The 568,736-nt window shown below is 43.9% G+C and overlaps 14 protein-coding genes across 53 annotated transcripts; 8 read left to right on the top strand and 6 right to left on the bottom strand.

Annotated features, from left to right (window-relative positions):
- Positions 1-33,766: 33,766 nt before the first annotated feature.
- ETV5 (ETS variant transcription factor 5) lies at positions 33,767-75,129 on the bottom strand. Of its 2 annotated transcripts, none has more exons than XM_028730838.2 (13): positions 75,031-75,129; positions 72,884-73,027; positions 72,652-72,739; positions 72,465-72,512; positions 72,162-72,212; positions 58,525-58,654; positions 57,142-57,432; positions 52,458-52,714; positions 49,683-49,751; positions 45,966-46,034; positions 44,991-45,160; positions 37,976-38,077; positions 33,767-35,953 (listed from the first exon to the last, which is right to left on the bottom strand). In XM_028730838.2, exons 2-13 carry the CDS (start codon positions 72,926-72,928, stop codon positions 35,732-35,734), a joined length of 1,542 nt encoding a protein of 513 aa, XP_028586671.2. In that variant the 5' UTR covers positions 72,929-73,027; positions 75,031-75,129; the 3' UTR covers positions 33,767-35,731. The 2 variants fall into 2 exon arrangements, with proteins under 2 accessions (XP_028586671.2, XP_028586672.2); XM_028730839.2 differs by lacking the exon at positions 75,031-75,129 and adding an exon at positions 74,805-74,893.
- A 6,686-nt stretch (positions 75,130-81,815) lies between these two features.
- On the bottom strand, positions 81,816-266,672 carry DGKG (diacylglycerol kinase gamma). 8 transcript variants are annotated; one of them, XM_077930029.1, is made up of 29 exons: positions 266,453-266,672; positions 189,717-189,786; positions 170,238-170,578; positions 165,743-165,819; positions 161,664-161,684; positions 157,779-157,944; positions 156,469-156,531; positions 153,874-154,131; positions 150,967-151,137; positions 146,925-146,974; positions 145,881-145,955; positions 145,588-145,707; positions 140,004-140,121; positions 139,403-139,491; positions 138,344-138,460; positions 137,250-137,348; positions 136,066-136,212; positions 133,616-133,732; positions 132,378-132,451; positions 131,246-131,320; positions 130,407-130,492; positions 127,679-127,768; positions 127,022-127,182; positions 122,607-122,671; positions 110,898-110,988; positions 102,112-102,313; positions 95,158-95,278; positions 93,888-93,948; positions 81,816-91,593 (listed from the first exon to the last, which is right to left on the bottom strand). In XM_077930029.1, exons 3-29 carry the CDS (start codon positions 170,302-170,304, stop codon positions 91,495-91,497), a joined length of 2,880 nt encoding a protein of 959 aa, XP_077786155.1. In that variant the 5' UTR covers positions 170,305-170,578; positions 189,717-189,786; positions 266,453-266,672; the 3' UTR covers positions 81,816-91,494. The 8 variants fall into 8 exon arrangements, with proteins under 8 accessions (XP_077786155.1, XP_077786154.1, XP_077786157.1 ...); XM_077930028.1 differs by lacking the exon at positions 266,453-266,672 and adding an exon at positions 204,904-205,876; XM_077930031.1 differs by lacking the exon at positions 266,453-266,672 and adding an exon at positions 205,345-205,876.
- Positions 266,673-277,390: 10,718 nt separating this feature from the next.
- On the top strand, positions 277,391-289,235 carry PTTG1IP (PTTG1 interacting protein). Its single transcript, XM_028731841.2, has 7 exons — positions 277,391-277,789; positions 281,231-281,283; positions 284,164-284,272; positions 285,458-285,563; positions 285,690-285,755; positions 286,152-286,198; positions 287,586-289,235. Exons 1-7 carry the CDS (start codon positions 277,678-277,680, stop codon positions 287,630-287,632), a joined length of 540 nt encoding a protein of 179 aa, XP_028587674.2. The 5' UTR covers positions 277,391-277,677; the 3' UTR covers positions 287,633-289,235.
- A 6,477-nt stretch (positions 289,236-295,712) lies between these two features.
- On the top strand, positions 295,713-306,025 carry SUMO3 (small ubiquitin like modifier 3). Of its 2 annotated transcripts, XM_028730848.2 has the most exons (4): positions 295,742-295,918; positions 299,923-300,051; positions 301,162-301,233; positions 304,203-306,025. In XM_028730848.2, the coding sequence occupies exons 1-4, from the start codon at positions 295,898-295,900 to the stop codon at positions 304,263-304,265; spliced, it is 285 nt and encodes a 94-aa protein (XP_028586681.1). In that variant the 5' UTR covers positions 295,742-295,897; the 3' UTR covers positions 304,266-306,025. The 2 variants fall into 2 exon arrangements, with proteins under 2 accessions (XP_028586682.1, XP_028586681.1); XM_028730849.2 differs by lacking the exon at positions 301,162-301,233 and having other exon boundaries at positions 295,713-295,918.
- On the top strand, positions 295,984-518,777 carry LOC114597707 (endothelial protein C receptor-like). 7 transcript variants are annotated; one of them, XM_077930026.1, is made up of 7 exons: positions 508,417-509,082; positions 509,611-509,766; positions 512,520-512,642; positions 514,098-514,133; positions 515,058-515,119; positions 516,730-517,002; positions 517,842-518,777. In XM_077930026.1, the coding sequence occupies exons 2-7, from the start codon at positions 509,696-509,698 to the stop codon at positions 517,952-517,954; spliced, it is 678 nt and encodes a 225-aa protein (XP_077786152.1). In that variant the 5' UTR covers positions 508,417-509,082; positions 509,611-509,695; the 3' UTR covers positions 517,955-518,777. The 7 variants fall into 7 exon arrangements, with proteins under 7 accessions (XP_077786148.1, XP_077786152.1, XP_077786150.1 ...); XM_077930022.1 differs by lacking the exons at positions 508,417-509,082; positions 509,611-509,766 and adding an exon at positions 295,984-298,663 and having other exon boundaries at positions 515,058-515,309; XM_077930024.1 differs by lacking the exon at positions 509,611-509,766 and having other exon boundaries at positions 508,421-509,082; positions 515,058-515,309.
- On the top strand, positions 309,144-328,643 carry UBE2G2 (ubiquitin conjugating enzyme E2 G2). Of its 3 annotated transcripts, XM_028730850.2 has the most exons (6): positions 309,144-309,290; positions 313,069-313,104; positions 313,188-313,233; positions 322,247-322,365; positions 325,202-325,342; positions 326,593-328,643. In XM_028730850.2, exons 1-6 carry the CDS (start codon positions 309,248-309,250, stop codon positions 326,703-326,705), a joined length of 498 nt encoding a protein of 165 aa, XP_028586683.1. In that variant the 5' UTR covers positions 309,144-309,247; the 3' UTR covers positions 326,706-328,643. The 3 variants fall into 3 exon arrangements, with proteins under 3 accessions (XP_028586683.1, XP_077786153.1, XP_028586684.1); XM_077930027.1 differs by lacking the exon at positions 313,069-313,104 and having other exon boundaries at positions 309,175-309,290; XM_028730851.2 differs by lacking the exons at positions 313,069-313,104; positions 313,188-313,233 and having other exon boundaries at positions 309,199-309,290.
- Positions 356,427-392,605, top strand: TSPEAR (thrombospondin type laminin G domain and EAR repeats). Its single transcript, XM_028730853.2, has 12 exons — positions 356,427-357,020; positions 367,460-367,680; positions 368,952-369,190; positions 371,103-371,193; positions 377,129-377,285; positions 378,714-378,845; positions 379,812-380,044; positions 381,531-381,717; positions 384,110-384,339; positions 388,299-388,480; positions 388,794-388,895; positions 391,092-392,605. Exons 1-12 carry the CDS (start codon positions 356,927-356,929, stop codon positions 391,243-391,245), a joined length of 2,022 nt encoding a protein of 673 aa, XP_028586686.2. The 5' UTR covers positions 356,427-356,926; the 3' UTR covers positions 391,246-392,605.
- On the bottom strand, positions 396,310-401,893 carry LRRC3 (leucine rich repeat containing 3). Of its 2 annotated transcripts, none has more exons than XM_028730854.2 (2): positions 401,680-401,893; positions 396,310-398,171 (listed from the first exon to the last, which is right to left on the bottom strand). In XM_028730854.2, the coding sequence occupies exon 2, from the start codon at positions 398,141-398,143 to the stop codon at positions 397,358-397,360; it is 786 nt and encodes a 261-aa protein (XP_028586687.2). In that variant the 5' UTR covers positions 398,144-398,171; positions 401,680-401,893; the 3' UTR covers positions 396,310-397,357. The 2 variants fall into 2 exon arrangements, with proteins under 2 accessions (XP_028586687.2, XP_028586688.2); XM_028730855.2 differs by lacking the exon at positions 401,680-401,893 and adding an exon at positions 401,178-401,591.
- On the bottom strand, positions 404,045-452,427 carry TRPM2 (transient receptor potential cation channel subfamily M member 2). 17 transcript variants are annotated; one of them, XM_028730856.2, is made up of 34 exons: positions 452,173-452,414; positions 446,920-446,983; positions 444,482-444,789; positions 444,133-444,218; positions 442,407-442,575; positions 440,739-440,919; positions 439,446-439,609; positions 438,521-438,701; positions 436,357-436,418; positions 435,473-435,673; positions 435,269-435,371; positions 433,792-433,913; positions 431,139-431,489; positions 423,706-423,843; positions 422,984-423,113; positions 421,907-422,052; positions 420,652-420,764; positions 420,279-420,492; positions 419,416-419,534; positions 417,767-417,899; positions 417,435-417,606; positions 415,791-415,974; positions 415,191-415,372; positions 414,570-414,702; positions 414,097-414,184; positions 413,515-413,602; positions 412,116-412,267; positions 411,163-411,239; positions 410,874-410,975; positions 410,698-410,784; positions 409,755-409,860; positions 409,190-409,291; positions 408,369-408,485; positions 404,045-407,727 (listed from the first exon to the last, which is right to left on the bottom strand). In XM_028730856.2, the coding sequence occupies exons 3-34, from the start codon at positions 444,674-444,676 to the stop codon at positions 407,602-407,604; spliced, it is 4,524 nt and encodes a 1,507-aa protein (XP_028586689.2). In that variant the 5' UTR covers positions 444,677-444,789; positions 446,920-446,983; positions 452,173-452,414; the 3' UTR covers positions 404,045-407,601. The 17 variants fall into 17 exon arrangements, with proteins under 17 accessions (XP_028586689.2, XP_028586691.2, XP_077786132.1 ...); XM_028730858.2 differs by lacking the exon at positions 446,920-446,983; XM_077930006.1 differs by lacking the exon at positions 452,173-452,414 and having other exon boundaries at positions 446,920-447,124.
- CFAP410 (cilia and flagella associated protein 410) lies at positions 452,557-460,884 on the top strand. 2 transcript variants are annotated; one of them, XM_077930019.1, is made up of 7 exons: positions 452,557-452,775; positions 453,618-453,636; positions 454,769-454,815; positions 457,142-457,401; positions 457,628-457,802; positions 458,681-458,777; positions 459,902-460,884. In XM_077930019.1, exons 1-7 carry the CDS (start codon positions 452,585-452,587, stop codon positions 460,028-460,030), a joined length of 918 nt encoding a protein of 305 aa, XP_077786145.1. In that variant the 5' UTR covers positions 452,557-452,584; the 3' UTR covers positions 460,031-460,884. The 2 variants fall into 2 exon arrangements, with proteins under 2 accessions (XP_077786145.1, XP_028586709.2); XM_028730876.2 differs by having other exon boundaries at positions 452,563-452,775; positions 457,142-457,371.
- PFKL (phosphofructokinase, liver type) lies at positions 465,394-506,138 on the bottom strand. Of its 3 annotated transcripts, none has more exons than XM_077930016.1 (22): positions 505,920-506,138; positions 498,650-498,723; positions 496,029-496,106; positions 491,378-491,567; positions 489,525-489,690; positions 488,309-488,353; positions 488,025-488,133; positions 486,812-486,907; positions 485,765-485,857; positions 483,540-483,665; positions 480,990-481,054; positions 479,150-479,213; positions 477,220-477,366; positions 476,808-476,878; positions 473,503-473,590; positions 472,482-472,634; positions 472,060-472,224; positions 470,419-470,480; positions 468,649-468,764; positions 468,135-468,230; positions 467,370-467,475; positions 465,394-466,480 (listed from the first exon to the last, which is right to left on the bottom strand). In XM_077930016.1, the coding sequence occupies exons 1-22, from the start codon at positions 506,023-506,025 to the stop codon at positions 466,333-466,335; spliced, it is 2,364 nt and encodes a 787-aa protein (XP_077786142.1). In that variant the 5' UTR covers positions 506,026-506,138; the 3' UTR covers positions 465,394-466,332. The 3 variants fall into 3 exon arrangements, with proteins under 3 accessions (XP_077786142.1, XP_077786144.1, XP_077786143.1); XM_077930018.1 differs by lacking the exon at positions 505,920-506,138 and adding an exon at positions 505,140-505,176; XM_077930017.1 differs by lacking the exon at positions 505,920-506,138 and adding an exon at positions 499,162-499,240.
- Positions 518,778-521,429: 2,652 nt separating the features above from the next.
- Positions 521,430-534,399, bottom strand: DNAJB11 (DnaJ heat shock protein family (Hsp40) member B11). The gene is made up of 10 exons (XM_028730880.2): positions 534,214-534,399; positions 530,632-530,788; positions 528,415-528,512; positions 526,752-526,884; positions 525,211-525,353; positions 524,605-524,687; positions 523,745-523,802; positions 522,846-522,957; positions 522,508-522,667; positions 521,430-521,794 (listed from the first exon to the last, which is right to left on the bottom strand). Exons 1-10 carry the CDS (start codon positions 534,279-534,281, stop codon positions 521,730-521,732), a joined length of 1,077 nt encoding a protein of 358 aa, XP_028586713.1. The 5' UTR covers positions 534,282-534,399; the 3' UTR covers positions 521,430-521,729.
- Positions 534,400-535,104: 705 nt separating this feature from the next.
- On the top strand, positions 535,105-546,356 carry TBCCD1 (TBCC domain containing 1). 3 transcript variants are annotated; one of them, XR_003706876.2, is made up of 9 exons: positions 535,255-535,372; positions 537,701-538,060; positions 538,380-538,529; positions 539,511-539,877; positions 539,999-540,185; positions 540,302-540,799; positions 542,610-542,767; positions 543,064-543,176; positions 545,902-546,356. XR_003706876.2 is itself a non-coding variant. In XM_028730878.2 (8 exons), the coding sequence occupies exons 2-7, from the start codon at positions 537,716-537,718 to the stop codon at positions 542,737-542,739; spliced, it is 1,677 nt and encodes a 558-aa protein (XP_028586711.2). In that variant the 5' UTR covers positions 535,105-535,239; positions 537,701-537,715; the 3' UTR covers positions 542,740-542,767; positions 545,902-546,356. The 3 variants fall into 3 exon arrangements, 2 of the variants coding, with proteins under 2 accessions (XP_028586711.2, XP_028586710.2); XM_028730878.2 differs by lacking the exons at positions 535,255-535,372; positions 543,064-543,176 and adding an exon at positions 535,105-535,239; XM_028730877.2 differs by lacking the exon at positions 543,064-543,176.
- A 6,698-nt stretch (positions 546,357-553,054) lies between these two features.
- On the top strand, positions 553,055-558,570 carry CRYGS (crystallin gamma S). Its single transcript, XM_028730884.2, has 3 exons — positions 553,055-553,386; positions 556,634-556,876; positions 558,228-558,570. The coding sequence occupies exons 1-3, from the start codon at positions 553,366-553,368 to the stop codon at positions 558,498-558,500; spliced, it is 537 nt and encodes a 178-aa protein (XP_028586717.1). The 5' UTR covers positions 553,055-553,365; the 3' UTR covers positions 558,501-558,570.
- The last annotated feature ends 10,166 nt before the right edge of the window (positions 558,571-568,736 follow it).

The following is a 568,736-nucleotide window of genomic DNA, read 5'->3' as shown; positions in this document are numbered from 1 at the left end:
ATTTCTAAATAAATGTCTTTCTAAATACATTTAAGTAAGTAGTGTTCATCTCCAATATGGATAATGGGAGGCTGTGCAGATGCTTCCATAGCTGCTGCTGTTGGCTACCAACTCCTGGTGATATCACAGGTTAAGTATACCAGTAATTGTTCATACTGAAATGGAGAATGCTTATGTGTATTACTGAAGGCTTTAACATGGGGTTTTTCCATGGGGCTATATTGAAGTAAGGGACGCGGGTGGCGCTGTGGGTAAAACCTCAGCGCCTAGGACTTGCCGATCGTCAGGTCGGCGGTTCGAATCCCCGCGGCGGGGTGCGCTCCCGTCGTTCGGTCCCAGCGCCTGCCAACCTAGCAGTTTGAAAGCACCTCCGGGTGCAAGTAGATAAATAGGGACTGCTTACCAGCGGGAAGGTAAACGGCGTTCCGTGTGCTGCGCTGGCTCACCAGATGCAGCTTGTCACGCTGGCCACGTGACTCGGAAGTGTCTGCGGACAGCGCTGGCTCCCGGCCTATAGAGTGAGATGAACGCACAACCCTAGAGTCTGGCAAGACTGGCCCGTAAGGGCAGGGGTACCTTTACCTTTACCTTTATATTGAAGTAAAAGAATAGGACTCCAAGTTCCTAAGTGTTGTTTTCTAGTAGCTAACACCTGGGGAATTTGCAATTCAATAGCCTTCCATCTTGGAAGGGTGGTGGCTGAGTCTTTTTTTCTCAGGCTCTGTGGGAGTAAGGATGTAAATGAAGCTCTCCAGCAGCACACAGCCTCAGGCTAATGGAGGCTGTAAGGAGACACACACCCTTGTTTCCACATCTGTTTGGAAATGCAGTATCTTTTACAGTCGTACCTTGGTTTTCAAACAGAATGTGTTCCAGAAGTCCATTTGACTTCCGAAATGTTCAGAAACCAAGGCGCAGCTTCTGATTGGCTGCAGGAGCGTCCTGCAGCCAATCGGAAGCCGCAGAAGCCGCGCTGGATGTTCAGCTTCTGAGGCAAAGTTTGCAAATTGACATACCTACTTCCGGGTTTGCGATGCTTGAGTTCCAATTTGTTCGTGAACTAAGCTGTTAAAAAACCAAGGTACAACTGTATTTCTAAGAAGATGAACTTGTGCTGGACTTGCACAAGACAGTGTGTGCAATTATTTGGATGCATCTGATGTTTTTGTTCTGTTTTGAATAAAGTTCTGCAAGTATAGTTTTGAATTGAACAAATGGGTCAGACAAATTTTATTCCAAAAGGAGTCAGTTTTTATGCTTCCAGCTGCTTCAAGCTATGCAATATTAATATCGGCAATAGTCACAAATGGACATAGTGGCTGAGGAGAAAGAGGCAGTTACTAGTGGAAGGAGGGGGAGGGTGCAGCCTTGGTTTTCAAATGCCTTGGTTCCTAAACACCTAAAAACCAGAAATAAGTCCTGGGTCTTTCCATGTCATGTCAATGCGGTCATGTCACCCACCGTCTCAGATTTTGATGAAACTTGGTGTACACCCTTCCCTTATGGTTGAAAGAAACCCGCTTAAAATTTTTCCCTCCATCTCAAACGGTTTGGCTATCGGGAAGTGACTCCATTGAATTTTCACAATGGATTTCCACAGATCGAACACACTTGATCAAAACCACTTCAACACTAGATGAGTTCATTGATAACCTAATAGACAAAATAGAACATTTGATTCCTCAAATGATTCTTGTACTTTGCATCCTGTGGTAGTGCATTATAAAAGTCCTGACGGAGAGAATATGATCTCGTCCCATTGCATTGTTTCTGATGATTTAAAGCATGATGTGAATATGGTATACAAAACTCAAGAAATAGTTTTGAAATATATAAAAGATAAATTTCCTCACATCAAACAGATACACTACTTTAGTGACGGCTGTGCAGCATGGTACAAAAATAAGTTCAACTTCCTAAATCTCTGTCACCATCGGGAAGATTTCCAAATAAATGCATAGTGGTCGTGGCAAGTCAGAATGTGACGGTATTAGTGGAACTACAAAACATCTAGCTAGAAAAGAGAGTCCTCAGAGACCCCTTGACAAGCAGAGTACTACTCCAAAAACATTTTTTTTTTATTTCTGTGACAAAAAAATTGTAAAGGTCAAATTCCATTATACTGCAAGGGAAGACATAGACATAATCTGCTTTTCCCTCGAAACCTGTTTCAGAGACATGCAGACACTCCCTGGAACTTGCAGTTTCCACAGCTTTAAACCACTCAATTCTACAGGCACAAATGAAGCAAGAAGCATGAGCATTGATAAAGAACCCTCCCTCATTTTAAACCTGAGGAGCCTCCCCAAACTTCCCATGAATGCTGATGATCTGTATCCTGCATGTTCTGTCGCTTGCAAGTATGATCATTTGTGGTACTTTGGAATGATATCGGAGATTAATCAAGATGAGGGAGATGCTTTTGTAAAATTTCTTCACCCAAAGGGACCTTCACCTTCATTCTGCTGGCCTAGCTGTGACGATTCTTGCGCATTACCATTTCCTCATATGCTTGGTATTGTACAACCCCCACTGGCAGAAAATACTTCTTTCCTGACAAGTGTATGGCGTTGATGGAAGAAAAAATGGAATGGTGATACTGAGGCTACAGCAAAGAAACTGAGGAGCACTGAACTTGTAAGGTAATCAACTGTGATAATAGCACAATCTGTTATGGTAATTTTTTACTTTAATTTTTTACTTTAGTTTAATTGTTGTCCTTATTGTTATTAATGTATCTGCTGTCATAAAACTGCCACATTGTGAATTATGCCTCAATATATTTAACATAAATGTTAAAAAGTCTTCATGCATCCATTATTTCAAGATGGCACGCAAAAATCATTCTTTTTCCTTTCTTTGGTATGCAATAATATCCTGAAAAACAAATTGGGGATCATTTAATGTTGCATAATGGAATATAATGCATAATTTTAAATTCTTTTAATCTTTTTCTTGCTAGGTCTTATTACCTTATTTGCCAGCATTTAAAGTTTCTGACCGTTTTTTTTTAATTGATTTCCCGATTGCCAATTTTCATAACTTCAAATTCAAATATTCTCAAATTAAAACAAGTGTGCACTTTCATGGAAAAAACTTATAATAACTAATATTATGTTAATTTTTATGATGAACAAATTTGTTTCATTAATTTTTTCTATTACAGCTATGGATTGTAGGAAAGTTATACCCAGTAGCCATTTTTCCCCCACGATGCCCAAAAAACGTAAACTTTTCATTAGAAGGAATAAAAAAAACCATAAATTTTATTCTTTGTCGGGAAAGAGCATTTCTTTGCAATAATTTTCAACATCAAAACTTTGGGTTCCATCATACTCATATGCTGAAAATTGAGGTTTTCCACCAAAAAAAGTACATTTATATATATTTTAAAGGCATTTATAAAATCTTTTGAGTGCTGGTGTATTTTTTCCTAAAATCCTCATCTTCTTATTGAGCTCTGTGTAAAATTTCAAAGAGAATCAATGGTTATGGTGAAGCCTTATTTACCTAGGGATCCATCAGCCACGCCATCCCCGGACCTTGGAGGGAACAAAAGTACCAGGAAAGCAAAATCTTCTTTGGAGAAAAAGTTTATTGAAATCTGTGTAGAGACAATCTGTACACAGAGACAGCCAGCTGGATAGCTCCTGAAAATACACTGGCTGCAAAGAAATACGCATCTACAGACTTTTTTATACTTTCTGAGCACTCTTCCCCCTCCCATACCTTCTCAAATTATTCCCTTACATGGCACATCTATATTGCTTGCTAAACACATTTTATTGCTTGCTAAACATTCCTGTCTTTCTGCCAGCTAAGCATTCCCTCCCCTTTCCTTCGTACACGTGTCTTCATCTTTGCATTAGTAAGCATAAGACAGGAAAAGGGACCTCTTTAGCAGGCCTGGTTAAATTTGCAGACAACAGCTATAATGTCCTTGCAAGCTAACAGGGTAGGAAATGGACTTTTGACCTGCCAGCCAAATTTAGTAGGTCTGGTTAGTTACTGCTAACAGTAGCGGTTTCTTGCTAGCTGACTAGGCAGGAAACGACCTCCTGACCTGTCTGATTAGATATAGCAAGCAACTGCTGTCTTTGCTAACTGTTTAACCACAATTGCAGAAGTAGGATTAACTCAGAGACTTAGGAATATGGTGAACAACTCTTCTTAGGTACAAAGTACAAGGCACAGAAAATATTGAGAGAAACCTTTCCCATCTCCCTTTACTCCCTCCTCTTCTTTTGAACAATCTATTACTTAGATTCGTTCTGGGGTAGGGGTCTATATTCTCTCATTACAGCAATCACGCGAGGTCCCATCATGCGGGACATCATCTTCTCCATCATATTTTGCATACATTGCATCAAGCAGGGCATACAGAAGCAGAAAAGCAATAGAAGCATTATTGGGCCTATCACCATAGTAAATATCCTCCCCATCCATCCACCTGGGAAGATGCCGTCCAACCAAGACATATCCCAGCCCTCCCAGGTTTGTACAGGGACATGTGCTACCTTTTCAATGCTTGCTGCCAGATCACGGATAGCCTCGCCATGGTCTGAAATGTTGAAGCAACATGCTCCATTTCAGCCATTTGTAACCACCTATTGTAGGGGTTATGGGCACCCCACTCAGTCATCAAATGGGAAATGTCGGCAAGGGAAGTCGGGGGACTTTTTCCTGCCTGTGCCAATACACATGTGGGCTCTCCAACTAAAAAGAAAAGGAGAATCATCAAAGGTATAGATGGATTACGTTTCCTCCCACAAATACGGTACCGTTCATGCCAACAAAAATACAGGAGCATCCAAACAAGCAGGCCGGTACATATCACTCCTACCCACCATCCCCAATATCTCCATGGTTCCTCCCACCAATATTCAGTCATGGTGGGTATCGTGTCAGTCACTCAAGGGTATGTGTGTAACTACCTCTAAGGCCCACTGGGTGTATGGTACTTCGATGAGTGGGAGAAAGAGAAGCACCTCCTGGAGGGGGGTTTGGTGAGAAATAAAAAGCAACACACCCACAAGAATAGACTGCTGCTAAAACTCTAGCCTGGTGAGGAGTCAAATGCCCAATGGGGTGGTCCCCTTCCCAAATTATTGTAAGTCTCGCTCTGTCCCTATATTGTGGTAGGATATTCTCAGGTGGGTGAGTTCGTAGAACAGGTACGTTGGGAGCGCTGCCCGCGGGCGCCCCTCCCATCCAATTCTCCAGCTGTGCGTAGAGATATCAGCTTCCGGTGTGATATCAGCAGAGCGGTCGTCAGCGGAGGGTCTGGAGATGGTCAGCCGAAGGGGTTAATCAGGATTTAACTGCACAGTCCAATCTGTAGTGGTCACTCTGGTGTGGTGGACCCAAGGGGTGATGCCGGTGAATTTCACGGCGGTGGGTGTGGAGAGCAGGACGATATAAGGTTCCAGCACGGTTGTAGCTGCGTCCGTGCCTAATCGTTTACCCACACTTCATCACCTGGCTCGAACTGATGCAGCCAACACACAGGGGTTGCGAGCCTGGGTCCACCTGTCGAGACAAAAGAAAACTCGGAAGAATATCTGGACTTAATTATTCAATTGCATATCCTGGCTAGCATATGGAGCTAACATTCTAACATATGGGACCGGTCTCCCAAACATAACTTCAAAGGGTGACAAATGGGTCCGTTTTGACGGAAGGCTGCGGACCCTGAGTAATGCCAAGGGCAACATGGTCACCCAATTAGACCTGGTCTCCTGTGTCAGCTTGGACAGCTGATTCTTTAGAGTCCTGTTCATTCTCTCTACTTTTCCAGAACTCTGGGGTCTATAAGCAGTATGCAGCTTCCAGTTGATCTGGAGCGCTTTTGCCAGTCCCTGTAGGACGGCACGAACAAATGCTGGTCCATTGTCAGATCCTATGGACCTTGGCAATCCATAACGAGGGATGATTTCCCCAAGCAGACACCTGGTTACTTCAAATGCCTTTTCAGTCTTTGTTGGCCATGCTTCGGCCCATCCGGTGTAGGTGCACACTGCCACCAGCAGGTTGCGGTGTAGTCCACAATGGGGTAATTCAGAAAAGTCCACGACAAGATCTTCCATAGGTGCAGTTCCACTATGCTGAATCCCTGGGGGAGCCAGTGGTCCGGCTCTGGGATTATTCTTTTGACACAGCAGGCATTTCCTGGAAATCTGGGCTGCCAGTTGGTAGAGGTGGGCTATATAGAAGCACTTCTCCAGCTGCTTGGTTGTAGCATCTGGTCCTATGTGGGTTCTGGGACCAGTGCTCCAATAACCAAGGCGGGGGCCAGTTCCCGGGCTGCTTCTTTGGCCACTTTGTCTGCCAATCGATTTCCTCTGGCCACTTCCCATGGTCCAGTCTTGTGTCCATAACAATGGATAACTGCCACTGCCTCGGGCTCCCATACAGCATCCAGAAGGTTCAATAAGGCTTGTGGGTGGGCCACCTGGCTTCCTCTGGAGGTAAGCAAACCTCTTTCTTTCCATAAGGCTCCATGGGCATGTAAAGTCAGGAATGCATACTTAGAATCTGTATAAATGTTTATCTTCTGTCCCTTTGCCAGGTTCAGGGCTCTGGTAAGCACAGTTAGTTCTGCCAGCTGGGCCGATGTTCCAGGCGGGAGTGACTTTGCTTCGATCACCTGGTCTTCCAGGGCTACCACTGCATAGCCTGCCTTCCGCTGCCCAGCCTCAACAAAGCTGCTTCCATTCACAAACCATGAAGGCCAGTGGGGGTTTGCTTCGTCTTTAAGATCAGGTCTGCTGGAATATACTTCATCCATCACTTCAATGCAATCGTGCGTCTGCTCCTCACCTTCTCCTACTGGCAACAGGGTAGCTGGGTTGAGGGCGGTGGTAACCTGGAACTTCAAACGCGGGTGCAACAATAGCATCTGGCACTTTCTCATCGTTGCTTGGGAGAGGAAATAGGTACCCTTCATGTCAAGCAGAGCTGGGACTGCATGCGGGGTCACACAAACAGTGTCTTGGCCAAAGGTAAATTTGTCTGCTTTGTTCAGCAGGGTAGCTACTGCCACAACTGCTCTCATGCATGGCGGTAAACCTTGTTCTGTAGGCGTCAGGCGCTCAGATAGGTATGCCACGGGCTGCTGCCAGCTTCCCAATTTTTTTTGGCATAGCACTCCCTTTGCTGTTCCCTGGTCTTCATCCACAAACAGGGAGAAAGGCTTCTCAGGATTTGGGATGCCCAGCGCTGGTGCTTGCTGCAATGCCTTTTTCAAATCCTTGAAGGCATGCTGTTGCTCTTTCCTAAGCGGCCTCGCCCTCCTCTTCTTCTCCTAACGGTGGACTTCCCGTCTTCAGGGCCATCAACTTCTCTGCCTGGTACTTCTCCTTTTTTCTTCTGGGTCTCTTTTTCCCTCTGATTATAAATGGTCTGGGCTAATTCCAACATCCATTCAAGGGTGTGGCCCATAAAAACCTTCATTTTTATTGGTGGATATCGGGCGCCGCTTGGGCTACAAAGGCAGTTTTTATGATAGGGGCATTGGCAGCCTCATCTGGGTCCACAGGGATATACTGGCGGTAGGCTTCCTTCAGCCTCTTTAAGTAGGCTCCAGGGGCCTCCTCTGTCCCTTGTACTATTTCTCTGGCCTCCACGAAGTTGGTGAGTTTTCTGGCTGCCCTCTTCATGCCATTTAAGACATTCTGGCGATAAGTGGTGAGGGTATTTTGCCCTTCAATGATCTGATAATCCCAATTCGGTGTAGTTTCAGGATATCCTGTTGCAACAGCTTGATCTCCTGCCCCCTGCGCTCTCATGTGTGCTCGGGCTTCAGCATGAATTCGCCTATCCTCCTCTGTAGCTAGCAGGGCATCCATCAAATATTGCACATCATAAAAAGTGGGGTTGTATGTTTTAAAAAAAATTCCCTCAAACAGCTTAATGATTTTGGCAGGGTTTTCTTCAAATGAAGGGTTTTGGTTCTTCCAATTACAAACATCTGCACTAAAGAAGGGGACATGTTGAACTGTATGAGTTCTATTGGGCACCACCCCATTAGGTCCCGCGGGGGTCGGAGGGTCATACACTCTATGGAGAGGCATCACTCTGGCCGCGCCCTTCTCCTGTGCTTTATGTGCCCTATGGAGGGTCACTCTTTTCACTGCCTTCCCCACTCCTTCTGCCACTTTCTTCTCTGTTCCCCTATACATCCCGCTGTTTTTAACATATGGGGACTGACGTCCACTTCTCATAAAGTTCCACATACTTTTTCAAACGTTTTGCCTGTTCCTCTGTTCATATCTTTCCATCACTTGTCAACTTAATCAATCTTCCTACAAATGCCTCATCCTCATCATCCTCTTCTCGTTCCTCCCTTTCTCCATCTTCGCCCAGGTCTTAACAATGCATTGTCCACGGGATTGGGGCTGGGCCATCTGCTCCCTGTGGCGGGGGTGGTGCCAGGGCTGTTGCCGGGGCATAAGGCGGTGGGGCATCAAAACTTTATCTTCTTCCATCTCTGAATCCTGGAGGACTGGGGGGTTGTCCTCCTGTCTTCCTGACTGAGCAGATACGGCTGCCTGAGACTTTTTGGCAGCATGATTTCAGCCGGGGGGGGGGGTTCTTTTCCACATTGGCCTTCCATGTGGAAATGTAGGGGATTTGATCAGGGTGGACATTCAAAATGTTCTGATATAATGGATTAATGAGTTACAAATCAAGGGTCCCGGTGGACGGCCAATTTGTTATTTTGGGATGGGCCAATCTAATTTACACAATGTCCTCATCCTCCCCTCTCATCAGCTTGAATCTCCAAAAGCATTTCAAAGGGGTACTTTTACTTTGGCCAGAACCCATTTCTTCCAGATCCTTCGCTACTATTCACAGTAAAAATTCTCTCACACTACAGCCCTACAATCGCTCGGCCAAGGGGACACTAAGCCCTGGCCCACACTTGACAACAATTCAGTCACTGGAGTATCTGACATGCAACATAGCAACATACAACATACAAATCACATCAATATAATTTCAACATGTAACACACTAAACACACCAAAATAACTTCAGCATGCAATACACAAAACACACCAAAATAATTTTCCCCTCTGTTCCCCTTTTACCCAACCTTACTGGCGGCACACTACTGCAATCGGCCAGTTCCCTTTCTGGCGGCCCTCTGCACAACCAGGTGAGGCTTGATCAGACCTCGCCCCCCTTTTCCTTGGGGGCCCACGCCCTTTCCCTTGGGCTTACCGTTTTCCGCTGCGGACCTGTCCCCTTGGCGCCGTCCTCTTTGTTTTTCTCCCTCAACAAGATGTCTCCACTGCAGGACAGTGTGGCCGGCTTCCCCCACGAAACAGGCGGGGTGCGCGCTGAAGCCTGCAAACGCTGCTGAGCTGTTCACCTTGGTTGAGCCTGGCCCTCTGGTCCGTATTGGGGAGAGGGCTTATCCCGGACGAGCCCCCAAAGAAATGAAGCCTTATTTACCTAGGGATCCATCAGCCACGCCATCCCCGGACCTTGGAGGGAACAAAAGTACCAGGAAAGCAAAATCTTCTTTGGAGAAAAAGTTTATTGAAATCTGTGTAGAGACAATCTGTACACAGAGACAGCCAGCTGGATAGCTCCTGAAAATACACTGGCTGCAAAGAAATACGCATCTACAGACTTTTTTATACTTTCTGAGCACTCTTCCCCCTCCCATACCTTCTCAAATTATTCCCTTACATGGCACATCTATATTGCTTGCTAAACACATTTTATTGCTTGCTAAACATTCCTGTCTTTCTGCCAGCTAAGCATTCCCTCCCCTTTCCTTCGTACACGTGTCTTCATCTTTGCATTAGTAAGCATAAGACAGGAAAAGGGACCTCTTTAGCAGGCCTGGTTAAATTTGCAGACAACAGCTATAATGTCCTTGCAAGCTAACAGGGTAGGAAATGGACTTTTGACCTGCCAGCCAAATTTAGTAGGTCTGGTTAGTTACTGCTAACAGTAGCGGTTTCTTGCTAGCTGACTAGGCAGGAAACGACCTCCTGACCTGTCTGATTAGATATAGCAAGCAACTGCTGTCTTTGCTAACTGTTTAACCACAATTGCAGAAGTAGGATTAACTAAGAGACTTAGGAATTTACTTAGGTGCAGATAATATGGTGAACAACTCTTCTTAGGTACAAAGTACAAGGCACAGAAAATATTGAGAGAAACCTTTCCCATCTCCCTTTACTCCCTCCTCTTCTTTTGAACAATCTATTACTTAGATTCGTTCTGGGGTAGGGGTCTATATTCTCTCATTACAGCAATCACGCGAGGTCCCATCATGCGGGACATCATCTTCTCCATCATATTTTGCATACATTGCATCAAGCAGGGCATACAGAAGCAGAAAAGCAATAGAAGCATTATTGGGCCTATCACCATAGTAAATATCCTCCCCATCCATCCACCTGGGAAGATGCCGTCCAACCAAGACATATCCCAGCCCTCCCAGGTTTGTACAGGGACATGTGCTACCTTTTCAATGCTTGCTGCCAGATCACGGATAGCCTCGCCATGGTCTGAAATGTTGAAGCAACATGCTCCATTTCAGCCATTTGTAACCACCTATTGTAGGGGTTATGGGCACCCCACTCAGTCATCAAATGGGAAATGTCGGCAAGGGAAGTCGGGGGACTTTTTCCTGCCTGTGCCAATACACATGTGGGCTCTCCAACTAAAAAGAAAAGGAGAATCATCAAAGGTATAGATGGATTACGTTTCCTCCCACAAATACGGTACCGTTCATGCCAACAAAAATACAGGAGCATCCAAACAAGCAGGCCGGTACATATCACTCCTACCCACCATCCCCAATATCTCCATGGTTCCTCCCACCAATATTCAGTCATGGTGGGTATCGTGTCAGTCACTCAAGGGTATGTGTGTAACTACCTCTAAGGCCCACTGGGTGTATGGTACTTCGATGAGTGGGAGAAAGAGAAGCACCTCCTGGAGGGGGGTTTGGTGAGAAATAAAAAGCAACACACCCACAAGAATAGACTGCTGCTAAAACTCTAGCCTGGTGAGGAGTCAAATGCCCAATGGGGTGGTCCCCTTCCCAAATTATTGTAAGTCTCGCTCTGTCCCTATATTGTGGTAGGATATTCTCAGGTGGGTGAGTTCGTAGAACAGGTACGTTGGGAGCGCTGCCCGCGGGCGCCCCTCCCATCCAATTCTCCAGCTGTGCGTAGAGATATCAGCTTCCGGTGTGATATCAGCAGAGCGGTCGTCAGCGGAGGGTCTGGAGATGGTCAGCCGAAGGGGTTAATCAGGATTTAACTGCACAGTCCAATCTGTAGTGGTCACTCTGGTGTGGTGGACCCAAGGGGTGATGCCGGTGAATTTCACGGCGGTGGGTGTGGAGAGCAGGACGATATAAGGTTCCAGCACGGTTGTAGCTGCGTCCGTGCCTAATCGTTTACCCACACTTCATCACCTGGCTCGAACTGATGCAGCCAACACACAGGGGTTGCGAGCCTGGGTCCACCTGTCGAGACAAAAGAAAACTCGGAAGAATATCTGGACTTAATTATTCAATTGCATATCCTGGCTAGCATATGGAGCTAACATTCTAACATATGGGACCGGTCTCCCAAACATAACTTCAAAGGGTGACAAATGGGTCCGTTTTGACGGAAGGCTGCGGACCCTGAGTAATGCCAAGGGCAACATGGTCACCCAATTAGACCTGGTCTCCTGTGTCAGCTTGGACAGCTGATTCTTTAGAGTCCTGTTCATTCTCTCTACTTTTCCAGAACTCTGGGGTCTATAAGCAGTATGCAGCTTCCAGTTGATCTGGAGCGCTTTTGCCAGTCCCTGTAGGACGGCACGAACAAATGCTGGTCCATTGTCAGATCCTATGGACCTTGGCAATCCATAACGAGGGATGATTTCCCCAAGCAGACACCTGGTTACTTCAAATGCCTTTTCAGTCTTTGTTGGCCATGCTTCGGCCCATCCGGTGTAGGTGCACACTGCCACCAGCAGGTTGCGGTGTAGTCCACAATGGGGTAATTCAGAAAAGTCCACGACAAGATCTTCCATAGGTGCAGTTCCACTATGCTGAATCCCTGGGGGAGCCAGTGGTCCGGCTCTGGGATTATTCTTTTGACACAGCAGGCATTTCCTGGAAATCTGGGCTGCCAGTTGGTAGAGGTGGGCTATATAGAAGCACTTCTCCAGCTGCTTGGTTGTAGCATCTGGTCCTATGTGGGTTCTGGGACCAGTGCTCCAATAACCAAGGCGGGGGCCAGTTCCCGGGCTGCTTCTTTGGCCACTTTGTCTGCCAATCGATTTCCTCTGGCCACTTCCCATGGTCCAGTCTTGTGTCCATAACAATGGATAACTGCCACTGCCTCGGGCTCCCATACAGCATCCAGAAGGTTCAATAAGGCTTGTGGGTGGGCCACCTGGCTTCCTCTGGAGGTAAGCAAACCTCTTTCTTTCCATAAGGCTCCATGGGCATGTAAAGTCAGGAATGCATACTTAGAATCTGTATAAATGTTTATCTTCTGTCCCTTTGCCAGGTTCAGGGCTCTGGTAAGCACAGTTAGTTCTGCCAGCTGGGCCGATGTTCCAGGCGGGAGTGACTTTGCTTCGATCACCTGGTCTTCCAGGGCTACCACTGCATAGCCTGCCTTCCGCTGCCCAGCCTCAACAAAGCTGCTTCCATTCACAAACCATGAAGGCCAGTGGGGGTTTGCTTCGTCTTTAAGATCAGGTCTGCTGGAATATACTTCATCCATCACTTCAATGCAATCGTGCGTCTGCTCCTCACCTTCTCCTACTGGCAACAGGGTAGCTGGGTTGAGGGCGGTGGTAACCTGGAACTTCAAACGCGGGTGCAACAATAGCATCTGGCACTTTCTCATCGTTGCTTGGGAGAGGAAATAGGTACCCTTCATGTCAAGCAGAGCTGGGACTGCATGCGGGGTCACACAAACAGTGTCTTGGCCAAAGGTAAATTTGTCTGCTTTGTTCAGCAGGGTAGCTACTGCCACAACTGCTCTCATGCATGGCGGTAAACCTTGTTCTGTAGGCGTCAGGCGCTCAGATAGGTATGCCACGGGCTGCTGCCAGCTTCCCAATTTTTTTTGGCATAGCACTCCCTTTGCTGTTCCCTGGTCTTCATCCACAAACAGGGAGAAAGGCTTCTCAGGATTTGGGATGCCCAGCGCTGGTGCTTGCTGCAATGCCTTTTTCAAATCCTTGAAGGCATGCTGTTGCTCTTTCCTAAGCGGCCTCGCCCTCCTCTTCTTCTCCTAACGGTGGACTTCCCGTCTTCAGGGCCATCAACTTCTCTGCCTGGTACTTCTCCTTTTTTCTTCTGGGTCTCTTTTTCCCTCTGATTATAAATGGTCTGGGCTAATTCCAACATCCATTCAAGGGTGTGGCCCATAAAAACCTTCATTTTTCTTGGTGGATATCGGGCGCCGCTTGGGCTACAAAGGCAGTTTTTATGATAGGGGCATTGGCAGCCTCATCTGGGTCCACAGGGATATACTGGCGGTAGGCTTCCTTCAGCCTCTTTAAGTAGGCTCCAGGGGCCTCCTCTGTCCCTTGTACTATTTCTCTGGCCTCCACGAAGTTGGTGAGTTTTCTGGCTGCCCTCTTCATGCCATTTAAGACATTCTGGCGATAAGTGGTGAGGGTATTTTGCCCTTCAATGATCTGATAATCCCAATTCGGTGTAGTTTCAGGATATCCTGTTGCAACAGCTTGATCTCCTGCCCCCTGCGCTCTCATGTGTGCTCGGGCTTCAGCATGAATTCGCCTATCCTCCTCTGTAGCTAGCAGGGCATCCATCAAATATTGCACATCATAAAAAGTGGGGTTGTATGTTTTAAAAAAAATTCCCTCAAACAGCTTAATGATTTTGGCAGGGTTTTCTTCAAATGAAGGGTTTTGGTTCTTCCAATTACAAACATCTGCACTAAAGAAGGGGACATGTTGAACTGTATGAGTTCTATTGGGCACCACCCCATTAGGTCCCGCGGGGGTCGGAGGGTCATACACTCTATGGAGAGGCATCACTCTGGCCGCGCCCTTCTCCTGTGCTTTATGTGCCCTATGGAGGGTCACTCTTTTCACTGCCTTCCCCACTCCTTCTGCCACTTTCTTCTCTGTTCCCCTATACATCCCGCTGTTTTTAACATATGGGGACTGACGTCCACTTCTCATAAAGTTCCACATACTTTTTCAAACGTTTTGCCTGTTCCTCTGTTCATATCTTTCCATCACTTGTCAACTTAATCAATCTTCCTACAAATGCCTCATCCTCATCATCCTCTTCTCGTTCCTCCCTTTCTCCATCTTCGCCCAGGTCTTAACAATGCATTGTCCACGGGATTGGGGCTGGGCCATCTGCTCCCTGTGGCGGGGGTGGTGCCAGGGCTGTTGCCGGGGCATAAGGCGGTGGGGCATCAAAACTTTATCTTCTTCCATCTCTGAATCCTGGAGGACTGGGGGGTTGTCCTCCTGTCTTCCTGACTGAGCAGATACGGCTGCCTGAGACTTTTTGGCAGCATGATTTCAGCCGGGGGGGGGGGGTTCTTTTCCACATTGGCCTTCCATGTGGAAATGTAGGGGATTTGATCAGGGTGGACATTCAAAATGTTCTGATATAATGGATTAATGAGTTACAAATCAAGGGTCCCGGTGGACGGCCAATTTGTTATTTTGGGATGGGCCAATCTAATTTACACAATGTCCTCATCCTCCCCTCTCATCAGCTTGAATCTCCAAAAGCATTTCAAAGGGGTACTTTTACTTTGGCCAGAACCCATTTCTTCCAGATCCTTCGCTACTATTCACAGTAAAAATTCTCTCACACTACAGCCCTACAATCGCTCGGCCAAGGGGACACTAAGCCCTGGCCCACACTTGACAACAATTCAGTCACTGGAGTATCTGACATGCAACATAGCAACATACAACATACAAATCACATCAATATAATTTCAACATGTAACACACTAAACACACCAAAATAACTTCAGCATGCAATACACAAAACACACCAAAATAATTTTCCCCTCTGTTCCCCTTTTACCCAACCTTACTGGCGGCACACTACTGCAATCGGCCAGTTCCCTTTCTGGCGGCCCTCTGCACAACCAGGTGAGGCTTGATCAGACCTCGCCCCCCTTTTCCTTGGGGGCCCACGCCCTTTCCCTTGGGCTTACCGTTTTCCGCTGCGGACCTGTCCCCTTGGCGCCGTCCTCTTTGTTTTTCTCCCTCAACAAGATGTCTCCACTGCAGGACAGTGTGGCCGGCTTCCCCCACGAAACAGGCGGGGTGCGCGCTGAAGCCTGCAAACGCTGCTGAGCTGTTCACCTTGGTTGAGCCTGGCCCTCTGGTCCGTATTGGGGAGAGGGCTTATCCCGGACGAGCCCCCAAAGAAATGAAGCCTTATTTACCTAGGGATCCATCAGCCACGCCATCCCCGGACCTTGGAGGGAACAAAAGTACCAGGAAAGCAAAATCTTCTTTGGAGAAAAAGTTTATTGAAATCTGTGTAGAGACAATCTGTACACAGAGACAGCCAGCTGGATAGCTCCTGAAAATACACTGGCTGCAAAGAAATACGCATCTACAGACTTTTTTATACTTTCTGAGCACTCTTCCCCCTCCCATACCTTCTCAAATTATTCCCTTACATGGCACATCTATATTGCTTGCTAAACACATTTTATTGCTTGCTAAACATTCCTGTCTTTCTGCCAGCTAAGCATTCCCTCCCCTTTCCTTCGTACACGTGTCTTCATCTTTGCATTAGTAAGCATAAGACAGGAAAAGGGACCTCTTTAGCAGGCCTGGTTAAATTTGCAGACAACAGCTATAATGTCCTTGCAAGCTAACAGGGTAGGAAATGGACTTTTGACCTGCCAGCCAAATTTAGTAGGTCTGGTTAGTTACTGCTAACAGTAGCGGTTTCTTGCTAGCTGACTAGGCAGGAAACGACCTCCTGACCTGTCTGATTAGATATAGCAAGCAACTGCTGTCTTTGCTAACTGTTTAACCACAATTGCAGAAGTAGGATTAACTAAGAGACTTAGGAATTTACTTAGGTGCAGATAATATGGTGAACAACTCTTCTTAGGTACAAAGTACAAGGCACAGAAAATATTGAGAGAAACCTTTCCCATCTCCCTTTAATGGAGAAAAAAATAAAATGTACATGTGCCGAGGGTCTCAAGAAGGACAGGTAAGAAAAAATAATTATTTTAATTTTCATCATCTACAATACTGTCTTATTTATATTATAGTACAGGTACATTGATTATTGCTTTCATTTTATGGATCAGTGGTCTTGTTAGATAGTTAAATTCATGTTAAACCGCTGTTTTAGGGGTTGTTTTTAAAAGTCTGGAACGGATTAATCCATTTTGCATTACTTTCTATGGGAAAGTGTGCCTTGGTTTTGGAACGCTTTGGTTTTGGAACGGACTTCTGGAATGGATTAAGTTTGAGAACCAAGGTGCCACTGTAGAAGGAGGAGGCAATTCAGGGGAATCTGGGGAAGGGCAGGCCAGTGGGAAACACAGAAGGGAAATCTGACCTAGCTCCCTTCTTTCTACTTGAGTCACCAACATTCTGTTCTCTCAGGGCTCCTGTACCAGTCTCAGCTACATAGAGCTAACAAAAGCAAGAGATCCTGCCTCCAGTGAGCATCACTGTTCTAACAAGCAAGAACTTCCAGAGAAGCACTCCAGTCCTTGGTTTGGCATCCTTTGGATGCTTATTGTAATTTCCTAATAATTGTGCTTCTTTAAAAAGATACACATTGAGTGCACACTGCAGTTCTGCGCCTTGTTTCTTTTCAGAGACCTAGCTTGTCCTCCCTTCTGAGGAGGGATAATAATAATAATAATAATAATATTAATAATAATAATAATAATCCACAGTGTGGTAACAAAATCTAAAAAACCACAACATTAAAACCAAAATCTGAAATGCTCAATACTTAAAACAATCAGAAATATAGCTATGTCAATACAGGGAAATGTCCTCTGACCATCACCTGGCCTCCTTGGGCCATCTTAGTTCCCAAGGAGGCAATCACTTGAATGTTATGGGTTATTAAAGGTATTTGGTCAAGGCTCAGCTGCTGGCTAGGTCTTACTTCAGAGCAACCCCTATCAAAAACCTGTAAAAGATGGAAGCTGGCCCATTATGATTATATATTTTAGTCATCACACAGCCTGGTGGGGCTTGCTGTTTTACTGGTTGTTGATGTTGTAAATAATATATTTTGGTGTTTTATTTTAGGTGTTGCATACCCTGCTTTGAGATTGTTCATAAAATATTTGTTGGAAAACCGTTAAAATGATATACACTGAAATTCAACCAGGGGGATACGAGGAAGTCACTTAACAATGTCAATAAGATTGGTTTAAATAAGGTTATGATTTATGTCTGTTTGTTTATTTGTTTAATTTTTTTTTGGAAACCCAATAAAAAAAATTTGGGGAAAAAAAGAGAGATTGTTCATAAAATATTTGTTATCACTCTTCATTGTTAAGTACTGTACTGTAAATTTTTTTTTTAATTGCCTTAAGGGAAAGTAACTAATTCACTTGGACACCAGAGGGCAATATTTGCCAATATTTCTCTCTGCCCCAGAAGCGAACTTTTAGTTGTTCCCTTGAGGATTCTTCAGATATGCGTATCATGAGGGGCATATTTCTAAAGATTTCTGGTATTGTTCACGAAGTCTTCTTCTTCTTCTTCTTCTTTTGGTTATGTTTAAGTAAGTCACTGAAAATGACTAAACACATTCTTTGGATCAAATGTAAAGCTCCATGTCTGTTCACAAGCTTCACATGCACACACAGTTGGCAAAGAAGTAAGGCTGTCAACTGATTAAATAATTTTAGTTCGCTTGGAGGGCTGCATTTGGCTCCTGAGCTTGAGGTTGCCCCCACCCCCCACATCCCCTGTGAGGCAGCAATCTGTGCTATGTGGCCAGCAATGTGAATTCCGTAGCGCTCTTGAGATCATTTCAGTATGAAAACTGTGCCTCATCACATCCTTAAGACTTTTGCAAGGTCCAATCCTGTGCAAACACCACAGTATCTCATTACCATGTAATGTAGTAAGGGGGAACCGGGCTGAATGCAACCCTCGAAGCCCCTTGGCCTGACCCTTGGACCTCTCCCAGCGTATAGTGCAACACCTCTCCCAAGGCCACACACCTGCTGGTGCTGCTTGCCTGGAATGTGTCCTTGAAACTCTTCAGTTTTTATGCCAAACTTGGGTCTCCAGCCGTTTTTGGACTGCAGTTTCCATGATCCCTGATCACTCATCCTGCTGTCTAGAGATGATGGGAGTTGTAGTCCAAAAACAGCTGGAGACCCAAGTTTGGGAAACACTGGTCTAGATGGGATGTGGGAATATCTGGAGAAACTACCCTACTGCAGAAAGGTATAATTTACACTTACCGGTACTTTTGCCTCTGACTGTCAGTTTGCATTTCTTAGTGCAGAAAGTATTGATCTGATGTGTGATCTGATTAATTCTAGAGGGTTCTGGAAGCTTCTCTGTGTGAAAGAAACAAGCAGAAGGTTCATGATGTTTGGGTTATTCCTTCAGAGAAGCTGAGTACAGCTGGCTTAAACTGGTTCTCTCATCTCTTCTGTCAAGGTCATGCTGACCATAAAAATAAGGCCAGGCGGACCCTGGGTTTCATTTTCTTTTTCTATCTCTCTTCCTTCTAGTTTGGTGTTCTGTATATAGTATTAAGGTTTTGTTGTTGTTTAGTAGTGTCCGACTCTTCGTGACCCCATGGACCAGAGCACGCCAGGCACTCCTGTCTTCAGGAGTATTAAGGTTTAGACTTAATTATAAGTTATTGTAAGCTTAAGTTAAGTCTGCTGCAACTGGATTTCTTATGGACAGTGTCAATCCTGAATGTACTGTATTGGATTTGTGACCATGATGCTCATTTGCCTTCAGTAGCAGTAAAGCTCTGCTGGATGAAATATTAATTGCCTCTGCTCTACTTTTTTGGGAATCCTGCAACATGTTTAAGTTTTTACTCTGCTCACTATATGCTGGAATAATAATAATAATAATAATAATAATAATAATAAAAATAAAAAAAAAATTTATTTATATTCCGCCCTCCCCAGCCGAAGCCGGGCTCAGGGCGGCTAACAACAATAAAACAGTACAAAAGTACAACATAAACAACATTCTAAAATCATTCATTATAAAAATTAATTAATTCAAGCCACTAGCAACCATTGGGCCAGAGCTCTGCGAAGATTGCCGAGGGAGGGAGTCAGGCTGTGCCCTGGCCAAAGGCCTGGTGGAACAGCTCTGTCTTGCAGGCCCTGCGGAAGGATGTCAAGTCCTAATATGGATCAATATTGAGTAGAATTTCAATGATACTGGCTCCACTCATCTCACTATATATGGTCCTTCAAAGGTTGCCCAGGCAGGAATGTGGCCCTCAGGCTGAAAATCCCAACCTTGATACATTGGCTAGGAAGATAGCTGCAGCACAGAGAATAGTCAGTGCTTGGTCCACCCCTCATTTAAAAACAGAGTTAGGACTCAATTATACAGCTGCAAATATAACATTTTGAATGTGTTGTAAAGTGCAACATACAATTGTGACGCTAGATGGTGACTGTGAGCTATAGCAAATTCAATGCATTTTTCAAAACTATTTTTAAAAAAGCAATTTCACAATGTTTTTAACGTGTGTAGATTCCACCTTGGATGAATATTCCCGAAAGCACAAAAGTAATGAGTTTAAAAAAAATTAAAATATTGCAACATTCGATAGGAAGTATAGCCAGATGTTTGTCACCTTTTCTTTTTCTCACATAGACATGAATGAGCGCCTCAGAATACGGGTTATGTTATTCAGAATAGCAACAGACGTGCACAGCTACAAAATAATAATGTGCAAATAAATTTCAAAGAAGACTTTACAGAATGGCATGGGCATTTGTTGTTTAGTCGTTTAGTCGTGTCTGACTCTACGTGACACCATGGACCAGAGGACGCCAGGCACTGGCATAGGAATAATTATATTGTTCATCAGTAATAAAACTCACACAACTACATTCCACATTGTCTGCCCCACCCCATGGATGCCAAATCTGGGAGAGGGCAGAATTGTATTTTCCCAAGTAACCTCTCCCCCAATACACCGTGCAGTCAATGCTCAGGCAGTGCATCCTTAAGGAGACAGACATGAATGATGTCCAATAAAAATGCATGTGTTGTGCTAAAAGTACATTGCCTTCGGTCTAATAGGAGAGCAAAACATGCACACAATCCCTCCTATGCACTTTTCATGCACAGTTCCCCCTATTGCATCAGGTAGCTGTGTGGAAAGGCAGTTCTAAACCTTTCACAGGCAAAAATTGTACTTCCTGCAACCATGAGGGAAAAATTATAAAGAACTGCTGTCTTGATGGGCTTGTTATGGGATTAGCCGTACAAAAATTGCTGTCATCTCTGCTTGAGTGATATATTTCCTCATGCTAAAGAATTGCTCATGAACTGTTACTAGAATTTGTGAATATCAAACCAAGTATCATTAGAAATAAAATTAATGAGCACGCCAGAGAAAGGTTTAACAACACAGGATATAATTACTCATGAGACCAGAAGAAAATTAGCCTTGAAAGGAACATTGTGTTTCCAGTTATTCCAGTAGATTAAGTAACCAAGACTGTTTCACACTCGTGAGACAGCCCCATCAAGGTGCTTGCTGGCATGTCAAAAAATTGTAAGCAGCTATGCAATTACATGCTCTGAACTTTGACTTTTTGGACTCATGGACGCTTTCCACAGCACTGCTTTGACTTTACCCCCACTTTAGTTTAGACTTATTGTAAGTTATTGTATGCTCATTTGTCTTCAGTAGCAGTAAAGCTCTGCTGGATAAACTATTAATTGCCTCTGGTCAACATTTTTTGGGAATCCTGCAACGTGTTTAAGTTTTTACTCTGCTAATTATATGCTGGAATCTGCTCTGGATCAATATCGTGTAGAACTTCAATGACAACTTCATCAAAGAAAAGGAAAGAAGTATTCAGCCTATTATCATTCTCTAACTTTCTCTATGCTAGTCAATCATAAATGAACTTGAAAGTCTCATTATCCTCTCATTTACATACCAGAGCAAAGAGGGTTTGTTGTTTGGCAGATGATGTAATCACTTCTGCTCTGAAAAAATCCTACATTTCCCTTCCACAACTGCCTATCTCCATCTCTCAAAAATGTGAATAGGAACATGGGCCTACTTCAGAATCTTTGAATCTTAGCTTCTAGTTGTACTTAAACCAGTCCGAAGTAAAGACGCAGTTCTGCCAGTGATGAACAAACGTAGTGCAGACCTGAGGCAAACGTATAATGCATCAAGATGTCTAGGACATGCAGTGCTCTGTCATGAGAGCTACTTAGCTAGCAATTTATTAGTTTGTTAGTTTGTACTTTGCACTTTTGTGCTTCGGTATATCATAATTTCTGGATTCGGGCTTCCTAAATTAACCACTCCAGCAGAGCAGAATACAATTAGTATTCTATGATGTACACCACAAATTCACTCAGCAGATGAGAATATTTAATTGAATTTACTGGTGGGAGTTCATCAGCTCCAGAGTAGACACTAGGAAATCTCCCCAGGGGACAAACCAGAATATCGTAAACATTTTAGGCAAATAATGTTTATTATCTAAACAATTCAGGATAATGGGATATTTTTTGCACTAGGTAAATAGATTCTGTAGGTTGGTTCTCTAAGTTGAAATGCTACATTCTTGCAAGTCAACAGTGTTTTTAACAAATACTATTTATTTCATAATTGATATAACAGATGTATAAGGCTACTAAAGGATTTCTTTCATCAACTCTATGCAGGTACAAACCTGTCTGACAGATGACAAACGCCTTCTAAAATTGTAAAACAAGGCAGCCAGGAACCTTCCCCCCATTTGATAATCAAATATAAGAGGCACTTAGTTGCTTGGTATCTATAAATCTACCTCTTAATTTTGAAATGTGTACTACAGTCATACCTTGGTTTTCAAACAGAATGTGTTCCGGAAGTCTGTTCTACTTCCAAAACGTTTGGAAACCAAAGGGCAGCTTCCGATTGGCTGCAGGAGCGTCCTGCAGCCAATTGGAAGCTGCGCGGGATGTTTAGCTTCTGAGGTAAAGTTTGGAAACCAGAACACCTACTTCCGGGTTTGCGACATTTGAGTTCTGAGTTGTTTGTGAACTAAGCTGTTTGAAAACCAAGGTACGACTTTATAGCTCATTTACACTTTAAGCTTTAGGACAGGACTATTCTTCATCTTCTCTTCATTGCTACTCCCTGTATCTTGGCTGGGAAGACAGCTTAGTTTAACCTAAAAGCTACTTTTAATTCAGAATAAAAGTCCAGCCAAGCATGATATGGGTTAAGTGACCCATATTAACCCAAACATACTGATTAACTCAGACAAGCCTCTTTACATTTGGAAGATTTTCTTTTGCTTCTGAAAAGGCTAGGAACAAGCCTTCAAAATGAAAGCTCTCGATCCGGAAAGTCCAGTGTAGAGGCCAGCTAGCGTTGTCTTTTTAGAACTTTGAACAGCAAAGTCATTTGGAATTAGAATCTTCTCTGTCTCTTGCAACTTCTTAAACAATATTCTTGACAAAACTGATTTATTTACTTAATTATATGTGCGTGAAGTTTGAATCTAGGCCTTCGTCGCTCCATGATTCCAGAAAAAGGAAAAAAACTTAAATAAAACCAGTAGGCATTAAAACAGTTTAAAATGGAACAGTAAAATAATACAGCAAACTGACAGCAACTAAAGTGCCACTCGTGCCTCAGAGCAGTGCACAACAAAAGCCTGGAGAAACAGGTATGTTTTTAATTGACACCAGAAGTAAACAGTAACAGCACCAAACATACATCGGGGGGGGGGGGGGGCACAGTAGAGGAAATTCCATGTGTCAGGCAGCACTACAGAGAAGGCCCTATTTCAAATTACTATACATAAAGTTTGTGCAAAGAGTCCTTGGTCCACAGTACCCATCTCCAAAGCTCCCCTTCATGTGCTCTAAGTGTGTACATGAGGCCAGATAGCCCCACGCCATATGCCTTACCAACTGAATTATGTTCTCTCTGCCCCTGGTTTATATACTGCTGGTGGTGTGCTGTGACTTAGCACATTGTTAATGCTTTGCTGTGGGGGAGTGGAAGGGCAGGAATTTCTACTCCCCACAATGGGAGAGGTTTAGTTGGTGTAGGGACCAGGAGAAGAGTTTAAGGAAGGGCCGGCTATAGCTGTGGGAGGTCAAGGATAGTTGAGGTTTGTATCTATTCCATGCCATGGCTGCCCTGCTTAGATGTAAACATGGTTTGGCTGCAATTGGCTTAAGTTAAAACTTTATTCACATTAGCCAATGGCCATAGCAAGAGTAAAACATTACAGTATACGCAGAAAAGGAAATTTGATATAAGAGCACAATTTAAAGTACTGAATCAGCCATCAATTAGTGGCCCTTAGCTGCAATTGGCTTGGTATGGCAGCAACCAGTTGTCAATTGTCCCCACCAGCCTCTGTCACTGTACAAAAAGAGCACATGCAGCCAAGGAAAAGTTAGAAACTACAGGAAGGAGATCAGTCCCCCAACAGTAGGATGTGAATAGTCTGGCCATTGTCTGAAGTTGGAGCCATGACCACCTCTCATATTGAGACTGAAATTAGCAAAAACAGCTAGAGGCAACATCTTCTGATTCCAGGCAACGGATACCTGGTGCTGAGACAGAAGCTGACAAAGGACCAAGTTGTATTGCTTTATGTAATTAAGTTGATGCTGTTAGGTAATTAAAGGAAAGGGGCAGGTGTCTGCGATGGGCTGGGCTTCATGACACTGTATAAAGAGGAGAAGGGGAGGAGGTCAGATCCTTCAGAATATATATGGGGGAGAGGACTGGATGCTGAAGACTCGCCTCACAAGGATAGGCAGTGTTTTACAATGGTATAAGTCTTACATTGCAATCCCATCCCTCCTGTCATGCCACTGTCATTACCCTCTCTTGGACTAATGGCTGGCAGAGTTGTACCAGTGGAAGGTGTATGCTAGCCTAGTGTTCCAGTGTGTAGCCCTAACATTCTGCTGGTATATTTTCATTGGCAGAGAGACTCTGGAGTATGGGGCTTCAGCTAAACCCAAAAGTTCCCTAGCTGGTCTATCCAAAGCATATACTTTCACCATTAATGATATTTCTTCTCTACAAGAGCCTTCTTCTCTGGGTAGATAACTATGTTGGGAAATGGATCAGTCCATGAAAAACTTGATCACTGTACAGTTAGGAGATTTATATCATTGATACTATAAATTTATAGAAGTTGCCTCCTGGGTGTCTCAGGAATATAATAATTTCCAGTGACTCATTCAGTCTGGAACATTCACAGTAGATATGTTTTGTAATGTAGGCAAAAAGTCTTTAAGTAGAACAAGGTTGCTTTACGAAAAAAGAAAAATCCAAGCGTTTCCATGGCAATGATGAGTCTACCTCTTTTGTCAGTGGCTTGCTTTTACAAAATTCGCATCCCTAGCATATAATTCAGTTTTCACTTGCTGAGCTCCTCAAGCCATACTTGTGGTGATGATGACAATCTACAGGGCTCTCAAACAATGGAGATTTTAGTTCTAGGAAGAATAAAAGCCAGTGGCTTTGTTACTGGATGTGGCAAGAGACCAGCTGGTGGAGAGGCATTGCTAACATACCAAGTTTTGATACAGCAAAAAAGTGTTATCTTCATCTATAGCATGAGCATCCTTTGCATAACCTTGGCCACAAAGTTTTTCCTGTACTTTTTCACACTTCCCTCTTCAGTATATTGAAATAAATACCGTTATTTTGATTATTATTTTTAAATGATGAATAGATCTCATTACTATTAGCACCTGCATCTGCTTTTTGGGGATGGGCCAGAGCTCAGTGGTAGAGCATTGGCCTCGCATGCAGAAAGTTCCTGGTACAATCATTGGTATCCAGAAAAGAATGAGAAATCAGTGGAGATGTTCTTTTACAATAACCTTTGCTAAAGTGGTGCCCTCCAATGTTTCTGCACTGCAGCTTTCATAGTCTCTACCATTGCCCATGCTGGTCAGGGCTGATGGGAGATAAAAGACCTGCATGTTACTAGATTGGCGAAGGCTGCTTTTCATTAAAGTTTAGCTAGGAATTATTTATATGACTCATTAGATCAGTGTGTACAATATACACATCACACTGGGCTTAGCAGTAGAAAAGCCAGGTTCAAATTGCATGAAGTTTGCCAGATGACCAAGAGAACCATAAATTTCAGCCAACCTCCGTCATTTGGTTGTTGATGAATTGTAAAACATTTTGCATGCTGGAAGGGCTGTTTGATGATGAGCAATATGTCTATACTGAAACATTTTACACAGCAATAGCAAGAGAGCAATTCCCTTGGTGCCTTAGATCTTCAGTAGTGCTGATTACAGCAACCAAAGCCTTCAAAAAAAATTATGCTTCTAATTAGTCTCATCCTGTGAACTACTGAGGTCAGGAGGCAGAATGGAGGCTGCATTAATCACTGAGCATGGTCTGCCAGTGTGATATCAACACTGTAGTCCCATGCGTGCTCAGATGGGTGCTTGCTTCTTATGTTGGCCAAATCAGGATGCAAGTGCAGTCATGATATGCTGTCCTGCCTTTTGGCAGAGCCTACATTAGCTTCATATTTTAGGCTTCAAATGGCCTTTGAAGTTACAGTGTGTACAGAGCTTGAGCTGCTCAACTTTATGGTTTCCTGGGTGGTGGGCAGAAATCTCAGTGACTGAACTAGAAATTATCTTGGAAAACATGTGCTCCCAAATCTGCACTTGCTGGGAACGCAACTAATGCTTCAGATAGGGCAAATCATTTTAGAGTTCATAGCAGCCATGAGATGTCTTTGTGGATCAGAACAGGAGAATGGTGCTTGGGGCTTTAATTTTAAATAAATTAAAATTGCATTCCCAATGTTGCTGTTTGACACAGGTGGAGCACAGATATTTGTACTGTGCCACTAGGTCTTATCCTATATGGAAGCAGGAGTTTCAGGGTGGATTTTAGTTCAGGGAAGCAATTCAGGGGGGAAAGGTTAAAAATCTCCCTCCCTTGGTGCTGTGATCCCAGCCTGATTTCTGCCTTCTCCCTGCTGCCCACAATTACCAATTAATGAAAACCCATGTGAGATCTTACGATGGATCTCATGTGTGTCACACTTCTAGTTTGGTCCTAAGGTAAGAGGAATGTGATCAATCACAGGTGGGGCTGGTGGGTAGGAGGGAGGTGTGTTTTATCCTTCTCATGCCCTCATATTCTCCTCTTTAAATGGTTCCCTAGGCAGTTTGTGCCTTAGCTAGACAACTTACAACTTCTGATCTATGAGTCCATCTTGGGGAAATTAGTTCAAAACTGGCAGGGAGCACGTTTGCAATGGAGCATCAATTGGTGGGTGAAGGGTTAAGCCACTCTGTCTTGCAGATCAGTTATTCAGCTGCATTCATGCCACTGATAAATTAGGGAAAGCCTGTGCTTTCATTATAATGTTAATTTCTACTCATAGAGGCGCCTTCTAGGAAATAAGGCTTCCTGGAAGTGCATCTCATCCTTTCAAGAGCAAAAGCCCACATTAAAGTATATTAATCACTATGGAAACCAAACCTGATAACGCACACACAGATACACACATGTACTTACACATCTCAGATCAGCATGTTGCACTTTGTTTTGGAAGCAGGAAGATAGAAATGGACAAAGCAAGAGATATGACGGTCTACCATATAGGCTCTCAGTTTCCAAAGGCACCAGTAATTCTTAGGTACAGGAAGTGCTGGAATGACCACATTTGTTTTTATACCATTCCTGAAACGCTTGGGTTAAAATAGATTCTCAGCGCAAAGAAGCTTTATGTTATTGGCTGACAAATTCTAGTAATTGCTGGCCCCTGCTGACTTCCTGGAATCCTTCGGCTGTGCTTTATTGCAGAGCCCCCCCCCCCAGCCCCAATAAACATGTCAGATTAGCATCAAGAAATCACAAGTAAATGAGGCTTGACTCATTCCAAAGCTGCCACTTGAATATAGTGCAATATATTTATAGATGCCTGGTCCATATTTGGACTTCAACAACAGATAAATTGCATTCCTGGATGGTTTTTTTTTTTTAGCCCAAAGGCACAGGTAGTTTTGCAAGTGTAATGGCAGATTCACACGACCATTCTCTCTCCTCCCTGCCCCCTCATGCTTTGTTTTGATTCTTCATACCCGGGGGGGGGGGGGGGGAGGGGAACTTTCAGAATGGGGTTAATTATTACAATATTGTAAGTTGCAATTTGAACATGTGCTGAAATAGCCATCAAACTGGCTAAGCTTATCAAAATCCACTGAAAGTGTGCTAATTTGAGTTGTGCTGATATCTAAAAAAAATTGTCCAGTGTGAATTGGGAAGAAAGTGCATTAGAATAACCCTTTTACACAGCTTACAATGAAATTCAGCATAGCGGGGAAGCAACAGACTTTAGAGTGCTATTTGAACTTCTGGATAATTTCTATCTAGTTTGGAGAGCCAATCCCATTACGAGAACCTTCACTAGATAGGCCAGATTCCCCAATTAGCGAAGCTCTCCAGTGTCCGTCATTATTAGCCAAAGTCATACTTTCACTTAATTTGCATGCTCATTTTAACTGGGCTCCCCTTCTCCCTCTCTTGGCATTGCCGTGCAAGAAGGATTCCAAAAACAGGCAAACATTCTGAGGAAAACTAGGATATAAAAGGTCTAGACTTGTAGACTTGTTTGGAAAGACAAGGAAAGGCAAAGGAACTGGGTGTGCTGCACTTAGGTTTAGATGTTGAGCTGTTCAGCAATGGAACTAAACTGCCTAAGGAGGTTGCAGATTTTCTTTCCTGAGAGACAGAAAGAAGGAACTTTCAAGGCTACTTAACATAAAAATGTCCAACCCCTAAGAGAAGTTAAAATGATCTGTTCTGTTGGAACCCTTCCAATGCTGTGATTTGATAGTACAATACATTCATGACTGGCACTGTCCATAAGAAATCCAGTTGCAGCAGCTTAATTTAAGCTTACAATAACTTATAATAAGACTAAACCTTAACACTATATACAGAACACCACACTAGAAGGAAGAGAGATAGAAAGAGAAAGTGAGACCCAGGCTTGCTTCTGGTCTTACTTTTATAGTCAGCATGACTTTGACTGAAAGACATAAGAGAGCCAGTTCAAGTCAGCTGTACACAGCTTCACTGAAGGAATAACCCAAACATCACCTTCTGCTTGTTTTTTTTCCACACAGAGGAACTTCCAGGACACTCTTGAATTAAGTAGAATAAGAAAGAGCTCTACACATCAGATGAATACTTTCTGCACTAAGAAATGCAAACTGACACTATCTAGCTCAGTATTGCCTACACAAGGCTTCCTCAACCTCAGCCCGCCAGATGTTTTTTGGCCTACAACTCCCATGATCCCAAGCTAGCAGGACCAGTGGTCAGGGATGATGGGAATTGTAGTCTCAAAACATTTGGTGGGCTGAGGTTGAGGAAGCCTGGCCTACATTGATCAGCAGCAGCTTTCTAGGATTTCACACAGAATATTCTCATAGCTACCCAATGTTGAAGAGAAAGATTTGGAAGACAGATTCTTATGTTCTCATAACAGAGTTAGCACAATGGCGACTGCTCCAAGCACATTAAAACTTGGTTAGATTTTCATTTGTCCTTATCCACCTTTAAACAAATGACCCCCATGAAAATAATTAGGTGAGAATAAATCACGGACACTTAGCTTTTGTAAATAAGTGAAGATTTTTACTTACAAAGTTTCAGAAGTTACAGCAAACAAGTCTCCGTCCATTGGCAGTAAAACGAAGAAGAAAAATGTTCCAAACTTGAAAAGAACTTGGTTTCATTGCAAAAATGGTAATGCAATCTTTGACTTAGCAAAGTTGCAGGCTGTCAAAATCTCTTTTGGAGAGATTCAGTTCACCTGGTGTTTCATGTAGCTCGGAGCCATGCTGCAGCTCCAGCTTGTTCCGGGAAGTAGGAGAAGAGAGAGCCTGCGAGAGCAGGGAAGGAAAGGCTGTTTGCTAAACTCTACACACTGGCAGCTTGAGCTCAGATTAACATATTCTTGAACGCAAATGTGAGTCGGCAGCTGTATAGCACAACACCAGGACCTTCCACATGCCACGCAGGTGCTTTACATGGCTTTTTATTAAATGTTTACTCAAATGTAAGCCCAACTACATTCTATAGATATTACTCTTAGGTAGGTGTGGATAGAATTGCAGCCTTCTTTAGTTTCATTTTCTCTTTGGCTTGTTAGCTGCTGTTAGCTAATTATGTTCAAGTAGGAACCTTGCTTTGTCTCTAAAGAAACTTATTAGCTCCAGGTCTATTGGGGTTTTGTGGAATTATTATGTCAGCGAGCTAGAAAAGGTGGAGAAAAGGAAAAATTAAAGGGAGAGGGCATTATTAGCTTTCCACGTATAGCAATAGGATGATCTAGGAGGTACGGGAAGACTTTAGTAGCTGAAAGACCTTTCTGGTCAAGTTCCTACCTGGTTTCTAAACTTTTCCTAAAAGAATTGAGCAAGTGCTGAGCTCCACCCCCCCAAAAAACCATCCAAAGTTAAAAATGTTAGTCATCCACTGTTTCCCATATTAAAACATTTTTAAATGGTTCTTTGATTTTGTGCATGGCAGTAGGAAACTGGGATTGCATTTTGGGTCTATTTCCAGGACTGCAATGAATTGTTTTGCAGAATATACAGTAGGTGGAGTTTAGTAGACTCACCTTATGATTTTTGTGTTCAGATTTCTTTATTCAAACCTGACAGGATTAAAGTGAATTTCTCCATTCACTTATCAATCTACCGGTATATTGCAATATGCAGCACCGGAAACAGTAAATTTAGCTTGGTCAAGATTTTAATATTTATTATGCCTAATAAGCTCAGCCAGGATAAGTTTTAAGTCATTCCAAATATATAAGTTAGTTTCTTTGGATAGAGTCCCATAATTAACATTATTTTGTTGAGCATGTTGATTTGGTTTCTTGACTTTCGGGTATTGAAAACTGCATGGAACTATTGAGAAATCACAGGCTTCCCAAACACCACCCTGTCTCTCTTGGGAGGGTATTTAAATTAAACTCAGGTTTTCTCTGTTTATGCCAAGGGTTGTCAACCCAGTACCTACTGGCACCAAGTTGCCTATGATGGCTTCCCCTGGGCAAGTCTCTAGTCCTAGAAAGTTATGGGGCACAATGTGCAGATAACATCTAAGTGTTTTCTGTTAAATGAGAGAGGTGTGGCTACCATGTGTATTTTTCCTGCTGCTAAGAAACGCTCCCTCTTGCTATTAAAGAGCAATGGCATCAGAATGTGTTGCGTGTATGATCCCCATAATCAGGACCAGCAAGACATAGCTTGCAAACTATGTTCCTAGTTCGAATCCTGTTTTTTTCTGTCTTAATGTAGTTGTGCACAATGGTCCCAACCCTTACAAACAGCTTGCAGTCTTGGTTCAAAAGTGCAATTGGCCTGTATAATTCAAAAGACATGAAATCCGGTTTTGGAATGACCATCATCCTGGACCGCTTCCATCACTCTGGAATCCCTCCCCGCCCCCCCTATCCAGGATGCTACTGGCCAACATCAGCCGGGATGGGAAACCCCAACAAAATGAAATCCCTGCTCTTTGTAATTTATTCATAGAGGGATGGAAGTTTCTTCTGCTTCTGCAATAGATTTTGCAAATGCGGATTTTGGGCTCTCTGAGAGTAAGGTAAAGGTAAAGGGACCCTTGACCATTAGGTCCAGTCATGGCTGATTCTGGGGTCGCGGCGCTCATCTTGCTTTACTGGCCGAGGGAGCTGGTGTACAGCTTCCGGGTCATGTGGCCAGCATGACTAAGCCGCTTCTGGCAAACCAGAGCAGCGCATGGAAACGCTGTTTTCTTCCCGCCAGAGTGGTACCTATTTATCTACTTGCACTTTGACGTGCTTTCGAACTGCTAGGTTGGCAGGAGCAGGGACCAAGCAACACGGGTTCTCACCCTTTTGCGGGGAATCGAACCGCCGACCTTCTGATCGGCAAGCCCCAGGCTCTGTGGTTTAACCCACAGCGCCACCCGCACCCCAGTGTCTCTGAGAGTACACTGCAGTAATTGTGAGGTCTGGTAAAAGCTCAGAAAATGACCAGGTCAGAAATTCTTTTACATCCCTTCCCCTTCAGTTTCTGTTGGCAATTTTGTTTTCTCAAGATCCTCCATTGCGATCTGCAGGGCCTTTGCTGCCATTTGAAATTTTCTGTTGCTGCTTGAGGCTTATTTCAAAGGCTTCATTAGCAGCCTTCAATATGTGTTATTCCCTCCCCCCTCCTGACAACTCAGTTATTTTAGTCTCAAGGGGCTTTATAAAGCTAATCCATTGTGCTGTTAAATCCTGTTTCAATTGTCTTATGCACCATTAGGAGAAGCTGCATTCTCTGTCATCTTTCCCTAACTGGCAGCTATGGTGGGCTCTACTCTTTAACTGTGTGACTCAACTGCTGATGAAAAGGATGTCCACATGTCCTGTTTAACCCTGGACAGTCCCTCCAAGGTGCATGGGCACTTCTCCACAATCCAACAGTAGTTTGCAGGGATAGGAGACGACATCTCTGCTCCTTGTGGTTGGAGCTGAATGAATGATGGCTGTGGGGGAAGCATTGCTGGGAGCTGCAGGGTTTAAGCTTTCTTTTTAGAAAGTTATTTTATGTGTCCTGGAAGCTTCTTTCTTTTACGGCACTCAGGGTAAGGCTTTGGGGCTTTTTACCGCTGGAGGGTTTTGGTCTACCTCAATCCTTAATAATTGGAAATTGCAATTTCATTAAAAAAAAAAAAATTAAAAGGACAATAAGGAAAGGGGAAAGCAGGAGGGGACGAGTAGCACACAGGTCACCTAATCACATTCTACCTTGCCATAGGTATTATATTTCAATTTAATTATTTCTGCATATACTGTATATAGGCATGAGCACATTTTATGCAAAATTGTCTTTTGGTGATTTTCTTTCTTTTGTAAGCAATGAGAAAGTGGTCACTATACACAGAAGATTTAAAAAAGATATTCAGGCTTCTTTCTGCATCTATTCTCTGGTTAATCGGAATGTGCTTTCATTGGCAATGCTTAGGTAAAGTAGATTTTATCTCCTAGTTCAAGACAGAGCACTTTGCTCTAGCTGCTATCAGGCTGCTCACACACCATGTCTGTAATCAGCTGATGCCATTCAAAAGGATTTAGCTGTGATTTCTTTTACCTTCCAGGGGCTGGGAAATGGAATTTCTCCAAAGGCTGGAGAAAGCCCCATTCCAAGGGGCAAGGGAACAGGAGAGGGAGGGGGCACCATATAGGAAAGTGACCTGCTGCTAAATCCAGGTCATTGGTAAATGGTGCTCATCCAATGAACAAGTTGGAATTATATTCTCCTCCCGATTGCAAGGTAATGAAAGCTGATACTGAAAGACTGTGCATCCAAAAGCTCTGCAAAGTCCATATTGGAAGCAGCATCTGCAGGGAAAGCATGTGTCCTTTAGGCTAGTAGTGATTAACTGTTCATAGTTTATCAATTAATTGCAAGCACAGAAGTTGGACAGCATGTTATTGACAGGGGGCAGATGTAGAGTAACAGAAGCAAAAATTATAGGAAACGAGGCTTACTGAACCCTTTCCCCATTTTTAAGTGTCCATTTTGGGATCTGATCTCACTGCATCTCTCTGTTTTACCCAGTTGCAAAAGAGACATCAATGTACATAGCAGCCTGCCCTTCTAAATAATATTTTGACTGAAGAGCATCCCAAGTGAGGGCCACCACTATAGTGCAGTGGGCAGTGTGTTGTTTTGTCAGATTCAAAATGCTGCTCAGCTACAAAGCCTCTTGACTAGTCACAGTCTCCAAGCCTAACCTATCACAGAGCTGATGTGAGGATCAAGGGGCTAAGGAGAACACAGCCATATATACTAGTCCTGAGCTCCTTCTAGGAAGGTTAGAATTAAACAATGCAGCCTCTTTATTCCTGGGATTGAGGTGAGGTGGGTGTGACTGTGGCCCTCCAGATAGTGTTGGATTCCCAGTTCCTATCAGCCCCAGCCAGTGAGGAATTATAGAATAACATTTTGGAGGACAGGTATTGTAGGGGAAGCTGTAGAAGTGCTAGCAAGGTGAGAAGAAGAAGAAATGGAGGGCAAGAGATGTTGATTTTTAGAGGAAAACAAACTTTTGGGTCAAAACACCTTATGATAAGACATTGTGCGAAAACCGCTCACTTCCATGTCCGTTGAATATAGAGGTCTTTGAAATAGTGCTAATTTTGAGGAAACAATATTGCTTTCTTGAGGGACTGCAGCCCAGTGTGGGCAAAATTGAGGTGCAGGCAGAACTGAGACAGAACAAGCCCCCTCCCTCAGTGTGCTGTTCTGGGTTTTATTCCTGAGTTTCCCCCTGAGCCACTTTCAGGGTGTGTGAGGGGAACAAGAAGGGAGGAGGAAAGCCCCATTTGGAAGCCCTTGCATAGGGGCTCTGTTGTTGGGGTTTGTTAGGTGAATCCTGCCCAGGGATAGAGCTCTCCAGAACTCCAGGAGCAGACAGGGCAGTGTCAATCCAATTCTGCGTGGCAGTGCTGGTAACACAACTGAATGAGAGGGAGCACACCAGCAGTGCCTGAACAGAAAGCAAAAATCCTTTATTGTACACAGTACAGAATGTAATGCAGCTTTGCAGGAGATATATTATATAGCCCTGCTCAGGCAACAGTCATTTCACATCAATCCTCAGATTAACCCTTTCTGCACTATAGACTTCCCATAACCAATTAAACAAAAACGAAACCCACTGTTTTGGTTAAGCCCTGGGGCATAATTTGGGGGTGGGGGGGCGCTGCAGCTGACTTTGCTGCTGCCCTGTGCTTTTTTTGACAGGCCACATGATACTTTCTGAGGAGAGTTGCTGAGTCGTCTACAAAGAGTTAATCTTCATTCTTTAAAAAAGAAGAAGTGAAGTTAGTCAAAAACCCAAACAAAGTTATCAAAGCAGAAAGAGAAATCCTATACAGCATTTACAACAAAAAATTGGAGTCCGCAGGGAAAGATATGCATATTCGGGTCAAGCACGGTACAGGTGCATGCTGAACGCAGCAAGAAGAGGGGGAATTTCTGAAGGATCCAGAGATGTTTTACATAGAACGATCAACTCTGACCAATTCCCCTTCCTCTCTGATTTTTCTTTCTTTCTTTTTTTACAAACCCAAGTTATATATATATATATATATATATTCCTTTTTAAAAAATCCTCTTAAAATATGCAACTTGCATGAACAGAAGGAGGGTAATGCAACTTACAGATGAAGCTAAAAAATATGTCTGTATACACATCTTGCACCTCTCTTGCTCGCAAGCCTAGGGAGAACTGGAAAAGGTAGTTCGGCTGTTACAAGACAATGCCGCCACACGGTCAGGACTGCCCTGCCTGGGAGAAGTTCAATGGCTGGAGCTGCCTTGTATTATATACATACAGTCCCCAGTTGCAGGGAAAGCCAAGCAGCCTGCAATTGCTGCTGCTGCTGCTGCTGCTGCTGCGCGGGAGCATACTCTGAATGCAGAGCACACTGTACAAACTGTCCTGGACAGCATCCACTGCAGAACAGCACAAAGCAGATATGCACATGGAAGGGCAAGGGACTCCACCTCCCCCCCCCCCCGCCGCCGCCAAGCTGCAGCAACCTTCGTGTTGGCGCTGCTGGAAGCAAAAAAGGAGCAGCTCAGCTTTGCCAAAAGCTGGTTTTGCCTTAAGATACAAAAACCTACAAAAAACCTGGTTACAAATGTTGCCCCACAACATAAAAAGAGTTTTGGCCGAGCCCCCGACTTCCCCTAAAAGCAAGCCATCCATGCGCAGCCTTGCAACAGAGGGGGTGGCCAAGTGCCTGTGTGGCTCACAGGGATCTGGTAGGTTAAGTGCTGTCCTTTATGTTGGGTTTGCTTATTATGGACCAAAATTATTATTATCATTATCATTATCATTATTATTATTATTATAACACAAAACAAATAAAAATAATCAGAAGGAAAGGCTTCCTCAGGTTGAAGAGCTGTCGACTGAGAACCCAGAGGGGCTGAGCTAATTCAGCCATGCCCGGAGAAGCACCACACTAAGCCGTGACCCATCCGAAAAGGGCTTACGCTGCACTGGCTCCTTAGCATCCGGGAGCCCTTTCCATTATACAAGGTAGATACAAGGATTGGTGATTGTTACATAGCGTATTTTCTTGACATTTGCTAATCACACACTGTCTATTCAAGTCCTGTGAACATCTTTTTGTCACACACGACCCTAAGCAACCGGGCCCAGAAGACACCCCCTGTTGCAAGTCCCTCCCCAGCTGTTCTTCACGGTGGCAGCCGAAGCGATCCGCAACAGGAGGCCCTACTCACTAGCCATGCTACTGTCTGTCTTCAAGGTGGAGGGCCGTTAAAAGTATTTTAGGCTCTTCCGATAATATTTGCAAAGAGCAGTTTTATGAACAGCAGAAATTCTTTACAAAAACAACAACAAAAACAAAACATTTTTGCCCTTATGTGTTGGAACCGGAGTCTCTTAAGGTCAGCATTCGAGCTGCCCGGTGAGTCAGTAAGCAAAGCCCTCGGCGTAGGGGAGGTTACTGCAGTGATCCAGGTCCAGGAGGTATGCGGAGTTGTCTTCAAAGTGTGTCAGAGGTAAGGTGTCATCTTCATTCACATGGCAGTCTGGTTCAGCTTTTAAGAAGGGGCGCTGATTGTCAGGGAAGGCCATGGAGAAGAGGGCATCGGGGTCACAAACAAACTTGTAGACATACCGCTCTCCAGCCACCTTAAAAAAAGAAGAAGGGCAATACAGGTAAGGAAGGGGCAGGTATGTATGACTGCATATATGGATGGATGGTTCAATTGCCATGTGAAGATGGATTAACAGGCAGGAAGTTATGCAGGAGAGACAGGAAGTGAAGAGTCATTGTTATAGCAGTTGTAACATGTTCTTCAGGGGTTTCTTTCTAATTGTTACTGCCCTTTATTACTTTTCAGTAGCAACATAACTTCTCAAAATCTTTTGTGAAGAAAGAGTGCAGAGCATGTGCAAGCAAGCGCCTTTCAAAAACCCGGCTTTTTATTTTATCCTTTCTAGGATATTCATACAGGTCTGTAAAGCATTATAGCTAGGCTGTGTGAGAGCTGAGATTCTACAAGAACATTGCAGAAGTGTAGGCTGCAGTATATTAGTCATCATGAGAAAATCATTCTTTTAATTAATTTATTTATTTGAAGGATATTTCTAGCTCTTAAGCTGGCAAAAATAGACTCAAAAGTATGCCTGGTGAAATCTCAGAACCTGAGAGTGGGATGGGCAGGATATATACTGAATGAGGGCAAGGCTAAGTGTGGTCTGCCGTTGTGCAGGAAGATTTTTGCACAGAGTACACAAAGGCCTTGCAATATACATCTTTCAAAAGGAATAAACTGGAGGAGGTGACATAATGTAAGGAAACAGGTTTGCTGTGGGGTTGGGGCACAGTTACTTATGTCATAATATATTTCTTAGTGTTTAAGGTGCCACAGACTCTTTGAAAAGCTTTGCTAAGGTGACAATGCAGAATTGGAATGGCAATCTCATAGACTGCATTCTTTGAACAATAGTGCCTGCTGGGGTTCAGCCCATGTCACACAACCTTCAGAGAAGCAAAGAAAACAAAAGTAAGCCTTGACAAGCTACTTGGGAACTTCCAAGTCAGGTTTAGATGTGGTGGAGTTTGTCAGTTTGCATTTCTTAGTGCAGAAAGTATTGATCTGATGCGTAGCGATCTTTCATATTCTAATTAATTCTAGAGGGTTCTGGAAGCTTCTCTGTGTGAAAGAAACAAGCAGAAGGTTCATGATGTTTGGGTTATTCCTTCAGAGAAGCTGAGTACAGCTGGCTTAAACTGGCTCTCTCATCTCTTCTGTCAAGGTCATGCTGACTATTAAAAATAGACAAGAAGGAGCCTGGGTTTCACTTTGTCTTTCATCCTCCTGAGGTGGTGTTCTGTACATAGTATGTTTAATGTTAAAATAACTTCTAGTAAGTCTAAACCTTAAGTTTGAGTTAAGTCTGCTGCAACTGGATTTCTTATGGACAGTGTCAATCCTCAATGCATTGGATTTGTGACCATTATGCTCATTTGCGTTTAGTAGCAGTAAAACTCTGCTGGATGAACTATTAATTGCCTCTGGTCTATTTTTTGGGAATCCTGCAATGTGTTTTTACTCTGCTAACTATACACTGGAATCTGCCCTAGATCAATAGTGAGTAGAATGTCAATGACAGACTTCCTGCAGAACTGTAACTGATAAAGTGTTACAGACTTTGCTTTTAGACAATGCAGTATATACCTAACCAAGCGACTTCAAACATCAAAAGAAATACTACGGAAAAGGTCCCAGGGAGGGTACTGAGAAATCTCAGGTGCATCAAGGTGCAGCAGGGAGTGGCTCGCAACACTCATGAAACCACGTTCCATGCAACAAATGCAATAGATATTAGTGTGCTATTGGATGGAGGAAGAGAAGAATCTCCTCCTCCTCTCACACAACATAGTATTGCAGCTTTAGGACTGGGGAAATTAAATGTAGACGGTGCAAAGAAATGAAAAATCAATTTGCTTTTTTGCATGCTGTAAACTGATTGTCTGGAAATGCCCCAAGAAATGGTGTGTTGGCTGTCTTCCCTCCAATTAGGCAGATGGAACAGGAGGAAGAGTGGTCCTGAAAAGTAAGCCATAACTGTGCCAAAGACTGTTCCTTTACAACCACACAGCTCTCACGTACCAAGGATGTTCAGAGGAAGGAGTGGGCTGCTCACCTTTTGCATTATGCCTTTTTCATAGTAGTAGCGAAGAGAACGGCTAAGCTTGTCGTAGTTCATTGCCGGACGATTCTTCTGGATCCCCCACCGACGAGCTACCTAAGAAGGTGAAGAATACAGCCATGAAGCTCTGCAGTGCTTGTCAAGTGTTTTGGCATATTGGTTGGAAAGTCTTTGTGATCAAGCCTCTCCCTCTAGAGGAGACAGAAATACCACCAGTTAAGGCCACAGGTTCTGAAATACTTGTATGCAGGCCTAGGTTGGGGGACTCAAATGGGGCACTGGGATCTTCCAGGGGGTCTTACCATGACACCTATGAAGCCACTGAGCCTCCTTGGCCCCCTTGGTCATGAGGAGGTGAGGGGCATTGCCCTTTTCTCTCTTGAAAAGCACAGAATTGAAGAAGGATGTTGGAAGAGTGATACTTCCCCCCACTGCCCCCTTCAGATCTATGTACTTTTCAAAGGCTCAGAAAAATTCTTCTGGATTCACATTTTACCCAGATCCCTTGGGAAAGCAAAATTTGTGCATGCATGCTTTCTTTCTGTTTGTAAAGAGGGAGGGGGAAGAAGTGGTGGTACCCATGGCAAATCGTTCAAAAATCCACATGTGTCCATAGGCCTAAAAGACTGGAGGACCCCCCCCCCCCACTTAGTTAACGATTGCTTCTTGGTGCTTCACAAAGTCACAGACAACCAGCCAAACTTTGCTGGCCAGGGCACAGAGTATCGACCAACAGACCATTAGCATATCACACTTTTTGACTTCAATGGAAATCATAGCCAGCAAGGCATGACCAGGAAACCCAACAACGTTGCAGTGAGTGTGTTCCTAATGGGTTGCAACTCAATTCTAATATGATTCTGGAGCAGTCGTGTGGAGGGGATTACTCATTTTAGCTCTCTTTGGGAGCAGGTTCTGATGACATAAGCCTGCTGCCAACCAACCCACTGTTTCCCAGTGGATTTCTGGAATGGACAATCTGCAAGGCACTCAGAGAAGATTAATGGGATTTCCTTGCACTAAGTGCACCGAGGCAGCTTGCATCCACCTGAGGCATCGCAAAGGCCCAGAACAGCAGTCCGAGCCAATACACAGGGTGTTTCCAGTGGCCTCAGCAGCTAAGCAGATAGCTACATTCGTATGGTGCACCCGGTCAGTTTGGTTTTTCATCAGAGCAAAGAAAGAGGAATGGAGATGCAAGGATCAATTAAATAGGTTCACCATCCTCAGAGAAAGCAGCACCCTGCCTCACTGCAGCTCCAACACAGAGAGAAGCATCTACTTCCCACTACCTGCCTCTCTGCCCCTTCTCCATCTATTATGGGATTTCAATTAAAGCTCCAGGAAAACCTCCAACATAAGTGACATCTTTCTCCCCTTTGCACTCAGCCTTTTCTGCCCTGCCACCCTGAGCACAGCTCATCTCTTGTACCCTGAGGAGGAACATGTCTGGAGCAAAGCACAGCAGCAAGCATACAGCAGCGCTTAGCAAGTTGTCGCAGTGTCAAAAGGAAGAAAAAGCACAAGAAGCTCTGCTGTGTTGTTTTAAGGCAACAGAGAGCAATAGGCTTCTCAGTATCGCGGGGGACTGAGCCTCTCTTAACAGGCTCCAGGATGGAAGCATGTTCGGTTACATTTTGCATGTTCAGACACAAGTTCTTTGCATATGGATGTAACAACAGGAAGAGAGCGGAGAGTGCTTTGCCAATGCACAGATTCCAAGCAGCCCTGGTGCTGCTGTTACATAATCATCTCTCAGCACACGGGCTTTGATTACGCGGTAAGAGCTTCCTCTTGCTGCTGCACAGCAGGGCACAGAAAGCCACAAACTCCTCCAAAGCCCCTCATCCTCTCGCTGGACCATAGGGTCAGAAAGCAAGGTCTCTTAACAGCCTTTTGATCATATAAGAGAGCCCACTTCCATTTACTTGGGGCAGACTTCATTGAGAGGCTTCAAATGTATAAAGCTTTTCACCTTGTGTGCGTGGGGAGCAAGGCCCTGCGATGTGGCTGTGCATCTCCCACTTGCGCTCCTCTGGCGTACTCACCAAAGGAAAACTGCCAGACAGCGCAAGATTCATGGCTCAAGCATTTCCAGATCAAAGCCATGCCTTTTCCTAATGGAGAGGGAGTGAAACGGCCGACTCTCACAGACCTCTGACTAGAGGGGGGCTGCCAAATTGTTGTTTGAAAAACCACAATTTCCATGCCGAGTGTACTGTATATTATGGATAATTACCCACCATGCACTGCCTGGCTGAGCTGTGCAGCTGGTTTCAATTATTAGTCAAACAGCTTCCTTCTCTGTATCATTCAGCACAACCCAGCACACCACAAGATTCCTCTCAGTAATTTCAAGGGTTTATTTACAAAAACCAGTGTCTCCACAGGGCGACGACAGAGCAAAGCCTACTCAGCAACAGAGGGGAATTAGCAGAAAGCCTTTCTGCAAGGCACAACCAAGTGTCTGAAGCTTAATGAGAAAAGTGGGGCGTGGGGGGGGGGGAAGAGGGGGATGCGGTAGAGGGGAAGTAGGGGGAGAGAGAGGGATGAGCCAATACGAATAAAATTGGAAGCATAAGAAATCCATCGCTAAAAATATATGTGCTAGGAAGCTCATATGTGTAATGGCAAAAAATAAGATGTGTTATGTTGTCACAAAGTAATTTAATACCTGCAGTGATAATGCATAATGAACAATATGAAAGACAAAACGCTGAAAATACAAACAGACAAAACTACAGCAGGATCGCCGAAGAATTGATGCTTTTGAATTATGGTGCTGGAGGAGATTCTTGAGAGTCCCATGGACTGCGGGAAGATCAAACCTATCCATTCTTAAGGAAATCAGCCCTGAGTGCTCACTGGAAGGACAGATCCTGAAGCTGAGGCTCCAATACTTTGGCTACCTCATGAGAAGAGAAGACTCCCTGGAAAAGACCCTGATGTTGGGAAAGATTGAGGGCACAAGGAGAAGGGGACGACAGAGGACGAAATGGTTGGACAGTGTTCTCGAAGCTACTAACATGAGTTTGACCAAACTGCGGGAGGCAGTGAAAGACAGGAGTGCCTGGCGTGCTCTGGTCCACGGGGTCACAAAGAGTCAGACACAACTAAATAACTAAACAACAACACAGCAGGATCATGTAGAAATCAAGATCAAGGTTTTACTATCCAATGTGAGTCTCTGTTTCCTGATTTCATCGCTATGCAATGTTTTCTTTGTGTTTTGTATCAATCTCAGTCTACTTAACCAATTTAGCTTATCTTTATTAATGAAGAAGCACATCAGCAAGAAAAATAAACACACCAAACTGTTAATCAGTGATGGTGCTTCAGGTATTTTACCTTTTAAAAAGGAAGTGCATATTCCCAGTCATTGAATATGACCTGCAAAAACAAACTACTCTTTCAAACTATAATGGAAAATATTGTTATAGTTTATGATTGCTGCAGAGCTGCAAAATTTGACATGCAGCAAACACACATTGCAGCCTCTCTAAGAATGCTGAGAGCAATACTTTTCAACCATAACTGATTAACAAATGGGTAGCTTTTTTTTGGCCTTCCCACTGATATGTTCCCCATGAATAAGAATTGTCCGAAATGGGTGAATGAACTAGCCTCACATCAGCATTTTTTCAGAACATTGAGAAAATAGCTCAACTGCATTGATGGACTTCTGAACAATTCTATCCCTATGAGGTCGCTGTATATCTTGGTCTTCCATTTATTTTATATATCCAGTGTCTTTATATTTTGTTCTGCTCACTGCATATTATTGCTGCAGTTTACCAATCACGTGGTGGACCAAGAAGCAGAATTGTTTTTGACATTACAGTGTTTAGCTTTATATTTATTTGTTTAAAAGGGGGTAGACTTCTTGTGCCTCTAGTTATGAGAAAAGAGGCACATTCTCTGTACCTGCTATCTGGGGAGCTGTTATGGAAAGCCAAGTAAACTGTGCCAAAGGACCAGGAAGAAAACAACATGCAAGAAATGGATCCTGGCTAGACTCTGCGTTATGTGCTGTCTATTTTTTACATTTGCAAATTCTGATTGCTTTTTATACCGTGTACATTTGTAAAACTAAAAACAACTCACCCACAACTTTCCCTAAAAGCTGATGAGAAGCAAACAGCAAAACAAAAGAACAGAAAAAATAAACAAAGCAGAAATCGGTATGGAAAGAAAAGAAAAGGGTAATGGATAGCTCAGCGTTAGCACTCAGCACCTGCAGGTAGATGGTGGGACCTACATATCCCCAGTGAGTCCCATACCCAGACCCTTTATCATCCAAAGATCAGAATCCAGTCCCTGACTATGTGCTATATTTCAGAGAAGTTTCATGAAATCGGGGAAATTTTCCTGCTCTAAGCTTAGAGCTGGTGGTTGCAGGGGCAGAAGATAAACCCTGACTCCCCAACAGCTCAGAGCTTTGGGGTGTGTGGAGGTTGGCTCTGCCAATGGATTATATGCCACTTGGTTCTACTCAAAAGAGACCCACTGACATTCACAAACATGACTTAGATCCATTAATTTAAACAGATCTACTCTGGATAGCAAGGGACACGGGTGGCGCTGTGGGTTAAACCACAGAGCCTAGGACTTGCCGATCAGAAGGTCGGCGGTTCGAATCCCCGCGACAGGGTGCGCTCCCATTGCTTGGTCCCTGCTCCTGCCAACCTAGCAGTTCAAAAGCATGTCAAAGTAGATAAATAGGAACCGCTCCGGCAGGAAGTAAATGGCGTTTCTGTGCACTGCTCTGGTTCACCAGAAGCAGCTTAGAAGCTGAAGCTGTACGCCGGCTCCCTTGGCCAGTAAAGCGAGATGAGCGCCGCAACCCCAGAGTCGGCCACGACTGGACCTAATGGTCAGGGGTCCCTTTACCTTTACTCTGGATAGCATTTAGTTAGGTACAACCCTCTGTGCCTTGTGTTCCGAAACTGAACACCCAACAGGTATAGGAGCAATTCCCCACATTGCTGACTCCCCAATGGTTCTGAGCTACAGGAGGGAAGGGTCCCTGCTTGCTCTGCCTCTGCGCCCAATGGGTGCTCCAATCTCAGGGCACCCATCAGGTGCAGATACAGGCCCCCCACCTCCCCTTTCCACCTTGGAGATGGGAGACAAAGGCTTGCTATAGTTCTGCGCTTGCACCTACCAAGAGTAGAATCCAAACAAATTTCAGGTTGGGGCTGGGGAAAGTGCAGGGTTCATCCCTTCTCCTCTGTAGCTCCAGGATCTGAAGGAAGCCTCAGGCTCATCTTGCACATCAGAGCCTGCCTCACATTTTGCACTCGGGCCTCCCTCGCCATGAGATTATCAGACCCTGCCAATGCTCTTCTTGCACACCAAGACTGCAAGTGGAGTCCCACAACTTCCTCACCCCACCTGGTTCAGAGTCAAAGCCACTTTTGAGAAAGTGTGCAGGGGCCCCAGTGTGAACTGAACAGAACGTTCTGTTGAGTCAGGCAGTGTCTAATAGGTTGCAGTCGCGCTCCAGAATCAGAGCCTCATACAAGGTGCATTGTGTTTGGTCTAATCCAATTGCATTTTATCTCTAATAAGGTTATAAAACCACACTAGCTGGACAAGATCTTCTGAAGACTGAAAGACAACCCAAGCAGTTAAGACAGGGAGCCATTGCTGGCAAATAATCAGGCCCGGGAACAGCCAAACTAAGCAATTTTGTGCTCAACAGGTTCAGCAAGAAATGTGGAAGCAGAGCCTTGTGCCATCTGCTGCTCTGCAGTTTCCCCATCTGACCTTAATGTGGACCGGGAAAGAACGAACAAGCAAATAAATAAATAACAAGGCCAGAAATGGCTTCATTTACAGCAGGCATAGGCAACCTTTGGCCCTCCAGATGTTTCGGACTACGATTCCCATCATCCCTGACCACTGGTCCTGTTAGCTAGGGATCATGGGAGTTGTAGGCCAAAACATATGGAGGGCCAAAGGTTGCCTATGCCTGATTTACAGCATCTCTGCCCACTGTTGCAGCCCTGGACATTGAGCCCTGCCATCGGCAACTTGGAGCAAGTTAATAATGAGGACTCAGAGAGGAGATGGATATACTTGTGCCCTTGCCAAGTTGCCACATGAAATGCCTGCCTAGTGCACCACTGCTCAGCAGTGAATGAGGCAGATTTGGAAGTTTCACTGGAAGCACCAACAAGAGGTACCCTGTTTATGCATAGTGGGCAAAAGGTGACATTGCACACTTCTACCATGGGTAGATATAGGAACTGTCACCACATTGGGTGCTGATGCATCTCTGCAAGAGGGCAATGCTCAGTCAGCATGGCACACATCATTGGTATTTTCTCTCGGGAGCACTTGTCATGCCATGTCCCTGCCTCAACAGGCATCATTCCAGGTTGGGTGCGCCAGTATCAGTGAACTGCAGCCATTATGTCCCACCAGGCTGACTTACAGAAGCTCCTGAACAAGCATCTGGGTTGCTGGCTACCCTGCAACTGGTCCTGAACCACTGCTATTTGATTCTCAACGTCAGTCATTTTAGACAGAAAAGGGTAGTTGGGAAGGAATTAGGACAAAACCACCCACTTTTTTCAATCTTTCTGGTACATGTCCAATTTTAGCACCAAGCAAAAACACACACACCAGTTTCCACCATAAGGCTGAAGTCATCACCAGCCCTACTCCACAACCTCTGTGCCCCCTTCAGTAAGCCAGACCCCAAACCTTCCCACTCTGGCAGGTCTCTCCTAGTGCTACTGGGCCCTCGGGTTAAGTGGCTTGGTTCAGAGATCAACAGAAGCTATGCAGCAGTATTTCACATCATCCAGCCTAAGGTCTCATCCAGCTCCCTTCTCCCAGTGACACTTTCATTCGAACTTCAAGCATTTCATCCTCTGTTACATTCCAGTAGGCTTCCAGCCATTCTGTCAGCTGAAATTCAAACCTTTTGTTTTGACAGTCAGTAAATTAAAAGTGCAACCGTCACAGCCATTTTGGAGGCTCACTCTCAGATTTATTTTACCTCTTCTGGCTCAATCAGCTTGAACTCCATGCCCCTGCCAGTCCAGGCGATGAAGTGAGCATTGGCTGGGTCGTCGAGGAGTGTGACGAGGAACTGCCACAGCTGGAGCGACCCTCGCCTCTGGTATGGAGGTCCTTCACGATATACTGTGGGTTCTTGCTTCACTTTACCTGTTCCCAACAAGGGAAACACACACCAGTTAGAACTGACATCCCAAGTGCTCAACCTATCCCCTGCTGCAGTTTCCATTAACTTCTGAAGGTCTGAAAGAAGCCAGGTGAGCGAGGAAGTGGCTACACATCTGGCTGCAGATGCTTCTTTTTTTTACTCCTCTCCCCATTAAGCAATATGCTATATAGGCAGCTGAATGTGAAAGCAACTCTGCACCTGGCTGGCAGCACTTCCTTCATAGGCTTTAGCATCCAATTGATTGGCACTTAGCTCCACTCCTGGAGCCCTATGTCTTGCAGCAAATTTCCCCATAATGTTCAGCACAAATGAGGTAGATCTTATTGAAGCCCATGGGCGAATTGGCTAATTAGTGGCCAATTCTAACCTCTCTAAAAGGTAAAGGTAAAGGTACCCCTGCCCGTACGGGCCAGTCTTGACAGACTCTAGGGTTGTGCGCCCATCTCACTCTAGAGGCCGGGAGCCAGCGCTGTCCGGAGACACGTGGCCAGCGTGACATCACTGCTCTGGCGAGCCAGCGCAGCACACAGAAACGCTGTTTACCTTCCCGCTAGTAAGCGGTCCCTATTTATCTACTTGCACCCGGGGGTGCTTTCGAACTGCTAGGTTGGCAGGCGCTGGGACCGAGCAGCGGGAGCGCACCCCGCCGCGGGGATTCAAACCGCCGACCTTTCGATCGGCAAGCCCTAGGCACTGAGGCTTTTACCCACAGCGCCACCCGCGTCCCTCTCTAGAGTTCTGCAAAAGCTCTTCACCCCAGACAAGCCTAAGTGGACAGTCCCTTACCTTCCATCCTCTCTGGTACAACGCAGGTGTCATCAAAGTAGAGCCGGGCATCTTTCTCATAGGGGAATCCTAGGAAGATCAAATACACATCTCTTAGCTCACCACAAATTCTCTGCAATGTATTGCACTTGCGCATGCACGCACGCACACACACACTATTAAGCTGTTCCTTCCTGGACGGTTTGATTCGCTTCATTGCATTGCTTGTTGGCAGCAATGGCAGCTACTCAGCCATTCATTCAAAGCAACAGGTAAGGCCTTGAAATGCTTATTTGCAGATGTGCCAGCTGCTGCTTCTGCCAACTCCATGGGCTTGTCCAGACAGAAAGTTCCCACATAGTTGGTTTCACACAGAAGTGCTAAACCGCAAGTGGAGCAAAGAGTACTGCAAACAAAGTACTGAGAAGCTGGTTTTCTTGCACTGCAGTCCTTCACTTGAACTCTGTCACCTCCATTGCCCCATCCCCAGGCTGGCATTTAGACTGGCTGGGACAAGCATGGGGGTCTGCGCAGAAGCACCCCAATGTTGCTTGCAAGAGTATCAGCATGTGTGGCACTCAAGAATACCCTAAAAAACCAAAAATCCAAGAACATCCTAGGGTTGCTTTTTATCGTTATTGATTGGATCTGACCAACCTCTAAGGATCTGACCAAACTCTTAAGCAGTTTAAACTGCTTTTAAAAAAGAAAGAACCTTCCCATGTGCTCCAACTGCATTGGTTAAGTCTCACCAAATGTCTACACTGCATTTCATCATATCACTTTAAAGCTGTCAACAGATTTCTGTGTCCATGGATCAGCTTCCCTGTTACGACTCTTGTGGGTCTAGTTCCAGTTCAGCACAGACTGCAGGATAGCTGTGCATTTGCAACAGAGGGAGGGATACGCAGCAGCAGCAAAACACTTTCACTTTATTTTCCTACTTATAGCCATTTCCACTAGTCAACAATTTTAACAAACAAACAAACACCAGTGGCTGTATTTTTATTTATTTACTTAACTACATTTATATCCCACTTTTTCTCCAAGGAGCTGAAAGATGGGTAACTGGCTTTATGGCTGAGTGGGGATTTGAACCCCAGTCTCCCAGGTCTTAGTCCAACACTCTTACCACTACACCAGCCATGCTGGGTAAGGCTTGGAGGACAAGCCAGGCTTTGCCCATTTTGCTCACTGATGATACTGGACTCTCCATCCACCCACCCACCCACTTTGATCAACTTGCAAGTGCTTTGCCAGTTCAAGTGAGGCTATGTGTAACCGGATCCACCACCTGCCTTGCCAGAACACTTGCAAACTGACTAGAAGAGGGATGGGAAAGCTGTTGGACCTCCAGCTCCCCATTGGTCCTATCCAGCATGGCCAACCGTCAGGGTGATGGGAGTTGTAGTCCAACATCTGAGAGGTCTCCATGTTTCCTATCCCTGGACTAGAGAGGGAGGGAGGGATCCTGGTGTAGGTTGCTTCCTCCAAACAGATCCAAGAAGCAGTTTGAAGGATCCGATCCTGGAGACTACAAAAATGTTACATGCCTTATTTGGAAACTGGTTTGAAAGCAAAATCTTTCATTGACATGTAACCTCTAGTTCTGTACTATGAAAATCATAACCAACAACTTGCTATGAAATCCCTCTTTTGGCTAAAGCATGGCCAATAGATCCACTATCCTTCCAGCTATGGTCATTATCACAGTTAATGTGACATGAAGGAACGCTTCACACAAATATGATTTGTGTATATGTGCAAACCACTTTAAAAATGTGACAAATACACCTGGATCTGTTTTGCCACATTTATCAGCTAGGCCAGTGTGCTGGGACTTGATTTTGTTTATTACAATTATTTCCTATGTCGCGTCAATCACTCCCCTATCCAGGCACTGAGTAGATCCAAACCTTCTTCGTACTTTATCAGTAAGATCGCCATTTTCAGTACACAGCATGGAATACATGCCAGTGTAGGAAATTTGCCACATGTGGAAGAGCCCTTGGCTATCATTGTAAGGGCAATGATTAGATGGACCCACTCCATTCAAACCATGCCAAAAAGGGCTTGCTGCTTCAGGGTGTAGCTACTGAGTTTAAAGATAGTTCTCTCCTGTGTATCTGTATACGTGTGAGAGAGACCCTTCTTGCTCAGATAAAGTTCCACTGAAGTCAGGTGTTTAGAGCCACGGTTGCAGCTGGCATTGCCACCTAAGGTGCCAAAGGAGAAGGCAGGAAGGAAGAAACCACTTTGTGGGTAAAATGGAACGAGCCATATCTGTGTCCAAGGAAGGAAATGGGTGAAAGAGATATTGAATTTCTGACAGGCCCGAAAACAGCTCTGTCAATCTTCTTGCCATGCTGTGAAGCTCCCATCAGGCCCAACAAGTATGGCCAATGGCCAGAGAAGATGGGAGCTGCAGTTCAGCACCATCTGAAAGGCTACAGGCTCTTCACTCCTGCAGTAACTCAACCTTCTCCAACCTGGTGCCCACCAGATGTTCTAGACTACAACTCCCATCAAACTCAGCATTTATTCCAAAACATCTGGAGGGCATCAGGCTGGGGGAAGCGGAGTTACAGCAAGGCAACGAGGACTTAGCAGGAGGCAGATAACATCACAATCTGAATAAAACTGGCTTCCCCAGTCCATTTAAAGTTATGGCATAAATACATAATTAACAGCTGCAAGATGACATACGTACTCTTTGCAACTGCCAATTTTCTGCTAGGGATGGGTAGGAGCACTTACTATCTGTGAAGATCTAACACAGAACTCAGCGGATTGAAGAAAGCTCAGCGTGGCTGAATTTTGTTGCTGAGACAATCAGTCTTTTCGATCAGTGCTCAATGTGGGTTGATCTTCCCCAGAGTTTGCTGAGCAATCAGTACACCTCAATTAGGGCAGTGAGTTTCACAGCACCAGAAGAGTCAGGAAAGAGCCATAAAAACAGGCTCAGAGATAGTAAGAGGAAGACGGGAAATGCCTAGAGCACAAAGGAAGTCCCTGGTTCAAACCTAACCACTGAATTCACTAGGTGAGCACCAGTGTGGTGCAGTGGTTAGAGCACTGGGGAGACCTTGGTTCAGATGCTCATTTGGACCAGTCGCCAACTCTTAGCCTAACCTACCTCATAGGGTTGTTGTGAAGCTAAAAGGGAGAGGGGATCCTGTAGACACCACCTTGAGCTCCTTTGAGGACAGCAAGATGGAAACATGATAAACAAAAATGAACAAGTGGTCTTAGGCAAGCCATTCTCTTGCAGCCTTGCCTCCCCCATCATATAGCCCTAGGCTGCTGTAAGGATCACAAAAATAAAGACCTCTCAACACCCTTAAGCTCTGTAAAAATGCTTGAAGTGTCTTGCTATTATTAAATTTCCTGGCACCAATTCCTTTAACATCGTCTCTTATGTTACAGCGAAAGGGCCTCTAAGCAGAGGCATGTAAGCCAGCACTTCTGGTTTCATGGGAGAAGGTGTTTCCCTTTCACTTCCTGCTGGGATAATCACATCTACATTCCTTTCCATTTTACCTCATATGTGCATAGACATACACAAGCATATACATGTAACTCAGCCTTGGTCAACCTGGTGCTGTCCAGATGTTTTGGACTACAACTCCCATCAGACCCAGCCAGCATGCTGGCTGCACCTGATGGGACTTGTAGTCCAAAATTTATGCACAACACAAAGTTTGTGAAGGTTGTTGTACATCCTGACTCCCCACTTACCATCATGGCTGTTGGGGAAGTAGCCTCCTCCTCCTCCTCTTACATATGCTGATTGACAGTTAGGCACTTCTGAAATAAAGATGGAATTGGGGTTAACACCACCCTGAACCGAACACACTTCACTTCTTCTCCAGGTTAAACAGTGGACAGACCAATGAAGAAAATCCCCAGTGCACCAATGTCTAGGTTTGCAAGATTCCACTTGACAGTTTCTCGGAAATCCAGCATTTATTTTTACGATTCTCCAGTAATGCTTCTCTGAATGTTTCGCAGGGTGCATCCTCCATCCAGATTGGAAAGAAATGTATTTCTGCACCATTACTTTTGAAGGCTGCAATCCCAAGCTGGGAGCAAGCCCTACGGACAACCATGAGACTTGTTTCCAAGTAAAAATATATAGCGTTGCACTGCAAGGCTTTCCAAGGGCTTTCTAAATGTACCTTGGAGTGGGCCCAGGTGGGATTTAAAATCAGACGGAAACCATGCACAAATTATTATGCGTCCAATTTCTACACATCTGCAAACCCCACAAACAGAAGGAGGTTCTGTGAAAATTCTCCACGGCTGGATTCTGATAACAGTCTGTGCCACAGAGGCTGCTGCAAAACTCACCAAGTGGAGACCCTGGTTATCTGTAGAATCCAGCCATGTGGCGAAGCACGTTTTGCCTGGCCCCAACAACCAACTGTAGATGCATAGCAAGATCCGCATTTCTGTGTGCCAAGATCCTATAGGCTAAAGTGATTCATGGATGGGAAACCTGGAGCCCTCCAGACATTGCTGGTGTGCAAATCCCATAATCCCTGATGGTTGGGACATGCTGGCTGGGGCCGATGGAAGTTGGGAGTCCAATGACATCTGGAGAGCAACAGGTTCCCCAACACTGTTCTACATGGTTTTAAGGTTGGCACACAGACTACATAGGTAAAACCCATTGTGCCACAAATGGTAGTCCGGAAGCAATCTCTGAAGTGGAAGACTGGGCAATGTGGTTATCCAAAAACAAATATATAATTTTTGAAGATCTGATGCTTCAACTTAACTCACATTGGCAAGTCAAAGTAGTGATGGAAGAGAAACCTGAGCATATGGTCCAGTCCCGTCTACACTCCCTGCTAGTGGCTCTCCAGAATCTGAGGTAGAGGCCATTTCCCATCACTTCCAACTGACTCTTTTAACTGAAGATGGCAGGGATCGAACCCATGACCTTTGCACACACAGCAGGTGCTTTGCCACTCAGCTACAGCCCCTTCCATGAATTTCCCCTCATCTGAGAAGCCAGACTTCAGATGCAAACTATTTCTACTCTTCTGCCATCTACCTTTTTTTTTTCACCTACTGGGATTTGGCATCAAGAGACAAGATGAATCAACAGCTAAATAGGAGATGACCTGAATTTGTGGGCAATAACACGATCCCTTGAAAAATCAGGTACATCATATTGTTCCTGGAAGCTGTAATACAATCCCTTTTGCTGCTGCAGCTGTCTCTCCCGAGAAGGCAAAGCCTTTCCAAGAGCATGTGAGAAAATAACTTAATGAACCTGCAGGAGAGGTTGGACACATTGAAAAAGTCAAGCTTAATATTTTGCATTCCCTCCGATAGCACGTGAGAAGCAGGGAAAGAGGGGGGGGGGAGAAAGCCTTTAACTTTAGATCTTTCCCCATCTGTTCCACGCAGCCTCCAAGAGGTCACAGTATTTTTAGGCCTAAGGCGATTTGCAGATATGTAGTGGGCCCTGCACCAACAGCAGCTGCACAATCTAAAGTGATCAGGCACCCCCTCCTCCTTTCCCCCTGCATGTCCCAAGGTGAGTGCTCAGCTGCAGGTTCATAGCTGCTCCATGGAGCCGGTCGCTTAACACTAGAGCTGCCAGAGAGAAGATGGGAAGACAAAGAGCTGCTGCAGAGAAAGGTGAAAAGCTGCATTCCCTTCCCTGCTCCACTTCCCACACCAGTAATGCCTTTCAGATTATGGAAGCTTAGTTTCTCTGCTACATCTGTTGAATGCCTGATTTTAACATTTGTTCCCCCCCCCCCAAAGCCAGAAAGAAATAATCTAACATTCTAAGTAGGTTAAACGCTGCCACAATAGACAGCTGCTCCACCCTCTCCCTTTGCTAGAATGTGAAGAAAACAGCGGAGCTTTAAAGGAACAGGGAAAAGGGGTGGGGTTTTAGAAAACTAACATGGGAGGAGCCTGGTGGAATGTCTAGAGAACAGCCTTTCTCAACCTGTGGGTCCCCAGAGGTTGTTGAACTACAACTCCCATCACCCCTAGCTAGCAAGGCCAGAGCTCAGGGATGATGGGAGTTGTAGTCCAACAACATCTGGGGACCCACAAGTTGAGAACCACTGGTCTAGAACAAATGCATACTGTAGGTGAGACATCTCTCATAACCACGCAACGGCTCACCGGTGCCCGCATTGTTGCAAAGGAAGGATGTATTCTCCAAACTGTTGGGTGATCCAACAAGCACAACAGGATTTATTCCATACTCCAAGGACTGCCTGAAGATTGGACCACTGGCTGCACCAGGATAAGGAACCAGGTGTTGTGGAATTCCAGCTCCCATCAGCCCCAGCTAGCAAGGCCAATGGTCAGGGATGGTGGAAGACGGAAGTCCAACAACATCTGGAAAGCCACAGCGCCCCCCATTCCTGGGCTACAGAGCGACTACTGTTCACTAAAGCTGCTTTATGCTCTTGATGAGATGTAGTGGGAACAAGCCAGCCTTTGCATGTGGCTAAGAGGGATTCAAGTGAGTTGACTCACCTGAATCAATGCAGTAGTCCCGGGGCTCTTGTTTGATTCCCATTGGAGACTGGAACCCATGCCTTGGGGGCCCTGGAATGCCTGGGACCCCGTGATCATAGAGCGGGTCGTGGTATTCCTGCTTGAATCCCTGAGGAGGATGGGCAGCTGCTGGAACAATAGGCTCCGACATCTGCCTGTGGTAGACAGGGCGATTGTCCCCAGAAAGTCCTGGCTGAGGATATGGGTGGCAAGGTTCAGACATCTGTCTCTGAAACCTTGGTGGAAATATGAGGGAGAGAAAGAGGGAGAGAGTTATAATCACAGTTAACACACTCCAGACCCACTACAGCCAATGTGGTACCTCCAGATGCTGTAGACCATAACTCCCATCAGCCCCGGCCAATATGGCCAATGGTGTTGGGAGCTATAACATCTAGAGAGCAGTGCCTTGGCTACCCCTATTCTACAACCTTCCCCCAGGCTGCACCCCCCTGAAAATGGAGCAGTTCTGATGCTGAACTTTCATTTCAGATGCAGAATCATTTCTTCAACAGCCCACCATATGTAGCTTACAGAAATCCATATTTAACACCAAGAGTCCTGTGCAATATAGCAACAACCATCTGTTATGAAGGGGTGAAACCCCAGTTGGGGTGTCTGTGATAGCATGACCAAACTGGAGGCATACAGCCCTGTCCGCATGCAAGGAGCCAACATCTGGATCATTTTGTGGGATAACAAGTGCTCTGAAAAGGAATTCTGCAGCAAACAGAGCTGCAGGCTGCTAGAGAATAGCTGTTATGGCACTTGAGGATGTGCCCACAGAGGAAGTGCTAGAAGGAGCTGGAATGAGACTAGAGGTATCTGCTCAGCTTTGCATGCAGATTGGCAGCACTTGCAAAACACTGCACCGTGGGCTTTGTAGCTGCTACCAATCAGCAGCACCTGCAAACTCCCTTTGGCCAGTCATTTTACTTGCTCCACACCTGACTTAATATATGACAGCCCTGGGGGACAACATCACGATGGAGCAGCCTTAGAACTGATCAAGCTAGACCATCAACTGGGCAAGACTATCTCCAGTGAGAGGAAGAAGCAGCTTGCCCTTTGCCAAAGAACAGGAACAGGACTATTTCACTATGGCTACGTTTTAGTAAAGCAAACAAGTGGTTATGTAATTTTGAATCCACTCAGCAATCTATGAATGCAAAGTGGCTGCTAATCTGTCTATAAGGCGAGGGATTAAAGCCTTTAACTCTCCATGCAGGAGAAAATGTGTGTGCTTTCTGAAATGCTTTGAGGCTATATGGAACACACAGAGGCTCAACAAAGCGGAGCCCTGGCAGGAGAGCAGCAACACTCATCCTCAGATCTAAGATCTAAACAGAACACCTATTGACAGAATGCCACTCTGGCCTGGGGGCTTTTCAGTGTCTTGAAAAGGGTTTGGAGATAAAAGGAAAAGAGTCATTTAGGAAGAAATTACTCTTAAGTGCATGTCCAGATGTTAGCTTAGCTTCCTGGAGTGGACCAGATTCTTGGTTGGATTCTTAAAAGGATGGGAAATGACTTGAAATAGGCAGGACCATTTTCCATGGATGCCTCCATTATTCACAGGAACCAGCTGTGGGGACTGTATACTCCAGGGTTTCCCAAACTTGGATCTCCAGCTGTTTTTGGACTACAGTTCCCATCATCCCTAGTTATCAGGACCAGTGGTCAGGGATGATGGGAACTGGAGTCTAAAAACAGCTGGAGATGTTAAATACGCATTCTGTAGTTGACCTCCTTTGTAATGTTTTATTTTGAAATCTTTAAGATAATATTTTAGTTTTCTGTTGTGTTGCTTTGACTATATATTCTAGATTTGACTTTCTTCAGATTGTTTTATTGATTTAATATGCTGTAAACCACTTTGTGATTTTTCTTAAAAATATAAAGCGGTATAGAAATTTTAAAAATAAATAAATAAAAATAGACACATCTCCCTATCAGTTATTTATGCTTGCGGGGGAAGGGGGGCAGAACCTGGATGATGGGCACCTGAAATAGCTCTATATCTCCCAAATTAGATGTGTCTGGGTGAGCCCCTAAAAGGATTAAGCAAGCTGCAGAAGGGGAGAAGCCCCTTGAGTCCTCCTTCTGAAGTCTGAGAGGCTGGCAAGCAAGGCACACCCTCTCCCTTCCCTCCGCTCTGCTGAGGCATCTTCACACTTTGAAAGGCGATTGCTATCAATCAATTCCTTTCCCAAGCACCCAGAGGCGCACAGGCTCCATTTGGCTTTGTAACATGATCCTCTGCAGCTGACAGGCCCAGATTACTCAACTTCCGATCCACCTCCTTCTAACCTTCCAGAATGTAACTCTAGAGCTGTGCTGGTATGGCCTCTGCAGGAAGAGGGACTTCCAGATGGGACTGTGCAGAGTGTCCCTAGCATAGCTTTAAGGTCATTGGGAGCTCAGGGCCTGGGGGTCTAAAAAGCAATTTTAGATGCTGGTGATAGAGAGAAGCTGCTTTTTAAAAGAGAAAGAAAAAGAAAGAAATGAGGTGGAGATAGGGTCACAGAGACAGATGAGCACAGATCTCTCTCTGGAGGTAAGCTCATCTTTTGAAGCTTTAATGTTGATTTATGTTCCTATGGTTTCATCTCTTGTGTAGATTAGCAGAGCATTTCTCACGGCATTCTGCACAAAACAGATTTGAGTAGCTTTGCATACCGACCTTCAAGTCCTCCCCACCCCCACCTGCTCCAGCTTTAAGAACTCATTTCACATTGGTCCCCTACTCAATATTTTCTATCTTTTTTTATGGGGAAGACGTGCACAGATGGAGCTACATACACATGGGCTGATTGCATTTCTAAGAATTGCCTCCTTGCCAAATGCTGGTTGTTTCATGGCCCATTTGCAAGGGTTTGCATCCATGCAAATAATTCAGGGCACTTTTAAAAGCTCGCCCTGTGCAAATCTGGAACATCTACAGTGGCCAAAAAGGCAGAGTAGTTTCCTGAACAGCAAAACAAAGAACCCAAACAGAAGCTATCCTCAGCTCTAGTTGTGAAATCCCATTACTTGGGGTGCCTGTGGTCTTAGGATCCTAGCCTTCTGCTCAACACTTGGGGAACTGGGATGTGTCTCAAGAAGCACCGAGATGTAAGCAGTTGGAATAAAATTTGGGAAAGGGTCAAAGGAGTGTGCAGTAATTACACAAGGTCACCAATCCCAATTGTGAGAGAAAAAGGATTCTAGTAAAGATGGGAAGGCTGGAGTATCAGGCAAGACACAGAATGAAAGCAGGAGACATAGACTGCACAATATCAAGTGCACAAATTTCTGTTAAATCTAATGGGAGTCATTCACCACAGGGAGCTGGCAATTGGAAAACAGTGATAGCTCTGAAGATCAATGGCAATGCAAATATCAGTGCAGGCTCAGAATGGGAGAGATTTATAACCATCTTTTTGGCAGATATACTAAATCAGTTAAACCACATCACAGAGAGCAATCGTAAAATACAGGACAGGGAAGCACCTTTTGTGTTTAGTGAAGAAAGGGCTCAACCAAAAGTCCTAGTTCAGATGACATGCTAAGCCAAACTTTGGCTTCGTGCAGTATGGCAGAGCAGCAAAACGGCCTCTCCCGGAGCCCACACAGTCTTGCTAAACCAAGGTTTGGCTTAGCGTGTTGTGTGAACCAGGGCACTGTTTTGTCTTGGGGATCAACGAATCACCAGGAAAGGAAAAGGAGATTAGAGAACTTTTTTGGAAAAACAAAACCAACCAAGCACATGAGGGTTTCATTGATGGCAAATGCCACTGTGAATACAAGCAGGATAAATAAGCCCCTGAGAAACTATTAAAAGATAAGAATTGAATCTATTTCAGATTTATCTATTTATCTATTTAAATTTTATTTCTATTTCCATTTTATCAGAGCGCAGGACATAAATCTTTAATAATAAATGAAATGGTGTGTTCCAGTTTGAAAGACAGGCCTGACTGTTGATGAATTCATATTCTGTAAAGCTGAAACAATGGTCTCTTGTAGGAGTAGGTTACTCCTGAAAGGGAAGAAGCCAAGCCATTTTCTCCCAAGGCAAATGAGAAGAAGAGTGGAAAAGGCTGGCCTCTTACATCAGAAGAGGAGGAAGGCAACTGAAAGGGTCCTAAGTACCCAATATTAAAATGGTAAGATTCAAAGTGCCAGCAGTTATTAAATTTAGCATAGGACAACTTTCGGAGTGTCCTGGTTTTTACTTTTTGAAATATGGCAACCCTAATTTAGCATCCATCCAGCATACAATGTGCCTGGGATGGCAGGACCAGAAAGTGGGATGCTGCCTGCCAGAAAGCCACATTCCTTAGATACCAGGGAAGTAAATTCAGCTATGAGTCATAGCTCTGAAGTCATGAACTTTTGCCTCAATTCCAAACTGAACATCTTCCCGACTCCAAATAATCAAACAAGGCATTCCTCAATGACTTCAGGATATAGCCGCATGCCTTTTTGCAATAACAACAAGATTTTGTCCCTCAGAATCACCTGACAGCACTCAAGAATGACACGCAGCACCTCAGTGTGCCAATCTGTGTGCACCAGCAATGCTGCCAAGTTTATATTTTAGCTCCATTTAAAAAATGCCCTTGAATGCAGATTTTTAAAAAAGAAAACAGAAAGAACCAATGTACTTTTCTCTCTTTACCTGTGTTCTGTTGGATACTGGTTTTCAGGCATCATCTTTGGCATCTGAATAGGTTGATGAGGCGGCCGGGGAACAGCGAAGGTTTGCTGCCTTGGTTCCTGAAGGGCATGAGGGACAGGTGGAGGGGGCGCTCCCTGCAGAGGGCCTGTGCTGGGGGCATGGGCAGGGGTTTGGGCAGGTGCTGCTGGCAGAGGCGGGGGTGGAAGGGGGGTGCTCTGGAGCGCAGGTGAGGCTGGGGTGGCAGGCGGAGTTAATGGCTTGAACGCAGCAGGGGGCTTCCTGTCGTAGGCACTGTGTGAACAGAAGACAGAGAGGGCCATAATAAATATGGGCAGCAGCCATTTCCACAGCTTCTGCTAGCTGCTCCTGACAGCTCTGGCTTGTTCGCATTTCATGGTTGTCAGGAAGTAACAGTTGAGGTTGTTCACAGCCTCAAGGGAATCTTTGTACTTCAGGCAAGCGACAAAACAGGCTGAGTCATAGGGCTCATTTTGAAAACACTTCGCTCACAATTTTCTCGGAGATAACTGTAGCTTCCAATTGTTGTTGCTTTTTCTTATAAAAAAAAATCGCCATTATTTCAGGAACAAACTCACTGCATTGAAAAACATGGGGGGGGGGGAGAGCTTTCTCTTCCCCCATTTGTGATAACCAACAAGAATTCTGTGCGATCTGAATGGCACATAAGCCTGCCACTCATCAACACACAATCATGCCTGCAGGCTGCTTCAAATGTGGCTTTCCCACCTACATGAGTGTAAGATGGAGTATATACCTATTGTACACTTGTGTGCAAAAGCCACGCATGTCTGCTTCAGAGAGATTGCATGTACAGATAAGACACAAGCAATCTACTATGTGTCCCTCCCCACTGCTATTTGAAGATTTTTTGATACACGAGAAAGGGCCTGGTGTAACTCAGCCCTGATAGCAGTAAATGTTAAGACTGTCATTTGCTTTAGAGTTGAAGAAGCTTCCTGAATATCTTAAGTTTAAAAGATCACAGGTACCATGCACACCAGCACATATGATGCTCTTTGGATGTGTGACCTACTGCCAAGGGATGTGGTTCACCACAAGAAGGATTTGGAGAGTGGAGTCTAAACTTTCTGCCCATTAGTCAAATCATCTGAATACTGAGTAATAACTAGCACTACAACATGGGCATGTATTTGGTTTCCTAGAAATGGAATGCAAATCTAAGTTGGTTTCTGCTTCCCTGATGGTCCCAACTTTGCCTACCAAGCTCAGCTCCCAACTAAGTGGTTCTTAATGTTTTTATCAGCATAACTGAGGCAAATTGTAACTAAACCCAGTTCAGGTTCCATGCTTCCCCAAGCCATCCAAAGGCATCTTAAGCTGTGCACCATTCATCCAACCTACCAATAGTTGTAGAGGCACTTTTCTCCATAATTAGCACAGAGCACCTGTTCGTGGCTACAGGTAGACAGCTCAGAAGAAGGGCTGTGGAGTTCCCTCTTGATCTTAGCTGGGGGCGGTCCATGAAGTACCACTGAATAAAAATTAAAAGTGGAAGAAAAACAAACAAACAAACCAATCAATCAATCAATCAATCATGTAATTTAGCACTTAACCGTATTCCCATGGATTTGAATAACCAAAAACATGCAACCAGACATTGCTCACTGCCCCAGAGCTAAAGTTGTGCGTACTAGTGCCACAGCACTACACAGTGATGAGCATGCATGCACAGCTCTCTCCTTGCCTTAAGGAGAGTTACTTGTCCTTGGAGAGGTGCGCATTTAGACTTCCACAGCAACGTGTCAGAACTATGGAGGCTGTGCGAATGGTAGAAACCCCCATTGCTAGACTTGGATACAGCAGGCATTGCATCACAACAGCAAAAGATTAACTGCTGGCAGCAGCAAGAGCATTTTAGGGTGGGGAAAAGGAGGGTATGAATGAGAACGTGGGGGTGGTAATTGTCACAGAACACTTGTTTCTGCATGGCTTTTACAACTTCTCATTCTCAAGAACCAAACCTCCACTTTCTGGCATATTCCAAGATAGCATGAACAGAACATGAAGAGAACTCAGGACACCAGATTGTATACACAGAGGAACTGAGAATATGGTGGTACATGTTTGGTACCATAAACATGGGCAGATTACTACATCTTGAATAGGATTCTGTTAGAACCATGGAGTTTAACCACCCTTCCTTTCCAGCAGTAATCATGCATGTTGCAGGGAATTCTGGGGCATATTCTAGGCCTAGGGCATGTCCTCAGGTGCCTCTGAAACAAACTCAGCCCTTGGCTGCAAGCTGCGTATTGCAGGGAAATATGGTTAATGGTACACAAGCTGCATTTTATGGAACTCCACTAAACCTCCATGGAATACAGCTTGAGAAAAACATTGTGCTTGAAATACAGAGCTGTAAGGCAAAAATGATTCCACACCAATGAGTTCCAGTACTTGCATATCACACCAACTGTTCTTGTCTCACACAGAAGGATTTCTAGGATCACTCTGAGTGCAACACAACTCCTCCGTGTCTTCCACCTCATTTTATGCCAACACAACAAAAATAAATGCTATCGAAAAATGTCAAGGGATGTGGCTAATTTGGGCAAGTACCTGTCCTGAGCTTCCATGGAGAGAAATAAGGGAACTAGGCTTGTAATTGGATCATTCAATCTTGCTCTCCTAGCATTCCAATGTCCCTTTGAGAGGGATGCATCCTTCACATCGCTATACTGCCTAAACAAGACTTGGCAACAGAAGTCCACTTCCGAGGATGCAAGGGCTGCAGCTATGCCAATGCCGGGTGATAAATTACAAAGCAGGGAACGACCTTGTTAGAAAAAACACCTCGCCTCAACAAGGGTCACAGCAACTCTCAGCTTAACTGGTTCTAAAAATACACAGTGCTGAATCCAACAAATGTCTGCATTTGGTCATTGGCTAAGTTGGTCTTTTCATCAGATCCCTCATTTTAAGAGGTACATTCTCATCTCTGAAGCACGCAGAACATCATGTTGACAGCATTATTTGCATTCCATGTTGCTACACAAGGCAGTACCAAACTTGTGCAAAAGCTGCATGAATGTAGTTTCTCCACAGGAAGCTTTTAACCAACAGGCACAAAGCACACACCCTAATCTCAGCTAGAATGGGTCTTTCCGAGGTTTAAAACAGAATTGTGTAGAATGTCCCAGATTCCTGTTTCAGCAAGATTATGTGCCATCAGAATCACTTCTGTCATCATCTGTTCATCTGGGCAACTGCGGCAGCACGCTCCTCCCCATATAGGAATGTACTGCCAAACTGGCAAGATCTTTAAAGCTTGCAGCAAAACGTATCTCAACAGCAGGGGGGGGGGAGCCCTTGAAGCTTTTGGCTTGACTGCCTGAGCCCCAAATAACAGAAGAAAGTGTTATATCCTAGAGTTCTAAGATTTGGTCATTGCCTCTAATATTGTTGCAAAAGGTGGCATGATATTTAGGGATGGGGCAGGGGAAGGAACCACACCACCCCTCATCATCTATTCTATATAGAAATACCAAAATTACCCCAGTGGACCAGCTACCATTCTACTCCTGTTAACGTAAGAAGTGTCATTAGTTGCCAGTAGTGTCTGTTTAAGAGCTTCTATTATAATATCCATTATTCCATCTAGTTTCCCAGGTGCCTTTCAATCACTATGCTACACTTGAGACCTGCAGGTTAGAGCCTCATTCCTTAACGTCACCCAATACACTTCTCCTGTTACACCATATTGCACCACCACGTTTTCCAGGCACTGGTTTCCCTAGCATTAGTTTTGGTGGAAGCTGTCAGTCTAATTGGCTCCCATCCTTTTACTCCACAGATAATTGTCCTGCTAGAGGAACTTGCCTTTTACAGCATACTCCTCCCCACCCCTGCAGAGGGATAACAGCAGGGGCTTACTCACTGCAATGCTGCAGAGAACACAAAGCCCAGAATGGCAGGTTATTTGTTCCAGCATCTGGATGAATGTATTCTGAAGGAGACCAAACCTGGTTTTCCTTCACAAGAAAATATCTCGCTCCAGATGAAGCATAGGGACATTGGAAGCTGCCTTATATGGAATCAGGCCATTTGTCCATCTAGCAGACTGGTCGTGGCACTGCAGGGTTTCAGGCCAGGGTTTTGTCCCAGCTCTACCTGAAGATGCTAGGTACTGGAAGCTTGGGCTCTTCCACTGATCTGTGGCCCTTCTCTCATGCTTTGTGGGGGCATCAAGAAAAAGACAGACCAGTTTGGAGCACACTGGATAGTTGCTGGGAGATTGCAGGTTGCCCTGGCTAGACCAGTCAAATAATCCTCCAAAGGGAAATGGAAGTTATACCCTATTCTCCTTCTGCAATCGCCAAAGAGGATGCATTCCAACTTGCACGCATTCTGCCACTTTGCAATTTGGAAGCAGATTTCAGATTAGAGTTAGAAAGAGCAAGTGGTCTCCAGAAGGTATATAAACTGGGGAGGGAGGGGAACGGTTCAGAGGACCCAGGCCCGCTAAAATGCTGAACTCAAAATGAAGGGAAGGCTGGCGATGGCCCTCATGCCACAGCAGAGAGTTCTTCTACTATATATAATTTTTAAACCAACTAATATATGCTTAGCCTAATTAATTTCTAAAAGAAGACGTTCTAGGAGAAGGCAAGTGCGTCAGAGTTCTGTACCTAAATAGTGACAGAACAGCTTGGCTTAGTCGGAAGTGGAGTATTATCTCCACAAAGGCTAAGCGCACAGCCATTGCCGGTGAGAGAGGATAGCCTGGGTCTGACAGCTTCCAGCCATCACCGCCAATTAGCAGCTCCCTGCATTCTATGTGCTGTCAAAGCCTCCCAGAGATGGGCAGAGACATCCACTCCTTTGGGGCAGTTGGGACACATCTGGGAGGGAACATTTAGTGCTGAGCCCTGGACCTGTTCAAATCCTTCTTTCTACGGGAGGGCAAAAGAGAAGAGCCAAGAGTGCCTTGGATTGAGCTGCCTTTTTTTTTTGTTTTTAGGGATAAGGTTTTGCTTGTTTGAAAAGGCTACAGCAAAAAGGCTACACAAAAAAGTCAAGAGTACAACTCATTTCATTAAACTCTGGTGTTTTTGTTTTAAAAAAACCACCAGCAGCTGCATTTCTGATACATTTCCATTCTGGCAGAATGTTGGCATTTCAAGTGTTAATGTGTCCCCGTCCCCCCACTCCCTATAATTTGCTCTCTGTCCTCTCCCACCCCCACTTCCTAATAGGCATGGCCTTGCTGAGCAGCAAACAGCAGGAAACTCACTTTGGAGGTGTTCCAGCTGTCAGTCACAAGCATGTTTCTTTCCAACAGTCTCTGTGTTGTTTGAGCGGTTGTTTTTCTGCCAGCAGCACAATGGGGCTTAGTTATTCATTGAAGAAGAAGGTTGAGGGAGGGGGAGAGAATCTGCAAGCAGGCACCACCCTCCATTCACAACCAATTTGGAATACTCCATCCATTCACAAAAAAAACACCCCTCTCTCTCCCCACAGCTGAGCGCTACCAATCAGGGGAAGGGAAATGACACTTAAGATCATAACAGAGACCAGCTGTCCTGCACAGAGAAGCTTGTGCTGCGGGCAACGTTTATGTAAGGAATTCAAACACTGCAGAAACAGCCTTGCATAGCTAGGAGGGAGTCAGCCTCTCCAAAGAGTTCATTGCAAATGATTGTGCAACCCCACTTGTGGTGAGGTCCGGAAATGCCCTTTGGCCGGGGTGGGGGTGGGGAGTAAAAATAATTTGTAAAATCAACTTTTCCCCTTCAAAACAATGGCTGCCTGCCAGTGGACAGAATATTTCCTCTTAATGCTAACAGTGCCCTCACTCTCAGCTCCATCTATTAGCAGCTACTGTAGCCCCTGCATTTATGGGAAGGATTAAGAGAGGGGCTAATTATCCCCAGTGTAGGAAAAATGGCATTTCTTGAGGACTATAGTGTTGTGAAAATGGTGCAAATTGCTCAAAAACTGCTCACAAAAGGAAAAAAAAAGCAGTAAATAGGGGTCCCAGAGGAGGAAAGACAAAAGATGTTGCTAGTATAATGCCAAATAAAAAGAAACACATACAATTTAGGAAAAAAAGCACTTTCATACTGAGTTCAAGAAGGGGCAGCTCTTGAAGGATATTTGGAAGCTGTAACATGTTGCTTAAGTCATGTAACATCCTACGCAAGTTACATGGGCTCTCAGTTAGCTTCTGCAGACAGCCCCAGTTTTTGGTTTCAACCTACAGAACTCTTATTGGCCTCTCTCTCTCTCTCTCTCTCTCTCTCTCTCTCTCTCTCTCTCTCTCTCTCTCCAGGAGTCCTCCCACCCTTTATGACAGAGGTGGGGAACCTATGGCCCTCCAGATGTCATTGGACTCCAACTCCCATCATTCCCAGCCACTGACCATGCTGTCTGGAGCTGATGGAAGATGGAGTCCATCATTCATGTTTCCTGCTTGGCAGGGGGTTGGACTTGATGGCCCTTGTGGTCTATTCCAACTCTATGATTCTATGATTCAGCTGGACAGCCAGATGATACTACACCAAACGCCCTGCTCCTAGGAAGGTGGGCAGTGCAGAACCTCAAAACATGGCTTGGTTTCTTTAAGTCTGATACCACCTTTCCCAGGACAGAGGATAACAAAGTACAATAGCACATCCCTCTGCCAACTCCCTCACTGCACAGGCTCACAGATATTTGCCCATATGAACTCTTTTAGGAGCCCAGCCAAGACTTGCCTGTACAGGCTGGCTTTTGATGTCCCACCCACACAATATTTCAGCTTGAAAAATCACTCTCATCCCACCCCATTGGATGTCTCCTGCATGGAAACTCTGGATGCAAACAAGGGAGATGGGGGTAGGGTTGGAAGGAGTCCTCACAAACTGAAGAGGCCTCTGTAGTATGCAGGGAAATCCTGCTTATCTAAAAGAAGTCCCTCCTCACAACATCTGGATGACCACAAGCTCCCTTTCCCCGCTTCCATCCATGAAAGCAAAAGCACTGTTGCAGTTTAAAAGGGCTGCTGCATAAAATCAGACACAGGTTCAAGGGCAGACATTGCCTACTGGAATTGCCAAGTTTTCAATGGGATGCTGCCCCCCCCTCAATCCACAGCAAGGTGCCCACTGGGTCACTTATCCAAGTGTGCATTCCATCAAAGTAAGGCAGGCAGCGTCCGCACTGAAGATGCACATTTGAGACAGGTCTGGAAATCCTGATCAAGCAAGTGACAGACACGCATTCTGCTGCTTCTGAGCAGCCAAAGGGGAAAAGGAACAAAACACCACCTCCACGTAAAAACATCCTAAGCGAATGAAACTTTTAATACAGTCGTACCTTGGATTTCGAACGGAATGCGTCCATTCGACTTCTGAAACGTTCGGAAACCAAGGCGTGGCTTCCGAGGCAAAGTTCGCAAACCGGAACACCTACTTCTGGGTTTGCGGCTTTGGAGTTCCAAGTTGCTCATGAACTAAGCTGTTTGAAAACCAAGGTACTCTCTCCCCCCCCTCCTTGCACACCCCTCCTAACCACTAAATATTAATCCATTACTGTACAGTGGTACCTCGGGTTAAGAACCTAATTCATTCTGGAGGTCCGTTCTTAACCTGAAACTGTTCTTAACCTGAGGTACCACTTTAGATAATGGGGCCTCCCGCCGCCGCCCGATTTCTGTTCTCATCCTGAAGCAAAGTTCTTAACCCGAGGTACTATTTCTGGGTTAGCGGAGTCTGTCACCTGAAGCATCTGTAACCTGAGGTACCACTGTACTAGCAACGGCAGCCTCTGAAGCCTTACCAGGCAACAAGAGAAGCAGCCCATCCCTAAAGTGCCTTCCTTGGGTGCTGACTTGAGGGATACACACCTATGCCAACACTCAGAGGAAGAGCTCAGTGCCTCAAAGGCAGATATTTATGTGTGTGTGTGTGTGTTGTGTGTCTGCCTCAGAGAAAGTACACATTCTCATTTCCCTGTTCTAATACATTAACTATAATTAGAACCTAGAAAGAAAGAAGCAAGCAGCACAACTACAGGTTATGTCTCAACACGCCAAGGTAGAGAGGAAGTCAGGAATGCAGCGCGGCTTGGGGTGGGAGGCGCCAAGGGCTTTTGCCTTGTTTATCTGTGCACTGGCAGTGAAGCAGAACAATAGATGCTGAACCAGCACCAAGAAATCAGCCAGGAGCTTGCATGCAAAGAGCTTTGTGCCAGCGGAGCTCTCTACCCCATTCACAGATGCCATAGCAGAGACACCACAATACCGCTTTCACCAGAAGTTATCATGGTACAGTTTGCCAGTTCAGAGAGCTAAGCTTTCAGAGGGTGAAAGATGTTTAGAAGACAGGTGTCCCATTTGATCCTGAATGTCCAGATTTCAAAATTAGTCTCTCTCTCTCCTATTGCCTTAGCTCTAACTTTGCAAATAGAATGACCTGGAATACACCATCAGCAGAGTCACATGGTGCTGCTAGACTGCACCACTTTAGATTCTTTGCGGGATCACGTGTTGGAATGCATGTCTCCCCCTGACATCTCCCTGCATATAGAAACCTAGCGCATCAAGGAGAATGTTTGGCCTGATACTCCTTTCCTTGGATTTGCTTTCTTTCTAGTTGCTAGGAATCCTTTTGAGGGGCGGGTGATGGGAATGAAAGTCCCCATCCACACTCTCAAGCAAAACAGTGCAGCAAAAGCTGCACCATGTGATTTTCCTGATGGAGGCCTGTGCTGAAATATGCATTTTCACCATGAGTCTGATGACTCGCACACTTTTCAGAAGAGGAAACACACATCCATTAGCTGGAAAAACAGAACTAGAGTCAAAATATGAGCCTGTGGCCCAAAGGAGGCAAATTATCTAATCTGTTTGGGCAGTAGCCAACTAACGTGTCCCGTCAGCGCATAGGATTTCCGCTTGTGCAATGGAACTTCCCCCCTCCTCCCCCTGCGCATACCCTGCGCCATTCCCAAATCTGTTCTGGAGGGCTTGGGAAACCTCTAGAACAGATTTTGGGGGTGTACGGGGGGGGTAAGCTATGTTGCACAAGTGGAAACCCTTGCGCTGACAGGATGTGTTCGTTGGATACTTCCCTATGGAAAGCGACTTCTCAGAAGTCACAGTGTTGTTTGTAGCGCCTGCATGGGTTATATCAAAGTATGCGGCCGCAAACTCTTTGCCAATGCTGCATTGTGCTCAAATCCTCACACTGCAGTTAGAAAGCTGGTGATATCTATTTAAGACTCTATGCAGGGACGTATCTTTGCTTGCGTGATCCCCACCACCTGCCCATGACCTTGTGTGCAGCCATCATTACCTGGTTTCCACACTGAAGCGGCTTGCTCCCAACTCCTAAGCGACTTGTACACACAAACTGGTTGCTTGGTAACAGTGTGGCTTTGTGGGTATGGAAAGCCAATTGATCTGGATCAGTGTACACCTGCTCAAGGAATGACGTACACTCAGGTCAACACCAGCCTGGCTTTTAAGCCTTAATCTCCTTGCCTCTTGTCTTTGCACAACTGACGAGGTCAGAGATCAAGGGGCAAGGGGCAAAGTCTCTATGCTTCAAGGCTTTTCATGCAATTTTGAACCTATCTCTGAACTCTGCTCTTCTTTCCCCTTTTTCTGACCCATAAAGAGTGTCTACAAATAGATGTGATGCAAACCAGAAAACAATTGCCCAATTTCTTCAAATTCTCTCTCTCTCTCTCTCTCTCTCTCTCTCTCTCTCTCTCTCTCTCACACACACACACACACACACACACACACACACAGAGTAATGTACCTATATGCTTTCACCAAGGAAAAAGTGAAGTGCAGGAAGCATAATTCTGAGTTTTCAACATTCTCTACCCATTCTTGGCACTAGTGTATTATCAAAATAGTCTTTCATGTGAATTGACCCCAACTGAAGTGGTTAAAAATACTTCATGATGAAAGAGATAGGAGTTGATCAGCAGAAATCTAAGCACTTTCTTTAGCTATGTTGTCACAACACAGAGATCATTGTTGAGAGACCAACAATATTTTCAAGAGAACTGAAAGTTGTTTAAGAAGGGAACTGCTTCCTATGATGTATGAATAGCATTATACAGATTTTTACTCAGAGTAGCCCCATTAAAATTAATGGCCATGGCAAACATACATTCAGTAATTTCAATGAGCCGACTCTGAACGAAAGTTAAATGTTATTCCCCATACAAAAGGATACAAAAACTTGCCCCTTGATCTCTGACCTCATCCATTCTGCAAAGACAAGAGGCAATGAGATTAAGGCTCAAATGCCAAGCTGGTGTTGCCCTAAGTGTATGTCATTCCTTAAGCAGGTGTACACTGATCCAGATCAGTTTACCAAAAGTAAGCTGTATTTGTTTTTTGTTGCATCTCACTCTCGTCTTAGGTTTCGCTGTGTTGATTTTGTGTAAGCCACCTTGTAAATAAAGTCATTAACTGGATGAACAGCTTGAATTCTGATTTAAGAGTAGAACCATTGAAAACAATGGGAGTTAAGAAGATGCAAAGAGCACCATTGGATCAGGCCAAAGCCCCATCTAGTCCAGTATCCTGTTCTCAGAGTGGCTAACCAGAAGACACCTATGGGAAGCCTGCAAGCAGGACACAGGACAGCCAGTGTTAGAAACTGAGATATGAAAGCCAGGAGCTAAATGGCACCTTAAACCTAGGTTAAGGGCACAACAACGGAATGCCTAGGCATGCTTTTTTATAACAAGAATACAAAGCTGAAAATGAATGAATTGCAGCTAAAACATTATGTTCATTCTTCACATGGTCTAGTCCTTCCCCTGCCCACCCCCCTCATATTCTTAAGAGGATCTCTTCTCCAGTCTTCAGAGAGTAGTTAGAAGTAGGGAGGCAGAAAAAGGTCCTCCTTTCCTTCCACTCTGCAGTTTTAACCTGAAATCTTCGGTGCAGTACTGCACCCAGAGCTCAGAAACTGCTTGGGCTAATGAAATTCCCTGTCGCAAAATGCCCAGAAAACAATGGGAGCTTTGAGCACAGCAGCCCTCTCTGCCACTTGTGATTCCCAGCAACTGGTATTCAGAGACATATTGCCTCTTTGACACTGGAGGTAGTACAAAGTCATCATGGCCAGTACCCATTCATAGAAGATAGGGTTAAGTTATTATGGTGCTGGAGGAGACTCTTGAGAGTCCCATGGACTGCAATAAGATCAAACCTATCCATTCTGAAGGAAATCAGCCCTGAGTGCTCAGTGGAGGGACAGATCCTGAAGCTGAGGCTCCAATACTTTGGCCACCTCATGAGAAGAGAAGACTCACTGAAAAAGAACCTGGTGTTGGGAAAGATGGAGGGCACAAGGAGAAGGGGACGACAGAGGACGAGACGGTTGGACAGTCTTCTTGAAGCTCCTAACATGAGTTTGACCAAACTGCGGGAGGCAGTGGAAGACAGGAGTGCCTGGCGTGCCCTGGTCCATGGGGTCACAAAGAGTCGGACATGACTAAACAACATCAAAGGGCTAAGTTAGTGATGGCTAACTTAAGACCCGCAATGGAGCTTAAATATAGTAGGCAAGTCCAGATGCAGCACAATAAATCATAAAGTAAAACAAGTTCGAGTGTATACATTAGGAACCGCAATCCCTCTTCAAGACTGTTATCAGCTCTCTGAAATACCATTGTCTCCCTTGGCCCCTTTATCTTTATCCACTAACCCATCCTTAGCCACAGGAAGTAGTTGCCTGTTTAATAATTCAAGTCATTATCAGGAACGTACAGGAAGAAGGTTGTAACTGTTCACCCTTTTAACCTTCACAGGGTTATCAAAGGCTACTTCAAGAGAAAATACACCCTTACTGCTCCACAGGAAGAAAAAGAAAGTTGACAAAATGGCAGGCTATAGCTGGGGTGGGGAAGAGTTGCAGCTTGGCTGGGTTCCCACGTTGAGGCTACCCAAGTGTTCCTGCACCTTTTTTTGGTTGAGGATCATTTATTCTAATCGATATTTTATGTATTAACTCTACGTTTAACCTCACCTCCATCATATTATCCCTGGGCAAGTTACAATTCATGTATATATCTCACTTTTCCTTTCAAAAAACATTGAAGTTTTCTTCATTTCTTTGTTCTTTTCATTGTACATTTCACTTTTTCAATCAGTTGTCCAAAGTGGTCCACATTTTAAAATGTAAAAAATATGAGCAATAAGAAACCCCTGAAATAGCAAATGGCAATAAGATGCCTGTTGGGCACAGAAAGGGAGAGATCAGCCTCCCAAGCATTTTTAAATTGTCACAGGATAGGATGTGTGGATAAGGGAAGAGAGTTGTCCACTGGCGATGTCAGAGGTGACACACACAAACACAGAGAGAGCTAACCATTATGTCATTTGCTAGCCAAGGGAATTAGTCTCTCTCACCAAAACAGAACCGTTACCATAGAGGAAAGCCTTCTGGAGCCTGCTCAACAAACGCTAACAATTGTCTGGAAAACACAGTGGGCGAGATCCAAGGTAGTGTGAGCAGACATCCTCTTGTGCTGTGGGGCTTCTCCTTACTCTCCTCCCCCTAGCAACCCCCAACCCTTCAGAGTAGGGGGCCAAAAGTCTCATTACTCAAGTGTGCAGACAGCACTGGATGTCACCCAACATCTGGAAGAGACCCTCATTAAAGCGGAAGAAATAGTAGAAAAATAAAAATAGGACAGTAAGACCCACAAATAATAGGAAACAGGCCCCTTAACCTAAAGCTTGTCACAGTGCCATTCTTAGAGAACTAGAGTCAGAACAGAGGCAGAGATGTGTGCAGACATATTGTGCTTTTTATAGACCTTGCAAAAGAATTAGCTTTTCTAAGTGCCACCTACAAGGGTACTCAAGTAAAGGCATTCATGTAATTACATAATAGGAAGCAGAAGAAGAAATGAAAACCCACCACCATCATCCAAATTAAAATACATAGGACTGGTCCTAATTCTAAGACCACACATTCCAAGCAAACGTTTTGAGGCAAAACAGCACCAACTGTCTCCTGACCAGCCCCAATTCTAAACTCATTTACTTGGCACCAAGTCGCACCAATTTTAAACGGAACTCAAGTTAAGGGTGTTTAGGATTAGCATGTTACTCATGCAGCAGTTGATTTCTGTGCCAGAAACCACAGTAATAATGCAAACCATGAATCATCATACATCCATCTATGACATATTAAGCAAGAGCTCCAGAAACCCTTTTAAGTGCAAAAGATGCCCTGTTCATTTCTCTTTATTCATCTATTCAATCAGCTATTCTGGTGCTATACAGCAAACTCCATTACTGAGCCTCTCAAAGGCCACAGAGTTTCACTTTGCAGATTCTGGGCCCCATATTATCTTTCCACCTTTAAAAAAAGTAAATATTGGAGATCCCCTCGCTCTTTGGGAACTTTAGCAGGTTTTAGTGATATGTCTTCTCACCTTTGCTCAGAATTTAGCCCTTTTGCTATATACAGGGAACAATCCTCTCTCCAACCCCTGGCAATCGGTTTCACTAGCCTGAGTGGCTTGAAAGACTTCTACAGGTCAGAAGGGAAGCCTGTCTCCCCTGCAGACACATGGTTCCAGTAAGATTTAAATTTGGCATTACTAGATCCATTCCAGGCAGGAAGCTACTCATTGATATATAAACAGCTTCCATTGAGAATCCCCTCCTGCCATCGACCTGCTCGCCACAAACACAGAATACATAGAGGATGCTCAGGCCAGAAGGAAAAGTCTTTTTAACCCAAACAGAACTCCTCTCACAAAAGGTTTGCTGCGGAGGCCCAGAACTCTGGAGAAGACATTTTGTTTTCCCCACAATCCTTCAGGCTCCTGAACCGTAAAAGCTTGCTGAGAGAGAGAGCGCGCCTCTGCCAACAACATCTCCTCCCACACAGCCCGGCTGCAGTTTATACTGCTCCGAGCAGGAGAACTGGAAGGGTTGGGTTAGAATGTCAACACAGAGAGAAAATTTCTTACTCCAGGCTGCCTTTCATCTCAGGGAGGAGGAAAGAAAACACACACACACACACACACACACACACACACACACACACACGTCTGAGGAAGCTTTCATGGCAAGCTTCCCACTTACTTCAAAGTAATCAAAGGGCAATAATTAACATGCATTTACTGTAGCACAAGATACACCACTGCATGCTGTGACAGAGTTTGAATCAAGAATCCGTTCCACTGCAGGCTATGTTTTCTTCCCTTCAAATTCTGTGGCAATTGGAACAGCTACACACACACACACACACACACACACACACACACACCCTGAGTGGATGCGGAGTGACATTTCCACTTTCCAGAACATCATCTTGCTTTTATTTAACCTCTAACGCCCCCAAATCACAGTCAAAAAATATGCAGAAAGCATGCATGCCTAAATAGCTTGCTGCCTGCAGAGGCCCAGGTGCTGAGCTCTCCGATGCTGCAGGTAAGGGAACATTTTGGGGGTGGTGCTGTGCGAGAGGGACGGCTTCTCTAGCCGCCTTCTCAGAGCTGCTGGCTTGCCAATGACGAACGCTCCCTAAAGCTGCTCAAGTTTCACCAGCAAAGCTTTGTCCTTCACAGCTTCGCTATAGCTGCGGCTATAATAGCCAGAAAAGTCATTGAGGGAATTGGAAGGCACAGGGCTGGTGAGAGACAGAGTGCTCTTGTGCTTGCTGTCAAATGGATTTTAATATCTCTTACATTATGAAGTATTCATGGGGGCTTGAAAGGGTTCTGCAGAGATCAAGGTTAATAGGCAGCCCCAGAGATGCTCAAATAAATATCCTAAGTCTGCCAATTAAAGCAGTGCCGTTAACAGAACAGTCAGTGTCCACACCTCCTGTCTGCTCCCTTCTCGTCAAGATCCACAGATTCGACAAAAAACGTGCAAAAATACATTTTGGAGCTACATTTAATTAACAGAAGCAAAAACCAAGGGAGCAACTAAAACCTGTCACACATTTTGCAATGACACTACAGATTTCACAGCAGGCAGACAAATGAACAAGAGAATGACTTACAGTTATCGGACTGGAAATCTGGGACAAACTGTTCATCATCAGGAACTTGAGCTAAAAGAAAGGGGAAAAAACAAGGTTTTTTCACCAATTAATTAATAAATTAAACCCTACATTTCCTTATCTAAAGACAAAGGAGCTCACAAGCCAAAATAAATATGAATGTCATACATTGCAAAATAGCAAAAAAAGAAAAAAAGAAAAGAAAAAAGATTCCATAGAAATGACAAGCATGACCAATTATCATAGCCAATAGGTTATCAAAGCGCAATGGGACACAGAATTGTGATATCAACAAGGATTTACCTTCAGCTAACCAAGCCTCCTGCAACTGGCTGAGATCCTGAAACAATTCTGAAAGAAAATAAGAACAAAAAATGGAGTATTTTTTTTCTGCTTACATGCTTTTTACACATGCTGCTTAAAATGGTGATGCTTCAAAGATGCTTTTTTCAAACATCAACAACAACAAAAGGAGGCAATTCTTCGCTACCTTCAGAATCATGAGCCAAGTCAGTGTCCTGAAACTTCCTTTTTCTGTCATTTACTGGCCTGCCTCGACATTCATCTGTGCAAGGTTTCTGGTAGAAGCAAAGAAATGTAACTATGAAAGGCAATCGTTCAGAAACACAAAAGAGCAGAAGCAACATGAACTTTGTAAAAAGGAGCAGGGGGCATCCACATGATAAGAAAACAAAACCACATTAAAATAAACGAAGTCCTACCCCAGGGACCATGAAAGGGACCTGCTGATCATAAAAACCATCCATTGTGCTTGCAAATTCTTTAATATTCCCTCGAACGTTTTTAGCATTGAGTAATTCCAGGATGAGAAGAGTTTTCAGAATCTAGTTCTGGCAGATTTCAGGCTGGAAGGGAGAAGAGAAAGACAGAGGAATCAGACAATGTTCTGCCTTTAAGGCACCTGAAGAGACCATCTCTAACAGCACAAGAGCATGTTCTGCAAGCTTTGAGGATTATCATTTGTGCTTAGTTAACACACATTAAACACGGGGGAGGGAGGAAGACAAATTATAGTATTACCCCCCCTAGCTAGTTGCTATGATATCCATTCATTAAGTTGCTGCTCTTTTTAAATCAACACACCAAAGCCCCAACCTTTAATCCATGATGTCACAGAGTTACTATGGGAACAGTCGTGACATCACTAAATGCGAATTACAACCGCTTAAGAACAAACATAGGGAACGGCATGGATTATAAGGCAGAGATCACATGGCTTGGAGTACATTTTCTCCCTACATGGTCGAAAGATAAAATATAAATAGCAACAAGTGCACAGGAAAGTCGACTGGAGTTAGTGAAACAGCTTGGCTTTCTGGAGATGATAATTATCTGCATGCAACTCCTCTAGGTTACAAAGAGAGCCAATGCTCTTTTAACTTACGCCTAACCAATGCAAACCGAAAAGATCCCTTGATTTCAATGCCACCAGAAACTGTGCTTAGTACTGTAGCCATTCAAGCATTGTTTGAAGTAGCTTTTTTTTTTTTTTTTTTTGCTGATCTAAACCTTTGATTGCCAAGGAAATCTCGGATCATTTACTCGAAAGCTTAAAAACACACTGCAAGAAATATCCATGTTAGGTTGGCATAAGACCCAGCGCGAAATGGAAAACTGCTCGGTCCCTTGTTCTGCTGATGCAACTTTTGCTGCTATCTTCAAGAAATCTGCTAAGCAAAGGGCAGTTTTCAGTCATCCCTTAAGTAAATTCACCGTGAAGTTTAAACACGAGAGATTTATGGCCTGTTTAAAAGAAGCAATATTTTCTACGAACTCCTCTCAAAAATACAGAATCTGTGGTCTTAAAAAAAAAAAAAACTTGAGTAAGTGCGTTTCATAACATGGGGTTGGCGGCGGGGGGAGAGAGAGACGAGAGAAAGGTGGTGGTAGCGAGATCGGTTATGAACTTCTTTATCTAGCCTAGCTGGCCAACTGTTGCAAACTGCTCCTAAATATCACCGCGGACACAAATATTTTCCATTCCGAACTTGCCCCGTCGATTCAGAGCAAAAAAATGGCAAAAACGGCGATTTGAAGCAACATCTTTAAAAACATTATGTCGCGCGTACTAAATCCGCTTTTCTATCTGGCCGCTGCGATTCGCCTCCCCCCCCCCCGTACCCCTAGGAAAAGCCTTTAACGCAGCCAAACAATACAATTAGCATCCCCTCCCCCGTGTGCAAATCTGGCTTAAGTTTTATGAATGGCAGAGCAAGCAACAAGAGCAGGTAGAGTGTAACGAGATACCCGGCGTAGGGCCCCATTCACAAAAACAAGGCACGCACTTCCCAGCTCGCTCCATTCACGAAACGCCTTCAGAGGCGCCCCCACCCCTACAGCCCTGTGCAGAACGCCGCGAGGAGACGCAGCCCCCGCCCCCGCACTCAAGGCTTCATTCACAGAAAACCAGCTCCATTCATAAAATCGCCCACATTCACAAAAAAACACATCACCACCACCAGCAACCACCTCCCGACACAGCCAGTGCCTGCTGCAGCCTGTGGCGGCGCGGCTGTGCAGCCTTCCTTTGGAAAGGCTACGCCGTAGCTTCTCCTCCCGGCACTCTGTTGCAGCCCCCAGAGCTGCCCCCTCCCGCACCTGAGTTCAAGCCCCACTGCTTACTCCAGGCTCCAGCAGACCGAATCACTGCCTCCATCTCAGCCACGGCACCCCAAGCTTATCCAAACACAACCCCCCCGCATTACTTTGCACCCCCGAACACCTGCGCCCCCGCCAGCCTCAGGCCGCCCAGCCGATCCCACAACTCCCAGCACCCCACCGCTCAGGACCCCCGGCCCCGATCCCGACCCCAGTCCCCGGAGGCTGCGTCGCCTTCGCCCCTCCTCACCTGGCCATAGAACTAGCGCGCTGCCGCTGTGCAGTCGCTAGAAGCCCTGGTTCTTCCTCGGGCTGCTGCCGGAGCCCCCGAGCGGCCTCCAGAGCCCGCCCCGCCCCGTCCCCATTGGCCCACGGCCCCGCCAGAGGTTGTCAGTCTCAGCTTGTTTACCCTACCACGCACCCAATGGCGCTCGGATGTTGCAACGCCTCCCGGTCCTGAATGGCTGCGGCGGCCCAGCCAGTGCGTTCTAAGCCCGCCTCCTCGCAACGATGAACTGCCTAATGTTTTTTTCCTCCAGGGAAATATAGCCAATCAAGGCGGCCTTGATTTACATACTTTTTTCGAGGAGCGTTTTCATTCATAAAAAAAGGAAAAGAAAGAATGGTCGCGTTCCGAGGGCGAGGCAGAGGCGCAGGGAGGGATTTAAAGGGAACGCGCAGCTCGGCGGCAGAGAGTCTGTTTTTGCCAGCTCCGTTACGAAGTGAACGCTCCTTGGCTGCCCACAGTCCCATGCCGCCGCCGCCTTCTTTTTCGCCTCGTGGCCGCACGCAGGACCATCTCACGACAACCGGCCAGGTCGGCGGCGGCCGGAGTAAGAAATAATCGCCATAGCAGGTCACCCTCGATCTTGGCACCTGAACTTCATTCTTATTACCACCCCCACCAGAAATCAGGGCCATCGTGAGGAAAACACCGTGCCCCCAGCACTGCCCTGCTCATTCAGCTGCAAGGGGGAAATGTCAGGAACAAAATCTTCTGGCCTGTCGTCTGGGGCATTAATCCAACGACGGCATTTTTCGTTACAAACAGTGCAAAGCCTGTTAACCAGGGGACAGCGAACTTTTTCAGCAGGGGGCCGGTCCACTGTCCCTTGTGAGGGGCCAGATAATATTTTGGAAAAAAAATAACGAACGAATTCCTATGCCCCACAAATAACCCAGAGATGCGTTTTAAATAAAAGCACACATTCTACTCATGGAAAAACACCAGGCAGGCCCCACAAAAAACCCAGAGATGCATTTTAAATTAAAGGACACATTCTACTCATGTAAAAACATGCTGATTCCCACACCGTCCGTGGGCCAGATTTAGAAGGCGATTGGGCTGGATCTGGCCCCTGGGCCTTAGTTTGCCTCCCCATGCTGTTAACATTTCAGCCCATGCACGCATAGGCTTAGACTGTTTGGTCGCTGGATAGATCCACACTCCGGTTGCGCCAGTAATGCTTAACTCAAAAGAGAAGTGCGGGCTGCAGAAACTGCTGCGAGTCTTTCCTGGGACGTCTGGAATAGCCTCAAGGCTGCAATCCAGTGTGTACACACTTAACCTGGCATGAAGTGGGGTCTTCGCTATGAGCAAAGAAGCATAGAGTTGCATTGTAACTACAGTGCCCTGTGCCTCTTTACTTGCTTGAAAGCTGCCTTAACCAAGTCAGACCACTGGCCCTCCTACACTGACTGGCATTTTGGGACTCCTTTGGGACTTGGGAGACATGGGCGTAGCCATGATTTTTGTTGGGGGGGGGGGGAAGAACCTCAGATTTTTATTGATTTTGATGGATTTAGGGAGGGACAGCTGCCTGCCTCCTTGGCTATGCCCATGCTTGGAGATGCCAGGGATTAAACTAGACCCCCATACGCAAAGCAGCTTCTCTTTCTGCTCTAAGTGTGCTTTTGGGCTGCACCCACTCGGAGACCCTATTCTTACTTACAGGTCGAGAAAAAAAGAAGCACCCTGCAGGATCCGATGAAGGACTCGTCTAGTCCAGCATCCTGTTCCCCACAATAGCCAAACAGATGGCTAAAGGTTGCCCATGAAGGCAGCGCCTCTATTACTGGAGGTAGCATATATATCTAGCACAACTAGTCCGCAAGTCAATGGGTCCCCCAGACTGCCTGAATTTCAGTTTGCTCATGTGAGATCTTCTAGGGCCCTAAACTCAGTTCTGAAGTGGGGAGGGAGCCACTGGTGGAGGAAGAGGGTAGCTGGGGAAGCGCCCCGCCCCTGGCAGCACAATCTTGGTGGGGTGCCATCATGGCTGCCCCCCTGCCCGTGCTGGTCGCCACGCCCCTGCGGGTGGTGCACCACACCCCCAGGCATGCCAGCCACGCCCCTGCCTGCTCTCTGCCACTGGAGAGAGCCACTTTTCCCAGTAACACTGGGAGGGTGGTTCTAAGGCATTGGCACAGAACATCTCAGAATGGACGCCCATTATGCCTGGCAAGTGAACAGGTGGTTTGTTGGGCAATGTAGGTAGCCTTAAAAGGGAGATACAGGATAGGGTGCACATGGCGGCAGCAGGCAAGTAAGCAAAGAAACAGTGTGAGGGAAAAGGGAAGTCGAGGTGGCATGGGCCTGAAGTTCATACAGAAGTAGAGGCAGTGGCAGTAGATGCAGACTGTGGCATGGGAAAGAGGAAAGAGGGCTTGCATGAGTAGCTCTGAGTAAGAAGAGGACAGAAAAGTGGGACAAAGCCAGTAGGAAAAAGGGAAGTCAAACTTGGTCTGAGCCTCACCGGCTGACCCATGCCATTTCACTTCCACACATTTCCCCACTATCTCACTGATTCAGCCTTTGCCATCGTGGTGCCCTGCAGATGGGCAAGGGCTGATGGGAGTTGTAGTCCAAAACATCTGCAGGGCACTGCATTGGCAAAGGCTGCTCTAGTGGCTTATAAAAACACTTCCGATTCACAACCCGTTGAGTTGTTCTGATCTTAACATGCTCCTATGAATTGTTCAACTGATAGCAATGTAATTAAACTTGTGGGAACACTTGGGTCTGGGCCAGTGAGTGCTTCCAAGTCATGCTTTGGCGTCAGTTGCTGTTTCAGACAGACAGGCGTGTTGCACGAGGAAGCAGAGCAGCTTGTTGCGAGGTTTCATCTTCTCCTTGCTGAGAGAGTTCCTTTATCTTTTTCCTAGCGAGGATTATCTTTAATTCACGTCTTTCCACGTCTTTCTCTAAGAGCACGCACGCACGCACGCGCGCACACACACACACACACACACACACACCTATTATATATGGTCAGGAAGGGGCATGATGGTCACTTAGGGTTCAAGAGGTCCTGGGTTCAGTTTGTAGGCAAGCTCTACTGTAATTGCTGGGCTATTTAGAGGCTTTGTGTAGGAATAGGTATAGATGCCAGGAGAGGATATATTCATTAGATATTATCATTCTTTCCTCACATTTGTGAATTCAGCAGAGTGTATCACTTAAAAGAAAGTTTAGATAGGCTAGTTTTAGCTTTTTAATTTAAGTAATACAGGATGCTTTAAGGCAGACTGGATTCTCCTGGTATTTTCTCCCTTTTTAAATCCCACAAACAATCTTGTAAAAGGTAAAAAGGTAAAAATAACATTTACTCACTCAGAATACTGGTGTATATATATCCACTGGAAGAGGAAGAGGGGGGCGGGGCAGCGCACTGCCCCCGGCACCATGACCCCGGTGGGGTGCCATCACAGCTGCCTGCCCCTCCCCCCGTGCTGGGTGCCACGCCCCCAGGATGTGTGCCAGCCACGCCCCCGCCTGCTCTCCGCCCCCAGTACCGGAGCATGAAGCTCCACCACTGTATATATCTGCTATGCCCTTCCCGGGTCAGGGCACAGTGGGAGCATCTCTCAGCATTCTCTCTAGCAAACTTACAGGAAAACTCTGTGAGCTTCAGCCTATCTAGCAAACATGCATTGTTGGTTTGACTGCATTGTAAATATCCCACATTTTGGTGGGGTAACAGGGGAGTTTTGTATGCTGATAGCAACAGAGCCCTGGCATCTTTGGGGAGGAACCATGGAAAGCCAGATGTCATTGGACTCCAGTTCTCATTCCCCCTGACCATTGGCCATGCTGATGGGAGTTGGGGTCCCTCAACGTATTTAGGGCATTGCATTGGCTACTTGTGCTTTATGCTGTCTGTAGGCACCATGGCAAAATTGGAGAACTAACATAGAATCACATGAGATATATTCATTCATTCATTCATTCATTCATTGTACTTATATACCGCTTGTTTGCCAAGGCGGTTTGCAGTTTAAAAATATAAAAACAAACAAATGGCTCAACATACAGGACTGTGTGATCTCACACTGATTTCAGAAGCCAATGACAAACTCCCTGGCCCATACTTCTTCTTGTTGGCCTTCTCTCAAGGCACACAAGTCTTTCTTAAGTAGCCCTAGGATATAATTGAAGAAAAAAATAATTTGGTCTGTGTTGTAAGTGAACCAACCTAATTCATATCTCTGGGATTAACACAGAGATCAGAATGTGATTATCTTTCTGATTTTGCACTTCTCCAAATTTTGTGATATGTTCAGGAGACGTGCCAAAAATGCATGTCACAGCATATGCTTTCCGTAAACAAATGTACAGGAATGGAACAGAACAAATTTATGAATAATCAAATGCAAAAATGACACAGATCAAACAGAGATGGATTTGTCCATCCCTGTGTCAGGAAGGTGGCAGGGAGCCCCAACCTTTCTCTGAGGCCACCTTCAGGAAGTGATGGTTATGAACTCCCTGGCCTGGGCTTCTTTTCTGCCTTCCTTTCAGGACTTTCTTAAGTAACTCTGGGGAAGATTTATTATGGTTTAAATGGGCAGTGTTCTTTGCAAGGTCTTGTTATGGGTGTGTGAATATGTAGGAACAATCTCCACCTCCATAATTCCAGATCCACATTATAGGTTCATTTGAAACATATACAATGCACATTTAAAGCATATGCCTCCCCCCAAAGAATCCTGGGAACTATAGTCTCCCCCTCACAAAGCTACTATTTCCAGCACCGTTAACAAACTACAGTCCCCAGAATTTGGGGGGGGGGGGGGGAGAGTCATGTGTATTGAACACATGTGGGTCTGTTAATACATTCATGGGCCATGCATGCAACTGACCTCTGGGCCTCCTTAGCACATGTGCATATGCTATGGCACCTCACACTGACAGCTTGAACAGTTCCAATGGGTTTGGGGTTTTTTTTGTGTGTGGGGGAAAGCTTTGGACCCATCTGTTCTGGCAAGTGGCCAGGAGGATATAATTCAGGCTGGTCCTCTAAAATTATGTCCAGTCTGTGCAATTTTTAGGGTATAAAATTATTTCTAAGGCTAAGTGGCGGACCCATGGAATGATGGTTCTGCAGCCTCGACAAAGCCTGTTTTATTAGCTGGTTTGATGGAAGAAACTGTTTGAAGTCATCCTTTGCCTTCTACATTATACGTTTCCACTGAAGCTCTGCTGGAGAGAGGGTAGAATAAATTTGACTAAATATAACCCATTCTAAAAAAAAACAACCCCAACAACCATAGGCTCTAAATTTAACACAATACCTTTCACATGGAGTTTTTTCTTTGGTTTTGGAGACACGTGAGCTTGCCTGCTGCTGCCTTTTATTTTTGTTCTCCTGGGGTGGAGGGTGACGGGGAGGGGAAAGAAACTGATTATTTTTAAACCAGGAGCTTTGATTTATACCGGCTACAATGACATAAATCAGTCTTTTTATTTTAAAATTAAATGTTCCTTAAAAAAAAATGAATGGAAATGTTCTGTCACTGCTACAACTGGGCTTGCTTTTTTGTTGGACTTCCAAAACACGAAGAGGATGAAATGATTGGAAGTCCCCTGCTTCCCCCAACAATTGTTTCATGACTTTGTCATAGCTGGAGATGGGCCAAGTACGTGTAGAAGACATGGGAGCTGAAGGGCAAAATGCTTCCTATCCAGAATTTGTTATTTACGGGACAAATGACAGTCCAATGCCCTTCACCCAGTTTCAAGGAAGGCAGGTGATCTAAAGTCTCCCTTAGCTGTCAGGGCTAGAAGCAAGAGCTCATAGCTCTGTTCAGGTTGGCATATCCAGGGGAAGCAATGCAGTACCCTCCAGATGTTATTGGATTCCCCATCAGCCACCATGGCCAATGGTCATGACTGATAAGTGGGCAATACATAGTTAGATAGACAGACCAGTGGTCTGACTATGTCCCAATAAACTGTGAATGAATGACCTGGTAGATCCAACATGTGGTCTTCAAGAACATACCAGCTAAAAGTGAAGGAACTCCCAGAACCTTGGTTAGAGTGTATTTTGCCAATTGCATGCGAGAGGAGCGTCAGATTTCATTTTGGTTTGGACTGACGTTGCTGTTGACTGCAGCTGGTATTACGGGCTTGATTGTGGCAATGGGTTGTTATGATGAGCGCTTTCCCAAGACAGACAATGTAATGATAGCCTGGAGCCAAGGACTCTGCTGTGGCTGGGTTGTATTACAATTACGCCAATAAAGTGGCGCATGTGTGCAACACCAACACCAGAAGACAGAGAGACTGAGGTTGCCATTGGTCCCCTAATGACTTGTAACCAATGGCTACTTGAATGATGGGCAACTGTAAATGTGGTTGAGCAGGTCAGGTGTCATTTTTATTCTTTCTCTTGCATAGAGAAGAATGGGATCACCACCATCCTACTCTGTGCTTATGACTAGGGTTCTCCTCTGTTTTGTCATCACCGTTTCTTTTGATGCTGTTGTTTTCCGGCACCTGGGCTAGCTATGGCCTGTTTTGCAGAAGGTGCCCTTGCTTTTTTAGGTCCTCCTTTCTACTCATTGCAATTGTGTTGCCCTTGAACACTGAACAATCAGAAAGTTTCTTGGAGAACTACTGCAATCTGGACACAGGTTGCTTATTTTCAGGCACACAAGACAGCAGCACTGTCACGCTATTGTGCCTGGAAAAGTGCAGTTGGTGATACTCCGGCTGGTGCTCTCAATCAAAAGTCGCCCCAGAACTAGCCATTACTTCATTGTCATTTTATTTGATGTAAAACCACATCAGTTAGGATTTACATATAAACATGAGCTACATTACGAATTCACACAATTCCATGCAGGGAACTACATCGAGATCCATGGGAAAGGAGGAAGAGCAGTCCATGCTCAGGAGGATATACAGTACATTTCATGGTGAGGAACAGGATTAACTCTAGCTGCCTGTATTCACACAATACACTAGGCGGGAGGTGTGCATTGATTACAGCCTAAATGGAGAGATGCCCATTTTGCCCCATTACGTACCTGGTCCTCTCTCTGGCTGCACTGAGAGTCCCCGAAGATTGGTTAGTGAGATGCTAGTGAAGTGCAGTTTAGTCTGGTAGCTTCTGCAACAGAGGCAAACGTTGTGCATACCAAGTTTTCAATCGGGAGTTTTGCTTGTGGTTTGGTGTCGTCATACGCTGAATTTATATCATCATACCGTGGGACTGCTGTGTTGTTTCCTCAGAAGGTTTATGAGCATGAACCGAACTGGGACAGAGCAACTTCATCCACCAGATAGCGAGAGTGACGGGAGCAAGGATGGTCGTGTCATTGAGGGATGGGCTGTAGCTCAATGGTAGAGCCCATGCTTTGCATGCAGAATGTCCCAGGTTCAATCCCCAGCGTCTCCAGGCAGGGTTGGGAAACCCTGGAGGGCTGCTGCCTGCCAGTGCAGGCATTACTCTGGTGGATGAACCAATGGTCTGACTTGATAAAAGCAGTTTCCTACATTCCCCGTCAGCATGGATTTCAACAGTAAGGCCATGATTCCCGAATAAAAGCATTGTAGGTGGCGGGTGCTTAGCAGTGGTGGGATGGACCCCTAGGAATTAAGCAATCCCATGAATGACACTAACAGCACTCCACCAAAAAGAAAACCCCACCAAAAACCAGAGGAACTGCTTCCGTACTTTATATATGTTGGATTGTTTCAGGCATGCACACATATAATTCAGTTTCTCAGAACTGGATTACCCAACACCTGGTGACTCAGCTGAACGTGTGAAATGTCTCCACCTGGAAATGTTGCATTTGAGGTGGAACTGGATGGTGCAAATGTTCTCGCTGAAGGGATTAATTGGTAAAGGCTCATGTTTCATTCATATATGCAAATATTGGTTTCATCAACGGTCATTATGTGATGAATGTGGATTGTGAGCCGGCTTCTAGCACCACCATATGAATGGACTGCATTTCTTTGGAGTGGAATTGTTTTAACTGGGCAGCGATTCCTTAGGCGCCAAAGTGGTGCATTGAGCCATTTCGTGCAGTGGTGGAGGTGGCACTGTTTAGCATTCTTGCCCAGCTGTTCTAAGGGGCACATAGCTGGTATTTTGCAAGATGGTGACCAGGCCTAAGGAAGCAGCCCACTAAACTGACAAGAGATCGGAAGCTCTGGCACAGTCCTTCACGACATGGAGAAGCAGAGCACAGCAAATAATTTGACTCAACGTTTCATCCTGGATGGCTGTTCAGCAAGCTACATTCCCCCAGAATCTATCTTCTAGGCAATATTCCAAAATACACTTCAGAGCACTGAGGGGCAGAGAGATAAGGGATGGGAGAGGGAACTATGGTAGATGTGCAGACTGAGAATGGGAGGAGAAAAAAAGTTGAATGTGCGGAGTGACAGAAAGAGAAATAAGCAAGGAACAAACATGGTGCAAATACTGGAGTATCACAAGGTTGCTTACTTAAACTGCCTTTACTTTATGCAAAAGGTTCCAGGTGCAGACCCCCAGATTCCTTGGCCAAAGTTCTACACTGATGTAAATGCAGGAGAGTAAACAGCACCTTACCCCAGTGAGCAGAGAGTTTGGCCTGCTTTTCTGCAAAGCGCCCAGTCCACAAATTGCCTGCCACACAAAATAAAGCAAGATGCCTAATGTCACTGGAGAAGCCAGCACAGCACCCCCCCCAATGGCCCTAGAGGAGCTCTCTGTGAATTGGGCACTGGCTGTATGCAGAAGGCATTTGCGACATTCACAAATAAACGCTGCTTTGTCTGGCTGTCAGCCTGTATACTCTGCCTGGGCTGGAGATCAAGCTGGGCTAATGAGTCATCACCTGGAATAAAAACCCCACAGCTGGAATTCACATCTGTTGCTCTCTTGACAATGCAAAAGCCAAACTGGGCTCCTGCTGCTTCTGCCTCGGCTCCCTCAGGCCTGCAGAGTGAACAGGACAGGTTGTTGCCTCCTGCGGGAGAGAGGCAGAAGTCTAATGGGCTGCAGAGAGATGCAGTGATGGAAACCACTTGACCAGACCCATTTCTGCCTAAAAGGCATACCCTCGCCCTGAAAAAGGGATTGCAGTTCAGGAACAAACCACAGTAAGCTTACAGCCACACAAGGAGCAGGGCTGTTGTACAAAGAGTTGGCATTCTGATACGAGCCAGAATTTCCAATGGTTAACAGTTCTAGTAAACGGAGAAAGAATGACATGGAAAAAGAAGAAAAAACCCTGTCCCAAGCTCTCTCACGCTAATGAGCTCATGAATGATGATTCCATATACTAAATTTGCCTTTGTGGGGCATAAAATAAGTGAAAGACCAGCTTATGAACGTGGCACGTGCCTGCTTAGGGATCTTGCTGAACGGCAATCCCCTTCACCCATAGCCATGGCCATGCTGGCTGGAGCTGACAGCAACTGGACTCCAAGGGCCAGTGGGTCACACGTTCCCCATATCTGACTTAGATCTAAGCACAGGAAAAAGAAAATCAAATGGTTCTATATGAGACAGGTGGAGCTGCCAAATTGGGAGTGTGGTGTATTCAACCCCCTTTCAACTTCCAAGTGCTGCAGGAGGAGGTAAGCCAGCTATGGCTCCTCCTGCCTGTTCCCTCCTAGCTCTTTCATCCACCCTCTCCCCTGCTTCCTGTAATTGATCAGAGCGCCAGGTATGCCTCACAGAAAGAAGGGGAGGAGCAGATGAGAGAGTTGGCAAGAGAACAGGCAGGATGTCTCTTGCCACGCTGGGAGATTTAAAGGCCTATTTCATTTATTTCAAAGCATTTCTATATAACCCTTCTTCAAAACGGAGTCCACAGTGGTATACAACAGATAACGAATTAATTAATACCTAATGCGATACAATAAATCACCAACGATAGCAGCCATAGAAAATGGCAGCAGCTAAATAATGCAAAACACATTACATGCCTGGGTAAATAAAAACTGTAGAATCGTAGAATTCAAAGGGCCCTCGAGGGTCATCTAGTCCAGTGTTTCCCAACCTTGGGCCTCCAGCTGTTTTTGAACTACAATTCCCATCATCCCTGACCACTGGTCTTGCTAGCTAGGGATGATGGGAGTTGTAGTCCAAAAACAGCTGGAGACCCAAGGTTGGGAAATAATGTTCTAGTCCAACCCCCTGCAATGCGGGAATCTCAACTAAAGCATCAGTGACAGATGACAATCCAACCTCTGCTTAAATACCTCCAATGAAGGAAACCTTCCAAGGGATTATATTAGGCTGCAATCCTCACCAAGTTTACTCAGAACAGAAATAAGTCCCTCATTGGATTCAGTGAGACTTACTACCATGTAAGTGGGGTTAGGGCTGTAGCTTTAATCTAGTACCAGAAGGATTGTAAAGTAGGCGCCAGGTATACCTCTTTAGGGAAGGCATTCAAAAACTGGGGTGCCACCACGGAGCAAGTCCTCTGAGGTTTGCAAGGTGCACACCGGAAGCTGTGGGTTCCCAGGCTTGTCTTATCTTTCATCTTCAGGTTCCTTTCTATAAAAAAGATGAGCAGCAACCTGTTTCTTGGAGCTGCAGAGGGGATGAGTGGACACTGCAGAATGTTTTGCTCACCAACATTGCTCTATCCCAGGGGTAGGCAACCTAAGGCCCATGGGCCGGATGTGGCCCAATCGCCTTCTCAATCCGGCCCACGGACGGTCCGGGAATCAGCGTGTTTTTACATGAGTGGAATGTGTGCTTTTATTTAAAATGCATCTCTGGGTTATTTGTGGGGCATAGGAATTTGTTCATATTTTTTTTCAAAATATAGTCCAGCCCACCACATGGTCTGAGGGACGGTGGACCAGACCATGGCTGAAAAAGGTTGCTGACCCATGCTCTATCCACTAATACGCTTTTTTTTTGGGGGGGGGGGGGATGACAGAAAATGACACTATCCCAGATTGTTCTGATTACCAAAGCCTAGCTGCTACCCTACTTAAACATACTGCTGCAAGGTTTTGCTAGTTCATGTTTTGTTCATTTGTGCAAATGTCTGTAGCTTACTGCTTACTATTGAGATGCCTCTAGAGCTGTGTACTAATAAAAGAGCATGTTAAAGCCTTCAATTTGCCAAGTTATACTTGGCACTGGGTGGAAGGCAAGGATTATTTTAAATTATGGGAATCTTGAGTGTGGCCAGATCATTTGGGTTTTAAAGCTGCTCTGATGCTCTGCAACCACTTCTGCTGTTTAAGTATCTCTCCTTCATTCAATGTCTGCCCTCCGGCTATTTTTCTCTCCCTGTACGGGAGGGTGGATTTTTGGAGGGCAAACAATGCATTGTTTCTTAACCCTTTTTTATAAGCCATCTCAGCAACCTTTCTCTAACCCTATAGGAATTGGACAATATTATTATTTTTCAGCCATCTAAATCTTTTTCTTGGCTTGCCTACTGTCCCAGAGCAGCCTGATCATAAATATTCATTTTCACATTAAGTGCACCAGATTTAGGATTGGGCTGTCATCTGCATCCTGTGTATGTTTAGGAGGGAGTAAGTCTCATTGATTCCAGTAGGACTTACTTCCAAGTAAACATCAGGCAGCGTGTCATTTCATGCCTCTTGTTGGCTGTTCTCCAGAATGTTTCCTGTGATATCCAGGATATCCTTTTTAAATTTATTTGTATTAGGGTATCAAATAAGAGGTGATGTCTAGCCTGGCTGGTATACTGTGGTTTTTAGATTATGCTATTATTATTTTTGTTACTGAATGGGAATAACTAAAAATGCTACTTTGTTTTTGGCTGCCTTGATTAATATTAAGTGAACTGTCAACAGTGGCTTAGTGTGAATGTGCAAGTTCCCAGAGAGGAGACGGTGGCACCTTTGTAACTCCTCCTCCTGTACTGCCATGAGCTTAGCTATGGTTTGGCTTAGTTTCATCCAATCCCAGGTTTGTGGTTGGTGTCACTCCAGACTAAACATGAGGGGCAACTGAATGTTGTTCTTGTGTTTACAGTTTGTGGTTTGTCTGGAGGAGACAAGCCATGAGCCTGGGGTTCAAAGGACAGTCTCAGCCAAACTATGGCTTAGCTCAGCAGCAGGAGGATCATGAGTGGAGCTGCTGTGATCTCCTCACCAGGAGCCCTCATGCTTCTGTGTTCAAGCTAAGCCATGGTTTGACTTAGGGTTACATTACATGAAACCCAGCTCATTGTTATATTTTCTAAAGGCATCTAAAATTAGATGTATTAGCTTCAGCAAGGTTGCTGTCTTCCCATGCCATTGGAGCTAATGTTGCTATTTCCCCACTGAAAGTACAGCACCTTCCTACTTCCTTCTTAATCACCAAGCATCTCTGTGATGCTTTGACATTTCAGAAATGTAGCAAAGCCTCAGTCACACCTGACAGCAAAGCACTATTTGGCCCATAATACTTGTGGCAATCAGTCAGTTGTTTAAAGCTGAACAACTGATAAGTGTTAGTGAGTACTTAGGCATGGGATCTGGCAAATACAATTAGGTATTCTTGTCCCCTGAACCATTCAATTGTCATTTTCTCCAGGACCCTCAGAATCTCATTTTGCTAGTCTGGAAGAGAATCTATTTCCTATTCTTACCTAATTTCCACCAACCTTTGTTAATATCTGATTTTAAGATATGAATTTAGCCCAGCTGCTTTCCTTATGAGAATTTGTTCATTTTTAATATGCCTTTGGTTGCCCATAACTCATTCTGAGCTCTTGATTTCTTTTCTGTGCAAATCTCAGCTACTTCTACACTGCATGTCTGGTTAAAGATTTTTTTAAAAAAACATTTATTTACTGTTTATATAGACTCCTTCCTTCTGTGATTGTTTTCCTGCTCCATTTTAACAATTGAGCCACTGATGGTTTTCCAGAATTATTTCAAATCCAGATACCAGTAATCCTTGTCAGAAGGTGGATTTAGTTATAATTAAACCAGTGCAATTTTATCAGTTGAAGAGTCCTATAAGAAACAAGATATTGAATTCCTCAGTAAGCCAGCTTGCTGGTCCTGAATCAAATCACCCACAGCATGTCTACAAACATAGTTGTGCTTTATGCCAGTTTAATTGTTATGACTTCCCCCAACAAATGATAAGAATTATAGTTTTTGTTAGGGGCCTGAGAATTCTGCTACTGTTCCTCTTCATAGAATAATAGTTCCCCAAGGAAGGGACTCATCAGCAACCCAGCTTAAATTTGTGGCATAGGCATGTCCTCATATTTCAGAGAGGGAGAAACTAATATTTTCAATGTACTGAATCCTGGCCCATTGCCTTTAGTTTTCTCGGTTAGCATCTTACTACCTTTATTGTTAAGAATCTACTTCAGTCTTTCCCAAGTTGGTGCTCTCCATGTATTTTGGACTATAGCTTAGCATGGACAATGGTCAGGGATGATGGTCAGGACAATGGCCAGTTACAGTCCAGAGTATCTGGAGGGTACCAGATTGGGGGAGACAGAAATGCCTAGTGCTTAACACTTGCCTCTCCTTTACTTTTGCACCAGATTGATAAAGTGGGCTAAGATCTAGTTGCAACTGCATGGAAATCCCCAAGGGGGACAGAATTTGTGCTATGTTGTTTTTCTCCTTGGCAACTCAAGAATCCTGAGCTTCTAGCTGCTGGCTTCTGGATAAATTATTTTCCTTTGTTCTTTGCTGTACAGTCAATTAAACCCAAACCAAACCAAGCCAAATCTTCTGCCATTGAATTGATTTTTGAGAAAAGAGAGAACAAGCTATATTTGCAGCATTGAACCAAAACCGCCCGAAAAGAAGCAGAATACAGAAAAGAAAAGAGACAAAGATATTGTGAGCAAAAACGTTCAGAGACAGGTGAGTTGAGCAGGAAGGAAATGGAGCTTTGGGAAGGGAGAAAGGGAAGCAGGTAGGATAACGTAGCTGGCAGCCAATGGGGTATCGTCTGCCCCACAAAAATAAGCAGCACATGAAGACTTCGGTTGTTGAGTGTAAATGGTCCCTCTGTGGAAGCAGCTGTCATGCAGCCCTAAAGAGGTAACACAGTAAATAGGGTTTAATCATTCCTGAGACCACAAAGCCAAAATATCCCTCTTTGGGGAGATTCCTCAATTTCCAGCTGTAAGAACAAATCTGCACAGTCACCACAGTTTGTTCTGCCTTTTGCTTCTTGCTCAGATAAATGCTATCATCTGAATGGGTCCCAAATGTAACACTGTGGGGTTCGTGACGGCAACACAGTTATCTATGAAAATACAGTCATGTTGTCATGGATGTCAAGGTCTCCACCGGATTTCCTAGCTTATTGAGAGAGTTAGGCAGGGTTTGTTCTAGGTGAAGCCAAGTGACTTCATCTAGAAAGAATTACATTAGCTGAGAACACCCTTCCTCATTATTTAAGCAGTAAAATAAATAGGCATAATAGTTGGAATTGTGCCACCAGCTTTTTCCACTTTCAAAGAATAAATCAAAGATTGCATTCCTTTCTTTCAGATATGCAGAGGCGAGCCTTCCACGTGGTCCTGTCAGCCAACAAGGAGAGTCAGTTAACACTTCCTTATTCTTCTGCGGTTAAATGTGAATGAGGCATGCTTGCTGACCCTGAGCGGCTTCAAACCAGGGCAAAGAGCCACCCAAACAAAATCCTGCAAGGCTATCTCACACAGAAGAAGGTTACATTAAGAACATAGTCTGGCTCAGACTCTTTTCCTTTGATGATGTAATAAAAACAATCTTTCATAGGCCCATTCGCCAATGACTGGTCTGCTTTGAAGAGGAGTTATGTTACAGGCTATTCAAGCTGTTCATGGATTCCTCTCTTGAAGAAAAAATAGGAATTGCACCAAGCTGGCATGTGGGCTACTGGTGGATCCAAACCCAACGTGGCTTGACTGCCAAGTTTTGCTTTTGGACAACTCAAAATTTGACTCACAGTCTATGCAGTTAAAAGAGTTAGAGCATGGAAGAATAGCAGCTAACCTGGATATTCAATTCATATTGAAACACAGAGCCATTTTAATCTCTCCTCTTTGGGAGTTTTTCAGAGTTCTCTTCTGTGCTGCTCTGTTACAGGAACAAATACATGGTGGTGGTGGGGGGAATATTAGCTCTTTAGGATGACCTCTGTGTATGCTTACATTTCATCATGGGACCAAGCTGGCCTTTAATGACATTCAAATGCCAGCCATGGAACTGGCTCTTGGTTTTGGGGTTCAATCCTTGCCGCATGTTTAGGCTGTTGTAACACATCCAGCACTTGATTTTGAGTTTTTGCCACTGGACTAAAGTCAGTCCCATGACGAGAGTGTGTTCTGGCAGAGCTCTCAATCAGTGCTGCCAGAGAAAACTTAAAAACATGTTCACATGTGTCAGATGCGGTCAGACTGAAGAAAAGAAAAGCGTCCAGAACTGAAAGGAGAACGCAAAAATATTAACAGAGAGAAGCGTGGCCTACATCTAAGCTGAAAGGATCCCCAAGTTGGTGAGGTTGTCATCGTCATCATAGACCAAACTGACTTGTTATTCATACATTTAAAGTACCCTGAGTTTGCTTTCTACTGCCAAAAAAGGCTCCTGCCTTTTTTATTGTCAACTTCACTCTTTCTGGTTTCCTCACTTGGCAATCTCTGCTTTCTGCATTCATAAGCCTCTGAAACGGAACGCCTAACCAGCTTCTGCTTAAAAAAATAAAATAAAATTAGAACCAAGCTAGCAAAAGACACTGCTGTTGTAAGAGTTTGGGGGTGGTAGATAATAATGTGCCCTCCTCCTTTCCCTTCTTACCTCCCCAAGCTAAGGAAAAAATAAATAAGAACATTTCTTATCATGTGTAGGATTTGGTGACCCAAGAGGGCAGCACAGCGAGATGCCAAAAGTCTTCTGACATACTTTAAAATAAATAAATAAGTGAAGCTCAGTTTCTTTGCCAAGTTTGGTGTTTTAACAGCAGCTTCTGGGGTTCTAAAGAGTCCGAATAAATGGAAAAGATCCCACACCCCATCTGCAGGGCTACGTCAGACATGCCGTTTTCCATGTCTGTTTGTTTGCTTTCAGACAGGGCTGTGCAATTCATGGCCGCCTAGAACAGCTCTCCTCAGAACAGTCCCAACCAGAGCAGTTTTGAGAGTTTCTCCTCCTTAGACTGTGGCGCTGCGGAGGAGAAAAATCCCCCTGAACCATCAATGTTAGTGTTATCCCTGCCAGTGATATTTAGAGAATGTGGCTATGTGTGCATGTATATACAAACCCACACCGCTATTTCAGTTCGGCTGCCGAATGCCAACCCTGTTATTTTCCACTAAGAGTTCATAATGCTGCCTCCAGACTGATGTTTCCGAAGCAGATTCAGAAGCCAGGAGATCTGAAGAGATGAAGGTTTCTTTCCATAGGCTTTCCCCCTGTGCGGTCGGCTGCCACTGGAATGGAGAACTGCTGCTTCGGAAGATTGTTCTTTTGCTTGGTTGCAGATTAGTCTCGAGTTCGGTTCCTCCTCCTCAGGAAGAAGAAGCTGCTCTTTTGGGGAGGTCCCAGTAACATCGGCACTTGGCTTTTGTGGGTGATTTTAATCTGAACGGAAAGAAATAGCATCGGGATTAGAGCATTGATGTTTCTGCACAGCCATTATGCCAAGAGCTCAAGGAACCTAGGAAGCTGTCTTATGCCAAATCTGACCCACTGGTCATAGAATCATCGAATTGTAGAGCTGGAAGGGACCCCAAGGGTCTTGTAGTCCAACTCCAGCAATGCAGGTCCACCTGGCTTAGTACTGTTCACACTTGACTGGCAGAACCTCCCTGGAATTTCAGGCAGCGGCCTTTCCTAGTTCTGGCTGAAGATGCCAGGGGTTGACCCTAAGACCTTCTGCCCTATACCTATATCACCTTAAGGGTCATGGTTCCCCCACCCCAAGAATCCTGGCAGCTGTAGTTTGTTAAGGGCACTGTGAGTTGTTATTCCCATCAGAGACCCATAATTCTCAGAGTGGTTTATCAATCAATCCCTCATCCCAAGGAACTTTTGGACTTGTAGCTCTGCGAGTGGAATAGGGGTCTCTGAAGCATCCTTAATGAATTTCAGTTCCCAGGATTCTTTGAGGGGAAGCCAGGACTTTTAAAGTGGTATAAGCAGTGTTCGAAATTAGCCAGGCGTATTTTGTACCTGGCTTTTGACCACTTGCAACCAAGTGAAGATGCCTTGGATAAGTGGGCACCTTGCTGTGGATTGTATGTGGGTTTGTGGGGAGCAGGGACAGTATCCCATTAAAAACGGGGCAGTTCCAGTAGGCCACATTTGCACTTGAACATGTGTCTGATTTTATCCAGCAGCCCTTTTAAACTGCAACAGTGCTTTTGCTTTCACGGATGGAAGCAGGGATGAGGAGCCTGTGTCCACCCAGATGTTGTTGTATAAGACTGCTTTAAATGTATGGGGTGCCGGAATGCCCTCCTGTGACCCGATCAAGCCACCGCCAAGAGAAGTGCTGCTCACAAGTTCCACCCCCACACCTGTTGCATCAGGAAGCAGGGAAAGGAAGGACAAGTCTGCCCAGTTCCTTATGCAACATGAGCAAGGCTGCTTATCGGAATACCAATCAAACTGGAGGCAGCACTGTGATACGACCTTAAGACCTCTGGGTGGGTGTGGAGGCAGCAGAGGATCAGGACAACCCCCTGAGATGGTTCAGGGGTGGCAGGCAGGCTCCCAGGAAGCCACATAAAGCACTTCCTGTCTGACAAGTCATCTGCCACAAGGATAAGGCCTCAATGCAATATGAAGGATGGGGGCTGGTATCCAGAATCACACAGAAAAAGGAACTGGATCCCTAGATGCCTCCAGGTGCTTAGCACAATTGCTTTTGGGAAGATTTTTATACCACCAACAGTATACAGTTACAACCAATGCTTCTCTGTCAAAGGGTTTCAACTCCCTTAGGGGAACCTAGGAAACAGAAAAAGCACTATACAAAGTTTTCAATGACCAATGAAAAAAATGTTCCTAATGTTATTTCCTGACCACTGGTGACATTTGTATGTACACATGAATCTTAAGATCCTTTATTTTCAGCTGAAATTGTTCATTGCAACATTCTGTTCCACTCATTCGCAAATAACAGAGGACCATCTGTCTTTTTTACATGTCTAACCCATCCTCCTTTGATCTTCAGATGATGTACAATGGTGTGGAGACACAGAAGGTACAGCAATGTCCATAATGTTGTAGCAGTGTACAAACACCATAGGTCTCTCCCTCTTTCCCCTTTGATTTTCCATTAGGAATACAAATGTGACTGTCATTGCTGAGAAAGGGTTTGAGAATATAACATCAAAGGAGACAGGAAAATCATGCCTCCTCCTTCTAAAATTGTAGAGGGCTATTTGCTAGGATATTATAGTTATTTTGCTTCATTGTTTCCATGTGAAATAAAAGTTTATTTTGAAACGTAGTCCCTTCCCAGGATCCACAACTGAGATCTGGGTCTTACCTGCAGTTCATTCTCCAGAAAAGGGACAGCCAACATGGTATTCTCAGGATGTTCTCATCAACCCCAGCCAGCATGACCAATGGCCAGGGATGATGGAAGCTGTAATCCAACAACATCTGCAGGACACCACATCGGTCACTCCTGCTCTAGAGCAGTGTTTCCCAACCTTGTGCCTCCAGCTGTTTTTAGACTACAATTCCCATCATCCCTTGCCACTGGTCTTGTTAGTCAGGGATGATGGGAGTTGTAGTTCAAAAACAGCTGGAGGCACAAGGTTGGGAAACACTGCTCTAGAGATCAATCTTCCATAGCTTCTAGCCCTGACAGATGAGCTACACTTGCATATCCCAGATCCCTTTCATGACATGCAACTACTCACTGTGCAAGGTGGCTGCATCCAGGGCTCTCCATCCACTTGCATGGGCAAAAGCTTGGTTGTCCTGGAACCCACAAGCAAGGCATAGTGAAAAAGTTAACAAGACTGAAGTGGATAAGCCAGGGCAGAAACTGTATCTTGTTGCAAGCTGATAATAACAAACATTTTTGGCAAAGAGGGAGAAAAACAAGGTGGTCTAGCCCTACATTCTATTACTCACAATGGAGATGGCTCAGCAATCTGTTGAGTGCAAGGAAGACCACAGTCAATTTCTGTGTTTCAGATCCACCTCTTAAATTTCATTCACCTTATATGTGAACCTGCTACCTGTTTTCCCAGAACACTCCTTGTGTGCAATGGACTTTTGTTCTAATCTCAAATACACCTCTATATTTCTGCCCATTTAGGACATTTTGCCATCTCGTTTTCAAATGCACCACTAGAAGGCTAGAAAATTGGAGCTTAGTATTAAAAATAACAGAGAGGATTGCAACAAGGACCTGCAACAGAGGTCAAGGGAGAGGAGTGCAAGGTACCTTCTTCTTTGCTTAAGCCTCTCACAGACCAGCTTGAAGCCTCTTACAACCTGCCCAAAGGAACCCTTAACATTCTCCTTCCTGCTTCTTCAACCAGTTGTCAAAGGTCCTGGAAGGAGATTGTCACTCAACCCAACTATGTTCCCCTGGGCCTGGAGGTCCTCTCAGCTTCCCTACCTCTTAGACTATCTATTCCACACGTCTTTCCTGTTTCCCATATGTACGAATAGGCACTCAGTCAGTAGCCCTTACTCACAAGCAGGATATAGTCCCAGTTGCTGTCAGGAGGAGCATTTGGCGCTGCAGTGACCAGTAGTGTGTTGATTGCCTTGGACTGTCCAGTAGGCATGGCTGCCTACCACCTCTACAGCCATTCTGCTGCTTCCCTTGCCTAGCAATCTTGCCTAGCAATCTCCTTACCCAGGACTAATTAGAAGGTGGAAATACTTCTTGGCCCTTCCAACACAACTTGAATCCATCCTTCTATAGTACAGAGTGCTGCATTTTATGGGTGCCATAGCTGCCTCAGCTCTACAATGTTATGTGTGGCATAGGCCCAACAAGACATCAATTTGAGTCAACAACAAAAAACAGATGTCAGTCTCTGCTCTCCCCCACTCCCCACGTGATGCTTTCCTGCCTGTACTGTGATTTCATGCTTTGAATACCATCCGGAGCTCTCAGCAGACTTGAGCAAAAGCAAGATGCGGGGACCAAGAGCCTGGGTTGATTGGTACCTGATGGTAACGGAGGAACACTGAGCTAGCCTCTTGCCAGCACTTTTCAGTCCAGTATAGATCTGCCCCATCTCCATCGCCCCTTCAAGGCCCACAACTTCCAGGAGTTGGTCGCTGAGATCTAATGAAAGAAAGGGTAATGTGTGAATAAAACAGATACAAGTACAGTATGGGCTTTGCCTTCCATGAGCATAACGCATAGGGTGGGAGGAGTGAGCAAGAGAAGATGCACTTAGGAGCAGAAAATGTGGTCTGAAGGCAATGTCTAGAACATCAACTTCAAGCTTATTGCAGCAGATACACTACCATACACCAAAATGCTCAAGAAGATGAGCTTAGTCACATACAAAAAGTCTCCTCAAATCTTCTCCTTTGTGGTGTTGTGTGTGTGTTTTACTCTGTGCTGTATGTAGCTCAATATTTCTTGAAGTAGCTAAGATGGAAAAAACTGAGCCCAGTGCCATCTGAAAGAGCACCTCTCAAGCTTCAGATGGATATATACATGCAACGTATGTGCAATACCTTTAAAAAGTATTTAACATGGGCACAACCCAGCCAAATTTAGCAGAAATTTCCATGGAAAAGTTTAAGAGCATACAGAAAAGAGTGAAAAATAATAATAAAAGGGGGTGTGAGGAATTTACTTGGGTGTTTTGTAATTCTGGGAGACTTTCTGTGTGTCATAGAATTCATCCTCTTGAGAATTTTGGTGTATGATATACTTTTGTTTCAATAAGTTTCAGGTCAAACCATAGAATACATAGTCCAGTCAAATAGCACCTTCCTATGCTCACCTTGCAATTGAATTCTCAGGTAAAGCAGGGATATTAATTCAGAGCTGGAAAAGAGCACTAAACTGTCAAGGAGTTTCTCTGCATTCTGCTTTGCCTTGAGATGAGTTAGTTTCTGCTCTTATGTGGGTCCTCACCTGGAAGACCTCACCAGTGTTAAGGTCACAATATGGGACAGGTGTGGTGGCGCAAGCCATACCTCTCACCATTAATGATATTACAGGCACCATCTATTGGTGCATGCAACTCTCATGCCACCACATTACTAATACCACTCCAGATCACAATGATCTAGCTAGGAAAAGAATCACATTTTCTGGTTAAATGTTTCAAGGGCTTGAGAAACATGATATCCCTGGAACAGAAGCCCTTCTTGGAGGAAGATGTCTTGATCCAATACAAACTAAAAGGAATCATAGAATTGGAAGGATCCCAGAGGGCTTCATGGCCAACCCCCTGCAATGCAGAAATCTTAATTAAAGCATCCATGGCAAACGGCCACCCAACCTCTCCTTAAAAAGTTCCAATGAAGTTCCACCGCCTCTCATGGGAGTTTGTTCCACTGTTGAACAGTTCTTACTGTCAGAAAGCTCTTCCTGATGTTGAGTCGGAATCTCCTTTCTTGTAACTTGAATCCATTGGTTCGAGTCCTACCCTCCAGAGCAGGACAAAACAACCTTGCACCATCCTCCCTGTGACAGCTCTTTAGATATTTGAAGATGGCTATCATACCCAACTCCTTCAACTGTTGCTCATAAGGCTTGGTTTCCAGACAGACCCTTTACCATCTTGGCAGGAGCATCAACTGTACATGGGGTAGCACACTCTTGAGCAGCACCCACTCATTTTCAGAGGGGCGTGTGCAGGGTGACACACTGGTAGAATGTGCTGCCCAAAAGCGCTACCAATGGTTGCTCATTTGTTGCACATCACACAAATATCTTAAGAAGAAGCCTTTTGGCTCAAGGGTATAACATTTCTTCCAGGCACTGAAAATGAGGCAGCAGCTAATGATAAATAGCTGGGCCTTGCCCTGTCCTGTTTTGGTGTTTGTTTGGCAAATCCTGTTGCCTAAGCTCAGCTGCGCGCGTGTGTGGTCTATTTTTTTGTTTCCTTTTCTGCGCAGGGAAAAAAGCATGTCCTAGATGAACAATGAATAGCAAACAAGGAGAAACAAATGTGAAAGCGGAGCAAACTGGAGGCTTTTGCCTACTTCACACCCAACCATTTGTCCATGCCAAGGATGCACCTGCAGTCCTAATAGTAAGAGTCATTTCCTTCTGCATTGCCGCGAACCAGCATTTTTAATTCTCTAAAGCTAGGGCTGGCTTGAAAGGCCTCAAGAAATTGGCGTTGGTGGCCTCAGACTATCCCACAGCCTTAATTTCCTTCCTTTGCTCAGTGGAGCCCATTGGACTAATATGTTCCATCTCTGAAATATGGCACAGTCTACACAGTCAAGAGTTTTTTTCTCTTGTTTTTCTCTGGTGTGGTTCTTTCTTCTTCTTCTTCCAGGACGCAAGAAACGTAATTAAGCTGTGGATCGGAGCTACTTGCAGCTCAAACCTCAAAGGGCTGTGCTGTAACATGCTAACCTGGGCAAGAAGGAGGTGTTTGCTGACAAAGTCTGAAGATCAGACTGATAGCAGATCATGCAAAGCTGCATTGTTAAACCAATTCCTTTGTGTGACTCAAGCCTAGTTTATAAATAATCTGTGTTTTTGTGTACTGCAGAAGTAGCTGCTCCAAAAAGCAATAATTGACATTCCTCAGAATCAACCCTGCAAACCTTATCCTGATATGCTGGGTGGTGCTTGTTTTTAGGTTAGTTATCCATTATTACCTGTGCATGCTTTGTAAAGGCAGCATGGAAGCTCACAAGGCTGCTGTGTGCCAACTCACTTGTGAACCAATCATCCCAGGAGGTGAAGAAGTGGAAAAACTTGCGTAGGAGGGAAAGCCAGGTGGGCTGAATATGGCCTGCAGGCCTTCAGTTGCCAGCTTCTGCTTTAGTGCTCTTAAAGTTGCAGTCTTCAAACAATTACCTCCAGTTTGAAAAAGTAATTTGAAAAGGTGCCATCCACTCTTCCAAATGAGGGAGATGCCCAAAGGCTTGCTTTGAGGGTTGTGCAGCAACCGTCTGCAGACCTTGCTGCCTCTGATTCTGCTTCAGTCCTCTCCGCTCAGAAAATGCATTAGTCACCATGGAATATTCTGGAGAGAGCGTTGTTTCCCCACCTCTGTAACTTCCTTTCCTTTGCTTGTATTGTAGCTGTATTAAAGCATCCTCTTAGTCATTCTGCCATGCCTAAATAACACCTGCTATGCCAGGCTCCTTCCCAATGCTTTCCGCTTTCTCCCACGTGTACATAGATAGGTCTTTTTTCTTATTTTCAGCCAGGCACTCTCACCAAAAGAGCGTTTCAGGGAAACGGGTGGTTGTGGGTCCATGAATCCGAGCCTCCTTTTCATTTCCAGCAGCTCAGCCCTGCCCTGCTGCGCCAGCGTCGTTATTAGCTGAAGCCCTTTAATATTTAATTAACCTACAAGATCCATTTTCTGTAAAGACTCAGACTCAGAGGAGACCAGCTTGGGTAGAAGGAAATTAAATATGCAACCTCTAATGAAATTCAGGTTAAAGACAAACATAAAAATAACTGCCCCGTGGAAAATGCTGATTTTAAAAGTGTGGCGTGAGTAACTAACTCCCTCATCCTGAAATCCATGCATTTATGTTGATGATAGGGAGGAATGACTAAAAACATGGGGGGGGGGGATGGGGGGAATCTTGTTGGACTCCACTTCCCATCAGGCCCCAGCCAGTATGGCTAATGGTCCAGAGAGATGGGAGCTGTAGTTCAGCAGTATCCGGAAGACACCACATTGGCTACTCCTGATTTAGCTCAATCTTAGTCCAGGAGCAAGATCCACTCATCCACCCACAGATTAAGTGGGGCAATCTGGAGCACTGTGTACTGGCAGCAGAGACGAAGCAAGTTGCTTATAAGACTAGCAGATTGAAATGATTCATCCAAACAAGTCAAGCTGCACCTGGCTGTTTCTTTAGCAGAAACGGTGATTGTGTTTTTGGAACAGGTAACATAGTGGAGGGTGGGGTGGGGGGTGGAAGGACTAGACCAGGGGTCAGCAACCTTTTTCAGCCGTGGGCCAGTCCACCATCCCTCAGACCATGTGGTGGGCCGGACTATATTTTGAAAAAAAATAATGAACGAATTCCTGTGCCCCACAAATAACCCAGAGATGCATTTTAAATAAAAGCACACCTTCTACTCATGTAAAAACACACTGATTCCCGGACCGTCCGTGGGCCAGATTGAGAAGGCGATTGGGCCGCATCCGGCCCCCGGGCCTTAGCTTGCCTACCCCTGGACTAGACAGTCAATGTACTTTATCCTTATTCTTATTGCATCTTTCCCTCTTTGTCCATGCCCTGTTGTGCCCTTTCTCAAGAGACATCCTCGCACTCACAGCTGGAAGCCAGCCGTGTTGCTTACATTAAAAGATTATTTAGATCTGTTAATTACGGCTCTTTGAATGCTGCATGGTAGACTGTCACTAGGAGGGCTGGCTAATTATCAGGTGTGCCCTGCCACGTCCACAAGCTCTAGCTGGCCTCACGCCACCCTTTTCAGCCTCTGCCTTGCTGAGCAATCTTGGAAGGCAATCGGGACCTGAGGAGGAGTGCCAGGCTGGCTCTCAACATGAGAGCAAAAAATAAGTAACTATGGCCGCAGTCCTATACGACGACACGGACCTGGAAGTTAAGTCCTATCGAACTCTATGGGGAATACTTCTGAGGAGACATGCTTAAGATTGCACTGCCCACTTCCCTTCTATTTTTGTACCTATAGTTGCTGCTGAGCTTGGTTGATGTGAAGTTGTAGCTGTACACTCCCACTTGCTACTCAGTTTTGAAAACTGATCCTCAATGCTTGATCTTGACTGGATTCCAATAAACTCCACCTCCTGTTAGGACTGGAAAAGTCTCTGGTCTTGGGTTGGATTTCAGACAGGACACCTTTTTTCATGTATTCAAGCTCCTCCTCCTCCAAACTTCGTGGGCAAAGGGTGTGTCCAGTGGGAGGAGGAGAGCCAAGAACAAGAATTATCATGGGATGCGAGCAGAGGACTGGGGTGGTGCCAGGAGGAAGAGTTTGAGAGAGAGAGTTTTTGTGTGGGCAAATGATGGGTTGGGGAGAACGAGAGAGAGGGTTTTGCAGGGGCCTGGTCCAGTGTGGGAGAGAGAGTTTTTGTGTGGCTATACACGTAAAGCCCAGCTACATATGTAATATGCAATACTTTTCTTATAGTTGTAAATCATAGTGCTTTTGCTGTTTTTTTCATTGAACTGTAAACACTGTTGATCTTGCCACTAACCCCAAATGTCAGCTGCAGCCACTTGAACCCAGCTCTCTTCTCAGTTCCTTTTGGGAACTTTAAATCCCACCTCCCACTTTAGACTTGATCCGTTCAGACCTGGTTTTTGGCTTGCCACTGTCACGTGTGGTTTGGGCCTAGCAAATCTAGTGAACAGTGACACAATGCGCCTGTCTTGATGACCTATAAGGCGTCTGCTCTGGGAGCTCCTGTGGTGACAGCTACCATCCTGCATGCAGCAACTTCTACTGAGCCATGAGAGGCAAAACAAAACCTCCTTCCTTATCGTTCTGGGATCTTACCTACCCGTCTTGTAACCTGCTTTTGCTCTAATTTCATAGGAAGCGTTACGTAAATTTCATGAAGGTTTTCTAAACAAAGCAAGTGGTAATTAGCATAAGTGAGCCAGGTTTTGCAAGAGAGGAACTACCAGGCTAGAAAGAGGAAAAAAACGACAGAAACCAGATCAGTTATCTTTATCTGTATCAGCTGAAGTCCCTGAGGGAAGAGAAGCCCTATCCTTGCCCACTAAACTGGAAAAGCAGCTCCTGCAGCGCTAGAATTGCCAGCTTATTCTGGGTGTGCCAGGTCTCCCTTGTGGCAGGTAAATATCTTCTCCACATGGCATCATAGCAATAAAAAGAATAAAGCTTCATGTCAATCAACTATTGGAGGCACGAGAGCTCTGCCAGAAGAGTTGCCAGCTCCAAGCAGCAGACTGGGCATCTCAGCAGAGTTATATAGACCAGGGATCCCAGCACTGCAACAAACTTGGATGCTTCTTCTGTTTCTTCACCTGCTTCAGTAATATCATCACCAACTTTAATGACATCAAGTCAAAGCATCAAGGACTCATTCATCCAACATACCCTAATGTTATGCATGCCACCATGTGCCAGAAATGCCCCTTTGCTAGTTTAGAGTGCTGACAGGTTAAATGGGGTGCTGTGATATAAGTGAACAACACAAAATGAACACAAATCAATTCTACCCCTGCCTTTATTTCTCCCCCCCCTTCCTTTGTGGTCTACCTGGTGTCAGTTTCAATATTGTAAGCCCCTAGGGAGCAGGGACCTGACCTTTCCTAATTTGAAAATGTTATATAGTTGGATGGTAGTATGGAAATATGCAAATTACACAAACTACATGCAAAAAGTGCATACATTCACTTTTACAGGTTGGTTGTTATACTCTAGTTCAAAGGACAAAGAAGAGCCAGAGGCAGCAGAACTGGAGTTTGTAAACACACTTGATAAGGGCATAACTAAAGTTTAGTAGGGCAATCCTCCATCAAATTCTACATTGGCAGGGATTACAGCACAGCTCCCATTTATTCCAATGGAGAGGGATTGTGCCTTTTTGTATCGGCTTTGCATTACAGAGGTGATGTGTTCTGGTAATTTCTGTTATTGCTAGTTCTCAACCCATTACTGTTGCTTGCAAATATCTCAGCGCATATGCATAATTGCCCACAGTACTTTTTTCAGGGGGGAACCTTAAGTTTGGCCTCATTGAGGGGCAGTATTTCAATGTGAGTAGGAAAATGAGAGTACCCCTAAACATTTTTAAAGAAAAAAGCACTGCGTGCCCATCACTTTCACTGAGCTGAGAGCCACAACACCTCTTTTTGGCCCTTCAAAACTGGCAAGTTTTTTGAGTATGGATTACACATGGGGCAGCAGCAGTTGCAGAAGGCCAGCTCTTAAAATGTCTGTAGCTACCCATCCACTCATCCTATTGCAATCATAGCAATAAATGCCCTTACCTTGAACACAGAACTTGAGCTCCTTGGCATCAGTAACCACTGAAGATTGTAACTTTTCAGGTACCTTCTTGCTCATCCGGTTATAGCTGCGTTGTTTCTTGGTCTCCCCCCACAGATTGGAGCCGCCATACATGCTGGGAATGTTGAGGACTGCGATACCTTCCAGTGAAGTGGTACTCAGATCCAGAACTGTTCCATCACACTGGCAGGTAATGGTGGGAGACAAAGATAAAGGAAGCTATTGTGAGGCATAAAATACCCTGCATCAATGCACTGCATTGTTATGTATTTATTTAAACACTTCTATCCCACTTTGCTAATAATCCAAGGTGACTTCGAACTGCCAAGGAGCCAATAAAACACCACCTTTATCAAAACACATCACAGCATTAATGTACAATCAAGAGTATCATTCTAAGACTGTGGAAAGCTTTCTGAAACAGAAAGGCATTGAATTCCCCCTCCTGCCGAAAGCTGAGCGATGACTTAGAAGTGCACTCCAAAATCTCAAGGGCGTTAGGAAAACGACTCGGCACACTTTTTTTTACAGCCGTTTTTGTGCATTTTTCCTGCATGGGGCCTTGCTGAAAGATTAGAACAAGTGGAGAGGTGTATGTGTGCATATGTAGAGAGAGGCATTCTCTGAAGATAAAGGCCATGCGGGATTTCAAGGGAGAGAACCAGTAGCTTCAATTGGGCCCAGAAACAAACATGAACCAAGTACAGTTGACATAAAACAGGCTGAATATGTTCTCACTTCCCCTTTCCTACATGGGAGGCAAGGCCCAGCATTCTGAACCTGCAAAAACCTTATGGGCAACATTACAAGGCCGGCCCATGTAAGATATCTACAGAAATTAATTTGGAAGATTATGCAAAGATAACGGCAGCAAGAGCCTGGGTGTGCAGCTGGTGCATCTGATGCAAAATGCATGAAAGATACTCCTTGGTGTGACTTCTGCTAGTGAAGTGGCAAAGCCTGATGGCAAAATTATTCTGATAAGGTAACTAAAACGCTTTCAACAACAGATAAACTCACCTCACTTAAAGTTGTGACAGTTAAAGTGGCAAATCACCAACACATTTGCTTCCAGATACCCTCTCTCAACATAGCCTTAAAGGATACTTCCAGGGACGAATGACCCTACAATACCCTCAAAAACTGAGCAAAATATACTTGCATCACCTTTTATAAAAGGGGAGGGAGGTTTGAACAGTTTTTTTTAATTGATTCAAGAAGCTTGCTAGAAATGCTAGTCATCACAGGAGCAACAGACCCAGACATCAACAGAAAGCTATGTTTAAAAAAGCAGGTCTAAATACAAGGTAGATAAACAGCAGTAGGGTCGCTGCTTCAATTCAGAAGGAACAATGATTGCCAACAGTTAAACTTGGTTCTGTTGTTTTTCACGGGAAGATTATGATTGAACCTTCTCTGTGCTGCTGGGTAAGCAAAGGTCTGGCAGGCCACAGAACGTGATACAGATGCCATATATTCACACAGCAGAGGAACGAGCATCCAATGGGCAGAGAGAATGTTTCCCTCTTTAACCGTGCTCTGTCTCTGTGCCAGTGTGGTACAATGGCCTCTTTGAGAAGGGGCAGCTGACAGGCTGTTGGCAGGGAGACTGGAAGTAGACATTTGCAGCTGGGGAAAAAACCAACTTTATTTCCAGGAGTCTATACCGTAACTGATGCCAATTTCCAAAACAAAACTGTCATTTCACTGTGCTCATGACAGATGCCTGGAGCCAGAGGGAGGGCAAACTGTTGCTTTCATGCCACCGGATTAACACTTTGCAGCCCTGAGAGTGGGAAACGAGGGCTATCTATTTCCACGAGCAATACATCTAGGTGCCTTTCCCATTTCACTGATGTACATCAGTGCAGAACCTGAAAAAGGCTCAAATAATTTGGCTGGGTAAGTAGAATCCCTGTATGTAATCAATAAGTCTTTTTCTGTCTCAGAACATATATCACACTGTGACAAGTGTTAGCACCCAAGCCTGTGTGGAGGTTATAACAACAGGCCTGGAAACTTTTCTTGCAGATCCTATTGTGATGGTTTGGGTGAGTGATGGTTACTTTGCACATCATCAAAAGTGTTATTGTCTTTATTACTTCCCATGTCCCATGACTCAGCCATGGGACGGAAAACAGGTTCTGGGGCTAAGGCCAAGCACCAGCTGGGCACTGCTCACTGCATATTGCCCCAAAAGCTTCTGGCAAGATTTGCTGTTTGTATATTCCACATCTGACTTCAATTCTCAGCCATGAATCCCTTTTTGCATTGTGTTAAACAAAATAGTCAAAGACAACCATTCAATTGAAAGACAGCTTTGTATTTTCCCCCCTAGGCCAGCTGGCTCACAGAGAAGCAACCCCAAAGAAGAATCAAAGGTACCAATTCTAAGGATGGGATGGAGCTGCAGAGTAGGGCATCTTCCATACCTCACTGCAGCTGGAAAGGGCAACTTCTAAGGCTTCCTATATACTATTCCTCAATATCTGCCCTTCTTGTGTCTGGAATGCCTCTTTATGAAGTATTTCATTGCCTCCTTGTTCTGAAAGTTAATTTCCCCCTAAATGCTTAGCTTAAAGTCTCCCCACTTACTAACATGGTTTCTAAAGAACTGGAACTCCTGCTTTCCTTAAGCATGATTTTGCAAGTTTAAGCAAATATCAGAATTTAGGAAATTTTGAAACTGTCTGATAATTTTTTTTAGCATTTTAGGAGGATGAACTTTGAAACAAAAGGTATCCACGTCTGCCCAGGTGTAAGCACTAAGTCTGCTATTTTAAGCAGTAACATGTGTTCTTGATTAAATTCAGAAGTCTGGTGATGGGCAATATTGTTTGGCAATTCTTAAAACTGTTAGGAGGCCACTGGAATATGTCAGAAAATTTTGACAACTGGGTACTGATGTAATGGGCCCACAGCCAGCAAGGTCCCCAGATTCTGAGCTTTCATTTGAAAATTATCACACCATCCCAAAAGAAAGCTAGGAAGTAAATGTGCAGATACCCTTCTAACATATTTCTGTGAGATAAGCTTGCCTGGCTGCTTCTACCCTTCGCTGCTTTTACCCAAAGAGTCAGTGCTGTGATTGAAGAGTGAGTTGCTTTGATACTAGGTGATAGGAATCCCTGGTTCCTAAAGAGCTGCTGGTCTTTTGAATCAGTACAACTTCTGACCTGGGTTGCTGTCTCACTAGTTTTAGGGCTCAGATGAGGTCATTAAATGTGCTTATCTTCCTTATAATGATTCAAAATGATCGTTAAGCTGAATAAAACAGCATGAAAGTAAATGGCAATGTGCATAGCATACATATCCCAGTAAGTTACCAAGGGTAACAGTATTAGGGCAAGGGGGTTTCTGCCCCACCAACCTCAGCCTGCCCTTAGCCAGCCCCCAACTCCTGTCCTTCTTACTTACAACCAATCCAGAGAGTGGCATGACCTGCCTGCTTCCTCCCCTTAGCTTTCCTTGCCACTTTCCCCCTGGGAAAACCTGCTGTTTACCGCTGAATCAGAGCAAACGTCAACTGGGTTTTCTCTGAATTGATACTGGCTTCAATTTAGTGCTAAAAAGTGGGTTTGCTGGGTGAAAGTGGAAGGGCAAAGGCAAAACCTCTCAGTGTGGATGAGCCTTAAGTCTCAGTGTTGCCCTTTTTTAGAACTCAGAAAGGAGAAGGATGGCGACAAAACTAGAATTAGTTGGCTCAGCCTTGCGATTGGCTCTGACTCTGCCTAATGTTGGGCTCCCTGCCTTCCACCCTACCCATCCCAATGGTCCCCAGCCACCACTGGAGGATAAACCTGCTAGGATCCAGCACAGACAAGAAGGACCTAGGAGTTGTAGTGATTCACAAACGGAATACAATCTCAGCAGTCAATGCCTGGAAAAGAAAGGCAAATGCTATTTTCAGCTGCACTTATTTTATAGATGTACTGGGTGTGCAGGACGTAGGAGGTAATAGTAGCGTTCACTTACAAACCAAAGCAGTAAAGCACCCCTCCCTAAATTTTAAGTAATGTTGGACAATGGGGGAAAAGTTCCCTAGGGAAGCTGTGGAATCCTGCAGGGTTTTTGTTTTTTGTTTTTTTTGCACCCTGTTACTAAACGAATCAGAGATACAATTACTAGAAGGTCAGGTCAGGAGAAGTGTCCAAATGAGTGGGACTCAGAAACTTGATGTGTTGGGGATGGCTCAGGTCCAACTGCGCATAAGTTTTGTGCTTTATAAAAAGCAGGCTTATTAAGCCCCTACCAAGGCTGAAAGCAAAAAAGGGAGCTGTAGAGTGAAGGAGAGGGAGAAGGAAAAGGAAAAGGGTAACAACAACCTAGCAATCAGCAGTATGGCATGTCCACATGGGGCTTTTGAGATGAGCTGGATATGCTCACCCAGTGCAGTAAAGTAAAAGAGAAAGGACCCCTGGACTGTTAAGTCCAGTCAAATTCGACTATGGGGTGTGGTGCTCATCTTTGCTTTTAGGTCGAGGGAGCCAGCTTTTGTCCACAGACAGCTTTCTGGGTCATGTGGCCAGCATGACTAAACTGCTTCTGGCGCAATGGAACACTGTGACGAGTGCCAGAGCGCACAGAAATGCCATTCACCTTCCTGCCACAGTGAAACTCCAGACACAAAAATGGTTGAGCTTTTTTTTGAGGGGGGGGGGGGAACTGATGAGCTACTTTTTTTAGTTTTGCCCAAAGTTGCCATATGTCCATATTTTCCCAGACCTTTTACCGATTTCTGCCCAGACACAGCTTCCGACAACAGTACAGTACCGACTACAGCCAATGTGGTGTAGTGGTTAAGAGCGGTAGTCTCGTAATCTGGTGAACCGGGTTCGCTTCCCCGCTCCTCCACATGTAGCTAGTCCTTGGGCTAGTCACACTTCTTTGAAGTCTCTCAGCCTCACTCGCCTCACAGTGTTTGTTGTGGGGGAGGAAGGGAAAGAAGAATGTTAGTTGCTTTGAGACTCCTTCGGGTAGTGATAAAGCGGGATATCATATCCAAACTCCTCTTCTTCTTCTATTCCGTATATGTCTGGGAAATTCCAAATGTATGGCAATCCTAGCCACAGCGGTACCTATTTTTCTACTTGCGCTGGCATGCTTTCAAAGTGGTAGGTTGGCAGGAGCTGGGACATAGCAACAGGAACTCACCCCGTCGCGAGGATTCAAACCACCGACCTTCTGATCGGCAAGCCCAAGAGGCTCAGTGGTTTAGACCACAGGGCCACCCACGTCCTCACCTTTACCTCACCCAGTGCACTGCATCCCCAAAAGCTGCACATATACACGGAGTTAATCTAGGCTGGCACCTCCCCACTCTGCAAACAAAACTAGAATATTAGCAAGGCTAGAACAGACAGGGCTATGTACACAACGGTGGAGGGAAGGATGCAAAAAGAACCCTAGTGGGTTATCTAGTCGGCATCCTTCTTCCTTCACTGGTGAACAAGGTGCCTCTGGGAAGCCCAGAGGCAGGACATGAGTGCAGCTGTGCTCTCCTGCTACTGTTTCCCAGCGCTGTCTCTGATCATTATGACTAGCAGCCATGGATAGCCTTTTCCTCCATGAATTTGTCTACACCTGGGACCTTCAGCATGTACTCCAGCAGCTGCTCCACCAGTGATCTACAGCCCTTCCTCTGAGGATCATGGGGCAAGCCTTCAAAACAGGTGGCGCTCCCCTGTTGCCTTTAAAAGCACTGCCATTGCTTTTGACAGGAGGCCATCTTCTGCTGTGTTGGACAGGGGGAGTCATTTGCAAAACACTCCATCGCCAGGGCAAGGTTTTTGTGCCAGCTGACGTTTCTGCATTCTAGCTTTAATGAATAACTAATGAAAGGTTCATTTATCCACCGATGGGGAAAGGAGGAAGTTTACAGAAAACACACACCTCCCCAAAGCCCCAATACAAACTGTGTAAAAAAGAAAAGAAGAGAAAAAGAGAGAGTAAAATGACAGGGCTCTTAGCAACCCCTGGCAAGCTGTTCACACTCCTGTCTAATTAAAGGCTGTTTCCATCTAGCCCAAAGATCGCTGTATGCAAACATGGGGTGTACACACACACACACACACACACACACACACACACTCTTCCAGCCAAGCTCTGAAGTACAGCTGTAAGGAGGAGGGGAAGAGGCTAAATTCTGCTCTCCTCCAACTGACTTGAGAGATGGCAAGAGCCCAGATGCTGGGACCAACAAGTACACTTGAAGGAGGATCCCTCAGTGATGTGTCTGCACTTTTAAAATGCTGCTTAGTGTCTATGGCTGTTTTTCTTTTCACAGAACTGCTGCCTTGGGTATCTGAGGAGCTTCCTCCACGGCAAAGAAACTGCCCCCGTGCACCCAAATTAGCAGTGGATGGCAATGTCACTAAAGGATAGGCTGGACTGAACTTCTGGCTGTTTGCAGAAAAAGAAAGCTTCTGTTTACACATTGAACAATGAAGGGCAACAGGATATTTATTGTTAGCTGGATCTGAATGTGTTTTAATCCAAAGTCTTGCTCATATCTGTAACTGTGAGCCCGAAGCAGGATTCAAGCTCCAATTAGCAATAAGATGGGGATTGTTTTCAGGAAGGCTGTGGAAGTCATAAACCCGGGGGGGGGGGGGAGGAAGTGGCCCTCCAGTAATGGCCCTTAGGCAAAGCTTTCCTGGGAACTTTTCTCTCGACTCCTTCCTGGGCTGTGGATCCATGTTTGGAAGAAAGAGGCAAAATGTACCTGCTTCTTAGCCTCCCCTCTTCATTGCATTCGGAAGCACAGTGGAGACTAAAAGAATGCACCAGACTTTCTTTTAATTTGGTCATTTCCTGACAACCTATTTATCTGAGCATTCATCCTGATTTGCTCGCACAAAGTGTGCAGGGAGGTTAGACACCATCAGCTTCTGACTGGACATTTATTCTGATTTGCTTGTCGAGAGGTTCTACGGCGCTGAGTCAAGCAAGTGTTGTTCCACTCTTTCCAGTGCATTTTCCCGTCATAAATGGCCAAGCCTTTAAGGTGCTACAAGATGGTTTGAAACTTCTGCCATAATATTTAGAAAAAATGCGTACAACAAACCTGTTCTTCAATTATTAGTATGGCTGGTTAAATAAAATATATAAGATCAAAGTTTTAGCTGATTAACATATTTGTTTTGTGTTTGGGCCAAACACTTTCTGAATGCAGCAACATGCTTTCCTTGTTTTTAGATGATGAACTTACACATCATACTAGACATTACAATAGAAGAGGCATTCCTTTGTGTATGGGAGAATGCCTCTTTTAAAATGGGACGACACCTACAGTTTTTATATGCATCTGACTATATATTCATAGTATGTTGGGAACGCCCCCCCCCAACTCTGCTACCCAGTTAAACCGTGGCACCATTTTAGCCAATTAACATTTTAATCTATTGATCTAACCAGCCAGTTGATTAAATTGATTAAACATTGCAGTCTTTGTTATTTCTTATAATCTGGGGGTGGAAAGTTCAAGCAAGTTTCGAGCTCCGTTGCTGATGTTATTTGCCTATCAAAAATACTCTCAGCGTTGACTAATAGTACAAGGGCTTGTTTGGAAATACAGGAACCAGATCCCTTTGTAGTTTGGATTTAGCCACTTGTATAAATCCCCCCCCCCATGTCTATTACACAGATTATCAGGAAACCAGCATGGGAGCAGAACAGGTGCTAAATAATAGGTACCTTGACTCAGCATCTCAAGTCTTGGAAGATCTCCACTGTGGGCAAGTCTTAATTGCCTGCAAAGCTTATGGTTGCCTAATGGATTTGATCCATACCTGCTTTGGGTATGAAAGGACAGTGGGTTTCTTTCCTGCTATTAGTGTTAATTAGCTGAGAAATGCTACAGTGGAAGTGTTATCACAAAATACTGGTGTTGTGAATGGCCACTTAGGATATACCCACACTTAACGTTTCTCTTTTCTCTGTTTTTTTCCAGGCACAGTGCACGCTTTAAAACTGCATGTCCAATCAACCTTTCCCCACAAAAATCTGCTCTTTAAAGCTCAATTGGAACAGACATCAATCTGTGGAAACCCCAAATTGGCGTTTGCACCTATTAAGCACTAAAGAGTGGCTCTTTGCAGGGAAAGCTCCAGGGCAAAAGAAACCCCTTCAAAATGCCCCGACACAGAGCTTTTAAGTGTGGACTTGTGCCTGGAAAGTGTGGGGCAAAAGCTAAGTATGGATAACCCTTAATTTGGAGTGTCACAGACTCTACCTTTTACAGTTCATTGACACTTGACCTGACTTTTTACATTTCCCCCCTTTCCTCTGAATTCATAGCTATAACACTCATGGCATCTGATGAACTGCAGTCTAGTCCGTGAATGGTGAAGCCATAATACAGTATTACCCATCAGTTTTTAGGGTCCTTCATCGCTTTTGTTGCAACCAACTAACACGCTTACTCCTCCGGAAGCAATGAATTTATAGCGACTCTGAAAGCTGATCCCTACATCATTCCTGCCATGTCAAAACTCCTGGAAACTGTTCAAGGTAGTGGCAGCAGGAGCTCCATGGTACTCTTCAATGTTACAGCGGCTACATAGAGTAAACCCCATTAAGGAGTATTCCTAGCAGCTTGTGTGTGACAGGTGTAAGATCAGCTTAATGGAAACGGGGGGCCGGAAGGGAAGCTTGTATCAGCACTACGAATTACCCACATAGTCTCCTGGGCAACAAAGAGGCACTGCAATCACCTGGACAACAGTCTCCAGTAGAAGCGGCAATTTGAGGATCCCTGGAAACTCACCTCAATCTCTACATAGTCGTGGAGCTTCTTGCAGGTGGCGGCAAAGGTTTCCGTTGTGCCAAATTCAAAATACCAAAGTTTATTCTTCATTCTGACAGAGAGAACAAAGAGAGGGGGGCATTACAGAAGGAGAAATCCCCTCTATCTTCTCCTTTTCCGAACATACTGTCCTCTCCAGCAGTCACTGAGCACCATATCTACTGCAAATATTTGCATGCAGAGAACTACCACACTGCCACTGGAAACAGTTAGAAAAGAACATCTTTTGCCTCCTAGAAAATTAGGGCCATTGTGCGATTGAATTCTCAGCTGGCACCATAATCTTTTGCGCAGGGTGGTCTGGTGAAATGCAGGAGACGGGAAGAGATTCAAATTCACAGGGGCATTTTTAAACCATTACACAGAGGGAGTACCAAGTCTCCGCAGAAATAAAAACTTGGAGTGCTTATCCAGGCTTACTCCAAAATATCTGTGTTTGGACAATAAATTTGCAAATCCTAGTTGAAAGACTGGGACCAGTGAGATCTCTCTGTACTGTAATCCACCCAGAATAGGTGGCAGGGGGGATCACCTTGCTGTAGAGGGACAGCCACACTGCTGTTGGGCTCCTGTAAGCATAGAGGAGGTGATGAGGTGTCCATAATCCTCAAAGAATAAAACAAAATAAATGCAAACAATGCATTTCTCTGTTTTTCATGAAGGGTGGTGGTGGGGAATTTCGAGAGGAGAGTAAGATTGGTGATGTGATAATTGCCACTTAAAAAGTGGGGGAGGTAGATGACCATATGTGAACTGGACTGGTGTAGTGGGAAGAAGAATGTCAGCCTCCAAAGTATTTTGTGTTTGTGTGTGCAAAATGGCCTTGGTGAAAGGGAAGGTATTGCTTATCATCCTCCACAGGCATTCTCTGACTGCCTTCTCCAGAGCAACCGCAACAGGAGTGCTACCAGAAAGAAGAGTCAGATTTTCCCAGATTATACAAATGTAGCACATCTCATGTTGGGGGAAAAAAGGCATTATTCCTGAAACAGAAGCATCATGAAACATCAAGGGATGCCATCCAGACTGCATGCAATAAAATGGCAAAAACTGCATGATTATCACGCTAAACACTGATCATCCCAAGGAAGTTGGCAACTCTCTGGGAAACTACCAAGAGTCACCCACTCAAAGCTGGTTGGAGCTGAGTGCCAGGCTGGAAACATGAGAAATACCACAAAGATAGTTTTCCATGTGGCACCTTGCTATGTTTGAGAAAAACTTGCACTTTCATGCATATGACTTAAAACACTGCAAATGTATCAGGAGCAACAATGATGGGTCAGTATCAGCGGCTTCCTTTCATTGTGTGCATGTGCAAGAGACTCAGGGAAAACAGCTCCTTAGTTCCTTGGCTGTTGTCTATGATGGTGGAATACAGCAATTTGAGGTTCCTGTGAGGGTCATGCAAAGCTTTGTCCTGGAACCCAATGCGAGTCTTGCACCACAACCATGGAATGGTGGCATATTCCATCTCCTTTGTGGGGTAATTAAGACAGCAGGTGCAATAACAGCAGGCAGTACATACCTTCTTAAGAGCTCAAGGTTAAGCTGATACTTAACATTATTACTTTTATGGGTTCATACACACTTAACTTTGCTCTGCGTCTCTAGGCAAAGATCTGGGCTCTCCAGGTCCGTGTCCAAGCATGGTGTGTGTGTGTGTGTGTGTGTGTGTGTGTGTGTGTGTGAGAGAGAGAGAGAGAGAGAGAGAGAGAGAGAGAGAGCTTGCCCCACATGCCATTTGCTCTGATTTAGCAGTAATACACAAATTTCTCCTGGAAAAGCTTTGGGACACACACACAAAACCATGCTCAGACATAGACCTAGAAACCACAGACCTTTGCTTAGAAGCGAGGAGCAAAGATAAGTGTGGATGAACCCAAAAGTCATCAACAAGGCTTCATGTTGATATTTTATTTTGTTTTAAGAAGTATAAGCAAAAAAGGGAAATTTTCAAAGGAGAATCTCAATTGTTTGAAACTCAAAAGGCCAATTAAAATTCTGAAAATTTTGCCTAATTTCAGATTTGTGCAAAATGTTTGCAAGGAGGTCCCGGCAAGAGGGCTAAAGCCTTGGGACAAATGTGTACTTTTGTACTCTCTACCATTCACTTCTTCATAATAAGACTTAGCCCAGTTAGCTTGAGGATCGCTGCGGCTCTCCACTGCGAGAGATCCAAAATTTCCACTCAAACTGGAAAAAGAAAATTGTCCTGCACTAGCCTTTTGATTGAGCTAAGAGCCTTTGGGGACAGAGATCAGGCTTACCTGATTTCTTGTGCTAATAAAACTGCGTGGGAACCTTGCTGAACCTTGCAGGGACAATTTGGTCCTGGAGAAAGGGACTGAAATCACGAACGCTAAATGCAATAACAACCAGAAGCACAGTGCCTCTGTGTCCTTGCTGGATAATCATGGTTCTCATGCACAGAATGTGAGAACAATCAATGCTGCCATGTTTAGAACAGCTAGCTGATTAAACAGGAGTCAGCAGAACAAAGCGAATGCGAGAGAAGAGAAGAGAAGAGAAGAGAAGAGAAGAGAAGTGTCTTTGAGGAAGAGATAGGGGAGTGACTACATTTTTTTGTTTTTATAACAACACCTGGCTACAGAACTGAGCAGGACTCCAAATCCTTGCTTCAGCAGCACCAGGTCTTTGGCAACAGGGAAAGCAATGGAATCTTCTTGGAAGTTTCTAAGAGTTGCCTCAGCACTGCAAAATAAGGCACCTGCTCAAGGATAGTGTCAGGGAACTGCCATCGGAGCCAGATGGAGAGGGAGGGCTCCAGAGGGATTCCGGAGAGCGTCCCGGGAGGGAGAGAAGCAGCACATCTTCTGGGGAAGGAAATCAGCGTAATACCAGTGGAGAAGGGGGGCAGATGGGGGAATCGGTGAGGTGGCTCCAAGACTCCTCGCCGGGAACCAGCGGGGAGAGCACGGGTCCTCCGATGCTCACACCCTCCCTGCGCAGAAGGCTTCCGCGCAGGGAAAGTAGGTGGAGACTAGGCGTCAAAGAGCTTCTTTGCTGGAAGAAGTTCAAGAAATGCCCACTAACGGATTCTGCCAGCGAATGAGACAGCTACGGGTGCGTGGCTGTCCAGACAGAAAGGGTTCATTCAGGCAACCAGCCAAGGGTGGCGTTGATTTACACACAAGCAATCCCTAGAACCATTACAGATAGGGAACTTGCTGCCCTTCAGATGTCGCTGAATCACAACTCCCATCATCCCTCATCATTGGCTACGCTGGCTAGGATTGGTGGGCACTGCAGTCCAACAACATTGCAGGGTGGGCAGAAGTTCCCTGCCGCTACTTTAAGTGTAAAGTATCCTTAGATAACTCAATGAATACACTCAGACTCAACCTGAAACAGCTGTAATTTTGTGTACACTTTACGTGTTTAGCTGAAATTAGTTCCTGCCCCAATAATAGGGACAATGCATTGGGAATGGGCCCAGCCAACTGAATGGGATGTGTACAGTGTCCTTTGTATTTGTTGCTTTGTTACTGCTTTTATTTGATATATGTTCCCTTGAGCATTTTAAAACAAAAAGCAATCTTTTTTTAAAAAAACAACAACACCAAACTCCAAATCAACCAAATAAAATAATTATGTGAAAAGAAATTGGGATATTACATTCTTTCCAGTCACTTTTCAGTGGTATTTGCTTAAGAGGAATTTCTGAAAGATTGTGCCAGTTTCCTCACAAATAGGCCTGAGAGGTTCAGGGGCTCTGAGTTGAACAACCAACCTAGGACCCACCCTCCCCCTAGATTCTCCCAAATGAGGACTACAGTGAAGCCACAGTCTCACTGGCGAATAAGAGCAGAACAGCAAAATGTAAGGAGGTGTGCGGTGGATGAGAAACCCGCCCACGTTCAGTCGAGAAAGAAAAGGCAGAGAAGACAGGTTGATTTACTAAATGCAAACACACATGTCAGGCAGTATTTATTTTCACCCTGCTACGCACCTCATCCTGACATTGTTAGAGTTGTCGTCAGAGGTTCAAAAATTGCACGGTTAATTTTTTGAAGAGGCAATTATGCATGTCTGAATAAAGTTTGCATAATTTTGAACTGCGTCTTGTTAAAAACAACTTTGCAGATTTTATACTTTTTCATCCCCATTTTTTAAAAATTTTTTTGCAGGGGAGGAAGTGCTCAGGAGAGACTAGGGGAAAAAGCCTAAAAGCAGTAAGTGGAAGGAGGGTGTGGCCTGATGAAGCACTCACTAAGAGCTGTGCTGAGTGATGGCTTCCTAGTCCCCCATTCCTGGGAGCTGTGCCCAGTCTCAGAGGAACCAACCAAAACGTTTTCAGGTATTTCTCCACAATCATGCGACATGTCTCAGAAATGTGCTCTGTTCACAGAACAGCTGACATTTTCAGGATCGAGTTTCAGACATTCAGTGCTTGAGACTATATCCTGCATCTTGCAAGGCAGACAACCTTGCAGATTCTTAGAACCAGAGGCTTTAGTTTATGAGAGGCTTTAGTTTATCAACCGCTACATGCAGGGGGGTTGCTAAGTACAGACCTATGACACAGATTTCCATTAAGTTTGCATATGCTAATGCCTATATGACTCTGGGCAGTTAAGATGCTGTGTGTCTGCACCAGCACTGCATTTTGCAGGGTTCTCAGCCACCTTTAAGTCAATTTAGGGGGAGGTTTTTTAAAAAGTGGAGGGGAAGTAGCAGACGATCTGGGCTTCACTGCAAAATGCCCATGGCTTGAGCCCTTAACAATGCCCTTGGCTACATATGGAAAGGGCTATTATAAAAAAAGAAAAGTGTGTCAGTATAAGAGTGTGTGATCAGCTTGGTACAAGTTGCCACTGACCCTTGACCACTGCTCTTCAGCTTATCAGCAAGATGTGGAGCAGGACAATGAATGTTATTTCCTGCTTACACTCCCGATAGCCCTTATCGCCGGCTGTCTTCACCCAAAGACAACAGACTTCAGCTGCAAGCCGGTCTCTTGGGAACCCAGGGGTTTAACCGTTGTCAAAGCTAAGGTGGACGTGGAGTAATCATACAGTTCTGGTCCTTTGCTATTCCTAGACTGAAGCAGGGAGATCCTAATGTAAAGGAGGGACTTTCAGATCTGAGATTAGAGTTGAAGAACCTGTGGCCCTCCAGATGTTGAGTCCACAAGGTCCTCTCTCTAATTCTGTGAAGGGCAACCCATAAGCACATCCACTCCCTCGCCCCCACTCCAGATTAGGTTTGAAAGCAATCACGCTTTCAAAGCTGTTTACATCTGCAAAAGTATTGGGGTGGTCGCACGGCTTCAGTTTGCATCAGTGCATATCCCATAATTTCCCACTGAAATCCCATAACTTTTTTTTTTTTACTGCAAATGTTCTGGTTTGTTGTTTCATTTCTGCTAAACTCTGAACAACTATGTGGTAATATTTGGGAAGCATCGCACAACAAACTAAAGTAGAACATTGCACTATAAAGACAGGGGTTGCCATATGTCCGGACCTGGCTGGTATTCAGCCCTCCTTGCTTAAAAACGCATGGGGTTTTCTTTTAGATTTTGCAAAAAAAGCTAAACAACTTTTGTGTCCAGATTTACTTTTTGAAATAAAGTAATATGGCATTTGAAATATGGCAACCCTATAAAGAACATGTTGCAAAATACATACAGTACAGAATAAAACTCTAGTCTGGAGGGGCCCCCAAGGAATATTGAGGAAGCTTATTTCCACACAGGAGGGGGCTTAATGTTGCAAATGAGCCATTCAGATATTCAGGTCATTTATAACTACTACTACTACTACTACTACTACTACTAGTAGTAGTAGTAGTAGTTTTTAAACAGATTGGATTTCCACTCCAGATTAAATCACTGGGTTGGAGGGTACTGGCTGGCATTTTTATGCCAATGACATTATGAGGACTTGGTCAAAACACTGGCTGCATGAACAGCATCCCTCCTACAATTAAACATATTGTGTTATAATCAGTAGTGACCATGCTGTTTAAGACTGGGCTGTGGAGCTGGGTTCCATCTACATCCAGTGCTTGGGACTGAAGGATTTAAAAAAACAACAACAACAGGAGGGGGAAGAGAATCAGAAGTTAGGGGTTAGCAGCAGACAATCTAGAGAATGAGTTTGTTATTATTTTTTTACTGCTGGGGTACCTGTATGTGTTAGGGTTCTCAGGCAACTTTTTGCCTCACATTGCAGAATACCTTAAAGGGCCCTGGGTTTTATGCAGCTTGACTTTGGAGGAGAGGGATTTGCTGCTCTGCCTTAGGCAGCAAAATGGTGTGGGCTAAAAGGAGAGTCCCCTTCATCCCAATATGCTTTGCATTGTCACTCTCACCCCAGCGCCTGAGGACTTCCTCTCTCTCTTTTTAATTGCATGTCTGATGGCACCTCTCTAGCCTAAGATGACTCCAGTGCAGTCCTAAGACCATGGTAACCTAATAGAGATTGTTTACAGGAAGTGTGTTCATGTCCGAGCTTCATCCCCTGTACCAAAATTCTCACTCAGTCCCCAGAAATCTTTCAAAGGTTTAAGGACTGCTGTAATGCTGTAAAGACAGAAACAGCAGCTGTTCCACTCCCGGCCACCTGTAGGTGTAAAAACATCTCCAGAACTAAATAAGGCAGCTCAGAGGTATGGTGCATCTCACTAGGTTCCTTGCTAAATACTCCTCTTCGCATTGTGTGGTGCCCTGCTCCTTCCTAAAAAACAAAACAAACGCACGTTCTTGCCTTTCGGATTTTTTATTTAATTTAACCAAATTTATATACCGTTGGATTGTAGTAAAACCTCTAAGCAGTTTAGAAAAGAGTTGTCTACTTGGAGCTTTCTTGAAGAGAGAAGGCTTGGGTTTGAATTCATGTGAGAAAGTAAATGGAACAATTGTCAGAATGTGTTTGCGTAGCACAAACAGGCGTTTTGTGCTATTTTAGGCTGGAGAAAACATCCAGAAAACTATTGTCTGACTTGAAAGGGGTTTATAAAGGCTTCTGTACATTACCAGCCTGCCCTAACCTGGCATCCTCCATACGGCTTGGACTACAACTCCCATTAACCTTAGCCATGTACACAGCCATTTCTATTCTTCCACTGCCAGGTCTGGTGAGGATTTGTAGGTTTTGTTTTTTTAAAAAAATAAATACAAAAATGTCAAAACCTGTTAACCAGAGGCAAAAATGGACGAGTCAACAAAACGTGCAGCAATTCCTCTTTCAAACTGTGTTGGCTCTGGAGGAACCACCCTCTCCCATTGTCTGCTTTCAAACTTAAAGAAGCCATTTAAGGCTTAGCCTAAATATTTTCTCAAGATTGGAGTAACTACTAGGTCTGCTGACAATTTCATTTGGAAGCGGTGCACAAGATGGGTTCGGCAAGTGTCAGGGTATTCACACACATCTCGCCACAAGCGTTTGAAAGTCAAGCAGACCTTCCTTTATGCATTTTCTCTTCAATGTCCAAAGCTTGCTTCTGTCAGACGCAGGACTCTGGATGAAGTAGACTACTAGTGAAACTTTCCACATGCATTACAGAAGGTTCTGGGGCATGGCCTAGGGCAGGGGTGAAAAATCTTTTTTGGCCTGGTGGCTGTATTCCCTCTGTGGATAGCTGTGGGGAGTTGCATTCTAGGCAGTGGATGGGGTCCCCAAACCAGTCAGGGCCAGATGTGCGCACAATCACACACCCTTAACACACAAACACTGAGACTCTTAAAACGCTCTAGAATATTGAGTCAGAACATGATGGAGAGCATTGACTGGGACTCTTGAGCCTCCTGTTTTCTCTCATGAACTGAGAATGCACCCATACACACTTAGCTGAAGATTGCAGGAACAGATTAGTTGCAGTGGACAAGCAAACTTTTAAGGAAGTCTATCCACACATGGAGGATAGATAAAGCTGTGGTCTACTGAGCCAGATCATCCCCCAAGTGGTTTTCCTTACTCCAATTGGGCAGGGGGTCCCACTGTCAAAGCTATTACCTGGGACCTTCTGCAAGCAAAGTATATGTTCAACAGTTGAGCTATGTTTCCCCTGTGAGGAATTCTTGAAAAACCTGCAAAGAACCCCAGGATTTCCAGGAACACTGTTTGAAAACTATGATTCCAGTTATAGATAGGTAGCCGTGTTGGTCTGCCATAGTCAAAACAAAAAAAAATCCTTCCAGTAGCACCTTAAAGACCAACTAAGTTAGTTCTTGGTATGAGCTTTCGTGTGCATGCACACTTCTTCAGATACCCTCAGTCTATTTTTATACCTAATGCCCCATCCTTCCTCAGAGCTGCTCTGTAAATTCCCAGATCGCTGCTAGGCCAAAGCTGTGTAGACAGTTGGTTAGAAATGCATGTCCACAGGTCCTGGAGAGGAAATCCATGGTTAACCAAAATAAACCACTAATAAGAGGTGGGAAGGCATAGCAAACTAAATGGCAAGTAGAGATGTTGATTGGGTTGCTCTCCATGGAGGATGGCTTCACAAGAGGATCAGGAAACTGGATGAAGACCAAGTATTTTTGGATGGGAGGGAAGAAAGAAAGAAAGAAAGAGAAGTAACAGCATGGGCCAAGAAACACTCAGGTGCATAAGCACTTAGCTGGCATTTCAGGCTATGATTCTGGTACCTGTTCTTAAGTTTCCTAGAAGCAGTGTGCATTTGCCAAACATGCCAAAGCAAAAATGTAACATTTTGCCATTAGTATTAATGGGAAATGAACCCATCTGCAAGGAGTCTAATGACACAGCCATGCTATTGGCAGGGATGTGTGCAGTAATGGAAAAAAAAACCATCTTAAAGGAAAACTAACACTCAGAAGAAATAATGTTGTCTATATTAAATCATTTTTAAAAGGTTGTTGAATATGGATTTCTGCAGAAAGCAGAACTTCCAGTTATAGACTGCAGTGGAGGGAAAGGAGGAGAGTTGAAAGCAGTGCTTTTTTCCAGCCAGAGTTCAGCTCCAGCACCTTTCAGGTGGGCACCATTGCCATTCTAAGAGAACAAGGGGAAAGTTCATGGTGAGCTTTGGCACCTCTTTTTCTAGAAAAATAGCAGTGGCTGAAAGGTAAGTATTCTGTGAAGGAGGTCTGATTGTTAAACCACTCTGGGAACTGTAGTTCTGTGAGGTCTTCTAACAACTCTCAGCACCCTTAACAAACTACAGCTCCTAGCATTTTGGGGGGCAAGCCATGGTTGTTTAAAGTAGTATCACAGTGCTTTAAATGTATGGTGTAAATGTGGCCCAAGTCCTTGACTATGTGATGGCCTGTCTGATAGCACCTGAAGCCCAGATCCTTCAACTGTTTCTCATATCCATCAACTTTCCCCATATTACTTTGTTCATAGATTCACTTGGAAGACCCTGTGACTGATTTAATTAAGGTTTCAACCTTACCCCACAAGGAACTATATGAGATGTACACAGACCAGAAATGTAACGGACTTGACATTATTTATGTTATTATGCGTGAGATAGCTTTACAATTTCCCTATTTATTCTTCATCATCTAAGTGTGCGTTCATGCAGTCACTCCACATATAGGCAGCTGCTTCTTTCTCTAGTTTGGACAGCACCGCGTGAGTTGTGGCAAGCACATCATGGCATTGCTCAGCTTATCAGGAAGGTTTCTGAGCACATGCACCAACCTGATGTTTGTGCAGGTACCAAATGATTCAACCTGGCTACCATCTGAACATATACAGTTGAGCTAAACATCAGTGAAGGGGGGCAGAGCAGTTGTGTGAACTGTTAGAAGAAAAGGGGATACATTAAAGCATTACATCATTCTTAGGTTTCTCATTCCATATTAGCGATTTTATCCCTGGGGTACATTTTAGAGGATAAGAGAGATTTTCACTTTAGAAGAAAGCTTGGAGTGTGGTTGGAGGAGTGTTAAAGTTCTAAGGAATTTATGAACACAAGAATGCTAGGAGTAATTCTCTGAATGTCTCCTGCACAGGCCATTAGTGACAAGTCTCCCGTTTTTGTGAACTGCAAGCCAGGACCATTTTTTTATGAACTGCAAGAGAAATGTGAGCTAGTTCTAACCTGATGTTGTGCCTTGCCTTGATAGCCTGTTCCTGCTGGCCCTGGAATTTCTATGTAATTATGAAGTGTGAATGAATAGCACTGGGTTTACAGCCAAGCTCTAGCAGCTTTCTATGCCGAAATTAAAGCATAAAGACCTGCAAATAGTAATAGTTGCAAATCCTACAATGGTATAGGCCACATTGCCTCAGGACTGCATGCCACGAGGCTGACGTAATTAACTGCTGTACAGAGGGAAATGAGTTTCTTCAGTTACAGTTTCAGGTAAAAAACAAAACAAAAAGCAAACCACCAAGTTACAGTTGAGTTAAAGATAAAGAGAAGGGCTCAAACAGAGATGGCCAGGTAATACAGATTTATATATGAATCCTCAAATAATATTTGCATTGTCCTAGATGGCCATTATTTGGACATTCCTTCGCAGTGAGTGGCTCTGTTCCTGAGGGAGTGGAGAGACAGAAATGCTAATACATGTTTCTTTTACAGAGATGAGTGAAGTAGATTATTTACCTTTGCCTTGCTAAAATACCTTTTGACTGATATCTGGCTTACTTATGGGCTGATACGAACAAAAAAAGAGGAAAGATTTATCTGCTGCAGGGGTTGGACTGGATGCGCCTCAGGATCCCTTCCAACTCTGCTTCTATGAGGACCATCCCTTAGCCAACATACTCGACACCAGTGAAGGCCAACTGGTGGCTCATGGGCTGGATCCCACCTCAGGAACATATTACTAGACACCCAGTTACCCTACCAAATACTAATCAATATGTGGTTTTGCACTGGTAAAAGGTTTGCTCATGGTTTCATTGTACTGTGACATGCATGTATATGTATATATATATTTAAAAACAAATATATATAATGAATACATGTTGGCCTCCCATATTTAAGTACCAAATGAGAAGCATAGGAAAAGCCATGCCTCCTACAAGATGTGAAGCAGCATAAAGGAACCATCAGTATCCCTTGCTTTATGCATACGTGGAAGCCTTTACTGGCTGCACTTCATCCTTGCCTGTTGCAGAAATTCGTGAGAGAACAATGTGGGCAAACTTCAGCTTATGTGTGGGTTGCCTTTAACAGCTGCACCCCACAGAAATTGCTATTTCCATGCTGGGCAAAGCATCACCTGCTGATTCCTTCCTCCCATTCAGCTGTTAAAATCATGGAGGTGTCCCTAAGTAGGATGGCTACCCTAGGCTTACAGGGGTCAGATACTGTCATACAGATATTCCTGGGGAAATGTTTGGCCGGTGTGCCAGGTTCTTTAGCCACCCAGCAGGTGAACAGAACCCAGAGCCAGGTGCTGGCTTCCTACCAAGATGTGTTGCATCCCATTACACCATAACACCAACTCAGACAAACACAGAGCAGAAGTACTACCCATCCTCTCCCCAGCTCAGGAAAATTCCAAGCAATACACAATAGCTGAATACCACCTTAGGCTTACTCAGAATAGACCCACTAAGTTAGATCCATTAATTTCAGAGGGCCTACTCCTAAGTAAACCATAGTTGAAGTTCATCCAATGTAAACAAATGGCATTATTCCATCATAAAGTTACTGAACACCGCCTTCTTCAGCACTACAATGACAGTGGAGAAGGGGAAAGAAGATATTTACCTGCTATTAAACTTTTCCGGATGTTTTTCCCTCATCATGTGGAATCTGTGTGCAATGGATGCATCCTATAAAGAGAGATTGGGGGAGGGGGCAATTAGTCAATGAGGCCTTCTAGATACTGAAGACAGTCTCATCAGAGTTCTGATTGAGGCGTCCCACGAAACTGCGCAATGAGCACTTTTCACCCATAAATTGTGCTTTCAGTTTTTGTGGCCAACAGACCTTATACAGTTACGAACTTAATTTGTTCCGGAGGTCCGTTCTTAACCTGAAACTGTTCTTAACTAGAGGCATGCTTTCCTAATGGGGCCCTCTTGCTGCCGCTGCGCAGCCGGCATACAATTTCCATTCTCATCCTGGGGCAAAGTTCTCAACTCGAGGTAACTCTTCCAGGTTAGCAGTGTTTGTAACCTGAAGCGTATGTAACCTGAGGCGTTTGTAACTCAAGGTACCACGGTAACTGATTGTAAAGTTAATTTTCTCTGTGTGTATTTTAAAGTTATAAAACAGGAACACTATGGGAAATACAACATTTCTCTATTTCAGAGCACTCAGAGGTCATGCTGAGCTTCCAGGGCTTCCCAAAGCACCTCCTAAAGTTAATTGTGACAGAGTTAAAAAGTAAAGGTAAAGGGACATCTGGTTAATTCAACCTTATGAATCCTTGTGTACTCTTGCCACTTTTCCCATGCTTCGGAGAGCTGCTTCAGAGGACCTGTTTATTGGACATACATTCTGATTTGCTTGCACAAGACTTGTGACTAGTCTTTATTGAGAATTTCTTCTGAATTGTTTGCTTGGAGCTTATGTGACAATGAGCAATCATTCTACTTTGTGTGGTGTTTATGCATCATTCATTCATTCATCCCACACTTTTTAGTGTATTTTCCCTGTCACTTTCCTAACTGCCAAAATTAATAGAATCATATAAAGGTAGAGGTAAAGGTACCCCTGCCCATACGGGCCAGTCGTGTCCGACTCTAGGGTTGTGCGCCCATCTCACTTAAGAGGCCAGGGGCCAGCGCTGTCCGGAGACACTTCCGGGTCACGTGGCCAGCGTGACGAAGCTGCTCTGGCGAGCCAGCACCAGCGCAGCACATGGAAACGCCGTTTACCTTCCCGCTATAAAGCGGTACCTATTTATCTACTTGCACTTAGGAGTGCTTTCGAACTGCTAGGTTGGTAGGAGCTGGGACCGAAAGATGGGAGCTCACCCCGCCGTGGGGATTCGAACCGCCGACCATACGATCGGCAAGTCCTAGGCACTGAGGTTTTACCCACAGCGCCACCCGCGTCCTTGTAATAGAATCATAGAATCCCTTAAAAAAAGAAAAATAGTGGATTTGTTGCATCAGGGTCACAGAGTGCTTTGATACACTTTAATTGCACAAAAGTAAATTTCCAGTATGTACTTGAATCTTCCCTGCAAAATATTGACTGTATGGAGGCAACCCCAGCTTGAGTTTTTAAGATGCAGGCAAAGAATTGTAGCAGACCCTTAGAACGACAGCTTTTGAAAGGACAAGAATCCATTTTGTCTAGGCATATTATTCACTGTAATCTCCTTTGTACCCTTAGAATATTAACATAATCATTTTTAAAAGATCATCAGAAGCCCTGATCAGCATAATAAATCAACAGAGAATGCATCAAAACAGGCCTCTATGGAATGACCTGGCTTAAGCCTTCTTTAGTTAGCGGAAAACTTGTTATCCCACTTATCTATCACGGTTGTCCGCTGTATTTGAGCAGACATGAACCTCAAGTAGTTTTTGAATGGCCACATAATGCACACATACATAAACAGAGGTCACAAATAGTAACACAAGGGCCCCTCTTGCAGTCTCTCTGGGTTCAGATAGCCCAAGGAATGTGCTTTACTCCATCCAGGGATTAGCAGGCTGTTCATCATCCACATCTCAGTGATGGGGTGCAGAGGTGTCACTAGTCTCAGGGACTTTGCAAGCCCATGGCCTGATCTATTTGTAATCCAAAACTTCCTGTTAGTGATATAGCTGCTGGCCCACATTTCTCACAGCCCAAAAATAAAGGGGGCAAAGATGGGAAGCAGCATGTGGCAGCTTGGACTCAGAGGTGAAATGGCTTATCATCGTCAGTGGTAGTATTTAAAGGCACCTTGTCAGCAATGAGGTTTCATAGCACCAAAGCCCTCCAATTTACTTTCATTGACCTGCTAGCACCCTGCAGTTGATTATAATGCACAATGGATCTATGGAAATCATGCCACAAGTTACACAAAAGTAACTTTCCTTAAAGATCTGCAAAGTGTTAAGAAAATTTAAAATTATTTAATGCAATATTAAGTATGGGCTATGGAATCTAAAAGGTCAGCACTTCAGTTATAGTCATTTTTAAGACATACTGGCCATGTCTGTAACACATTTATGACAATCAATCAATCACTTATAAATGGAACCTCAATATAACATGAGACTGTTTTTAAACAAATGCTTCAGTGCTTTTTTTTTTAATCAGCTGTTTCTCCCACCATGTCAGAACTCTAAAACGAGTCAGCTGTTGTGGGGAGCTTCTTAGCAACCCTACAACACAGGTAAAGTGATATCTTTTATTGGATCAACTTCAATCAGGGAAGGAGCATGCAATCCATTATGTTATACAGAATTCTTAACTGGGCAGAATAGAAATTTAGGTAGTTAAATATCAGGTACAGAAAGGAAAAGGCTGCTAATGTTATAGCAAGAAATCAGATTCAATAGTGCAGATATGCTCATGCTAATGCAATTAGTGAGGAACAACTTATAAAGGAAGCAATGGTTAAGTGGGCCATTGATATCAGGCATAATATTGAAATTGATGAGTGGGAAAAATTATGGAACCAAACAATGAACTTCTCGGCATGTTACCAAGTAAGAGAAAATGTGCAAATACTGCAACACAGATGGTATTTGACAACGGTCAAACTGGCCAAAATGTACGAAAAAGATTCAAAACTCTGTTGGGAATGTCTAGAGGCTGAGGGTACTTTTATTCACCTTTGATGGAAATGCAACAGGGCAAAGGAATTTGGGGGAATGGTGTATAACAAGCTATTTTATTTTATTTTATTTTTAATTCACATTTCTCAAGAAACCGGAAGCATTCCTTCTTGGCATAATTGGGAATGAGTTACCAAAAAAAGCCAATAACTTATTCCTATATGCGACAACAGCTGCAAGGATAGTGTACACAAGATACAAGAAACAAAGAGAGATCCCAGGGAAAGAACAGTGGTTAAATAAGCTAGTCAGGCTCACAGACCAATCTTGGCCCACCAAGGAGTCCAATTTTGACCACGGTGCCATTTTCTCAAAATCCCACCCAACTGTCAATCATCTGATGTTACTTGTGACATCAACTGATGGGTGAGGTTCAAGGGACATCTGCTGTGCAGGTGATCCTTCCACAAGGAACCCTTTTCTCTCCCCATCATGTGATCAGGAGGGGAGAAAAAGCCGCCGTTTGAAAACATCACCTGCAAACAGGACTCCCTTTGCAAATAGCTGATGCTTCCAAAAGGCAAATTTTTTGCTTCCCATTCCATCAAGTAAGTGATGGGAAAGGGAGGATCAGCATAGGACAAAGAGCCATTGTTTTGCACAAGCTGATCTTCCTAGGCAGCTCTGAAGTCAAGAGCCTCAGAATGGGAGCCCAATTACATTTCAGGATTCACAGTTCCTTGTAGTGGAATCCTATTTTCACACAGGAATTCAGCCTTCCTGTATCCAGCTCTGTTTCTGACCACACTACCCACAAGATTGGGTCATGTGAGCCTTTGAAAGATCAGCTGACCAAACTGGCTAAGTCCCATGACACTCCTGTAGGTCAACTACCCATATTCTTGCATCACAGACTTCAGGATAAAGACTAACTGCTTTTTCTCTTCTCATAAAGAAGACTGTCTTAACTAATAATAATTATTATTGATGCAGAAGTGAGTCTTCTTAGATCACAAGTTTGCAATAAATTCTTATTGAGATTTACGAGTCATCACAGTCCCCACAATCTCCATTCTCAAGTACAAAACATAATTTTCAGTCTCAAATATGAGCTTTTTACAGCATGCCCATAAGACAAGAAAACTGCACTCCAACTTATAGCTGTGAGTTGGCTGAAGGTGTTGCTTGTGGTATGCATATATCTCACTGCTGTTGCTTTAGTTAGCAGGTTTTTTGGGGGATGTGGGGGACTTCTAAAACATGTGGAAGCCATTTGTCCCTAGGTGACAATGGGACAGAATAGTATGTACACCATGGACAACGATGCTGCCATTGTATCACCTCCAAAGCCTATTGTCCATCTCCAGTCTGACACACAAAGATATCTAGGGCTTCTGATACTACAGGGGAAATAGGGAGGGAGATCATGGGAACAAGAGCTGTATAGACAGTGCTTACCACTCCTATGGAGAAGTAGTTGTTGATGATACTGTAAGGGACAGGGTCCCCATTCTCCTCTTTGTCAATAGGGATGACATCAATTTGCCATCGGTCCAGCATTACCTCTGAACTGTGTTCAATGTCCTTCAGGACCTTCATTAAGTTGCCACCTTCATAACCTTGAGAGTGGAAAAAGGGATGGCATATGGTAAGGAACAGAATGTCAGCGGTGGAATAGGCCAAGCATTAATGGGGCAAACAGTTGTGTTACAGAGAGTCTGGTAATGGATGCCTTGTTGTGATGCAAAGCCATAAAAGAAGGCCAAGTGATCAGAAGCAGAGAAGGAGAAACAATCCTGGCAATGATTTGGGCCCAGCAACATCAATGGTGAATGGGGAACCATGCTCTGTCTAGTAGATAAGGCCGTGGGTTGGGTAAGATTGCAAGTTGCATGGTGGGTGTGGTAAGGTTTCTTTTTTAATGTATACTTTGAAGAGCTGTCAGTGATGGACAGTCTCCAGTGGTGCAAAGCCTGGACAATGACAAGTGGGATTAGAAGCAGCTGACAGGTTTCAACAGCACATGGGACTGCTGTCAGGAGGGATCAGTGGCAAGTCATGGTGTGAGGTCGTGATGAATGACCCTACAGTGTTAGGCTGACTCAAAATACTTACCTCCGCCCCATCGTAGGCAGCGGGCAAGGTCATTGCCTGTTCCCAGGGGCAGGATAGCCACAGGAGGGTGTTTTGCTATGTTTATCTTATCTGCAAAAAGAAAAACAGACATTAGAAGCCAACAGATCGCTGGAGTCAACTTTCCTTTTTCTACATCACCTGCCATAGCAGAGCTAATGAGGACAGGATTTCCCAAGGGCAGAATGAACCACAGCTGTATCCCCTGGCTATACATGGTGTATTGGTGTTTGAAAGCAATTTGACCTAATATATTGTAGTTTTATATGTTGCTTTCTCAAGTATGCACCTTTCTGAGCCCACGTCTGGCTGGGGAACTGCATCACAAAATTCGGAGAAGTGCGAATTTCAAAGGATAACCTCATTTCAGTTAGCTTATTGGTGCAGCAAGTGTGAATAAAGTCGGTTTGCCTAAAAAGGCAAACCAATCTAATTTCCCACCCACCCCCATCCATAGTTCCTTGAGCTCCTGGACCTCAGTTCAGAATTTCTTGAGACCAAGCCTGCAACCCTATCTATGTGTGCAACTTTCAGAAAAGGGAGGCAGGAAAGCTTCTTTATAATGCAGCCTGCAGTCAAAGATGTGGCTGGTTAATACCAATCAATATATGGTCCTGAGAGATCTGCATTGGCTCCCAGTATGTTTCCAAGCACAATTCAAAGTGTTGGTGCTGACCTTTAGAGCCCTAAATGGCCTCGGTCCTGAAGGAGTGTCTCCACCCCCATCGTTCAGCCCAGACACTGAGATCCAGCACTGAAGGCCTTCTGCTGGTTCCCTCATTGCGAGAAGTGAGGTTACAGGGAACCAGACAGAGGGTGTTCTCGGTAGTGGCGCCCGTCCTGTAGAATGCCCTCCTATCAGATATCAAGGAAATAAGCAGCTATCCTATTTTTAAAAGACATCTGAAGGCAGCCCTGTTTAGGGAAGTTTTTAATATTTAATGCTGTATTGTTTTTAACACTCGATTGGGAGCCACCCAGAGTGGCTGGAGAAACTCAGCCAGATGGGTGGGGTATAAATAATAAACTCTTATTATTATTATTAATATGAAATTCAGCCCTCTCCTGCTGCAGGTCCACCTCCTTGGGCTCCTTGCCACAGAGTCTTCCCTGCTACAAACTTTTCCTTGTGCACACTTCAACAGTACAGAACTCTCCCTGTCTCCAGGCTGCATGAGAGGCATGCTTTCAGCTGCCCCCGCTTTCTCATTCGTTGCCAACATCCATCTTTCTTTCAAGGGAGGGAAATCCTTGGCATGATGCTGCCAAAAGAAGGGAACTCCACTGAAGGAGCGAAAGGGCGCTCTGTTGTGGGGACGACAGAAATGATATGTCTGCAAACTTATGCATACTTTGGAGTAAGGCCCATTGTTATCAGTGGATACCAAGGGCATTTCTCCTCTCAGTTCTTATCACCTGTGTATATTGCTTTGTCAGGTTGTAAGCCATTTGCAGAGGCTTGATCTTTTGTTCCAATTTGCACAACACTTCATTCAATATTAGATGCGGAATAATAATGACAATATTAACGGAGATGCAAATTGGGGAGGCGGTAGCGGGGGAGAGAGTAGCTGGCTACTCTTTCTGGCAGAGGAAGGAGGAGAAGATCATTGTGGCCAGGCTGTCAATCTGGAATCTTCAGCGCTACAGACTGCTCCATTTCTGTTCATAAACATTATATGGGGCAGAGGTTCGTGTGGACATACAGTTCTAAACACAATGAGGATTGACGTAAGACAAATTAACCACCAAGGTCACTCAAATACTTGTGTGTTTTTTTAAAAAAAGTTTTAAAAGTCCATTTTACATGCATTTGAGTCTTCTTGGTGGATGAAGTGTGTGCATGGAGACAGGACTGGTCCAAGATATTTTGTAGTCGGAAATATGGGGCAATCTGGAATCCTCATCAGAACTCCAAAACCTTCATAATCCTTGTATGGGAACAGAGGCAAGCATGTTTGAGTCTGTGTATGTAGATGGGGCCAGCCCAATACATTTTGCTGCCTGAGGCCAAGATGTTCTCCTGCTCCAGCTGACAGGACTGGAACTTGACTCTTGCACCAATCCTAGCAATGGGACGCTGTCCTCTAGCAGCAGGCTAGGTTAGAGGGCAGCGGAGTAGGCTGTGTGCAACAAAGCTCTGTCCCTCACTGCCACCCAGCATCTGCTAGCTGAGGTGGTTGCCTCACTCTGGCTAGTGGATGAACTCTAATTTCAGCCCCTCAAAGGAACACGGGAAGCTGTCTTATATTGGAGTCAGAGTTGGACTATTGGTACATCTGGCTCAGCACAGTTCACACCTGGCAGAAGTCCAGGGTTTCAGGCAAATAGCCTTTCCCTTCCAGCAGATGTCAAAGCGATAAACAACTACCTGATATTCAGAAGACATCTTAAGGCAGCCCTGTTCAGGGAAGTTTTTAACGTGTGATATTTTACTGTATTTTTGGTTTGTATGGAAGCCACCCAGAGTGGCTGGGGAGGACCAGCCAGATGGGCGGGGTATAAATAATAAATTATTATTATTATTATTATTCCCAGCCCTACGTGCAGATGCCAGGGGCTGAGCCTGGGGAAGCAAGTGCTCTGCTACTGACCTACTACAGGACCCCCCCCCCCACTCTCTCTTACACAGTAGTGACCTCAGGCGTATCAGCTATCCAACGAATCTAATGTACTTTGATCCATGCAGCATCCCTGGATCCCAATTTACCTATGCAGTCCAGGATCCATCCAACGGTCCCATCTCCTCCGCAAGCCAGAATACGGAAGTCTGGAGCATCACGGAAAAAGTTTAAACTAAGAGAAAGCAGAAGGAAAAGGTAGGAAAGCTCTTTAGAATAGCTTGCTTGCCATATATGGGAAAGAACACCACATCTAAACTGCTTTTTAAATTCACACAAAAACAAATGTGAAAAAAGGCACAGCAGCCCTGCTGCTCTCCAAAGTCTTAAATCATGCAATTCTTGCTCATTCTCAAGTTTGCAACAGAACAAAACAAGGAAAACCAGTGAAGAGTCAACCTGCACAGCAGACATTCAAGAAGAACACCCATAAAGGAATACATGACATTTGTAAGAAAGATCTGCATGAAGGGGAATTGTTGTTGTTGTTTTATAAAATCCATGCAAACTTTGGACAAGATCTAGCAGCTGGTTGCTGCAACAACATCCAATTGACAGCAGTGCGATGGGCCTTAGCCACAAATAACTTTTGCAGGATTGTATAATTTGTATTCAGGTGTAATATCCACAGGTATTCCATCAGGAGTATGTAGAGTCCCAGAGCCCAAAGGTTTATTGCCTTAAGACAGACATGGCAAATATCATAAACTCCAGCACGGGCTCCATGCATAATTCTAAAGAATTGGCAGCAGGCTGAGTTCCTCAAGCTAAGGTATGTTAAGAAGCTTCAGCGAGAAGGGAGGTGGAAAGGGAAACTGGAGAGGGAAGGTGAGAAAAAAGCAAATGGGGAGTGAGAATGGGCAGCACAACTAAGAGGGAATAGTAAGGATAGCAAAATGGATGCAGGTTGATCAATGGATTTCAATACCCAGGAGTGGGTCCTCCTCGATCCAGGTTGTAAACTTGTCTGGGGTTGAGTAGATAATGGAATTTCCGATGAACCCTGAAAGTAAGTAAGAAAAACAAGAAGTGATGGCCCCTAAAAAGGAGAGTAAAGGCTAGGAGGAGGGAAATCTGTCAGTTTCACTGTGTCTCAATTTCTCATTTTTCCAGTCTTAAGTTCTCCACATTTCCACACTAGTTTTCATTTTTCTGTTTAAAAAAAGTCCTCATGAAAATTCATCAGAATTTTAGTGCAAATTTCTCCTAATATTACATGTTTACAAGCGATTTTGCCCCCAGACACACATTTTTGCAAATCCATTTCCCCCTATTATAATGCACACTTTACTGCAATACATTCATTTTTGTACTCATTACTTGGGCAGAGAATTGCACTACAAGATTTGAAGAAGTGCACATTTTTTGAGGATGTTTGTGCATCAGTTTGTGCATTGTTTTGGAAAGTGAGAATTACAGAAGTTTGCCTTTAAATGTGAACGGATTCCAATTTCTCCCCTATCCCTAGCCAAAGCAGATGATTACACTTTCTTAGCATCAGCTACTCTCTACCCACACCACATCCTGCTCAGGGCAGCTCCATAAGTGTAGCAAAAGTTGCCACCTTCATATTCAGAAAATGGAGGATGCTTTTGGATTGATGTTTACTGCACTGTGGACCCATCTTTTCTCCTTTTTCTTTATTATAAATTTATTTAAATTTTCAGATTTACAAACAATCATCAAGCAGACAAATAAAACCATTTCCATATGGAAATCTTTTCTCCTATTTCTAAGCCCCCTCTCTGAAATGTTTGCTTCATAAATACTTTTGAATTACAGCTGTCCTTACCAAGCCAAAGAGTTGGTGATGTCCCAGGCACCAGATAACAGGTATCAGTGACAGCCTTGCAACCACATTGAGCAGTGCTATCTGGGGTATTTCCCAAGCAGCACAATATTGCCGTCTGATTCCAGGGAAAATGCAATCTCTCTGCTATTACTTCCTTAAGGGAAGGTGTTTGCATTACTTACAATAATTACCAAATGTGTATTTACTGTGCCAAAAACCTCTATGCTGCAGAGGCTACAATTTTCCAATAGGAGGAAGGGAAACATACCTTTCTCCTTGTCTCCCTCCACTCTTGGGGTTCACAAACACCAACAGTGGATGCGTTCCAGGCTTAGGGGTGATCTAGAAAGCAAATTACAAAGCAAACAAAGAGCCTCCTTATACAGCATACAAAACATCATTCATGCAAAATGGGGGGGAATGAGTCATACGGCACTGCCACAGAGGAAGTAAGGCATGCAACTGGCAACATGTTGGATCAGCAGAATCTGGAGAAAGCTGGGAACCACCAATCTGTGCACTTATTCTTATCCGCACCTATTCTGTCTATGGCCTTCTAAGCACACGAGCCACAGTCTCAGGAGCTCGGCTCTGTTTAATATATACATCCTTTGACTCAATAATGTTTGCCTTATGCTCCGCAAATATCCTCTTGTGCGCTTCCTGATATACACCTAGAGACTGAACTCTTTAAAGGACAAGGCAGGCATTGCTATTGAGACAATATTAGGTTAGCAGAGCTTCAGCAAGCTTGGGTTCTGTAGGGAGAGCTGCAGAAGGATGGATCCAAGGGTTAATCTATTAACCATGCAAAATTCAACAGGGCGACTATCAAAGGATATTCCAGAACTAGCTTCATGGGGAGACTAGGACAGGGGTCAGCAAACTTTTTCAGCAGGGGGCTGGTCAATTGTCCCTCACACCTTGTGGAGGGCCGGACTATATTTTTTTGGAGGGAAATGAATGAATTCCTGTGCCCCACAAAGAACCCAGAGATGCATTTTAAATAAAAGCACACATTCTACTCATGTAAAAACATGCTGATTCCCGGATTGTCTGCAGGCCAGATTTAGAAGGCGATTGGGCCAGATCCGGCCCCCAGGCCTTAGTTTTCCTACTCATGGACTAGGAGATCAGTGCAGAATGACATCTTCTCCCTGGTATGCCTTCCTCCACAACTAGCCTGCAATTTAGGCATGGTGCACAAAATATAATTTTGCAGGTACACACACACTCATTCACAAGTGTAAGAGAAAAGTGAGAGAGCAAGTGTGATGTACTGGTGAGAGTGCTGGACAAGGGCAGGTTCAAATCTCCACTCAGTCATGAAGCTCTTTGGGCATGACCTTAGGGCAGTCACCACTTTCCAGTCTAAACTATCTCACCAGGCTGGTGCTGAGATACAGCAGGGATGGGAAGAACCATACATGTTGAGCAGGATAGAAGTCAAATAAATAGATACGATAGCAGCAGCAGCAGCAGCAGCAGCAGCTGTGAACTGTCTACCTGTAGTCCATGCCCATCCACTGTGGTGGTGTTGTATCTGAAGGCCAGGGTTGTATCATCTGGGTATGTGCTGGATGGCGATTCACTGTCTGATCTTCTTGGGTGGGATTGCCTATCCTTTGGAATGGGGAAAATGCATAAAGGACTTTGAAGCATGGATGAAGGCCAGCAAATAACAAGGAAGCACTGACAACATAAACAAAGTGGGAAGGATGACTTCCTCCTGACTGGACTGAAATACAACAGAAAGACCACAAAAGCTCCAAGAGTTAAGTTAATAACGTATTAAACTTTAGTATTAAAATACTGTCTGTCAAGCAACACAGAATACAAACACGCAGATAAACCATCAATAATACATTGTATGAAGTGCAAACCGTATCTGAATATAGTGAGCACACAGTGAATGGCACTGAAGGCCTGAATCAGTCATTCCAAAAGTAGTTTAGAAAGTTGTGTACACAACGATGGCTCCAAAGTTCAATACTTGACTTGCTTCCCAGGCTGACGTTGTTCCAAGATTTATATTAACTTCAAAATTCCACAATCTGCACAGCTGAAAAGCTTTCTGAGAGGCCCATACACATATTAAGAAAAGCTTTTTATATACATATTAAGCTTTTTCACGTGGATTTTTAAACACTGATGCAGCTTTCATGATGCTTAGATACCTGAAAAGTGAATGAATCCAAAATATTTATACTATTCTATGTTTAATCATATTTATACTGCAGTTTTCAGCCAAAATTGGATCTCAAAGCAGCCTTACAACACTAAAGGCATCACAAAACCTCATAGATTATTCTGAATAGCAATAGTAACAGAGGAATAAGTAAATATGAGAAAAATCCAGAAAAGAGCACCACATAATAAAATTGCCAAAATTTTCTTCTTTAGTAAGTATCTCCAAGGGCTTCCTTCACTAGGATCTAATTCCCAGCTCTGTTTTTCCTTAGCAGTAGCAAAAGGGAAACCCTGGGCCATGATGGGGTTCCAAATTATTACAGCCATATGCCAGCTCAGCCAGCTCAGTGAATTCCACATCGGGTTAAAAAACAAAAACTGAGCTGACTCTTATAAATCTTCTGAATCCATTCCCTGTTTTAAGGTGTCCAAGTATGGTGTCTGCCATATTTTAAAATGTCCATGAACCCCTTTTCAAAGCAAAAGTGGAGATGGTGGAACTGTGAGATTCATGTCAAGCCCTGATCAGGGAGCAAGTCAAATATTGAACTTTGGAACCATCATCGTGTCCATCATTTCAAGCCACCGTTGAAGCGATTGATTCAATATGATTCACTGCAGGATCACTAAATTAAGAAAGATGGTTTGCACCAGTAGTGGATGGCATGGGGGTGCGGAGGTGCTTACCTGAACGCCGCGCTCGGCTGCTTACCAGGAGGGAGAGGGGGAAAGGTGAGGGAGTGGGGAAGGCAGTGCGGTGTCAATGCACTGGCAGGAGCAACGCATTGGCTCAGCTGCTTCGTTTGCACTGCGCTGACTTTGCTGCCACCTCACTCCCCTCCCCCCAGTAAGAAGCAATGACCTGCTTTCTGGGAGGTCGGGTAAGTGCCTTTGCCCAAGCAATCTGTCCACTACTGTTTAGCACTTTATGAAATGTATTACTGAATGCTTATCATCATGGCACTGTTTGACAGACAGCATTTACTATATTATACATTAACTTTGGGTCTTCTGTTATGCATTTTGGGTGGCTACATTTCTACTAGCAAGTAATAAGGTGTGTTTTAATTTCTCTCCCAGTTCCAATGGTTTCTTCCCCCATGGATTTACAAGTTTATAGATTCTGGAGTGGGACATAAATCTGATGATAGAGAGATAGATAATGTCCTTGCTTTCCTGTTTTTAAACTTTATTCACAGAATGGTTTTTAATTAAAAAAACTGCTACTGTTCTCCATATTTAATGTGCAATCCACATTTTCTTCATTGGGACTCAATTACCAGCTTTCACTATTTCCCCATTTCTCATAGTTCTGAACACAGGAAAAAGTAGACATAGCATTTGAAAGTACAATGTTTGTACCACCACAGTTTCCTCATTAGGAAAGAGGAAACTTCTTAATTTGTGGAAGTTGTGGAGCACTCTTTCCAGAGAGGTGTGTTTTAAATATTGTGCTTTTAATTGTTGCAACCCACCCTGGGACCTTCAAAGATAGAATGATCTTTTAAAAGCATATGCAAAACCACAAACCACAAAATAAGAGGTAGATTATATGCAAAACCTGAGAAGGAAACTACAAAAAGTGTGGAAATCTCTCAGCAATTGTCATTTTTGAGCCTGTCCATCTTACAATCTTGCACACCTTGGAGTGCCTGTGCCTAGTCCAAGTAATCACAAAGTGGCTCCAACACAGGGATAGGCAACCTACAGCCTAATCAGGCCTTGGAGGTTGGCCCACTAAGCCACTGTGGGCAGACCATGCCCACCTTTCCAACGCTTGACATCATATAAGACGTCAAGTGGAGGAAACTTGTAGCTAAAATGAAGCTGGAGCTAAAATGAAGAAGATTTGGCTTCCGATTCTTCCTTTGAATGCAAAGGACCTTCCTCTGCAGGCAAGACTTGAGCAGCACCTGAAGAGAAAAAAAATGTTCCTTTGGGTCATCTGATGTCATCCTGACATAAGGTGATTGACAGGCGGACAGCACTACCCACTTGCCAAAATAGTCTATGTGGTGCTCAGAATCCAGCTAGATCACTTGATTTTGTTCATTATCCCTGCCTGCTCTAACAAGAGAAAATGCTTCTGCAAAGACTACATTATATTGCACAACACTCTTCCTTTGAGTTTTTATTTTCAGCTACTTTCTTTCCTGCAACAAAGCCTAAGGCTGTATGCTAATGATTATTTATTTGAAACAATTGGAGTGATTTTCCTCTTCTAGCAAGCCTCAATTCACTATTAGTAAACTGATAGCTGCATATCAGTTTTATGCATATCGCGGGTGGCGCTGTGGGTAAAAGCCTCAGCACCTAGGACTTGCCGATCGAAAGGTCGACAGTTCGAATCCCCGCGGCGGGGTGCGCTCCCATTGCTCGGTCCCAGCGCCTGCCAACCTAGCAGTTCGAAAGCACCCCCGGGTGCAAGTAGATAAATAGGGACCGCTTACTGGCGGGAAGGTAAACGGCGTTTCCGTGTGCTGCGCTGGCTCGCCAGATGCAGCTTGTCACGCTGGCCACGTGACCCGGAAGTGTCTCCGGACAGCGCTGGCCCCCAGCCTCTTAAGTGAGATGGGCGCACAACCCTAGAGTCTGTCAAGACTGGCCCGTACGGGCAGGGGTACCTTTACCTTTACCTTTAGCTGCATATAGTTAATGGAGTAGTGGGATAGTATGGTAGCAGTAGCAGTGGCTCGATACGAAATGCCCAGATTGCAAGCAGTTTGTCATTCAGCCTTCTTAGGGACACACCAGCTTTCTAGTAATGGACATAAGAGGCATTCTCTAGCAGCTCTACAGGAAAGTACCTTAGTTTTAAGTTAACAAAATCAGTTTGGATGGGTTGAAAATCTTAAGTTTTTGAGAGAGCATCATCTAGCGACCTTCATATGGGAGACAGAAAATGCCAATCATTAAGCCCATTTCATAGGTGTCAAGCAGACTCATTTACCAGAACAACTGGGCAGATGTGCGAAGGCAATAAGATGTGTTCCTTGAGCTGCCCACCATCACACTCAGGCTTCACATGAGAGGCACATTTGTTGTGAAGCTGCAAGAGGAGAGAACACAGCACAAAGATTCTCTTTAAATATATCTGTAAAAAGGAAGGCTGTTACAAGTAGTGGCAAGGTGGTTTCTCTAACTGGCATTAATAAACAACATAAATAAATGTTACCTGGCGAATATTACATTACATGTTGGAAATGTCAGAAGACAAGAGGGGACTATTATCATATATAGTGGGAATGCAAATTTGGGGGGGGGGGAGAGAAAAGAAGAAGAATTGGGGGTTAGGCACCGTATTTTTCGCTCTATAAGACGCACCAGACCATAAGACGCACCTAGTTTTTGGAGGAGGAAAACAAGAAAAAAATATTCTGAATCTCAGAAGCCAGAACAACAAGAGGGATCGCTACGCAGTGAAAGCAGCGATCCCCCTTGCTGTTCTGGCTTCTGGGATAGCTGTGCAGCCTGCATTCGCTCCATAAGACACACACACATTTCCCCTTACTTTTTAGGAGGGAAAAAGTGAGTCTTATAGAGCAAAAAATAGAGTAACTATCAAACAGAAAGCATCCTAGGATTCACTGACTCAATTATGGTAACATTAGGGTAAAAGATGAATGAATATAAAAATTAGTCTTGTATGTGGTCCCTGTGGATGGGGGACTGCTGATTTGGGAACTCCAAGATCAAATGGAGCCTTTCCTGAACTGGGGAAATATGTCAGGGTGAGTGGAACAAACCAACTTATAGATAGTGGAATGGCTTCTATATGTGCCAGATGATCCCAGGCTCATTGTACCAAATCAAGCAAGTAACAAAGCTCAGTCACATTCCATGGCTTCTCAACAATATTCAGTGTCGTGACCATTTTCACAATCAGGAGAAAAACCGAGGAACAGATTTCTTATTTATTCACAGGCACGCCGTGATTATTGCCAATATAGGAGAAACATGGCCTGCTGATGTAGGAGGTGACTTGCCTTGAACAGCTTAGCGTTCTTTAAAAAACACACCACCACCCTTGCTTCACGTACTCACTGTGATTTGGCACCATACACAATGCAGTCCGGTAATGCCCTGGTAGCTCTTGATGCTTTTATGACAACGATCGCATTTGGCTGGGGAGTTCCCCTCAATCCATGTGTGCTGCATGACCTAGAAATGCATGAGACAAGGTGATCCATGCTGGAAAAGAAATTCAGGCACTAAATATGAGGCAACAAAGGAGAAGAAATGCTCCTGAATGAGCGTCAGAATCATTGTTCCTTCAAATGTTTCAGGATATGCTTTTGAAGCGTGCGATAAAGAAAGGAATGGGAAAGTGGTTTTTTGGGGGGGGGGGGAGTCTGTGATCCAACTATCGTGGTGTCTCATGAGCCTTCAGCTAAACTCACCGTATGATAAGGCAGGCTACTCACAATTTTAAAAGCCATTGGTATAGAACATTAGATGGATATTTTAGCCATAATGCCACAATGAACTGCTCACATGGGCATGCACAATCCAAAAATCATTGACTTTCTCAATTGCTTCTCTGAGTTCTTTTCCAGTCTTGCAGCCTCTGTTTCTGCTTTGTCTTGACCTTGCAGCTATGTTTTAGTACCAGCTGCAGCTCTGGCACAATGTTTTTTGATGTGCCGCTCTCTCTCCGACTACAAACCCGGCTAGAGTTCCAGCACAATTTCCTTATACATCGAATGACAGGGCTGATGACCATCCTGGGGGCAGATGCTTTCATTCAGAGTTCAGGGAACCTGGAGCTGCTGAGCTCTAAGAATGTAGGACTCTGCTGCCAGAAATGGGCCTCGACGTTTTGCTGTTGAGCGTTTGCTTGCCTAACCTCCTCTGGAGAAGTAGCCATATCTGCAACAGTTGCCCAGAAGGCAGGTTCCTCCCTTTTCAGTTTGATACTTATAAACTATTCCAGCAGTATGGCAATTTGGTGGTAGCCTATAAAATACAGGTCCTTCTTGGCACAATAGTAGGGCTCTTATGACTGTGTGGACAGCATGATCTGCATTGCAGACGGCCTGCCTTAGATGGAAGGTCATCAATAAGTGAACACATGCACTAGGCATTCATGAATGCCTTACTCACAGTTGTATTTCTCTTTGATTTCACGTAAGTGCTGATGCAGGGGGCAATCTCTTTGGACACGCATCTTTCATGGACTGTGTATTTACAAACTGTAGAGAAAAAGAAAAAGAGAGCAGCTCTAAGTTCACCCTATATTCAAGGCAAGCAGTTTCTAGCTATTTCATTAAACACACAAGACGTAACCGGCTGTACTTTCGAATAAATAAGGTATACTATTCATTGTATCAAACTGTAAATTTCAACGGAAGTCTCATAAAGTTCAACGAAAAAGCAGAAGACCCAGTGGATCAGTTCATTTTCTAGTCAGTTCATGCATAAGGTCCATACATGTAGAAGTGTCTATTCCACCTGTCTGTTCATCAGTAGTACAGGCTCTAGGTAATGCAAATAAATACAATATCGTAATCTCACACATTTTACTTCATTCTACTGATGAAGCCTAGGATGGCGAAACAAGGCCAATATTCCGGAAATCCTTTCTCCTCATCTGTCTTGGGGATTCTGGCATTGTTGGCTCCACTTCATTCGCATGCAGGTCAACAAAGAGGGGTGAATCTCACATGAGCATTGTACAAGCAGCCTACAGTATCTGGGCACTTACAGGAGCAGCACAGGCCTTGCTTCCTGACGCCCAGCAGCATAGTGCGACAAAAGTTGCAGTAGGCAGGCTTCTTGAAGTGCTTCAGCCTCCATGCATGCTGTCCATCATCCTTCACATTCTACAGGGAGGGGAAAAAGCCCATTGAGATGGAGTGGAAGATACAGAGGAGAGATGGCGTCTCTTGCAGCACCTTTTGCAGGATAACTTTTTCAACTCAGGATGACCAGAAACGTGATGTAAACTACCTGCAAACTGATTGTCTGAACCAGTCCATTTACAGCCTCCATAGCCTACTAACATTTTTGAGGATGCCGTTAGAAAATGTAAAAAAATAATTTAGTTACGATGTAAACAGATCTTCATAAAGCCCTTAATTAACATACAAGGGAAAGATTTTATGGTGTATCATTCATTATCTATACTATTTGTTTAATGTGGTATAACCATTTAAAAAGGAAACAGAAAGTCTGTAAAGGTGCTAGATTTTCCGCAGCTTGAAGGCAGTATCTATCAAAATTATTTCTATACTATGATCACTGTAACACACAATTTAGGTTGTTTTTTGTTTGTTTTTTGCTCTACCATGTTTTCTAGCCAGGCAAGTTTCACCAGTTTCCAAGGGACATTGAAGAGATATCAAGAATAAATGGGCAATAAAGGCTTGATCGTAGTTATTTAAAATGGTATTACATTAAGAAGAAAGGTTTGATGGAGAGTAAAGGTAAAGGGACCCCTGACAATTAGGTCCAGTTGCGGACAACTCTGGGGTTGTGGCACTCATCTCGCTTTATTGGCCGTGGGAGCCGGCGTACAGCTTCCGAGTCATGTGGCCAGCATGACTAAGCCGCTTCTGGCGAACCAGAGCAGCACACGGAAACGCCGTTTACCTTCCCGCCGGAGCAGTACCTATTTATCTACTTGCAGTGGAATGCTTTTGAACTGCTAGGTTGTCAGGAGCAGGGACTGAGCAACGGGAGCTCACCCCATTGCGGGGATTCAAACCACTGACCTTCTGATCGGCAAGACCTGGGCTCTGTGGTTTAACCTACAGCGCCACCTGCGTCCATGGAGAGTATGGTGAGTCAAATATGACAGCATGAATGCAAACAGAACAAAGGCACCTAGGCATCCTTTATTACAGGCATGAATGTTAGGTAACCTCAAATACTCTCTTCTGATTGGTGGTGGTGGTAACTGGTACCTCCATTTGGTACATAAGAACATGAGTGGAAGCTTCTAAGCACCAAACCAAATAACTCTCTCACCTCCTACTCATAGAAGCTATTCCTTTGTGCACATAAGAAGAATGTGTGAAAATGGATTCCTCCAAGTGCTTTTTTCCAAAGTCACACACGCCTACGTATGCCACATCAATACTTGCAAAATACTGCTCTGCTTAGCAGCTTAAAAAAAATCAAAATAAATATCTGGCTTTAGTAGCCCCCTTACAGAGTGAGCGACACTCAAACATCCTCCCATTGTGGAATGTCTTTATAAACACCTAGTTCTTGTCATGGCACAGGGATCTCTACCCCCAAATTGAGAAAAGCTGTCACACAAATACCCAATATGCATCACAAGAGCTTCATGAGCATGGCCATCAAGGGCCCATTGTACAATCTGCAGATTCTTCTTCTTTTTTTTTATTTAAAAAAAATCCATTTCAACCAAACCATTTGCTATAGAAGGGCATATGATGGGCAGTACTCTGTAAGGACAGGCAAAGCAATGCCTACTAATTGGGGCTAATGGGAGCCAGCCAGGAAATGTTAGAACTGGATGAAATCCACTGATGTCATGGTCCAGGAGACAAATGAATGAGAGACTGTGAATGGTCAACTAGTTCCAGGAGTTCCTAGACTCAAGGACTTAAGAGATCCATGTGGCCAGGTAGGATAGGTCATCTGCCACCAAATGTGGTCTTGGGTGGCTAAATTGGGATTCTCGGGTTGCAGGATTAGAGAGTTGAGGCAGAGGAAGAACTTCTTGGTAGTGGCGCCCTCCCTGTGGAACACCCTCCCACCAGATGTCAAAGAGAACAACAACTACCAGACCTTTAGAAGACATCTGAAGGCAGCCCTGTTCAAGGAAGCTTTTAATGTTTGATGTATCACAGTATTTTAATATTCTTTTGGAAGCCGCCCAGAGTGGCTGGGGAAGCCCAGCCAGATGGGCGGGGTATAAATAATAAATTGTTGTTGTTGTTGTTGTTGTTGTTGTTGTTGTTGTTGTTGTTGTTGTCATTATTATTCCTGAGGTTGGGTTTCCAGGCAGCGGTTCCTTCAGGATCTGAAATTGGTTATCTATGTTTCTGAATGATTGGGGTGGGTGGGTCAGGCTTTGAAGTGGCAGAATATGAAATTAAACCAAACAAAAAGAGGTTCACAACCCAAAACTACTTGATTGCATCTAACTTCTATCTTTATTAAAGTAAGCTACATTTACCTCCTTTTTAGTATTTGTTATAATTCTTGTTATAATTCTGTTAATTCTGTTAACAAATTTATTGAATGCCAGCAGCAGTTCATTAATTTTACTTGTATAAAACAGATGTTATTTGAGAAGCTGACTTTTGACATTCTGCTGCCCTCGTGTGGTTTAACTTTTGAAAGTAGCTGTATTAAAAGAACAAAAACCTTTCTTCTTTTCCTTTGCTATCATTGACTTTATTCTGTGCTCTTTTTAAAGTTCTGTTTATCTGAAAAGGGCTTGTGGAAAATATGCTCCTTGAGAACTGCGCCTGTGAGCTATTAGGACCTATGTTTGTTGACCTTGAAAACACAATTGATTTACTGTATTTTTCGCTCTATAAGACGCACACACATTTCCCCTTACTTTTTAGGAGGGAAAAAGTGCATCTTATAGAGAGAAAAATATGGTAAGTATCTTTCCCTGAATGTAGCAGAGCCATCATCTGTGCTGTGTGAATGATATTTATAGTCAAAACAACAGGGGGAGGCAAAGCATCTTGGCATGCATGAGCAATGGTATGTATTAACATTTAACACATTTAGTTGCCTTGCCAAACGTGGATGCACCAAGCTGATTCCTGTTCCCAAAGAATTCCTGTTCCTCAAATACACATTGATACTGAATAAGGAATCAGACTTTTTATCAGCCTTTCTATCCATCTCTTTTACCCCACCAAGAAGCTGTGGGTGATAGTCACCCAACACTCTCCCTTTATGAACGCATGAACACTAAGGCTGGATCTACACTGATCTTTAAAAATGCTAAGAAAGAAACCGTTATATAGCGCTCAAAGCAATTTTCCATTGACTGCTGTACAGCGCCTCCTGGTGTCACATATTTACAACGCATTTATAACATTATAACTTATGGTTACCAGATTTTTTTCAATTAATAATAATAATAATAATAATAATAATAATAATAATAATAATAATAATTTATTTGTACCCCGCCCATCTGGCTGGGTTCCCCCAGCCACTCTGGGCGGCTTCCACAAAGACCAAAAATACACTAAGATGTCACACATTAAAAACTTCCCTGAACAGGGCTGCCTTAAGATGTCTTCTGAATGTCAGGTAGTTATTTATCGCTTTGACATCTGATGGGAGGGCGTTCCACAGGGCGGGCGCCACTACCGAGAAGGCCCTCTGCCTGGTTCCCTGTAGCTTTGCTTCTTGCAATGAGGGAACCGCCAGAAGGCCCTCGGCGCTGGACCTCAGCATCCGGGCAGAACGATGGGGGTGGAGATGCTCCTTCAGGTATACTGGGCTGAGGCCGTTTAGGGCTTTAAAGGTCAACACCAGCACTTTGAATTGTGCCTCAAAACGTACTGGGAGCCAATGTAGGTCTTTCAAGACCGGTGTTATGTGGTCTCGGTAGCTGCCCCTAGTCACCAGTCCAGGGACATTTTTTTTAAAAAAACTGAGTAGCAACAGGGAGTCAGTAGTGGGGATGGTGAGATGGTGAGGCAAAAGACCCTGGGCCCAAGCACACATGTATACTGTATAAAGGTGGAAAGCCCTTCTTTCGCATCCTGTGAAACATAAATGCACACTTTTTTAAAGGCTGGGCAACGGCGCGCCACCCGCCCGTGACTCCCGAGCCTTTCCCGATCTCCTGCCCCCTTCCCCCTGTTTTGACAGATCAGGGGAGGCTTGGGAGTCATGGGCGGCCGGCCGTTGCCCAGGAGGGGCCAGCCTGGTAGTGCAGTTGGCTCTGGCTGGCTTCAGGAGCTGCTCACTGCTGTGGCGCAGGAAAATTGGCGGGGGCCACAGCATCGAGCAGCTTCTGAAGCCAGCCAGAGCCAACTGCGCTACTAGGTTGGCTCCGGGCTGAGAGGCTGCCGCCGCCATGTTTCCCAGGGATAGATTTGCAAATCTGGGGACATTCCGGGGGCAGAATTTGTCTGGTGACAGATGTGCAAATCTGGGGACTGTCCCCGCGAACCAAGGACGTCTGGTAACCCTATTATAACTCACCTCTTATTTTCCCTGACTGGCAGCACCTCTCCATGGTTTTAAGCAAGCCTCTTTCTCAGCACTTGCTGCCAGAGATCCTTTTGACTGGACCAGGGGGCTTCTTCTTCATGAAATGTGGGTGCTCCACCACTGAGCGGTGGTGCCTCCTCCCTTATACACATCAATGTTTTAAATTGGGGGTGGGGAACCAATGATTCCCAAGATGTTGTCGGATTACAACATTGGTGATGGGGCTGATGGAAGCTGGAGTCCAGCAATGTGGAAGATGGAGCAAGCTTGTTTTGGCCTGCTTCAGAGGGTAGGACTCGAACAAATGGATTCAGTTTCCAACTAACATCAGGAAGAGCTTACTGATGGGGTAAAAGCTGTTCAGCAGTGGAACAGACTCCCTAGGAAGGTTGAAGACTCCTTCCTTGGAGGTTTTAAAGCAGAAGTTGGACGGCCATCTGTCATGGATGCTTTAGTTGAGATTCCTGCATTGCATAGATAACCCTTGGTCCTTTCCAACTCTACAATTCTATGATTCTCTGAACATCTGGAGGTTCCCCATAACTGCTTTAAATACAAGCATTTGTTGAAACTACTCACATTTTGAAGTGCCGTAAGATTATTGAACCAAATATACAAGTAGAAAGAAACTGGGTGTATCACATATTTAAACCCTCATTGAAAGAGGAGAAAAATCTTGACTAGCTACTTTTTTTTTTACTACTCAGTTGAACATCTTTTATAGGGACGCGGGTGGTGCTGTGGGTTAAACCCCAGAGCCTAGGACTTGCCGATCAGAAGGTTGGCGGTTCAAATCCCCGTGACGGGGTGAGCTCCCGTTGCTCGGTCCCTGCTCCTGCCAACCTAGCACGTTCGAAAGCACTTCAAAGTGCAAGTAGATAAATAGGTACCACTCTGGCGGGAAGGTAAACGGCGTTTCCATGCGCTGCTCTGGTTTGCCAGAAGTGGCTTAGTCATGCTGGCCACATGACCTGGAAGGTGTACGCCGGCTCCCTTGGCCAATAAAGCGAGATGAGCGCCGCAACCCCAGAGTCGGCCACGACCGGACCTAATGGTCAGGGGTCCCTTTACCTTTACTGAACATCTTTTGGCTCATCTTCTCTGAAGTTAGGCCATCTACTCACAGTTTCCATGCCCAGCAGAACGAGCAAAGGAATAGTGGTCATGCCACCCCGAATCCACTCTTCCAGCGTCACAGTTCCGTCATGATCATAGTCTATTTCTTCCATCATCTCTTTCAAGATCTGTAGAAGACGACAAAATTTAATTAGAATCAACAGATCCTCCCTCAACCCACCAAACTAAAGTTATTCCATTGGTAGGATATATAGCAGATCTTCAAGGGTGCAGCAAAGAGAGCCTTCATGACTTAATTCTGACCATGCTCAGCAGAGACTTGTATACGAATGAAACTCACCGGCCTCAGTTCTGTGGAGTCCCACTCAAGGTATTCTGCTACATGAACCATCTGATTGATAATACGATCTAGCTCCTAGTTTCAGAAATAAGACAAAAAAGAAGATAAAGGGGGGTGGATGTAGATGTGTGCATATCTTCAGCAGGGTTGGATAACCTGTCGTCCTCCAGATGTTGCTTGAACTTCTAATTCCCATCAGCTCCAGCCATTATGACCAATGGACAGAGATGATGGTAGCTGCAGCCCAGCCACATTTGGAGGACCCCAGCTTCCCCACCTTGGATTTACAGTAAGGAAGTAATATGCATATGCTGACATTGCAAACATATACCACAACACAATCTTTATGATGTAGCTATGTGGGTTCGGTTTCTCGTTTTTGGAGGCTGTGAGGATAATTCCACTGAGGAACTTCCTCAAGGGTAATATATAATACTATGTGTCGCACACAGAAAAATAGCAGGACTTGTATGCAATTTCTAGTAAGAAATATGGGATCTCAAGCCAATATACTGTTAAGAAAATAGGAAGTCTAGCATATCTAAGCTTCATTAAAGGCCTTGACAGCCTCAAAAGCTGTATCAAAGATGTGTGTGTGTGAGTGTGGCATCAGGCTTGAGCGGGTCCTGGCAGTTAAAGGTCCCCTTACATTTGCCATTGATGCCCTCCCTCCCTTGGTACTGCTGCCACTACCACCAACATCAATGGCTCCCTCTGTCCCACTCTTAAAAAGAGCAGTTGGGTTTCCAATAATGCCTTGGAGCAAGGCTACATCCGAAAAACTGGGAAACTGAATGGCTAAACTCAGCCATATTGCCGCCACCACTAGATAAGCCTGACAGGACCTATTGGCATAGGAATAGCTCATGAATGGCTTGCTGATGCCACACCTGCCCCCCTGAGACCTAGGAGCTTGACCCAGAGACCAATCAGATATCACAGATGTGCATAGGATCCTCTGCACATGGGGAGGCCTCCAAACATTTAGAAAGACTTGTGTCCTCGCCTTCTTGAGAAGGGCACTTGCTTTGAAAGATGGCTTACCGAGCTGTCCAGGAGGCCATTGCCATCTGTGTCATAGAGGCGAAACATAACTGCAAGAGAACACAAATTAAGAGCAGGCATGTGGTGTGGGCCATATATATATATTTAAAGCAAGCAAATCCATAGACACGTTTGATAATGGCATGTTTAGCATCACGTCTAGTTTGGCCCTGGAAGGGAGGGAGGGTGGCGAGAGAGACCAGGCTGAAAGTTCGTTGCTGGAGTTGGCTGGAAATGAAACTGCAGCCCTTGGGAGTTGTCCAAGTTGCTTTCCAGGGGGATCTTTGGCCTTGAGAGGGGGGAGTGTCCATTGGCCCCATACTCCACATGTACCTTTTTAAAGAAAGCGGATGTTATTAAGCCACACTAACTTTCCAGTGCCCAAGGGATTGGCTGGGTACCTCTCTTTCAGCTACGCTCTTCCTATTGGAGTAGCGCATTCGTTGATGTTGAGAGCCCTTCACTGTTCACTTCCCGTCAGCACCTAGACAGAAATAGTTGCCCGGTGAAGTCATGTGCAAGCTTAGACAATGGCCTAGGGTTGAGTGCAGTCAGGTTTTGGTTCTGGCCTGACAAACAGAGGCCCTACTAAAAGATTTTATGACACACCAAACCCTACATGCACTTAAACAAGCAAGTGACACCATTCTACCTATTTTATAGATCTTACGTTTTCTGAACATGCTCATCAGTGAATTTAATATAAGTGCACAGCTTGGGCAGTGCAAACACTGACACTTGGCATCCTTAGGCAGTTGCCAGGGTGCCAACAGCCTTGTGGAAACAACTACGGATGCCACTTTGATTTTATGTGTGTGATCTGGTGCTCCTAGCAGTATCAGGTGGTGGGGTCTAGCCACTATCACATCCCCCCCCCCCATTAAAGTTTGTGGGGTATTAAATGGCAACTAGACTCATTAGCTTAGCATTGCTTGGAGTGCAGAGTGTCATGTTAAAAGGCCTAAGATGATTAGAAATAAGAACCTGGGCTGTGCGTACTAGATGGCACCTTTATTTCAGTGTCCCCTCCTTGTTTACAACTACATGCAGACTGGTGTTCTTCCTACCAGAATCCCCTTTCTCCTTTTTTGCCTGCTATAATTCTTGGGCTTGAGCAGCCTAGGCTTAGTCCCAAGTGCTATGGACTTCTGAGTCTGGATCAAGGAGTAGATATTCCATAAACATTACTCTGGGTTGCCAGGTAAGCCCTGAATAGTCCACTGATGGAGGATGGAACACAATGAGCACTTTGCTCCTCAGACTTGGAGCCAGGGGTGGAGGAAGGGGTGTGCGGTGGGTGTGGTCTGCCCCGGGTGTCACCACTGGGGGGGGGGGGTTGACAAAATGCCGGGCAGCACTCACAGCGGGGCCTGCAGCACACCCGAGCCACTGCATCTCTCCTGGGAGAGACGCAGTGGCTTGGGCACATGCAGGCTCCGCGCTGCCCTTACGGTTCGCCCACTGCCTCCCCCCCCAGCTGTAGGACGGCTGAGTGGGAGGAGGCCAGCAGACTTTGGAGGCCCTGCCCCTATGGGTGGCTCGCCCCACCCCTGGGTGCGCCGCCCCAGGCGCCCAAGCGGCTTCTTCTGCTGCTGCTTGGAGCCAGCCTTGGGCATCATTAACAGCTGGTTTAACATGCCAGAAAAATAATAATAATAAGGAAAGCCAAAATCAACCAACCAGCAAAACAGGGAGTTAACTGGCAAAAAAATAGCGTTCAATGGTTGCAACACCTATCTGGTCCTATCTTCATGACAATGTTATTTCATCAGAGCTATCCTGCCTGCTGATCTCAGTGCTGCTTTGGGTACTGTGCTTTAATCCTCACTTGTATTCCTGGCGTCATGTTGAGTTGTGTCTATCTTTTGACCTCCACATTCTCCGTGTGCTATGACTCTTCAATTGCTTGGCTTGCTCCATATAATGTCGGTTTCAACTAATTCTTGTTAGGTGACCACATGAAAGAAACTGACTGTGGGGCGTTTCTTTTATGAAAGCTTCGTGCAAAAATTCTTTGATAAACAGAGGTGTCACATCCATCAGTACGTGGTGTCTTTTAAGAACAATTAAAAAGCAGAAGAAAAACAAGCCAAGGGCACCAGAGGGCAGCCTTGCACAGTTTCCTGAAATGCTAATGTAACAGAGCCATAAATTATTTCCCATGGCTTTGACTCGGTGCATTGTGGAGAGTAATAAATAAGTAGCAGCTTGCCTTCCTCCTCATCATCATAGCACAATTGCTAGGTACCCTCTTTCATCTCTGGCCTTTCATTCAGATGATGATAACCAGCTCAACCCATGAAGCAAACCACAATTTTTGTGCAGCACTTGAACTGTGCAGGTAATGAGAAGAGATGAGCAACTTTGCCCTAGAAGAAACCTATTTAGTAGTTACAAAAAACAGAACCACCCCTCTTCTTAGACATGTAAATATCCTTTTAAGCAGGCAAGCTCTGTTACCAGGGTGCCTATTCATCAGTCTACATGTCAGTGATGCTCTTTCCAGAGGCCAATTCCAACAACACATTTCCATTCCTGCTGTGGCATTTTGAAAAGTTCCTGGGCACAATGTTACCCCTGGAGCGGGTTATCCACATTATGGTTCCCAAGCTGATCCTGTGAGGAGGATCCTACTTCGTAATATTTTCATAATTAACCTGCCCTTTGGTGCGCAAAATGACTCTGGGGTTTCTAATGGCAAATGAGTCACACAGTCAGCTTGGCACAAATTCAGAGCCATCCAAGGGAGAAGGAGAAGGAAAACAGCCATGATAAGCTCTGTGGTTATGTGAGTCAGCTCTGCAAAGAGTTTGCATGGAAACTGATTGATGAGCTTTCATCTCTCTCTGTGTTAGAATTCACTTCTTTTAACGGGAGCAATCAGTACTGCATGCAAAAGAGCTGGATTGTCCCCAAAGTTTTTTGTTTTTTTAAAATATTAAAAGGTCCCTTCCAAATCAAATTGGAAACTGCTTAAAATGCAAGATCAAATTTAGATTCTGAAGTTTTGCCTAGGAATTTGTGTGACGTTTCAGCTTTTTAAACACACACAATGTCTACTTAAGTTGGATAGGCCTAAAGCAGGGATGGCTAACCGGGATCACCCACACTTTGACATACACCATCCAGAGAACACAGCTTATGCTCATATGCAGGCAGATGCACACATACACCCAAATGGCATACACAGGTAGCCCAACACAGGAGCTGATGGTTCAACCACTACGCTTGACTTAAGGGATTGCCAGGAGTTTGGCATTTTAGTTGTCCTTTTCTGTCTGTTTCTGCTAGCCAGGATAGATGAGCTGCAGGGTCCAGGAATTTTCAGACTCTATTCCTCTAAGACGAAAAGTCTCTAAAGTTCTCCAAAGTTAAGGATCATGTTTTCTCCTGGAGATTGACATTTTTTTTCTTTTAAAGGCAGTACTCCAAATTACAACAAGCAGGGTTCTGAGGGGATCTGGTCCATTTACTTTTTGTGATGCTCTGTTAAGATACATTTTTAAAGAAGTTTGTGGGGGTCATGAATGATCGAAGGTGGCAGGAAATAATATGTGTGGGGCTTGTGGATTAGATTAAAGCCCCCTACACACATAGTATCTTTTATCCCATAATTTGAATATAAGAAAAGGGTCCACCACCTCAGGCCTGTTTTTAAACTCTGAAGAAGGGACCCAAGAGAAGCAAATGCAGCATAGAAATATGACCTAAGTTGATCTGGTCAACTAAGAGGTGCCACCTAACCAACATATCTGCCTATGATGCTCTAGAGGAAATGGATAGAGAATGAATGGAAAGGGATGGAGGATTGTGACCCGGTTGATTCACAACACACACACACACACACACACACACACACACACACACACACACGCCTATTGCCAGAACTTGAAGCTCAAAGCCATTATTGCTTCCCCTGAAACCACAAACCCTCCCATCCCCCCCATACCACACCACTGCCTGCAAGTGACCCCAGCACAAAACAAGTCTTAAGACCTGGTGCTGTGGTCACAGACACTCTTCCTGTCACCCAAGCACTTACACTCCAGCTTATCCTCAGCCCGTCCCCTTTCCAGCAGTGACAGGTAGCAGACAATGTCCTTCAGGTAGACTACCTGAGCCAGTGGGGCTGACAAATGCGGACTGGCTGTTTTCAGAGAGATGTGGCTCTTTCGAAGGCTGAATGGTAATTTCTTCTCCAAGCTTCGGGAGCCTAAAGAGGAGGTCAAAAATAAGCACAGGTGTTTCAAAGCTCAAAAAGAGATGTTGGACTATGCGGTCAGGTAGACATTAAAAAAAACAACAGCAACTCAGGGCCTTCTTTTGCTTGATCCTACCAGTGGCACAAGCACCTCAGGAAGGGCTTGCCAGCAGCGCATCCTTATAGGTCTGTTTTATGTCTAGCAGTCTAAACTAACTTGGGCAGCAACAGCAGAAGTGCAGCACAGCAATCCTTCCACCTAGGGGGAAACCTCCCCAAACCTTCCAGCTGGCTCCTTAGTTTCAGGAAAGCTGTGCATAGCACTGCACTAAACTTTGATCACTCCCTAGTGGGTGGCTGAATGTAATGAGGCCATTTAGCTACCTCCCCTTCCAGCTCTATGAATTGTTGCATGCCACCCCAATCTCCATGAGCGGTGCAGGATTCCAGGGGCTTATTCAGGGTTTGAGTTTCCTTTTGGGAACAAGGCACAGCACAGACTACGGCATCTTTATGAGATATGGCTTTATTTGCACATATATACTACTTGCGCCTAGATGGAGGGATTGCAGAGCATTCACATCCTGTGAGGTTCTGGCTTCCCCCTTAAGAGCAGCACTGGATTCCAGAGACAGCAAAAAGCCACCCTCTGTGTCTCTTTCTTCTAGGCTGTCATCCTCAGCTCCCTTGCATTTCTGCGACTCCTTCTCTTGCTAACTGACTCCAAGGACCATCACTGGCCTTTGTCCCCTGCTAAAGACCCAGATCCTGAAGCTGAGGCTCCAATACTTTGGCCACCTCATGAGAAGAGAAGACTCCCTGGAAGAAACCCATGTTGGGAAAGATGGAGGGCACAAGGAGAAGGGGACGACAGAGGACGAGATGGTTGGAAAGTGTTCTCGAAGCTACCAGCATGAGTTTGACCAAACTGCGGGAGGCAGTGGAAGACAGGAGTGCCTGGCGTGCTCTGGTCCATGGGGTCACGAAGAGTCGGACACGACTAAACAACTAAACAACAACAAAATGACCCATCCACCTAGTTCTGCAAGCTGTCTTGGCCCGTTAGCATAACTAAATCCAAGGGGCTTCAGTGTTTGGCAAAGTTTAATTAAACCTTGATTAATTCTAACTTCTACTGAAATATAACACATTTAGGGGGATCTACCCCCCCAACCCCCCTCATAACAGTGTGTAAAGTTTTTGGAATGAAGTGTGTCAATGTACCTCCTCCTTTTTTAACCTTTGGAGGAAATGCTAAGCCGTCATGTCAAAGTTGTGTGTGTATATGTGTGGGATGTGTTGTTTTTTTACTGTGTTTCTGTTTTACTCAGCTTGTACTTTTAAAATTACTTTTGGAGGGTGGTTTTATGGGGTTTCATATCCCATTGTATTTTATCTGTTGGCCTGGGAAAGAAATGATTAATATGCAAGCCAACTTTAAATATATGAAAAGCCATCACATGTAGATGATGGAGCAAATTTGGCTTTTGTTGTTGCTGCTACTGCTGCTCCACAGCAGCCTTCCCTAGCCTGGTGCTCCCCAAATGTTGTCAGCCACTGCCAGCACGGCCAGTGGTGCTCATTTGAGTAAACCTCTTGCATAACATCCCTCCCAAATCAACACGACTGCCAAGGTATATAAGGTATGAGGAGGTATATATGTATGAGAACACAAATTCATCTATATAACCTTTGAGAAGGAAGACCTAGGAAAAACAACCAAATACTGAAAGAGAAGTAGCTGGCTCAAGACTAGCAACTAAAAATTGGTCAACAGGCAAATCATAAGGCAGTGTAGACATGCACATTTGATGTGAGTGCTGGCCCTTAGGAAATGAGGAGATTCGCATCTTCCTCCACTTATGCTTCCCTGACATAAAGGAGTGGGTTGGAGGCATTAAGACACTCTGTGGCTCGCCCAACCTGGCTCCTATTGCCATGGTAAAAAGGATACTGGCTGACAGGATTTCAGCAGCAAAACAAGACACTTTCCTCCCACCCCGCCACAACATCTAAAGATGCTGCAGAATCCACTGTGCTTGAAATAGAAATGTGGCTTTGCAGCTGAGCTGAGGCAGCTGGTGACACCACCTCAGATAAATTAGCTTGTTGCAAATACACTCCAATGTTTGCAAAGGCAACAGTAATGTGCTTCCCAGAGCGTCTCAGAGGAAACTCTCAGGAGTCCCTGACTACCACTGTGCAGCAGATGGATGTGGCTGGGCCTGCGGAGAGAGAATGCTGGAAGTAACATAGTTAGTTATTGACCCAGTGAGAGAATTGCTTTTTGAAAAATCACTTTCTTGTCCTGATGCTGATGTGTTTGCTTCCCAAACTCTCACAGAGATCAAAAGTGCTTCTGTTCAACTTCCATTTCAGGTTTCCTAACAAGACTTTGCTAACAGAACCAAAGAGAGAACTCCAAGCTGTGGCTTTGGCCTGTGACAACTGCAGTCACATCCACACCATAAAAACCCACCTCACATCCATTAAAATACATGGCTCCCCCTCTCCACAAAATCCTGGGAACTGTGGTTTACCCCTTGCAGAAATACAATTTCCATACACTTAACAATTCACTGTTCCCAGGGTTCTTCGGAGATAGTCACGTGTTTCAGATGTGTGTTAAATGCAACGTAAATGTATGTTGCGGACCTGGCTTCTCTTCACAGCTACAGAGAGTTGGGGCAGGGAAATTGCAGTGTTCATACAAGGCCTCAGGAACAGAAGAGCAAAGATGGGACTCACCTGGGGACTGTGGGCTAAGCAGAGAACCTGAGGAGAACTTGGAGGACCCTGAGGAGTTTTGAGCTGAGGGGGTACCAGCAGTGGATTTCTGTGAAGATGACCTGGACCAGCTAGGTGAGGCATTCCCAAGGGCGTTGGCATTGGCAGTTGGAGCAGGACTTAGAGATGCTGTTTGTGGCTCTGGCAGGTTTCCCGGGGAGCTTTTGGGTTCAGGTGTGTGCCTTCCTGTGGCAGTTAGGAGAGTTTTCCCATTGATCCCTATAAATTCAAACACAGCACGAAGTCAGAACTCTTTAATGGAATGTGTTATTCTGCGCACTCCAACTTGGAGCCTATTGGATGAGGACTGTCATTCAGTCTGTCCTGTGAAGATGGAGAAGTATCTCATGTACTGCTTGTGCCAGCTCAGTCCCCAGGAAGTTAGGCCTGGTCTGCTGAGTTCTCTCAAATTAGACACAAGGTTCATTTCTTCTCTGATCTGTTGTCTTACACTCATCTCCATCTCTGTTACCACTGGACTGGTGTTGTCACTGCATTTCATAGTGCTCTCAGCCAGAAACAGAAACGACTCTCCCTACCTTGATCGCATCCAACACTATGCATTTAAAGCAGAATCAGGTTTTAGCCAGTTAATTATTTTTCCCTTCAGTAGGTCAGGAAAGGCCATAGCTGAACTATGAAGTCTAGCACGCTATCAATATTAATTTCATCAGAGGAACCTGAGAAGAAAACAGAAACTGACTGTCTCTTAGGAAGCTCCTAAGCTGCTGTTTCCACAGAACTCCTTACACTTAATCTTATCACAGCTTGGTATTTCATAAAATGCGTTTGAACACACTCTAGTTGTCTCTTTTACAATAACTATCCTGTCAGGATAAAAAGATTTACATTTAGAAGTGTGCATTGGATGCAGATGAATCCTGAGGGTGGGGTGCCTCAGGAGGATTTTTTTTGCCTTGCCAGTGATGAAGCAGGATCTGTACAAGGTGGTACAAGTCGCAGCAGGGACCCATGAAGCCCCTTGTGGCACACTTGTGATCCAGATATGAAAAAATGCTGCAGACAAGCATCTGATGAAAATAATGTCTCTAAGCTTATCATGATGTCAGGATGGGGTGATGGAAGAAGCAGACCAAATACCAAAGTGGGAAGAGGAGAACACTGTGACTGACAGGCCTCCAGTACAAAATTCTCTGTATATATATTTGCTTGTAATTCTGCAGATAGGTTACCACACCTACAAATTTAATCCACTTCTGTCGAAAGGCAGGGAGTTATAGCATTATTTTGATTTTCCAATAGTGAATGGGGTGGGAACAAAACAGATTTAAATAGACCCTGAGCTGAATGGGCTGTTTCCTGAGATGCCAAAAGAGGGTTTGAAGTGAAACATGCTTTTTTTCCAGCCAGAACTTGCTGGAAGTCAGTTCTGGCACCTCTCAGGTTGTCATTATAAGAGAACAAGGGAGGTGTTCATGGTGAGTTCCTGCATATCTTTTTCTAGAAAAATAGCACTGTACACACACACACACACACACACACACACACACAAAATTTTTGTCTTTGGTACATAACCAGAATGGTAGATGCTACTTCAATGTAATATCAGCATTGTAGAGTTGAAAGAGCCATCTCTGCATAGCAACAGTTTCCTGACAAGAGCTGATGGTTACAAATGCCAGGTCGCACTGAAATACTGAGAGAGATAGAGCTGTAAAAAGCTTTGGCATTCAAATACTGTTTGTTTTCTATGTTTACTTATCTGCTGCATGTGACTGTGCGGGGATTCCAGAGTGAGAGAGTGGGTAGTCCCAGGTAAAAAAAAAAAAGGGGGGGGGAGCAAGAGAGTACAGGAACCCAGGAAGGATGGCAAGATCCAAACCAGTAGGTTCAATTTTCAAGGAAAATATATTTAGATTTAAAACTAAGGACAACTTTCTGATGATACAGTGGAACAGACTGCATCAGAAGGTGGGAAAACTCTGATGTGTTTAAGCAGATGGTGAATGGCTATCTCTCAGAGATGCTGTAGGGATGGAATTTCCTGCACTAGCAGCAGTTTGGATCAGATGACCTTAGGGCAGCTGTTCTCAACCTGTGGGTCCCCAGATGTTGTTGGACTACAACTCCCATCATCCCTAGCTAGCAAGGCCAAAGCTCAGGGATGATGGGAGTTGTAGTCCAACAACATCTGGGGACCCACAGGTTGAGAACCGCTGCCTTAGGGGATCCCTTCTATATGTTTCTAATGGTTAAACAATGAAGTTCACTTTCATGTGCTGATGGCCATCAACATGAACAGCTTTAAAAGGAGACTCAAGCTATCAGTGGCTACTACACACACGATAGTTGTACATTACCTCCAGTCTCAAATTCAGCATGTCTCTGAATATTAGTTGCTGGGGAGAGGACTACTGCATTTGTTTCCTGTTTCTGGTTGGCCAACGTGGGAAAACAGTCGAGTAAATTAGAAAAGCCCAGATAGGCTTTTGTACTTATAAATCTCTGTACAATACCGCTCTGTCCATTTATGGCTATGGAGGTTCTTGTTAAAAGGTGGAGCAGGGGTTTCATAAAAGAGCTTATCATAGATACCTGTAACAGGGGCGCAAGCAACTTCAGTCTGGATAGAGATGCCTGTATCAATGGACTTAGACTCTGAAAGCCCGAGAGAAACAGAAAAATAAACACACACTTTAACAACATACACTCAGTAACGTTTATTGCAAGTTTGTAGTAAACAGCTGTCAACACTTTCTTCTTGGCAAATATATAAATACTTGGTTAGAACAGAAAGGGTTGTGTGCACATATTATTATGTCTCACCAATAATGCAAAGTACAAGTGTGTGTGTGGGGGGGGGGGGATCAGAACCTAACTCAAGCTGTGGATGGCCTAACCTGAATCCTGGCCCGGAGGAGGCGGAATCCAATGTGGACTCAGTAGGCTCAGTGGCCACAGAAGGCCAACTGGTTGTTGTAGGAGGGTGGAAATGGGAAACCAGGGATAACAATGGAGTACCGTATTTTTCGGTGTATAAGACGCCCCCAATGTATAAGATGACCCCTATGTTTTGAGCCCAAAACTAAGAAATAAATATTTTAAACACCAAACAGAACAAGTTTGATATTTTATTAAATATTCAAAACACCAGTATATTTAGTACCGTATATTTAAGCATCAAACAGTGAGGCAAGCTGCGTAATGGCGGCTGCTCCTGTCAGCTCAGTGTAACTCCACTGTAGCTGCAGCTCCAGCTCTCCCGCCTGTGTGCTGCACTTTTGTCTCGTATTTACGGTATTGAGCGCCGACAGATGCGAACGCTGATCAAGGAGCTGCGATTGCCAGAGCTGCCTGAGTGAGTGTGTTTGGGGAATCGGGGGGGGGGGGGTGTCTGGGTAGCCAGGGGGCGACTGAGGGGACAGGGTGGAAGGGACAATGTCTGGGGTGGGGGCTGCTGGGGGGGGGGGAGTACCAGACCAGGGTTTGTCGTGAGGCCAATAGTGAGGGGAGGCTGAGAGGAAAGAATATGGATGGCGGCATGTCTTTATTTATATATTTAATTGCAACATTCCGTGTCTAAGACGACCCCCAATTTCAAACTGAATTTTTTTTTTTGGGGGGGAAATATCTTATACATGGAAAAATACGGTGTTATAAAAGAGACTGACTGGAAGAGAACTCCACACTTGCATTTTGTTGCAAGTCTCACCTTGTTCCTTCTAAATACAAATCTGCCACAGAAGACGACTTCTAAAAACATCCCTGCTTCATTTTCAGTTTTGACTGAACACGCAACACTCTTCTTAAAAACTTAAAAAATGACAAGTGAACCAGTAAATCAGCAAATGGCAGGTGCTAGTGATGGTGTGTGAGGCAGACAAAGGAGAATGGATGTTGCTCACCAAGATTGCTGAGCTGTGTAATGCTGGAACTTTGTCGCTGGCTCTCTGGGGAATATTGGCAGATTTTTCGTTTGAAGGACATGAAGAGGTGCTGGCAGAGCTCCTCTGGAATATCCACCTCCAGGTATGTTCTCATGAACAGCTGGAACCCCTCATAGTCAATTGGCTTCAGGGAAGAATGGAATAGAGCAAAATAGAAAAGCCCTTTAGAGTTGTTTAACTTCTCATTTTAAAAAGGGACGGTCTGTAGAAGTAGGATTCCTTCCAGACAATGCAACAATTAAAATCAACCACCAAGCTTTCAGGCTGTTGCTAATACATGTTACACAATATACACATGGTAACCTGTGATTAACAAACTGTGAACAGGTAGCATTCAGTATCCCTTTGGAACAACATGTATGGTCCAATAGAGCTCCACAAAACGGCATCAGGGGGAAATGAGTGAAAATCTTTTAGGTCAGAGATGTCAGTCTCTTGTGGTCCATGTGTTATTTACCTTAGAAAGGAGAAGAAAGTTATCCCCTTGCTATTTTTAAAAAATGAACCAGTTGGTATGTTTAACTCTAGATTGCTCTTTTTAGCTTATCTTCAGCATTGGCCCATAGGTGGTTTAACATTTGCAATTCAGCTATTTAAATAAATGGACATATGCAGTTAGAGTAGATTTGGCAACTTTAAGCTACAGAGCCGGGTTTGAATGGCATTGCTCAAAAACAGCCAAACACAAATCTGAGAGTTGTCTCCCCCTCACACCAGGAACAGCCCATCATCCCTTGAGGGATGGCAGATGGATGCTTCCAGATCCATGGCGTACAATTAAATTTAATGAAGGTTCAAAGTAAGCATGGGAGGGGCAGCAGCAATGATGGGCTCCAGAACCCTGGCAAAGCAAGTAAGGCAAAATAAAATACGTTTGTTGTGACAGATGCATCATGAAGACCAGCTTGCAGTGCACATTTTGCAGTTGCAGCACTCAGCTTTCAGAACTCTGGCAAAAATATTGTTAGACAGAGATAAGTCTCATTTATATCCCAAGGCCTAATATGAGAAATAGCCACAGACTGCACAGCAGGAATTCATTTCTGAAACCAGGGCCCAAGAATAATTTTTGGTGACCTGATAAAAACTTGTAACACACTCTCCCCCCCCCCCCGCCCCAATCACGCTCCTGTCCTATACAATCTCATGAGTCATGAAAGATAAGTTACTGTATTAATTATTAAATTACATTTTCTGCATTTCTGAAATTGCACCTTGTTTCTGAAACATGCCCTCCAATCCCAATCCCCTTTTTGCTATTTTTGTTAAATATAATGTCAAGCCTGATGAACAGTCCTATGAAGTTTCTGATTACTTTGTATCTTTTCGGTTGGTCCTGATAACGGTATTATCCTCTTGATATATTTTGATTCCAAAGGATGAAAACATTTTATAAATAGACTAGTTCAAGTTAAAGCTTTATATTTCTGGCTCTTTTCATTGAAAAAATCATGGATTAACTTCCTAAAGTCAATTTAACTTGCAAGTTTGAACTTGATAGACGAAGTCGCTGGGTGGCAGTTACTCACAAATATAGTTGAGCCAATAAATCCTGCCAGCAGCACTGGCTCCTACTGCCCCTGGGATCAGTATCCCTATTATAGTGCTTTGTTCCTCCCACCAGCTGTACCCCCTCCTTTCCCATGCACCAGGAACTCTGGGACTGGTAGTCCATGAGTGAGCATGCCATATAAGGAAGCACAAATCTCTTTCTCTCAAACAACAAATTTTAACTGCATAAGCACACACACACACTATTCTAGAGAAGAACCTTGGCCAGCAACTCACTGCTCAAAATATGGCTTATTCTGTTCTAACGTTATTTCTGAATAGCTCCAGCAAATATCACAAGATATGGACAATAGGTACATAGATACAAGGAAATATGCATTCACAACTATCCTCAAACATAAAAGTGGGATCGGAGAGCTGGAAAACAATTCACATCTGGCAACCAGTGCACCCCTTTGCTTTCAGATAGTACATGAGTAGGCAAGTCTAAAAAGCCTGGGACACAATTTTTGTGTGTGGTGGCTTATTTACCAGAAGTAATGTATTTAGTGTTAACTCTGGAAGTGTATTCTGACCAAACTATGTCTCCTAGAGCAAAATATACAACACATTAGAGGGCTTTGAAAATTTGTGTCCCAGGCTTTTAAGATTCATCTACCCACGTACTATTGGAAACCAAAGGGGCTCATTGGTTGCCAGATGTGAAACAGGTAAAGGTAAAGGGACCCCTGACCATTAGGTCCAGTTGTGGCCGACTCTGGGGTTGCGGCGCTCATCTTGCTTTATTGGCCGAAGGAGCTGGCGTTTGTCATCAGACAGCTTCCGGGTCATGTGGCCAGCATGACTAAGCCACTTCTGGCGAACCAGAGCAGTGCACGGAAATGCCGTTTACCTTCCCGCCAGAGCGGTACCTATTTATCTACTTGCACTTTGAGGTGCTTTCGAACTGCTAGGTTGGCAGGAGCTGGGACCAAGCAACGGGAGCTTCCCCCGTCGCGGGGATTTGAACTGCCGACCTTCTGATCGGCAAGTCCTAGGCTCTGTGGTTTAACCCACAGCGCCACCCGCGTCCCAACAGATGTGAAATATATTGGCAGTATTTTCAGCTCTCCTACCTCACTATAAAGTACAGTTCAGCCTTTCCCACCCCATCAACTAGGCTTGCAAGGTTTGGGATAGGGCCCCCTGGATCTCTGGACGCTCATAAAATGTATCCTCTCCCCCACATTTCAGGCCCTGTGTAATCCTAACTACCCCAACACATCAGAGAAAGAAACAGATCAGATTGTAAACACACACAGTGGCACATTATATGCAGCAGGAATGCACTGAGCTCTGTTTGAAGCTTTTCACATAACAGATATATAACAGATATATCTAAAGAAGGCTTCCCCAGCCTGGTGCCCTCCAGATGCAACTAGAAGTCCCATCAGCCTCATTATGCCAGGGCTGATGGGAGTTGTAGTCCAGGTAGGAGAAGGCTAATCTAAAAGTATACAGAGGAACTGCAAAATGACATATAGCACTAATATAAAAATAGAAAGCTCTCTCTCCACCCACCCCCCCCAAAGCAGAGGCGCAGCAGAACATGCCACACAGGAAAAGGCAGAGGTGCACTTTTCACACACATTGAAAGCAGAGGCGCATACTGGACTATAAGCTTATGTGGGGTGGCAGCAGCGACACCTAAATAGGAAATGCAGCTAAAGCTCTTCAGGGTGGAATCTACAGACCTATTAAAAAACATTATGGAAATGCTTCTTATTTTTAAGTGTTTTTAAAAATATATGGAATTTTCCATAGGGCTCACCATCACCATCTAGTGCCACATTGTACATTGCACTTAAAACACACTTTAAACGCTTTATTTGCAGCTGTATAGTTGAGTCCCAGGAGTTTACACTGCAACGGAGGATGGCATGCTCAGCACAAGCTGCCCTTCCTGTGGCACAATGGGTCAATGGGTCCGGCTGCTAAGCAGAAGGTAGGTGATTCAAGGCCACACAGGGATGACTGTGGGCAGGATTCCTGCACTGCAGAGGGTTGGACTAGATGAGGCTCAGAGGATGAAGATGATGTGAAAATTAGGACATTGGTTCACTATTCTGACATTTTTCTGTATGTTTAAGTCCTCTCAACACTGACTCCCTAAGGATACAGAAGAGGCACTGAGGTTTTCTGACTTTTGTAGCATACTGATTGAAACTGCAAGTCATAACTTTGATCCTAATTCTTTTTTTGGGGGGGGGGGTCAGTTTAAGCAGAAGCAAACATGCAAGGCAACATGTAAACACCACATGTGATAGCTAGAGTATGGAAAGCAAGTCTTACTTGGTTCAGAGTGTCTTGTTTCTGAGGAAAGGAAGAGCGGAAAAAAGACAAAGCAAAGTTCAGTGAAGAAGGACCGAAGAGCAGGAGGAACAGAAACAGCTATTCTGCTGGACAAAGGCAAACCAGACTTTCAGGATGGTATGTGCTACAGTCCTTCCCACGACTGTACTATTTCAGAACACACTTGGGGGAAATCCGTAACTTTAAAAAACTTTGCATTTTAAAAGCATGCCCTTGTCAAAATTTCCCAGCAGATGGAACTGTTTACATGCTAGAGAAAAGGCTTGTAAAAATTTTATCCCTGAAATGTAAATTTTTGACATAAGAGAACAGGCAGAGTTTTTGCAAGAACTGTTTAAAGGATTAAATGAAAGATTGCTTCATTTATTTATTATTTTTATTTCTTGTCCTTGTATTTGGAACTTCCTCCAAGTAGTTATCACAAAGGGCAATTATCACAAAGTTATCAACAATCCTGTGAGGTTGGTTGGGCTCAAGTGAGCACAATCCCCAAAGTCATTTACAACGTAATCTTGTGTGTTTACTCAGAAAGACATTCCATTGTGTTCAGAGGGGCTCATTTCCAGCAAAGCATCTTGAGGACTGCAGCCTAAGGGAACTTAACAGACCAGAACTTTATGGTTTAAATCCCTCTGGGTCCAATTCTACACCGTGCAATAACAGATGCTGGAGATACTGAAAAAGTGCATTCTTGGTAATGTTACCTTCAATATGGGATACAACACCTATGCTTTTAATCATGATGGTTGCTAGAATGTTGCTGCATTGTGAGCTTCTAACAGGCATCTGATCTAATAGGCACTGTAGACTATATGGGCCTTCGGTCTGAACCAGCAGGGCTCCCCTTATGTTATTATGGCTAGATGAAATGCTCAATACAAATCTGCAGCTATTGTGCAGGGTGTGTATATCCCACACCCTACTGAACCCTAAGACCAGGGATAGACAACAAGATGCTTGGGATGACAACGCCACTCACCACAGCCACCCCATTGGTTATGGGAGGGCTAATAATAATAATTTATTTATTATTTATACCATTATTAAAAACACGATAAAACATCAAACATTAAAAACTTCCCTAAACAGGGTTGCCTTCATATGTCTTCTAAAAGTTAGATAGTTGTTTATTTCCTTGACATCTGGTGGGAGGGCGTTCCACAGGGTGGGTGCCACTACCGAGAAGGCCCTCTGCCTGGTTCCCTGTAGCTTCACTTCTCACAGCGAGGGAACCGCCAGAAGGCCCTCGGCGCTGGACCTCAGTGTCCAGGCTGAACGATGAGGGTGGAGACGCTCCTTCAGGTATACTGGGCTGAGGCCGTTTAGGGAGCCGTAGTCCTCAACATCTGGAAAGTATCATATTGGCCACCCCTGCCTTAGACTCTCCTTCCTGACCCCTCTCAGACAGGCTGACTCAGATGGAGAGAAAGGGAATGGCAATCACACAGACTTGCTCTAAAAGAAGGTTAGACTGCAGGCATCCAGTCAGGTGAGTTAGTCTATATTCCGCTTGGCCTTTTGTCATCAAGTGATTTGCTTTTAGTATTCTAGCTCCTGTGTAGTTATACTTCTTTTAGTAGGCTGCTCTGTTGCTTGGTTTTTTAAACTTTTTTATCTTCTAAGTCATCTCAAAGGCCTTTGGGTGGAAAACTGACCAATAAATACAAACCTGGTAGATATTTATTTTATTTTGGAAGCATAGTGCCAGACCTGAGCACATCAACATTTAAGGTTCTTTAAAGAAGGAAAAAAAGTGGACAACCCACCTGAAATGTGGGAGAAAGGGAGGAGCAATCGGTTTAAAGGTACTTCATAAATTTATCTGGAAGCTGTTATAGGTGTCATTAGAGGACGTACGGTTGAGAGGGGAGGAGGAGGCAGGTTCACTCTTAGAGCCGAAAAGCTCCCGCCCACTCCTGCTTCCAGACACATCTGTACAGATCCTTGATTTCTGCTCACAGCGACTGCTACGTTGCCATCGCTACAGGCAAGCGGCTGTCTGAGGAAATGACGGGATATCCCCTCAAAGAGCAGGAAATAACAATTCCACCCTGGCTTTTCCCAAGTCAGGTAGGAAGCGAGGTGGCTGCAGTGGTATAATTTGGAGCAGGGGGTTATCGCAACAACCCCCTCTCCATATGTTATTACTGCAGGGATAAAGTAGGAGGAGGACCATTAAACAAATAAAAGCTAAACGGCACAAAAGGACTGTAGGAAAATACCCCCCACCCCACCCCCCCACTCGCTCCTTTATGGGCAGCTTCCTCCGCAGCCTCTGCTGGAAAGCAACTCTGTTCTTTAAAGCGGTTTTAAAAGGCAATTAGTCATTAAACCCAATGGCAAATGCGGTAATTTCTCAGAGCGGGTAATAATGAATTATACCTACATTGGCTGCTTTGTGCAATGGAAATAATCACAGTAATATCTCCTGCCGTGGGGCACAAACCACAGCAATGTGCTCTCAGGAGAAAGCAGTGCAGCCCACTTACGGCCACCCACAACACAGCACTTGTCCTGTTCCCTCCTAAGTGCCTAAGCAAGCACTCTTCCTAAGAGGGAGCACAATTGCAATTCCTGCCATTTCTTTTGTTGGCTTGTCCTCGTAATTACTTTGCGTGTCAAGAATTCCCTCACAAGCTCTTTGTGCCCGTTTCTTATTTAATTTCATTTGATATTCTAAGGTTTTGGAGCCTTTTGTGTTCTTCTTGAATAGCACCGCAGCTATTTCCTTCTCTTAGCGTGGAAGTGGGGACAACCCACTTTTATTGTTCTTACTAATCTGCTTTTCCTAGGAGAGAGAATATATGCCTTCAGATCTGTTGCTCTTTGGAAACGTTTCCCCACCTCTCCAAAAAATATATATCAGAAAAGGCATTCTCCTAATTTCTCCTTAAAATACGGAGGAATCTCCCCCAGAGAATCTGAGGAACAACTTTCAACATGGGGGCAAATGCAGCGAGGACTGAAAATGTTTTCTGCTCAACTTGTTCAAAGTTGGTTTTAAGAGGGGGAAAAGGGAAAGTAGGAATGTTACCCAGTTTAAACCAATGAAAACACACAAGTGTGCATACTTTATGATCCACCCCCCCCCAAGTTAGAGAATTCTAATTTCAGATTAGAAAATCAAAATACTTATGTGCAACTATATTCATTCATGCTGGTATCTTTGTTCATAAAGAATGAAATTGCAAATTCTTAGAAACTGATGATACAGGCAACTCTCAGTTACTGTTATTCCATTTCTCTTTTTACACTATTATCAGAATGCATCTTCAGATGTTCAAAAAATCCATATTTAGGACAATGCCTTTATTACATCAACCAAAATGCCATGAGCATTTGAGTTTTCCAGAACTCTTCATTGGGCAGTAAACAGAGTAAGGGATGGATGGATGCAGAAAAGGCTAGCCCTTGGTGAAGCGATGCAATCTGAATCTGGTCACGATCTCAAAACAGAATGTGGAAGGAGACAGTCAATGAAGCTCATTTACATTCTATGCAGGCTTCAGGTTGCACCTAGGGCTGCTGGGAAGCAGGTACAGGCAATGACTGCCCTAAGTGCAACGGGACATTTATTATGGCATAAGCTCACAGTCCATTTTATCAGAGGCATGAAGTATAATCCTGAATTGGCAAGAATATATATGGATATGGGGAATGTAGAAGAATGAGCTCAGAGGAAAATGAAATACAAAACCAATAGAAACAAACATGACTACCCTTCTGGAAACTGTGATGTGATAAATAATATATTTGTACCTTTATTTTTTCCAATTACTTTTTTATTTACAAATTTAACAAAGAAAAGGAGAGAGAGAGAGAAAGAGAGAGAGAGAAATAATATATAAGTAATACTATTAATAACAGTAAATCAACACCAGCCTTTTTAAACATCTTGCCTGAGAAGGAGTTGTGCATTGCTCAAAATGTCAGGTGGTTGATCCTAACAAATGGCATTATTTGACTGAAGGTGTGCATTTTGTTTAAATGGACCAACAAGCCTACTGGTGTTGATTCAATATAGAATTTAGGAATACATTTACAGCAAGCTTTCTTACCTGTTCTGGATTATATTTTGCTAGGACACCATCTCCATGGAACTCTTCCAAAACATCTTTCAGTTTCTTTGTGGAATCTAGAAGGAGAAAGTTAATGCCAATACCATGAATAATATTAATTACATAGAAGTCTGACGATGTCATCTGTTTCTTCAAAAGGTCATTTCCCCTTGCCAAACTTAGGAATGATTATATATGACCATGCCGATACCTTGGGCAAAATGATGTTGTAAAAGTCATGGCGGGCTCTAAAATTTCATGAAAATCCATCCTGCTTTATTTTGAAATTATTAATGAACCTGCAATGAGTAGAGCGCCTTAAACGTTATATTTACAACACCCCAGATGTTTCCTTTGAAGCAGAAGATATATCAGAGTTGCAATGTCAAATATTTGACCCTAGTATTGTGTAGGGAACACACACCACATCAGCCTCTGGGTTCTCAACCAGGGCCCAAACAAACCCTCAGCTCTTCCACAAAAGTCTCACAACAAGAAGAGTTCCTGGAAACAGCAGACATGACCCTAATCTCTCTCACTTTAGACTTGCTTTTTTATGTGCAGGCCCAAGGTGGATGGTACTATGTCCCATTCAGCTGCACTATCCACACCAAATTCCAGGTACCGCACGTTTGCTGAATTTCCCAGGGGGGTCCCAAAGGTTGAGAAAAGGGTGTCCTTCCACTCACAGCTTTCTTCACCCTCTGTCCTCTCCTCCATCTTCTCAGATGCTGACTGCTACTGCAACACATGCATGCATCACAGCCAAGATGGTTTCTGTCCTCTTCAGCAGCTTTTGTAGCTGGAGTCAGTCAGGGTCCCACCCTCCCAGGCCAGGTGGGAAAAGGCCTGCAAGGCAGGGAGCAGGACTTCCAAGACTCACAGCCAAGATGGTCTTACAGGCTTCACATAGGTAACCTGGTTGGATGGATGCTTAATAAGAGAGCCCTCTGGTAGGGTTTTTATTAGGCATGGCTTCCTCCACACCCCATTCCCAACAGCTGTATATCCTAAGGTGCACCAGGGGAATATATACACATACAGGAAAATGAACATGAGACTAAGGGTCTCAGAGCAGCTGTTTTATCTTTCCCAGAATAGTGCCATCCACGCAGCATCAGATCTGCAGCACACAAGGCCCTGTTTGGGACACCATTTCCTCACCACCACCACTCCTCACTGCTATTGCTACTCTTCTTCTTTCTTCTTCGGCAATCACTCATAGCTGAGTAAGTTTGTCTTTCATGAACACGGTCTGAACAGTAAGTCTGTAAGTGACTGTGGAGGCCACTTCTGGCTCCACACATCCTTCCACAGTGGGGACATATGTTTCCGGGCAGGAGTTGATCAAGGTGAGGGTTTGCCAAATGTGCCTTCCTCTTAGCTCGTTTCTCCCTTGCCTCCTGAGTTCGAGCGTCTTCAAAGTCCATGACACCTTTGGTAAAGGCTGTTCTCCAATTGGAGCGCTCGCAGGCCAGTGTTTCCTAATTCCCTTCCCCTTCTTCCCCCCTCTTTTCTTCCTAATCTAATACTAATGTCTCACAGGAAATGAAACTGATCTGTAGAAAACACAACTTGAAAAAAGAGACAATGCAAGTAATTTTGTAATCTAAGAAATCTTTAATAAAATATATATTAAAAAAAAATAAAAACAGCACACACACACACCCATACATTTTAAACCTATTTAAAGCACATCTCCCTCCTGGGGTCTGTAATTTATCTTTCACAGAACTAGAATTCCCAGCACCCATAACATAGCGGAGCTCTGAGAATTCTCAAGGTGGGGAGATGTGATATAAATGTATGGCTTGTATGCAGCCTAAATGCCCTTTCCACCCATTTCAAAACTTGTGCACAAAAATTAACTGTTCACTGGCATGCTGGATTTGCCTCCTTCAATGACTGGAAACTTGCATCTGTCATGGGATAGAAGCATTTTCACTGTAGCACTTCCTGTCTGAACAACTGAGTGATGTGACTTGAAAGCAGCTTAGCTCCCAATGCTCTCCCGGTGCAAAGAACAGCATTAATTTAGCAGGTTGTGATCGCTATCATCCATTATTTCTGCCACTAAAATATTTGAGAAGGGTTCTTTCGTAAGAAGTCGTGATGGAAGCCAGTTTCTTTTTTTAATCTCCCTTCCTGGGGTCTCAGAGCTCCAGGAGGTGAAACATCCCAGCAGGCTCACAGCTCAGCTGCCCTGGATTAGGAAGTGAGCCCCAGAGGATCAACATCGACTGAAATACCAGAGGAAAATGCTTAAAAGAAGGGAATCTGCTTTCAGATGCCTAAAAAAGGCTACTAAAAATAAACTAAGGGGACTGCTCATATCAAATGCTCAAGATCCCATCTCTTAAAGTGGTCATGAATATCACAGTGTTTGGGCTAGAGTCTCAGAAGGATTACATTTGGAGCAATAAGGTCAGTGGGAAGAAATTGTTCTGCACATCCTTATTCCCCATACTTCCTATGTGGAAGTATATCCACCAACCACAAGCAGAGAAGGTTGTTGTATGTGTGGACACGCTGAAGGGCTGCCTCTTTAGTGCTGGCCCCATTGACTTAGACTTTGACTAGTCCCTTTTGAGACTAACATTCCTCCTTCCCCCACAAATTGCACTGCCAGCCCGTTTGGATGTGGAGCTGTCCCTTAATCTGTTCTCTCGGTGTTCTCTCTTCTCCCACTTCAACCAATGAGGGCCATGTGGTCATTCACATTAAAAGAACAGAAGAAAAGCCCTGCAGACTTAGCCCAGCAGACACCAGGCAGGCACCTGGCTGAGCTGCATTTTTTCCATAGGTCAATAGCTGTACAGATTCATACTTGGCAAGTGCTGCGTTCATGCGTTGAGACACGGATGCAGCATTTTATCATTGGACCACTTCACCCCAAGCACACTTTAAGCATTTTTGTTAGCCTGGATAGAAAAAATAAATTAAAAAGGGTAATGTGAATGGCTCCGCAGGCACAAACAATTATTAGAAAGCCTTCTCGTTTCCTCCATAATAGAAATCTGCTTGAGAAGGCATTTAGGTCTGGTGGTGGAATGCAAAGGATGAGGCTTTGGTGGGAAAGTGCAAAAAAAGGAGACATGGTTTTTGAGACTTGGGGTGGGCTTCACATAATAAACGTCATCAGTAATAAGGGTTTCCCCTCTCTCCTCCCCCTTTACCCCCCCATTGCCTTGGGGTGTTGGGAGAACCCCCAGAATAGCACATGGGGAGAGCAGAGGGGGGTCATGCTGCCCAGCAAGCTGATATGCTTGCACAGACAGAGCAATTGCAACAGCGCAGCACTGAATTCCACCCTAAAGGTAAAGGTACCCCTGACCATTAGATCTGGTCGCAGATGACTCTGGGGTTGCGTGCTCATCTTGCTCTATAGGCCGAGGGAGCTGGCGTTTGTCCGCAGACAGCTTCCGGGTCATGTGGCCAGTATGACTAAGCCACTTCTGGCAAACCAGAGCAGCACATGTTTACCTTCCCGCCGGAGTGGTACCTATTTATCTACTTGCGCTTTAACGTGCTTTCGAACTGCTAGGCTGGCAGGAGTGGGGACCAAGCAATGGGAGCTCACCCAGTCATGGGGATTCGAACCACCAACCTTCTGATCGGCAAGCCCTAGGCTCAGCAGCGCCACCAGCGTCCCTTAGAATTCCACCCTAGGTGTCTGGTATTTCCAAATACAGAGTTCAGCCCTCTTACATACGAGTTCCCATGAAAACTGACACATTTCACGGTAGCATCGCGGAGCCCTACCACACAGGAGTATCAAAATGTTATCTTAGGCCTTTGCAGCAGGAACACTTCTCTTCCAGATGCCAGATCTTTGCGAAAGAGAAAACCCAAGATAGCGCACCAAGTTATTGACCTGCATACACTAGCTTTATCATTTCTTTCTGCTGTGAATTTTGCTAAAGCCTAAGCGCTTAGTAGTGGGGTGGGGGGAAACCACCTTTGGAATTAAGAGCTTCTCAGGCTCTCAGTTTGGCACTTCAGTGCTGGGAGCAGTACTTGAAAAATGAAAGTATCACATTAAATACAGCTTTGCAGATTCTTCCCTTGTGTGGAACACACCACCCTTTCAAACCCACACGAATCCCTCACTACCATCCCTGCCTGTTCTGCAGACTAACAGGCTTCCAGGATGGACTGCAGGTGGTTCATGGGGGGGTATGAGCCCAATGCCCTGTGTATTTGATGACACACATACCTCTCAAACACTTCCCATGTAGTCAGGACTTAGATTTACATCTCTGGGTTTTAAAAGATCTTATTGCATGTACTTGGATGTTCTGTGCTTAAGTTATTGTGGCATACCTCACAGAATGACACATCACAGTACAAATTAATTGTATCCTTCTTGTGAAAGAAAGGACAAGGATTGCATGCATCTGATCCACCACGTGCTGGAAGCTGTTGTGCTAATGCTGGCATAAACAACCCATACTGAAATGGCAAGCATTTGAGCTGAGAGAGGGACGGTACTTACACTCAGAATACTGCTGGAGCTGAGCAAACTCTGCCGGACTAAGGGTGACCCAGGTGCCATCGTTCATCTTTCAGGCAAGCTCTGGGGAGGCTGTCTCCACCCTTAGCAGAGGTCTTCAGGAGGAGCTGCACCTCTAGAACAAGAAATGATTCTGGACCATCGCTCAAGTTTTGCTCTGCAGATGTCTACTGAGTCACTGTTGTTTTTCTACACAGCAGAACTCAGATCCTGATCAGGATGAACGCCAATGTGCCTGGTCTCCGCAGAGCCATCTTTGTCTCCGCTGTAGCTAGGAGTGCCATCAGAAAATGCCTCCTGGAGAAACCCCGGTGTCTTCAAATCTAGAATTAAAATGTGCAAGTTATAGAACGGCATACATTTCCCCAAAATCTTTTTCTTTTATGCTGGCTTTCAGGGAAACAAAGGCAGAACTGGACTTCTCCGCGACCCTTCCCCTCTGCAGGGAGGTGGGACCGATTCGGATGGTCCGCCCCCGCCACTTAATGGATCCAATTGGCTTCCAGAGAGTGGTAGGGGATGTTTTATCCCAAGTTGATGGCCTTTCAGCTGATTCCCTGGTGGCCCGCTGGAATGCGGAGTTAACCAGGGCTATTGACTGTCTGGCTCCGAAGCGCCCTCTCCGATTGCATGGAGCCCGGACAGCCCCGTGGTTTTCCCCGGAGCTGAGGGTGATGAAACAATCGTTGAGACGGCTAGAGCGCCGGTGGCGGAAAACTCATTCTGAATCAGACCGGACACGGGCTAGAGCTCAACGTCGAGCCTACCAAGTGGCAATGGCGACGGCGAAGAGGGCCTTCTTCACCGCCTCCATTGCATCTGCAGAAAACAGCAGCAGGAGACTTTTTCAGGTAGTTCGCAATCTATCGGAACCACCTGCACCACCAGGGCCTGGTAGGGACCCCAAGATCTCCTGCAATGCTTTTGCAAAGTTTTTTGCAGATAAAGTCGCTCAGATTCAGAAGGAGGTAGACTCCACCGTGGGAGCAGGGCCAGGGTGGGAGAGTGCTAGAGTTCTGTCTGGTCCTGTTACATGGGATCAATTCCAATCTGTTACCTCCGAGGATGTGGACAGGCTGCTTGGACAAGTGAAACCGACCACCTGTCTCCTGGATCCTTGCCCATCCTGGCTGATAAAAGCGAGCCGGGAAGGGCTGGGCGATGGGCTCTGCGGGGTGGTGAATGCTTCCCTCTATGAGGGAGCCTTCCCAGACCCGCTGAAAGAGGCGGTCATTAAACCGCTTCTTAAAAAAACATCTTTAGACCCAGCCAATTTGGCCAACTATCGCCCAGTCTCAAATTTACCATTCTTGGGCAAGGTGATTGAGCGGGTGGTTGCTAGACAACTCCAAGCACGCCTGGAGGATGCGGACCATTTGGATCCCTTCCAATCGGGATTCAGGCCTCACCATGGGACTGAAACTGCCTTGGTCGCGCTGGTTGATGATCTCCGGCGGGCTAGGGACAAAGGTGAGAGCTGTTTCCTAGTTCTGCTGGATCTCTCAGCGGCTTTTGACACCATCGACCATAACATCCTTCTGGACCGTCTAGAGGGGCTGGGAGCTGGGGGCACTGTTATACGGTGGTTCCGCTCCTTTCTCCTGGGCCGTGTCCAGAAAGTGGTGGTGGGGGATGAGTGTTCAGACCCCTGGGCTCTCACTTGTGGGGTGCCTCAGGGTTCCGTCCTCTCCCCCATGCTTTTTAATATCTATATGAAGCCGCTGGGAGAGATCATCAGGAGGTTTGGGCTGGGTGTTCATCAGTATGCCGATGATACCCAGCTCTACCTCTCCTTTAAATCAGAACCAGTGAAGGCGGTGAAGGTCCTGTGTGAGTGCCTGGAGGCTGTTGGAGGATGGATGGCGGCTAACAGATTGAGGCTGAATCCTGACAAGACAGAAGTACTGTTTTTGGGGGACAGGGGGCGGGCAGGTGTGGGGGATTCCCTGGTCCTGAATGGGGTAACTGTGCCCCTGAAGGACCAGGTGCGCAGCCTGGGAGTCATTTTGGACTCACAGCTGTCCATGGAAGCACAGGTTAATTCTGTGTCCAGGGCAGCTGTTTACCAGCTCCACCTGGTACGCAGGCTAAGACCCTACCTGCCCGCAGACTGTCTTGCCAGAGTGGTGCATGCTCTAGTTATCTCCCGCTTAGACTACTGCAACGCGCTCTACGTGGGGCTACCTTTGAAGGTGACCCGGAAACTGCAATTAATCCAGAATGCGGCCGCTAGACTGGTGACTGGGAGTGGCCGCTGGGACCACATAACACCAGTTCTGAGAGATCTGCATTGGCTCCCAGTACGTTTCCGAGCACAATTCAAAGTGTTGGTGCTGACCTTTAAAGCCCTAAACGGCCTCGGTCCAGTATACCTGAAGGAGCGTCTCCACCCCCATCGTTCAGCCCGGACACTGAGATCCAGCGCCGAGGGCCTTCTGGCGGTTCCCTCATTGCGAGAAGTAAGGTTACAGGGAACCAGGCAGAGGGCCTTCTCGGTAGTGGCTCCTGCCCTGTGGAACGCCCTCCCAGCAGATGTCAAAGCAATAAACAACTATTTTACTTTTAAAAGTCATCTGAAGGCAGCCCTCTTTAGGGAAGTTTTTAATGTTTGATGCTGTACTGTTTTTAATATTCAGTTGGAAGCCGCCCAGAGTGGCTGGGGAAACCCAGCCAGATGGGCGGGGTATAAATAATAAATTATTATTATTATTATTATTATTATTATTATTATTATTATTATCATTATTATTATTTAACAATTTGAAAAATGAATTGAGAGAGAGGGGGAAATTCCAGAGCCCCCACAATGAAACAGGCCATTTCCAGTGTGGGGTTGTGGTTGGAGTGTCACACAGGTTTAAAGCCTGGCCACATCCGCATGGTACATTTAAAGCATTATTATACCAATTTTAACACTCATGGCTGTGAAAAAGAGGAGATGTTCAGGAGAGCCTCTTACATCCCCTTGTTTGCCCAGCTGCTGCACAACAGCCCTGCAGTGGAGCCAGACAGGTCTTATGATCCCGTGGCTGCTAACCACCACTCTCCTACTCACTCTTGTAACCCACGTGGGAGGGGACCAGGAATGCACCAAAGCAATTACTCTTTAAAAATGATCTGAGCCAGAATCCTGGGAGCTGGAGTTTGTTCAGGTTGCTGAGAGTTTAGGAGAGTCCTCCTTATCCCCTCAAACAACAATTCTCAGAGCGGTTTAACAATCAATCCTTCTTGCTAAGGAACTCTGGGAACTGTAGGTCTGTAAGGGAAACAGCGGTCTCCTAACAATACCCAGCACCCTATAATTCCCATGATTCTTTGGGGGAATGAGGTACACCAACAAATCTCTGATATTCCAGGGGTTCCAGACTCTTGGAAGGAGGGACAGCAGAAACTGTGGTGTTGTAATAATATATGGTTTATTTACACATACATACAACCTGATGGAGAGGATCATGGCCCCAACATGCCAAGAAGGCCTTGGTCACAGCCTTGGATTAAAGCAGAAATTGGGCATGGTTCTGTCTCTCACCTGCTTCTAGCTTCTACTTCACATGCATCAACTCTGCCTTTGTATTTCTAACTACTAGCAAATTGTGGGAGGCAGACCCATCCATTTGTTGTCTAGCACAGAGCCACTTCCTTTGCTACCTTAATGGTCCATACTTAGAGGACCACTAACTCGCCAGGTAGCTAGCCTGGCTATTCCAGGGATTGAATCCATGCTGGATCTAGGAATTAGAAGGGTCTGAGGCATACAGCCTTCACACACACCAAGAAACCCCTCATAATAGTATGATGCAGATATCGCTTGGATAAATGTCCTGGATGCCCTTGGACAAATTGTTATTTCTTAGCCTAAGGCTAAGCTATCTCACAGGGCTGTCATGTGAGAGAAAGAGCGCACAAGGTAACCATGTATGCTACTCTGAGCAACTCAGAGATGGGTGGGATAAAATAAAGTAAGTAAATACAAGCTTTTTGCCAGATTTGATGGACAGTGTTGCTAATATAAAATAGCTCTGCTGTATCCTAATAAATGAGTGAATCTCTCAGCCATGAGCTCAGATGAACCATACAAGGAACTTCAAAGCAGGAACAACTTAGTTCATCTTGATTTGAATATAAGCAGCTGATTACAGTTTCAGAAATGAATAACAGTTTCCCAAAATACAGGAGGTATCCGATAGTTCGGTAAAGGCAAAGATTGGGCCCTTTTCCTGAAAACAATCAATTGTCTTAGGAAAGCCATTTGGCATTGTGCCTCACAATTCATGGAGAACCTGGCAGAATGAGCAGCCACATTTATTCCACCATCCTGTTTAACATTTACCCCTCGTGCAAAAGTCAAATCAAGCAAGCAACCCTTTCTGCAACTTTCTAGAAATTGCTGGGTGCCCAGACATTCTAATTACATAGGAGACATTGTAAAAAGCTCTATTAACCTCTAATTTCCCATCTAAATAATACAAACAAAGGGGATTCCTAAACATGTGTGCAGTGAGTGACGATCTTCGCAGACACTATGTTGTTTGTGTAGAGACAGCGCAGCCACCTCACTAATTTATTACATGGTCTAAATAACATCTACCTAGCAAGTTCTGTAGAGAAGCTGCAGGGTCTCCAGTACTAATCAAAACACTAAAACGAGATCCTTGAGAACCACAATTCTTTCTCCAGTGAGCTCAGATATTGCATGTGAGGGCAAAAGTTTTGTGTAATGCTCTTGGCAGTGAGAACTCTCTCCACTGGGTACCTAAACCATAAGGCTGTGTATACACTGTACATTTAAAGCACATTCAGAGCACATTCTTTCCCTAAAAGAATTCAGGGCACTGTAATTTGCTAAAGTTGCTGGGAACTATAACTCTGCGAGGGGAGAAACATGCAAAACCAGGGTAAGAAAGAGAATTGAATGGAGTACACTGGAAACATGACTTATTCCACATGCCTCCATGGCATGATCACCATGTTTTAGTCCATGCCCAATGTAAATTTGGTGCTTTCCTGCAAAAGAACATGATGGTTGTGAAAAATTGAGGGAATCCATGCCCTGGTCTACGTTCTCTTGGGCATTTAGAATACATGCATGAATGACAGAGGAGGGAAGTTAATTTTAGAAGTTTAAGAATATATAATGCCATAAGATCAGTCTACATCCCAATCCCAAAGAAGGGCAGTGCCAAAGAATGCTCCAGCTACCGCACAATTGCACTCATTTCACACGCTAGCAAGGTTATGCTTAAAATTCTACAAGGAAGGCTCAAGCAGTATGTGGATCGAGAGCTCCCAGAAGTGCAAGCTGGATTTAGAAGAGGCAGAGGAACCAGAGACCAAATTGCAAACATGCGCTGGATTATGGAGAAAGCTAGAGAGTTCCAGAAAGACATCTACTTCTGCTTCATTGACTATGCAAAAGCCTTTGACTGTGTCGACAACAGCAAACTATGGCAAGTTCTTAAAGAAATGGGAGTGCCTGATCACCTCATCTGTCTCCTGAGAAATCTCTATGTGGGACAAGAAGCCACAGTTAGAACTGGATATGGAACAACTGATTGGTTCAAAATTGGGAAAGGAGTACGACAAGGCTGTATTTTGTCTCCCTGCTTATTTAACTTATATGCAGAATACATCATGCAAAAGGCTGGGCTGGATGAAACCCAAGCTGGAATTAAGATTGCCGGAAGAAATATCAACAACCTCAGATATGCAGATGACACAACCTTGATGGCAGAAAGTGAGGAGGAATTAAAGAACCTTTTAATGAGGGTGAAAGAGGAGAGCGCAAAATATGGTCTGAAGCTCAACATCAAAAAAACGAAGATCATGGCCACTGGGCCCATCACCTCCTGGCAAATAGAAGGGGAAGAAATGGAGGCAGTGAGGGATTTTACTTTCTTGGGCTCCATGATCACTGCAGATGGTGACAGCAGCCACGAAATTAAAAGACGCCTGCTTCTTGGGAGAAGGGCAATGACAGGCCTAGACAGCATCTTGAGAAGTAGAGACGTCACCTTGCCAACAAAGGTCCGTATAGTTAAAGCCATGGTTTTCCCAGTAGTGATGTATGGAAGTGAGAGCTGGACCATAAAGAAGGCTGATCACCGAAAAATTGATGCTTTTGAATTATGGTGCTGGAGAAGACTCTTGAGAGTCCCATGGACTGCAAGAAGATCAAACGCATCCATTCTTAAGGAAATCAGCCCTGAGTGCTCACTGGAAGGACAGATCATGAAGCTGAGGCTCCAGTACTTTGGCCACCTCATGAGAAGAGAAGACTCCCTGGAGAAGACACTGATGCTGGGAAAGATGGAGGGCACAAGGAGAAGGGGGCGACAGAGGACGAGATGGTTGGATAGTGTTTTCGAGGTTACCAGCATGAGTTTGACCAAACTGCGGGAGGTAGTGGAGGACAGAGGTGCCTGGCGTGCTCTGGTCCATGGGGTCACGAAGAGTCGGACACGACTAAACGACTAAACAACAACAACAACAACAATGCCATAAGAAGAGCCCCGTTGGATCTAGCCGAAAGTTCATCTAGTCTAGCTTCCTGTTATCACCATAGCCAACCATATGCCTATGGGAAGCCCACAAGCACGTCCTGGGTGAAACAGCACTCTTTCAACTTGCGATTCACAGCAACTGGTATTCAGAGGCACACTGCCTCTGACAGGGGAGGTCATCATGTTACAAATGAGAGAAAAGAAGGCTGGATTAACAGAGCTGAACAGTGGTACCTTGGTTTACGAACAGCCCTGTTAACGAACTATTCAGTTTACGTACTCCTCAAAACTGGAAGTAGTGTTTGTGAACTTTACCTCAGTCTATGAACGGAAGCCGAACGGTGGAAGGGCACTGGCGATAGGAGGCCTCATTAGGGAAAGTGCACCTCAGTTTAAGAACTGTTTCGGTTTAAGAATGGACTTCAGGAACGGATTAAGTTCTTAAACCCAGGTACCACTGTATTCAAAAACCACTGACCAGTGTTCTAACGAGATTTATCTTGTACATTTGCACTCATAACACATGTCTTTTGAAATCAGGAATCACTGCTTGGATTCCTACCTCTACTCCCAGTATTACGGTTGCTGAAAACTATAATGTTTTCCTCAATTTATATTGTTCTACTCCATGTGGGTTGGTTTTATATACTGTATTTTTGCAACGATGCGAGCTGTTTTTATAATTGTATTTTGTATTGCTGCCACATGCCCTGAGACCTTATGGTGAAGGGAAGGTAAGAGAATTTCTAAATAAATAATTGGCTTTCGCCCATCTGCTGTATACTGTATTCATTTAGTGTATAACAGTCTTTATTGCACTGCCTTCTGAAGGGGTGTTTGTTTCAATAAATACAACCTGACTGTAACATTTTGCTTTTTAAGGTGTTGATCTGGTTGCACTTTTTATAGACTAGCCACAGCTCAAAACTTATCACTCAGCTCCATCTGGCTATATCAGGAGAGGAGAGATGGCAAGGCCTCCCTTCACCAGCCTGGATGGAAGTATTTGGCCCTTTCTCTCCCACAACTGTCTCCATCTGCCTGGCTGCATCAGAGGCCTGACAACAAGGCTCACATACACAAACCCCAACTTGGCTGGGGCCAGCTGCCAATTGGGTCTTCCCCTCCCAGAACTGTTTCTTGCAATGAAACCTTCCACTTGGTCTTCATGTGTTATGTGGGTTCATTACTCCACAGGTGGTCATCTTCCTCTTCCCTATCTATTCATTCCGCTTGTTGGCACTGTGTCTCATTCCAAGACATTATTTCAAAGTGCAAACTATTTTGAGTGGTTTAACTGAAAGGTGGCATATAAATGTAGCATATTTAGAAATTAGTTGTCTGGATAGGCTGTGGGTGAAGTGTGTGCTGTGGAAAGGTAGGGATGCACTTCATTGGCCTTGAGTCTTCATGCCTGTAGATTTACATGCATATCTCCCTCAGCCAATGAAGCGAGATGAACGCTGCAACCCCAGAGTCGGCTACAACTGGACCTAATGGCCAGGGGTCCCTTTACCTTTACCTTTTATACTAGGGGCAAGATGCTCCTGTCCCCTACACAGAAATTTGCAACTAGAGACACAGGGGAGAGGTTTGAAACCTGAACAACTGCAGTGCACATCAAATATATTTTGAAATGGCATCTACCCCCCAAACCAGGGGTAGACAAGGTGGTGCCATTCAGATATTGTTGGGAGGAAATTGGACTTCCAATTTCTCATCAGCTCTTGTCAGCAGGGGCAATGACCAGGGACGAAGAGAGTCCAACAACATCTGGAGGGTACTAGGTAGGTATGAGAGAGACAAAAACATGGACCAAATATTTTTGTGGGGGTGGATTTCAACTTGAACAACTTTTAAGAGTACCTCCAAGCACCCACACATATGATGTTAGAATTTTCAGTGATCTTATAGATTGGGTTAAGGAACCTCAAGCCCAGGGGTAAATGTCATCTTCCTGGCCTCTTCACCTTGCTCCCAGGACTCTCCCCAGCCCATGCCCCTCCCACCCTCGCTCTCACAAGGCAACCCCTCACTGGCTCTGATCCACATCTTCCTTGGGTGCCTTTGCCTGGCTAGAATGTGTCTGTGAACTGGGATATTGCCTCTTGCTTGACTGGATGAAGGGGTGTGTGTGTGTGTGTGTGTGTGTGTGTGTGTGTGTTTGTGTGTGTTTGTGTTTGTGTGTGTGCGCACACTGTGATTTCTCAATGGCCAGAATGTAGCCAAATGTAAAAAGATACACAGCTCTGCTCACTTTTGCCTTTGGCCACACCAACCAGTGGAAAAGTTATGCTATAGATTCTGACTGACTAAACCAAAGTACAAGATTCACAGCTTTATTGTAGGAAAGAGCAGTTATTAGGAAAGATCTATAAGACTATGCAGACATTTACCTCCACGAGCAAACTGTACTAAGCTGCTGGTGTGTGGGCTCTCCGCGCAGTCAGCAACCCTACATAACTGGAATACCAGATCACACAAGAGCCTAAAAGCAACAGCTTGGACGAGGAGTGAGAAGTGCTGGTTGAGTCCATCTTGCCCACATCCCTACCAGAGGAGCAAGACCCAGCCCCTGATCTTGAGCCTGGAAATCAAGATCCCAGAACCTCTTGCTCCCTAAGTCCTGCTCATCAGTGCAGAGAACATAAGAGGCAGTAAGTCATAAAAAAGCATCAAAGTGCCAGGCCTCAGACCTGAGGGCAGTACCTTAGAATCTCCATTCCATGGGGATGGAGTATTTGGGAGTGTACTTAGGTCTGAAGTGCTGAAGGATATAAGCCATTGAGGAAGTTCCCTCTACCTAGTGATCTGTCCATGGTCCTGCAAATCTTATATCCTGCTCTCTTGTTTCTCCAGAACCCATTCTGTACTGTATTGGCTGCCTGTGAATATCTGCACAGTGGACTGTCTCTTTCACTGATCTAGATTCTCACCATTGCCTCAGGCCAATATTCTGTCTTCTGGGGCATCCATGGACTGTGCTGCTTCAGAACAGGACATTAGGTCTTCAGTATTAGCATGTACACATAAACTTTTCAGCAGAGATACAATTAGGAACTAAAAGCCTCAGAGAAAAATGGTATGAGCATGCACAGGGTGCATCAGCTTCACTCAGTGTGGAAACTCTACATTTAATAAGATGATTCCACAACAGGTAGCTTTTGTATAAACAGTGGTACCTTGGTTCTTGAATGGCTTAGTTGTCAAACAAATCGGAACCCGAACGCTGCAAACCCAGAAGTAAGTGTTCTGGTTTGTGAACGTTTTTCTGAAGCCAAACATCTGACATGGCTTCTACTTGACTGCAGGAAGTTCCTGCAGCCAATCGGAAGCTGCGCCTTGGTTTTCGAATGGTTTCAGGAGTCGAGCAGACTTCCGGAGTGGATTAAGTTTGAGAACCAGGGTACCACTGTACTTATAATCATCACACAGTAGAAGAGGCTGCTGGATAAGGTCAACGGCCCATCTAGTCCAGCAAACTGTTCTCACAATAACCAACTAAACACACAGGAGCATTATTAAAACCTAAGGGGGGGAAACAGGAATGCAATCCCTTCATACATCTCTCAAATCTAGACACACACACAAACCCTGCATTTCCAATACCATATAAATGTTGAAAGCTGCAACACATGCAGAAACCACCCACCACTTCTCCCAATCCCACTTTCACAAAAATGCAAACGATTAAGTAAAAATTAGATATTACAGAAATATAGCTACACTTTGCTCACCATTGCTCTCTCTGAACAATTTTAAAAAATAATAAACCTAGCCACTTAAACTAACAACCACTCCCTTCTCCTGGCTAGCTACCAATAATGTGCCTTGAGGTGTGGCCTTCAAGGAAACAATTCCAAGCATGCTTGGACTATTTTTCAATGTAGCCCTATTAGATCTATACTGAGGAATACAATGGAACAGAATTGGAAGAAGGGGGAACCTTCACTACTCTGGCTGGAAAACTGGCAGCCCTAGCACTCCATTTTTACATGGTTTTTCTGCCCAGGGTCACATGGGAGGAACTTCTTTGCCATAGCTATATTATTGGATTAGGATTGGCTGAGTGCTGCAGAGACCTGATTGGCCAGAGGACAGTGGATTGACAAAAATGTTTGCAGAATGTCTCTGCATTCAAATAGAGGCATAATATGTGTGGGAGAGGAAGAGAGTGTGACTTTTGAGATTTAGGGGGGAATTAAAAAAACCTGCTTGACATTCTCCTTGCAAAGTCTGTGCTCCATTAGAGCAAAGGGGACACTGCCCCATTAAACTCAATCTACCCTCCTTCAGTCAATGTCCATCTGCCTGCCTTCTTTCTAACAAGCAATCTAGTGGGTGGCACTGCTTACCAGCTTCCTCCTCTTGTAGACTTCAGCAGGGAGGAGGATGGGCACAAACCTAGAATTAGTTAGCTCTGCCTTTGGCTCCACCTACATTTGGTCTGTGAGTAATGCTTTGGCATCAGCTTCTCTGAGAGATCACTGCTTCTGTATGTAGAATCCACCACACACACAAATTCTGAGGTGAGATGGGTGGCTAGTGGGGACAGGAGCTTCTCCGTGATGGGGCCTGTAATTTGGAATGTCCTCCCCAGGCCTATTAGTCAGATTTCTACATGGTTTTATCTTTCAGGCATCAGTGTGATTTGTCCAAGCTTTGGGAGGGCTTGTTCCATGAGTTTCTAGCTATAACCAATTGGCACTGGAATCACAGAACCATAGAATTGTTGAGTAACAAAAGTGATTGAGGTCCTTCCCTTAATCTAGGCAACTGTGTGTGCTTGTGTTTGTGTGTGTGTGTGTGTATGAAAGTACTGTGGTTTCCTGGATGTGATGCTTTTAGAATAAAAGTGTTCCCACTTACATTTCCCAACTGGCTTCTCCATTTTCACATCATATTCCTTGCAAAAAGTAGACATCAAATGAGAGGAAGTGTGAGAGGGGAGGATACTCATGCTCTCTTCTCCACTGGCATCTTAAAAAGAAATCACACGCCCCACCCAATCTTCTCCCCCTGGTCCTGATGCCTGCAACAGAGTTTCCTCACCTTGATAGACTCTTCTCCATTTTTAAAGCTGTGCTACTGCTCTCAGCAAGCTCAGCAACTTCCCCTCCTTTCAGTTGCTGCCTCCTCTGGCTTGCTCACCCACTCCTTCCCCCCAGCTACAAATCTCCTAGTGCCAGAGTGGGCAGGGGACAAGAGGCTGTTGCTGTTGAGAGAACAATTGCCGGCAGCATTTCTTGCGGCTGAGATGGGAATCCCACTCAGCAACAGCCAGGGATCCAGGGAGCAAAGCTCCGGAGAGAGTAGGAAATGGATTGCGGCTCCGACTCCTGGGGGAGAAAGGGCACCTTTGATCTCCAGCCTGCTAAAATATTTGCAGTGCTTTCCCTCCCTCAGCCATTTCTCAAAGAGAAATCCTGAAGCAGTTACGTTATATAGTCATCCTCCCCTCACCCGCACACAGAGCACTTGGAGGGCGTTTGGACTCTCTGCCTGTTGAGCCCTTGAAAGTCACTCTTGCTATCTAATCTGCACATGCTGTGGGCGTTGGAGCAGTTGCACCGCGACAAAGCTGCATCACCCCCTCCACACACACTGTCAGTCGACAGTGATCTTGCTAGACACCCTGAGAGCGCTGCTGGAAGGCACGGTAAAAAAAATAAAAATGGTACAAACTAACTGCATGTGCACACAGAGACACACAGATAAGCCGCAAATAGCAGGCAGGTGACCCCGTCAACTACAGGGCCTCCGATTTCTGAGAGAATGTTCAATAAGATATCAAGGGGAAATGCCAAAATACTTCCTACTTCGACAAGCCGATAGTGATCTGTGGTCAGCTGCTGCTGCTGCTGAACATGCCTGGTTCGTTGGTCTGCTTTTAAAAAACATTGTTTCAACCAGCAGAATAAGCGTCTTGGCCTAAAGTGAGGTTCTTTAAGAAACGGAAGCAAACGACCTTTTGCCATGTTCAGTTTGTGCAGTAAAAGCAAACTCCACACTTCTGCTGTTGGGGCATATCTGGGACAGTCATCTTTTCGGGATCAGAATATATGTTCCAAATATAAAAAGCACAGCCCACAGGTACAGTCTCATGACTCCCTTTATATTCTCACAATGCACAGCAGTCAGGTTTGAGCAGACCTCAAAAAGGGGAGGGGGGAAGCACAGAAAACATTTTCATGCTTTTTCAAAAGTGTGCAATAGTTTCCTCTTCTGCACTGCAAACCTAGTAATCAGTCTCAGGTTCTTCCCTGAACTTCCTCTTTCTTCCAAGCCTGCCTTAAACTATTTATGTTTGCTTTTTAATTTTTTTACAGGGTAGCCTGCAGCTAGTATAGACTGGGACTTATTATCAGTGCATGGAATGAAGAGGTTCTTATGTTTATGCCCAATAGTTTTGCACCCTGGTAGTAAAGAAACTTTCTCAGATTACATAAAAGAGAATAAAAAAAAGCAAGAACAGCCTTGAACTGCAAGCAATAGGGTGGAAGACAAAAGGAAGTACTTCCTTAAACACTTCACATCAGGGGTCCAGAAATTTTTTTGGTTGGCAGATCAGATTGTTTTCTCTCCAAATCTGCCAGGTGAGTGGGCCTGCTCAGTCACTTTTGTTCATGAAGATTTTGTGTGTGTTGTGAGCCTTCATGAAGAGTACCCAGAATTGGGGGAACAGAGCCTTTTGCTCAGAGTTGTGGCCAGAGAAGCAGCACACTTGAGTTTTCCATCTTGTTTCTGCAGAAGTGAATCAGTGACAGAGGGCATTGATATAGCAGCTGGGCATTTGGGGAGGGGGAGACATCAGCTGAAACAAGCTATAGTTTATTTGGGCATCTGCAAGAACAATCCTTGCTCATTGGACAAACTGTGGTTTGATCAAACTCTGGCTCAGCATTACACCCAAATGTAGCCTTGCTGCTCTCTTGTAGCTTAGCTTGGTGGAGCTGGTTGGGGTTTTTATTATTAGTATTCCTTCTGCCCAGAGCACTTATGATCACAGGCTCTTCTCTTAGTGTTTCGCTGATGGCTGGCTGAGCCACAAAGCATAATGTTTTTGACATAGACCAGAAACAGAAGCTCTGGTGCTCAAGACCATAGACTACTAGAAAGCATTTCCTCTTGATAAGCCGACTCTTTGCTGCCAGCATTCTTCTCAAGCACCCGTGACGTAACATGTAAGGCAGCCTTTCTGGGTACAGCAGATGAGCAGGCAACCAGTGGGAAATCCCCCGAGGCTAGGCTATTTTGGAAATGTTTTGATTATAGATTCAGTTTCTCAGCCTGGTCACGATTATGCAGGATGGCAGCATGTACATAGCAGGGATTTTCCTCACCAAGAGAAAGGGTTGTGGGATCCCAGCAGGAAGCAAGCAGCTCCCTGCCTGCTCTAGTTCCTTCCAAATAACAAGAGTGTTGCAATGGCCCCGGCTGTGGAGGAAGGAATCAAGGGGAGTTCATGCAACTCTGCTGTAAATCTTTCGGCCCGGCCAGCCATAATGCACATCAGCTGAATTTTGCATGATGCTCCAAAATCCTTTCCCAGTACCAGTAATTCGATCTCCTGTCTACACATGAGAGGTGGAGGGGGTAACCTTGCTGTGTTGGAATTCATTTTCCATTTCAGCAAGAAGGCAGTCTGCAGTCTCCAAAGGTTTAAAACAGGGGTGGGGAAGCTTTTCCAGCTTGAGGGTTACATAACTTTCTGGGAAATCTTTCTTTGAGAGGGGAGGGACAGGACAGACCTACCAGTGGTAGGTGGGGCCAGGGGCAAAAGTGAAACAAATGTAAACACTACCTTTGTCCAGTAGTCCAGTTTATACACCCACATTCTCTGTATCCTCCATCTAGACAAGAATAATTATTAAAGGGCACATTCCAGGCAGGCAAAAACACTTGGGAAAGGGGGCAAGCAGGGCCAGTGAAGGGTGTGCCCTGAGGGCCAAATAGAGAGGCATGGAGGGCTGCATTCAGCCCCTGGGTTCTAGGTTCCCTTGATAAAAGAAATAAAGGTAAAGGTAAAGGACTCTTGGACAGTTAAGTCCAGTCAAAGGTGGGTATGGGGTGAGGCACTCCCCTTGCTTCAGGCCAGGGGAGCCGGCGTTTGTCCACAGACAGTTTTATGGGTCATGTGGCCAGCATGACTAAACCGCTTCTGGCGCAACAGGACACCATGACAAGTGCCAGAGCGCACAGAAATGCAGCTTACCTTCCCGCCACAGTAGTACCTATTTATCTACTTGCACTAGTGTGCTTTCGAACTGCTAGGTTGGCAGAAATAAAACTGAATAAGGTTAAGCAAGAAACAGATGAACTCTGACATCCTTTGATGATTCTGTCTTCTCCTGTCAATATCACCTACTGAAAGTCTTCTCTATTACCTATCAGTTCTACACCTAAGGTGATCTGCTCTAACTTAAGGTGCTGTATCTGTGGCATTACTCCTCCTTTGCAAGAGATACTGTAAACTGCCTCGTGGTCTTTGGATTAAGGTTGGTATATAAATTTTATAAACAAACCAACAAATGTTGGGATCAAAAAACCATTGAACTGATAAACTCTCTTTCCCTGGTGCCCTACTTTCTACTCACCATTTGGAAGTGTCTATCCTGGTACAACTCCTGCACAAACATCAAGAGTCTCTCACAGAGACCTTTCAGAGGAGGAATTATGCTGATTTTGCCACAGCAGACTTAACACAGAGTTTTGTGGTATCTTGGTTTGTTTCCATCACCAATGCCAACCTGTCCCTGAGCAACCACCACAGCAAACTCCATTGTGTTCACCACCTCCCAGGCATGATTGCAATTCGTTTTGTCCCTGCTAATCCAGTGCCTCCAGCTAGCAAAATAGCTCACCTCCTCTTTTGACTTCACTGGGCACTCAATCACGTTATCACAGATGAACGCACACGGTCCCTATTATGGTTCTGGCAAGCCCTGTTGATGCTGCTACAAATCAAGGGCCGACTCTCTTCCATCTATCGTCTCCGCATAAATGGGCAGACAGAACAGATGATCCAAATACTGGTACAACACCTCTGCAGTTGGTATAGGAAATGGCCAAGATCAGGGCTCAGGAGCACATTTGCAAACTATAGACACTATTGCAGACGTCACAACCAAGCACACACCAAAATCTATTATACTGGCTACAATAGACTCTCTCTTTAAAGACTAATTTCATGCCAGGGGTGGGGGAAGAAGACCCTATGGGTGCCAGTGAAAGTATTGGTTGGTGCAAATGCACTCATGCTGGTCCACAGTAACATCTGCCATGCTTCCATCAAACACAATTGTTTCGACCCTAACTTCCTTGTTCTTTCTTATCTACACTTTGCAGCAGCTGCACTATGTCCCTGCAGACTCAAACTACCTCTTCACTAAAACAGTTCTGGAATGAGCTCCACTATCAGCTAGATATCCCCAAGACAACTACAAGAATCACACCAGGGGAGGGGAGGGTTGGCTCTATTAGGTCCACCTAAAGACTCAATGACCTTCCATCAGCCCAGAGAGCCATCCTATTGCTTCATGCTCTGTTGCTGAATGGAGTGAGCGGAGCTGCTGGATTCTCCACTGACACAAAAGAACAATCTTGATGGCAGGTGTGTGGACTGTGCACAGTAAATGAGAAGCAAAGGCATCTATATTCTCCAAATCTAGCTCTAGTATTCTCTCAGTGCCAGGGAAAGGGAGCTGATGAGCAGCTCTCAAAGAAATCCACAGCTTTCCCAGGGCTTCCAAGATAAATCTTTTGTTCTCCAGAGGGACACAAATTTGGAAGAGCTAAGGCTGGAGACTTTGGTGTTTAGGACCCCACTTACACCTGGCATTCTTTTTGCTGGCCGTATCAAAGTGAAGAGGGCCCCCTGCAGCCCTGATCTTTGCACAGAGAGACAAACCAGGTCCCTTTCGAAAACTGTAGCTGCCCCGAGAACAGTCAGTGTTCAGGCTCTGACGTAAGAGAAGAAGGTGTGAAGCTGGAGTCTGGGCTTTCCCTCTTAACTAAATTTAGGATTGCCCAATCAATTCCTGCATGAAGTATCCCAGGCAATTGCAGGATAATTTTATTTGAAAGCATTTTGTGCATACTGATGTCAATACCACCAGCGCTCGGAGGAGAAAGCACACATTTAACCAGCAGCTTCTCCTTCTGATTTCTGCCATTCGTTCATATTACTTTTTACCACCTGGAATGACACAGCTCCCAGCCCCCACACCTTCAGAAGCATTAGTATATCATTAAATCAAAGGGAGGGTTATTAAACATAGATTTATCCTTTTGGAACCATCCACCCCAATGAGAATCAAATGCCAGCACACAATATGCATTCTGGAAAAGTAAAGGCAAAGAGTTTGATATTAAAAAAAGCAGTTCTTTGTATTTATGTAAGGCCCTCTAGACAGATTGTGTGGGGTTGTGGGTTTTTTGCAATTGTATTCTGCAACATGTTCAGCAAATAAAAGCAAAATTCAGTGCAAAGAAGGAGCACCATGAATTACTGCTGATGGATCAAGGGCGATACAAATACTAGGATAAGTACACTCACTTCATCTTCCTGCCATGGAGATCCTTGTCCATTTCTTTCTTTTTGAGACTAGATAAACCCTCGGTTTCTTTCACTCAGCCTATGTGCTTACAGGGTCATCTGCACAAAGCCTGCTACAGATTAGTATAAATGGATTAAGCAGCAGATTGAATTAGATTCCAGCCCCACCTTGACTTGTAAATGCTGAAGAACTAAATGCATCTAACTTGCTTCAGCTGTTCACACAGCTGCTTCTAAAATGACCAAGCTACATGTTACAACTGGCTGGCTGTATCTTGTTGGGGGTTTTTTGTTTCTTTGTTTTTAAATCAAAACCAGCCTCTAGAATGGTGGGAAGGGTAAAAAAACTGTGCAAGACTTTTGCTTCCAGACATTTTTTGACTGCGGGGAGGAACGATACAGGTCCTGCTATCTTTCTTGTATGACACATTGTAAATCTTTGATTTAGTCTGAGGTGCGAGAAAACTGCCTTTGATGGAAGAAAAAACCCACCAGGTTCATTAGATTGCCAGCTATTCCTAAATGTGGTCCTTTTCCTATGAAGGAAGATGGTAGTGACTGTAGATGTTTGCTTAGACCTTCCTCTCTACAATGAGGCAAGGAGCTGTTGTCATTTCTAATTAACAGTGAAACAATGGAGCATTCCCCTTGATTTTCCATCCGCTCCTAGCACAACAGTCCTTCACACTGTGATTGATAATACACAGTGAATTGGGAAGCTAATATGGACAAATTAGAAAGAGAATGTGCTGCTCCATATGCTGGAATAACAAGATCCCACCCCCCACAAATTTTCCTATTCATGCTGCTTTTGACTGGGAATTGTCTTAGTTGCATTCTGGTGGTGTTAGAGTAGCTTCACCCTGAACCAGTTATCTATCTAAACGGGATACTCTTGCATAAACCAGAGCCAATCTCCCATAGTGGTTAGAGTTTTGAAATCAGGCTACATACATACTAACCTGCAGTAGTTTTCCTCCATAATTGTTCATGCTCATCCCCAACATCCTGCTTTTAAGCTAGATTGATTCTAGATCCTGACATTCACAAGGGCGGGTGGTTAGGTGATACATATTTGAAAACCCTCCTCTTAGGTTATCCACACCTTTTCATTCCTGCGCATGCTCCTGATGTAGGAAGGAAGTAATGATTGCATTCTTGGTATACACCCACCCACAATGTCACTGGGCAGGTGTGGATACATCTGGTATTGCCAGGACAGTCTACATCTGTTTTCAAAAGGAGATAATGCAGATTCTTTTTGCAATGAGCTATTCTCTTCGGAATGAAACCAGTTTCTCGGGAAGCACTTTTCAGGGGTGAAAATATGCAAATAATCTAGATTGCGCGTGGTGTACATGGAACATAGGTAGAGGTAAAGGAACCCTGACTGTTAGGTCCAGTCGCGGACGACTCTGTAGTTGCGGTGCTCATCTCGCTCTACTGGCCAAGGGAGCCAGCGTACAGCTTCCAGGTCATGTGGCCAGCATGACTAAGCCGCTTCTGGCAAACCAGAGCAGCGCACGGAAAGGCCGTTTACCTTCCCACCAGGGTGGTACCTATTTATCTACTTACACTTTGACGTGCTTTCGAACTGCCAGGTTGGCAGAAGCAGAGACCGAGCAATGGGAGCTCACCCTGTCACGGGGATTCGAACCGCCGACCTTCTGATCGGCAAGCCCTAGGCTCTGTGGTTTAGAATTGCAGAGCTGGAAGGGACCACAAGGGTCCTCTAGTCCAATCTCCTGCATTGCAGGAATCTTTTGCCCAATGTGCAGCTCAAATGCACCCTGAGATTAAAAGACTCATGCTCTACCAGAAGAGTGGAGGCTGGTCCATTTGGAAAAGTGGAGCATTGCCCCACCAGCCTCAGCCTGCCCTCACCCAGGCTCCACCTACTTACCTACTTATTTACTTACTTACAACCAGTATAGAGGGGTGGCTGTCATCTTCCTCTGCCTTGTTCTCAGTGCTACCCTTATAGTGCTACCTTTATAGAACTTGGCAGGGAGGAGGAAGGGGACAAAATTAGAATGAGTTGGCTACTATTTGGGCTCCCTGGCTTCTGCCTCACCAGCCTTGATGGGTGCCGGCCATCACTGATGTGTGTGTGGGGGGGGGGGACCAAGCACTGTGTCTCCAGTGATTCTATAATAATATATTTTTATAGAACTCATCTTACAAACTTCTTGTGCGGATGAAAGGGGGAGGACCACCTGTGTTGCCTCAGACTCACGGAAGAAAGGCAGGAAACAAATAAATGAGAGAAATTTACGGAGCCCTATCTTACTTTTCAGAAAGCACCTCAGGTGCTCATGGTGATCTCTGATATATCTAACCCAGGAAAAAGAGGGTAGTTGTTACAGCAGCAAGTTTTGAAAGGCAAAATAAAAATCCACATACCCAGTCACAGGATCTGTGTGCTAATAGCAGAATCAGAAAGGTCCAGCTTGACTTTGATCCCACGGTGAGACTGGAAATTGAACAACACAAAGAGAAATATTTAATATGAGCATGTTTTGATAACAAGATGTATAAACGTAAAAGTATAGTCATGCTGCTTCTCCTTTTACAACACTGCAAAAATATGGCTCTTTGCCCCTCCACTGGCTCAACAAAAACTCTGCTCCACAGCCTTGCTTTGACTACTGCAGCCTGCTCTTCTCTTGGCCCACTAACCTCTGTCAAAATAGAACTTAGCAGTGGCGTAGCATGGGGGGTGCAGGGGGGGCCGGCCGCACCGGGAACAACATCTGGGGGTTAGGGTTAGGGGGTGCAAATCCACGGGTTAGGGGGCGCAAATCCACAGGTTAGGGGGCGCAAATTACTTGCCTTGCCCCAGGTGCTGACAACCCACGCTACGCCACTGGAACTTAGCAGTCCAAATCACTCGTGTCCTCATGTTGCTTTGATCACATCAGATCTCTCCTTAAATACCCACATTGGCTTCCAATCCAGTGCACAGATTCTTTGTCTTTGCAGTGGTACCTGGGGTTACATACGCTTCAGGTTACAGACTCCGCTAACCCAGAAATAGTACCTCGGGTTAAGAACTTTGCTTCAGGATGAGAACAGAAATTGTGCTCCAGCGGCGTGGCGGCAGCAGGAGGCCCCATTAGCTAAAGTGGTACCTCAGGTTAAGAACAGTTTCAGGTTAAGAACGGACCTCCGGAACGAATTAAGTACGGTACTTAACCCGAGGTACCACTGTACTGTGAAAGCCCCCTCTGCTCTTACATCCCAAGGCAGTCATATTCATCATGGCTACAAATTAGTTCTGACTACCCAGAATATTGACATGTAACATGGTTGTGACTTTCAATGTGCAATGAGAGTGATGTCTTTTTCCTACAGCATGCAAGCCTTCATCCTTCTGCATAAGTCTCTTTCCAGGGATTAAAGGAGCAGTGGTCCCCCATCACTGGTCCTGCCCTCCCCAAGGCTGTACAGCTCCAAAGTCCATTTCCCTAACATCAACAAACTGAGAATAGCTAACTAAGAAGAGCACAGACCTTTTCTCAGATGTAGACCTCTACAACCATAGGTTTCTCCTCTGACATCCACGCACAACTCTTAGATATGGGGGCAGCAGGGAGTCAATGCCAGGGAGCAGGTGGCCCCACTTTTCCTGTAATCCTATGAATCCCCTTCATGATATTAATGAATGAAGGGGCCTGTAATCTCTCTTTCTTCCTATCAGAAAACTGCTTTTGTCTAACAAATTTGGGAAAACTGCAAAAACAAAATGGGATCCACCAGCTGCTCAGTACTGTTACACATTCTTTATACTAATTGTAGGCTAGGAATCTGTGACAAAGTCTTGTAGGTACATTTGGTACAAGATCAGGAATGTTCGGGGGGGGGGGGGAGGGAATGTATTTGCAATCTCACCAAATATTGAAGGAACATGATGTAGTTCTTTGTCAACATCCATGCTGTCAGAGTTGCTTCAAGATCCTAGCTCACAGAGGATCACGCTAGCCAACGGTCATTAAGTAAAAGTCTTTATTGAGTTACAGTTTCCATTCTCAAGCTGCTGCGTGCAACTCTACGTCTAGTAGCTAGATCGGCGAAGCTCCGTCTGAATCTCCGCCCCTTGTACACCAACTTAGTATCCTAGCCCTGCTCCACCTTTTCCGCCTGACTGTTCTTCTCTGGGTCCCTCTGCCCCCCTGGGTCTCTTCCTTCCGGGATTCTTCTGACGCTGACCCCCCGGACCCTCCTGTCTCCTTGCGCCGGGCTTTAGGACCCGGCTCCCTTTCCGGGCTGCCTACTGCGCCGCCTTCCTGTGCATTTGAACTTGGCGCGCGCGCCCAACCTTCCACCTTCCGTCTAACCGTCTCTTCGCTCCCAGATGGAGGTGTGGCCACCCCTGACTCGTGCCCTCCCTCCTGTTGTGAGCTGCCAGCGCTTGCCCCCTGGCTCCCTTCCTCTTCCCTGTTCTCTGGCGGTGACGCTGGTCCCGATCTCCAACTGCTCTCCTCTGAGTCCCCTCTGGCTCTATCTTCCTGGGGTGCCCCCCTAAACTCCCCCCTTGCCTTGGCCACTGGTGCTCCTTTCTGTGAATCCTCCGATTCACTGGAAAGACTCGGAGATCTCGGGTCGTCGTCATCACTCATCTTTTCTTCTGCCTCCTCCCCTTCGCTCTCTGTTTCCTCCCTTGCCCTTGCCTCTGCTCCTGAACCCCTGACATCCATCCCCCCCTCGAAGCCCCCCACTCCCCCTTCCCCTCCTTCCGGTGCTGGAGCTGGGTGCTGCTGTGTCAAGGGGACGAATGTCGGGTATCGTTCGCTTCCCGTAGCGGGCCTCCATCCGAAGTCTTCCGGTTCTTCCTCCCTGCTCTCGTCGACGACGGTCACCTCTGCTTCCATCTCTGTGCCGCCATGCTCGAAACCTGGGTCGTCCCCGAAAACGTCCATGTCCGTCTCTCCCTCACTTCCTCCTGGCGGCGTTGCTCGTCCTGGACCTTCTTGCCACTTCCTGCGCCACTGCTCCTCTGGTCTGTCGTCCCACCAATACGAGGGTTCTGAGGCAGATCCTGAGGGTGACCCCTCCGGGGAACGGACGTCTCGTGTCGGGTCCTCGTCCGAGTCGAACCCCCGGAACGTGCTGGCCGAAAGCGTGGGCGTGAAAAGCCAGTCGTCGAAAAAGTCTGCTGGCATCGGTCTATGTGGGAAGAGGGCATGAAACTCGTCTTTGAGCAGAGGTTCGTCCAAGGCGTAGCCCGGCACCCAGCTGTTCGCGCTGGCCGGGGTGCCCTCCTTGGCGAGAAAGTATTCTACCCCTTCTTCCCCCCATCTGGAGTCCAAATTTTCTGTGACTTCGTTGATGCGCTCCTTCTGTGCCACTCCTGCGTGCCCTGTTCTGTCTCTGACCGGACTCGGCGCCGTTCCGGGTTCCTGAAACCTGTGCGGTGCCCTGTAGGGAGTGAGCACCGATCTGTGGAACACCGGATGCATTCTGGAACCCTCTGGAAGCGCCAGCCTGAAGGCCACCGGGTTGACCTGCTCTTCGACTTGATAGGGCCCCAGTTGCTTATGCCCTAGTTTCTTCTTGGCCAACGACCTGGCCGGCACTGCGTGGGCTGCTAACCAGACCCAGTCTCCCACGTGGAGCTCTTCGCCAACCCTTCTGCGTTTGTCCGCTTGTACCTTGTATGCGTGCTTGGCCAGCTCCAGGTGGCGCCTCAGCTGATCGTGGACTTCCTGCAGTTCCGGCGCGAACGCATCTGCCGTCTGCGGCTCCCCCTCCCCCAGCCTTTCCAGTCCCGGGAAGGTTCTGGGGTGCCTCCCGTTGTTGGCGAAGAACGGCGTGACCCCCGTGGACACGTGCTTCGTGTTGTTGTAGGCGAACTCGGCGAGCGGCAGGTAATCCACCCACGTCGCAGGCTGTTGATTTGCATAACACCTCAAGTACTGCTGCATGATGGCATTGACCCGCTCCGCTTGCCCGTTGGTCTGCGGGTGTCTCGCCGACGCCAGGTTGATCTTGACGTTCAGGAAGCCCATCAGCCTCTGCCAGAAATTCGAGATGAACTGCCGCCCCCGGTCGGACAGAATAGACCGTGGCAGACCGTGAACCTTGAACACGTGGTCTATGAACAGTTTGGCGGTTTGTTCCGCCGTGGCCACCTTCGCACACGGAATGAAATGTGCCATCTTGGAGAACAAGTCCACCACCACCAGCACTGCCGTCTTGCCCCTCGAGCTGGGCAGATCCGTGACAAAGTCCAGGGCCACTCTCTCCCAAGGTTCGACCGGAGTTTGCAGCGGTTCCAACAGTCCGGCCGGCGGTCTAAGCACTGGCTTCGCCCTCTGGCAGGTGTCGCACCTCGCCACGTAGTCCGCGACCTCCCCTCTCATTCCAGGCCACCAGAAATCCCTGGCGACTAATTCCACCGTCTTCTCCTTGCCGAAGTGCCCTGCAGTGGGCGCGTCGTGCAGCTGCTGCAGCACCTTGGCGCGAAGTTCGTCTCCCGGCACGTAGATGGCCCCTTTACGGATGAGCAATCCATCTCTTAGCTGGAAACCGTCGGCCGCTGCCTTGCCCCTTTGCACCTCTGCCATCTTTGCTTGCGCGAAGGAGTCCCCCTGCAACGCTCGTCGCACCGCCTCCAGATCCACGGTTGCCGCGGCGCACGCCCACACTGTTGGTGCGAAGATGTGCATGGCGGCCGCTGGCGTTGCGTCCTCCAGATACTGTGGCTTGCGAGAGAGAGCGTCCGCCATGATGTTGGTGTCCCCCGGGACATACTCTATTCGGAAGTCGAAGTTCGCAAAGAACTCAGCCCAACGTATCTGCCTTTGGTTCAGGAACTGTGCCGTGCGCCAGTGCTCTAGGTTCTTGTGGTCCGTGCAAACCTGCACCGTGTGCTTGGCGCCGATCAGAAAGTGCCTCCACGCCTTGAACGCTGCATGAATGGCCAGCAACTCCCTGTCCCATATGGTGTAGTTCTGCTCGGACTTGCTGAGCTTCCTGGAGTAAAACGCTCCCGGTCGCCACACCCCCTGCGGGTCTTTCTGCAGCAGGACCGCCCCCACGGCTCTGTCCGAGGCGTCTGTCTCCACCCTCATCGGCTTGCTGGGGTTGACATGAAGCAGCTGCTCTTCCGACGCGAAGAGACGCTTGAGTGCCTGAAAGGACTGTTCCGCCTGCTGTGTCCAAATGAACTTCTTTTTCTTGGAGCTAAGCGTGTCAGTGATGGCCGCCGTCTGCATAGCGAAGCCCTTGATAAACTTGCGATAGAAGTTCGCAAAGCCGACAAACCGTTGGACCTCCTTCCGGTTGCGCGGGCTCTTCCAATCCAACACCGCTCGAACCTTGGCGCTGTCCATGGCGAGCCCCTTGTCAGACAGCTTGTAGCCCAGAAAATCCACCTCCGTCACGTCAAATTGGCACTTCTCCAGCTTGGCGTAGAGCCTATGTTGCTTTAGCCTGTTCAGCACTTCCTTGACGTGTTTGTCATGCTCCTGTTGCGACTCCGAAAAGATCAGGATGTCATCTAAGAAACAGACGCACGTCTTGTAGAGAAGTCCCGCCAACACGTGATGCATGAATGCTTGAAAAACGTGGGAGCCATTTTGCAATCCAAAAGGCATAACTCTATATTCGTAGGTCCCCAGTGGCGTGAACATGGCTGTTTTCCACTCATCTCCCTCCCGCATGCGAATGAGGTTGTACGCCCCTCGCAGGTCCAACTTGGTGAACACTCTGCCCTTCCGCACCTTTGCGAGGAGGTCGTCAATTCGGGGCATGGGGAAGTCCGACGGCTTAGTCACACTGTTCAAGATCCTGTAATCCACTACAAGTCTCTTTTGGGGCGTATCCCGCTTCTTAACGAAGAACACCGGGCTGCCTCCCGCCGCCTCGGACTCTCGGATGAAACCGCGCTCCAAATTATGATCTATGAACTCTTTGAGTTCTTGCAGTTCGTCCTCTGACATGGAATACAGTCTCCCCTTAGGCAGCGCCGCTCCTGGCAGCAGGTCAATCTTGCAGTCATATGGCCTGTGAGGGGGTAGCCTGTCTGCCTCCTTCTCGCAGAAAACTTCCAAAAATTCTGCGTACTTGTGGGGAATCGCTTGCAGCGTGCCTAGCAGCAGCTGTGACTCTTCTTCCTCTCCTTCCTGCCTGGGCACGATGCAGTGTTCAGCACAAAAGGAAGAGCCGAAGGTCAGCTGCCTCTGGTACCAAGCCAGCGTTGGGCTGTGCTTGTCCAGCCAACTCATGCCCAACACAATGGGCGTGTCCGACAATTGAGTGACGTTGAAGCTGATGACTTCTTTGTGATTCCCAAGTCGCATCACCATTGGTGGCGTCTGCTGCACCACTTGCCCCCCTAGCAGCTCCCTGCCATCCACCGTGACAACCTGCAGGGGCAGTGTGGCCGGCAGCAACTGTATAGCATGCTTGTTGACAAAGTCCTGCCCTATAAAGTCCGCATTGCTGCCTGAGTCAATGGTGATTGGCACGTCCATGGTGATGCCATTGGGCAGCTGGAGCGATGCGGTGAGCCTCACTACTGGTTTGGGCGGGAGGGGGTTCACGGGCTGTAAAATCTCTGGGGACTGCATCATTAATACGTCTGGCTGGGCCCCAGTGCCTCTTCCTCCAGCCAGACTGCGTCGTTTCCCTGCTGTGGTTCTCCTTGCTGCGTTGCTGCAGTCGCCATTGCTGAGGCTGCAGTGAGCTTGCGGAGCCTCTGGGGACACTCTTTCGCCATATGCCCTGGCTCCTCACAGACGTAACACTTCCTGTTCCCTCTAGGAGGCTTCGCTTTCACTGCTGCTGGTGCTAGGGCTCTGGTTGCTGACTGAGCCCTGGCACCTCCAACCTCCATCGGTTCAGCTCCTCCTCCTGGCGGAGGCGTGGATTGCGTACGTGCTGCTTCTCTGGGAAAGAAGGAGGAGCCCCTGGCTGGTTCGCGCCCTCCACGCCCTTCGTCCCTGCTCCACAGACGTCCTTCCAGCCGTACCCCCACTGCCAGCGCCCTCTGCACGACCTCCTGGGTGGTCCGGGGTCTCTCCCCCCTCGCAATTTCATCTTTCACAGAGCTGTTTAATCCCTCCCAGAACAGGTCTCTTACAGGAGTCGCATCTCTGTCCCATTCTAGGGCACTGGCCAAGGCGAAAAAGCGGGCATGGTACTGCCGTACGCTGGCCCTTCCCTGCTTCAGTCCATGAATCTGTTGCCGAGCAAGATCCACGTCAATGCTTGATAAAAAACACCCATCCATCGCTTTAATAAAGGCATTCGCATTTTGGAGCACCGGATCGTTATCCCTCCACAAATTGCGCAGCCATGCCCTGGCATCCCCATGCAAATAGGACATGATGAATCCCACTTTCTCCTGCTCATCTCTAAAATCTTTATTCAGCAGTTGCAGTGCACACAGCACGTCTGCTCTAAAATTGGGATACTGTTGCAGGTTCCCATCGAAGTGAGAGACCAGACCGCCTGTGCGTCTCCCCAAACCAATCCCCTCTGGTTTGGGTGTCTGTTGCCCTTGCTTCGTAAGCACTTCCAACCTGACCTGGAGATCCCTGTAGGCGGCAGCTGCGTCCTCCTCTCTCTTCCTGGATGCGAGAGCCTCGGCATTCAGCTGTGACACTGCTTCTCTGAGTTCCGCTATTTGCTGTTCAGCCGTCATGTCGGCTGCCGTTCGTGAGCTCGCTAATGGGCACCTGCTTCTCTCCTCTCCTCGAGGCTGTATATGCCCACAATTCTTGGAGACGGAGCTTACTGTCAGAGTTGCTTCAAGATCCTAGCTCACAGAGGATCACGCTAGCCAACGGTCATTAAGTAAAAGTCTTTATTGAGTTACAGTTTCCATTCTCAAGCTGCTGCGTGCAACTCTACGTCTAGTAGCTAGATCGGCGAAGCTCCGTCTGAATCTCCGCCCCTTGTACACCAACTTAGTATCCTAGCCCTGCTCCACCTTTTCCGCCTGACTGTTCTTCTCTGGGTCCCTCTGCCCCCCTGGGTCTCTTCCTTCCGGGATTCTTCTGACGCTGACCCCCCGGACCCTCCTGTCTCCTTGCGCCGGGCTTTAGGACCCGGCTCCCTTTCCGGGCTGCCTACTGCGCCGCCTTCCTGTGCATTTGAACTTGGCGCGCGCGCCCAACCTTCCACCTTCCGTCTAACCGTCTCTTCGCTCCCAGATGGAGGTGTGGCCACCCCTGACTCGTGCCCTCCCTCCTGTTGTGAGCTGCCAGCGCTTGCCCCCTGGCTCCCTTCCTCTTCCCTGTTCTCTGGCGGTGACGCTGGTCCCGATCTCCAACTGCTCTCCTCTGAGTCCCCTCTGGCTCTATCTTCCTGGGGTGCCCCCCTAAACTCCCCCCTTGCCTTGGCCACTGGTACTCCTTTCTGTGAATCCTCCGATTCACTGGAAAGACTCGGAGATCTCGGGTCGTCGTCATCACTCATCTTTTCTTCTGCCTCCTCCCCTTCGCTCTCTGTTTCCTCCCTTGCCCTTGCCTCTGCTCCTGAACCCCTGACACATGCTATCAAATATTATTGCACTGTTTTCTCAGAAAGTATCTGGGCAGAAGAAAATCAAAAAGGGACAATTGGATCAGATTTGCCAGAGTAGCACAGGGCACTATCAAATGATTGTGCAATGCCTTCCACAGTGCAAGTTAAGAGTTCTCTGAATTCATTCTTTCTATTAGGGATATGAAAAATGTTGCAAGATATTATTATTGTTATTATTTTCATATGAAATCTCAAAATTCAAGAGAGAAATAATAGAAAGTGATTATAAATTATCATCAAAAATGTATAATATATTGTTGGAATGGGAGACAAAGGATGAAGAGGTCAAATGTGTAATGATAAAATGGACAAAAGATGTGGGACATAATATACAGATGGCAGACTGGGAAAGATTATGGAGAAATGATATAAAATTCATGGCATGTACGGCACTTAAGGAGAACTATATGAAAATGATGTATAGATGGTATTTAACACCGGTTAAACTATCAAAAATGTACAAAACAAAAGATAATAAGTGTTGGAAATGTAAAGAGGCAGAAGGTACATTTTACCATATGTGGTGGCAATGTAAGGTTATAAAAAGCTTTTGGGAAATGATCTATAATGAATTGGAAAAAAATGTTTAAAATAACCTTTGTTAAAAAAACTGGAAGCTTTCTTAATAGCTTTCTTAATAATTGGAACGGATATACTGAAAGAATATAAAAGTTTATGTACGCAACAACAGCCGCACGGACATTGATAACCCAATGCTGGAAAGAAGAACTAGTCCCAACTAAAGAAGATTGGCAACGTAAACTAATGGAATATGCTGAAATGGCTAAATTAACTGGAAGGCTGAGAAATGAAGAGGACAACAAATATAAAAAATAATGGGAAATGTTTATTGCATATTTACAAAAGCACTGTAAAGTTAAAACAATAGCAGGGTTTTTAAAAAACACTTGTAATGTAATGTTAATGACAAGGTTTGAAATTGGAAATATTTAAAGATAAGAAAATTATAGACATGTACAACATAAGAAAACACAAAAGAACTGGGGGAGGGAATGGAGGGAAGTCAAGGGATCGGAGGAATCCCAAAATATGGATTTAATATGGTATGAAAATGTTTTATTTTCTATTTTTAAAATTTTTTAATTGCATTTGTTTATTAAGGTATGTGAAGATAATGTTTGATTGTGGGGGGGGGGAATTAAAAAAAGGGGGGGGGAGAGAGAGAAAGGTTGCAAGCAGTTTGTTACTACAAAGCCAAACAATACATTTGCAGAATCTATTGCTTTTGCTTTAATTACTGGATGTTTCCAGCTTATACTTTTTGATGGAAGAGGAAATTTCTTGGATAGCAGAACCAATGATTGATGCAAAAAGTCCATTGGTACGATTTCACTTTACATCTTCTAAAGGCATCTGCTCATCACAATTCTCCCATCTGCATCCATCAGGATTCATACCTGTCATCTTCTCATACCTTCTCACTCAAGATCTGCCTTCCCCTAATCAGGAGCTCTCCAGACGTTTGGGGCTATGACTCCCAGGGCCATGTTGCCTGGTGTTGATGGGAGTTTTACTCCTAAACATTTAGAGGGCACCAAGTTGGGGAAGGCAACCTGCAGAATATCACTCATTAATCCACTTTGGGGGATGGAATTTGTTGCGGCTTTGCTCAAGAGCTCGATCACGTTCTGTTAAAAGGAATATCTATCTCTCCTTGATACTGGAATGTCTACTGCTCTCAGACTTGGAGTTGTTTGCAGTATTCCAAATATGAGAGTGTCAGGTTTGCTGTTCTCAGCCAATATGAAGAAAAATGGCATGGAATAATGGATAGCTGATAGATACAAATCCCAGCCAGGCTCACACACTGCTCTGTGTAGGAGGATGTAATAGCAAGATCTCTCAGTTCTTCCCCTGCAAATTATTTGTATTCTATTATCACACCCTTGGATATATTTGAACTGCACCAGGAATGGAAAAACACATAATTTATCGAATTCACTGTTGCCGGATATGTTGATGGCCAATAGATTAGGTGGCTTTTTAAAAAGAGTTACTGTATACAAATTCCTGGAGGAGATGGTCTATTCATAATCAGGGTTAGCTCCAGGTTTGTGGGGGTCCTTGGGCACAGAATATCCATGGGCCCCTTGTCCTCCCTCCCCCGTTCCACCTTCAAATCACAGCTCTCCCTCTTTCTCTCTCTCTTGAGCACACAGGTTTAAACTAAAACAGATATTGACCAACACGGCAATCCTTTATCATCAAAGGAAAGCACAAATGTTAGCATTTCACTAGTTGCCTTTTTGATTATTATTATTATTATTATTATTATTACCCAATAATATAACTTAGAGATAAATTATGCACACTTACTTGGGAGTAAGTCCCTGTGAACTCATTGGGGCTTACTTCTGAGTAGACATTTACATACATGGGATTTTATTGTCAGAGGCAGTTAGTACGAAAGAGACAAATGATTTGGAGGTACAAAACTGAATATATCTTATAAAAAGTAAACAGCCTGAATAAATGTTATACACTTTCCTGCAATTAGAAACGTAGTCTCATTGCAAGGAGAAAAGATGTTTGTCTGACAGTGCATTCCTGTTAAGAGGCAAAACTTAATCTCAAATCGTATACACATCCCCATTTGACTCAATGAGGCTTACCTCTGAGCAGATGTATATAGAATTGCATTCTACATTTGTCAGTATTTCAGAGACTGCACATCTAACCATTAAGGTTATACTACTAACAACTGATATGTTTATTTTGCATTTAAAGGTGAACCTACCTAATCTGCACTATCTGAAACAATATAAGGACCAAACTACAGCCGCTCTTCAAAATTCACACATCTTTGAATTTTGCAGTATAGCTCTCCAGTCAAGTAATGCTCACAAAAATGCATATACCGAGGTAAAGTGTCCATAAAAATGCATATGTTTGTGAAAATAACATTAAACAACGCATTGTCTTGTGGGAAATATTTGGAAAAAATTGCATGGAAATGGATATTAGGATAAATTTGCACTGAAATGCTAGTACATTTTTCATGAGAATATATATTTTTTTAAAATTGCCAACTTAGATAGAAATGTGGAGAATTGATCTTAACACTGGAAACATAAGAAACTGAAAAAACCCAACCTGGCAGATTGGCCCATCCTGACTTAGGCCACATTGGTTGTCAAACTCTAACCTGGGGCAGGAGTACCTGGGGCCCTCCAGATTTTGCTGGACTACAAGTTCCACGTTCTGTGACCATTGACCATTCTGGATGGGGATGATGAAAGTTGGAGTCCAACAATATCTGGACAGCCACCAGATCTCCATCCCCTATTCTAGACCATTAGATTCTGGGACTGAGGGAAGCAGGTTGTCTGGCTGGCTGGCTAAGGATGTCAGGGGAGGAGTGGTCAACACAGACAGAGGGGAAGTTCTAGAGCAGGAAAGTGAGAACCAGAGGGGCCACAGGCACTTGCATAGTTCTGTTCAAAGCTGCACAGAGCAACAAGGACCAAGCAGGAAGCTCCGAGGTCACGTGGCAAGATTGAGATGGGCCATTGGTCTCATCTGACCAGAGCCGAGGCAGCATTGGCTGGCAGGGCGGAGCAGGTTGGGGCAGCATCGCTTACCTGGTTTTCCACTGCAGTGATCACTGCCATAAACCAAGAGGAAGAGGAGGAGTGTCATAGTGGCTGGTGTGGTGCTGGTGCAGTGACGAAGCCAATTTGACTCTCAATAACACTGCGCCTGCATCTCACCAACCTCCCTACTCTTATGCCCCACCTCCCTGGCAGCAACCGCTGGGTTGGGAAGGCAGAGGAGCAACAACGCCCCCCCCAGCTCCTTCTGGGTTCAAGCATCGTTGATCTTGGCCCAGTAAAAAAAGAGCATCAGATCAATCCCATCTCAATCTCATGAGTCATGAAAGAAAAGTTTCTATTTTAATCCAGAAATCACATTTTCTACATTTCTGAAATTACACTACAGCCACACTGGGAGTTTCTGCTATGCCCCCAAATACCCCTCCTCTATTTTTAACATAACTTCCAGCCTGAGGTAAGAGGCTTATAAAGCTTGCTGACTATTCTGTCATTTTTTTTGGTTGGCACTACTAAAGGTACTGTGCTTTTACTGTTTTGATTCCCCCTCCCTCCATCCTAAGGGACCGATGCAGCTGCAAACATTTTATAAACAGACCAATTCAGGAAGAAAGCTTTGTTTTTCTGGTCTTTTCCTTTGCAAAATCATGAATTATCTTCCAAAGTTAATTTTTCACACTGCGTGGACATAATAGACAGATGGCTTAGCTGTTCTCATCTCATAGAAGAATGTCTGCGGTTGGTCTGAAATCAGGTAGCTGTAGACCCAGTGACTCAAAAGCCACCAACATAAGCCAGCGGGAAGCAAGTTCAAATCTTTGCTTAGCTGTGAATGCTCCATATGTCAAGGAGAACACCTCAAAGTCAGTTCTTCACTTGTAATGTGGGGATGACCTACGCCTTAAAGGCTGTTATGGGAGTGAATGTGATAGTGACTTTAAAAGTACACTTGTACAACAGAAAATGCTATGCAAGTTATAATAATGGCTTCATTCAGTTGATGCCCTCGTAGGAATAAGGCTGCTCAATTTCTTTCTCATAAAATGCAAACGGAAGGGAACCCAAACACTTTAAGCATCTGAGGAGATACCAGCAGAGAATCAGTGGGTGCTGCTCAAATGGCCCCAGAAAGACAATTCAGAGTTAGGCATTTTTAAATCCAATTGATTTCCCTGAGAGAATTAAGGATGTGCTTAAACATTTTCCACTAAAATCAATGGAACGTAAACGTGCTTAACATTAACTGGACTAAGTCCCATTAATTTCAGTGGAAATATTGAACTACATGCCTAACTTTCTCATGGAAAGCAATAGGGTTTAAATTTGGCACACACAAAAAAAGGTTTTATTTGCCTGCTAAGTTGAGGCCAATTAGGATACCTACTTCACATGCTGAAGATTTTAGCAAACATTGGAAATAGAGCCATTTTGATTAGTTTTGCTAATTGCCAAGTTCCATTAAGCCGGTGGAGGGTGGGTGGGGATGACGCAATTCCTGGACTAAAATCATAGATTGCCATCTCCCTCGAAAGAAAAGGTGTAATCTGCTTCTGTTAATTTTGTTAGATATGCAAATTTAAAATGGCACGTTGCCCAACACCAGTGATTGCCTAAAAATAGCCTGTAAAAATATCAGTCAGCTTGGAGATGGGAGCATCATGTTAGACCACCATTCATTTGGCTTTCTGAAGGTGCTGTTTCTGGGCAGATTGAAACTTGCCACCTCCAAACCCAGGTTGGGTTGTGTCATCCCTAGTAAAGAACGTTGATGACAATTCCAGAACACTTTTGATGTGGCTCTGTACTGCAGTTCCTGAATCTACAAGCATGTGTTTGCTTCCAGTAATGGGAGGGAGGGCAGGATTGTTTAGAACTACAACCCACGGTTTGCATACACAAAGCTCTCTGTTCAGTCCCCAGGAGCTTATGAAGGTATTTGGGTAGCATCGTAACCTGGTTAGGAAAGTCCACTGCTGTCTGTCAGAGCAGACAGTGCTTAATGGCCATATTAGCTGGGCTCATTCTATGGCCTTCACTGAAGTATAAAAACGTGCCAGTATTTGCCATGGATTGTGTGGTTTGAGCTCCATATTGAAAGTGTGGATTCTCAGTTATGAAAACTTTCAGTTTCACAAGAACTGATGGGACTATGTGTTGAGTGGATCATCTACCAGATGATGAAATGATACTGTGACAGTTTAACTGACATGCCCAACTTCCAGTTCAACATACACTAGCCACAAAGCACCTGATGATTAGCAGATTTAAATCAGCAGTTTGGTCTAAGTGCCAAACTGGGTGCAAGATGAAACTACATAACAACCACATGCTAAATTTAGCTTGGATCTAATCAACTTGACCACAACAATGCATCATGTTAATTGCCCCTTGGATGATGTTCTGCTTACACACAAGTACAGACCCAATGCATGTTGATAAAGATCAAATCTCTGTGCTCCACTGTTTACCTGCCCCTCACCTGTTGCAGACATCATTAGGACTGTAAGAGTACTGTAATTTGGAATGGGGTTGGTAGGTAGGAAACCATAGTATCATTCCTGGTTAAACAAATACCTCCTTTGTAAGGCAGTACCAGATACAACAGAGCCACAGCTCCTGCACCTTTAATAGCTGTGGAGAAGAGGGAATTTCAGCAGGCAGTTGCTTGTCAAAAGTGCTCTATCCTCTTTTGCATCTGACTACTCTCCTTCTGTCCCATAATGGGATTGTATAGAATATGACTTGCAAAAGCCCACCTTGCAGATGTGGCTTTAGTAAACAAAAGAGGATCAGATTTTCAGCCAGCTTGAAACTATGCCGCTTTTGCATTGCAAAACAGCAGTGGCAAAACTTCACGTGAACAGGTGAAGCTCCAGGACCCTAGCAGGTTAAGGAAGATTCCCATTTTTATATGTCTTAGCAAACCAGTGAGAAAAAAATGTGTGTGGAAGGAAGCCCACATCTCCTATCTCTCTAAACCAGAAGCTGTATTTAATCTCTGGAGAGCAAAGTTTCCCCTGGGAGGGGGCTGCTCTTGTTTCTTCTACCCACCTTCCATCATTCTTTCACAACAGCTTTCCTTCCAGCCCAGTTAACGGACGCTCATTTCCTTCCTAACTAGCTCCGACAGCAGGCACCGTGTCTGTATGTTAATAGCATCAAGTGCCCAGTGTCTTTTTACATTGCACTAGACCCAACAGACTATTAAACTGCAGCTGAATTAAAGGCGAACCTCACAGACATCCTGCTGCAGTCTTCAAGCTACGTCCTCCTTTCAGTTCTACTGCAGACCAACTCCCCACACTCTAAGACACCAGCCAGAGCTTCGCTATTTGTCTGCAACATGGGCTCCAGTGAAATAAACATGCATCAGCTTCAAGCACACACACACACACACACACACACACACACACACACACACACACACACGTGCACAGCTAGGCTGACTGCAATTCTCTGCTTTTTAAAGTGTTTTTCAGCCTTACCGTTCAAGTTGCCAGAAGCTTGCTTTCCTTTCCTTTCCTTTCCTTTCCTCCCTTCCTTTTCTTCCCTTTTACTTAGGAGGACAACCAAATAAACAGAGCAGATGGCTTTGAATGCCCAAGCCTGTCATCTGTAGCCTTGGCCTTTATAATCCAGGAGGCTTAGCTGGCTGGCTGGCTGGCTTCTTGGGTGTCAGGAAATGCAGGCAAGTATAGGGGGCAAGGAGAGCTTGGGAGCAATGTCTGTTTTCTTCTTCCAGGCTGCTTGCTGTGCTGTTGTGGATAGAGCTTGTCTTTGCTGGCAACTGCTGTCTCTCTTGGTCTGAGTGCTTCCCCACTCAGCCTGACAGCTCTAGCTACCACTTTTAAGGTGGCTCCCAATCCCTAGCTGCAATATTTTCTGTCTGCCAAAAACAACAACACAGGTTTGCATCTAAGCTGTACCTCCTGGATCCTTCAGGCAACACGCTGGCTCTGTCTTCTCAGCAGGAACGGAAAAGAGTTCCCCCACCCAGCCACGACTGCAGAGAATGAGCTGGGGAAACATCCATCCTCTTCGACGATTCTCTCTCTCTCTCTCTTTTTGTTACTTCATCGTGTGCTGAAATGTTTTGCTTGTTAAGGCTAAGCAGGAGTGAGTCTGTTTACACACAGCAAGAGTTCTATAAGACACCCACGGAAAGCCTTGGTGGAGTGTTGCCCCCACCTCCTAAGCACTCCCTTAAATTCATAATGCAAATTGAATTGCCTCCCCATTTCTAGTTAATTCACTTCAGTTTGACATTAGATTTCATCTGGACTTGTGCAAATGCTAAGTGGGAGAACCCCCAGGCTGAGATGTCAAGGCCAGATCGCCAGCAGGGATTTAGAGCACAGCTAAGCTCATTCAGGCTGGTTTGGAGGGTAGCCCTCTCTCTTTTTTTCTTGGTGCTTGGAAACAGAATTCTGAACACTGGCCTCCAGTAGCATCCACATGGAGAACGTTGCTGGCTGACAGTCCAGTGTTCTCTATCCTTGCTTAATCATCAATCATCATCATCATCATCCCACTTCAAACCTAATTAAGTATCCTGACTTCCTATTGAGGAACACTGTGAACTGTATTTTCATGGAATTCCAGCACCCTAACACCACTACAATGTTCAGGGTTGTTTGGAGGAAGTTATGATTGTTAAATTGGATCAAGACTCATTCGAAAGCAGTTTCTGTTCCCAGTGCATATGGGTCTGCATTTGCTCTGCTTCAGCCCTTCCAATATCTATATCCACTCCCATTATGGGTAGAACTTGGGCATTTCTCTTCAAGGGTGATGTGCAAGTTCCTCCTTTGCTTGATGCCTAGAGGCTTGGAAATACAATGTGTGGTTTGCGCATCCTCTGTCACTGTCAATACCTGACTCTCTCTTTTTTAGCAGATACTTCAAGTTTTGTGCTAGAGAACAAAGAGGAACAGAAAGCTTCCTTGTGGATGAACCTTGCTGAAGAACCTCACTCCCTCATCTTGGGACACAGAGATGCCTGCCCCATGACTGACCACACCCATCCCTTGTTAAATATCTGTGTTGCTCCTGTAAAAAGTCCTCAGAGATCCACAAGTGGTGCGAATTGGTATTCAGAGCATGCTTGTTTTGATGCATGTCCACAGATTGTTAACCATGTCACACGGCTGTCTGACTCCCCTGCTAAGAGGCTTTACTTATTCTGGTTGCACAATCAAGATGTAACCTCACCTAGGTGGGTGAGGTCACTGCCAGTCAATTGATGGGTTCTTTTTAGAGAGAGCAGGCAACTGAATTTGACAAACAGCAATAACTGCACCTTCTTTTTCCTGTTCTAATTACGTCTATACAGATTTCAGCAAAAGAATAGTAAGACCTTGTCAGTATCAACGATCTAGTCAGTGTCTCCTTGTGGCATCTGTGTAAAACATGTATGACCTACATTATCTCTAGGGCTGTAACCCAGTTGAAGGAAACTTGGTTAACTGCATATGAGAAAAACAATAGTTTTAAGGGGCAAATCATGCTTTTCGGCAGCAATCCTGACCACTTCCCTGGGCATAAACCCCACTGAATTCAGTAGGACTTACTTCTGAGTAGCCATCCATTCAATGGTGCACACATTTGTTACAACAGGCAGAACACACACTGCATTTTCCCTTAAGTGTGACACCTGCAGTTGTTGTTATTTGTGCGAGTGCACACACACACACACACACAAACACACACAGTATGCGTTTTTGAAAAACTGACTGATTAATCAGAGGCACACTTTTAGCTGATGAAAATGTTTTAACTGATGGATGTGACTGGTTATTCAACTAATATTGCTGCCCTAAGGATCTTTACAGAAATCCTCTGGCAAGTAGGGTTAAGCCTTGTTTATGGTGCTGAAAATTTGTACTGGTGTGAAGCATGAGGAGATCATTTTGTTCCAACTTGCTGTGCTGCAACAAAAACATGTGAAATGCCACATGTCTAGACTTAGAGCTGCATGTTGATCAAGGAGACCTTCTGGTATTGAAGCTGGGCTGGGGGAAAACAGCTCAAAGCAGCTGTGAGGGGCAGGGCAGACTTTGGTTCCCACACCAGCCTGCTCATTTTGATCAAAGTGAGACTCCACAACCCCTGCTTCACAGCTGGATGGCTAATCATGTGCTTAGCAGACATGTGCATACAACCGGTTTGCCCCCCTTAACTTCTCAGGATTGTCGTGAAGATGATCAAAATTCTTACTAAATTAAGAGGGCAAAATAAAATGTAAGCCTGTGGGAACAGTTGCCGCAATAAGCTCAACATATTGGACTGGTGTATCATTTCTGAGTTAAGCATTTTAGGGCATTGCCAAGACCAGGATGCTTTTCCCACCTTCACAATGGAAACTTCACTAGTGGCCAGTGAGTCTGAATTTATCTCCCCCTCAAGTCTGCAGCAATGGCAATTGGCCTTGCAAGCAAAGAGAGCAAGGACTCACGTTTGCTGTTTCTCTAGCCAGGGCTTGCTTGACCAACACCCCTTATTTATTTATTTATTATATTTCTATCTCACCTTTTCCATACATGTGGCTTCCAGGAGGTCTGCTTGGCTTCAGTAAAGTGACAGTCTCCTGTGCCTCCTGGGACCCTCTGGGGTCAGCTAGAGTGCTTTCCATTTTAGTTCAGTCGCCACATCATGTTTAATTCATTTTATTAAAAGCATTTCTGCCTCTCCTTTTGGTTCAGAAAGTTTGAAGCGTTGCCAACAATGGAGGATTTCCCCCTGAAACAATCACCAGCTTCCTCAGAACCACAACATGGGAGGAAAGGGTAACACTCAACACTTAATTATCAGCCCCACACCCAGCTGGTGCTATTTGCATCTTCAGAAAACAAACCCTGTGTGTACTATACGTATCTAATGTTACTTGTAGCTTGGCCTTAAAAGTCCTGGGCCCTACTGGCAGAGTTCCTGGTTTGAGTTTACCACTGCCTTTCAGTTAAAGCCTTAATAACAAAGGTCACTCTGAGGGTGGCAAGCACTGCTCACACATCCTAAGAGGTAATTGGGTTACTCTAGCTTAAGTCCATGCATGGATAATGGGGGCTGTGCATTCATTAGATATACAGTGGTACCTCGGGTTACAGACGCTTCAGGTTACAGACGCTTCAGGTTACAGACTCTGCTAACCCAGAAATAGTACCTCGGGTTAAGAACTTTGCTTCAGGATGAGAACAGAAATCGTGCTACGGCGGCACGGCGGCAGCAGGAGGCCCCATTAGCTAAAGTGGTACCTCAGGTTAAGAACAGTTTCAGGTTAAGAACGGACCTCCAGAATGAATTAAGTTCTTAACCTGAGGTACCACTGTACAGTAAAAAAGAGATGATGCTTTATGAACCTTCTCATCATCACCAGACCCCAGCGTAGGTCACAGCAGTGTAAAAATGCAACAGTTAAAACAAATTACAATTAAAAGAATGGGTGCTAAAAATAAAAATAAAAATCTTTACGAAAGAGAGATTGTCCAAACCAAATACACTAGAAGCAACATATATAAACAATACAGCAATACTGCACACAATATAACTATGATACCTATAATGCAATTACAAGGGGCCATGCTGGCGATAGGGCAATGGTAGAGGGGACTTCACATTTGTTTTTCTTTTTTTAGACAATGCATGTGCATCCATGTGATAGAGTAGAATAAGAATATTCTTTTGTGAAACTAATGGCTTAGCCATGCTTCCTCTTATCCCACTGCTTTCACCTGAGGAAAACTGCTCTTTAGTGCTCAGTTGAAGCAAACAGCTGGAGAAAGCCCAAATTGCCATTTGCTCCGACTGAGCGCTAAAGAGTGGGTTTTCCTTGGGTTTTCCACTCAGGCCTGGGCTTTCTAGGCACAGGACAAGCAGAAGTGTGGACAAACCCTAAAGCAAATATCATTTCCAGAGGGTTCATCTGTTGAAGTAGACTGTAGTTCGCTGCAAGAGACCCTCTGGAAATGATATTTGCATCTGTTGAAGTGAACCCTAGTCTATGAAAGTTTATTCCGTAATAAATTTGTTAGTACTTAAGCTGCCACAAGACTCTTTATTATTAACTTCTGTTAAATGTTTTTAACTCTAAACCAGGGCATGAAAATCGGACCTTGCCACTAGCGATGACATAGTGGTTCTCCTAATCATACAAAATGTATGCGTCTTTATCATAAGGGCACTGGTTAAACTCCTTGCTGGGGAGATCTCTTTTTTAGCAGCTACCTCTGGGTATACTATGAAAATTGAGGGGGCGGGGAAATGGATTGCCAGAGCAACTGAGAAAGGAAATATTACGATGAAGTTGAATATCTCTATAGCAATTTCTTTTGTCTTGAAAGGACACTTCAGGGGGCATTAAGCTTCACAAGTGCCTCCCCTCCATTTAGTTTTTTGGCCCTTTTTTGTGGTCCAGGCAGTCATGGCCACTGTGTTGTTCAGTGCTGCTTAGCACCAATTTAGAGCCAGTGTGGTGCAGTGGTTAAGAGCGGTGGACTCGTAATCTGGTGAACCGGGTTTGCTTCCCCGCTCCTCCACACGCAGCTGCTGGGTGACCTTGGGCTAGTCACAATTCTCTGAAGTCTCTCAGCACCACTCACCTCACAGAGTGTTTGTTGTGGGGGAGGAAGGGAAAGGAGAATGTTAGCCACTTTGAGACTCCTTCGGGTAGTGATAAAGCGGGATATCAAATCCAAACTCTTCTTCTTCTTCTTTGCATGAAACAACGTCAAAGTGTGGGCAGGGAACATGGCCCTCACTCTGATTTGGCTTGATAGCTTCACATTGCTAGATCTGCCTGGTTCCTTGGAGAAGGCAGGGGGCCTTCTCGGTAGTGGCGCCCGCCCCGTGGAACGCCCTCCCATCAGATGTCAAAGCGATAAACAACTACCTGACATTCAGAAGACATCTGAAGGCAGCCCTGTTCAGGGAAGTTTTTAATATGTGACATTTTAGTGTATTTTTCATCTTTGTTGGAAGCCGCCCAGAGCGGCTGGGGAAACCCAGCCAGATGGGCGGGGTACAAATAATAAATTATTATTATTATTATTATTATTATTATTATTATTATTATTATTATTATGTGGGGGAAGGAAGGAAAAAACAGCTCTGAGCTATGGTGCTGAATTCACATCCTAAACAAAATGGTGAAAGGGGTGGAGACTCTTCATAGCCTAATAAGAGAGTGGTAAAGCTGGGTGATCATTTCAGTTCTGCCCTAGTGGACATTTATTGCTACAAGAGACAGAAAGGCAAGAATGCTACCATGTTGCTGAAAATATATTGTCCGTATAAGTCACAAGAATATACAGAACATGGAGAAAACTGAAGGGCCATTGCAATGTTTTCCTCTTTCCTAATGCAGAACCAGTCCCTTGTGTGTACAACACGACAAGCCCTTGACATCACAACTGAGGCTGTGTTCTGCTCCCAAGACAGGAGGGCCTGGTGTGCTCAGACAACCAACCCTCAAGTGTGTTATTATGGCAGCCCTTCTGTCAAAAGCGTCCTCTTTCTCTCTCTCTCATCTCTATGTTAATTTCCTTCAAAAACAAAACAAAGGAAGGTTCTGAGCATTTTCCTCCATGGCAAAGGTTGAATTTTCCTAAGGAACAAAACAAACCACAGCAAACAAAATATGCCAAAATAGATAAAAAGCTTTTCCCCTTTCTTTCCATGACGTGCATGCTTTAATGCCGAGAGGCGACACTATTTCAGGCATGTTGTATTATTTATATCTAATCATATTGCACTATATTCAATTTGGAATATATATATATATATATATATAGAGAGAGAGAGAGAGAGAGAGAGAGAGAGAGAGAGAGAGAGAGAGAGAAAGGGTTTTCTGACTTCAAGATGCTGAGAAAGAGCAATTATGTCTTAAGTTGACGCAAAGTTGATGGGGAGGACTCAGCTCATTTGCGTAACATAACACACACATGCACATTCACCCACAACTTGCTTTTGATCTGAATGCTTATATTTCATGTGTTTTTCAGCTCTTCTCCATCACCTTGCTTCTGATTCCCTCTGGGGTTTTATTTTGCTGAGAATCTAATAACATGCTGAAGCCTGGGTGGGGGAGATGAACAATTTATGATATGAGGAACCAGTAAAATCCCATAAATGTTTTTAAGAAAAGTCAATTTCCCCCCAAAAAGCCTGGTAAGGGGAATAAAATGCAGGTTTGCGGGAAACCTGTAAAAAATCTTCCATAGGTACATGTGAATATATGAATTTCCCTGTTCTGTCTCTGTATGCTTTAATTTCTTCTTCTCTTGACAGTAATACAAGTGTTATTTGTATTATTTTCAGTATTACTTATGGTATTACCTTGAAAAGGATTATTTCACTTCCCCGCCCTCCCCCACAAAAAAGTTATATGGGCTTTTCTTGTGCCTTGAAAATTAGCAGATTAATTTTTACTTAACAGCAACCTATTAAATAACGAACTTGCTTTAGATGTTGCATATTGTTGGAACCTACATAAAACATGTACAGTCATAGCAGGCCATAAGTACTGTATGTTCACCAAACTATATGCTTAATTCCCAAATTGGCAGTGCAGTCCTAACTACTCAGAAGTAAGTCCTACTGAACCCAATGGAGTTTACTCCCAGGTGAGATTATTCAGATGCATACTATGGTGTGATAATATTCGAGACCTTATCAGATCACGACTTTGCTGCTTGTTGAAAGCTCTGATGCTATGAATCATTTGTTTCTGTTAGCTATAGAAAAGCCATCTTGGCTGGACTCAGAAATCACTCCTCCTGTGTGCTGTGGAGATTTCTAATTACTATTAGCTAGTCGAGTTCCTTCCTGGGATTAATTAATAGTTTCCATTCACTTTTAAGCACTATTAAGAAATGAATCATTATTCTGTTGGCTAGCAGACAACCATGACAAGGAAAAAAAATGGGTCCCATTTTTGCTGAAATTTACAGCTTTGGAGCAATAAGGCTTGTTATCCATAGAAGGTATGGATGGTCAGTCCATCTCTGATTGTGATGTTGTTATAACACTGAGGTCCTCTTTGGGCTCTAGATGTGCAGCACAATCCTGCACAATGTCTACTAAGAAGTAAACTCCATTAAGTTCAACAGGAGTTACTCCCAGGAAAGTGTATGTAGGATTGCAGCTGTGAGAGCTAGTGTGGCTTAGGAGTTAGTGTGTTGGACTAGGACCAGGCCCGTAGGGTTGCCATATTTTGAAGAGCAAAAAAGAGGCCACATTTTGCAACTTCTACTTTTAACTATGGGTCGCTATGACAATTCTACCCATGGAAAAGAGGACGTGTCCTGGAAAACGAAGACACATGGCAACCCTGCCTGGGAGAGACCAGGGTTCAAATCCTCACTCAGCCATGGAACTCCCTGAGTGATATTGGGCCTAACCACTCACTCTCAGCCTAACCTACCTCAAAGGGTTGTTGTGAGAATCAAATGGATAGAGGGAGACTTATGTACACTACCTTGAGCTCATTGGAGGAACGAAAGCGGGATATAAATGCAACAAACAAATAAACAAGCCCTCCAGTGAGACGTACGTACAATACCTTTACACTCAATAGTGGGGGGGATCTTTGAGCTCAGTCCTCCAGAAAGACCATGCTCCTGTTATCCTGCCATTTGAGAGGAGGCTGGTACTACTCTGTGCACCCTTTGCCTAACAATGGCTGATTTGGGTGGCAGTGATGTTTCTGTCCACTGGCAGTGATACTAGGTATAATCTGGTAATGTAATCCGTCAAAAGTGGGCATAATCTGTTTTAGTAACCTGTGATCAGCAGGGGAAGCCCTGTTGGGGTATCACCTCTGGTGCAGACTATTTGGAACTGACCCATGACACAGCCTTCTTGGTGAAAGTTCCCCGCTTGCAGAATGCCCTCTCTGGTCTCTCTCTCTCTCTCTCATTAACATTTAGGAGGAATTCTAAAACATTCCTATTTGCTCAGGCAATTGACAGCTGAAAGACAACTCTTCTTGGCAGCCATGAAATTATTAGCGGTGAGAATATGTGGCTGTTTTTCAATGTCTCTCACATGTTCTTGATGCTTTTAAATGTTTTCTTTTCAATTGCACTGCTTTAGTGCTTGCTGTTGGCTGCCGTGAACTCCTCTGGGAAGATAGGTGGGATAGAAATTTAATTATTTAATTAATTAATTGTTAATGTCAAGGGGAAGTGGTGGGGGTGTCTACAGGGACATCATGGATGGGGTGGGTAGAATCAGTACCCAACAGTGAATACATTCAAGTGATTTATGTGCATAAAATATTATTAATAACACGAGAATCAGTGTTATTATGACATTTAAGAGTAAGCGCCTGGTGCTTGTCAGTTATCTTGGCACCTCTGCGCTCATGGGCTGAGGCACTGGAACATTGTTGCTTCTTACTCAGCTGTTGGGTAGGATCCTGCCTACACACTTTCCTTTATATCTCTCTCCACAAGTAATTGGGTCAGATAATTTATTTTTAAACGTAAGTTGGAAATTCAGGACAGGGGCCTGGGAAATAATATAATCAAGGAGGCCACAGACCTGCCTGAGCCGCCCCGAGAGAGAATATGATTACAGCCCTGAGAGAGAATTTGATTAGATAATTTATTTAAGGTTACATTTATCTCATTGGCTAAACCAGGGATGAGGAACCTATGGCTTTCCAAGATGTTGCATGAGGACTATGCCTCCCACCAGCCATGACATTGGTTGTGCTAGCTGAGGCTTATGTAGGGATGCCATACGTCCAGGATTTCCTGGATGTTACCCAGATCTCAAAGTGACATCTGGGAAGAATTTCTGGAAGGCAGTGGATTGTCCTGGATCTTTGGCAAATAAACTGAGAAATCGTGTCCGGATATTTACATCTTGAAATATGGAAACCCTAGTTTATGGGAGTTGGGATTCAACAACCTCTGGAGGGCCACGGGATTCCCTTCCCTGGCCTAAATTACTCCTACACTGGCAGGTACATTTATTTTTAAGCAGCACTGGAATTAGGGGAGTGCAGGTGGTTCCCCTGCACAGGGTGCCAAGCTGAGGGGGTACATGATAACAGCAACAACAACACCTATATTTATATAGGTACCTACTCAAAGGCCCCAGACAAGATGGGCAATTGAATTGCTGCAACTATGACGTAGTGCAGTTGACAGCATGTGCAGAAGGAAAGGCAAGAGGGGGAGGGTACCAAATAAATATTTATGGCCCCCAATTTTGCCCTCGCTCAGGGTGCCAATATTACTAAAGTCCCCTCCTGTTTGAAGCATAAACCTTCTGTTCTTTAGAAACCCTGTTGTTGTTTTTCGTCATCACTTTTCATTTCAATAACTCAGGGTGGCATATGTGGGGTCATTTCCTTTTCTTCCCACTACTGTGAGAGAGAAAATGCGTGTCCTGGTTTTCCACAGCGACACGCTGGAGGGTATGCACTACACCACCATGGCTCTTTTCAGGGGATGTTGGGCCTACCCATATTTTCTTAATGTCCAGCCTTATATTTCTACAACATTCAATACAGTGGTACCTCAGGTTAAGTACTTAATTCGTTCTGGAGGTCCGTTCTTAACCTGAAACTGTTCTTAACCTGAAGCACCACTTTAGCTAATGGGGCCTCCTGCTGCCACTGCGCTGCCGGAGCCCGATTTCTGTTCTCATCCTGAAGCAAAGTTCTTAACCTGAAGGACTATTAGCAGAGTGTGTAACCTGAAGCGTATGTAACCCGAGGCAACACTGTATAGTAATTAGTAAGCTGGTAACAGAGGTGTACCTCAGGGCACCAATGCATAGCTGTCAACTTTTCCCTTTTCTTGCGAGGAATCCTATTTGGAATAAGGGAATTTCCCTTAAAAAAAGGGAAATGTTGACAGCTATGCACCAATGAGAGTTTCAGGTGTTGGAGGAAATTAAGGCGAGTTGGTCTTGGTGCTCACTGAATGTGCTCACACCTCCTCCCTGTCGCTGTTGCCACTGCCCATTTCTGTGCTAATCCACCCTACCTCCCAGGGAAATGAGACAAGGATAAGCAGAGGTTACTGCTCCTTCCCACCACTCCTCATATTGCTCGCTTGCTCAGCAACAGCAAGGAGCAGGAAGCTCCAGTGGCCCCCCAGCCTAAGGCAGACCTTGGAAGGTGCTTGATGATGCTAACCCTGATGCAAGTATTGGAAGGCATAGATCTCTCCAGCCCAAAGTGATTTTCTCCATGCTTCACACCTCAGGTTGCTTGCTAGTTAATCAGGAAAGCTGTCGCAGCTGAACCCCAGAAAGCAAGACTGATTGAGATTCAGACCCCACACAGAAGACCAAACTACCTCAGGGTCAGCTTTCTCTTTTTCATAACCTGCCCAGAATTTTACCAAACATTAGCTACTGACATGATGGGCTTGGTCTATACATGCAGCAGAACAAGGTGGTGGGATGGACTGGAGTTATTCAGACTGAGGGAAAATTATAAACTAAAAAAAATATTATGCCCTGTTTTAGTGACTTAATGCAAAGGGAACTCCAGAACTGAAAGCAATGCTTAAACAAAAGTCTTCCGCTTTGCAGGGTCTTTTCTTTTTCTTTTCTTCTATTTGATTTTTACTTGCAAAAGCAGTCAAAACTGGAATCCCTCAACCCTGCAGCCTGAGGCAACTTTGTCCATTCTACTACCTCAGAATTCCCCATCTTTTTTCTACTAAAATGTACGATTGAATGCGTGGTTAAATGGACATCTGTATAGCTTCTCTCACTTTTCCAGAATGTCTGTCCTGCTGCATATGGTAACCAATCACCTCATGATCTGAATCTTATGAAAGACAGGACTCCAATAGAGCAGCCCGCTTCCATGACAACAACACTCTGTATTTGGTCTTCAATTCAGGCTACACTGAATATATCCCCAGAAATATAAAGTCATTTGACATTCGCAATTTATAGCTGGAATGTTTCCATGTGTTTCAAGGATTTTGCTCTGGTATCCCACAATGCACTGTCTCAAAAACATGCCTATTTTGAGTGGTCACTAGGGATGGACCTGTCAGTTTTGGTTCCCTCCGTTTCTTGTTTTCCCAATTTTAAACTCAGTTCTCAGGATTTCTGAAGCAGTTTGCAATTAAAACAAAAACAAAAAACCAGCAGCATTTTGGTGCAAATTTCTCATTATAAACACATTTTTTATGCAGTTTTAATTAATGTACACATTTTTGGAAGCTGTTGCCCCTAACGCATGTATTTTTCCTAAACATTGGTTGGTTGGAGAACTGCGTTGCAAAGCTGGATAAGTGTGAATTTTGAAGGATGGCTGCGTTTTGGTTCCTATATTGTTTCAGAAAGTGCAGATTTGATAGCTTCACCTTTAAACGTGAACTGAATTGAATTTCTCTTCCATCCCTAAACTGAATTTGATGGATGTCACTGTCCACTTTTTAACAGGATAATATGGTTTCATCAAAGAATACATTGCAGCTGCTGTATCCTTCTTCTGCCACTGTGGCTGATGGCATAAGCCCCAGTGGAGCTTCAGTTTGAATTAAGTAGCCTGGTCCTCTATTCCTTTTTCCCTTTCCTCTTCTGGGACCCCACATTTAAATTCTTATTCACACACCTCCTTGCTGGCCCTGGTAGGACCAACTTGGCCGGTTAGCCCTGGTGATTATTCAATGTCTACTGACTGGGTCTCCCCCCCCCCCAAAAAAAAATGATCCCTGAATTCTTGAATTTTATTGATATTGATGCTGCATTTTATGTTGTATTCTATGCTGTTTTGTGCATTTTTAAGTCACATTTTAATCAATGTTTTATATTTGCTGTTAGCTGCCCTGAGCCCGGTTTTTAAACCGGGAAGGGCGGGGTGGTGTGTGTGTGTGTGTGTGTGTGTGTGTGTGTATATATATATATATATATATGCAGGTTTTGGTGTCCTCGGGTATCTTCCCGTGTAAAAGTTGGGGTGTCTAGGCGACGTTTCGACGAGGTCTCACTCGTCATCTTCAGGCTGGTGCTTTCGGCTTCTTGTTACTGGAACAGAGCAGGATCTCAGTGTTTGAGTTCCTATAAATACTGTAGAGGAGGTATGGTGTATAGCCTCCAATGTTCTGGGCAGAGAGGAAGTTCCCAGGCTAGTGTGCCTTTTCTTCTTTTGTTCCTTAATTGCTTGAGGGATATCTTGAGTGATTTCTTGAGTGATATCCTGAGTACCACTTAGGTGGGTCATTAGGTGTGGATTAGTTGCTAAAGCCTTTGTGTCTTGACCTCTTGAACTTTGTGAAGAGTTTTTCTGAGAAGATGGGTGTACTACATTTAGTTGTGCTCTGGCTTGGCTTCGTGTATAGGGGCGAGCTGTGGTTTTGTGGCCTGTGCCAGCCAGATCTGTGTAGGGATTGCAGGGGGGTGCAGCATCCGGAGGTGCCACCATGGTTTGGCTACTGGATGGTGTCTGTAATTTATCTGTGGAGAGGGTCTGGGTTTGGGTCTGGTGTGGTTGATTGGTGATGGCGTTCTGTGTGCCTCTGGATCTGGTGTCAGTTTTTGTGGGGAGGGCTAATTTCCAGATGTCTGGCAAGCGGGATGTGTCGTCACGCTTGTTCATGTTGTGAGGGTGTTTCTCTATCTCGATGGCTTCCATGATTATTCTCTTGTGGTGATGTTCCATGTTAGAGAGCAATTTGGAATCTGCAAAATTAATTTCGTGTCCTGTTTCTTTCATGTGTTGGAAGAGAGAGGAAGTTTTTTCTTCTTTTTTGACGGCATTCTTGTGTTCTGCGATACGTGCATTTATTCGTCTGTTTGTTTGTCCAATGTACGTGGCTGGGCAGACTTTGCAGGGTATTTCATAGACCCCTTGGTTTTCCAACTGGATTTTATCCTTGGGGTTTCTGAGGATATTGGCTATTTTTTGGTTGGCGCAAAAGGCTGTTTTGATATTGTGTTTATGGAGGATTTTGCTAATTTTATCTGTAGTGCCCTTGATATAAGGAAGGAGGGCCATGCCATTGTTTTCTTCTGTGTCTTGGTTTTTGGGGGGTGTTTCTTTTTGGATTAGCTTCGTAACCCTGTTTTGCTGGTATCCATTGGCAATTAACACATTTGAGAGATTCTGTAACTCAGTTGTCAAGTGGTCTTTGTCAGCCAGGCGTTTGGTTCTGGAGATGAGAGTCTTGGCTACGGAGTTTATTTGTGCAGGGTGGTGGTGTGATTGTGCATGTAAGTAGCGGTTGGTGTGTGTTTTTTTCCGGTAGATAGTGTGTCCTAGGGAGCCATCAGGTTTTTTGTAGATTAGGACGTCAAGAAAGGGAAGTTGGTTGTTGGCTTCTATTTCCATAGTGAATTGTATTTTGGGGTGTAGGCTGTTGAGATGTGTGAGGAAGCTGTCCAGTTTTTCCTTCCCGTGTGGCCAAATTACAAAGGTGTCGTCAACATATCTGAGCCAAAGTTTGGGTTTGTGTTCTGACTTGTCTAAAGCATTGGTTTCAAAGTGTTCCATGTACAGGTTTGCGATGACCGGTGAGAGGGGTGATCCCATAGGTGCTCCTTCTATCTGTTTGTATCTTTGTCCATTGTGGATGAAGTACGTGTTGGTTAGGCAGTGGTTGGTCAGGTCCAAGATGTATTCGGGGGGATTGTATTTGTTTTGAATGGCTGTCAAGGCTTCATTAATGGGCACTTGTGTGAAGAGAGATACAACATCGAAGCTCACAAGTAGGTCATTGGGATGTAGGTTTTGCTTCTTTATTGTTTCTATGAACTGGAAGGAGTTTGGAACGTGTGAAGAGATGGATTCTGCATAGGGCTGGAGTTGCTTGGCGAGAAATTTAGCGAGATTTTGTAGAGGTGAGCCTATGGAGCTGACTATTGGTCTGAGTGGTGTTCCTTCTTTGTGTATCTTGGGGAGGCCGTAGAGTTTGGGGCATCTGGATGATTTTTCTCTGGGGATGATTCTTAGCTGGATTTCTTCACTGATAGGAGAGGCTTTTATTTTGGATTTGGTGGTTTTTTCCAGGTAGGTGGTGGGATCTGTTTTTATAGGTTGGTAGGTAGGGTCTTGGAGTAGATTTGATAGTTTTGCTTGGTAGTCCGATGTGTTCATCACAACAGTGGCATTACCTTTGTCTGCTGGGAGAATGATTATGTTGTTGTCTTTCCTCAGGTTGGTGAGTGCTTTCTGTTCTTCTTTGTGTAAATTGCTTCTGGGTGGTTTGCTGGAGCAGAGGATGTTGGTGACTTCAAGTCTGATTTTATTGGCTTCATCTGGGTTGATTTTGGTTAGGCTAGCTTCGACTCCGCATATGATGTTTTCCGTGGGGATGCGTCTCGGGGTGACTGCAAAGTTGAAACCTTTGGAGAGTACTTTGGTTTCAGTTGAGGTGAGGATCCTGTCTGATATGTTATGTACTGTTTGTTTCATGGGTTGTTGTGGAGGGTGGCTGGGCTTCTGGCGTTTCTCTAGTTTGTGGAGTTTGTTGGTATGTGTGTCTGTCTTATGTGAGGTCTCCGTTTCAGCTCTCCAGACGGCTAGTTGTTTGCATTTGTCCCAGAGTGCAGGGTGGATTTTGTTACAGAGTTTGAGGTGAAGAGTGAGCAGATCTTTGTTGGTTTGGTTTAGTAGGTATCTTTTCTTGTGTAGTTCGTTTCTGATTAGGGATAGTTCAGTTCGTTTCAGGATCCTTTCGGTAGCTGGGGTTTTAGAGTGGAATTTAAGTTGGAAGCTTGTGGGAATTAAGTTGTTGTCTCGGCAGTTGCGTAGGAACAAGAGATCACATAAGATGGTGGCTCTTCGGATTTCTAGTTTCTCGTAGGTTCTTGTCAGCTGGAAGGTTTCCTCCCCGTAGAGGTGAGATATTTGCTTTCGTAGATTTTCACGGGTACAGGAATGCAGGTTTTGGTGTCCTCGGGTATCTTCCCGTGTAAAAGTTGGGGTGTCTAGGCGACGTATATATATGCAGGTTTTGGTGTCCTCGGGTGTCTTCCCGTGTAAAAGTTGGGGTGTCTAGGCGACGTTTCGACGAGGTCTCACTCGTCATCTTCAGGCTGGTGCTTTCGGCTTCTTGTTACTGGAACAGAGCAGGATCTCAGTGTTTGAGTTCCTATAAATACTGTTGAGGTGTGGTGTATAGCCTCCAATGTTCTGGGCAGAGAGGAAGTTCCCAGGCTAGTGTGCCTTTTCTTCTTTTGTTCCTTAATTGCTTGAGGGATATCTTGAGTGATTTCTTGAGTGATATCCTGAGTACCACTTAGGTGGGTCATTAGGTGTGGATTAGTTGCTAAAGCCTTTGTGTCTTGACCTCTTGAACTTTGTGAAGAGTTTTTCTGAGAAGATGGCTGTATTAGTTGTGCTCTGGCTTGGCTTCGTGTATAGGGGCGAGCTGTGGTTTTGTGGCCTGTGCCAGCCAGATCTGTGTAGGGATTGCAGGGGGGTGCAGCATCCGGAGGTGCCACCATGGTTTGGCTACTGGATGGTGTCTGTAATTTATCTGTGGAGAGGGTCTGGGTTTGGGTCTGGTGTGGTTGATTGGTGATGGCGTTCTGTGTGCCCCTGGATCTGGTGTCAGTTTTTGTGGGGAGGGCTAATTTCCAGATGTCTGGCAAGCGGGATGTGTCGTCACGCTTGTTCATGTTGTGAGGGTGTTTCTCTATCTCGATGGCTTCCATGATTATTCTCTTGTGGTGATGTTCCATGTTAGAGAGCAATTCCCACATGCTTCCAACTTAAATTCCACTCTAAAACCCCAGCTACCGAAAGGATCCTGAAACGAACTGAACTATCCCTAATCAGAAACGAACTACACAAGAAAAGATACCTACTAAACCAAACCAACAAAGATCTGCTCACTCTTCACCTCAAACTCTGTAACAAAATCCACCCTGCACTCTGGGACAAATGCAAACAACTAGCCGTCTGGAGAGCTGAAACGGAGACCTCACATAAGACAGACACACACACCAACAAACTCCACAAACTAGAGAAACGCCAGAAGCCCAGCCAACCTCCACAACAACCCATGAAACAAACAGTACATAACATATCAGACAGGATCCTCACCTCAACTGAAACCAAAGTACTCTCCAAAGGTTTCAACTTTGCAGTCGCCCCGAGACGCATCCCCACGGAAAACATCATATGCGGAGTCGAAGCTAGCCTAACCAAAATCAACCCAGATGAAGCCAATAAAATCAGACTTGAAGTCACCAACATCCTCTGCTCCAGCAAACCACCCAGAAGCAATTTACACAAAGAAGAACAGAAAGCACTCACCAACCTGAGGAAAGACAACAACATAATCATTCTCCCAGCAGACAAAGGTAATGCCACTGTTGTGATGAACACATCGGACTACCAAGCAAAACTATCAAATCTACTCCAAGACCCTACCTACCAACCTATAAAAACAGATCCCACCACCTATCTGGAAAAAACCACCAAATCCAAAATAAAAGCCTCTCCTATCAGTGAAGAAATCCAGCTAAGAATCATCCCCAGAGAAAAATCATCCAGATGCCCCAAACTCTACGGCCTCCCCAAGATACACAAAGAAGGAACACCACTCAGACCAATAGTCAGCTCCATAGGCTCACCTCTACAAAATCTCGCTAAATTTCTCGCCAAGCAACTTCAGCCCTATGCAGAATCCATCTCTTCACACGTTCCAAACTCCTTCCAGTTCATAGAAACAATAAAGAAGCAAAACCTACATCCCAATGACCTACTTGTGAGCTTCGATGTTGTATCTCTCTTCACACAAGTGCCCATTAATGAAGCCTTGACAGCCATTCAAAACAAATACAATCCCCCCGAATACATCTTGGACCTGACCAACCACTGCCTAACCAACACGTACTTCATCCACAATGGACAAAGATACAAACAGATAGAAGGAGCACCTATGGGATCACCCCTCTCACCGGTCATCGCAAACCTGTACATGGAACACTTTGAAACCAATGCTTTAGACAAGTCAGAACACAAACCCAAACTTTGGCTCAGATATGTTGACGACACCTTTGTAATTTGGCCACACGGGAAGGAAAAACTAGACAGCTTCCTCACACATCTCAACAGCCTACACCCCAAAATACAATTCACTATGGAAATAGAAGCCAACAACCAACTTCCCTTCCTTGACGTCCTAATCTACAAAAAACCTGATGGCTCCCTAGGACACACTATCTACCGGAAAAAAAACACACACCAACCGCTACTTACATGCACAATCACACCACCACCCTGCACAAATAAACTCCGTAGCCAAGACTCTCATCTCCAGAACCAAACGCCTGGCTGACAAAGACCACTTGACAACTGAGTTACAGAATCTCTCAAATGTATTAATTGCCAATGGATACCAGCAAAACAGGGTTACGAAGCTAATCCAAAAAGAAACACCCCCCAAAAACCAAGACACAGAAGAAAACAATGGCATGGCCCTCCTTCCTTATATCAAGGGCACTACAGATAAAATTAGCAAAATCCTCCATAAACACAATATCAAAACAGCCTTTTGCGCCAACCAAAAAATAGCCAATATCCTCAGAAACCCCAAGGATAAAATCCAGTTGGAAAACCAAGGGGTCTATGAAATACCCTGCAAAGTCTGCCCAGCCACGTACATTGGACAAGCAAACAGACGAATAAATGCACGTATCGCAGAACACAAGAATGCCGTCAAAAAAGAAGAAAAAACTTCCTCTCTTTTCCAACACATGAAAGAAACAGGACACGAAATTAATTTTGCAGATTCCAAATTGCTCTCTAACATGGAACATCACCACAAGAGAATAATCATGGAAGCCATCGAGATAGAGAAACACCCTCACAACATGAACAAGCGTGACGACACATCCCGCTTGCCAGACATCTGGAAATTAGCCCTCCCCACAAAAACTGACACCAGATCCAGGGGCACACAGAACGCCATCACCAATCAACCACACCAGACCCAAACCCAGACCCTCTCCACAGATAAATTACAGACACCATCCAGTAGCCAAACCATGGTGGCACCTCCGGATGCTGCACCCCCCTGCAATCCCTACACAGATCTGGCTGGCACAGGCCACAAAACCACAGCTCGCCCCTATACACGAAGCCAAGCCAGAGCACAACTAATACAGCCATCTTCTCAGAAAAACTCTTCACAAAGTTCAAGAGGTCAAGACACAAAGGCTTTAGCAACTAATCCACACCTAATGACCCACCTAAGTGGTACTCAGGATATCACTCAAGAAATCACTCAAGATATCCCTCAAGCAATTAAGGAACAAAAGAAGAAAAGGCACACTAGCCTGGGAACTTCCTCTCTGCCCAGAACATTGGAGGCTATACACCACACCTCAACAGTATTTATAGGAACTCAAACACTGAGATCCTGCTCTGTTCCAGTAACAAGAAGCCGAAAGCACCAGCCTGAAGATGACGAGTGAGACCTCGTCGAAACGTCGCCTAGACACCCCAACTTTTACACGGGAAGACACCCGAGGACACCAAAACCTGCATTCCTGTACCCGTGAAAATCTACGAAAGCAAATATATATATATATATATATATATATATATATATATATATATGGTAGAGGCTTTGTACCTGGTACATCAGTACATTTACTCCTTGTGAGTTATTCCACCATTTATTTCAAAATTGTAATTGTCTGTCCTCATAAGTCTATGATTGTAGTGTTTCAGTGCATTAATCTTTAGAATGATCCGTGTTCTTGAAGGGAAACTGCATCAGGAATGTTGATCTTAATGACGGAGGGCTGGCAATTCATTGTGTATTACTTCTATGACCAGAGCCTATGAGAATACTAACAGTTTGACAAAGCTGCCTTTGGCTTCTAAGATATCTTGAAATACGTCTCAGAGGATATCAGTAGTGCTCTCAGTATAATACCTCCGGATATCTGTGAATATTTTTTTTTTCAGCCAAGCAGAATGTTCTTAAAAATTTGTGTTCACAACAGTGCACAAGCAACCCACGTCCCAGCAGTCACGTGCTTGGGGCAGGGTGGGGGTGAATTATGAACAGTTTGATTGGTGGCTGTGAAATCACATAAAAGAAAGAAAGAAAGAAAATTCAAAGCTCAAGGTTAGGTTCCAAGTAGTTAGACAGCATTATGTCGTAACCTGCTTTCCAACCCTGTTACATTGGTAACTGTGGAGAACTTACCTTTTAAAAGGCACTTACTAGAACAGGGTTTGGTTTAGAATTCAGGACTGCCCAAACTTTTTCCAAAGAGGGCCCCAGATTTGATGAAGTGAACATGCGTGAGGGCTGACCAAAGTTGTTGAATTTTAGATGTTGAGCTTTTTTCACAATTTTCACAAAGTTGCTGAGTTTTTAAAAGAATTTTACCCCAGGACATACGGTATACTGGAGGGAGCTGGATTAAATCGACCAGCAGACTTTGGACATGCCTGGTTTAGATACAATGTATGGGTATGTGGGATCACATAACATGATGGGTTAAATTTGAAATAGTAAGTATACCTTTGGGGCTGAGAGCTGGCTGTTGGTTAGTTATACGTCTGGTCTGGGGGGAATCTGAGTTCTTTTAAATACTGAGAGGTGGGGATTGCAAAATTACACTTCTAATTGGCTTACTATGTAGACATTCTTGGTCACTCATTGCATGGGGTAAATGGTCTGACGAGTAGGAGAGTTCCATACCAATCTGATTGGTTGAAGGATAGGCTGGCTGGAACATAAATAGGCTTGTTCTGCCACTGCTGAGAAAGATGATGATGAAGACAAGAACAAAGGCAGAAGAAGACAAGAACAAAGACAGAAGAACAAGCTGAGGCTGGAGCTGAAGTAGAAGTGAGGTGGCAAGAGGCTATTGAGGATAGGGGAATCCTGGTAGTGTAGAGCTAAATCACTGGCTGAAGCCAAAGATTGGAAGAAAGGCCATAACAGCATGAGAGGGATTCAGTAAGGAGCTTCTGCAGCTGACCAGATAACTGCCTGCAAGCCTGGCTCAAAGGAAACCAGGTGTGGTCCACAATACCTGGTGGTGAGATTAACCAGGGCAGAGGGACTAAGGGTACTTGGTACGTAAGTTAAATAGGGTTAGGAACTACACTTTTCCAGCCAGCCTTACCTAAACATCTGTAACTGTAATTTAAATATACAGTAACCTTATTAATGCAAGTGTAAGTCTTAAAAAGTCCCATAAACAACTGAAATATAGTATTTACCTTATTTTACATTTATAGTTTATAATAAATATAGAATATCTTGTTACTTTGATTTATTATAAAAGAGTCTTTTGCTGGTTTGGTATCACATCAAAAATACCACAGCTACTGGGTTGTAGTTAAAGGTATTAGTAAACAGTTTAGTACAGATATTTGGTGGCAGAATTTAGAAGGTGAATCAACTGTAGTAAATAAAAGCTGGCTCTTTACATATCAAGGAGAGGCAACTCTTCACTGTACCAGATGGCAGTTTTTTGTTCTCCTTCTTTTATCATAAATTTAAATGAATTACAGAGTTGCATTTCAAAAAGGTGAAATAAGACGAGGAATTTTATTGGTCATTTGACCCGTTTTCAAAAATGGTCTTGGTATATGATACAGGTATGTGCATAATCCACATGGTACAATACATTTTACTAATCAACAGGTTTCTAATGTATATAAAAAGCAACCCATGTATTTAAATAAATAAATTGCCATATACATGTGAGCACAAATTCTTCTTGTTTTAGGGGGAGCTGGAGACACCCCCACCCCACCCCCATACAGCTCATAGTCTTTTGGAAGATCCCATCCTGACGACACAAAATTTATTTTGTACATGAGATGTCAGGGGTGTGAAAGAATGAGTGTGCTTTGAAAAGGCATATATTTATGACACTGTTGCATCCCCTCCAGCAATTGATTCTGTAGTTCTGTCATAAGAAAAGAAAAGCATGGTTTTTTGAAGAACTATATCCTTTATAAATCCAGGCTACTTATTATTCATGGTTTCTGGTGCCCACTAGGTACTCTGTGATTTCTTTGGTCACGATTTTTAGGCAGGGTGGCAAGGATCTGAAAGCACTAATGTTCCCGAAATAATTGCCTGAGTAGGACACCTGCTGCGGATATAATGGCCACTTCAGCTACACCTACTGTACAGCTGGGCTTAGAGCTCAGTGCCTAAAAGCTACTTATATATGTGCAAAAAATAACTAAGAGGCTCTGATTGGCAGGTAGCAACTGGCACGCAAGCCTTTATCCCTGCTTCTTCCCTGCTGCAACTCCTTTGAACACCGGGGCATTGTGCCAGAGCAGAGTTTGATTTGTTAGCTTTGATTGTGCTCTCCCCAGCCATTTTATATTTTTGGATTCTATTGTTGTCAGATGCTCAGTAATGAAAGTGCAATAAGGACTGGGCCATCAGGTGTAAGGAGGAAGGGTGTTGAACTGGACAGTGCTACAGGGCAAATGTCGACAAACCCAAGTTTAGCTCAGGTTTAGCCAGGACAAACCAAGGCTTAGCTGCATCAATGGATCAAGCTTTAGTTTGGGGAAACATATGAAGTAATAATGAAGAGAGTGTCTCTGAGCCTATGACTGCTTTGCCCCTATTCCTGAATATATATGTCTGCCATCTTGCGCTCCACAAAAGGGATATGAATTAAATAGAGAGAGCACATGGAAAAAGTTACTGCTGACCCCTAAGTCCTGAAAAACCAAATGGGTCCTTTCGAGTTGAAAGGCAGGGGTGTGGGTTTAGTTTAGCACTGAGGTCTTATCAAAAGCTCTGCCAAGAAAGAATTTTGCATACCAATGACACATTTCGGCCTGTTGAGAAAGCTTTTCTGAGTCGCTAGACTTGTGAATGCAAGCATTTGCAGCCCTCGGATTTCTGTCATCCTCCTTTGGGGTATTCATGGGAAATATAACACACATATGAAGACAATTAGTAGTTAATACTGAAAGAATGTGCTGGTTTTGTGTCCTTTCTCAGTAGGATCAGTGCAACTGGACAAGCAGCCCAGGCCATTGCTCCAGGCAGCAGTATTTTAAGGGCAACACAGCAGGGACTGATCCTCCCCCTAAGGTGATCATGTTCAGAGATCACCTCAGTTCTGCCCTAAGCCCTCTCCTTTGCAACTCTTCCTACTTGCCCCAAACTTGTCTGTTCCCTTGTGGGAAAATGACTTGTCTGAGTCTCAGCTGTGCCCCTGGAGCAGGAATTCTTTGAACAGAACCAGTTCGTGACTTCCTGTTAATTCCCTTGTACAGGTTGGGAACTAAGGTTGTGTGTGGCTAACTCATACAAGGTCCAAAAGGGCTCTTATCCCATAAACAGTACAATTGGAGCGCATATTGGTTCATCATATCACTCCACAATGTGGTTCTGGAAAGGTGAGTACACCAAAGAGCATGGTGTCCACCCATGCAGACATGTACATCTAATGTGCGGACATAGAGCAGTGTAGTCCTGCTGCTTCTTGATCTCCTGGATGTGCTCATCATATGATGGAAGTATAGCATTAACAGTAGTTTCCATCCTGTGTCAAATAGCTTCATGGAGGCATTTTTTGCTGTGACTATGGCATGTGTGCCAAACCCTCTTCCCCATGTGCCATGATCCTAATTTTGATTGCCCCCTCACAAGATGGGACTGCAGGGCTTTTTTCAGCCAGAACTCAGTCCTGCCACCTCTCAGGTGGGTGCCATTGCCATTATAAGAGAACAAGGGAGGTATTCATGGTGAGTTCTGGCACCTCTTTTTCTACAAAAATAGCACCCGGTGGAAGAGGAATTTTTTCTTATTGTTATTAACAGGCAACTTGTATGTTCTTTTATTTTAATCTCACCCCGTATTCAGGGTGGCAGAAGCTTGAAATTGAAATAAATAACATTTTCACAAACAAGTTGAGTAAACACGGTGGGCGACTCGAGGAGGAAAATGTAAGAATCGTTTCCTCTAGGTCAGCATTCTCTTCCCACTGGGTCTGCAAGCTTGTTACATAAGGGCATAAAGGTGACAGCTATCCAGTGTTCAGATGATAGGAGATATCAGTTCAATTTGTAGATCTGTTCTGACTGCCATACTGTTTATTATTTCCCCCCCGATTTGGGTAGAGGCGGCAAAATTATTGACAGATGGGAAGATTGCATAGCAAGATGGAACATGAGATACTGCTCTGGATGAATTTTGTAAACTGAAGAACTGATCTGAAAGCAAAGATGTGAAATCCAATAACTAAGGACAAGTGTAAACTGTAATGTCAAATGGACAGAAACCAGCCGAAGATTACAAGTTAGATAGCACTATTAGAGAAAAAGATCAGAGTAGTGTCATAGATCCCAAAGGAAACACAGTCAATATGATTCTTTTGCCAAAAAAAGACAAAAAGTAGTGGATTGCATTCCAAAAAAATAGTTGCACTGACCTCAGTATTGGTCGCATCTCAGAGTTACGTTCAATATTCCTAAATTGGGGGAGGCTCAATGAGAGCAATAAATATGATGGATTCATAAAGAAACATCTACAAAGATAGGTTAAAGCACTTGGGGTTTTTTTGCCCTGGTGCTTTTCCTGTGAAAATCCACCCTTTACCAATGAATCCTGGAAAACATGAATTGCTGTTGGTTCCGACTCAGTACTAGAGTGAGTTTTCCTGGGGAAAGCAGGGATCTGTGCCTAGAAAGTGTAGGGCAAAAGGGAAGTGTGGATGAGCCCTTGTTGAGTAAGATCTACCTAACCAATTATACAAAAGAGCAGGAGGGGTGGTGGGATTATAAAACAGATTGTTAATTATGTTGAAGGAACTAAAGTATTATGCTATGATCCAGCAAACGTTATAGCAACTCTCATGAACCAGTGCAGTTCTACTCAGAAGTAATCCCCACTGTGTAGGAACTTCTACTTGTTACTTTATTAATGTTCCTGTTAACGAAAAACAAATAAACGTCTTTAAAATGGTAAATGCAAGTTGAACCCTATGCACTATACAGTACATTTAAAGCAGTATCATGTGACTTTAAACAGTCATGGCTTCACCCAAAGAATCCTGGGAACTGTAGTTTGTTGAGGGTGTTGGTAGAGGTGTTACAATACCTCCATTCCCCTCACAGAATAAATTTCTCAGATTTCCCTACAGTGCGGACGTGGCCTTGATCTTTAAAGTGGCCTGTTCACAATATCTGCATAGTTTCTGCAAGTGGGTGTGGAGGATCAAGTGCAGCATGCTCTACAGTGATCTCCTGTATTGGTGTACTGGTGAGAGTGCTGCATGTACAACTAAAGTGACACAGTTTCAGGTTTTTGCCTGGGCATAAAGATTACTGAGTAATACATAGCACTGCAGGGAACCTCAGGAGGGGGTGAGAATGGGGGAGGCACTTAAGCATCAGTAGGGGGGAAAAAGGAAATGTATCATGTGCCCCCAAGGGGGAAAAATAAGACACAATTTAGCATAAAAATTGCATATGCTAATTTTTGTATTTAGATACACATTTGTGGGGGCTGCTGTCTTCATATATTCTGCTGTTCGGTCTGCTGATTGGCAGGTACAAGGTCCCTACCCTACTCTCCCCTTTTTATGGGTGAGGCTACCTTTAAACCAGACTTGGACTAGAGGACATCTTCAGATATGAGTGACCTTTGAAAGCCCTTCAAATAGGTCGACCCCTTCACTGTCAGTTTTTACACATGGCCAATCACGTCTAGGTTCCCAATATGTAGAACCAATAAGCTAGCCAGAAATATAGGTGTGCTTGAGCAAACATCCTATGTTGCCTGAAACAGAGGTGGAGGAAGTATGGTCACTGGTCATCCCCATGTCTCCTTAATTGGTGCCCCAGCCCATGCAGCAACTGTGTTTAATATTTGAGGGCTGTTATTTCTATTCTTCTTGGACTGCAAGAAGATCAAACACATCCATTCTTAAGGAAATTAGCCCTGAGTGCTCACTGGAAGGACAGATCGTGAAGCTGAGGCTCCAATACTTTGGCCACCTCATGAGAAGAGAAGACTCCCTGGAAAAGACCCTGATGTTGGGAAAGATGGAGGGCACAAGGAGAAGGGGACGACAGAGGACGAGATGGTTGGACAGTGTTCTCGAAGCTACAAACATGAGTCTGACCAAACTGCGGGAGACAGTGGAAGACAGAAGTGCCTGGCGTGCTCTGGTCCATGGGGTCACGAAGAGTCAGACACGACTAAATGACTAAACAACAACAACAACAATTTCTATTCAGTCACCAGAACAGGAGAAAACGTCTTCCCTTGCCTTTATTTTATTGCTTTAAAGTGAGAGCAAACTAGCCTGGCTTGCCTATCCCCATGATTCAGTTGGGAAAATAAGTGTAGAAAATGTGTTTTGAAAGGGCATTAGGCTGCTTTGTAAATCTATGGATATACTCCTTTGTGGTTTTATAGTTCCTTATTCTGATTGCCCCACTTCTTCATGTTAAACCGCTCACTTTTGCTTTCTCTTGCTCACTCCCATCAGCAGAATCCATTGCTGTTATTATCCCTGTAGCTCTATAGCTTTCACAGAGGCGCTTTGGAGATTGAGATATATATTATATATATTAAAGGTTTTTCCTTACTGACTGCAATAGCACAGTTACACCACTGTGCTTGCTGCTGGGGCCAGGACAGCAGCAGATAGGAAATATGTGTGAGTACAGGATGTTTTGTTTTGTTTCTTTGCTGACAAACACCAAATCAAATTTTAAAAGAGACAAAATTATATCTAGCGAGAGGAAACAATGCAAAAACTGGATTCTATTAAAACAATTATTTAAATGCAGCTTTTTTTAAAAAGCTTACAAATATGCATAAAATATTCTTTGTGGACTCAATCCAGCTTAGGGTTTGCTAAAGGGTCCTCAACACCTAGATAATGATATTAAAAACACAGTGGCCACAGATTTGCATTAAAATTGCTTATGCTACTTGATATATGCCAATTTAGAAACAACTGCTATAATTTAAATCAAAATGCATCTCACCATAGTGGAGCACACTGTGAACAGGTGACTTTGGCCTGGATTTAACATTCTCTGACTGCCAGCGCAAGGGCCCTAGCATAAGAGCGAGAATAATGGTTGTACAATATGAAACCTAGAGCAACAGTTGCACTTTCAGAAGCTTGTGGGGCAACAGGAAGTATTGGGACTACAGCAATCTGTTGCATAACAACAACAACAACAACAACTATTATTATTATTATTATTATTATTATTATTATTATTATTATTATTCCCTGCCCATCTGGCTGGATTTCCCCAGCTACTCTGGGCGGCTCCCAAAAGAATATTAAAAACACGATAAAACATCAAACATTAAAAACTTCCTTAAACAGGACTGCCTTCAGTTGTCTTCTAAAAGTCTGATAGTTGTTTATTTCCTTGACATCTGATTGGAGGGCGTTCTACAGGGCAGGCACCACTACTGAGAAGGCCCTCTGCCTGGTTCCCTGTAACCTCACTTCTTGCAATGAGGGAACCGCCAGAAGGCCCTTGGAGATGGACCTCAGTGTCCGGGCTGAACAATGGGGGTGGAAACACTCCTTCAGGTATACTGGGCCAAGGCCGTTTAGTGCTTTAAAGGTCAGCACCAACACTTTGAATTGTGCTCAGAAACATACTGGGAGTCAATGTAGGTCTTTCAGGACCAGTGTTATATGGTCTCGGCGGCCACTCCCAGTCACCAGTCTAGCTGCTACATTCTGGATTAATTGAAGTTTCTGGGGCACCTTCAAAGGTAGCCCCACAGCCAACCTGGAGAACCACATTGGCTTACTGCTCCTTCTCTTGCACATGCCATTTTGCTAGCACCACTAGCATGTCACTAAGGGACGTCAACTTAGTGCTACATTGAAGTCCTCCCCTTATGCCTCCTCATTCTGTTGTCCACATGCTAATTGTTGATGAGCAACTTCAAGGCTCCACCTCTCCCTTCTTAGGGTTCTTTATTTTTAAATACTGAGACTGAGCTGGACAGCCCTTCACTTTAGAGAACCCTTTCAAATGGAAGAAAGGTGGAATATAAATGGATATTACAGCTTTATTTGCGGGGTATGAGGTCAGATTTCAGTGGGAGCTTGGGTTGCAAACTATGACTTCACAATGCTGTCACACAGCTTGGTTCTGTTCTTGGCTCATAGTTGTGCCATTAAACTGACAACTTGGTAGGCATTAGTTATAGAAATGGAAAGTGTGGAAGAGACCAGCTTCTTCATTTGGTTGCCACTACCCACTGGCATTCATCTGAACACCTCCACTCATCTCTGATCTATATTTTGTTCCTTCAAGGCAACTTTACCCCTTGTTTACTGTAACACAAAGTAGTCATCATGCAGCTTGTCTATCTCAATGTGGGCTTCTGTAGCAAGACTTTTCACATTGTTGTGAAGTGAGACCACTGACGCTTGATTTTGTTTTTAAGGTCATGCAATTTCATCAGGTATTCAAGGCCCTGTGTCAATGTATTGTGAGTTTGTAGGTGCCAGATTCCCCTAAATTCCTGGGTCTGATAGATATTAGAATTTCATCAATGCTTACAGTGCTAACATTGGCTGCCAGACACTGGATTTAGCAAAGTGTTAAGGCAGGCCAAACCACTTTCCTGAGTTCAGGAGATTGCTAAAAGATGGGCCATTAACAGAGAACAAAGACAGGGAGATGGGTTATCAGCAAAGCAGACTCTGTGGCAGTTGGCAAATGGGTGGAGCCCTTACCTGAGCTCTGAGTTAGTTAACTGAGACATAGCAGAGTGGAGAGTTTAGGATTGCTGTTGAGGATGATGTAGGCTGGAGGAAAATGGCTTCAGTCTGTTAAAGGCCACAAAGTGGACCGAGAGTAAGAGCCATGGCTGGTATCTGTTTTGAATCTCAAGTTGTGCCTATGAAAGAAGCAAGACCCTCTTGGAATGCTGTAAGCCCCTCCATCATTTGGCTCAGGCTGTATAGATGTGTGAACAAACCATATATCATAAAGACACCACAGTCTCCACTGTTTCCAAAAGGAAACATGAATCCTGGGTAAGCACCTAGTCCTAGAACCCTGGAATCTTGCACGGCTTGGAGATTGGGGTGGGTGGTGTGTAACAGTATTATTTGTTTCCTTTCTGAAATTTCTGTTCTCAGCACTGCTAAAAATGACTTGGGCTGATCTTCCATAGAATTTGTACAGCTGACATTGTTACATTCCTGTTTCTTCACAGCAATCTGAAAGATTCCCATCAGGTTATGCAGGAAGCAAACATAACTAAGTGGGAAATTTGTGTTCTTTCTCACTGAATACTGCCCACACAATCTCCGCACATTCTTCTTTCTCTGAAAAGAAGTGTGACCTCAGTACTGACCAACATTGTAATGTGTGTTCAATAGCAGGTAGAAGTGACAAGCACTTTGTTGGTACATGCCGAAGGACATCTTTCTATTTCATTTCTACAAACTCAGAAAAGGACATAAGAGATTCTACTTTCTTGGACAAGGGGAAAAAACCTCACTGTATACAGTGGTACCTTGTGTTATAGACGGGATCCGTTCCGGAGGCCCGTCCATAACGTGAAATGCCCACAACTCGAAGCACTGTATCTGCGCAGGCGCACAGTGCAATTTGGTGCTTCTGCGCATGCGTGAAGCGCGATTTAGAGCTTCTGCACATGTGCGAGTGGCGAAACCTGGAAGTAACCCGTTCCAGTACTTCCGGGTTGCCTCAGGACATAATGCAAAAAGACGCAACATGAAGCGGACGCAACACGAGGTATGACTGTACTTGGGGGTTCTGCAGCAAAACTCAAAGCACTCATCCAATGTTTGTTTGTTTGTTTGTTTTTGTTTTTTTAATTAAATGTTTATTAAGCTTTTTTAGAATAATACAGTAAAAATGAAAAAGAAAATAGAAAAATACAAAATAAAAACAGTTAAAAACACACATATTTTCTGTTACTTATTTTCCTTTAACTTATTTCCCAGACCTCCTCATACCTCCCTTTTTTGTATTCCGCTTCAATTTATTGGTTCAGCAAATCCTTACCATTAAATTTTTACCCCATTTATAACCCTTTTTTCATATCTCTTAGAGCATTACAGCTGGAAACCCCTTAATTGCTATCCAACATCATTCTATCATTCATCCAATGTTTGAGGCAAGTATGGATTATATGATGTTTGCATCTAATTTCTATCAAGTAGTCATTAAGCTGCTTTAATTTCTGATACACTGATCTGCGCTTTTCCAAATTTACAGAGGCATTGTCAGCTCCATAAGAAGACACACTTAATACAGAGACCATTCTCCTGTGGAATGATGGCGATACGTATCACAGTTGACTGACTTGTCAAGTCATTGCAAAAAACCAAGTTAGCCATGCTTAATTCTGTCTGACACAGAAAAGTAACAAAGACTTACTAGGAAGACTTTCCTCTGTCTCATGTTGCAAACAGCAGATTCAACTGAAAAAACAACTGTGCGCCATCCAAGTCCTTACACAAAGGTTTTAGTGATTTGGGTGCCAAAATGTTTTTCTGTTGTGCTGATTGCTTTTGTCTGTGTGCAAGATTGTGTTGCTGTTGCAATTTCAGAATCGGACAATATTCTTAGAAGCATTTTGCTTGCAGTCTTGGCTTGCATAATTTAAAGGGTGTGAAGTTCTGTGGTAAACCTGCCCCACTTCTGCTATTGTAACCAGATTTTCTTGGGGGATAAATGGTACAAAATGATGAAATCTGTTGAATTCTTTTCTGTTGTTTTTCTAATTCCTTGGGCTTTCTTTGTGGCTCCTTACAGCTTACCCCTTTCTCCCCACCCCCCACAATATTTAACTGAAGACCCTTGGTGGCATCCAGTGTTCTCTGCTGGTAGCTGTATTGACCTTGTGGAAACCAGCTCCTAAATGCATTTTGCTTGCACCATTCATCATTAAAACCACACAAATGCATCGTCTTGTTCACTGTGCTACAGTAATGTTCTTCAGCGACCACCACTATCTCTCTCTCTTTTGTTTCTGTTTACAGAAGGCTTCTCTGCACCATACTGTACTCTGGATGAATGCCCAGCTCCTTCATGCTGCCTCTCCTTAGACTGTCTCAGCACTTCTTCTAGTCTCCTAACTCCACTGTGCACTGGTCAAACTCCATTTTGCAACATTGACTTGGGACTGATTTCCATGGTTTGGTTCTCTACTGCCCAGGCCTGGCAGCTGAGTCAATCAATGATCCCCTTGTAGCTGTGGCTCAAGCTGAGTAGTGATGGCAGGGCAAGAGTCCCTTGTACCGTATTTCCTGACCACCCCTTTCTAGTGTGAGACAGCAACAGTGGCTGGTCAAATCTCCAGGATTGGCCTCAGAAGATTCCTGGAGCTGCAGGTTGATGCTTAGACTTTGGGCCAAACCTGGAGGGCTGGCAACTCTAGTGGGAGGGGAATCATAGATTTGTAGAGTTGGAAGGGACTATGAGGATCAAATAGTTCAACTCCCTGCAATGCAGGAATCTTTTGTCCAACTTGAGGCTCAAACCCACAACTCTAAGATTAAGAGTCTCATGCTCTACTGACTGAGATATCAAGAGTAACATTTTCAGGCTTACTTTTGTAAATATGTAAGATTAAACTGCCGAAAAGCAAAGAATTTTAAAAGCAGGCATTGTGGTTACATGAACATATGAAGCTTCTGTATACTAAGTTCATAGTCCATCTAGTTCTGTTTTGTCCACACTGACTGGCAGCAGCAATGATGCAGGTAGGTACTGTTAGACTCTACACTTTATGGCCTTAGTACCCTCTCTGCTCTATAGGTTTACTTCAAACTGTGGCCATGCTGTGTTTGGGGGCCCTGACCTCCTTCTCCAAAGTCCTGGCCTGATGGCACTACTGGGCATGCCTTCCCAGGATTTTGGACAAGGATATTTCCTCCCCCAACTGGAGACACCAGAGATTGAACCAATGACCTTTGGTATACGAAGCAATTGCTCGACCACTCAGGTATGGCCCTCCCCTTATACCTAATAATAACCAGAGATATGCATTACACTTTATAACTCTTGATAACAAGAGGATGTTCCTGAGAACAGATCATATGCAGTCTAAAACACAGAGGGTGAGAGAGGTCTACTTGCTGGTGCCCTGGTAGTTATTTCCCCTATCCTGTGTTATTAACTGAGCTAGGAATGTTCTGGGCTTTTTTCTGGTTAAAACTCTCAGTCTAATTATAATCTAAAATTAAGTTTTGAAAACTGGGCAAACTGTAGAATGGATGTGTTATAGTCCAACTAGCACATGTTCCAAATCACTGAAAAACAGGAATTAAGGAGGCCACACAGAGTTCTTTCTCAGGCAGTGATGCATTGCAACAAAATTCTGCTGAGCAGCTGGTTAGCTCATAAAATTGCTAATTTGCTTATATTGGGATTTACAGTGTCTGCTTCCTGTGGCATTGGCCAAGATGAAATCCCTAGCAAAGAGAATCAGTTTTGACTCTTATCTCTTCTTTATAATGCACTTTTTCAGGAACATTAACAATTAAGCAATTAGTGAGGTTAAATAATTTATACATAGATCTTTCAGCCAAAGAGGATTTTTATTTGAGGCATTGCCTCTGGGAGGAATATTATCTTCCAGACATCTTGAATTTTTTTAAAGGATGCATTAAGATAAGCAGTTTTTGCATGACCTACTAGTGATTGTTATTTGTGCATGGTGATACATTCAGTATTGCACCCTGTAATCTGTCAGTTTTTATTTATATATTTTTACTTCATAAAATGTATACACCGCTTGATGGTAAAAAAAAGAACCTCAAAGTGGTTATCTATATCACATGCCCTGAATTTTTCATTAAGAAGCTGGAAACTGTCCCATAATTTTCCTTCCCTCACCACTGCCTTGCTCTTCCTCCTCTTTTTTTAATTGGCAATTTAGAATATTTTTAAAATCATCGTGCCCATGCAGGGTTTCTCTACAGATACCTTGTTAATTCATTTGAGCAGAAGGTAAATCTGGCCACTTCATGACCCTCCATTAAGGAGGAATCTTGCATTAACTGGATTGGAATGTGTACATGTGCCAGTTCACAGATACAATTACACATCTATAGCAGCATTCTAGAGGGGGGGGGGGGAGAAAAACTCAGCCCCATAAAGAAGGATGCATACATACACAAAGATTACTACCAGGATAGTGATGGATGAAAACTGACTTAAAATGCAGTAAAAGAGAGAGAGAGAGAGAGAGAGAGAGAGAGAGAGAGAGAGAGAGAGAGTGTACCCACTTCCCCCACAAACTCTGTTTCAAAAAGAAGACAGATGGGTCTGATTTTCTGCATTTTGGTGCTTTAGTGGTTTGGTGCTGTAAGATTTATACTGAGATCACCAGCGGAATTTGGGAAGCCGTTAATCAATGTATTTTCAAAGAGCAAAACTTGCTTTGTTGCTTTCCCAGGCAAGTCATTGAAGAGCACCTGAAAATGTTAAGTGCACAGGATGAAAGGAAAGATATTCATACGAAGGTTTTTCTTACTCCAAGTCGCCCTGTTTGGAATCTTGTCAGATTTTGTGAGATCGAAAAGGCAACCAAGTGATTCAGAGAGAGAGAGAGAGGACTGACTTACAGTTAGCAAAATCCATCTCATTCCAGCAGAAAGCCTGTCTGCTTTTAATGCAGCCAAATTGCCCACATGAAGCCAGATGATTTGTGAAGCTAAATGAGCCAATGATAGCACATGTTGAGGTATGTTGTAGCAGGTCATGTCAATCCGATTGTTCATTAATTTGTCTGACTCACTGGATGAGAATTCAATCTAGGCAAGAACATGGCGCTTACTCTCATCCCCCTCTGAGCTTATAAGGATAGAAAGGGAAAAGGTGTGCGGTTCACTTTCTTTGTAAGCCAGCTTTGCTTCTCCGGGTTGCTGCTGAGGCCATATTGCACTGGCTGGAGAAAGAAATGCAGGCAAGGAGGTGGTCAGGTGGGTTCAGCAGCTTGGCATCTCTTAATGAGATCCATCTGCTTGGGATGTACAGGATTTGGCAGGATTCCTGCAGGCCTGACGGCCAACTCCTTCGCCAGGCTTTTAAAATGTATAATCATAATGGGGCTGTAATTGGCACAAAGCACTGAAGGCTTTTCTGGCTCAAGTAACAAGTGTAACACTATGGCTGAGTCACAGGTGCAAAACACCACGGTGCATCTGAACTGATCCCTGTGATCAGTTTTTTATTGGGGTTGCTGTTTCCGCTTATTAAAGGTTATGTAACATGAGTTTGCCTTGTCCCCCTGAGTAGAAATAAGCCAGGTATTTGGCTTATTGAAAGGCTATGAAATTTAGGGTGGCCATATGTTCTGCTTTGCAGGAATCCATCCTCCGTTTGATGAGCTATCAGAGGAAAGTCCTCTATTTGAAGGGGTGTCTGGCCCTAGATAAAAAAATGTAAGGTGGGAGAGGAGGACTCTTGACGTTGCCCACTGTAAGTGAACATTTGGATAACAGATTGAACAGCAGAATGCCACCTGGTCACATTCTTCCCCACTAAGAGTGAAATTTATTTTATTATTATTGAAATTCTATCTGTGAATTAGCAAATGCAGATCTTATGCAAATCTGCCCACTTTTTGGTCTTTTAGATTATGTCTTCCATCCGGCAACTAATGAGGTTCCAGACAGCCTATTATGTGGGCAGTGCCTTTTCCAGCAGAATAATGCTTGAAATCACATAGGATGAAAGGGGCAGCACTATATGTCACCAATTTCTTACACAAAAATATTGCAGCTATTTTTTTTATAGGCTATTGTATTTTTTTTAAATAGGCTTTTATATGTAACGCAATAGACTTTTTCTCCCTTCTTGATTTTATGCCACGCTTTTTGTTTTCCAATGTTGTTAGTTGCTTGGAAACTTCTTATGTGCCAAACAACTCATAAATTGACTAAATAATAATAACACTTGGTGTTCTAATCCTACAGCCTTACATGGCACAGCTACAGGCTGTGATCCCATGTGCTCACCATGTGGAGACTGTAAAAGTACTGCGTGAACGATGCTCACTGGGTGTGCTGAATGAACACAATTAATAAAATCTCCCATATGGACATATTATTGAATTTTAATTTCAGCATTGATTATTTAACTTCATTAAACAGCACCTGCAAACGGACACACGCTCAAAGTGGCTGGCTGTCAGCAGCGATAAGCTGACTGGAGATGTCAGAAAGCCAAGCAACAACTGGAAATGTACTTTAAGCTTCCAACTGTTTGCAGCCATGTCTTTGCCTACATCACATATGACAACAAGTGGGGGGCAGGTGGACGTGGTTTAGAGAAAATGGCCTCGTGGGCCAAATTAGGACCCCTGCGGAAAAGGATATGCTTGTTTTCCCATTGCTAAACAGAAGAAGAAGAAGAAGAAGAAGAAGAAGAAGAAGAAGAAGAAGAAGAAGAAGAAGAAGAGTAGTAGTAGTAGTAGTAGTAGTTTGGATTTGATATCCCGCTTTATCACTGCCTGAAGGAGTCTCAAAGCGGCTAACCATCTCCTTTCCCTTCCTCCCCCACAACAAACACTCTGTGAGGTGAGTGAGGCTGAGAGACTGAGTGTGACTAGCCCAAGGTCACCCAGCAGCTGCATGTGGAGGAGCAGAGGCACGAACCCGGTTCACCAGATTACGAGTCCACCGCTCTTAACCACTACACCACACTGGCTCTCCCTGGCTCACACTGGCTCTCCCTATACAGCAGGTGTATAAAGGTCAAGGGACGCCTGACCATTAGGTCCAGTCGTGACCGACTCTGGAGTTGCAGCGCTCATCTCGCTTTATTGGCTGAGGGAGCCGGCGTACAGCTTCCGGGTCATGTGGCCAGCATGACTAAGCCACTTCTGGCGAACCAGAGCAGCACACGGAAACGCCGTTTACCTTCCCACTGGAGCGATACCTATTTATCTACTTGCACTCTGATATGCTTTCGAACTGCTAGGTTGTCAGGAGCTGGGACTGAGCAATGGGAGCTCACCCGGTAGCAGGGATTTGAACCGCCGACCTTCTGATCAGCAAGTCCTAGGCTCTGTGGTTTAACCCACAGCGCCACCTGCGTCCCACAGCAGGTGTATAGGGACCCAAAATGATGTACACCATGGTCTATTTGGATGAGGGGAGGCAGGAGAGAGGGAATTTAACTCTCTGTCCCCATAGTGGTCCCCAATCCAGCCCAGGGCCCCATGTGCCAGCAATTTATGCTGGACAGAAAGCTCTCATTTGAAGCAGATTAGTGTGCACACCCCCAATTAGTTGCTTGTGGTCACAGGTGTGGATCTGGCCCACTCTGTGTAGCTGTTCTGAGCCACAGTCCTTGAGTTCAAGCCATGGCTGCAAAGCAACGCTCTTCTTTTGCAGCCCCAACTTGAATTTTAAAAGCGTGGCTGCAAAATTAATGGGAGCGCACGCAAACTTGAGCTGCCAAGTCTTCGTTTGCAGCTGGTGCGTTTTGAACCTGGGGCCTTTTTCCCATCACACTGGAGGGCAGCAGGAACAGGGGCCAGATTCAGAACGTAGCAGCTGTGAGAGTCAGGAGCTCACTTAGGGTGATTCCCCCTTTGCAGGCGCGGCTTGAACTTCCTCCTGCCTGACGTCGTTTATAACACAAGGCACAGGGAAAGATGGCGCTGAGTCACCCAAAATGGCCTGCGGGGCCTAATCAGGGCACGTGGCCGGAGTTTCCCAGCCCTGGCCTAAAGGATCCCGATTCCAAATGAGTAAAATGTTTTCTTCCGAGAGTAGGAGGGCTGACCTTTTATCCCTGTAACCGGGTAGCTTAAAAAAAATGGAATCCTGGGCTTCTAAGAAGAGTGCCTCAGGAGGATTGAGTCATGCGCTTCCCCACCCTGTCAGATGCACCGTAAAAGGCATTGTTCTTCAGCTGGCCAGGTTAGCGCAGCAATGACAGTTCCTCATAAAACACAGAGAGGGACAAAACCCTTTGCCATATGCTGAGGGATGTCTGTGTAAAAAAGAAATGGTTTGGCTGTACACCAAGCTGCGCAGTTTCCAAATAGAGTCTGAATCCCAGCGAGAGAAGTTCCAGCTAAATATAGCCATGACAAGAGTTCAGAGTTGACTTTTTTTTTCATCAAGTACACTTAAAATAACCTGGCAGAATCTGGTTCCTATGCTACAAACCAGAAGTGAGTGTGTTTGTCAGGGGAGGGGGGAATTAAGGGGCATTTCCACCAACTCAGAGGAAAACAAAAGAAATGGAGATGAGCAGATGGTGGTGGAGGGGGAGAGGATTCCTTTTCTGATAGGGATGCCTGTCAATCGAGAAAGGAGCAACCTAGGAAGCTGCCTTATTCTGAGTCAGACCATCGATCCATCTTGCTCAGTGATGTTGACATGGACTGGCAGTGGCGCTCTGGGGTTTTATGCAGGAGACTTTCTGAGACCTCAGTGATTGAACCTGGGACCTTCTTGCACACATGTGCTTTAGGTTCATTGGGCTGTGCATAGGAGACCTCAGGGAGCTGCTACATTATAGCTAGGGATAGGGAAGAAATCTGATTCAGTTTGCATTTAAAGGTGAAGCTTCCTAATTCCCCACTTCCGAAACGATACGTGAAATCGTTTGAAAGTCGCGATTCTCCAAATTTTTCAGCACAGTTCTCCTGCCAAGTAATGCGCACAGAAATGCATAGACTAGGGTGAAGTCTTCATAAAATGCATATACAGTGGTACCTCGGGTTAAGAACTTAATTCGTTCCAGAGGTCCGTTCTTAACCTGAGGCGCACTTTCACTAATGGCGCCCCCTGCTGCTGCTGTGCACTGGCACATGATTTCCATTCTTATCCTGGGGCAATGTTCTTAACCTGGAGCAACCACTTCCTGGTTAGCGGAGTTTGTAACCCAAAGCATCTGTAACCCGAGGTACCACTGTATTAACGAAGATAGCATACAAAATTGAATTATAATTACAATTTGTTTTGTAAAAATGTGTGCATTAGGTGCAAAACTTCAAACAAAAATGTGTAGATTCAGAAAAATTTGCACAAAAATGCTGGTGATTTTTTTATGAGGACTTCTTTTAAGAACAAAAAGTTTGCACACCTATGTGGAAATGTGGAGGACTGTCTTTAAGGTTGGAAAAATGATAAATGGAGAGAAGCCGAAATGGGCAGATTCTGCCATCCCTAGCATATACCAATCACCTCATGAGAGATGGAGGCAAAAAAGGTAGGTTTCGAAGGCTGTAGTTTTAAAATGAGTGAGAGCTGCTTTTTCCTGCCACATATGATTCACTTGCAAAACACATTCCCTGCGGATATTGTGAAGGTCACTCATATAAGTGGCTCTGAGAAGGAAAAAACAGACAAATGCCATGAAGATATGTCAATTGTGAAGGACGTTTAGGCTACGTCATTAGGAGATACAGCCTCATTCTCAGTTCATTTAGGGAACCCTGAAGAAATTGGGAATGAAGGACAGTCCTTTTCAACTCAATTCACTGCACACTGAACAGGTAAGTAATGCAGAAGAAAGAAAGAGACGCAGAGGCTCTGTCTTCACTTTTTAGCTCTCTTCTGTCCTCACATAACCCAGGATTGTGTAAACAAATGACAGGAGCTAGTTAAAGGGTTTTAAATCTTTGGATAAGTGATGGTAAAACTTAGGGGTGGTTTTTTTCTGATCACTAGACTGCATTACCTGTTATGATGGGCAGAGGCAAATAATAATAATAATAATAATGGTCAGGGCTACTCCAACTTTCCCTAATTGTGCAGAAGAGGGAGTTTCAACAGGTGCAGCTTCTATGACAAGTAACACTTGCTGAATGTCCCTTTTCTACACAACTATTAAAAGTTCAGGAGCCCTGTGCTCTTTTGCACCTGGTCATCCTACTCCGTTATTGCAAAAACACTCTTCTTCAAATGCAGCGCAGGAGAAATAATGAGGTTCTTCCGGTGTCCTTGCTGTTCAGAAAATTAGAAAGAATTATTAATATACTGAGGAGTTTGCAACAGCAGCCAACACAGAGAAGAGACCTTTCCTTTGAAGGAGAAGAAAGGCAGCGAGAAGAAGGGAGAGCTTTCAAATGAAAGTCTTTACTAGGACTCGAGGCTTGCAAGGGGATGAAACATAAGCTATTATAAAAGAATGTTCCTGACCAATGGCAATGAAGTGATATATGTACATCCAATAATAAATAAAACTCCCTTGGTGTTTCTATCTGCTATGGATAAAAATACTGCTGGACAAACCCTCTGTAAGTGCAAAGAAAACACTGTGTTTAATTTATAGGGTGCCGGCTATATTTAGCCAGCAGATTTTATGCGGGACTGCAGCCTCTTGGAGCAAATAACTGAAATGCTGTATCTAAAGCAAACGCTCTTTGCCACTGCCTTAAGAAAAATCCTTTATATCCCCCTCATTTGAAGAGAAACATACAGCAAAAGGCAGACCAGAGACCAAACCCATGCGCTTACTGCAAGGAAGTTCAGAAATAAAGTTGATAGGCCACTAAGCCATGGTGTGCAGTGTACTAAATATTGTTTAGAAACCAATCCATGGTTTGTGTTCTGCATGCACGCCAAGGTTCATGTTGTGTGTTTCTTTCCCAGCTCCTGGGTCCCTGGATCCCTAGGTGCTATCCCAAACCACTCAGGCTTGCCCCACTGCTGGCAAAGTGGCACTTTGTTAGGGTTGCCATATTTCAAAAAGTAAGGCTGATCGCCGAAGAATTGATGCTTTTGAATTACAGTATGGTGCTGGAGGAGACTCTTGAGAGTCCCATGGACTGCAAGAAGATCAAACGCATCCATTCTTAAGGAAATCAGCCCTGAGTGTTCACTGGAAGGACAGTTCCTGAAGCTGAGGCTCCAATACTTTGGCCACCTCATGAGAAGAGAAGACTCCCTGGAAAAGACCCTGATGTTGGGAAAGATGGAGGAGAAGGGGCCACTTCTCCCCAGGAGAAGGGGATGACAGAGGACGAGATGGTTGGACAGTGTCCTCGAAGCTACAAACATGAGTTTGACCAAACTGCGGGAGGCAGTGGAAGACAGGAGTGCCTGGCATGCTCTGGTCCATGGGGTCACGAAGAGTCGGACACGACTAAACGACTAAACAACAACAACAAAAATTCCTGACAACTACAAAGCCTCCGGGTTTCCCTGGACATTTTGCTGATTCGGCAAAACTCCCCCCTGGCGCTATTTTTACATCTGAAAACCAGGACATGTCAGGAATTTTCCTGACGTATGGCAAGCCTACACTTTGTGTGCTGCTTTGGTGCAACTGGATGCCCCCTCCCTCCCAGCAATACAACAGAGGATGGATATACCTTCTTGGAAATGTTTGCTTTGTTCTTAATTGTACCGATTATGCAAAGCATTTCCGCTTCTTGCAGCATTCTGCTGAGGAGCTTCCCCTCCTCCTCTTCCTCACTGTCCCTATATATTTTGCCTTTTGTAAATCATTCCACTTTTTGCAAAATGTGATCAATAATATGGTGGTTCCGTCTGTTATCCCTGCTTTCACCTGCTGCTACACAGGGAATTAGTTTAACATCTAGGACGGCTTATTCAGTTTCCCAGAGAGGAACAGAAGTCCGGAGAACATGGACTAAGCCATGCCTTTCAGAGTTTGGCATAAGGTGAAGCAATCAAGTATTGGAGTCAACTACTTGACCATCAACATACATCAGTTATATCACTTGAAAACTGTTAGCATTTATTTTTGTTCGGCAAGCTAGACACATGAAGGCTGAACCTCAAAAATCCCACCCAACCCAAATGGCTTCTCAGTTTGGTGAAACTAATAGTCTTCAGTAGAGTGGCAATGAGTTTTTGTTCCCCTTAAACTACCAAAGAAGAAGAAATGTTGGCAAGTGCATGTTTTTTTACCATGCTGAAAAATTAGCATGTGTTGAAAATCAATCTTCTGCACAATGATGAAAGGTATGAGAGTCCCAGTCTCATTCAGGTCACCATAGTTTTCACGTAATCACTTCTCTCTCAATCTCAATCTCAATCTCAATCTCTCTGTCCAGAAGATGAAACTCTGGATCATGAGAAGAATTCAACACACCTTAGTCCCGTCTTACTCATATAGTGTCATACAATGACAGGCTGGAATGTCTATACCAGGCATAGGCAAACTCGGCCCTCCAGATGTTTTGGGTCTACCACTCCCACCATCCCTGACCACTGGTCCTGTTCGCTAGGGATGATGGAAGTGGTAGTCCCAAAACATCTGGAGGGCCGAGTTTGCCTATGCCTGGTCTATACCAATTAAGCAGTGGGGGAGTAGGAATCATCATGTGAAGGTATCTCAATTCAGTTGCATACTTGTTATCCACATCTGCCTGGAGAAAGAACCAAGAATGCTGACTTTTCTATTCTGCTAACAGATGTTGCTCTATTGTGGGTAGATGCAAAAGAGGATGAAACTTGCACATTGCATAGTTGTGCAGATGAGGAACGGTCAGCAGGTATTGCTTATCATGCAAGCTGCACCTACTGAATTGCTCTACACTGAATGGTATAAGGGCACTGTCCGAATCTGCATCTGGCCATCCCATGCTCAGATTAAATTTATTTGCCTTCCTTGCCTAAGTCTAATCCTTTTCATGTCCGGTGGAGATCATGTGCCCTACAAAACCAGCAGTTGGTGGTGGCGGCAGCCCAGCAGCAGCGGGGAGCAGTTGTGTCGAATTCTGGCAATACTTCCATGGCTTCCACACTAGTATCCCTTCCCCTGCATTTATTTACAACAGACTGTAACGGTGACACTCTAATTAACACTTTGCCATCAGCACATAGTCGGAACAGTTCCCTAATTAGCACAGCTGAGAGAATAATGGGCAACATTTCCTGCAAACATTTGTGTTTGAAAACAAATTTAGATTCAGCTACATCTGTGACCCTTTGCATGCTTGCTTTTTGAAGATACAGATACTGCATCAGCCCTGGCTATCAGGAGCACTTGAAAGAAAAATTACTCTAATAACTCATTATCTGGGAAAGGATTTGCCAGACAGTCCCTTTGTACCAGCAGATGCTGTTATTGAAAAATGGTGTGGTCCAACTTCCCAGCTCCAAAACTGCACCCCCACATCTTCATTAGGTACATAGGCTAATGACTTATTCTGGCAAAAGGGTGTTTTGCATGGTAATTTTTAGGGCAGACATTAATCTTATTTAATAGCCATTCCCTCCTCATAAGGAAACCTGGGATCCATAGTTCCCAGAAGATGAGTAGAGAGCTCCAACACGTAATACAGGGATAGCCTAACTTCTGTTGCCTATGCTCTGGTAACCTCTAGGCTGGATTACTGCGATGCATTTTACACTGGGCTGCTTTTGAAGACAGTTCAGAAACTGCAGCTGGTACAGAATTCAGCTGCCAGCTTGCTCACTGGGGTAACATGGTCTGAGCACATAACACCAAGCCCAGCCTAACTGCACTGGCTCCCAATTAGTTTCAGAGCCCGATTCAAAGTGCTATTTTTGACCTATAAAGCCTAATGCGGCTGAGGACTCCAGTATCTCAAGGCTTGCCTCTCCCCAGATGACCCAACCCAAATCCTGTGATCATCAACTGAGGCCCTTCTTTGTGTGTCCCCGCCATGGGAATTCCAGAGGGTGACAGTGCAAGAATGGGCCTTTTTGGTGGTGGCTCCCCACTTGTGGAATGCTCTCCCCATGAAGGCTTGCCTGGTGCGATCCTTAGGCGCCAGGCAAAAACATTTCTTTTTCACCAGGACTTTGGTTTGTAATTAGCTGTGGCCTCCATATGTGGGTGTGATGTTTTAATCCTTAAAAACAGAAGTGTCTTTTAGTTTTTTTGCTTTGTTTCCCTTTATCCTGATATGTTTGTAAAGTTCCCCACCATTAAACGGCAGAGTTAAGGACCCAGTAGCTTCCCTGCTGCTTACAACTTTGGAAAAGTGTGTGTCGCATTCAGCTGAAGGTGCAGAGAAGTTTGCGTTCTCATTTTCTCTCACACACACACATGCGTAGCTAAGTGGGAGATTATTGTTTGAACCTAAGTATATATTTCTTTAGCGTGGGAGTCCTGTGTTGTATAGCAAGCGATCTGTGTGAAAGCAGAGCTGCAACATTGTTCTTAATACCACTTCTATCAATGGAGCTGGTGCAGCTACCAGGCCTGGATGGACCAGTTTCAAGGATTTCTGCTGGCTACAACCAGTGGGGACCCAGCAGGGAGGAGGGGAAGCTCTTTGCTGGCAGAGTGATGCTGCCATCACTCCACAAGCACATGCTGGCATAAAATGCACCTCCATCCCATCCAACCTTCCATGCCAGCCTGGCACAAAGGGAGGTTGGATTATGACCTCAGTGTGCAAAAGACTGCATTTGTTGTAAGTCTCTTTAAGACTGACTTGTAAGTAAATGCATACAGAATGATCAGAGAAAGAGAGAACAGTTGGCTATTTCCCCTGAAGCATCTTTGGTGACATACAAAATCACATGTCTGTGTCCAAACTAAAATGCCATATTAATTCTATTATAGTAATCGCAAAGGCTGCCACTGTTGAGAGCATCTTTATTTCCATCCACATGGTTAGGTGAAAAAGAGGACTTTTAATAGTTATGCAAAAGAGGGAATTCCACCCTAATCACATGTGAATATTCTCCAGGAGCACCTATATTTCTGGTTATATGGAGAAAAATAACCGCATCAAAAGTACATACCTATTTTGTTGCAATTTGTATTATTCATATTAAAACTGCTTCCTTACGATATTATTTATTATTGTTGTATGGTGCAGGATTTATGGGTTGTGTGATGGGGAATGTGTGAAGTGGGTGTGATACAGACTTCCTGGAGTACGTTGGATGTGAGGAGCTTCTATGTACCTTCTCTGTTTGCATTTGAATTCCGTGCCACGGCAGTAGAGTCACTTATTTGTCCTTGGGACTAGTAAACATTTTCAAGAATGTCTTCTGTGATCTTAATTCCTTGACCATATAACGTATTTTTTTCTGTCTATAAGACGCCCCCATGTATAAGACGCCCCCTGTTTTGGGGGACTCAGATTTAAGAAAATGGGGGGAGATGGCCCAGAGCATAAAGGTTAAAGGTAAAGGGACCCCTGACCATTAGGTCCAGTCGTGACCGACTCTGGGGTTGCGACACTCATCTCGCTTTATTGGCCGAGGGAGCCGGCGTACAGCTTCTGGGTCATGTGGCCAGCATGACTAAGCCACTTCTGGCGAATCAGAGCAGTGCACGAAAACGCCATTTACCTTCCCGCCGGAATGGTACCTATTTATCTACTTGCACTTTGACGTGCTTTCGAATTGCTGGGTTGGCAGGAGCTGGGACCGAGCAACGGGAGCTCACCCCATCACGGGAATTCGAACCGCCGACCTTCTGATCGGCAAGTCCTAGGCTCTGTGGTTTAACCCACAGCGCCACCCGCGTCCCCTAATTTTTGACATTACTTTTTAGGGGGGAAACCTAGTCTTATTCATGGAAAAATATGGTACTTAGGCTTTGTACATACCATACATTTAAAGCACCTCCCACCAGTGCTTTTTTTCAGGAGGTACTCAAGGGTACGCAGTGCCGGCACCTCTTTTGTTGTTGTTAAAAAGTGTGGCACTCACTGTAACAACTTCATGGTGAGTACTGGCACCTATTTTTTCTACAAAAAAAGCACTGCCTCCCACCAAAGAATCCTGGGAACTGTGGTTTACTGTTCAATTCCTAGCACCCATAACAAACCACAGTCCTTAGGATTCTTTCTGTGGGAAATGCGCTTTCAGTGTATGGAGCGGCGTACACAGCCCTCATTTGCACGAACTGATCTGTAGTTTGTCCTTTTTCTTATCTGCTGTGTGTCTTTTCTCTGCAATGGATTTCATTATCGTCTTTGGAATGAGACTCAGTCTTCTCCATCTGTAAAATGTCAGCTGCAGTCCAAACCCCAAGCAGCAGAAGCAGCAGGGCTTAACAGAACAGCAGGGCCACTGCCACATCCACAGCTCTGCTACTCACCCCAGGCAGGCAGGCCAGAAGGTAAACTGTTGTGCCAGCCTGGAGTTCGATGCTGTTATGTGATGGCGGCTGGGCTGGCTCAGGTCCCAGCAGATCCTGAGTTGGCTCAGCACTCCCTGCATGCAAGCTTGGCAGGTGAAACAGGAAAGTCCTCTGGTGGAGGACACAGGAGTCTGGCAAGGCTCCTATCCCTCCCTAGGCTGGTGCAAAGGGGTTTGGACTGTAGCCCTAGGACTTCTTCTAAATCTCTTAAAATGTTGTTTATAAGTGTGACTCATAGTGATGGGGACGTGCCATAGCTGGGTAGTTGAGAATCTGCTTTGTATGTGAAAGGTCCCAGCCAGGTTCTATGTCTGGCCTTTCCAGGTAGGCCCCCTGGGACTTTCTTACCTAAAAGCCCACAGAGTCACAGCCAATCAGCATGGACAATACTCAGCTTGACCGATTAATAATAATAATAATAATAATAATAATAATAATAATAATAATAAACCTTCATTATCACTACATCACCTGTGTGCAGTGAAATAAGAAGAAGAAGAAGAAGAAGAAGAAGAAGAAGAAGAAGAAGAAGAAGAAGAAGAGGAGGAGGAGGAGGAGGAGGAGGAGGAGGAGGAGGAGGAGGAGGAGGAGGAGGAGGAGGAGGAGTTTGGATTTGATATCCCGCCTTTCACTCCCCTTCAGGAGTCTCAAAGTGGCTAACATTCTCCTTTCCCTTCCTCCCCCACAACAAACACTCTGTGAGGTGAGTGGGGCTGAGAGACTTCAAAGAAGTGTGACTGGTCCAAGGTCACCCAGCAGCTGCATGTGGAGGAGCGGAGACGCGAACCCGGTTCACCAGATTATGAGACTACCGCTCTTAACCACTACACCACACTGGCTCTCAAAAATAATTCTAACACCCCCCACCGCCCCCATACACTCAGTCTTGTTTGCACTCTATGTGCTTGTCGGAAGGCAATTGCACCACTATTTTTTTCCCATTCAGCAGCCCAACAGCCCACGGATAAAAACTGTTCTTTAACTTGTTGGTGCGGCTGACTGTACTTCTGTATCTCCTGCCCGAAGGTAGGAGTTTAAAGAGGTACTGGCCAGGATGTGAGTCATCCCTAAGAATCTTCCTCGCTCTCCTGAGGCAGCGGTCTCCCACGATGTCATCTAGCAAACTCAGGGGACAGCCCAATCCTCACTGTTTGTGTGCGATCCCTCAGAAAGTCTTTAATCCAATCACAGATGGTAGAGTAAAGGTCCAGGTCCATCAGCTTTTTAATAAGAATGAACATTTGTTTCCTGCCTGAGCTTTCTGCTATGCACGTACTTCTGCTTATGACATGCATGTGCCACAGCTGCCATCAAGGATGTGTTCAGTTGATCTGTGGTGGCCCCCTATTCTGTGTGGCTGGTAAGGTAGCCAGGTTAAATATTAGCATTCCTTCCCAGGATGAATATATTGCCTTCTATGGGCTTTCCCCCCAGCCCTGCTATACTCCATCCCCTTGGCCAGGTTAATATCACAATATTGTGTGGACCTCTATGAACCTACCTAGCTACCCCTGGTTTGGCATTTCCTTCTCACAAGGGAACAGGAGGATCCAGACTGATGCAAAAGCTCCTAACTTGGGAGCCTTTGCTTTGCTGAGTAAGCTTTTCTCAGCAGCTCTCTCTGGGGTTCATTTATCATTTTGATCAAAGAAAACAGTTGTTCAGCAGGACCTAGAAAAGTGGTGTTTAATAAGGCCATTGCCTTCCAAGCCGTCAATGAAAGCATCCTCTCCCTTTCAGATATTGGATTGATTCATGAGCAAGGGCAAGGGCTAACAGGCAAGGGACTCCTCATAAATAAAACGCACCCACGTCCAGCCTGTGAGAGAATTGGTCTCCTGTACTAGGCACTTTTCCGGGGAAAGCCATTTTTTGCCTGTCCACTCAATCTTTTTCCAACAAACTGTACCAAGAAAAGGACCTGGGGAAACAGAGCTATTCTCCCATCCAAAAATCTCAAAGGCCAAGTGGATTGGGGGAGGGCAAGAAAAAGGCTGAGTGTGGTGAGCTAACAGATGGAAAACTTGTAAATGTCTCTGCAGCTTTCCCCTTGATTAACAAGGGATGGGCAAGCTGGGAAGGAGACAGCTTTGACTGTCTGCTGAAATATGCTTAGGATAGAATCCAACTCATATTTCAGCTGAACTGGCATGCTAGCTCAGTCGGCACACGCTGCCATTGGGTGCCTCTAGCACGGCTTCTGTGATAGGATTATGTCCTGACTTTCAGATTAAAGATTGCATGGCACTATCGAGACAACAGTGCCTCTTAGAAAGCAAGGCTTCAGGTTCTTTTATATACAGTCTTCCATTAAACAGAATTTGTGAAAATCTGAGTGCATGTGGCAGATAGCTTTTAGCTACCAACACAGAAAGCTCCTCAATCAACTTGTCCTGAGGAGTCAGCATGCAGCTGTGATGCAGTCCTGCCTCCTGGCTTCTCCTTCGGTCCTCCTGATTTGCTTCTTGGTCTTCCTGACCACTGGCTCAGTCCAACGAGTCTTGTTGGTTTGTTCCCAGCTCGCCTCAGACTGCTGCCCACAGCTCAGTCCCAACAGCTGCCAAGCTCTGCAATGCCCCATCTCCTGACCCACCAGTGATGTGACTTGGGTGGTTTTGGTTTATAGCACCACCAATATCTGAGTACACTAGTCATCATTGCACAGGATTTGCTGTTGGTCATAAGGCTTCACATTTTCTCTGGGTCATTTATTGAGGTTAAAATGGTTGATGTATGTAGGGCAGCTTTCACCAACTGATTCCACGGTTGTTTGGGGTTGCAACTCCCATTGCCAAAACATCTGGATGGCATCAGGTTGGTAAAGGCGGATGTCTATATAGACATCTTCCTAGAATGTGGTGGGATGAACAGAATGTAGATGTGATGGCCCCATGTGAGAATGTGTGTTTTGAAACATAATTTATGGACATCCTAAACATGGGGAAACAGGACTAGGTGCTCACTCTCCAGGTTTTGAAGGGGAGTGATTGCTCCCTCCACCTCTTGGTATTGTTCAAACTCTAACCAAGCAAGATGAGCTGGACTTCAGTGGGAAATTGACCTGGGGCTTCGGTTCTGTGCAGGGCTGAGGTTTCATGTCCATGATAATTTCTGAGACAGTGGGTGCAAGACCACAGCCTTAACATGGCTGCACATGTGGGATTTGTATTTATTAAATTTTCTAGCTCCTCCCCTACTCTACCATTTCCTCCCACGGGGGTCTCAGCTAGTTTACGACATTTTAAAATATAAAACAACACTCTGAAGTTCGATTTCCATAAGGCTGGTGCCTGAAAGAAGCCCAAGCATGCTTTCTGTGGACAATGCACTGAATGAGATTTAAGAACGTAAGAAAAGTCCTTCTGGAGCAGGCCAAAGGCCCAGCTAGTCCAGCATCCTCTTTTCACAGTGGCCAACCGGATACCTGTGGGAAGCCTGCAAGCAGGATGTGAGTGCAATAGCACTCTCCCCTCCTATGGTTCCCAAGTAGAATTTGGAAGCATTCTGCCTCTGACAGTAGATATAGAACATACTCATTACGGCTGATAGCCTAATCCCTCCATGAATGTATCTAATTCTCTTTTAAAGCTATCCCAAGTTGGTGGCCATCACTACCTCATGTGGAAGTGAATTCCATAGTTTGCACTGGGTGAAGAAGTACTTTCTTTTATTGGTCCTGAATTTTCCAACAGCCAGTTTCATTTACTCACTGTAAGGCTGCAATCCAAGGTCAATAATGCCTACCTACTTTCTCTTAGCTGTGGAGAGCGTGCATTGCTGGATTTAGGCGGGATCCACTCCAAGGATTATGGTATCCTAGTAAAGGGGTCAAAGGGGGAGTACCTCTGTCTGAATACCAAGGCAGGGGTGTATAGGCCATAGACCCCCACCTACCCATCAGCATCCTGGAAGGACTGTCCAGAATTGATGTGCATCATAGAGTGGTCCTTTACCCAGGATTGACCCTGATGACATAACACCGGTCCTGAGAGATCGGTATTGGCTCCCAGTACGTTTCCAAGCACAATTCAAAGTGTTGGTGCTGACCTTTAAAGCCCTAAATGGCCTCGGTCCAGTATATCTGAAGGAGTGTCTCCACCCCCATCGTTCAGCCTGGACACTGAGGTCCAGCACCGAGGGCCTTCTGGCGGTTCCCTCACTGCGAGAAGTGAGGTTAAAGAGAACCAGACAGAGGGCCTTCTCAGTAGTGGCGCCTACCCTGTGGAACACCCTCCCTTCAGATGTCAAGGAAATAAGCAGCTATCCTATCTTTAAAAGACATCTGAAGGCAGCCCTGTTCAGGGAAATTTTTAATATTTAATGCTGTACTGTTTTTAACACTTGATTGGGAGCCGCCTAGAGTAGCTGGGGAAACTCAGCCAGATGGGTGGGGCATAAATAATAAATTATTATTATTATTATTATTAGTCAGCAAATCGGGTTGGTTAATTCAGGATACACACCCAATGCCTAAGCCAAGACCTTCTGACATCTGTAAGCAATGAAGTTGTGGCCTATTTGATCCCAAGTGGCTTGACCCGTCTTTATTACTTCTTCCCATGGTTCAACCCCGACGTTTGCTGGCTCACTGTGCCTGGGCCCACAAATGACCTCTAGCGAGAACAGAGGTTCTCAGCTTATTTCTCTTTCATCTGGAAAGAAACAGTTGTGTAACCAATAGCAAAGGAAATGCAATAAGTAAATAAATAAGTCTTGTTATGTATTGTGGGTGGAGAGTTCAAAGTTCCACAGAGAAACATAGTAAGCTGTGAATGACTTCAAAGAGGCTAAGTAGCTGGAGAACATATTATAATTCCGTTTCCTTGTGAACCAAAGAATTTATCTCAGCAGAACTACCTTCTTTGGACAGAAAGGGGAAAAAGGGAGAGAGAAAAAAGAAACGACCAGAATTATTTGAGAAGGATGCTGGCTAGGCAAGTGAGGATTTCCATTAAATACCACCAGTTGACTTCAGAATTCTCTTGTACAGGGGCCAGTTCTCTTGAACTGGTCGTCTTGTGATCACAGAAAAGCTGCTCTGACATTCTGTAAGTAAAAAACAAAAAACGGAGGGGGCCACCAAATGGGAGTCTGAGTCAGAGTGCCAGTGGTGGTTGTGACATGCTTTCAGATGCCCCACTGGGAGTTGAGCTACTGGAAGTCCATGACAGCTAAATTTGATAATAGAGTCCCATCAGAGAGCAACAGGTGTGTATTAGCGGTCAGAAGGATGACATCTCTAATTACTATACTGTGGAGATTTGCTCAGTGGCAGGTAACGGCAGAGGGCCGGCCTTTGCTCCCCTACCACTGGTTTTTGAAGTGTCCTCTGAAGTGTCATTGGTAATTGGATGCTGAGCAGATACCATTTCTTCACTGTTGCCTAGAGACTCACCTCAGCCCCGTTCTACGTGCCCAACTACCATTGGTGTCACTGAACTGAATACCACCAGTTGGTAACATACTGTATGTACTCTAGCAAAGTTATACAATGGCTTTGCTGAGGCAATTCAGATCCTTTACACTTGGGCCATCTAAGTACTTAATTTATGGCAGAATATGGAGATGCACTTCTACCCTAAAGATATCACAAGAGATTCCTGGGATGTTCTCAGTGGCTGCTCCCAGACGTTGAAATTCCCTTCCTAGAGAAGCTAGACTGGCTCCCCCGCCCCCCATGCCCTGTCCTATTCCAACAGGCCTTCAGGAAATGGCTGTTCTTTTCAGGAAAGGGCTTTTATAGTACTGTGCTGTTTTTATTGTTTTTGTCATCTGCATTTTAATAGATTTGTTTTTTCAGTTGGGTTTTTTCATTTATAAGATTTAATTAGTACATTATAATAATAAAAATCTAATCTAAATGGAAATAAAAGCAAAGAAGAAGAAGAAGAAAGTCTTCTTTCACAGGTAAATCTTAACTTAACCAACACAGAGAAAGGCGAACCCTCTAACTCTTACCTGGGAGCTTCCCTTTCTTCTCTCACACAGGGCCCTTAATCAACTATCCATCACCTTCATCTGCATGTTAACCCTTCCTTAACCCTGAGTAAAAAAGGTAAAGGGACCCCTGACCATTAGGTCCAGTCATGACCGACTCTGAGGTTGCGGCGCTCATCTTGCTTTACTGGCCGAGGGAGCCGGTGTACAGCTTCCGGGTCATGTGGCCAGCATGACTAAGTCGCTTCTGGTGAACCTGAGCAGCGCATGGAAATGCCGTTTACCTTGAGTAGAGGACCACAAATAGTGCAAATGATTGGAACAAAGCAAAAACAAAAGAAGAAAAAGATAAAGAAAAAGAACAAAGAGATAAGAATGTTAAAGGAAATAATAATGAAATAAAAATGTAATGAAAGGTAAGAAGAAAGGAGTAAGCAATAGTTTTAACACTATTTGAGTTTAATTACTTTTTAATTATTATCTTTTCTATGTTTTCAGCTTCTTTATTTTATCTGCATTGTTTTCATTTGTTGTAAGCCACCTTGAGTCCCTGTCTGGAGAAAAGTTGGGATGATAATAATAATAATAATAATAATAATAATAATAATAATAATAATATCTTGGAAAGTAAAAGGACCCATGCCCAATTCAAGGAGGGACAAAGAGGATCTCATGTACTGGGTGGCAGGTTAGGGGTACAACACAGAGTGGGAGAGAGAGAAGAAATGTTGGCATGGCCACAGCACACACTTGCCAACTCCTCCTCTCTCTGGGCAGCCCACCCTCCATCCACCCACATAAATGATTAAATGATATGAGAAAAGCCACCCACCCCTAACAGAATGGCCACAACAGTGCTGCTTTTTCAAACCATAGATGGAATAGCAGAATCATAGAGTTGGAAGGGACCACAAGGGGCATCGCAAGATTTGGGGGGCAGTGGGGAGGTGCCGGTACTGCATACCGTTGAGTACTGCCAGAAAAAAAGCGCTGGCATCATGGTAGCTGAAGCTCAGGGAAGACTGAGCAGCTACAAGGTTGTGATCCCAAGCACATCTGTTTAGAAGTAAGTCATTGCAGTTGTGGACACTGAAAATCTATGGAACCTGCTTCCAAATAAACTGGAGTCCCAGTGGCTTCTGCCTAACATTTTATAAAAAGGAAAAGTCTCTATGTGAAATAATATTCTATCAGGACAATGACAATGACTCTGCTTTTGCCTCTTATAGGATTACCAGACTTCAGAATACCAGAAAAGGATGCTTTCTAAGGACCAATCTGTCTTTTATTATTGCATCAATTGAGTTCAATAATGTCCTCAGAGCAAAGCAGAGGGTCACTGAAGTTAAAGCTAACCTGATTCCATAATCTGTGTGTACTTTTCTTGAAAATTAAATTTTCCTGAACCAACGGAGGGGTTGTTCACCAAATAACAGCAAAATCCAGTTCAAAGTGTGAGCACCATGAAGTACTGCAGAACAAATTTGGTCTTCTCTGATTTCAGCACTTGAATGAGTTTTCTCTGCTCCATGCAGTTTAGAGAAAATATTGTTTAGTCTTTCAATGGTGGCCACTTAGCAGACTAGTCTTATTTACATTGCAAATCATATATGGAACAGAAATAGCAAAAGACACACAGCTAGCTGACGTCATCTTCCTTCCAGGACTGATTCTATTTAAAGTAAAAGACAATGAACATCCCCCCCCCCCACTCTGTTGCCAAATCTCCCTCTTTAGAAACCATACTCAGTCTGGGGTTAGGAACTTACTCCCTGAAACTTTCTCAGTGTCTCCATTAATTTTCCACCTTACATAGTATAGTATAGCTTGAAGCATTGTGAATTCCTGCAAAACCACTTAAAGCAGAAGTGATTGTGGAATACACACACACACACACACACACACACACACACACACACCACCTTGTGCAACTGCCAGTTGTTGGCCAGTTGTGTCTTAACTATCCAGTAATCCCTGCTTGCACACTGTTTTGGCCAGGGTGCTGTCTGACCTATTTCCCTTGTATAAGAACAAGCATGAAGGAGGCCTCTCAGCCTGTTCACAGGTCCTTATATGATCAGTGAAAACAGTTGGTCCTGGCAAGTATTAACTGCTCTCAATCTTAACCTGATAACTGCCATTTGTCCAGATTTTAATTTGTCTGAATTAATTTTAAGATGTATTTTAATTAATTGATGCCTGTTTTTATGTATACTGTGTTATTTATATGATGTTTGCCACTCTGAGCCTGGCTCCGGCCGGGGAGGGCAGGGTACAATTATTTTTTTTACTATTATTATTATTATTATTATTATTATTATTATTATTATTATTATGGTTGGCCTCATAAAGGTATTTCCCAAATACAGCCAACACAGCTCCATTTGCCTTTAATATTGTTATGAGTTTGGGGTGTTAAGCTGGGTGCCAGACCTCTCTAATCCCTGGATTCAGCAAGTGTCAGAATTGATCCAAGCCTTCTAATTCTTGTAACAGCCAGACTAGCCTCCTGGGGAGGTGGTAGCCTGGGTGAGAGCCATTAAGGCGGCTAAACGGACTTGGTGCAAGTCAGCAAATGGGTAGGGCCCCTTCCTTCAACAGAAAAAAGCCAAAGTTGAGAACAGAGAGTTGCGGTGATGTGACCTAGAAGTAAAGCAGCAAGGCACAGGGAGAGTCAGAGCAATGTTTGAGAGCAATGTTTGATTTCTGTTTGAATCCAAGGCTGTGCCTATGGGAGAAATAAGACCCTTTTGGGGTGTTTATGTTGTGAACCCCTCCATCATAGGCTCAGGTTGTATATATGTATAAATAAACCATATATCATAAAGACACTACAGTCTCTGCTGTGCCTTGATCCAACCCTGAGACCCTTGGAATCTCGCACTGCTCAGAAATTGGAGTGGCATGAAACATGTAACCTCTAGGATCTTCACATGTCCCTGGGATTTTGGATGTGAGATCTGTCTCTTCTGGATTTGTGAGAAATAGTAACACTATCCCACTACCTTGTGAAAACTGCAGGGAACAAAGAGACCTACAAAGGCAAATTGGATCCCACCCTCTTAGAGAGGAGCAGGGCTTACTTCAGGGTTTGAAACAACTGAAATCACTGAAGACCACAGTGGCGGCAGCGGGGGAAGGCATATTTGATTGTCTTCTCAAATCCAATTTGAAAAGTTGGGAAAATCTGATCTGCAAGATGACTCAAAACATGCACATTTTATTTGGAACTGAAGCTATTGACATAGGTCAGAGCTTTATTGGAGAAAGCAGAGGACCTTGGAAACAGAGACAGGCAGCATGTGGAGATGATGGGTTTAGATGGGGGAAAGTAAATGGGAGCACTCCATTAAGTGAATAAAAATGAGACCAAAAGTTATTTAGAGATGGCCCTGTTTGTTTTCAAGAAAATGTATCATAATATCACTGATAAGGTCAACTATGTTATAGGGCTGGGGGCCCCTTCAGAGGCTGTACAGCTTGTAGAGCATATAATTCCACACTGTATTCTGGGCATTAGCACAAGGGGCCCACGTTATTGGAAGCTGATACCATCTCCTGCATCAAAGCTGCAGCAATAGCCACTACTGTTCTGGCAGATGCACAGCCTGAAAATCTTGATCATATCTATAAACTTTCCAAGGCAGCAGGAGAGTAACCTCTGTGACCACAGCAGCTCCCATTCTGTTCTGCCACTGATCCCTAAATGTGCACCATCCAGCACAAACTAAACTGGCTGAAGTTCACTGAAATAAACAGGTTTATGGAAATACATTTTGTGTTCTGCAAAAATAAGATTACGACAAGAACTGACGGTTGTCTAACAGCAGTATTTAAAATGTTAGCATTTATTGTTGTTTTAGCAACACATTCCATTTTTGTCCATAACTGAACGATCTGAGCAAAGTATAAGATATAGTTAAAGAAAAGACCCTCTGCTTTTCTAGCACTTTAGATAAGCTGTAATGCTCAGTCAATTAACTGGAAATTTAAGACGAAGTGGAATACAGTATTCCTTGTTTCTTCTGAAGCAACAGCGAAACTCCTTAAAATCTAATTTATTCTAGCATCCCATGTCACAAGACGGTACAACACGCTGAACACAAGTTTGGAGAAAGAAATTGTAATACATTTATCAAAGTTAAATTAAAGCAAACTTGGTAAATGAATGTTAGTTCAATATTTGAATAAACCTGAAGAATCTGTAATTGAGGAAACACAATTATTTGAAGCACAACTTGAACTGGGAAAGTTAAGTTAGTAGAAGAGCAAATGTGATAATATTTAACCACTGTGTTGCTGGAATTGCAAGTTATATAATGGAATAGCAATGCAGAGCTGGGGAACATTTTACAGTCATGGAATCATACAGTTGGGAGGAACTTCAAAGATACCGTATTTTTCGCCCTATAGGACGCACTTTCCCCCCTCCAAAAATAAAGGGGAAATGTGTGTGCGTCCTATGGGGCGAATGCAGGCTTTCGCTGAAGCCTGGAGAGCAAGAGGGGTCGGTGCGCACTGACCCCTCTCACTCTCCAGGCTTCAGGAAGCTCTCCGCAAGCCTTGGGAGCCCGGCGCAACTTCCCACCGGGCTCCCAAGGCTTGTGGACAGCAAGCTCCGCAAGCTCTGGGAGCGATGGCGAGGTTGCGCAACCTCGCCGTCGCTCCCGGACCCGTTCTGGGGGCTGGGGTTGGGGGAAGCTCGGGCTTCCCCCACCACCAGCCCGGCAAGCTCCGGGAGCGATGGCAAGGTTGCGCAACCTCGCCTTCGCTCCCGGACGCCTAGCCCCAAGGCTAAAAACGAAGCCAGGACAGCTAGCGGGATCCATCCCGCTCACTGTCATGGCTTATTTGCTCTTTGGGGCTGGGGGGGGGGAATAATTTTTTTTCTTTATCCCCCCCCCCATAAGTGCGCCCTATGGGCCGGTGCGCCCTATAGGGCAAAAAATACGGTAATCTATTCCAGACCCTTATTGATAGAAGAAATCCACTATTACAGAATTTCTTATAGGTGGTCATTCCCAGGGAATAACTGATGGGTAGAGGGGATGCTTAATTATTCCTCCGACCAATGATTCTCCCTTGAAAATTGCCCACCCAAGGTGTCTTAACCAATTTCTCTCCAGATAGGGGACTGAGATGGAGGGGGGCATTTGCAGAAGAGAATTTCTGGGTGTGGAAAGATTAAGAACATCACTAGCATCTATTGATCTCTACCAAAGTCCCCTGCCTCCACCTGCTTGTGTCACATCAGGAAATGCAAGATTATGAATGTGCGTTTGTAGACATAACATGGCTCTGTCCTGAGTCCCTGACAAATCAAGAACAAGTAGAATATATACTTTATAGAAAAATATCAAATAGTGTCTGGTATCACCAAACATTCATCATGCTAGTTAACTGGTTTTAGAAAAGGCTTTTGACAGTGTGGGAAGGGTCCTTAGAGTTAAATACCAGCAAACTAAGATACCATATATATGACATGAATAAAGCATGATTTACATTCCAAGCTTAACCATGTTTATTCAAAACTGCTCGAGAGATTCAATGGCATTTACTTTTTAAGTGAATATGCTTAGGCTTTTCAGCCTAATGTTGCTCAAGAATCATTATACTGTAGTTAAAAGAAATATTCTTATGCAGCAGCATTTACAGATAAAACCCTCAAAATCCTTAAGATTAACAAAGAACAATCCCTGCATGCTAAAGTTTTTGTGCTTTCTGAAATAACAACATAATTCCCACATTACTTCATACTACATCTGTTAAACTATTACTCTCAATAATTTATCTACTATCAGTGGCCGCAGGTGGCGCTGTGGGTAAAACCTCAGTGCCTAGGGCTTGCCGATCGCATGGTCGGCGGTTCGAATCCCTGCGGCGGGGTGAGCTCCTGTCTTTCGGTCCCAGCTCCTGCCCACCTAGCAGTTCTAAAGCACCCTTAAGTGCAAGTAGATAAATAGGTACCGCTTTATAGCGGGAAGGTAAACAGCGTTCCGTGTGCTGCTCTGGTGCCGGTTCGCCGGAGCAGCTTTGTCATGCTGGCCACGTGACCCGGAAGTGTCTGCGGACAGCGCTGGCTCCCGGCCTCTAGAGTGAGATGAGCGCACAACCCTAGAGTCTGTCAAGACTGGCCCGTACGGGCAGGGGTACTTTTACCTTTATCAGTGGTCGCATACTGAGGATCATAGTGCTGAACTGATGAGCCTTTTCAAACTAAGCAGCTCTCTAAATCTTTCTCCTTTTGTGGTTTTCTATCATTTTAGATTTTAGTAAAACTACATTTTACTATTTCCTTTTCACATGGGGAGGGTAGTCAAAAATTGGTTCATCAATACTTTTGTTTCCCCACCCCATAGGAAAACCACTGGAGCTATACACTCCAGTGCAGGAGAGGGGAAACATGCAACTGTGGGAGAAGGATTTGTTGCAATTCACAGACGCTTTCCTAATATTGCTCTTTTAGAGTTGTAAAGCACGCAAAAGTATCCAAAGCAACCAAAACAATGCAACAAATGTTATAGCCTGAACTGAATGGGAGTTGTGTTGATGACAATAATTAATGTCAGGTTCAAATGACAACCCCTTGCACTGAAAGAATGTGTGAGAGGGGTCAGAGCCATATGGACTAGTTTCCCTGCCACATTTGGTGACCATAAACCTTCCATGCATTTGGAGCACATCAGAAGGGGTTCTGAGCATGTAATGGTGAATGCACATAGAGCTTCTCAGTGCAAGGAAGAACCCTGATTGGTATATGTGTATACCTTCTGACACGCTCCAACAGTGTGGGGGCAGAGCTGCCAAGTACATCATCAGAAAGAAGAGCTAGTCCCCATGGCCATGTGACTATACCGTGGTACCTCTGGTTACGTACTTAATTCGTTCCGGAGGTCCGTTCTTAACCTGAAACTGTTCTTAACCTGAAGCACCACTTTAGCTAATGGGGCCTCCCGCTGCTGCCGTGCCGCCAGAGCACAATTTCTGTTCTCATCCTGAAGCAAAGTTCTTAACCTGAAGCACTATTTCTGGGTTAGCAGAGTCTGTAACCTGAAGCGTATGTAACCTGAAGCGTATGTATCCTGAGGTACCACTGTAATGCACTTTTCAGTGGATGTTGGGAAGGTTTTGCCCAAACATCCATCACTATCCAATAAGTGCCTCTTGGCAGCTGCTCGGCTACCTTCTATAGGACAATCAAATATACAATGTCCAGTGTTCTCTGTATTAAAAAAAATGCAACATTTTAAGGTTCCAGTGCTAGGGAAATGTAATATTCCCACATCAGAAATTACACTGATCAGGAGAGGGATCTGGGTTGCTTGTAATAAATAAATAATAAGGTACCGTAGTAGTCATGATTAATAAGCCCCAATGTTTAGAGGCAGAATTCCTTAGATTACTAGATGCTATAATAACAGGGCATCACCTTCATGTCCTGCCTTTGAGTTTCCAGAAGAATCTAGCTTGCTACAGCTGGGGGCAGAATGTTGGACTAAATTGACCTTTTGCCTCATAGAGCAAGGTAGTTCTTCTTCATGTTGCCACATACCTATTGCACAATTAGAAAAGCGTGTTATCATTCAAGATCCCTGGTGCTCGGAAAATAAACAGTGAGTTTTTATTCATTTGCATAGATTTGGATATACTGGTAAACAAACAATGTCATAATTTAAACCACTATTTGCAACTGGGGGGAAGTGAGAAGATCAGCAGACAAGATAGGTGATTTGGGGCACTCTATGCCCCTTCAGCTACTCTTCACAAATGAATGCTGGCCCCACAAAAAATCTAAAAAGTAATCTCTCAAATGAATATTAAGGGCTAAATTGTTAAACAAGTCTTTGCATCTCCTATGCAGGTTTTTCCTGTTTGTGTTTTTAAAAATCCCTGAACATTAAATGCTATGAAACCTTTTAACGTCAAGTCTTGTTTGGCCCTGAGTCAGAGTTTTAGAACAGACAGCATCCATCTATTCCGGTAGTGGGGGGGTTTCTGGCAGCATTACCAGAGAGTCTTGTCCACAACAGTGATGAAATTTCACAAAGCGGAGGAGGAAATATGTTCTCCCTAGGACATTGTTTGATTATGCTCATCCATCATGCAGCGCTGACGGTGAAGACCAATTCAGATATATATGCACACCTTGTCACAGTTCCACAGCCAGACAGATATACCTTCATATTAAGCTCATATCAGCACACCTTCAGAGGCCCTATTTGTCCACTTCTCAATCCTGTCTTGCAGAGTTGTCTCCTTTTATGACATAAACAACATGTTTGGAATAAAAAGCCAGCATATTCGCCTGCTGCACAGCTTGTTCTGCCCTGTGAGTTCATATCTGCTGAAGCAACTCGCATCACCAGCAGCAAACATGCTTTGTACTAGGGAAAGGGCGCAGAGGGCTGCAGCAGCACTCAAGAGAGAGTGGACATGTTGGATGATGAGCCTTCAAGTGATTGATGCTGAGCCAAGGTCTATCGTCGGGGGGGGGGGGGGCGGTGAGGGAGGCTGTCAAGCAAGTCAACCCAGTGTCTCTGCCCCCTTTGCTGCACTTCTTGGAGTACTCCTTGATTCCAACTGATACAATAGTGACTGAAAAAACAGCGAGGAAGTGTGGGAGTGTTTCTTTATATGGCCTGATCCTATGATCTGGGACTTAGTTATTGGAAGGATCAGGATCTGGCTCGAGGGTCCCAACCGTAGCACTAGACCAGAAATTAGGAAGCTGCACCAAGAGCTCTCCATCAAAGCTAGCACAGAGCTTAACCACATTTCCTCCTAACCCACTGCCTTCTAGGTGTGGCACAAGCAAAAGTGTGGATGAACACACCCACAAATGGTTGTTGTGAGGATAAAAGGGGGTGAGGCATATATGCCACCCTGAGCTTCTTGGAGAAAGGGCACACTACAAATGCAATAAGTACATACGTAGCTAACTTATCCTGAATTAGGCCCTGGGTCCAATTGAGCTCACTATTGTCTACTCTTATATAGTGGTTCTCCAGGGTTTCAGACAGAAGCCTTTCTCAGCCCTGTCTGGGGATGCCAGAAATTGAACCTGGGACTCCCTGCATGCAAAGCATGAACTTTACCATGCTATGTCATTCCATGATTGATTCATTCATTTTCAAAATTTATTAATTTGTTTCAGAAGGTTTAAACCCCACCCTTCTGTTGCAATCCCAATGCTCAGGACAGGAATGAGTTGGCCATGCCAGCAGTTGCGAATGTTGTGATAGGAAAATAGCCCATAAAGCACTTGAGTGTGGCAGAGGCTTTAGCCCAGGGATAGACAATCTGTGGTCCATGCAGGTGCTGTTGGAAACCAAGTCCCAGCAGTCCAGCCAGCAATAATATCCGGAGGGCTGCATGTTTCCCATCCCTGCCATAAGTGATCCGCATGGTTTGCACGCAGAAGATGCCAGATCCAAACCTCTTGTTTTCAGAAGGATCAGGGAGTAGGGTGGGGAATAACCCTGGATTGCTAGCTGCCAGTCAGAGTAGTACACAATACAGGGCTAGATGGGCCATCTGAGTGTAAGGCAGCTTATGGTTCTGGCAACAGGAGTGGTGAGGCAGGCAAACAAGCAACTTTGCAACACAACATACGGGAAGCATTTTACCCTCCTGAAAGCCATGTATGCCGGTGCAACTGCAAACCTACCTTCCACAAAATCAAATGGTTGGGAGAGAGGGAGAATTTGGAGTTGGATACAGGCAAGTCTGGAAGAGAGCTCTGCCTGAGACCCCAGGTACTCACTCCTAATAGTCAGAGCAAACAAGTCTAGGAGGCAAATGGAGGAAACATTTGCATCTCCATATGCAAATGTATATAATATGTTCAAGAAAGCCAAACACCTCATAGATATCAGCTTCTGAAAATTGTGTGTTGCAAAAGGTGCTTTGCATGATGCAAAACTGACAGTAGAAAACAATTGGTCTTAAAAAGACTGTGATTATGAAGTCACATACATTCCCTCCCCACAAATTGACAAGCCTGGATTTGAAGCTGCTTAAACAATGGCCCACCGAATATCAATTTGCCAACTCTACATCTATGCCACTTCTGTTATGGGGTGGAGGGGAGCCATTGCAGTTCTGTATATGGTTGTTTGTGGCTGTATGCATTTATAGATGTATTCAATGTTTTACAATGAATCATTTACATTTCATTATTTAAATACATCCTTATCCATTTAAATAACGTTTTACCACTTAAAACGTTACAAAGGCATGTGACACCCCCAATGTGCAACAAGTTGTCTTTTACGCCATAGGTCACCTCAGACACTACTTGGGTAAAAACTCCCAGTCCTTCTCTCATTCCTCCTTTTAGATGTCTATAAAGAGGGTTGTTCTTATACCCATTTTACAGATGGGAATTGAGGCTCAGCCTGCAATATTGCTTTCAAAAGTGGCGAACTGGCGGTGGTTTTCGTTTTTCTTTTGCAAGCTGAGAGAAAAACACAAGATGCATTCCAAACCATAAGACGTGCCAAGTGTTATATATAAAAGACGTTCTGGTTTCATGATTATGTCTAGGGCCCTTCAGACGTTACAAAAATTATTAAAGCAGGTGGCATTTTGACACAGGAACTACCATGTGAGATCGACATGCACATCACTGCATGTGGTACCCTTGCGTGCATTGATGCCCTGTGTACATGCTCTGGGAAACAACAATTGGGACTGTGGCTTTCCAGCCTTTATATACTGAGAGTAAATGCTCCCCACAACAAGACCCAAAGAAAACCAAAAATAACTACAACTACCACCAAACGCCCTTACATTTCTTATTCACATGTGATCTAGTCATGGGTTTCGCAGCACTTCACTTCCTGCGCCTGTCCATCCACCAGGGATGCTGTGACACATGAAGCGGCCTTGAGCGCCCTTGTCCCTGCGCCACCCTCACTCTCAGGAACTCCGGGGAATGGGAAGCATCTTCCCCATTCCCCGGTGCCCTTGCCAAGTGAGTGTGGGCTTCTGAGTGCAGCTGAGCCCAGAGACTCAGCTGCTACGGCTGCTGCCTGGCATGTGCCTGCTCCTCTGGGACAGGAAGGCAAGGCATCAGGAGCCCTGGGGCAAGTCGAGCAAAGCAGCAGGCAAACTCCTCTTACCTGGGCGCCTCCTGCCCGCCTGTGGGCCCATCTAGTGGCCTTGGGACCTGGCGATGCCCAGGCAGCCCCAGCGCGGCTCCTCTCTGGTGCCAAGGCCCGCCGCTGCCCGCGGGGCCCTTCCCCGCCACTGCAGACATGCTGAGCTAATTTTATCGGTCCCCTTTCCCCATCGCCGGGGGAGCCTCCGTCCCTCCTCCTCCTCCAGCCCCCACCTCCTTTCCTCCCGCCCGCCGCAGCCAGGCAGCAGCAGCGCTAGAAAATAGCACATCGCCCACTCATCCCCAGGCTCCTTCTTCAAGGAAAATATTTATATTATTATGCCACAGAGAGGGTTTCCATGGCACTGATGACTTTCACACTGTTGCCGTGACAACCACTTGAGGCCATCTTGGACGGGCTGAGAATACCCACTTCCTAGACAAATAAGGCGAGCAGCCGCCGAGGGGAGGGGAGGCCAGGGGTGGGGTAAGGGGAGAAGATCGCCCTTCTCCCCCTCGGTCCTCCCCTTCTGTCTTCTTCTTCTTCTTCTCCTCCTGGCCTGCTGCTCTCCCCCTAGCGGAAGCCCGACGGGCGTTTCTCGCGCAGGAACCGCCAGCGCTTGGCGTCAACTTTCCGGTGCAAACGTCTCGAAATGAATGAGACTCCCTCTTCTGAAGGGCAACCCTTTCAGCTTCTTCGTGTCTGCAAGGCATGGGGGGGGGGGGGCCGTGCAGGAATGCGGGGGGCAGCGGGAGGAGACAGAGCCAGAAGGCTGCCCCCCCCTCAAATATTGCGCTTGATGCAGAGGAAGTAAAATTGCGCCCAGTTAGGGTACCATAGCTCATGAAGCTGGCTTATGGAGTCCAAGTGTGACGAGCTTCGGGTTTTTGTTTAATTTTTTTTTTTGAAGGGCTCATTAGTTGCCTAGATCCAGATGCATATCGAAGGTCTGGAAGACCTATTTCTGAAAGTAGCGTTACCCAAAGAATGTTCAGCTGCATTCCCATATGGGTTGCATCAGTTGAGAGCGCCTTTAGTAACCTGAAACTGGTAAAGCGAGGATGGGGAGGACCACTGATGCGCGGGAGAAGTAAAGTGTGCAGCGGATAGTGGGCGGGGCCGGAGCCTAAAGTGGGCGGAACCTTCCCATCTCCCTCCCTCCCCCGCACCCTTTCTCACTTTCTCTTGTGGTCACCTGGACATGCTTCTTCCCCCAAAAGCTGGACTCTTGTCCCTGATCTTGTTATATGCAGTTTGAAGTGAGGTACAAACAACAACAACACCTTGGCAAATCTCGATTCTTTGATGGTCTGTAATTTCCTGAGTTTGTCAAATATTCCTTTAGCATTCCAGTAGAGTAGATGAAGGGAAAATTCATTCATAATCGTGAATGCCAATTCACAGGATAGGGAAGCCATTTCTCTGTCTACTGAGTTTTTATGGTTTTTTAAGGACTGGATCGTCATTAAGTGCTTACATACAAAACTATGGCATATGTTATGGTACTGCCATAAAACTGCTAGCGCATTTGCAAAGCTAAGCCAAGCTCAGTATGGTTTCAAGTTGGATGGGGAACAAAAAATTGAGTTACCGTATATCTGGTCCCTTCCAACTCTACAATTCTATGATTCTATGATATTTCATGTACTTAAATATGCTACTGACATGGGGGCAAGAGGAGGGCCTCAAGACGACTGATGGTTTGTTGGTTGCATTTATATCCCATCTTTTTCTCCAGGAAGCTCAAGGTGCTGTTCAAGGTGGTTCTCCCACTGCTCATTTAATCGTCACAATAAATTCTACTCAGAGTAGACCCATTGAAATTAAGTTATTCATCCCCATTAATGTTAACGGGTCTACTCTGAGTAGAACTAATGTTGGATACAACCGTATGTTCCACTTTGGCCCCAGGTTACTTCTCTGGGGGCTTGTTGACACTGTGTACCTTTGCTTTGAAAGGGATGCTAGAGTTTTATCCTCCACCACTATCACTCCCCCCCTTTTTTTCTTTCTCTACCTGTAGTCAAGATAGATGCTGATCAGCTTAAATGAAAGCAGTCAGTGCATGGTGAACAACATTTCAAGGACAACAGGTTCCTGCCCTCCATCGCTTGTGTAAGAGCTGCTGCAGTCTTGCTACAGCTGCCTCCAGTTTTCCTGCTTGCCGTGAAGGACTGGAACTTTGATTTTTATGCAGCTCTTAACAGGGATTGAAAAGTGATGGGGGTACAAGGGTGGATTGAGGGTGGTGGTGGGCTCTAGATATGAAAGTGATGAGGGTCATCCATGTAAGCAGCAATGCCCTGGTTTTCTTTATGGTATCAGCAGAGGAAACTATGGATCTCAGGGATCTTGCATTTAAAGATCATGGAAAACCTGAAATTTTTACTTGGTGTCATTGCCACACCCATGTGTCTTGGCTTTGTTTTCATTTTTAGCTGAGCAATTTGGACATTTAAAGCATCCCCCATACAAAGAATCCAAGGGGCTATAGTTTGTTAAAGGTGGTGAGAATTGGAGCTCTGTTGGGGGTAAACTAAGGTGCCCAGGATTAGGAGAGTGAGAAAGACATGCCTTAAATGCATGTGTGAATTGTGCTGAAATGATGAATTGGTAGAGGATACATGTAAAAATATTGAGAAACCAGAAAGGCCTGTGCCCTCAGCTCATGCTTTTGACCAGAGCCATGATGTGCTGGTGGATTTATTATATTATTGTCCAGTCTGCTTGGGTGCCCTTCCTGATAATTCCACTCAGGGTTCAGTCAGTCTCTCCATCTCCTCTGTTCTCCCCTGCCATGTTGTCTCCCTCCTTTCACCACCGTGGGAAATCAGACAGTGCATTTGGCCATTCATGAATGAAAGAGAAATCAAAAACAAACACATCATATTTATAAATGGAGACAGACCGGGTTGGGGGGGACTTCCTGTCTGAAGTGACAGGCAATCTGTGGGAATGAACAGTGTTTTCTTTACTACTATATTAATAATTATTTACATAGCTTGGTTAAGCCTGCAAAGGTCTTTATTATTGCTCATTCATGTCCAACAGAACCCTCTGAGCTAAAATCATTACTATGTTCATTAGGCAAGAACCAAGAGTCCTCACAGAGCGGAGCTATAATTTTGAAGACAGATCTTCCAGGCTCATGGCTAACACCCTATTTCCTAGATAACATATTCAGCGCTTGAAACATGAACTTCAGTCTATCCACTAAGAGACAGATCCACACCAAACATTTAAAGCTTATTCAACACACATTTAAAGAACGTGATTTTCTCAAAAGAATCCTGGGAATTGTAGTTTCCCATTACACAGAGCTACAATTCCCAGTACTCTTAACAAATTACAGTTCCCAGGATTCTTTGAGGGAACTCATGTGTTTTAAATGTGCATTGGATGTGTTTTAAACCATCACAACCTATCTTCCTAGATATATAAAAATCTAAGGCTATCATTGTACAAAATGGTTTACTTACAAAACTTTTCAAAGGTTGGGTTCATGTACTTTTCCATAAAGCAGTCAGAAAAATTGCACAGGCAGTAAAACACTGCTTAGTTACAAGAGGTAAAAGTTTCTAAACTATTGGTAGAGAAAAATGCTAGTTTCAAACTTTGTTCTGGTCTGAAACAAAAGAGGCTAGTTACAGCCATATGCTGGAACAACCATCTCAGAGCTTCTTACACACTGAAATCCTGGTGGAGAGAGACAGATAACAAATGTCTTAATGCACTAATTAAATTCAAACATGCTAGAAATCTATGAGGCTGGAATCCTACAGCTTGGAGACTGACCTCAAGCAAGACAACATGCCATGATGATCATTCCTGCATAGATGTACCAAAAGCAAGTTTGGAAATAAGTCCTCACTCAGAGAAAGTGTCACTTGTTGTATCCTGTTTTAGGAAGTCAGGGAAACAGCAGTCCACCAGTCCAGAAGGCAGTACCTTTGTTTCTCTAAGATTCTGAGATGCACCACAATGATGGGTTGTGGTGGACAGCTCAAAGAAAGCAACAACTCAGTATGCAGCAGCTGGGGTGGGGAAGGAGAGAAGGCAAAGCCCAAGTTAGGAATCAGAAACAAAACTTCCAATATAATAACATCCTTATATACTTAGAAATAGTGAGTTCTGCTCACCTCCATGTCTAAAAGGTTATAGAAGAGCTGGAAATGGGGCAGAAAAGAGCAGTCAAAATGAACAGGGAGTTGGAGCACATTCCCAATGAGAAACGTTTAAAGCATCTGGGGCCTTTTGCTGTGGGGGGGGGGGACTCTTCATTTTGTGCTTTTGGCTGTCTCTAGAATCAGTACAGCAGCTGGCAAAATCAATGTAATAGTCTGGGGTGCCTGTTCAGGGCTGGGCCCACTCTAGGCAGAGTGAAACAGCTCCTCAGGCAGCTGATTTTGGGTGTCATGAACAAGTAGCAAATTGTAGGTTATTTAACTTATAGTCATCAATCTTTTTTTTTTGCTGCCAGGCACATTAAGAAGCATTTGTGCTTCAAGTGCCAAAATAACTTGATTTGCCTTGGATAATGCGCACCGAAACTTGGAGGAGGGGGATAATTTGCTGTTCTGCCTCCTGCAGCAATAACTCTTGGGCCTGCCTTGCCAGCCCCTTCCATACCCAAGGAAGGAAGGAAGGAAGGAAGGAAGGAAGGAAGGAAGGAAGGTAGCAGAAACGTAGCTGGATAAAACCTCCTTCAGTGAGGAGCTTGCTGGGGAAAGCAGATAAGATATTATGAGCTCCCTAGAAAAGGACGCACTGCAGTGGCTCCGGAGAGCTTCTCCTTCAGAGTGGGAAAATAGGCAGCAAACTAGGCATGGGATACCTTCGGCTCATGGGGCATCTCTGACGCCATTTTATGCAAGCCATATCCATCTGAAGTCATGGCCATAACCATCTCACACGATCTCATGCCATATAGGTAAAGGTGTGGCTGTTGGAAATAATTGGAAGGGACCCCAAGGATCATCTAGTCCAACTGATTCTCTTCCTCAGATTCCAGCCCCTCCCTCTATTCCTCCAGAATTTCTTTATCGCACAGTAGCAAACCCACAGCGGATCCTAACTTCTGCTTCACTGGGGAGAGCCATTTTCCAACTCTTCCTCCTCTCCCTGCATCGCATTGTAAATTAGCCTTCTACAGCTTCATGGGGAAAGGGGAAGGATGGAGCTCCCGATTGCCATTCACTTTTTCATTGTTCTCTCTGGTTGAAGCCCAGACATGCTGGGAGGCTGGAAGCTTCAATGGCGCCCCTCTGGAGGCTTCACCTGGGGCAGAAACCCTGACTACACACTCCCCACCCCCAGCTATGGCTCTGTAACTTCACATCAGCTGCCTTAATGCCAAGTAGGAGATAAACAAAGGCAGAGCTCTCAGACAGGCAGCTGATGATGGCCAGCTTTTAGCTGATGAAAACCACATCCATCCTTGTCCAGGTCCTAGTCCTATCCTTGGAGCTTCTTCCACAGCCTGCTTAATTAGATACTCTCATCTAGAAAATCTATATGATGGAACAATATCGTGGCAGAAATGAACACACCTCCATTCCTGATCCATTTGAAGAACATCATCTCTTAATGACTGCAGAATCCATCAGAGGATGCAGATGCAAGAAGAGGACCATCTATCACAGTGAATATTATAAAGCAACTAGAATCTTGTGGCTTAGAAGAGTTTCTGGGAAATGAGGAGTTTCTTGGAATGTAACAGTGACTCACTGAAAGGATTTACCAGCAAATAGATCCAGGTTGTTCGACATTAACAGAGCCCCATAATGTTGGGCAGTTTGCATACTGGAAATGCATGGCGGCTATTGCTTTCGTTGTAACTGTTCTCCTTACTCCTTCTCTTCTATTTCCTTCCAGCCAAATCGTCCCCTGTGGCTGAGGTGCACTAATATTTTCTGTTGCACCGGTCAACCTGTCAATGACAAGGCTTAATTACTCTGAATAACTGTTGTAAGGATAGGGCAGTCTCCTGTTCCAGCACCAACTCTGCAGGGTAGGCTAGTATGCCTGGAAACTCGTCCTAGTCCCCCCCCTCTCTCTGCTACAACCATTCACCAATGTGTCCAAGGCATTGTGCCCTCCAAGGCATTGTGTAGACCCAGTTGCCTAAGCCATAAGAGAGGTTAACTAGCCTTTGAGTGTGTTCAGAAACCAGTACAGCCCAGTAATCCAATTAAGCAGTTTATTCAAAGGGTAAAAAGGAAGACGAGAGGAGAAGCAGCCAGTATGCTGCTTGTGATACAAAAATACTGGTCTAAATAATCCTACACTTAATCCAAACTAACACTGCAAGTTTATGCTGAATGGTCACCTCCGACTCTAACAAACTTCAAGAATATGTTGCAGGTTGGAGGAATGAAGAAGGGCAAATGACACTGTTTGCAACAGTCCACTTTGGGGGGCTTGATTGACAGCTGGTGATACTCCACCAATCACAAGCCAGTCATATTCACCAGGTAGAGGGTTGACAGCTTTTGCAAGTTGGGAGATGGCTATCAGGGCTGCCATATGTCCGGATTTCCCTGGATATTACTGGGATTTCAAAGGTGGAATTTCCAAAAAGTGGTACTTTGTCTTTGATCTTAGGCAAGTAAATCTGAAAAAAGCTCAACAACTTTCGGAGTGTCCTGGTTTTTACTTTTTGAAATATGGCAACCCTAATGGCTATCTCAGTGTTGGTTACAGATAGGTAGCCGTGTTGGTCTGCCATAGTCAAAACAAAAAAAATTCCTTCCAGTAGCACCTTAAAGACCAACAGTGTTGGATATCACTGAAGTCCCCACACTCCACCTGTTGCTGTGTATTTGGGAACACTGCAGCAAGGATATGCCTGACTCACTCAGGCAGAATGGAGGGCGAGTGATTAGAGCTTTTCTCCACAGCTGGTTTGCTAATCAGTGAAGAACACCCCTCCTCATTCTTTTCCACCCATAGTGTTTATCATCCCCGTAACAGTCATCTTTTTCAAACAAAGGCAATAATTATCCACAAATTTACAATTGTTCCTTGTCAGTTACTCCATTCTTTGTTTCACCTTGGTCATACACTCATGGCCTCACCATGCCAGCTGCATGCTGCAAAATCTCTTATTGTTTGTTTGGATGTTTCTGAAAACCTGATGCGAGACATTTTGACCATATTTGCATAATTCCACCAATGTTTTTCTAGTCTTTCTTCAAAGAGCATGAGCAAAAAAAGAAAGAAAGATATGCTTTGCTGGTTTAAGGTGTGCTCAGGATGCACACTGTGAAAATAAAAGTTCTCCAAGTGCAGGTCCCTGGTTGTTGACAAAGGGCCAGCCTCTATGTGCCCTTAAATTTTGGTTCTAAAAATGCAAATAGCATCAGGGTGAGGGGATTACAGTATGAAGGGGGGATGTAACTCTTTCCTAAGGAATATTCCTCCTGTGAAGTTGGTATTTGCTATGCAGGGAAATCTCCGATTAACACCTAAGGTCATGACACAGCATCTAATGTATAACACAGCTCCACCAATGAAACACAATTCACATGTATCAAGATGCACAGCATGGGTGGGTGTCACAATGACAATAGAACCATGAGCACATAAGGGGCAGCTGGGTGTCAGGGAACTTTTGTGGAAAGGGCACTTTGCAAAAAGCAGGTTTGGGGAAATTGTGGCCTTCCAGATGTTGAACTACAACGCTCTGAATCTCTGACCCCTAGCTATGCTGGTGGGGACTGATAGAAGCTGGAGTACCACAGCCACAGGTCCCCCATACCTGGCAAAATGAAGCACAAGCAGCCAAGGAGAACAATGAAGAGCAGATTATTGACATGAATGTATCCTTAGGTATCTTGCTGTATTCCAATCATAAGTGCACATAGGAACTTGTTCCATCCCAGCAGCTTTAATGGAGGCTAACAAGGACTGCGGATGCCAGGGGGTGTACCAGTGAGAGTGAGACCATACCTTACAGCAAAATTCCTGAATATCCACAGGGTTTACAATTGTAGTCATTCTCAGGAAAACTCAATCTCTCAGTGGCCACTGGGTCCGGGACAGTGTACTGATGTGCTGTGTAGCAGCAAATAAGCATAACAGCCCAGAAGGATGTCAAGCATTCTGGTGGGGATCTGCCTCTTTTCCTGCCTCTGTGTGTTGCCACTACTCCCACAAACACCAGGAAAGGCCTTAAGCAGAAGAGTAGGTGGGCGCTGGGGGGAACTCATGAGGAGAGTACTTGAGGATTGGTGTGGGAGGATGAAAGCTGGGAATTTTTCTTCAGCGCAAATTTTAACCCAAAGTGGAAAAGAATTTCAGGGTGTTAAAAGCTCAGCTCTTGTTTGAATCGGATTGGCATCCCTTGTGCAAAAAAATCAGTGCATCTCTTGCCTTAGGCCCTTATCCCCTCCTGAGTCCTCATGGAACTCAATTTTTCGCAAATGAATTTTGTCCATTGCTTTTATCCTGACAACATTCTGTTTATTTTCTTTCCATGCCTGTTATTAAGCCCTCCTGTTTCACAGGGCACTTCCAGATTTTCAGTATTTTCAGGTGGGATTCAATCACCTATCAGCAAATCCAGTTTGTGCAATTAAAGTTGTTTTGGAGGACTCGTGTAAGAAATCTGCTTCTTCAAAGGATTGAAATTTTGATATAACATTGTCTAAACTCCTCATAAGCAAATCAAAATGAATGTCCTAACTTCTCTAAGAACTAATTAAGATGAATGCTCAGTATTCCAGGTCACCTGGAAATGCCCACAGTTCTTCAAAAAACCAAACATACACAACAAAAATAAACTTTTAAAAACCATTGTGAATTCTGCACTGACTGAAATCTTATGCCTTTCCAAAAATTTCCCAGGGGGGCTGTTAAATAGCTTTTGGAAGACAGTCTTCAAAACAAGTTAGCTAACATGTTCTTTTCAGGCTTTTATATATACTTCAAGATGATGGCACCATCGTGTGGTCATTTTTATTTTCTTTCTTTTTTACTGTTAATATTGTAATGGACAAATTAATCTCTGTTGTTACAATTACTATTTTAACCTCATATAACAAAGTAGATATTATTCCGACACCTCTTCTTGTGATCCAGATGTAAATATGGAAGGGGACACCATGGTGTAACTGCAATGGCTGACTTCCATTTCTCTCTAACACATTTTGCCATATGAAAACTGGGTTTTGCTGCTCAGTTTATTGTTGCTCTGACAACCCCCCCCCCCCAAAAAAAACCCCTATAGGAATCTCTGTCTCTCCACACACACAAGGAGGCACCCGTTTAAATTCCGCTACAATGCTTCTAGTGCTTTGGTTGCCTTATTCCAGCATAATGCTTATATCAGGGTCCCGGAGGATTGAGATGGCAGGCACCACCAGCAATAGTTGCTGCTAGACTGACCTCTCTGTCTGCTGCTGAGCCTGCCACTCTCAAAGATCAGGGAAGGATGGAGAGCTGAAGAAAGGAGCAGAGGGAGCCCACCATGTCACGACAAAAGGTAAGGTAAAAGGTAAAGGACCACTGGATGGTTAAGTCCAGTCAAAGATGACTATGGGGTGCGGCACTCATCTCGCTTCAGGCCGAGGGAGCCGGTGTTTGTCTACAGGCAGCTTTCCAGGTCATGTGCAGTGGAACACCATGACGGAAGCCAGAGCGCATGGAAACGCCGTTTACCTTCCTGCCACAGTGGTACCTATTTATCTACTTGCACTGGTGTGCTTTCAAAGTGTTAGGTTGGCAGAAGCTGGGACAGAGCAACAGGACCCCACCCCGTTGCACGGATTTGAACTGCTGACCTTCTAATTGGCAAGCCTAAGAGACTCAAGTGGTTTAGACCACAGCGTCACCCGCATTCCTGCCAGGATAAAGGACCCACCTAGGTGGTGGGATGCTGAAACTCCCCACCTGAAATTGGCACCAGCACCATGCAGTATATATATATATATTTTTATTTAACAACTACCCTGTAGAAGAGTACTGGTGACCTCAAAAGCTTGCTTAATTTTTAATTGGTCCTAATACTCAAATTATGCAACTATTGCTGTTTGGATATTTCCCAATGGACCAACAAGGCTGATTACTTTAATCAACGATGATTAAAACCAGAGCAGCACAAAAGCTGATGTCTGACAGAACTTGCCCTGGGTAAGAGACATATAAATGGGACGAGGGGTACCATAGATCTGGGACAGAGTTCAAGCTTTGCACAGGAGGCAGTGAGGACCACCAACTAGGATGACTTTCAGAGGATTAGATAAATTAACGGAGGACAAGTTAATCTCAATAGCTATTAGTCACGATGAGGGCTATGGAGGAGGCTCCTTTTACCTTCGTGCAGAAGGTCTGTAGTTTGGTCCCTGGCACCCCTACCCCGTGTGTGTCACCCCCCACCCCCTTAAAATGGATCAGGGAAATGTGATGAGAAAGACTCCGCACTGCTTTATGCTATTGCAGTGCAAGCCTTGCCACGTGCTTCGCGAGCCCCAAGTCCCAACTTCAATCCCTTGTGTGTCTCCAAGGAGGTAGAGCTGGGAAAGAAAGACTCCTCTCTAAATCCTTGAAGTGTCACTGAGCTAGACGGATCAACGAGGGGGAGACTTGTGCAAGGCAGCTTCCATCCCGTGCAATCACAATGCTGTGTAAACCCCCCCAAGTCACTCAATTCGGCGGCGCGGCGGGCTTCTGCTCCTCCTTTCCGCGCGCGAGAGGACAGGGCGCATCGCAGAAATGCCGGTACAGTAATCTGAACAGGGAACGCCTGGACTCCCAACGGCTGCTATCCGCCGCTGCTGCGGCCATGATGAGGGGCGCCAAAGAGCCTTGATGAGAGAGGGAGAGCGCGCGCGATTGGGCGGCACCTAGAAAGCGCTTTGCCAGCAGCAGTGTAGCATTCGTCCTTCGGCGCGGTTGTGATGGTTACGGCTTCCTTGCGGGAGCGCGCGTTCCCTCGGCCCCACCTTTCGGGGGGGGGGGGAGCTGCCCTGTTGTCCCGCCCAGCGCGCGCTCCCGCCCCGTCAGTGAGGAGGGCGCGGGTGGAGACCGGCCTGAGCTCGAGAGCGCGACTGTGCGTGTGTCACGGCGGGTGTGGGTGTGTTTGTTTCCTGTTGAACTCGGAGTACTGAGGAGAAAGAAGCGCAGTGAAAGCAGAAAAGTGTGTGTGTGTGTGTGTGTGTGTGTGTGTGTGAGAGAGAGAGAGAGAGAGAGTGTTTCCTGGCGCCAGAAGAAGAGGGAGCCTGGCTTTGCGGGGCGCTTTCTCCGCCATGGGCCGCCACTGCCTCCGAGCCTCTCCGCGGCCGCTTCTCCTACTCTGCGTCCCGCTGCTCTTCGCTGTCGCCCGCGGAGCCCCCACGCCCGGGCCCGGGGAGCAAGCAGGTGAGAGACCTCGGCCGTGGCGCCCCTCGGGGGCAGGGAGTTGTGGGCGGCCGAGGCAGCCGCGGTAGTCTCCCTCGGCAGCCCCGGCCCGCTCCTTTCCCCGCCCCTCGCCGCTTGAAAACGCCGATCGCGCGGCTCTCCGGTGTGGCCCCCGGAGGGCCCGTGCGTTCTTTCTCCTCTCCCCTTTCCAAAACAGCGCCTCGTTTCCGACGAGGAGCGGCGGCGCCGGGGCTTGCCGTGATTTGTTTTATTTTGTTAGCTTTATTGCCCTCTGTGACGCGTTGCCGGGGATCCGAAGTGTTTTCCTGAAAGTTTGTTTTTATGGCCCCGTACGCGCGATACCTGGAAAGCCCGTTCGAAACGCAGCGGTGGGAATGCGCGGGGACAAAGCCTATAAACTATGGGCGTAGCCAAGGGGGGGCACCTGCCTCCCCAGTCAAGTACAGTACTGTAAAGGATTGAAAATATTTAACTGAGGTTATGACCCCCCCCCCAACATGAAGCCTGCCCCCCATGTTAAAATACCGTACTTAACTGACCAGATACCTAGGTCCCGTCCCCCCCCCCCCAAAGTCATGGTTATGCCTATGCTCTATAACCTAAGGGCTGCAATGTGAAAGGGTGCCTCAGCAACATTGCAGATTGGCTGCCCACCTCACCCCACAATGTGTCTTGAATCCAAGCATCATCGTCATTATTTTTAAAAATAGAGATGGAAAACTTATCTTAAAAGGGGGCTTCTTTTTTCTCACATGAAAGGGAATTCCTCCCACAACATATTCCTGCTTCAGAACCACAGTGGTAAAAAGGTAAAGGTACCCCTGCCCTTATGGGCCAGTCTTGACAGACTCTAGGGTTGTGCGCTCATCTCACTCTAGAGGCCGGGAGCCAGCGCTGTCCGCAGACACTTCCGGGTCACATGGCCAGCGTGACAAAGCTGCTCTGGCGAGCCAGCGCAGCACACACGGAAACGCCATTTACCTTCCCGCTAGTAAGCGGTCCCTATTTATCTACTTGCACCCGGGGGTGCTTTCAAACTGCTAAGTTGGCAGGCGCTGGGACCGAGCAACGGGAGCGCAACCTGCTGCGGGGATTCGAACCGCCGACCATGCGATCGGCAAGTCCTAGGCGCTGAGGTTTTACCCACAGCGCCACCCGCGTCCCTAACTACAGTGGTACCTCAGGTTAAATGCGCTTCAGGTTACATACACTTCAGATTACAGACTCTGCTAACCCAGAAATAGTACCTCAGGTTAAGAACTTTGCTTCAGGATGAGAATAGAAATCGTGCTCTGGCGGTGGGAGGCCCCATTAGCTAAAGTGGTCTTCAGGTTAAGAACGGACCTCCGGAATGAATTAAGTACTTAACCCGAGGTACCACTGTAATTTTTTACACACATGCAAGTTTGATTGCCTAAGATTTATGAAAACTGGTGACAGCTCTAAAAAACTACTGGATTTAGCGGCTTGAGAAAGCACTGGTGTAGTCAGTGTCTGGTCTCTGTTCTTGTTCGTTTGCATTCCTTAAGTTGGAACTGAAGCATTAGATTTACCATAAGTGAGTAAGGTTGGTTTCTTTAGTCTCTGAATTTGAGACTGAGTTCATTTGTTCAGTGAGCTAATGTTATGTGTTTGCCAGGCAATAAATAGTTGTAGCAAAACTCCTGATATCCAGCCATGTGATACAGATTAGTTGCTCCTTAGCACACTTTGATCACTTGATTGTATAAAGAGTGCTAATGGTTAATGTGGGAACTTCAGATCTCTGGAGAAACTGCAAGTCCAAAGTTGGCTGTTGTACAGTGATACCTCGGGTTAAGTACTTAATTTGTTCCGGAGGTCCGTTCTTAACCTGAAACTGTTCTTAACCTGAAACACCACTTTAACTAATGGGGCCTCCTGCTGCTGCCGCACCGCCGCAGCACGATTTCTGTTCTCATCCTGAAGCAAAGTTCTTAACCCGAGGTAATATTTCTGGGTTAGCGGAGTCTGTAACCTGAAGCGCATGTAACCCGAGGTACCACTGTAGTTCGTTCTGGGCTATTCCTTGTGTGGTCTTGGGATAACAGGGATGCCATTTCTGAATTTAATGATGTGCCAAATTGCTGTATGCAAAAAAGTTTGTTTAGGGTTGAAAATAGTGGGGTTTACCCTTATAAGCATGAATGGCATTGTTCTGGTGCTTGTAAGAAGCACCATGCCATATGCTTTGCATACAGAAGGTTCAGTCCCCTGTCATCCCCAGTTAGAAAGCTCATATGGTTAATGTCTAACTTAGTATAAGTTATCCTATATTTCTGGTGTCAGTTTTCACTTGAGTAAAATACATGATAGGATATGGCTATAGCATTGCTTTCATAGTTTACCTCAGTCACCTGCATTCACTAGTTCATTTGAACTGTGTGTGGGCATAGGGGCATTTCACTTCCTTTAACCCAGATGTTTCCTTGGCCAGCAGTTGCGACTGAGTTGAAAACATTGTGCAGATGCTGGAAACCAAGATGAGTGCCCTGTTGCTAAACCACTTCCTTGTAATTGAGCTAAACCAGGCTGTGTCATGTGCTCAGGGTTGTTCTAGAAGACCCTTGCTTAGAACCTTATTCTGTAAAGTTGATTGCTAAACATGACCTCATTAATCAACTGCACAATTGTACTGACACTAAATGTCGACTCTTAATGGCATCATATTACACCTACTTTGTGTACCTACCTGAGAGCAGTTCAGCACAGCATATATATACAAGTAAATAATAACCATACAGTAGTTTAGAAGTTTCCTCTTTGCCTGAATTTTAATGTCTAAGAAATGATTGTTGCAAATTATGGGAATGAATTTTGGACTGTCTTAATTTTCTGTCCTAAAATAGGAAGTAAATGTTTACAACCATAAGCAACTTGGCTTAGATTCCTGGCATCAGGGAATCCCACAAACTTCTACAAGTAGAGTTCATCCTTATTTTTTAAAATAGCAAAATATTTTATGGGAGAAAACTGCAATAGTGAGTGACTAACTTAATGCCAGGGGCGTGGGTGGTGCTGTGGTGTAAACCAATGAGCCTTGGGCTTGCCGATTGGAAGGTCGGTGGTTCAAATTCCCGCAACAGGGTGAGCTCCCGTTGTTCGGTCCCAGCTCCTGCTAATCTAGCAGTTCGAAAGCACGTCAAAGTGCAAGTAGATAAATAGGTACCGCTCCGGTGGGAAGGTAAACGGCGTTTCCGTGTGCTGCTCTGGCTTCGCCAGAAGCTGCTTAGTCATCTGGCTATATGACCCAGAAAAACTGTCTGAGGACAAACGCCGGCTCCCTGGGCCAGTAAAGTGAGATGAGCACCGCAACCCCAGAGTCGTTCGCGACTGGACTTAACTGTCAGGGGTCCTTTACCTTTAACTTAATGCATTGTCAATTATAAACTAACACATCATTCCTCTACTCTCTCACAATAGGCTGCCAACAGTACACAAACAAAACATGTGAGGAATGCCTGAAAAATGTCACGGTAAGTAGTATACAATTGCAGAATGCATATTGTAACTTGAAATTGTCTATGAGCCTGCTGTGATGTTAAAGGCCAGCCCAACCCAGAACTGTTCAGGCACTCTAGAGTGCATCCACAGGGCTATGCTGAACCAAAGGTGAACGGTTCCAGAAACCCTGCAAATGCAATCTTGGTAGTCAAGATAACCCCACGGTTAATTGGTAGTTGTAACCATGAGCTCATATATGTTCATATTCACTTGCTTTGATATAGGCCAGTTGGCTTGCTTTGATTTTATCCTTATCTGTGGGCTTGGGGTACTGGGCTCTGAGCCCAGAAAAGGGGAACTATCTGTAAGATTTGGTTATTTGCCATCTATGCCCTCATCTGGTCAGGTGAAGTGATGGAAAGTGCTGGCCAAAGTGACGAATGCTGTTTTGGGTATAAAGAATGTATAAACATTTGCTTGGGCCATCTCCTTGCTCCAGTGTCCTTCCCGCATCTGTAAAGGCTGGGAGACCTGGCAAGCTGACTTGTTGAAAGACTGCACCTCTCTTTTAATAAAGCACTAGACCTGATTGCTCTGGTGCTTTTGACATCCTCCTTAGGTATCCCTGCACCAAACCACTCCCACGAGCCCTCCTTTGGGCTGGTGGATCAGGACCAGGGCTCACCAAAGACAATAAAGGGAATAATTCTGCATGTGCAGTGAGAATGAATGCATCAGATTGTTTCTATTTTTAATGGGGAAGCCTCTTCCAGAATACAAGCTTTGTGTATGCACAGGGAGCTGTTGGATTAGCACAGGGATGAGGAATCTTATTACCGTTACCCATGCTGGCAGGGGCTGATGGGGTTTGTAGTCCAAAATCTGGAGGGCCATAAGTTTGCCACCCCTGGCTCAGATGCTCCTGCACTACACAATCTACACACACTCAGTAGGATGGTCAGTGATACAAAAACTTGTTGTGCAAAAATTATCAAATCTTGCTTTCTCAAGTAAGTTTATAACATCCTGTTTTTTTCTATTGAGACCAGTATAATATTACATAAAGCCAAATCATCCTGGGATGAATAGATACGAGGCATAGGCACCACTTCATTATACAGTATATTTCAAATAAATTAATTAACTAGTCCCCTTCCTCAACAGATTTAAGTTGAAAGCCTGTGATCTCTTACTTGCAAATTGTATTGTGAAATCCCTCTTCCAGTTCTTGAGAAATGTTTCTCAAAATGTTTCTCAATCAGTCTCAATTAGTTATGGAGATACCTGAGAAACATCCAATGAGTATTTTGATCTGTAATCTACAAGATGTTGCTTCTGAGCAACTTCTCTATAACCTGGACTTGAGCAGGGGTTTTATACAAGTCTCATTGTACTAAAGCATCCAGAGCTTGATTTTTCTTGCAGTTGTCTGGCTTTTCATATTGGGAAAATGCAGGAGGACTTATTGCATTCAAGTCCTATTGAAAATTTAGTCAAAATAGTTTTTAGGATAGCAGAATTTGCTGCCAGTTTTGGACAAATGCACTATTAGTTTATAGAATTATTTGGACTCCCCTGCCATTCCCTGTAGAACTGATGAGGAACCATTTTCAGTCAAAAAGCTGCATTCCCTTCTGGGCAATTTCTAAGGGACTACATGCCAGTGTGGGCAGGGCTAGAGGCAGAAGTGTGTATTTTAACTTTTTACAGTAGGTTTGCTTCTACAAACATTCATGCATCACTTTCTGTTCTCACTTCAGACAAGCAGGAAATATTATTGGAGTTCCAAGGACACATTCCAGCCAGGCAAAAATATTCGAGAGCCAGCTAAGAGAACAGTGGAGGGCTGCATTTGGTGTCCAAGCCTGAGGTTCCCCATCTGTGCCTTATAAGCACAAAATATTTGTACTAATCACCGAGCAAACAGATTATGCAAAAAATGGCATCTAAATATGAACATGAGGGCTTAATTTGGGAGGGGTGTGTGTTGTTGTTGTTGTGGCTATTTGACTGCACAGTCTTTAATATGCCAGATGCATTGTTCAGAAACACTGCAACTATGGAGGCCCTAGAGGTGCACAGTGTCTAATTCTGAGTCTTGGAAAAACCGCTTCCAATTTGCTGCCTCTTTCTGTAAGAGTCTGAATCTAATGTTAGTCCTTGACCTCTAGGTGCTTTTGACAGGGTACCCTTTGAGTTCACTTGTGCTGATCACAAGAACAGTCTTCCTGCTACAACTTTCTGCTTCTATCTGTGGCCACTTTATACAGTTCATTTACTGATCTATTATAGTTCCCAGTTTCCACATAGTAAGATTTTTATTTGGTACTAATCCCATGCATATGTAACAGCCAACTACATATTTTAATGTGGCTGGGATTGTTTTTGTGTGTGGACATGTTAAATGTGATCATGTGTTTAACACAATGAGTAGTTTGTCTCTCTGCTGAATTAAGGGAAGCTTGCTTCAAGTAGGTACAAAGGATTGCAGTTCTAGACTAAACAAGTTTTTATGATCTTTTAAAATGACCTACATTTGATGCTTTTTCAGATGGGATTACTTGGCAAAACGAAACTCAAGAGGACTTAGTGCTTCAGTAGTGCAGTGTTGGGACTAAGGTTGAATCAGTGCTCTTGAATTCTTGGCAGTGCTCTCTAGTCAATAAGATTATATAGAAGCAATCTTGATAATGTTGGCATACAGTTGTGTTCCTTTCGTTATCTTTGGGTGATACCCAGCTAGTTCATTCTCAGAATAGACTGGTTGAAATCAGTGGCTTGAAGTTACTTAAGTAAACATATTTCAGTGGGTCTCCTCTAAGTATGGATATTGCCCTTCAACTTTATCCCACTCAGCTGTTTTGTTTGTTTGTTTATCGGCTTGTTGTATTTTCCACCTCTTCTTTTTCCAGTGTTTATGGTGCAGCAGCAGCAAACAATGCCTGGAATATCCTGTTCGAAATATTCTCCCTCCCAGTTCACTTTGCCAGTTGAGTAAGGCCCGCTGGGGTGTCTGTTGGGGTGAGTAACTTCCAGGAATACTGCATGTGTGTCATTGACATTGCAATTTTCTCTATAGACAATTCCTAGATTGCTTCTTGGATGCAATAAATATTCTTCTTCTCAATAACTTTCTTTAATATTATTTAGGGTATTATAAGTAAACGTATCAGAAGTTTGCAGTCTCCTTGCAACATGGGCAGATCAAGTTACTACAGCTTACAAGTTGATAGAAAGGAGTGGAACTCCTTTACTTGCTACCAGCAGCAAAATGTTCCATGAGATTATTTTACGGAGATTTTTTTCCTGGATTTTTTTTCTGGATTAAACAGCAAATCATTACTACAGCAAAATCATGGGGATTCTTTCTAGTTATGATCCTATATCACAGCAAAGATATTAGCATTTTTAGTAGTTAGTTAGATGTTACTAAGGGACATGGGTGGTGCTGTGGGTTAAACCGCAGAGCCTAGGACTTGCCGATGAGAAGGTCAGCGGTTCAAATCCCCTGACGGGGTGAGCTCCCGTTGCTTGGTCCCTGCTCCTGCCAACCTAGCAGTTCCAAAGCACGTCAAAGTCCTAGTAGATAAATAGGTACTGCTCCAGCGGGAAGGTAAACGGTGTTTCCGTGCGCTGCTCTGGTTCGCCAGAAGCGGCTTAGTCATGCTGGCTACATGATCCGGAAGCTGTATGCCGGCTCCCTCGGCCAATAAAGAGAGATGAGGTCCGCAACCCCAGAGTTGGTCATGACTGGACCTAATGGTCAGGGGTCCCTTTACCTTTAGGTGTTACTAGGATGAGCAGAGTAGGATGATGCTTCTCCCAGTGTTTTGGTAATTACAAGGTAAGCAACTTCTGAACATGAAGATTCCATTATGCATTTTGTGATCAATAGTTTTGGATATAAAATGAAACTAATCCTTAAAAAAAGAAAATTTAAAGCTATTGTGGTAGCAGAAGGCTTAGCATTATAGATGTCCTATAGAGGACATTGCCCATGCAATGGCTCATTTGTATGAAGCTGCTGCACTGAGTTTGTCCTCCATGCTTTAACTGGGCAAGTTTGCAGTGATTTGTGTAGAATAACTTTAATTTTGAAATAAATGACTTAGGCCTATTTTAAATTCTGAGTTTGTGTGGTTTTTTTGTTGTTGTTTTTTTTTGCAAATGGCTCACTCACTACTTTTCTTGTGTTATATATTTCAGTGAATTTTGAAGCTCTCATAATTACAATGTCCGTGGTGGGAGGAATAATCCTTATTGCTCTTTGTGTTTGTTGCTGTTGTTGCTGCAGGAAAAAAAAGAGCAGAAAGCAAGTATCTGAACATGTTCTTATTTTTTATACTGTAAATATCAGTAATATACTTACCTTAATGACACCCCTCAAGTTTATGGCATACCTATTCATATATGTCCTAAATGCTCTTGTTTTGTGCAGACCTGATAAGGAGGATGAGAAAGTTGCCAGAGAGAGAGAGCAGAGAAGAGTAAGACAGGAAGAAAGGTAAGTTGCTGTCAACCTACAGATGTTGTCAGGCCTGCTGCTACCTTCCCTTTTGATGTTAAGACCAGATGTTTGCAGAAAACATCTAGAGTAACAGACTGTTGCAGGTGCTCTTTATACATTATTCCTCTGCTGTAATACTTAACGTGTTGGCCTTGGAGGACTCCAGTGTTTATAAGCATCTGGAATTATATTGTAACCTGCTTGAAGGTCCTAATCTTCAAAGCACTTTGAAGATTCTATTGGTCAAAAGACAGGGTATAAAATTAATCTTGAATGTAGGTAGTTGGGAGCTGTCTTCTCACTAACATAATTTCCTTCCTACACAGGAGAAAACAATGTATACAAAATTATTCTAAATTGCAAACATCCTAAGACATGTTATATTTCTTGCAGGAGAGCAGAGATGAAATCAAGGCATGATGAAATCCGGAAAAAATATGGTAATTGCCAATGGCTAGCTGTCAAATGCATAAGATGCTTCATCTTAGTGTGCTATATGTCAACATGTGATAGTTACATGTGAGAGCCAGTGTGGTGTAGTGGTTAAGAGTAGTAGACTCGTAATCTGGGGAACCGGGTTCGCGTCTCCGCTCCTCCACATGCAACTGCTGGGTGACCTTGGGCCAGTCACACTTCTTTGAAGTCTCTCAGCCCCACTCACCTCACAGAGTGTTTGTTGTGGGGGAGGAAGGGAAAGGAGAATGTTAGCCGCTTTGAGACTCCTTAGAGTAGTGATAAAGCGGGATATCAAATCCAAACTCTTCTTCTTCTTACCACTTCAACTCATTACCCGACGGAATGATGTCCCAGTTTTTGACTGGCCTTGGTAACCAAGCCAAAAAAACCCTGATTGCCAGCAATCTCTCTCTCCCATCTGTTGCACCTCCACACAAATGTCAGGAAATAAACCCTGCTCCCTAACAGTTCAGCTGTTCCAAAAATACTAAAGGCACTCTGACCTTAGTAAGGGTACAAAACTGACTGGAGTTTATGTTCTCTAAGTGTATCATTTAACTGATTTTGCTTGAACAGTAATTTAAAGGTAAAGGTAAAGGTACCCCTGCCCGTACAGGCCAGTCGTGTCCGACTCTAGGGTTGCGCGCTCATCTTGCTCAAGAGGCCGTGACCCGGCGCTGTCCGAAGACACTTCCGGGTCATGTGGCCAGCGTGATGAAGCTGCAGCTGGCCAGCCAGCACCAGTGCAGCACACAGAAACGCCGTTTACCTTCCCGCTATAAAGCGGTCCCTATTTATCTACTTGCACTTAAGAGTGCTTTCGAACTGCTAGGTGGGCAGGAGCTGGGACCGAACGACGGGAGCGCACCCCGCCGCGGGGATTCGAACCACTGACCATACGATCAGCAAGTCCTAGGCACTGAGACCATACGATCAGCAAGTCCTAAGCACTGAGGTTTTACCCACAGCGCCACCCGTAACAGTAATTTGGGTGTTGGTAATTCTGCTAAGCTGTTGTCAGCTTTTCCTTATTATTAGATCAGTACCCCTGACACAAGAAACAATCCGTTCTGGGTTAAGCCAAAATGTTATAAACATAATTTATTGTATTATAACTCTTTAAAATACTTGTCCAAAAACATGTTGCAAGAAAGGAGTTATTGGGGGTTTTTTTAACCAGATGCCACATTCTGTGGAATATTTGGATAGGCAAACCATTGAGAAATACAGTTCACTAGACTTTGATCCTGCGCCCCCACTTTCATGAATACTGGCAACCACTTTTCATCGCCTCCCCCGGCTACTTTTCATATTTGCTCCTCATCAGTATCTTTGATCTCTGTGTTCTAACCAGATGTTATTTTTTCCCAGGTTTGTTTAAAGAAGAGAACCCATATGCCAAATTTGAAAACAACTAAGATTTCTTTTGAAAAGCCAAAGTAAGCTCTGCCAGTGCTGTCTATAGAATGTGTAGTACAGCTGCTAAAAGATCCAGTAAATTAGATGCCTTAATTGCAAATGGAAAATTGTTCTTACTAGAAGACAGCTGTTAATAAGCAGCAAGATAAACGAACAAGCCAAACATACCTCTGAAAACCAGATGGCCTAGCAGGCTGGAGATGTTAGATTTTTCTTCTTTCTGTCCTGCAGGTGTCTGTGCTCTTACATAGTATAGCATAACCTTTGTTTGCTGGTCAAATGTTGGAACAAATTTGTTCATGAAGTGGAGAGGGGACAGTGCACATTTCTTCTTGTCAATCTTTTCTATGGTCAACAAATTATAGCTGTTTTTAATTGAAGGGTAGGAGTTGGGTGGTCATATCAAAAAACTAGGTGGGTAGGCTATGTGAAAGGAACATAAGCTTTAATTGTGCCACTAGCAAAAAGTGCCTAAATTGATCTTTAAAAACATTTTGTTTGCAGCACAGATGTTTTTATAGTGTGATCGTGAAGGTTTGCACTTTTATCTATTAATACTACTTTTTCTTCTGGACTACGTATGCGTGTTCCTTCTGTTCCTTTGCCTCTTTTAAATCACTTCAACTACAGAAATAGTTAGACTGATTTATGTTAGTAACAGTGTGATACAAATGCTTTACTGGTGCTGATTAAATGGCTGCTTGTATTGGAATTTTAAAGGCTCTTCTAATATTTGAGAACTTTGTACTGCTTGTAATTATCTGAAGCAATGTATAATCTTGGAAAGAATGTCCTTAGTAACCAAATCAGAAGAATGAAAAGGTTCCTTTTTTGAAGTAAAGAACCATAATGAAGCCTTGGGGTTGATTTCTGCTGCCTAGAGTAAGGCCTGCCAATAAAATATTTGGCTTGATGCAATAGCCTGTTTTTCTTCAGGCTGTTCTACGTCAAGAGTCCTATGCACTGGAGTTTCTTTATGAAGACAGATTAATAAGGAAAGCAACTTCGTAATGTTTACTGTCAAGTGGAAGAGTGGATTAAAACAAAACCGTGAAATAATGATTTGGAGGACTGGCTACACTTGGAATGTATAAAGTTTGTTTCCAAGGAAACTTTAAACACTACATTTGCCTGGAGTGAAATAGCACCTAGGTCATAAACACAGACCTTGTGAAAAATGTGGAATGATATTGTCATTTCCCCCACTCCAAAATTGAAAGCATTAGATAGTATAGAGAAATTTAATGTCTGATTTTCATGCCCACACCCTTCTAAAAACACACATACGTATGGAGGTATATTAGTTACTGAAGTAGTAAGATTCCATTGTAATCTTAAACTTTTTATATATGTTGTCAAAGTCACAAACACATATAATACTTTCTATTCATTTAAATATCTTTACTCTTCTGTTGACATCTTAAAAACAAGTTGAAATCTGCCGAAATTTGCCGACAATGCGTAGTAAATTCCAGAAATACAGGATATTGTTTTATAAAAACTTTCATACAATTATTCTGCCATATTAACAAGTAAAATGAATTATTTACTGTAGCAAAATTTGTAATTATTTACGTAATAAAATAAATATTTAATATCTTACATCTCTTGGCATTCTATCATTCTGTTGCCCTCTTAAGCAAATATAAATAATAGGGAATTATTGTACCACATGGTCATACAATCTCCTTTTTCTGAAGAATATGAGTATGAGTGGGGAGGGATGTCAGCATCTGAAGAAAGTGTTTTTTAGTGACAGAATCACAAATTTGAAAACTAAAAATGCTTAAGGCTTATGCTGACTGGTGTGTGTGTGTGCTCTCTCCTCAAAGAGAGGGTATGACTTGCTGGAATTCTGAACAGGCTCCACACTGCAATGTTTTGTGGCAGGTCCCACATACATGTATAACATCCTCAGGTTGTTGGGGCTGGCAGCCAGTCCAAGAATAAAGCCTGCTAGCAATATATAACACAATGGAAGAAGGCCTTGAAATGGGAAGTGAATGAAATGTGTCCTTTCTTCCTTCCTACTCTGCCCTAACGGTCAGGGGTCTCTTTACCTTTACCTTTACTCTGCCCCAAGAGGGCTGAACAATAATACCTTTTGGGGATGGGGATACACTGCAACATTCCACACAGCATGTTCGCCTTGCTCTGTTTATCCGTATATATGGGCTATCTACATGACTTAGTAATCTAGTTAGTCTTTACAATACTACTAAGATCTCACTACTTTACATTGGCTGTTCTAAAATTCTAATACATGCTCTTATTGCCTGGCTTACTGTAATGTCTTGGTTCCAGTTTCTCACTCTAAATGTCTTCTATCCTCAGCTCTCTGGCCATCTAATATTTTGCTCACTGTTAAAAAACCACAGCACTGCACCATTCATTCACTTTTTTTGTGTTTAGTTCAAACTTCTTGGTATTGGCTATTCTTTCATCTCAACACTAGTCATATTTCTTTCATGTAATACAGAGGTAGGTAACCTGTGAGACGCTGGCAGGGGCTGATTAGAGTTCAGCAATTCTGGAGAGCTACAGGTTTCCCTGTTCCTGATCTAATACTGACTTAGCTGCTTAACCTCTAGTTTCTTGTGCCATTCTCTGCAACAGTTCATGCACCTAGTGCATGCATCTGTTTTCCATTATTATTATTATTATTATTATTATTATTATTATTATTATTATTAAAATTTGTATACTATCCTATACCCACAGGCAGTTCGCAGAGTAAAATATGAATATAAAACCACAAAACATACAATCAAAACAAAAACAACCTAATAACCCCCCCCCCACATTCTTAAAGGGCAATAAATGCTACCTAAATGTCTCCTCTTCTATCATTCCTATCTTGACCTTTTAACAGTCTTCCCTTCAGTCTTCCCTCTTCCTAGATTTCTGCATTGTGCCCAATATTTAACAAACTTCCCATCTTCTTTGTTGCTTCTAATATACGTACAACACCTATGAAAAGCACTTCATTAAAAAATGACATATAGTGAGGCTGGGTGCTGAGTGACAGTGCAGGTATCTACTAAGAAGCCTTTTATGGCACAATAGGGCTTACTCCTTACAACAGAGCAGGGGTGGGGAACCTGCCCCCCTGCAGATGTTTTTGGGAGTACACTTCCCATTATCCCTGACCATTGGTTATACTGAAGCTGATGTGAGTTGTCGCTCAACATCTGGAGGGCCAGAGATTCCTCAGCCATGATTAAGGACATAGGATTTCAGCCTGAGAGAGGGTCAAATAACACTCATCTGATTGCTTTCAAGATACTCTTTGGGAAGAGATCAATGAGTTTTTATCCTACATAAAATATTTTGTACCTCTTCAGGGTGAACTACCTCACCACCCCAAATGAATCCCTCTTCTCAAATATTAGTTCCATCTCAAAGGAAACCATTGGGGACGTTTTAGAAGTTTTGGAAGGTAACTACCCAATGGGGAAATATTTCTCAGTTGTCCCAAACCAAATTTAGGTACATGTTGTTCCTTAGTAAAGGGGGAATAGCTGCATTAGGCAGAGGGCGTCAGGACTACTGTGGTTAGAACTGATATTCTTCTCTCTACATCGCAGATTGCAGAGAAGAAGGCACAGATGAAAGAAGCAGTGTTTATATGCCGCACTCTAGGGTTTTGAAAGAAAACCAGAAGTTAAAAGATTTATTTACCATACAAAAAACTTTCAGTCAAAGCCATAAGTTATGCTTTTCATCAATTTAACAAGACGCGACATGATCAATGTCTCCACTTCCTCGAAATTGCCTCAGAACTCCCAACAAGGCTCCATTGTTTATGTTGCACATATCCAAGGTACTTATTAAGATGTTTTGCCACAACTACTGGTGCAACATAAAGTGCAGCAGTTGCCCAACTTACTGGATCAGCAGTCACATAACACAAAATGGCTGTCATGGGGGAGGAGCACAGTGTAACAAAATTAAAGTACAATACAGCACAGTCATTGCTGATTCCCCTTCTCCCTCGACCTCACAAATGCAGAGGTCTGCACACATACAACACTGTTAAGAGGCTGCACACACATAACTGTTAGGAAGATTTGTTCGTTCATTCCCCAATACCAGGAGGGAGAAAACGTAGCCACCCCACACTCACTACACACACAAAAACCAGAGACAGATGCATCTCTCTCTCACTCATGCACATACATGCACCTCTTTCTGTCCAAGTGCATCTCTCTTACAATCCATGCATACAAACAGATCACACGCACACATATCTTTTCCTCTCTCAGACACATACTGATCCACCCATAAACCTTTCCCTCTCTGCCCAAGGACATCTCTCTCAATCTTACTCTCTTTCACACACCCCATTTTTAAGCTGCCCGACACACACATACAAGTCTCCCCACAGCTGAAGGAAAGTGCCTGTTGCCTCAATCCCACCCAGTTCATCCCCTACAAATACACAAGGGCTGTGCTTTTTTTCTGGGGGGACGTGGGGGTACGCATACACCTAAGCATTTTGTGAATAAAAGTTTGGCCTCATTGAGGGGCAGTATTTCAATATGAGTAGGAAAATGAGAGGACTCCTAAACATTTTTGAAGGGAAAAAAGCACTGCACAAGAGCCACCAAACTAGTACCCACAGGTGTCAAGTTGGTAATGGGTGACTCTTGATTGTGATAAATATACTCAGTGTATCTAAAAGGGAAACTAGAATTCAGGAATTTGCTTCTTGTTTAGCAACAGTGCAAGTTCTCATTGTCTGAAATTCCCTTATGTTATGTTAGCTGTCTCTTCTCCCGCTGCCTGTCAAATATGGGGTGGTCACTGATATCCCACTCATGGCACAAAACTTGAACAATTGAATTCTTTCTTAGTTCTTCCTAAACCAACCATAGCACAAGGAGACACTGATGCTGGGCCAAATGAGCCAATGGTCTGACCCAACAGGGTTGTTTGGGGTCCTGGAGGCAACCTGTGTGAGACCTTGATCCCCACCAGATATGGCTGAGTGGATACCATTGCTATGGTTGGTTTATTGCCCTCTTTTGTTATGAAACTAAGTCACCTTCCATCATCTTCCAAAACCTTCCCAATTCTAAGGATATTTGCTAGGAAAAAAGTACTGTACTGTACTGTACTAAGAAGACTGTAAAAAATCCTCTTAGATAAGTGGAATGCCTTTTTTTTTTTTTTTTTTTGCCTTTGTTTTCTTCATACCAATTTCTTGTCTGCATTCAGTGTCATTCAGGTATAGCTAATTTCCCGACAAACTACTTGGCGGAATTAGTAGTCTATCTATTTGTATGGCTGTTAAGAATATATTTGTGTACCAGAGTACTGGAATTTCTGCCTCTGTAGGGGTGAATTTGGCAAGTCAATATAAAAGTGCAAATATCTGGAAATAATTGTCAGATTTTATTTTTAATAATATGGAAGTTGCCAAGAGAAATATTAATTCAGTGATCTATGAAGATTCTTTGTTGCTTTCAAGAAACAATTTTTACTTATAAAGCAAAGGACTTAGTGGCTTGGCTCAATAGATCTCTGGGAGCCTTTACAAGTGGCCACAAGAACACTCTCAAATGCTCTTTTAATTCTAATCTGGCTTCGTATTCATGAGGGATAGTAAGATACCTTTTAGAGTTGCATATAGCACTAGTGAATATTGGAAATGTGAAATGAGAAACTCAAGTCTATTATTTTTATAAAATAGCATTTCATTTGTAAATGTGGCTTTTTTAACAAAAAGGTTCAATTTTCTGTGAGAATGATTAATTACTCTAGTTTCAGCAAAAAGACATACGCTTACACAAATTCTTATTGCTGAAAATGAAAGAGTAATTTCTGCACCTTTTCTAATTTGGATTAACTAATTCCTTAGCTAGTGATCTCTAATAGCTTACCCAGATGATCAGATCAATGTCATCCCATGCCATTTGTAGTCTTTGTAGTGTAAACTTGGAATAGCCTTGCTGCTCCAAGTGAAATATCCATGCCTCGTTTTCTTTCCTAGTCATAAATATGGATACTGCACATAAAGTACAGTGTGGTTGTTCAGCTTATTAAGAGCCAGAGGAGCAATTAGGGACACTGAAATGTTAAGAGACATGAAGGTGATATGAGGCTTTTCCAGAGTTTGTGCTTAAAGAGTTCAGCTCCTTTGGGAGTCCAGCCTTTGCAGCATGGGTGCACCTTGGCATAATTTCAAAATTGCTCTGCAACACTTCAGTTCAGACCGCTGGCAAGAGTGATTTGTCTATCACATGGCGGCTAGCTGTTGAAAGAGAGCAAGGAGAGAAAGAAGGGGTACCCCACCCACTATTGGGTTCAATCCTTGCTACGTATTACCCCTCAGGAAATGCAGTAAAAACGCTCTTTCATAGGCTAAATGCTGATGTGAGGGACAAAATATTTATTTCAACTATTTTGAGTCCACTTAACTCTACGGTCTCTTAAGTGGTTTACAAAAATAATAACACATACCATCTCGGGACTATTTAATTGCTCATCGTCTAACATTGTGTATGCCAACAAATGCCAACAGTGTCCTTCAGCTCTCTATATTGGACAAACAGGCCAAACCTTACGCCAAAGAATAAACGGACATAAATCTGACATCAAGAATCACAAGACAGAGAAACCAGTAGGAGAACACTTCAATCTCCCAGGACATTCTATACAAGATCTCAAAGTAGCTGTTTTACTACAAAGGAATTTCAGAAATAGACTGGAAAGAGAAGCTGCTGAATTGCAACTCATTACCAAACTTAAAACCATGGAGAGACCTGGTCTGAACAAAGACATTGGATTCTTATCTCATTATACATGACAAAGCCATTTTTCACCTTCTCACCCCTTGCTTTTTCCTGTAAGACCTATTGCAGTCATTAAGAGTCGTCAACAGGCTCATCACAGCTATCTGCCAATCACCCATTCCCACCACCCTTCTGAGCAATACCCCTCCCCACCTTCTCACAATATAGAAGGATCTGGCAACTTCTGTTTCAGTGTATCTGAAGAAGTGTGCATGCACACGAAAGCTCATACCAAGAACTAACTTAGTTGGTCTTTAAGGTGCTACTGGAAGGAATTTTTTTTGTTTTGACTATGGCAGACCAACATGGCTACCTATCTGTTACAAAAATAATGTAACATATATCAGTTAAAATTACCATAAAATCAGAAAACTTGTATAAAAAATATTTGCTAAAAAAGTATTCACGAAGCACTGAAAGTTTAGCAGGTAGAGGTATGATGTTGCTCTGGCGCTATGACCCTTCTCCAGTTTTCTGTGTTTTAAACTTAACTTTGAGCTGCTGTGGCCCAGTGTAGCTTAATCCAAGTTGTAAACTCGTTAGAATCGTAGAGTTGGAAGGTACCCACAAGGGTCATCTAGTCCAACCCCCAGCAATGCAGGAATCTCAACTAGTTAATACATGACTCCTCTCTGATGGCAAGTGATGCGGGGTTGTTGTTGCTTTTTTTATTTACTGTCTTTCATCGTTTCATTATTAGATTGTATTTGTAAACTGCTTGTTGTTTTTTATTACAGCCAAGCAGTTTATAAATTTTATGAAATAAATAAATATTTTGCATTTTGCCTAGTTTGTTGGCCTGCCAGGAAATATTTAGCTGCCACGAATGAATGAAGCGTTTTCACACAGCTTTTACAACCAAGGTAGGCTTGAAGCGCAGCAGCTAAAAGGTCCTTATGTGAATACGTGTGGAAACAGAAGGAGACGTTGTCTGTGTACGAGAGCAGATGCGCGATGCCTCGAGTCTATTTCTATGATCGGCTTCTTAGGCCCATGACGTTATATCTCCGAACAGGTCACATAGGGGGGCTATGGAGGGCGACCCTCCTCCATTCCCCAGGGGGACTTTTGTATTCCTTTTCGGAAGGCTTCGCCCCGCCCCCTCCTTCCTCCCGCGCCCTGACGTGGCTCCTCCCCTTCCCCATCCCCCCCCCCACCCGCGCACCTTCTGCCGCCCAAGCGCTCCCGCTTCAGCCGGCGATGACGCACCTTCGGCGCCATCGCCGCCGCCTCCTCCGCCCTGGCGAAGCGCGCTCCCGAAGAGGAGAGCATCGCTCGTGAGCGCGCCTCGGGAGCGCGCACCGCCCCACGTGACCCCTCCGGGACCAACCGGCAGCCGAAGATTGAGGGGAGCGGAGCGCGTCCTCGCGGGCAGTTGCTGCGGGCGGGAGAGGAGAGCGCAGGAAGACGGGGGCTCCGAGCGCGTGCGGACTCGCTCCTTGAGAGGTCCCTGCCTGACGCGACGCCATGTCCGAGGAGAAGCCCAAGGTGAGTGCGAGGCCGCCCCAGCAGCGCCCCCCCTCCCACAGCCGCTCGGGCCCCGTAGGCCCTCCGCCTCCTCTCGGGCCCCTTCCGAGCCTGCCTGCCGGCCCCCCTCAGGAGAGGGGCGCGAGGCTCGCCGTGGGGCTGAGGCCCCGAGTGTCTGCGTCCCCCCGCCCCGGTTGTGAGCGGCGAGACCCGGACCCGCCTCACCCGGAAGGAGGGCGGCTCGAGAAGGGGCGGCCCGACCGCGCTCTTCCTCCGCGGAGCTCCCGCAAGAGTTCGGCGCCGCTCCTAGGCCGCGCCGCTTCTCTGCGAACTCCCATCCTGGCCCGCCCCCGCCGGGTTCGCTATTGTCGAGCCAGGCCGAAGGCGCGACCACCACGTGCTCCGCAAGGCAGCGCTCTCTCGCCGGGGGCCGGATCCATCCGGCCTCTTTCCCTCTCGCCGCCGCCCACGGCCCCTTTTCCGCGCGCAGTTGGACCGAGGTGTACACGGACCGATGTCCAGTAATTTCCAAAGGGTTTTGCACCTAAGAGCCCCCTTCCCCCGCGTGTATCCATATAGTGAGGGAGCTGCCCTAGACAGAGCAACCCCATTGAGACTTGAGACTCAACATGCATAGGATCTGGCTGCAAGTTTGAGGAGAGGCTTTCAGTGCAGTCAAGTGCTGGCCATTGAATTCAGTGGAGGATACCTCCCAAGACGGTATGCGGAGCATTACACTGTTCTGCTTTGCGCGTGTGAAACAATCGCTATCCACAGTGTAATATTAGAACAATTTAATGAAAGGTGATACGTTTAGCGTTGTCCCCATCAGTTGTAAGCCTGCATCACAGAGTCGCTTAAAGGTGAGCTTTATAGATGAGTGGTGTTTGTAGGCTGAAAATATTCAGATAAGCAGGAGTGAAAGCATTGAAAGTTTTTTTCAGTTGTCGGAATGGTATGTAGGTTTTTTTAAAAAATTGGCTTTTATCAGCCATCCCCCAATAGTTTTAAAAGCAGAGAGGGGTCATTCTAAAATTGAGCCTTTTTGCAGACTTGTGGAATATCTACACTACATTTAAAGCGTATTTAACACCCATTCTTTTAATTCCCCCAAAGAATCCTGGGAAGTTTAGTTTAAGAGTACTGGAATAGGTAGTTCTGTGAGGGAAACTGCAATTCCTACTATTTTTTAGAAGATTGCCTAGTACTGGAGGTTGTTTTCCCTCCTGCTACAGGAGACCGGTGCTGGTGAAGCTAAGACCCCAGGGTGACACATCTTTGACAATTTATTGACTATTAATTGCACTCCAAATTTAGAGTAAGAGATGTAGTTTAGTGAAAGAGAATCCACTTTACAGGCAGAAGGTCCAAGGACCAGTCCCTGGCATTTTCAAGTAGGAGATGAGAACATTCCCTACCTGAAAAGCAGAGAGCTGCTACCAGTCAGTGTAGACCAGAGCTAGTCAACCATGATATCCTCAGATGGTTTGGACTGCAACTCCTATCCCTTGTTCTTGGCCATGCTGGCTGGGACTGATAGAAGTTTTAGTCAACAACATCTGGAGGGTGCCATGTTGGCTTCTCCAGGTTTAGAGAATACTCAAGTAAATGGATCTGAGTCAGTATAAGACAACTTCCTCTGCTGCTTGAGGAAGGCTTTCAGTTTGTATCATGACTAGGCTGTGGATGCTTAAAAGCATTTAAAGTTCATTTCGAATAACACATACAGCTATGGAAATGTTGTAATTGGTGTGAGACTAACACTTGGGATCAAGCTACAGTGGTACCTTGGGATGTGAACGGGATCCGTTCCAGAGCCCCGTTTGCATCCCAAACAGAACGTAAGCCGCGACAGTGCATCTGCGCGTGCCGCGTTCCACCGCTTCCGTGCATGCGTGTGACGTCATTTTGACCGTAAGCACGAGCGGCAAAACCCGGAAGTAACACGCTCTATTACTTCTGGATCGCTGCAGAGCACAACCCGAAAGTGCTCAACCTGAAGCTTATGAAGGTATGACTGTACTAGAAATTTATTAAAACTGCTAGTTGTTTAATATGCTATGTTGTGTGTTTAAGCCTACAATCCTAACCCCACTTACATGGGAGAAAGCCCTTTGAATCAACTATGATTTATGAATAGACATGGTTAGGATTGAGACCTAAGTATAAGCTTATCAATAGTGAAAGTATAAATGCAATTTTTAATATTTCTAAGGGTAAACCGTGGGGGGGGGGGGATTTCAGCAACCCTCTTGGGAGAAGTTTTTATGCCAACCTTTTCTTTCTATCACTTCCTGTGTTGCTCCCTGGGCTACTCAGTGGAAAAAGAAGGCAAAATTGATGTTTGTAGATTTCACCTCATTTTTTATCTTGAAATCCTAACGGAATTTCCTAGAGTAAAAAAATCTAGAGTCCAGTAGCAGAAGAGGGCATTTTCAGACTAAAAATGTGGAGGGGTTGCTAGATAATGCAGTGAGGCTGCATTACATATCATCTGCAGTTGTGTTACAAATCATACCTCCAAACCAGTTGAGGAAGCAGTGCTTTGTTAATTCATACCAAAATGGTTGTGCTGCAGTCACAATGAAAGATCCAAACATTGCTACAAGGCAATGCTCAACAACAGGATGACACATGGGGAGAAGCAGAAATAGAAGAAGAAGAGGAGTTTGGATTTGATATCCCGCTTTATCACTCCCCTTCAGGAGTCTCAAAGCGGCTAACATTCTCCTTTCCCTTCCTCCCCCACAACAAACACTCTGTGAGGTGGGTGGGGCTGAGAGACTTTAGAGAAGTGTGACTGGCCCAAGGTCACCCAGCAGCTGCATGTGGAGGAGCGGAGACGCGAACCCGGTTCACCAGATTACGAGACTACCGCTCTTAACCACTACACCACACTGGCTCTCCCCATTCCAAATTCCTTTCAGCTTAGTCACATGGCTTAGCCACCCTGCAGGGGTTACACCATCCTTTTTGCCAGTGTAAGTCAAATTATTTTTTTACAGGTTTGTGTGCCTGTGCCTCTGCTGCGTTTGGGCTGACTTAATCAGCAGTAGCTCTACTACTGAATAGAATTTGGAATAGGAGTAAGTTGTACTGGCTTCCTGTAGTTTGGTTTGCTCTGCCCTTTTGTTTATTTTATTTAATAACATCTGTGTGCTGCTTAACTGTAGTGTGGCAGCTGTGAAAAGGCAAATGCCATGCTTGGGGTCCTTAGGAAAGGAATTGAAAATAAAACTGCTGACATTATAATGCCTTTATATAATTCAGTGGTATGACTATGTTTGGAATACTGTGTACAGCTCTGGTCACCTCACCTCAAAAAGGATATTTCAGATTTGGTAATGATTCAGAAAGCTGCAACCTAAAATGATCAGGGGGTTGGAACAATTCTGCTATAAGGAAAGGTTGCTGCATTTGGGACTTTAAAGTGTAGAGAATAGGTGAGTAAGAGAAGACATGGTAGAGGCATATAAAATTACGTATGGTGTCAAGAAAGTGGATAGATAATTTCCCCCCTCCCTTTCTCATAACAGTAAGAATTCGTGGAGATCCAGTGAAGTTGCAAATTTGAAGATTCAGGGCAAATTTTTAAAAAGTACTTCTTCACACAGTACATAGTTGAACTATGGAATTTACACCCGTAGGAGGCAGTGCTGGCCACCAACATGGTTGGTTTAAAAGAGGATTAGACAGATCCGTGAAGAGTAAGTCTTATCAATGGCTACTAGCCATGATGGAGGCTATGCTCTGCCTCTGCAGTTGGAGGCAGGAATGCTTCTGAATGCCAGTAGCTGGAAATGCAGGTGGGAAGAGTGCTCTTGTGCTCAGGTCCTGCTTGCAGGTTCCCCACAGCTTGGCCATTGTGAGAACAAGATGTTGGACAAGGTGGGCATTGACTTTATCCAGCAGGTGGTTCGTACGTTCTTTTCTGAGAAATCTTCTAAGTGCTGCAGGTATCAGCCAGGTTCTCTTGACTAATGCTCCCCAAATACTGATCTGAACTTTTATGTTTTGTTTTGCAGGAAGGAGTAAAAACGGAGAATGACCATATCAATTTAAAAGTAGCTGGCCAAGATGGATCAGTGGTCCAATTTAAAATAAAACGGCACACACCACTAAGTAAACTAATGAAGGCCTATTGTGAGAGACAGGTAAATGAGTTAACTATATTTTTGTGTTATTATGCACTTGTTTATTGTGAGGTACATAAAAAGGCTCCCAAGCCCCCATGGCTTATTTGCCCAGATAAATTTTGATGCTAGAATATTTTCTCAAGGCATACAAAGTTCTGATGCCTTGGTGGTGTAAAACCCATTATGCTAGTGTGTTGACGCATACAATTATCCCACATAATCTTTGATGTGCTTGTTGAATTCCTTTCATTTGCAGTGCTGAATTTATTAGCTTTGTCCTAGAATTTAAATTTTCAAAAATCCAATTACTGTAACCAGTTTCTTCCTATCTCTTGTTTCTTTAATGGAGACACCAAGGAAATACCCTGTGTTGTGAGACATATCTGCACAAGTGTCAAGTCATAATTTATCTCATGTTATGCAGTGTTAAATTGAAGTATGAGAAAACTTCATTTAATGGGGCTGTGTAATGTGGATAAACCTGGGTGTTCATGAGATTACATTAGACCCATCAGACACATAACTTGTGTGCATTCAGCTTTACGCATTTGGCAAAAAAAGTAAAATTTTAAAAGCGGGTGGGCATCCAAGGGAAAAAGACTTTGGCAATCCCACCCGCCATTGCACCCAGTGTGTTTTGACTATATGTGATTTTGGCTTGTATGTACTATTCTTGGAATGTAGTCCCCACATAAATTGTGGATTTACTGTATACTGCGAAGTGGGAAGCCATAGGCTAAGGGAGCCAAATAGGGCCCTCTGGCTTTTCTTGCTCTGCTTGTGTTTGCCTCTGGCTCTAGCCATCATTTGCAGGTGGCCTCTAGAAGGTTGCCTAGATAGGAATGTATTTGATTCTGCTGTTCATAGAAAGTCACCTCTACACTTGACAAAGAAAAGACACCGTCCTAATTACATTGCATCTCTAGCAGCTCTACTGAGATTGCTAAATTAGACAAGTTTATAGAAATGTTGCATGAGGCAATAAAATTCCTGAGAGATACTTGGCTCATGAAGTGTGTATCCTCAATCAGCTTTCAGTTTAATTCTTTGAAATACTGATGTCTGTGAGCAATATCCATTTTGACATGAACTTATATATGTGGATTTACATTAACTGTCATATTTCAGGGTTTGTCAATGAGACAGATTAGATTCAGATTTGATGGACAACCAATTAATGAAACAGACACACCTGCACAGGTAAGAGAGAGTGGTGTTCGTTATACAGTTGAAGCTGAGCTTGTGGCTACTGCCTGTGTCTTGGAAGTTTAGTTAATTACTTCAAATGGGAATTAAGTTGATTCCTAGAATAAAATGTTACTATGGTGAGCTAAATCATTATTAACAAGAGTCCATCAAGGTGGGAGAGAGAAAAGAATTAGAGAATATTAGAGAAGCTGTAGGCCTTCAGAATTCACGGGCAATTTCCCCTAGTGAGGAAATGGTGTGTAAGGTTTCTGGGGTGTAAATAAGGTTGACACAGACTGATAAGATGACAGATTTTGGTAGGCTCTCAGTGATTATTAGAAATACATATAATAGATCCTTTTAGATTTTGGTAGGCTCTCAGTGATTATTAGAAGTACATATAACAGATCCCTTTACTGGAATTAATCCCGGGCATGATGTAATTCCGTGCCTGTGGTACTTGGTGGAATTCTCTCATCATTGATAGAAAATATTAATCTTTTCTCATGGAAACTTTCTCCCCTATATCAAATTTATAGTGTAAGCATGCTACAAAATTTCCCCACCAAGAAAGGATTCAGCCTTACTGAGGCTGAAACTCTGTGCACATTTATTTGGTAATAAATCCTATTGAACTCAGCAATAACTTCTTCTGAGTATAGATGCTGGGTTGTATCAATTGACGTGCCTCCAGCAGATTTGTGAGGGGGCTGCAGGGGGTAGGGTGGTTATGGAAAATCACTTCCCTCGCCATTCTTCTGATAGAAGGCTCTACTGGATCAAAGAGTCTTCCATTTCAACAGGACACCAAATGGGCATAAAGAATTGCACTGTAAGTATTTGGCTGGAGGGAGTGCAAGAAAAAACATCCTTAGAGATGGAATCTAAGGCATTACCCCACAAGAAAGATAGGGATTTTGGGTTAAGAGAGCTGTAGCACATATGAGTGTGTGAGCTACTGGGAAGATCTGGTTTCTCCAAATAAATGTGTTCCAAAATAGTTAACATGTGGTCTAAATATTTATTGTTAGTCTGATTTTAAATGTTCTCACTTTCATGTAGGATATGAAAACTGATGCCTTTCTTATCCTTATTTTATTACTATTTCTAAAGGTTTTGAAAGGCATTAATTGGGATAGGAGAAAAGTTTTAGTCTAAACTAACCGGTTTGCCAGACCATGCATGCTGGCTGGCACCAGAAATATTTGTTTTATCCTATGTAAAATTATTCATGCAAGTTGCTAGATTTTTCTGTATGTTTATAGTTGAGGATCTGTGTCTACAAATTTTGCCTTGCCTCTCTTTTATCTTCCTGAGGTCCTATGACCTGTGCACAGAATTTGGGGGAAGAGAGGCCTGCTCGCTCATGTTCTAGGTTTCTGCAGAAGTTCCAAGCAGTGCCTGTGCCATGAGAAGCAATAGAATCCATCCATCCTTCCACAGGTTGTGGAGAAGGGAGGGTACTTTTTCAGTCAGGAGCTGGATATCTGCAGGAACTAACATCAGCGATTCTGGAGAAGTTGAGTGAGGAAAAATAGTAGTAACTCACTTCTGCAAAAACCCAGTACTGAGAAGAATAACCATCCAGTTTCTTTCACAAGCTGTTCTTATGGAGAAAGCACTTGGCAGTACCTTTCTGCTTCCACTTACGAAAGTTGTGGAAAGGGAGGAAAGAGCATTTTATCTATTTATATGTTTGCTTTTATCAAAACAATTCACAAGGTGTAAAATGTACAGCAATAGCAACTGAAAAAATGTAACATTTAAATAATCAGTGACAATAAGCAAGTATATCATAACAAAGTCAACCCACAACGTTATATTAAACTAATACAGATAAAGTAACCTAATTAACAGCTTAAAACTGAACAGGAGAGAGAATAAAGCCTGATATGGAAATAGAAATAGTAGTACAGAAAACTAAATTCCACAAGGTATTCTATTAAGTTACCACAGTTAACATACACACACTGGATGGCAGGCACCCACCCACCTATCTTCACTAAATTTCTCTCTTGGATTTATTTGGAATGACTGTGTTAGCTGCTTTCTTAGCATGCCCTCTGAGATGTACTTTAAGCATGCTAATGGGGGAAAATGCACTGTAAATGCATGTGTATCATACTAAGAAAGCTGTAGGAGTTGGCAGTAGAAATAACCCAAGAATATTTAGCCTGCCAGATTGTGAAGTGTTGGACCAGTAAGAGTACTTAGATAATGATTTGCTAAGTATATGGTTTCCTCTGTTCCTAGCAGAGTGGTGAAGGGCATTGTTCCTTCAAGGCTATATATTAACCTTCCAAGCCACATCCTCCCCAACCCTGCTTTGCACCCCACCCCCCAGTGTTCTTACCTGAGTAGAATGTGTCCTTGAACTCCAGAAATGTTTCTTGCTTCCTTGGATAGAGTACAGAGATGTGTTGAGTGTGAAGAAACTAGCCTGCTGCACAAAGGTACAATAATGCTTTTGCCTCTGGCCCTGTTCACCACTGGCATATGGTCCCCAGAGGCTCGTCCAGAAGGGAATGCCTCCCTTGGGCTGAAAAAGTTCCCCATCCCTGCAATACAGCAAGCAGACGTGGTTGCAGAGTTCTCTTTAATTCTAGAAACCCAATATGAGTTTGTGAGAGATGCAGCTCTTAGCACTGGAATGGGGAAAACTGGTGCTGATAAAATAATACATCTAAACAAACCTCTACACAGTATGCTTCCAAACATGAAGTTAATTATTTGTACCTGTAGCCTGCCCTTCACCAAATGATCCCAAGGCAAGTTACAAAAATCTCACAGCTAAAACAGGTACAACTACATAAAAAACAACACAACTGCAAAACAACAGACCAGCAACACAGAACAAGAGTGGAGCAAGAGAGAAGGCATCTACTCAACCATAGGTCTGGATTAAGAGGTTTTGGTATATTAGACACAAGATTCCTTAAATATTATTTTTAAAACTCGTTACTTTTTTGTCTTATTAACAGTTGGAAATGGAAGATGAGGATACTATTGATGTGTTTCAACAGCAGACGGGTGGCATGTGCTAAATATCCTGTCCTTTTAGGAAGAGGAATGTAAAATTTCAACTCACTTTATCATCTGTCCTTGGATTTGCTATTAAATAGTAAACAAATGAACATGCCAATCATACAGGAATCTCCTCATGTTCTGAAGACATTTATCCAAATTCTTTTCCTGTCCCTGATATACTGCGTGTGCAAGTTGAAGCTGCATCTGTGGGAAATTACTGCATCATAAAAATGGGCCCAGTCAAAATTAAATTTTCAAATAAGTAAAATACCGGTTGTTGTCTGCTGTCATCTTGTTTCTATAAATTGGTGGCCTAAATACAAGCCTACTGTAAAAGAAGGATACTTAGTCCTGGCTTTCGTTGTTTCTGTTTTACTGCTTAATTATGTAATGTAAATATTGAAATATTTTTCCTTGCAATAGTAAGTTTCTCAATACAGGTGGTTTGAGAAAGAAAGGATTTTACCATTAAACACATGTATTACTTTAAAACTGTTAATGGGATATGCAGAAAGGACAGTACTTCAGATACATGCTTAGTGACAGTTTAAGGTAATGCAAATGTACATGTGCTTTTTCATAATAAAATAGCATAGAATAAAACAATTTTTTTAAAGTAAAGGAATGTCTTTGAGTTTGTCAGCAGCTGAAGCATTTGCATAGGTTAACTTTCACATCTTCTATTTAACTGTCACATGTCCAAAGTTGAGCACCAATGTCTTTGATAAAATGTTCAAAGAATGGACCAGAACCAGAATCCTCTTAGGAAGCGATGGTGTTCAACTAATTTTAATGGAATTTGTTTAGGAGAAATTCTGAACAGATTGTTCCCAGTGAGAATCACTCCTTATTGATGTATTAGGCAATAAACAAACTTGTGTACCTTTTTCTGACATCTCTCTTGAAAGCTGAAATTTTAACTGTTCCTTTAGCTGCTACTTTGAAATCTATAGGCTGGGATACAAAGGACCATGTGCCATGTTCTGTGTGCACATCAGGGATTTCTGCAGTCTCTTCCTGCTATAACTCCTCATGTCTCCTGAAAAGTTGCCTCCTACAGGAGGAGGACCCTTTGGAGTATTGTGCAATACTGGAGGGCTGCAGAGGAGAAATGTGTCCGGTACCTGTTCCCCATGTACATGCAGAGTCTCCTGCTTGTGCATGGGGCTCTTTTGATAACCACCATCAATCCATAGATATTTTAGTTATATTATAATGAGTAAATTAGGTGTAGCTTTTAAAAAATATGGTATCAATATATTTGGGGGTTAAGTGTGCAGAAAAATCTCAATGTAATGATACATTCTTAAAGAGGCTTGCTGTGTCCTACGTCCTCAAATATTTTGAGCTTCAAAATAATGTTTGTAGTGACAACTGGCTTGATAAAATTTAATTTGCAGAGATCCAAAAATACAAGGTCATTCTGTTGACTTTCAGGATGCTGTTCATTGCTGCTTGAGAATGTCACTTCCTTTTAATCTCTACCCATCATGTGTTAGATTATCTGCTTGCAAGAAATCCTGTTGGGAAAAAAGTCTGTTCTGTTTCAGTTATATGTTGTCTAAGGAGGGGTATTTTAAAATCTGTCATTGTTTATTCACAAATTTTTACATTTGTTGTCCTTTACTACTGTACACAGTAAATATAGTTTGTTACTCTGTCTCTTGGCTTATGCTTGATGCTGCTGCATTTCATATGACTGTACTCAAAGCTATATCACTGAAATGCTGACAACTTATTCTTATGTACATCTTTTATTAAAGTTCTTTTATTGAGAGTAAGCCTACTGTTCAGGGCATAAAAATCAGTTTTTCATAAAATACACCCTGGAGGTGTTTTTCTTTATTAACTTACAATTACACGGTGATATTATTTATCCTTAATATCTCAGATGAAATGCACTTACTATTTAGAAAAATGGATGGCGTGGGAGGAAGTGGTGATGGTGGCTTAAAGGGCAAGGCCATACTTTCTATTCAGTATTTCAGAGATAACTGCACATCAGACACCCATTTCAGGAAAACATTGCAGATCCATTTGGAATTGCTTCTATATGTAGTTACACCTGGACCATACAGCTGCTGCTTCTGTTTAACTTGCACATAAAAAGTTTCACATTTGAGTAATTTAGCTTTAGTGTAAAATTTGAGTTGTTGGAAGGCATATCAGGATGCATAGTGCATTCTGGATATCTCACAATATGCCTTTACCACAGTAGTGTGCCAAAGCCACATTTTTGCAGTTGTAGCTTGATGGTGGGCAATGCTTATATCTTTCACTTTGACACTGTTTTGGGGTTGTAGCTATGGAGATGCTTCCATTACTTGCTAAAAGTCTAGTTACATGCAGCTTTTGTTTCAAAACATTTGGGTTGTTGGGAGTCCTGCAGAATCTTTGTCCCTCAGCTGTTTGACACCATTGGCATCAGGTTATTATTGAGTCCATAAACAACAACAATAGAGTTGTAGAGTAGAAAGGGATCACAAGGGTCATCTAGTCCAACCCCCCTGCAATACAGGAATCTTTTTGCCCAATGTAGGTCTTGGAACCTATGACCCTGTGACTGAGTCTCATGCTCTACTGACTGTGATGGCATAAAAATTGCTGCATATCTTCGTGAAGCAGAGAAGCATCCAGATATTATTGCAGATATCATTGAAGCTACCTTTTTAGGAATGACTGCCTGTAGGTAAGTCACTTTGTTTTGCCCAAAAATGACTTCTGACCCTAGTTGGTCCAATGAATACCACTTTGAAGGGCTGGATGAATGCTGTGTGTGGATCAGGGCTCAGCAAACTTTCAGCAGGGGGCCAGTCCACTGTCCCTCAGACCTTGGGGGGGGGGCAGACTATATTTTGGGGTGGGAAATGAACGAATTCCTATGCCCCACAAATAACCCAGAGATGCATTTTAAATAAAAGCATACATTCTACTCATGTAAAAACACTGATTCTCGGACCGTCTGTGGGCTGGATTTAGAAAGCGATTGGTCCGGATCCGGCCCCCGGGCCTTAGTTTGCTTACCCATGGTGTAGATCATGAAGTACGTACTACTCAGTCTCTAACCAGGTTTTTGAAATGTCCACATGAATTAAGCGATTTTAAAAACATGGTACGAGCGTGTGATGGTGCAGTGTGAGGATATGGAACTAATAAGAATATCCCACGGTACTCCCATAATTTGTTTCTTTTTAATCATTTTTTATTTTAGAAATGAATTCATAACCATACCAAATGCACATCCATGTAAAGAGATTACTTTGTGTCCCCCCCCATAGGTTCTATTGTCAACATTTTCAACTGCATATTGTAATCCATATGTAATCCAATTTATGTCTGTCCATACTGTCCATAGCATTTGTTACAAGTGAGATTAAAATCTTGCTGATGTTTTCATCTGCTTTACAGTGGTCTAAATAAATTATAAACTTTTCACATTTCCCATACTCAGTTTCAAGACAGCATGTTTAATTGATAAGTACTGAGTAAAAGAAAGTTAAATGCTTCCAAGCGCTTTGGCGATTCCCTATTTTGTGAAGAAGCAAAAGTCTGTTTCCTAGTACAGCACAGATTCTCCCTGTCTTTACACTGTGTAGATAAAGAACTACACAACTTTTAGAAGACATCTGAAGGCAGAACTGTATCTGGAAGTTTTTTATGCTTGATATTTTACTGTTTTTATATATGCTGTAAACCGCCCTTATTGGCTGGGGGAAAACAAAGCCAAATGGGCGGAGTATAAATATTATTATGGGCGGGAGTTTAGTAGTAGTAGTAGTTATGTTATATACATCTAGATTACAATGGAAGCGAAATTAAGGATCGAGTAATTCCGATTGCGCGTGACAGTTCTTAAGTTACGGGAGACCAAAGCTCGAGTTCTGCAACGCCGTCACCCAGAACGAGATGGAGGTTGTGCAGAGGTGAAGCCGCTCAATTGACGCATGCGCACAAAAGTAATTCAGCTGGGTGACGACATACAGGTTGGCTCACAGAGATAAGGTACGGGAAATGGCATATCATATCGTGGACATGAGTAATTTCTGGGTTCATCTTGTTAAAATCTACACCAGGGTAGAAACAAGCACTCGCTGGGTCACCAGCATGCCTTCTTAGAAGGAAGCAGTAAAGAGAGTTTGTGCTCTTTCTAAACTCGAATAGCTCCGCCAGTTCAAACATAGGAGTGCGCTGTGGTTGAGAACGATTTATACAGAAGTGTGCATGCACACGAAAGTTCATACCAACAACAAACTTAGTTGGTCTCTACGGTGCTACTGGAAGGAATTTTTTTATTTTGTCTGTACTGTAATGTACTCCACATCCCGCTGCAGGTTGGGGTTGGCAGTGAGGCTGAACAAGATCATCTTTGGCGATCACTCGTAGCAATGCAGCCCAGGGCTGCTATCGCCCACGTCTTAGATGAGAGTATTGCGGCTTATAACAGCCCTTCAACTCGCTGTCAGAGGAGTGAACGAGTTGACTTTCCATTCAAAATCGCCTTATGCAAAACACGACCTCTCAGGCTACACAAACGATTCCTTCCCTTCCGAGGCCAGATCCAGCGCCCACTTGCACGCAGAAGCCCTCCTGCTCCGTTTGGTCCGTTGGCTTGCATACCAGATGGGTTGCACTTTGGCCCCAAACCCTGAAAAGACGCGACATTTCCCCACGGGTGGCAACCGAGCTAGAAAATCTAGACTGATTTGGGTTGTGAGGCCCGCTTCCCAACCTCGCTGAAGGAGAACTCCAGGCTTTCTTTACCATTATTCCTGCTCCCCTCCGAAGCGATGAATGAAAGAAAGCCAGAAAAGTCGATCGAAAACATTTAAGTTGAGGTTCCCTCTACCTATTTCTACCTCTAGGGAGAGAACGAAGAGCCTCCTCCGGGAGCGGCCTCTCTATGGTAAAGGGCAACCGGAAGTGGCTCCTCGGATGGTTCCGGTGACCCAAGGCGCAACAGCTGGCGCCGGATCCGACTCCCCTCGTCACTGCCTGAGCTATGGCGGGCACGGCGCTGAAGCGGCTGATGGCGGAGTATAAACGTGAGTGGGGAGGCAAGGGCAGGCGCCCCCGTGGTCTGTCTCTGAGGGAGCGGCGGGAGCTACGAAGCGGCGTCCCCTCCGGCCGTTTCTCTGGGCTCCGTTGCTGGGGGTGGCAGTCCCGGCTGGCTTCGGAGCGACGCTTCCGAGTCCCTTGGCCGTTGCTCCCTTCACTCCTCGTCGAGCTGCTCCGTCCAGTCACGCCAGTCTCTGGCACCCCGGGCCAGGGCAGACATTCATCAGGCGCAAGGGAAACTCCTTTTGCCGTGAAATTGGCTTTGGCTTTTTGGGACTGAACTGCCCCTAAGCCCCCACATCAGTCCCCTGTATGTGGAAATCTGGTGCGTCGAGAGAGAAGAGTTTCTCTTCGGGGTGGGGAGCCCTCGGCCCTCCAGAAGTAATTGGGACTCCAGTGCCATCAGGCCCGCCCAGTATAGTCAATGGGAATTGTAGCATAGCTGTCAACATTTCCCTTTTCTTCCGAAGAATCCTATTCGGAATAAGGGAATTTCCCTTTGAAAAAGGGAAACGTTGACAGCTATGAATTGTAGTCCAACATTGTCCAAAGGGCCACAGGTTCCCCATCCCTTGGTTCACTCTATATAGTAGTATTCTCCTTGACATGTTTTTTTTTTTTTCATGTGCAGAGGTGTGGGGTGTTTTCCTTAGGCGGTATAGAAATATCAATTTCCCAAGTCCCTTCGATGGTTTATATTTGAAAAACAAAACAAAATTTTGCATAAAGGCATAGTATAATAAGTGCTACCGTCTGAAGTGTTAACAATGTAGCCGAGACTTTAGCGCTTGCTTCTCTTTTGTGTCTGAATTAGACAGCACCAAACAGAGGGTTCTGCTGTGCTGTTCTATTTAACAACTTGAACAGAAATATGAGTTAGTTTTTGCTGTGTGGAAGGTGTTTTGTTTGGTCATTCAGTTACCAGTGTGTAAGAGAATTTGGAATGATGATGCCAAAAAGAAGGTAATATTTTTCATATGGACTGCTTAGGAAGTCTACAGTAGACAAACCTAGTGCTATATTAGCTAATCATGAGAAACCCTTAACAGGGCTGTCAGCTACGGTTGCTGCAGTCAGCTATGTATCCCAGTGTTTGACATTTGCCCCAGGTGCGTGGCATCTCCAGGTAGGTAAAAGAGGCTCCAGCTCTAAGTTCTGGAAAGATGCTGCTCATTGAGTATTGAGCTCAATAGTATTGAGCTAAATAGATCAATGATCTTACTCTGCATAAGGCAGTTTCTTGTGTTTCTTGCAGCAGAGCCTATGGGAAAGCGCTGGACTCAGGGGGAAAAAATCCTCTTAATATAGCAGTCTTGTCAAATTTATATCATTAGGTATAAAGGTAAAGGTACTTTCATGTGTTTAACTCTGAATGGTAGTATATAAACACAAAAATTAACAAATACATGGCTCACTTATGTGGGATGTAAATTTCTCCAGTGCTTTATTCTCCACAGAAAATTTTCTGTTTTGTAAGTTTAATAGTAACAGTGAATAGAGGCCAATTGCAAAAGCAGTACAGTATTAAGCAAGTTCAACTGTTTCAATACCTTTTTTTAGCTTTGTTTACTAAATACAAGTAAAATAAATGTGCTAAATAAGACCACTCTCTAGGGCATCAGTTAGCTTTCCAATGCAAGTTAGGGTAATTTGCAAATGAAATTCATTTTTCCTGGAAAAAACCATTAAATATTAATATGATTCTATGATTTTTAACTGTATTTTAATAGATTATGTTATGTCTTACATTTTATTGCATTACAGTTTGAATTATATGGAGTAAAGATAACAAAATAGATATGAAATAAAGGGAAAACAAAAATGCAATTAAAAAATCATACAACATCTACCATAGCACATGATAATTGCTTCCGTAGACAGAAAAATCATTAAGTAGTCTGCCAAGACCCTCAGCAATCTTCAAGTAGTCCATGGTGGGGGGAGTTTGAGAACCACTTTTTTTAAAACAATCATTTGATGCTGATATTTGCATCTTCTCCACTAGAGAGAGCAATAACTCCTCTTTTCACTCCTGTTCGCTTCTCCTGTCCTCTTCTCCTGCCATCATCTCACATTCTAGATCTTATTGTTGTAAACAACTTGAAAAGTGGTAAGAATATGCCAGCCTTCCTTAGCCAGTGGCTAATGTGAGTTGCAGTCCAAAACACCCCTGCAGGGTCCTAGGTTTGGGAATGCTGGAGTCGGCACCTGTTAATGAACACTGTGGGTCAGATTCAGCCAACTGGCTCTGCTAGCAGAAGTCCATGCAGGGCTTTTGCCCCTGTCAGCCCCAAGGTGCCATGCACACAGGCCCCAAATTGGCTTGTAGGGATGGTCAGTAGAACTCCAAGAGCTGAGAATGGGAGAGGAGAGAGGAAATTGTTCCACTAGGCAAGCAGAAATGCTTGCACTGATAGAACATGATGTGGAATTCCTTCCAGTTTAGGAACCAGGAAGCCTAATAGATTCCATCAGCTAAAATAAATAAAAACTTGAATAGCTGTAAGATCTCATGCTTATTGCTTGCTGACTGTATTCATATACATACTTTTGCATGCCTCAATATAAATGATAGAATGCAAGCTTGTTTTATATATAAAACAAGTCATCTCTGTGGCAGTGAGAACTAGATTTAAGAATATAAGAAAAGCCTGCTGGATCAGACCAGTGGCCCATCTATTTATTTTTTAGTTTTTAAATTTGTATACTGCCCTTCATCCGTGGATCTCAGGGCAGTTCACAACATAAAAATGCAAGATAAAAACACAAAACAACTAATAAAAACAACAACACCCCAAACTAACAACCCCCTTCCCCCAAACACATTTAAAAGGGGTATAAGATGTTAATCAGTCAATGACCTATTTAAAGAGGAACATTTTCGCCTGGCGCCTAAAGGTATAATGAAGGCGCCAGCCAAACCTCCTTGGGGAGCCACTGCAGAAAAGGCCCATTCTTGTGTTGCCACCCTCTGGATCTCTTGTGGAGGAGGCATGTGAAGAAGGGGCTCTTATGATGATCACAGGGTCCAGGTATGGAGAGAGGTGGTTCTTGAGGTATAATAATAATAATAATAATAATAATAATAATAATAATGTATTTATTTATACCCTGCCCATCTGGCTGGGTTTCCCCAGCCACTCTTGGCGGCTTCCAAGAAAGTATTAAAATACAGTAGTCTGTTAAACATTAAAAGCTTCCCTAAAGAGGGCTGCCTTCAGGTGTTGCAGACCTGAGCAATTTAAGGCTTTATAGGTCACAACCAGCACTTTGAATTGGGCCCACAAACTAATTGGCAGCCATCACAGTCCTGTATCCTGTTCTCAGAGTGGTCAACCAGATGCCTCTAGGAAGCAGACAATCAGAACCCGAGCCTGACAGCAACAGTGGTTTCCAGCAACTGGTATTCAGAAGCTTACTGCTTCCAACAGTGGAGGGTGAAAATTTTAAAGAGAACTGGGTTTCCAAGAATACTGATAATGCATGTATACTTGGAAGTAAGTCCAGTTGTATTCGACGAAGCTTATTTCCTTGTGAGTGTGCTTACCCTAACAAGCAAGCAAGCAAACAAACTAAGAAACAAACAAAATAGTAGGATATAAAGTTTACTCTAAATCATTTCCGTGTGTTGAGTTATCTGTTATTGCTGTCAGAAATTATTGTGGCCACATAGATTGTCTTGGCAGAATATTAAATGCCTTGTTTTTGTGGTGTTAATTAATGAACTGAGGAAAAATACTTTAAAATATTTATTCTTAATTTTAGAGTTGACCTTGAATCCACCAGAAGGCATAGTAGCTGGTAAGGAATCCTATTTATTTTATATCTGTATACTTTGAAATTTGATAACTTTAAATAAAATAATACATTTTGTCTTTAAATAGGGCCTATGAATGAAGAAAATTTCTTTGAATGGGAAGCTTTGATAATGTAAGTTTATAAGCTATTATTCTTTTAAAATTATATCTACATACATTTTGCTGGTGGACCTCAGAGAACAAAAAGTAATCCTATGTGCATCTTTTAATAAATGGAGTATCAAGTTTAGGGATTCCCCTGAAACAGTTCAGGTTGCATTTATCCACCTGCCAACACAAGTCTTCTTAATACGTTCTGAAAAGATAAAAGCTTTGCCAGCTTGCAAAGAGGGCAAGTTGTCGAGTTCAATAATAATCTCATTTTCTTGTCTTAAATGAAACAAAAAGCAATGTTTGCCAACCAAGCAGGCTTCTCCTTTTTGTTGAATTCATATGTGGCCTTTAGTACAGAAAGAACTTAAGAGTTTTGCATGTCACCACACCTTCTGGGACAGACTCAGATAATGAAGAAGAGAAATAGTGTTAGTGTCTTGAATTTCACCGAGTTTATTCATAGCCACATAGGAACAAGAGAGACTTTTTAGTATTGTGCTCTCACCTACCAGGTTTTTTTTTTTAATTGAGATGAAACAGGTGGTGAAATTGTTGAGGTCTAGCCAACCTTAGGGGAGTTAATTTTCCACGTTTATCATACTCAAAGGGGACCTTGACTGTTGGAAAGACTTGGGCTTTCCAACTTTTTGGGTTTGTCTTGTGAAGTCTGCAAATGACTCAACTTGCCAGTGTCAGGGAAATGTTTCAGAAATGAAGAGTACAGACAATGGGAACACAAACAATATGACACAAGTCTCAAGATCTGGAATTTCTCTGAAGTCCGGTTTTCCTCTTCTGAAGTGCACTCTTTCTGTGTTATCTGGCAATGTGCTGTATAAAATTTCAGATAGGATCATAGCTCTGGAAAACTGTAGCAATACAGTATGCATTAAGACACACTGGAAGAAATTAAAATTGTATACCATTGATCTGGGAGGCTTTTTCTAATGAGAAAGGCGTGTGTTAAAGTAACAAGCTAACTGTTACAAGTTCACTGCAAGTTTTGATTGTGTGGCCATAGCTGATAGAATAGAGAAACACATGCTTAATTTTGTGCATCAGGCTACTAGTCAAATTGCAAGAAAATAAACTTTGGATTATAATAAACCAGTGCTTTGGAAGGAAGTGTGGCCAGTATACAGCAGGGTCATTTTTTTGTAGTTCTTAAATACCAAATGTTATTTTCCGCCTTGTAACACATGTACACATGGAAAGAGTACTTTGAACATTCTTTCAAGGAATTTGTGTATCAGCATCTTCCCTTCCCATTGTAGTGGAGGTGTAATCAAGGGCTGCACTGATAATGAGAGTGCCTAATTTATGAGTGGCACCAATAAAGATTAAGCTAATAATAATGAGGCATCTTTGTTCATTTACTTTGGGCCTCTGTATTAAAGGTTCACTTTGGAAGAACTACAGAGCTGTAATACTTGCATGACTTCTGAAAAAAATAATTCTATGTAGATGTGAATATCAAAGTGTAGAGTCTGAAGTTTCAGGAGTGAGATTAGAAGGGTGATGAGAATGACTGCTATTCAAACATACCAGAAATACCAAGCCTTGCATTTCATGATGAAAACTAGTATTGCTGAAACATCATAAATTGAATATTTTCAGTGTGGCTAAAGCTGAAAAGAAACACTGGTTGGCATCTTATCCTAATACACTTATGTGGAACAAGACCCAATGATTTTAGCAAAAAAATCTTATTTAGTTTTGCTGTGTCCATCTCATGGCCAGTAGCATGTCCACTTTGGTAAAACTATGCTTGTTTTTAGGGCCTGAAAACAAGTGCTGTGATCTTGTGCACAATTTCTAAAGCAAATAAATGCTCACTTTTGATCTTGTCACATCAAAAGCACAAATAGGCAGTGTTAGATAATGGGAATACATAAAGACTTCCAGCTTCATACCGTGTGAGTGCTGTGTTGCGTAAATCAATTAACTTGATATGTGAGATTAATGTATTTTCTCTCTCTTATCAGGCTATTCTCACTTAGCTTTATTAACTTCAAAACGGATGGCATTTGAAAACTGTTAGTGCTCATTATCACAACAGTTTACCCCACTAAAATGATACAAAAGTATTCATTGTTAGAACTTGGCTAGCCTAAAGGCTGCTCTTAAAAATAACAAGTACAAATTTAAGCCAATATTTCAAAAAGCTGTCTAGAAATGTAATTATATTTCAGTTTAGTGTAAATGTTTACTTCATTGTGGAATTCCCCTTTGTGCATTGTAAGATTTTGGGAGCAGGGATTGCAGCTGCTTTCATAAAAATTGGAAAAACACACACAAATGTGCTTAAAAACAATTATTATAGCATTAACTGACCTCCCATAAGTGTTTGTTCTTTTGTTCCATATGTTTATGTGAAGGTTTTCTACCCTTTTATTTTCTGTAATTGTATGTTACTGTTATAATGTTTTTGCTCCAAGATACATGTAAATTTATGGCTGTTTGTCATAATATTTTTATGTCATGTGTCACTGAAACGCAAGACACCACTAACTTTTGAAAACTTCCAAGTTTTTCTTATATCTTGAGCTACATGTGAATGGTGTTTTAAGAAATAAGAGCCCTGCTAGGGCCCCTCAAGTCCAGCACTCTGATAACCAGGTGCCTATGGGAAAACCATAAGCAATATATGAGACTCCTGCTCAGGACTCCTAGCAATGGGTATTTAGAAGCATATTGAATTTGTCTATCCGCTCTTTAAAGCCAATCATATTGGTGGTCATCACTACATCTTGTTGCGAATTCAATAGTTTAACTATGTGTTGTGTGAAGAACTACAGTAGTACCTTGGATGCTGAACGCCTTGCGAGTCAAACGTTTTGGCTCCCAAATGCCGCAAACCCGGAAGTAAGTGTTCCATTTTGTGAATGTTCTTTGGAACCCGAACATCCAACACGGCTTCCAATTGGTTGCAGGAGCTTCCTGCAGCCAATCGGAAGCCGTGCCTTGGTTTCCAAACGTTTTGGAAGTCAAACGGACTTCCGGAACGGATTCCATTCGACTTCCGAGGTACCACTGTACTTCCTTTTGTCACTCTTGAATTTTCCAACGTTTAGCTTTTTTTTTGAATGACTCTGGCTTCTAGAATTATGGGAGAGGTAGAAAAAATCTCTCACCACCCAGGCATCATTTTATACAGTTCCATCAGGTCGTCCCCCCATTCACCTTTTTATAAACTAAAAAGCCCCATACGTTGTAACCTTTCCTCCTAGGGAAGTTGCTTCAGCCCCTTGATCTTTCTGTTTGTACTTTTCTGCGCTATAGTTTATATTACTGTATTGCACCTAATTATCAGCAACCATTATGTACTAAGAGCTGGAAGAGTGATACACAGTCTGTAACAAGTGACTACTTGCTCAGTGTCACTATTTTAAAGTTTATGGGGGTAGGGTGAAGGAAGTATTAATGTTTAACCCCTTAGAAATTGTAGCAGTAAAACTACCTAGACTTATTTATTATCACATTTAAAATGTAGCAAGGAAGTCTAGTGGGAACCGTGCTTAGATTAGGAATAACTTTTCTGTACAGTAGTGAATTTATGATGTGCTATAGATCTAGGCAGGGGCGCGGGTGGCGCTGTGGGTAAAACCTCAGCGCCTAGGACTTGCCGATCGCATGGTCGGTGGTTCGAATCCCCGCGGCGGGGTGCACTCCCGTTGCTCGGTCCCAGCGCCTGCCAACCTAGCAGTTCGAAAGCACCCCCGGGTGCAAGTAGATAAATAGGGACCGCTTACCAGCGGGAAGGTAAACGGCGTTCCGTGTGCGGCTCTGGCTCGCCAGATGCAGCTTGTCATGCTGGCCACGTGACCCGGAAGTGTCTGCGGACAGCGCTGGCTCCCGGCCTATAGAGTGAGATGAGCGCACAACCCTAGAGTCTGGCAAGACTGGCCCGTACAGGCAGGGGTACCTTTACCTTTCTAGATCTAGGCATCTGAAAGTTGTGTGTCTAATGGCTGATCCAAGGTTTTTGTTTTTATTACTACTACTTATTTGTAATGCTATTTGTAATGCTTATTTGTAACGTAGTGCTCTGGTCCATGGGGTCATGAAGAGTAGGATTTAAAGTATTGGTATGTTCCTGCTAGTTCCCATAATGCTAGACAAAGAAAGGAGGCATGCTATTTCTCTTCTCCCAGAAGTGAGTAGCTTTTCTTGTTTAATATCAAAGAAATAGCTTAGATTGGGAAATGGTAGTTGCCTTACAAATAAAAGGCAATGATCAACTTTGATCCAGAAGATCAACTGCCCAGGCAAAATTTTTTTTCATCTAGGATAAAAAAACATCCATTTGGTTCCAGACTAAATATACAAATGATTTTTTTTTAAATACCTAATTGCATCCCACAATGCAATACAATTCAATAGGAGACATTAAGCATGTATTTTGATTTTATGGTGGAAGCTATATCATTTCTCCCTACTATGGTGACAGAGGCAATTTCCACGTGGGGAATGTTGGTTCAGAATGTTGCTTTGATAGTTCTGTGCTACCTAATATGGAGTTAGAGTACTGGAAAAGTTCTAACTTAGAACTTGCTCCCAGCACCTGGGAAGCTGAAATAATTTTTTCTGCTACACGCACATGGAAATAATGAAATAACTGGCACAGCCTTATTTAATTTCACTATTATACCCTAACTTTTTAACAAATACTCAGGGTATATTACAAGCAAAATAAAAGCAATGAAGAATGATAAAAAATAAATTGGAGCTAAATCAAAAGTATAAAAACAAAGTTACAAAGCTGTTACTTTTTATATAAATAATTTATTATCATTATGATTTAGACTTCTTCTTTTGTAGTAACTTGGAATGCATGCCAAATATCTTCTACTTCAGTCAATAGAGCGTTCATCAATTTTCATTCTTAATAACATAGATTATGGTTCATTTAAGAGGTTAAGGTACCTGACACTTCTAGTTTGCCTATAATAGCAGAGGTTACTGCCCATTCATATACATAAGGCTTACATTTGCAATTTCTAACACCTACTACATCCATGCTGTTGTCTCTTTGGACATTCACAGTATAGCAGAAATGCTTTCTGCTAGGGCTTAAGGGTTGTATCCAGCCATACACTGAATAGACCCATTTAAATCAGTGGACCTTAGTTAGCATGACTTGGATACAACCCAGAGTGAGCAACATATATCTCATTATAAACAGAGGAACATATATATGTGTGTGTGTGTGTGTGTGTGTGTGTGTGTGTGTATCTATTCAGAAGTAAGTTCCACCGAGATCAGTGGTTTCCCCCCAGGTAAAGTATGGGATTGCATCCTGACCAGACCAAGGGAAACATAGAGGAAACTTCAGGTGATTGAGGATCAAAAAACACTGTTCTTGTAAGCAGATAAAGGTTCTTCTAAAATAAAACATGTAAACATAGCACTTGTCAAAGTTGCCTATAAACTTTGTTCAGGAGTGTTCAGAGCCTATAATAGTGTTGCAAGGCCATCCCAGTCCAGGAATCACAAGTGGGTAGAGTGATAGAGTTAGTATAGTCTTGTTGCTTGAGTGTTTGATCTGAATGTGAGAACCAGCATCAAATCTTTGCTCAGGCATGAAACTATCTGGGTGGTCTTCGACAAAAGCACAGAAATTAAAGGGTGAAATAAGGCCCTCCAAGGGGTTCTGCTCAATGCACTTAAGCTATATTAGGTGAACAGATTGGAAAGAAGAACCTGTTCTGTTTTTGGAAGGAGAAACACGTAATAGTGAAGTTCTACTTGGCTAGACTATGATGGCTCCAAGATTTTTTTTGCCAAGGTGATTGTTGAAGAAAAAAAGGAGGGGGGTGTTTTTGTTTTCTAGAGGAGGAGAAGCTGTTTAGACCCAAGAAGAAATATGCTAGAAGTGACACTGAGGAAAAAATGAGAGGCACAGGTTGTGCATTTGTAGGAGGGAAATAAAATAACAATAGAGAGGTAGCAAAGGTTGAAACTCCTACTTCTAATACTTACTACTTATGAGGACTCTAATTCTGAAATTCAGCCCTATGTTTGTTGTTGTTGTTGTTCAGCAGTGCTCAGAAACATATGTTCATTACTGCCTAGAAAAGCTATGGGCATACAGGTGGAAGTTTCTTTTTTTGAATGATTTAGCTTGCCAAAAATTATGGTCAGTGCTTGGTGTGTATGTAACCCCATTTATAATCTGGGTGTGCACCTTGGGTATACTAACCTTCAAAGTCTGAAGTCTGGCCAGCATGCACATCCTAATTGCGTATCCTGAAGTTGCTTTTATTACTTGAGGAGTTGTACTAAAATCTAATATGCACATCTTTCCATCAGACCATTATAGAAATAATAAACATTGGTTATACAATGCCTTGCAAATGGCAGTTTCTGACACTTTTGTCCATGCATTATAATAGTGTCTTCAAAGTAGCAAGATCAAGCACCTGTAGGCTATATCTCTTGACGTGCAGGCACTAAAATCTGGAACATGCCTTGGAGACAGATTGAGCATAATTGAATAAACACACCCTGGTAATTAAGCAGTGTTGTGACCTTCCTAGTAATTTAATGTGCAAGCTTTGATTTCTCTCCCTTTCAGCTTCTTGTTTTAGGTTAGAGAGGATGTGAACAAGTTAACTCTTTATAATCAAGGCTTCCTTCTAAAAAAACAGCATGAATTTTTCAGTACACATTGGGTTTCACTGTGTAGTATAGCCTTGTAAATAAGCTCACCAAAGTTACTTGTCTAATATTTTGTTTAAGTGGCACAGAAAGTAGGGTAAATGTGCTTTCCACAAATTGGGCTGGCAGTTAACATATGGAGCTGAGGGACAAGCTCTTGTCTTCTATGACAAGCTCAGAAAATTAACAAACAGGCTGAGAACAGCTAAAGAGACCTGTCCCTCCTTTGCCAGCCCACTCACTTGCTTGCATGGAATTTCTTGTCACCTGTGGTTTCCAAGCAAGGTGTTGGGAGAGACAGGACCAGTTTAGTACCTATAGTGGCCCATGCTGAAGCAGCTTCTGTAGAAGTGGTTACCATCCAGCATGGAAGCTCGCATGCTGTTAATTACCTATGACAAATCACCAGTTGTAGAATGGCAAGTAGACGAGTGTAGGGCTGTGTGGATTGGACAGAGTTGTCTCTGATGGCCTCTTGCAGAGACCAGCAGGAAGCCCCCAGATGGGTCTTTTCTAAGGAGGGAGAAGGGCTGAGGCAGCCCATGATCCATTGGAAACTGAGCTTGCTGCTCTATGTCATGTGATCGCATTGAGCCTAATCTGGGCCTGATCACTTGGTTGCAAAAGCATATGTGTAAGAATAGTGTGTCAGAAAAGCTGTGTCCTTACTATTAGGTGAGAAAACAGGGTTTCTGATTCTTTTTGCAGTGAAAGTTGAGCCAAGTAGTAGCTTAGCTGTAGTATTTAGTGATGCATTTCCATTGAGAATAACTTAGCACTCACCCCCTGCTGCCAAAAAAATCACTTTCTTAACCTGGTATTAGGAATCAGACCTCCAATGTTGGATGTTACAACTTTAAAACAAAACAAAACACAATAATAACTGAGAGTTAATCCTATTTCATATTTATAGTAACAGGAGTACAACTGTATACAGCTTATGTATGTAAAGACCCCAACAGGTGGAGTGATTTAAACTGAGGCTATTTTAAATCACAAATTATATATGAAGTTAGGTGAGGGGCAGGTGGAGATGCTGCTCTCCATGTACAGTTGGATGCTGCATTAGAAAGAAAAATGTAAGCCCAGCCAAATAGGGCTTGCCATTACTGCTGATCAGCTGATTGGCGGTAACTTCAAACCCCACTTGGATAAACTTCAGATTTTTCTTCCTAGTGTGGCTTGCCATAGTGCAAAGGAAAAAATGGCTCTTGGTAATGTCATGTGGGCAGGCCTTGAGAATGGGGGAACTCAGGATCTGACCCGCTTGTTGTTTAGTCGTTCAGTCGTGTCCAACTCTTCGTGACCCCATGGACCAGAGCACCTCAGGCACTCCTGTCTTCCATTGCCTCCTGCAGTTTGGTCAAACTCATGTTTGTAGCTTCGAGAACACTGTCCAACCATCTCGTCCTCCTCTTCTTGTGCCCTCAATCTTTCCCAACGTCAGGGTCTTTTCCAGGGAGTCTTCTCATGAGGTGGCCAAAGTATTGGAGCCTCAGCTTCAGGATCTGTCCTTCCAGTGAGCACTCAGGGCTGATTTCCTTCAGAATGGATAGGTTTGATCTTCTTGCAGACTCTCAAGAGTTTCCTCCATCTGGCCCACTAGCTGGATCCACTTCTCTACTGCCATAGCATACAAAGTGATGCAAGTTATCCTCCTGGGGTCATTTAATGATTCCAAATATGTATGACTGTTAAACTGCCATTAGTTAACTGTCCATTGTGGAGGAAGCAAGGGGTGGTGATCCCTGCAGCACAGACTTCCCCTGCTTCTTTAGCCTTGGTTCTTGAGTATGATTGCTGACTCAGTAAGTCATCTATGGCAGTGCCAAATGTACAGCTGCATCAAAGCACTGTGACTACAACATCAATTATAGTTTATCATCAGCTTATTTATGTTTAGGAAAATATATATAAACCATCCACTCATAAAATAGCCAGGTGGTGTACTACAATATATACACATAAAAACAACATGCAATAATCGTAAAACTGACTCACTCATTTTGGCAAAATCTAAACAACTGAATGGGTCTGTCAGCATAAAAGATATTCAAGAACTCTCTGAAAGTTAGCAGCAAGGATGCTTGCCAAATCTCTACTAGATTATATTTTGGATATCCACTTGAAGATTGATCTGTTTGAAATGGAGAATACGCTCCTAAATAGTTTATAGTTATTCAATTCATACAGTCTGGAAACTACTTTCATGTTATAATTGCATGTATCTACTAATCTAGAGACTTCCTTGTGCTGCTGAAATACTTGATTACCATCAACTTTCATTTTTAGTAGCTAATATTTTGGAACTAGTTTGAAAGTGGTGCCAACTGTTTCCATGCTGCACAGATGTAATGTTTCTTTTGTTTCAGGGGCCCAGAAGACACATGCTTTGAGTATGGCGTTTTCCCTGCTATTCTGAGTTTTCCTCTTGATTATCCTTTAAGTCCTCCAAAGATGAGGTTCACATGTGAGATGTTTCATCCCAACAGTAAGTTCTACCAATAGGTGCCTTGATGATTTCTACATGGGTAAAGAATGTCATCAAGTCCAGCTATCTAAAAAAAGCTTAATGGACACTTTGGCTATCTGGACCTACCCTTTGATTTTTGTTGTTGTTCATTATTACACAATTAGAGAACCATGTACTTAGTTAAAAGGTGTTAACCAGTGACTATGTTTTACTCGTAAGCCACTTTGAATTGTGGTACAAAATAAAGCAAAGTACAAGATGTGATCTTCTGTATACCATATACCCTTAATGTCAGTAATTTCATAATGTAAAATGCCCTGAAATAGAATGGAGGAGATAGAATGGCTGAGCTAGCCTGGGATCTGTTGGAACCTAAGCTGGTCTCACTGCCATCACATGATAGGATCAGCAACCTTGCTTCCCCTTCTGAACTTCTGCCCTATCCACCTTGTGTCCATAAAGTCCTGTTGGTAGGGGAGTGGAGAGGTTTGAGTTACAGCCTGAGATTACAAATACTTGACATATAGATTTACCAATGAGATTAATTTAGCTCGTCAGTAGCTCCATTTCTGGTGATATTTTGTCTTTGTTTGCCCAACTGATAACAGTAACTAGTTGGCCTCTGCATAATTCCCATTGTCTTAAAAGAAAAAAAAATCACAGGGTTGAGACCTCCTTTCTGAATTCCATGTATTTAATAACAGGAGAGCTGGATACTTCTCTAGGAGCATTATAGGCAGATGGATAGGTACCATGAAGTAGCAATTGGAGAAGAAGAACAATGATGCCCACCAAAAGCATGGACCAGATTCAATTAAATAGTTGTTCTGGTGGGAATCTGTGCAATGAGTCCCACTAGTGCAGTGGGGCTTTTCTCCCCCCCCTCCTAAATCAGCTCTGCAGAGCATGAGTTAACAGTGTAATGTTGGAAAATGTCGATCAGTTCTCTTACCTGGGCAGCTATCTTTCCACAAGGGCTGACATTGATGCTGAAATCCAGCATCGCCTGAGCTCTGTGAGTGCAGCTTTCTCCGGATTGAAGCACAGAGTGTTTGAGGACTGGGACATTAGCAGGGAAACCAAAATGCATGTTTACAAAACTATTGTGCTACCAACCTTACTGTATGCTTGTGAAACATGGACCATTTATAAAGGCCATTGCCACTCTTCGAAAGATTCCATCAAAGGTTCTCTCTGAAATTTTTTACATGTCATTTGGGGGGACAGGCGAACTAATGCCAGTGTACTGGAAGAAACAAAGATCACCAGTGTCAAAGCAGTGATTCTTTAACATCAACTTCGTTGGACTGGTCATGTTGTTCAGATGCCTGATTTTTGTCTTCCAAAGCAACTACTCTTAAAAAATGGAAAATGTAATGCTTTCCATTACAACAAAAGAAGTTTGTTGTAAGTTTAAAGACTCTCTCAAGGCAAATCTTAAAAAATGTAGTATAAACACCGACAATTGGGAGACACTGGCCTGCAAGTGCTCCAGTTGGAGAACAGACTTTACCAAAAGTGTCATGGACTTTGAAGACTTTAAGCTCAGGACGAAAGGGAGAAATGTGCTAAGAGGAAGGTACATTTGGCAAACCCTCACTTTGATCAACTCCTACCCAGAAACCTATGTCCTCCCTGCAGAAGGACATGTGGATCCAGAATTGGCCTCCACAGTCACTTACGGACTCACTCTTAAGACCGTGTTCATGGAAGACAATCGGCTGCGAGTGATCACCAAAGAAGAAGAAAGAAGAAGAAGCAGCAGCAGCAGCAGGGCACGCGAGGGAAGATGGTTCCATCTGGCAAGCGAAAATGCTTGCACTAACAGAACAATTGTATTAGCATGATGTTGAATTCAGCTCTGTGTGATTAACTCTCTTTTCATGTAATATTTCCCCTAAGTTTGACTATTGGGACTTTCAAAGCATATCATCTTTGCATCTCTATTCTGTAGAGGAACATGAATAGGAGATCCATCAAAGTCTTCTCTCCCTTTCCCTCAGCTATGGATAGACCAACAACAACCATTCCCTACCCTAAGGCTGTAATGAGGGAGTAAACACAGTAACCTATATATAGCACTTAACAAGTTTCAAACTTGCACAGAAATTAGCTGAAGGGGAGATTTGAAAATGTGCCTGGCAGCTTTCTACCACCCGTTTCACTCTGCTGTTATTTTGGGTGGAGAGTAGCTGGACAAATGGAAGAACAACCCTGGGGGGCATGAGAGAGAAAATAAAAGTGAAGAGCCAAATCTCTCTCCCAGTCAGTCGGTTAGAAGAGCAATACCAATTTATATTTGTAGCATGGTCTTTCTCCATCTCATTCAAAGTGAAAAACAGAAAAATGGCACAAAACACTGGTGCAAGGCAGACAGTTAAAAGTGCACCAAAGGTTTGTTGAATTTTAAAAATCTAGCATCTTTTAGGCTACTTGTTAGGGAAGTATTTTCGGGAGGCGGAACTTGTCCTTCTATTTTAAGACACCTTAAAATAAGAACTAATGTCAGTGTAATCCTATGCACGCCTAATTGGAAGTAAATTCTATTGTGTTATATGAGATTTATTCCCATGTAAAAGGATTAGGATTGTAGCCTAAAATGCATAAACGATGGACAGTGTTTGGACAGAAAGCATGTGGGGAAACATATTACACTGGATAATTTGGAATCCCTCAGAAATTGATCTATTGACCCCTCCTTTTTATCTAGAAAAATGTGTGTTTTAAGAACATTAGCTCTGTGGTTGCAAAAAGTATACTGTTGCCTCCTAGATTCTTCCACTTTCCTTCTGTTTTTCTTAAATGACTGTTGTGTAGAGGAGGCTAAAGAACAAAATACTTTTCTTCTCCACAGTTTATCCAGATGGGAGAGTTTGTATTTCTATTCTTCATGCTCCTGGGGATGATCCCATGGGCTATGAGAGCAGCGCAGAACGATGGAGCCCAGTACAGAGCGTGGAGAAGATCCTCTTGTCAGTGGTCAGCATGCTGGCAGGTATGAGTTCATCTCCAAACACTAAGCTAGGAAAGCTGTTCAAGCAGCAACCAATTGATGGGCTGCTAAAATAACAAGAGTTTCAGCAGCCACCTTAGAAGCTGTTTAGCTATGGTTCTCTTTTATGTAGTCTACTGTTCCTTTAGATTTGGCATTGGCTTTTCTTTAAGATAAATTGTGTCTACGAAGAGAAGAAGTGACCAATTTAATCCATGTCTTGCTTCCAGGTAAAGCAGTCCACCTTCCCAAATGTAAGCCTTTATGTTGCTACTTTTGAAGACTGGAGAATAAGGCTGTCACTGGCTACTAGCCACAATGACTATGTTGTACCTACACTGTTGAAGACAATATGCCTCTGAATGCCAGTATCTGGGATTCGCAGCTGTTGTGCTCAGGATCTTCATGCAAGAACAGAGTGCTGGACTAGATGGGCCTTCGGCCTGATCCAGCAAGGGCTCCTTAGGATGAGTTGAAAATCCTATGTTCAGATAGTTCATTGTTTAGCTAAATAGAAGAAAGTTGTTACTCTCCCTCTATGGCAAAGTGCAAGGCAAGCCGATGAACTGCAGTATGTTCAGACGACAAGGGTGAAAAATACTACTCATTCTGGCATTGAAATAGTCATTATTTGAGGTCTTATTTCTGTAAGCCCCTGCGGACATGAATGGTATGTGCTTATGCACATAAACTTTGGCTTAAGTAAATCTCCAGGAATTGTGAGATTTGCTTTAATTAAGAAACCACCATTCTACTAATTTGCTGTCAAAACAGCTACAAATTTAACAACAACAACCAAATACCAATTCAAAATAAAACTTATAGGTCCAATTTAAATGAAGATGCAGTAGCTCAGACCGTCAAATGTGGGTTGCCAAACTAAATTGTTCAGTGAGCCAGCTTCACCGCCTAACCTACAATCCTGGAGTAGTTTTCAGTCCCTATATGTACTGGCAGTTTTCTGTGTCTGTTGATGCCTCAAATTCTGCGACTCCATTTCTTTAACACAGTGCACGTGCAGTTGTGGTATAGTGTAAATACTTAGTAGCCCCATTAAAATATTGGTTGGGTCAGTGATCCATGTATAGAGTCCAGTACATTGTGTACCTTTCAGTTCTGCAAGGTGGTCTAGGGTGCCAGCAATCCTTGGAAGCAGTAGGGAAGGAAATTGAAGAGGCAGAGGACCAGTCAGAGTCTTAGGGTGCATTCAGATGTAATGCTAAACCCAATTTTTCTTTTATTTCCCTTTTCAGAACCGAATGATGAGAGTGGAGCCAACGTGGATGCTTCTAAAATGTGGCGGGAAGACAGAGAGCAGTTTAACAAAATAGCCAAGCAAATAGTCCAGAAATCACTTGGGCTTTAAAAAAAGGAAGGAACTGAGACATTTGACAATCATAGTATTTGATCTTTTATCAGGCAGACACATGGCAGTACTCCGTGTTGATAGAAAAAAGCAAATCTTGCAAAATTGTTGACTGGGTGTCTTAATACCACACACATCCTCTCCCCCCCCCCTTCCCTTTTTGTTTACTCTTTTGAGGGTGGGGGATCTTCCTCCATCTAAGACATGTAAGTAGCTGCAATACAAGTGGATTTAGTCATAGGAGAAAGGTTGCATAGTGCTGTGGTTTCTTTGCACTAGTGAAAGCATGGGAGCATTGCATAGCGTCTGTGTCTCTTCAGTTATATTTATATTTTCCTAACCCTTTTCAGTGCAGTACTGTGCACTTTCTGGTAATGGGGTTGAGAAGATCTATGAATTAATAACTGCCCAGAACCATGGAAAGCTGCTGAAACACCATTGGACTCCCTTGTCTGGAAATGGAGAAATGCCGTTCTAAGGATGTCTTACTTCATAACTGGATGTAACTTTTGAAGGCCTCAGATTCTCTCCTCCTTAAGACCACAAAGCAACCACACCTGAAGTCAAATGAGAACATAGTTAAGCTGCTGGGCAAAAGTATTTTGAGAACAAGTGAATTACTGTATCTAATTGAGGTAAATCAGAGAAGTGGCCAATGTAATCAGTGTCTTCCAGGTACAGCAGTTAACCTTCCCAAATGTAAGCCTTCATGTTGCTACTTTTGAAAGCCTTCAAGCACTATTGAGTTCCTCTTGAGACATTATTTGAACTTGGTACAACTCCAGAAAGTTTGATAAATAATCCTCATTTCTAAAATGTATTGGTTTCCTTTAACAGCTATCTCTACTCATAAGATATGCTGGAAATACCTTGTATTGCAGCAGACCAGTCTTTCCAAAGTTAATCTTCCGTCCTTAGCTGACAGCACTTAAACCTAATGCAAAGAGGCTGTCTTGAGTCTAATGTCACCCAAACTGTATTCCTAATAGAAATCTGGAGAACAAAATCAAGTGTGAATATTATTTGGATTAGAAGGACTTGATGGTATTCAACTTCAGTTACTCTTTTATTTTCCTGAGTGTGCTGTGGGAGGGAATCTTTATCTTGGAAACACTAGACTAAGTAGTACTAGACATCCCCTAGTTTCTTAGTCTAGTACCAGGAAAATAAAAATTATTGCTTTACTTTCTTACTGGCTGGGAACAACTGAGCAGTAAACTGGTTCTTGATGTGTATTTCAAAGCCAGGTTATATAGCAGTTGATAACCATTTCTTACTACATCTGTACTACTTTAGAATGCCAAATTTAAAGTTACATGGCAAGAAATACTATTAATATCTCTTGCTTAAGCTTGCATTTTAATTACTTTTATACTGTTTACAATTTAATCAATTTCTGATTGAGAGGGATTATCATTCTCTGAAATTTCATGCATTGAAATTCAATTTCATTTTTTTTTTACAGTGGCATACTTTCCAGGAAAAATAGCTCTCATAATTTGATCAGTCCACAGCAGAAGCTGAATCTAGGCATTTTTTTAGCAGCATGAAGCCCTGACTTCACGAGAGTGATTTTCTGTGGGAGTTGTGCCTGAATTAGAAGACCTTTCTACTTTAAAAGGTTTTGAGAAAGAGAAGTTACTTTGGGCATGGATTAGGAGAGGGTGGAAGTAGTAGTATTTTTCCAAAACAACATCTACAAGTGGTGGTTTTCATGGCAAATGAGAGGTTTTTATTTATTCTACAAGTTGTAATTTAGTTTGACGAGTCCAACAAGACAGCAGCATGGAAAGAAGGTGCTCTTTGTTTAATGGTGATTACATATGGGAAAGCTGTCCTGGTCTTACACAGTATTCAAGTGTATTTAAACACATTGTTTTATATTGGACACGAATATTGTCAATGAAAATAAATGCATATTTTCCTTAAAGTACAAAATCACTTGTACTGCTGTTTTTGGGAGATGTCCTACTTTAACACATACTACATATAGAAGAGAGTGTATTTACCTCAGATTCAATGCGACCATGAGAGAATGTGGGAGTCTTACAGATTGTAGAAAATGAATTGTAGAGTTGGAAGGGACACCCAGGGCCATCTAGTCCAACCCCCTGCAATGCAGGAATGCTGCCCACAATCATCCTTGGGTGGGCTTGAACCAGCAAGAGACATACAGTGTATTTTTTTGCTCCACATGTGACCCACCCTCACTGAAGCACATTTACCTAGAAACAGCAGGGCAGATACATACCAGTTTGTAAAGAAAGAACCTCAGTGATCTTCTGTTTCATCTGGGATTTGATGGGCAAGTGTTTACAGGCAGGGGGGTTAACTGTCTACCACAGGGGTGGGGAACCTCTGGCTCTCCAGATATTGTTGGACTCCAGTTCCCTTCATCTCTGACCATTGGTCGTGTTGGCTGGGACAGATGGGAGTTGGGGTTCAACAATATCTGGGGGGCCTCAAGTTAACCACCCAGCAGCTACAGTTCTTCTCAGCCATACACATACATACACTGAGTTCACAACAGAAATAAAAGGTAAAGGTACCCCTGCCCGTACGGGCCAGTCTTGACAGACTCTAGGGTTGTGCGCCCATCTCACTCAAGAGGCCGGGGGCCAGTGCTGTCCGGAGACACTTCCGGGTCACGTGGCCAGCGTGACAAGCTGCATCTGGCGAGCCAGAGCCGCACACAGAAACGCCATTTACCTTCCCGCTAGTAAGCGGTCCCTATTTATCTACTTGCACCCGGGAGTGCTTCCGAACTGCTAGGTTGGCAGGCGCTGGGACCGAACAACGGGAGCGCACCCCGCCGCGGGGATTCGAACCGCCGACCTTTCGATCGACAAGCCCTATGCGCTGAGGCTTTTACCCACAGCGCCACCCGCGTCCCTCACAACAGAAATACTCAGATATAATTATCAGCTGTGCTGGCTGACAACTGTTGAAGACAGATCTGAAGAAGAGTTTGGATTTGATATCCCGCTTTATCACTACCCCCAAGGACGCGGGTGGCGCTGTGGGTAAAACCTCAGTGCCTAGGACTTGCCGATCGAATGGTCGGCGGTTCGAATCCCCGCGGCGGGGTGAGCTCCTGTCTTTCGGTCCCAGCTCCTGCCCACCTAGCAGTTCAAAAGCACCCCTAAGTGCAAGTAGATAAATAGGTACCGCTTTATAGCGGGAAGGTAAACGGCGTTTCCGTGTGCTGCGCTGGCTCGCCAGATGCAGCTTTGTCACGCTGGCCACGTGACCCGGAAGTGTCTCCGGACAGCGCTGGCCCCCGGCCTCTTGAGTGAGATGGGCGCACAACCCTAGAGTCGGACACGACTGGCCCGTACGGGCAGGGGTACCTTTACCTTTATCACTACCCAAAGGAGTCTCAAAGCGGCTAACATTCTCCTTTCCCTTCCTCCCCCACAACAAACACTGTGTGAGGTGAGTGGGGCTGAGGGACTTCAAAGAAGTGTGACTAGCCCAAGGTTACCCAGCAGCTGCATGTGGAGGAGCAGAGACGCGAACCCGGTTCTCCAGATTACGAGTCTACCGCTCTTAACCACTACATCACACTATGATCCAGCATAGACAGTCTTCTGTTTTCATACAGTGGCCTAAATACTTGTGCAGGTACCTATGGTGGGAAAACTAGGTAGCGATAGGTCTTTAGCAAGCACCTGCTTTTTGTGGCAAGGCATGAAGCATTTTTTTAGCTTCTTGAACTAATGCCCAATACATATGTACTATTTCATTACGAGGGGAAATGAGCGCATGTCTTTAACTTGCATTGTAGATGGATGAGCTTGCATAACTTAATTGGGAACACTTGAGCCTCTTGGTGTGCTGGCAATGAAGGGAACACATTATCGTGTGTGACTTAGCTGCCTCCATGTGTACGAAATTTAGAGATGATTAGACTGCTGTCGGAAGAAGCCATGAGGAAATCGCAACCAGGTCTAAAGCTACTTTTTGCTCCAAAATACAGTGGGGTAGAACTGCAGCTTTGGGAGAAGACTGCAACGTAGTGCTTCAAAAGGCCGCTGCTCTCAAATCTTATTAGCGCCAGAGTAAGAATAAATTTTGTCCTCTATTCTTTTGACAAGGATATGTGTGTGTTAGCAGGCTCTGCATCCCTAGCTCCTGGCGACATTTCTAATTGGTGTACCTTTTCTTTCCTCTAAGAAACAATTACTGTAAAACTTGTTCCACGGCAGATGTTACGAAATTATTTTTTAAAGGTGTTACTATTAAATACATGCAAGTAGCTTTTTAATCTACAGTTTTCACCTTTCTGCTTAGATTGTTTGCTTTAGGCTTTGTAGTTGGAAAGGATGCAAACAAATGCCTCTCCCCTGGCAGCAAGGGCTGTGTTAGGACACACAAGACACACACACAGGCAAGGGAGAGACTTAAATTAATCATGTCTTCCATCCCCCACCCCACTTCTTTGAAAAAACCCCCCTGCTGTATTAAATATGTTGGAACCACATAAAACAGTTGATGCTGGAGGGCAGGGCTGATCTCTGGATTCTTACTGCCTTCTTGTGTTTGGCCCAGTTCTCACTTCGCGATTATCAGCATGTTGAAAGAAATATGCATGTTCTACAATCTAGCTGGCATGCTAGCTTTAAAGTTACTACATGCACTGCAATTGACACCTGTCTTAGTTTTTTACTTTCAATTTTCTTGGCAGGGTCCCGCTTCACAGTTAAGGCATGAGCAAAAGAGATCCAGTTAAATCTCACACCATGAGCTGCCGACAGGTCATACGTTACTGAGGAGTTAGCACCCTACCAATAGGCCCCAGCCACCACTGTAACCAGCCAGCTGACTTCTATATCCCTCAATTCATGGTCCTTTGGCCCCGTCCAGGAACTGAAATCTATGCTCTTACAGCTCATTATATCTCTATATTATGTCTCATAAGTAGTCCTTTTATTTTCTTGTCCCTTTGCCGCTTCTCTTTGAGAGGAAGGTTTATGTCTAAGCCAGGGGTATGCAAACTAAGGCCCGGGGGCCAGATGCGGCCCAATCGCCTTCTCAATCCGGCCCGCAGACGGTCCAGGAATCAGCGTGTTTTTACATGAATATGTCCTTTTATTTAAAATGCATCTCTGGGTTATTTGTGGGGCATAGGAATTTGTTCATATTTTTTTTCAAAGTATGGTCCGGCCTACCACATGGTCTGAGGAACAGTGGATCAGCCCACAGCTGAAAAGGTTGCTGACCCCTGGTCTAAGCTGTCATAGAATAATTCCACAACAAACATTATAAACATTATAGTCACCTAGTTCAACCTCCGATCATACTCTAGGGTGCTTTCATTACCTGCTGTCCTGTACACCCTCAGAAGGAATGGAATATGCTCATCCGAATCCCTTTGGTGCTGCTGGACAAAGGTTGCCAGTTCTATCCCCAACATGTGGTTTAACCATGCCTTCCGACTGAGGCCTAGCTTGGTATTTGGGTATTGTGGATGCCTAGAATTTCACCCACTTTCTGGAACACCCTTGACTCACAGTTCCTGTGTTGATCAGAGTACAATTCCCCCAGCACTTGAAAATCAGAAAAAGAAAATGGTCACCCAAGGCATTTGCCACTATCACAGCTTCCTGTTTTTTTTAATAGCAGACGCCTCTGACCACCGTGTGAAATAATCCATGGAAACCAAGATGTAGCAGTTGGTTCCTAGCACATCCACTGCCACATGTTCCATTGAGGCATCACCAGGTGTTGCTGCATTGGAGCTCTCTGTGCTGGGACGAGAGCTGCTTTGTTATGCAGGCATCACACCTTTGACACCAACTGTCCACGTCAGTTGAACCCCCAACATGTGGTTAAAGCTCTCAATGCCAAAGAAAATGACATTGCAATTCCAGTAGATTTGGAATTAAACTTGCTTCATAGCCTGCCTTTTGGAATTTATATCCTCTCAAGATGGGTTACAACAAATGCTACAGCATTAACATTCCAATCATTAAAACAGCAGTAGTGAAAACAGCAAATAGAACGGTGTGTGCATATTTAGAGATTACAACATTCATTAAAATTTGGACGAACCCAAATGAGAATGATTGGTTTCAATGGAAGTACTGTCTCTTGTGGCCTCAGGCTGGTACCCAGGATAGCGCCAGAAGGAGAGCATTAAATCTAAAGCCGATCCATGTAAAATCCTGCAAAAGCGTTGCTTTTCACTCCTTCGGCCACTTGGTGGTGCCTCCAGTTTGTCTAAATGAAAAAATCGTTCCGGAAATGAAATAATCATCTATGCCTAAACTATAAGAATCATGGAAAGAATGCAAGAGTCAAGCAGTCCAGTCAGCATGGAAACATGCTCTGCTCTCCAGGAACAGATTGTCCCCTATTCCTTGAGACTAATTTCTGGTTGCTGGCCTTGAACATTCACAGGGCTAGAAGAAGTTTTAACGGGATTGCAAGAGTATGAGACCAGCAGCATGAATTGGAGCATTTCACAAGGGTGGCTTAAATTGGTTTTGGCTTAAATTAGCCTGCATCATGAATATAAAACCTGTATTACCTGTGCAAAGGTGATTCTTATGTGGCGTATATGGTGAGCGAGGGAATCAAAAGCTTAAGAGGTTTCGCAGCTGTGAAAATGTCTTCAGACACTATAATAGAATGGCTAAAATGTTATATGCAAAGGAATAGTGTTTCAACTCAATGGATTTGGAATGGAGGGCATATCAAACACAGCCCTGAGCCTCTGAGAACTGGCTATCATGCAACCGTGTCTGGAGTCCTACAGCTGAGCTATATAGGACTTTCATAATGTAGCTGATTCCCTTTAACAATACAGGGAGTGAACTAGATTAGAATCATTGCAGGGGTTGGACTAGATGATCTTCAGGGTCCCTTCCAACTCTACAATTCTATGATTGTGGTGGGGATAGGGAAATTTAGCCCTTTGCTGCTGCCACAGCCCAATCAGAATTGGACCCCTTCCTGCACCTGCTATTTGCAGTGGAGAAAAATGTGATTGCGAAGATATATTCGTTGTGTTCATGTATGGCATTTACATATAATGTACACACACACACACACATATGTATATATATGCATTTTATGGGTACATTATAAAAGTGTAAAGCAACCATTAGATGATTCTTCAGATGCATTTCAACAGAAGCAAATATCAGACGAAAAAGATAATAAAAGTTTGCTGTGTTTACATATTGATATTCTGTGGCTGAAAATGGGAGTGCCAATGCTTGCTCAGAACTGCTTGTGTAACATATAAATGGCAATGGCCAGTATCAAAGCAAATGTAAAATAAACAACTATCCGACTTTTAGAAGATATCTGAAGGCAGCCCTGTTTAGGGAAGTTTTTAATGTTTGATGTTTTATCATGTTTTTAATATTTTGTTGGGAGCCGCCCAGAGTGGCTGGGGAAACCCAGCCAGATGGATGGGGTATAAATAATAAATTACTACTACTACTACTACTAGTAGTAGTAGCACTAGTACTATTAGTAGTAGTATTCTGTGAACACAATGGCACTTTGAATGTGTGGCAGCCTCCTTTAGCAGTTGGACCCTGTACTGCATGAGCAATCAGCTTTTAAAACCAAGGGGAGTTTAAAAAGCAATTTGTGAGAGGGCATGGATGAAGGTCAGTGATTCAAAGGGATCTGTATTAAAAAAGAAAGAAAAGGCATCAGACAATGTGTTGGCACAAGTGCCATGTAAGTGTCTAACCATCTTTCTGGATCCTAGGCAAATGCCATCATTTACCAAGGTGAAAATATACAACTCTTAATTATACATCCTAAGGCCCAAGCTCAACAGTTTACATGCGTGATAAAAACCCTATTAACTAGTTGTTCCAGACAAAGCGACTCTTGGAGCGGGAAGCTTGCAGCAGAGAAGGACACATGCATTTGAAGCTCCATGAAGGCAGTTACAGTGGGAAAGTGGCAAAAAGGAACATCCCTTTCCACTACTGCTTCTCTGCTGCAAATCTCTCGCTCTCCAAGACACTTTGCCTACAAAAAGGAATCCCTGGGCTTTTATTGCCTATATGTGCATGGAATGGGTAGCTTGCCCTTGATCTTATAGTTATGGTGCTGTAGAAAACAATACGTGAGCAAGCCGTCGTCTGAAAGATTGGCTATTGTGCCAGCCAGTACTTGCTAGGGGTAAAACGGCAAAGCAGCCTAGAGATACCTTCAAGGCTTGTGGAGTTTGAATGTTGTTAGGGAGAAGAACCACACTAGCAATTACTGGCACTTTGCAGTGGGATTAAGGCGATTACTCAAAGTACAGCCCAGCAGCAGCCTGCTGTTGCTGTGCAATTACAGGGGGTCTGGCTGTGGCACCTCAGAACTATCCCTGCTTTCACTCGGAGAAGCTGGAGCTGCCTGGCGAATAGCTGTGGCTGATAAGAGAGTGACAAATCTGGATGACTCGGGATCTGTTGCTGTGGTCTGAAGGCAACCTGAAATCCCTGAAACAAAACATTTCACAACCACAGTCCCCAGCGAAGGGCAGGACTTGGGAATCCTTCCTTCTAACAGCAAACCCGAGTGAATTAAGTGCTAAGGCGATTTGAACCATACTGAAAAGGTAGCAGCATGCACAGGTGAGGCAAAATGTATGCAAAAAATAGGGTGTGTGTGTATGTATGAAAGCCCATCCCGGTGAGAACTAGGTATCCTCAGAGGTCTCCAGGAGCCATGACATGTTGATGTCAATTGGGAAATAATCTCTTATAACTTGTTATAGTATCTTGGAAGAGGGCATGTCTAGATGCCTTGGACCATAAAAAGGAGCACAGCTCTTAGGCTCCATTTGCACCACACATTTAAAGCAGTACGGTACCATTTCAAACAGTCATAGCTTCCTCAAAGAATCCTGGGAAGTATAGCTTGTAGATGGTGCTAAGAGTTATTAAAGGTAAAGGGACCCCTGACCATTAGGTCCAGTTGTGACTGACTCTGGGGTTGCGGCGCTCATCTCACTTTATTGGCCGAGGGGGCCGACGTACAGCTTCCGGGTCATGTGGCCAGCATGACTAAGCCGCTTCTGGTGAACCAGAGCAGCACACGGAAACACTGTTTACCTTCCCGCCGGAAGGTTCCTATTGATCTACTTGAACTTTGACATGCTTTCGAACTGCTAGGTTGGCAGGAGCAGGGACCAAGCAACAGGAGCTCACCCCGATGCGGGGATTCGAACCACTGACATTCTGATCGACAAGTCCTAGGCTCTGTGGTTTAACCCATAGCGCCACCCGCGTCCCTTACCGAGAGTTATTAGGAGGCCCCTATTCCCCCTGCAGAGCTACAATTCCCAGAGTTCCCTGGGAGAAGGCATTGATGTTCTGCAGGTCTGGCTCTAGACATTTTGGCACCTGAGGAGGACAACAAAATGGCGCCTCCCCCACCAAGGAAGGAAGGGCGAGAGGAGATCTTATATAGGGAAGAAGGGGGGGAATAAAGTTCTACATTGGGAATAAGGTGAGAATCAAATCACCCTAACCCAACTGTTGAAGTGGGAATCAAATGCCATGGGGTGGGGGTGGGGCTCTGAATCATGCTGGAAGGATGCGGACCCCAGGAGACCCCAGAGGGCAGCCCCTGCCATTTCCTCCCTGGGGTGGGAGGAGATGAGCAGCACCTCCCATTCACCAAGAGGCCATTGGAGAGGCGATATGGGGGGGCAGCAGATCCAGCCCCCAAGGAACATATTGCAGTGGGTGATGCATTCCTTGGAAGCTGGATCTGGTCCTGTGGATCTTGCCACCCAAGGCAGTCATCTCACCTTGCCTCATACATGGGGTGGCTCTGATTCTAGGCATTGTAGTCCTGTGAGTGGCTCTCCTGCTTAATTTTTGTGTTGGAGAAGAGATAGTAGAGGGGGTGGGCAATGGACTGGTGGAGCAGGACAGAGGCGTCTCTTACACCTACACCAACATTCTCACTCACCTGCATGGAATTCCTTGTTGTCTATAGTTACCTGCACAAACATTTAAAGCACATTTGCCGCTGCCACCAAAGGATCCTGGGAACTGTAGTTTGATAAGGTTGATGGGGCTTGTGGCTCTGGGAGGGGCAAGCTACAGTTCCCAGAATTCTTTGGGTGGGAGAAAATGTGCTTTAAATATATGGCATGTATACAGTCTATGGCTATTAGCTGAGTGCTTCAACATTACTCAAAAGCCTCTGTCACACAGACCAGGCCAAATCTCAGCTCCTCTTCCTAAAAGTGTGAGTGACTTTGGCAGACAACTCAGTTTTCCAAGCTGATTTTTCAGTGGCGAAACTACTATTCATGAGACAGTTTTCTCCCTCATTAAAACCCCAGTGCAACCCTTCGGGGCATTCAGAGGCATTACGACAATCTCCCAGCTATAAACCACTTTTGGGATCGCACTCTCTGGTGAGCAAGAGAGAAGAAAGGCTCGTTCCCTTGGGTCTCTTTAAAGGAGGTGACTTCAGAGGCCCCACAAAACTCTTAAAATGTGTATCCCACTCGGTGAGAGGCCAGTAAGATTATGGAGTGTACTGGTATATAATTAATGTTAATTATATGTTTTGCTGTGTCATTATAGGGCATGTGCTTCCGCTGGCATCACATGTGTAAATTGCTTGTGAAGCAAAAGGAGAGGCCACGCTTTTCTGCATAGCAGAAATCTGAGTATTTAGGGGCAGCTGAATAGATTCAAGCAAAGGCTGATTTCATACAGTCATCGTGAAGTGGTAAGATGCAGGTTTTAGTGGATGCAGTTTAGCTCCTGGGAATATTAGAAAATGAGACGTATGATCAGATGTGAATCAGCATGTTTACAGATTTATGAGCTGTGTGCATGTACAGAGGAACTGCAGCATGCAGGCCTGGATCTAGACACATCAAAAAGTGTTTCAGAAAAATGCGTTGTAAACCTCAAAGTGGGGAATCACGTTGGCGAAAGACGGAACTCCACACAGCCATCTGCTGTCACGGTGTTATAACACATATAATGCGCTTTTTCTTTACTAATGTAACCGAGTCCCAGTTGCCATATTAATTCAGGCCAAAATGGATGCTTAATACAGCTGTGCTGCAAACAAGAACAGTCTAGAACAAGCACATGACGGATTGCCACCATTTGACACAGTGCCACCTATAGTTGGAATAGCAGTATAACAGTTAACGCTACATCACAGCAGTGAAACAGATACTCAGGTGCTTTTGACACTCAAAGGAATAACATTCAAACAGCATCCGCTCAACAGCTGCCTCTTTCAAAATGACCAGGGTCACCTTCTCGTCAGATAAATGGTTAGCCACTTCCTGGAGCCAGTCACTCATCTCTCTCCAGCCAAAGAAATCCAAGGAGTAAGCAAAAATGTGGCAATCCTTACCCTCCATGCACCTTGTTCACGTCCTCAGCTCATACCAATTGAAACTCACCTCACCCAACAAAATAGGACACAATGATAAACTAGACAGGATTTCAGAAACAGATGCATCTAAGCTGTGGCAAATGTGAACTATTTTATTGCCAAAGCGTTTAGAAAATATGCTACAGGAGGTCTCCAAGGGTTCACACACATCCTTTTGTGGGCCAAATTGGAGAAGGTCCAGGACTACTTGGAAGATGAAACGAACTATGCATTTAATCTTATAATCAAAGAATGTGCATGTCTCATCTGTGCTTTTCTCTTCAGAACTATAGATTTTACCCCTCCTAATATGTAGAATTGTGCATATCTAATCGAGTGAATTTTCAATCAGGTGAAACTAATACAATTACAGTGGTACCTCAGGTTAAGAACTTAATTCGTTTGGAGGTCCATTCTTAACCTGAAACTGTTCTTAACCTGAGGTACCACTTTAGCTAATGGGGCCCCCCACTGCCGCCGCACCGCTTGCATGCAATTTCTGTTCTCATCCTGAGGTAAAGTTCTTAACCCGAGGTAATATTTCTGGGTTAGCGGAGTCCGTAACCTGAAGCGTCTGTAACCTGAAACATCTGCAACCCGAGGTACCACTGTAATTGACTAGGATTTCTGAAGTCGTGAGGCATTATACAAAAGTGTGTGTGTGTGTGCCAACTCCCTGAGCTGCAAACTCCCTGGGTGCCTGAGCACCCACAAAATTCCCCATGAAGGGGCTGGGCACCCACACATTTTGGTGCCAGGGCCATGCATGCTGCATAGTACCCATGGTCCTGGGCACCCACCGTCACGGGGCCAAGCTGGTGCTCCTGGTGTATATACACATATATACGCTGACACACACGTCTGTGCACACAAATGTAATTAAATTTTATTTCCTTGCTGTCAAGCAGAGCATGAACTGCCCACTGGTGCTCCCCAGCAACTGGCATTCAGAGGCATGTTGCCTCTTGAGCCTGGAAATAGGGCATAGCCACCCCCATTGAAAGCCTTATCCTCCATTATGATTCCCACCCAGCAAAGCTGACAGAGATCGACTATAAGACAAATACTGTAAAGTGGTACCTCAGGTTACGGATGCTTCAGGTTACAGACACTTCAGGTTACAGACTCCACTAACCCAGAAATATTACCTCAGGTTAAGAACTTTGCTTCAGGATGAGAACAGAAATTGTGTGGTGGTGGCGCGGCGGCAGTGGGAGGCCCCATTAGCTAAAGTGGTACCTCAGGTTAAGAACAGTTTCAGGTTAAGAACGGACCTCCAGAATGAATTAACTTCTTAACCCGAGGTACCACTGTATAGGTCAAACAGTTCTAAGGAAATGAAATATTCTTGTCGCAGGAGGGGATGAATAAGACCTACCTTCCAAAACAAGAGCTTTCAGGATGGCTATTGTTTAATGGGGGGGGGGGTTGAGGGGACATTCATGGGGAAATAGTGGAGGTGTGCAAGTATTCAGAGGAAACAGTCCAAACTGGAATCAGCTGTGGAATGATGCCAAAAGTGAATTTGCCCCCTAAACCTGACTGTGTGCTATTTCCCCTGCATTTGTTAAACTAGCAATTAATACCTGGGAACACCCTGTGAGCGTTCTATATATGGGAGACATATGGCAGTAATCCTTGGTAAAAACCTGTAGAGAGCTAGAAGGTAAATGCCCATAATTGTTGCGCTGATGGATATGACATTGTAACAATCTGGAAGCAGAGAGACCTGGTGTTTAGACACGCATAATATGAAGTATCAACAAAGTTTTTTTACAGGCTATTTACCTGTCAAAACACAGTTTATTGCTGGTGACAGGAGCCTTTTCAGATTGTCTTATCGAAACAATGGCAGGTCCCAGCCAGCATTCCCCAGGGAGGGACAGCGTTAGTTTCTTCTGGGTGAAGCCTGTCCTCCTGCATTTGCAGATAGGTAGCCGTGTTGGTCCGCCATAGTCAAAACAAAAAAAAATCCCTTCCAGTAGCACCTTAAAGACCGACTAAGTTAGTTCTTGGTATGAGCTTTCGTGTGCATGCACACTTCTTCAGATACACATGCATTTGGACATGACAAGCCAGCGGGAATTGCCAAATTCCATGCCAATGTGCTTGATGGAAGAAGCAGCTCCAAAAGCGAAAGCGAGATTCTGGGAGATGAGAAATGCCTTATCTGATAAGGCTTTATCTTGTAACCACAGGGAAAGGTGTGAGCTCAGTGGCAGACCACATGCTTTGCATGTAGACAGTCCCAGTTTCAGGACTCAGCATTTGATAATGAAAACCCTGGAAAGTTGATTCTTCAACAATGATTCTTCAGCATCAACTTTGTTGGACTGGTCATGTTGTGCAGATGCCTGATGATCGTCTTCCAAAGCAACTACTCTATTCTGAACTTTAAAAATGGAAAGCGTAATGCTGGTGGTCAACAAAAGAGCTTTAAAGACTTTCTCAAGGCAAATCTAAAAAAAAATGTAGTATAAACACTGGCAACTAGAAAACACTGGCCTGCGAGCGCTCCAGTTGGAGAACAGCCTTTACCAAAGGTGTCATGGACTTTGAAGACACTCAAACTCAGGACTCAAGGGAGAAACGTGCTAAGAGGAAGGCAAAGTTGGCAAATCCACACCGTGATCAACTCCCACCCGGAAACCAATGTACCCACTGTGGAAGGACGTGTGGATCCAGAACTGGCCTCCACAATCACTTATGGACTCATTGGTAAAACCGTGTTTATGGAAGACAACCTTACTTGGCTACGAGTGATCACCAGAGAAAGAGAAAAAGAAGAATGAAAACCCTGGAAAGGAGGATGCAGCCACCAATGGTGCTGCTGTTTCGAACATGACCACATCATTGTCCCATCTTGCATGATCTCTCTCTTTCAAACACTGCCAGGATGGCTGAGGACCTGACCATGCAGAAATAGCAACTTGGTTGCACAAGTGACATCAAAACCAATTTGCCAGTGAATACAGAGGGATGGTGGTATGGAAAATGTCCAAATGATCCAGGTGAAACACATGTTCCTACAGTAACAGTGCCATGAGGAACCGTAGATAAGGCAGCAGCTTTGCAACGGCCACAACACCACAGATAAATCCATGAAAATATGGAAGAATCCTAGCATAGCAAAATACCATAGTATGTGTGCCAAATACCAATTCACATGGCAAAATATATATATTATTTTACCAGAGTTAAAGTATTTTTTGGATAAGTAGCTTAATTCATTTTTTAAATGGAACCCAGGCACTAGAAACTGTCAGGGACCACACACTGATGGCTCTCATAATTAGAATTTGGGTAATCAAAAGCATTTAAAACTCCTCACCAGGCTCCTCCTGCTGTTTTCAATAACCTTGCTGTGTCATTAATTACATCTTAAAATACATTGTGTGTGTGTGTGTGTGTGTGTGTGTGTGTGTGTGTGTGAGACAGATTCTGGGCACTGCAGACCAGTAAGGAACAGGCTATCCAGACACCGCATAACAGTAAGATAGAGTGTTTGGCTTTGGAAGAGACTTCTGAGGAAGTACCAATAAATTAATGAAAATGGCATTTTTGCAAATTATGCACAATTTGTCATTTTGGATTTGACACAATTGTTACAGAAATGAAAAACCTAGTTTGCCTGCTATGTGCATTCAACTGGCTTTCTCCCCATGAGATCTATAAGGTAAAGGTAAAGGTACCCCTGCCCGTACGGGCCAGTCTTGACAGACTCTAGGGTTGTGCGCCCATCTCACTCAAGAGGTCGGGGGCCAGCGATGTCCGGAGACACTTCCGGGTCACGTGGCCAGCGTGACAAAGCTGCATCTGGCGAGCCAGCGCAGCACACGGAAACGCCATTTACCTTCCCGCCAGTAAGCGGTTCCTATTTATCTACTTGCACCTGGGGGTGCTTTCGAACTGCTAGGTTGGCAGGTGCTGGGACCGAGCAATGGGAGCGCACCCCACCGCGGGGATTCGAACCACCAACCTTTGGATCGGCAAGCCCTAGGCGCTGAGGCTTTTACCCACAGCGCCACCCGCGTCCCTTATGAGATCTATATGGGTACCTTAATAAAATCTGCAAGGGCACAACCCTTGTGATAAAGAAGGGCCATGTAGCTCAGTGGCATCTGGGTTGCATGCAGAGAGGTTCTCATTTCAAATCCCTGGCATCTCCAAGCAGGGCACTCCAGTTGTTGTTGGTCTCAAAGTCCTGTGAACCCCAACCAGTATCAGACAGGGATGATAGGAGTTGTAGTCCAAGAACATCTGGAGATCCACAGGCTCCCCATCCCTGGTGTAGCCAAGATTGAGCTACACCATTGTTTCCCAAACTTGGGTCTCCCGCTGTTTTTGGACTACAACTCCCATCATCCCTGGCTAGCACAACCAGTGGTCAGGGATGATGAGAACTGTAGTCCAAAAACAGCTGGAGACCCAAGTTTGGGAAACACTGAAATGGACCGATGATGTCATTCAGTATAAGGTCCTATGTTCTTGTGATCCTTACACTTGAGTATAATGGGGCTTCTTAGTAGGCACACATACACTACACTAAAAGCACAATTTGGTGTGTGTTTATTTCCTAGTAAGTCCCTCTGTGTTCCATTGAGTTGCTGGGTCAATATGCCTAGGTTTGCAGCCTTTGTTGGGAGTAGGCCTGAGTAAACACAGAATATTAGGGTCCCTTTTGAAAAGATCCATACAATATTCTTTCCTGCCTTGCCCAGAACATTCAGTGAAAAACAAAAGACTCTTCTCTTGTCAGACCTCTCCCTCTCTCCCTGAGTCCGAGTAAACAGCTGGGTCATTTGCTGCCATACCCCGAAAGTCAATAAATGACGTTTATGGCAAACTACTTTTAATTAAAAGAAATGAGGCTAGAGGATTGCTTTGGATGCAAGAAGGGAAAGAAGGCCAAGTCATCGGTTGAGTAAGAGGGTGGGGGTGCCACTTCCCCTATTTGAATAGAACTTCAGGATCATTGTATTTGGGAAGGAAAATGCCTAGTGAAGCCACATGAGTGCATCTCATCTGGCAACAAATGTTTGTCAAAGAGAGAAGAATAGTTCTCAATACACAGTCTGGCTTTTCCACATTAATACACAAAACAACAATCATGTGATGCAATCAAACACAAGCAAAAAAAAATCTAGTTCAGCACACCTTCACTATAACCTTTCCAGTCTCCACCATTTTGAAAAATAAATAATCTTTCAACTTGCACTTTTTTGTCAATTAAAAAAAAAGTTAAACTATATTTGCAATTGCACTTTAATGAAACTGTTTTAGTGTAATTTTTTTTAAAGTATTTTTTAAATTAATGGTATATTTGAGGCTTTTTCAATTGATTCCACCTATAATCAGGCTTATTCCCTTCCCTGTTTAATGTTATATTTTACTTCTAATGTTAAACCTTTTTGAGTTAGTCATTCAATGGCTCCAAGTTTTTTTAAGCACTGTACTGAAGATTTAAAAAATATTTTTAAAAAAATGATCCAAAAAGCTTTGTTTCAAACATCAGGCTCAGGTGACTCAACCTTTCCCCATCCACAGCAACAATACATCGCCTAGTCTGGGTGGAACATAGCAGAATGAACACACACAAAAAGCCCTAGAACATCCAAAGTGTGGGAAATGAATTGCAATTCCGCATGCAGCTTACAGCGGAAAAGTGCTGGGAGCTGCCCATCTGGACACAATCCTGAGCATGTCTACTTAGAAGCAAGTCTCGCTGGGCTCAATGGTGTTTACCACCAGATAAGCCTGAATAGGATTGCAGCCTTAAGGGTCATTCCAGATGTCTGGCCAGCAGTGGCAGGCTTGGCAGAGCAATGCAGCCACCTTTGCTTCCACAGCCCCACTGCTCATATCAGCCAGAGAAAAGTTCCCTTTTGCTACAGCAGCTACTACCAACAGGCGATACTGTGCTGGAGTGCAGCTCAGCCTCCTGATTTCCCTTGACACTAGGACTAGATGAATCTGCCAATTTCTATTTTTCATTTTTTCCAGTCTTAAGTTCAGTTCCCTACATTTCTGCATCAGTTTGCAGAAGATTTTTTTTTTAAGCTCTCATGAAAATTCAACAGGATTGTAGTGAAAATTTCTTATAAGGTATGCAACGATAAAAACTTTTTTTAAAAAAAGCAGTTTCCCTAATATACTGCATTTTATATGCCATTTTCACTAACATATACATTTTAAGCACACTTTCCCCTAATATACACATTTTTGTATGCATTATTTTGTTTGTAGACCTGCATTGCAAAATTCAGAGAAGTGCAATTTCAAAGGATAGCTGTTCTCATCTCCACACCATACATTTAAGCCCCCCGCCACCCATGTTGGGAACTGTAGTTTTTTTAAAGGGTGCTGGGATTGATATGGCATGTGGGATAAAGCACAGTTCCCATGAATTTTTTTGGAGGGAGCCATGTGTGACCTGTAATTTCAGTCTGCAGATATTTTTGGAAGGCGAGAATTAGGTAGACATGCATTAAAATGTGAAGCAAGCTGAGTTTCCCTGCCCTATCTTACACACCATCTTTTGGGGATTTCTGCTTGCTACTGCTGGCAGGGATGCTACTGGCAGCAGCTCCCACCCACGATTTGGGTGGCTGCATTGGGGTGCTCCTTGCAGGTGGGACTTCCCCACTGGCAGAGGCAAGCAGAACTGGGCAAGGCAGGGCAGAAGGACTTCTCCACTCCCTCCAGCACAGCAGATTGAGGGACCGGGCTTGCAACTAAGGTTAGCGCAACAAAACTCATTTCCTTAAAATGCATCTTTAGGATAGTGCATGGTAACCGAATCCAAACAGAACAGTAGGCTTCAGTTCTGCAGTGGTGGTGCTGGGGAAAATGAATTGTAATTATGGGAGGGAATCCTGGATCGAGCCCCCACCTTCCCCCTTCTGCCAAACACACTGCAATTAAGAGTGCAAAATTCCTGAGCGTCCTCCACATAATTTCTGAAAGCGCCGACTTCAAAGACTTGAAAAGTGGGAAAGAGGTACTGCGGCTCACTGACGAAGGGATATAATTATAGCTGAAAGAGGGGGAAAGGGAGAGAGAGAAACGCACACCAGAGCTCAGAGTGCGATCAAGGGGTTGCTCATCATCGTCATCACACACAGCTTCCCTTTTCTATTTATCTTCTGCTTTTTGTAAGCAGAGGCCTCTATTTACAGACGCACAACCCTATTAGGAACAAAGGCGCATTCTGTTTGATGTGAATCAAATGTAGCCTATAAAAGGGAAGTCTGTGCCAGGTTCTTCTCTGATAACATGTTGTTTTCTTCTTAGCTCTTTGATACTTTGGCTGTGTTTAACTTCCCTCCCTGCTCCCCATTTCTGGTGACGAGGCAGGCAGAGATACATTACTGACCCCACCCCACTCCACCCCACCTGCCTCCATGTGCAACCAACCCAACCCAGCACCCCATGAAGCATAAGCCTTCTGTGGTTTGTGCCACAAACAGTGGGTTAACCGAGGTTAGATGGGGTTCCATCCAAATGAAAGTCTGGGGAACCAATGTGACCATCATAGGCGACTAGTCCTCATGAATAAATGCATTGCCAAACAACTATCGTGTGGGTCTCCCAGCACTTTTTTCCTGTTTTGAGACTTCTTTTCTCCCCAAATGAATACATGAACAAATGAAGCTGTGTTACACAACATTGGACCATTGGTCCATCAAGCTTCCAGCAACAATTAGTGGGCTGGGGTGGAGTGTGGTGGCACTGCTTAACTGCCTTCCCAACATGGAGGTCACCACCATTAACCAAGTGGGGGGGGGGAGGCCAGCGCAGTGTAGGTGCAGCAGCAGGAGTGTCAGGTTGGCACTGTGCCAACCGTCCCAAGCCCATGACACCCTCCCTCTCTTGGTTACCAGCAGCGACCTCCTTGCTGGAAAAGCAGACAAGCAACACCTCCTCCCCGCCAACCACTACTGTTAGCTTGGTAATGTCTATTCTGACTGGAAGTAACTTTCTCAGCTTATAATATCCTTTGAGGTGAGGGAGTACCTAAAGTTTGGTTGCACCAGATAGTTCTATAAATGCATTATTCCATTGGCAGTTTGATTTTCAGTTCCTTCCCTATAGCATGGAATTCACCTTTTCCACAGCTGCCAGCCACAATGAAGACCTCTTCATTGAGCTCTATCCCCTGAGGTCTCGTTCCTAGGCAGTCACCTCAGTTTCAGACCCCATGAGCATATATGTGAAGTTAAGTAATGTTTATGCATACACATTTACATTGAACTGCATTTGCCGTTTTACTGCCCATTCACTCAATTGGGATAAATCCTTATGAAGCTCTTCACAATCTCTTTTTGTCTTAACCATCATGGACACTCGGGTTTCGTCAGGAAATCTGTCTACCTCACTGCTCACCCCTAACTCTTTAATAACATCTCCTTTAGATTATTGATCTCCTCTCTCTCTTTCCCAGAAAAATAAGTTAGTTTATCCCAGGAGGCAATTGCAGAGTGGAGTTTTATTCTGTTTGGTGTGTTCTTTTATCTATTATTTTATATTTATTATTAGTCACTTCATAACAGAAGCCTCATATATACAGGTATACTGTTAAATGTGGATACAAAGCTCCTTGTACCTCCATTAATTCTCTGCTATCCACAGGACATTCTCCTTGAAATCACTGCCTTCCTGCACTTTTCCTTTCCTCGGCTGGGATTTTCTTATACCCTCTCCTTCTCAGAGTATCCCTGGTTTGATAAAATCCAGACTGAGGGATGGGAAAGGATGAGAAGGCTGTGATTTAGAGGAGAATGTCATATGGAAAATTAGAAAAGTGGAAAATTAATGGAAGTGCAGGAAGTTGAGTATCCACATTGAACCAAAGTATGGATATGAGCCTGTAGTTCTCTGGGTGTCATACAACTTTTATTTAATTCAAAATTTAAATTAACCAAACAAATTATGCAAATCAAAAACGCCAACATCAGCAATCAGCACGAGCAAGCAAATGAAGTAATGCAAATGTTTTTTTAAAAAAACCAACCAACTGCCATCTACAGCAGAGACTTAGCAAACCTATCCTTAAGAAATAATAGCATTATCTTTACAAAGTAGTGAGGTTAAAACAGTATAAAAAGGCAATGTTTCGTCAGACTTCAAACAATCCATTTTCTACCACCATCAAAGCTAAAGTAAGAATACAGCACATACTTTATTAACCCAATCCATTTCAGATTAATATTGAACTTTCCAACCACAAAGTTAGCCCAAACTTTTCATCTTGTATTTGAGGATTAATTACCCTTCAGTTTCTGACTTGGGAGTTTGTAATACTTTCCACTCTCACAGAACGGATTACACCATATCCTTCATAAAACCTCTCTCTTTGTTTTCCTGTATAAATCATTATTAAGTCAGCTGTGGAGGGGGGAAGGGTGCATTGGCAGTTGTGACTCCTCTGTGCAAACAAGAGCAAGACAGGAAAGCAAGCTTTTATAGTCTTGCGTTTGGCCTCAGGAGCTATTATTTGTTGCTCTTCCAGACTGGTTCCAAGTGAGGTCAAAGGGAAATATTACACATTGCAATTGCTCTCAGAAAGCTGCCAAAATGACAGGAGGAACTACAAATTGTCAGCTACAAATTGTCAAGCAGCAGGAACAAGCCAGCCTGCCTGCCTGCCTGCCTGCCTGCCTATAACATCAGATGTAAGGAAGTGACTGGCAGGTGTGAAGGCTAGACAATCTCTGTTACTCTTAGAACCTATGACTCCTGTCTCCATTTGTTTGTTTATTGTTTATTGCATTTATATTCCAGCTTTTTCTCCACTGAGCTCAAGGTGGAGTACATGATTCTCCCCTTCCTCATTTAATCCCCATGACAATCTTGTGAGGTAGGTTAGCCGAGAGGCAGTGACTCATGTTAAGGCAGTGACTAGCCCAAGCACACCTAGGGAAAGCTTCATGGCCGAGTGAAAATTCAAACTCTGGTCTCCCAAGTCTTAGTGCAACAGGTGTGAATGGGGCCAAGTATGGTACTTCCCATCTGAATTCCTTCCCCCATATTTCACAAACGCTGATTCTCCTAGTGTAATTTGCATGAATGCACAGCTGAGCCTTTCATTTCTCATGTTAAGATTGTTGGATACATATTAATGCCACATACACAAGATGACACGAGGGTATTCTTTGCCAATTGAGCATAATTAGGCCCCTCCAGTTCTATCTTTTCCACAATCAGACTAGAGTGGGTTAGAATCTTACTTCATCCTCAAACATTAATCGAAAAGGCAGAATAAATCTGACCATTATTTTCTGCTCTTTAACCTTTCCGACTGTGTGTGCAACAGGATGACTAAAGGATGATAAGGAATCATTCTCTACTCTACCTTAAGAGATCTTAAGTATTCATCTGCCCCCAAGGCCTGAGGTTCACTGCTCTAGACCTTGGAATTTGCAAGACAGGGAAGTATGTGTCTCCTCTGTCACAAATGCTCTCAATATCTATTAAGTCAAAGGGTTCTCTAGTTCCCAGGGGCATTTCCTATATACAAGCTGCAGAAACCAGCAGGGTGTGGCAATGACTGGTGTCAATGGGTGGGAGTAACACCACCATAAGCAAGATTCCAGGAGCAGCAGGCCCCAGTGCTCATGACAGAGTTCAGAGGCCCCAGAGCCTGTGTGAATAAAAGAGTTATACCTCCAGTGCCCAAGTGTGCGATAGCCAGCCTCATATAACCAACATACTTCAATCTAATTAATGCATGAAGGGGTTAATACCATAGAGAAAGCTGCCCTGCCAGGTTTAGTGAGAGGTCACTTCCGCTTACCCTGGGAGGCAATGGGTAATCAAGCCTATTGTTCTATTTTCTACCTGATGTCCTGAACCCCTGGCCTACCTGGCAGTAAGTCAATATGCCAAGTCCAAAGTCTGGGGGTCAAGCCACACAAGCAAAGTCCAAAGGTCAGGAAACACATTCTGGGGTCAATCCAAGTAGCCACGCCTGAAGTCCCACAGTCAGGATACATACCAGAGTCAAACCTGAAGCACAGTCCCATAAAGGTCCAGGAAAATCCAAGCCAAGGGCCATCAACATGGGCAATTGAGCAGACCCAGCCCCTCAGCTCTGTTTCCTTTTTGTACTTTGCACGCTGATTTCAGCATCTGGGCTTGATGAGGCGTGTGACCCTCACCTGTTCTAAGCCTACTTCAATTGAGGAATCACACCCCTCCCCCCAGAGCTAGTGAGCTCCACCTGGCCAGCTAGGGAGCTGGACTATGGGCCCTTGCCTGCCTCAGCTTCCTAGAGTGCCACTCCTGCTGCTCCCTATGCCTCAGAGCCTGCCACATTTGTGGGGACAGGGACCCCTTTGGCTCTGGCTCCTGCTTCTCCTGTACATTGACCTCCATTCCCTCGTCATCGTCCATCACTCTGTGAGTACTTTTTTCTCCACACCCCCCCCCCATTTGCCCCCGTGTATTCCAGTCCCAGCTACAACACTTACTGGGATCTTCTTCCTCTTCTTCCTCCTCCCTGTCATTCTGCCAATTCATGACACCTCTCACAAGCTACTCTTGAGTTCCTATACCAATAATTTAGGAAGTTTTACCACTGTAACCAAGCCACATTTTACTGCCTGTGCAACTTTTTCTGAATGCTGTATGGAAAAGCCCATGAACCAGACCCTTGGAGAGTTTGTAACTAACCCAACTTTTAACTTGCCAAACATGTGGTCTTTTCCTGTACTGGGGGAATAGGGAAGTTTTGGAACTCACAAGGGCATATTTTAAAGGTCTAACAGACTATATTTCCACATTCATGTTGGTCTGATGCAGTCGAAATAAAAATTAAAAAATAGTCCAGTAGCACCTTAGAACCAACTAAGTTTGTTCTGGGCATAAGCATTTGTGTGCATGCACACAAAAACTTATACCTAGAACAAACTTAGTTGGTCTCTAAGATGTTACTGGACTATTTTTTAATTTTTAATTTTTCTACACTTTGCTGCATATTTTGTGGTTTTACCAAAGAGTTCTTGCCCCAAATTTGTATCTTGGCACCCAGGAATTCTTCCCTTCTATATCTATATATATTTTTCCTTGAACCAACACAAAGGGCATAGGAAAGCTAAAATTAGATGACAGGGACAGGAAACAGTGTCTAAAGGATAAAAATGGTCATTTGTGTGTTGTTCTGCATACCTGCCATACTATGATGTATGGCTATAAATATTTATTAGGCATCCAGAAACAGGAGCTCAAACACAGGGAACTAAATGAAACCACAGGGCACCAATCAATACTCCAATTTTCCAAGCTATGCAAGGGGTTGTGCTTCAGGAGTTGGAAGTTGTACAGTTTGGCTCAGATGAATGATGTTTGGGCCCCAGCACACTGCAATGGCAGTCTTGTTGGCCATACGTCTTGTTGGCGTGAATGCTGGCAGAACGTTAATACTTTTATATCCTTTTTTTAAAAAATAGAAGTTCCTCAAACCCCACCCTCACAAACGCATTGAAAAATAATGAGGCGCTTAGTTCAGAAAGACAGGCTGTATTTTTACTTTATTGGGATTTTATGAGGAACAGTTCATTAAACCATGTGCTACTTGTAGCTAATGAGCTTGCATCTGAGGCTTCTTTGGGCAGCAGGGATGAGAAAGACTGAACTTGGCATTTTAATTAGTTCAAAATGTCTGCTATGCTCATACACTCAGAAAAGTCAAGCAGAGTCTTGTTTAATATGGACAATTATTATGATGCCATGGGTGAACCTTGACAACATTTAGGTTTGGATACCTCAACTTTCAGAAACATACATATGGCACATGAAAAAAAAAAAATACAAAGCAGAGAGCCCACTTTAAGTATGGCAGGAGACAAGACTTGACAGCTGAGTCAGCCGTCAAGTTGCTGGTACACTTAAGGGCGATCTACTTTCACACCTCTCCATTCTGAAGGAAATCAGCCCTGAGTGCTCACTGGAAGGACAGATCCTGAAGCTGAGACTCCAATATTTTGGCCACTTCGTGAGAAGAGAAGACTCCCTGGAAAAGACCCTGATGTTGGGAAAGATTGAGGGCACAAGGAGAAGGGGACGACAGAGGACGAGGTGGTTGGACAGTGTTCTCGAAGCTACGAACATGAGTTTGACCAAACTGCGGGAGGCAGTGGAAGACAGGAGTGCCTGGCGTGCTCTGGGCCATGGGGTCATGAAGAGTTGGACACGATTAAACGACTAAACAACAACAACACTTTCACACAGCTGTGTATACGCACAGCACTGGGAAATAAATAGATTCAAACGAGGAAATGGCAGAGTCCTCATGACTCATGAGGAGACCCTCCCTGGAGCCCAAAGAGGACTTCAGTGAGAGCAGAGGAAACTCCAGAGAGACCTGAGTGGGGCTTTTTGTAGGCTGCTAACCTTCCCTGCTGCTTTCCCACATGTCCTCCAGCCTCCAGTTGGCCACAGATCTTCAACTCTAGTCAAAGAGAGAGTTGTGTGGTGTGAGATGGGGAGAGATGGGGAGAGAGAGCTGGAGAGCTGAGGAAAATAGGTGTTTAGAGGTTTTTTAGAGAGTGCTCCCTATTTATGCAATTTTCGCTTCTGGACATGGGGCCTCAGAATGTAACCCCTGCGCAAGTGGGGGGGGGGAATGCTTGTATTTGTGCCTGTTGGAGATCTGATCATGCTGCAGCGAAGAATTTGCTATAAATCTTCCCTTTATGTCAAGTGTGCAGTGTGTTTGATCCTTTGGATACAACTTCCATCAGCCCCAGCAAGCATGGCCAATGGCAAGGGAAGATGGGAGTTGTAGTTCAGCATAATCTGGAGGGCAAAAGGTTCTCCATGCCTACTTTGTCTTTCAACACACGTAACAAACTTAAAGGAGGATAACTCATATATAAATGTATCTATATAGATGTTCCTCCTCATTATTTTGCCACAAAGCAGCTTACAAAAAATAAAGTGAAAAACAAGCAGATCAACACAGTAATGAAAACGGTAAAAGCAGCAGTAAAACCAACTGGACCACCAACAGGGCAAAATGCAATTTAAAAGTACTGAAAATGGATATACCCACTAAAAGTATGTGTGAAGAGGGCAAACTTTGTGCGATACCAAAAGGAAAATAAAAAAGTGGTTTTTTTTCTTCATATGTTGGGGGAAGGAGTTATTCAGTTTGGAGTGGCCACACTGCCTCATTTCCAATCGGTGCATATTCTGTGGCTTCTTGCTAAAATCCCATAACTTTCATAGCACAAATGTATTTTTTGGGTGGGGGGAAGTCCCACTCTTGCTGCACTAGAGCCCCTTCAGATGCATCCGCAGAACTTGTGACTCACAGGTTTCTGTGAGTGATCTATAGTTCCCAGCGCTGCCTTCATGCTGTGACTATATTCCTGCTGGCCACCGTCTCCCTCGCCCTGGGGCAGTCCAGTGTGGGAAGGGCTCCATTCAATGGCAGGAAAGCCGCAGCGGCATCTGACGCCTTGAGGTCCAGACATACAACAATCTGTACCTAATTTGGAATTTGGATCATTGTTATTTTTTATGTCCAGAGGATGTCTGGGAAATCTGAACGAATAGCAGATCATACTCTTGGTGGTTGCCGTCTTTGCTCATCTCTGTTATTGGAACTGAAATTTCCAACGTTGCTGCAATTTTAACAAAAGTGCAGCGTCTTCAAGGCGTATCCTCAGACATTTCAGTTGCGCTTGCAAAATTTCCAACATTAGATGGGCAGTGTGTTAACACTCGGGACCGCCTACAGGTGAACTGAGGGAGAGAAAAAAGCAAATAAATCAGGCCCTCGAGGTCTTTTTTGGTGGCCCTTGGCAACATTTCATATGCCCCCCCCCGACCCTGCACTGCCTTCCAAAGCCCAGTAAGCAAGTCGCTAGGCTTTGGGAAGGAGGCATGAGGGCTCTGGCAAGGTCCTAGAGCCCCCCTTCCTCCTTCCCAAAGCCTAGTTATTGTTTCCCCAGCTTTGGGAAGGATATGAAAGGGCTCTAGGACCCTGTCAGAGCCTCATGGCTTCTCAGAGCCCAGCACCTCACTTAGCTGGTTTGGGGAAGGCAGCACGAGAACGGGGGGGGGGGGATTGGTTTTTCACTTCACTCCCCACCACCACGTGAAAAAGTAGTGTGTGGCCTACAGGCTCTGTGTCAAAGCACTTTTGCAGCCCACTTGGTATGAAAAGTTGGGCTGCCTTGGTCTAAATCTATGCTTTCATATCCCGGCTTCTTCTTCCCCGCACTTTTGCCCCCAGCTGAGCTCAACATACTCCTGCAAAGCCCTCCCATGGGCTTTGTTCTTCCCCAGCAAAGCCACCATCCGTCACAACTTGAAGACTGTACTGTAGCGTTCCAAACCACAACTGAAATTTGAAATACATATTTCAGCCACATCCAGAGATGTTGACGATTTCTTCCAGATAGCTGCCTTGCGCTGTCGTGCTCTGAACACCCAAAGTATGGACGACTGCCATTTGCGGCTTCATTGCAAATCTTTAGCTGGAATTCATTTGCAACATTTGCCTGTGAATACTAACCCAGCTTGCTAGAAGATATTCATATGATCAGGATTCCGAGATGCCTGAAGCCTTGCTACATGCATTGCAGAGTAATGGGAGGATTTGGGGTTAGGAATAATTAACGGCACAGAGGAGGTCCACATCCTGAAATGGTCTGTTTTCCTTTCCCATTGTCTTGTTGTCGGTTTGCTCCAAAGTCTGCTCTCTTTTCCCACCAGGGTTCCTATAATTTTAAAAGCTGAGCAAGAGGCAAATATATTACCAGCTGCACCCTTTTCACAATGTGGAGCCTGCCGTGGTTGGAAACTTTGTACCTGATCCATTGTTCTGCTCATGTGGCATCTTAAGAGTTGAAAAGCCCAGTCAGAGTAGGGAGGGAGTAAGGCAACAACAATAAAATGAGTAAGAAAAAATGCTTACCTTACTTTGGTGGATGCTTTTCTTTAACAATAAATAGAGCACCTCAGGGGGGAGGAATCCCGAGCCTCCCTCCCTCCTGGATCATCCTTCTTTGCAGTCAATTACCCTATATCACTTCCCCTCACCTTGGGAAGAAATGGGTAGCCAAGCCTTTTGTTGTACTCAGTCTAAATGCGAATTCAATGTGTGAGGAGCCCCAAGCTGCTCCTTCATGCCACATGGCTTTAACCAGCCTCTTTTGTTTCAGACAATAATGGAGTTTTCCTATACCGATAGTATAGGAACGTTTACCATGTTGTATCCAAGCAACATCTTACTGCCTGTGCAACGTTTTCTGACCGTTGTATGGGAAAGCACAAGAACCTGGCCTTTAAATGGTTTTGTAAGTAAACCATTTTATAACTGTGGTCTATCTGTGTGCTAGGGGAAGTGGGAAACTATGGAAGGAGCTCTTAAAAGGGACGTTTTGGAATTTACTGAAAAGGGCACATTTTAAGGTTTTCCAGCCTATATTTCCACGCTGTATGTTTTGCCATATTAAATCTCTGCAAGGGTTCTCTCACTTGCCCCAAACGTGGATCTTGGCAGCCAGAATTCCCAACATGCTTTGCATTCAAAAAGTGCCTGGTTCAATTCCTGGCATCTCCAGGTAAGATTGGGAAGGACTCCCACCTGACTATAAGGAGAGCCAGTCAGTGACAATACTGAGCTAGATGGACCAATTGTTCTTCTGACTTTGTACAAGGCAGCTTCCTATATTCAACTCTGGCTCCGGCCTGGTGGAACACTCTGTCTCATGAGACCAGGGCCCTGCAGGATCTGATTTCTTTCCGCGGGACCTGTAAGACAGAGTTGTTCCGCCTGGCCTTCGACTTGGAATCTATTTGATTCCCCCCCCCCCTTCTTTTTCCTTTCCCCTCCTGTGATGGAACTCCTATTTGGGGACTTCCCTGGCTTTTTTCTGGCCCATGGAGGACCAGTCTGGAAAGTTAGCCTTGGTGAAGACTTGAAGTTTTCATCCCCCAAAAAGTTTTTGATTTACGTTTCCATTGAAATGAGGCTGTATTTTAATATTTTAATGTTGTATTTTAATCTTGTTTTTAAGTTGTATTTCAATCAATTTGTTTTTATATCGGGTGTTAGCCGCCCTGAGCCCGGTCTTGGCTGGGGAGGGCAGGGTATAAATAAAATTTATTATTATTACTATATTGCTTTCCTGGAACAGGCAGTTGTGTCAGTCTTGTCATGGTCAGACCATGGTCAGACCATTGTCTTGTAGAAGCTCAGATGTCTGTGGCACAAAGCCTTCCATTTCTTGGTCTGATTGGAATGTTCTGCTCTGGAGATTGACGAATCCCTTTGGTTTGCAGCACAGCATGTATGCAGGGCAGTGGTGGAGAGGGAAGGATCTAGTCATAGACCTTTTTTGTCGAAACTCAAGAGGCTAATCAGGGCTGTTCCCTGTCAAGAATAGCCTGGAAGAAGTATTTGAACTGGTCCGAATTCACCACGAATTCAAAACGAATTGGCACAGAATGGTGCCCATGTTCTTCCTAGGCATTCATTTATTATCTTCTAGGGAAACAGTCCCCATTGTTACAGAACTGCATTCTCATTTTTGTGGCCACAGTAATTGGATGTTTGCTATTATCTAGAGACCTTGCAGCTCTGTCTCTAATTCTACTGTTTTAATTTTAATGAGCTTTTCAAGCTGTATGTTTTCTCGCACTTTTCTCATGCCACCCCACCCGTCTCACAGCCGCCGCCTCATCTCAGGGAAACCCACAGCTTCACCACCCTCAAAGTGAATATCTCTGTGTGTACATATCACACATTTAAAGTACATTTAAAGCGCATGATTTATCCCAAATAATCATGTGAGCTGGAGATTACCTTTCACAGCGCTGCAATTCAAAATGTCCTTACACTACAGTTCCCAGGACTCTTTGGAGGAAGCTATGTGCTCTACATGTGGTTTTTAATGCCTAGTTTGTACGCAGCTTAAACCCAGCAGCATCAGTTTCCTTTGTTTTCTGCTCATAGATTCCAAATTGAGTTTTGGCAGCATTTAGACAGGCAGCTAACTCCCTTCAATTGCAGTAATATTGGTGGTGTGAAGTGCTGCCTAGTTATTTCAGAATCCCTTTTTTTCTGCAAAACTCTGGTGGGTGGGAATAATTACAGAGCCGGGAAGACAAGGCACATAACACACGCACATGGCTCTATCTTAATCTAGGCTTCCAGCATCACGGTAGATGAGATGATGATGATTTCAGGTGTACACAAAAGCTGAGCTCCTCCTCCTGCTCTTTATCTGCCATGCCCTCTGAACACTGGCTCTGCTGGAGAGGGAAATTCCTTTGCTTAAATATTAAAACCCAACCTCAAGAGGGCTGGGCAAAAGATGAAAAGCTCCCCAAGGCAGTACTTCTCCTCCTCTTTTTCAGGCTAGTTTCCATTTAAATGTCTGCAAAGGCAGCCTCCTGCTGCTGCTTATTTTGTGGCTGGTGGGAGGTCTCTTTCTCCCTGCTTCTTCAGGATGGGGCATTTCAGCAACTAGACACCAGAAAGCCACTTTCTGGCTTTCCTCTCCTGATTATGCTTGTGCTTCCATTTGGGGGGAATGCCTCTTACCTTGCAGCCTAATAACAGCAGCTGGCTAAGCCTGGACGAGTGGTTTTAGGTGGCACTGGGAGGAAAGCCTGATGAGGAGAAGCAGAGAGAGGGAGGATTCAGACTGTGGTCACCAGCCTGATACAACCCCTTCTCCTAGGAGGGGCAGGAACCTTGGAGGGCTGGGTCACTCCTTGTAGGTGCCCCCCAACAAGATGTTCCTGTAAGGTCTCTGAATGACCCAAGAGCAGAGGTTTAGGTTATGAGGAGATTAGATGATGACCAGGAGTGACAAAGTTCTCCGATGTCTGCTCTGCTAATGGTTTGGGCTGTGCTTCTGCACTTGGGGATTGAGCAGACCCTGGCCAGAGGAGGAAAGTCATGGGAGCACTGCACAGGTAAGAAGGGCTGGGGTGTCAGTATTGGGGTGGTTGGCTACACTTCATCCTCTGATCTTCAGCTCCTCAAATGAACTTGCCTTCTAAATATGGGATCATGATTATATTGCAGAGCTCAAATACACGGGCTCCCAAGTCCTTACCCACCCACCCCGAAATAAACCATGATGTGTGGAATTAAAAGATGGGAGGGACAGCAAAGATATCATGTAGGGTTGAAGTAGAATTTTTTTATATAAAACAACAACAACAACAACTGGCTGCTTTGGACTTTTCTGTGTCAGGTTCCATTTCAGCTGTGCAGAACCCTTGGCAAGACAAGAACTGTGTTACTGTGTTAGTTAACCTGGAAGTTAGTTTTCTTTCAGTTCTGTCATGTTATCTAGTTGTGAGTGAAAGTGAATTATGTTGATGAGCCTTTTGAGAGCAATGCTTTTTTCCCCCTCTCGCACTTGTTCTTCGCGAAATATCAGTTGATTAAAGCAAAAGTGCCACACTGCCCGATCCTGTGTGTGTTTGATCAGAGGTCCTCCTGTGGTCGATGGGGTTTTCTCCCTAGTCTATGTGTTTGGGATGGTAGCCGTAGTAAATTTACTAAAATATCATTTGATGGAAACTTTCACGGCATTCAGGAAGGAGAAGATTTTGACACCCACCCCCTGAGTCCCCTCTTCCAATTAGCCATGTATTCAAAGATGTATTCTTGGAAGTAGCAAATTCTTGGGAATGTTAACCGTGATAGGGTTGCCATATTTCAAAAAGTAAAAACACCCCAAAAGTTGTTGACCTTTTTAAAGGAAAAGTTGTTGAGCTGTTTTTTAGACAAACTCCCAACATTGTCAAGCTTTTTTTTTACAATTCCCCCCCCCCCCACAAATTGGCTTCAATTTCAGCCCTTTGATCTCTACAGTTATTGGAATCACAGCCGTGGAGACATATATGCTGGGTCTGCTGAAATAACTTTTAGAAGCACCTTTTTAATACAGAAAACCCGTGCACAATTGTTGCCCCTAATGAAAGCACTTGTTGAAATGTTTAGTCGCATTAATAAACTCTCCTGGCACCTGTCTGAAGCTCACCTTTTTCTGCATTTCTGGGCAGATTTGGTGCTGTTATTATTATTTTTTAAATCCCTTCCACTTTTCTTTCTTTTTCTATTTCAGTCTCGCGTATTAACATATTTTTGCGTGGTAAGTGCTGCTCCACATGTTACAACACTGCTGCATTGAGGACACATCTGTCTAGCGATTGACGTGCAACCCACATCACAAATGACCATGCAAGGGACATATGCCAATAAGCTGTGCTTTTCAGTGCTTCCCAAGTATGGGCACAGAGCAAAATAAAACCCACGTGTGCAACCATTGCACATTACTATCTGCACCTGAGGTTTACATTCACTCCTAAAATGCATTCCTTCTGCATAGGAATTTTGTTCTACATCTAACAAAACAGCTCTAGCTTTGAGACTCGGTTTAAATGTTCATGCTGTGTTGGAGCTACTGATCCTTGTTAAAAGCACCAGAGAAATTGTTTCTCTCTTTGCAAGTGTCTACACGAATATAGAAAATGAATGAGTTTGCCATCTTGAGCTGATGACTAGTTATATGCATTGCCTTCGTTTGCTTCTACTAAACAGTTATTTTGTGGTGGCTGGAGGGAATCTACCCCATAGTTAACTCACTGGGTTTTCAGGATTTGTAAATGTAATTTTAACTTTGCATAGAAATTAAACCATTTATATTTTGATTTGTTGTTAACAGCATTTAATACACTGCTTGTTTGCAAATAGAACTTCTAAGCGCTTTACTAATGGCAGGGATGACGCAAATCATAAACCTGACAGAAAGAATAAAAGCAAGTATAAACACAAAATACTAAATTCCCCTTGGAATCACAAGAATTAAATCTAAAATATTCATATAACATGATAGTTTATGTGCCCATGGGCTTATCTGTAAGTGTAATTACATCTAGGCATGCCTGGTCAACATTTTTTTGATGCCTTCTCTTGGCAAGCGGGAATATTGTAACAGGCAGCGGTGTGCTTTCTGGATTGTCCCAAGGCACGCTGCAGTGAATGAGCTCAACGGGGTAGTCTGGAAATGTCCATTTGCAAGTCCAAATCTATTCTGACATGTTTTCTTTTCTGCACACCGTTTGAATTTTGGTGAGTTCAGCATTTCCCCGCACATATCTGAGGGTGTCCAGTGTTTGGAACTGGCCCGTAAGATACGTAACTAACAAGGAACCAATTGAATACACTTTTTAAAATATATCTGCACATATTTTCTCCCCTCACCAATACAAAATCAAAGCAGTTTCAGTCATTAGTAATCTGTCTTGCTTTGAATCCGAGAATAAACACTCAATTCCAGTAAGAAAAAGGACTGGCGTTAATATCAACAGGGTCATTTCAAGGACAAAATCCTCCCGAGTAGAGAACATTTCTGAATTACCCCTCGATGGAAAAAGGAGAGCAAAATGTTCTAACAGACTGCATAAGTTCTTCAAAGCTCTTTATAGTTACATATTGCTAAGTGCTTTTAGTCTTTGAAACTAAGTAATGAGTGATGGGTGATTATTTCTATTCCACTTGTGATACTTTCCCATTCATATCAGCAGTGGGAAACATGTGGCCCTCCAGATGTTGTTGGAGTCCCTACTCCTAGTCTAGCAACATCTGGAGGGTTCCTCACCCAACTGACCAAGCATAGCGAATCTCTCTCTCTCTCTCTCTCTCTCTCTCTCTCTCTCTCTCTCTCTCTCTCTGTGTGTGTGTGTGTGTGTGTGTGTGTGTAAAAGAGAGAGAGAGGGAAGTGTAAACTGAGTATATGTTACTTAAACTATTCTTCCATATGTGTCTTAAATAAGCAAGATTCTTCAATTCCTGAGGTTAGTAATCTAGGATAATGAACTGATTTCTGGACAGCACAGCAATACACAATTTTATGCTTGTGTATTGTACCTCTCTGGGTGCTTTCAGAAAGGGATTTAATATGGTGGTGTTGGTGTTGCAAATGGGTCGTTGAGAACAGGTTTGGTTTTCCTCACCGAAGGTAAATTTGAGGGAGGGGAATACAGACTAGTGTTTTGATTTTGATGTTTTGTGGATGCTTCAAAAATCTTGTGCGTGCGAGGAGCACACTGATCCCAGAAGAAACACTTGGCTTGCTCCTGATGTCTCGCCACATAGTTAGGTTCTTCTTCTGGGGCCGCTGAGCAATCTCTAGGAATGCAAGTTTGATTTCAGCCCATTTCCTAGGTTTTATTTATTTTAAATTACTGAAACAATTGCACAGTTATACTCTCCTGGAAGTGACATTGTTAAAAAACCCATATTGCCTTATGTCAACTGTTGGAAGTTATTTAAAATGTAGTCAAGGGAAACAATGGGGGAATCCCTATTCCATGGTAAATTTTACCTTTTGAACCCCAAATGAGATTTCTTTTGCCAGGTTCAGGAGATTTTTTTGTGTCTGCGTTTATTTTTACAGTGCGCTGAAGCAGGGAAATCCCCTCTCCATCCTGAGCTTAATGTTCGGTGTTGTAATATTGTACTGCATGACATTAATTTCCATATATTATCCTTTCAGATGAAGGATTTGTGTATTGCATGGGGTATTTCAAATATCTAGAATTGCGATAAAATCAGGATCTTCTATGGTTCTGTTACATAATCTAGACACAAGACAACAACAGCCCCCTCTTAGACTACTTATATTGAATTTATCGGTGGCAGAAAATGTTGTATTTGTCAGGCAGTGGAAACGGCTTTCTGCACCATCTGCTAAATATTAACTCATTAAAATAACAGGGACCATGGAGATGGATAAATTAATGGATTGTATCTGAAGAAGAAACAATATTCAGTCTTAAGTTTTTTATTTGAAAAATGAGGAAAAGTCACATAAACTATATCATGCTAGGCGGAGATTTCTTTTGTCTGTGAGTTTTTAAATCTGTTTCAACCTTAGTCTTTACCAAGGAAAAATAATTGTAACCCTTTGATGGTGGGTCTGGTGCACATTTCAGTACAAACTGAACATATTAGGTGTACCAACACCTTGACTGAGGAGTGGCTCAAGGCAACCAACTAGTACATATATTATTTAGTATTATTTATTAAATTTGTGAAGGCATTCCAGTGCAATCTAACTGCACAATCTTTGATTCTTTTCTTAGGATCTATTTACACAGTAGTTGTTAACCAGTCTGGTGCTACAGCACACAACTGGGAGCGTGGGAAATGCCAGCGACACAGAAAAGCACATCTCTCATGAACTGTGCCAGTTCTCAAAGTGGAATGTTTGCTTCAAGATTTTGCAGGAGCAGCGTGGGCTGTAAAGCAAATTCCATTTGCCCACATGAATGCATCAAATCTTCAGCGTGAAGATGGATCCAGAAGCATGCAGGACATGAAAGAATGGACAAGGGGCGGACATTCCCAAAGAACTCGGCCCTAGAGAAATATAAAAAGCAAGACAACAATTTGCATAAGAGTGTATAAAAGCAATGGAAATACAGGGTTGTAGTCAACTAAGTCCTACTCTGACCTGCTGAAATAAATGAACCTACGTTAGTTATGTCCATTAACTTGAATGGGTCTACTCCGAGTAGGAATAGTATTGGATGTTGCGCACATACAACACTATACTATTTCAGTTGTTCCATCTGCATAAGCATTGCAACTCGCCCGATGAAACAACCCCTAGTCCCCCCTGTGCTGCTCTTTTGGGTATCTCAACTCCCTTGAGCCAATTTTGGGGGGCTGAAGGGGGAGGGGATGGGGGAAAGCCCTGCTGCACAAGTAACAATTGGTATCAATTGCATATGCATTTCAGCTGTAGACTGAAACATCTAAGGCAGTATTTCACTAAACAGTTCCCCTAGCATGAGGAGTTTTCAGTTCACAGTGAAAGTTCCCTGTGCAACCACTAAATGTGTTCTAGTGGTGCCCCCAACCCTGCAGAACAAATTATGGGGTGCGAGCAGGGAGAAGAGAGGGTGGGGAGTTCCATTCTGCAGCTAAAATTTCTTGAGCTTGGGCAGTGCTTTTCTTCTAGAAAAAAAGGTGTCAGTACTGCGTACCCTTGAGTGTCCCCAGGAAAAAAACGCTGTGGTCGGGGAACTCTTTAGTAAGAAGGCACCCAGAAGGCTGATCTAGAAAGCCCTCAAACACAGCCTTTGTCTGTTTTGAGACAGGAATTCTTAAATTGAGACATGATGGGCATGCTGAGGCCCTGGTCCACACCCCTTTCTAGAGTTCACCTACATAGGCCTCTGAGTTTCAATTTAAAATAATTAACTGGAACATATTCAACAGGAGAACTCAGCCAACTAGCCTTAAGTCTGAGAGCTGTGCTGAATTCCTGCTACAGGAATGGAGAATGGCCTCCATCTCTTAGGGCCTGGCACACATCTGCCATCCGACGAACAACCAGACTGATGGATAACTGGCAAAGTTGAAGGCATTGCATGTACTGACAATACCAAAGGCTGATTCTCTCCAGTTTGGTTCAGAGACATGAGGAACCACTCCCAGTACACCTGGCAGGTGCTTCCATCACAATCTTTTAGAGCTGCCAGATCAAACCCACTGAACTGATGGTTGCACGTGGCCGATATTAAGATGTCATGTAGTTTTTAGAACACTTGTATATTATGCAACCTGATGCTTTTTTGAGTGTTTTCACACAGAAGATATGAGGGGCATATTCCTCACTCCCAACCCCAGTTGTATAACTTCAAGTGAACATGTTAATATGAGTGTTTGCTGTGGAGATTTTGCAGGAAAGGCATTACGCTTGCAAGTTCAAACGCCTTATACAAATGAAAAACTGACATTTAAATCATATGCAGCATAAATACCTCAAGGAGGCTGTTGTGCTTGTGAGGTTCTGAGGGACTTTGTGCATCCAGAGTGCTATGCCAGTTTGGTTATTTTAGAAGCCGCGCTGCAGTCAGGCTGCTTTCCTTCCCTGCTCCCTGCTTTCTTCTCTTTGGGGCCCAGATTGGAGTTCCATCGCTTTGCCAGCCAAGGGAGATTTAGGCTCCTGTGTAACTTAAGAGCTTTTGAAAAAGCTGCCCCAGGCATTCCCTTGATCTCTCTGATGATGTGGCCCTCCTCGAGTCTCTGTTAAAAGTGAAAGAAGGATCACCACAGCCAATCACAAGCAAACAATCACACCCTAGGCCAACCCCAACCTCTCTCACCACCAAAGGAACACAAGTGAACAACACAAGCACGCTGACACCAAACTCTACACACATTAAACATAATAGAAACACCGCCACCCAATCCCACCCTTATCCATCTTCCCTCTCTCCACCCCCCTTTCTCTTTTCTCTCCTTTTTTTATTTTTATTTTTATTTTCTTCTCCCCCTAATGCCTCAACAAATGAAACGGATTTGTAAAAATGTTACATGGGGAAAAATATATATGAGGCACTACACTTCTGTAAAACAAGAAAATCCTTAATAAAATATTTAAAAAAAAAAAAAAAAAAAGTGAAAGAAGGATCTAGTCAGAGTCTTCGCAACATAATTTGCCTCACTTCTCTCAAGTATCCGCAGCTGCTGTTCTGTAATCATTAATAAGATTCTGCATAATCCCTCGCTGCACTTTAATCATTAAGAGCGTCTGTATAATGTGGGAGGTGAACTGAAAATAACTGCTTTGGCTTTTCATTTTACGTCAGTTTGAGACCGAGGTGCTCCACCATCTCTGAGGAATCTGTCTGCAAGCCACAGACAGCTGAGCTGCTCAAAGTGCCTGTGGTAACCTACCACAGTCAGTCTTCCCACTGAGAAAAGAAACACGGAGCAGCTTTGTCTACTTGAGGAGGAGCATCACACCTAGGGATCAAGGAGAAGGGATCTGATTTTTTAAAATGGGTAGTTCATTTACATCAGGGGGTGTCAACATTTTTGGACTCCCATGGGCCAGCGGTGGAGTGTGCTTTAATGGCGCCCAGGGCGGGTGCACACATGTGCCGGGAGAGCTGGACAAAAGGAGCCCACTGCATGCCAGCCTAGCCCTTGCCAAAGCGACACCAGCCCCGAGCCTCTTTGCAGGGCTGGAATGATCCCAGCCTCGTGAAGCGAGGTTTGGGGAGGGCAGTGTGAGCAGCACCCCCACCCAAGAAATGTGCCCCCCACGCCCCTGCGATGGGTACATTTACAAACTAGAGAAACTGTTGTGTGCATCTTGCATGCAGCACACACACCCTCCCCCACGTGCACACAGGGTTCCCGCAGACACCCCTTTTTTCACATCCATGATCCTTTGTGCTCATGATGCTATTAGGTGCTCAAACACGATCCCACTTTCAACATAGTTTGCATCTGCAAAAGTTTGGGGGCAGTCGCACTGCTTCATTTCCAATCAGTGCATATCCCATCACTTCCTGCTTCCTGTTTATTTTTGTCCTAGTTTTGTTGCTCTGTAGCCTCCCTGGGCAACAGTCATGTGGTAGCATTGAGGAAATGTCACACAACAAATGAAAGGAGAATAAATCCGCCACTAATATAGCACCTGTGTGGAGGGGCACTCACTTGCCCCTCTCCTGTAACCCCAGTCATTAGGCTTGGGAGAGAAAAAAGGAAATAAGAAGCCAAACCTATTTTAGATGTTATATATGCATGCGTGGAGGTGCAGAAGTTTGTTGTATATGACCTACCTCCATGCATCCATCTGAAGATACATCAAAATGTGTAGGGTCTTCAGATCTCAAAACTAATATATACAGTGGTACCTCGCAAGACGAATGCCTCGCAAGACAAAAAACCCGCAAGACGAAAGGGTTTTTTGTTTTTTGAGCTGCTTCGCAAGACGATTTTCCCTATGGGCTTGCTTCGCAAGACGGAAACGTCTTGCAAGTTTGTTTCCTTTTTCTTAACACCGTTAATACAGTTGTGACTTGACTTTGAGGAGCAACTCATAGCACGCGGTGTGGTACCCTTTTTTGAGGTTTTTGAAGACTTTGGTGATTTTTGAAGCTTTTCCAAAACTTTTCCGACACCGTGCTTCGCAAGACGAAAAAAATCGCAAGATGACAAAACTCGCGGAACCAATTAATTTCGTCTTGCGAGGCACCACTGTACAGATGTGCACATGCCTCTCACCATTCTTGCATTTATAAAACATCTGCAAGGGGGTAAACTTGAGGGGTAGGGAAAAGCCCAGTAGCTTTGATGTGACTAACAGCATGCTGACTGATACAGGAAATGAAAACAAAATTAATGACAGCATCCAACCAAATCTGGTGAATCAGTTGCAGGCACAGGATAATTTACTTTGCCAATCTTTAGTTGGGATAGATGTATGCAAGGTTTTTGAGTTGCACAGCTCTTCCAGGTAGCCTATTCAACCTAGATCAAGAGAAAAGCTGGCTGCCTGTGTACTGTGGCTGCCCAACTGCACTTATTGGCTCTTAATCCCAAACGAGGAAGGTTAGAACCGCAATTCAAGGCTATCTACATTTACCATACTTTTGAAGCACATGACTCCCCCCAAATAATTCAAGGAACTGTTGTTGGTTAACAACAGGTGCCGGAAATGGTACATCTGTGAGGGGTAAACTGCAGTTCCCAGAATTTTTGGAGGGGAGTCATGTGTTTTAAATGCATGGTGTGTATGGAGCCTTCCTTACTTCCAGCTATTAATGACAGAATTGCAAAATGGCTATCACTTCCATACAATTATCAGGCAATTTTCTTGCAATGGCTCAAGACCACCATTTCCTGTTCCTCCTTAGGCAAAGAATAGCAGTTAATTTAAAATGTGGGTTTCTTTTTTTCCTTTTTAAGGAAAGAAATTATATTGGTGCTGCATAAGCATGTGGAGCCTCCAGGTAAGGTTTAATCCCTTCCTACATGCCCCCGCCCCCCCCCCCCCAGCACAATATTTGGGAAGACATCAAACGGTGGGTGTTTTCCCTGCTGCTAAATGGACCTAATTTGGTGTTGCTGGTGTTTGTTTGAAACACCGCAGACAATCTTCACGCGGCTCAGCTGGTCCTGCGAGGCTGGTGTCTGTGCTTACCAGATGTTTTCTGTCATAGAGGCTTATCCTCTTTCCCTCAGTCCATGTGATTCCCTAGGGCCACACATGTGTCTTGCTTTCTTCTGTGAATAATTTGAATTATTTGGAAACTGACTATCTTTTTGTGGAGACGTATGTAGATTTGAGTGAGTTTGTTGCGTAACAAAGATAGCTAGGCTTGAGGCCAAATCCCTGGAACCTCACATCTATATCTATCTAGTAATGCTGCAGTTGTCTGATTCTGGGCTGCTGAAATCACCTGTTTGTAGACCATCCATCCTGATTTGATTGCACAAAACTCACATGGAGGTTAGACGATGTCTGGTCTTTATTAAACGGCTCAGGACTGCAATGCCTCAAGGACTGCCTCACCCCATATAAATTCATCCTGGCTGTGTTCATCATCTGAGGCCCTTCTTTGTGTGCCTCTCCAGTGGCTCTCAGTTTGTGAAATTCTCTCCCCAGTGAGGTTCACCTGGCACCTTCATTATATAGTCATACCTCGTGTTACATTTGCTTCACGTTGTGGCTTTGCAGGTTACGAACGTGGCAAACCTGGAAGTGTTTACTTCTGGGTTCGCCGCATGCGCAGAAGCGGCACTCTACTTATGAACTTTTCGGGGTGCGAATGGCACCCCAGAACAGATCGCGTTCGTAAGAAGAGGTACCACTATATATATATTTAGGTGACAGGTGAAAATGTTCCTCTTCAACCAGATCTTTGGCTGATTTATATTTTACCGCCTTTTAAATGTGTTTGTGGGAGGGTGGGGCTATTGTTTTATTATTTTGGTTTTAACTACTTATTTGTGTTTTCATCTTGCATTTCTATCGTGTGGACTGCCCTGAGATGGAATAAGTGTTTAGTTTCAAAAAATAAAAGACACTTGCTTAGAATAAGGGATACAGTGCTACCTCAGGTTACATACGCTTCAGGTTATAGACTCCGCTAACCCAGAAATAGTACCTCGGGTTAAGAACTTTGCTTCAGGATGAGAACAGAAATCGTGCTCTGACGGCACGGCGGCAGCGGGAGGCCCCATTAGCTAAAGTGGTGCTTCAGGTTAAGAACAGTTTCAGGTTAAGAACGGACCTCCGGAACGAATTAAGTACTTAACCCGAGGTACCACTGTATCTGGCAACCATAGGACTTGATGGTGCACTTTCAGTTCTATGTCAATGTCCTTATCTCTGTTTGGTTAAAAAAACCCAGAGGGATTTAAAAAAAAAATCTTCTGCATGCAGCCAGCTAATCAGTTCTTCCCATTATTTTGATTAATCTCGAAGCCGTTTTCCTGGCATAAGTGCCTGGCCTTTCAGGAACAGCCTTTGCAGCCTTTTGCTGTGTTCCCCCAGTTTTAGTAATGCGTTTTGGTCCTGTCTCTGGTTTAGATCTGCGTCCTTTGGATATTCTCTCCGAAGTGGTTCCTGTGAATGGGGTGAAGAGTGGGATACGGATGATCCAGATCCAAGGAGCACGTGGCTTCCAGTTCTCTGCAATGCGCCCTCGCTTTCTCAGTTTTCCAGCATCACGGATTTTCATATACTGTGACATCTTCCCAGAGGAATTCTCCATTGTGGTCACCCTAAAAGCTTTCCCCATGCAGTCCAAGGTAAGCATGTGGTAGGTTGTTTTGTTTTTTTACACTAGAGCAGAATCACGTATCCACCGATAAAATCGCGGTTGGTGAATTCAGTTTGCTAAACCTGATCTTAATTACCGTAATACTGTAATCAATTTGGCAAACTTCGCAATATCACGTGATTTAAATAGCTCATTCCATATAAACTGTGACTGGAACAGTTGTTGGCATATTTACTTGGATGTAGATGTACTCGGATGCCTGATAGAATCACTATGCATAATTTATGCTGTAGGTGATGAAATAAAACTGTCACAGGTGACAAGAGATAATCTTTAATTGGTCACGATGTACTTTATGAATTAGATCCTTAAAAAAAGAACTTGGAAAAACATCCTGGGGTTTGCTTTTTTTTCTGGATTGTGATAGCACAGGAAACAAAATGAAATTGGAGCTTGATTCTATCTTTATTTGGAAGTTAGGCTGCGTACATACACCCTGTTCACTCTGCATCCAGTGCGTTCCTGCCACAGGTTTAGGAATTGGTATACACACAATGTTTGCCTGTCATTTCTTATGAAATACAGTGGTACTTTGGTTCTTGAACTCAACCCATTCTGGAAGTCCGTTCAACTTCCAAAACGTTCGAAAACCAAGGTGCAGCTTCTGATTGGATGATTGGCCCTGGAAACAATGCCGACAGCTGAAATGGACATTTGGCTTCCGAAAAACGTTCACAAACCGCAACACTTACTTCTGGGTTTGTGGCATTTGGGAGCCGATTTGTTCGTCAACTAAGCCGTTTGGGAACCAAGGTTCCACTGTACTGTGGTTTGAGGTGTTCCCTGCCATACCAGTTTCAATCTGAAGTTAGCCAGAGAACCCCCTAGATGAGTTTTAAGGTGGTGCACACAGGGAACTGGGAATTGTAGTTCTCTGAGGTGAATAGGGTTGTCCTAACAACTCTCAACACTCTTGACAAACCACACTTCCCAGGATTCTTTGGAAGGAAGCCATGACAGTTAAAAGTGGTATGATACTGCTTTAAATGTATTGTGAAGATGGGGCCAGAGTGCTCAAAGGTAGAAGAAGAAAATGCATTTCAGGCTGACAAGCTTAACTGTGTTTTCAAAAAAAAAAGAGTTTTGGAGGACATTTATTCTGTGAACCTTATTGTTCCTCCAATGCTTAGGATGAAAGGTTTTCTTTTCTTTTTTACAAAATATTTTGACAGGTCAGGTTGATAAATAGGAGGAGCAGGGAGAAGCTTTCCGACTAACAGCCTTTACCTGTCCTTTCAGAGAAACGAGTACATCTTTACAGTTTTGGAGGAAAACAGTGACACTCTGCTGCTTGGACTCCGATATTCGAGGAATAAAATTCACTTCATCTTCTGGAGCAGAGAGCTTTCCAATGGCTGGCAGACACGGGTCACCTTCCGGGACGTATTTTTGGCAGACAATCAGTGGCACACACTGGTACTGGCAGTAACTAAAGGCTCCTTCTCTCTCACTGTGGACTGCAGCATCCCCACAGATGTGTACGTGAAGCACGTGCAATTCAGGGGTAATTTTGCCGCCGCCACCATCCCCGGGTTGGGGCTGCATGGAAAATTACACTGCCCAGAACTGGGAAGTCTGAAGGCTTTGTGCAAAACGTGGGAGCTCTTTTCATCAGGTCCTGGCCAAAATCTGCCTCTGGTTTTCTACAGGCACGCGTGCAACTCCGTCCACCTTCCAGAAAAGCATGATCACAGGAGGGAGCAGCCTATGGGAGGGTGTGTGAGAATGTAACAAAAGCCTGCTGGATCAGGCCAATTGCCCATCTAGTTCAGCATCCTGAAGAGAACCCCAGGGGCTAAAGGGCTGCATTTGGGCCCCCCACCTGCTGCCTAATGGTGCTCTGTACTCCAGTTTAGCCTCCAGACTATGAAAGTGGGATTGTAAATAGGGTGGGTAACCAACTAGGTCAACAAGATGCAATGTCATGGGAGCAATTAGCCTGTCATAGCCGCCCGGAAGGATTGAAGGCACAAATGGATTGCAGAAACAGCAGATAAGCTGCGACCCTATTTTGCACAACTTTATAAAAAAATATATAGTACAGGCGACTCCCCATTTACATGCACTCAAAAGGTGCACGACTCTGCATACACGCAGGCTTTTCCAATGGTCTTTCAAATACAGTGGTACCTCGGGTTACATATGCTTCAGGTTACATACGCTTCAGGTTACAGACTCCACTAACCCAGAAATACTACCTTGGGTTAAGAACTTTGCTTCAGGATGAAAACAGAAATCGTGCTCCGGCGGCGTAGCAGCAGTGGGAGGCCCCATTAGCTAAAGTGGTGCTTCGGGTTAAGAACAGTTTCAGGTTAAGAATGGACCTCCGGAACGAATTAAGTACTTAACCCGAGGTACCACTGTATATGCAATTTCACTTAAATGCGAGGTGTGTGAATTGGGAGTTGCCTGTAAATGGTTTACTCCCTGACTCCTGGAGGAGCATAACCATCTGAGCCAGACAACATGTATTATCCATGATTGATAAGCTAAGAACAAATATTTGTGTCCCATCATGGCTTCTTTGAAGTGAAACAAACCGCAGCCCCTGACTTGGACATAATGCCAAGGCTAGGGGACCATGGTTTGCTGCTCCTATTCATACTAGGGAAGGTGGTGAAGCAGGAACTTCCTGTGTCTTCATGATAAACCTTACTGCAAAGGTGGGGGGCATTTTCCAGCCTGCATTCCCTTGTAGGCAACATTTGGGAAGTGTGTGTGTGACACATTCCAGGGGTGGGCGGAGCCTAGAGTAAAAGTGGGCAGAGCAATGAATATGCATTTTATAGTAAGCTAGTTTCTGTACACAAACACCAGCCAGTCTGGTGTAGTGGTTAAGAGCGGTGGACTCGTAATCTGGTGAACTGGGTTTGCGTCTCCGCTCCTCCTTCAGCTGCCGGGTGACCTTGGGCTAGTCACACTTCTGTGAAGTCTCTTAGCCCCACTCACCTCACAGAGTGTTTGTTGTGGGGGAGGACAGGAAAAGGAGATTGTGAGCCACTTTGAGACTCCTTAGGGTAGTGATAAAGCGGGATATCAAATCCAAACTACTACTACTACTCTCTATCCTTCATCCAGGGAAGCAAGAGGCAACAGCAGAGAGTTCAAGGACATTCCAGTCAGGCAAAAGAAATCAAGGAGAATGTGAAGTAGGGCCATTAGAAGTTGTGGCTGGGAAGGCTTCTGGCCTGGGGAGAGTCTCAGGGGCCAGAGAGAAAGGCTTGAGGGGCCACAATAAGCCTATGGACTTCAGGTTCCCCAACCCTTGATGTGTGAATGCACACATCAAGAGCCCAGATGAAAGGTGTAAGTCTATTTACCTCTGCTGTTACCAGTGATGATGACTTAACTGTCTGGATACATATGTGCTTTCCTTTTTATTCACCTTAGGATTACAGATGCTGTTTTCCCCACATCTTTGACTGTGACAGGATCCCGGTTTTATGTAGGGAGCAGAAGGAGAAGAAAAGGTTTCTTCACTGTGAGTACACTGTGTTGAAGAGATTATCATAGCCATTCAGCATTCAGTGGGCTGACTCTGCCGTACATGGGGATGGAGATGTGCATTATCAATGCATGCCCGTTTAATATCACTTTAACTTTCATTGGTACCCCCAAACCATTTTGAGAATTATAGCTTGGCAAGATACTGAGAATTTCTTGTTTGAGATTCCTAGCTCCCCCCTTGTGGAAATACAGTTCCCTGGATTCTCTGAGGAAACTGACCAATTTAAGTCTAGTATAGAGACAAGTAGAAACTGCAACAAAATGTTGCAGCATACCCATCCTTCTAGCAATGGAAAGGGCCAAAGCTCAGTGGTAGAGCACGTGTTTAACTTGCAGAAAATCCCAGGTTCAATCCCTGGCTCCTCCAAGAAGGGCTCCTACTGAGAATTAGTTAACTATTGATAGCCAGCGATAGAAATAACGCTGAGGCAGATGGACTGAGGGTCTGGCTCAATAATGGTGGTGCAAGAGACACTGCAGGCGAAGTCGAACTCTGAGGATACTGGAAGAGCCATGTTTTCAGACCAGGGCAGTGTTGAAGGGACGGGGACTAGTGCATCATCTGACTCGGAACCCTCTTCAGCAGTGCTGGCTGGCGGCTATTGGGATCGGTGGGCCAGAAGGCAGGAAGGTCAACAGTGGGTGGAGCCAGAGCCAATGAGAGGCGGAGCCAACTGATTCTATTTTTGTCCCCTTCTTCCTTCCGGCTGAGGGGCAACGCTGAGACTCATGAGAAGGAAGGGGAAAGGCAGTGCCACCCAGTGGCGGAGGAAGCATAGGGGCAGGGTGAGGGCGAGGCGATCCACCCGTAGCGGCGGGGTGAGGATGGGGCAATCTGCCCATAGGGACGGGGTGCACCATGGGGCCTCCGGAGTCTGCCTGCCTCCTCCCAGTCAGCCGCCCTACAGCTGGAGAGGAGGCAGTGGGTGGACCATTTGGGTGGACCGTGTCCCTTCCAGGAGAAACGCATGACTCGGGCATGCTGCAGGCCCCACGGTGAATGCTGCCCAGCATTTTGTCACCCCCATTAGTGGTGACACCCGAGGCAGCCCACACCCACCGCACCCCCCTTCCTCCGCCCCTGGTGCCACCCTCTAAACCAGCCTTTCTCAACCTGTGGGTCCCCAGATGTTGTTGGACTACAACTCCCATCATCCCTAGCTAGCAAAGCCAGAGCTCAGGGATGATGGGAGTTGTAGTCCAACAACATCTGGGGACCCACAGGTTGAGAACCACTGCTCTAGACTATTTGTACAGTAAGTAAGAAGGCAGACAGGTGGGGTGGTCTGAAGGCAGACTGAGGTTGGTGGGTCAGTGCCCCATTTGCCCTAGAGAGACAGCCTTCACTGCTTTTCAAGCCAACACGGGTACCCTGTGACAGGGGATGTGACAATTTTATGTAGGCTGTGAGGTGAGATATTGATAAAAAGTGGTCTGCGTTAAGAGTTTCTGTGACATCCATCAGCCATGTTCTGTGCAGGCCTCATAAAACTCTGGAGTATGCAAAGCTCTGCATAAAGATCAAACCAACTTCAGAACAGACCCTGAGGGAATCACACTGATGGAAGTCGTGGTACTAATCTGCTAGGAATGCTTTGGCTTTCCCTCTCTCTTGTAGCATTTCCAGATAAACAGCAGATGCATACATTGAACAGCTTCTGTTCATTTCTGGGTTGCTGGCGATAATTTTTAGCCATTTTCTCAGATAGATCAGTAGGCTTTCATGAGCAGACATTGCAACAGATACATAATACCGTGTGTGGCTGGGACTGGGAGACACGATTGAGTGAGAGATAAAATTCCATTTTCCCTTCTTTTAAAACTAACTTGTGAAAAGAAGCCGACAGGAGCAGAGAAGCGTCTGGTTCAAGATAACTCAGCCTTTGGGAAGGATGATCTGAGTGTTCCATGCCCAAAAATTATGGGCAAGATAAAAGCTGATAATAAGGCTACAAAGCCAAAGGAAAGCCAATCTGATAGCCAAAGATTTTCATAGCAAAAATCACAGGCAGAAAGACACAGAAACCTCTAAGACAAGAAAGATGAGTCAAGAATAGGGATGGGGCAGAAATTGGATTCAGTTACCATTTCAAGGCAAACTTGCAGAAATTTTCCGAAACAAAATGTGAAACGGAACACAGCCACCCTTTGAAATTCACACTTCAGCAGTTTTTGCATTACAGTTCTCCAGCCAAGTAATGTGCACAAAATGCTTATGCTAAGTTAAAGTGTGCATATAAATACATGTATTGGTGAGAAAGATATATGAAAGTGCATTATATTACAGAAATTGCTTTGCAAAAAATGTGTGTATGAGGAAAAATTGCACAAAACAATGTGCATATTAGGAGAAATGTGCAGTAAAATGTTACCGAATTTTCATTAGAACTTTTTTTAAAAATGCAAATGTGTGCTATATGTGGAGAACTGGAAACTGGAAAAACAAGAAATGGAGAGAAGCCAGAACCAACACTTTCATTCATCTCTGGTCCATGTGATATCTGAAGAGAACACAGATATACAGAAATAATGAGAATCCCCAGCCTTCTGTGGGGATTTTATTTTTATTTTTTTTCAAAATGTCTACGCCACTTGCAGTTTAACAAAACTTCCAGGGTGGCTCATAATAGTCGTTAAAACAATTTCAGATCGCTATAGATATCACTTAACAATGATGGAACTGTAAAAAACCTAAAGAGAGTAATAAAAACTAGCAGCAACCAATAAAATTTATTGGATTAAAACCAGCTGCCATGTTGGAAAGGCTGACTAAATAAAAATGTCTGCTGCGGGAAGGACATCTAATTCAGTACCAGGCAAGGCTCTCTGGGGAGAACATACGATGTGTGGGCTGCCAGAAGGACCAGGAAAAGGGGTGGGACCCCTTTCTTCTGTCATCACCAACCTCATTTCAGAAGGCAGAGGGATTTTTAAGTAGGGATGGGAGAGAAATTTGATTCAGCTTGCAATCAAATGTAGACTTAGCTAATTCACACTTCTCCAGATTTTGCAACGCAGTTCTCCAGCCAAGTAATGTGTACAAAAATGCACACACTAGGGTAAATTGTGCATATAAATTCATATGTATGCTACTTAAAGTAGCATACAAAAATGCATAGGTGAAAATGCTTTGCAAAAATGTGTATATTAGGCAAAACTGCATACAAAATGTGTATTTGGGAGAAATTTGCACTAAAATGCTGCTATGTTTTCAGGACGACTTTAGAAAGTAATAATCACAAGTTGATGTAGAAATATGGAGAACTGAACTTAAAACTGGACAAATGAGATAATGAAATTGATGTATTTGGCCATCCCTAATTTTAAGCAGGGGCCTCCAATTATCACCTTAGCAATCACAAAGGTTCATATAAAAGAAAACCACTCTCCAGATATCTGGGCCCCAGACTATTTAGGGGTTTAAAAGGGAAGCATCACCACTTTGAATTATGCCTGAAAATGGCCTATCAGCCAAATTAGTTTAAAAACTGGAGAGATACCTAGAGGGGTGGTGAACTATCCGTGGAAGTTTTCAAGCAGGGACTGTTGGACATGCTCTGGTTTTCCTGCATTAAGGAGGGTTTTTTGGCTATGAGATGTGTTCCATTTGGTTTGTTCAAGTTACAAAACCTACAGAACGTACACGGTATATCGAAACGAGGCTCAGAGCACTGTGAATCCACACACACAAATGTAACAAGTCATTGTGAGTGTGCCTTCTCTAGAAATTTACAGCTCTGTGGTCCTTAACCCCTTCATTTACTAACTAGCATTGTTAGGTTTGACTGCCAAAACTCCCACACTTTTGCATCCCAGAAAACGTGATTTGTTTCTGAGTACATCTTTGCGACAAAACCACCTATCCCTTTCTTAATGTTTTGCGATGGTTAAAGGTCAACAATCGTTCATTTTTTAAAAAAATAATGTTTTCTTGAAATGCTTTCCATTGTAGTCAAAAAGAGTCTTTGCAAGATCAGGTAGAACAAACAGGAAATGAAGAAGACATTAGCTGAAGTGATTTATGCTGATCTTCATCTTGCACTTACAAATGATTTATTAAATTCAGATTATGACAAAACAGCCTGAAGCGTACATCTCAAACTTAAAGAGAGTGAAAAGCCAAACTATTTGCACCGAGGGTGTGGGTGTGTGCTCAGGATGGGTGGCTGAAAGAGGTGCATTGGGGGAGTGCTAGAACTGGCTCTAAGGGGATAATTGGAAGATGGGGGGTCTGGCAAATTGTTTCTGAGATGCTGAGAGTACATTTAGAGAGAGAAACTAGTGCAGGAAAGCCATAAAAAGGATCCAGTTACTGTCCCAAAAGACTTATAGATGAATGAGAGGCATAGGGGAAGCAGTCATTCTAGACCAGGTGTGGGAATCCTTTGGGCTTCCACATGCTGCTGAACTACAGCTGTCAACCCAGCCATCGTGGTCAATGACAAAGGATTATGGGAGTTCAGCAACATCTGGAGGTTCAGAGGTTCCCTTGTTCTAGGCAAATTGAGTGCCAGACATGTAGCATGCAGGGACACCATCTGCAAGTCCAAGGAATTTTGTCTCTTGCTCCCCTTTCTGAAGTAGATTTCACATGCTCACTTCTCAGGAATACTCATAAGTCATAGCGGCCAACAGTAGATAGAGGCAGAGCCACTGATGAGCAGAGCCAACTCTTCTCCCTGCTGAGTTCCAAAGGGGGCAGCTCTGAGGAGGAAGAGGAGGAACTTGGCAGCCAGAGCCACCTCCAGGACTAGTAGTAAGAAAGAAGGCAGGGCAGGTGGGGGGCTGGCTGAATGCAGATTGAGGCTGGTGGGACAGTCTCCCATTTGCCCAAATGGATCAGCCCCCACTCCTAGCACCTCTGTTTCTGCCAGCTCACTGCTTCTAAATGTGCCCCTGAGGACATTATACTCCACAGACTGGTTGAATAGTCATTCCCTTATTTGAAGTGAAACCTATTGGAAGTGAATGAAAATAACCACACTCTTAAAACAACTGCACATGCGTGCTTTTTTCCTAATCTCCCTCCTCAGACAAACCCAGCAGGTTTTTGTTACATACCTATGTTAAATAACGTATAGCTAGATCCTTAGTTCAAGAAAATATGGAATAGTAAGTTTTCTTAGATTACAGGGTGTGGGTTTTCCTCCACCAGTAGAAGATTATTTCCACATTAGCTTCAGTAACAGTTTAATCCCTGTCAAAGTGACAGAGTAACCATTGCAGAAGTGTTTAATTACAAACCAATGTTAACATGGGGTAGTATACTGTTGTTTGAAAGGCAAGTGCTCCTTAATATCCGGCATTCCATGAAGACCTAGTATGTTTGTGCATGAAATGTTGCTTTGATCTGCATCTACACTGTGGTGTATAATTCAGCCATACACTTTCAACAAGGTCAACGTAACAAAGTGTCATAATTTCTCTCGTGTTCCCTATTACCCTCAACGTTAATGTGGATAGTAAAAGGACAGATTAGTCAAAGAATTATTGCTCATATACCATACTTGTTCACCCATCATGTACACATTGGTGAGAAGTTGCTCTTGTGAATAAAGAATAAAGGCCAGCAGCACAGAACTTATTTTGAGCAGAGACTCTTTGGAACATCTGAGCTCAGCCCTGGAATCAATGTTCAATGGCAGATTCAATAGCCCACTAACACATAGAGCAATATGAAGAGGCTGCCCTGAGCACCTGAAAGGTAGTTTCCCCCTGTCACTGATGAGTCACAGTTGCTCCCCACACATATGAAAATTGGGGCCCATGATTTTTCAAATGGGCTTAAGCTCATCAACTGAACAAAGAAAGAAAGAAAGAAAGAAAATCAATGTTCTAAGCATACCAACCATGGTCTTCCAACAACCCTGATTGATTTCATTCCCTAGTCTGTCTTCCTCTCTTTTCAGGGCTTGCTAAGGCAGCTGGTCCTGTTGCCAGGATCTGATGCTACCTCAAGGATGTGCACTGGCATGAACTTTAATCTAGCAGTGCTCTCCATCCCTAAAATTCTGCAGGATCTCCCCGTGAAACCAGCGGGCAATGGGCTGCTGAAATACCCTTACGGTCAGTAAAACAAACAAAATAGGTTTTGAGGGGCTTCCAACAACTTGCATTAGGAAACTATAGAGTAGAACAAGCTGGTAACCCTTCCAAACGCAGAGAGAGAGCCTGGAGTTAGAACAGATCTGGGCTGATTGACTTGCAGCAATAGAAGGGTACGTTTCACTTTTGTCATATAATACTATTCTGTTTCGTTTCCCCCTTCAATAAAATTGTGAGACTGATTCCTTGTAGTTAATGAACCTTTCTTCCTTGCAGACCTTTTCACTGATATACATAATATATTGCTTTAAGCTGCCCAGAAAACTTTGTATCTTAGGACAAATGCCGTTAATAAACAAAAACATTGTACAGTGTTTCTGTTATCAAATGCAAAACAATATTTCTTGCTTATATTTTGATGACAGCAACATATGCCTGCTTTGCCGTTTACTAGTGGAAAGGTGTCACCACAGAGAAGGCCCTGCTCCTTATCCCTACCTGCCTGACTTCAGAGGCTGGCAAGACTCGGAGCAGAGCCTCTCCTGCAAATCTTACCATCCAGTAGTGTGTATATGTGGGAGAAGAAATTGTATACATTGTAGAAGATTATGATTCTTGTCTGCCTCAGCCACCATGGCCAGTGGTCAAGGTTGCCGAAGAGATATAATTGAGTGTTATCAGCCCACTGGTGACATTTACTTCTGAATCCTCAGATGAACTCTCCAAGTGGTTTTATGTAAAGATGTTAAAGAGCTACGAGGGACAAAATGGGACTGTGGGATTCCATAGGAAAATTCCCAAGGGGAATTTTCAACAACAGTTCCACAGTGCAAGCTCCTAATTAAGCCAACTGTCATTGCTTAGTTTATGGTGTAATGAAACATTATACCCGGAGTGTTTCTAGATGAACTGTTCCCTTGCAGAAGATTTGGTTGTTATCACACACCACCAACAAAACCACAATCTGAAGTGGTGGTTTGTTGTTTTGCTTATGAATCTTGGTTTGTTTTAACTATAGCTTGGTGTTATGTGTGAACCCAGCAGCCTGCCTTTACCATGGCTTATTTGGTGACTTCATCCGCTAGACCAGTGGTTCCCATCCCTTTTTTGGCCATGCCCCACCTAAGCATCCTTAAAATCCTGACGCCACATCCCCATAACATATAATTTTTATTATTCAAAAAGTGAACTATTCACGTGGAAGAAGCCTAAAAGGCCATTCACTGTTTATAACTCATTCTCGAAACGCCCCCCCCTTAAAAATCAAAGACCATACTTGTCCAGTGGCAAATGAACACAGAGAAAAACATGTTTGTAGTCAAGCATTATCTCACATAATCCAGTGCAGTTGCGTATTGATATCTATAATTGCATTTCTCATAGTGCCAGAGCAAGTATTTATTTGCTGCTAATTTGCTTGTGTGTGTGTGTTTTACTGTTATCATCCAGAAGCAGACATGAAGGTGACTTTGGGGTCTCGCCCTCCCTGTACCAAAAGTGAAAGTGGTCAGTTCTGGTTTAATGCTGCTCAGAAAGGGCTATTTATATGCAGCGGGGATAAATGGATTTCCTTGCTAGAAGGTAAGCCTTTCTGGGTACCGATTGATTGGTTGTATTTCTGTTCCACTTTTCATTCAAATGAATCTCAAATCGGCTTACAAACAATAAATAACGAATTGGTTGGCCTTTGTGTGTCTCGGGAGACAATGCAGGAGTGTGCCTTTGGGGGTGAAGTCAAACCTTTGGGGAATTACAGCACCTGCTGTGGCAGCAGAGACCAATATGGGAAAGACAGGTTTTGTTGCAGCTGGGGCAGATGAGGGTGTTCAGTTATGCTGGTGCAGGTAAAGCATGGCATTTCTTCTTTCTGCGCTCCTCCAAGCAGTCATTCCTCTTCTGGTCACTTCTGTGGATGCACAACCTGACTGCCTGTCTCCAGGTGCTGTGGTCATCTGTGAGGGATTCTTTCATGGCGGTGTTAATCTTGCCAGCCTTCATGTTATGTTTCCAGACATCTTTGTAATGCAAGGTTGGTCTGCCAGCAGAACATGACCAAGGCAGTATAGACGTCAATGAGATAGAAGTGCAAACATGCTGAGAGGTGCTAAGGCACCATGTTTAAACTGGCTTATAGGCATCTGAACAGAGAACATAGCTGTCAACTTTCAGATTTGAAAATAAGGGATCAGCAGCCTCGAAAATAAGGGATCAGCAGCCTCACCTGTCCCAGGGACAGTCTACAGGATATCTAACAATCCGGGATAGCAGCGGGAGGCAGCGGGAAACGGCGCTGGAATAAGGGAATTTCCCGCCAAAAAAGGGAAGGTTGATAGCTATGGCAGAGAAGCTAGATCTAAATGTGAAAGGTAAGTTTGAATAGAATCAGGGGTAAGGGAAACCAGAAGGAATGAAATTCAGGGCAGATAGAAGACCCAAGGAAGAGGGTCACAGAAGGGGCAGGGAGGAGAAGATAAATCTCAGGAATGCTAATTCTGCTGGATCATTCTGCCTACAGAATCCCCTTATTAATGCCATTTGATTTCATAGTTGAAGAAAGACTGGACTATCTGGAAGAATACCAGAGTTTAGCTACAAATTCTGAAACCATGGGCATTGAGGTCTTTGTCATCCCTGACGTGGGACTCTTTGCAGCTACTGCTAATCGGTACACTCCTCCAGGGTCAGCCATCTACAAATGGACGGATGAGAAATTTGTGGCATACCAAAATATCCCCACTTACCAAGCCCAGTCCTGGAAATTCTTTACTATCGGAAAAAAGGTAAATTGTAAGTTAATTTTCAGTATTACTGGATACTCCACTATTCCCATCAGCTTTGCTTTCTGGTCTTTTTCTCACACCGCCCTTACCAGTTCCTTACCTGGCAGTTAACCCCCCAGCTGACAGTCCACTCCCAACTGAATTGGAACCTTAAGCCATTAAGAATCTACTGTCATCCAGACCGATCGGATTAAATTTACCTGATCCAGGCCCCACCTAATACATTTGTAAAGTGATAATTATCTCTCTCTCTCCTCTGTCATAACCTGTCCCCAAGAACTACTACTATGTAGGCTTGCAACACCATGACAAATCAAGGCACTTTGATAAAGGTCACAACACATTTCCCCCTTCAAACACAAATAAATATAGAGATATAGATTTGAAATGGATATAGATATAATTCCTCCACACCTCCATACTGGTATTCTTATTTATCTAGAACAGGGATGGGAGAAACTCCTTACCATTTGGCCAGCAAGGGTAGGAATTCCTTTGATTGAGAAAGGTGTATTCCTCTCCACCCATCAGTTTCAACTCCCCCTTGTGCTTTTCCTTCAGAACTCTGCAGTTTGAAGCATGGAGGGGGCTGTGTTTGAAAGCACACTCCTACCCGCCCATCAGCTGATAGTCAGCATGTGCCTTGATCAAGGCTTTCAAATGCCCCCCCCCCCCGCTTCTTCAAACCTTCATGATACTTCAAAGGGAAACATCACATGACATCAGTATGTCAGGTGTTGGGCAGGTGGGCAGCTCTGCCCACCTGTCAACTTTGGCCTGCCAGGGTGGAGAAGAGATCCAGACCTCTGGCCAGAAAAAGATCCCCACACTTTCTCTAGAAGAAGATATTTGGAATAGGCTGTGCTAGAAGACTTTAGCAGACCAAGAATCTCATACCAGAGATGTTTGGTGGCAAAGTGCAAGAGCTTTTCAAAGCTGACTTTCATTGCACTGCTGTGTCTTGCTCTATTGCTATTTATGAAATATGGCTTCTGTAGCGGTTTCACTATTTTATTGTAGGAAATTCTGAGAGCGTTTTATGGAGTGTGCCCAATAAATATTCCAAATAAAGTATGTGTGGTCTAGGGTGGGGTGGGGGGAAAGGATAGCATATTTTCGCATTTTGAGAGTTTTTCCTCTCTGGAAAAGAACCTGCTGTGCTTACAGGACTTCAAACTAGGCCCCCTCTGATACAATGCACCGTTGACAACATTTCTAGAACTGTTGGAAACTTCTGGAAAACTCCTCTTTTCGTACTGCTTTCAGTTCCTCCGTCACAGCAGCTTGGATGTGTGAAATGTTGGAAAATCTGTGACCTTTCAGTGCAGATTTCAGTTTTGGAAAAAGAAAGAAATCTGATGGGGCCAGACTGGAAAAATATGGAGGGTGGGACCACTCAGTAACCTCAGTAACGATTTCACGCAGAATATATGGATTGTTGTGTGCAAGAAGAGAGACTGAGCTGTTGTAGCTTCTTGTTTTTCAGATTTTCCTTGCAGTGGCAAATTTTGAAGCAAATGAAAGGGGTCAAGAGTTTTCTGTGATTTACAAGTGGAACTACAGAAAGGAGAAATTCACTGTGTACCAGAGGATCAACACATACAGTGCTAGAGACTGGGAGGCATTTGTCATTGATGGAGAGGCCTTCCTCGCAGTGGCTAATCATAGAAAAGGTATCTAGTTGCCAATGTACAGTGACACCAATTGGCATGTGCAAAATCCCTTCCCTTTGCCATTGGACAGCCAGAACCACCTGGCTTGCACCTGCTTTCCTTACATATGTTCTGTTCCTCTTAACAGCTGAGTGGCATGCATCAAGTCAACAGGTGCAACTTTTGGCATGGAAATGCCGTGATGAGCTCCCCTTAATTAATTTAATCTATCTATCTATCTATCTATCTATCTATCTATCTATCTATCTATCATCTATCTATCATCTATCTATCTATCTATCTATCTATCTATCATCTATCTATCATCTATCTATCTATCTATCTATCTATCTATCTATCTATCTATCTATCTATCTATATCTATCTAGCTATCTAGTCTATGCCTGGCTTGCAAAACACAGAGGACAAGTATCTTAGATGACTTTCAAAGGGGATTAAATGAATGTGTATAGGGATAGGTCTGCCAGTCTCCACTAAACCACTGTTGCTCGGGGGAGAGCTACTGCATGGAGGCATCTGGTTGGCCACTGTGGAAAGCAGGATACTGGATTAGGTGGATTCTTGGTCTCATTCATCTAGGTTTGGGTTCTTAGGAGACTCTTCCACCAGAAGTGACTCTTCAACCAAGATAGATACTGCAAGGGATCACTGAAGCTGCTGTCACTGTAGCTATTGCAATCAGCAGTCCAACTGACTGCAGCCTTCCCTTGTGGTGTTAATCAAGAGTTTTTGTAGGGAAATAATGAGTTGCACTCCTCTTTTGCCCCCACCTGCCAGGGTTCAGAGGCTGCTCAGCAATTCACTTCCAAGAGCTCTGTGTCCTCTTTAAATTAATAATTCCTATTGGCTAAAACCATTTTTAAACAGTGGGTGTCTGCTTCATTTTGCACCAGCTTTTTCATATTTGCATCTGTACTGTGTTTAGTATGTGGTTACACATATTTAGACCCCAGCAACAAACGGATGCTTTCTTTGTGTGTCAGGGCCTATGCAGTGTTAAGAGAGACATTTTAAAAATCTGGATTTATGAAAGCAACCATGGGGGTCCTCAATCCAGAGTGAGATTGCAACATGGCAGGATGTCATTGTCGTCATTTATTTATTTATAACCATTTGCCCCTATGTTGTTTTCCTGCTGAAAATCACCCCCTCGTGGTTTCTGTCCCCCCGCCTAAAATTGCACAGTAACGAATAGCAACTTTGTGAGGTATTTTCAGCAGGGAAATGGGTCCCCTGCTAGAGTGTGGGCCTTATCAGGTCCCCCACAAGGCCAGACTCTGGAGCTGTGCCTGGGTCCTCAGCCCAGCCCCTGAGAACAAACAACTGATTCTTAGTTTCCCACAAACTGTATGCTAAACCTTGGTTGAAAACGTGGCTGGTAGTTTAGATTTCAGGCATCTAGGTTAAAATTCTGCAACATTCCTCCAAACCACCAGAATGGTTTGTCACTTGGCATGGCTTACACTTCACAAACTATGAGCCAAAAAGTCAAAGCCTGAACATAGCTAAGCCACAGGCTTGGGTTTGCCCAACGCATCAAGGCAACTAGAGCTTCATTTAGCTCAATGCAGCAGCAGAACAATTGGGAAGCAGCACAGAAATCGCAACCACCTCTCTCAGAGGCTGCGCACTCACATGATTGCCCTGGGCTTAGCATGGCTTGCAAGCCTGGCCTCCAAACTAAAGTGGAACCTCCTGGAAGCTTTTGGGGATCCAAAATCATTTGGAGTGCCCATGAAATGGCCATTTGCTGCCACCCAGTGGAGTCTGTTAACATAATCCATGGAAAGAACTGTTTTTCTAAAATGTGTTGTGTGGAAAGAAAAATTAAAATGTATAGTTTCAGCCTTAGTATGAAGTAAACAGGTACAATATGGAAGTAAATGCTATTAAACCAGTCCTATTTGTTCTGGGTCCCTCACTTGCTTTTGTAAAAAGAAAAATGGTGGTAGTGGCTATGATTAAAATCTAATGCTTAGCTGACCAAATTCTTTATTCCTCATTTGTGTAATGCCTTACTCTCTTCCAAGTCCAGCCTTGCCATTAGGCAGGCCTCAGGCAGCTGATTTAGGGTGTCATTACTATATTTTTTATTATGGAGGAGGGAGAAGCTCACATCAGAGGGGATGTAGAGCATATGACTCCCAGCCCCATGTAGGCTTATTTATGGAATGCTATACATTCCATCCCATGCAAAAATTCCATTGTCTTTTGAAATCTTTTCAGGTGAATTGAATTATTAGCTCCTTTTTTTGGTTCTTTATCTAGTCAAAAACCAGACAGTCATTTCCTTCAGCTTGTCAACAACAACAACAAGCCTCTCACTTGACTCTCCTTTTCAGATAAAAACCTTGAGGTCAGTCCTTGACGTCTGACATTTTTTCTTCCTTAGGGAATAACCACAATATAGACAGTGTCATATACAGGTGGAACGCCAGGACAGGCCTTTTTGAAGCCAACCAGACCATTCCTACCTCGGGAGCCTACGACTGGGAATTTTTCAGCATTGGGCCTTATTCCTTCCTTGTGGTGGCCAACACATTTAATGGAACATCCACCACAATCAACTCTCACATCTACATTTGGCTCAGTGGAGCCTTCCAGCTCTTCCAGTCAATATTGGTAAGATACTGAGTAGGAAAAACCAATGTAATGGTTTGATTGCTTGGGCAATGTATTTTGCTCTGAACACCTCAGTGGATATACCCTATATAGGCATAGGGAGGGTGGGTGTGCTGATTTTTATACACAGTTCTGTATGCATGAAGCTGCATTGAATGCTGCCGCTGCCACCAAAATGGCATAGCCAAAGATTTCCCTTCCATTCATATATGTCAGTAGTGAAGTCTGTTGCATTCAGGTAATGAAAACTGTACATGCAGATGTGACTGCAGATCAGGGGGATGTAAGTATAGATGTGCATTGTGCAATCTATTGTCTGTAGCCCCCTCATAGTGCAGGTTGTCTTGAGTCACCATATACCAACTTTTGTGTTATTTGTTTTAATGGGACTGCAAAATAAAAGTGTGGGTTCATCCTTCCTTGATTTATTTTTCCCTTAGTGCTGATCAGCAGCATCACTGAGTATGCTAATTGGTCATATGAAGTTATATAGCTGGTGTTTTTTTTAAGTTGTTGGAATCTGTAACATTAGAGATCAAGTTTATTGGGGGACGGGTAAATGGCAAATAAAATTTAGCTCCCCCCCCCCCCCCGCAACCTGATGCCCTCCAGATATTTTGAACTGTAACTACCATAATGGCTGGAGCTGATAGGAATTGAAGTCTCCAACATTGAAAAGTTGGCTTTTTTTACTTCTTCGAATGCAATAGGTTTTTCTCTGTCCCATCCTGAGCTTGGCTAGCCATCTGCTGGGACTTATGAGCCACTCCAGTCAGCAGCTGTTGCCTGAATGAGTTTGCTAAACTGTTTGAAGGCAAAAAAGAGCAGGTTGTCTAAGGCAGGCAATAAAGTAGCGAGATAGGGCATGCTGCCCGTCCTGATGTCAGGGTGAGCTCACCCTCGGGCCACTTCAGTTCAGATGAAGGGAGTTGCTACTTCCCTGTTCCCCACCTGCTGCCCGTGGTCTCAGGAATCACATGGCTCTCCTTCCTGGCTCCTGCTCCCTTTGGGCCTCCATGCTTCGTCATGTGCAGTTCCTTCCCACAAGTCCCCCTGCTCCTGTGTTACTACTGAGGCACATCTCAGTCGCCCTGGCAACCAGGCCAGCTTCCCAGCTGGAGATGGCAGCTGTGGTGGAGAGCATTCCGGTTGCCATGGCAATGTCACAGCTGTTCTTGGTCTTGCCATTCTGCAGTGCTCATCCCGCTGGCCCAGAGAGAGACACTTTTGGCCTCACCTTCCTCTTTCTGTGAGGCAGTTGAGGTCACCACTGCTGAGCCTCACAAAAAAAAAAAATGGCAGCGCTTGGGCCAGAGGCTCAGGCAAGTGGGGATCAGCAAGATAGAGGAGGGGCTGATACAGTTCCTTCCCTGGAGCCAACAAAAAACCTTCATGGAATAATGCTTTAGGAATGATTCCTTATGATGGAAAGCTATTGGAAAATGCTTCACTGGGATAAAAAATGCACATGGATTTTTCTGGCAAGCAAGCTGCCTCTGGGACTCTTAAATCTGCATCCATACAGCAGTTTATTCCATTTCCCCATTACCCTAATTGTTAATTTCTGCATTATATTTGAACTTCCACACAAGGAAAAAGCCACTTCTAGGAATATAGAGCAAGTTCATAGATCGTTTCCATGTTGTTTGCAAGCAGGGTTCCCCCCCCCCCTGGAAGCAAATTACATGGAGATGGGTGCTATATTTGCACTGTATAGTATATGCCTTTGGCCTTTGGTCAGGGCGCAGCCTGACCCCCTCCTCTGGCAACCGGCAATCTGCACAGAATTTTGCTAGATGGTTGCCATTAATTTGACTTTAATTTGATTTGATTAATTTTATAATGAATGTTTTAGAATGTTGTTAGCCGCCCTGAGCCCAGCTTCGGCAGGGGAGGGCGGGATATAAATAAAATTTATTATTATTATTATTATTATTATTATTATTATTTCCAGAAGGGCTTGCTTTTAGTGCCACGTGAAAGCTCAAATTAACAGTTAGGGAAATGGAATAAACTGCTGTGTGAATGCAGTCAAGTTCCAGTCTCAAGGAACTTTGAAGAATTTACATGGATTTTCAGCTTTGGCACAATATTTTCTGGCTACGTTCCTTCATAAATACATAGAAAACTGCTCTATACTGAGCCAGACCTTTGGTCCATTTAACTCAGTGCTTTTAGCAGCAGCTCTCCGGGATTTCAGAGAGGAAGCTTTTCCCATTCTTACCTGAATCTGCCAGGGGTTGAGCCAGACACTTTCTTCAGGCAACGCAGATGCTCTACCATTAAGCAACAGCCTACGAAGTATTGCAATGGAGGAAAGACCATTGCCTCATTGAGACCACCCATAGATCAGTGTAGATGTTCAGTAAAGGCAACCCTATTTCACGTGAGCTATGTTAGAAAATGGGTGGGTTTGCATGCACCATTTAACACAGCTCTGGAAATTGTGGTACTAGTTAAGAGCAGAGGACTGAGTTACATTTGTCCCTAGTAGGGCTGCTACTAAGATAATGTCCTAGTGCAAGGGAATGTCATGCATGAAATAAGAGAGCAGGAAGAAGCATTTGCCAGACCTTCTGCTAGCAATATCTCCAATGGAACCCAGCTGGGCAGGAAGCAGAATGGAACGTGGTTTTGCATTCTTCATAATTGTGAACACCAAGGGGTTTCCAAGTAAAAACCAAGTGAATGAACAGGCCAACATATCTGGACAGCTTTCTAAAATTGGGACCCACACCAGACCTTCCTTCTCACTGCTAACTAACTGCTAGGTCTGCTTCTGCAAGAGTTACGTGGCTACTCAAACCCTCTTGTACACCAGGCTGCAGGGGAGAAACGTCATTGCTAGAGCAGGAAGAAAGAAATGGTTTTTGAGTGAGAGTGGCAGGGGAGGAGGGTAGCCCATTTTAATTTTGGTAGAATTTACCTTTTTAAAAGGCAATATGAGCACTAATATGGAAAAGAAGAAAAGCATTCACCTTTTAAAAAACAACAACCAAAAATGGGGGGGGGGGGGGACCCAAGCAAAAAATGCTTCCAAAATGGCTTGGGCATTTGGTGGATGGATTGGCGGTTGGAGTTTTCTTTTATTTTCATGAGCAGAGGTCACAGGAACTGGGCAATAAGTGCCAGTGGCAGTATCCCAATCACCTTACACCAGGGATGAGTAGCCTTTGGCTCTTCATAGCTTCATGGCTGGGGCTGGTAGGAATTAGGAGTCCAGTTGGAAAGCTGCAGGTTCCCCATCCCAGGCTTACACACACTACCCTCAGCCTTTATTGAGAGAGAGAAGAATTGGGTATGCAAGCAATTGTGGTTTGTCATTCAATTACTGGCAAAATCAGTGTTCAAAATCCAGCCTAAAAGAATGATGTCTGCACTGCTTGTCGCCAAAAGGTTATGACAGTGGTGTTAATAAAATTCTTACTGTATGTAGAAGCCCTTAATGCAGGAATGGGGAACCTTTTTCAGCCTAAGGGCCACATTCACTCATGGGTCAGCTTCTGGGGGCCACATACCAGTGGTGGGTGTGGCCACAGGCAAAAAGTAGGTGGAGCAACAGTGTGGTTCTTGCCTTTGTGCAGTAGGCTACATTCAATCAATGTACATGAGATGTTCTACATACATCTCTCCATCCAGACACAATTCAAGGACATATTCTAGCAAGGCAAAAACTCTCAAGAATGGGATGGAGCAAGGCCAGAGTGGGGCCTGGCCTGGAGAGGGTGAACAGCCTAGATAGCACCTTGAGGCCTAGACAGAGTCGCCTACAGGGCTGAATTTGGCCCCCAAGCCTGAGGTTCCTCACTCCTGCTTTAATGGAAACTGATGTGCATATGCTGAACGGCTTCCCAGAGGGGAAGTTGAGGTCTGGATTATTCTCCTCCATGTATTGTGTTGGATGCATTCTTCTGCAGTTTTCTGAAAAGCTTTTCTTCACGCCTTCTCTTTTGGTCTAGACTTTTGGTGCTGCTGACTGGGAAGTCTTCCAGATCCAAGACAGGGTCTTCCTCGCTCTGGCAAACAGCTATGACAGTACAATTGTTGCCCCAAACAACAGCTTTGCCATCAATTCTTCCATCTACGAGCTTAACATCACTGCACAGATGTTTGTCAAGTTCCAGGACATTCTTACCTACAGGTGCCTCCTTTATGTATTGCTGAAAACACCAGCATTGTGTCATTTTGATAATGGAATGTGTTTCGGTCTGCCAGAATGTTTTGATTCTTTTTTTAAAAAATTGTAAGACTGCAGTCCAAAATGTGTTCTTAAATTGATCTAGGTGGTCAAAATGTATAATAGAAAGATGAAAACGCTCACTTCTCTTAAAATAGCCTGATTTTGGTAAATGATTTAAAAAATGTATTCTAAATAGTAAATGGAAAGAGGATGTTTTCCCAGGCAGTTATCCCGCTGTTGTAATCTCTTCTTGTTTGGTTGGTTTCTGCTGCAGTGCTGTGGATTGGGAGTTCTTTTCAGTTGGAGAAGATAACTTTTTGGTGGTAGCAAATTCATTTGATGGTGTGACCTTTGCTGTAAACAGCATTATTTACAGGTAAGTAGGTGCACAACCCCCGCAGTGTCATAGCTTGAGTCATACTTGATTATTTTCATAGTGAATGAAAGTGGAACTAGTAAAAACACTAGTAAAAAAGGTAGGTAAAGGTAAAGGACCCCTGGATTGTTAAGTCCAGTCAAAGGCGACTATGGGGTTGCAGCGCTCATCTCGCTTTCAGGCTGAGGGAGCCAGCGTTTGTCCACAGACAGTTTTCCAGGTCATGTGGCCAGCATGACTAAACCACTACTGGCGCACAGAGGACCGTGATGAGTGCCAGAACACACAGAAATGCCGTTTACCTTCCTGCCGCAGCGGTACCTATTTATCTACTTGCACTGGCATGCTTTTGAACTGCTAAGTTGGCAGGAGCTGGGACAGAGCAATGGGAGCTTACCCTGTTGAGGGTTCAAACCGCCAACCTTCCAAGAGGCTCAGTGGTTTAGACCACAGCACCACTTTATGATGGTAACTAATATAGGAAGGAAAATCAATCTGATCTCAACCTGTGGGGTTGTGTTATTGTAAGGGTCTGGATGCAAATGGATATGCATATGTAAATACCATAGATCAAATATCACAGGCAGAATTTTCTTTTCACCTGCTTAGGTCACATAAAACAAAATGCACTCTTCCCTCACATTCTACTTGGAATAATTAAAGGGTATACACGTGTGCACTAGCCCTCAATATATTGAAACACCAGATCCAGGAACTATCCCAGGAGCATGTCACTGGATACCACTGTTGATTAGTTAATATTTACCCTTTAAGTACAATTTCCCAGACTGCTGAGAACCCGTGCTACCTGCCCGCAACACACTCTGCTACCTGTTACATATTTCAGAAGCTTTTCCAGGAGGATATAGACTACACCTCCTCTATTAAGTCAGCTACTTTATGAAAGAAGGAAACTAGGCCAGTCTGGCATCATTTGTTCTCAATAAAACCATGTGAACTGTTAATGATCACTCGTTTGTTCTATTCAGTAACAGCTGTACTGGTTTTTTTAACTGTTTCCTCCCATCAGCTCTACTTCCCTGGGGTTTATTCCTTCCATTAAAAAAGGCATGATATTTGCTCTTTCTCCATTCGTCTGGGACTAGCCAGACCAACCCAGCTGATGCATGTCCTCTGGGAGAAAGGATATGACTTGCAACAACTTGCTATGAAGACTGGCCTTGTGCATTGTATTGGAAACCTTAACTCGAAGTGAATGGCCCTAAAATTATATCTGAATACTGTCAAGCAATAGCAGCCATCCAGTATTGGATTCTGGACTTGATTGTGCAGTCCTGGAGAGGAGGGATATGCAGTCAGGAGTGGGTGTGCACAGAGGGTGCTGCACATGCAATTCATTCACTAATACAACTGTTAGGACTGTTTTTCTTCCCTTCTGCCCCTCCCTCTCCCTCTCAGGAATGGGCAGTAAATCATGGTGTAGGGAAGTCAAAAGGCAATGTAGCCCCACCTGCTGGCTACCACAGCTCAGTCTATTACCCCCAATTTGTGCCCACAGTACATTTCCCTTCCTAAGTCAATAGCACTACCATATGAGTCTCTGAACAACAGGCTACATGCAGAAGTCACCTCTGAAAGCCAGAGGTGAGGAGCTTTAGGCTTAGGGGCCAAAAATGGCCCTCTGCGCCTCTCTGTTTAACTCTTGGGGCCAGCTCACCCCTACATCCCAGCCCATGCCTCCTCTCACAAAGCCACACCAGCTCACTGACTATGCTCCACACACTTCTCAAGTGCTTTTGCCTGGCCAGGACGTGTCATTGAATTGTGGCGATACCTCTTGCTTACCTGAATAGTGGCTGGGGAGATGTGCTTTCTTTGTAAATCTACATATGATCCACTGTACAAAGGAAGAGACACACATCTGCTACACCACTCGCATGCGTCCCCCAGAAGGGAACGTGGCCCCTGGGCGGAAAATAGTTTCCCACACTTGCTTTCAAGTGCTGCCTTGCAGCACAATGCCAGTGCCCCCTTCAAATATGATACAGTTATACTGGGTGTTAGGAGCGTGTCTGCTATCTATAAGGTAGGCTCTTTGAACTGGTGTTAAAGGAGCGCATTCCTCACTAGGCCTTTTTCTGAACGGGAAAGCTGTTTGAAGGCAGTGGGGTAAAACGGATCCTGTGAGGTTGGTGATCATGAGCATTGAGTAACTCTTTTCTCTCTCTACTGTAGATGGCAAGGATATGAAGGCTTTGTAGCTGTTCACCATCTTCCAACGTTTGGCTGTAGGGACTGGGAAGCTTTCACCACTGCAGCTGGCTCTTACCTCATGTATTCAAGTGCAAAAGAACCACTATCCAGGGTGCTGAAGTTGAAAACCTTTTGATCTGGACAGGGGTGCTTTGATTTGCTGCAAACAAGTGGGCAAGTCTGGACTTGTGAGGAACTACTTTGGCTACTCAGGGCTAGGATCAGGAATGCTGTACCAAAGAGTCACTGCCATGAATGCCAGAGATGCCAGAGGATAGATACCCAGGTTGCCTCTCTGGATTAGGCTGAGTATGAGGCTGCTCAGGATTAGATTTCAAACCTGTTTTCCAATACCTGGAATGAGCTAGGAATATACATCACTTGGAGCTGGCCAGTGATATTAGTGAGTACAGTAACCTTGATTTCTCTCTCTCTCAGACATACCACACCATCCATGCAAGACAAACACATGCCCACTTCTGAACATCTTCCAGGAGCTGCTAATATAATCCACAATCCTGTGGGCAACAGAAACTAGAAGATGCCTTTAGCACATTATGGGCTACTGACCCCCAGTTTAGCAATATGGAACAAGTATAAGCATTTGGGTTCACTCCTTCCAGATTCCAGATGAATGCTTCCACTGCCGTGTCACTTTATGGGAAGAGCTTCAGTGTGCACCATTTTGGCATATTCCAACCCACTGTGAGCCCCTGTGGATATTGCTGGATCCCTGAGAAAGATCCCAGAAGAACGGAAAGAAGATTCCTTAGGATATGGATACGCTGTATGTAGCTTGAGAGCTTTGTGCCACAGCAAAGACCCAGCTGTTGTTTTTTCAAAGCTATTAAACTATTTCAGACATTTATTTATGGCTCTGGATTTTAGGAGTTCAAGGGAAAATATCTGGGCCTTGCTGAGAAAATCTGAAGCCCAATTATTCCCTTAATACAAAGTACTGCAGTCCACACCAGAGAAGATGCACAACCCATACTGGCTTGGGACGTCATCATGCCAACAGTTGCACAGACCAGTGGGCTATGGTGAAAGCCCTGGCCTTACAAAGTGATCTGTACATTAGTCTTCCACATTTTCAGCATAACTACAAGGAACGGAAAGTCAGATGTATTCTTGTTATGTTTAGGCTTTATGGATTTCACAAAATGGTGCTTACTGACATTTGGAAAGCCATTAGTACCTTGTCATGTGGATCTGTGACACTTCTCTAGTAAGCTCTACCCCATTTTCATTGGTGCTTTCTCAGTCTTTGCTTACATGTTAGCCTGTGAATAATCCCCCAAAATATAACTAATACTTGTTATTGCAAAGGATTTCAAATCATTCTCTATAAATGATATGTTTATATTGTATGAATTGCTACTATTGACAATAGCAGTTCTTATAGGGAGGTGGAATTATTATTTATTATCCAAAGAATATTTGCATTTTTGAAAGTAGCACCTAATAAAATTGATGGAGTGACTTTGATAACCTCAGGGGTTCTGCTTCAGGGGTTACTTTTTGTTAGCACTGTAGACCTAAACACCCACCTTAGCTGAAATAAGTGAACAAATGCAGTTCCAGTTGCCAGAACTTTCTAGGTCCACATTACCTGGCTACCAGACTTACCTAAGTTAGGTTCGGCTTTGTTTGCAAAAACACACTGAAGTAACGAAACATAAAAGATGACTGCTGATTTTTACTACTACTTTGCATAATGCACATTTATGTAATTCACTGCCCCAGATTGTGGATTTGGCCACTAGCATAGGTAAGTCTCAAAGGGGATTAGAGATGGGAACATTTTACAGGGTCTGGAATGTGCTTATAATGCAGCCTACAAGGTGCAAGAATGAGTGAAGGAATCCCATTCCAAAGCATCCTATGCAATCACAACTCCTAGTGAGACGTTCTTGAGCACTTATGTCAATGTGACATCACTCTCCTGTGCAAAGGTCCCCCTCCCCTCCATCACTTTCACCATCTATATATTCCTTTCTCCTATATATTGCTTGCTTCTTGGAATTAATGCAGTTTTTAATTTGTTCATCCTAAATAAGAATATATATATATGTTGATCAATGATTTTATAGATAGGTTTAACTAATCTAGTATGTTCAGCCCTGGCTAAAAGTAAAAAAATAAAATGGTTGTGTTCCTTACCAAGCCCAGGAGGGGGCAATGAAGGAGAATGTTCCAAAGGATGCTGTTAACAGTATGAAGGGGACTAAGCCAGTTAGTGGGGGTTTTAGTAATAGCATTTTCTAGGTAGGTCTTTTGGGCAATATAACCCTCATGTGGGAAATATGTGGGGTGCGTGAAGCAGTCTGAGGAAATGTTTGCCCTGTTCCTCACATACCAGGCACAACAAACAGCAGCAAGCCTGACTTTACTGTACTAGTAAGCGTACACTTAACCAGCAACAATGTAAGGCTATTTTATCTGTCTAAAACAGGGAGCCTACATGCTGCCCTCCAGATGTTGCTATGTTCCAGCTTCTCTAACCCTCAGCCATCATAGCCAGGGATGGTGGCAGCTGTAGTCCAACACATCTGGATGGCACACCACTGGCTACTCTTGACTTACACCAATATTCCACTGGGAGTGGCTGTCTAGGGTCTCATGAAAGTTTTTCTCACCATCAGATGTTACCTGATTCTTTTAACCAGAGGTGGCAGAGATTTAATCTTGGACCTTCTGCATTCAGAGCAGGGGCTGTTCTCGGTGAGTTGTGATCTTCAAAGTCAATCAGAAAGCTGCTCCTGGTTCTCTGGCCTAGATGATGTCACCTGTTTGTTACTTTCACATTTTGACAGTTCCTTTGAGGTGAGGGAATCTTAAGACAGTGCCAAGCTTTTTTGAAACGGCAATGTGTGAAGAAGTCCAAACATTTCGGCTAAACAGTGCTGTGTGTAGCTGTTGCCTAGGTAACACACACACACACACGACACAAATAAAGAGCAAAACCCTACCAGCAAAACTTGCTAATTATTCCTTTTCAGTTATAACCAAGTCCTACATTCATCTGCTTGAAATAAGATGAATGGTGCCTTTCTGGGCTGGCTTCCTGCCCCTGGACCCACAGAGTGGAACTGTTGCTGAAAAGATACTTGATTTAGGCTTGACAACACCTGATTTAAGCTTCAGCATAATGTGTACGACTGTTTCCAGACAATAAACACACACACAACATACCAGATTTTTTCCATTGTGCTTGCATTAGCTCTGATCCAGCATCAACAGCATAATATGTTATCCTTATGTATAATGGATGCAGGTAATCATCTTGTCAGGGAAAGGATATACAACTTCTTTAAAAATGTGCAGTAGGAGTGCTCCAGCACTGTTATCTGCGGGGGGGGGGGGTCACACTCAGCAAGAAAATTACCGTATTTTTCAGTGTATAAGACTAGGGTAGTTTTTTTCACCACAAAATTAGGTTTAAAATTGAGGCTCATCTTTTACATGGGTAGTGCTGAGGGGTGTTTTCTTAATTTGGAGCCATAGGCGCCGACTCCATGGGGCCTGAGGGGGCTCGAGCCCCCTCAAAAAAAATTTTGGGGGGGCTCAGCCCCCCCAATAATCTCGGGCGCCCTTCCAGCAGAGCGCCGCCGCCGTCCCCCGCCTCCTCCCCACCTGCTCCCTCGCCAGCCAGCCAGCCAGCCGCGCGCCCTAGTCGGAGAGCCCCGGCCGTCCCCCGCGAGATTAGGGAATCCCCGGGGGCGGGGGCTCCTGCCTCGCTGCTTCGCAGCACCACCGCCACTGCCAAGGCACTGCCGGGGGGAATTTCCTTCCTCCTGGCCCCCGCGAGAACAGGGGAATCCCGACTGGCCACACCTCCCAGCCAGCCGATTGGCTGGCTGGGGGGCGTGGCTTGCCCTATTTAGGGCCGGAGCCACTTTATTTGCATATTCATGAGCTTATTTATTATTCATGAGCTTTCCCGGGCCCCCCCAATATTTTTTATAAGTCCGCGTCCCTGTTTGGAGCCCCCCAAAATAGGGCGCGTCTTATAGACAGAAAAATACAGTAAATACAGTCATACCTCGGATTGCGAACGTGATCTGTACGGGAGGCACGTTCGCAACCTGCAGCGCCGCTTCTGTGCACACGCGTGACGCGATTCGGCACTTCTGTGCATGCGTGTGACGTCATTTTGCGTTGCTGTGCATGCGCGAGCGCTGAAACCTGGAAGTAAACCGTTCCAGTACTTCCACGTTCGGCGCAGTCCGTAACCTGAAAACGCACAACCCACAGCGTTCGCAACCTGAGGTATGACTGTAGACAAATAAAATCCAGTAAAATATATCCACTCCATACTTCAGCTTGGCTATGACAAACTGTCAATTGGCTTCTCCATTTCCGGAACACACTCTTAATAGCCACTCCACTTGGTCATTAAACATTAGTGTAAATTTTGAAAGTGCCTCAAAGTGCTTAATTTGCTGTTTTATGCCCACCCCCTTTTTCAAATGTACCCTATTGACAGGGACTGTATTGTTTTTTAATCTTTCTGAAATGTCTAAAAATCTTTATAGGCAGCAGCAGTAGCAGTGCTCCTGAAAGTGAAGAGCAAATGGTCAGGTGAGGGAATCTTAGACAGTGCCAACCTTTTTTGAAAAAGCAATGTGTGAAGAAGTCCAAACATTCCTTTTTAAAGTAGCACAGGATGGGCACTCCACTGTAGTGGCAATGGAACCCAAAGAGCACACAGCCACCCAATATAAAGTTCACAAAACAGGCGTTTGTGTAATGCATCATGAGTGATGTCACAGGCACAAGTTGTCTGTGATACACAACTGCATACTACAAGGACATCCCAGTAGCAATGTGTGTGCTAACAGAAGGATGATTTGTGTTCCGCCAGTAATGTAACATAGCAGTTCTGAGTGTTGGGCTGAGAGATACCCCTGCAACCCAATCTTGAGGAAGTCATGGGCACAACAGCTGAATAGCAAATGTGCATAAAGGGATCATCTGAAAAAGGCCCTAAGATCCTGTTCTTTTGGCATTGTGTTATCCCTCTTTTTTATTTTGGCTGTTAATTGCCAGAGTACTATTAAATTGGATCGTGTGTACTGTAGAAACAGAGTCTCAACAAACATGCATGTAGCTATATCCATTTTTCCAAAAAGGCTATTGGAGCTTTGAATACTGCAGCAGCTGAGATTATTTTAACAGTTTGAGGAACCACTTGAAATTTTATTTCCTTACTGTTTATTGTTTCAGCAAATGAGCTGCGTTGCCTAGGAATTTTTGTCAGCTGGAAAGACATGTTGAGTGTAGCAACTTGCCACTGCCATGTGCCCCCTAATTTTTGTTTGGTTTACATATAATCCATACCCCACTTTTCCGCCTTACTAAATTCCAGCACCAGCTACATCTTAGGACCACCCTTGAGGAAGTGGGGTGGGTTTGAAATATGAGAAAGAGGCATATTTAGAAATAAGCATTTTCAGTCACGTGCTTCCTTCCTCCCTTTCTGTGGAAGAAGCCTGTTCAGGCTTGTTCATTACATAATATATGCTTAAAATTGTCCTCTCTGATTATATTCAATGCTCACCTTAATAGTGGTCACCATGAAAATAGGTTAGTAACCTAACAAAGAGTGAAGAGGTGCAGACTCCAAATGCCATGTAATACGTAAGCCCAAAGGAAGCACATACCCTCTTCAGCTTTGCAACACAAGCACGCTTACATCAAACATAATTCCTGCTCATGTACATGAATCTATGTGTGTGCATGCTTGCACAATTTACCGATTTGAGAGAAAGGACTTTGTGTGGTTCCAAAAACTCCTGAGAGAGTGTGTTTGCAGTGTCCCAAAGAATCAAGTAAAGGTCAACCATGTACATACTTCCCATTGAAATCAAAAGCATTTTCGGAGCCACCAAGTTCTAGACACTGCAGGGCTGTGGGGTCTCTCCCACAGAATCAAATTCTGATTGTAAACATCTCACATCAACCGTCCATTGTCCTAAAGTTCTCCTAGAAAGCAGATCTCCTTATCTCTAGTTTCTGCTGGAATCCTTCTGCTGGTAATATGGCACAGAACATGGGAACCTTGGCTTGGACACTCTTCCTATATTTATATAACAACAAGTTTTCATTTTCTATTAAACTGTTGGTTTGTTTTTGTTAAAAAAAAAGTTGTTGCAGAACTAGTTGGACATAAATGTCCCAAGTCCCTCCCAACATTCTTTCCTACATAGAAAACTGGAGGTCCAGCCAAGGATCAACATTCCTGGCTACAGGATAGTGCTGATGGTCTCTTTAGGGACCCTTGTGCTAGGCAGGGATTTCAGATATTCCAGGTGCTTCTTTGTGTCCTCTTGGTTGTGCCGTACATAGTAGACCACATAGCTGATGACTAAAGTAAACCAGCTGAACATGGTAACAAACATGGCGACATCCGTGGTTTTCTGGTGCATGTTGCAAAAGTTGATGCCCGAATCGAGGATATGGAGCAGTGGTTTCCCAGCGTACTCCTCTTGCACGGATGTCTGGCAGGTGATCTCGTTGACTGAATCAGGGTCTAGTTTCACTTCCCACAAGACTTCCTGCAGAGTACATTCACAGTGCCAGGGGTTATTGGACAGGCGGATCATGGCATTTAAGTTGACCAGGGCTTCCTTTGGGATCCTCTGGATGTGGTTGCCAGAGAGGTCAAGCAGCCGCAGGCCATCGGCAACCCCTTTGAACGCTGCAGAATCAATCTTCTCAATGGCATTTTTGGAGAGGTCTATCTCCTGCAAGTGGGCGAGGTGCCTGAATGTGCTGTTAGGGACAGAGGTGATCTTATTGGCATCCAGTTTCAAAAACATGGTGTCCTTGGGAATATCTTTTGGAATTTCATCTAGGTTGCTAGCACTGCACAGAACAGCTGTGGCTCCCGAGTAGTTGGTGCACTGGCACTGGTCTGGGCAGGAGGTACAACAACCGGAAGGGGCGCAGAAGAGGAGGCAGAAGAGGGCTTGAGACCAGAACAACAGCGCAGGCCGAGATGCTTCAGCTGCTAGAAACATGCTGGTCATCCAATCAGGAGTGTGCAGTCCTGCATGGCTGCAAAGGCAAAGGCAAGGCTCTCTCAGAATCTTTTGAACTAGGAATTCCTACCATCACACACCAGCCCCCAGCTATCTGCAGAGACACAGGTCCAGCCCAGCCATCTGCTCCTCATTCATTCCTCTTGTCTTCCAGAGGCGGGTAAGCAACCCAAATCAGTGCCGGATTAAACCCTGTGGAGGCCCCTAGACAGTGGAAATCTTGGGGGAGGGAGGCCCTCACATTGAACTAAGAAAGCTTGATTGTAATTTTCTTTCAACATCAAATCAATATTATTTTGACCCATTGTTGTAGGGCCCATAAGATGGTGCTTACTCTGCCTATTTGGTAATCTGGCACTGATCTCCATGGGGGAAGACAATATGAATAGGTTTTTCTAGGATTCGTGATTCTCCGGTTCAGTCTAAGACAGCCGACCCAGCACCTGCTGTCCTACAAAGTTTGAGCACATGTTACAAATGCATGTTACGAAGGCCTGACAGCCAGCCAGCCTTCCTTCCTTCGCTGGAACCATGGACATGGGCGGGGGGGGGGGGACACAAACAAATGACGGCAGAAGTTAGCCCATATGGCCTTGGCAAATACATGCTCCCAAAGCCACATTGGCTGAGATTAGTACAAACACAGGACTGGCACCAACAGTGGAAGCAGGAGGCAGGGGTGCTTAACTGGTTTTGGATCATAGCTGAAGAGGACTTTAAAGATAATCTAGATATTGGTGTTCTTCCATTTAGAAAGGGCAGGGGACACGTGAATAAATCCTGTTCTACATTTGAATTACATTTTACTGGCTACAATGCAATGTGTTCTGACATTTGTATTGCACTGTCCATTGTAATGTTTTTTTATGTGAGGAATTTTCTGTGTGGCAGTTAGTTTAACTGTCGCTCGGGGCCTTAACTGACACCTATGAAGAAAGGTTGGTATTAGAATTCCCAGTATGCAAATAAAGGGTTGAATGTATGCACATTTTGATTGGTGGGTGCAGGTTTAGAACTTTCAGTTAAACTGTGTGATTGGCTGGAACTGGAATGGAAGGGCCAGAAGAAGCACATATAAGGTCGGCTGCTGGTCAGTGGTTAGTCAGTTGGCTGGAGACGGCTGGAGGTGCATGGTGTCTGTGGAGTCAGCCAAAAGGAAGAGACAAAACCAGAGGAAGAGGATTGGATAAGAGGAAGGAAGACCTGAGAGGCAGGTAGAGCGGCTTGGTGGATGAAGGACAGTGGAAGCATTTGGCTTAGGCTGAATAGAAAAGGGGAGAACCTGCCAGCAGCACTGAAGGGAGAAGCAGCTTGAAATGCTGGACTCTGGTGACTGGCAGGAGTAGTGAGGGAAGATTCTGACGGCAGTACAGCAAGACAAACCAGTACTTACACAGGTCAGAAAAAAGGATTGGAAAAAGTCCTCCACTACAGTGTTGGTGGGGATTAACTTGGATGGAGAGAACAGAAGGGCAATTTGGCAAAATATTTTTATAGGGTAACTAACTGCTTCCTTAAAGCTGTCTTCACTTAACATTATAGTTGGATATAAGCTCTGTTGATATTTAAACTGACAGTAACAACAAAGCGTATACTACAGTACTATTTTGAAGTAACCAGCTAAGTTTGTGCACCTTATAATCTTGTAGGTCATAAAGGTAAAATACCTTCATTAAATGTAATATCTGTATATGACTAGCTTTGTACCATGCCTATCCCCCAACCTAACTGGGTTACTGGTAAGTTAAGGGTTCAGACAAAGTAAACAAGACTGAATGAGCAACATTGGAATGAGAGATGGGTTTTGTTATTATAGATTAAGTAAGGAAATGCCCTGCCCTCCTTTCCTCCACAGGTGGCAAGAAGGAAATGGGCCTTCTCCCCTGTTATCAGAGAGGTATTAACAACAGCATGCTTCTGTCACATCCATTTAACCAAAGGTTTTCCCAATAATTAATGCTAGATTCTACAATCATATATTTTTTCTGATATTTGTATTTTTCAAAATAGTTTTAATGTATGCAGGAGCAACCAGTGCTGTGGTGCCAGTCTCCCTCTGGGTAGCAGCAACACTGCCAAGTGTGGCAGCAGGGGGGCAGTGTTTCAACCTTACCACTGTCTTGTCCCATTCAGGTAAGTGACAGCACCCCCCCCCCCATTCCTGAACATATTTTACAGTGTTAACTGCTTTGAGGTTTTCTTAATAATAGTAAGCGATATAAAAGTACTTTAAAATACATTAAAATAAATAAAATGTGTACCCTCTGCAGAGGGAAAAGCAGCTGTGGAGGGCAATGTGGAGTGGAGAAGTGATGCGTCTGAAAGGGGTTACGCACTCCCTTAACCCCTACCACACCTCTACTTTAAAAAGCGTACCCTTCAGAAGTATTTTTTCCTCAATGAAACCAGGTCTATCAGGTTCGTCACATGCATTTGTGCATAACACTCAAATATTTATTTGAATGATGTTCAGAATATATTACCAACTTCGTACGCTGTTAATAAAATGAGCCCAATTTTTAAAAAATCAAGACACTGAAACCTGCATAACCGATGGCCATTATTGTTGCTGTTGCATTTATCAATCCATGCCTCAACCTATGCTACTCATAGCCCATTCTACACCACAAATTTGTGTCAGTTTTATACAAGCTTAACTATTATGGATGAGAACCGTAGTCTGGGGAAGGGTACTTACAATTCTATGACATCTCTAAACCTTCACTCATAGAACTACAATCCCCAGAGTTCCCCGAGGAAAGGAAATGACTAGGACTGCTACACTACAGCTTAAGTCTGTAGTATAAATATGCCCTGCTAGTGGCCAGCTGGGATCTAGAAAATTGAAGTTATTTTGCATTTGAACATCAGGGCATTATGGGGTGTTGATGCCCAGCTGTATGTATCCTGTTATGGATCTCAGTCTTTGACTGTAGTGATGATGACGATGGTGATGATTATAGAGGAGAAATCCCCTCTATCTCCGGGAGAATCCCGCTGCTTCCCCCCTCCCTTGTCCTACCTAGGAACGTTTTCAGCAGCGGCGCTCCTTTCCCTTTAATAGATGCGTCGTCGAGGGAATTCTGACAGGCGCAGCTTTTCCAAGCTGGGCAAGCGCCGTGACATGACAAGAGGCATCTGCTGCTTTCCCCACAACTATTAAAGGTACATGAGTCATAACGCCCAGAGGTTTGGCCATCCCTGCTGTAAGCCCAGCAGGGAAAGAGGCTGATCTCTCCTTTCCCTCCAGGCGATGTGAATATGACACTAAAGATCTCGCTGCAGCATCCGCCCACACAGCGCTTCGCAGACTTCCGAGCACGATGCCCGCAGTGCAAAAGCAGCCCGGATCTCGGAATCCCGCTTTGCAGGGCTCCGAGAGCCTCGCCAACACTGCTTTAACTTAGATCGCTATGGATCCCATCCATCCCGCAGATCCGTCCCCGTTAAACCCACCGACTGGCCCTCCCCGGCGCACACCTCCCTCCCTTCCCCAACCTGAGGATGGCATGCAGGCGCGTTACCTGAGCTGAGGTCACTGGAGCTCACCGGACGCGACTGTGCCAAGTTTCTCCCGCGCCACCAGCGCAGCGCCGCTCTCCTGGCCACGCCCTTAGTCGAGGGGGCGGGCGCAGCCCGAGGCGGCGGCGGCAGCACCGCGGCGAGGACTTGCAGCCCGCTTGCGCGCAGGACTTGTTGCTGCCATCCTCTCGCCTTCCTCCCAGTCGCGCACAAAGCCGTTCATGAGGACTGCCGGCTGTAATTGGATAGCGCCTGCTTGTCACCGACAGCCTGGAGGGGGGCATCCTTGGGTTTTTTAAAGGGGCAGCTGCCGCTCAGGCAGAAGGGAGGCTCCCCTTGCCTCGCGCTCACAGCCATATTGCGCTTTTACGCATTTGGAAAGCAGATCCGGGGAGACGAGAGAAAGCCGCCAGTCCTGGTTGCGTCTGCTGTCAAGCCGCCTGCTTGGGTCTCGCTCCGAACGCCGCTTTTATTAGCTACTAAAATGCCATCTGTGAAGTTGCATTTCAGTCCTCGTGTTGAGAATCGGTGGCATGGGATGGGGAACGCGCGTCTGCGCGCACGTGGCACATGCATACCCGGCATGTGTTTGCAGGCGCGCCTCCCGACACCAGGGGAAGGTCCACGACAAACGCCGTAGGGCGTGAGCCCCGTTTGTCTGGCCCAAAGACTTAAAAGGCCTTACAGTAATTTATAGGCACTTACTACCATTCTAGTAATAGAACTTTGGTTGCAAGTCCGCAGCGAGAAGGTATCTACACACGTGTGTTCGGATGTGCAGGGAATTTTGAGAGAGGGGAAAACCTGTGAAAACTGGGGCCTGCCGCCTGGAAGGAGTTCTCATTCTGTCTACTGCGATTAAGCCTTTTTAGATGGGCTGAGAGATGCCAGTGTGGTCAGTAGGCTCCTGTTCAGAGGCTGTATAGCTGCCACGTTACAGAAGATTTATGGATCTCACTTAAAAATATGCAGTGTGCAGTATAGCAGACCAGTTATCATTTTCAAAACTTCAAAACTGCACTATTTGAAAGCTGTAGATTTGATTCAGTATCAAAATTGTATTTGTATACTGCTTTTGTTTGTCCAGTTTCAACATTGCAACACTACCCAACTATTCACTGGTCACAGGTGTTAAAATGTTGTTACCTAAAATCTACAAGGGAGGAGAGCACTTTGGCATGCTGGTCATACTTTTGAGCTTCCCACAGGCAACTTGTTGGCTTTCGTGAGGCCAGGATGTTGTATTAGATAGGCCTTCAGAGTGCTTTTTGCAAGAGTCTTCTTATGTTTACACACTTAAACCCATCTCATGGCATAGGTGTAGCCAGGATATTTTTTTTTGGGGGGGGGGGGAGGCAGAACACCCACCTGTCTTGTTCCAGAACTGAGCTACCTGTGACACAACTGGTCAGTTCATAAAAGCCATGCATATCACTTATCACTAGAATGTACCTCATCATCATCCAAGTGACCTCAGCAAGCATTTCAATTTCAAATATTCTGATTAAAATAACTAAAAGTAGAAATAATTTTTTTACTTAATTTAGGGGGGCAGCTACGCACATATCTCATGGATTCAAATTTAAATTGGGCCCTTGAAGCCTGGATATTCTAAGAAAAAAAAATGAGTGCAATCAAAGGTGTAATTTTAGGCTGAATGCACAAGTGTTTCTGCTGTAGAGTGACCTCTTCTCCCAACTGCCACCTTAAAGGACATGCATACATAGCTCCAAACTGAATGCTGATGGTTTTTCAAGCACCTGTTTGTCTTGTAGCTTTCAACCACTTGGTTTATTTCAAATTTGTTTAAAACTGTAAAGTTGGTAAGCACTTTACTATTAAAAAAGCACTTTAAGATGGGAGGAATGGCTTTGTTATTTGCATGAGCCAGTCAGTAGTGATAAATCAACATGTGCAAATAAGGCTTTTATTGAAAACCAAAACAGGATTACTCTGAGCTTGATGTGGGGTATACTATGGAGGGGGACATGCACAGTAGGTTATCTGAATCCTCCAGATGTGTGTCCCTAGTGGTCTCACTGCTAAAATGATATCATTTGGTCACAACATATTCACGTTTCATATTCTCTGGGACCAGCCCATCAATACAATTCTATTAAAAAACATGTCTTCAAGTTCTGTCTCTTTCATGAACCTTCCCAGATTTGTCTCAGGCTTTTAGAATATTTCTACATAAAAAATCTGCAAATGAATGGGAGATCAAACTACTTTGCTACAGATTAACAAAGAGAGTAAAGCTATTGAGGAAAAACTAGCTGCAGTCTTGACAGTGTATTATACAATCTTCCCACCTATAAATAAAAAGCAGCAGCATTAATGGAATCTCTGGCATGGATATATCAACACTTGGCGAAAGCACAGCTTTTTATTAAGCAGCAGCAGACCAGACCAATGTGAGGCATAAGCATAGAATCCATTAACATTAGCACCACTGGACTAACATGAAATATCAAGATGCCCCAATATTAAGGTGAGTATGAGGAAGAATGTGAAGTAGGAGCACTACAGTCCAGAGAAAATTCAGAAGCAAAAACATTTCAGTAATGGCATTTGAAGCAGTTTCTTCTAATTAATTTTACACATAATGGATTAGTGGTATCTTACAAAGAAGGATTAGACCAGCACCATTTGGAATTGTGAAATGCTCATGGGAATACCCTTTGTAAAATGTTGTTTCTGTGTAATGAGTACTTGTGAGCAGGGACCATCTAGTCACTTATGCATTGCCAAAAGAGAGGGCAAACAAAAAGGATTTGTCTGTGCAAATTACCTCCCTCCATTGAAACAAATGAGGTTTGTAGTGTTGTTGAAAAAGCATTCAGAGTGTATCAAAACACTAGTAGAACAGATTACTGGGAATTAGTTTCTCTGGCCATAGTTCACTGTGTAGTAATGTTTCAAGTAACTTTTACATGATTTAAATTACACAAATGGAAATTTATTGAATGCGTAACACAAGCTAAGCTTATGATATTTGGGGAACATTTTCCTTTTTTTACCTGAGGCTAAATCCAGAGTTTACTATTACAGCAAGAAATTGTTACTAATATTAATTACCATGCTGTGGCATAGATTGTGGTCACATTCTTTCAGTAACTCTTCAAGCTAAGGTTGCCATATTTCAAAACGTGAAAATCCAAACACAAAAGTTTCAACATGGGTTGCCATATGTCCGCATTGTCCCAGACATTTTAGTGCTTTCTGCCCAGTTTCCCACCACCATATTCCGGAATTCCAGACACATGGCAACCCTACTTCAAGCAAACTATTTAATTTAGGCTTTGAACTCAAATAAATTGACTTTACGTTGAACTCACATTGACTTCACTTGCACCAGTCTTTTAGATCTGGGGTAGTCATCATGGTGCCATCTTGTTGGACTACAGTTCTCATTGTTCCTGACTACTGGCCATACTGGCTAAAGCTGGTGGGACCTGGAGTCTGGCAACTTCTTGAGGGCACCACATTCACTAACCCTTACTAGGTAAGGCCCAACACTTTCTAGCATGAAAAACATAGAAATGGTAAGTTGCTGCAGTTTTGTACTTTATTGTTTTTAAAGCTAAGAGCCTGGGCCTCTCGAAGCACAGTCAATTTGCCCCATAAATAAGGCAGAATAAGACTTAATATATGGAGCACTAAAAAGAGGAGTGTATTAAACGCAAGAGAACTGTAAGCAATGCAGACAAAGCTCTGTGCATCCAAATGGCAGTACAGGATCCATCAAAGAAAACATGGAGCTTTGTGCCTTTTTAGCACGCTGGCTAAAGGCCTATACTTAGAGGGAAGTTTTATTATAGTGGCTATTAGCTAAAACAGAAACAGTTATGTTCAGAGATGATGCATCTGATTGCCAGATGCTGGAACCAAATATCTGGGAAGCTATCTTCATCTTGCACTTTTTATTGGAAATCAAATGTTGGATTATTTGGACCTTGGTCTGATCCAGGTAGGGCATTTTAGATTCTTATGGATGATTGTGACATGACCCAAGAGAGCATGGAGAAAAGTAATTTGATTCAAAGACTGCACTCAGATTCACCACTAGAATCAACACACTATCAGCTAGATGACAAAAGGGTGAATCAGAATCAGAAAAGGGGGAAACAGTTAAGAAAATTCAAATGATGTGGGTGCCTTGAATGAACAAACTAAGTTTTAATTATGTCAACATCTGATGCAATCTAGCTATCAGCCTACTTGCAAATTGAGAAGACAATTAGTTTTATGTTGCAGTAGAACAGGAGTGAGGAAACTTATTTCAGCCCAAGAGGCAGATCTGAATTTGGCCAGCCTTTTAGGGGACACATTCCTGTGGTGGATGAGGCAAAATAAAAACTACCAAAAAGGAAACACATGTACAGTATCTCCATTCCCTACCATTGTCAGAAACACACATTTATCAGACATGAAGGCATTACGTTCTCACTCACTTCCCTCAATACTCTCTCTTACCCACCCTCACTCTATTGCTGGTGTGGGTGGAAATGCTGCCTTTTACTTTTAAGCACACAATTTATCTCTGTGCACTGTCGAACTTAGCGCTAAAATTGGAGATAAATCCTTAAGGAGCAGGCAAAGTGATGTCTTATCTCAATAAAATGACATGGGGTGATTGGCAGGTGGGCAGGGCTCACTGGGACAGGCTTGGTGGGCTGGATTGTGGGCTATATTTGCCCCAAGGTTCAGAGATTTCCCATTACTGGAAAGCTGCTGTAATTTCAGTTGAAAAGAGCCTGGAGACTTTATAAAACTTTACCCTGCAAGGTCTAGGATCAACAGTGTAGAAAGCCCATGTGATGTCATGGTTAGTGTGTTGGACTAGGACCTGGGAGACCAAGGTTCAAATCCCCACTCGGCCATGAAGCTTACTGGGTGACCTTGGACCAGTCACTGTCTCTCCACATATAATAATAATAATTTATTATTTATACCCCGCCCATCTGGCTGGGCCTCCCCTCACATAACCTACCTCACAGAAAAGGAGAGGGAAGAGCCATTTGCACCAACTTAAGCTCCTTGAAGGAAAAGGTGGTATATAAATGTAATAAATAATAAACAGTAAGAAGCATTGTGCAGAGGTTCCTTCTGCCTTGGCATATCTCCACAGCAAAGAACAGATTTGGTTACACCTTTAAAAAAACCCAGTGTCAGAATGAATTTCCAGCCTCAACTTGGCCAGAACTGCATTGATGAAAGCAAAGCAATAGGTAGCAGTGGAAGAGCCGCCTTCTCTTAACCTTGGCAACCACTAATGCCTGGTTCAGAGATGCTTCTTCAGCTCAGTATGCCAAAGACTTGTCACGGAACGACATCAGACTTGTGAATTGATCTACTGAAAGCTGATGGCCTTCGGCTTGCAACAAATTCCTAGCGCCAGAGTCTTTGGGAAATGGCTTGTATGCTGGACACAGGACTACTTTTTCCAAAGGCAGCATTGATGAGAGGACATGCATCTTGAAGGCAGTGCAGCCGGCCTCTTTCCATTACCATTAGAGCAGTGATCCTAACCAGAATCAGGCCCCACTGCACTGCCTACTTTGCAGATTTAGAATGCCATCCTGAGCGCTAGGATTATCTGTATGGGTTGCAAGATACATTGTTAGCCAATGGAACAGCTGAAAAGGAAATCCAGTGCCCCAGAAGCCCTGCTCCAGGAAGAACAACAAAAGAAGGCTCTGCCCCTTTGCTTTCTATGGGCAAATACTGTTATGCAAGGGGCAAGATTACATTGCTTTCTACGGTCGTTTTGTGAGGGTCAGCTGAAGTGTTATTCTGCACACAGGAAAAAGAAAATGCACAAAGAAAATCCCCAGAGGGAAAGATGTCAGTCAGGTTTTGCTGCATTTCGAAAGAGCTGAGGGAGAAATGGGAGGAAGACTAAGGGTGATGGTCCTGTGTCCTCAGTAGTATGCCCCCAGGAGGACACATGCTTTCTGCAGGAGTTCTTTGTGGTTCACATAAAGCGGGATTCTTTTATCCACAACCTGCCACCGGACGGTCGCCTCCAGATCACAGCCCTGGAGAAACTGCAGAAAGAAACCCCAAAAGGAATATAGGTTACTGTCAGCTTCCTATCAGCCTCTCGCAAGCCACAGTCACAGTCCAAGTGATATGGATAGATTATCTCAGAACCATCAATACATCTACTAACAGGGTCTACCGGGTATTAATAGAACCTGTGGAAAATAGTCTAAACAGGCACTCTTGGGGCCTGCTCCACTTCTTTCTACTTTCTACTTTGTGCTATATATAGCACTGTGCTCTGCATCTGATTACACCAAGGTGTGCTGAATATTCCTGATTACAGCCCTCAGGAACTGCAATGCAATATTTTAATTACAGAGTAGTATTAGGTAATTATCTCTCTCACACACTCAGATGCGTACATGCACACACAGAGAACCACCTCTCTAATATCTGCCCATTCATTTCTTCCAGTGATTTCTTTTTCTATGCCCTCAGCATCGTCTTTCTTAAGCTTCCCACATATTTTCACTTGGCACCATGCCCATTCTGATGCTTAAGATTCAAGGAGCTGCCCTTTCTCCCTCTTCTTACACAGCAAGATTTCATGCCATGGTTTCTGCAAAACCTGTGGCTTTCATCCCACTACCTCTAGAGGAGAATTTTGTGGCATAAGGGTAATAAGCGGCATTATGGCATGTACCGAATTCATACGCTTCATCTCCACATCATTATGCTCTTCAAAGTGCACACTAATGGCCACAGTTTCTATCCAGGCATTGTCTGTGTTCCTGGGGTCATCCACGTATCCTTTGTATACCTAGAAGTAGAGGTGAATGAAGGGTAGATGGAAAAAGAGAAGACATAATGTATGGACTCTTCCTAAAGCTGGTGATCGCTATGTTCTAAAGATCTTTCCAAATGATTGAGGTGAAGAGTAGATATTAAAGTAGCTTTTCCAAGGGCATGGTGGCTTTGCTCCTTTATTAAAGAAAATACAAGTCAACCAAAGTGCCCAAGGATGGAAGGTTAGTACCAGGCAGCAATTAGATTTCATCAGACTCCTACAGCTACAACTACCAATTCAAGCTTACCACTTTTTCCCTCCATCTTTCTCTTCCGCACCATGTCTGTGTCAGCTTTCCATACTGGGCCTTGTAGGGAGGAATCACTGTGTGGATCTCGGGTTAAGGGCTCATGGGAAAGCATGACAGAGTCTACTCTGCTTCAGCACCCCAGCCCACAGATGTGATCTAAGGCAGCAGTTGAGGAGTGTATGACCAGAGGAGTGTCCACAGGAAATTACAAAGTACTGGTGAATTGTCTGGAGCCTGAAACCTCCTCTTCATTTTTAAAACACTATTGATTTAAGACTATGTCATGTGCCCATTTGGTGCATCATGCCCCAAAGCCTAATGGAATGTAGTTCCCCACCATCTTCTCATACATTATTTTGGGAATGGGGCAAAGGGGTTCACTGACAGTGCCCTTGTTTCTGTCAAGCCCCATTGGTGCTCAAAGTACCTCTGTACCCTGATTCAGCAATTTCTGAAATTGTGGCCAGAATTCCCGTCTTAGGATCCGCTTCAGCTTCTGTGGCAAAGCTTCCCCTGGCTCTAAAGATCCCTGGAAGAAAAATCAAAACATTACTTGGTGTAAGAAGCAGATAAGCTTCCAAGATACTAGGCCAAAAAAGCAGGAGTTTCTATCTGGTTTCCAGCTGGCAAACTTTTATTGGAGTTCCAGGAAAGTATGCCTTTCAAGTGAATGAGTATTACAGTCAAATCTTGGAAACTCAAACAAGAAAGCTAGAACCTTTGGCTTGAACATTTAAGAACCAATCAGACAAAAGATGCACCTAACACAACAATCAGTGGGAGCTCACTGGCACAAGGCTAAGAAAGAAGGTCAGCTTAACATAGTTTTAGTGCCCTATTGTTTTATAAAAGGCTTTTTAGGTTTGGCATTTTCTATGGCAGAACCCCTGGAATGCAGCTCATGTAATTTATCACTCTGACTCTAATAAAACCTTGGCATACACCTCCCTTCTTCAGATATGGGCTAGATGTGAAGAAATATAACTACTTACCCCAGGCAAAGCCCAATGATCCGAAAAGGGGAATTTTACTATTAAGACTTCCAGCATTTTCTTTAAGCTTTTTCTATAAATGGATCCATCCACATTCCTCCTCCAGCTACAAACACCATAGAGAAAGATGTTACAGAGTATTATCCCATGGTTTTGAAGATACTTGATACAATGACTTTGAGACAGCTATGCAGATCTGGGTCTGGACACTGTCTGGATGGAAGACCACATGGGAACCCAACATATGCCGCCTTGAATTGTGTAATGGAAAAAAGACAGGATATAGCTATCATTCTTTGTATACATGCATCTTAAAGAATGATAGTGAGAAGTCTCTCCACCACAGCTACCGTGATGGACTTCTCTGGTGCCTGTGAAGTGTTCTCAGCTTCAAATACAATTTCTTTGACATAGTTCCCGGACACAAGGACAAAACGCTGCTTTTTGGAAGCAAGAAAGTGTCTTCTGAAGCAAGGAAGCTATCTGCAGCCCACATGACCTGCATCAGTCAGTTTTCAGGCTAGGGACATCCATGTTTCTTTTCCTGGCCTGTTGTTGTCATGGATACAGCACTTACTCCTGCAAAGGCGCTGCATTTATCAGCTGAGGCTCAAAAGTGCTCTGAAAATAGGCAGGGCACTTTACAGTATTAACTTGTGAAAAGCAGACTGCTTGTGGATGAGTACAAGTCTGAAGTGAGGGGGGGAAATGCATCTTGCTGCTCTCAAAATGAACCTGGTGAAATTGCCCTTGATTGGAACCAAGAACTGAGGAGTAAGAACAGGCTCCTGCCCTTTATTGAAAATCAAAGTAGAAATCATGGTAACATTTCATTTATAGCTTATTTTGTGGTTTCTCACACAGTCCTGAGCACAAAGCTACCAAATTAGAGTAGAAGACTACACTTATAGGGATGAGAAATGGCACTCTGCTATCTACTCACCGTGTCACAACAGGGTGAAGAGCATGATTTGGTCCAAAGAACCGAAGAATACCTTGGCCCTTCAGGCCTGTCCTTCCCATGGGATTCCTATAAAAATATTAAAAGAACTATGTTGCTGCTGGTGTGATGTGGGCACCATAATGAAGATTCCCACTCTTGTTGCCAGACTCACTCACAGTGGCAGGCCGTCCTCAATAAGATAGGTGCCATGGAAGCTCTGTCTGTTGATATCTCCATCCATACTGTTGAAGTTTATCCTTGAAAGATTCTCTAAAGAGCTGAAAGACAGGGACAAAGCTTTCATCTCCGCAACATGTCGAGTCAATGAAAATCAAACCCAAAGTAGTTTACCAGCACAATGAAATACAATCACTAGAAGATGGGTGGCATAAACAGAGGAAGAAAGAGCAAAAACAGTACAGATAAAGTGTGTGTATGTTTCTGACTCTCTGAGGACATACATACTCTTTCAGGAAGTCAGGTGAAGCATTCTCCTGCCTTTCTGCACTGTAGAAGGGAGGGTTGTAGATCTCAAACTCTACCTGTCAGGGGGAAAGGATGTTTTAGACATATCTCAGAGTCTTCCAGAGTAGCACAAATTCACATTTCAAGCATGATCTATTATTAAGAACCCAGAAGCAAGAACTCAAGAGTTCTTCATTTATGACTTTCCTTGTATCTAAATTCCGGAGTGTGTTTTTCTTTGTTTGGCAGCTCTGACAATACTCCCAGAGCTAATGTGCCACATGTTTTTGCTTGTTTTTTCCGGCTCTGTTGTGTTACTGTATGTTAGATATGATTGTTATTCATACTTTTATCTTGTTATGATCTTGTGAGCCACCATGAAAGCTTGTTAGCTTAGGGCAGCATATACAATCTTAATAAACAAGTAAGTGTTTTCTCATGCATGAGCAATGCACCCATGGCAAAAACTGCACATGGGCTCTCTTCAAACCCCTCTTATTGTGCCAAGGGAAGCTGACAATATTGCTACCATCAACTTTCAGTGAAGGCTGAGCCCAAAGCCAATTCTGTTGGGGGTGTGTGTGTGTGTGCGTGCATGCACACACACATTCTAATTGAAGTCTATAGGCATCATATATACACTACAAATATCTGTATCACCTCTCCATATACATTTTTTGCCAGTTTAATTGACATGGCTTCTCCTGTGTCAGAACTATAGAATGTGAGGGTATGGCAAATTCTTGCTTGAAATTTCTAATGCCCCTGTCCTCACAGAAGGACAGTTCGCAGGGTTCACTGGGGAGAGGTAGTGGCTATTAAACCATCTTAAGATTGTAATAAAGCTCTTCTCCCAGTCATGCACAACCGTGGTCACATATAATGACTTATGGCATCATTCCTTCTTTTTTATATGAAACCATATCTTGCTCCCTAAGATATAAAGCTCCTACCTCCCAAGGCACCTTCTCATCTGGTACAGGAAAGCAGACAGCACTGGAGCTGGGATACATGAGGTTCCTGGCGCTCACATGATACATGGTGTCAAAAGATTCTGGGACATCCTCTTCATGGCATTCCTTCATCTCAGGGGCTCTGCTAGGAACTAGGTCAAACAAGATGACTTCTTCACACTCCACATATTCAAACTGTGGATCTCGCCATGCCATGCTTTTGTGTCTCTATATTTTTGGAATTATTTCCAGCCAACCAACCACTGCCGGAAGACAGTATTCTGATATAGTCTTTTATTCAAAACTGGTTAGACTAAGGCAAATTCTATCACACTCATTGTCTACAATTCTGTTTGTGTAGTCTTTCCTCCTAATGAAACAAGTTTTCCTCGTACAGGTATAATTCAATTAGCAAAAAAAGTTATGGTACATTTCAGCATGTTATGTTAATGGTTTTCCATGTTTTCTCAAGCTCCAAAAAGCAAGGAAATTACAGCAGTTAAGGGCCATACCTAACACATGCATTGTTTAGGTAATATAGTATGGTATCCTATTGAGCATCACCACTACCTTGGATCTGGATGGCTGTCAGTGGTAGACCTCAGTCCCAGATTTGTCTGTTTACTTAGGGTTGCCATATATCTGGAATTTCCTGGACATATCCGGAATACTGGACATATGGCAGCCCATGCCGGCAGTGCCGCTTTTGCCGATTACCCATAAAAATAGCTCAAAAATGACAATTTTGTTTGCTATTTTGCCAAAATGCTCAACAACTTTTCTGTCCAGATCTTCACTGTTTGAAATATGACAGCGCTAGTTTACTAGAACTGACACATGGATAAATAATCAAAATTGCCATGTCCAGGGAAAGTACTGCTCAGTATAGCTCAAACTAAGTTGGGCAATTGGCGCATCTCAGGTCCACTTCTTGTGACACATTTTGCACTCAGGTTCCAAAAACCAAGTAGAAAATACAGTACACACATTTCACTTCCGTTATGAACAATAGCATTTGTGTGTGCATGTATAATTCACAATGTTTCTCTTATAAAATACATACAGGGGAAGCGGAAGGACAAATATGTCTGGAAAACCTGAAAACAATTCATGCTGTTCCCTCATAGAACTGTTGAGTTGGAAGGGACCACAAGGTTAATCAAGTCCAACCTGCTGCAATGTGGGAATCTTTTGCCCAACGTGGGGCTCCAGACCACAACCCTGAAATTAAGAGTCTCATGCTCTACTGACTGAGCTATCCCAGCAGTCGTAAGTGATGAGTACAAAGTAGGTATATACCACAAGTATCGGAATCAAAATTTTATATATATAAAGAGAGAGAGAGAGAGAGAGAGAGGGAGGAAACAGTCCTCAGACTCATATTTGTAGCCAGACATACCTATGGTGGGTACATCTTCTTCTGATCCAAACCCACTGCTTGACAATGAGTGAACCACCCACCGCAGTGCCTTTGAAAACTGGAACATCTAAAAAGAAGCAGCCCATCAAACTTGTTAAGGCCTGTACTCATCGACTAGCACCTCTGTCCAGAAAGGGGGGTAGGGAGGGAGAAGATAAGTCCGTTGATTGAGTCTAGGTCCCAAAAAGGAACCTGGGAATGATCTTTCCTCCAATTTTGGTCCAGGAAACACATTGTTCTTACTGGTGAATCATTCATGGATCTCCCTTCTTCCCTAGAGAACATCCTCTCCACTTAGATAAGGTTAATCATGTAGGTGAGCAGACAATTGGCCACATTTCCTCTGGCTACTTAATGGCAGAAAGAAGCCGACACTTAAGAGACTCCTCTGTATGGAAACCTCTGTAATGCAGTGAAGTAATGTGGCTGACACAAGATAGGGCATCTGATCTTATTTTCCTCCCACCCTTTTCAGTTTCCTGACAAGCTTCAGTTCACCCCATCCTCCTCATGAGCCTTCAGCATCCTCCAGGTGGGGAAGCCTTAAAAGTCACCCCTCACCTGCTCTTCCAGATACGCCAACTTCTGCTCCACCAGGCCTGTCCTTTTCACCCGATCGAGGTCCAGCATTTCTACCAGCATATCCATTCTTGGGGGAACAAAATCAGTGTTAAGTAAGAGGTGCAGGCAGCATCCTATGGACAGCCACTGAGCCCTCAAAACTTGCCATTTAGGTGTATCATTTATAGCTCCAATGAATGAGTAAGGATGTTTTTCTATGACTGTCCATAGGGATCACCTCTAAAATGGAGTGTGGGCTTATGACACTAATTTCCACAGTTAAGTGGTGTTCTAAGTCATGATGAACAAATAGCAGTAGGATAGGGTAGGGCAATGGTGAGGACTTCTGGCAGCTGCAAGGCCTTAAGAGCAGTATGCATGAGCTACACCAGGTTCTTTTGAGTTGTACCCATGAACAGCATACCCAGTTGGTCTGGCATTGGTGACTACTTAGCATGGCAAGGATACCTCACCTTTCTGCAGTGTCACTGATCTTCTGTTCAGTGTTCTGCTTCTGTTGGGACTGTTGAATCTGCAGGTAGTTTTCCTTCATGTACATCTCCCAAGACAAGAGAGCTGCCTCTTCATTCTTCTCAAGCTTCTCTTCTGCAGATCAATCAAACAGAAGAGGCAGTGCAATGTACACAGTTCCCAGTTATGGAAGAGAAGAGGCAGATTGGCCATCCCTTGAATCCAATGTATATAACAATATTTTTTTCTCTGATAAGATTAAAGCTGTTAATGTAGACATTCCCGTTGTTGCCTTTAAACATTCTATGTCACCCTCACGTGTCATGCATACCATAATGTCATAGGAGTAGGAATTACATGAAGAAAGGCACAGAGGAGACTGAGGTACCAGCCAGCCAAGTAACATTGCTGTTCTTTTCCAGGGTCCCCTAAGAGAACCAATGGCTCTGGTGTCCCTCGTTATAGCACATGCTTCAGTCTCCTCCCTTCCAGTATTGATGAATGTCACAGGTCATCATAAAAATGGTCAGCAGTGATGGAGGGGGTATCCTCATATCATAACTCCAGTCAAGCTGACCCTGCAACACCCACTCTGCAAGGCCCTACCCAGCAGAGCTTCTTACTGAGTTGCTTATGCCGTGTGGCTGGCTTCCGGAGAATGACCCGCTTGATGAAGAGCTGAAGGTGGTTGAGAAGAATGAAGGGTGGTGGAGCAGGGGGCCTGCCATGGTACTCCTCAATCAGGTCATGGCGCTGAAACTTCCAGATTTGATCGGTGTGCTCCTGCACCTGCTGAAATGTGTAGCTGGGAGAAAAGAATACAAGAGTTAGCTCTGCCTCTCTGTGGTTGTAATTTAAATACATATAGAGTATGGTGGTCCTCTCCTAAACATCCCATAAGTAGTGGTGGAGGGGCAAAGTCTTGCAGAAGCACATCTCCATTCTGAATAGTGGAGGCATCTTGCAGAACAGCCTGCTACTATCCATTAATACTATCTCTGTTTAGCTGCTCAAGTGATGTCCTGAACTGGCCCATGCAACCTCTAGTTGGGTTCTGTGCATGTTGCAATTTGGCAACCTGGGCTTGATGTAAATCACAAGAAGCTTAGTTGATCAAAGGGCAGTAACCATGACAGGCTTTCTAGGCCTGTCAGTCTCATTGTTGTTAGAAATGAACTAAGGGGAAAGAAATGATAGTAGTTGGTGCTGAATGTAGAACTCACTTGAACATTGCAATGAGGAGATTGAGGAGAAGGATGTTGGTGAACAGCAGGTACAGGCAGAGCAAGATGACCGTCAGCCACTCAGGGAAGATGGGCTGTTGATTTGTCTCATTGTTTTCCGGGCACTTGGGCTTGTATGGGTCAGTACCATTTGGGCTGCACTGATCCGGGTTGAAGTTCACTCCTGCCATAAAACACAATGAACCTCAAAAGTGCTGAGCTGTTCCTGGAACAGGAAGTTCTCATCCTATTTTCTTGCCTGCTGAGAGTAATCTGAAATGCCATATCTATAACACAGAATGACAGACGTCAAGCTCTGTTTAGAGTTTAGAAAACAAAGTTTTTCGAAGGTATGGAATGAATGACTCAGTCCTTTACTGACTGATATGAAAGCAGGAGCTAATCTGAGAGGAGATTCACATAATCACACACTTTTCTTCCTCCCTCTGAGAAATGTTATTAAAGATGTGCTGCCAGTGAATTGCTGCCAGAGACATGTCACAGGAGCTCATCTCCTGGGGACCCTGTATTTGCTTGAAGTGCTATTTATAGCAGCAGCCTAAGAACAAGGGCTGAGAAACCCAGTGATGTAGCTGCCTTGGGACTAAGAAGCAAATATTGGTGCATATACTTCAGATGATACTTAATCAAACCAGAACTTACTTAACACAAGAGGCACCATTGGGATAATTTTATCACATGTAAAAGGTCAACAACACATGATAACAGCATGATGGTTGTTTATGCCAGAGCAGCCTCAATCAAAAGCATATTAGGTAGCCATATTTTTCTAAAAAGCTTGATTATCAGATGTTTATTTAGTTAACGACTGCTTGCACCATTGCTTCATGTTTACTGTTTTTTACACAGTGCCCCTATGTGAGGTCAGGTCTGGGCCTATTGTGAGGTCAGGTCCAGGCCTGGAGCTGTTTGAATACAGTCAGCCCACAATTTACACATTCCTGGGATTATGCCTAAAGCCAAATTTTGTATAGACAAAACACATTGGGTTTGATGGCAGGTGGGGTTGCCAAAGTCTTTTTTCCCAGATGCTTGGCTCCTTTCAATTTTTTTGGATTATTTTTTGCCAAACATATAAATTATGAGCTTACTGTATACAGGCATCCTCCTACTTACATGGGGGTTACATTCTAGGCCCCCACATGCATAAGCAAAAATTGTGTAAGTGGGGAGCATCCTCCAAAAAGCCTCTAAACTCATTTTTTCCTGCTCTTCTGCTCTCTCTCCACACAACTCTTCAGCTAGATTTGAAGCTCTGAGGGTGGCTGGAGGCTGCACAGAAAAGCAGCAGCTGCTGCTGCTGCCCTACCCTGTGTTTAAGCTGTTAAGTGGGGACTCTGAGCAGTCTAGACAAAGCCTCACTAACATCTCAGATCTCTTTGGGACTTCCTACGCCCTCACTGAAGTCCTCTTCAGGCTCCAAAGAGAGTCTTCTTGTGAGCCAAGAGGACTCTCCAGCTATCTACTGCCATTTCCTGGTTTGAATCTATTTCCCACCACCACGCAAATATTGGGTCGGATGTAAGTGGGGGTGGGCTGTCTGTACTCTTAGTGATGAAGTAAGGCATTCAAACAAATTATCCCTTGCTAGTCCACAGTATGCAAAGATTCTGTATTCTGTACCATCGATATAGGAAGGGATTTGTCCAAATATTGTCAAATAAGAATGGTAAACAACGCCTCGGAAGATCCAGTCCACACGCTTCTCATTGTGGATCAAGATGGCTTGCTTGGCGACTCCAAAGGACACAACCCAAACAGCCAAGAGGAAGAGGAAGAAAAAGACATCCTTCATCTGTAAGTCCACAAAACAAAGCAGAAATTTATTTCTTTTCTCTTTTTTAACATGGAAATAATTGTTGCCCTAGGGCATATTTGATTCTGGCACCCTCATCATAAAAGGAATGCCAGAGACTATGCAGTCACCATGGTGCTTATCAGTAAAAACAACTTACCATCCTCTTCACTATGATGATCTTGGGACCTAGAGTTTTACTGACTGTGAATATGTGCATCAAACGCAGGCAAAAAATAATAAAAGCCAGAGACAGAATGATCCTTCCAGGATATAAAGTGGCTGGAATCCATCTTAGCACAGGGGAAAGAAACAAAAACACACTTATTGAGATAGCAAGAGGAAATATCAGAAAGACATTCCCAAATATCACTATACCCAGACACAAGGAAGTAAGGAGGCTTGATTACCAAAGGACATATATTTCTGCACTAGTGTCCAACCTGCTGCAGCAAACAACTGTCATTCAAATAAACAAAGGGGATTGCGCATATGCTCCTGGTACAACTATTTCCTAAGGCATACCAAGCACAGCAGCCAAAAGATGAAAAATACCCATAGAAATAGAAGAGGCTTAGAGGCTTAGAGGGAACTGGGTTGGGAGTTTCAGGAGTGAGATTAGATCTCCAACCAGGAAAAGAGCAGCAAGTGATGCCAAATGTTCAACAATTCCAGTCCTGCCAATTCATGAAAGAGCCAGTTAAAGGGAACTGTGGCATAGCAGGCAGCAGCTTTGCATACATAAAAGGTAAAGGTACCCCTGCCCATACAGGCCAGTCTTGACAGACTCTGGGGTTGTGCGCCCATCTCACTCAAGAGGCCGGGGGCCAGCGCTGTCCGGAGACACTTCCGGGTCACGTGGCCAGCGTGACATCGCTGCTCTGGCGAGCCAGAGCCGCACACGGAAACGGCGTTTACCTTCCCGCTAGTAAGCGGTCCCTATTTATCTACTTGCACCCGGGGGTGCTTTCGAACTGCTAGGTTGGCAGGCGCTGGGACCGAACAACGGGAGCGCACCCCACCGCGGGGATTCGAACCGCCGACCTTTCGATCGGCAAGTCCTAGGCGCTGAGGCTTTTACCCACAGCGCCACCCGCGTCCCACATACATACATACATACATACACACATACATACATACATACTTATGCATACATAAACAAAAAAAAAAATTCCTTCCAGTAGCACCTTAAAGACCAACTAAGTTAGTTCTTGGTATGAGCTTTCGTGTGCATGCACACTTCTTCAGATACCTTCTTCAGACACTTATGCATACATAAGTGTACTTATTTTTCTAGACCATTCTTCTGAGAGATGTCAGAGCTGCTTCCTAAAAATGATCAGTGAGGATGACTGTCATATCTTCCACAACCAGGGCGCTGCCACTAGGGCGGCCCTATTCTGCATCATAGCAAGATGGATAAAACCATCAGCATGATCAGAAGAAGAGTCTTCCCTGCATAACACAGGGCCTGATTTGAGAGGTATGGGGAGAGATTGTCTTTCAAGAGTTTGGGCCCTTAGTCATTTAGGGTTTTATATGCTAATATCAACATGTTGAATTGGGCCTGGTAGCAAATGGGCAACATATAAGCTTCCTCATACATTGATCTAAAGGGGACTGAACTGAGGGATAAAAATACAACATAAACACAAGCCTCCTCCAATTATCCGTTGGCAAAGTGATCCAGTTTGATGAAAAAATTAAGCATAAATCAGCATTTAGATTTTAAAACCCCCCACTCATTTTCCAAACATGCCTTGTTCTCTTCCCTTTCCAGCTAGCTGGAATCATTGCATATTAACTCACCTGCAGCTTAGCCCAGCTATAAAGATTAGGATGGCACACACATCTAATTTATTCCAGAAATCGTTGAGGTACAAGGAAGCCATTTTCACTAAGCCAAACCCATCTGGGTCATAAAAAAGCTAAAGGAAGAGAAATGATTTTACTAACCATAGTTTATTGGATCAAAAAAGCATTGTGCCAAGGCACTATTCCCTTCTCTTTTGCATATGAACCAGAAAATTGGGACTTGCTCTCTAATTACAAACCAGGATATCAAATGCAACTTCCCCACAGCAGTTTTCTTGGAGGTTGATTCCAAAAGCTGAGTAACATTTTCTCATTTCTCACACGTAAAACAATAATCTCAAAAGGACCAGAAGACTAGGGAGGGAGGGAGGGAGGAATCTCAGGCCCACAGAACAAATATGGCCATCAAGGTTTCTATAATTGGCCACTGAGATTCTCCATGCCATGCCTCATCCCCAGGCTACATCCCTCACTGTCTCTGCCTAGCACTCTTCATGAGTGCTTTTGCATAGCTGAAATGTATTCTTGAACTGTGATGATGATGCTACTCTTGCTATCCTGGATGAAGAGAGTTGTGGTGTGTTTGTTTGTAGAAATCCCTGACTTTTGCATTGCTAGACTATAATAAAGGCAAAGTGTACAAAGGTAGCATCTATTGCTCTATCCACTTTTGTCCCCAGTCATGCCCTGGCCTCACTCACTATTCAGCACTGTCTTGTGGCCACCAGAAGGTTGCCTATGAGGTTATGTGACCCTTTGGGCTGGAAAAAGTTCCCCACACATAGCCTATGGGAACAGGCACTTGAGAGCACTGTTTCTGAACTGCATTGTCACGGCAGCCTTTGCACAGCCAATACCTGCCGTGTCTCCTCGCACACCAAGGAGAAGAGCCAGAAATAGATGACATACTCCCGCCAGGATGGAGTTGGCTGGAAATCTATCATCAACACATAGGCAAAGAGCCAAAGGAAGGTGAAGTAGGAAAGGATATTGAGGTGGAAGATGACGACAGGAGCTGTAAAGAAGGCTCGGAAGCGGTTCAGGCAAGTCATAGGCTGCAGCCTCTTCTCTCTGTGAAAAGTAAGAAAGAATGATATAGTTTTACATCTTTGGAGGAGATACCAGAGAATTGTTAAGAGTGGACTGGTCATAGCTGCTACCATGCAGTACAAAAACGTGAGAACTAAATCTCTATGCCAGAGAGTGGTGCAGTCAAGCCCTGACAAGTACCTGAATGTGATGAGGCCAGTGTAGAGAAGGGGGAAGAACAGCATACACATGATGACCCGACATATCCCATTATCGACACTCAGCTTCCCCCACCAAACTTTGGTTAAGAAAGCCTAGAAAGAGAAACAAGGTGCAATAAAGGTTGAGGTCTGTTTTTCATCTCCTGGGTAAGGTCAAGAACAGAAGGCGAAAGATGGGACATACTTGGGGATCAGTTTGCAGTGAGGACAGCAGGCAACATTCTCTGCTGAAAGTCTGTGGGCTTTATGCCAAAAAATAGAGGACAAATGCTAAATAGCATGACTGTGACTGTGGTAAAAAAATATGCCAGAAATTTGTGTGGTTTGAACTTGGCAAAGGTAACAAAGGAGGGTGATAGGGCTTGTCACATGCTCTGGCAAAATGAAAGTGGCCATCATGTGTGGATCTCAGGACCCAGAAGGATGCACACAAGCATGAGCTGTGTTGTTAGCTGAGTCAGAATCACTGGCAGTACAAGGAATCCCACCTATCGGGGAAATTTAGACCACACAGTAACTGTATGCCTTGACTTAACTGCTGTGCCCCCATATCACACACTGATTTCACACCTGCAACCTAGAATGAATGGTGTTTCCACAATAGCTCCCCCCCCCTACAGTCAACACCATTCTTCCTGGTGCATTTGGTTAGCCACTCTGAAAACAGAATGCAGGACTAGTAGGCCTTTGGTCTCATATAGTGGGGCTGTTCTTATGTTCATTCACTCACTCATTTGTTTCTGAAAACCCAGATGATATTTGTCTTTTTTTTTAGATGTGAACTAATGTAGTCCTGGTGGTATTGCTTTACAATTACTTGTTCTAAAAGACCTGCTCTTTGCTGTAGAGTATCTGCAGTATTTCTGCAGTTCAAACCCTGAGTGTTCACCCTCAATGGAGCAGCAGGAACTACAACACAGGAATTCTTAAAGGGGCAGCCAAAGTTTCCCAGTTGCCAAATGGAACTCTACTTAGAGAAGGGTGACCTTTTCTGTCAATGGAGCATCAGCAACAATGGCCATGTATAGTGAGGTGTGAAGTTTCTCAGGCAGTAGTAGAAACAGAGATGGTTACTTTAATTAAATGGTGGAAATTGGGTGATATTTCCCCAACAGTGGTCTCTCTTCTAAGTATTTCAGTTAATCCATTCTGTTGGGGCTACATATTGCAGTTAGCTGTAAATCAGATTAACATTACTATTTAAGCAACAAAGTTTTGTCAGTAAGCACTCCAACCTGGATGCCCCCATAAGACACAAATTTCATATTTTTGGCCTCCAGGGCTAGTTGTAAGCAGGTGGTCTTCCCCCAAGCATCAGATATGCGGATCAACAGTTTTTGGGCTCTTTCTTCATCCTTCCGGTAACATTCAGTTAAGACACCTAGAAGAGTAACCGGGATTAGAGATTCTTATTATTTCTTTTGTATTTCTCTCCCACAGGTTCTCTGAGAAGCACTTCCACCTCAAACAAGCCTGTGAGGTAGCTTAGCCTGAGGATTAGTAAGCTGCTACGTAACAAGCTTAACAGCCAAAACTGTGAAAACCACAGTAGTGTAGTGGTTATTGTGCTGACCCAGGACTGGAGAGGCCTGGTTTGCAATCCCTACTCAGGCATGAAGCTCTCTGGGTGTCCTTGGCCAGCCACTGTGGTCCTAGAAAGCACAGGACTGAGGGGTTTTCCATCAGCCATGCCACTATTTCTGCTTTTACCACTGAATGAAAGCAAACGTCAATCCACAGAAAACCCCAACTGAAATTTGCTCTGATTCAGCAGTAAAAACGAGTTTCCCTGAGGGAAAAGCGGTGGGGTGAGAGAAAGTGTGGACAAGCCCTGTGCCTCTCAGCCTTATCACAGGTCACAGGTGAGCATCATGTGCATTGCAGGGACATAATAAGCAATAGTACCAGTATAATGACACTGCATTTCTAGTCACAGAAACAGAGACTACAACTATGTGTGTAGCTCAGGAAAGAGCTCAGGAAGTAGGATATGTGTTGCGGGGGGGGGGGGGGCTCTAAAAGTGACTTAGTTAGGGAACAGGCATAGCTGTAGTGTAGCTTCTTGATCCCAGTGTTCACCTGTTGTTGGGATCATTGCTTATAGAGCATTTACATACAAAACGCTCATGTTTCAGAATGAACTGAATTGATAGGATCTGTGTAGTTGTACTGAGGGATGTAGCCTTTCATGAGATAACGCCATGGTGGTCTGTAGTGTGAGCAGGCGAGACAGAGTAGGTATCACAGGAAAGCATCCAGTAAGTTGGAGGACTTAATGCACCCTGATCAGAGGCCTACCAGCCCAGACTCACCAATGGCTCGGTACTCATACTCCTCTGCCAGGCTCAGCATTTCCTCTGTGCTGTCAGTGTCATCTTCCTCCTTGGACAGCTCCTTCAGTATCTTGCTGCAAGCCAAAGCTGCTGCAGTGCAGTCCTGGCTCTGAAGCAAAAGGACTCAGGTTAGCAAGAACATGATACTTCTGGGTCCCTGGTTGACCGTGTAACCTTCAGAAGTCCTCTCTTTTGGAAGTGAGCTTGCTGCTCTTTCAGCCCTTCCCACTCCTAGTCTGTGGACGTCTTTGTCATTCCCAGCTTCTCACCGACTTCTCACTAGCAAACCTGTGACTGGCCTGGACTGCTTCAAACTCCAAGCAGAGACTCACAGGAGTAACAGCATCTTTGCAAAAAAATAAAAAATCCCTGTACATTAGAAATCCAGGATAATCTTCTATGTGGAGAATATATTTCATTTATTTTTTTTAATGGAAGAGCATTCTGTCGTGTGCAGCCTCAACTGGTGCAACCCAGATTCAAATTTATCACCTAAGTGAGAACTAGGCCCAAGGCCTCTTCATGTTAAAGGAGTGCCAAAGGAACCCCATGTTTCATACAAGGGGGCTGCTGCTAGCAGAGGCGGTGAAGGTCGTGAAGGCTCAGGACTGTAAGGAAGACAACTATGAAGACATCTTACCAGCTTCTCTTGAGCTGGGTACGGTACTATCTGGAGATTGTTGAAAAAAGGAAAACTTTACCTGGGTCCAGATGATGTCAGCCAGTTCCTTGCGGTTTTGGACAATTGCCCAAATGAGCAAGTCCCTAATGGGATCCATTGTGAATGTGACTCGGCCAGCAGAACGCTTGTACAGGGATCGGAGACTAACCCCTTGTACCTTTAAAAGAGGGGTGGGGGGAGAACATGATTATAAAGCTGGAATCAGATAACAATTGCTAAGTGGTGGTGTGAGTGAAAGGAGGACTATTGTTCTTAATATTCACGTTCATTTTCTGTCCTACTATCGAGCATATACACCATGGTCAGTGATGCCTTCTTCACACAAACGACAATACTGGATTGGGTGTCTTCAGCCTCAAATTAATTTCCCTCATGGAGGCTGTGTACACATAACTTTAAAGCTCATTCAAAGCACATTCTTTCCCTCAAAGAATTTTGGGCATTGTAGCTTGCTCCTCAGATTTACAATTCCCAGCAACCTGTAACAAACTACAGTGCCCAGCATTGTTTGAGGGGGGGGGGGAATGTGCTTCAAAGGTCTAGTGTGTACACAGCCATAGACTCACCATTCTTTTTTTTTTTTAAAAAAAATTTTTTATTAATTTTACAATTTTTTATACACAATACAAACAAATAAAAAGACAAACAAACATGTATAATTTCATAACCTTTTTTTTTCATAAACCTTACATCTCGGACTCCCCCAAACCTCCCCTTTCTGCATCCAAAATTTAAAAATTTTTTCAGCAAATCCTAACTTTAGACTTCTCAAATATATTCCTTCATTATTCTTTTCTTTAACTTAATCTTTTATCGCTGTAATCTCCTTATCTTTCTAAAGAACCTCAACACTTTAACATTCATCAATTTTGTAATATTTCTTAAGATAGATTTTAAATTTCTTCCATTCTTCTTCCGCCATCTCTTTCCCCTGATCACGGATTCTGCCAGTCATTTCAGCCAATGACATATAGTCCATCACCTTCATCTGCCATTCTTCCAGAGTGGGTAAATCTTGTGTCTTCCAATACTTTGCAATAAGAATTCTTGCTGCTGTTGTGGCATACAAAAAGAATGTCCTGTCTTTCTTTGACACCAATTGGCAGGCAATGCCCAGGAGAAAGGCCTCTGGTTTCTTAGGGAAGGTACATTTAAGTACCTTTTTCATCTCATTATATATCATTTCCCAGAAAGCCTTAATCTTCGGGCACGTCCACCAAAGGTGATAAAAGGTACCTTCAGTTTCATTACATTTCCAACACTTATTATCAGGCAAATGGTAAATTTTTGCCAGCTTGACTGGAGTCATGTACCACCTGTAAATCATTTTCATAATATTTTCCTTTAGGGCATTACATGCCGTAAATTTTATACCGGTGTTCCACAACCATTCCCAGTCAGCAAACATAATATTATGTCCAATGTCCTGTGCCCACTTAATCATAGCTGATTTAACTGTTTCATCTTGTGTATCCCATTTCAGCAGCAAATTATACATTCTTGATAAATTCTTAGTATCGGGTTCTAACAATTCCGTTTCTAACTTTGATTTCTCCACCTGAAAGCCGATTTTCCTGTCTTGTTTGTAAACCTCCATTATTTGATAATAATGGAGCCAATCTCGTACTTTAGGTTTTAATTTCTCATGACTCTGTAACTTCAACTTATCTCCATCTTGTTCCAAAATTTCCCAATACTTTGGCCATTCAGCTTCCATATTAAGTTTTTTCAACGCTTTAGCCTCTAGGGGTGACAACCATCTAGGGGTTTTGTTTTCCAACAGATCTTTGTATCTTGTCCATACGTTATATAATGCTTTTCTAACAATATGATTTTTAAAGGCCTTATGCACCTTGATTTTGTCATACCATAAATACGCATGCCAACCAAATGTATTATTAAAACCTTCTAGATCCAAGATATCTGTATTCTCGAGGAGCATCCACTCTTTCAGCCAGCAAAACGCTGCTGATTCATAGTACAGTTTTAAGTCCGGCAGGGCAAATCCCCCTCTTTCTTTTGCATCTGTCAGTATTTTAAATTTTATTCTGGGCTTTTTGCCCTGCCAGACAAATTTCGAAATGTCCTTCTGCCACCTCTTGAAACAGTCCATCTTATCAAGAATTTGCAATGTTTGAAACAAAAATAACATTCTAGGCAATACATTCATCTTAATAACTGCGATTCGGCCTAACATTGACAATTTCAAATTTGACCATGTTTCTAGATCTTTTTTAATTTCTGACCAACATTTCTCATAGTTATCTTTATACAAGTTCAAATTCTTAGATGTCAAATGAACCCCTAGATATTTCACCTTCTTCACCACTGTCAAACCTGTTTCATTCTGGAACTTCTCCCTCTCCATGACTGTTAAATTTTTTTCCAAAACCTTAGTCTTTTGTTTATTCAATTTAAATCCGGCCACTTGACCAAATTCTTGAATTAATTCCAACACCCTTTTTGTGCTAGTGTCTGGCTCTTGTAAAGTCAGTACTAGGTCATCTGCAAAGGCTCTTAACTTATAATGTTTCGCTCCGACCTGTACCCCTTTTACCTGCTGGTCATCTCTAATCATGTTTAGCAACACCTCCAGAACAGAGATAAAGAGTAATGGGGAGATTGGGCACCCCTGTCGTGTTCCTTTTTCTATTTTAAGTTCTTCCGTTATCACATTATTTACAATTAACTTTGCTTTTTGTTCAGAATATATAGCACCCATACCATTCTCAAATCCTTGACCTACCCCCATCCCATGAAGATTCTTTTTCATAAAACTCCAAGAAATATTATCAAAGGCTTTCTCCGCGTCCACAAAAATCAAAACTGCTTTAGTATTTATATTCACCTCCAATAATTCCAAAATGTCTATTATATTCCTCACATTGTCTGATAAGTGCCTTTTTGGGAGAAAGCCTGCTTGGTCCCTGTGAATCTTCTCCATCAACACTCTTTTCAATCTTTTTGCCAAAATGTCTGCAAAAATTTTGTAATCCACGTTAAGTAATGATATTGGGCGATAGTTCTTAAGTTGAGTCTTTTCAATCTCTGTTTTTGGTATGAGTGTAATATATGCTTCTTTCCACGATTCTGGTGCCCTTTTCCCCTCCAAAATCTCATTGCAGACTTCCTTTAATGGTTGTATCAACCACTCCTTCAATGCTTTATAATATCTGGAAGTCAATCCGTCTGGTCCTGGAGATTTGCCCAGTTGCATGTTTTGAATGGCGCCCTCTATCTCTTGTTCTGTTATTCTTTGATTTAGGTCCACTTTACTTTGATGAGAGATTTTTTGTAATCCATATTTTTTAAGGAATTTCTCTATGTCCTCCTCCTTCTGTGGTCCTTGTGCATATAATTTTTTAAAGTAACTCAAAAAACAATTTCTAATCTCATTGGGTTTATATATATTCTTTCCATCCACTTCTAGGCTTGTAACTGTATTTAGTTTCTGTCTTTTCTTCAATTGCCAAGCCAGAAGTTTACCACATTTATCTGCAGATTCAAATGTCTTTTGTCTCATTTGCTTTATCTTCCATTCAATCTCTTGATTCATCAATTCCATGTATTGTGTCTGATATAACTTAATCTCTCTCAAAATCTCCTGGGACTTTGGTTTTGATCTCAATTTCTTTTCTCCTTCTTTTATCTTCTCCAAGATCTTGTCCTTCTTCTCGTTTTGCTTTCTCTTTTTTACTGAGTTTTGTTGAATTAGAAATCCTCGCATCACAGCTTTACTTGCGTCCCAGATCACTCTTTTTTCTACATCAGTTTTTAAATTTATTTCAAAGTAGTCCTTTAAAGTTTTTTGGGCCTTTCTGTGGATCTCCTCATCTCGAAACAGGGTGTCATTCATCCTCCATCTAAATTGACCAGTGTTTGTAAATTTCATCTCCATCTTCACGGCGTTATGGTCGGAGCAAGTCTTTGGGCAGATTTCCACTTTCTTAATCTTTGGAGCCAACCCACTAGTAACCCAAATTTGGTCGATTCTGGTCCAGGTCATCATTGCTTCAGAGAAGAAGGTTCCCTCTCTCTCGAGAGGGTTCCTTGTTCTCCAAATATCAATCAAGTCCATATTTTCAGTCATTTCGAAAAATGTCTTTGGTAACCTCCCATCTCTGGAGATTACCTGTCTTTGTGCTTTGTCCATATTTGTAGATACCACTCCATTCATGTCTCCCATCATAATTAAATTGTAGTCCAAATAGTCCAATAAAGCCTCATGCAGCTTCTTAAAGAATTCTGACTTCCCTTCATTAGGTGCGTAAATCCCTAGTATCAAAAATTTTTCACCTTCAACTTGCACTTCAATTGCCAAATATCTTCCTTGTTCATCTTTAAAAATAAGCTTTGGAGAAAATTTTTCCTTTGCATAGATTACCACTCCTCTTTTCTTAACTTTATCCGAAGAAATAAATTCTTGGCCTAATCTCTTGTTGACGAGTAGTTTCCTATGCAATCTTGTTATGTGGGTTTCCTGTAAACAAATTATGTCCAACTGCTCTTTTTTCAACAAGTGAAATACATTTTTTCTCTTTCGCGGAAGGTTAAGTCCATTACAATTCCAACTTAGAAGTTGCAGGGCCATCTTGACACTACTTGCCTCCTGTCGCTCCGAGTGGTTGTTCTTCTTCTGTCGGTGATTTTAGTCCAAACGTCAAATTTAAAATGTCTGTTGCGTCTTTCGTTTCTGATGTTAGCTCCTCTCCAACTGTTCCTTTCAGAAGGTCTTCCCTGTAGTGATTCAGAAATTGATCTCGATCTCCTGCTGATCTTATCCTTATTTTCCTACCTTTAAATTTAAAAGAAAGACCTTGCGGGAATTCCCACCTGAAGAGTACGTCGTTCTTCTTCAATAATCCAACCAGTTCTTTATAGAGTAGTCTTGCGTCCAAGATTTCCTTTGGGATATCTTTGAAAATCTCCACAAAAGAATTTTCAATCTGAAGCGTTCTTTGGTAATGCAGGCTCAATATTTTATCTCTCTCCTCTCTTGATCCTAAGGTTATCAGGCAATCCCTTGGCTTCTTTCTGCCTTGCGCTCTGCCCAGTCTAAAAGCAGTGACTATCTTGATTTCTTCCTTCTCCAACTCCTGTTGCCAAAAATCCGAAAATTCTTTAGAAAGGAAGTCCGCCAAATTATCTCTTTCACTTTCCGGCACTGCTCGTAATCTTAAATTTCTATCTCTCCTCTCCAGTTCCAACATAGACAGAGCCAGTGTATGGTCTTCTAGCTTTTTGCAAACTGGTGCTATTTTTTCCTGTGTGGCATCCGCCGAGACTTTGGCCTCATCAGCAGAGACTTTAGCTTCTTCTGCAATTTTACGTATATTGGCAGAGTCCTCTAAAATTCTATTAATCGATTCTGTGTTGGACGTCACTCTTTTCCCTAGTTCATTCACACTTTGTGTATTCTGGTCAAGCTTTATTGAGAGTTCTGTCAATTTTTTACTATTTTCAACTCCCTGCTTTGTCAGAGATTCCAAAGACTCGTTTATCTTGATTAAGGCTTGTGTTACTGGGTCTGATGTCATTGTTGTTTTTGTCTGACCAGTTGCAGCTGGTGCCCCTGGGATGCCTGAGGCTGAGACTCTGCGCTGTTGTAAAGATTTTGCTTTGTATTGTCTCCCAGATCTGGTTGTTGTCTCTTCTGGCGTACCACTCATGCCTAGCCAAGGTCACTCTCTCACCTGCTAGTTGTTTTTCCAAGGAAATTTCCACTGCCTTAATAGTTACACTCCAAATTGAAACAATTACCAAAATGTCCTCTAGGGGAAAAAAGTTTCCAAAGCTTCTAAAGCAAAATGTCTTACAGTCAATTCCCCTAGAGTTCCCCAACAGTCATTTGTATCAATCTCCTGCAATTTCAGAGTTTAGCAAGTCCGTAATTTTGTAGCTCTCCTGAGCCAAATGACTTAAACCAATGTAACATTGCAAGTAAAGTATCAACTCACTGACAGTTCTCGCTCTCCGGCTTTCTCACTTAGGCAGTCCGTTTCAGAGGTTTTTGACATAGCGGTAAAAGTTTTTTTAAGTCTTTGTCCGGCAGGTTCCAATCACAAATTTCACCCCCTTTCGCTCCTGCCCGCAAAAAGGGGGGGACGTTTCACTTTTTAATGTTTAGTTCCCTTAGTTCTTTACGCTTCCTCAAGGGTTGCAGCTTTTTAACCTTCTTTGCTGTGTACTTTTGCAGTCCGGGAAGTGCTGACTTCCTTGCTTTAAGCCAATCCCGTTTTCAGCCAAAACTTTAAGTATTTGTAAATCCAAATCGTTTTACAGTCCTACTCACAGGTTTTAGTTGTAATCCAAATTTTCAGGAAGGAATCGGCGCTCTCCGGCTATGGCGATGCGGCTTCGCTTCACGGGCTGGGTGACGACTCTCAGCACCGCGCTTTACCCCCGCTGCCGTTCCGGAGCCTTTAAAAAGGCTCTTTCTCGATTTCGGGGGGGCGCAATGGTGCCCACCGAGTCTCCTTGTTTACAGGCTTCCGCGCCTGTAATTTAAAAGGGTCCCCGCTTCGCCGTAGCGGCAGGACCCGAACTCGCAAAGCAGACCCCCTCTGGAGCTCAGAGGGAGATCCACCATTAGCCGATGGCGCCGACCGGAAGTCCCATAGACTCACCATTCAGCTTCTACCACCAACAGAGGGCACAAGGAAGGCGTCATCTAACCCTGGTACAGTCTCTTTTTCGCCCTCAGCTTGCTTAACTAATTCTAAGGCCATTTCCTTGGGTCTAGGAAGATACAGCACATCAGGCCTTTTTCTGGTTTGAAGTTATGGAACAAAATATTGGAACTAAATTTAAGAGAGAGGCTGGGATACAGAGATCCACAATCATATCGAAATGAAGTCAAAATCAAAAATTTGCACCAGTGAGTGGAGAAAGGGTACTAGACATAGTAAATGGAACCGGCAACAAAATGTTTCAGTGTGACATGCAGGATTCCAGCTGCACTATTCTACTCCCATTTTTGTCTCCATACCCCCAAACATTGAGTTGTGGCAGTAGGTTGACAGGGTTTCCCTCCTTACAGTTGTATTTTTTTACTTCTGCAAACTGGAAGGTTTTTTCAAACCTGCTGATACCTCTCTATTGCAATTGGGCAGTGCTGTTTTGGTTACATAACTGATGGCACTTGCAACTTGAACATTGGAAATAGGGGGGATCACTGCATGAATGTCCTGGATGCCAGTAAAAGAAATCTCCAGTATCAATTCTTCATTCAGCTTCTGCTTCTGCTGCTACAGCAAACTGACTGCAAGACACAGTATAATATTAAAATGTATACGTATAACTAGCTTACCAAAGGTGATGTTCTCCTGGCATTGGTGCAGGGACCACTAGTAGAAGTGGCGAGGGGATGTATGGACTGCCCTGTACATTCTGTACTAAAAAGGGGTGCCATGAAAGGTTGTAAGGAATTAGTAACATGCGGAGATACATTACATTGAGCTTGATATGGGGCACGGCGATAGAGAGCCGGTGTCTCTCAGTGTTCTTCGGCTTAGGGTACAGCTGCTGAGTGAAATCTCCCAACAGCTCCCTCAGCACCTGGGACACATGGTGCATTTGGACTCTTGGCACTTTGGAGAAAGCTGAGCGCTCCTTCTCTTCCATTAACACCTTCTGTAGCTTTGTGTGGAAGACGCTGGGGTTTGCCATGTTTTCATAGAGGTAGATCAGGGTGTCCCAGGTAACAAACTCCTTCAGGCGCACACCTTGCTCAAGAAACAGCTTGACAAAATCTGGCTTGTTGGCTATGAGGGCAGCAGCCATCATTGGGTGCAGATCAGAAGGCTGTTGGCCAAGAAGACAACCAGAAAAAGACAACATCAACCAAGGGTAATGCAGGTTATCCTCCCCATGAGGGGGGGGGGCGGAGAGAGAGAAAGAGACAGACAGACAGAGACATGGACATACACACAGTGCAAGCTCAAAGGTAATGAGGAAGCATACAGGAGTTGCAGCAGTCTCTAGAAAGTCAGCCGCTGATAGCTATAGCAAAGTCCCTGAAGCAGATGAAGCAGGCAGTAGAAAGCTAAGAGATAGAAGCTGGCCAGCATATGTTCAAGTGTTCTATCTCCCGTTTAGTCCACATTTACACCTCATCAAAGCACAGAAAGCAGCAGACAAATTGAAGCAAGCAGGTCTCACTGATGGTGATGGGGCACAGCCGCTTCCTTTCTAGCATGGAGTGATGGATGCATGAGAAGCCAATAGTAAGAGTCTTTCCACAGCATGCTACCCTAAGGGACAACAGGACAATAGTGGGTGAGCCATGCCCATGGGGTCAGTCAGCAACACATGCCACCCCCTCATGGTTACCACTGCCTCCCATTCCAAGAAGTAGCTGGAAGTTGCCATGTTGGCTCTGACACAAAATATGTATGACACAGGTATTAATAACATGCGATTTTTCAAGGGATGCGGGTGGCGCTGTGGTGTAAACCACTGAGCCTTGGGCTTGCCGATTGGAAGGTCAGAGGTTCGAATCCCTGCAATGGGGTGAGCTCCCATTGTTTGGTCCCAGCTCCTGCCAACCTAGCAGTTCAAAAGCACGTCAAAGTGCAAGTAGATAAATAGGTACCCTTCCAGTGGGAAGGTAAACAGCGTTTCTGTGCACTGCTCTGATTTCACCAGAAGCAGCTTAGTCATGCTGACCACATGACCTGGAAAAACTGTCTGTGGACAAACGTTGGCTCCCTCAGCCAGTAAAGTGAGATGAGCACCGCAACCCCAGAGTCGTTCACGACTGGACTTAACTGTCAGGGCTCCTTTACCTTTTTAAAAAGATTTTTCAGTGAGGGCAGAACCCAGCTCTTTAGCATGTCACAGCAACAGGGCAGCCACTCAACCACACTGCCAGTGGAGCAACAACAGGGTTTAAATAACTTGGTTTACCTATTTGTAAAAACCCTAAAAATGTGAAAGTATTCGCTATTTGATGAAATGTTACTTGGAGCCCATGGGATAATTCCACCTTACTCTGCTATTGTCTTCTGGTGCCAATTGACCAGGGAGAGTGTTTTCGGCATAGACAATAAAAAAATGGCATTTTCCCTGCTTTTTGTGGACACCTCTAAGAAACATGACACGCTCCCTTAAGGCAGTTTACACTTCTGATAAAAGTGGGTGTCTTAAAGATTCCTCAAAGTAGCAAGCTGTAAAGGTTGAGTTTTTAAGAGTTCACATCCAAACGGAAAAACCTCTGGCAATGTAAGAGTTGTTTTGCACCTTCTGACACCACGAGTTCTCTGAATAAACTGTTCTTTGATCATCCCAAGTATGCCTGCCATTGCCAGACAAGCATTATGGCTATTCTGTCCTCTGTATGAACAATAGCAAACAAGGGATGCGTTACATAAGACCATGCATACTGCTGCACTGATCTATTATTCCCTTACAAAAAGTTCTCTGGGCAGCTTACAATGCAACTGAGTGAAATATACAAAGGCGAGCTAGGAATTACTGTTGAGATACAACAGGCACCCACAACTTTGCAGAGACAACTGAATACATTTTTGTATTAACAATGCATCTAGATGAGAAGCTCTCTGCCTTAAGTGTTCATTCTGTATTGTTTTTAAACTTAGCTTTAGTTGTTTCCATACTGTTTTAAAAACTATTTTATATGTTTTTATGGCATGTTTGCAAATATTAGTCACTTTTTTGCCATGGCAACACAAAGCTACTTACAAAATGACTGTAAAGAACTGGAAGAGCTGCCATTCCATTACTCTTGACCCTCTCTTCCTCATAATGTGTCTACAACACAACACAACATCATTGCATTGTGTCTCCTCATCCCTGCCTGCCAATTGTGTGAAGGTGGGGAGACACACCTTATGATGACATGTCACGGGTGTCACACAGTGTATTGCAGCACATATTAGGAGGAAGGGAGAGCAAAGAGACACAGAATGGCAGCTGTGCAAGGCAGCTCTTATAACATCTGGTTTCACCCTCAAGACACCCCATGCCTTCCCAAGACACATGCTTGCAGTCAAGCCAAGGCTAGTGCTTTTAGAGCCTGCTTTAATTATGCAGGCAGAAAGCAGATATGCTCATTGCCAGTATATGTCACCAAAAGCTTTCCTACCTTCCACTCATGATCATCGGTGAAAATCTCACTCCGGGCAATATCCACCCTGTTCCATGCCACTGCAAGCTTCAGCTGGTGGTCCCAGTTTTCATGGCCTAAGTGATCTCTGTATCGAGAGGCTGCAATAGAGGAATAAACAAAAACATGGCTGAAACTAGGTTGCAAAGGGCTGACCTTTATTGGCTGTCTCTTACTCATGCACATCCAGAACTTGAAGGGGAATGAATGGCAAGAGAAACATATTGGGAGGCCTAAGTACCTTGCAACATAAAGGTATCACTAGCATACCCTTTTGGCCCCCAACTGCTTCTTTAAATATCCTGTGGATTTAAGCACATGTAACATACCCAACATTACTGCCTAGAGCTTGGTTACTCTGAGCATTTTCCAAAGAGACTTTCTTGTTTATGTTGACATTTATTGGCTGGAGCAAAGCAAGTATGGAGTCATTTTAATGTTTCCATTATGTGGCTTGCATGTTTTATTAAGTATTTGAGCTGGGGTTTTTTAAATTGCTGTTACCTCCTATGAGTTGTAAGGTTAACAATCAAACTTAACACATCAAATAAAATGTGTTTGTGTCAGATGACTTTGTATCTCCTAGGTATTGTTCAACATCCCACTTCATGCAATGTCACAGTTTCGGGTTATGATACCAGGTAGTATTTGTTGTACTGTACAGTTACTGACTCACACTTCCATGTGTGAAAGGGTTAACCTGAGCTCAGGTTGCCAGTGAAGGTGGCTTAGCAGGCTGTCAGCAGCCTCTGCCCCCCCCCCTTAATGCTTCCTAGAACAAGCAAAGAAGGAGCCATGTAGCTTTGGCTCCCCACTCAGCTGATCCTGTAAGTGAACTGAATCTCTTTAAAAGTGAGATTTTAAAACCTGCATCTTTGCAAACCCAAAGATTGCATGATTCCTTTTGTAAGGAAACAAAGTACTTTTCTTTTTATAGTCGCTTGGAAACTTTTCATCTTTGTTTTACTGCCAGAAGATGGAGATTTGTTTTCTGTAACTTCTGGGAATTTCTTAAGTAAAAAAAATCACTTATTTGCAAAGCTAAGTTTCTGTGATTTTTTTCTAGCCTAAGTATTTTAATGGGGAACATTCTTTAAAGGTGGATGAGGGTAGATGCAAACCTAACCAAGTTTTAAAGTTCTTTGAGCAATCACCATTGTGTTTAACTCTGCTACTGGAGAGTAGGAATCTCTCTTCCAAGCCTCTCTCTCCAACAGTATTTTGCTCACTGCATATGGTGATCAGGTGTCCTTGCTGTGCCTCCACTTCCATGGAAACAAATCCCTCAAGGTAAGTGAAGTCTAAATTATGACACACAAAAGGTTCTACTGCACAGTAAGGTCTTGTGCTGCATTCTGAAGCAATACCACATTCCAACACAAAGGGATGTCCTAAAAGAAACAGTTTCACTTACTGATCTCTGTAGCTTATCTGCAACACCCACTGCACTTCTCACCTTTGAGCATTGCTTGAAGAATGGCTACATCGACATCCTGTTGTCCATCTTTGCCTTCCCTGAAGATGGTCAAGAGCTGCCTGTTGCGCACAATATCCTGGATCTGCAAATGTCAAAGAAAAGGTAGGACTGAAGGTCCTAGCTCATGATTGCAACTTCACCAACAAAACCCAGTAAAAGCTGCACAGAGACCATTTGCCTTACCTTTTTGGTCCATTCCACAATCTTATTCTCAGTAAACTGCTCATAGCTCTCTTTGAAGAATATGCTCAGTTTTTTCTGAATGAGGGAGATGCTTATTTGGGAGATGGGCAGATTAGCCACTTGAGCAATGACATCAGCCACCCGTCCTGAGCCTTCCACAATCACACAGGGGGTGCCATTGGTAATTGCATTGTAGATGGTCTGTAGAACAGAATATAGGAGCATGACTACATTTGAGCTGGTGCTGTCTCATGGACATCACTTTGATATTGCCACTAATATCAATTTATGAATTAAGCTTGTAGAATGACATCTTGGAATTCTGAACTGTATCATATCACATGGCACAGGTGGGAGATCATATTTCGGAATATATATTCTCCTTGTATGCTGTTGTAATCTATGGAGCATATCTGGGATTAAGGAGTAGTATAAAGAACTTCTTATGTGAAAGTTTAAAAACACGATTCTCCCATCTGCTGTCGTAAGTGATGTAGTTCAGAATTCCACCTTGCTCTGCCACTTCATTCTGCCGTTCAGCATGTTGAGCAGGTTTCAACAGTTTTAGAGCGATTCTCATTGTTTACAGCTAAGGCATACTCTCATATCTTCTGCTATGCAGAATCGCTTTGTTATGTGTGAGTTAGAAGGGCTTGAAATGTACAAGTCAGAACTCTCTGTGCCCGCACAGCCAGTTCCTGCTTTGTACTTACAACCAGATGTGTTTCTGCAATGTCACACAGACACCACAAAAGTGGTTACTATGTGATTGAGGCACACTGTGCTCTGAGAGAGAAATATCCAGGTGTTAACAATTTCTGAATTCTCCAACACTCTGCTTCTTTTCCCATAATTAGTTGCCCTGATGCATGTAGAGTACTTACATCAAGAGTCCCAGGGCCACCCTCGAGTACTACACAAACGATTGGTATTTTAATGGCAACTCCTGTAAGGAAATAAAGGCTCAGTCAGTCCCATGTGCAGAAAGCTAGTTATTCTTTCCCTTCTTGCTGATGCCCATTGGCAGTTACCTTTGAATCCAGTTAAAATGAACAATATTTATCTCAAATAACAAGAGCAATCATTAATAGCAGCTACATAATTAACATTTCTAATGATGATGAACAAACACAACCATCATCACACAAATAAGCCAGCGTTAAGCCACCATTGGTTACTTACTCACTATGGTATCAGTTGTTTGCCGCTTGCAGTCAGTCCCTTTGCTTATTTTGTTTAAATGATTTTTAGGGGAAAGTATCAGGGCAACATACAATAGGAGTGATAAAAGGCCAATATACAATCCTCTTAATAACAGGATACAGCAACAGCAGAAAACTTGTGCAAAAACATATTTGTATTTTTTTTTGTTTGTTATGAAAACCTCCACCTCCTCTTATACTTTGCAGCTCTTGTTTTATTGCTCATATAGAAAATAAAACCATGTCAAATTGTAAAGTCAGAGTCTGGTTGGGATTCACCCCAGTAACATGAATATGAGTCAGCATGGCTGCCGCAAACCACAACTTTACCTACTACCCTTCCGAGACAACACCCTTAGCACTTTTCCATTTCTGCCTAATGGTCAGCAACAAGCATAAACTTGTACTTTGGAGTTTGTTTGTTTGTTTGTTTGTTTTCCTAAAAGCGGGTAGTATATAAATTTTAATAAAATAAATAAATACAATATTTGAATTTATACTCACAAACATAATTTGGCTCACTTAGCAAACTGCTCCCTGGAGGGCAGTTCATCACAACTGCCAGTATGTATGCTTATGCCAGCAGCTTCTCCAGTGCAAAGCCATTGTCTCATCCTGTTACCTTAGCTAATCAGACTTTGATATAAAACCATCTGAGTAGGAATTCCATTTGGGTTTTCATGGATATCAGCTGAGGTAGACCTGAGAGGCATACATTGCCGCTGGGAATCCCATTGTTTTACTCAAGTTCTTCATGGAGGTCATTTTCTCATTGATTATTGAGACCTGAGAATCCCTTAGAATTGATATATCTCAATGACACATGTATTTTTTAGACCAGGTCTTTATAATTCCTCAATTTCTGGTGACTATTCGTTTTCTTCCACCTTCCTCAGTTCTCTCTTCAGGTCCAACTGTCACCAACTTCTTTTTCCCACTTGCCCTTTCCCATCATTCTGTGCCCCTCCCTTCACTTGCCCTGCATTCTACCATGTCACAAGTCTAGCCATTTATGCTGTCACAACTAAGAACATAGGAGCTGCCTTAGACAAAGTCAGACCATCAAGCTCACAACTGTACATTGACCAACAACAGCATTCAGACTTTCTTCAGAAAACAATCATTCCCACTTTTATCTGGAGATGTCAAGGATTGAACATGGGACCTTTAGAACGCAAAGCATGTGCTGAGCAATATCACTTGACAACATCTTGGCATCAAAAACACTGAACTAGTATATTCAAGACTGCAGTACCAAATGGAAGAAATTGCATACCACTGGAAGCAACATCCAAATCTAAAGAAAAACTGTTCTTCCCTCCCATCTCTAACAACAGTGCCCCTATTATATGGATGTTGATCCCAGGATTCAAGTCATTTGGCACTTTACCTTAGCAAATAATGTCCTGATATTTCAATGTCCTGATATTTCATGGTCTCTCCACTCTAAACCTGACATCATCAAGGCCTAATGCAGAAGCCTACAAAGAGGGAACCTTTGGTCTTCCAGGTGTTGATGGGCTTAAAACCTATATTGAACCTATTCCTGTAAATGTAATGCGTTTCAACTGTTTTTAATTCTGAATTTTAAATAACTGAAACCCACCCAGGGGCCTATAATGAAGGGCGGGTAATCAATTTAACACCAACCAACATGGCTATTGGCCATGTTGAATGGAGCTGATGGGAGCTGAAGTCCAACAGAATCTGAAACAAGTTCTTCATCATTGGCCTGGCTGACATAAATGAATTCCAAGCTAAACAAGCCTTAGAGGAGGGAAGGGCTCAGACTGCACATCAGATTTTTATCAGTAATGAGATACCCTGTATACTGCATCACAATTACCTTCTTTCACCTTCGTTTGCTCCGAAATGAACTTCTCAAGTCTGGTCCTCAAGGGGATCTCCACACCATATTTCCCATGTGTCCCATCATCCACTAGGATGAAGTGTGAGTGATTACTGTCCAGGCAAGAGAGGTTCCCTTGAGTCTCCTCATCCAGGACATATTCAGCTGGGAAGCTACCCTGTAAACATCCAGGGGTTGGGGGGGGGGAAGTGGTCAGAAACCAACAAAGGACTTAATTATTGGGGCTCTAACTCTTCCTTGGGTTTGCATAACATGCTTCACTAAAATCTTCCTGTAGAGGAATGCCTTATCTTTAGAAAATGTGGCATGTTTTTTGAAAGTGGGCATGTTGAGGTCTTTTTCTAGTACCAAAACAAACACTACAAATGGTGCTTACTTTTCTTAGAGTTTGGTGAGGTAGTAGTAGGATCTGCAGGGTGTTAGAACACAAAACTTTCCACTCCCCAATAAATGGTACTTGTATATGATTGGTCTATATTTATAATGCAGTACCATTATAACGAATTGTACTTGTATATGATTGGTTTGCATTTATAACTTATAACTTATTGCTCATCCTTCTTCATCTGTCATCAAAGTCTTAACAAAACAAAAAACAAAAACTTCTTTTTGCAGTGCACATGTGATCCTATACACCTGTTAATTTCACCTGTTTCCTTCCTTTTCTTTTTTCAGCAGAAGCTTAAATGCAAATTGGATTAAGTATATTGGGGGGGGGGGGAGAGAGAAATTATATGGATATACCTGCACGCTATTTTAGGAACAGTAAGCACGTATGTATATGAAATATAGCTATATTTTCATCAGGATAGAACAGCAAAAATGACATTAAATATGACATGTATGGGACTGAGCTGTAAGCATCCTATTCTTCTAGTAGCACAGCCTGAAAATGGCTCACCATAGGGCAGATGAGGCTACTCCGGTTGTGTACTGTCCCCCATGTTGCAATGCCAATGGTGATAATCTCTCCTTTATAGTTGCTGCTCATGCTGAAGTCCCGTACTGCTTCTCCAACTTGCTTCATCACGCCAGCATGAGAACCACCAGTGATGATCCAGGCACCTGGGAAACAAAAAACATGAGTGGATTAAGGCCAGCTACTTCATTTCTGAATCTTTGTTCAGGATTAGGGAGCAATACTTCATTTATTTTTTTTAATAATAATAATAACAACCCTGCCAGCCATTTAGTCTGGTGGAGTTGAGTGTTTGTTCCCCACTGCTATGAAGTCTTTTTACTGGCTCTTATTTTAGCTTTCTGATCTACTTTTGTTGGGAATTTTATTTTAGGTTTTATTACTTCTTAATGATTGAAAACCACCTCAGGGGTCCATCTGATTCTTAATGATTGAAAGAAGAGGTCAAAATAGTGTTATCAAATTAGGGATTGGGCTGGGTGGTCTCTTTGTGTCCCTTCCAACTTTAGGTTTCTATAGTTGTTAGAAGAGGCTGCTAAAATGGTCACACTGGTTAAGATACATTTTGCACAGCAAAACCCCCATTTTAAACAATGGAGATTAGCTTAGGGCTACCATACATCTGGCATTTGTCCATCGAAAATGGTGTGGTGTCCAGGCGGAATTTTTAGAAAGCAGCTGAAAAGTCTGGAAAATCCCGGGTGTATGGCAGAAGTGTTGGGGTTTTTTTGGTGATTTTCCTAAAAACTTCAATTTATTTATTTACAAAAAACAGCTCAACAACTTTTGTGTCTAGATTTTCACTTTTTGAAATATGACAATCCTAGCTATTGGCTCTTAATGGCAAACTTTATCAATGGCTAGCAAAAATCTGAATGATATTTCCATAGCACACATCCCTCCACATAGCAGCTTGAGGCAGACAGAATCAGACAAAAAGGACGGATTTTGAACTTCTGGACCTCTAAAGGTGCTGCAAGACTTGATGTGGATGCGGTGAACTTTGGTGGGGGTGTCAGTTGGAATACCTGATGCTGTATCTCCACCGAAGTGCAACTTGTATATTTGTGAATAAATACAAATATTACAAAACACCAGTATGCTTCCAGTGATTTATTTCCATATGAAACGAAACCTGAGTAGGTGCTGCTTCCTTGTAACCCTCTTACCATCTGGAGAAGTGAGGGAGCAGATAACAATATTACATAAAGAAACAGAGAAACAATACAGGAATGTGTCCTTTATTGGTGGCTTTGGAGCAGGATTCTGCCTTACCTGTTGTCTGCGCTACTTTAACAAGCCCTCTCCGGAATATGTTTTTCAGTCTCAGCTTCATGTTGAAGTTTTTAGCTCCTCCTGTCACAGATATTAAGAGGTTGGGTATATCAAGTCCCCAGTGCTGCGTCATCAGCTGGTAAATTACGCTTGGGGGGGTATTAGAGGAGACACGCACAAACTGCAACAGGAGAATAAAGCAAATAAAGCACAGATTGTATGAGAAAGCTATTCTCTGATCCTAGCAACTATGGCCAATATCGTAAGAGTTCCAGGCTCTCCACAGGCCCTCCCATTTAATTCAAGCATCCAAGGAGTCTTGTGAATCAGAAACATATTCTCAAAGCTTTGTGTCTGAGTGGAATAGGAAGTCACAAAGACAATGTAGAGAATATCTTCTGTGACTTGGGGGGGGAGGCAGAAATCAATTTCAAGCTACAAAGGGTTCTTTTTCACTCAGAGACAACTCTTCTTATTGTTCCACTTATTATTTATTAGAGAATATAAACCACTTGATAAAAATCTCCAAGCAATGCACATAAAAATTATCAGTGTAGCACTGATAAATTCAGCAAATATTAAAAACAAGTGTACATGAATAAATTATGTGTCTGGCTAGGCTTGCTAAAATAAAGAAGTTTTTATCAGACATCTAAAATAGTACAGTACCTGCCTAATGTTAATAATTCCCAGTATCTATGCTATGCAAGCTCTATTTCTGGACATTTTGGGAGCTGGGAAAAACAACACATAATCGCGGGCTGTTGAAACAGGTGCACTAACTGTGTTCCCCTCCCCACCCCACTCTGTAAGTTGAAGGGTGACAGGAAATAAATGTTCTGCCTAATGTAGGGAGCCTCCACATGCAGAAGCAGGCTCCCCACTCCTGACAGCTGCTCCCCTTATCACAAAAAACACTATTCAGATGAAATGCTCCATGATGAATCTACATGAACAGGGCTGCACCTACTGGTACCTCCACCCAATGTCTCACACACCAGCTTGCCTCAGCCTGAGGTTCACGCACTCAGAATAAACATCTGCAGTGAGCGAACATTTGCATGCACAGCTTCCTCTCTGCATACATTCAAGCTATATATGCAGAGATCAGGCACAGATGATGAATGACACTGGGGGTGAGACTACCTTTTAGGGGGTTGTTTCAGATATTGATTCAGTGCATAAGCATATCAACTGAATGGGACTAAATTGTCACCTTCAATACTGTCAAGATTATAATTTTGTAATGAGACACATGCAGTTGGTCTTGCCTGCATGGCTGTGGGATTATTAACAAAAACATTAATACCCTGCTCATCTGGCTGGGTTGCCCTAGCCATGAAGAGTCATAGCAACAAAGTAGGATATATTCATTGCATAGGGGCTAGCTCGGAGCCCCCATAACATTTAAAGGATACCTAGTAGGTTAGAATCCCAGAGTATGAGTAGTGTCTTACTTTTCATTCTTGCCCTTGCAGCCTGAACACTTAATTAATTGGCAGGTGTTTTTTTAACCCACTTCCCTTACAAGCTTTATAAGCAATGCTCTCTTCTTAGCTTCCAAATCTTACTAGAAATCCTTATGGCCTACACAACTTTCAGCTGCTATGAATGTTAACCACTCATGTTGAAATAGTAGGCTCCAGTCCCTTGCATGTGCTAACTCACCTTCCCTGTTTTCTGCCCCACGGTTGTGAAGCTGAGATCCCCAAAAGCATCTGTTGGCACTTCCTGGACGTGTCTTCTGGGATCCCATTCTTTCCCCTGAAACATGGCAGGCTTTATGGCCTCCTCCAAGTGCTGCTCCCTGAGATAGCCACACTCACACACTACTTTCCTGGGGGGAAATAAAACACCACCATTGAATCTAAGAAGCTACTTGGTAGCCCTTTCAGAGCAGCCTGCTGGATCCACAATAAAACAGAGGGTTATACTTATAGCAAATCATGAAATGACTATTAATTGGCTTTGCTAGAGTTGTCAAATTTCTTACAGGACAGAGCTTCTATGGCTTTAATCATTGTGCAATGGAATAAATTTTGGTGCACTCAAGCTGTACTGTTCTTCATAAGCAACACTAAGTTCAGATACGAGATGGTGGCCTGTGGATGGTTTCATTATATAGTTTGTACTGGACTTACTTGAATCCGAGACCTGCGTGGAGCAATAGGTTTTCCATTGGTCTTGTATTCTTGTTGGAGACAAATAATAATAAAAAAATTATAGCTTCCTGACTGGTGGATCTTCTAAGCTAGGCATAGGCAAACTTCGGACCTCCAGATGTTTTGGCCTTCAACTCCCATGATCCCTAGGTAACAGGACCATTGGGTCAGGGATGACTGGAATTGTAGTCCAAAACATCTCGAAGGCCAAAGGTTGCCTATGTCTGTTCTAAGCCTTCCATGACAGTGGAGCATAGGGTCTCCAGGTCTCACCATTCCATAATTCACAATTCAATGCATTTCCTTTCTCAAAATTTTGGATTCCTCCTGTGGCACCTTAAAGACTAGCACATGCACTGAGGCATAAGCTTTCATTAGATCCATCTGTTTTGTGTACTGAGCATATGATGATAACTGCTCAAAAATCTTGTTCATGCTGGATTTCAGTCCACCCGTTAGTAGACAAAGTATTGATCTCCAAACATCACTATTTTAGAGCATTTGCTAGCACATGCTAGCAGCTGAATTTCGTCCATACTAGCAAATGCACATGATCAGCTTTGCTGGGGGTGACTTTTGCCTCAACTACTTCCCACAACCTGGCCAGGTGACATGAATAGGTCCACAGGTGTTAAAAGGATGACAATTCCATCCTCTAAATACAACTCAAGATAGCTTTTTTGCATGAAAATTTACAGTGCAATCCTATACATGCCTACTCAGAAGTACTCAGAAGTCCCACTGAGTTCAGTAGAGCTTATCCTTAGGTAAGTGCATATAGGATTACAGCCCTAATTGTTTTAAATTGGCTCCTAGGACAAACATAATATATGTCTGTTTTTCTTCTGAATTTGTCATAACAGCATTCATAGCAAGACACACATGAAGCATGAGAGAAGCTCAAATGCTCTTAAGCTCAATTGAAAACAATTTACACAGCATAGTTCTTTTACTGAGTTTGAATTTTAAAATTTTGGGTTTTATTTTAAATGTAAATTTTATTTACCGTAATTTTTCTATAAACATCTATCAATGTGAGCTATCATAAGCAAAGAAAATTACAATGAATCAAATTCTAAGTAATTATCTTCTATACAGAGCAAATTTTGATATATCAAACAATTTCAACAATTTCAACAGGAAACTGAGGCCCTTCCTGACCATTGATAGGAATAAAGGTTGAAGCCAGAGTTAGAAGTGTATGAAGTAAGAAGTGAAAACAAGGCACTTACCCAGAATCTGACATTTGGGAACCTTCAATAAAATAGACACATTCTTTTTTCCGTATGTTTTCAGGGATCCATGTGCTGAGATTTTCCTGTGATATTGGGAACAGAGCAGTCAACAAAAAGTAGCAGATAAAAAATAAAATGCTACAAAAAAAAGTGCTAATTTGCATCATTTGTATAAAATTCATTTTTGCACAATGCGGAATTTGGGGTCTTTTAAGGGACATAGTTCAACTTGTAGCCAAGCTATCCCTTTAAGATGGGGTTATTTTTTCGCTTCAACTTGAACTCATGATTTCCACCCCATGTTAGTTTACTCCTCTAATGTATGACTTCTTTTTATTTAACTTACCTTTTCATTGGCACCAGAGTTAAAGTGAGCCCTCTTCTTGTTCTTACTAAAGGCGCTGTTACTTCGTCTGAGATTAGGGACCACATCAAGGTCATAGTAGCTCCTAGGATACACAGGATAGCCATCTCCTTCATCAGGGCAGACCTTATTCAGATCTGTAGGGAGTGTTCTGATTCGCCTGCCTGGCCCAGCCATGGCTATATTTCTCAGGTCACTCACTGATGCTGTTCAGACTTCAAACACAATTGGAAAAGGATCCCTCAAAACCATCACCTCAGAGATAGTGGAATTCAACAGGAGTGCACTACCTGCATTTTGGAAACACCAAAATGGATCTGCTGACTGAAGCACTTCCATCATTTTCTCATATTTCAATTTAAGTATTATGGTGAATTTGCTAGATTCCCCTATGTTCAGATAGTACCACAACACTGAGGTTATGACTAGTATTCAAGGTACGCAAATATATTTTAAGTACTAACATGCTGAAAAAGCACTGAGCTACAGGGATGACTGTCGTCCTGTTAATTGAGCAACAGCAGGGGAAAGTCTTAAAAACACAAAAAGAGCCTTGCTGGACCAGGCCAAAGGCCCATCTAGTCTAGCATCCTGTTCTCACCGTGGTCAACCAGGTGCTTATTTCTAGTTAGACTAGATCCCCCTGACTGATGCTGCTTATTTGTAGACAAGACAAATGTAAAAGTAAAATATAGAATAATCTTAATACTTTCTGCATCTTCCACTATATCATAACGCCCTAACCATAGCTGTCAACTTTCCCCCTTTTTAAAGGGAAATTCCCTCATTCTGAATAGAATTCCTCGCAAGAAAAGGGAAAAGTTGACAGCCTAACACAGGGGTAGGGAATCTGTGGCCCTCCAGCAGTGGCTAGACTATAGCTCCCATCATCCTGGACCATTGGCTATGTTGGCTGGGGTGGATGAGAGTTAGAGTCCAACAACATCTGGAAGGCCACACAGGCTTCCCATTTCTGTCCTAATGTTTTATGGGAATCATGGCAAAATCTGTTTGGTCAATAATTCTTTCTCACATACTTTCCAGTATCCAATCCAGTTTTCTGCTCTTGTCTGCACTGAAAGAAATTTCTGCTATGCAGCAGAGAAACCCACCTTTATTGGATACATTATTAGTCTTCTACCCAGGCATCTTAGGTACCAATGTTTAAGGAGTAACTGGTACACAAGGTGGTATAAGGTGACATGGAGACCCAAAGTCTTTAATAATGGCAAATCCTTATATCTGTTACTAGATGTAATGTCTTTTCCATAAGAAAAGGCACAGCAGTTGTTCTCGCATTAAGGCTGCAATTCTGAGCATACTTTCAAGGCAGCAAGCCCATCTGAATTCAGTGAGACTTCCAACATGCTTAGAATTGTGCTGTATTCCTACTGCAAGCAGTGCCTCTCTACACACCACCCTGATCTCTCTTTAGTTGGGAAATATTTGAGAAATTTTAGACAAAAACATACAAATGGGCAAACTATGGTAAGTCTCTTCATTTATATGAGTTATCTACATTTTCTGGCTCTAATACTGCATCTTAAACTGTTTTCTTAAGATTAGTAATTCAATTATCCCCCCCCCCTTTTTTTAATTCACTTAAGGAAACATCTGAAACAACACGGATTATGCCACTAGAGACTAAAGACCTCAGGTGGTTTTTATGATGCTTCAAATATTTCTAGCAAAGGGAAGGTGGAGATATAATTGGGAATGGTGTAACCAGCAAAGTTCACATCAGCTGAGAGCCCAATAAAAAATATCAGCATGTGCTCTAGTACTGATTGCACTTCTGTCACAGCAGCTTCCTAAAAATGTCATTCTAACTCCAAAAATCAAAAACACATTTTTCTAGCTCTGGATAGTCTCATAAATAGTCTCGCTGTAAGCACTTTGCTTAAGTTTTCCTATAGGCATAAACTACAATCCTATGCACACTTATTTAGGAGTAAGAAACATTGAATCCACATACTTCTGAATAAATACACATTAGCTAATGAGGTACAGCTTGAAAGAAGAAAATACAAAGCATCAACTCATCCATGCATGCACATACAGTTAATATCTCTATGCACATAAGCATCCAGTTCCGTGTGCATTGCACAAAGCGATCTCAGACTGTTTAAAATGCATCAAGGATTTCTCCTGACCTTGCAGTGCAGAGTCTTTCAGTCCAGTCAGTAGAATTACTAAGCAATTTCTGCAGAGACTGTTTTATCCATCTCTAAATGTGCAAAGCATCACTTAGGTGCAAATTCCCAGCCTTTGCTACTTCAGCCCCCCTCCCCCCATTTTAAAGGTTCTTAGAATTTGCAACGAAAAGCCACACACACAAACAGCTTGTCTCTACCTTTCCTGCAGCAGCATCCCGATCCCACTCCTACTCATGTACTTCCTGCCAGACACGAGGGACATACCTCTGTCTCATGCTGCAAGCTGGTCACTTTATGGCTGGAGAAAGAGGAAGCCTTTCTGAAGTGACTGCAGTTAAGAGGAGGAGACAGATCAAGGGTTGGCAGCTTGCCAACAAATCACACTGCAGAAAGAAACTGTCCCCAGCCCCGCTCAAGAGCTTGGGACAGGAAGACAAATCCAGAGTTTGCTAGACTGTGTGGTGTAGAGTCACACATCTGTCTTGAACAATTGTAGAGAAAGCAGTCTAGTTTTTGAACAGTCCCATTGAGGAGCGTCCCCAAATGAGCAATACAAATGATGGGGCGAAAGTCAAATTGCTTTTTGATGCATGTTCCAATGTGGCTACTAGTCCACATGTATCAGAAACAAATAATGCCCCAATAACTTAAGAAGATGCCTCTGGGGTCTGATCTGCATACAGTATGGATGCAGTATACTCGACTGCAATTAGCCGACTCTCCTTCCTGCTAGTGTTATGGTGACATTCTTGTAAAAATAGGCTAACAATTCCCCAGAGTGAATAACTACATTTAGCTCACAATATTCCATATAATCAGGATAAAATACACTAAATTGTTTGGGGGGAGAGCCAAGGAATGGCCCAAGGTAGTAGGCCTGCATTAAAATTTTAGAGACTGTGCCTACACGCAAGCACAACAGTCCAGCCTTATAGATACTACTGCATGTACTGCGCTAGCAGTACATGCTTCCAGCTGCCATAATATTTGTTGGATCCTTTGTAGTAAAAGCAAGGGTCAAAATTCACTCACCAATTCATGGGTCCTCCCTTTACCTATTGATAAATAGCTGCCCCCAAAATAATGTTGTGGGTGGAGAAAATCACTTCTAGTGGAGATTATTTATAAAAATATCTGTGAGCAATGCAATTAAAAGCAGAAGTCCTTATTTTAGCTTTCCATGTACACATGCAAAACCATTTTAAATAAATTATTTAAAGGTGGGAATAAGAGCCAAAATGGGAAAAGTTCTAAAAAGATAAGACTCCCTTCCTACACACACACACACACACACACACACACACACACACTATTATCATTGATATAATGATAATTGAAAATGACATTGCATTGCATAAAGCATTACTGTATTTTAATGGAGATATCGTAATAGTCACCTATCTCACAAAGTACTAGTTACCAAAGCAGCAAAATAAGTGACAGGCTGAGCCAGAATGTTGTCCCCAATATGATAGTTTTCTACTTAAAATTATTTTTTAACATGGGAAAGCATTCTATTCACCTTTAATCTCATCTAGTACTGTCTATTAAACCACCTCTTTATTCTAGCACCTTATTAATACATCTGCTGCACATGCAGACTCATGATGCTTAGGCCAGTGATCCTTAAAGTATTTCCTTTGATCATTACTTCTCCAAGCTCTCAGGCAAAGGTATTTAACTATCTTGCTATCTCAGATGCAGGTATTATAACTGGAGATTCTTGTTAATAAACCAGTAGTTTAATACATATGTAGCATAAGCTCTAGCACAGGGTTAGCTCATGTGATCCCCTCCATTTCTAAGTTTTATACTACAACTCTCATCACCATTCTATTCTCATATGCTATTTTAGGCTGCATCAGAAGTGCAGTGTCCAGATGAACAGAAGTAAGAAGTATTCTGCCTCGGTCAGACCCCACCTGGAATACTGTGTTTACTTCTGGGCACCACAATTGAAGAAGGTATTGACAAGGTGGAACATGTGCAGAGGAGGGCAACCAAGATGATCAAGGATCTGGAAACCAAGCCTTATGATAAATGGTTGAAGGAGTTGGGTATGTTTAGCATGGTAAAGAGGAGTCAGGGAGGAAATATGATGGCTATCTTCAAATATCTAAAGAACCGTCACATGGAATATGGAGCAAGCTTGTTTTCTCTTGCTTTGGAGGGTAGGACACAAACCAATGGCTTCAAGTTACAAAAAAGGAGATTGCAACTAAACTTCAGGAAGAACTTTCTGACATTAAGAGCTGTTTGACAGTGGAATGGACTCCCTCAGGAGGTGGTAGACTCTCCTTCCTTGGAGGTTTTAAAGCAGAGGTTGGATGGCCATCTGTCATGGATGCATTAGTTGAGATTCCTGCATTGCAGGGGGTTGGTCAAGATGACCCTCAGGATCCCTTCAATTCTAGGATTCTATTATCACCGACCATTGGTCATGCTGGCTCAGTCAGATGGGAGCTATGGCCCACAACAGGCACCACATTGGCTATTCCTGATTTAGCTGCTTCTTTTCTCAGCCAACTTAGATGCCCTCCACCCCACTATATGGCTGGCATCGTGCTGTCTACAATATAACCACTGAGGTCCTGATCCAAGTCTATTTAGGCAAGTATGTCTAAAGCTCTAATGAGCTTAGAAGGTGCCCCTGAGTGCCCATGAATAGGAGTGCTTTTCAAGTTTTTACAGCTCTGTGAAAGGAAAAACCAACAGGCAATTATGTAAAAAATTACTTTAGAAAAGATGGAAAGTACATTAATCTCAGACATCAAGGTCACCAAACAGCTTCTAGGATATATGCTGAAGAAATATGAAAGGTGCTCTGGTGACTGAGATAAAGGGTGGTTAGAGACAAGCATCTTTTTCCATCCACACTGTAGTATAAATGCCAAGTTGTCACTTATTTGTTGCACAAGCTCTAGACATCTTTCCTCAAGGAAGTGTATCCTTTTATGGATTTTTGTTAACCTACATACAGTACCACCATATCATAACAGCCCTCAAGGTGGTTGCCAACAGTTAAAATATAAGAAGTGAGATAAAACAGTAAATACACCAATAAATAAAACACAGTAAAGTTTATAAATCAGTGCAAATGACACAAGCAACAAGAAGAAGACCACAAGAATGGAAGCCCAGCTGCATTCAGGTACTACATAATTAAGCACCATAAAAAAGCATAATTAGGCATTTTATGGTAATGGATAGTTTAGTTGCCTCCCTTAAAGTCCATAGAAAGGACACCAAGGGCCATATGACCAGATCACAACAGGGGACAAAGTTCACAAACACAAAAGTTGATTCTCAAGTATGCCAAGTCCTGACAATTTCTGACTTTATGGGGTTTTTTAAAAAAATCAGAACTTTTATTTGTGTGCCCAGAAGTTTAACTGTAGCCAGTACAAGTGTACTTGTGTAATATTGTATCAGTCAACAACAAATAGAAAACTCTTGCTATGAGGCTACAGATGACAGCAAATAATAAAAATAAATAAACTCAGCAGCTGCAAATTGTCCAAAGTAAAACTTCTGAGCAGTGGCAACTCCAGTAAGAGTGAAATTTGTTGTGGGAAATGATCTATAATGAAATTAAAAAAGTTCTGAAGAGAACCTTTATTAAAAAACCAGAAGCCTTTCTCTTGGGCATGGTGGGCCAAATGGTGCCAAAGAAGGATAGGACATTTTTTATGTATGCCACAACAGCAGCAAGAATTCTTCTAGCAAAGTATTGGAAGACGCAAGATCTACCCACGTTGGAAGAATGGCAGACGAAGGTGATTGATTATATGGGACTGGCAGAGATGACTGGCAGAATTCGAGACCGGGGGAAAGAGGCGGTGGATGAAGATTGGAACAAATTCAAAGTTTATCTTAAAAACTGTTGTAATCTGGAAAATTAGGGGCTCAGGGTAATAAGAGATAAAGAACTACAGTTGTATTAATAACTTATGGAAGTTAAATTTATGAAATATAAACAAGTTTATTACGAAAGGGTTGCTGAAAAATCTTGAAACAAGAATGCAGAAAAGGGGTGGTACGGGGAAGTCGATTTTGTGTTTGTTTATGTTTTTGCTTTGTTTCTTTTTTACTTATGGAAAACTAATAAAAATTTATTCAAAAAAAAAAAAAAAAGAAAACTCTTGCTATGAGGCTACAGATGACAGCAAATAATAAAAATAAATAAACTCAGCAGCTGCAAATTGTCCAAAGTAAAACTTCTGAGTAGTGGCAACTCCAGTAAGAGTGAAATTTGTTGTGGTAATTAATCTAGAGATTACCAGATCATGGCTAATTCTGGCAAAATCCCAATTCTTTAGGAGAGAGTACAAAAGACTAGGAACAGTTACAAGCTGCAACTATGGTCTTCAGGAAAGTATGATCCCATCTATAATATTTAAGTCTTGTTAGTTACCAAGTTATAATTCTCTCCATCTTGTTTTAAATTTGTCCATCCTCACTCAGCTACTGCATTTCCCCAAAACTCATTTGTTCCATTCTTGTGAATATATTTTACCTTGCATTTTATATATATACGCCATTTATCAATTGCTAATGAGTGGTGTGGGTGATGTAGTTGCCTAGGTAATCATGGGCATCTGCGGCCCATGTTATTAAGACACACAGATACAGTGAAAAACAAGGTATTGTTGTTGTTTAAATTTACATACCACCCTTCACCTGAAGATCACAAGGCAGTTTACAACATGAAAACACAAAATACATAATAAACTAGCAAAAACAAAACAAAGCTCCCAGACACATAACGTTGTAACTCAAAAGTTTGTTTTGTTTGTTTTTATTTATTTAGAAACTTTTTAAATTTGCATAGTTCTTTCTGAAGACTGGATGTTGCACTAGCACCAATGGAGCCAATTGCAAAGTAAATTTATTTTACCAGGATTAATATACAGAGGTGCCTTGGTTTTCAAACATCTCCGTTGACAAATGTTTCGGAACTCAATGGCCGAAAACCCAGAAGCAAATGCTTCCATTTTCGAATGCGCCTCGGAAGTCAAATAGCTTTCGCTGAGTGTTTCTTAATTAAATTTGCAGACCGCCCTTTGCACCTCAGTTTTCAAACATTTCAGAACTTAAACAGATTACTTTCGAAAACCGAGGTGCCACTGCTTAATCATCAAAACCTCTGAGTAAAGGGTACAGGATAGGCATGTAATGGCTAGAATTTTTGTGTGCCTGACGGATCTACAAACTGAGCCCGAACAGTATATTTCAAACAGTTTTAGTGCAATGTTCCTCACTCAAGTATAACTGTTTATGAAGTCTAGCTTTATTTGTTGGATATTATTGTTCCTGCCCAGATTATTTTAGGTATAGACTCAGACTGACAAGCTTTGCCCTGGGCGGGTTGCAATGTCTCAGCCTAGTCTACCTTCCAGGGTCGCTGTGAGGATAAAATTGGAGTGGAAGAAACAGCATGTGCTACTTTTAGTTCCTTAGAGGAAATACAAGATAGAAGCAAAACTCATAAAAACTAGTTTCAATATACATACATACCACCTTAACCCACACCGGGGTCAAACATACAAACCGCACAGGTCGCTTTAGCATTTCAAAAAAGGGGGGGCCTAAGCTCCATGTATGCTACTTTTGAGGTTCTTGGCTGGAAAAAAACGTAGGAGCGATAATAACAATTAATTTGAGGAACAGGCGAGCGCCGTCAACCGCTGCATTCCTATTTCAGTTGACGCGCACGCGCAGAGCACAACGCCGCCAAAAGGTACTAACGGTCTCCCGGCGACTCCGCCCACTCATCTGACTCCACCCCTCGGGGTCCAGAGCCGCGACTAACTCCGCCCCCTGCAAGTCGTTTGGCTCAGGCTCGCGCCACTGGGTGAAGAGGGCGAGGGGCGGGGCAGGCAATTTAAGCCCCGCCCCGGCCTAGCGTGCCGGCACTGCCGTGAGCGGGATGGAGGCGAAGGCGTCTGCGCCTGCGCCCGGGCCCGCCCTTGGAAACGCGTCGGAAGCTGGCGAGCGGGCCTTGGTGACCCGGCCCGGGAAGGCCGGCGACCCCGCCGCCGCCATGAAACTGACCCGTAAGGTGGTCCTGTCCCGGGCAAAGGCCACCGACCTCAGCGGCGTCCGCAAGCTGAACTGCTGGTACGGGGAGAGAGGCCAGCGCTCACCTGGCGGCGGAGCTGGGAGGGAAGAGCCGCATTGCAAACCGGGGTGGAAGAGGGGTCCGCGGCTGACCGGCTGGGGAACGGAAGATCCGGGAGTTAGAATAATGGCGCCATAGAATTGTGGAGTTGGGAGGGACCCCCGGGATCATCTAGTCCAGCCCTTGCAATGCAGGAATCTCACCACGCGGTCGAAACACAAAATAAAGATGCTAAAACCGGTCCATTCTCCCTCCCCTCCCCTGTTGTGCGGCTGCACCTGATAGGGTTGCTACAGTTTCCTCCTGGCCAGTGTCTCTTTTGGCAGCATACCTGGCACAAATCAACAGGTGTTTTGCCCCCAGCAGATACAGCCTTGGGGAAAGCTTGGCTAGCAAAATGACTTCCTGGAAGTTGGAGTCCAACAGCAACATCTGGAGGACGCATACCTGATTGCTTGCACTGTTTTCAGTCATCCAGTGTCTGGCTGCTCTTCCATTGGGACGTTTGCAACATCCCTGCATAGTATCCCCATATGTGCATAGCAAATTCTCCACTGGTTTCGGATTGTGTGGAGAGGTGCTCATGCACATATAATTGTAGACGAGGTGCAGAAATACATGTGTACAGATATATGTGTACACAGGGGCTGAGGAAGAGCTTGTCATTGCAGTGCCACTCGACACACTTCCATTAAATGCAGAGGAGAGGCAGAATGCTTGTAAAGGCCTTTAAGTGTGTCTCTTTCACAAGTGGCTTTCCTTTGCTTGCTATAAATACTGTTTCAGCATTTTAAGTGCATGATCTGTTTTACCTATTAAAAAGATTGTTTTTTTCTTTTAGGGGCAGCCGCATCTCAGATGTAAGTGTTGTTCCTAACTTTCTAAAAGAGCAGTGAATTGGCATGGGGTTTGCCGTTGTTGTTTTAAAGGATAGAAGCAGAGAATTTGGATGCCCCTCCCCCTTGTATACCTTACTTGTTGAACAGTCAGTGTATATCAAAATTTTTGCTTTCTGCTTGTCTTCAGAAGCTAATTATAGTGAGAGGATGCATAGAATCCAGTTTTCTCCTGCGTGATTTAGTTATTGGAAAAGGGAAATGCTCCACTCATGGCAAGGTCTTCATATCAATTATAGCACTTGAATTTTCCCAGCAGAGGAAGGAATGGGGTCAGGAGTGGTTCTTAGCCGTTCCTTGTTGAAATCAAACTGAGAGAGAGAGAGAGAGACCAGCTCCAAGGAGGAAGCAAAAGTTAATAACTTGATCCTTTTTGCTTCTTTCTAGAACTATACTTCTATACTAGAAGTATACTAGAAATAAGGAGGTGATGAGGTGGCTTTACAGTAGCTTGGCACAAGTATCAGCAGCCACTATTTCATGCAGGAATTGTCAGTAAGTATGAAACAAAAGAGCTGTCTGGCTTCCTTGAGATGCCGCCTCTCTGTGCTTTGTCTTGGCCTAGCTTTCACGGCCAACTGGGAATTACGGTATTGACATGATGGCTGTAATGGACCCAGAGCCTTCACTGCCTGTACTGATCTCCATTAAGGGATATAGATCATGGGTAGAGTACATGCTTTTGCATTCAGAAGGTTCCAGGCTTGATCCTTGGCGCTTCAACTTAAAATGATTAGTGGCAGGAAAAGATCAGAGCGATCACAGTCTTAAGACCCTAGGAAGCTACTGTTGTCAGAAAAGAGATACTAATCTTTTGTAAGTAATTTGGAAGCAGAGCACCCTGCCTTGACACAGGTGGCCTTTCCAGCCCTGTAGTCCTGGGATTTATTTATTTTTTAAAATATTGGTTGATTCAGAGTTCTTTGGCCTTAAGTTAAATAAATGGTGCAAGAAAAAACCTTACAGTATGAGTGCCTAACATTTCTAACAGGCTTACTGGGTCAGTTAGCAAGCTGCATGCTTCCTCCCTGCCCCACCAACAAGAGACTGCTAAAGTTTGCTAAAACTTCTCTTCTGCTTGATTCTCTTTTTCTAGATTTCTATCTGCCGTGAGCTTCCCAACATTGAGGTGATCACGTTCAGGTATGTGTTGGAGTCTGTTAAAAGGTAATTGTTGGCTTAATAAATCAAGCCAGGGGAAATAAAAATCTCCCTTCTGAGGATGAATAGGACTCTCCCTTGAAAACCTAACCAGTCCAGGCTATTTACCTGCTACCATGTTGAGAATGTGTAGCATTTTGACTCTTTTTCTTCATCTTCTTACCTTGATTGGTTGTTGGGTTGCCTGCCTTCTGCCACATGCTCTTTGTATCTCTTTCATACTTGCCATCAATTCTGCTTGGAACAGATGTTATGAAACTAAATAATGCCCACCTGCCTTCTATATAGTAGAATGTTTTGCTTGTACCACTGTGAATATGAGCACCAGCTTAAAAATAAACTTAGATATATAGGATTTTAGATGTTCAGTACTGTACTAGCTAACAGTAAATAATTCTACGTAGTTTAAATGTGGATTTCCTACATGTGCAGGTAAAAAGAGGGGATAGACTTACATACAACACTATGAACTCTATTATTATTATTATTATTATTTTATTATTTTATTGATTGATTTTATGTACCTGCAGGTCTCAAAGCAGGTGACAGAATAAAATCAAAATATAAAACCACAAAATACATCAAAATAAAACAACAACCCAATAACACCCCCCTAACACACACACACACATTTTATGAGAGCATAGGATTTCAATCAAATCAGCCAAAAGCCTGGTTAACAAGAAATGTTTTTGCCTGGTGCCTAAAGGTATATAATGAAAGTGCTAGGCAATCTTTCCTGGGGAGAGCATTCCACAGACAGGGAGCCACTGCAGAGGAGGCACATTCTCGTGTTGCCACCCTCCGAAACTCTCTAGGAGGAGGCACACAAAGAAGGGCCTTGGAAGATGATCTCAGGGCCCGAATAGGTTTATATGAAAAGAGGCAGTCCTTGAGGTATTGCGGTCCTGAGCTGGTCAAAACCAGCACTTTGAATTGGGCCCTGAAACTAATTGGTAGCCAGTGCAGTCAGACCAGGATCGGTGTAATGCTCAAACTTTCAAAGGTGGCCTGGTCACCAATGGCTACCAAGAATTCCACACAGGCGAGGTGGAGGATGTGTGCAGTGATCTGTTCTTCCTGTGCACTCAGCATAGAAATGCAGCTCCCAGTTCTTCATCTGACAACCCCTCAGCTGGCTAATATTTTTTTTCCAGGCTAGTCAACTCGGGAGGGGGGCTTGGTAAAAAGCCCTATACAGTTTATTTCTAAGCAAATCTGTGCCTTGTACTTGGAGATTGTAAATTAAGATCCATTCTGATCATCTCTTGGATGTGAACATTTACACATGCCCCTGCTGAACATCGGCACTTCATCTTCACCTGATGGCAATAAACAGCTTTAGCCTTCCCAGTTCCAATCAGCCCTTCTTTTCCCTGTCAGTGATGGGCACTCAAGTTTCGTTTGCTTCCTTTTCTGTGAGGGTGGGGCTATGTCAGGTGAAAGCGAAAGGAGCAATACCAGAAAGGAAAACGGAAGGCAAAATTGTGCAGTGTGCGTGTTCCTATATTCCTTTCTCCCACTTACTTGGGAGAAAGCCTCCTTGAACACAAGAGGGACCTATTATTAGTAAATAGAATTTTGCTATTAACCCTGCAAACTGTTACAGATGCTGACCATAAGAAAGACCCTATGTGGTAATATTTAAAATATATTTGAAAAAGAAGGTGTGTTGTTGTTTTTAGAAGGAAACCATGCAAAATATAGACAGTGTGATAAAGAGATGCAAGACTTGGTTGTAAGAAAGTTGTGGACAGCCCTGAGATCTATGGATGAAGAGTGGTATACAAATTTAATAAATGAATAAAACTAAATAAAACAGTAATATAAACAATACTGTCTATAGTTGTAAATTAGCATGATCTCCAAACCCCTTGTCTATTCTGCTGGAGGGGGTTTGGATGCAGCAGAGGTGTCCCTCCAGCCAGTTCTGCCTGGCTACATCATCTTCGGTCATTGAGGGAGCTCGTGGCATTGGTGGGGAAGCCCCACTGTCAAGGAGCTGCGATCTATTGTAACTGCCCAGATGGTGGGTTGTACCAGCAGGACCTAAGCCAGTGGTAACCAGCAGAAAGGGGGGTGGGAGGGTAGACTTTGAAACAGCACTTGATCTGCTGCATTGTGTGTCAGCCATACTGCTGTCATGAGGCTTCATATGTCCCCCTGCAGAGAGACAGAGCAATGCTGCAGATAATGTGTATTTCTCCTGGGGAATCGCAGTCAGATCATGAGCCTTATGTCATGCAAGCCTGATACAGTTGATAACACTTGCATCTGGTTTCCAGCTTTCCTTTGCTTTCTCCAATAGTGCAAATCACATCTCCAGCCTGGAGCCAATGAACCAGTGCCAGAACTTAACGGAGCTTTATCTCAGGAGGAACAATATTGCAAGCCTCCTTGAGCTGTTCCACCTGAAGAAGCTGCCCCGCCTGAGAATCCTCTGGCTCTCTGAGAACCCTTGCTGTGGTCCTGATCCTCATCGCTATCGGATGACGGTGCTGCGCAACCTTCCAAATCTCCAGAAGCTTGACAATCGGAGTGTGTATTACGGCAAATTGCCCTGCCTCTGTTGGTGTTTTGCATTTGCTGATTTAAACTTCTCTTAAGTCTACATGCCGTAAAATGTGGTGGTGGTAGAATCCTACCATTGGGGATCCCATTTTCTTAATACTACCCACATGGGAAACCCCTTGCAAGTAAAGAACTAGCCCACAAGGGCTCCTTGTGCCAGCCTTAGAGCACTGAGCTCATCTAACAAAAATGCTCCCTCTGTTTTTTTTCCTGATATTTGCAGTGGTGACAGAGGAAGAACTGTCCCATTCCCTGCTGGAAGGGGAAGAGATAACGTCACCCCCGGCCAAATTGGACGTGGAAAACTTCTGCCAAAACTCCACCACTGAATCCAGTGTAACGGAGTCTACAGCAGAGAATGAAAATGAAGTCATGAACTTCACCTTGGAGGAGACAAAGTGAGAAGGGCTCTATTTCTTGCTGGTGGGATTTCTTTATTGTGACTTTATTAATACACAAAGGGGGGTGGGGGGTGGAGAACTGTGCCTCTCCCGATACAATATCTTTAATGTCATTGTACCATATAGAACAATGAAATTGAAAAATCTACATAAGACATTCAAAACCCCCTAAAAACTCTGAAACCCCATTTTAAAATACAATATACTCCTATAGAGAATCCTTATACTGCGTTTAAAACCAGAATTGCATTTGGGTAGAAACTGTTTCTCAGGCAGCTTGTCCTGGTCTTTATGACCCTATACCTTCTTCCAAAAGGCAGAAGCTGAAAGAGATCATTTCCAGGGTGCGTACTATCCTGCGCTATCTCTGCAGCTTTCTTATGGCACCTGACAGCATAGATTGATCTAAGGTGGGAAGAGTGCACCCAATTATTCTCCAGTCTTTACAACCCTGGACAGCATTGTTTTTTCCCTGGCCGTGCAGCTCCCCAAACCACACACACAGACCATAAGTTAATACACTCTCCACAGTACAATGGTATGTTGTTGAATTCCATTTCCCATCAGCCCCAGCTAGCATGGTCTGTCATCAGGGATGATGAGAGATGAAACGCAACAACATATCAAGGACCACAGATTCCCCATCCCTGCTAGAGAATGTCCGCCTCAACACAGAGATTCTCCCTCTTCCTGTGTAAATTCACAGTGTGTTATTGTGTGGGACGCCAAGAGCTCATGTCTTGAAATGCTCTTGTGATTTGATCTCTTGTGTCCAGCAGGAGCAGCTACGCTCTGCCATTTCCGATAGCACTGGTGGGTGCTTCCATATGGCTGCTTTACTTATTTCCTTTTTCTCTTCCTTTTATCCTGCCCAGTAAAATCCGTGAGCAGCTTGGGATGAAGCCTGTTGCTCCGAGGGAGAAGTTTGTCTCCTTGTGCCCTAGGCAGATGGAGGGGAACCGAAAGAAACGGGTGCGTGTGAGAACCTTTTCCTACTCTCAGTACTTCTCTGTGTGTTTTGTGCGTGATGCGCTTTGCCACTGCTTTGATCTAAGCCCTGCTGTGGCGCTCAAGTCAGGAACAGCTTGGTCCTGTTTCTTTGGAATGCTGCAGGTTCCTATAGGGTAAACTGGATATGTGTGAATAATTTGCTGTGCCTGTGCAGCAGCATGTGGCATGAGGGAGAGCTACCCTCACGACACTGGGGCCATTGCTGAAAACCTGGATGGGGATGGGGCATGGTGGTGGTGAAGTCAGAACTGTGCAGTTGCAGGAGCTTCGGTTGGATGGCACTGCTCCCATACAACCCTGATTTTGTTACCACCCCATAAAGGGAAGCCGCAGCAGTGCCAGTGTCCGGAGGGCAGCTCCACCTCACTATGCTGCTGCTGCTGAGTAGTAGGAAGGAGTTGCGATCGCTCTCTCCCCTGGTAAAGCAGATCTTGGCTACAGGGAAGAAGCTGCTGGCCGGCCTTGCTTCCTCATCCCATGGTTAATTCTAAGTAAGTGATCTGCCCTTGCAGTCTGGGAGGGGAAGGGCAGATTCATATCATATCATATAACTGGAAGACTCTCAAAAGGTAGCCTGTTCTGACTCATGCATTAATTGACCTCATCCTGAGGTATTTTGCCATAAGCAGCAGTAAACCAAGTGCCCCTGTTGAAAGATGCCTGGTCTTGTGGTGTTGTCCTGCAGATGGGATGGCATTGTTTTCAAGAGTAGTCGTTGCTGCAGATTATAAGCAAGGGAGTTCTGCCGCGTGTTTGGGCTTCTCAAAGGCATCTTGCTGGCCACTGTGAAAACCGTTTGTTGATCAAGACGAGCCTTTGCTCTGATCCATGTTTGTGTAAGAAAATTGAGAGGGCAAAGTATGGTCAATAATAATAATAATTTATTATTTATACCCTGCTCATCTGGCTGGGTTTCCCCAGCCACTCTGGGTAGCTCCCAACCAAATATTAAAAACACAATACAGCATTAAACATTAAAAACTTCCCTAAGCAGGTCAAGTACTAGTAGAGACTAGACTTTACCAAAGTAGTGAATTTCCTGATCCATTTTTGATCCCTTTGTCTTGTGTGTCCTGGGTTAACAGAACAACATCCTCAATGCCATCATGATGCTCCTAGAAGAGCTTGATTCAGATGGACTAGAAGTTGTCCATCAAACAACTGGGAACAAGCTCCAAGCCTTGCAGAAGAAGGAACTCCATGAGGACCGATAGCGAATCTGAGGCAGCTGTTTCGTGGATCAGTGGAACTAGCATCACCAGCCCTGGCTGCTCCATCCCTGTGCTGTTGGGCTTAGTCTGGGGATGTGCTACTGAACCCAGGAAGAAACGTCATACATTCCTTGTGCATCATGCACTCGGACCATGCTCTAAGGCACGCTTTCCTCTGCAATCACAACGTGTGTGCCTGCATCTATGCAACTGCTACCCAGCAACCTGCAAAAGCCTTTGACAGTGGGGGCAAACAAGTGTACACCGAATTACAGCAAGTAGTTGTCACATGGGAAAAGGGGTCAGCATCTGTGGCCCTGCCTTCTCCTTAGTGCCTCCCCAGTAGAGGAAGAAAATCACTCCTCGTCGTGCTTCAGTTGTGAATCTGTCAGCTGAAGCTGCTGATCTGTTAGCATAGTCTTAATACTGGAACACAAATCCCTATGATGCCGCCATCCTCCTGCAGTCAGGAGCTTCTGATCCTTGATCTCAAGGACTGAGACATTTTTTTAAAAAAAAATCATTGAACTTCAAATTTAGTGGCAAACTTCTAGGCTTTCTCTTCACCTTTCCTTCTCTTCTAAATAGTGATTTGGACTTAACAAGAATGTCACATGTAGTCAGAATTCTGGATTTGTATAATGGAACATCTTCTTTCTTACTTGATTAGAATGCGGTCTTGCACCTTTTGGATATTGCCTTGACTTTCTTCTGCCACTTGATTGCTTAATCTACAACAGTAACCTAAAAAAAGAGAAAAAGCAAGTTTACTTAGTTGTTGTGATGGAAGGACCAGGGGAGGTGCGGTTGATGGTATATGGTTCAGGAAGTGTATTAAAGTCTGAATCCAACAACAATACAGACTTTGTCTCTGCTCAATATAGTATCGGCTCCGTTGTGTTTAGTCTGTCAAGCTGCATCTGGTGCACAGCAGCACACTTTAAAGTGGATGCTGCTAAGTAACTTAGAGGTAGTGTGTTCTTACTTGTAATAGGAAGCTCTTAACTACAGTATCTAAGAGAATAATATTTTTTCCTAATAATTCTGGTTACAAATATGTCTCAGCCAAGGGATCTGTTTTCTCTGATTACATATAAAACACAGATCTGATATTTCTACACTCCACCTCTGGATAGATGGCACCAATTGAGAATTGCTTACTTTGTAGTGCTGGTTTTCTCTCTTGCCTTTTTTTCCCTGTTTCTGTGTCCCTTGGAGTGGATGGACGTTACACAGGTACAAGCAAGCTCTGAGTTCTCAGCCTCAGAGGTAGGCCCAAAATGCTACTTTTGGCAAGTCACGGCCACTTTTTCCTACACAAGATGTTATATGTGACATCAGGTGCAGGAAAGTTCAAGCTGTAGTTCCTGAATCTTCCTTTGCAGGCAAAATTCGGCACTTTTTGTTTTTGACACCTTTTTCTCTTCCGCACACCAAATTCAAAAAGCTGTGGCTTTAGAAAGTGCTCCCCGTTCTTCCTCTGCAGTCCTAGGTTGAAGTTACACTCACCTGATACCATATGACAAGTGGGTGTCCACACCCATCTGTCAAACTGACCTGTGAAGGGCTGACCCCTTTGGTTCTCCACCCCTGTCCTAAGCAATAAGACTTGTTTGAAGAAGCAGTAGCAATGACTCTCAGGGCATGGAGAGGGCAGTGTTCACAAGGTTTTAAGCCACGGGTGCCAGCCTCTGAATGGCTCTCAGTTTGATAACGACACAACTAGTAAGGAGCTACTTGTGGAAAAACTGAGCTGAAGGCAAATGTGCTAACCAGCAAAGCCTGAGTAATACTTGCCAGCTGAGTATTCTCTGAGGAATCCGATTTCTCTTTTGAGATCTGTGTTGAGTAGAAATCCAACATCTTGTAAAGGATGTAAGTTCATCACAGGAGAGACCATTTGTGAAGTAATACTGGTTTACCCTAGTGCAAGTATTTCACTGTATTCAAAGGAATGCTTAGCATAATTACGTAATACAATTAGCTGTTAGAAAGCCACTACCAAAACACAACTACCAAAATCATAATGCCCGTGTCATAATCATAACAAATCTATTAGGCGCCCATAGTTGGAATACGGTGTCCAGTTCTGGAGAAATAATATTATAGGGCTGGAAAAAGATGCAGAAAGGGGCAACCAAAATGACCAAGGGACTAGAGCAACTCCCCTATGAGAAAAGGTTCCAAAGTGGGACCTTTTTTTAAAAAAGGCAAGTGGGTAGGGACATGATAAGTGGGGTACCAGCCCAAGCTGGTAAAAGATGGTGGAGCCGCTATAGCTACTTTACTTACAGTGACAAGGATGGATCAAGGAGCACCTCAGATCTATGCATTCACAAATGCAACCCTGCCCAGAACATGCATTATTGCCCAGTCCCTGGGTCCACAAGATTTGTCTTTTAAGGATATGGCTTCTTGGTCTTCATCACTGCTTCAAGGCGCTGGTCCAGACCTTGCATGGCACCTCCTGATTTGGGTACAACAGACAAACAGCTGAGTATCATCAGTGTACTGGTGACGGCACGCTCCAAACCTCCTATATGCCAAATAATATTGGCATGTATGGACTGTAATCCTTCGGCACTTACTTAGGAATATACAACTCTGAAGGAACTAGATCGGTGTTTCCCAAACCTGGGTCTCCAACTGTTTTTAGACTACAATTCCCATCATTGCTGACCACTGGTCCTGCTGTAGCTAGGAATGATGGGAGTTGTAGTCCAAAAACTATCTGGAGACCCACGTTTGGGAAACACTGAACTAGATTTCTTAGTAGAGGTGCCTAGGATTGGGCTGCAAGATAAGACATTCTCTTGGACTGCATGGACTAAAATTTGCTCCTGCAGGCTGACTCCTCTGTATTCCAGTATAACCATAATCAGCATAAAACGGTTTTATACTGAACTCCTGTCACCCTGAAGAATATCTCATTCTTCTTTAGAAGTGGACTGTAAAATGAACCTTGATGTGTCCCAGGGTAGCCTCTTCTAGGGTGCCAGGAATCTGAAATCGGTTACAACCAGACTAATGAGCCATAAAAGGGGACTTGCATGCTATTTTGTAATTCTCCACACTGGCAAAGATGTATTTGTTCACTTATTTTAATTGCTCCTACTCATGAATCTCTAATTGACTCTTCTTTTGAGGTTTGTACTAATAACTGTAGAGAAAAAAATGCAGTTTTAGGTCTGCATTAAAAAAGAGAGAAAAAACAGCAAAGACTCCAGTTGAGTTTGTGTTGAAGTACCAGCAACTGAAGGCACTTTCAAAAGGGACAGCAGGGACAGTTCTTAGTGCAGGGTGTATCAAATGTGAATGCCATTAATGTGTTCTGGAAAATAGAACAGGGCCCCTTAAAAATCAAAAGCTATGTTCCAATCAGTGTAGGTTTTACTAATGTAGAAAATATAGGTTATGGGAAAAGTTTATTTCATTATAGCTTTCTCTGAATTTTGGGGGTGTTGTCTCATTCTGTGTGTTTGCCAAATAACTGAGAAGCATAGAGAAGATCCTCGCTCCCCTCCCTGAACACAAAACCAGGCTTACCTTCTTTCTGTCTACAGCATAAAGTGTGTTTATAGAACATATGTGAATGTTATCTTTGTACAGCAGGCGAGTTTTACACATGCTCTATCTTCCTCCATTCAGGAAAGCAGGAGGCACTATCAGAGTTCAAGGCCACAATCCAGCTATGTGAAAACACACAAAGAGGGTAGAGAGTAGGGCTGGAGAGGGTGTGTGGCTGAGAACTCTAGGGGGAGCTGCCATATTTGCCCTTAGGAAACCTCCCCCCCAATGCTTTAAGCAACTGAAAAGCAGCCCTGTGAACAGTGCATATTAAGTTTATACCAGATGCTAACATGAGTGTAGACTAGTGCTGAAAGAGGGAGGATCAGGTGCACCTGAATTGATCTAGTTGTCTCCAAAGCGACAGCAGAGATGTTTCATGTTGTCACTCTTTTCCATGCGAAGCAATTGTTCCACCAATTGCTTTTATGCTTTGGCCCTGGTTGTGAGAGCAAACCAAGCAACTTGCCCATCATTTTCTCTGCACAGTAGTTAACTTCACATAGACACAAGATCATGTTTTGCAAACCAGAGCAGTGAGCTGATGACTCTGAGGATCAGCCTGTTCCCACTTGGGAGGAGGAGGCTATCCACTACCTGCCAGCTTGACTGACATCATTTAGAGAATTCTGGTACATCCTTGGGTGCTGTGCTGGGCTTATCATTGTACATTCCTTTTGATTAACTTTTTGTTCCTATGTGGGCCCAGCATAGAACACTACCTTGAGTGCTATGGACCCCCCCCCCCCCCCCCACAAAAACAACCTGTACTAAATAATTAGGAATGACTAACAATTTCCCTCTTGCATAGTCCAGGGCCTAGTCATCTCAGTAGTTTTTGACATCCACCAGAAATTCTAGGGAAAGTGCAACTGAGTTGGCTGGTTAATTGTCCCAACATGGTGTGCTATGAGTACGCTGCATTGTAATCTCACTGGGATTTATGTCCAGAACCTGTCATGTTCTTCCTGGTGATGTGGGTGTTAAAACAGCTACTAATGCATTCCCTGAGCCAGGCACCGAGAAAGGTATGAGATTCTACCTGTGTGTAATGTAAGACAACCCATCTATTGATATTTGATCCTAAATGTCTTGTAATTCTGGAAGTGGTGGAAGAAAGCATTCCAAGGGTGGCATGGAGTAAGGAAAAGGTTTAGAAAATAACAGGTTTCTTGGTCTAGGGGTATGATTCTCATTTCAAAGAAACACAGAACTGAAGCGTTGGAAGGGATCTCCAGGGTCATCTAGCCCAACCCCATGCAATGCAGGAATCCTGTCCACAGCCATCCCTGGGTGGGCTCAAAGCACCAACCTTCTTGTTAACTGCCAGACACACTGACCCATGGCGCCACACGTGTGCGGTTCTAGGCTGACATTCCTGACACGCTTTTATTATCAGGGATGGGCCATGGCTTAGTGGAAGAGTACATAGCTCAGGGCACATTCTTAGCAGGTCCCAGGTTCAGTCCTTGACATCTGACTGGATCTGTCTGAGACCCTGGAAAGCTGTTGCCCACCAGAGCAGACAATGTTTGAGGGACAAACTGTGTGATCTAGCAGAAGGAAGTTTCCCATGTTCTTATGTCTTCATCGTGAGGAGACTAGAGGCAGAAGACCCATCACCTTCCCTGTCCCTCCTTCATCGTATTCCAACTTCTCCCCCAATGGAGAACTTAGGGTGCATAAGGCTGGTATTCCAGCACAGGACAGCATCATTCCTGTTAGCCCATCCCATGCTGTGAGGTCAGAGACAGTTTCCCCAAACAGGAAAGAGAATCAAACTGAAAACACACACAGGCTTGGTTCATTGATTTCTTTTAATGTACTTCTAGAAGTCACAAAGCTGTGGCACAGACAAATACAAGCAACACAGGACACTGAGTTCACAGAAGTGTATTGAGAAGAGTACGCAAAATGGGTGCCACCATCGCAGCTCAAGCCAGGAAGATGGCTCAGTCAAACCAGTCAGACAGCGTGGAGAAGAGGATTTTCCCATGCAAATCCACAACACACTGGGCAACCCCAGCCCAGCATTCAGACATGCTGCCATGTCCTGGTTGGCATGCATCACCCCAGTGAGGGAAGGTGGGGCAGGAGAAGAGAGGAGCTGCTCCACTGCTCACTGCTACTTTGCAGTGTGCTGCTGACATACTTCTGCTAGACAATATCTTTGTGCTGGATGTTAACATGATAGCAGCATAAGTTCTTGGTCCCAAATCAGACCCATCATTTGTCTTACAGCACTCCCCAAGTTGGGGAGGCCCTTGGGGAATCTCACATTCTCTGTGACTCCCATCTAAGGGACACCCCCTTCTGGACTCCTGCAATCTCCATGGCACCAGGCCCAGAAAGAATCTAAAACCAATCCCCATTGTCCATCTGATTATTGAGTACATGATTCTTTAAATAGTGTCTGAATAAAAGAGTAGCCTGGGAAACAGGGATGGACCCTTTCTGGAGTGACTGTGCTGCCTGGAGTGAATAGGCTCCAAAGAGGGAGCCATGGACAGAAGAACACTCACCCTCTTAGGCAGTGAGGAGTATACAGCAGTGGGTATGGAGTGATTCCGCAATGTCAGCCAGGCTGGCCTCAGTCACACTCCTACAGGCTCACAGTGGCACCAGCACTGCACTCAAAAGGCTTGAGAAGGCCAGAGGAAGGGGGGGGGGAGTTGTGGGTGTGTGCAGGGAAAAACAATGGAGAACTAGTCTGGGGTGAGCAGAAGAGAAGATTGCAGCTAGAACCCCTTTTCGATGCTGAGCGTGCGACGGGTGACATGCTCAATCTTCCCAGACACATATTCAGTCAGGCTGATCTGGTAGTGGGCCAACATCTTCAGCATAAGGCGCAGGTTCAGCCACCACTGTTCCTTGGGAAGCCTGTGCCTGCAAGAAAGGAGGGGAAAAGCGAAGTCAGCACCAGGGTTCAGTCTGAGCTGGGGCTCAGCCCTGGAATGCGTGATGTCGTTAGCAATAAACAGAGCAGCTCTGTGCACCTGTGAAGTCAATTCCCCTCTCATAGTTGGGGGAATTCAAATCTTTGCAAATTGCAACGGGAATTGACCCCAATCTCTACCTCCCAGAGGGATGTACAGATCAGATTCTGTGCTGAACTTCACAACACAGAAGGCTCAAAAAGTGTAGCAAAATGCGTATTTTACAATAAGGTATAATTACAAGTGTGTACTTTGATGGGAAAAGCTTTTGCTAATGTTGTGGGGAAAAGACATCCAAATATACATATTTAAACACTAAACATTTTCTCCTGAAGTTTTTTAAAACTCAAAGAGATTAATGCAGAAATGGGAGGGGATATGGCTGAACACATGTGAAACTGACACAGATCGGAAACAGACCGTCCTGCCCATATCCTTGTTTACAGGCAGCCTCCACCCATCTGTGGCTGTGGAGCATATCTTAAGTAAGAATTCATCAAGGGAGAGGCAGGCAAGGAACTTGCCCAGCTCACTTTGATGTTCAGTATGCTAAATTCTGAACATTTGACTCCCAGGAGGGATGAAAATGTCCCCACCGGCAAACAAGTCACAAGGCGGGCCAGCAAACAGAGAGTACCTCACCATTTCCCAAAATATCTGGGCACTTCCCACTTCCCTTAGAAAGGAAGCACAAAACAGAGCTAAGAGAACTGTAGTTAACGCCTCACAGCCATTCTGCCCACCAGTAGTTTCCATGAAAAGCACTGGCAGGAAGTGTCCTCCCTGCTCCCAGAATCTCACATTCCGTGACTCAGATGGCAAAAGAGGTGCCTACTTACTCAAAATCTGTGACTTTCTTGAGCTCAGTCACAGGGCTAAATGACACAGCCTTCCTCTTCAGGCCTATCACACAGGCAGAATCGGCAGAATTGGCAAATACCCGGCCTGTGGAAACAGAGAGGACTTTTACGTGTGGTGCCGAGAAATTCTGATGTCAACCAAACGGCTTGCCATTACTTGAGAAGGCCTGGATGTGGCTACCCTGGTTGTCTCCGGCAGAGAGCCAGTAGCTATAGAGGCTCCTGGAACCCCAGCAAGTCAACAGGACTCAAGAAAATTAGTTGCATACTGTTTTCAATGACTATGGGCACACACTGAAATACTGGTCTCGTGAGCAGTCCCCACAGAGCACTCAGTGGCTTCAAAGCACAGCAAACCAAGGAGGCCTCACTTTAGGATGGCATCCTCCTCCTAGGTACAGGCAAGGTGCCTCAAATTGCAATGGTTCCCTGGGATGCCACCCTGCACAGCCCTGGCTAGGCCCTGGCAGGGAATGGACCATCTCTCATGGTAAGGGGGAAGGCACATGTGCACAGCAGCCTCCTGGCATTTGTCCCTTACTGAAGGAGCAGTGGTGCTTCACCCGACTCCCTTAATCCCTCTCCTCGGTTGATTAGCAACCATAAAAGTGGTTGACAGGCAGAAGGAGGCATGGTGCATAAGAAGTTCACCTCATTCTGCCAAAGTTCTCCTGAGGATCTTCCCTATTACAAAACACCGGGGTGAATATTTTCCGTTCCCAAGGTGATCCTCTCTGAACATACCCTTGCGGTAAACTTCCTTCAACTTCTCCGACATCCACAGTACAGCTTTCACACCCAGCTTGGTGCCGTAGTTGCGGTCAAAGGGGGTTGGAGCACCTCCCTAGAGACAGAGAAAAGGAAATGAAGGCAGAGACCAAAGGGTGGTCATGCCACTCCTGCTGCAAGGGAGGCCCAGCTGTTCTTCTGCTAGGGCCATCCCACTGAGCAGCCATTTTGCATGCCTCTTCTGCAAAATGAAGACAGTTCAATGAAAACTAAACAAAAAACCCCAGTCAGCTGAAAGCTGGAAAACAGGACCTTGGCATGTACCCCACTGCCCTGAATGGAAGAAGTAGCTGATGAGTGTTTTCATGCAAGACAAAAAGTATTCCGGTTACAAACTCTCAAACAAAAGCTCTGCTGTTTTTCCCAGTTAATATCTGCCTGCCTGCCTTTTCTCCACCAGTAATCTTCTAATCCATTAGAAGTGACTTAGCCTGACACTGCCTTGTGGCTACCCAATATGTAGCAATACTTGCCTGTTGGAGGTGGCCTAGGACGTTGATCCTGCAGTCAAATATTCCTTTCCCTTCGGAGGAGTATAAGTTGTAGAGGAACTCGGTGGTATAGTGCTCGTGGCATTTCTCGTTGCTAAGAAGACAGCAAAAGGGAGAAGGCACTTTAAAACACAGGCAGCTGCCTAATAATACCAAGTCAAAACTCTTAGTTCATCTAGCTCAGTGCTATTGGCACTTGACAAGCGGTGGAGCTTCAGGGTTTCAGGAAGGAGCATTTTCCTAGCCCTGGTGGGAATCGAACCTGGGGACTTTTGCATGAAATGTATGTGCTTTACCTGCTGCGCTACAGCCCCTCCTCCCCTTTGATGCACTAAGTGAGTATGACTGTATCTCTGACAGAAAATACAGCATAGAAAGCATCCCGGGCCCAACTGATTTAAAATGCTGAAGCCCTCGGTGGCGGAGTCTTGTGTTTTTTATACACTGGCTTTTTCCATACAAGACCTTCTGCCCTCTGATTTCATAAGGAGGGCCCTGCTTCAGGTTTCATCCCCTAATCCACAACAAGAATAAAGGGTGGGGCTTTCTTGGTAGAAATCCAATGAAACACACCAGGGCCAATCATTCTTAACTCATTCTTGATCTTGTTTCAGTGACTGGTTCCTGATTGTATGCTGCATTTTTATTGGGTTTTTCAGGATATATGTTTTAGCTTTTAAAAATATTTTCTGAGGTTCTGAATTCTGCACACAGACTTTATCTTAATTCCAAAACAAGGGAAAGACAGTTTTTGGAAAGAAAAATCAAAATGAAGTGAGTTTGTTTGCACAAGTTAACAACGCCAGGGATAAGAGCTTTGGAGAAGAGTCCTTTATGATCCAAGAAGTGTGCGGGATTGAATGTTCTTAACATTTTGCTCTGCCAGGACTACACAGAGAACTGGGTTTCAGGCAAATGTTGACAAAATTTAGACAAAGGAAGCAGAACTAAACCAGTGACAGTGTAGCCAGCTACTGAGCACTGGCAAAACCATTCTCTCCCCTGTACTAGCCTTGCACTTCAGGAATCTCCTCTGCCCTTTTTCCGCAGGACTGCGGTAGAATCCATCAGATCTCCATCCCGGCAGGGAGCCAAGCCTAATCTCATCACATTTCTAAAACCATCCATCTCTTTTCAGTGTTTCAGAGGTTTCTAGGCTGCAATTCCTTCATTTGTGCTGAGTCACTATTCACGCATGCTACAGAGATGCAAGTCTTGGCAATACTCCAGGGATTGGGTCAGCAGAGTCACAGAGAACAGTGCCAACCCTGTGATCCAGGAGCAGGTGATGGCATCCTGCACTATTAGCTGATGCTTCCCATAGTTCAGAGGCAGTGAACCAAGCTCCCACCATCCCTGAGCATTGACCATGTTGGCTGGGACTGCTGGGAGATGGGAGTCCAGAATCATTTGGAGGGCCACAGATGTTCCTATCACAGATATTGTTCAGCATAGTACACTCCCTCTGCTGAACACATCACTTGCTCCCTCCTTTCTTGAGGGAGACAGTCTGAAAAAGACAGTCTGATGAACCCATTTTAAGCCCCAAATCTCTTTATGGCTTTTTCAGCTACCGTCTCAGCCTTTTTAAAAGAGCTGCTGCCATAGCATTGGCACACTCAATATAAAACTGTGTATTCAAAAAAGCTACAGAGATAAAAGTTATTTCAATCCCAGATGACACTGAAGATTTCCATCTTCTTCAAGAATTGAAGCACGGCCGTTTCAGAGCCTTTTCCGCAACTCACCGCAGTACTAGGCCTCTCTGAATGTCTGTTTTCATTTTGTCAGTTAAATGTTCAACATTTGCCTGGAAAGACACAAAGACCAATCGTTTTCATTGGAACAAATTTTGCTGATTTAAGAGAAAACAGCTCTTCAGAAAAAGGAAGAAGGAAATGTCACTTCTGAGCTACAGAGAGAATGAGATTAGATAAGACAAGACTATAAATGCTTTGCTCAAGCCTGACTGTGTTAGAATCAACTGTCATTAAGTGCAACAAACAAGTGAAAAGAAAAGGTTAACCAGGAGGGAAACAGAATGTTTTAGCAGCTTAAATAATCTTGGTCACTGTTGTTCTTGATAGCAACACATTTATATGAACAACAGTTGCTGCATTTGTTCCACTGAGATCAATGTAAGTCAGCCTTCCCCAATCTGGTGCCCTGCAGTTGTTGGTGGACACCAACTCCCATCAGCCCTAGCCAGCCTGGCCATTGACCAGGGATGATGGGAGTTGTAGTCAGAAATATATGGAAGACACTATGTTGCAGAAGGCTGTCTTCAAGTAAACCATTTTATAGCTTGGGTGTATTCATTGCCAGTAAAGATGGCAAAGGCAAAAGGCTCCCCCAGAACAAGAATAGAAAAAAATCAGAAATGGAGAAGTGGTCACCATCAGATGATATATTGCTTTTGCTCTATGATCAGGAGTTTGCTAGCATAAATGCTTGTATAAGGCATGTCTAAGGAGAGGCGAGATTGTTGCCTCAAGCAAGCAAAATGCTTGTCTGAGCTACTTTGAATTCCATCCTAACTGCCTTGGGCTTTGGAGCCAAAATTTGCTGTAGTGGAAAAGGGTGGCAGAGGGATAATTCATTCTGCCTCATTTTTAATTTACCCTGTAAAAGGAGACAGACGAGTTGTCACGATGAGCATTGCCACCACACGTGGTCCTAATATCTCCTCTCTCTTTCAGCCCTTCCTGCACTTCCAATATCCAGGTAAGTTACAGGATTCATTGGGAACACTTCGGTCTTCTCACAGATGGAACATGACTTATGTAAGAGAGGATGTCTGCATTTTATAGAACTACATATGTAATTTAGGTCTTGCTTTTTCAAATATTGTTTAATAATAATAATAATAATAATAATAATAATAATAATAATATTTATTATTGCAGCATAATAATAATTTTTATTATTGCAGAAAATGCAGCACCGCCCTCCCTGGCCAAAACCGGGCTCAGAGCGGCTAACATCAAATGTTTAACACATTAACGTAAAATCAGCCAATGAATTAAAATACATCTGGAAATCAGATCAGGATCAGAATAAAATCCAATCAGATGGCAACCAGCAGATTAGGGTTGGGGACCTTAAATGCTCACCAGGCCCAACTGTTTGTGCTGAACTTATATGAGCCTGTGAGAAAAATTGGGAGGCCACTTTCATGCAAGTTCTTATGAAAGGGGAGGGCTGCAACATGAAGTACAGAAATCAATAACAACTTATAGGTTCCTGATAAGCATTGATCTGAAGTTTGGAATTTTTCCCCCAACCAGGATTCATCTTCTTTTCCATATTCCCTCCTCATCCACCCCCAATTATCATGCAGTCCTCTGCCCTTTGCACATTTGACAAATGCAATTCTGCCACCAACACACCTTTAAGTCATGAATGGTGAAAGGATCTTCGTAGACGTAGGCAGCATCAGCTCCTGTTGCAATGCCAGTCACTGTAGACAAGTAGCCGCAGTAACCGCCCATCGTCTCCACAATGAACACCCGTCTTTTTGTGCCCGAGGCGGACTGCTTGATGCGGTCACAGCTCTACAGATCGGGGAGGAAGGAAAAGGATGCTTAGTTGCCCAGGTGTTAAGCTGAGTTTCTGTCTACCATTCTGGGGCAGGTGTAGTTTTACGTGGTCTGTATTACTCCCCTGCTCCACCTCCTGCCTCCTCTATCTTTCTTGCCAACATTTCTGATATACGCAATAAAAATACATTGATGAAAGAAAGGTTACATAATTCATTTCCCCGCATGCCTAGTTCCCGGCATTCTGTGGCTGCTGTATAGACCCATCTTACCTCCATGGCAGCATTGACAGCTGTATCGGAACCCAGGCTGAAGTCCGTGCCCGGGACGTTGTTGCTGATGGTGGCTGGAATCACACACATAATGATGCAAAGCTCATCATACTGACCACGAGCTTCCACCAATTGTAGTACTCCCTCATACGCCTGCAAAAGACAAGAGTGGCAGAAATGTAAGCCACATACCCAAGCCTAAGCACTGGGCTGCAAGAAGTACAAGATAAAAAAAAAATTACACCTCTGAGCATCTTAAATCTAAATTTTGATTGACTCTCTTGAGCTGGGTAGGAGTCATGACCTTGAAACGAACCCTTGGAAACTGGGTATCTATCAGTCCAGAGGTATTTTTGATACATAGTCATTTAAAGTGTATGTTTACTAAAGAGGATTGCAATTGTTGAAACAAAAGGTACTATGAAAAGAGACCAAAAAGAGACTAACTCTATAGATCTCACTATATACTATATTTAACCTAGTCAGTCATCACATGGTTTTTATTGGCTGCTTCCCAAGGGTCGAAAGGCAGGAGTAGGGGAAGGACGATGGGCAGGGGGGCGGGGAGAAAAAGGAAAACTCATTGCAGTACATGATGCGGGGGGGTTACAGGAAGGCCTTGGTGTGGGGAAGAAGAGTTTCTGTATATGACAGTTTTAGTTCTTTGGTGGCTGAGGGGAAGAGAAAGGAGGAATTGGGGAAGCAGGAAGTGGAACTGGCAGGGGAGTGGTTAAGGTGGCATTTGGAGATATGAGGGGGAATATGGGAGGGTTATAGGTGATGAGTGGAAGAAAGCTGGAAAGGAGGAGGAATTGGGATGGGGAAGGTGGAAGTGGATGGGGTTAAAGGGGCATGTGTTCTATGACTGAGCTGCAGCTCAATGTGGGTAATTCCAGCCTTGCAGTCTGTCTACACACTGAAGTACCAACATCAGTGCAATCATGCCTGGCCCAGCTTTTTAGGAAAAGGAGAGAGACATTTCTCATTCAAATCTGAAAGTGTCCAATGAACTTCTCCACACCTCAAATCCTCCAACAACCAGCAGTGCATGGATGTTAAATTTCCGGACATTTTCGACAATCTTTTCCATGCATGTCTTGGGAAGCGTTCTGGCAAAACAAGAACAAAACAAGCTATTAGAAAAGCTGCATCGCGATGCCTGCCTCTTCCTGCTTTACCACACCTGCTTAAGAATAGGATTGTCTTAGCACAGTGAAGGAAAAGAGAGGAGACGCCAATTCCATGAAGCAGGCAAAGAGATCCTTTGAAATCTTCCACGTTTAATTTGCTGCCTTACTTCCCAAATAACAGCATAAAGGCAAGCTAGAGCATGCACCAACGGCCAGCCTTTGATAAGATATGTTCTTTGCCAAGGGAGCAGAGACAGACAGGCTCACTTCCACAGACTGGCAAGTGCAAGTCATTTAGGAACAATGCACCTTTTGTATTGCTTCCTGCAGAATGAATGGCCTACTGACCAGCAAGAGGAAACATGCTTATTAAACCAACTTCCTCCCACTTTGGCCATGCTAACAATTGAAGAGTACAGTCCAGATACTCTGGAAAAGACTCTTATGTTCAGATAAGCCCAGTAGAATAGGTACTTAGTCAGATAGCTCATAAAGATCTGTGGTCACTCTTCACCTGCAGAACTAAGCAGAAACGAGGCTGTCTATGTGAGGGAACATAATCCTGGCAGCTCACATAGCAGGTGGTTACTTCAGTTGCTACTCATCACACTCCCTTAAGAAATACTGTACTGCACAAGTGAAGCAGGGTCAGTACAGGAAAGGGTAAAGATGTAACATGCAAAACTGTTACATTTGCAATGGCCTTGTAAATGATTTGGAAATGAGTTCATGCTTGCAACCTGTGACTGTTCCAGCTATACAGTCTCTGCAATGTGATACAGCAGGGGTCAGCAAACTTTTTTTGGAGAGGGCCAGTTCACCTGCCCCCAGACCTTGTGGGAGGCCGGACTGCGCACGCACCCAACAGAGGGCGCTTCTCTCTCTCCCCCAGCCCCTCCCCTCCCCCTGCCTACCTATGGTGATGCCAGCGCAAGGGCTGGCTGGCTCCAGAGAGGAGCTGTGCTCTCCCAACTGCGGCTCCTGTGTCTGCCCTTGCGAGCGGCAGAGGCTGTCGGCAGAGGGACAAGCGGTCCAAAATGTGCTGGCTGGCTCCGGAGAGGCACTGCCCAAAATGGCACTCAGCCAGCTCAGCCCAGCCCCCTTCCTCCTCTATGCAGGGCTGGCAAAAGGACGAGGAAAAACCAGGAGGGAGGGAGGGAGGAGATGCTGCTATGTGTGTGTGTGGAAATGGTGCCCCCTCCCAAAAAATGGTGGCGCAGAAAAAAAAATTAACGAAAAAATTTTAAAGAAGGAATCCACACGATTCACAGACTGTCCGTGGACCGGATGTTGAGGGCAATTGGGCTGGATCTGGCCTGTGGGCTGTAGTTTGCCGACCTCTGGGTACAGCAACAGGATATACAGTGAAATTATCTGTTAAGCCAATATAGCTGAGACCGAGGACTGTAAGGAGACAAATCTCTGTAGGACTGAATTCCACAGGTATTCTTGACTGGTGAAACAGTCCAATGAAACTTGTGTCTGTAGCAGATCTGGTTTTGCATTCATTACCAGTTTAAATAAACCAGTTATTGTACAGGCCACATGCACTTTATGGCAAGAATGTGCAACTGTTGAACATTATCCAAATTCATACTTGCAGTACACATTTTAAGATCCTCTGCCCCACATGTAATTTATAGATGAGTATTTGCATGCACACAGACCCCATCAGGTTTCAGAAGCAATCATCACCATTGCCATCACATTTCAAACCCTCACAAAATTTCAGAGCCCACAGGAATAAATGGCAAGCTCAGTAGGTCCCCCTGCCCTGTTTACCAGAAAGGAGAGCAATTTGGATGAGATAATGCTTCCTGCCTGATGGGACTCAAGTCTCATGACATTATTATGCAAACCCAAGAATTTGCAACATTTAAGACTCACCCTTGCTAACATTCCACAACTTGATTATCAACCTAAAGCAGGGGTGGGAATCTTTTTTGGCTTCACCAATGAGATCCTTATTAGGATCTGCCTTGTGGGTCAAATTTGACAGGTGGCATCATTATGACATCACATGACTGACAGGTGGGCAGGACTGCCCTATTGTCAAAAATCCCTTTCACCCCAATATTAAAGGCGGGGAGCAGGAAGAGGCTTCCAAAAGCCTTTGCAGGCCTCCCTAACCTTTACAGTTAGAGTGAGACTGGGGGATTAAAAGGGAAGCAGGGGAGGAACCTTGCAAAAGCCATTGCGAGCCTCCCACTTTAAGACTTGCAGCATGTGGGTGGCCTATAAAGAAATGAGAGAACGAAGCATGGCAATTCCACATTGAATAACTATTTTGGAAGCCCTCCAAATGAGACAATGAAGAATTGGCAAGGAAGTAGGAAACAGAAAATATTATGTTTGCTTATCATAGAGCACCAAAACATTCAGGAGAAGCAGATAAAGCATTCTATGAAAGAGAAATAAAATAAACAAAGGGCCATGAACTAACAATAATGAAGGATCCTGTAGAGATAATACAGGAGCATGACTGTCCAAGAAGTTCAGGCATGCACTTTCCATTTCCGACAGCTGAAAAAATAAGATAGAAGCTTGGCAATTTTAGGTTTGCGTCTAAGAAATGAAGAAGACAAATGACACTGGAATGTTAAAGGGGGAAAGTGTCTATGGAGAAAGCTGGTTATGAGATGACTATGGTAAGAAATGAATATAGAATAGCAAAGGATGAGTACATAGAAAAACTGACTATCATAAGCTTGGTATGTTATCAAGAGACCTTTCAGAGAAATATGTTGATATGTTGACAGTGGCCAGCAATTTTTAAGAATAAATCATACAGGAAAAAACAACCACACAAACAATTAATTTCCACAACTGGAAGGCAGAGGTAAGATAAGCTGCAGGGGGAGAATTCTTAAATTACAATAGTTCTGTAATAAATTAAGCAGTGATACATCCCTGGTCACCTCCATGAAAGGTTGAGAAAGGTTTGCTCTGTTTTAGGAGAAGGACAATTGTGTAAAACTGCTATGCTATGCTATGCACCCCCTGAGATAATAAACTAATTCCATTTTAGAACAAAAGATCCCTTGAAATGAGAGCCAGATTGCATGTGAGAATTGCAGGCTTGCATGCTCACTACACACTTCGTAACAGGTACCAACCTTTTGGAACCTTTGAACTCAGTCCTGCAATTTCTCCCCATCTGCAGAGAACCACTCTGTGGGCTGTCATGTCAACTTACCTTTTGGTCCCCAGCATGGATCCTCCACGCCCTAGCCAGCCTGCAACATCGTGCCAGCCCACCTCTCGGATCTACGAGAAGAAAGATTTCATTAGACCTCTCATGATTCGCCTAGCCATTCCCAACTGCATTGCACCAGGTTGTCTTCCAAATCTTGGATTTGAAAGTGAAAGCAGTGTGGTTTAAAAGAAGAAAGATCAAATTGATATTTTGTTTCCTGTTACAACCAACTCTGCCTCACACACACCCCAATCAGAAATTAATAAGTCATGGTGCCAATTTTGCAGCAGAAATGACAACTGGAGTTCCAAATGAATGTTGCCCTGTAGATGTTCTAGTTTACAAAGTAATGAGAAGGACTAGTATTCCGACAGGAGGGAGGACCTCCTCCCTTCCAATTAGAGAGACTCACCTGTCCTTTGCTCAAGCCTTCAAAGCCATCATTCACCACATACATTGTGTGGCCTTGGCAGATCCCAACGCGCACAGCTGACCGGACTGCTGCGTTCATGCCAGCTGCAGGGGCTCCCACATTCAGAATGGCAATATTGAAATTGCTCTGCCCGGAACAGAAACGGATAATAAACAGCTGGAAGAAGTCATTGTCAGCACTCAGAGGGTGCTGGGAGCGCAGCGAGCCCTTAGGAGGTACCTCTGCTACAAAGCAAGCTATGTAAGAGGACATTGTGCAACTTCCTTGTCCTGCAATACTTCAGGTAAGTATTTTGAGAACTTCAGACAAGATACTGAGTAGCCTCGGCTGAGATGTGCCTCACTTCCTTGCATAACCATCTCAAACAAGGTGGTCCAACTTTTCATACCAAGCGGACTGCAAGAGTACTTCGGCACAGAACCCAAGGGCTGCAAACTGCCTTGTTGCGTGGGGGGAAGGAAGCAAGGCCAAAATTTGACACCCCCTCTCAGTCCTTGCACTGCCTTCCCAAAACTGGCTAAATGAGGCACCGGTCTTTGGGAAGGAACTGTGAGGCTCTGGCAGGGTCCTAGAGTCCTCCCACCTTCTTCCCAAAGCTGGGAAAGCACTACCTAGGCTTTGGGAAGGAGGAAGGAGGACTCTAGGACCCTGCCAGAGCATCGCATTTCCTTCCCAAAGTCCAGAGCCTCACTTACCCAGCTTTGGGAAGATAGCATGAGGGTTGGGGGGGGGGGGAGAAAATGTTGCTGAGGGCTGCCGAAAAAGGCCACACGCTGGACTACCCTGATCTAAAAGAAATGACAGGAAGACCATATATCAACATAATAATTACAGTTCACAAAGTCTTTGCCTAACTTTTGGCTGTAGAAGAGGGTCAAGTTTTTCCACCCTGTGCAAGGAGTTCAGAGCTCCATATAGCAGCAGCATTGGGTCCTACTTTCACCTGCCCTCTCCATCTCTTTGCACCTCTGTTCAGGCGGCTCAGGGAGTCAGGCATAGCACTGCCGCCTATGTCCCTGGGATGAAGCACATATGAGGGCTGCTGGTATTTCCTGCAGAAACCAGAGGTTACTTCTGCATTCCTTTGTTTGACCTTTGAGCAAAACAGGTGAAGATCTTTTTCCAGTACAGATGGCAGCTCTTTCCTGGTCTGTAAGGACACATCCAACCTCTATTGAAAAAGGTTGGGCATGCAAGCAACTGCTTTAAGGCTGCGAGCATCTGCAAATGGGAGGGGGAGATGTCCAGGAGACAGCACTTATTGCGTGACTGTACTGGAAACCTTTATTGGATATACAGTGTGGATTCTAGCATACACAGTGATTACATATCAGGAAGACATTGCTTTTACTGTCTGTGAACATAGAACGCAAGTGCAACTTGTGGACATTTTTTAAACCTTGCATTGTATCCAATGATGTGCCAGCAGGGTTCCACTAGTGCAACAGGACTTCCCTTTCCTTTCCTACCTTGATAGGTTCTCAAAATCAGCTCTGGGGGGTCCCCCAATATAATTTTGAGTGTGTACAGGGGGCTGGTGGGGACAGGAGAGGAAGTTCCATTGCACACAGAAGCCCTTTTTGGAGCTGCAGCATTGTATAGGTCCGTCCATCATTAAATGTCCAGATGCACCCTCTTGAGACCTGCTTCCTGCTGCCTTGGGGCTTCTGATTTGTGCTTGTGCACACAAACTTATTTATTTATTTAGTGGTGGCTTTTTCAAACACTTTCCTTACAAGGAGCTCACAAAAACAAATTAATAACAAAAGCAACATGCTTACAACACGCAACAACAAACAACAGACCATGATAAATATGGAAACATTAAAGCAGCAAAAGAAATAACAGCTATTCCTTTCACACTGAAAGAAACCTGCAGAACAAAATCTGCTTCTCTTTGCTTCCTCACCTTTTCCATTGCAGGCTTCTGGTGTGCAAGAAGCTTGTAAATGTTCCAGTTGTTTTCAAAACTCCTGGTAAAACAAGCCCACAATTATATTGGTAATCTTTTATCGTAAGAAACCACTAAAGCCAAGTCTAGGAGACAGAGAGAAAGTCTCTTCTCTTTCTTACTTTGGACTCTAGAATGCTCCTAAGATGCACAACACCTTCAAACGTGAACCTCTTTTTAATTCCTTCCAGAAAATGTACCACCACTGAAGTGCATTGTGGATGTAACTTCTCAAATTTAATTTAGCTTTTGCCTGAAAGGGCTGACCTATGGAATCTTCCACCTATTTCAATTAAGGTAAGTGAATTTTCTACTCATGCATCTTAAAGCATGCTCAGACCTTTTAACTTATATTTGTTTAAACAAAAAATACACACAAGAATATATGCACTCCCAAAAACAGTCTTAAATTGCTACTCCTGTGTCTCCTTTGCCAGGAAGATCACTTAAAGCAGGCTTCCTAATTCTCAGAGGAATTTAGCTATTGCTGGACTCCTTCAGCTATTGTTGTATTCCAAGTACCATTAGCCCCAGCCAGCATGGCCAGAGGTCAGGGATGATTGAAGCAAAAGTCCAGCAACATCTGGAAGGTCACAAGTTCCTCATCCTTGCTCAATCTGGTGTCCTCCAGATGTTTTGGACAGCACAAAGTGGGGAAGGCTGCCTCCCCACTGTGTACAGAATTATTGCCTTGTTTTGCTGCAACTGGTTATCAGTCATTTCCTCAATAAGTTATGTTTCTGTTTTCAAAATAGGCTGATAGTTTATCTAAGCCTTGAGTCTGCTATAGCAGTCACTGTGACACTGTCTTATAGGTGACAGGAAAAAGTGTTAGCCTGCAGTTCCTTTCTTAAGCATTAAGGACTTACTTAAAAGAGTGGCATGACCAGAATACTGGTCAAAAAATTCCCTCTATCTCTGATGTCTAGACTTTCAGTGGCATTGCTTACGTAACCAAAATGGCGCCATCCATGCATGAGGAAAAAGAGCAGCAGAAAAGGGAAATGATGGAATGGAGTGGCTAGAACCCTAAACAGAACCAATTCTCACCGCAACATTTTGCATAATTCTGCCCCCCCCCCATTTTAGTTCCAGTTATGGAGAGATCCTGCCATTGAATGAGTGACCAGAACATACAGTATGTATGTATGTATGTATGTATGTATGTATGTATGTTGTATGTCCACCCAAGTAGTAGTAGAACGGGGTTAAAATAGGAAGAAAACCAACTGCTCGCAATCCAAAACATGTGTGAGATTTATTTGATTCTCGTGAACCAATGATCCATGAAGAAACAAGGTTAGACACTTAAGACGCCCATGTTGCTATTAATGTCAAAAAGATGGGCCAAGTGGGTTGCAGTAGAAAGGAGAATGAAGGAAAAGTAACCATCAGCTCTGATCATTTGGCTCACAATAAATAGGACTGGCCATCAGAAGTTGAAAAAAGAGCACAGATCCACTAAACATCTAGAGATTTCCTCAGACTGTGAATCATGGCTATGGGGAGTCAGGGTTTCTCTATGCGCAGAAAAAAAGAGGTAAAGAACTTCTGTAATATTAGAGGAGTTTTTAATGCTTTTTTTGTACCTGACTTCACATTTCCTATGAAAAAACACCTTGGAAATGTTAAGAAAAAAGAACTGAACAAATGAGTAACAAGTTATTGTCTTTGCTACTAAATACCAAAGGTCTACAGCAAGACTTGCCTTCATAACAGTTGTTATTTTAAATGTTAATATAAACAAACAGATGAGAGGAAATTCAATTTCCACCCAGATCCCAGAAACATCTCTCACCTCCCTCTGAGCTGAATTGCTTCATCAAATCTTTTGTCATCCATTGCCTTCTGGACATCTTTGGTCTATAAAGATATTGTGGAGGTGGGGGGTTAGAGAATCATAGCGAGGCTCTAGTAGAAATCTAATAAAACCAAGGGTACAGTGAGATTAAGTCATCTTCTGCCAATTCCTTTTCAGGACATTCACGGACACGCTCATCGGAGGGCCATTTCAGACACAGAGAAAAAAGCGGCAGAAGAAAGGGAGGCTGGAAGGACCAAAGGATTGCAAAAACCCCTGGGGGAGATGCATTGCCTTTCTACCCTCTTCTCCAGAAAGGCTTTGGCTGGGGCAAACCAAGAAAAAGAACTCTCCCAGGGAGAGTTCGCTGGCACAGCCAGTTCCGTCATGTATGCCAATCTCCAAAGGTGTATGGCACTGAAAAGGCATGGTTCAGGGGCTCTGGAGATTCTGCGCTCCAAAATCCAAAGTCATACACCCACAAACTCCATGTTGATGGGTTGCAACAAGTTAGGCATGCATAGTTGATTTGGGAAGTGGTTTTTTTATTTAAAAAAATCTATTTTATTTTGTCAAAAACCGGAAGAAAATGGTTATTCTGGTTAATTATGTTTTTAAATAGTGCTTCATCCCAAAGGATCCCAAGGTGGTAAACAAATGCTCCAATAATATACAACACATAGTAATATTAAAACTATAAAGCAGTAAGTATCGGGGTGGCGGGGAGTAATATATACAATTTTGCTGCAGGCAGACCAACCCTTAAGCTCACATATCCCTGAAAAGCTGGAAAGGAAAAAAAAATCAATTCCCCAGTGTGTTGAAAAGCTGACAATATGAGAACAGCTATATCTCCACTGAGAAGGAATTCCACAACTAGAGTGTAGAATGACAGAAAAGGCCCAGCATCACCACAGACCAGGCCTCAGCCATCAATGGGACCATAATAAGCCTTCATTGCAGAGCTTGACTCAGGCCTCATGGAAAAATATGGGGACAAAAGACAACTGGACAGCTATATACCGTATTTTTCGCTCTATAGGACGCACTTTTTCCCCTTCAAAAATGAAAAGAAAATGTGTGTGCGTCCTATGGAGCGAAGATGCCATAGCCCTGCGACCCTCTCCTGGCTGGAGAGGTAACGCGGGGCTATGGCAGGAGCCTCTATAGCCGCGTGTCACCTCTCTAGCCGGGAGAGCGCGCGCAGGGCTAAAGCAGCCCCCCGCGACCCTCTCCCGGCTGGAGAGGTGACGCGCGCCTATGGCAGGAGCCTCCATAGCCGAGCGTCACCTCTCCAGCCGGGAGAGCGCGCGCGGGGCTAAAGCAGCCCCCCGCGACCCTCTCCCGGCTGGAGAGGTGACGCGCGCCTATGGCAGCAGCCTCTCTGCTGCGCCTTTCCGCTGCTCCCTGACCTGCTCTTTGGGGCTGGTGGTGGGCTTCCCCCCGCCAGCCCCAAAGAGCAGGTCGAAAGGAACCTGAAGCCTGGAGAGCGAGAGGGGTCGGTGCGCACCGACCCCTCTCGCTCTCCAGGCTTCCAAGGTAGCCGCCTGAACGCACCTTAAACGGCACCTTGTTTTAGAGCGGGAAAACAAGAGGGGGAAAATTCTCCCACTCTCTGTGCAGCGCCTCCTGCCGCTTCACTGAAGGGGCGCTGGGCAGAGAGCGGAAGAATTTGTTTCCCTTGTTCTCCCCCCTCTAAAACAAGGACCGTCCTATTGTCCGGTGCATCCTATGGTGCGAAAAATACGGTATAAGGGTGCAGGTGCATGGGGAGAGGCTGGTACCTATGCTAATCAAGGCTGCATTCAGACATGTTATTTTTTCTGTTAATTTGATTATAATGTTAGATTTCTTATGTTTCTTTTATGTTGTAGCACATTATGGAACTGTGGCTTTTCAATCAGCATACTACCATGCCATGCTAAATTTTAATGGTGGGAAAGGACACGTACACTGGGATGCCACCTTAGGTTTCGTCATGTGCAGTTACGACACAAAACTTCTGCAATTTTCCATGTGAACAGGGTTGCAAATGGACTCTTTTGGTAGAAACAGTTAAAACGGAAATCAGTGCTAAACTTCCACTAGATTTCCAGAGGTGGTTTTTATGTTGTGTAAAAGATCACATAAAACAGGGGAATGAGCAGGTAAGGAAATGTAACAAAAAGAAAAAAAAGAAAAAACAACCCCAACTACAGAATGCAAGCTTAGTCATACCTCCTACCCACTGGAAATCTAGCAAAACCTCATACCATGTTTTCAGATTTCTTTCTACGTAGGCTATTTTTCTTGTTTGTTTCAATGAAAGCAAATATTTTTCGTATTCCGTCTCAGATGCCATATTCCCTCTACATATGCACAATTCCCACCCCCTCCAGAGAACCTTCCAAATATCTGCTTGTTTGCTGATTATCATCATCATGTGTCAACTGTGAAGCTCCCTGTCACCCCACTCACATATTTAAAAATGGAGGCCTTCCCCCCCCCCAATGCTGTGCTTCTCCACACTGCATATATTTGGCTTCAATGATCATGTGAGCTACTCACCACTTGCACACATTCCATTAGGGGTAGGCGCACTGACTGGTTCCCGGAGAGACTGACCACACAGGCAGGAGTGTCTGGTGTTGCTTCCAGCAGTGCCATCACAGCTTCCATCCCCATTTTGCTGCTCTGGGGGACACACAATGCATTTCCAGAGACAGTCAGCTATGTATACCTTGCATATTTAGGCACATACCATGTCTCTTGGGGATTCTGCAGCACAACATGTTTTGGAAGGTTGGAGCCTTGTCTCACCAAGCACTGGAAACCATACTTCACCCCTTCAAAAATGTGTACGTGTTTCAATGTAAAAACCACTGAGACAGAAAGATGGGCTAACTGTGACGCTAACAAATGCCCACGGTTTTCACATCAGCAGCAGCACACAATCCTGTATAATATGCATCTCCTAAAGTTACAAAGCAGCAAGACTGCAAAGAAGTGCTAATGGGAAAAGGCTTGCCTTGGAGACATATAAAGAAACAAAAGACTCCCAGCAGCAGGAATATGAACTGAGATGATAGGAAGAGCCAGTATTCAAAGTTTCCTCTGACAGAAAACACTCTTCCCATGTGTTCCCACATTTGGAGCAGCACAGAATGGCTTTGGTCCACAGCCGCTCCCTCTTACCCAACAAAGTTCTGCAGTGCTATCTGACACGTTCTCATAACAGCTGTTTTCCCAAACTACTGTATTTTCTCTCTTAGTGCACGTTTCTAACTATCATGTCGACCGATCTTGTTTAACAGGCCTAGAGAGCCACCTCTTCAGAGGAAACTGAATACGTGCAACTAATTGGGTTGTTTGCTTTACTGAGAAACGGAAATCTGTCTTTTTCTGTTAGTTCCCATTCTTGGTAGTGGCAGATAGGAGCAGCCTTTACTTTGAGGGCAGTGCTTCCTCTGGGTCACAGGGTCAGCTTGCAAAGATGCCAAGGAGGGCACTGCCAGGCTGCACCAGAAGCTGAAAAATAACTCCTCCTATCCTGTAGAACTGGATAAACCAGCAGTTTGCAAAATTCAGCTCTCCAAACACCAGGTTGACCAACTGGGCAAATATTACTGTAAAAACACATCTAATGGACCATTTCCGAAAGAGAAAACATGAAGAAGACGGGACAGAAGGTCATCCCCGGGTCTTAGAACGGTCTAGCCTACAAATGCAGAAAAATATTCACCCACTCCTTTCTTGCGGCACAGGAATTCCTGGTGCGATTTTCCTACCCTGTTTAATAGTGTGTGTTTTTTGTGGGGTGGGAAAAGACTGCCTCGTTTCAATACCACTAAGAGTGCAGGAAATCCTCTGGAGCAGTGGGAAAGGTTAAGACAAAAAGAAAACCATGACCTAATGAAAAGCCTCTCCTTCCAAGTCCAGTCCTAAACAAATAGGGAATAGAAAAAAGAAGTATCTAAGTATTCTGAGCTCTGAATGGAGCTCTGCTGAGAATCTTGCTTTTGACCAGCCAAGAAGAGTTCCTAGCCCTTGGATTATTTACAAGTTAACTACTACTTGCAACAAGATGTGACACTATCTTGAAAGTGAAGACTGCCCCATCCTTGCATTAATGAAGAATACTGAGATCCTGGAAAATTTCAAGGTTAACAAAGGTTTCTAATAGTGTTAAATAGAAATGGATCAGGCATTCTACACAATGGACTGAAGAACACAAGGCTGTCTCTATGATGCACAGCAGGGTTTATTGTTAAGACAGATCTAAGTCACACCCAGAGATCTAGAAGCACTAGCCTAAGAGAAGGTCCAGGAAGCCTCTAGATTTAACACCAGAGCCTGCAAAACCAGGACAATTTTTCTGTTTGCTTCCGAGTGGCCAAGCCAAGAACAAACAAAACGAACACCATGAAGGGTGCAGAAAATGCCTTCTTGCCATCCAGTCTACTCCATTTGCCTATTGTGAGTTCTGCATGCCAGTTTTGAAAGAGGACTTGCAGTACAACATACCAGCAGTGTTTCCTTTTAGTTATGGCTTACTTATCTCCACCTATATACAGTGGGGCATAATGCTCGACCAGCATGGGCAACTGATTTCTAAATAGCAGCAGGGCACATGGACTCAGTCTGTGAGGTTCCTGCTTTTTTCAGGGTCTTCAGCTCTGACTCGCCTTTCTGCAGTTAACACAACGGCACTTTACCAAGAGAGTGAGAAGCCATTCCTTAGACATACCCTGAACACCCTGGACATCTGGCAAAAGAAAGAGAGTAACACTTACCAGGACACGATCAAATGCTGAGGGGGTCCCACCCCGCTGCACGTGGCCAAGCACAGTCACACGAGTGTCGAAACCCAGGCGCTTGACAACCAGCTGATCAGAAAGTGGGGGGAGGGAGAAAGAAAATCTGGAATTAAAGTATGCTTACACCCTCCCTGTACCAGATTCCTTGGTAAACTGGGAGAGGGGCTCTAGGTCAGACATTTATTATTACCATCATTATTACTATTATTATCAATTTATTAATCACCTTCTAAACCACTGTCGCACAGCAATTTACATGATGAAATACTGCTAAAACCACAAATATAATAAATACATTTAAAACAAGATCAAGTGAATACTCATAGTAAAGACCCATTTATCCAGTTGCGAAAGCCTCCTGGAACAAAATGCATTCAGCTGCTCGTGGAAAATGCAGATAGTAGGTGCCTGTCATATATTGACAGGAATGCTGTCCCACAGAAGAGGGGTGGCCACAGTAAAAGCCCTGCTCCAAGTTACCATAGGGCAGGCTTCTGGTACATGTAGGAGAGACTCTCTTGTGGACAGCAGTGATTTATTGGGTGTGTAAGGGATAAGGCGGTCTCTCAAGTAACTTGGTCCTAAGCTGTATAGGGACTTGTATGTTAGTACTAACACCTTGAATGTGGCCCGGTAGCCAATTGGCAGCCAGTGCAAATCCTGCAAGCAAATTGTTTTCCCCACAAGCAACCTAGCCGCAGTTTTCTGCATCAGTTACTGCCTCCAGATCCACTCCAACAACACATGTAACAACACATTGAGTGCATTGCAGTAATCCGTGAGGTTGCCAATGCAATGTTTACATCTGCATTGAAGCTGCAAATGCCCACTTTAAAATTCTCCAGAGTGATTCAAAGCCCGAAGAAAGCTGGGAAGCCCAAGTGAAAAATGGACAGTGTCAAGTTCACAGGATATTTATATACTCAAGATAGTTCCAAAATATGGAAAAGCCTGTTTTCTAAGAACCGTGTGCTAAAAAATACTTTCACTGCTATGGCTCTACAACATTAACCAGTTACTTACATCCTTCACGTAGTTAGAAGTGATTGGTTTTCCATTCCTGTCTATGGCACCTTCAGCGATGATGATAATATTCAGCCGGGATCCTCTGCTCCGGGTCTATCCAAAGAAAAATATGGAAGCCAATGATTGATCCATCAGGGAAAGGCAAGAGGCTGTTAATGGAGACTCTCTCATAATCCTAACATTAACACCTTAGGCTTGACAGTCAAGCCTTTCCCCATCAGCAACTTTGCAGTTCAGGGATGGGGAAGTAATGGTCCTCCAGGTGTTGCTGCTCTACAGCTCCCATCACTTTTGACCATGGTGATGCTGGCTGGGGCTAACAGCAGTTGGGGGTGTCCAACAATATCTGGAGGGCCAAATGTTCCCTGCCCCTGTTGTAGTTCCTGCATGCTGAGAAAGGATGACTAAAGGCAGCTAGGTGGTTCGGTATCTAATACTAAGATATTAAGAATGGTCTGCTGGATCAGGTCAGTGGCTCTTCTAGTCTAGCATCCTGCTCCCATAGTGACTAATCAGATGCCCATGGGGAACCTGGAAGCAGGGCCTGAGCACAACAGCGCTCTCCCCTCTTGCAGTTTCCAGCAACTGGTATTCAGGAGCATATTGCCTCCAGGAGTGGAGGGAGAATGCAGCCTGGGTGGCTAGCTTCTGATAGCTTTATCCTCCATGAATCTGTCGAATCTTTTTTTAAAGCATCCAAGTTGGTGGCCATCACTGCCTCTTGCAGGAATGAATTCCATGTGCTTCGCAAAGGAGTATTTCTGTCCCAGATCTTCCAACATTCAGCTTCATTGAATGTCCTCAAATTCTAGTATTAGAGGAAGGAAAGCTTCTCTCGATCCACCTTCTCTAAATTAAAAAGCCGCCAATCCTCAACTCTCTCTCTTTTGAGATCCTGTCCTCCCCCCCCCCCCAGCTCCATGCCTCTGCCAGCCAGCTTTTCCTAGTACAGCATACACACAAAGGAACATCTTCCACAAAGAGCAACACATCAGCAGCACAGAGAGCTCTGGAATGCTGCTGTGAGCTGGTGCACAGTGCATTAATAGATCTGATTCTGTAAGCTCTCTGGAAAAATATATGTGGCCCCATTAACTTAGATGTGGCCACTAAAGCAGAGAATATAAATGAAATGCCCCCCCTTTGTACTCATCAGAGAAAGAGCACACAATTTCATTTTTGTTGTGCAACAGATACCGCTGACACCCACCTCACCAAGCCTCTCACACATGAAATCCTCCCAGTCATCCTCAGGAGGTGACTCAGGGATGAAAAGCCAGTCTGCACCAGAAGCCAAAGCTGAAACTAATGCAAGGTACCTGCAGAGGAAGAGGAGAGCTTGTGAATGATGAACCTGGGGCTATCAATCATGGTGAAAGATTTGGGAGATGGGTGGGTGGGTGGCAGGCATATACCCATGTTTAGATTTAATCCCCTAATTGGAAACCCAGGTCTCCCTCAACGAAACCAGTAACAAGAGACCTCTCTCCTTACCCACAGTGCCTGCCCATCACCTCCAGCACAAATGTTCTCTGGTGACTGCAAAGCAAAAGAAGAGAATAAAGACTTGTCCAGATGGTCATTCAGTGCATGCTTCAGTTGCATCTTCTCATTACTGCAGTATTTACACACACATTAGCTGGACAGGGGAAGAGACAGCATCAATGCTGGGAGAACGAGCCCACAGATGTGTTTGAGAGCTTGCTGCTGTTGAGCACATTTTTCATTTTATCTTCCTGCCAGTCTCCTAGGCTTTTGAAGGGGACTCTCCCAGGCCTTGGGCTGACTTTGGAAAGAATCAAAAAGTCTCCAGACTTGGGAAAGAACATATTGCTGCTTACTCAGCAAACCTCACTGTGACAGGGATGAGCAGCTGAAGTCGCATGCACATTGGAAGCGCTCAGAAGGATATCACAATTAAGACTCCACATTCTCTCACAGAGGGAGGAGTGACCAAAATCTGTAGAGCCTAGGTTAGAAAATGAGCCACACCAGGGAGGAGTGAGAGGGGAGGTACTGTGGTGTTGCTTCTCCTCCACCTCTCTGAAATAGTGTAGGGTTGTGCATTTTAGCCCAGGAAAGATGCAGTGCACTGCTACTTGTGGAAGGAGCAGAAGGCTGCTGCGGCAGTGGCTGCTTGTCTCTGAAGATCAAGGAAGGCAACCAGGTCTTGCTTCTGAATCATTTGGGCAAGCAGATATTGCTTACATGGTGCCTCCAGCACAGCAGCTCCAAAGTGAAACAGTGTTCATGTGACAAGACTGCACATGTCGTGCAGGCAGGTAGGGATTCACATTTTCTTAGCAACATGTTGCTGAATGAGTGGGGAGAAATATAACATCTCAGCAACACAAGTGTCATCTTTGATGATGACATCTGTGTACTTGGCTAATGAGTTCCTTTTATAGTGCAAGGGTGGCATTCAATGAAAGTTTACTCAGAATATACTCAATGAAAATGACTAAGTTAGGTCCATTGATTTCAATGGCTCTAACTTAATTGTTCTGGGTGGTGCAACTATCTGGGAAGGCTCTAATAGGAGTTAGTTCGAGAGAAGCAGGTTCATCACACCTACACACCCCTCGGAAAAACGCTTCCACAGGGCAGGAACTATCTGTTGGTTACATAGCTCTCAAGCTAGTCCTAGGCATGCTGCAGTCTTTTGTAAAGAAACATAAGAAGCAAAAGACCTGAGAAATCATTTGCTGACCTCTGGGCAGTAGTGGTGATTGCGTCAATCACCTCCATGATACGGTGCAGGGCAGAGTCAGTGCCAATGGTCATATCTGTACCACAGAAATCGTTGTCAATGGAGCCCACCAGACCCACAATGTTTAAATGACAGTATGTCTGAGACACCTCCTCAGTGATCTTCCCTGAGGAAGAAAGAGAGAGAGAAAATATTAACAAATGGATATGAATGAGAGATGGTCTGTCTAGGGAAAGGACTATGGAAATGACAATTACATATGAAGAGAACATATCCTAAAGTAGAAAATAGGATGGTGTTAGCCCAACTGGAAATGGTTAATTGTTAATTTGAGTGAAGTTATATTTCTTTCCTATTAACTTGAGACTGTAAATGAGATTATAACCTTAATGTCTTTTCAACTTGATTTGCAATCACATCTTGATAATCTGAAAACCATAATTTGGCACTGATAATAGCTTGATTGCAGAATCATGTTTTTAACTAGGGGAAAAAAGAATTTTAAGAAGGAGGAGGGCAGCAAATTAAACCCTACAAATTTAGTTAGCATTGACTCCATTGAGACAGAAAGCTTTCTAAACTCAAGTATAACTAGCCTCATATACTAAATGTGTTACTATTGTGTAATTTTCAGAGAGATGAAAAAACCAGACTAATTTGTTACTTGATTGTTTCCTTTCAAACATCTTGGCCATGGATACACAATATCATGTAACTGAATCACTGGCAAATTTTGTATTCTAAGCTATAAAGATTGCTAAACAACTTTTTGCAGAATTAAGGAGTGCTCATCTTTAACTTTGCTCTATTTTGTTCTTTTTTAAAAATCATGAACAAAGTAGTGTTCATAGGCTCTCTTGTATATTTGAGTTTCTTTTCCTCTCCATTGTATGAAATCAGTATTTGCTTTTGGAATTTGAAGGTCTGCAAACTAGCAAGAAATTCGAACAGTCCTCAGTGGTCAGGATCCTGTGTGTTTATTTCTGTGCTACTGAAGGTCCCTTCTGCTCACTGCATGCATGTATTGAGGAATGAAAGGGTAGGTTGGTGTGTAATTGAATGTAAAACATAGTCACAGTAAGTTTCAAGGCCCTTCATAGTGATACATTCTCACAGAAGGTTGAAGTTGTAAGGACAATGCTGCCAGGGAGGGAGGTTGGGGAAATTAAATGGGGGGAAAGCGTGTATATGAAACTGCTTCAGAACGAGTTTTTAATGACCCATTTTCCTTCCTCGTACCCAGTATAGAGTTTTTGTACTGGTAACCTGCATTTTACGGTTCTTCTATTTACATGATCGCAGCTTTGCACGGAAGCTGAAATAAATAAACGGACAGCGGAGGAAATCCACTCTCTATTTATTTATCCCCACCCCTGTGAAAGTTGAAATTGCAGGCTTACCCAGCTTTGAGAAGGCAGGGCAAGAGCTCTGACAGCATCCCAGGCCACCTGTGAGGTCCATGCCCAGGATACAGTAAGTTGTAAGGGAATCAAGCAGGACATTTTACTCATGACACCCGCCCACCCCAGTTTTTGTTTTTATTTTTGAACTGACACTCAACATTTTGAAGATATTGAGCAATGCATGCTCTGTCCTCAGTGGACTGGGAGTGGGTGGGGTTAAACCAAACCTTTTTTTTTGGCAGGGGGTACCTCTACAAACCTAGCATGCTGATACATCTCTCTTGTTTCTCAAAGGCTCAGTTTTGGCTCCAATTCTATTGGCCTTTACCATGTGGGCTCATTGTTACGGGGATTTCTAACATCCAAGACTGCTACTGGGATTTCTCTGATATAGGCATCAGGTTGACTCACTGGAGTAGTGCTGTGAAAAGAACTAAGGTTCACACGTACCTTCTTTGACCAGTTCCTCCAAAAGACCACCCCACTCCGAGCGGAATATATTTGCACCAGTCAGGCTTCCGTCCCCACCAATGACGCACAAGTTGGTGATGCCGTGCTGCACCAGGTTGTAGGCAGCCTGGAGGCGGCCCTCCCGGGTCGTGAAAGCTTTGCAGCGGGCACTGCCAATGATGGTGCCACCCTACAAACGAAGAAACCAGGTGAGAAAGGAAGCTCAGAAGACAAATCGGAAGTCAACAGACAGATCCACAGTTAAGCACAAAGGTCATCAACATCTTGAATGGCTGGGAGTTCCAACAGGAATAAAGCAGGGGACTTTCTACAGCTGGGTTGGGGATCCCCTTCAGATGTTGGATTACAAGTCCAACCACTCCCAGCTGGAATGGCCAATGAGAGCTGTGGTCCACCAAACCCCAGAGGGCTACAAGTTTCCCAACCCTGTTCTAAACAGAGATACTGTTTAAAAGATGGTTCCAGATTCAAGCAGAATTGGATTGCAATATCCTCTAAACACAGAAGGCATATGTCACATTGGCCCAAGAAGTGCAGGATTCTTATTTCTAACCTGATGTACCAGGGGACTCCAGTACTAGTGGGTATGAAGATAAATGCAACAACCCCAAGGCATTACCCTGATACACCATTATGTATACTGAAATGCGAAGAAGGGATATGGAAATGTCTCTTTCTCTATCCAGTCATGCTGCTGCCAGAACTGTGATCTTCAGTGGACTTGGTGCTGCAGTCTTTATAAATCATGTACTGTTGCAGTCCTTATAAATCATTTTATTGATAAACAGCAGCTCTGACTATTGCTAATAATAATAATAATAATAATAATAATAATAATAATAATAATTTATTATTTATACCCCGCCCATCTGGCTGGGTTTCCCCAGCCACTCTGGGAGGCTTCCAACAAAGTATTAAAATACAGTAGTCTGTTAAACATTAAAAGCTTCCCTAAAGAGGGCTGCCATCAGATGTCTTCTAAAAGTCTGGTAGCTGTTCTTCTCTTTGACATCTGGTGGGAGGGCATTCCACAGGGCGGGTGCCACTACCGAGAAGGCTCTCTGCTTGGTTCCCTGTAACTTGGCTTCTCACAGTGAGGGAACTGCCAGAAGGCCCTCGGCGCTAGATCTCAATGTCCAGGTAGAACGATGGGGGTGGAGGCACTATGTAATATGTACCACTGAACAGCTGACTTCACTATCAGGCAACTCTCCTTTTGAAAGGGTCTTGGCCAACACAACTAGAGGAGCATAGGCCTGGCCCAGTCTGTGTGCTGCAAACCAGCCAAGTGTGACAAATCTGCTCTGTCCCCCACCATAATACAGGGGCATTTTTCATTTCACTCAAAATCACTCCTGCCCCTTGATCAGTGTTCAAAACTTACATTGTTCTAGGTGCATTTTGCAACAGGGAATTTCATTAGCGTGAGCAGTTTCTGAGCTATGGGCGCAAAAATGCACCTAAGATTTCAGATTAAAACTGCAGTGAAAGAAAAGGAGCACCTTTTTCTGCCTCCCCACTTCCAGCTACTCTCTGAAGACTGGAGAAGAGACCCTCTTAAGAATATTAGGGGGGTGAGCAGGGGAAGGACTAGACCATGTGAAAAATGAACATAATAGTTTTAGCTGCAGTTCATTCATTTTCAGCTTTGTATTCTTGTTGCTCAGTAGGATCTCCTGCTGGGATCCTCACAATGTCGATGAATGCTGCTGTGACGGGGTAATGATCTTCCTGAACACCCTTCCCCACTCTTGAACAGCACGAGAGCTACGGGAATAGCACCACAAACCTACATCCATTGAGCTAAAACTCCAGACTATGACCAACAAGCGTCACTTTAGAGCAAGAAAACAAGAGGGGGTAGAGGAACACAACAATGAGGGATGCAAGTGTTACTGGAATAAATACAAAGAGCAATGTGCTGTGAAGGTCTGTAGAGGGAGAACATGCTGTTAGCACAGTTAAGATTCCTGCCCGGAGGCTTGCCATACCCTGCTAAAGGGGTGCGCTAGCACCACAGGAACTGACACAGCTGCCACCCTTGTCCTCATCTTTCTGAAGGTAAGTCTACATGGGCAGGTAAAACAAAGCGCTGCAGACAGCATGCTGGCCTTGCTTAAGCCCATCAGAAACAGCAGGCTGCATTGACAGCATCAGAAAGACATGGAAGGTGAAGGACAAGAAGGGGAAATCCTGCAGAGGCATGCAAGACCAGAATGTTACCTGAGGGAAAGGAGGCACACCAGTCAAATTGGGAAAGGCTCTAAGAAGGGGAAAAACAACAACACAAACACTATTAGGAGGGGGCTGAGCAGGTCCCAGTTCAGAGAGCTCCTGACAATCAGGATCACCTAGGAAGCAATTCCAGCTCAGTGGTGCGAGAACTGCAGCACTCCCACCCTACCCGCAGGTGACGGATGTTATACCCAGGTGAACGGAGCTGAGTTGGATTAGACCCGGCCTACAGCAGAGTTTCTGAGACATCTGGAATTACTAGGCAATAACTCGGGCTGTTATGATGAACCAGGTGGAAAGAAATAAAAACAGGAGTAGAGTCAAGAGCCAGAAATTGCGAATTACACTTAGTTATATTCTATACACCTGAACAAAGCAAGGTCACTTCAGAGAGAGAGAGAGATTTATTGGGAAAACACAATTCTCACATAGGTAGGGCTGCCATACGTCTGGACATAGCCAGGATTAGGCCCACGTAAACAGTGGAAATCATTGCAAGTGGAGTTTTTGGAGTATTTCCTTAAAAATAGCTTTTTAAGTTTTGTGTCCAGATTTTCACTTTTAGAAATATGATAATCCTACACATACGTATACAACGCAGGAAGCTGTGGCCATTTCAGGGTTGCTTGAAATCTAGACATGCATCACACACGTATTTTAAATATAAGCATTGACTCTCATTAGGCATTTTAGGTAAAGAACTTAAAATTGACAAGGCCCTGATGATGATTTCTCTGTCAGCACACATTTTTTTGAGCCTGAGGAAGGAAAAAGGAAATTTAGCACCTGCCTAATAAAAATAACAGCAATAGTAATAATAATGATAAAAATAAAAATAATTTTAAAAATCATGTGACACAGATATGTTAAAACTGTGCCACCACAAATTAATTCCTATTACTTGCGACTGTGGTGGGCCAAAGAATGCATATGTCTAATCCACCCACAATAAATGGCTCTTTTGTAGCACAAACCCAAAGCCAGCATTTGACCTTCCCTGAAACCAAGCACAGTGAAGAAATCATAAAGGTGAAAGGGCAAGTTAAGCATCCCAGGCTGAACATGAAATTAAAGGAGTCTCTCTGGAGGATGTCCATATGAAGTAACAATGACTGACAAGGAAAAGTGATGTAATCTTTGGACTGGGGAATGCATCAGGTATGAAATAATGTGAAATCAATTCATTAGGAGATTTAACTGACTGGATTGATTTCTCCAAAACTCAACCCTTTCTCGTGATTCCTCCAGGAAAACGTTTCTTGGTAAACTACTGCAAAGCTTATGCTAAATATCCCAATTCAGGGAGGGACCCTGCCTCATCTCACAACTGGGGCCATATCAGGTGGAGAGGCTACAAGGGACCTCTGCCTGAGACATGGAAGACCTTACATAAGAACACAGGAAGCCGCCTAATACAAAGTCAGACCAAACTGGTCCACCTGGCTCAGTATTCTCTATACTGACTGACAGTGTCTCTCTGTGGTTTCAGGCAGGAGATGCCAGGAATTGGATGTGGGGCCTCCTGAAGCATGTGCTCTGGCCCTTTCCCAATCTTCCTAAAGCTTCTGCTAGCTGGGACAAACAGTACCAGGTTAGAATGAATGGGTTCATTTCAGGGCAGCTCCTGCAATCTTATTATTCAGGCTTCCTTTAGAAGTCAATTTAAGAGTACGATAATGTACCAAAACACTCCTCCTTTCTCCCTGCAGTGGCAGCCAAGTACAACTCCCATCTCTCATGAGGCCATGCTAGGCAGCTACAGAACCTTTCTTAAACAGACCAAGGGATCTCATTTCCAGCGCTAATCAACATATATTTCTGGTCTGTTACCTAACCAGCTGTGCCATAGCTATACCCACTGCTGTGAATTCACACATTGTAGACTCTTCCTCAAATTGATGCCTGTTTCCTTCCTTCTAACATGGAGCCTTCTAGGAGAAGGAATACCTCACTGCCTATCCAATCAAGATTTTGGGAGCAGAACTGTTATTTATAAAGGGCACAGGAAAGCAGGGGAGGTGGAATAGGTCATAACTGGTGATCTGGGAGGCAAAGGCCGAGAAGAACCAAACAGAGCTTTTGCAGAACTATGTAGGCCATGTCGCTACCCCAGCACAGTCCTTCTCCCTTCCTGTGAGGAGAAAATTGCATCTGCATGAATTTGAGAAAAATGGGACCATGAGAGAACGTGGTTTGTCTTCACTAACACTCATAAATTAGCACTTCAACTCAGAAATGTACAACTAATTTAAACCACTCAGAGAGCTACTGTACGTCAGAGCTCTGTACTCCAGAAGGCAATGTGTGGCTATAGACGGACCTGAGATGGGAAATGTCATGAGGCCTGTCTGCTTCCACAGCAGGGAGTCAGGCAGCATGACCATTTGGACCTTACCAGTTGAATGATGTTGGATACACTGAGCCAGTTTGCTTGCTTGATATTCTCTCCTCCTTCTACCAGTCCCTCGTAACCCTGCAAAGAGGAAAGAGAGCAGTGTGAATGCGTCATTGCACTAGGGAAAGCTTGCTCCATGACCCTTTAAAATTAATCCAGCATAAGGAGTGTTGCAAGAATCCCTTAAAACAGCTCTAAGCCACCCATATTGTCTCCATACTCCTCAGATCACACAAAGATTGACAATTAAATGTGAAGCCCTTGAATATACAAAAATAAAGTTGCAAAAGCTTCAAGGACACACATTACAAAGACAAATGGCATGTTATCACACCATTTCTACAGGATTTGATCTTGAGGTCTGGCAATTTTACAGCACCACAGCAAATGTTCTTGCATAACTTGCTGGACTGTGAGAAGCTCATGAGGAAAACTATGGAACTGTCTGCCACAATTTATAGGCGGTACAAAGTGTCTTGTGGATTTACAGTTTGAAAGTGATCACAAGAACAAAGGCGTTTTTGCCTGTTTATCTCACCATTGCCATTGCTTTAACTTTTATATGAAGAATATACTAATGTTTTTGAAAGATCCCTCAATGCCACTCAGCTGCAGAAATATAATGTATTCAGCATTTGTTCTTGTAAAGCATGTTGCTAAATTATTATAGTACAATTAATTTTGTATCTCAGAGAATGCACAGACTGTCAATTTTTGTAAAGGGGTATCCTAGGTGACATCTAGTTCTAACTTGATCATCATGCTTCCCCTGAGCCCTGTTTTACAGTTGCCTCATCTTCCTGGCCAGGGGCTGCCAAGGTGCCATGCACTGGGCTCTTCTTGAGAGTCATGTGATCACTAGTCAAACTGTGAAACAACTGCACCCAGGAGCACTAGTTTACTGCATGACTAATCATGCTGTGAATTGTGAAATCTGGCTTCAGATGTGACATCCAGTGCCTGTATGACGTATTAGATTTTTGGCTTCCCTTTTAAAAAACCACACAGGCATGCTATTTAATCTCAATAGGTGATGGGGTAAAAAGGTAAAGGTACCCCTGCCCGTACAGGCCAGTCTTGCCAGACTCTAGGGTTGTGCGCTCATCTCACTCTAGAGGCCGGGGGCCAGCGCTGTCCGCAGACACTTCCCGGTCACGTGGCCAGCGTGACAAGCTGCATCTGGCGAGCCAGCGCAGCACACGGAACGCTGTTTACCTTCCCGCTGGTAAGCGATCCCTATTTATCTACTTGCACCCGGGGGTGCTTTCGAACTGCTAGGTTGGCAGGTGCTGGGACCGAACGACGGGAGCGCACCCCGCCACGGGGATTCGAACTGCCGACCATGTGATCGGCAAGTCCTAGGCGCTGAGGTTTTACCCACAGCGCCACCCACGTCCAGGTGATGGGGTGGTTTGTTTTTAAAAGGAAAAAGCAATAGACAGGATCCAGGTGGCCATACACACTTACTTAATTTGCATATCTAATTTTACTTCCTGTATATTCATTCCTGGACGCGGGTGGCACTGTGTGTTAAACCACAGAGCCTAGGGCTTGCTGATCAGAAGGTTGGCGGTTCGAATCCCCGCAACAGGGTGAGCTCCCGTTGCTCGGTCCCTGCTCCTGCCAACCTAGCAGTTCGAAAGCACGTCAAAGTTCAAGTAGATAAATAGGTACCACTCCAGCGGGAAGGTAAACCGTGTTTCTGTGAGCTGCTCTGGTTCGCCAGAAGCGGCTTAGTCATGCTGGCCACAGTACCTGGAAGCTGTACGCCGGCTCCCTAGGCCACTAAAGTGAAATGAGCGCCGCAACCCCAGAGTAGGTCACAACTGGACCTAATGGTCAGGGGTCCCTTTACCTTTATATTCATTCTAGAAACTGCACCCTGGATTCCCCTAACTTCAAAGGACTATTTAATGATACTGATTCTGCTCATGGGAGATTTGCAAAATTCGCCTTTCCAGGCTGTGGCTTTTTAAAGGGAAAGGAGTGAAAAAGTCAGTTATGTTTCTTAATCACACAACTCCTGCTAAGACAATTTCTGAGCACCAACCTTCAGAGAAAGAGACTGATACTGTTACCACATCAATGAGACCCAGGCCTACTTTGGAAGATACTCTACCTTCTTCCTTTGACTGTGTAGAGATGGAGTTCTTACCATCCTATTCTGCCTACCAGGCACACATGACCTGCCTTCGACACTCCCAATATGTTCACAAAGTTTGAATAGCATTATAGATCAATAAAATTCAATGCACATTAGCCCAAATCACACAGTCAATTTCCACCCTCACCCTGCCAAATCTGGGAACTGGCCCTTCCCATAGTGGAATTTATGCATGTATGCCCAATGTAAACATTACACTCTAGCATTGCAAGTGGTGTCAAAAGGATGGATAATCACATGGTGCGCAGGGCAGAAAGGTGTGATCTCACTCTCCCACTGCTAAGAGGAAGAAGGTAGGAAACAGTATAGTCCAAACCAGGCTCCCCTGTCATTTACATGATTCCAGAGTCTCCTGGCAACTATCCAGCAATTTTAAAAAGAACAAGGCTATACCAATAACCACCCACATGCAAAGAAAAAAAACAACAAAGCATTTTGATGGGTAAAAATTTTGAACCTCATAGATCAGGAACACTTTTGCTCCAATATATATCCCCATGCGAGTCACGGCTCGGACAGCAGCATTCATACCTAGAGAGATAGAAGACAAGGTAAATAAATGGTACAAACCTGAGCTAAAGTGACGCAGAATTCTGCACTTTATTTAGGTAAGAAGCATAGCTAATTTTGTATAAAGCAACACACTGCAAAAATGTTGAATTCTCACGTATTTTCAAGGAATGGCACATGAAACTTACAATCCCCATTAGCTCAATAAGACTCAGGAAGTTGTCCTAAATATACTTACTAAGGAGCAAGCTCATTTGAACACAGCAGGATTTCCTCTGAATATTTAGGTTTGCTTTGTTACAGTGCTCAGGGTGGCATTAGTGGCATGTAAGTTGCCAGTAACATGTTAAAACTCCTAGCACAGAAAAGCTAATACACTCAAAAACGAAGGCAAGAAACAAGTATAAATGGATAAGAAAGGAAATATGTATGAAATCCCACAGAAATGGCAAAACATACCTGGGAAATAAAAAATGCAACTGCAAAATGTTTGTCTTGACGTATTCAGTGTGTACATTTGACTTTATTTCACTTTAGCTACCAAAAGAAAATGCCAAAGATGATGTTGCCTCCTTCTCGCATTGGGCAGAATTATTGGAGAGGAGGGAAGTACAGTATGTTCTTAAATGAAAATATATTAACTTTTAATAAATCATTATAAATTAACCAAGAGATCCACCTGACTTTGGCAAAGAGGATAGGACTTTTTAAGCTATTCTAGTTCCAGAGATTTTTTGATTGGAAATAAAGCAACAGTGTCTGCCATCTGTGGCAGAGATGCAATGAGAAATAAGATACCCCCTAAAAGACTCAGATTTCATTAACTTTTGGCCTGAACATGAGGCAGTCAAACTAAAGAGGCATGAAATATATTAGAACCAGTGTCATTTGCCAAATTTCATATACTCTCTCTTAACTCATCACAACAACGCTGAATCTTGATATTTACCATATATAATGCCTTTCCTAACTCAAATCATTTTCACAAACGTTATCTGTGCAACCATAACAGCCTTGCAATGTAGAATGCTATTTATTATTACCCTCATATTGCAAACTCACAGTGATGGGGAGTGGGGGTTATAAGCATAAGAAGTAGCAGCTTGCCTAAGTCTACCCACTGAGCTGGGAATTGAATTCCCAGTTTATTGAAACCACATTCTGCACTGTTTCACACGGCACAAGTTCCAAAACTGAGACAATGCAATTTGGCTCCACTGATCATGTTTTCTTCTGTCCAGAGAAATGAGAACCCTAAAGCACAATTTCCCCCTCTTAAGTACCATTTTCTCTCTCTAATCTGACATTGGAAGCCAGGAAATTTGAATGGGCGTTTTCCAAAAAAGGCCTCTTTCTCCTTTAGATAACTAATAAGCCAGTTATGCAGGATGTTTCTTTTTTCTTGGTACATTTAGTTGTTGTTTCTTTTCTTGTCCTTGACTGGGTGTCAGCAGCTAGTCTCTCTGTTTCTCTCTCTCTCTCTCTCTCTCTCTCTCTCTCTCTCTCTCTCTCTCTCTCATGGCTCTCTCCCCACTCACTTGGCTCATTTGTTGGTTTTTTTGTAGCTTACTCTTCAAAATCTGGTTCTTCTCTTCTCTTTTCTTTTCTTTTCCGTACTTTCGCCTCCTGCCCCTTTGTATAGTACAGTATATACCCTTCCATCTTTGAGTCCCTTATTTCCCTAGATTTCCATAGCATCTCCATCAGATGCTCATGTAAAAAAGTTATCTGTCTGCAACACATATCCAGTGGCTTTGTATTTTATGCCAATAGATTTCCTTAACATGGGGTCTGAATTCTAATTTCAAACAGTCCAGTAGATACTGACCCCTCATAGTCACACTGAATCCATGGAGTCCAATTCCCTGCTCTAAAGATGGGACGATCCATCCCACTCTCCCATTGTAACAGGCCACAAGGAAAGACAAAAAAACTGTCAGCAGGGAGCTGTGTCAGCTACCTGATAAACAAATCACAGTGGGCAGATGCGCTATCGGGGCTTCATCCCTGCAAAATATGCAAGTAGATCAGCTTGCCAGTGAAAACGCTATTTACAGAGACCTACTGCCCCTGGAGGGACGCGGGTGGCGCTGTGGGTTAAACCACAGAGCCTAGGACTTGCCGATCAGAAGATTGGTGGTTCAAATCCCCGCGATGGTGTGAGCTCCCATTGTTCGGTCCCTGCTCCTGCCAACCTAGCAGTTCGAAAGCACGCCAAAGTGCATGTAGATAAATAGGTACCGCTCCAGCGGGAAGGTAAAAGGCGTTTCCGTGCGCTGCTCTGGTTCGGCAGAAGCGGCTTAGTCATGCTGGCCACATGACCCGGAAGCTGTACGCTGGCTCCCTCAGCCAATAAAGTGAGATGAGTGCCGCAACCCCAGAGTCGGTCACGTCTGGACCTAATGGTCAGGGGTCCCTTTACCTTTACTTCCCCTGGAGAAAAGCAGATAGAATCAAAATACAAATATGCCTAGTGTGTCACAATAGCTCAGGCCAGATTTAACTCACATCTCATAGGAAGTTGCCTTGTGCCAGGTCAGACTATTTCGCCATCTAGTCCAACTTTCCCCAGCTTGGTGCATTCCAGATGTTTTGGACAACTCCTACTATCCAAGATATTCCCTTCTGTACTCAGATACAAGTTGCTACCTGCCTCTGATCTGTATATGCCTGCTGTACTTTGGTCCTTCGTGTACAACAACTCACAAGCAGCTCTTCTTGTCATGCGAGTCATCTCTGAATTGGAGTTAATGTGTAAAACAAGTCCCAGTTACTTAACTAATTTGCCATATTGGGGCATGTATTGCATAAAATACTTTTCAATACCATTAAAAGTGATGCCCCAACAATAATGAGAGATCAAAAGTTGATTCTGAATATACTGCCATTTACTCTGCTATCAGAAGATTACCCCATTTGCTCCAGTATACTGTGCTAAAACTTGCAAGGATTAAACAACGTATTTATTTTAAAGTTTTCTATTCTGCTTTTCATCTACTAGGAGAAATCAAGAGTTAATTTCCATTTTTTGTGCAAATATAAAGTATTAAAACCACTGTAGAGAGAAGCCAGACAATGTGAAGTTCTAAAACAGGGGCGGGGAAAACTTTTTTACTGGAAAGTTGCATTGCCCCTTGGTCAACCCTCCAGGGGCCCAGGCCTGTAGTGGGCATGGCCAACTGGATGTAACCAATACCCCAGTACAAACACCACAAACATACACAAACATTTGCTGCCCTGATCTCCTTGGGGAGGAAGGGTGGGACAGAATAATAGTAACAATACATAAAGTACCCGCATGCACACAAAGCAATTTTATTGAATTCCACGGATATGCTTTTCCCAATGCTGCAGGGTGCTGTGGTTTTCCATGCTCAGTGGAGGCCTGCATCAGGCTGCATGCATGGAAGAAAAATCATTGCAACATTATTTTATTTTAAAACTTCATGACTTTTAAATCGGTTTTAAAACATTGGGATTAGGTGTGCCAGAGGACATGAACTGACTTAACTGATTAGAGGCAGCAATCACAACTGGCCATCTGGTGCCATCTGTCTAGTTGTCATCATACTGTGCTTTGTTTACAGGCCCCATCAGCTACACAAGAGTAGCCCTTGCCAATATTCTGCCATGTCTACAGCTTTCTCCCTTGGTGGGCAAAGCATCTAGAAAGAGACACTGGTTTGCTACAAGATACCATGGTGATTTCAGAAACCTTCATTGATGTCATCCCCAACAAGAGGCAACCCCCCCCCCCCAACAACCCTGTTTATGTCATATAAAGCACTAGCCAAGTGATAATGTTACGTACCTTCCTACCTTGGGGCGAGGCGAAATATAGGCACTTCTCTCAGGGAAAGTACAGACCAGCAAGACTTTCCACATCAGAAGGCTTTGAGAAGGGATTTGCTAGGCACCTCCCTCCAAAAATTTGCTCCAAGCACCAAATGAGCACACAGGTCCACAAACATGCTTCAGAATCACAACAGATGTATTACCTCTTCCATACTAAATGGATTACATCCTTTACTGGTTTACGTTAGGCTGCTTCCACTGAAGATACACTCACATACTTCCATTTCAGCAATTAGGTAACTTGCCAAGCCCTGGAGCATATCCACAGTAAAGATCAGTAACCAAGACAAGGAAGTCATTAGTGGGACTAAAGGGCAATTTTTTTTTGCCAACTGATGGTTGATGCAGGAACTGGATAGTTCCAAGTATGTTATGAATGCAATTTGCCAGTGGAAGAGGGGAATGGTTTCAAGGACACATAACGAGGAATATTAAATTGATTGTTTTTACAGTGCTGTTATAATGCATGGTGCTTTGCAGGCAAGGTATGTGTCATAACATTCTTCACTCTAAACTGAACAGATTATTTCATTACAAATGACCACAGAAACTACAGAACAAAAAACAAGGGCAAAGAGAAAGCTGTGTAAGGGTAGAAAGCTGTTCCAGAATTTCCCCCTCCACACACACACATCCAGCAAATTCAGTTTGTCTGAAACATTCTCATTTTATTCCTAGCCTTTATGTAATCCCCCCACAAAGTGAAAATTAAATTCAATCAGCCTTCACTGTGGCACATGATAAATTTATTTGGATCTCCTGTATTCCAACAAAGCTCAAAAAATTTACTGCTAAAATGGCAGGGAAGAGGGAGTTGAAATTAAAAAGAGTTGGATGCTATAATATTGTCTATCATTAGACAATATTATAACATCCAACAAACAGTCAGTGTTATAACTTAACATCCAGCCTTAGGGCTGTATCCAAGTTCAATTCAGAATAGACCCATTGCAGTTAATAGACATGACTAAGGTTCTAAAGGGATCTACAATGAATAAAACTTATTTGTATCGAACCCTTAATTTTGATTTTTCTTGGGAGTTTGTCATACCAATAAGTATTCTAAACTAATGTTTTAACATTCAGCAATTACAAACAAAATAGTGATAAACACTTTCAACTCATCTGCTTAACTAGGCTGGAGAAAACCCACTACTGCCCTCAACAGTATGTTTATTGTATAGAAGACCATCATGATATATTTATCCCTACTCCATCATAGTATACAGACTCAAAGATGGCTCTGTCCCGTCAAGGGCAAAGCAAATTGATCAGGCAAAAATAGCTGTATGTCTATTTTTAATAGGTTCCTATGATGGTCACAGCTGCACCACAATACACAACAGGGGCAAGTTCAAAAGAGAGAGAAAATCATTAAGGTACCATTAACACAGAGGAATCTGAACTTCTACATATGCAACTGTCAATAGATAAATTAGCCCAGTTATACCAGAAAACTCATTAACTGCAAATACAGTTTTCCTTTCCTTATGAAGGAAAAATATCTTTTGTCAGTGAAGTTATAAATGTAACAGTTGTTCCATTCTAGCTTGCTACAGAGATACAGGCAGAAAAATTCTAGCTTGCTACAGAGATACAGAGTAAAATGGGCAAACCTAATTCAGGCCCCTGGAGCCATGTGTATAGTTTAATTGCAGTGGAAGGGAACTAGAAGGGCCTTGATGCCACAGTGAAATCATCTAGGGTATCTCATGGTTAGTGCTGTTTCAAAGAGTGCCTAAATATCTTTAATTAGCTTGCAATGCATGTACAAAATATGAAAATTAGTGTAGCTGATTCCCCCCCCCACACACACACACCATGGAATGATCAATAAATGTGTTTTGGACCCAATGCTTCAGTAGATCAGCACTTGTGCTGTATACCCTTGATGCTGACCAGTGACCCTTGCCCTCCTGTGCCTAATCTTGGCATGCACTGCTAGAATGCACATTGCATAAATTTTCATGGCAGTTCTTACAAAAGCGGGGGGTGGGGGTGGACACCTGGCCAAGGGCCCAATTAGGCCTGTCCTATTTGGCTGGCAAGGCTGTTTCAGCTAAGCCATGCCTACATCTTACATGAAATCAGGTATGGGGGTAGGCAGACATGATTTTGCCTGGAGGTCTCAGGGCGGTTCACAGAATCAGGTCATGGTTGGGTCTTGGAAGAGCTGGCCCCGGGCTTCACAAACCTGAACCATCAGCTGATCACTGGCACAGCGTACAATGTGCTGTGTGCTGATTGTCTACAATGTGTGGGCTGTGTCTCTGTCTGAAAAGTTTGACTTCAAACTGTGCAGACAAAAGCAGGCCTCCTGACTTTGTTATGTGAGGTGATTGACCAGTGAGTGGCTGCAACCACTTGTCAAACTTGGCCCATGGGGGCAGGAGATAATGGTTTGGCTGCTGCCTTAAAATAATTGTATTTATGGTAGGCCAGCATTTATCCCCATATTGCAGACAGAAGAGAGGGATGAGGCAGGCAGGGCAGCTTGCCTAAATAAAGCTAAGGAGTTCATGACTGAGATGAAATGTGAACCAGGGATGGAGCCTTTCCTGCTTACTGACTCTCACACTTACTCTTCTGCTTTTTCTCCCTCATGTGAAATTCTCAGGTGGTTTCCCACCTAGGCGCCTCCTAGAACTGCTTAGCGTCTCCAAGGTGACTACTTTTAGCCACAAGGTCAGGGACGGGAAACCTGGTTCCTTCCTAAGGTTGCTGGACTCCAACAGCGCCAAACTAGCAAAGGCCCATCCATGGTGAAGACTGTCCAGTGGGCTCTCAGTGGGAATGTGCTCCTTCTCCCCAACCCCAGATGTACAAGGCCTGCTTCTGGCCAACCATCAGGCGAGAGAACTCTTCACATGCTCCAGGGCGCTCTCGCTGCTGCTTCACACATTCCTTACTCTTACTCTAGCCTTCCCACACGCCTTGCAGCAGGAGGATATGACCCTGAGCGTGACTCGAGGGGAGCAGCGGGGACGAGCACACGCGCGCCCAGCCCTCTGAAGTAACTGGGGAGTGAGTGGCTGAGGGGAAGCGGTGGGCGGAGCTCGCCTGAGGAGACGCCGGTCGCTTGAGGAATCCTTGAGGAATCCGTTTCTCTGGCTTCGATTGAGCAGGCGACCCTTCCCCTCGCAGCTCAGCCCCTCGAGGCGCCGGCCTTCCATTACTCAGGCCTTGCGAGGAAGAGACGTTCCCCCGCCGTGTCCGCCTGCACGTTCCACCTGGCGGCGCGAGGCGGGAGTCCACCCCCCCGCCCCCCTCACGCAACATCCTCCCTCCAGAGTCTCGAGCGCAGGCGGCAGGAAGAGGAGGCGGATGGGATGCTGAGGAGGATCCTTCCTCCTCCGACTGACCTTGTGCGTCGCCGCCGCTGGTGAGCACCGCGAGAGCCAGGCCGGCGCCCGCCATGCGCAGCTTCTCCAGGTCCAGCCCCGCCGAGCCCAGGCCGGATCCCGCCATTGCCCCGGCTGCGTCCAAAGTGCAGAGCCCCGGCGAGAATGACAGCAAGCGGCGGCGGCGGCACCCGGAGCCCGCGAGTCCAGCTCCCTTTAGCCACGCCCCCGCGACCGCCCTCGGCCTCTGGCTCCGCCCACAAGGGAGGAGCTACCTGCCTCGGCCGGGCAGCAGACGTCACGGCGCGAAGGCTTCCCCGGGGGTCGGTGTTTCTGAGCCCCGTCTGAGGAGGAAGGGGCTCTCTGCTCTTCCGGCAGACCAGACCACCACCTCCTACCTGAAAGGCCTGCAGGATTTGCTTAGCAAGGGTGATGTGGGGGGTGGGGGCCGGGGAATGGCAGGTCGTGTGAGCATTAAAAAGGAGCCCTCAGCTCCGCATCCCGTTTCCCATAGTGGCTGGTCAGAGCAGAGCATGAAAGCCGCAGTGCTTTCCAGCAAATAGTGGTCAATGGCATGTTGCATCTGAGGGTGGAGGTACACGACCCTGTAAGCATTGCAGATTTATAACCCCTGTGAATCCGAAGAGGATCCCTTCTAAAGGCAACTTTTATGTGGCTACTGTGTTGCTATCAATTTATAACGTTGCCTTTTGCCAGTTTCGTGTCGGTGTTCACGTTTCTCTCTATACCATGCAGCTTCATTAAACTCTCTGATACTATATATAAGACCAGGTTGCAAAAAAAGAACCAGCATATTTTAAGAGCACTTCCTTTTTTTAATCTTTATTTGTCCTGTGGACACAGCCAATTAATTTTATCACCGCAGTAACACCCAGGGGCAGATTTAGGTCTAATGAGGCCCTAAGCTACTGAAGATAATGGGGCCCTTTATATGTCCAGCTGTCCTTTGTCAACAACAAATTGTCATTTTTTTTTGTGTTGAATATATGCTATATGGTAATTTATGACCTAATTAGTATCTAAAGCCATTTGCACATAACAAAATATATATTTTATCAAAGTAATTGTTGGACTGAAATACAATTAATAAGTATATTAATAATGAAATACAATTAAGAAGTATATGGGGGGGGCAAGAGAGTGAGGCCCTAGGCCATTATGGCTTGTTTAGCTTATACGTAAATCAGGCACTGGTCACACCAGTGAGCTGGCCAGAAAGATCCGTGGTTATTCCTGGGGCATATCTATATATCTGGCCAGCTCGTTATGAATGCTAAAAGCGTTTATTGAATATATGGAAAATAATTGTGTACAGCTGAAAATGCTGGCAGCATTAAGATAAATTCAACAGTGTAAATAAGTTTTGATCAATGCAATAATGGAAAACCAACTGGTATAGTTTTTGCAAAATATTCAGGGATATAAGATAATGCAAAATGAACCATGAAAATAGAAGAAGGGAAGTCTTTGATAGCTTAAGTTGTAAAATGTTTATTTGAAATTGTAAAACAGAAAATTTAATATAAATCATATTTTTAAAAAATTATGAACGCTAAAAGCACAAAGGGAGAGTGAGGCTGATTCTATAGTTATGAGATATAAAAAAGTAACTGCAACAAGTGTTCTTAATTTTTTTTTATTTTTATTTTTTGCAATTTGACCTTGAACATGTTGAAGGGTACTAGTTGGGGAAGGGGAAGGATGCACACCTTGCATGCAGAAGGTCCCAGATTCAATGTCTGGCATCTCCACGTAGGGTTAGGAAATACTCCTGTTGGAAAGCCTGGGATGCTGCTGCCAGTCAGTGTGCACAACACTAAGCTAGAGAGGCCAATGGCCTCTTTATATGAGGCAGCTTCCTATGATACTAGGGGGTGTTTACTATGTTGATCTTTACATTAAGTACTAAGAGAGCAGAATATTAACCAATGGCTTCCAGGACATGTTCAAGATAAGAACTAGCACCAGGGTCATAACAGTTCATAATGGAGATTTTTTAAATATCAAATTATGCCAACTTTACTGATCTATAGAAATAAACCATAAGTTCAGATTGACAAACACCAGTACAGTGGAGCTTGTTGTTGTTGTTTAGTTGTTTAGTCGTGTCCGACTCTTCGTGACCCCATGGACCAGAGCACACCAGGCGTCCCTGTCTTCCACTGCCTCCCGCAGTTTGGTCAAACTCATGCTGGTAGCTTCGAGAACACTATCCAACCATCTTGTCCTCTGTCGTCCCCTTCTCCTTGTGCCCTCCATCTTTCCCAACATCAGGGTCTTTTCCAGGGAGTCTTCTCTTCTCATGAGGTGGCCAAAATATTGGAGCCTCAGCATCAGGATCTGTCCTTCCAGTGAGCACTCAGGGCTGATTTCCTTAAGAATGGATAGGTTTGATCTTCTTGCAGTCCATGGGACTCTCAAGAGTCTCCTCCAGCACCATAATTCAAAAGCATCAATTCTCCGGTGATCAGCCTTCTTTATGGTCCAGCTCTCACTTCCATACATCACTACTGGACAGTGGAACTAGGATGGCCAAATCCTTTAATGCCATTCCATTTCATTCCATTAACTATAACCCATAAATCAGTCCAACACATGATGGCTTCCCATTTTACATTTCTGTTTCTTTTTGTGGGTAATTTTGGTCAATTTTCATACTCAAAATACCAGAATACATAATAACAAAAGAAGGCTTTTCCCAGCACCAAACTGAAATGCTCAGGCTGACTGCACTCTGCATGAATCACCATGTAGAAGACCATACTGATTATTTTGCAAAATGGAAACATGTTTTCACGTAAAATTATTGTATACAATAAGATTTCATACAAGGGGGTTGTGGAAAGAATGGAAGAAAGCTGTTCTGTTGTGGAAGATTGTAAAAATTGTAAGTTAAGGCTAAGAATAGTGTGTGACTGCTGGATGCACCCGAAGTGCAAAAGACAATTCTCAAAAATTTAATTGATTTGTTTCTACTATTAGCTGTCCTCATCTGATTCCTGTTGGTCCTTTTGTTTCTCAGCTCTAGCCATGTTAACTGGGCCTTCTAATTATTATTCATATTAATTGACTGACCTCAGATGTTCAGCTTTAGTGAGCTCACCTGTATCCACGTCCAAGCAGCAACCAGAAATGCATTAAAAATCCAAGACTGCTAAACCAGGTTAGATGAAAATAAGATAAACTTTGGTGTTACTCTTTTAAATTAAAAGATGAGAACTGGATATTATTGCTCACCTATATCTTCGCACATCTGCACCACACAGTCTCATATATAGATTGAGCAGGAAAAGGAGCATGCATTTTAAACCTTTCAAGAATGCATAGAAGACTTCTTGACAACACTTAAGTTTGTTAACATCTCTGTTGCCCTTTGGGACTCCTTTGTTAGATATATAACTGCATTCAGCTGCTAACCTATACTTGCCCAACAATCTCAGTTACAACACCTTTTGTGTTCATCCAATTCCAATCTTCATGGTAAGTACTCTACCAGTTTCTCATAAAACTTAAAATTCAAGGCATGTCTTGAGTTTTGTGAAATAAAACATCTGTTTTTCTTCTGGAAAATTGTTCCGACTATAATTGTGCTGTTATGTTTTGGGTCTGGCTGTGCTATATCTCATTCAAAACTCCACCAGTGCACCTCCCGCAACAGACTTTCTGAAACCACACTTCGTTTTCTCTGCAGAGAAGTGGGGGAGGAAAAGGAAGCATCCTTGCTATGGCAAGGCACAGTAACTTGGAAAACCATTAAAACAAAGAACTCCAGAAACATGCTGTATAAAAGAAGGCCTCTTGATATGGTTTCTTTCACTGAACCCACTCCAGCTGGAACACTTAGCATGTAAGCATTTTGATGTTTTAATAAACTGACTGAATCTTGACAATAAGGAGGCGCAGTGGCATGTGCAGATAATTGGTTAACTGCCTGCTTTGTATGTGGCCATACTCCTCTTAAGGAGCAGATTTATAGTTTGGGGTGTCCTTTGACCCATTTTGTCACGAGTCCCAGTGGAGCAGAATATCACCATCATATTACTCCATTGCTGAAAGAATTGCACGGACTGATGGGGTCTGATAACTGACAGTTGGAGCTCTGTTAGGTGAGAAACGGAGAAGCAGAGAGAACAATATGTTTTAGTGGGTTCCCCTCCTCCTTTTAGGGGACGCGGGTGGCGCTGTGGGTAAAACCTCAGCACCTAGGACTTGCCGATCGCATGGTCGGCAGTTCGAATCCCCGCGGCGGGGTGCGCTCCCGCTGCTCAGTCCCAGCGCCTGCCAACCTAGCAGTTCGAAAGCACCCCCGGGTGCAAGTGGATAAATAGGGACCGCTTACTAGCGGGAAGGTTAACGGCATTTCCGTGTGCGGCTCTGGCTCGCCAGAGTAGCTCCATCACGCTGGCCACGTGACCCGGAAGTGTCTCCGGACAGCGCTGGCTCCCGGCTTCTAGAGTGAGATGAGTGCACAACCCTAGAGTCTGTCAAGACTGGCCAGTACGGGCAGGGGTACCTTTACCTTTTACCTCCTCCTTTTAGTGGTTAGAGTGTTGGACTAAGACTTGATATGCTGGGGTTCCAAGCTCTACTCAGCCATGAAGCTCACTGGGTGACCTAAGGTTAGTCACTGTCTCTCTGCCTAACCTACCTTATAGAGACCCATGTACACCACCTTGAGCTGCTCGGAGGAAAGGTGGGATATGAATATAGTGCATACATACCTACTTACATACCTACTGTGATCACTGCCAATTTGCTTGCCTCTTTCTTTGGGCCCGATCCATACCAAAACCTAGAGGTAAAAGCTGCTGTCTTGAGCAGCTGAACATGCAGTGAGAGCACAAAACGGCAGCAGGATCTGGGACTCGAGGGTTGGCAGTGGGTTGCCTATAGGGGTGTGGGCTTTGTCAGGCGCCCAGCAAGACAGACTTCTAACACCACCCCTGGAGACAACAAAATGGGGAGATGTAGAAGTATGGACCTGGGTTTACATCCCTTTGCCATACAGTCATATTACATTTTATATAAAAGCTTGTACTCTCATTTTTCTGTTGGCCTGAAATAAAGCCAGAAGTTTCCAGCCTTGCTTGCTAAAAGGCTTACAGCAGGATGTTGGGATTTTCTGTCAAACACACAAAGTCTATTGTTTAATTAAAGTTGGGAGCCCTGCATCACACAGACGAGATTTTGCTATCTGCTGAAAGGAGATTTTTCTAGTCGTTCTGGTAATATCCTCTATCTTGGAATTACTTAACTTAGTTATTGCTACTGATAGGGTTAATCAAGGCTGCAAGGAAATGGGTTTTTGTTTTAGCTTTGGAACTGTGAGTTAGAAATGGTTTAGTCAACAATGAAGAGAGTAGAGAGCTAGAAAAAAGAAGAATAAAGAGGTCAGGCAGAAAAGAAAAAGAGCAAAGCAAACAGTCTGAAAAGGAACCTTTCTTCATAGAGGTTTAAAATTTAGCTAGTGAAGGACATTCAACACTCTCAAGTTGATTGGTACTTTGAGGGTTTTTGTGTAATATTTTCTGCATTGTTTATAGTTGTTTAATGTTTACTGAGTTAATTCATGTTTTAAAGGAATGGGGTTTAGGAATTACTCAGCCCAGAGATGGATTAACCAGTCTGCATCCTCATATCTATATTGAAGAGATCATCCTGATATACTTGTTGGTTGACCATTGCTTTATTAGATGAATTGCTGGTTAATAGTGCAGGAATGGAGTGGTATGGAATGGTTTTCTGATAGCTGGAAATCTCTGTCTGCTTTTGAATCAGAATTTGAATAAAGTAAGAGAATGTGTGTATACAAAAGCACATACACACATGCATGTGTCTTAAAAAGCAATGGGTCATTTAGGCAGAGTGAGAAAGAGAATAGTGAGTTGACTGAAAATTAAGCACGTTGGGATACAGGATCCCTGGTGACCTGCAGTCTAGTGGATACGCTGCCCTGCAGAAGTGCTTCTGTGCCTTCACGTGTATTAGTAAATGCAGCAAATATCACAGGTAGCATAAATCTCTTGTGCATAGGATATTGGACCAAAAATGCAGCCTCTGGAGTAATCTAATTGCTTAGGGAAGTAGAGACTTTGCAACAATATGCTTTACACATTTGAGCCTCAAAACTGTGTATTAACTGCAAAAGTCCCTGTGAACCCAAAAAGCTCTGCTAGAGGCAGGAAACAGGTTTTCTTTTCCAGTGGGTATAAATAGTACTTTCCCCACAATGCCCTATTTTGATTTCCTCATCACATTTATTTCCTTCCCCCACCCGCTTTTCACACAATAAACTTGGGGAATCCTTTAATAATTCTTTAAAAAATCATTTCCCAGTTATAGTCTGGGAATGTTGCAATAGTAATAGCTCTGGGAGAAAAGAGGGGCGAGGTCTGGCAAGGAAAAGTGTCAGTTCCTCTACTGCAGATGAGGAAATACGAAGATAGATGGAATGACATGCTCCACCCTTCAATTCCCAAGAAACCCTGGGCTCCCTCCTCTAATCCTGACTGGGCAGGGTAGAGAGCTGGATCCCAGATTTTGTTTGCATTTCCAAAAGTGGTGGCTTGAGATACAGAAAGCTTGGATTTCTTTCCACAGACTACAACACTGCACAGCACCTCCAGCACTCCTGGATTTTGCAAACAAGCGATCACCTTCTGGGAATGTTACTCCTGCAAATAATCTTCGCTTGGGCTCTCTGCCACTGGGTGTATGGCGTAGGTAAGTGAAAATGCCTTGTTCTCTAATGGTGCAATTCTACTCAGAAGAAAGAAGCTAGATTATTTCCAGAAAACTTCAGATAGCATGCAATCTGTTAAGACAGGGAGTGGTGTATGGGATAGTGCAGTTTTATTAAACTGAAAATGTTTGTAGAGACCTTTTTGGGGTGGAGTCAGAGATGTCTATTACCTAGACATGTGTGATCTATATGCATATCTTTACTTCTGTATCAACCCGTCTGTTCAGTAAAATCATCCTCCATGTGTCTCGTCAGAGTTTTGAAGAACGTCTACAAAGCAGAGGGGCTTACTTGAACACCCTCCTCAAGAAGTTTGCCTGCCGCCACTCACAGCTGCTTAGGCATTAGACAAAAACATTTGTATTTATCCAGACATTTAAATAGTTATCGTTTTAGCCAGCAATCCTTAAAGCACCCAGACTAAACCTCATTCAACACAGTGGGGCTTCACTCTGCATAAACATGCACAAGTTGGCCCTGTTATTCTTTTGCTTTCATCCTTTTGTTTTTACGGTGTACGCTGCCTTGAAAAATGTTTTAAATAAGTAAGACTACGGTCTGAAATCTGGGTGAGGGGGGTGGAGAATCAGAACAAGAGATATTTGGGAATCTAGCCAGCGTTTGTAAGTTCGGCTTAGAGCAAAAGATGGAAACAGCTGGCAAGAACACAGAACTGCAAAGTAGAAACTGAGTTCAGCCTCATGTACAAGACCTGGTTATGAGAACAGCTCTTGTTGGTCTCAACAAAACAGACTTGCCTGATCTATTAAAGCACTATATGCAGGCACACACACATACTACTTCAGAGTTGTCATATTGTTCAGTGAGACATTCATTACGTTCTATAGAGCAATGGTGTTTTTAAATAAGAAGCAACCCTTAAAGGCAGGTGAGGGCACTCTGACCCTCCAGAAATTGTTGGGAATATACGGTACTATCACAAGCTACATACTATCTGGAGGGCCACAGGTTCCCTTCCCTGATTTAAAGAGTGTCTTGACACAGCTGTGTTCCAGAAGCCCTGTCCTGGCCCCCTAAGCTAAGCACAGATTGCCAAAGTTGAAGTAGCATTTACTCCCAATCTAGTTAGCTTTTGTACTTTTAGCAGCAGGCAGCAAAACGTTTTCGGTTGACTCTGGCATCTATGCTTGCACCATGCACCAGCGTCCAAGGTCTCCTGCTAACCATGGTACCATTACATAGGAAGAAAATCTAATCTGGGATCTTGACTTTTCTATGTGGCACAAAAAAGTGCTCCACTACAATAGAGACCATTATAGCACTGGGTAAATATCACCTACTACTGATTCGAAATAACTGTCAGCTCTTGGCCAGAATCTTGTGACTATTTGACAGGGCATTTGACATAATGCTCCATTATTAATTATTATTATATTCTTATCACCATGCATCAAATGGTTTATATTTGTTTTCAGAGAGAGCTCATCATTCAACAGCAGCCTTTGTAGCAGGTATATTATAGCATCCTTTTTTAAGCTCAGTATTTTAAACAAATTCCAAGCAAGCACCGACTGTAAAAATTCTGAATTTTAGTTTCTCTGTTTAAACTGAGGAAAATTTCCCTTTTCGTTTTAAGCATGAGAGGGACAGAAATGTGCTACATGTAGGTAGGAAATGTGCTACATTCCAGATAAACAAAAATATGGAATACATATATAATACATTCAGAATTATTGTAACTTTTAATAAAGCATGCCAATTGGTTTAAAAATTCCCAGAACAGATCCGTATGGCAGATTGTGACCAAGCCCTACCTACCTCTCACCACCTTGACTGCACAGGGCTGGCCTTAACGGATTTTATTCTTTGCAGCTACAGCAAAATTCAAATTGATACCTCACTTCCACTCATCGTTAGTTTGAACTGCACACAGAGAGAGGATGGAAGCAGGGAAATAGCACTCCCTCTGAAATCTGTTTCCTGAAGTAGCTGCTTTTATCTTGCTTCAGAGAAAGGCCAGCCATATGATAAGGGGCTGGCATTTAACATGAGCACAGCATGCGCCGGCATATAGGAAGCTACCTGCTCCCTCCGCGAGGGAAATTTATTTCCCTCTTAGCTGCTTTCGAGCAACAGAGCCACCACAGGAAAAGGTGGTGCCTTCCAGTCTAGGAACAACAATGGGATGGCAGTCAAATTCATGCCACTTTCAGCCCTGGGAGTAGAAAAGCATCCCCTTAAAGGATAAGAAAGGAAAGAAACACCTTCCTTCCTTCCTGTATGAAGTTTCCTGTCAACTTTAGTTTTATTCACTTGTGGTTGCCTCTGAGCAAAAGGGAGCAAGGAAAGGCTAGTGTGAAAGAACGTGCTTTTGCTATTTCTCATTTGCAGGTGGCTGAAGGCAATAACTTAGGTTGTTCTGGTTTTCCTCTCAGAATCTCATGCCTTCGTTATGACTCACCTGGCCTACTTCCCAAACGACAGTTCAGTGGAAATGGTAGGTAATGCCACTCTGGATGGAAAACTTACCCACAGCGTGGAGTATCAAAATGAGCAAATGAATGCAAGCCAGTTGCTCCAGCTGGAATCTTTAGATCTCTGGGAGCAGAGGAAGAGTGCACTGCAAAATTACCTCGAGCTTTTCAAGAAAGTGGTCAACCTGTTTGCTCGCGAAAGGAAAATACCATGTGAGTATTATGGTGCGATGGTAATGGGCACAGTTGTTGCCATAGCAACTGTCCCTGCTGCTTAAGATGATGGTATCATTGAGCACCAAACTTTGGGACATGGTGTGATCACGGAGGAAATAGTTTATCTAGAGATTTGCCTATGACGGAAAGTATGGTGCCATTTACTGTTAAGTAAAATTAAGCCACAGAGGCAGCCAAGAAGCCAGCTCCTATTATTGCAGTCAGCTATGAGACCAATTTGCAGTCTGCGGTGGAAATAAAATTATATATTAATATATGCATTCATTCATATTATATCCCCTAATGAATACTAAGAACTGTTAAGGTACTTCATTTTGTATTATGCTTTATAACTAAAACATTCCAGGCCTTGTTCTAATTTACTTGCATAAGTTTGTCTCATTAGTTTGTCAAATAAAGACACAGGTTTACTAAAACTGACTTGCTAAGGAAAGCAAGAGTTGGCAAAGGGGCTGTATTGTGAAGACGCATTGCTTTGATTCAGCAAGTTCAATGCTTGGATATTTTAGTGGGCAGTAAGACGCGGGTGGTGCTGTGGGTAAAACCTCAGCGCCTAGGACTTGCCGATCGCATGGTCGGCGGTTCGAATCCCCGCGGCGGGGTGCGCTCCTGTCGTTCGGTCCCAGCGCCTGCCAACCTAGCAGTTCGAAAGCACCCTCGGGTGCAAGTAGATAAATAGGGACCGCTTACCAGCGGGAAGGTAAACGGCGTTCCGTGTGCTGCGCTGGCTCTCCAGATGCAGCTTGTCACACTGGCCACGTGACCCGGAAGTGTCTGCGGACAGCGCTGGCTCCCGGCCTATAGAGTGAGATGAGCGCACAACCCTAGAGTCTGGCAAGACTGGCCCGTACGGGCAGGGGTACCTTTACCTTTACCTTAAGTGCTAAAACACCTTAATAAAAGATAAAATTGCCCTGTCTGATGTCAGTTCAGATTTTGCACTGAGAAAGTGAGATCTTGAACAGAAAAATGATCTGTCTTCTCAAAATATTCCCAGAGTAGGGATGCATTTGGTAAACCTTCCAGCCTCCTATACTGAAGATTATTTCTTCTGCCCCTATTACTTTCTGAGGTCTAGTTATTTTTTTCCTTGTCTATCAAAAAGTATGAAATAGGGACGTGGTCAAACAATTATTTGAAAACATGCATATCTTGCTTATTGTGTTGTATGCATATTTACACTTTCTGGAGAGCTAGCATTAGCTGTAGCCTGTTTGCCACCATTTGCTACTGTATATGTGAAATAGCTCTCTGTGGACATGTCAGGGCTAATTTCCCTGAGAAGTGCGGACAGAATGCTTCCTTAGGTAATTCAGCATAGTACAAGGGTGCATGTGAGAAAGATAAGAGGCCAGTTATGGGGAAAATATTTCTAACACATTCGCTTTTGTTGCAGACCCCCTACACATAAATTGTACTTTGGGGTGCCAGATCTTTGGGAATGGCACCAACAGAACCTTCTATGAAGTTTTAGTCAATGGGACTGATTTCCTGAGATTCAATGCAGCCAATCAGAGCTGGGTACCTTTACAGGAAACTCCTGTGGCCAGCTATACCCGTATGCAGCTGAACAAATACAATGAAACCAGTGCGGACCCAGCTTTCTTCCTGAAGGAAACTTGCATCAAGATTGTAACAGAGCATACTGAAGTGAAAGGAGCCTTTACAGGTATGTGAAACACTGGTTATATGATGTCCGAGAAGCACTCCTACCCTGTGCAGGTTGTCCAAGGGAGGACACAACCAAGTATCCTTTATGGCAGTCTTCTTACCAACACACACTAATGGACAGGGATGGGTATATTTTGTGGTGCAGTCACACCACAAGCATAGATGTTGGAATGAGGTACAGAATTCTGAATCACTGCCTTTCTTTAAAAAGAGAAATATAAGCACCTTGTCCTCGACATGCTGAAGATAGTCTTGGGAGTGTTTGATGAAAGCAGGGATGCAAAACACCTGACAATTCCGTAAGATGTCATGGGGCGACAGTGGGGTGGAGAGGCAGAAAGAGTGCAGCATATTACAGAGGCTTTCCAGAGATCCAGACTTCAGGACCCTTGCTAGCTTTGCTGCTTCTGACTAGCTGCAGAGCTCTGCACACATATAAAATGCTTTATTAGCTGCAGAATCCAGAATTATCTTGGTGCAGAGAGTATACCAACTGACATTTGCTTTGAGTTTTCTCTTCCTTGCAAGGGACACCCACAATCTCCTGCTGAAGCAGTGGGTTGAAAGTGGACGAGTCCATCAGTTCAGTCATATTTCCCCCCCAAACACCATCCTACCCAACTTTTTTCATGAGCTGACTCAAATGTTTAGAATTTTTAGAGTGAATGCATTAGTTCAGACAGAAGCAACTTAAATCTTGAAAACAAAAGTTCCAATCCTTGAACCTATCCACCTAAACAGCTAAAGCAACATTTACTTATCAAGTCTTAGAATGCAGCTGCAACCCCTCAGTTGTAGAAAGAAACCTCTCAAATCTTTTTTTTTTTTGCCTTACAGGGAAACATGAAGGACGTTCACACACTCCACTGGTAATAGGCATCAGCCTTGGTGCCCTTGCTGTAATGGCACTAGCTCTTTGCATCTTCCTATGCACAGGCGGGAAGAGATAGCATCTCAAGTATTATATGGACCAGCAGCTCTGCAGATGAGTTAACCAAACACAACAGAAGAACAATGAAGTTGGGATGGGTGAATCTGCCCAATTCCGTTTCTCATCTTTCCAATTTTAAGTCCACTTCTCCACATCAATCAGAATTTTATTTTAAGAGTCCTTATGTAAACTCATTATTTTAATGTGAATTTCTATGTCATTTCACCAATATATGCATTTTTGTACACGTTATGTGGCTGGAGAGCTGCATTGCAAAATTCGGAGGAGAGTGAATTTCAAAGGATGGCTATATTTTGCTTTGTGAATTTTTGTGTATTTTAAAAAGAAGGTGTGGATCAGGTAGGTTAGCATTTAAATGTAAACTGATTCAAATTCCTCCCATCCCTCTTTTTTAAAAATTTTCTTATGAAGAAATAAGCCAATGTCTATATAAATCTGTATCCCTTGCCTCACATCTACCTGTAAGAATAAGATGGGCTCTAGAACAGCAGCAAGATCACTGCCGGTCTCACAGGAATCTTTCCATCTCCTGTCATTACTACCAGGGCAAACAGCCTCTCCCCATAGAACTTTAGTGTTTCACCCACATCAATGGACAGAAACCACAGAAGCACAGCATAAAAACATACCCGAACCTCTTTTTGCTCAGTCACAGCCTCTTTTAAAGCATCCTAAATCTGGGAATTATTACTGCTCCTATTTGACATTAATTGAGTCCAACAGCATAAGATATTGAGATGGGATTGATGTATAGTTTTTAAAATAAAGTCTTCACTGCCACAAAATGTGGTAATGGCTCTTGGGCCAAACTAATTAATGAAGTATAGGTCTATCCACGGCTATTAGAAAGACTGGCTGAATGGAGCCTCCATTTTGAGGCACCATGTTGCTGTAGTGAGCGTGTGTGTGCGTGCATGTACAAACTACTGCCTTTATGCCCAGATTGTTGACTTTCTGTAATCACCTGGCCGACAGCTGTTGAAACAGAATGCTGGACGAGAAGGGATGTTTGAATGATTCTGGATCCAGAACTGGGCATTGCAGCATCTTTCCCTAGTCTTCAGAAGCAGCAGTGAGATCACGCTGTAGTGCAGAGCTTTCCAAACTTTTCATGTTGGTGACACACCTTTTTGACACGCATCACTTTGTGACACATTGATTCAGTTCTCCTAGCAAACCAGAGCTCAAACTAACCCCTTATAAGAGATACAGACACATATCGCGCAACACACCTAAACGCTGCAGCCGACACACTAACGTGTCGCAACACAGTTTGGAAAGCTCTGCTGTAGTGTTTCGTGTGGCAGGTATATCCAAGGCACTGTGGTATACTTCACCAGATTTTGGAGAAGAAAGCCACGTGCGACTCTTGTTATATCTTCATACCTCCCTTGGATATATAGCGTGCAATGCAGAATGATAAGTTTCAACAATAACAACCCAACATCTCAGGAATATCTATTGACTGGGTGAGTGAATGGGGGCGGAGGAGGAATCAAGAGCCACAGAGATGTCTACTTTGATGAAAAGGAAGCCAAGCTAGAAAGAGTGCTTCTCTTACCAAAGCTAGTACTGAGCATACAAGAACACTTCCAGAAGCCAGGACTCCCATTAACTTTCTTTCCTCAGAATTCCGTGAGATTACAGCAGCAAGGGACAAACCAGGAGTTGCTCCTCAACTCTACACATTTTATCCTTGCCACAGATCTGAGTGGAAAGCCAAAACTCATTTAAAAATGCTCTTAGGAACATTAGACATCTGCTCAATCAAGCCTCACCGGGTTACACCCCAAATAGGTAAAACTCTACTATTTCTGCAAAATAGCAAACTTGTCTCTTTCTGCTTTGAAATGGTAAAGGTTCTTTACTAAAAGCAACCCTAAAACCCTTCCAGCTCTCTCTTTAAAGGCCTCTTCCCTTTATACATAAAAATACTTTCAACAGTAGGAGGAAGGATAGGAAGGGGCTGGCTTTCTGAATGTAGCAAATGCTGGATATTTTTTATAAAATCACTCCAAATTATCAACAGTTATGTGGACACTTTCAATGCTAATCTATCTCTAGTTCTCTGTTCACATAGATTATGGTGACAATACATTGTTACTTCAATGGCTGTTATTTCAGATAGTATTAGTGCCAATACAACACTTTCATCTTCAGCAGAGAAAATAAGCACTGATTCACTCTTATCCAGCACAAGGAGCTGATATATAAAGAAAAAAAATCCAGCTAACATTTCACCAAGAAGAGAACATAAGCCATATTGAAACATACACAACTAATTGCAGGGGATATACTTCAGGAGCCTGAAAGATTTTAAGATTGCTGTGCTCATTAGCCAAGGGGCAGTTTGGATGATAAAGGAAGAGCTGGATACCATTCTGAGTCTTTCTGTCTTGCATGAATGTATGTGTTATCAACAAGTCTTCAAAACAGTTGGAAACAAGGGCAAATTCAGATACAAAAGTGTGTGTTGCATATATGCCCAGTGTTTGCAGGAGTACAATACCATATGCAGTGTGAAATGGAGGCAATGGTTTGTAAGCATATGGGAAGCTCAAAGTGTCCTAAGCTCCTGAGTGGCTGGGGCTACCACATCGCTTATTGCTGCAAACATACTTGTTCAGTAAAATATTAATTGGCTTTACAGTTCCCACAGAAGGCTACATGAGTATGTTGGCTTACATCAATTGCATAAAATGCAAAGACTGAATTTGTTGAACCACAGGCTAGGGAGGAAGTGTTTTGATGCAGTTTCTAAGAAATAGGGGGAAAGCAGCAACAGCTGCACAAAGGTGGATGAGGGGGGAGTACATTTCTCTTTTGGAGCTGCGTGGAGCAAATTCCCTATCAGCAACGAGAGTCTTATCACTTTCACCCCATATAACCAAGTGTAAACCTTCTCTACTCAAATGGTGCTCCGTCTAAGGGACTGCATAGTCTTTGCTTGCTGGATTGTCTGTTTATGAACCACAGATTACAAATCCATACACATTTGCTATAGTCTATAAAGGAAACCCAGTGGTAAGTACAGCTGCCACTCTTAGAAATGCATAGTAAACTCTCAAAAATTTTCACGGACAGTGTCATGTACTGCAGCAATGCTTGTGCAGAACTAAATGCAAAACTGTGGGGTGGCAACAGCTACAGTACACTTCCACAGTACAAACAATAGGAAGTATCTGGACAGTTGTCAAACCCCAGAGGACAATGCAGAAAGCAAATGAAATTTCAACTGCAGAGATAAGGGTTTCTCATGCCTCAATTCCATTAGAGTGAGTGATAAGAGGACTAGGTATGTACAGAAATTAGGAGACCGAAAAGATTTTAAACCCATATTTTCCAAGCTGGGCCCAAGAACCAAAAATGCTTGCAGCAAAGAACCCATTAGTTTAAAAGTCTGAAACAGAGACAATATAAAGTAAAACAGAGGGATAGGGAACGAGTTACGAAAATTCACTCAGAGGGGCAAGAAAAAGTAACATCAAAATATATTTTAAAACCAGAATTTCAAACGTGGTATGTGTGTTAAAACGCCTCACATTTCTCAACTGCTGGAGCCTTATTGCTCCAGATAGAGCACCAGTTGTGTCCCAAATAAGGAAAATTCTTTTACCGTCTTCTGATCTGTCCCCAAATCACCTTCGCTATTTGTAAAAATGGAGGGCTCAGCAGTCACTCCAACACCCCTCAGCTTTGTTCTATAACAACCAGAAGACTGCAGTTCATAGCACTGATTTCTCTCATTTGCAACAAAGTTCATTTGTCACCACTTAATATCCCTGCAGTCCATTGTACACCTTCTGCACTGATGCCTGTTTCAGCAGTTGTTTGAGACCTGCAAAAGATTGAAAAAAGTAATAACCATACAATGTTCCAAATATGTCACAAGGAGGAAAGAAAATCAAATGAATTCAGGCTCTTCCAATTTTAAGCCAGCACATTCAGTTTCGATATTTTGAGACCGGCTCACTCAAAACGTTTTTGAGAAAAACTTCCAGAATGATGTCTATGCAAATACTCCCACAGAAAAACAGATATGCTACAAAAGCAATGATATTACCTTGGTTAATAACTAAAGCAGACTAGGAACAAGCAAGAAGCCTGGAAAAGATTCCTGACCTGTTTTTAAATTTCACTGTTTGAAAAGTTAGCAATATTTAGAAAATTGTACAAAGCAGCAATGGCTGCTCTCCTCCCTACCATCCCTAGTCTTCCAGAAGATACCCCTCAAGAGATCCTGTCACTTTTGTCGCAATGTCTGTAGTGGTTGGAACCATGTTATAGCCAGAGCAGCCCTTTCTGACAGGCTGCAGCAAACTGGTTGAATCAATATCTTGCAGCCAACCTATTCTAATAGATGGCATGCCTTTCTGAACACAGAATCTTAAAACTGGAAAATGACAGAATGATACCCACAAGATGGACACTTTAGATGACAAAGTAACTTGCAGACCTCAGCATGAAGAGTATATCAGTAAATGGAATTACTGATCAAACCATTTGGGATTTTACCATAGCAACACTATTCTAGGATACATAGATACAAACCTTCTCGTTGTTCACTTGTCAGCTGCTCTTTGGGAAAGTCTACATCAAATGTAATTATTAGAGAGCCTTTAATGTTATTGTTGTCAAAGTTGGGAAGACCTTCTCCTTTTTTCCACAGCTTGGCTCCAGGCTTTGTGGTTTTATCCCGGGCAACATGCACCTGGTAGATGGGAGTGTGGTGAAGAGTTTAGAAGATTAGCATTTGTGACTAGATACCTTGACACATCAGCAACAACCCCCCCCCCAATATTTTAGTGTCAACAGATGCAATTATCCTGGAAATAACATAGGAGACTACTCTGAAAATGTATTATTTCAAATAGAAAAAACTGCCTTACCTTATGCCCATCTAAATGGGCAATATCCATTTCAAAACCCACAAGAGCCTCAACCAGCGAAATAGTCACATTTGTATATAAATCGTCTCCTCTTCGCTCAAAAACTGGGTGCCTGTAGGAAAGATGTTGGAAAACGTTAACATATTCTACTTGTTACTTCATCATTTTTCTGTATACTTGTCAAACTCTCTAACATTTAACTTTTAAAAAATGAATGAAGGCTTGTGAATTATCCTGTAAGTCTGTCACTCTTGTTGCCAAAGGCAATAAATCCACCTCAGTCTTTGCAGGAGGGGACAATTTTCTATGGGGATCATCAAAACCTTCTGCAGCTTAGCAGGTGCAAAGTATTTATACAAAGTAGTTTTACATCATGGTCAGAATGGAACTGACCCCAGTATGCTTGAGTCACTTGCTCTAACCTAGTAGGGAGGTCATTTGTTGAATAGCTACTGAAGTCATGAAAGGGGCAGGCCTAACTCTATTGCAGTTACTCTCACAGATCCAAAGTGGATATGAAAGTCTTCTGCCAGGAAACATTCAGCTTATCCAGGTCTTGGGTAGTAAGGAGAGGAAGGTACTACTTGCATTAGAATCCTATCCATTTGGATAACTTTACACACATTTCTGTGTCCTGTGTACCCCCTCCCCATTCCCCAAGGGAGGTCCACACACAATATGACAAACACTATTGTTAGGGAAATACTTTCCTCATTGCAGCACTTATATGGGTTACTTCCCATACAGGGAATACATGCATCAATACACGTTTGGAACACTTCATCTTTCAACATAATCCAAGGAGGTCTGCTCAGTGACTAGTTAATATATGATTTTTTGGGGGGAGGGGCAGGGCTTAATTTCTGGGTAAACAAGGCAAAAATAACTAAACGACTTACTTGAGAACTTTTATTCGGAAGCGTAAATCACCTGGCTCTCCATCAACATGTGGTTCACCTGTGGAAGTTTCAATATGGATTAGGTCTGGTTTCAAAACCATTTCACATCCCACAAATGAAACCCAAAGGCAATTCTTCCCTTTAAGCTTTCCAATAGTCACATGATCCAAGAAAAAGATGTTTAAATAATTTATCCTGCTCTTGCACCAAAATAGGATGGTATAGTAGCTTACAGATGATACACACAAAAAATCCTAACTCAAGTCCCTGCCCTCATCTACAAAGTAATGACAAAAGTAAAATGGATTGGATGGCAGAAAATAAGTAAAGGCAGGTACAAGTTATTTGAAATCTAACAACTAGTTGGGGTGAAAGTGTTAAAGGAAAAGAGGTGCCAGAAGTTGATGGTTTCTCAGCTGTACTGATGGTGTGGTCTTGTATTCCTTCTCTTCTCTGCTGCAGCCTGACAGAATAGCTGCTGCCAGGTGTCAGGGGGAAAACCCTGATTATTAGCTGAGCTAATGGAAACCCCGCATCCCTTCCTTATTATAGCCTAATGCAACTGGTGCCATTGATGGGGGCATGGCTGCTGCCCATGGCCAATTGGAGGCTCTCCACCAGAGCATCCTCTGGAACTGCCATTGCTAAGGTGGCTGTGGGGATAACGTTCTGTGTAGATAGTGCTGAGTTAGACGAGATGAATCTTTACTGCTGTTCTGGCCCCAAAACAGGTTCTTTCAACAAGGAAACCAATTTGAAAAATCAACCAGCTTTTCTGACAAGTTCTACCCCCCACCCAAGTTCTTTACTACCTCAGACACAACAAGATATTAACTCCAGAGAGAAAGGGAATATTGTACCTTCTCCAATAAAGGGATATTCCATGCCATCTCTCACACCAGGTTCTATCTCCACTTCTAGGGTTCGCTCTTCATTTACAAGCCTAAGAAACAGGGGAGAAAGGGAGCACTTTAAAAAAAAAAAATGTTTTCTTTCTTTAATGATTGCACTATAGAAGAGATGTTTGCTTTTCTTTGCTATTCAGACCATGCTGTGCAACTGAACTACAGAAGTGTTGGGCTTACTACATTATGGAACCTTGGAGGTACACAGAAACAAGGTGTTTCCAGATGACTCAAGAAGTCATCTATAAGACTGCTGCAGGGAGCATTCACAAGTTCCATTCCATTCCATTCCATTCCATTCCAACAACACAAATGAAATGCTCTATTTTACAGGGGGAAAAATCTATCAGGGAATCTATATTGGTGGGGCAATTATTCAAATTCTAGTCAGTAACCCTGGTTTTCCAACAATTTTTCCTTCCTTCTTTCATTCCCATAGATGAGCTACACAATACACCACCATGTGGCTCAAAGTGGTAATTCTCTCTCTGTGCTACTTTCAACAGCGATGCATAATTGCAAACTATGCATTCACCAAGAGCCAGAGGACCTCAGACTCACTTGACATTGGGACATTCATCACAAACTACTTCTTGGGTCATCTGGAAACGCCCTGGGCCTAGTTGAGTTGTCCTCATCTCTTGCCGGCAATTGCATTTCCGCTTCCCTGGTGCCTGCCTTGCTACTGGCTTGTTTCGAATAACCTGCAGAAATGTAAAGAACCAGAGTCTCATATTCAGATTATACATATAAAGCACTTTAGTCTTGATGGCTTGAGTAAATGCACACGTTCCACTTACCTCAGCTTGCCACCTTAGGCTTTGCAGCTAGCATGTCACATATATAAGGACAAAACAAGGCAGCCTAGCAGAAGTGAGAGTGCTGCTGCTCCCTCTAAAAATGCTTATATATTTGGTGGGTAGGACTGGTTGTCTCTGTTGTATTAATGGGCAATATCCAATGCACTCTGTTTGTGCAATGGATCCCTGCTACACCCTCCCCCAATCTATTTTGGAGGCTTGAGGAGACCCAGAAAACAGATCGGGGGGGGGGGACAGGGGGGAATTCCATTGTGCAGCAGAAATCCTTTGACGGAACAAGTCAGTTCGATACCAACATATCCTAATTTAGGTATGTGTCTGAAGAGATGTTTTTGATAGCTGTTGACTGGTGAAGATTAAATTATGTATTTTAAAATGTGTATTCCTTATATTGTATGTTGCTAATGTTTTGAATTGTAAAGTTGCCTATACCTTTTCTGCATAGGCAACTCATAAGTTTAGTAAATATTAATAGCAATCTTGACCTACTTATGAATAGCAAAAGCACAACTTACTTCAATGATCTGTGAATACCTGCAGCAGTTAGAGCAGGAATCCACAAGTTTGGATAGGGCTTACCAGAAGCCAGCCCTTATTTGTGTCCAGCTCTGGTTGTTCCCCTCTGAATCCAAAGTATGCTCGAGGATTGAGGGAGGGATTTATCTCCCTTTGCAGAAGGTAGAAGCTGTGTTAAAGACTGTTTCTGAAAAAGCAACAGTAAATATGACCCAACCACAACCAGAAGTCTTTTTTTTTTTTTTTTTTTGCATCAGTCTCATTTCACTTCACACAAAACTCTCCAGAGGGCAAGACACAATTTGAGGTCGTTGCCACTTCCTTCTACACACACTAGAAGCAGAAATAACTTGGCATCCTGCTTAATAATGACGAAAGGCAGAAAGATCAATTAGCAAAGCTTTAGTTAGACCAGTTAAAATCGCTGCAGCTGTTCCACTGGAACATTAGAACTACCAGCTGTTCCACTGGAACATTAGCAATACCCTCAAGACTAGCTCAACAAGCACTCAGGTGACAACAACATACTTCACTGTATGGTCTGTTAAAGGCACAAGTGCCAGGAAAGGCAGAAACCACAAACTCTCAGTAGCAATACAAAAGTGATAGTGATTTGCTACTTTTCTGTATGCCATTCACGGGAAGAATAAGCCTGATGCCAAATTTCAGTGTAGACTCTCATTTATGTTCAGACAAGAATATATAACTTCCATATCCCCAGAACTTAACAAAATAATAAGATGAGGAGTAGACTGGCAAGCTTACTTCCACAAAATTTCCTGAGTACACTTCTTCCAGTGTAACTTCTAGGTCCACAATGATATCACTTCCTCTTGGAATGTTCCTATCTTGCTGGCGAGGATTACCTCCAAACATGAAACCAAAGTCTCCAAAGAAACTGTAAAGAAACGAACCACCATTATTTAAGAGAAAAGAGTAATGGGCCTATTGTGGGGCTCCTTCAAATCAACTGGTAGGAAAGTATGCATGAAAGGGTTAATTTCATCAACTCAGATGATTATTAGATTTGTATCACCTTCCTGAAAGGAATCTCTTCCCAATTTGAGGGATAACTTCTGTGAAGAAATAACTAATAAAAACAGGAAAAGGAGCTGCTTGTAAAAACAAAAGCAAATTGCACCGAGAAAATCAAGTTGCAAAAATTGAAACATGAAAAAAGCTTACGGGGCAATCAGAAACAGCTCTATTACTCAGTTTTGCATAGACTTTGAGCCCCCCTTCTCAGTAAACTATACATGGGTGGGTCTGCCTAGTCTTCTACTAAATGAACAGTGTCAGGACAGGAAGGAAAGGGATGCATAAAACCTGCTTCATATCCCAGAGTGGGTTTTTAAGTGGTTGTGCCCTCTCAGGGAATGAAAATATTACAGAATATATCTCCTGAAACAAGAGGTCTGCAAATTTGTGCATCATTACAAAATTGATACACATGTGGACAGGGAAAACTATACAACTGGCTTAGTGCTTTTTATTTAACTATTTTAAATATATTTACCTTGCTTCAGAGCATCTTACATAAAACCACTGATATTCTCAGCTTTAATATTGCTTCTGAGAGCTGCAGAGATTTATTAATCATATCCACATGCTACCTCCAGAAAATTATTTGGAACTGCTAACATGATAACAAAAGGCTGCTGTGCCTTGGAAATAGGAAGCCATGATACATGTTGGAACTGGAGAGCCACTGTGAACTCTGCCATGGCTTCTGTGTCTAGAGGGTTAACAGCTCCAAGAACCAAATATGTTTCTGCCAAAATGAAGCAAACAAGGTAATCTCTGTTCAAGTGGTCTTGATATTTGGAGGAAAACTTTAACCCTATCCCAAAGCAAGATGTGAAATCATTGGGGGGAAATCAGACCCAGGGGCCAGAGAATTGTGAGAGTGCTTTCTGCCTTTGCTTTCACTATCTGGAACTTGGAAAATAACTGTTCTGCCTCTTGCATGTGAACTGAGCCAATGTTGGGCCTCTCCTCATAAGGAGGATGAAAATGTCCACATGGAGGACCCATTCACATCAATCAAGAAACTGAAGATTCAGACATTCTAGTTTGACTTTCAGATCCCCTTGGAAGCGTTTGCTCCAGCAGAAATCAAATTTAATTGGTTCTGTCTTCTCAGTCACAAGGGACTTAACTCTTCCCTGCCTCTTCTATAGCTGATTTTTAAAAAAAGGAATATTCACTTGTGTGATATGGATTCAGTGCAGTGTCTACTCACCATGACAGACTTCTATTGCTGTAATATATTCTTGCACATGTCACTCATTATGAAAGAAGCCAGAGAAGAACCTCAAGACAATAAACTACAGCAATAGTGCTGGCTGCAATGAACTACCAATGATATCCCTTCACTGTAAAGCTTGTAATGTTGTGCAAATATGTTGGAGAAATAAAACAGACTTACTGTGAAAAAATATCTCCATGAGAACTCTGGTGACCCTCTTTCAATCCCTCTTCTCCATATGCATCATACTGCTTTCGCTTTTCCTCATCTGACAATACCTGCAGGAGATAACAGTGCGCATCTATGTATCAGGCAAAACTTTAACATAACTGTTGCAAAGCAGTGAAATCTGGTATTAATTGATTCCACGTCAAGTGGAAACACGTTCCACTGATTTTTGTCAGGGAAATGCCTTCAGCAGTGGGCTTATGGCAGCCTAAAATGTTTGTTTGCTTGATTGCACTTGATGTCTTAAGGCTGATGGAAGATTTTGAATGCAGTTATTCTTGGAACTGCATGGAGACTCAGCATTATAAAACCTATGAACAATGGATTGTGTCCAATATTGTCACTCAGCTGCCAGTAAGGTTTCAATTAGCAGAATGAGCAAAGAAACATTTTTTTGGCAATTTCCCAATGGCAACCCCCTCTCCCTCGGACTCTAGAAGGTTGGAGGATCCTCCAGAGAAGATTTAGGGTGGGTGCAGGGGGAGGGGGGAAATCACAAAAAATTCCTCCTCTCCTTGTTTTAACAATGGAAGCTTTATTGCCAGTTGAGCGGCACTTTTTGATATAACCAAATATGCAAATATTTAAACAACAATTTGTGACTTTTATTGACACTGTAGTTGAGATAAGCAACAGTCACTGGTTTCCATTCTCAACCTGTAATACAGCGAAAGCTGTAGAAGGGCTTGCAAAACATTTTTTCATTGTCCATACTTTATAATCAGAAGATGTATGCCCTATGTGCTTCATTTGCACCCCAATCCTATGTTTACACAAAAGCAAGTCATACAAAATTTAGCAACAGGCAAGTTAGGGTTAGGGTGATTAATTGCATATTTAATAACATACTGCAGACTTTAATTTCAGCATAAGAAGCGGTCAACTAGATAAAGCTAGCTTGCAAGCTCCTAGTACAATAGTTCTTATTTCTCTAGAGTTCTCTTCCTGCCAACCCACACTACTGTGCATTCCATGCTGCAGCCTGTTCAAGTATCTTGATTCATTGAATTTACAGAGCAATGGATAAACTGTGCGACTGTTAAAAGGGGATTCCTGTTCTTCAATTCAGAAAAGAGAGATCTGGCTATCTAGAAAAAGCTAGCAGAAACATTAGGCATGAGCAATGCATAAAATGTTTAGAATTTCATCTGTTTACCTCCCTCTGCCCATAACATTCCTGAGCTTAATTTCTGTAACGTGTCATTCAGTGGTTAGGCCAGTGTGCTTTTTTATCCTTATCAGGAAGATGCACCAGAAAGCCAGGCATGGCCTATCTAACACTAAAATCTCCACTTGTACATTAGCTTGGACTAGCATTTGCAAATACAAGAATCACAACTGTGCTCACTTGGGCTCCCTGGAGATGTCATCTGGACTAGATATAAAATCTTTTGTTGTAAATTCCTTAAGAGGCTTAAAAAAAGAGCAAGCATTATATAAATTTTGTTAAATAAATCCTTCACCTATGCTCCCAAAAAGCACAATAACAGGCCAACCAACAAGCTAATTATTTTTTGTTAACCAGCCATTAACTTCAAGAAGTCCTTTCACTATGTCAATTTAAAGACAATCGGTAGAGCATGTTAATTCGGCACAGATAAAATGCAGATATTATACATTTTGTTGCTAATGTAAAAACAACAGTAAAAAACCCCTGTGTTTTGTCTGTTTACCAAACTTAAAACCATCTACAGACCATTTTCAAATACAGACGTACCTTGGAAGTCAAACGGAATCCGTTCCAGAAGTCTGTTCGACTTCCAAAACATTCAGAAACCAAAGCGTGGCTTCTGATTGGCCAACTGGAAGCTGCAGAAGCCCCGTTGGACGTTTGGGTTCCAAAGAACGTTCGCAAACCGGAACACTCATTTCCAGGTTTGCGGCGTTCGCAAGCCAAAACATCCGAGTACCAAGGTGTTTGGGATCCAAGGTACGACTGTATGGGTGTGTCTATAAATCATCCTAAAGAAATGAATGATAGGAAAGGGGATGGAGATGACTTTCCAGGAATGCCTGTTAATGACACTCTATCATAACCATGCTGTAGTTGACTTAAGACATTGTCCACTTACTGCTCACTCTGCTAAGGCTTTGCCAAACAGCAAAGATTGAAACAGAGAAAGCAATGGGTGCACTAGCTGGGCACAGACTTTCCCTAAATACACCAACCTCATAGGCAGCCCCAAGATCCTGGAATTTTTCCTGCGCACGTGGATCATCAGGATTCCGGTCTGGGTGAAGCTGCAGGGCGAGTTTTCGGTAGGCCTTCTTAATGTCTTTAACAGATGCACTACGGGGCACCCCCAAGATCTTGTAGAAATCTCTCCTAAAAGAAAAACGAAGCCAGTTATTGTTGTGCATCTTCTTCCTTTAATGCGACCACATATTCAGGCTACAAGTTAGAGAACAGCAGGAGGGCTCCGTTTCCTTCTTCCCCTCTAATATTGTTGCTTACTACAACAATTATAACTTGTAATAAAGCTCTACAAGCATGGCATCCAGAGAATGACAGAAATGGTGCCTCCAAGGATGTATTAGAACTTTCAGCTGGAGAATACTAGGAGGGAAGGCCTGTTTTTAAAATGTGAGTTCACTGAAAACCACATGCCTTATACACAGTAAGTCTCTCTCTAATAGTGCAATCCTAAACACACTTACTAAGGAGTAAGCCCTACTGAACACAGGGAGATTTACTCCAGAGTAAATAAGCTTCAGATTGCCCTATAAATGTACTATGTGGTCTTAATCTACACATTAATAATATGCATATTCCCAAGTGTCTACTCAATGCCTGTGTCCCCTGAGGGAAAAGAAAAAAGAAGAGAAACACAGGCAAAAATTAAGGAGCTGATGTGATAAGAAGGCTACAATAGTGTGTTTGTGTGTAGGTATGCATACATTAGTATTTAAACTGGATACCCCTTGAATACATTGGCAGAAAATGGATGCAAATAAAATGGAATGTGAAGTATATAAAATAAAAGGTGTTACCAAAAATACACAATCACAGTGAAAAGAAAAACAGAAGGCTTGCTTGGTCCCCACTCTTAAGCTTCTGCCATTTATTGAAAACATTTGTGGTCCAGTAGGCTTTTGGCCTGATGGACTGAATTATTTTAATTCAGTACAGTCTTAGTAGACTTATATATGTTAGGCATTTATTATTTAGGTAAATTTATATATTGCCTTTCTTCCACTACAGAACTCCAAGTTGTGTACATGGGGTTGCAAGACACACGCTCTTCTAGAAACAAACCAAACCCAGACATACTTAGCTCCAATAAGGTGGCTGTATTGTAAAAGGCCACAGCCATTTATTTTAATTGTGTAAGCTTCCCTGTTTATTGCAATTTCAATAGAAAGGAATGTATAAGCTAACAAATAAGTGAATTCACTTGCGGGATTTATGATACTGTACATTCTCAACCAACGTCACGAGAAGAGACAAGCAAACATAAGTTACACACAAACTAACATTGGCTGTGTTTTATCTTGGAGTTCCCAGACCTTATCTTTATTCAATGTCATTTGGGGCAAGCCTACACATATTTACTCAGAAGTAAGACACCCTGTGTTCAATAGCATGCTCCTGTACTTTATTTATTATAGATTTATATTTTTATATATTTTAATTATTTCAAAAAATTGTACACAGCTTAATCACACCGATCCCTAAGTGGTGTAACCAGGTGACTGGCAAAATTTCAAGTCCAACCAAGATAAAATGGATCAATCTGAATTAAAAAGTCTTGAGAAACAACAAGGCCTTTCCCTGAACCCAAAATGACATCAGATTGAGTCTCCCTGGGAGAACATTCCACAACTGGGAGGCTACCACTGAGAAGGCCCTTTCCCCAATATTCACCCAACTGTACTTCAGATGGCAGGGAACCTAAATAAGGACCAGTTATGAAGATATTAATGTAGAGATAGGCACACAAGGATAAGCGGTCCTTCATGTACCCTGAGCCCCATATCATAAAGGGCTTGAACCAGCACTTTGAATTGGACCTTGAAATAGATTTGGAACCAATGCAACTTATGAAGCACAAGCATACATTATCATAATGCCTAGTCCCAGCTAGCAATCTAGCAGTTGTAGTTTCTAAACTGTCTCAACATGTATTTTTAAATTAAATTTGTATCCTTCCATCCATTATAAATTACCTCAAGACAAGTAACAACCTCTAAAATTAGATGAAACCAACAAGAGCATAAAAGAAAATATACAGTGCAACCCTAAAACAATTGATCAATCTACCTATCATTATCAAACCATACAGGTTCTTACACCTAACATACTCAAAAGACCTGGAAGAAGGGCTAGGTCTTCAGCCTGTGCTGAAAAATGTTCAGTGTTGGCATCAGTCAAACGTCTGGGACAGTGTGTTTCACAAGCAGGTAGCAATTGCTGGAAAAGCCTTCTGGTGAACCAGACTCCCAAACCTTACTCAACAATATTACCAAAAGTGCCTCCCTGGCAGACTTCAAAGCTGAGACAGCACAATGTAGGGGGAGGCCCCTTTCAGGAGGTTACTGGATCCTATAATAATGCATCACAGTTGTCTAATCTGAGGGTTATCAGAGCATGGATAAGTCAGTAAAAGGTGCTCCATGACAGCAACAACCTGCACCTTCACAATGATAGATCAACTATCCCCATGCTGTGAACCTGTTTCTTCAGAGGAGACAAACACGTCCCCAACACGTCCCCCCCCCCTTTTTTGGACCAGGCCACAGTGTACTGGCCTCCATTCAGTTCCTGCCTGTTCCCAGTGCCCTAGCATCTCAACCCGTACAAAAACGCGATGTGAGAGGCAGCACCTACTTCTGTGCCACGTACCACATCTATAGGGACGCGGGTGGCGCTATGGGTTAAACCACATAGCCTAGGACTTGCTGATCAGAAGGTCGGCGGTTTGAATCCCCGCAACGGGGTGAGCTCTCGTTACTCGGTCCCTACTTCTGCCAACCTAGCAGTTCAAAAGCATGTCAAAGTGCAAGTAGATAAATAGGTACTGCTTCGGCGGGAAGGTAAATGGTGTTTCCGTGCGCTGCTCTGGTTAGCCAGAAGCGGCTTGGTCATGCTGGCCACATGATCCAGAAGTTGTATCGGCTCCCTTGGCCAGTAAAGCGAGATGAGCGCCGCAGCCCCAGAGTTGACCGCGACTGGTCCTAATGGTCAGGGGTCCCTTTACCTTTACCTTACCACATTTATAACCTGGCTTTCATCAAAGGAGCCCAAGGCAGTGGGCACAGGCCTTCCTCCAATCTCTCACAACAACAACCCTGTGGGGCTTGGGCTAGGGTGGGCTAGGCTGAGCGTGGTCTGTGGCTGAACAGGGCTTTCAACACAGTCCTGGCCGGATAACTCTTGATACCCCGAACCACAGGCGGAAATACACGACCAACCGAAACTCCCTCGTCTGCACAAGCTGCGAAAGCGGCAGCAAAACCGGCCTTCTTCCCAGTCACCCTGGGCGGGGGGGTCCGAGGAGGAGGCGCCATAACGGCCGTAACCGGGGAAGGAGAGGGGAAGACAGGACCACCCGCCCCGCGTGGGAAGAGCAAGGCGAGAGCTGCCCCTGTGGGGAAGGGGAGAGGTGGCGGCGAGGGGCGGGCGAGACGAAGCCCCCTCGGCGGTAGTGAGGGGCGAGGGGGGGAGGGCTCCACCCGACCGCGAGGCCACCTGCCAGTACCGGTGGGGCGGCGCCGTTTCCTCCCGGTCCCTTCCCGCTCCCCTCGGCTCACCCGGCGACGGCGTCTCCGAGCAGGCACAGCAGCAGCAGCAGAAGCCCGCCGAGGGAGCGGGGTGACATGGCGGGAGGGAGGGGGGTCTCTTCGAGCAGGTTCCAAGCGCGCCCCCTCTTCGGCTCCTCTCACACGCCGGTAACCATAGGCACGCACGAAAGAGAACCCGGTGAAGCTAACCGCCCAATCAGGCTCCGACTCGGCGCGCGCCGCTGGCCAATCACAACCGCACACTTCACCCGCGGCCCGGCTGCAGCAGCCCAACCAGGCTTCGAGACGTCAACAAATGGGGACGGGGCGAAGCCGCGCGTCGCTGCCTTAAAGCGTAGCGTTGGGGCGTTGCGACGTTATTATTATTATTATTATTATTATTATTATTATTATTATTATTATTATTATTATTATTATTATTATTATTATTCATTGTTTTGCCTGCGGCTCCTTATGGATGGTTTGCAGCAAACGGGAGGACTTTAGAAGTTATTATTAAAAAATCAATCATGAGGATGATCGAAATGAATGACAATCAAAACGTCAAGCGAATGCCATTTTCAGTTTTCCTTTAAATGCCTTTGTGTGAGGCGGAATTGGGGAGCGCTTTATCCCCAGATCTGTGTTCTTTCCCGTTTCTTCGGGGGTTGCGCCAACAACAGCCTTGCGGTGCCTAAAGAATTAACAAATACGTTCATGCCATAAATTGTATACTAGACAGTTCACTGCCGGATACCTGAAGTGTTTTCCTCAGTTGTGGCAGATAAATTAACATCGGCATATGTGTGCGAGGTGAGGAGATCAAAGCAGGGGGGTCAAATAGCAGAGAAATGTAAGAATCTGACGATTCCTCCCCTCCGCAGGGGGCGCACTTGCCTCTGCTCGGCCTCTCCGCTAGCATTCGAACTGGACTACTACACATTTTTAGCGGAAGTGCTGAAAGCTAGTAAGCGGAGGGGGCGGCTGTTGCTCTTGCCACTTGCCGGAGATTCGAAATGACGGCCCTGCCGCTCTAGGCGAGCATTTCTCTCTTGGGTGAGTGTTTTATCTGCGGCTGGCGTCCAGATTCGTCTGTGCGCAGGCGCAGTGGTGGGCGGAGGCCGCGGGCTTTCGAAAGTAGCTCGGTCGGCGCAGCCGGGTCGGGAAAGGCGCCGACGGAGGCGCGCAGGTAACGGGAGGCGGGCGTTTCTTTCCTCAGCCTGAGGCGGGCTGTCGGGCCCCACCTCCCAGGCGGGAAACGCCACAGGCTGAGGGCGGGCTTTTCCTTTCTCCCCTGTTTCAGAGGTTGGAGCCGTCCTCCGCCTCCTCTTCCTCCCTCTTGCCTTGGAGCAGCATCCCCCAACTCTCGGCCCTCCAGATGTTTTGGACCACAGTTCCCATCATCCCTGACCACTGGTCCTGTTACCTAGGGATCATGGGAGTTGTAGGCCAAATAATCTGGAGGGCCGCAGGTTGGGAATGCTTGCTTGGAGTCTTTCATGAGAAAATAGGGGTCGCCCTTTCATTCGCTCTTCCCCTCAAAAAGCGGGACTTCCAAATGCACGTGCAAGGGAGAAACTTTCCGCCTTGCTCCTGCTGCACTTGACAGGAAGCAGGCATTGGGGATTGGGGCTTCACTGGAGTGCCCTCCGTTACTTGTCAGAGAGGGGAAATGTGCCAGTGTTGACTGAGGGAGCAGCGGGATGCAGTGAGGAAACCTCTCTCCTTATACAGTGGTACCTCGAGATGCGAACGGGATCCGTTCTGGAGCCCCGTTCGTATTCTGACGCGTCTGCGCAGGTTGCTTCCGCGCATGCGCGTGAGGTCATTTTGAGCGTCTGCACATGCACAAGTTGCGAAACCCGGAAGTAATGCGCTCCACTACTTCCGGGTTGCCGCAGAGCGCAACTTGAAAGCGCTCAACCCGAAACATATTCAACTTGAGGTATGACTGTACTACGGAATCAGCTAGAGGACAGAGATTTTCAACTGGTGGGTGGGAATTGCGGTCTGAGACAAGCTGGGTCTCATTGGATTCATTAAAACCGTTGCCAGTTACTCTTCAGCCGTGGCTCTTCTCAGAGTGGCATACTAAGTACAGTGGTGCCCCGCAAGACGAATGCCTCGCAAGACGAAAAACCCGCAAGACGAAAGGGTTTTCCGTCGCAAGACGAAGTTCCCTATGGGCTTGCTTCGCAAGACGAAAACATCTTGCGAGTCTCGCCATTCCCCCCCCGCTTCCCCCCCCTTTTTCAAAGCCGCTAAGCTGTTAATAGCCTTTTAACAGCTTAGCCGCTAATAGCGCTAAATCGCTAATAGCGCTAATCCGCTTAGCCGCCAATGGGGTTGCTTCGCAAGACGAAAAAACCGCTAGAAGAAAAGAATCGCGGAACGGATTCTTTTCGTCTTGCGAGGCACCACTGTAAATGGTTAAAAACACAATTAAAACATGAATGTTGGGAAATAATTTTTAACACCCCCCCCCCCGAAATCATTTGCTTAGGGAAATAAGAAATGAGAAGGAAGTTTGAAAGGTGGGGTGCTATAACTGGAAAGTCTCAATCTCCTTTTCCCCACCTGCCTTAACAGTAACATGTTTTCTTGGAACAAAAAGTTGCAGGGTGAAATTTGAGGTAGTAATTTTTTATTTAAATTAATAATAAAAAAAATCAATGGGGGATGGGGGACACACATGGACCTAGGGGAACTTGGAAAAGACCCATAAAAATACTTTGCAAACACAGGTATGATAGAATTCTGTCCTGCTGCCTCTGGTAACTAGCACACAGAGGAAGAAACTTGTATGCAAAGCAGCAGGAAGACTGTTGAAAATAAAGTTTGGGGCTTTAGAAATAATGAAAGCTTGGCCTGCTTTCTGGAGTCTGGGCAACAGGAGGTATGTCTATCGTAATATTGTCTGGCTTTGAGGCCATGTAGTAGTACATGACTCTACTGTGCCTTTGTTGCCTTGAATAGAGATGCCATTATTGAAGAGTTCCCTATATTGAGTGAGCTGCTACACTAGAAACTCCTGAGCGTTTTCCTCTTATGTGCTGTATTCCATCTGCTCCCTCATTTGCATGAGCAAAGACATATGCAAATGGGAGTGTCTAATGTGAATAAGAGAATGGTTTGCCCAAGCTTCCTGCTGTTCCTTCTGAGGAGGAGGGATTAAAGAGCCAATGTTGTGTGCCTTTGAACTTTGACTTAATTCAAAATACAGCTTTAGCTAAAAATATTTGCCGGTCGGGGCTATATGGCATCCAGTGACTGGCAGAACCCACTCAATATATTTGAAAGTTTAATTTCTGAATAGTCTTTTCTGTGTTATGTAGAATGAGTGTGTGTTTGAGACTGCAAATGTTTAAATATAGGATATTGAGCGAAAAAGAAGGCATAATAGAAGGGGGAAATAGACCATTGACTTCCTTGCAAAAAAGTTTGATCTGAAAATATGGAAATGTGTATTTTTTAATGGTTGAACTAACTTCTTATTTTCATTTTCTTGAAAATATAGATGTGAGTTTTGTGGATGGCAAACATGGATCAAATCAGTGTCAATCTCTGGGTGAAAATGGAACCTTTTATAGTGGGAGCCTTACAAATCCCACCTCCCTCCAAGTTTAGCATGCATTATCTTCGGAAGATGTCAACTTATGTCCGGATGCGCTCCAGTGAAGGCTATTATCCACACCTTTCTTGGCCTATGTGGCGACACATTGCCTGTGGGAAGCTGCAGATAGAAAAGGACTTGGCTTGGCTATACTTTGAATTATTTGACAGTCTTGTTGAACGGACTTCAGAGGAGCGACTGGAATGGGCAGAGGTGATATCCAGCTGTGCAACTGAGGAGGAGGCAGAGAAGCAGAAGAATAAGGCATGGAATGTCATATTGTCACTTTTAATACTATGGGTGTATGCTCTTCATAGCAGCCTTACCGACCCAGGCTTCTCATGCACTCAGTGTGGAAGAAATGCCCCTGCCCAAGTACATTACATGCTGCATGTGAGCCACAATCCAATATGAGGTTAGCTGTTGGGCCACTGTAATTGCTTCTAGTTGTTAAGAAAATTAGCAGTGGTCTGTCTTTTTCTTTTCCACTTCACTACATGCTGCTAAATATAAAATAAGAACCCCTGCTAAATTATGTACTTGAATGTTCTTTAAAATAAACCTTTTTTTAATCTCTGCTCAGTTGTCTGTGGACACTCTACAGTTCCTGCTGTTCCTTTATATTCAACAACTAAACAAGGTTTCCCTGAGAACATATCTACTTGGAGATGAGTGGCCGAGTCCTAGATCCAAGAATTACAGTCTGACTGGAGAATCCACCAATCAGATTAAGGTATTTCTTTGAGGTTCTTTGAGTTCTTCTTTCATCCATGCTTTGGTAACCATTAGGTTAAATTGCTGCAATGTGTTATATGTAGGGCTGCCTCTGAAGACGGTTTGGAAACTTCAGCTAGTGCAGAATAGGCAGCCTGGTTGTTCATTGGGCAAGATGGTTTTAGGATATCACACTGTTTCTGCTGACTGAACTGGCTGCCAATTCATTTCTGGGCCCGATTCAAAGTGCTGTTTTTGACCTATATAGTGGTACCTCTGGATGTGAACGGGATCTGTTCCAGAGCCCTGTTCGCATCCTGAAGTGAACGTAACACACGAGTGCGCGGGTTGCGTTTTGACGTTTCTGCGCATGCGCGTGACGTCATTTTGAGCATCTGTGCGAGTGGCGAAACCCAGAAGTAACGTATTCCGTTACTTCCGGGTCGCCGCGGAGTGCAACCCGAAAATGCTTAACCTGAAGCGTGTTCATCCCGAGATATGACTAAAGCCTTAAACAGCTCAGGACTGCAATTCCTCAAGGACCAACTCTCCCCATATGAATGGACCTGAACCCAATGATCATCATCCAAGGCCCTTCTTTGTGTGCCTCCACGAGATATCTGGAGGGTAGCAACACAAGAATGGCCCTTATCTGTGGTGGCAGCTCCTGGTTTGTGGAATGCTCTCTTCAGGGAGGTTTGCTTGGTACCTTCATTACATAGGCTTAGGTGTCAGGCGAAAATGTTTCTCTATAACCAGGCATTTGGTTGACTAACATTCTATGGCCTTTAAAATGTGTTTGTGGGAGGGGGTCATTGAATTGTTTTTGTTTTATTATGTATTTTGTGTTCTCATTTGTATTTTTATGTTGCGAACAACCCTGTAATCTTCGGATGAAGGGCAGTATTCTATTACAACCACCATCACCACCTAGGATTTTGTTTGTTTGAATGTCCATCCTGTATCTGATATTTTTCTGTTTTTATTCTTTTGGTCTAAGAACTGGAATGACAGCTATCAGCAAGACTTTATCCAGAACCATCTCCAGGATCTTCTCGAACTGTTGCTGGACCCGGATCAGCTCACTGCCTCCTCACATTCTACCCACAATAGCCTGATGTCACCTGAGGCTGTTCGCGCTCTTGGCTTTCTTATTGAAGGATGTGTGAACAGAAACAGTACCGTCCACCCTCTGCATGCGCTTGCACTCTGGCAGCCATTACATGCAAAGAGTGGCTACTCAAAGATCTCCAAAGCCTTCTCCTTCCCCAGGCTTGAGTCCTGGCTGAGGGCTTGTCTGACCGGGAACCCGTTTGGAACATCAGCTTGTCTCAAGTCTGGGAAGAAACTTGCATGGGCACAACAAGGTACAGTTATTTCAGGCCATCAAAGCTTTGGCATAAGAATAAAATCTCCCTTTTCTCTTGCTGTAATAAAATGGCTTCTTTCACTTTTTTTTAAAAGCAGTGTTTAATTTTATTCTTGCAGTTGAAGGAACAACCAAGCGAGCTAAGATAGCCTGCAATACTCATATGGTCCCTTCAGCACACCGTATCGTTGTGATGAGCCAAGTTTACAAGCAAACACTGGCAAAAAGTTCAGGTACCCTAGAAGATACGCACGTGAAGATTCATCGCTGCTGTGAATCCTTCATCTATTTGCTTTCTCCCCTGAGGTGAAAGAGCTTTCACCAGTCATTTTTTGCAACCACATTTCGAAGCTATGTGACCATTTTTGTTATGTTATTTTGCTCCAGCTTTAATTGGCTGCTTTCCCATCTTCTTCTTTCAGATCTGTGACCATAGAGAAGTGCAGGAATAGTACCTTTGTACTTGGCCCAGTGCAAACAGTAGTTCACCTCCACAGCTGTGACAATGTCACACTTATTGCTGTTTGCCGCCGTCTGTCTCTGTCATCAACCACCAGTTGTACCTTGCATGTTCTCACCCCAACTAGACCTCTCATCTTACTGGGGAACCTAGCAATAACTTTTGCCCCCTTCCATACTCATTATCCAAAGCTTGAGGACCACATGGGCAGGACTGGCCTGGCTACCGTGCCTAACTATTGGGATAACCCAATGTTAGTATGTAAAGAGAACTGTGATCGAAATGTCTTCAGACTCCTCCCACCATCAGAGTTTTACCCCTTTGTTGTCCCATTTGAAATGGAAGGAGACACCACAGAAATACCTGGTGGGCTGCCACCTGCGTACCAAAAGGCACTGAGTCAACGAGAACAGAGAATTCATATCTGGCAGAAGACCGTGAAGGAGGCGGGGCTGACCAAGTAAGTAAACAACCTTCTTCTTCCAGGTAGGAAGAACCAGCTGCAGCAGCAGATAAGAACAAAATGTAGCAGTGTTAACAGATAAAAAGATTGCTACATGTATGTTGCTCAAGTATATATAGTGATGCGTGCAGGAAGCAGTGCCACGTCTGCTCACACGCGGGTTGCGATTCGGCGCTTCTGCGCATGCACAAGTGCCAAAAACCGTTCCAGTACTTCCGGGTTCGGCGTGGTGCACAACCCAAAGTGTCTGTAAACTGAGGTATGACTGTATGCACAGTTTCTGCAAGACAGCTACAAGCCATTAGCTAATCTTTTATAAGTTATAAACTTGTTAGCTAATGCTTTTTAAATTGACGAACTGAGAAAAACTACATTCATGCTTTTTAAACTGACTCACGAAACTGAAAAAAACACTAAGATAAAGGTAAAGGTACCCCTGCCCGTACGGGCCAGTCTTGACAGACTCTGGGGTTGTGCGCCCATCTCACTCAAGAGGCCGGGGGCCAGTGCTGTCCGCAGACACTTCCGGGTCACGTGGCCAGCGTGACAAGCTGCATCTGGCGAGCCAGCGCAGCACACGGAACGCCGTTTACCTTCCCGCTGGTAAGCGGTCCCTATTTATCTACTTGCACCCGGGGGTGCTTTCGAACTGCTAGGTTGGCAGCCGCTGGGACCGAGCAGCAGGAGCGCACCCCGCCGCGGGGATTCGAACCGCCGACCTGTCGATCGACAAGCCCTAGGCGCTGAGGCTTTTACCCACAGCGCCACCTGCGTCCCTTGAAACACTACATTGATGCTAAACATGCTGTGTAACCTGCCACCATTTCTCTAAAAGTACTGCACAGATGTGCAAGTAAATTTTCATTGAATTGACACCTAGATGGGATTGCTTGGATATGATGTTTACTATCTGATTTGCTCTCGTATAGCTGCAATCCTGTGCACGTTTACTTGGGAATAAGATAACTGAACACAATGGGGCTTAATTCCAAATAGAAATGGATAGGATCAGGCTGCATGTCTCAACATCTTTTGGCCTACATCCTAACCAATGGAGCCATGGTAGACCTACTTGGTCAGGGGTGACCTTTGTCCAAGCTTTAAGAATTGTCTTGTCTTCCAGAAGCACCCCAAACTTATAGTTATTTTAAACCTCATCATTTCAGAGGCAGTTTGAATAAGGTTTGAATTCACATGATTGGCCAAGTCATTCAGTTTACACTTAGAGTTAGTAGAATCCGCAATGTGTGGGGCACGAATGGTAAAAATTAATAGGAATTAATATACAAACTCAAAGCCATCTTGGTTAGAGGTTCCCTTTCACCCAAGAGCATTTAAATAATCTCTACCCTCAAAGTATACAAAAAGACGCCCACCCAAAGCAAAACCCCATGAACAAATTGCCTGTTTTTCCTTGGAGAATTCACACCTTTTATTGCAGGGTTCCTACTCCTCTGATGGGCAGAAATAAGTTCAACAGATTTTAAAAGACAGAAGTGTAATTTAACTATCACTCACCTGTTCTGTTTTCAAAAGTGTCCTGCTCTCTTTTCCAAGAAGGTAAACAAAAACAGTTTAAAAGATATTTTGTGGAGGAAAGGTTTCCATATCTTTGAAAATTGATAAATATAGCTCTCCAACATGTAGCAGTACTTAAATAGTAATGAAATTAGGTAGGACCATGAAAATCGCACCCCCCCACAACCAGAACTTCTGGTTCATGTGCATGCACTTCAGCAAATATTTTCATTGATGGGTCTTACATTCACTGTATGCATTATACTGCTAATCTTTTACTGGATTTCAGGGACCAGAGAAAGACGTTCCAGGTGTATGTGGAGAACAAGTTCAACGAATGGCTCATTCAGACAGGCAGTCGCCAACAACTTGACAGCCTGGTGCTTCCTGCTGCAGGTTCTAAGCAGGCAGCAGGATAGGAGAGCTTTTGAAGTACACAGTTATTTGGTGAGTCCGGAGGCCATGTTCTCTTCTGCAATTGTGAAAAGCTTGTATATTGTCTTTCACACAGTTTACAAACTAGAATTGCTCAGATGGATCACTTCGTAGGTCCAGATAGTCTGGCACCCCTTTACCTGTGGAGGATGTTCCTTAAAACTAAACAGTTTGTCTCCTTTGTTTCCTTCTCTTTCTCTCCCCACTTCCCTGGCGGACTCTGTTTCTTCCTCAGTTTGGGGGAGGGGTGTTGTCTTAATTAATTAATTTAATTAATTTACTAAAATTTAGATACCTCTTGATTGTAGAAAAAACATCAAAGCGGTTTAGTTTGAACTGAAGAGGCAGTCAGAGGCTTTGCTGGTTTGGTGCAGTGCGAAAACTCAGCAAGGATGCATTGTCCATTTCCATGAGGGAGAAGGTCAGAGGCTCTTCTTTGCAAGTACTGAGCTTCAGATTATGGTTGTGCAAATATTACTGTTTACTTCAGCTCCAGTGCACTCCCACTGCTGGTTTTTTGTTTGTTTAATAAAGCGTTTATTAATTTTCCAATAAAAACATCCAATTAACGTATGAAATCAAATCCAATAAAACTAAAAAACTAAAATAAAAAAGTCCAATTGTCTTCTAAATTGTAATAATTTTTGTTTTGGCTTCCCACGGTCTGAATTCTGAAGTGCTTTCAACATCATAGTCCTGCCTCTCATCATCCTCAATGTTTTTCATAATTCCATATCCGATTTTTTCCTCCACGTTTTGACTCTGATTCTGCGATCCTCATTCATCTCAGAAAACAGATATTTTTTTTCCTATGGAGTGCAGATTTGTCCGTATATTGTACTCTTTCAGCTGTTTTGGTTTTTTCATCGCACCGCTTCATTTAATTGCATCCAATTTCAAAGTTCTGTCCAGCTCTTTGAGAATTGCTATTTCGGCAGCCCCCAAATCGTTGATCTTTCCCATCCAGGTGTTATCAAAGAAACAGAGAGAAATCTCCTTCTTTATTCTTAAGCAGACTGTTTGCAATGTAGCCATATATCAGACAGTTAACAATTGGCCTTTGGAATCCACCCAATCCCCCCTCCGGACTCTAGAGGGGGGCTGCCAGACATCCATTTAGCCCCCTCTCTCGCTCATAATAAAAAACATCTTTTTGCAAACAGTTGTATATATAATATTGTTTCCAGTCTTTATGACCAACCATCGGTTAGCTCCTGTTTCTCTTAATCAGGGAAGTATTTCAGATATTCCATAAGTGCGTGGTGGGTAGAAGCCATTTTGTCCTTTGTTCTTTGTTTTCGTCTTTAACAGGCATTTCAAATCTTAGAAGAAAAGCGGCTGCGAATAGGTCCCAATTATACATGAAAGTCCATCTGTATTCACTTTTTGAAGAGCAATTTAGGTTCTTAATGAGGCTTGGCATGCAATACAAATTGTTAATGTTAGAGTGAGAAGAAAAAAACATACCAAGCCCCTCCAGATTCCAAACATCATGATGAGGATCTCTTTGAAGCTCGATCTTTTGCACCAGAGACTGTACATACTGCAGGTTTTTCCCCAGCTTCGTCAGTTCAGAGTGTGTCTGTTTGTTTTCCAAATCTTTATATTTTCCCAAACAGTTGCGTCCGGCTATGGGGAGGCGTCGCAGGAGTGTCAGTCTGTCCCTTGCTCTGTGACCCAGTGCCCCTGCCGTCTGCCACATCGGCAATCTGGGGCAAACCGCGGGTCGTCGAGACAGTCCTCCCCTGCCCTGGGGAGGCTGCCAGGGCTAATTACCCCCATATCAGCTAATATCAGGGCTAATTACCTGAATTATTGGAACGGCTGAGGTCCGATCATGTGGGATCCGCCATTTCCCACCGCCGGAAACAGGAAGTGCCCACTGCTGGTTTTTGAAGCAGAGTACACATGATGTCACCCATAACTGATATGCATTCTCTGGTTTCTTCAGAAATCATGTTGCTTTATGTGCTTTCCCTCAAACCAGTTTTTATCTGGTTTGAACACATAAGGTACAGCTAAGCTGAAATGTGCACGTTTTGCACATGTGCAGATGATGGCTTCATTGAATAGAATTGGTTTTGTGTGTGCAAACAAATTAGGTAACGGTGTGTACAGCAACATAAAAATGCAGCTTGAAACACTGTGTGTGGAGGGGTCGAGGAATGCCCTTAACTGCGTTCCAGGCTGCCAATGTGTACACGCTGAAAGCTCTGCCATTATGTGAAGCTTCTGAATGCCTCTAAAGACCAGTGAGAGGTCCAAGATGAACCACTGCCCATCTCTCACTGTGAACTTGAGCAGGTATCCAAAATACGCTTTCCACTGGTTGTTCTTTCCTGAAGCCTAAGTCTTTGCATCATCTCCCTCCTCAACCTCTAACTCATTTTACTCCATGTTCCTTGTATTTCCATTTAAAGCACTGTGTCATTCGTTATACTGGTTCTCTCCATTTCCCTTCTTTTCCGTCATATTCTGCGCAAGCTCTCCTGTTTGTTCTTTTAATATCATCTTCAGAATATCCACTGTGCCACTCTGTGCACAAAACAACCTAGTTCTCTGTCATGCTGCTACCTTTTGCCTTTGAAAACATACTGCTTCAACAGAGTCTTAGTGACTTCTTTAGTTCCTAGTTAACTGTTCTCTATCTCAGTGTCACTAAAGCTGTAAGGTCAGACATGGCCAAACTTGGCCCTCTAGCTGTTTTGGGACTACAACTCCCATCATCCCTAGCTAACAGGACCAGTGGTCAGGGATGATGGGAATTGTAGTCCCAAAAACAGCTGGAGGGCCAAGTTTGGCCATGCCTGTATAAGGTCATTCCATCTATTTAGTATTCTCCACAGCGCCGATATAAAGCAAATGCTTTATATGTGTAGTATTGGTATTTGACTAAGCTTCTGATACTTTTATTTCATTCTTGTGGCAGTTGCATAGTGGTGGTGAACTAAACTGGAATTTTACCCACATGATGACGTTTTTGTAGTGGAGTGTGTGTACATGCAAGAGAGTGAGAGAGTGTGATGCCAGCTAATAATTGCTGTATAGTCAGAAAGCAATGGGATTGTTGTTGTTTTGTAAAGAAGCAATGGGATTGTTGATTGCTGCATTCAACAAATACAATCTGTTTATCTGCTTTGTTACAGTTCTAGAGATGAACTTTGCAACACTGAAAGTGTTTTTACTGCAATAGACTGGAGCCAAGCTGATTAAAACTCTTATGGCATTGCTAATGAATTTGGAAACTTGAATTTGCTCTGTTTATTGTCAAGGCGAAGATCGACGTTCTCTCCCTGTTACAGCTGTCATAGTATCTCCCTTCATTCTACACCTTTCTCAGACAGCCAGTATCTATAGAAAACAAGCCAAGACTTTTCTGTTAACACTTCTATCTATGGCTGAAATGAAATTTATGTACAAAGGTACCCTGAAAAGGACTTTTACTTTCCTGGTGTGAAGATAGGGATAAGGTTCTGGCTGCTGAATGAACCTTTTTACTTCTGTTTGTATTTGTATTGTATAAAACTCACAGATGTATTTTTATACCAGTTGTTTAACACTTCAACTATGAAATTTGATTAAATTCACGTGATTTCTTTTGTTTCTTTTTCTTCTTTTCCGTATTTTAATTAAAAATGACCTTTTTCAGTATTGTCATTATACAACATAATAAGGGTCAAGGAGGCACTGTTTTTCCTCTTTAAAAAAACCACTGGTATCCTTCTCAGTCCCCTGCTCCCTTAAAATACTTTACAGATAGAGCATTCTCATCTGAAACATTCATTTCACTCCAAAGATGGATATACACATTGTGAATCCATAAGGTGTACTGATTTACCTTTTTCTGAAGACACACCTAGGTAGGACAGTGAATTAGCCCAGGCAAAAGTTTTTCGAAATGGGAAGGTAAGGAAGTGAAATAACATGTGTCCAGGTCATCTATGACAACTGTAGGCATAACAATTTTGAACAAAAGTTGTTCAATTATAAAAAGTTAGTGGTTCAAGATATCTCCTGTTGCACCTTGTTAAAAGGAAAAGAAAGTCATTTTGCCTGCAATCCTATATATATATATACTTAGGAGTAAACTCTATTAAACTTATTTTAAGGCTTATTTCTGAGTAGAGCTGCATATTTCTCCCCTTCTACTCACATTTTGCAACTTTTCTGTCATTCTGTGTATAAAAGTGGAGGGAGAGGGATTGTTTGTGTACTTGGTGTTGGCTAAATTTGAATGCTAACGTGGATGACAAAGTTAAAATCCTTCCTTTCTGAAATCATGGTGGTTTTTCTAATTAACTAAAACTATCTAGCTCTTGTATGCAGTGGGAAAAAATATTCAAGGGAATCAAGGTTTTAACATGGATGTCTTTCACATCATCAAACCCCAGAAGTGCTTTGTTATGCGTCTCATCTGTAATGACTTCAAAGCATGCACGCCTAATTGGTCTAATACTACAAATGTCAGCTCTCATTAATACTCTGGATTCATAGTGCTACGAGAGCCATCTTAAAATTTTCCATTTACAAAGTCACATTTTCTTTAAAGCAGCAGAAACTCCCAGTTGAATAACTCTTCATTTTTATAGAAGAGGACTGAAATGCAAGTTTCTAGGTTCAATTGTTGCAGAATTAATGTCAGAAACCGTGATAATAGTACACTAAAAGCTCAAACATACTGAAGAGGAGCACACACAGATCAAATGTCACCGTATTCCTAAACCCATTTCACGTTTTTAAGAATTAATATTCAAAAGTATACCTCAAAAATTACATCTTGCATATATTATAGATTTTGGAAAGAAGCCTGCCACAGATTGCAGTTCGCTACTTTCAAAACAGTTCTATTTATTGCTCTGGTGAACAAAGCATTTCCAATAATACGTTTGTTCAGATTTCTTTATCCTGAAGACTTGGGAGTAGGTTGCCGTAACATAAAATGAACAAAATAAAAAAAATGGCCCAATCCTGTTCCATACACTGCAAAAATGCTGCTTCCCATGTTGCTTTTTAATGGTATGGGGATGAATCTTTTATGTTGGGGGGGGGGGGAACTAATAGAAGAAGGCATGTTAAGTGAGGATGTTCCAATAAGCAGGAATGATGAAGCGTGCAACCCAAACATAACACTGTTTGCTGGAAGAAATCCCAATTGTTTTGAAAGAGCTGTTAGTGTTGCTCCCCCCTCACCCTTTTGAAACCTGTGCAATCATGTGCAAAGAGCGTGGTGGCTTTTTGTGTACATGGGAATGGGAAGAATTCAAAACAGAATATCGCTGCAGGGTTCATCTAGTGGAATTTTTCTTTAGGTCGAAGAAGAGAAGGCTGGGAAGATAAATTGAAATAATGAAAAAACACTCTTTACAAACAGTAAAAGTGCCTTCTAGTCTTTGGAACAACTTGTAAAATCTGATCCAGCAGAGGTCTGGGTCAGTAGTCACATCGAGGGAGGCCATTTTTGCCAGTTCCCTCCCACTGCAGGCCCCAGCTGTGTGCTCCAGAAGGTTGGGGGGCAGTAGCTAACCGAGGTTTTTATACTACACTGCATTATTATTATTATTATTTGCAAAGCTAGTAAACTGCAACACGTTTTTAAAACGTGTTTCTCTGCATAACTACCATTCTGAGTAGTAATAGATTGATAGAAATCCAGACCCTAGCAGTCCTCTTAAATACAGTTTACTTAATAATGTAAGAAATCTCAAGGAGTTTAATGCTAGGTATCTGATGGTGTCCATCCATTGAGGGGAGGCTCTTTGAGTCAGAGGAGGCTTCTGTCAGCAGGAGGGAGATGAGAGGCATCTTTGGCCACTTCCTCCCATGCAACCTCTCACACTGTTCTAAAGGGTCCTCCAACCTTCTGGAGCAAAATAGAGGGAGGCTGTGGGAGGAGAAATTGGCAAAAATGGCCTCCCTCCCTGGTACTGTGGAGAAACTCCTGCATCAAAGAGCTATCAGTGGAGGGACACCATTGGATATGGCCCTGCCTAGGCCTTTCCCCATTTCTTCCAATGGATGCTGAATCCTTGTAAAGCTGGGATGGAGAAGTACTGGTCCTCTAGATGTTGCTGAACCACAGCTTCCTTGACCATTGGCCATACTGGCTGGCTTTGCTGGGAGTTGGAATCCAACAGCTGGCGGGTCACATATTCCCCATCTCTCTTGTAAAGTTTTGGGGTACCCTTTCTCCTGTCTCAAATAACCAAAGAATGCCAAATAGATGGGGGAGAAAGACAGCTGTAAACCAGCTTACATTTAGGTGTTTTTTTCTTTTAATGTCTCTGACATTTCTTGGCTAGCCCATGTCTTCTGAAATTATTTTCTCTTATTCTCTTAATCTCTCTTCTGTCCCGTCCCCCCTTTCTTCCACCAATAAATCCATTTTGGGATTTTGCTGTTAAATAACGTCCCAAGTGTATGGGGATATTTTGCTAGCTGGTTGCACTGATGAGTGTAATGAGCGTCTAGTTAATTTTTTGAGCTGTACCATTTCAAACTTTTTTAATCTTCCCACACAAAGGATAATTAAAGCTCAAATTGTTCTGTAGAAAGTAAATTGCTTCTAAGAGCGCCACACTGAAATTCAACCTTCTGAGCAATTAATTGTGTGCATTATTGTGCACATTGTAGTTTCCTGCTCTTAAACATGCCAGTTGGCAAGTATTTTAATATCTAGAAAAATGTGCAGGATTTGGCTCATCGAATTAGTTTTATTTTGTGTGTGTCTCTGTGCTGCATGGTTTAAATCCTGCTCATTTATCTTCTCCCACATCCAACTCAATGTAACATCTGAATGTAGCTGATCTCAAGTCATGATAAAAACTGGGCTGATTGCGCACAATTCAATCTTCCTTTTATAGATCTGGATCCTTCTTATCACTTAGGCAATATTTTTGGGTTTAGCAGTGGTCTTTGCCACATTGGATAGCTTGGTCAAAACAGATTTAGGAACTCCTTTGGTATTTTGTAAATGTGGTTTGTTTAGTTATAAGGTCAAATGCTTGAAAATAGCGCAGTAGAAGATTAATTGTGTGGTCGATTTATCCTTAATTCTGAGTAGTGTAGCAATCCAGAGGACATAACGGTAGGTAAAGTTTAGGGCTACAATTTGTGAATCACCAGCATTCTGGGAATAAATTGGTAAGGGCTAGTCAAAATCAAAGGAGTGTTCGCTTTGCTAAACACACTAAATTGATCTCAAATGGGACAGAGTCTCAAAGATGTGCTCTCCCAAGCCTACATTTCCAGCATGTTTGCACTCCTATCTTGGTAACATCTGCACTGACTTGATCATGTCCACAGAATGAAAGATGGTAGGATCCCCAAGGATGTGCTGTACAGGGAGCTGGCGTCATGTGCCAGGCTCCCTGGCAGGCTAACTCTGTTACAAAGATGTCTGCAAATGTGAAATGAAGGCTGGCAACATCAACCCCTCCATGTGGGAATCCCTTGCAGACAACTGCAGTGCCTGGAGACAGGGAGGTTAGGTAATCCATAGCAGTAACTAGAGGAGGAATGATCACTGGGAGGAGCACAGAGAGAGGAAACTCCATGGTGCATCTGCAGCAGCACAATTGGACCTTCATCTGCCCCAGCTGCAACAAAACATGTCTCTCCTGTATCAGGTTCTACAGCCACAGCAGGTGCTGCAACCTTCCAACAAGTTGACTTCACCCTCAAAGGCTCACTCCTTTATTTTCTCCTGAGACAGACAAATGCCAACTCTAAAAGGTAAAGGTAAATGACCCCTGACAGTTAAGTCCAATCGTGAACAACTCTGGGGTTGCAGCCCTCATCTCGCTTTACTGGCTGAGGGAGACAGAGTTTGTCTGCAGACAGTTTTTCCAGGTCACATGGCCAGCATGACTAAGCTGCTTCTGGCGAACCAGAGCAGCGCACGGAAATGCTGTTTACCTTCCCGCCGGAGTGGTACCTATTTACATGCTTTCGAACTGCTAGTTTGGCAGGAGCTGAGATCAGGTTAGTCTGACATGACTTATTTTTCAGAAATCCATGCTGACTATTGGTGATCACAGCATTCCTTTCTAGGTGCTCACAGACTGTTTGCTTAATGATCTGCTCCAGAATCTTCCCTGGTATTGATGTCAGACTGACTGGGCGATAATTATTTGGGTCCTCTCTTTTCCCCTTTTTGAAAATAGGGACCGAGCAACGGGAGCGCACCCCGCCACGGGGATTTGAACCGCCGACCTTTCGATCGGCAAGCCCTAGGCGCTGAGGCTTTTACCCACAGCGCCACCCGCGTCCTGGCAGATAGTGTTACTGCCCCACAAATCCCTGGGCAGGATCCCAAGGGCCACATAGATCTGGAGGCCTCCTGCTGTAGTGGCACCAGTATTTTAAAATACTGTTCCTAATGAAATCAGACAGGCACATTTTGTTATGTACTGAAGTTCTCACCCTGGGCCAGCAGGGGGATCATAGAATCATAGAATAGAATCATAGAATCATAGAGTTGGAAGAGACCACAAGGGCCATCGAGTCCAACCCCCTGCCAAGCAGGAAACACCATCAGAGCACTCCTGACATATGGTTGTCAAGCCTCTGCTTAAAGACCTCCAAAGACGGAGACTCCACCACACTCCTTGGCAGCAAATTCCACTGTCGAACAGCTCTTACTGTCAGGAAGTTCTTCCTAATGTTTAGGTGGAATCTTCTTTCTTGTAGTTTGGATCCATTGCTCCGTGTCCGCTTCTCTGGAGCAGCAGAAAACAGCCTTTCTCCCTCCTCTATGTGACATCCTTTTATATATTTGAACATGGCTATCATATCACCCCTTAACCTCCTCTTCTCCAGGCTAAACATGCCCAGCTCCCTTAGCCGTTCCTCATAAGGCATCGTTTCCAGGCCTTTGACTCTTCTCCAGGGTGAAGAGGAACCATTGATGAGCACCCTTTGGGTTCGGTCAGTCAGCCAGTTACAAATCCACTGAGTGGTAGCATAGTCAAGACCACATTTTACCAGCTTCTTTACAAGAATATCATGGGGCACCTTGTCAAATGCCTTGCTGAAATCAAGGTAGGCTACATCCACTGCGTTCCCTTCATCTACCAGGCTTGTAATTCTGTCAAAAAATGAGATCAGGTTAGTCTGACATGACTTATTTTTCAGAAATCCATGCTGACTATTGGTGATCACAGCATTCCTTTCTAGGTGCTCACAGACTGTTTGCTTAATGATCTGCTCCAGAATCTACCCTGGTATTGATGTCAGACTGACTGGGCGATAATTATTTGGGTCCTCTCTTTTCCCCTTTTTGAAAATAGGGACAACATTTGCCCTCCTCCAGTCTGCCGTGACTTCGCCTGTTCTCCAGGAATTCTCAAAGATGACTGCCAGTGGTTCTGAAATCACATCTGCCAGTTCTTTTAATACTCTTGGATGCAGTTCATCTGGCCCTGGAGACTTGAATACATCTAGACTAGCCAAGTATTCTTGTACTATCTCCTTAGTTATTCTGGGCTGTGTTTCCTCTGCTGAATCATTTGCTCCAAATTCTTCAGGTCGGGCATTGTTTTCTTTATCGGAGAAGACTGAGGCAAAGAAGGCATTGAGGAGTTCAGCCCTTTCTGTGTCCCCTGTAGGGTTGAGTCCCCCTGTAGGGTTTCTATAGTTGAACTCATATCTATACATATGTCAGAGTTGGGTTGGGAGTGTTGGCCCACTCCATTAAGATGGTACATGCCAGAGTGGTACTCTGGTTATCTCCCGCTTGGCTGTTGCAATGTACTCTATGTGGGGCTACCTTTGAAGGTGAATGGGAAAGTATAAATAATCCAAAATGCGGCAGCTAGACTGCTGACTGGGAGCGAACGCTGGGAACATATAATACCAGCCCTAAAAGATCTACCGGTACATTGGCTCCCAGTATGTTTCCAAGCACAATTCAAAGTGGCTTTTAAAGCTCTAAACAGCTTTGGGCCTGTATACCTGAAGGAGCGTCTTCAACCCCAGTGTTCAGCCCAGATACAGAGATTCAGCTCTGAGGGCCTTCTGGCTGTTCCCTCACTGCAAGAAGTGAGGTTCCTGGGAACCAGTAGAGGGCCTTCTAGGTAGTGGTGTAGAATGCCCTCCCATCAGATGTCAAGGAAATAAACAACTGACTTTTAGAAGACACCTGAAGGCAGCCCTGTACAGGAAGGTTTTGAATGTTTGAGGTTTTTTGTGTTTTAATACTTTGTTGGAAGCCACCTGGAGAGGCTGGGGCAACCCAGTCAGATGGGTGACATATAAATAATAAAATTATTATTATTATTATTATAGGGCAAGCACTTTTTGTTTTGAATATTTCTGACAGGAGTTCAGTGTTCTGACTCAGCAAAGCATTCAAAACCTGATAATGCAACAGGCAGTGCTGAAAAATAAAAGGAGCAATGAAGCCTGCCTTTATTTTGTAATCCTGTTTGTTTTTCTAGAACAGATGAATAGCCTCAGAATCACTGACTCAATTTTTGGATTCCATTTTCATGACAAAGCGAATGTCTAGTCTAAAAATGAGCTCGCTATAAAATGAGGCTTCCTGATTCTGGCTCTGGCAGCTGCTTCTAGTTCACCTCCTCCTCCAGGAATATTTGCACCCCACACTGATCATGTCCAAAACTGGAAGCAAGGTAAGTATGTTTGTGGTCTCCGGATGCCTCTCTTCCACTCATTGTCTGCAAGAAAATGAACCTCTTCTAACAGGAATGCATTGTTTGCCAGCTTGGCAGAACCAAGAAAAGAGCAGATCCTTGAGTGGCTCCCTGTTTAAGGAGGCAGGTGGTTCATTACTAGTGGAAGACGTACCAGGTTAGATAATAAACAAACACCTGGAATAATTAGCGGACTTTCTTAGTTTTCCTGGTAGCAGCTCCAGCAGATATAATTCGGTCAAATTGAGATCAGTATTTGAAAATGACAACATTAGACAATGTGAGATGCTTATTTCCTTTGTTGTTGTTTGTTCTGTGGAAGAGGAATAAAGAGGAACTGGCGTGCTTTTCTTTTAAATGCGGCTTTATTTCACATATAGAATCAATAGTCTTGCAGAGGACATGCAACTCAGCTTGATAAACTTGCAGCGTACTGCATGTGAAATAAGTATCTTCATATGTGCTCTACATTTGTATTTATTTAGAAGGCATAAAATGGGTGGAGAACCTGAGATCTTCCACATACAGTGGTACCTCTGGTTACGAACTTAATTCGTTCTGGAGGTCCGTTCTTAACCTGAGGTACCACTTTAGCTAATGGGGCCTCCCGCTGCCGTCGTGCCACCGCTGCGTGATTTCTGTTCTCATCCTGAGGTAAAGTTCTTAACCTGAGGTACTACTTCTGGGTTAGCGAGGTGTTTGTAACCTGAGGTGTTTGTAACCCGAGGTGTTTGTAACCCGAGGTACCACTGCATTGCTGGACCACAATTTCATAATCCCCAACCATTGGCTATGTTTGCTGGGGTTGATGGGAATTAGAGCCTAGCAAAATCTGGAAGGCCGTGAGTTTCTCGTATTGGGGATGCATGACCAGAGCTGTTGAATTTGGAAGGTCACATAGGCACAATTGTATCTTCTTTCGCATCATACTAACAAGCCAAACTGCAAAACCACTCATAATTACCCAGAGTCTACCATGAGATAGGAGAATAAGCTCTCAGAAGGAAGCTTTCCTTGTGCTTCAAGTTATGACACTGCTTCACTGAGGGCATTTCCAGACTTCTGCTATTGTCAAGTGTGGTTCACTCATATTGACAAATCCAAATGGACAATTATGGCAGATTGGGAGGTCTCGCATAACATACCCATTTCCCCACTTAAAAAACAACATTGCATTTTCTGTGTGGCTTAGATGCCTTCCCTTCATGTTGCATTGCATATCTGTTGCTGTGCTATTTTGTTTTACATGTCCCAGCTGTGATTACTGGGGAGATACCGCCATTGCTATTGTAACTGCAATTTGGAAAGTGGTCGCATAAGAGTAATGGGCACCTGTCAGATATTATCTGTGATGCTGTTTGTTCCAAAATCTAAGCAAATAACTACCAACACCCCCACCCCCTTATTTGATGAGCCTCTCTGGGGAGGGCATGTCACCACTGAAGAGTTGGCCACCTATCACACCTCATTTGGCAGTGATACATGGAGAAGGGCACTTAAAGATGTGACGACTCCTCTCATCCACCCTAGTCCTAATCTGGATTGCCCAATCGGGTCTTTGTACAAACAATGAAGTACAGAAATACAAATGTATTGTTTTGCATGACCTTTAGATTATTGTTCTTCTAATTTAAGAAGAAGAGGCTTGACCAAGTTTGGAGAACACTTCCTGCCTCTGAAGTGTCAAGCAGCTACAACCTTTGGTACTTGGTCAGGGGTCCAGTAGGTAGACTCTGGTGGGAGCAGAGCTAATAGAAAATTGCTTTCTGTTTGCTCTGCTGGGTGGTGCTAGCAGATGGTGGGCCAGTGGTGGGATTCTGCTGCAGGATTCATGCAGAGAATCGGGTGCAAACGTAATTCCTGCACAACCACTTCCCCCAAACAGCAATCTGTGTACCCACTGAATATTTGTATGGAAGCATAAGTTTACTGCTTCAGATAGAACATATTGGAGGAGGAGACAGCTGTGATCTCACTTTCCCTCCTCATGTTCCTATCCCTGGATATGTTGTCCAAATAGGGTTTGTGTGAATTGGCTTTGATGCACATTCTGAAAGGGACAGATGTTTAAGGTAGCCTGGAGTTCCCCTGTCTTGAACTGAAATGATGATTCCCCGCCCCCTCTGGTGCTCAGTGTGATGCCCTTGTGTGAAGTAGCAGGATAGGATTCATTACCAAGCTGCCCATTTTCTAAGAATGTCAGAGGAGGTGTTTTTCCATGTTCCATCTTTGGGTGAAACACATCATATCCAAAAGAGAGGGCCTTATCTGTGGTGGCTCCCTGACTGTGGAATGCCCTCCTGAGAGGCAGACATCTGCTACTGACAATATATTATTTTTGCATCAGGTCACAACCTTTTTATTTACGCAAGGCATTTTGAATTTTGGCATTTTGAGCTGGTTTAATAGCCTTATTCCTCCTAACTTTATTGTGCTGTTGGTTTGTTGTATGCTGTATTTGTAATTTTACATTTCTTTGCATACTGTCCTGAAATCTACATTTGGATGAAGGGTGGTTTATACATTTTTTAAGTAAGGAAATGCTGTGAGCTCAAGAGAGTGATGTCATCCATAAGAAATGCAAAATGTCATCTGTACCTATTGCTGTAATACTGGCTAACCTAATTGCAACCTTACCATAGACTTCCTGTTGACGCTCAGGGTACTTTTTGCCTAAATGCTCTGTCAGCTTGACAGAACAGTGCCTGGGTTGTTTATGAGCCTTGGCATTCACCTAAGGTAACTAAGTCACAGGTACTCTTGCGCAACTCTCTTGTACAGTACCTAAAAATGGAAGAGGAATTCCTAGTGGAACTTGTTATTTAGGGATAGGAAATAAATTTAATTCAAACTGACCTAAATGCATATCAATATTTGAACTGAAATTGACACTTCTCCAAATTTTGTGACGCAGTTCTCCAAGCAAAACAGTGCACAGAAATAGTTTCAAAATAGTTGTCAGGAAAATGGCAAAAAATGAGGTAAAATTGCATGTAAAATGCGCATTGTAGAGGATGCATTTTCCATAAATTTTCATGCAGATGTGAAAGAAATTGGAAACTGATGCAGATATGGGCCAAATTGGAGTTAAGCTTGGGGAAAAATAGGAAATGGAGAGAAACTGAAATTGATATACGCTCCCATCCCTCGTGTCCATGTAATTTTAGCCAAGCTGCACCATGTCCAGTGGAAGCATGATTCCTTTTGTACTTTGCTTGTGTTTCAGATCACCTTCTACGAAGGCAAGAATTTCCAGGGGCGCCGCTATGAGTCTGACAGGGACTGTTTGGATTTCCACACTGACTTGAGCCGCTGCAATTCTATCCGTGTGGAGGGGGGTGCCTGGGTTGTTTATGAGCGGCCAAACTTTGCAGGGAACATGTACGTGCTGACTCATGGGGAATATCCTGAATATCAACGGTGGATGGGCCTAAATGACCGTGTCAGCTCATGCAAATCTATTCAGCTAGTAAGTCGGACATTTCCTTCCTCTCTGTTTAACTCTGAAATCTGGGCAAATGGGATGTTGACACTTGAGACAGGTTCATTTATGTCTCCCCTTTTTTTAAGTACACACAGATCCTCACACTGTATCTGTATCTAATGTTATTAACATGGATAAACACTAAAACAGGGATGAGGAAACTGTGGCCCTCCTGATGTTGTTGGACTCCAATTCCAATCAGCCCCAAGCAGCATGGCCCATGGTAAGTACTGATGGGAGTTGTAGTTCAACAACAAAAGGAAAGCTATGGGTTCTCTATGCCTGCATTGAAGAATGTGAAAGCTTTCTTGCTTCCAAGAGCCCTGCTGAATCAAAGCAAAGACCCATCATCTAATCCAGCAACCTGTTCTCATAGCGGCTAACCAGATGTCTATGACTTGATCCACCTAAAGCAAGAGTGGTCAGGGTGGTGCCCTCCAGATATTGTTGAACTGCAGCTCCCATCATCCCTGACCTCGTGCTTTTGAGGCTGGGATGGTGCTGGAGGACTCACCTCTTTTGATAGAGCCTTTTGCCTGGGTCTGCAAAAGTTCTGGTAGGCTATAAAGCATGGTTAACAGAATGCATGTCGCATGGGACCTTGGAGTCTGATATGCCATAGGATATTAAAGATGATATATGCCATATTGGGAACAGCTTGCCCAGAGGGCTGAAGCTACAGCAACAGCCTCCTGGCAGCAAAACTACTGTTACTGGAAGGAAGGAGGCAGAACGATGATGAGGTAAGAACTCTGTCAGTGCACTGGCAGGAGTGCTGGATTGGCTTTGCCGGTGCACCTGTGCAGCCCCAACTTTACCATTGCCTCATTCCTCTGTTAAGCAGCAGCAACAACATTGCTTCTGGGAGGTTATTGCTGCATCTCCACTGGAAGCCACTCCTGTGCCATGTGCAATTCCCACCATTTGGTTTTACAACAGGGATGGGGAACCTGTGGTCTCCCAGAAGTTGAACTCCAACTCCCATCAGGCTAAGCCAGGATGACCATTGGTCAGGGATGATGGGAGTTGGAGTCCTGCAACAACTGGGGGGGGCACAAGTTCTCAATCCCTATTCTATACTCACAATTGGTAATGAATTAGATCCTTCCTGCTTCTTGCTAGGGGGCACTGGCTGACAGGGGTCTCACAGAAAGTATAAAAAGTATAATAAAGATAACTAAATACACATAAAGTGGTGGTTGGTTCTGGAGCCACAATACATTCTTTGCTTTATTGGGTAATGTCTATTTTCCATCCAATATTGCAGTCTGAACTGTACACAGCCTCTGCTCAGCTCCTCAATAACATGTTGTGTTCTCCATCCTCCTCCTTCTAGCCCGGTGGAGGCAAATACCAAATTCAGCTATTTGAGAAGGGTGACTTTAGTGGCCAGATGCACGAATCCACAGAAGACTGCCCTTCTGTCATGGATCAGTTTCACCTGCGCGAAATCCACTCCTGCAAAGTCCTGGATGGGGCCTGGGTTTTCTACGAACACCCCAATTTCCGTGGCAGGCAGTATCTTCTGGAGAGAGGAGAGTATAGTAAACCTGTCGAGTGGGGGTCTGCGTCCCCAGTGGTCCAGTCCTTCCGCCGTATTGCAGAGTAATGGGCAGCATTAAGTCTAAAGCCGACATGAAAGCTGACTTGATGCCATAAATAAAGCACTTGTGAGTTCAGTTCCGCTTGTCATCATTCATGGTAAAAATGTGTGTCTGTGTGTTTTCTTTAAGGAAGATGACTAATCTCTGGAACATCCATTCACAAGGAAACTTGAGTTTTCCTCAAATTATTGGGGGTGGAGAAGAAATGAAGTTTGTCCCTTTACTTTCTATGACAGCCCATAGAATACTGTTTTTGTTTGTTTGTTTTAAAAGGGATATTCCTAATGGTTTGGCTAAAACTGAGGGGAGTCAGAAGGCAAAGGTTTCAGGATTCCCTCCCATTTCCCTTTTTGACCCCACCTGCACTATACATTTAAAGCAGTATCACACCACTTTAAACAGTCATGGTTTCCCCCAAAGAATCCTGGGAATTTTAGTCTGTTAAGAGAACAGGGATTGACTATTAAACCACTCTAGGAACCGTAGCTCTGTCAGGGAAATAGAGGTCTCCTAACAACTCTGAGAAATGCTGTAATTTCCATCATGATAATCCAACAATTGGTTCAACCTTCTCCAGCCTTCGCTCTCCAGATTTCTGGATTATTATGATTTGAAATGCACTCCCTGCCCTTCATCCCCAAAGCCGCAGGGCAGCTTACAACAATTAAAACTCAAGGTTAAAAACAGTTAAAAACAATTGAGAGTCACAGAAAGAAGGTGAGTTTTAAAAAAAGCTACACTGCAGGTGTCTGAAGTCAGGGTAAAGAGGACTGCAGCTCCCATTAGCCCTGGCCAGCACGTCTGTTAAATTGAAATAAAACTGATTTAAGTTTGTAGTCTTTCCAGCTAACTTAGTCTACTGTAAGCAGACAAAGAAGTCCAGGAGTACCTTTAAAGCTTCATACAATGATCAGATGAACACCCCAGTTTAGATAATAGTGGGGTGATTAACTCTTTACTGGAGTCTCTGTACAAAAAGCAAAATAAATAAATAAATGAAATAACAATATATGGACCCATGCGTTCAGAATTTCCATCTCAACATGGACATGTACAATTATAGAGTGGGCTTCTCATAAAAGCACTCTCAAGTATTGCTGAAGGAAGCACATTCAGTCGTGCACTTGAGAAAGCTCTTCTATATTTTAGATTTGTTAGATTCCATAGATAAGGTGCCATTGTATCAAGGGGACTAGTTAGAAAATAGTCATAGCAGGGATGAAGTTTTCTCATTGCAGAGAGATTGCTCTGTTGTTCAGTGTCAAACAGGCATTGCTTCAATATGTGTTTTGCTTTACCGAGACGTAAAACTTAGTAACTATTGTGGCGAAAAGCCAAGAAGGCATAACCTTAAATTGATGGCTTTCATCCAGCTGCTTTTGTGGGAATCAGGCAGAACTAAAGGAAGCAAGGCAGTAGTGGCTAAATTCAACTCGAGTCAAAAGTTAAATGCCCTCATCCAAACCTGTGTGGAAATGGAGGGAAAACCAGCTTTGAATCGCAGAGCAGCATTCAAAACACATCCTGGTACAGGGAACATTTATCTTAAGGTATTAAGCAGTGCTCCCCCCTCCCCAAATGTTTAGGGCATAGCTGTCAACGTTTCCCTTTTTTAAAGGGAAATTCCCTTATTTTGAATAGGATTCCTCGCAAGGAAAGGGAAATGTTGACAGCTATGGTTTAGGGGTACTCTCATTTTCCTACTCATATTGAAATACTGCCCCTTAATGAGGCCAAACTTAGATTCACAAAATGTTTAGGGCCACGCATACCCCTGCATCCCCCCCAGAAAAAAAGCACTGGTATTAAGACCATGGAAGGTCTTGTAGGTTTTACAAGGCTCACCCAAATTTGAATCTAATGAAATGGTTGAGTTAAAGGTTTGGCCTTAAGAACTTCAAGCAGAGCAGCTATGAAATCATGTCCTTTCATTTGGAAGAAATGCATTAAAATGTTAATACTACTCATAGCTTTTTCGACCACATATTTTTGTTGAGCTGACCACATTCCAGAGGCCAAGCCCAAATACATTAAAACTCTTACAAGCCTTGGTTTTGGTGTAATTTTTTAATTAGAAAAAGGAGTCTTTTTACAGTTGATGCAGTTAGTCCCACCCCCCTGAACCTCATGTGCGAAATTGAATCAAATGTTGTCCTTAAGTCAATGGATACTGCTTACAAACCACCCCTGGACATTTCCCCCCCATATTTATCAACCAAATGGTTTAGAACCAAACAATAATCTACAGTGGTTCTATCCTGCTCAAACCCTACCTGTTCATCTGCCAAAGTGGCTTCCTCTTCTAATCAGCTGGTTAGTGTACTGTGCAGGTGCTCTGCATAAAATTCCCCAATTACACTTAACTAGGGTTGCCATGTAGGGACGCGGGTGGCGCTGTGGGTTAAACCACAGAGCCTAGGACTTGCCGATCAGAAGGTCGGCGGTTCGAATCCCCGCGACGGGGTGAGCTTCTGTTGCTCGGTCCCAGCTCTTGCCAGCCTAGCAGTTCGAAAGCACGTCAAAGTGCAAGTAGATAAATAGGTACCGCTCTGGCAGGAAGGTAAACGGTGTTTCCGTGCACTGCTCTGGTTCGCCAGAAGCGGCTTATGACCATATGACCCAGAAGCTGTATGCCGGCTCCCTTGGCCAATAAAGCGAGATGTCGGCCACGACTGGACCTAATGGTCAGGGGTCCCTGTACCTTTAGGTTTGCCATATTTCAAAAAAGTGAAAATCTGTGTATGTGAGAGTGTGTAGAAAGCAGCCTATTGGACAGAGGTTAAAATCTGGCCACATCCACTACTGGGAAGTGGCTCTCAGAACATTGCCAATAAGAGAATGCTGCCCTTAGGACGATAAAGTTTTCCCGCCTCTGCTTTAAAGAACATATTGTAAACTGGCTTTATTTCCTTTGCCTGCAGTTAAGAACTGCAGTCTAGAGAAAGTTAGCCAGGCTCACAGTCCAGTGAGATAAGCAGCAATTAGACATGTTTGGTTCCTTACCAAGCACCCCAGGTTGCGCCCCAAGTTCTTTCCTGCACTCTTGATGCAGAATTCCCAATTCTTTTCTAATCTGAATAGATGTTCTTCACCTGTTTGCCACCAGGTGCCACCCTTTCTCTTCTTTCCTCACCCACAGAGACAGTTTGATGAAATCTTTGGGTAAGCTGACTTCAGTGACCCCCCCCCCCAGCTTCCCCGGCTATGTTATGCCTCAAGTCTTAGAAAATAACAAATGTTCATTTTGGGTGGGCATTTTCTTTGCTGGGTACTCTGGGGAACCTGAAATTTTTTGCATATCAAGCAAGGGAACGGGGGACTTTGTATAATGATATTCAGCGTATAAAGTGCGCACTTCTATAGCAAGGGCCCTGCAGTCTCTTCTAGTTTGATATATGAGGTTATTATGTAGCAATGAGGCAGGGGTATGTGATGCTTGTCAGCGGCTACAATAATACAACCCTTGTGAATACCGTATTAATTAGGGATTGGCCAAGTAGGATGCATACTCTAATAGGGCCAAGAGCGAGGAACTCTGCTTCAGTCTGGTTGTGGAAAGCAGGTGGTCATAGAATACAGTGGTACTTCGGGTTAAGTACTTAATTCATTCCAGAGGGCCGTTCTTAACCTGAAACTGTTCTTAACCTGAAGCACCACTTTAGTTAATGGGGCCTCCTGCTGCTGTTGCGCAGCCGGAGCACGATTTCTGTTCTCATCCTGAAGCAAAGTTCTTAATCCGAGGTACTATTTCTGGGTTAGCGGAGTCTGTAACCTGAAGCGTCTGTAACCCGAGGTACCACTGTAATAGAATTGTAGAGCTGGAAGGGACTACAAGGGTCATCTAACTCAAGCTCCTGCAATTCAGGATTTTTTGCCCAATGTGGAGCTCGAACCCACAGCCCTGAGATTAATAGTCTCATGTTCTAGGATGTTGTGTGATGATCAAGGTGTACTTGAAAGTGATGAGGTGAGTAGTGGATTAGGGCCTCATCTGCACTACACAATTAACGCAGTATCATACCACTTTAAACAATGCTGATTATCTCCCCCGCCCCTCTTATAATTCTGGGAGCTGGGGTTTGTTAAGAGTTGAGATTTATTAGGAAGTTCCTCCCCCCCCCCCTCTGCAGAGCTACAATTTCCAGATGGGCTTAGAAGTCAATCCCTTTCTCCAGGTAATGCCGGGAATTGTAGCTGTGTGAGCCCAATGACGGTTTAAAGTGGCAACGTAGTGTTTTGAATGTATGGGGTGAAGGGGGCTGTAGGCCACTGAAATCGGGAAGAGAACAACTGATCTGATAGGTGACGGGCAACATGTTTGGATCTTGACACGCAGATGATATGAAATTGGCTCAGCTGCACTAGGGGCATGTATAAAGTGGCACTGGGCAGGAAGTGTCAAGTTCAGTTTAAGCTAGAGCTAAAATGGCGCCACAAACTCTGCGCTCTAGGAGGAGAAAGGTAACCATTCTGCAGCATATACTCCATGGAGACGATAACTTCTCAAACATTTTCTCAGGAGGGGTAATGGGACATCCACGAGGCCCAAAGACCAGCCACCATTTTGCAACCACTAAAATGGCCCAGACCTAACATCATTCCCTGCTTCAAAGGCAAAGAATATTTGAAGACTATCCTGAAAAATGTCCCCTTTTGTGGGAGAAGTGGGTAGAAAAGAAAAACCTCTGGAAAATTTCTTCAGGGAAACTTGGACTCAGCTCTAGTTTAAACATGCCTCTTCCTCTCCAGGATCAAACTATGAAGAAACCGATTCTACAAGTTCGCAAAAGCTGTCTGTGCACAGCCTTGACAGGTTGGGACCTACAATGTTGGTACCAAGACACATTCCACCCCCCCGGTCTCTCCAGAGGAGCTCAGCACTTTAAAATGTTCTATATAACAATAAATATTAATATAATAAATAAAGCAATAAGTGCAGGCCATGCTCAGAAACATGCAAACAAAAGATCAGGCAAACAAGCAACCTGAAACATGGCAAAGGGTGTCAGACTAGCAGCTGAGCCAGCGTTCAGTTGGCTCATATGCATGTGGTATTTATTATAAGATTTGTTACCTGCTTTTCACTCTTAACCCCAAATTGGGGTGTAACACCATGTCTTGTCATTTCAGTTGTGAAGATGGGAGACAGCTGTACTTGGCTCCCCTTATGACCGAGGGGCATACTGTGAGCTCGCTTCTTATTAGGGAATGTTTGATTCCAAATCAATCTACAGACGCTGTATCATTGCCCACAAGGGATTCAAATGCATGGAGAAGTGGTTTTAGTGGGAAACAGTAGGAAGCAGCAAATAAGCAGCATGCAAGTCATTTCCAGGAGTGAGGATAGGTCAAGGTCAAAGCCTGGTTTGTGTATGTCGAAAAAGGGAGATTGGGGCAGAACTGGTCTCACTTTGTGTGGGGCCAAGTCAGTGGTCTACTGATTGTGGGCCCTGAATGTGAGCCCTTTACAGTCAGTGTTACATCTGTCTTAGACCACAGTTTCCCTGAAGGATCTTTGGGACAGTAGTTTTAGGAGACAAATGATAAATCCTTCATTAGATCCTTCCTAGAACTACAATTCAACAAGCCTGAATTAAAATTAAAATTAGATGTCAACCACAGGTGGAGTAAAGATGCCTGTAAGTGATTTACAGTCACAAACTTTTGGCCTTTAGGGGGCTCCTGTAGTTTTATGGTTGATTCTTGGGATTCTTCTCTTTTTACTGTCAGTGTTACAGAGACACTGAACCAGTCTGTCAACCTGCCATTTGAGTCTCAGGTGACTTCCGTGGCAAAGAGCGCTTATGCCCAACTTAGACTGGACTGTCCTCAGTTTTCCATTACTGCACTCTAGGTGGGGCTGTTACACCTTCAAGGCTGCCCCTGAAGAGGGACTAGAAGCTGCTGCTGGTGTGGTGGACAGGTTGGTGAGTGGAGCAGCCTGATGGGACCATGTGTCGCCAGTCCTGAAAGCAATGCACTGGTTGTCTGTGAGCTACCGGATCCAATTCAAGGGGTTAGTACTAGTGTACAAAACCCTAAATGGCTCAGGACCCAAGCACTTCCTCCAATATCAGTGATCTCTATGATAGTTTAAGGGCACAGGAGACCTTCAGATAGCGGACGGTGGGGCGGGGCTGGAGAAGAGAAGGTTGCAGTCAGGAATAGATAGAGATATGAAAGCAGAGAGATAAAGTGGGGTAGCAGCAAAGTCATGGAGGGCATTATAATAATATTTACATAATGAATAATAGTATTTGCATAGCACTTTTGTGCATTCAAAGCACTTCACACAAATTTTCTCATGTATATTTTTTGGAACAGTTGTGATAGGGAAGCTGTGGCCCTCCAAATGGGGATGGACTTGAAGCACCAGGAGCCCTAGTCACCATGCGCAGTGGCCAGGGATGGAGGGAGTTGGTAGTCTGGTAATAGATGGAATCACAGGTTCTCCATTTATGCTCTGACATATAATTGTTAGCATTATTATGTCCAGTGCTTTTCCCCCTCAAAAAATGTTTAGGGGTACACTCATTTTCCTACTCATATTGAAATACTGCCCCTCAATGAGGCCAAACTTAGATTCACAAAATGTTTAGGGGTATGGATACCCCTGCGTCCTCCCAGAAAAAGCACTGATTATGTCTGTGCCTCAGGGGATTGTGTGTGTGTGTATGTAGGCCAAAGCTGGGAAAACAGAGCCTTGTCTAAGTCCACTTGGCAAGTTCCTAGCTGAAATGAGAATCCCAGCTCCCACTCTTAGCTAGTACAATATAGCAACTTTCAAAAATTACAACACTAACAACACTCCAGCCATTGTGCTGTTGATCCAGAACTAAACGATGGACAAGCAGGTTGCTTTTAAAGATCTGAAAAGTGTAATATCAAAATCAGAACATCCTGTGATAAGGGCGAATACACATAAGTCATGATGACCCCTACTCATGAGACCTCATTTTAGCACTGCTGCTGTGACAACTGAGGCTCCATGTATCCGCATCTGCGCATACAGAGCATTGCCCATCACTTATGCCAGGACAGCTGGGCCAGGCATGACTATGTAAAGGGGGAAGCTGAGTAAGATTTGAGTGCGCGGAAGCCATTTTGCTTGCTTGTTCCACTTGTCCTACATTAGCATTTCCTTTGAGTGTCCTTTTATTGGATTGCTTGATCTGCCTAGCACCAAAATGCAATTATCAGAGTTCCTTTCTCTCCCCTCCAAACGGCTCTTGCCCTCTGGTGAATTTCACATTGTGCCCCAATGTTGGCAACTAATACGAATAACAATAAAGTGTGGTAGGTGTTTTAGAAAAAAAATTTTTTTTTAGATTACTTTTTCCAGTGGGGGCTCCCTTGTTGGAGCAGCAGACAGAAGAGAGTGGATATGGATATGAGCCACAGACAGAGAGCAAGCAATCGGAACTGCTCAGCTGATGCCTTGCCTTGACAGCTAATTTCCATTTTTCAGTATCAGGGGGTCTGTTCCAGTAATTGGCATGCAGATTGTGTCTGATGGGCCTGTTAGACAGAAGAAAAGAATCTGCTAGTTAGAATAAACCAACCCCAGGCTGATGGATGGGGCATAAGGAGGTCATTCCAAAAGAGAATATATGTAGGTATATATACCACACACTCTACATAGCATGTATATAGAAATTCACAGTCCGTGCCCTCCCCTTCGCCCCTTCTCCCTTTATCCTGCAAAGTCTAATTTATCATGTTCCATTGAGACAAATCCGGCTCCATTCCCCTCTCTCTTTCCCTTTTTCCCTTTAAGGGATATTTGATGGAACCTATTCTTGGTTTTAATAACAAGACGGTGGGGCAAGGAAGAAATTAAAGTGGTGCCATGGTTCATTACCAGCCCAAGATCCTCCAGAACTGGCCCAGTTGTTAATTACACTAAAGGAATTAATTCCTTCCCTCCATCATCCTTAATCCACTGGGCAAGCAGGGAGCTCTTTGAGCCTGGCAGAAAATCTGGGCATTTGTATTTGCTCCCTCTACTTTGTCTAAATGATTGTTTATATTGGCTTTCAAACTTGGGATGTTTTCCAGTGCTGAAATGCGCTGGGCTGCAGCAACGTGGCCTTGAGTGTGCCGACTCAAGCTTTGCAGAGGCTTGGAGGCAGTTTTGTCGATGAATTGCCACTGATGCATATTTGTGGTCAAAACAGCTTGGCAGGTTTTGTAGTAACTTTGACCAATACACTGGAGAAGCCCCCCCAAGAGAGAAACCAGCACTACTGGTGTCTGTTGGATGGTGCCAGTGGGAAGCTGCATACTCACCTCCCCTCATAATACCTACAGCAATTTTGAATTGTTTTCATTTAAACAATTATTACTTTTTTAAAAAAAGAGAGTGGGTGTGGTCATGTGGCTTTTCGAAAAGTACAGTGGTAGCTTGGTTCTCAAACTTAATTCATTCTGGAAGTCCATTCCAAAACCAAAGCGTTCCAAAACCAAGGCGCGCTTTCCCATAGAAAGTAAAGGATTAAATGGATTAATCCGTTCCAGACTTTTAAAGACAACCTCTAAAACAGCAATTTAACATGAATTTTACTATCTAATGAGACCATTGATCCGTAAAATGAAAGCAATAAACAATATACGGCAGTCTCAATCAATCAATCAATCAATCAATCAATCAATCAATCAATCAGTAGCTGAACTGGGTTCCACATAGTCACAAAAACAACAAAAAAGAGCTGCAAAAGCAAAAAGGCAAAATAAATAGCAAAAACTGACAGACCTTGGTGTAATACTCAAAATGGAAGTGTGGCACTCAAATCGAAAGCGTAACACTCAAAACAGAGCATGTTTGGCTTCTGAAAAAGGTTCGCAAACCGGAACACTTACTTCCAGGTTTGCAGTGTTTGGGTTCCAAGCTGTTTGAGTACCAAGGCATTTGAGAACCAAGGTACCACTGTATAAGTAAACAACAATGAAAGGTTGCATGAGCACCTCCAGTTTCTTTAAAGGAGGAAACAGAGTTTCTCTCTTCTCACTATCTGCTATTCCCCCTGCAGCAAGACTTCCCCTCTCTTTCATTACATTTGTGCTCTTAACTTATCAAGCTACAGAAAGAGGATCTCAATGATAGTGCCACCATGTTTACTTACATATAGTAAGTAATTAGCAGAGCTGGACAGTGGAAGTGTGCTGGGCCCATAACCTTTGTTGGTTGGACTCCAAATCCACCCAACACAACATGGGAAAATGTGGGATATGAGTCTCATTGTTCTATATACTTTTGTGCCTTCCACTGCCAAGAGTCCCTTTCCACTTGTTATGTGGCTAGAACAGCATAGAGAGTAGGATAGTTATAATGACTATAGCAAAGGCAACTGTTTGCTAGAGTCTTCTGCATCTGATGAAGTGGACTATGATCCACAAAACCTCATGCCATAATAAACCTGTTGGTCTTTAAGGTGCCACCAGACTCTCTCTTTTTTTTGCTGCAGGAGGCTTGATGTGGCTATTCCTCTGGAAGCCATTTCCCTCAAAAGTTCTCTGACTTGGAATTTTAAATGATATTCTGAATATTCAGCAGATCAGGTGCCTAAAGCCAGTAGCATTGTAGGTGCCTGCGCAGATGTACTTTTAGGTTAACTGCTTACCTGTGATGGAACTTGTGCTGATAAATGGGACCTGCAACAAAATGTTGCTGCATGGAGTGTTCCTGTCCAGGGTTTCAGCCAGGGCTTGTGTCCGTATACACCATTCCACATACAACCATTTTTTGACCCCCACAACAGAAAGTCAGACCTCTATGCCCACTGTGTATGCTCAATTCTCATAGGTTAAAGCGAAAGCTTTTTTTCTATTTTGCAAACTCTGGGGTTCCTCTAAACCTGCTGATCTCTCTCTCTCTCTCTCATGCGAGGATGCTGCCATTTTTTTCCTACATACGGCATGCCACTCAGAATGAGGTATCCTGGCAATAAATCCATATTTCCACAGCTTTTTTTATAGATTCAACATCGCTACTGGTTATACCAAGGATGTCAATAGCTTTGATCTCTGGAAGTCTGGCAATTTCTGTTGCTCTTCTGCTTCTGAACTGAGGACATCTCTGTTGGTCCAAGGTTAATATCAAGTTGTCCAAGTTCATATTTCTGAGACTTCTGAAAATGCCTTTGCAATCCATTGCTCACCTATTGCTGTAGTCCAGCTCTTTTGCAAAAACGTCCCTGGCTTTGTTTTTGATTCCTGTTTAGAAATGTCCATGTGGCAACCTG

The sequence above is a fragment of the Podarcis muralis genome, chromosome 6 (genome assembly GCF_964188315.1).
Source record: "Podarcis muralis chromosome 6, rPodMur119.hap1.1, whole genome shotgun sequence".
Taxonomy (NCBI): domain Eukaryota; kingdom Metazoa; phylum Chordata; class Lepidosauria; order Squamata; family Lacertidae; genus Podarcis; species Podarcis muralis.
Note: the sequence above shows the minus strand (reverse complement) of the source record. Positions and strands in the feature narration are given on the sequence as shown.

Bases quoted from the DNA above. Each gene is read 5' to 3' on its own strand.
- ETV5 (XM_028730838.2), bottom strand. From the start codon at position 72,928: ATGGATGGTTTTTATGATCAGCAGGTCCCTTTCATGGTCCCTGGG. The intron at 38,078-44,990 runs GTAAAATAAATC...TCACCTTCTTAG, and splicing joins AGCTGATTGAGCCAGAAGAG to GTAGCTCGTCGGTGGGGGAT. The intron at 35,954-37,975 runs GTGAGCAGCCCA...TCTTTTTTTAAG, and splicing joins AAAAAGGCATAATGCAAAAG to GTGGCTGGAGAGCGGTATGT.
- DGKG (XM_077930029.1), bottom strand. From the start codon at position 170,304: ATGAACGATGGCACCTGGGTCACCCTTAGTCCGGCAGAGTTTGCTCAG. The intron at 145,708-145,880 runs GTGAGTTTCATT...CGTCTTCTACAG, and splicing joins ACTCCACAGAACTGAGGCCG to ATCTTGAAAGAGATGATGGA. The intron at 138,461-139,402 runs GTGAGTAAGGCA...ATGCATTTCTAG, and splicing joins AATCAAAGAGAAATACAACT to GTCATGCAGCACACATGGAT.
- PTTG1IP (XM_028731841.2), top strand. From the start codon at position 277,678: ATGGGCCGCCACTGCCTCCGAGCCTCTCCGCGGCCGCTTCTCCTACTC. The intron at 281,284-284,163 runs GTAAGTAGTATA...TTCTTTTTCCAG, and splicing joins AATGCCTGAAAAATGTCACG to TGTTTATGGTGCAGCAGCAG. The intron at 285,756-286,151 runs GTAAGTTGCTGT...TATTTCTTGCAG, and splicing joins AGAGTAAGACAGGAAGAAAG to GAGAGCAGAGATGAAATCAA.
- SUMO3 (XM_028730848.2), top strand. From the start codon at position 295,898: ATGTCCGAGGAGAAGCCCAAG. The intron at 300,052-301,161 runs GTAAATGAGTTA...GTCATATTTCAG, and splicing joins AGGCCTATTGTGAGAGACAG to GGTTTGTCAATGAGACAGAT. The intron at 301,234-304,202 runs GTAAGAGAGAGT...TCTTATTAACAG, and splicing joins AAACAGACACACCTGCACAG to TTGGAAATGGAAGATGAGGA.
- UBE2G2 (XM_028730850.2), top strand. From the start codon at position 309,248: ATGGCGGGCACGGCGCTGAAGCGGCTGATGGCGGAGTATAAAC. The intron at 313,105-313,187 runs GTAAGGAATCCT...GTCTTTAAATAG, and splicing joins ACCAGAAGGCATAGTAGCTG to GGCCTATGAATGAAGAAAAT. The intron at 313,234-322,246 runs GTAAGTTTATAA...CTTTTGTTTCAG, and splicing joins GAATGGGAAGCTTTGATAAT to GGGCCCAGAAGACACATGCT.
- TSPEAR (XM_028730853.2), top strand. From the start codon at position 356,927: ATGTCTGCTCTGCTAATGGTTTGGGCTGTGCTTCTGCACTTGGGGATT. The intron at 367,681-368,951 runs GTAAGCATGTGG...CTGTCCTTTCAG, and splicing joins CTTTCCCCATGCAGTCCAAG to AGAAACGAGTACATCTTTAC. The intron at 369,191-371,102 runs GTACGTGAAGCA...TATTCACCTTAG, and splicing joins TGCAGCATCCCCACAGATGT to GATTACAGATGCTGTTTTCC.
- LRRC3 (XM_028730854.2), bottom strand. From the start codon at position 398,143: ATGACCAGCATGTTTCTAGCAGCTGAAGCATCTCGGCCTGCGCTGTTG.
- TRPM2 (XM_028730856.2), bottom strand. From the start codon at position 444,676: ATGGCTGGGCCAGGCAGGCGAATCAGAACACTCCCTACAGATCTGAAT. The intron at 439,610-440,738 runs GTAAGGCAGAAT...TTTGTTTCCCAG, and splicing joins TAAAGTAGCGCAGACAACAG to GTGCCTGGATCATCACTGGT. The intron at 435,674-436,356 runs GTAAGTACTCTA...TCTGTTCTACAG, and splicing joins GTGGCCCTGGGACTCTTGAT to ACCATCTACAATGCAATTAC.
- CFAP410 (XM_077930019.1), top strand. From the start codon at position 452,585: ATGGAGGCGAAGGCGTCTGCGCCTGCGCCCGGGCCCGCCCTTGGAAAC. The intron at 457,803-458,680 runs GTGAGAAGGGCT...TATCCTGCCCAG, and splicing joins TTCACCTTGGAGGAGACAAA to TAAAATCCGTGAGCAGCTTG. The intron at 458,778-459,901 runs GTGCGTGTGAGA...CTGGGTTAACAG, and splicing joins AGGGGAACCGAAAGAAACGG to AACAACATCCTCAATGCCAT.
- PFKL (XM_077930016.1), bottom strand. From the start codon at position 506,025: ATGGCGGGATCCGGCCTGGGCTCGGCGGGGCTGGACCTGGAGAAGCTG. The intron at 470,481-472,059 runs GTGTGTTGGTGG...GTGTCTTTCCAG, and splicing joins TCACCATTCATGACTTAAAG to GCAAATGTTGAACATTTAAC. The intron at 468,765-470,418 runs GTGAGTTGCGGA...CTGTCTTCTTAG, and splicing joins CAGAGAGGCCTAGTACTGCG to CAACGAGAAATGCCACGAGC.
- LOC114597707 (XM_077930020.1), top strand. From the start codon at position 512,371: ATGACATGCTCCACCCTTCAATTCCCAAGAAACCCTGGGCTCCCTCCT. The intron at 514,134-515,057 runs GTATATTATAGC...TTTTCCTCTCAG, and splicing joins AACAGCAGCCTTTGTAGCAG to AATCTCATGCCTTCGTTATG. The intron at 515,120-516,729 runs GTAGGTAATGCC...CTTTTGTTGCAG, and splicing joins ACGACAGTTCAGTGGAAATG to ACCCCCTACACATAAATTGT.
- DNAJB11 (XM_028730880.2), bottom strand. From the start codon at position 534,281: ATGTCACCCCGCTCCCTCGGCGGGCTTCTGCTGCTGCTGCTGTGCCTG. The intron at 524,688-525,210 runs GTGAGTCTGAGG...CCTGTTTCTTAG, and splicing joins GATGAATGTCCCAATGTCAA to GCTTGTAAATGAAGAGCGAA. The intron at 522,668-522,845 runs GTAAGGCAGTTT...CCCATCTACCAG, and splicing joins CCCATTTAGATGGGCATAAG to GTGCATGTTGCCCGGGATAA.
- TBCCD1 (XM_028730878.2), top strand. From the start codon at position 537,716: ATGGCAAACATGGATCAAATCAGTGTCAATCTCTGGGTGAAAATGGAA. The intron at 538,061-538,379 runs GCATGGAATGTC...ATCTCTGCTCAG, and splicing joins CAGAGAAGCAGAAGAATAAG to TTGTCTGTGGACACTCTACA. The intron at 539,878-539,998 runs GTACAGTTATTT...TTATTCTTGCAG, and splicing joins ACTTGCATGGGCACAACAAG to TTGAAGGAACAACCAAGCGA.
- CRYGS (XM_028730884.2), top strand. From the start codon at position 553,366: ATGTCCAAAACTGGAAGCAAG. The intron at 553,387-556,633 runs GTAAGTATGTTT...CTTGTGTTTCAG, and splicing joins TGTCCAAAACTGGAAGCAAG to ATCACCTTCTACGAAGGCAA. The intron at 556,877-558,227 runs GTAAGTCGGACA...TCCTCCTTCTAG, and splicing joins CATGCAAATCTATTCAGCTA to CCCGGTGGAGGCAAATACCA.